At 38.6% G+C, this 554,724-nt stretch overlaps 5 protein-coding genes and 2 long non-coding RNA genes across 24 annotated transcripts; 4 read left to right on the forward strand and 3 right to left on the reverse strand.

Moving 5' to 3' along the window:
• Positions 1 to 24,476: 24,476 nt before the first annotated feature.
• CTNNB1 (catenin beta 1) lies at positions 24,477 to 47,183 on the forward strand. Of its 2 annotated transcripts, XM_048075827.2 has the most exons (16): positions 24,477 to 24,714; positions 38,572 to 38,632; positions 39,134 to 39,361; positions 39,495 to 39,748; positions 39,837 to 40,075; positions 40,166 to 40,367; positions 40,740 to 40,884; positions 41,314 to 41,417; positions 41,499 to 41,837; positions 42,070 to 42,228; positions 43,135 to 43,254; positions 43,396 to 43,546; positions 43,636 to 43,757; positions 45,074 to 45,134; positions 45,880 to 46,100; positions 46,405 to 47,183. In XM_048075827.2, exons 2-15 carry the CDS (start codon positions 38,620 to 38,622, stop codon positions 46,086 to 46,088), a joined length of 2,346 nt encoding a protein of 781 aa, XP_047931784.1. In that variant the 5' UTR covers positions 24,477 to 24,714; positions 38,572 to 38,619; the 3' UTR covers positions 46,089 to 46,100; positions 46,405 to 47,183. The 2 variants fall into 2 exon arrangements, with proteins under 2 accessions (XP_047931784.1, XP_047931785.1); XM_048075828.2 differs by lacking the exon at positions 45,880 to 46,100.
• ULK4 (unc-51 like kinase 4) lies at positions 46,903 to 293,508 on the reverse strand. 10 transcript variants are annotated; one of them, XM_066992021.1, is made up of 39 exons: positions 292,995 to 293,508; positions 290,562 to 290,715; positions 289,741 to 289,840; positions 286,448 to 286,587; positions 284,976 to 285,138; positions 282,378 to 282,479; positions 281,489 to 281,572; positions 280,585 to 280,660; positions 279,883 to 279,978; positions 278,051 to 278,166; positions 277,853 to 277,925; positions 275,843 to 275,942; positions 275,242 to 275,346; positions 273,146 to 273,206; positions 271,118 to 271,299; positions 270,324 to 270,370; positions 269,476 to 269,554; positions 248,589 to 248,696; positions 244,918 to 245,001; positions 236,629 to 236,790; positions 229,659 to 229,841; positions 225,358 to 225,485; positions 217,209 to 217,342; positions 212,493 to 212,614; positions 212,134 to 212,190; positions 208,192 to 208,243; positions 208,007 to 208,101; positions 197,513 to 197,564; positions 197,269 to 197,413; positions 191,887 to 191,979; positions 174,281 to 174,329; positions 172,883 to 172,927; positions 141,962 to 142,067; positions 118,527 to 118,693; positions 114,878 to 114,976; positions 105,723 to 105,908; positions 79,579 to 79,681; positions 51,934 to 52,022; positions 46,903 to 49,015 (listed from the first exon to the last, which is right to left on the reverse strand). In XM_066992021.1, exons 2-38 carry the CDS (start codon positions 290,697 to 290,699, stop codon positions 51,982 to 51,984), a joined length of 3,873 nt encoding a protein of 1,290 aa, XP_066848122.1. In that variant the 5' UTR covers positions 290,700 to 290,715; positions 292,995 to 293,508; the 3' UTR covers positions 46,903 to 49,015; positions 51,934 to 51,981. The 10 variants fall into 10 exon arrangements, 9 of the variants coding, with proteins under 9 accessions (XP_066848122.1, XP_066848120.1, XP_066848121.1 ...); XM_066992019.1 differs by lacking the exon at positions 79,579 to 79,681 and having other exon boundaries at positions 290,562 to 290,710; positions 292,995 to 293,506; XM_066992020.1 differs by lacking the exon at positions 79,579 to 79,681 and having other exon boundaries at positions 277,853 to 277,922; positions 292,995 to 293,506.
• Positions 293,509 to 293,933: 425 nt separating this feature from the next.
• LOC125184234 (uncharacterized) lies at positions 293,934 to 300,290 on the forward strand. The gene is made up of 3 exons (XR_007167918.2): positions 293,934 to 295,824; positions 297,384 to 297,588; positions 298,078 to 300,290. It is a non-coding gene; the product is annotated as an uncharacterized lncRNA (long non-coding RNA).
• A 13-nt stretch (positions 300,291 to 300,303) lies between these two features.
• Positions 300,304 to 301,782, reverse strand: LOC136790058 (uncharacterized). Of its 2 annotated transcripts, none has more exons than XR_010829260.1 (2): positions 301,438 to 301,782; positions 300,304 to 301,046 (listed from the first exon to the last, which is right to left on the reverse strand). It is a non-coding gene; the product is annotated as an uncharacterized lncRNA (long non-coding RNA). The 2 variants fall into 2 exon arrangements; XR_010829261.1 differs by having other exon boundaries at positions 301,419 to 301,782.
• Positions 301,783 to 332,031: 30,249 nt separating this feature from the next.
• On the forward strand, positions 332,032 to 438,709 carry TRAK1 (trafficking kinesin protein 1). 5 transcript variants are annotated; one of them, XM_013184776.3, is made up of 17 exons: positions 332,032 to 332,652; positions 353,440 to 353,732; positions 369,697 to 369,891; positions 399,253 to 399,329; positions 403,296 to 403,412; positions 407,384 to 407,484; positions 408,297 to 408,405; positions 409,862 to 409,940; positions 410,384 to 410,514; positions 411,069 to 411,143; positions 412,868 to 413,005; positions 414,289 to 414,365; positions 416,377 to 416,613; positions 417,553 to 417,869; positions 421,758 to 422,087; positions 430,928 to 431,030; positions 435,739 to 438,709. In XM_013184776.3, exons 1-17 carry the CDS (start codon positions 332,567 to 332,569, stop codon positions 436,535 to 436,537), a joined length of 3,264 nt encoding a protein of 1,087 aa, XP_013040230.3. In that variant the 5' UTR covers positions 332,032 to 332,566; the 3' UTR covers positions 436,538 to 438,709. The 5 variants fall into 5 exon arrangements, with proteins under 5 accessions (XP_013040230.3, XP_013040232.3, XP_013040237.3 ...); XM_013184778.3 differs by having other exon boundaries at positions 332,034 to 332,652; positions 421,758 to 421,973; XM_013184783.3 differs by lacking the exons at positions 332,032 to 332,652; positions 353,440 to 353,732; positions 369,697 to 369,891 and adding an exon at positions 382,003 to 382,322 and having other exon boundaries at positions 421,758 to 421,973.
• A 19,774-nt stretch (positions 438,710 to 458,483) lies between these two features.
• On the reverse strand, positions 458,484 to 461,195 carry LOC136790059 (uncharacterized). Its single transcript, XM_066992026.1, has 2 exons — positions 459,946 to 461,195; positions 458,484 to 459,387 (listed from the first exon to the last, which is right to left on the reverse strand). The coding sequence occupies exons 1-2, from the start codon at positions 461,017 to 461,019 to the stop codon at positions 459,382 to 459,384; spliced, it is 1,080 nt and encodes a 359-aa protein (XP_066848127.1). The 5' UTR covers positions 461,020 to 461,195; the 3' UTR covers positions 458,484 to 459,381.
• Positions 461,196 to 491,317: 30,122 nt separating this feature from the next.
• On the forward strand, positions 491,318 to 543,635 carry SLC9A3 (solute carrier family 9 member A3). 3 transcript variants are annotated; one of them, XM_048075839.2, is made up of 17 exons: positions 491,320 to 492,176; positions 513,458 to 513,760; positions 519,024 to 519,184; positions 523,443 to 523,521; positions 524,369 to 524,546; positions 525,378 to 525,598; positions 527,601 to 527,803; positions 528,609 to 528,698; positions 530,397 to 530,467; positions 532,908 to 533,037; positions 535,667 to 535,782; positions 536,334 to 536,463; positions 536,941 to 537,117; positions 537,691 to 537,766; positions 538,818 to 538,931; positions 540,685 to 540,928; positions 543,496 to 543,635. In XM_048075839.2, exons 1-17 carry the CDS (start codon positions 491,981 to 491,983, stop codon positions 543,497 to 543,499), a joined length of 2,493 nt encoding a protein of 830 aa, XP_047931796.1. In that variant the 5' UTR covers positions 491,320 to 491,980; the 3' UTR covers positions 543,500 to 543,635. The 3 variants fall into 3 exon arrangements, with proteins under 3 accessions (XP_047931795.1, XP_047931796.1, XP_066848128.1); XM_048075838.2 differs by lacking the exon at positions 543,496 to 543,635 and having other exon boundaries at positions 491,318 to 492,176; positions 540,685 to 541,425; XM_066992027.1 differs by lacking the exon at positions 513,458 to 513,760 and having other exon boundaries at positions 491,321 to 492,176.
• The last annotated feature ends 11,089 nt before the right edge of the window (positions 543,636 to 554,724 follow it).

Below are 554,724 nucleotides of genomic sequence, written 5' to 3' on the forward strand. Positions count from 1 at the left end.
CCCCATGAAACACTGAAGACGCCATTAGTGAAAAACAAGTCTGAAGGTATCCATACACATGTAGTCTTGCACTTGTGTGAGGATGGAGGTGTGAGATGGGCTGGATAAATGAAGAAATGTGAATTGTCCTGAACAATGAAAACTCTTAAACCTAACTGTCCTGTCAACCTGGGTAATACTGTCTTGTGGCTACCCCTGGAAAAGGAAGGAACGTACATCTGTGTCATAAGATTTCACCCAAAATTTACCAACATCTAGCATAATATATGTGTAGCTATGCAATTTCCCTGCAAACTCTAGATTTTTCTGTTATTTCTGCACTGGAATGTCAAGTAATTAACAGCACCATCCACCAGAGGATAAATGTTTATTTCACCAAATGCTTGAGCAGAACTGACATCAATTGACCATGTCAAATACCCCATAGCTTCTCTAGCTTTTTCTTTTAACATTTGATTATTAATGCTGTGGAATGCTCCTTAACGGGTGATGTGTGCATAGAGATTATAAGCAGTCACGGTGTGGTTTGCTTGCTGCTAATTCAGTTGTCTCCTTCAAGTGAATTTACATCCTTCCATCTTCATATAATGCCTTTGCATAGGAAATTAGGACATGTATCAGTTTGATTACGTGAGGAAAGGCAATCCAATATAGTGAATTAATCTGAAGTAGAAGAAACTTTGGTGCCAGAAACATCTCTGTCTTCTGTAATGGAGCTGAAACCTGGATTATTTGTGTTTCAATATATCCAGGCAAAGCAGCAAGCTGTGTTCAGATGTACAAGGGCAACTTTAATGAATTTTCCCTGTAGGTATAAATGAGTGGAGAATTCTTCCCTGTGTGGCAGACACTTCCTTTTTCTGCAGTACTTTAGTAACCAGCAACATCCGTGTACTTTATTTCATCTTTTGCAAGAATTGGACAGAATTGCTTCACCCATCAGAAAATGTATAATTCGATTCATTTTTCAGTTTACGTCAGCAGTAAATTTAGTTTAAAATACATTACATATACCATAGTCACATAGTCTCCTGAATTGATAATGAATTGTAATTACCAGACTACAGTTTTTCAGTTTTGTCCCTAGTCAATCCTACAGACATCATAAAGAATACTCCCATACTTGTTTTCCTTGAGACTTAATTACTGTACACCCTAAATATGCCATTTTCTACCTCTTGTCTATGAATAAAGGCTTAAAGGATCTCTTTTCTGGATTATTAAGGAGAAGATTTTCAATTTCTAAACTGTAAATATTTGTGAAAATATGTGATCTGAAAGAACTTATTGTACATTAAGCTGTAAGGAATAAAATTCCCATTATTTCTGCTGCTGATAGCAGAGGGATGGAATTTAAATTTAGACATGTTGGTAATTGTCAATTCCTTCCTCCTCCTTGAAAATCAATGAAAATGAAATCCATAACTTATGATCCACATTTAGAATTGTGCTTAATAGCTGATGACATGATATGACCTGTGGGGAGGAAATAACAGAAAGACTCTCAACTTGAAGAAATTCAAGCCCAGACATCTAGGGAAAATAATCCAAAACTCAGTTATTCTTCAGAAGGGAAAATGAGGAAAGTAATGCTGAAAGAAGCCTGGGGGTGATAGTAGAGAGTGAATTAAATGTGACTGAGCCAAAAAAAAATAAAAAATGGAGAGAAAGGGAAATTTTTGTCTGCACATTCAAAGACATCACCTCCTGGAAAAGGGAAGAAAAGGTTCCACTCCATGCAGCTTTGGTGTGACCACACTAGGAATACTAAATTCACTCCTGGGTACATGATTAGCATCTAAAAGGGCAGGTTCAGTGGAGAGCAACAATAGTGTCTGAGGAGTTGTCTGGGCTGACTTTTAAGGAAAGATTAAAATAGTTTAGGGGTGGATTGGGGCACCTTTTATTCCTGTAGAGTAGCTTAGTTCTTATGCCATCCTTGTCCCCTGTACCTGAACAGGCCTACTTACAAAGCAAAATATTATGGGCAAGTGTGTAAAAGTCTGGCCCTAAAGATATAAATATTGGCTAAGCAGTGAACAGGGAAAGTTCCAACAGACATCTATGTATGTTGGAAGGATTATTAACACCAGTGGGCCTAACTAGCAATACAATTATATTTTTAAAGGCAGAAGTGTAAAAGAAAATGAAAATTTATTGACAGGTCTGTTAGGGTATCGATTACTCTCATAAATGAAGTGATGCATCTCTTGATATGCTTAAAGCTACACTTGCAAAACACATGCAGCAGTACTCAAGACAGCAAGCCTTCACAGGACAAAAGATAGACTAGCTGGCTTAGTGGGTCTCTCTTTCTACTTGCACTGACTAAGAAACTAACAAGAGATAAGGAGTTACAAAACACCCTGGTAATAAAAAGGCATGACTGTCTAATGTATTATTCGGTCAAAGCCCCAACAATTCCTGAAGTACACCTCAGGGTCTCATAATGACTCCAGTGCAAAATACCTTGTAGTCCCACCTCTGCCTGTCCGGGGCAGTGAAACATGACACAGCATAAACAAGAAATCAGTTTTTAATACTGCAGACATTCAACAGTGACAGCAGGTACGGGCCCAGTAGGGATCCTGCTCTGACCCCCCCAGTCCGGTTGCAGTACCAGACCCCATCACAGGATGCTCATTGCCTCCCCCAGGACTCCATCACTTCTCCAGTGCCCAAGCAAACTTTGTTAGCACCTTCTGCATTTTGGGAGAATATTGTATATTCCCTTTATAGGTCATTAGATCTCTACTGATTTCAAGTAAATGGCTCTCCACACACTGCAGACATTGTTATAAAATACATATAGGGGCTGTGAGTTGGCTCAGCTCCCCATTTGGTGTATTTAGCAGTGCCTTGCAGGTGTCTGAGTTTTGAGAGTGTGTCCTCTAGTGTGTTTCTCCCATTGCTCTTGTTGCAATCCCCACACAATGATCTCTTGGCATCTTGGATATTAAACTCTTCCACAGAGACACCGCTGTCTGGTGTAATGGGCTATTATGGAAGCAGAGAGAGCTTTTCCCCAGATCTTCCTGGGCATCCGATCACTCCTTCAAAGAGGCCTCCTGGGAATTTTCATTACTATTTGGACAGAAACCAAAATTATGCAGACCAAACCTTCATTTAATATTGCATTAAGGTAAGCACTTTGGCAGGAGATCATCCTGTGACAATCCTTACATCACCCCTTTAACTGGTAACGTTTTAATGTATATATTTCACTAAGCAGCAGGCTGAGTTTTTCACTTTTTAAAGTGACCAGCTTTGTTTTCTGAGTTCTGCAAAGGCAGTCAGCCCCATAAATGTGAGATGGGAAAGGTCCACATTCACACCGAGTGGTTTTTTCAGTATTTATTACACACACACACACACACACACACACCTGTATATACAGAAAATTATACACAGAGGCCTGCTATAGAGATGGACTGTATACAAAATGTTTATGAGTATTTATGTAATGTATACAAAATGTTTATGAGTATTTGCCTCTCACACCCATCCTCAGCATGTGTGAGTGCCAGAAACTAGACATGACATTCCGGACTGGAATGATGCAAGGAAGAAATATATTGCATTTATGGAAATCATTCATTTTCCTTGTCTGGGAACCTCTTTATTATAAATAATATTTTCATTTATAAATTTCAAACCACTGTCCTAAGAATGGGTAAGAATCATTGTCTTTGTTTGACAGTAAGAGAAACAAAGAGCAGACTGTTTTAAGCAGCAGTCTAAGGTCACATGGAGTAAATGAAGTCGAACCTCATCTCCCGAGCCTGACTTTCCCTTGAGAGAGCAGACCAGATAGCACACCACGCACAACTTTATCAGCTGAAACTCTTCAGCACATATGCTAATAGCAGTGGCAGCCCTGAGCCTTCACATTTCAGGGCTGAGGTTTCAAATGGTCAGTGGATTTGCTTTAAATTCATAAGATTAAAAACAACAACAACAACAACAACAACAAATAAATACACTTGTGTTTCTTCTTTCTGTAATCTGAGCATTTGGGGTATGCTAAGATGATGGTTTCCAGGTATTTCTACCACCAAAAGATCTGGCCACCTTTCTTTTAAAAGGGTAATACTAAACAAAACACAAAACTGAAAAAGCACTGAATGTTGTAATGTTGTATGATCAGGAGAGCTGGGAACAAGATGCAGAGACCATACCTATTTCTGTTACATGCTCAAGACTCTTTAGAGCTCTTTAGCAAATGCCCTCCCCCCCAGAACAAAACAAAATGAAACAAAACCACCACACACCACATCTTATTTTCAGAGATGCAGCATTTCCTGGTGATGACTCCTGGGGCTGGTGAAGGTTCATAACCACCATGGGTTGGGTCCTCTGGACCTACTAAGACATGACAGCTCATGGCAGAGCTCAGGCTACACCGTGAGCTTTGTGAACCAGGTGGCCGATGTGGCCAGAGCACAGTTCAGAACCAGGCACACCCCAGCTTTCTTTTGCAACCCCAAGAACTGTTCTTCCCCCAGTATCAGCTGGTTCTTCCCATTGGGGTTGGTAATGTGGGACCAAAGTGGCCACAGCCACGCAAAGTAGAGCACTGGTCCAGCTCAACTCATCTATCCTCTTCAAATTTATGCTCGAAAATGCTGATGGGTTAATGTTGGGCTGGGAAGCTTTACATCAGATAGCATTTATCTGCACCCTTCTGCCTTCACACCAGCTGAAATTCACCACTCTGAAGTGGTAGTGTTTGGTTTAGGTCTTTTTTTTTTTTTTTCTCTTAAGACCTGTCTTTTTCAAATGTCTCCAAATTAGACAATTGCTAGGGGCACTGATAGTTGTTTTCCTTTTAAGTCAGAGGCACTATCTGCTTTTTCAGTTCCTCAGTTGTTTTATCTCTTATTATGTTGAACCGTTTTGAAAGCTATATCTTCCATTTAAAAGTCGTATCCCATTATCTAGGAGGGAATTTGAAAAGGTTGGTGTTAAAAGAAAACACAAGTTAAAACAACCCCAACACTCAAGCCTTCAACACTAACTAACCCATGTGATATTGAAGGTTAATTACACTTTAAGAAAATGCACAGGCAATACATGTGGCATGCTACTGATAAAATGACATTGCTTATAATAAATTAAATTATAGTAGAATCTCACTGAAGCGCTAATCATGGGGAAACCACTGGGGAAAAAAAAATAATGTTTAGTCAGGCTAGGATTTCTTTGAGTTAATAAACAAAGGAATACAGTGTATTCTGGTCTGTGGCCTTTAACAATTACAGTTCAGTTTTACTCAGTCTTAACGTGTTTGCATATATGTTGCAAAAATGACAGTGGTATGTATATGACAGCACTGGAAATATCTGGGTGGTCTCCAAAGAGTGTGAATAACACTATGTTATTTAACAAACTTTTTATGGGGAGCATAAGACATCTCAATGGTTTCTCCTTGCTCTGCCATGTCTGCTAGCATTTAGGTATTGGAATAGGCATTGTACATACTGGGAAGCACATAGAGACATTCAAAAAAAAGTCAAACATGTTATCCAGGTTTTATGACTCTCAAAGTCATAAAGTTGCATGTTGGTACGCATATGCTGGAGTGTGAAAAATGAAGTGTAGGTTGTTACTGAATCTCATTTTTAGCAGAAAAGTCTTGAGTGTGTGCCCTGTATATTATATGGGCATGTTATGTGCTATGGTAATAAATAAATCAATCTCTTCTGAGAACCTGGTTCTTGTTTTTTCAGCTAACTTGTTGACAGACTCTGGTAAATGCAAGTGCTCAGATTTCTTCATGCTGCAACCCTTGGAAATGTTACAATAGCTTTTACAAGACTAAGCCTGAAGAAGCAGCACCCCACAGAATTCATATTGCTAACACATGAATGGGATTTAATGTATGCAGAGCCTTCAGTCAGTTCCATTATATTCCTCTCAAACAAAACCCCAAAATGCATTTGATACTATCACAGCTTCATTAGCTAAAACTTCACTGGCATTGTTAGCTGTACACAATGCAGCTAGCAATCCTTGCCTTTAATGGAAAATGCAGATCGCACCTATGTGGCTTCACTTCCTCCGAGAATTCAGAAATCCAGACAAATACAAATCCCATGTTTGAAAGGAGTAGAAGGAGAAGATCTCAGAAAATAAAGAGTAGTTAGTTCCACAAACTTTGGTTTTGTTTGATAGCACTCAGCACACTGTTAAAGGCTGTGTGAAGACATATTCTTCTTCAGAACAGGCTGGGGGGTAAATGTCATAGATACTCCCAGATACATAATCACAACATGAACTCGGTTCTGCGAAATGCTTAATCTGAAGGACCAGGCAACATTATTTTAATTTGAGCACTTGAAGATAAGACATTAAAATGTCTTAAACCAGACAATGTTGGTTCTCATTTCAGTTGATCATTAAACTTTTTCTATCTGTTTGGGGCTGCAGCCCTGCCTGACTCTCTCTGAGTAGCATCTGATGCATGAAAGCATCACAGGCTGATCTGTCTGTGCCATGACTGAAACAGACACAGATATCTGTTTGGACTGTTATGCAAAATTAAAATGCATTTTCTTCCTTTGCATTCCTTCAAAACACATCCCTCTTTTACCCCCAGCCTTTCAAAGGGAGTTCTTGTTACTACAAAACTGAAGAAAGCACTGGAAGTTGGAGCACATCGTTTAAGGGTTTCCAGTCAGCCGGTATCAGCCCAGAGCAAAGGAGGGTCTGGTAAGCTGTCTTCCATCTTCTCAACCATTCTTATCTCTAGTTCTGTTTCTAAGGTCAGTAAAAACATACAGAAGTGATTATGCAGGAACTAGCTCTGAGGGATTATGCTATTTGTCAAAGTAATAACAGTGAATTCAATATGTGTAAATCTCTTCTCCCTGTACAGTAGAGCTGTGCTCTGGTGTACCAGTGGGATATCGATAGGAGTCATTTCCTAGGCAGCTTACCTTTGGGGAGAGTTTGTGGTTGATATAATAAGAATCCCAAATTTTCTAAGAACCCACAAGTTGCAAGGGACAGTCCCACAGGTCCTTTCTGCTGACAAAAACAATTGAGTTACTTAGCATTTTTATCAGTGACCTGAAAGAAAATATAAAACCCTTTGTGATAAAGTCGACGGATGACACAGAGACTCGGGGTTAAATGAAGATGAGAGGTCACTGGAGCAGAGTGAGCTACTGTTAACTAAACAGCATGTTTTCTAATGCACCCCAACATACAGGCGTAAAGAAGCTAGGACTGTAGGAGGTCATTACAGAATTAGGGACTGGCCTTGTAAGAAATGACAGAAATTAAAGATTTGTGGTCAAAGGGAATATCCCAGTGAGTACCAGTCCCTGAGGAGATGCAGATGACAAAAGAGTAAGTCTCTAAGATAAGAGCAAGGGAACCTCAGGATCAAGAGGCTGTATTTTGACACCGGTTCATCCAGTGAAGGCCTAAGCCCATCTGCGAATCCTAACAGCTTTACAGCCTCAGCACGTGAAACCAGCCTGTATATTTGGTGTGACTCCACATCTGGGGAACTGCCAGGGAGCAGAAATCTTGGGTTCTTTTGATGCCTGGTGGGGATCTAACTTGAATCTACTGGCAGCATGTGTAGGCTGTCCAGCTGTGCCCAGTTCAGACATGACTAGCTGTGCCATGTGCCCTGGCCTCTGCCTCCTGGGAGCTCTGATGGGACGGAGGGGTTACCAGAATTTGGCCTGTCCCAGCAAGGAACACCAACCTCCTATGCTATGGTGTCCTAGAGGCTGCCATGTGGATGCATGAAGACTGACAGCTTTAGCCCACCTGTCTCCTTGTAGCTCAGGCACAGCCAAAATGCCGCCATTTTGTCCTGTCCTGGTATCTGTGGTCCAGAAAGGTGTCCATATTTGCCTTGTATAGTGAAGGTCGACACTTATCGCAGAGAAAATGAGGGACGGATTTGATCAGCCCATAAGTGCCACCACAAGGAACAGAGCTTCATATTGCACTATGTGGTGCAGAAGACAGAGGTGTAACACCACCCAGAAGCAGGACAAGTTCAGGCTAGACATTTAAAATGCTGATGCTTGACTACCAGAAGAACCTGCCAGAGGTTTTGCTGGGTTCCCTTGCCTTAGCAGTTTTAAAATCTAGATTAGGTTCCTTCTAGAAGAGAATCAGATTTGGAAAATACAGCAGTACGTCTGGCCTCCTAGTCTGTGAGTCTAAGAAGACCACTCTGATCTTTTCTTTCTCTTTCCCTACTCAAGGAAATTTCTTTTAGCAGGGGCACCCCCACAGGAGCATCAGAGATGCTTTTGTCAACTGTCCTTCCAAACAGGATGTTTCAGAAGACAGTCATAGGCTACACTGGCTGATATGTCAGAAGAATTCTCTTCCTGTATGATAGGACATTGCTGGGGATGATAAGGACTTAAGGCAGGCTGAGTGGAGAAGACAAGCCAGCTCTCCTCTCACACAGACCAGAAATGAATCTGCTATTTTCCACTTGAACAAAGATCTGTCTTTTACAAACCTTGTTTGGAGGAGAGCCAGAGAGACGTGATGCAGCTATCTGAGGGCCCCTCTGTAATGGGAGGTGTCATTTGGGGATGGGGATCCAACAGACGCTTACCTAATAACATCAGATGAAGAAGGAATTGTACTTAAGAATTTAGTTGTCAGTATATGAGGCTATAAATAGGCTTTTGGAAAGCCTAAAAGCTCACACAGTTATTGCTTGTTATTTTAAAATGTTAATGTGGATTCAGAGCTCATGAAAGGCATGAGATTGCTGGCGAAGATCTGTCTAGCCGCACATAGGATGAGCAAGAAATTCAGGTTCTTCCATCCCACTCAGCCTTGCCATGGAAGAAAGACCAGCTCATGGTAAGTTTTGGTCTTTATGAACAATTTAGCCCCCGGGTTTTCTGATGGCCTACGCCAACTCTGATGCCTTCTTTGTGATACAGATATATTACCTGGAAACTAGCCTGATATCAGGTATTTATTTCTTTTTCCTTATTTTCCACCCTCTTATTTAGAAAAAAAGTTGCAGCACCACAAGAAAAGGGACAGAGGTTGCATTTACAGGATCTCCCACTATGCCTCTAGTTATTATGTCTTGCTAGAACAGCTCAAAATGGATACTTTGGCAAAACATGGCTCTTTTAACAGTGCCTCTGCATCAGACAGTGAGACCATCGGTTTAGGGCTGCCAGTTTCTAAAGAATTTTGCTTGTGTCTTCTTGACTCCCTGTTGCTTCACCCAACATTTGGTGCCCCTTACAAGCAGCATGTGCCTACTGGACATGCACCAAATGGCTATAGATTGGGTATTTGCAGGTTCAGCTTCTTACTGTGAAATTTGTTTATATTAATTCCAGATAGGAGGAAAAAAACAACTATTTAAGGAAAATGTTTTTTTTTTTTAATTATTTTTTCTTTATCTTTTATCATTAGAAAGCAACATAAGTTGTTTTCTGGGCTGGATGAGTCAGATGGAGCTGATAATCATTAACACTGCATTAAAATACTGCATTAAAACAACAACAACAACAAACCCAACAAAATAAAATACTTGTTGTAAACATCTGATTTAAAAAAGAAAGCAAAACACTAATAGGTTAGAAGCTGACAGAAATTATTAGCAATAAGCTCTTTCGCATAGAAATAGGCTTATTACCATGCATTCACAGCAGCTGGCATAAGCCTGGCTTGGTGCCAGCAAGCTGTGTCCTGCAAACACTGTCTTTCCACCTGACTAGGAAAAACACCAGCAAGACAGGGTTTTATCCCCATCTTAGTCCCTGCATAACATACTCCCATTGACCTGTGCAGCAGTCCTGTGCATGTGCATGTGTGTGAAGAGTATGGTCTTAAAAGGGAAAAACATCAGTTTTGTCTTTTTAGCTGGTAGTGCTGTGAGCAAGGACTGTGGGCTGCTTTTAAAAGACAGGGGTAAAAGGGTAGGGGGATGAAGGCCAGTAGAGGCCACACAGGAAAGAAAGAATAAATTAAACAGAGCCACATAAAGATCTTAGGTCAAATCAGATTTGTTAGATGGCTTTTTGTTCTTTTTGTTGTTGTTTTTGGGGTGGGTTTTTTTTTGTGTATTTTTGTTGCTGTTGACATTTTTAAATCAGCAGAAAATTGCCCTTTGCATGATGCATGGCATAGTCTTCAGCTCCTGAGTCTGCCCACACTCAGATGTTGAAGCACACTTGTGGTTTGCTGAGATCTGGTGTTGTTTGCTTGCTTTTTTTGGCCAAGGACTTTTCCATATTATTACACTGTAAGTGTGCCATAGATTACACAGTCCACAACCAGGTTACAAGGAGAGAACACAGGTCTGCATTTAGGAAACCATCTTCAGTCCCAACAGGAATAGCGTCAAATGTTCAGCCTTCAAACATTTCTGTTATTGACTTGGTTAAATGTAGGGTCAGATCCTGGAAATATCAAGGATGTTCACTTTGCTAGGAGACAAAAAAAAAAAAAAAAAAAAAAAAAAGCTCAATTAAAATAAAAACTGAAGCAAAAGAAAATGAAACTTTCAGCACTTTGCAGGATTGGGCTTCAGGTGTGGAAAGCACAATGTTAGTAACCTGGCATTGTAACATGAGCCCAGGGATTTTTGCATTTATTCCAAAAGGCCAAATTATGTAAGATTTTGTCAACTCTTTAGTTTAATGGGGGTGAAAAATACTGACTATAAAGGAGGTGAATGAAATGGCCTGTGAGGTTTTATGGGCAACACAAAAATCACTGTCGGAACAACGATCCCCCTGTAGTTGGAAACATCGATCTTTGCCGAAGAAACTCACAGGTCTCAAGCACAGTTCTTGCTGCTTAGTCCAATTTCAAGTCAATCGAAGGAAGCAAAATACAAAGGGAAAGGTCATATTGACTTAGTATAACAATCTTAATGAATCTGGCCCTCTCTTTTGCATTTCCAGTGGAAACATGAACTCAGTGGCTCATTCCCTTCCTCTGTGCGCTGCTTCAAAACAGAAGGGTAGAGAGAATAAGCTTTTGCTCAGCTTGATCCCCAAACAGCACCGTGTTTAAACAGAGCCTGAAAAACAGCCTTTTTATTTTTAACAGCAGCATTTTCTAAAAGGAGCTCTTGTTGACAAGAAAAGCCACTCATATTTGAATATGAAACATTTCCAGCACTTTAAGTACGAGGGGAAAGGTAAGCAATTCCTATCCAAAGCATTCGGGAGTCACAATCAATACAAAAGGGACCATGAAGGATTTCTGGACAAGAAATACTTCTTTGCCTCCAAAAAGAATTTGTCCTGTGCAAACCTGGTGTATTTGTTTGTGTTACTGTCGCTTGTAGTTGCAGCAGTCATGGACCAGCACCCAGCTGTATAAGGTAGTGTACAAATGCAGAACAGAAAGACAAACTCAAATCTAAGATGAGATCACAGATGTATGCAGACAGATAGCTGGGGGAATACAAGAAAACAAGGCAAGATTATAATGTTTGAGTACTTATTTCAGGAAAAAAAAAACAAACAAAACACTGAAAGGCATAAGGACAAAATTTCATTGTACTTTTTTAAAGCTGCTGTTCCTTCCTTCAGCCCCAGCCCTGCCATGATGCCAAAATTAAATAAATCAACCTGTTAATAATGCCTGAGCAGCAGCGGCAGCCAAGGACGGAAGTCTAGAGAAAGACAAATGGTTAAAGTTTACTAAGTAGTTACAAACCACCAAAAGCAGGTTTTAAAATGGGAAGTGTCAAGCAAGCTCCTAATAACAGGTAATACTACCAGCCCCACCTATAATTACTGTACTCCTCTCCCCACCCTCTGAATGTCACTCGTTTCCATCAATTGCAGGTTTTTCAGAGCATGGACAGTGCCTTGGTAATGTCTGCACGCTGCCTCACACAAACGGGGTGATGCTTCAGTCTGAACTTCTTAGGAGCTGCCATAAGATCAGTATGAAATGATAGCAGCACAAACAATAGCAATAGGAACAAAACAGGAGGTCCAGCTCTGCCCACATCTAGCTGTGTCACTGCTATCATATCCACAGTACAGTCTGAGGCAACCTTGAAAGCCTGCATGTAGAGGGAATAATGTATTGAAAGGAATACATTTACTGTACATCGCATAGTCCCCATTAGGTGATTTTTATGATCATATTACTATGTGCTTTGTCTTCAAACAGAGCCTTCACTGGCTTTTCCACCCATGAGCAAGAAAAAATATTTGCCATACTCGTTATCAGTCTCTTGGTTCAGATTTTCTCTCTGATGTACAGCTGCTTCATTTTGGTTCTCAGTTCCAACAAGACGTATTATTGTCACCTTTTCTGTAACAATTTCCTCATGTTCCTGGAACTATAGACGAGTCAGAGAGTGGTATGTACTTAGAAATGTTTTAAATGTGTAGAGATGGTTGAATATTTTTTGTTTTGACATTATTTTACAAATTTACTAGCATTTGGACCAGAGGATATTTTAAAATTATATGGGCACTTAATAACCAGCCATCTATGTTCTTTTCCAGACTGCTTGCTATGACTATTTGGGGGGGGTTCAATGACCACACAAATCTCTTGGAAGCTTTTAACATTTGATGATTGGGTATAGGATGCTTTTTAAACATCTGATGAATAAGCAGGAAAGAATAAGAAATAATAAATCTGTGGGATGAATTTTCAAATAAATTAAGGCTTGTGAAACAAATTAAGGAAGCTTTTGAGAGACTTAGTGCCTCAATGAACAAGCTCCTGTGTACTTGTAATAATATAACCCACAAATCACAGTAAACCAAGTGTGATGCTTTGATTTGCAAAAATATGCAAGAATATCCTTTTAACTATCTGATCAGTTACATACCAAGCCCTCACACTATAAAAAGGTCAGACTCCAAAAGGGTTAAGTATTGACTGACAAGAGGATGAAAGGGAGACCAACAGAATGTAGGTGTATAAAGGTGTATAAAGGGGACACTCCTAAAAGTCAGCATCAGTTTTTGCATTTCTTGCACAGAACCAGATATGAGTTTCAAATAATAAATAGATCCAGATCATCTGTACTGCTCAGAAATGTGAAACGCATATTTAACTGTGTCCGTGCCAAAAGCTTTTCTCCTTTTTTCTCCCTCAAGCCAGGATTCATTTGAAAATTCCTGCCAGAAACTCATCAGTTTTGCTCCTTCTCACCCATTTTCACCCGCTTAGAAAAGCACTCCCCCTCCCATCTCTGACCCTGCGATTTCTACAGCCGCTCGCTGAATAACACACCCAAAGACTTTACAAAGGAACATACAGGGGTGAAAATTGTTAGTTACCCAGAGGTGACAATATGTTAGAAACAAATGGGTTTGAAAGCGAATAAAAATAATGGGTGCCACAAAAAATGTCTTGCAGCCTAAATGTGGCGGGTAAATGCAAGGCATCAGAGAATTAGATGGACGGGGCGCGTGGCCCTCAGTCCATCTGCAATAGAGTCACAGTGGGGACAATCACCCTGTGACAGGGCCCTCCTCGGTGGCATTGGCAGGACAGGAGACTCACAGGGAGAGGGGGCGAATCGAACAGGCTCCTGGCGATTTGTCCCCACCTCTCCTTTTTTAGGGGCAGGAGGTTTTGGGAAGGGAAGAGTCTGCTGGCAACCTGATTCTCCCTCCGGCTGCAGGGATCTTCAAAGGAGTTGGCAGCTGAAGTCCCCCCTGACCCTGGTGGCTTTTTTCCCCGTTCACACTGCAGATGCCTGCCCCAACAGATGAGACCTCCTGACCAGCTCCTTCCTCCTCCCGCAGCTTGAGTGTGGCCGCGAGCGCGGCCCTTCCCACCGCGTGCCACGTCAGGCGAAGCCAGGAGGCCTCGCCACATCCTTGGCGCATGCAGCCGCACGAGCCACCTTCAAAACAGCAATAATTGGAGATGTTGCGTGGCCTCTGAGTGGGAGCAGGAACCTGGTGGTTGAGAAGGGCGATGGCAAACACCATAGTGTTGGGAGGGTGAGGGAAACTGCTTCTGAGAAGGAGCTCACTGCCATCCTCAGCTGCGGCTTCCCGAGACACCGTAGTGGCTTCGTCCCTGCCTCACGGCATCTCCCATGCAGCAGGCCTTTGCACAGGGATAAATAAATCTGTCAGCAAAGCTGGCAGTGACCTTTCCCCACTTGTGTTTCTAGAGACCTGGATGCCAAGAATTTCACCCTTCGCCCAAAGATACTTTGCAAGTCATCCTCCACGCTGGAGGTGCAAGGAGAGAGACTGACCTGCCCAACACCACGGAGGGGCTGAAAAAGAGCTCAGAAACAGCAAACCCATGCCCCAGCCCAAAACCCTCCAGCCACACCATACCCGTGCACCGAGACGTGGCATGGTGCTCTCCTGGGTGGCTGGGGACAGGCTGCAGGGGACCCCAGGGTGACACACGTATGGGTGCATGCGTGCTCCCTCCCCGCCAGCCCCACGGACATTGCCTGACAAACTGCAGCCAACAATGCTGCTGTAGAAGGCAATATCTATCTCTTGGATTGGTTTCAGTCAAACCACACTTCTCTGGCAGCGCGTGTGAGGAGAAAGGTGGGTGGAAGGAAAAAGGCAGAGCCAGCGCAGTAGCAAATATTGACACAAAACAATAGCAAAACATTATTGTAAAACCCACACAAATGAACGGGTGAGTCTGCGGATGAGCACAGCCCAGGCAAGTGCTTCAGACTCATGCGTTAATGTTCACATTTCCAGTGCTAAAGAATGCACTTGCAGAAACGCAGCCTGCGTAAGCACAGTAGGCAGGAACTGTGATGAGGAAAAGGCAAAAAAAAAAAAATGTAATTTACAATCATGCAGAAGGGCAGATATTACCATGCATAATATTAAGTGCTAAAATGCTCACTCTGATGGATTGTGGGGGTTTTTGTTTGTTTTTGTTTTTGTTTTGGTGTTACTATTGTTTGTTGTTTTTTGATTTTATTTTATTTTTTAATATGGGTAGTCCTGCTGGTCTTCCCTAACTCTCAACAAATGCCTTCTGGATCAGCACCTGGCAGGATTAGGCCCACATTCAATGTTCACACTAAAACTTAATCTTGAGTCACAGTAGCCCATGAAAAACAGCCTCTGCTTGATTGCAGTTATATGTGTGTGCTGTGTGTGCGGTCACACAGCCACAAAAAAGAGCCAGTTCATCGCCCACAATGTGCATGTCGTCTTACACTTAACTGCCTGCTTTTCTCCTGAGATGGCCATCAGGTCTCTTCCCCTCCCCCCCCAAAAAACACTTTTTTTTTTTTTGGGGGGGGGGGGTGAGAGAAAAGTGTTATATGATAGAAAAGTAAAATGCTTGTATCCCTTTTTTTTCCCCTTTACATTAATCAGGAGGTGTAATACATCAAAAGCATTTGCATACATTTTTCTTAATAAAGCTTCATATAACTCCCCCCATGTACTGCCTTGTTGTGTGAAGTCCCTGTTCTCAAACATGTATTGCTACCCTGTTGGGCTAGGGCAGAAACAAGCTGTGCTGCTCATCCTCCTGGCCTTGGTATCAAGAGGCTTCGGGCAACTCTGGATTCTTTCTGCTTCCCTGCAGAATGCCAAGCAAGCCATATTGCTTGGCAAACAGCAACTTTCCAAAAACACCTGCTAACAGGAGCAAGGGATTATATGGAGTATTCCACTGACTTTCTAAACACCCCCAGACCTGCCCCTCAGTCCTGCTGCAGGTCTCCAGCTTTGGTTTGTTTTTTTTCTTACTCCACATGATGTGGTCCTGATAACCCAAGCCTGGTAGGTGCTCAGGTACTCCAGGAACAGGAACCGGTTAGATGGATGAACAAGATGTTGATCCAAACAGTTCTCCTCTAGGTCTATTCCTGAGTAATGGCATTCATATTTTTTTCCTTTAGCCAGGTCGTGCCATTGGGTTTTGACCAAATTCCCCTACTGAAGTCACCTGACAGCAAAATGTGGTCACCCTTTGAGAAGAGGAATAGCCTGATACAGAAATACTGGAACACATCTCTTTAGGTGGGGGCTGAGCCTAAAGTATGACTTGTTTGTGGCACCAGCCTTACTTCAGGAGAAAGAAAACACCAGGCTGTGGAAATACATGCACAGAAGTTTGCGAAAGCGCATTTTTCTCCCCGTGCTTCATATGTAGAAATGCTATACTATTTGCTAATTTGAATGATGACTGGGAGACACATTACCATGAACATTATGGAGATGAATGCCTCAAATTTAGGAATTCATGTCCCAGTTGTTACTCTGAGAAAATAGCTGTGGCCATAGATAGAAGCTTAGCTCAGCTAACAACTTAAAAATCAGACCTAAGGAGCAAACATGAAGAAGCCGCAGAAACAAAACAAGACTTTGATACAAAAGCAGCAATAAACGCAAAATAATTTTCACTAGCGCAGCATATGCGTCCTTGCTTAATTGATTATATGTTTTCTTCTCCAGGTAAAAGGGATTTGAGACATGCAAATGCTAGCGTAGGGCTGAGTTGTGCAACTCTGCACTCGCGGGTGAGTAATCCAATTGACCTTCCTGGGATGGCTCATGTGAGCAAGCGCTCATCGCCTTGGACGAAGGAGGCTTGCACCACCGGGCTAAGTGCACCTCTCTGTCTGCACCACCCTCCCGGGCCGTACCCTGCACACCGGGCTGCAGCACAAGTATTTCTTCTGGAGTCCCTGATCACTACACAGCTCCGCCGAAACACAGAGGAAGCGTGTTCTGTGCAAGGAATTAGTTTGATTAGTTCTCTTAGGAAACATACCATACTTGTTTTTTGGTTTTTTTTTTTTTTTTTTTTACGATTACAGAAAGAACATTTCAAGGTTACTCTGTGAGAATAATCAATCTTAAAACATCCATGTTTTCTAATTACATTTGAAAAAAATTAAAAAAAAAACAGTGGATACTGTTATACTGTGGCAACGAGAAGCCAGTGAAGTCCGCACAACTGAGCCCTTAACTTTGCCTTTTCACAAGGTTTCAGACAATTAGGTCTGCGAGCACTAAAATAAGGGGAACAAAGAAAAGAAAAAAAGCACCTTGTCAGTTCTTGCATTTCGGTTCCCACATGGAAATAGCTCCCTTGGCTTCATCTAACTTCCTGTCGCCGTCATCTGAAGAATGCTGCTAGACGCTACTGGCGACTGCCTGCAAGGTGACTGGTAACTGGCTTCCACAAACACCGGGCTTACCAGAGAAAACAGGAAAAATCTCTGCTTAGTTCACTGCAAATTAAAAAATGGCACAGAGATTTTATTTTTTTTCTCTGCTCGGAAGTAAATGGAAGTGCCAACATATACAAACATGCATCTGTTACTAATGAGATGTTTACAGCCCCTGCCTTGCCAGTTGCCTGCACGTAATACCTCGGTGCATCTCTACCTATAGAGCTCTGCCTAGGAGACAATAGGTGCAAATTAATGTATAGACAGGCATTATCTCTTCAAGCCTGGACATGACTTGAAGCCTCTTTAAATATTTTTAAATGCTGCAGATTGCTACTCGGGCTTTAAAATCCTTTCTCCCACTCTTTGCTGATGGTTAAAATGTTCAGGGAACAGGACAAGACATTTATAATAGCAGGACATTTCACTCTGCACTTTGTTTTAGCGTGTGGGGGGAATAATAATTGTATTCAGACTTGAAATGGCTTGGGTTACGCAGTTCAGAGCACAAGCACCTGCAGCAAATTAATTTGTTGTAGCACATTTATTATCTCATAGCTTCTATTTAGGCTGCAGCTGTTGCTATTATGTTAATAATGTTTTTTATCACCACTGTATACAACAGGTTATGGTAATAGAGAAATTTTGGGGCGTGGGGTGTTTTTTTTTAATTTTATTTCTCCGAAAGAAAAAGATGGGGAGAATATAACATGTGAGCATTGATCAGGCATTTAGCCTTGTGTTTATTAGCTGATTTGAAAGAGAATGGGCAACAGAAATTAGAAAAGAGTAACAATAGACAAAGATGGCGCGTGCAGAATTTGTGAAAGCAAAAAAGAAGAAGAAGAGGTGGAAAAAAAGAAAGACAGAAAGAAGGAAAGAAAAAAAGAAAGAAACACCGAACACCGCAGTGCTGGGGTGGTGAGTGTTCGGGTGGGGGCGGGGAAAATGCTGCAGTTTTCGTGAAATAATAAGGTGGAAAAAAAGGCATACAAAGAGTAGGTTTTTCATTGTCTGTAAAATATAAACACAGATGAATTCTGTCTTTGGTTTGTTCATGCTTTTCACTCTGCACAGCAGGGATGTTCTTAAGAAGTTGCCCTCTGCGAAATTTCACTAAATGGAAACCGTGGACCCTGCATGATGCGATTATAATCACACCAGCCATTCTTTTTACATAATTTTTTGTTTAAAATCCAGTAATGCTTCTTGTTTTTAAAACATATATCTATATCTATACATGCATCTAAAACGGTGCTGGTTTACGTCCCCACAGCAAAGCGCAAGCTGAAGATATAACTGGCTGTATCCCATCCACAAATCTCAATGGACTCAAAAACAATATGAAAATTTTTAGCTGACAAGAACATGTCTGCTGCCTGCAGTCACTGCAATAGCTCACCATGTTGCCTACTAACCAAAAGATCAAAAATTATCGATTTCATGGCGCTGCGTGCTTGGGATAGAAAAGCTACTTTAAAATTTGCATTATTTAAGAAATGAATTAAGAGAAAAGACTCGTGTTTTAGAGCACTTTGGAACGCAAAAATGGCTTTATGTTTTAATCTTATCAATGATTTACTATAATTCTATTATTTTTAGCAGCTGGGGTCTGGAAATGATTTTTTTTTGCCGATGAATTTAGGATTTTGCCGCAGTATACATCTGCAGTCCCAGAATCCTCTGGTAAGATAATCCCTCCTGCGATGGGGAAACGCCTTTAACCTTTTCGTGAATGAAAAATCTGCAACCATTTTGAAATAAAAAGGGGGAAAGGATGATGATTTCTAAGAGCTGGAATGAAATTTACTGTGAATCGAAAGAACAATGAAAGGAAAACATACTGTAGTCGCGTTGCGTCGATGGAGCTTCCAAGCTGTTGTCTCCATCGCTCATACCCTTTCTTCCATGGTGTCCATAAATACGCCTGGAGCATGGCGTTGCCCATACTGCATGCGGGTGAGGGATCGAGAACCGAGACCTAAGAAAGCCAGTGCCTCCTTGCCAGGACTGCAGAAATGCTCCAACTGCTACCTCCATTCTGCAGACTGGAGGGAAAATTTTGAATGCAAGGCATTGATTTTAACCAGTGGGTTCCTGAGACTAGCGGGCTGTGTTAGGGTAGCCAAGTGTCTTGATTGAGAGAGTTGTTTAGGGCTGCTTGCTGTTTTCAGACCGAAAGGGAAGGGGAAATTTTCTGAGGTGTAAGGGAAATATGAAGCCTTAGTCCATGCGGAGCCTGTTCGGAGATTTCTTCAAACGACCCCCCTACCCCGATAGTCCCGTATTTTCAAACTGCACACAGTAATTAAAAGAGACCAGTCTGAACAGAAAAATCAGGTCTTCATAATTTATTATCTTCGGTTTTACGATTACGTATTAGAATCAATTACTTAGAAGAAGGAAATCTGGCCTAAAGCTATTGAAAGAAAAGGCACCACTTAGATATCAACTACCTTTTTAAAAACAGCTCTCCGCAGTACAGCCATGTATTTAGAGTATTGACAATTAAAGGGTTACGAGTCTGAGAAATCAGGGGTTTCATGTGGACGGAGTTCGATTAGGGAAGGAGAAGGTAGGTGTCACACCTTTGCGACTGTTATTGTTTCCCCGTGTTTGTGGTGAGCTTTCCTGCAAGGGTGGCTGAACACAATTGCAATTGTTTTAAATTAGGAGTACGAGACCCAGAATCATTAAGACAGGCACACAGAGAGATTTTAAATGAAAACTTAGGTGCTGTGGTATACTTGATAACGACAACATTTTAAAAAGGACCAATATTGTAGATTTCTGTTTACCTTGATCACGCAATAAATTTTGAATATAAAGCCATCTTGATGTTTATTTGTTTGGTTAGAAGCAATTAAAATATATGTCTTGGTAGATGCAATGCTTCATGTTTATTCTGTTCCACTGTGTCTGCTGCTTAATATGCCAGTAATCAGATATTCTGATGAGTAATGCCTCAGCTGCTAAATCAGCTGGAGACTTTTTTTCAGTTTCTGAAACATACCTGCTATAGAAAGTTAAACTGTGGTAGGCATTCATGTGTGCTGAACTAAAGAGGGAAACATTGAGGCATGTTGCATATATCCAAAACCAGAACACTGAAGGAAAGGATAACTTTTATACATAGATAGATAGAATTGGTGACCAATGATAATTCCATTTCTGATGCTTGGAACAACATTTAGAGTACTCCAATCTATACCGTTCCAAACAGTTAACAAGATGTTTTGATTGGTATCTTCAATATTAATTTATCAATATTTGCAGTACTATCCTTTCCTTCAAAACGACCTAGAGCTATGCACTGGCACAATTTTTCCCATGATTTTTGAAAAAAGGGGAAATCTCACCAGTATTTTGAGCTTGGCTATTACCCTCCCTTTATCCATAAAGAACTTTTTTTTTTTTTCTCCACTAGAACTGGATTTGAATGGCATAGCTTTTTGTTTAACATAGCAAAGAGATGTGTATTAATAAACTGTAGTTCTCAAGTATGTGGGAGAAATTACATTGATTAGTCTTGAATCTCAAACAGTGCTTAAATATTGCAAGCATCTCTGCTCTTTCCCCCCTCATGCCTGTATGAAAATCAAAATATGTTATTTTTTTAATATACTACAACCTCACTCTGATGGAAGAAGATTAATTTTGTTTTTTCTTTTCTGAGAGGATCGGAATGATTTTTTGTCTTATTATTTTTGCTGACAAGTGAATATACATTTGTCAGTGTGTGAAAAAATATCTAGGGTTGATTGTTGAATATGTTCCTAGAATATGCACAATTAGAAGCCAATTATGCATATGTTTTTAAGACCCAAATGGGAAATCAAAGATTCAGGCCCAGAGCCCTGGATGTTTCCGTAATTGGTAATTTTGCTTTGTCCTTACATTAGTGCTATGGCTACTCATTTGTTTCTATGTTTCTTACAAACATAGCCAAATACCAGTATTTCAGAGGGAAAGGTGACCAACTAGTTTACCTTTAGCTGTTTGTTATTTTTAATTAACGGGCTTCCTGCTTTCTACGGTGTTAAAAGTTGACTTTCCAAAAGCAGTGCTAAGGACGTTAAAAAAAAAAAAAAAGGCTAACAAAAAGATTTAAATCATTATCTTTTAAAATTTAACCATGAAGCTCTCCTTTGCACTGAGGATTTCTTACTGCAGGGATACACAATGGACACGTTAGAAGACTGCTTGACCTTTTGAAAAAAATATGTCTGCAGCATACTCGTCTAGCATATAGTCACCAAAACAAACCTATTAAAGTATAAAAGAGCTCTAAGGAAACTTCTGAAGCTGCATATACACCCTCAGTGCTTCTTGGGAAAAAGAAAAAAGAAAAAAGAGTACTAGAAGAGGAAGAATAACCGGGTTGTTTGTGAATTTATTCATGGGAGCCCTGCACTGTAATACCCAATATAACATCTACTCTTCTTTTTTGATATTGGACCATGAAATGTTATTTTTGAAAAATTAGAAACAGAAAATGTATTTTAGAAAAAAAATGTAATTGAAAGAACACAATTCCATGTTAGAATTAATTATAACTGCAACACTTCCAGCAATTAAGATATTAGTTTTCCTAGGGTAGGTATCTTTTAGAAAGGTGAAATTTTAGAAAATGGTTAGCTGCCTAATAGCTACAAAAATTTCAAAGCTAAAATGAACCAAATTTCTGTTAGCAATGTGTCTAGATCTGAAAGCATCCTAACCACTCCACAGTGAAACAAATACAGATTAAAATGACAACAAACCATGCAATAGTAAAGCAGCCAGAAATCAACAAGAGTCTAGAATTATGTGCTAAAGGCCTTATGAAATTTATATATACATATACATATAAGTTGTATGTTTTAAACCTGTTTTTAAAAGGCTAGTTCCAGTAGTCCTCGCCAGGTCAAAAAGAAAAGCGGTCCATAGTTCAGGGGCCAGAAGACGCGGACTGTACCCCTCCTGCTCCTGCAAAATCCAGCTCCAAAAGCCCCATCCTTGCAGACCTCAGGGGGTGGGATGGCACACAAAGAGGCTCTGAAAGGTATCTGGGACCATGCAATGCTTCAAGGGCGTTTGACTGATTCTACTGTTGTTATCAAGTACCCAATGGAATTGCTTATAGTGAATTTGGCAATAATACCCTATAGAAGCAGGACTTTGAACTTATATAGTACCTTTGATCCGGCGATCTAAAAGGAGGGGGTCTGTCATTATTATTATTATTATTCCCATTTTACAGAGGGTGAAACCGAGGCAGACAACATTTTCCCAAGGTTGTACTGCAAAGTGGCTGCAAAAGGGAGGTGGACAAATAAATTAGCTCTTCCCCTCATACCCCCCCCTTTTTTTTTTCCATGCACCTAACTGATCTCCAAGAGCACTTTCTCTGATACATATAAACTGGAATCAAACTCCTGGTGTTGAGAACGGCAAGGTCTTTCTGCTCATTGCTGCATGCTTCCATGGCAAGCAAAAACCACCCAGTAAATCCCCTGGAAGGTGACCGGCATTCACAGCCCACTGGCCCTGATCCAGCAGCATTTGCTTTGCCAACTCTTGCCGCCTCGTTGCCCTCATTCTTGCCCTTCTTTTGGCCAGCATGGCCAAAACAGGCAACTGTCCTCAGAGAAAACAACTTGACAAGGAAAGCCGGATTTCTTGAACCTCTAACATGAGGGTTGTCCAGGTGGCATTGTGCCCTTTTACTAGTGGGGACTTGGGGATGGCCACTGCACCAGGAAGCTAGTAGGTGGATGATTGCTGTACGCCCTGCAACAGGATGGGGAACAATAGGGGAGAATCAAGGATTATTATTTTTGTCACCACTGCCTTCTGAAAGCCATTTTAATTGTGACAGCTCTCCCTCCCCTGCATGGGGTCTTGGCCCCATGCGGCTGCCCCATGCCAGATAGAGATGGTGCCCAGGTCCACCTGGGAGGGTTGGGGTGTGTTGTGTGCACAGCAAGTCCTACATTTTTTTTTTCCACAGGGAAAAATTCCACATTTTAAAAAGCATTGATGTAAGGAAGCAGTTGACAGGAAAATCAAGCAGCGTTGTAGAAGAGGCTTTTTTTTTTTTTTTTTAACCAACAGGGAAAAAAAATCTTTAAGTGCAACTTTGTGAGTAAAAACTCAGAGCCTGTTCAAAATAGTATTACCAGTGGAAAAACAGGTACAAAGGTGGCCCTTCCGTGAACCATACATCTCCGCGCTGCAATAACCACAGAAGCTCGGTGGGGAACGAGAGGCTGCACGAAGCCCTCCAGCACCAGACCAAGAACTCAGCCCCCAACATCTGCTACTGCCAAAGCAAATTTATACTGAAAAAAAAAAAAAAACTAATTAAAAATCCATCTTTTGCTAGCAAGGGCTGTTTTACACAAACACGCCGGCACGCAGGGCCCTTGCTTCACGTCGAGGCGTGCGCCGGGGTGTATTTCTCCCCCCAGCGAAAGGTTAAAAGCACTTTGTCGGTGCATTTCTTTCCCCCTCGAAACGTTAAAAGCACTTTGCCGGTGCAGAGGCGAAAACTCCGCCGAGCGTTTCGCCGTGCGAGCCCGTGCACGCCGAGGCTGCGGCTGCCCCCGGCGTGCCTCGGCTCGCCGCGGGGAGGGCGCCTGGTGCAAGCCGCACGTCGCCCTGCTTGCACACCCCGAGAAAGAAGCGAGGTGTGCGTGCCCGTGTGTGTGAGAGGAAGGGGGGCAGCAGCTCGCTTCTGCTGCTAAAAGATAAATAAATTGCATAACGAGGCACTTTCTGTGGCAACCGCTTCCTGACAAATATTGACCGAGGCGGCGCGGGGCGCGTTTCCGCCGACGTGCGCGGCCCCCCCACGGCCCGGGCCGGTTTTATTTGAATCTCTACAGCTGCTGGCGTGCGGAATATTTATTTTAGAGCCACAAATACGAGCTAAAACTAATTAAACCGCGGGGCAGACAGCGAACGGAGCGGTGGGCGCCGTCCTCCCTCGCCCCCGGGCGGCTGAGGGACGGGGACCCCGGGGCCGCCCCCTCCACCCTCCGGCAGTAAGTTCGCTCCCCGCCGGGAACTCGGCTCCTTCCTCCCCGCCTCCGGAACGGGGTGTCTCCGCCAAACCTTAACCCCCCACCCCTTAAACCCGCTCAGAGCTCCTCAAACCCCCTCAGGCCCTGCCCCGCCGCCGCCGCCTTCCCCCCCTCTCCCTGCCGCCGCCTCCCACCCTCCCTCCCACTGCCGCTCTCCGTCTCCCTCCGCCCCGGGAGCCGGGCACTATTTCTCCTCCCCTGCCCTGTGCGCCGGGCGCCTGTGGAATGCTGCGCGCCGGGCCCGGCCGCGGCGGCAGGATACGCGGCGCTGCCTATAAGAGCCTCGGTGCGAGCGCCGCCATTTTAAGGCTCTCGCTCGGCCCGGCGCTGGGAGCGGCAGCGGCGTGAGGGGACTCGGCAACGCCGCCGCCCCGTACGGTCGCCACCCGGGGGGCAGCGAGAAGCCGAGGGAGGAGAAGGAGGAAGGAGCTGGGAAGGAGGAAAAAAAAAAACACGGCCCCGACTGGGATCGCCCGGGCAGCAGCCGGAGCCCGCGGGCAGCCAGCGCTGTCTCCTCGCCGCCACGTTAGTGCCTCTCCGTGCGGCGGGACCGCGGGGCGAGCTCCCGCAGTCGGCCCTCTGCCTCCCCCCGGGAGCTGGGCCCGGGTGTGCCCGGCGCTGGGGCGGGAGGGCCGGGGGAGGAGGGGGGCCCCCGCCTCGGGAGGCCCGGACAGCTGCGCCTCGCAGGGGGCGGCAGCTGCGGCTCCCTCGGGGAGCTGGGCGGGGGGCGGCGGGGGTCCGGGGGCGGGGGGGGGCCGTGGGTGGGTTTGTTGGTAGCGAGCGTAATTAAACTAATCACGGCCGCCGCAGTCAGCGGTGGGTAACTCATCTCTCGCCTTGTGGGCTTTCAGTCTTACTTGGGTCTGCGTGCATCGGATGGGGAGCTCGGCTGCTTCGCGGCGTCCCCGAAAGGAAGCTCCCGGAGCGGCGAGCGGCAGCCCGGGGCTCGCCTCCTGCCGGGCGAGGCGATGTTTTTTCGGGGCCAGGGGGCACACACAGGGCTCTGCCGAGCTAACGCAGCTCTGCGGTGTGCGGGGCAACTTGCTGCTGCTCCCAGGAGCGTATAGGGCACTTGGTGCTGGCTTGGCGTGAAGCAGGGAGGTCCAGGTGTGCTATTTCCACAAAAAGCATGCTTCGACCTTCTTTCGTGCATGATCGATTGCTCGTGGTGCAGGTTTTTCAAAAAATCTACTAAAATCTTAGATCATTCCTTAGCTAAAAGTTGCTGTAGGATGTCAAGCAGTTTCTGTTTGAATCTCATTTCCCAGAAGAGAGAATTATCTGCATAGATTTTGGGGGGGGAAAAAAAGGATGGGCTGTGAAGGTATTATGGGCAACTTGTGACTTTAGGAATAGCAGTGTTGATCTTAGTAATCAGCTACTTCTTCTTGATCTCTTTCTCATGGAGCAGCCATTGTTCTGACACTGTATATTCCAGACATCTGTGGTCCTCCCATCCCCCAAAGTATGCAAGTGGTGAATGGAAAGAGGCTGGGCTGGTATGCTGAGGTCGATGGAAGGAAGTCAAGGAGGGGTTTTAGTAAAACAGGATCTTTGTGTGCTGAGAGCATAGCCGAGGCAGTCTAGAAAACTACCTGAAAGTGTCACTGTTTCTTTGATCTTAAGTTCAGGCATGCTGGAAAGCAACTTAGCAGTTAGGATTTTACTCCAGAATGACAAAAAGGTACTGCTACAAAGCTTTAAAACTGCACCAAAGGCAAAACTCACTGGCATTCATTGGGTTAAGTTGTAATTTGAATTTCAGTAGCTGACAATCCAGGGAACTAATGTTAAACTTGCACTTTTTTTAATAAAAGGTGCTGACAGCTGCAAATAATCTGGCTACTGTGTCTACTGTTAATGGCTGGTACTGTTGAAAGTGAGGCTGCTGAACTGTTCAGAGAAGGCTTAAATCTCTCTAAAATTGTCATTGCATATAATATTGTATCGAGTGTCTGTTTTGGAGGTATAAACAAATGCCATTTTTGTGGCAATTGGCTCAGATATTTGTCTAGGTATATACTGATATGCATGGGAATGGTCATGTTACTCTGTTTGCCTGCTCCTTTTAAGATTGTAGGGAATAAACAGGTAAAAACATCCTGATGGAAAGGCAAGGCATAAAAGTTTCTAAAAGCAAGGATTTAATACAAAGTAAAGCTTGTTTGCAAAAGTCAGTCTGTTCTTCAAATGCAATGTTGTGTTGCATCCTCAGTAAACCAGGCTTCCTCTCCTTGCCAAAGCAATAAATAGGCTGGGCTTCTTGCCTGATATGTAGTCTATGAACACTAGCATTTTGCTATGACTACACGGTGTGTCAATAACCAGCTTATCAAATCTCAGGCCTGAAACTTGGTTGCTGTTCAGATAGAAGGCTTTCTTTGTAAGGTGGAGTTTTTTTTTTGGTGGCTTAACATCAATAGAAGCTCTTGCTTAACTCTTCAGAACACAATACTTCAAAGAGTAAACTCAGATGTAAAGACAAATCAGTAGTGGTGGCCTTCTGAGCTAACTTTGGGGTCTTGTGAGGAGTAGAGAGGGAGGGAGCAAGAATGGGGCAGGAAAGAGCGATTGTAAGCCTCTGTCTTGTAAACTGAAGTCTGAATGTGCTGTCTGAAACTTGTGGATGAAGATGTTTCTGCAAAATACTGTGTGGTAGGCAGACTAGTGTGCAAATACGGCAGTAATCAAAATCACTCATGTTAATTCATAGTTAAAGCTGGTAACGCAGGGGTTGTGGTGATTGTGGCAGCAAAACTTGTTCTGTAACTCTGGTAGACTGCATACCACGGCAGGAAAATCAGGACTGACCTTGCTTATCTCAAACATCATACTTCATGGGGCCTGATAAGGCTGTGAGAAACTATGCAGGCAGCTGGGACTTGTGCATAGGTCCTCACAGCATGTGTCTGCAAGTCTCACGGCTCCTGCCTTGCTGGGTGGCTGCAGCAGCTCCAGCTGGGAAGTGGCACCACGTTCATTTTCCAAAATTCAGCAGGCTGCTTGGCAGTAAGTGTGTGTGACTGTCCTCGTCTCTTCAGGCAGAATGACTGTCTTGGCGAAAGATGGGCAGGGCAGTGTTGCTGGCTGGCTTTCTGATCAAGCATGGGAAGGCTTGTTTAGGGGGTACTTGGATGCTCTGTGGTATGTGAGCTGAGTTGGTTAGACTTGGCAGTGTAAGCAGCTTAAGTGGTTGATTAATATCCATCTCTGGTACTTGATTTCAAGGCAAAATCTCTTGTCTGTGATCGGGTTTCACCAAGAAAAGGCAGCCTGTCCCCTCTTCGTGGGGGGTGAAGGGGGGGAAGCAGCCAGAAGCTTTTTTCACTGACTGTTAACCTTAAGTGTGAGGAGGAGAACTTGGGGAAACTGCATGCAGGTACCTCTGCCTATGTGAACACCAAACCAATAGCGTGAGCAGATGGGACCTAACTGTGGCTTGCGCCTGCTCGTGAATCTGTTCACTCTGATTTGATGTGAAAGCAAATGCCCTGTGCTGTTGTTGTCTGGGGGAGGCGGGGGTGTGGATGTTGTACACAGCCCTCATTGCAGAACAACTTCAATGTTCCACGTTGCTTTAGGAGACAATATATAGGACTGGATTAGTATTAGTATTACAGAAGTGAAATTTGCACTACTGTTTGATACTATATCAGCTCTGGAGCCTTGTTTAAGGAAAAATATTCCTTAAAGGTTAAAAGAGTTAATCTAGGTTAATCTACTATTCTAGGTTGCTGCTCTTAAAAGGTAGTGTGAGCTACTGGAACTTCACTTGACAAAGGTGCAGTGTGCAGTTCGAGTATGTTTGGAACTAGCATTTCTAGGCCGACTTAGTGTGTGTGCTAAATAGATTCGTGTAAATCGGAGAAGTTTGCTAACTCTGCAGCAAATGTAGCAAGTCGTCCTGTATTGTCCTGGCAACTATTCAGGTGCCCTCCAGTGGCCAGAACTCCTAACATCCTAAAGGTGCTGATAAATGCTGTTGCATTGTCAGTTTGGCTTAATTAAAAGTGAGTTGAAGAAACATCAGTGTCAGACTTCATTAGCAAGTTTGTTGCCTAAGCGGTACTTCTTGGAGCAGCAGCGTGTCTTAGTGTAAATACGTGTTTATTCTGACAGACAAGCGGAGGCAACCAGTATGTGTACTTTCAGATTCATAAATATTTCATTAGTGTCAGTGCAATTATGACTAATCGCTCTGGTTTCTGAAATCAGAGATTAATGTTTAACAGCCATATTCAGGGTTGGCTACACAGCTGCAGCCTAAGAAAACTAGGAAGGGAGATCCTTTGCTAAATAGGCACTGTATTAGTGTGGAAATGGAAGCTTTGAATTCTACACAAACAGCAGGGAAAGATACTTCTGAAATACAGTGGCTGCCAGTCTTGTTAGTGATGTCTGCTGTCACAAGTGACTGCAGAATGATTAACTGTCTTTCGGACACTCGAAACTGGGCAGGAAGCTTGAGGCCTGGCAGTGGTTTGTTGCTGAACTTTATTACAGTGTGTTGTAAGAACACTGATAACCTCGATGAAATCTGGTGTATTTGTATGGTCATGGTGGCAGCTTTTCTTACGTGTGGCTAGGTAAGACTAAAGAATGTTTGGGCTGGGCTGCTGCTGTCTCCACTAAAGACCACTTACTTGGTAAAAGTGGGGGCACGAGGATCAGAAGCTCATTAGGTGAGGGCTGCTTGCAGACTCTGCCTTAGGCAGAACTGCTAGCTCATCCCTAACCCAGAAAGGCAGGAGCATGCACAGTGCAGGCACTGCCCTGTGTCCCTCAAATGGAAGGCGGTGACTTTAAGCAGTGATGGTAGAAATGCTCTTAATGCTTTGCCCAGCTGTGAGAGTATTCCAGCATGATGAATGCTGCAGGAAAGCTCTAATCAGAAGAGCTTGCCGGTGGCCAAAAGATCTTGGTCTATTGCTGCACAGAAGTGACTTAGTAACTGTTTTGAGGCTACATGCATGAATTTGTGCTGCTTAGTTGATCTAAACAGTGAAGACAGAGTAATTGGGTTCCTAATCTCATTAGGAACTTGCATTAAGTTCATAAACCTGGATCTGTTGTACCAGTTCTTTAATACTAGGCTGTGAACTGCTGTCAAATGGTTGGTGGGCACATTTTGCGGAGAGGAATGGTTTTTTCTTTGCTAAAGCTGGATGTGTAACACCTGATAAGTAGTTAAAGCAGTTTCTCCCATCTTACTGTAAATGATAAGATGATCATCAGCTCCCCTTTGGACAGAGAAAAAGGATGCACAGATACTTGGAGCCAATTTTGACTATTGTATTAGATTATAGATTTTTCTAGTATTGCAGCACTTGCCAGTGAAATGCTCTAAGCCATTACTTTCAAACATGAACTGATAATTTCTCTGAACTATCAGCTTGAGCATAGCTGCTGCTTGTGTCTCTCAGAGACAACCAGGGGTTTTTATGGGATACAAACAAATTCAAGTGCACAAAGTGTAGCTTTGAGAAGATCACTTTGGCACCTGAATTTGCAGGTCTTACCATAAGCTGCCAGTTCATGTGCCCGTAATTTTGAACATAATCACTTAGGTTGACAGACTCCTTGCAGCTACTCAATACTTCTGTAGGTAAGGGGAAGAAAAATGCTGTGGATACTAATGCTGTAGCTTCCCTGGAGTGATAACATTTAGTGCAACAATCTCTCACATACTACAGAAGGAATAGACTCTTAAGAAGTAAAATGTGGGGCTGAAAAGGTGTGGGTCTGCGTTGTCAGTCATGGGGCTGGACATAGTATGCACTCCTAGGCTCTGACCAGCATCAGACAATTCTGTAGAGTATCTCTGGTTGTTATAAATTGTGCTGAGGTAACTAAGTACCATTTAAGCTCTCTGGGTGTCTTATCAACATGTAACTTTAGCTAAAATTTCCCTAAAACGTCTGTCCTAAAGGTATTAGAGCACCTCCATATGACTTGTCAGCTTTTTTCAGGGGGGTTCCCAGCAGCACGTGAAGCTTCAGGGCTCATATCTTAGAGATGTTCCAGATCTGTGCCCAGATGAGCTGTGTGAGCTTTGTAACCTACCCATGGAGCTTGGTCTGAATTCTGATTTGTGAAAACAAGAGCCTGGAGCCATCATCTGGGTATTTCCTGGCTGACAGCAGCTTTCACTGGTCAGAGCAGTGTTAAGTGTTCCTTTGCTGAAACTTGTAATGGGCTGTATTTAAAAGAGTACTTAAACCTTAGCACCTGGGAAGACCCTGACTAGTTGAGCAAGCTGTTAGGGTTTAAATGGTGTGCTAGCTGCCCAAGTCCTGTTTTTCAGTGAAATTCACTTCCTGCAGCTGAGAGGTGGCTGGCTTGGCAGTGAAAGCTCACCAAGTCCATTTCTGATACATTTCAGTACCTGAACTTCCAGTCAGGGGTTCAAGGTGCTCTTCAGTGATAGACTGAAACTGACTCTGTCCTGGGTGGTGCTCTGTGGCTGGGAGGAGCAAAAAACCTGTGTGCTTGCATTATAATCTCAGCTGCACTTGAAATGTAAGCTGCTGTCACAGGTCATCACTTCTCAAGCTGGGTGAGATGTGACTTTTCACTACCTTGCTGTCCCTTTTGCAGGGAAAAGGTAAAGCAGGTGAGTACCTTATAGTGTCAGATCACTGCAGAGCCCTGATCCCGCTGCACTGGAAAGCTCTGGTGGCCCCTTTCCTGTGCTGCTGTCACGTGTGCTTAAGGCTGCATGGATTCAAAGATAAGCCTCTAACTTTCTGTCCCTGTAATCTGAGGCTTTCCCTCACTTCTCTTTGGAGGAGTAAATCCTCTTTCAGCACAGCTTATAACCCAGTTCTGAAGTCTAGCCCAGGCAACTAGATGCCTGCACTTCAGTTTCATTAAGCAGTTGTAATCAACTTCCTTAAAAGTCTAGCGAGAACAGAAATATTTGTATGCTGTCTGCTTTAGGTAATGTGTGTGAATAGAAACTACTCTGTGCTCTTAATTGGCCTGAGATTGCTGAGGTGACTGAAAATAGGCCAGCATAACACTTTTGTGATGTGGCACCAAATGAACTCTTACAAGAGTTAGTGTGTGGAGGCTAATCAGCCTTGTTGGAAGCAGTTTTCAGGTAAGCTAAGGCAGAAAGCAAGGGTTAGAAATCCAGGAAAAATGATGCAGTGGTAAACTGGGGTGCTTGAAGGGGGGAAGGTGGAAATAAAGCAGCAAAACCAGTGGTTGAAAGCAGAGGTGACTCCTAGTGAACATGGATAGATCTGTGTACGCTGTCAAAAACCCCTCTCCCAACTCCAGTGCTGTGGATATTTGAGCCAGTTTGTCTCTTTCAGCGTGTATTAAGGTTATTTAAAGCTTGGAAGTTGCAACCTGTTAACCTTAGAGAGGTCAGCAAAACAAATACTGTTCGGGTTTCTTAATTTCCTAATGCTTGACTGAAGAAATGGATCTTAAAGAACAATTTCCTTTGTATATTCTGTGTTAGGAGTCAAGCTCGTTATGATCTGATTAGCTGCATCTGAAACAGACCATTCTGATGGCTGCGAGGCATTGCCTACCTTTCTGTAGGCACCTCCTGAATGTATTGGCTGGAAGCATTCCAGCTGGGATAAATTTGAGCTGGAGGGTCCTGCTGCTGCATTTACATCGAGTACTGAGTTGATCGCTGGACTGAAGTATTGCTGAGTGGTTGGAGGGAACTGTGCTCAGTAAATGTTGCTTGAGGAAATGACCAGAGCAGTCCTGTCATGAGTCAAAGTTCATGAGTGAACTTGTTCCGCTGCGGGCTAGGGTCAATGAGCTGGATTTCGGGATGGGTACGTGCTGTGGAAGGCAGGCTGAGTTTCCTGTTGCTGTTGGTAGCTCTAAGCTTTTAATACAAGTTCTGAAGTAGTTCACATTGCTACACCTTAGCACAGCACTTAAAAATAGTAATGCTGCTGTAACTCATGCTGTGGTACCGAAGGCTGCAGAAGAGTGTTTCTACCATCTAAACTGGAAGAAGATAGAAATGTTTTAGAGCTGTGAAAACACATGGTGTCTTCTCTTTTTTAAGAGCAGTGAAAATGCAGGGTGTTTTCCCTTGGCTGTAAAGTTTGACTTTTTTTGATGTTGCATGTTGTGCAAGTTACTTCTGTTTACTTAAGAGCTCTTCAAATGACCCTGACAAGATATTTTCACCCTGTATTAAATACCGGCTGCATTGAAGGTTGAAGGAAGCCTCATATTAATGTGAAAAATGTAAAGTTTTATATCCTCACTCCTGGTATGGATAATAAGGGAAACTGTAACTTTGCTGTTTCAAACTCAGCCTCCCAAAATACTGAAGTTGTCTGCTTTGTTTAAATCTGATTGTTTACAGCCCTAAACCATTATTTGAGAGCCAGCCTTTCAGTGAGGTTCAGAGTAGTTCTCATCTATCCAGGTCCTTGAACTTCTGGTATGAGGAAAGACTTAAATCTGAATTTTAAATTCAGGATTCACTACTGTTGCATGACAAATTAGATGCTAATCAAGGCCCAGCAATGTGTGTTTATAACTAACTTCAAAATAATCTCTGCATACAGCTACTGTGAAGACAGTCAGTTCTGTTTAGAGTTGTCAAAGTGCGTGAGGACTGCAAATGGCACTACTCCACACAACTTGGGACTGCTGCTCCATACTTGTTTTGTGCATATGGAATGTATTTATCTGTTGTATTTAACCTTGTATGGCACTTGTACAAGAATTAAATGTTTCTTTAAAATGCAAATCTTTCATGTGAAACTCAGCCATGTTCTCTTCCTGCTTCCAAATAAAGTATCTTCTATTCATTGACCATAAACTGTAAACCCAACTGTCATTCCAACAGCCAGTTCCTAAAGTCCCTTAAAACAAACAAAAAAAACCACCCTGAACCTGTACTTCTAGAATTTCTTACTAATCAATCTTACAGAAGAGTCTGATACATGAAGAGTGAATTACCTGCAAAGCACAATACCCCAGAGCTCAGTAGAAGCCACATAAAAATCCTCATAATTAAGTTATTTGGAATGTCTGGAATAACAGATTTCCAGTGGCAGAATTCCTTTAACTTTCAAAGATAAGTTTCCTAGATTGGGACCTTCAAGGCAAATAACTGTCTCCTTAAAGTTCCTAAGATATCCCCCTTCTTACTACAAAACTATAATCAGCTATGTTGAAAGTTGAATGCCAACATCTGGTATGATCACTCCCTACAACTACCATTCTTGTTTTGAGGTTTTCAGCTGTGAATATCTAAATCAGTTCTTTTGGGTCACCTTTAACTTCTTCTTCCTTCCCTTCCTCTGAAACTGCAGTTACCAAAGTTGAGTTGTCAAAAGTTGAAAAGTTGTCTTCAGGTAGAATAAGGGTGCTTTTTATTTAAAAAAAAAAAAGCAGGTGAATTCTTCATCTCTTTGAAGGAAGAAAACCAAGTTTCAACTTCCCTAGGCTTCCTGTTAATCAGTTCAGTGCTATTATAAATTAATATTGAGATGTGTATCTCAGTTGGATCATATCTTCATAAGACTAAAATAGAAATAGGCATGCCTGCTGCTAGATCATTCATAGCTGTGGCATGGGCTGCACCAAAGTTTGCTTAAGGAGGCAGGGTTGACCATGTGTCCAAAAGAGCTTTATGCCATGAAAGCTTCTGTTTTCTACTATGTTAGTGTTACCTTGGTTAGAGGACTCTCCCACCTTACCAGGCTTTCTTTTCTGGTAAACAAAGAACCACTTCTAAGGCAAGATCAAAGGATTATTTTTCATTATTATTTAAAAATCCTTAATTGAATGTATTCCCCGCATTTCCACTTGAAAACTAAGGTTAATTAGGATAGCTTCTGCTGCATTGAGTTCTTAGAGTATTTCTGTTCTTGGGTCATAGAAATGAGTGGTCTGGTTTTGTTACTAGGTCTAGAACTTGTGTTAACTTGGCAAAGAGGTGCATGAAACAAGCCTAGTTGCCTGTCAGGTTTTTTTTTTTTGCTTGTAGTTGAGGTGAAATTAAAACTGGTGAAAAGAACAGGGGGCCTGCTTTTCCTTCTGATTAAAAAATATACAAATAAAAACTGGGAGAGAGGGGGGGAAGAAGTATTTTCATATTTAAATCTGGTGTAAGAGGCAGATTATAAAATTAGACACAAAGGAGGCTTCCAGAAGAAGGCACTGTTCGTGTGTAGATGATCCATGCTATTAACGGCTGTAATTTCATTATGAGATATGCTTGTTCCAAGTAAGAAAATCTTAGTGACATTCAGCACTGATGGTTCATTTAGAGATGCAGCTCCTTAGCCTGTCCTAGATGAGATGGGTTTTTTTGAAAACACGGTCAGTAGGCACATTCCTTTTGAACAGATCACAGTGACTTCCTTACTCATACAAGGCTTTCCAAAACGCTGCTTTCAAATAAAAGATTTCTGGAACACTTACAAACTTTGGTGTTTGACTGAACTTACAAAGCGGGGTAACTGCTTTTCAGCTTTGTCGGGCATAATCTGAGTCGATCTGAAGGCTTTCTACCTTGAGAGAAGGTGGAAGCGTTTAACGCAAGCTGCAAACACGAGCTGTTTTGTAGGCTAACAAATTGGCTTCGCTGGCAGTGAAAACGGGTTTATTTCAGATAAGTTGCTGCAAAGGTGCAAGCGTGTTGCCTTGATGCAGGAGGCAGGTAGACGTCGGGCTGCTCTCCCAGCTCTCACCATACGTACGAGAGCAGAAGTAAACAACTCACTGTGCCACGTATCCTAACAGAGTTTCACATCATTTATAGGTCTCACTGGAGCTGCTCAGAACTACTGCTCCCACTTGAGAAACGCTGGGGGCTTGCTCACCGCCTTGGCATGTGCCTGACTTCTTGAAAATCAGAAGTTAATATTGAAGTTTTTGTTCATCGTAAAAATACCTCTCGTCTTTTATTCCTTTGAAAACCAAGGAGTTTGAATTACTTTTCCATAGTAACATGAAATTAGCTCATAAGCTTGTTCTGCTTGCAAAACTTTGAGTTTTTAAAAGATTTCACATGCAAAGGTGGGAGTAGTAGTACATGGTGCAGCTCAGTGCAATGTTTTGTGTTGCTCTTCGTAGGAGAAATTTAATGTGTGTGTAAGTTGTTAAAACCCAGAGCTCATCGTGCTTCCTAAATAAGCAGATTTTGTTGTGGGGAGGTTTGTAAGAAGTTAACAGGCCTCTAATCCCGGCAGCGCATCCACAGGGGCTTGTGCATGACGTGCTGCTTACCAGAATTCAGACCTGAATTCTGAGCACTGGCTAGTCTTTGAAAGTAGCGAGGGCTGTGGAAGCTTGCTGGGGTGCTAACATTTTTTTTTATTATTTATTTAATATACACGGAGTCCTTTCTCTTCCTGATGGTTCAGATCTGCAGTACTGACCTTGGTAACGTAATGTCACTGGTTGTATGTCCTCCAGGAAGTCTGAGTAGGAGCTGGATTTAAAGGAGCTGCTGTGTGCTTCATGTTTGCATTCTGCAAGCTTAGTTATCTTAGCGTGGTTTTTTTTTTTGTGTGTGTGTGTGTGTGTGTTTGTTTGTTCACCCCTTCCACGATGATCCAGTTTCTGTCGGGAAAGGTAATAGCACAGCATTTGTACCCAGTCTGGGGCTGTTACTGTCCTTGTCAGAGGTAGTACCTGAAGCAGCCTCCCCAGTGATATAAACACTGGAAGAAGTCAGCACCTGTCCAGACTCAATTTTACCCCCTTGTAAAAAGAGAACAAGATGGGAAGCAAAATAAGGGAAAATGTTCAGCTAGGGAAACCCTGAAAGCAACCGGAACATGCCCATTTTCCCAGGCTACCTTTATTCTGTGGTAATTTTTAACAATAAGTCCAATTTCACATCTAAATCCGAAATGCTAGCTGGAGTTGCTGAGGGTTTTATGGTTGTGTGAAATGCAGATTGGGAAGTTAGAAACTGTAGGTGCGGCTAGCGGGCTGGTCTAAGGTCAGCGTTTCAAAGTCAGGCTGTATCTGACCGATAATGCAGTTCTGAACGCTTAACTCTGTATTCTTCCCTGCTAGCCTGCAGGTGTTCTTCAACTTTATTTTAGAGTATTGTTGCAGTGTGGTGGCTAGTGTGCTCTGTTGGATTGTACCAAATGCTACACCTCTTCTTCTGATTTCTTCAGGCTGTTGAAACAACCATTGCGGAGTGCAGTTGCTGTAAACGAGGTGCCTTCCTTTGTGCAGAATTTAACAGCAGAAAGAAATGATGTGCATTGCTCCCGAGCTCCCTATTGCTTGTATACTTGAATCTAAGGTGGTATGAAATATCTCAAAGCATAGTCAGTGCTCTCGGCTGGTTCACCCACCGGTGTGTCTTAACTCCGCAACTCACCTGGTGATCATTTTTTGTTGGCAGTGTCCTGACAGGAGAAGGCAAGAGAGGTTACAATAAAAACAGATCTTTCGTGCTAAGCATGTTGTAGCTGAGTATAGCAGCTAGGTCTTCTCCACAGTTTCATATTGGAAATGTTGCATCTGATTTAGGGTGAGGACTAGGGGGGTGGGGGCAAAGATACTAATTTTACCTTCAGCGCTATTCCACGTCTTCTTGTTTGGAAGGCATTTGTGGGGCTGACAAAGTAAGGCATGAGGTCTTCGAGGGGCTGTCAAGATTACTTGTGCTAGCTTAGCCCATCAGGAGGATTTGTGTAGTAACGGTGAATGTGTTAATTTTTCTTTCCCCTTACCACTGCTACTCCCAAACTCCTAACAGCACTTGGGAAGAATTGTTCTGCAGTGTTCAAGGTAGTGGAAAAAACGGTGGTGGTGTTGTCAAGCTCGTCCTCCGTGCAGAACAGACCGAGCTGGGCAGTCCCCTCCAGGCTGTGCAGTAGGACCACTTTAGGGGGGCTGTGAGCATTCCCAGCTCCATAGCTGTGCGCTTGCTATGTGTTATATCTTAAATCAGCTCAGTGTGGCTTATCTGCTGCAAATGCAAATCTGCTGTCTGTTTTAAAACAGCCAGGAAAGGGATGCAGCCGGAAATTGTGGGAGTCCAAAGTCAGGACAAACAGCCCCGGCGTTTGTGCAGCAAAATAGTTTGCTGCTGGGGGTGTCCTGCAGCTGGCTCAAGAGAGAATTGCCCGACCTATTCAGTGAGATTCCTAAAACTGCAGGCCTGTCTTCTATTTAATTATGGTTTTCTGAAAGCTACTCCCGAAGGAAACTCTTAAACTGGTAGGTCTGTCTTTACACAATACAGCGCCGAATGGACTTTGTTCTCCTGACACAGTACGGCAGACCTGTCCCTCAAAGAGATTAGTGGCTTGCCTTTACTTCATTGTCTAGGAATGTTTTGATCAGCATAGCTCTAACACCTAATGCACACTGAAAGCCGATTGCTGATGGTTTTGCTCCCTGCACTAGTTACCACTACAAGTGTTGGGTAGCTCCCAGACCAGGCTGTCACCAGCACTGTGTTTGTGCTGGAAAAAAAAAAGAAAAAGAAAAAATGGTGTCGAACTGCGGGGAAGCAAATTAAATAAATAAAAATACGACAGCTTTGACTGACCCATGTGAACCTGTGGCCTTGAGTTTCTCTTTCTGGGCTAGTAAGGAGATAGCTACAAATTTATGGTACTTCTGTGCTGTTTGGTGATATTAAATGGAGGTGCATACTGAGGATTTTGATAGGGCATTTGATCATAGTTCAGCCTCCTGCCCCCAATTATCTTGGCTCTCTGAAAAAAAAAAAACAAACACAGTTTGGTGACTTCGTGTGTGCAACTAAAGGAGAGTACTTGTTTTTAAGGCTGGTTCAATTTTCAGTTTAACTTCATGAAAGAGGATTTTATATAGTGAGAAATCTTTCTTCTCATGGTATAGGAAAGTAGTGAAGAAGGATGTTCAATTACAGATCTTGAGATGGTTTTTATAATGCTGAAATAATAGTAGCTTGTCTTAAATGGTAGTTTAGTTTCCCCAGCTGAAATCCTTATTGTAGCCCTGTATCCAGCAGTTTTGCTTATATCTTAAGGGTGGTTGTCTTAGAGGGGAATGAACAATTCTGACGTTTAGCTCTCGTCTCTGCAGCATGTCCAAGCTAGGTAATTTAATGTCTGGACTTCGTCTTACACAAGGATAGAGAAGTAAAAAGTGGCTCTATCGTGGTCATTTTTCAATTCTTTTTCTCTTGTGGCTTTAAGAAGGGAATATATCTTACATATAGTCTGCCAGAAAAAGCCTGTGTGATATATCTCATTCCTTTGTGTCTCTGTCCATGGGGGGTTGCTAATTAGCACTGAATATGCTCACTTAGCAGTGAAATGGCAAGATGTGCTAAGCCTTAGCTTGCAGTTCCACTGTTCTAATATGAAATCCTGTCTGACTGGCTCTGATTAGTGTTTAATAAGTTCTTACCTTGCTCTTTTTTAGGGTCTCTGAAAGGTAGCAGGAAAGAGTTCTGGGAGCACAGCAAGGAACATGGCAACTCAAGGTATAAAATATATCACACTTAATTTTTTATTAGAACCTGGCAGTTCTAATAAAGAACAGTTAAACTAGCTCCTTACTTCCCCTTTTAACTTTTTAAAGTCACCTGAATAGAATAATGAATGCTGTACAGCAGTAATTAATACCTTACCTCTGGAACTTAAACCTGCAAACAAGTTCGTCATCTTAAGCATTTTGGTCACTTAAGTATGGTGAAGTACCTGAATCATACTCTGTGGAAAGGGAGCCTGTAAGCAGTAGACTGAGACAATGACAATAGCAGTGATTGCTCTGCCTGCTAATCAGGCTTATAGATGTCTGCGTTGGTTTGACAGAATGCCTCAGCTTAAAACTGCTGTCTCACTTGCTGTGCTATGCTCAGCTGGGCTGAGGTGGTCGTTCGTAACAGTTTATTTTCATGTAAAATCTGTGTCATTTCTTGAAGGACTAATACGTACTGGAGTAATTGAACTAAACTTAATTGTTGAACAATGATTTATTACAGCTGACTTGATGGAGCTGGATATGGCAATGGAGCCAGACAGAAAAGCAGCAGTCAGTCATTGGCAGCAACAATCATATCTGGACTCTGGTATCCATTCTGGTGCCACAACAACTGCTCCCTCTTTGAGTGGCAAAGGAAATCCTGAAGAGGAAGATGTGGACACAACACAAGTCCTGTATGAGTGGGAACAGGGGTTCTCTCAGTCCTTTACCCAGGAGCAAGTTGCTGGTAAGGCCTTCTCTATTACACTGTTTCGTTTAGACATGCAGCTTAACAATACAGAAATCTAAATACTGAATTATTACTGATACAGAAGAATAGCTTTTTATTCCTAGTTTGAGGTAAACACCTTGTTTTCCAGATATTGATGGCCAGTATGCAATGACTAGAGCCCAGAGAGTGCGTGCAGCTATGTTCCCTGAAACACTGGATGAAGGAATGCAAATCCCATCCACACAATTTGATGCTGCTCATCCAACTAATGTGCAGCGCCTGGCTGAGCCATCCCAGATGTTAAAACATGCTGTTGTTAATTTGATAAACTACCAGGATGATGCTGAACTTGCAACTCGTGCAATCCCAGAACTGACCAAACTGTTGAATGATGAGGACCAGGTAAGTATTTTCTTAACCTCGGTATAGCTTGTTTATAGGGCTTCTTCAATAACCTCAAACTAAAAGCTTTCTTCAAATACTTCTGTAGGTGGTGGTGAACAAGGCTGCCGTTATGGTTCATCAGTTATCCAAAAAGGAAGCGTCTCGCCATGCTATTATGAGGTCTCCTCAAATGGTATCTGCTATCGTACGTACCATGCAAAATACAAATGACGTGGAAACAGCCCGTTGTACTGCAGGTACACTACACAACCTCTCACATCACCGTGAAGGCTTGTTGGCGATCTTCAAATCAGGAGGCATCCCTGCTTTGGTTAAAATGCTTGGGTATGTGGACTGGTGAGATAGTACTTGTGGTTTTTTAGTTGCTGATGGTAGGTGCTGATACTCATGAGTTTCTTTTTTTTCCTTCTGTAGATCTCCAGTGGACTCCGTGCTGTTCTATGCCATTACGACTCTTCACAATCTCCTGTTACATCAGGAAGGAGCCAAAATGGCTGTCCGTCTAGCTGGTGGGCTGCAGAAAATGGTTGCCTTGCTCAACAAGACAAACGTTAAATTCTTGGCCATCACAACAGACTGCCTTCAGATTTTAGCCTATGGCAATCAAGAAAGTAAGGTAAGTGCCTCTGCTCTCGAAGCCCATCTAATGAGTGAGCCTGCTAAAAATGGCATTAAAGTTCCTGTGTGCCGAACTGTACACAGGAATGCCACCAGTCATGCTCCTTTTTCTGAATCCCGTGTCAGCATGAGGATTTCGTTACCTGCTGAGCAGTTTGCCAGTCAGTCCTGGCCTTGAAAGAAGTGCAAGATGCTATTGTGTGGAAATGTAGTCATGTTCACGGGGAGACTGCAAAACTTAGACATGACCAGCAGATACGAACAGTTTTTTAGAGATCTGCAACATAGGATTTGTATAAGCCAGCAACAATTACTGCCTACTTGCATGCCCAGGAAGTGACAGATAAGTGTTGTATTTTTGCTCTTTCAGCTGATTATTCTGGCAAGTGGTGGACCCCAGGCTCTAGTAAACATAATGAGGACCTATACTTACGAGAAACTATTGTGGACCACAAGTAGGGTGCTGAAGGTGTTGTCAGTCTGCTCCAGCAACAAACCTGCTATTGTTGAGGCTGGTAAGTACATTTCTTGTACCCTCGCTTAAAAAAAAAATATATATATACACACTGTACTTCAGAACCACTACATTCCACGTGAGAGCAGAAGCGTCAGATATTGAACATGATTGGTCCTTCAATTTATAACTTATTTTGGAGGCCTTACGTATAGTTTTGTGTAGTCAGCTGTGTGCTGTTGTGAATGAGTGTTGTCAGAATTGCCCCCTTAGAACATGCATACATTTTAAATGTTTTCAGTGTCACAAAGAAAATCATAGCTTTTTATCTATGTAGTGAAGCACTAGGGCCTAGCCGTATTAGGATACTAATGCTAAGAAAGAACTAGAAGCCTATGAGGTATGCACTCAGATTTAAAAGAAAAGAAAGATTGTACTGTTCACAAGATGAGCACTTAAGTAATGGCATCAAACATGTACCATCTTCTAGGTGGGATGCAGGCTCTGGGACTCCACCTGACAGATCCAAGCCAGCGTCTTGTCCAGAACTGCCTCTGGACTCTGAGAAATCTGTCAGATGCTGCAACCAAGCAGGTAAGTGGGCCTTATAAGGGATCAGGATAAAAAAGTGGAAGAGGAGAGAGACTAATTTTTCCTTTCCTCTTTTTTTTGCAGGAGGGAATGGAAGGCCTTCTAGGAACTCTTGTTCAGCTTTTAGGATCGGATGACATTAATGTTGTGACTTGTGCTGCTGGCATCCTTTCTAACCTTACTTGCAACAATTACAAGAACAAGATGATGGTGTGCCAGGTTGGTGGCATTGAGGCTCTTGTGCGCACAGTTCTTCGGGCTGGAGACAGGGAAGACATCACAGAACCTGCGATTTGTGCGCTCCGTCACCTCACCAGCAGACACCAAGAGGCTGAGATGGCTCAAAATGCCGTGCGTCTCCATTACGGACTCCCAGTGGTGGTTAAACTGTTGCACCCACCCTCACACTGGCCTTTGATCAAGGTAAATGACAGTTAACAGCTTTTGGTGCCTTTTTAAGGTAACTTTAACTGTGAAAAATACTGTGTTTCCAAGGTGTTGGAGAATGTAACATACTGATGGGACCCCTGCTTCAGTTGAGCAACATGGTTGCCTCTTAGCTCTGCTTGGGACCATGGGGTTTAAAACCGACACCACGCTAACGGCAAGCACGCTCTCATGCTCTTTTATTTCCCACTCCTTTTGTGAACTGCAGGCTACTGTTGGTTTGATCCGCAATCTTGCGCTCTGTCCTGCAAACCATGCCCCGCTGCGCGAACAAGGTGCTATTCCAAGGCTAGTTCAGTTGCTGGTGAGAGCACATCAGGACACCCAGCGACGTACTTCCATGGGTGGAACGCAACAGCAGTTTGTGGTAAGTGGCCGCAGTAACTAAAGTTATTTAAATAGCTGTTGTCTTAGCATTTGCTTTGGTTCGTATTATTCTCTTGGCATACTGATGATTCTGCCTTGGCAGACCTGAAGTGTTTCTTTTTTTAAAAAAGAAAAAAAAAAGGCTGGGGGGGAAGCACCAAACCTTGGTTCTTATTTTAGTAAGGACCTCTTGAGCATTTGATGCTGTGTGCTATAGATTATAGAAATAATGGTTTTGCCTACCCTCACGAGGGGAGTAGTTCTCTACTAGGAAGCCAGAAGTGTCTCATCCTTGTTGTAACTATGGGTTTCAGCATGCTATCACAGCTTAACATGTATTTTCAACAGTGCTTAGAGCTGACAACTTGTACAAGCTCAGTGCTTATTATGTTTTCAGGTACCAGGTCAGTGTGGCAAGACCAGTCCTGACACCATCCCCATTAAACGTAGTAACAGGGGAAGTTGCCTTAGCATGGGCAAATGGAAGCAATACATACTAGTACAGGAGTAGAGTTAATACTTGCAGAGGCAAGACAGGGCCTCTTCATTACTGATTTCCACTGTTTCAGACTAAAACTGCTGAGCTAATTGATCTTGGGAAATAAAAAAGTGTTGTCAGACATTGAGTTTATAATGAACTAAAATAAAAATGAGAACACTGGGAGGAGTTCCACTGAAATGCTTCGCTTATTGAATGTAGTTGGATAAACTAGGTCAACTCTTAGCAGGGATGTTAAAATTTGAAGGCCAGCAGTAGAACGTGGGTGTGAGCCTTGGTGGGGGAGGGATGTGTTTGCAGGGGACAGTTTGGTTGATTTCTTGACAGTGATCAGCTTTTTGACAGTTGTTTTAGAAGTTAGCACTCAAGATCTCAACTTAAAAAAATGCCTTTTCTTGTCCTAACTAGGAGGGTGTGCGCATGGAAGAAATTGTTGAGGGCTGCACTGGAGCCCTGCATATTCTTGCACGTGATGTTCATAATCGAATCGTAATCAGGGGTCTAAATACCATTCCACTATTTGTGCAGGTAAGCAAGAGCTCAAGAAAATGCTATAGTACGTGCTAGAAAAATGGCTCTTACGTTGCCTTCGTAGAACTGCTGAGTCAAACTGTGCTCAGGTTCATTGCAAGCAGAAGAGTTAAAGAAACCCTTGTGTTCTGGTTGCAGTTGTTGTACTCTCCCATTGAGAATATCCAGAGAGTAGCTGCAGGTGTGCTTTGTGAACTTGCTCAAGACAAGGAAGCAGCTGAAGCAATTGAAGCTGAAGGTGCCACTGCCCCTTTAACAGAACTGCTTCATTCTAGGAATGAGGGTGTTGGTAAGTGAACATAAAAATAGGCTTCGTGCTTTGTTAGAAAAACTGCTGGAAGACTCGACCTCCACTAACATCCCTTTTTCTTTTAATAGCAACATATGCAGCTGCAGTGCTGTTCAGAATGTCTGAGGACAAACCACAAGACTACAAGAAGCGACTTTCGGTGGAATTGACAAGTTCCCTGTTCCGGACTGAGCCAATGGCTTGGAACGAGGTGAGTCGTGTTTTTGTGTTCGTGGTTCCTTGGGGAGACTTCATTTCCAAGTGTAGGTGCCATCAGTGGTATGGGTTCATCTTTACACACAGCTGTAGAAAATGATGCAAGTTTTAAGTGTGTACTATTGTCCTAGGACAGAACTTGATATGTAAATAGGTGAAACTTTATGTGTAAACAGGAGGTCTTGGGAATCCTTTGTATAGGGGAAGAAACCTTTCTAGAACTAGAGTTCCTAAAGCCTATAGGCCTGTTTGAACAGAATGAAGAGCAAGCAGCCTTACAGCTGCTGCTCTGTTGCCTTCTTTGCAGATAGGAAAAGTCTACACTCTAGTACTGATAAAGTTTATAATTGTCATTTTGCTTAGTGTGCAAAACTGTGTAGAAGAACTTTGTAGGTCTGTATGCTGTTTGTAATTTCAAAGGACAGCTCTGCAATATTTTAGGAATTTCAACAGATTTTTGCAGATTGTCCAAACCTGACTAATGCTGCAGGCAAATACTGAGGTGTAAGCGATATGATAGAAGCATAAACATAATGTGTATCCTGTGAGAACTCTGTCCGGCAAACCATGTGGGACTAAGAAGTTCGGGGTGGGCATGTTCTCCCTAGAACAGAGCTCTCAGACATGAAAGTGTTTGCAAGCGAACTATCATGTAGTGATTCTTCATGCTTAAAGGGATGCACAGTGAAATGAGACTGAAAACTGTGTGGGTGGGGCAGAGGGAAGGTTTCACTAAGTCTTAGTCTCCCCCCCGCCCCGATTCTTAAGGTTCAGGAGTTTAGCTTCACGTCTTTAATAAAGGACACTAGTTTTGTAGAATTTCAGTGATTAACCTTCTGTTTTCCTAAAATCTGTATCCATCTAGCACAGTACTGTGAGAAAACAAAGCTAAAATGGACTCTTTGAAATGGAAGTTGTGTAATTACACTACAGACATGCAGTTCTGTAATTCAGCAAACTGGGGGAGGTTCACTGAGAACTAAAATGCTTTATTGCTGGCTCAGGAACCTCTGACCAGCCAACTTGAAGCAGTTGGTTCCTAGACCTGCCTTGTCTTGTTCCCAAAGAGAAGCCTCTTTGCAGTGAGCTATGGTTTCCTGTGCCTCAATGTGGCTGTTAGCTACTGGATGCAGATTTTTGGGTAAAAATGCATTTCGTGTTCATAAAAGTACCACACCGCAGTGCACACTGCAGAAAAAATGCTGAAAAAGGATTGGGGGCAAACTTTAAAACTTCTTAAACTTAGAACTACTAACGCTGGCCCAAAGACCTGACATTAAAACTCTTTTGTAACTTTTTGTGCACATCTAGACAGCAGATCTTGGACTTGATATTGGTGCCCAGGGAGAACCTCTTGGATACCGCCCAGACGGTATGTCTGTTCCCTTGCCCTTGACTAAGCTTAAGTTGGATGAAGTCAAGTCATAGACATAAAGGAGAACTGCAAATGAGTGAAGAGTGAATTACTCTTAGGCGAGATATCGCAAACTGACAGCCAGATGGGGAGCTGCCAGTTCAAATAACCAGTTTCTGCGACACCACAGGCTGCACTGAAATGGGAGCCATATGAGTGTGCAGACCTGGTGTCACTTGTCTGAGTCTTGTGAGAGAATCTCCCACTGAGCTGTTGTTTCCAGAAAGCTTTTAAATCCTTTACAAATGGACTTGACAATTCCAAAAGTGCAGTTTTTCTTTAAAACAAATGCTGGTATTGAATGTATTAGTCTGTAAGTGGCTGTAGACTCAAACTCAAGCCTATCCCTAAGGATTCTAAGCTATTTTTGACTTTCAGAAGAAAGTCTACAGTCTTGGAGCCTGGTTTTGCTTCAGTATTGTTGAATTTTAGTACTGTTGATTGTGCAGACTAATGGCTTGGCTGGAATCTGCTCGTGCTTCTGACTGCAGTGTGCTTTGTCTTCAGAATCACACTGGAAGGCTGTTTCAAATGATGGAATAGCCATTAAGGGCAGACAACAGATCGTTTGAACTTGGCTGAACTAGAAAAAAATTAGATGGCTACCAAGATCTTCTCACACACTGATACTTGCAGCTTCCGATGCGTCTAACATCTGTTAACATTATGCTCTTTTTCCCTCTGCCACCTTTAACTTTCTTAGATCCTAGCTACCGTTCTTTCCACTCTGGCGGATACGGTCAGGATGCCTTGGGTATGGACCCTATGATGGAACATGAAATGGGTGGCCACCACCCTGGTGCTGACTACCCAGTTGATGGTCTGCCAGATCTTGGCCATGCCCAGGACCTTATGGATGGGCTGCCTCCAGGTGACAGTAATCAGTTGGCCTGGTTCGATACTGACCTGTAAATCATCCTTTAGGTAAGAAGCTCCAACGTTGAATTTAAAAACAAAACAAAGAGGAAAACAGATTGCCGGACTAAGGACTTGGTTGGCAGGGAGGGAATGGCTTGAATGGGTCCCAGTGTGCCAGAATCCTCAATAAATGCTCTGGAAACACACCATCGGTACACTCCAAACTGACTTCTGCCGTGAAGTGTGGAAGTAATTAACTGTAATGTCTTGTGCACCAGCTTCAGTCTTAGTCTAAGCTTCAGTCTTAGTATGTTAAAACAGACCCTTACTGAGGAATGCTGACACGTGTGTTTTTTTTCTCTCTTTGCAGCTGTATCATCTGAATGAACTTGCATTGATTGGCCTGTAGAGTTGCTGAGAGGGCTCGAGGGGTGGGCTAGTATCTCAGAAAGTGCCTGACACACTAACCAAGCTGAGTTTCCTATGGGAACAATTGAAGTAAACTTTTTGTTCTGGTCCTTTTTGGTCGAGGAGTAATAATACAAATGGATTTTGGGAGTGATTCAAGAAACGAGGAATGCACACGAATGAATTGCAAGATGGAATTTATCAAACCCTAGCCTTGCTTGTTAAAAATTTATTATTTTTTTTAAATCTCTGTAATGGTACTGACCTTGCTTGCTTTGAAAGTAGCCTTTCTTTTCGCAGTAATTGTTGTTAGTTTTTTTTTTTTTTAAGTCTCTCGTAGTATTAAGTTATAGTGAATATGCTACAGCAGTTTCTAATTTTTAAGGATTGAGTAAAGGTGTAGAACACTAATTCATAATCGCTCTAACTGTATTCTGAATAAAGTGTAACATTGTGTAGCCTTTTTGTATAAAAAACTAGACAAATAGAAATGGTCCAATTAGTTTCCTTTTTAATATGCTTAAAATAAGCAGGTGGATCTATTTCATGTTTTTGATCAAAAACTTTATCTGGGATATGTCTGGGTAGGGGCCAGTAAGAACTGTTTATTTGGAACCTTGTATTGGACAGTTTACCAGTTGCCTTTAATCCCAAAGTTATTGTAGCCTGCTGTGATACAGATGCTTCATGAGAAAAATGCAGTTATAAAATGGTTCAAAATTAAAGTAAACTTTTAATTCACTCTGTGTCAAATTATTTCAGATTGTAAACTATGTTTGTGTGTTCACAAGTTTTCTGAAAACTGTCCTCACATTGCACAGTAACTTCGCTACTTCAGAGGAGGGAGCCAAGAACCACTCCCCCCTCCATCTCACTAAGCACTACTTAGTCCCTTAGAGCTGTCGTAACGGCAAAGGCTTCCTACTGCAGTATTTTCCCCTTGAACTGCTGCCACTTCGCTGAAGCAGGTTCCCCAGCACTGAGCCAGGTCTAGCCAGATGTGAGGCAGCTACAGTTCTTGCCTGGCCTACAAGCCACGTGCTGACTTCTGGACTTCAACAAGTCCATTAAAAAGCCATAAAGCATCATATTTCCACTTGTAGTACTTCAGCAGCGTGCTGTCAGTACAACCAGTTGAAGGCCTTTTTCTTACAACTTAGCTGCTCCAGTAGCTTAAACCCATTTTCAGGTGTCCTCAGGCTTCAGTTCCTGTGAGGTGCGACCTGCACGTGACTCACCTTCTCTTGCGGAAGTGCCTGTGCAGCTGGAAGCAGGGAAAGTGGTCCTTGAACTACTGGCAAATTCACAGACTGCATGCGTCTGCACCCTGCACCAGCCCCTGCCCAGAGCAAGCACTCCCAGGCAGTTTTGCATCTGTGCAGCAGTTTGCCAGCAGAAAATCGCAACGGGTCTAAGCTGTAAGGGATCACAGCTCCTGTTAGGATCCCAAGATGATGAGAGCTGAATCGAACTACACAACAGGCTGCCTCACTTTGCTTGCAGAGCAACAGCACTGTGACTACACAGATGCCTCCTTGAGTAACCCAGCTTCACCTTGCAGCAACACTTACACTAGAAGACTATTATTAGAAAACACTTTACCCAAAGTGCTCAGTAATTTTTTTCCTATTTCTAGCAACTCCAGCTCTAATTTCCAGCTCTGAAAAAGCAATAGTGATATGACAGGTTACACAAGAAAACAATTCCTGTAAAAAGTGCAAGGTGAGGTCAGTTTGTTTACCTAGGGCTGTTGGCGTGCCTCACCATCTGGAGATCGGGGCTGTCCAAAGGCAGGCTGGTCGCAGCAGCTCGGTAGGTAGCTTCCGTAGGTGTGGCAGTCACAAAGGCCAGTGTCAAACAGGAAGCAGTACCGGACAGAGCTGCTCCATGCTCACTCCGGAGGAAAAGAGGGGATGTAATTTCTTAAGCACCGTGGCACCTGCTAGTGCCAGAGGACTATTGCCTGAGCATATCATGTACATGCCATATATGCACACACACAGCCTTCACCACATATATTCTTATTTTTTAGTAAAAAGATACTCCCCAGTGCTAGTCACAGGCATAAGAAGACTCCTTAGCTGAACAATTAAGGCGCTCAGCTGGTCCAAAAGACATATATGAATGTTTTTAACTACCTTCAAAATAGTGAAACACTTTCTGCCCATAATCTGAAATAACTATACTATTTATTTAATTTACACTTTTCAAACTCTGGCTGTCAAATATTCACGCCACATCACGTAACGCCAGTAAGGTAAAACAGTAATCAACAATTCACCCTTGAGGGAGGGGTGAGGAAAAAGCATTTTCCCTCCCTGCCTGGAAACACCCCCCACAGTCACGCACGTGCTGGGACCCAGCTATGGCTCAGCTAGCTTGCTAAGTTAGTTAAGTCTGCTCTGCGTATTCTAAGATGTTCATTCAGGACTGAGGTGCTGAGCAGCATGCACAACTTGCACGCTTCGGTGGGCTGGTCAAAAACAGTTCACTTGGTCATCTTCAGATTTTCATGTCCCGCTGTTCTCAGAATTTCAAATGCCAAGGAAGCAACAGCAACATCAGCGTGCGAGCTAGAAATTAAACATAGTAGCATCTATTAGACATTCTTAAGGGAAAAATTTTTGTATAAAGCCCACGTTTGCCTTTATGCTGGAAAACTCTTCAATAGCCATTGAGTAACTTTACTCCTTTTTACTGTTAAGTAGCAATATGCAACTGGTGATTTTGCCCTGCAACAAATTTCATGTAAAACTGAATTTCAGCTCAAATTCACAGCAACTGCTACCTTGCTCAATCTCCTCCATAAAATAGAAGATATAACTTATCATGCCCCATGAATCCACATACATGTGTGCACTATCACAGCTTGACAGAAAAATGACTCCCACATATGCCTTCCCCCGGTGGTTACCCAGCATGGGGAGGCAGCTCCTCGAGGTTTTGCCCGCCTCCTGCATGGAGAACCACCTGCCCCACTACATTCAATGCTGCGGTCTTCCCTCTTCACTTCTTCACCTGAGCTTTTCTTACATGCATTTTTTTTTTTCTTTTTTAGCATTGGAAGAGAGACTCTAACAAGTACTGCTAGGGCCACAGAAATACTTTTTTAAAGGCTTACCATCCCTCATCACTAACTTAGAAAGTACGCCAGTAGACCAATTTACAGCTTCCTCAATTGCTGCTAATGACAAATACCTACCGACACCACATGTTTAGGGGAACGCAAAGCTAACCGTGACATCCAAACGATCAGGCCACACTTTGTAAACCAATTTCTTAATGAACAGCAGTTTAAACCAGAAAATTTAGTTAATCTGAAACAAATTCATCCTGGCAACTGAAAAACAAATGGCTAAGGTCCCACATTTTAGAGTTCAGATTTAATTCCACCCAGTTACTAAGCAGAATAGTTTGGTCATGTACCAACCCCCAAGCTGCCCCAAACAGCTGAGAGGACACAGCAGAGAAAGAGTCTGGCAATACAAGCTGCTACATGGCAGCAGGAGAGCACTGACAGCACCTTGCTACCCCAGCAAGCAGTGCCCCTCTGTCAGCAGTGCACTGCCTGGCTGGTATCTTCCTTCCACTGTGCAGGCGGACTGAAAGATGAGAAACCTGTCCGAAAAAGAAGCAAAGCAAAAGCCCCCCCTCAATCCCTTCGACCCAGTGACAATACATGGGTGGAAGGGCCTGGGAGGTTGGGCTATTCATGTTTCCAATTCAGCATGAAATTCAGAAAGGCTTCTTAACAGGGCTCAAAGCACAAGTGAGAGGAGGAGACCAAGGTTATTGCTACCAAGGAATATTCTGGGAAACATGGCACGTAAGACAAGGGAGTTTGAGGAGATGGCGGAACAGCCATAACCTCCATGAGCAAAACAGCCGTTCAGCTAAAGCTGATTGAGCTTGCTAACCCCAGGCTTCTCCCATCTACCCGTTAACAATTCATCCATGTCTGAGTCCCTCTCAGCCCCGAGACCCAGGCTAGATCCCTCCCAGCCTCCTCAGCAGATGAATGGATAGGCACACACGCTCCCCAAAGAACGGGCGGAGGGAAAGTGAAATCCACAAGCTCCTGGGGGCCTTCCTGCTGCTGCTGCAAGCAGAGGAGCTTGGCCTACCACAGTGTGTCACAACACTCATCACTAACATGAGATAGAATCCGGTCTACTGAGCATCTTACGTCAAATAAGAGAGACTGGTGTTTATTTTGGACTTTGTAGTATGTGGTTTTCTGAGTATAGAAATGTGCAGATAACAGACAATTAGAGGAAGTCAGAGAATGGGATTCAAAGCCAGCTACTCGATGGGCTGTCTGGGGCATCTAACGCTGAAATGCACTGAAAGAGAGTGAAAACTAGTTTTAAAAGAATAAAAAAACCTTTCTTTCCTTGCTGTCACACCACCGTCATCTTCAGTGGTGGTGCCAGTGTCTCCCTTAGGGAGAGCCGTCATTTTATTTTAGTTAGATAATTTAATGTCTCAAAAAAAAGCTGTGAGTCAGCAGCTGAGCATGCGAGAGAGATGCAGGCTGGTCAGGACAGGTTTGGTCAACCCTCAGCGTGCAGCTCCTCACACTCACCACTTCCTGACCATTTCCTCTCTACACCTGCCCTCGTCCCCCCTTCCTTCCAACACAGAGTACTCCCTGCTGTAATATCAAGGAGATGACTGTCCCAAACAACTGACCCATATGAAGCCTGCATTTGGAAGCACAACGAGCACTGGAAACACCACCGTAGTGTTTCAAAAATGATCTATAAACTACAATCTATCTAACAGTTTCATGTGACTGGGAGCGAAACGCAGCCTACCAGCCCACAGCACGAGTGCAATTCTTTTCTCACAGGGCAGAGGACAGTGATTCATTCATTCCTCTGTCCAACTGGGACCAGATGAGTGAAGGCCTAAGAGAGATGAGCCGAGGTTTGGCCAAGCCTTCAGGACCAGCACCTCTGTTCTCGCAGAGGCCATGGCATCCCCCAAAGTCCGGTGCCTTCTCTGAGAAGCCACAGGTATTCTCAAACAAAAGCAGCTCTGCTATTCAGCTGCACATTCAAACAAAATCAGCAACTGTACAAAACACAATTACTTTAAAACAGGGCACAAATACCACATTGTGCATCTAGCCCACTGTGCCAAGAAACACTGACCAGCATCCGGTCATAAAGAGGCGAATTGTTTGGAATAAAAATAAATAAATAAATTAAAAATTAAGCTGCCACATGTGCACACACATTGAGCCCGAGCGCACAGCACACTGTGGCTAGCCACAGCTGGGGATCAAAGCGTGCCGCAGCGGTGGCGGCTGAACTGCCAGAAAGCTCTGAATGAGGGTTTTGGAGGGGAGCCGCGCAGGGAGGGGGGCCAGGGACAGAAACCTGAGAAGCTTGTACTGCACAGAGGCAATTACAGGAGAAGGCCACCGAAGACAAAAGAGGAGAGAGCTCTCATCCCTGGAAATTCCTGAAAGCCTGAGGGAACTCACCTGGCAGCTTGGGCCAGGCTCTCTAGAGTTTGGATAAGAGCATCGCCATCACTCTTCAGGCTCTCCAAGCGCTTCTCGTTTGAAGTTATCTGGAACAAAAAGAAAGAACGGTTATCAAAGGCAGAGCAAGAAATTCCTCTGTCGTCTTCTGTGGGATGGGGGGAGAGGGAAACAAGTTACAGCATTTGTTACACTTGTAAATGGAATGTGACATTAAAGAGACCCAAGAGAAAGTCCCTTTTACCAAACAGGGCTGAAGTTTAGGCGCAGACTGTCTGAGATGTCTTGGCTTAATTAACAAGATTCACTCTCATTCTGAGCCCCTGTATGAGTGCAAATTCACACATCACAGCCTGCCAATCCTGATTGTGTTCTTACCACCAGTGCAAATACAAAACCCCTTGGTTCTGAATTCCAGGGAGATCCGAGCCGGCAGTCATTTTCATTTTTCACTTCAGGGAAAAAATAACCAAGCATGTATCAGCCTTCAGATCAGGGCATGTGGGGTTTTCTCTGAGAGGAACCAGGTTAAAAAGCACTGCAATAGTAGCAACTGCATATTCAATGTTTTCTTGCCACTCATCAGTCATTAGGAATATTACCTGCACAGGGCTGTCACCTACGGAGCAGGGAATGAATGACCGAAGCTATATGCCCTTCTATGTCAAGTGAATCCTGACTAGAGCTGATTTTGCCGCGGCTGTTTTTTATCACACTGATCTCTCATGACTGGTTTATGGCATCTCCAGCCTTACGCTGCGTAAGTGCACGGCTACAAGTGGCTGCACATTTCCTGACCAGTGAGCCACATGAATGGGAAGGTCACAGGGGGCACAGCCTGAACTTGCACGGCACTGTGGCACAGACACTGAATGCTTGGCAGCTTGCTGAAGAAGCTCTCCTATCTCAAAAAATTACTGAAGAAAAAAAACGAAAAGGTTTGCATGTCAGTTCTTGCTTAAAAAGGTAAGTAAATCTTGGCAAAAAAGAAAGGAAAAGGACCAGAGCAGCTGATTATTTTGATACTGGGAGTTAATGCTTGAAACGACAATTTTTAATCCCCAAACCTGGCAAGGACTTTTAAGCTTTAACATGCCATGGCTGGCCCTATTTACCATTGATCAAGCATCCGGGCGATACGCCTTCAAGTCTCCCTCTTAAATCACAAGAGAAGCAGTATTTACAGCTACCAGCCCACCATCATTTATCAGCGGTGATTCTGAAACACCAGTGTCACTACAGCTATAATCATAACATCCTGCAGTTAAGCAGGAACAGGGATCTGTCTGTAGTAAGCGAAGATCTATCCTGTGTGTTGGGGAAAAAACAGTGAACAATTACCTAAGTACAAATCATTGGTAAATCCTGATTACAGGTCATTAAACCTTTTTAGTCTCTTGAGGTTATCTTTGAACCCCTCAGTTTATATTTCCGTCATCCATTCTTCTTTAATTCTCATCCTGTACTTACAGAAGACATTTTGTAATCCGGGTCCTGAATTTTAGAAGAAAGAGGTATGAAATTGTAGCATTACAGTTACTGAAAGAGAAAAGTGCATCAGCCTCAAGATGTTGCTTTTCTGTCCTGAGGAGCGCTCCTGCCTCTGCTAAACACTTGCCACAGCCTCTGCAGCTCTCCGCCAGGGCCACATTCTTTGCTCATGGCCCTTGTTCACCCTGCACACTTGAAAGAGGAAGAGGTCACAGGGGGCGAAGGGGGAGTTGTAGCTGAAGACTGGGTCCTGCTCCATAAAACCTTGAGGTCACGTAAAGGCTACAGACATCTCTCATACTAATACATCCTTGTGCTTGGGTGCTGAAACCTGCACCACCTCCGTGTTCTTTAAACATGCCAGCCTTTGTGCATTACACAGAGAATGTTCGAAATACGTTATAAAAGCTATAAAATCTTATACCATTTTTTTTTAAATTCTGAAATGCTCTACTTCAGTTAATGACTTAGTCCAATGGAATTTCCCAAATCTGCCTGTGTTGCAGCATGCCTTGTGCCATTATTAAGAATACATTTCTGTGGATACAATGCATCTGAATGGGAAGGATTAAAACGGCTTTATATGCACAGGAATTATAACAGATAGAAACAGAACGACCTATGAGATTATCTACTCCATCTCCCTGTTATACTTCACTGTCCAGAGCAACTTCCAGCCAGAAGCAATGGGGTTTCTGTGATATCCATCTGCGGGGGCTACCGCACCACATAGAAAATGCTTCAGTAAGATCCTGTCAGCAGTAAAGGCATACCACAAGGAGGGAAAGGATCAGGCCTTTAGTAGCAGCAGCCTGCAGATTTTTTAAATTAAGTTTCAAACAAACTCGGGGCATATATTTTTTGAGATCATCAGCTAACAGCTTCGCACAAAACAAGGTGCGTCAGCGAAAACCCGCATGGACAAAATGCAGCTGTACAGCCTCACAGCAGGCTTCCGCAGCTGCTCCCCATTACTGGAGTTCAGAAAGCTGTTTTCTGCCCACCAAGAGGCATCCGCACCACAGACTCACCTCACACGGGGCAGGGGAGAGCACTGATGCTGCAGCAGCAGGCAAGGCACAGGCTGCGTACAGGGCGAGTGGCCCCGGCTGCACCTGGCCATCCCTTTTGTCCAGTATCCTCACGCTGTTATTGCTCTGACCACTAACACTTGCTTGCCCCTTTTATATTATGCTGTGTAGGAAATCTGAGTGACCAGAAGGTCTCTCACATGAGGTGGATGAGGTCCTGCTTCACATAAAGGTCATGAGAAACACTGACTGATCTTAGGAATCATCATTTGCTTTCAAGAACTGAAATAAAACTTTGTTCCCTATTTAAAAATTGCTCTGTTTTTGTCTTCACTTTGTTCTATAGATAAAAATAAATTATGATAACACAGCAAACTGCCAGCAATCAAACTTTTGGAAACACAGTATTTTTATGCATCTCATTACCTTTTTCTCCTTCCCAGCATGACTGTATCTTTTATCCAGCCCAGTTCTAGCTAATGCAGGATTTTCATAACTGCTTCAGTGATCTCTTGTAATAACACTGATTTGTTAGGGTTGGCTACAACACATATTCAATGACATAATTGATACCTATTCCTTTAATTAAAAATGTAATTAAATCTCAGTTTAGTTGTATACTCATTGGAATTTAGTAAGAATCCCAAAATGATGTTGCTTTATTAAGCTAGTAACCATTCTGAAGCTTTCCTCTCTTCAATTCTATTAAACAAGGATGAGTCATAAAGAGTCCATAACTGATATGTAAAGATCAGTATTTCCTAAAATTTAGAATAGCTGTTCAGGTATTATGGTGCTTGGTATTGGATTCTTGATCTAAATGACTTTTGCAATTCAATTTTCAAGAAAACATGGCAATCTAAGAGATAATCTATTTTCTTAAGGCTTATTGTTTCATAATACTGCTTTCTCTGGTTTGTCATAACTTACATTTTGTAATTTATGACTGAGTTAAGGGACCTAGTAGTAAACTGCTCTCCTACCATATTGAAGAGAAAGAAATTCTCCTGCTTTGTTGCGTTTTCAAACTGCGAGCTTGATGTCTGTGAAGCAAACTGTACTGAAACTGGGAAACAACGTAAAACATTTCTTTGATAAAAATAAGGAATTTTTAAATTTGAATTTTTTTTTCATTGAAGAAAGGTCTCAGGAGCATATTTAGTTGCACCTTCAAATGTTATATTCTCAAATAAACAGCTACTGGAGATGTTTATCATTTCTACTCTTAGCAGATTCTCTTTTACATGCCATCACCATGTCTGTATACACAGACACAAGCAAATCATTTCATAAACTCTCCTTCACGTAAACTTGGCTTTCTTTCCCAAACACGCCTCAATATTTTAACCTCAAAGTTATGCTTCCTACTTTTTCCTCAAAATTTAACACAATTAAGCTAATTATCCTTGCAGGATCAGTTAGCTCAAGTTCTCACTCAACTTTGCCAACGCTGATGGAGAGCAGCCACACAAATAACACGGGAGCTGCCGTGGCTGGTTTATTGGAGCCACCAGGTAGTCGTAGCTCTAACGTTAGCATCGCTTCAACATCAGCACACGCTGAAGTACCGCTTATCCCCAGCCAGAGGGTTTTCTGTGAATGGGAACTGTAGTGTCAGCTAATACTGAGGTTAAAACAATCACCATTTTTATCTGCGCATTAGCTGGGATCCTATGGAGGACATGAAATATATTTAGAAGAAAGGATAAGTTTTCTGGAAAAAAAAGAAATCAAAGAGTTAAGCATATTCCTGTTGCCCTCGAGACACTATCTCAAATAATGTCTTCATAATAAGTGCTGTCCCCACAGTTTAAGAAGCATACCTCAGACTCCTGATTCCTGCACCACCTTGGGCTGGCTCGGGGACTGCCAGTCAAACACCGCGTCTTTTCAGCCCCAAAGCCGCCGTTTCAAATGCAGTCTGGGCTGGTGGTGATTGAGAGTTGATGGCTATTCACAGCTGCTTAGAGTGACCTTATTCTCATTTTTAAGGAGCAAATGTCACAAAATACAGTGGTGTCAAAGGCATCACCGTAGCCGACGTGACAGCCCAGCAAGTAAGTGAATGGGATGGCAGCTTCAGAAACGAGGCATAATGCCTGGCTGGAGGAGAAAGCCTCCCAGCGCTGCTGACCACTTGTGCCTATCCCAGAGCATTGAAAGGCACTTTTCCTCCCAGGCTGTCAGCACGGAGCTATTCACAAGCAGTGCAGCAAAGAAAGCCCACTGCTTGGTTTGTCACTCACAGTTCCCAACAACACGGCCAGAAACACGCAGCCGCTCCTCTTCACGGAAGAGCATTACGACCAAGGAGATTCTGCAAACACAGACCTGAGCAGGTGAGCAGCTACGTGAAATAAAACTGACAGACTCATTGATCATGTTCAAATGTACTAAATACAGATATTTGAAAATACAACCCTCTGCAAGCACATACATTAAAGTGGTATTGTCCAGAGAAGGTACAACAAACGGATCCATCACTGCCATTCTTTCTGTAGGCTTGCACACTTACTCATTCAAGGTAACATAGCCCCACATTGGTATAATCAAGGGCCAGACCCAATAAAACATTTGGACCCTACAGAGTAGAGGCTGTAATGACATTTTAGGGGTAAGCAATCTGGAATGGAGACCTAGACACCTGCACAGAGCACGGGAGGGCTGAGGTTCAGAAGGGCAAGAAAACCTGCATGGGGAATAACTCCACACCTTTTCTCAGTGCCCCTACACAAGGCTACGGGCTCACAGGCTCTTGCAGTCCTCTCCCCTTTTCCAGACAATCGAACATCGCATTTTTTGTTGCTGTGGCAGAGCTTCCCACAGACGGGGAGAGGCAGGGAGGGTCAGGCAGTTCCCCACAAGCGAAGAACACCGTGACGAGGCACGGCCTCCTCACTTCACTGCCGGGTTGGGGAAGGGAAGCCTGCCCTCCTGTTTACCAGGGGAGTGCTCTAGCTATTGGACCAGTTTGGAATCTATGGCAAGATTTTATTTATTTTTATTTTAAATAAAAACTAAACAGCCAAAAACAACAACAAAAAATCCCAGATATTTGCAAGGGCCTTTTGTGAGGTGCTTAATCTGGCATTTCATGTGTTAGATATGCTCTCAGCAGGTACGTGGGACTGGATGTTTCAAAGAGCATATGTCCAATCAATTTATGGGTTATTTAATGTAAAATAATGGTAACTCTTGCCAGGTTACGCAACTGGAGAAAAGGACCACCCAAGGGCAGCATGCTCTCAGAGACACTACATGCTTATGAGGGTGGCCACATGGTATTCTTGTTCTCCATAAGAGCTCATCCTAAGGGGTAAAAACCTTTCTGACATCCACCCCATCACTCGTCTGTCTATAAATGGTTCAGCTGGAGAGAGACAGACAGAAAGTGCATGTGGGAAGAACAGATCAAGTCGGACGAGTTGTATTTACGTTACTAATTGCCAACTCATTTGAACAGGCCTGAGCAATGTTGCTGGACCATAAAAACAAGAAATGAAAGTTACAAAAGCATGAGTGTTCCAGGTGTGCTTTGGCAAGCATTATTATAGTCAGGGATTGCAGACACAAAATTACAAAGACTTTGTGGCCTTCAGATCCTGCAAATACGTGCGAAAACAAGCAGGTATCTGTGACCAAAAAACAAAAACAAAAAAAAAAAACCTACATCAGACAGCTTAGCTCTGATTTTAGAGTTCAAAAATCTTTTTTTTTTCCCTCTTTATGGACAAAATTCTTGTTCCACTGAAGTCAGCGGCAAACTCCGTTTGACTTTGATAAGGCCAAGATTTCATTCAACATGTTTTGTCGTCTTCTAATTTGTATGTGTGTGCAGGTTTACTCCAAGTTCAAAGCAATTTCCACGGCTAACTTGGAAACACACGGGTCTCCTGGCAGGCTGAACGGCACGCTGTCTCAAGGGCTAGTTGCAGGGAGACGAGGAATGTCTCCCCCACGCTGTATAATTGTTAATTGATTTTGGATGTTCCTTGACACCTTCCACTTTGACGCTATTTTCTGCCCTTCAGCACATACATAACACACACAAAGGCGTGCTCCAGGGTTGTTGTAAAGTTATAAAATTACCAACTCTAAGGGGTATTATCTAAGCACTAGAGAAGATTCATAAAACCTCAGGATCATTATCGAACTGAAGAGTGCTCTCAGTCTTGTTTGATTTTGATTTTTGGCGTTGTTGCTAGCAGTGTTCTCAACTGATTTTCAGAACATACAAAACGTCTTTATAACCCAGAAAATAGCCATTATTGCAGTTTCTATCCTCTGTAACTAGTGAGTTTAAAACATCTGACTTAACAGAACTGGGTAGGGCAATCTCTTTACATCCATTAGAACCAGCCGTCCACAACAACTTCATCAGCAGAAGGAAACTGAAGTCCTGACGGGTGTCTGCAAGGTGCTGTAGAAGACTTCCACACAGTGTTGCAGGGTTACATTGCACATGTGCATAAGCAAGCCCAACATCAATATGACATTAAAAATAAACACTTGCCACGCTGTTGCCGGTGATCTCATCTACAAACACAAGTTCGTCTGTCATCTGCATGCCAGTGACTCCCTGAGGTACCACTTCAGACTAATTTCAGTCTGCCAAACAATAATCCCTGCTGGCCTCAAGCATCAGCTTTGGCAAAATGGGGCCACAGACAGAGCTTATGCCCTCCTCGCAAGCCCCTCCGATTCCTCTTCCCACCTGCCATCACCTTGCTGGACCTGAAGAGACCACCACCTCCCAGCTACACTTCACCCTGCTGGTCTCATGAGAGTTCCCTGCACTAAAGAGAAGGCTCTCATGTTCAAATGTCCTTCATAGTCTCTTTTTCTCTTTGTCAGCTTTTCTCCTAAAACAGCTTCTGACAAGCAACTCCCAATCCTTTTTAGATGTTGACTCCTGTAGCTCTCTTTCCAGCGCTGATGTTGTTTATGGGCTAACAATTCAACTCTCGATTAAGACCCCTGAATTCCAGCAGCTGTCATCCTTTATATTTCTCTGTAAAACCACAGAATAGTCTGACTGCAAAGTTTGTTTGGAGTTATATCCAACTTTCATTGATATGCTCCACACGTTAGGGATGGCCTTCTTTTCTTTTCGTGGGCACAGCAACTAATACAACTGACCCTAAATCTTCTGCTGCCATATTTCATGCTATGATGATTCAAAGTAATTTCAAATGCTTATACGCTTGTATAAGAATCATTGCTACAGATAACTCACCTTCTCACTATTAGGAAAAACAGTGACACCCAGAACATATTGGAGAGTGCTGACCTTTAAATGGCAATTACTGTATAGGAGAAGTATGCAAGCAACCAAGCAATTACCAATTTCATAAATGCTTACATATCTAAGGACACAAGCACTTGAGCAGCCATGCCTGTGGTGCACAAATGAACTGGCCAAACCCCTAGGAACTGTCAAGTATTTGCAGTTTACTGAGGAATTTTAATTTTAATGCGTACAGCCTCAAAAAATTAATAGCTCCAACTTGACTTTGTCTCTTTTCTTGATTTAAAATGCTCCTCATAAAAATAAAAGACTACTACGCCTTGATGAAGCCAGAGTGATGTGAGGAGATGCTGTCAAATTGTCCTTATGCAGACCTGTTGATGCAATTAAAGCCTGATCTAATATGCAAAATCCTTAGCTTCCCCTGGGCAGAATCTTTATATAGCATTAACTTTTGCGGAGGATGAAGCAAAAGTAGAAATCTCTTGCTCACATTGGTTGTAATCTGAACTTGAACACAGGACTTCAACTACTAAAAATCTGCACAACTTGACGGAACATTTTAGATTTACCATTCCAAGAATAGCAGAAATATCATGAGTTATATTAAGAACTAACATAGAATATGAAAAGAACATAGTTGAAAAATGAAAAGAGCAACAGAATCTTCTTTAAAAACATTATGGACCATGATTTTAAGCTATGTATTAAAGCATTAAACATTAGTTCCTTTATAACATCTGTTGACTTAGTTTCTATGCACACACAAAACTTGGACCTAAAGCCCTTGGGGTTTTCCTTTACTACCAAACATAGACAGTCCTTCATACACTGGAAAAAGACAAAACTTAGGTCTGAAGATCTTTTTATTAGGGGAGAAAAGTGTCATTATATTTGGCTTTATATATAAAGCAACTAGATATGCAAATGACTGAACAGGGAAATAAGTATCTAAAACATCGATTCTAAGGAAAATTATGCTTTATGTAATGGTTCAATTTCCATAAAATTGTAAAAATGGTCATAAAAACAAATGGACTTCTGAAATCTGTGCTTGCTCATTGTCATGTGACAGATGGCTCTGGCTGCCTGGCAGAAAGCAAACGGCTAACTAATTGGTCCTCACTGACCTCACAGAGAAACATTTTGGTCTATTCATATTTTTTTTATTTTTATTTTTTATTTTTTAAACGAGCCCAGTTGCATTTAGGTATCTTTATAGCAGCTAGAAAGTCATGTGTGTGCAATTACAGAGAGGAGGTCAAAAGGAAGTAATAGTGATGAGCTCAACAGATGACACAGCTTGGCAATCTCAACAGAATTGCACTAAGTAAAATTACAGTGCACTGAAACACCAAATGAGTCCGGCAATACTTTTGTGCCCACAGAAACAATGAATTAGGACTCCATAACAAAAACAACAGTGATAGTCACTGGGAATTATGCTGGCCTTGAATTATGTATCAAATTAACAGGTTGCAGGTTTCATAACCGTCAGTTTCACTGTACAACTGGAAGGAAAACATCTGTCCATGTGAAAAGAGAGCGTATTTCTCACTGCCAAATGTGACAGCTCTACTTTTTGGATGGCTCCTGTATCTCCTCATAATCATACTGGGCTCCCAGCTTCCAAACACCAGCACAGCACCAATCCCCAGGGGCGGGTCTTAGAAAGCCAACACATTTCCAAACAAGCAGGTAAGAATCTTCCCACAGTAACATGAGTCCACAGTATGCCAGCCACTGCAACAAAGACTTTTCATTCTCACTGCTCTCTAAAATTAAGAGCAAGTTGTCCCTTCTGTGATTCCCCACATCCAGTGTCATTAAGGACCAGCCATTACAGACTGGCGGAATATTGCCACGTCAGCCATGCAATAATCATCAACCAAAATGGCGGCCAACTCCGCACCTAATGCAAACACACACATACTTTCAGACTTGCACTACTTGTTCCAAATGAACAGACTGCATAAGATTTCATGCAAAATGAATAGCTCTACAGGCCAACTTGCAAGTAAGTCTCCACAGTTACTTCAGAGACCATCCCCACTCCCTGCATCTCACGCTGTAGAAAACCACAAGTCTTCAGTCACTCATGTTCTGTTTTTTGTCAATATTAGCAATTTCATTTGGCTCTGTTTGGACTCCATACTTCACCCCGACACCTGCTGCTTTAGTGATATCAAGCAACTAGCGTTTTAACGATTTCATTCCCCGTTTTCTTCTCCTTACCTCACCTCACATATACCCACACTTGGCTGACTACCAGTTTCACCAGTGTCTGGCAGGAACAGACTCCTGAGAAGCTTTCCTATGCTTTTGTCAATTCACTGAGATCCAGCTCCTGGCAGTCTATGGATGAGAGAAACCCTTGCAGCTGTCCCCAACGTAATACCATCTTGCTGTTCTTTATAATCATATTTCAAGATACAGATGAATATAAACACTGCAGAATTTCTTTGCTGCAACTGCAAAAACAAAAGGGCTCTAAGACAAGGTTAAATGATTTACAGCAGAAACTTGCAAAGAGAAGATAAACCCCTTTTTTTTTTTTTTCCTCTCAATATAGTGCTGTATAGTCATCTTCATCTTTGCTTATCAGCTGCCTTTTTCCAACACGTGCAAGAAGTGCTCTTATTATACTAGGGAGCAAAAAGGATCCAGCTCTTCAACCTGGCAGTCTTCTATCAACAACAAAAGAGAAGACTGCAAGTCCAATATGGTGTCAGTAACTGGTGACATGAATGGCAATTTACTGTATTAGTGCTGATAAAAGATGTCATGGAAGGCCAAGGTTCATTTTATTTAAGGGTAAACTCAAGTTGCTAGTCACTCATCCCTGACATCATAAAAAGAAGAGCAACACAAGACAACTCTGCATAAATACTTCATAGCAGATGGAACAAAGGGAAGGGCTGTCTGCGCAGCTCATAAGCTTGGGAACGACATTTCCTCCTAATAAAATTATTTTTATTATTGCCCAATTGTGATCGTCAAAGTGGGACAACGAAAGGAAGTATCTAACACGGTGTCAAGAAGTGAACCTAGAAATTACAAAATATGTACTTAAATTGTTCTTCCTCACCACATGGAAGGCTGTCTCGCACTGAGTTACCACAGATACTCCAGCTTATCTTCTGCATTATGTAGTTAAACACATTTTTCCTAAATTAAAATCATGCAATTAAGTAAATCAATCACAAGTACCTGAGTTTAAACAGTTTAAGAAATTACCAGCCACTTAGCTAGAATGTGAAATCTATGTATATATGCACCCACTAATTGCAATGCTAAGTGGGCTGGCTTGAACCACCACTGATGGTGCTTTACACTAACTCATTTTACTCCTGGTTATAAAAGACTTGGGTGCCATACAATCCGCTGTGTTGTCTCACAAAGAGATAAAACTTGAAGAAATAAGTCTACAACAGAGGGAGGATCTGTCCTTCCATAAACACAAAATCCACTGAGTTGCCATATTAAAAAGCCTTTTTCCTATAGAAAGTGAACAGTTTAATTTGGATAGGAGAACACTCGCTTAAAGACAAACTGTTTTTCTTCGTAACTCTGCAATACAGTAAAGATTGACCTTTACATCCCCATTTTGATGCTTATATTGAAGAAACAGCCTAGAAGGCAACATCTACTGAGAAAAAAAATTAGGGAAGCGACTTTTCTATAAAAGTGTCAAGCAAGTCCTATTGAAAATTTTAATAAATATGAGTCCAGCTGCTGTGGCTGAATGTTAACCAGCTTTGTGGTGCACTGTTTGTTTGGCCATGAGATACTTGTTGAGACAAGTTAAACTTCAATCTTGACTTACATGATTAAGTATTTCAGGGAGAAAACTATTCTTTGTAGCTTTTGTTATCTCAAAATACGTTATATTTGAGTATCAGCAGAGGAACAAACATTTTCTTTTATACATGCATCGGCTTTTTGCTTTTATCTTGTGGGTGAATTTAGTGTTCAGGAAATGGATACCACGGGCTAAAAGCAATCCTAATGAATGCAAGGGCTCTGAGAAACTTCGCCCACGCAGATGGGGCAGTGAACCTTTTACACTTACCTTACAGCACCACCACTATGGCAGTCTTGGCTTCAGCTGAATAGACAGTCGTATCGAACTGTGTACAAAAGGCTACCGACAACACAGCTTTCAGCTATGATCTAATCAGGATGTGAACTGGATATTTTTTCCACTCATTTTCTTTTTTACCATGAAAAAAAAGGTTGTGAAGTACTATTATCACATGATAATACCCATAATAAATACATACAGGTTCCAAATAAAGCATTTTCAACTTCATAAAGCAGTTTGTTTTCTCTTAGAGGTTTCAAGTTAAAACCCTTCAGACATTTTTGCTGATGTGCAGTTAATTACATCATTGTTTTGAGTTTGCCATTGCACAACTACTGTGAACAAGGTGTGCCTTGAAATTAGATGGTGCAGCTCATACACTTAACCTGATTAGGTCAATAATTTAAATATTAACACTGTTATGGAAATGAAAGCAGACAGATTCTCATTAAAAAAGTCATTACGCACTCATGTTGTATAGTTTTTAAAACACAGGGCTTAATGTTTTCAGACACAGAATGAGCATCTGGATGTCTGCCACATGATACTGCCTTTTGCTCCCATAGCCACAGCAGCAGTCAATTTTATAACTTTGTCCTCCAGTACAAGGTAACTGAGTCACAGTGCAAACTTAATCACATCACAATACAAAGCTGATGCGATGATCTCATCACTGTTCCAGGAAAAGGAATAAACTCAATTCTTATTTACACTCAAAACTCTAGCTTTTAGCAAATACCTTACAAAGGCCCTGACCGTACAGTAGAGAGAGCAAGTAATGTGACTGGCACTCTGTTAAGGAAAAGTATTAATGTAAGTGAGAAGGTGTTTTGTCAGATGATTTCTGAATTTTAAGGGGTTTTGGAGCTTAACCAAATCTATGATCCTTTCTGGAAAGGTTAAGGTACCTGGAAGTTACCTTTATGTCAGGTTAAAAATAATTTTGTGCATTAAAGAAAAGATTTATTGTACTATTTGAAGTACTCAAGCCAATCTAAATTGGCTAGGAGGCTCATTTTCAAGCATGCAGAAACAAAATCTACAATGACTAAAACTGACTTAAAAGGAATACCTGTCTAATCAAAGCCTCTAGCTCACCTGTTTTCTTTTTTCTTCCTTTTTTTTTTTTTTGGTAGGACTGGCAGGAGAAGTCTTATCTTCTAAGAGTTGCACTTAAAACTGATTGCTAATAAAGATTGGAAGAATGACTGGGATTATCATTCTAAAACAGCAGCCAGGGGAACTGGGTGGATCAAGGGATTGCTAATGAGATATCAAGTCTTTCACATCTAAACTGTTGATTTAAACTCAGTCCAAGACAAAAAGATTCCCCCATCTGGTGGGCATCTGATGATCTGTAAGAAATAAGGTGATGTTCTCACTCTGTTCTTAGAAGATACATGTCTTAAGAGCACTGAATTGCCAAGCAAAATTGGCACTGATTGCAGTGAAACCAAGAAATGAATTGACAATGAAAAAAATTAAATTATCTTTTTATCCCTCAATAACGTAATACAAAATAAGGCGTTCGTTTACTGGATCAGATTTAGATCATGATTACTTTCCCCGGGATGCTCAAAATAAGGGTTTCAGCCTCTAATGCTATGAGGAAAATTTTAAATTGAAAACATTTTAGTAAAGTAAAAATTACTAAATTCCAGAGTAGACATATTGGCCCTTAATGACTTATAATTTACAGAAAAGCCAGTGGTAGATGTGAGTGACTCAGACAACTTCCTGTTGTGCTTTTCTGCAGGAGCAGTCATTATCACATGTCAGTTGCTCAGAACTTAGCACTCTTCAGTCCTCTCACTTAATAGAAGTAAATTAATCATTTTGAATCATTTATTTACTCTGTGAATTTAGACTTTGGCTTCACTCATAAATTACAGTAAATATATCATTTTAATGTACCTACTTGTCATAGCTGTTCTACATGTTTTGTTTGTTTGAACATACTTCAGTCTACGAACTATTTGCAACTCCTAGTACTGTGATCCTTGATTTACTAATGAGATTCATGACAGCTCAACTGTATGACATACTACTGTTTCTCTTCACTGACTACTGGACTGGGTTGGACTAAGAGTCCACCTCCCAGGCCTAAAGCTCTTTGCTCCTGGTACACAACACAGCTCCTCATTTCAAGTGGCTACTGTGCAAACCGAGCTCGTAGCCAGCACATGGAGATGGACTGACCGACCTTACCAGCATGTGAATCAGAGGGTTGGGCACACGCTAACCGCCGCAGCAGGAGCAGAGCCTGTTCCCCTCAGTCAGCTTTCTTCCCTCTTCCTCCCTGGAAGTACTCCTCCTATCCCTTAACCCACCTCACTCCCATCCCCACAGCAATTACCAGCCACCTGCAGGACAGGAACCAACCAGAGCAAGATCCAGGCATGTGCTGGTGGCACTGCATGGAATGGGGGGGCTAGGGGAGTCCTTTATTGTGTCTTTCAAAGGACCCTTCTGCTGAGGTCACTGCTGTACCAGGGAAGCCAGCTTCTTCCTCTGCTAGGCCCCAGGACAAATCCAGAGAGATTGCCCCTTGGACCAGGAAGAAGTAATATGGTCCCTGTAAATAATGAGAGGTGTTGACCATCCACCGAGGTCTCTCGCACCCCTCCATGGCACCACCAAAAAGCTCATGCAGGTTCTAAGATGCCCCTCTACAGCAGGTATGCTCAGCTGGCCAAAGCCGCCAAACACAAGGCAGGGGACAAAGAGCGACACCACAGAATGTGGAAGAGGGCACCTTGCAAGAAGACACCATTTCTTCTCCCACTGATCCCTACTTACTCTCTTCCTCTTGCACACTGCCTCCCAGATCCTGCTCACCCCCAAGCCCGGTTTTGCTAGCCACCCCTCTGCAGACACCCATGAGGAGAGGCTGGACACTTGTCCTATGGGACAAAAATGGCAAGCATAATTCATGGGGAGGTGGGGACAGGGATCCTTCACATTATTAGAGGAGGTCACTGAGGCATCCATTGCCCCATCTCCCAGGACAACTGTGAGTAACACCACCATCATACTCCTCTCAAAGTCCTTGAGGAAACCTTGGATATGGCCCTTGAGAAGGTAGAGCTTGCCTGAGCTGATTCCAGGCAAAAATCCATTCTGAAGAGACAAGTACTTGGTCACCACCTTTCCAGAAAATCAAGGCCCTGGCTCTGACTCCTGTCACTTGAGGAGAAGATGATTCCCTGCCTTCCTATCTGGTCTTCATCTAGGTGCTGAGACATCAGCACTCCTCATTCTCTTTCCTGCCTAAATCTCCTACAGCTCCAGCTGTTTCCAGTCCCCATGCTGACCATTTGTGGCCAATCTCATGAGGCTTGGCAAATGCCTGAATCATAGAACCATAGAATAATTAAGGTTGGAAGAGACCTTCAAGATCATCTGGTCCAACCATCACTCTACCACCAATGTCACCCACTAAACCATGTCCCAAAGCACCAGGTTTAACCTTTCCTTCGACACCCCAGGGACGGTGACACCACCACCTCCCTGGGTAACCCATTCCACTGCCTGACTGCTCTTTCTGCAAAGAAATGTCTCCTCATTACCAACCTAAACCTCCCCTGGCACAACTTGAGGCCATTCCCTCTAGTCCTATCACTAGCTACCTGTGAGAAGAGGTCAACCCCCAGCTCCCCACACCTTCCTTCCAGGTAGTTGTAGAGAGCAATAAGGTCTCCCCTGAGCCTCCTCTTCTCCAGACTAAACAACCCCAGCTCCTTCAGCCACTCCTCCCAGGACTTGTGTTTCAGGCCCTTCACCAGCTTCGTAGCCCTTCTCTGGACATGCTCCAGGGCCTCGATGGCCTTGTAGTGAGGGGTCCAAAGCTGAACACAGTACTCGAGGTGCAGCTAGCCCTTTCTTCTCACATTTCCTGTGCATGTGTAAGAGAGGTGTCTTCCTCTTCCAGGAGGCTGCTAACATGCTTCTTGGCACATTCTCCAATTCCCCTTCCAGAGGAGTTGGATTTGTAACCAGAGAAATGTGCCTCAGGCCTGTGGTCTTTCTGGATCCAGACTTTACCCTCTCTATCCTGTCATTCAGTGCACTAGGGTGGGTAAGGCAGGTGCCTTTAGGCTTTAAAACATCTTGCAACAGATGACAACTTGCCACAACCCTCCACCAACCAGACTTCTTCACGTTGCTACAGCAAACGGATTGGTACTTACCTTCTCTACATCCGAGGACCTTTACAGTGAGGAAAAGACTTATTCCTTCCCATCAGGCTAGCCAAAACTTCCAAATGGCCTCTACAAAGCCTATGTCCTCTGACAGGCTACTATAAAAACAACTATAAATTGCCAAAATTAAGAACTGGTCATTGTTACAGACAAGAGGTAGCAGTCCAGGAAAGGTGCTGATCAGCCAGGGAGGAGCTCCTTACTCATTTCTGGCCCCATTGACATTTTTCTCAGACCAACTGCCTACAAGCCCCAAGGTCTGTATAGTTAGGATGATTTTTCCCTCCAAACATTATTCAGTATTTTTCAGTACTGAATTTCATGTGCAATTCTGTCATCCATTCAATGAAAATTTTGAGTAGTCTGCAACTTTTCACAATCAATCCTAATTTTGAATAATTCTCCATCATTAAAAACCTTAATCACTTTGCAGTTCATGTCTTTTTCCAGGCAATTTATAAACACACTCCACAGCAAATATCCTAGTAGGTTTATGATAGTAAACTATGTTTATTTTGAAAAACTAGACATTTACTATTTTCTATCATTTAAGCTGTTACTAATCTCAAGAAGAACTTTCCTTTTTCCTATGGCAGATTAGTTTATTTAGGAAGTTCTACTGAGACACCTTATGAAAGGCCTTTTAAAAATCCAAGTCCATTATATCAAATGTATTACAATTCTTCACAAACTAGTGAGTCACTTGGACAAACTGGAGAAATATAAATTACCTTTACATACACCATATTGACTCTTACATAAGGGACTTTATTTACCTTTTGTTTATCCATCTCTTCCTTTTTATCATACCTACCTATTCAATCTTAACAAAACTTAACAAAAATCAGAGTTAATTGTTTGCAGTTCTCATAACGATCCCTGAGCCATTTTAAAATTTTTATTACAGATGTTGATTTTACTTGATAGGTTGCATACCACAATTACAGGCTAAGCAATTTCATCTGAGTTCCTCTAGAATTCATGGACAATTACCCTTGGGACCAACTGACCTGGTCCCTGATCAAATTGTTCAAAAGCATCTTTTTGTAACACCTTAATTTTTTGGACATTTCTTTACATAGACAGAAAACAAAACAAACAACAACAAAAAGAACTGATTGAGACAACAAAACTGTGCAACTTTCACTAGAAGAAAATTTAAAAGTCTGAAAAGTGAACTTTATGGTATCTGACTTCCCCTCTTTTTGTATTCACAGGAATACTTTACATGTCAGTGTACAAAATGAATCTTTGATACATAGACAGTAGTTTCTCAAAACCTTCAAATAATAAAAGTAAATAGTCATGAATGATTACTATCTTCATTGCAAATTATGTACTTTTTCATTTGATGAACTGATACACTATTAAATGAAGACTGTGTGGGACCTAGAAAAATGGCATCCTTGTCTCTATTATGAGACAACATTTTGAAAAATATAGATGTCAGAATATAACCTGGATGACTGACCATGGTACATAACATATAATAATCATATTGATAGAACTACACAAACAATAATCTAAATTACCACTACATACTTCTTATGATCTACTTAAAGTCTTACCACCTCCATGTTTATAGACATAAACATTCCAAGACAGATAGAAAACTGCACATATTTTGAAGTCCTCTGATGGACACCTCACCTGGAGGTAAGCTATCTCGTTACCTTGAAATGGTTTCTTAGGATTTCCCTAGAAACATCTCCTGGAGAAAATTCCCACAGATAAGACACTTCTTTCTGTTTGTGTCTGTCCCTTATCATATTTCCATTCAAAAATTTAGCAAGCCAGAGGGTCTCCTCAAAACTGATAGAGTGACACTTCCTATATGGTGCAGTTTCTGAATTTACTCACGAAAATCAAAATGAGAAAAGTTTTTGAAGAGCAGGTTCCCATGAATTTGTAGTGTGTATACGACAAGCACACAAATACAATTAACATATCTAGCTTTTGAGTCTGAGAACAAATTGTGGGTGTATTAGTTCCTGCTTAATGAGAGTACCACTGAAGTACTTTTAAAAAGGATAATAAGGCACTGCAAAGAACTAAGAATCATGAAACTATTTATAAGAAGAGGATAATTTTGTGATGGGTGTGGACTGTGGGAGTTTTCTGAATAGATGCTCAGAGCCAAGAAAAACTAACTCTTTCTTCTTTTTCTAAATGAAACAAAAACTTCTAATAAAGACATCAGATAAATGGAATAATGTTATTGCCACAGGACATACAAAGTATGCTAAGAACAGGATATTACAGCATTCAATTAGCAGAAATCACAGGTTTAGAGTTTACAGACTGATAAAGCATAAGGAAGCTAATATTAGAAAATGTTGCAAATGTATCTGAAAACAACTAAAATACTCTTGAGAACACTGCTTACCATATTAGAGGAGGAAAATTTGCATAATTAAAAGGCATTGATAATTTTCGTAATGCAGGTGAAGCAGCGAGAACATCATTGCATTGTAGTTAGAACTAATTGTCCGTCTCATTTTAAGTTGGACTCAGAAACTTCAGACAAGTCAGTGGCATTTACATGAGTAAAAGTTGCTACAACAACTATATTTAAAACACATTAGGGCAACTAACTTTTAGTTTATCAGTAGACAAAAGACTATCAAAAGTATGCTGCCAACCAACATTTGAGGGCAAAAAAAAAGAAGATAATTTCTCTAAACAATCTTTAAGGGTGTGGGACAGAAAATGCTAAATTAGGGAAAAACGTCAGAGTGGTTACGATACAGAAATAGAAGGCTGACTGGTACATAACAGAAAGTGCAAAGACCAGATTGTTAACAAAGAAGTCTCATGGATGAGGCTGTCAAAAGAATAAGCTGGAAGCTGGCAATGGGGAGGGAAGAGAAATTTGGCAGAGGCCAGTTATGGTCTTCAGATTCTGAGATCACAACAGAGGACTGATTACTGGTTAGGACTATCCTCAGAGCAACTGACTGACAGGAGATAATATTTCTTTACATCTCTCTTCACAAAAGCCTGCAGCAACAGATGGATTTTGCAGCATAATCTAAAGGTCAACCACTTCTGACCAGCAAAGTAATGGAGAACAGACCAGAGACTGCAGCCATTTCAGCACTGGGGAGACCTAATTAAAAATGATCATCATATTTAACTGGTGCTTCACTATTGCACAAGGACAGAGGCAGCACCTGATGTATCTTAGGTATGTTCAAATCAATAAGTGAGACTTAAGAGGATAGCTCTGCATAAATGTAAATCACATGCCAAATTCACAACTTGCAAGAAACAATATGTACAAATAGTTCTCCATCAGCAGAAGTATTTTTAAAGCTTTTAAGCATGTCACAGTGTTCTGAGCTCAAAGGGACAAAAGGGGGGATTTTGTAGCGATGCAACTGGAAAAAATGGCTGAGAAATATTTTCAAGAGTTGTAGATTAAAAAAAAAAAAGACTGCCACATGGACATTCAGAAGCACTTATGATTGACCAAGACTCTCAAGCTGCAAACTTGAAATAAGACAATTCTCTTTGGTTAAGGAAACTGGCTCTACACTGGGATACTGCTCAGCTTCTCTTCCCTTCACCAAAATTCCTACAATGCCAGGGGGTGTATCCCTCAGCTACTGAATGTCCTTTTGACTCAAAGCGACTAAATGAACACAACCGATGCTTAACAATCCCATTCACCACTGGTGAAGGCAGTGTATGCAACTGCAGCACCCATCCAGTCAGATACCATTTTGTACAGTCCTTCAGTAAGAAACCATCGCTGAACCTGACACATGCTGTCTTTCAGATAGGAATTCTATGCGTACACAGGGGCATTCGTATCAGTTACCAACGCCTGAATCACTGGATACTACAACACTAGTAGTAATTTCAGTTATTACGCAATTGATAATTCTGTAATTTAAGATGCAGAATTACTTTGATTATAATATCCCATGCTCCTTTAGCACACGTATTTCTGAAGATGCATTGCAGAAAGAAGCTTACTCTATCTTAAACTTCTGGGACTTTTTAACACTGCTGAGAGCATTTAGTTAAGTTTCCAGCTGCAGACCTTTAAACAGGAGCACAGAAAATGCATGTAAGAAAGGAAGCACACATTTTACTTTGATTTTGCCCCAGATGTTGATTTGATTCCATGAGACCATGAAGAAGACCAACCAGCGGGAATTAAAACATTAGATCACAATAAATCAACAGACATGAAAACATTAGCTCAGGCATTAAATTTACATTTTCCAGACCATTGGCTCTTGTGACCCAGAATACACTGGGAAATGTGAAGTTCTGCTGTCAGTTCTGTAGCTCACTTTCTCTCTAGCCCAAAGCAACAACCACAAAGTGCAGACGCTGGCTTCACTCTCTTGCCCTACACTGGAACATACTTGGTTTTAGGCATGGCTTACTTACAATCTTACTGCATATAGGAGTGGGAAAGATATGAACCATGCTTATCCTTGGACTGAAATGATGCATGCACTGTTTAAATGGAAACAGTAGCTGTGGGGCGACCATACAATCAGCAACATAGCTGCAAGAAGCTTTTGTGTACTGTGTGAGAAGGGAATTTTCAGACATTTCATTTTCTAATATGGAAGAAATATTTACTGAGCTTATAATAAGCTGTTACTTGTTTAACATTTTCAAGCCTTAAAAAACTTTTCAAATAAGGAAAGGTTTCAAGGTATGGCAAAAACCACATTGCCAAAACAAAAGTCAAATTCTTGCCATGAGCAATAACTTTTCAGAAAAGAAGAGTTAAAAAAAAAAGTCACCAGAAGTTTTAAAGACCAGATAATAACAAAATAATATCTCAGTAATCTCCCAGTAAGCTGTGGAAATTTCAACAACAGCTTAGGAAAATTTAAACCTGAGGCAGACACTTAGGAAAATTAAAAGCCCAAGCACTCCAAAGCTACAGTCATACAACTGTTATACAACTGAACAAATCAGAAAACTCCAAGAACAAGCAGCCATGCATGTCATGTTGAGTCCTGCCTATGCTGGAGAAGAAAAGAAAAAGAGACATTTTGCTGTCTTTAGGCTAACTTGCTTTTAGCATGCTTTCTCTCACTAGTATCACCACAGCGTTTCCCCTAAACCTTGTGCTGCAGTAAACGACTTTCACGGGTAGCTTTGTTTCTCTTCCCTCACTGCACATTATTTCAGAAATCCCACTAAAATAACACCAGCAACAAATGTTTAAACACGTCTGTCACTACCACAGTTTCAACAGCAGCACACAAAGGCTGTAATGACCACATCCTGCCCACTACTATTCACTCTGCTCAGCTCCACTGAGCAGACCCAGCAGGTTGCACATAGATAGCAAGAGGGAGACATTAATAAGTTGAACAACACTCCTGGACTTCTAACTTCACCTCTCTTGCAGAAAATTCAGATAAATACAAATCAACATAATGAGTACGTTTGTGATGGGAATATTGTCCAGGCACTACAGAATATCTAATGTTCTCAAGCAATATTGAATCAGTTATGGAACATTTGTAGTAATAGAAACAGGACATGATAAAAATACAGAAAGGTTTGGAGCGTTCCCATAATAAATTACCATCTCTAAGTTATCAAACATCATTAATGCAACAATATTCTACAGGTGAAGGTTCAAATCCACTCACACCTTCTGATTTCAGCTGGCCTTGCCAATGATGAGGCTATGCCTCATAAATGATGGAGGAATGTCCCACATACTGTACTACACATGCCCTTTATGTGACATACACTGAAGGTCAGCAGGTCTTCTGATAAACAAGGATGGGTTTGGAGTGGATATAAGACTGTAACCTTTCGATACAGAAATGGTGAAGCCTGTAATACTTTTTCTCCCCTTTCATCAAGAATAACCATAGATCCAGACACATGTGGGGGGCTGTGCACTGAGCCAAAACCCTGAGTATTAGAAGTAAGACAGTTTCTGTGTACGTCAAACCGATCACTTAGGTAAACGCAAACTGCATCCTTTTCTTGCTCTCTCTAAATCAAGGCATGGCTATGTTAAACACCACAGGGCAGATGTCAAAATTCCCCCTCTGAAAGAGATCAAGAGTGGTTCTTCTCCTGATGGAAAGTTAGAAGAAAGCCTGGTTGCCTCTGCTCTGGGCTACATCTGCACTTTTCTGTGAGGCTACTCCAAGAGTGAGAGCTTGTGGATGTCCTGTTACTGGAAATTAAGCGTTTCTCCCTTGTACCTTCAGCTGTGCTGGGGCTAAGTGGAAGAAGCACCCGTTATTGACACAGGCCCCAAGCAGCTATCCCTCACCAATCCATCCTAGCACAGCTCAGATTCGGTCTTCTCAGGTCTCTGTAGCCAAATTGTTTTCCTTTTGGATCAAGAAACTCATATATTCAATAAGTTTATCAAAGAAATTTTAACAAAAGATAGTTACCATAGTTACTGGGATATTGGTTAGGTTTTAAGGTCATAGGATGAGCTGGAGTTAGTAGAGAAACTTTATAACTTTCTCTACTCAATTGAATTATTTTTAGAAATAACAAAATTAAATCCACAGAAACATCAAGTAGTCAACAGAAACTTTTTTCCCCCTCTGGAATCGTATCTGTTAATGTTACAATCACATACCAGAGAACTAAGTGAATAACAACTCTGGTCAAGGATTTAGACCTACACAGGGCAGGAAAAAGTGCAATCTACTCATGTTAGTGGCTTGTTCTATAATATGTAAATGACACTAACAATAGCAAGCAATTTTCTTTAGTCATTCATTCATTCCCCTACACAACAAACCTCCAATATTATCAAGATAAATGAAGGAGCTGAGCTATAATTCTTATGGGGGAAATTTAATAACCCGTTTTAGTAATTTTTGATTTTGAACCACAGTGCATTACAACACAGATAGTGGCATTCTGCACCATGTCAAAACAAGTTCCAATTACCCCAGGCTGTGATTTATTTTCTGGTTCTAAAGCTGAGGAGGTAGATGCTAACTAGTCGTCTTTTATATCTGCTTGCAATAATTTTACTGTGACTGAAGAAAAATAATTAAAATAACTTTCCACCTTCTGCCACTGGCATGTACAGTTTTTGTCAATTTACCATAATGGGTTGTTTCTAATATTACTGTTGAATTGCTTAGGGTAAAATCTTTGTATATTTATTGGAAATTAAGTTTTTATTTTTGCCCTGTGTACTCTTAACTAAGGATGACAGATCACAAAAGAGCACATTCTGAAAGGTTTCCTTTTCTTTACCTGTGTTTTTCAGGAAGACTTCTAAGAAACCCAAACCATTCATACATCAAAACTTTCTGGTACTGCTCCTTAAGGTGGTACTTTCCAAAGCATCATATTCACACTCAGAAAACAGTTTACGTGTTCTCATACTTAAGGTAAGGGGTGGGAGTATGTTTTATTGCACGAATAAAATATCTGAATACTGCATAAGTAAAAACAGAAACTAGGCAGGTAGCTCACACAGCTCTTACAGCGACAACTATTATTTATTTGTACTGGTGCAGTGGTCAAAGGTCTGCCTTACAAGAACAGGGCCACAGCCTGCAAGGTGAAGTACAGATAGAGCAAAGCAACCTTAGACAAGGCACAAAAAAAAGCAGTAATGGAGAGTAGAAGCAAAATGCTGGCTTAACAGTATCAAAATAACATTTATAATTACGTTAAGAACATGTTCATCTTGTCAATTCCACAGGTAAACTAAGTTAAGGCAATTAAATGTTGTCCTGTGCATAATGGTGCAGTTTCCATTGTTTGTTTGCGCAAGCATATCCTTACCACACCAGATACAATGATACCTAATTACACCTTGGCACTTTTACTGGAAAGAGCATATTCCTGACTGTCCTTTACATCAGCTTTGACATCAGCAGAATGATTCTTAGTTTACTTTAGTCAGACGAACGTCAAGCTCTCTCTATATTACAGTTTAAAGTTTCTCATTTCACCAGTAACTTGTTTTAACAAGTAAGTCAAGTGTTGGAGGATCAGATGACTTTGGGGGAGTGGAAGGTTATGCTGTTGGTTTTTCTTTCTCTAGGACAATATTTCTCTAGGACAAGCAGGCATCCTTGACATGTTGCTATCTGTTAGCCACTCAATCCTTGACCATTTTAGTGTTAAGTCAAAAGAAAACATCTAGTAGACGTTCTATGAGCCAACAAAAAAAAAAAAAAAGAAGGTTTCAGAGTTGAAGAAAAACAGGTGTTTGCATAAGATCATCATTAGCAATGTTGGGTCAACCCCTAAATTGGACTAAAAGGATAGTTCTGAAAAACCATCAGAGATTGTTCTTTTAAAAATACCCAAAGATGGGTGTCTGGTCTGAGCAAGAATGAAACTTCACGAGCTGAAAAGTAGATGTTGGGTGTAGGCATCCTACAAAATACAGAGCAAATAACCAAGATAAAAGTACAGATCCCAGTAAGCAATGGAGCCAGTGTGATCATGCTACTGTCTCGTACAGCTGTAACTCTTACAGCTTATATATATCAATGAATTGAAAATGATTCACCATCAAGATCTGATCCAACTCTTACCAAAATCACCTGCCCATTAACCAGATGAAAGTAAGCACTAATTTCATCCAAAATGAGCTGTTCAGCCTGAAATTTCACAGGTGCAAAAATAAAGGTAAAACTGTTTTTTTCTAAGATACATGAAACAACTCAAAAAATGCATTTCAGATAAAGGCATATAGAAAATTATGCATTGTCACGAACCTTCTCATATATTTATGTAGTCACTTGAGAGTTGGGACACAGATCAGGACAACTTTACCATTTTTAGACAGAGCAGGATGGTTAGCAATTAAAGAAAGTTATGTCAAATAACTTTCATGGGTACTTGATTACACAAACTTCATTATACTATCTCTTCTTTGCAGGGGACACAAGAAGATGGAAAAGAGCTCCACTGCAATATGCTGATAGTTTCTTCTTCTGTATTTCTAAAGAAAAATCAGACATTTGGTGGGGAAGATATCTATTCTGGAAAGTTGCACAAAATTGTGGAAATCATGCTGAGAGAGGAAAAGTACAGATGCAATATTGAAGTCCTCATGGAAATAAGATGAGAAACAGGATCTGGGAAAGCCAGGCTCTGTGCAGAAGGCAGAAAAGACTGCAAGCAAGCATCTTTTAGAGTCTTTTTTTTTTTCTTTCCCCTTCAGATTCTGATATATCACCCCTACCAATCACCAACCAAAAGCGAGAGGGTTCAATACAAGCACATTTGTGACAGAACTTGCCACTGAGTTGTGACAGCTATAGCTGCCTTTGCAGAGCTATACAGTGACCGGGCAACACACAAGGGACCGATGGCTCAGCAAACATGGGCCAGCTGCTTCCGCAGCCAAACAGCCACAGACCCTTGCTGTTACCCACGAGGAAGATGCACAAAAGGCAGAGTTTCAAAGGCAGGAGCAGTTCTACAGTTTGGTTACTTCTTTGAGATGTTTGCTCGCTTCCAGTTAAGCAGTGAGTTGATTCTTCGTAATTTAGATTTTAATTTACTTTAAAACTTTTCCCTTCAATATAGTTAATGAGTGCAATAACACTACAAAATGCGTGTTAGTCAGCTAATACACCCACGCCCTGGGTGTGTTATAGCCCTCAGCAACACTGCTGCCCCAGTATATCCACGATGTGCGCATGCTGGCTGACAAAAACACACCTTGTTGTGTGTTATTGCTTACATAAGACAGGACTTAGCATATGTAACTGTATATTAATGACACGCCTTGATACATTGTTAAACTGGAAACTATGGTTGTGCTCCATCAGAGGCTTAGGTGTGTGCTGTATTACACAGAGCAAAAAATAATTAAGAAATCCCGCGTTCCTACTGGCAAGAGCTGGAGAGATACGCTGGGAACAAGACCGTGCTCCTTGCTGACCTACATCCAGCCAGAGCTGGGCCGGCCTCCAAAGTGCTGAACACCTCTGAAGCACGACCTCTACCCTGAAACATGCTACAGAGACACAATTTACTTGGACAGGATGAAAAAAACCCAAATGCCCATCTTTCTTCCCAGGGTGCGGGTCCTCCATCAGTGCGACGCAGCCGAGTCCCAGCTGCTGCCCAAGGGCCTTTCCCCTGCCTCTTCCCAGCCTCCTCCCTGCCGGCCCCGGCGTTTGTGCAATCGCATGGTGAGAAATCAGGGAAGTGATCTGGCCAACCCCTCCCGTCCTTTTTTTCCCTAGGTTAGTTTTCCAGTTTACCACTTGCACTGGCACCAGTGAGGCGGCAGGAACGCGCGGCTGGGACCTCCCTTTCTGACGCCAGCCCACACACCAGGTTGGCTGAGAGCAATCACGAAACCATGTCATTAACAATGCTGGCAAAAGCCTTCCTACAGATACAGTTATCCAGACAAAAAGTTGTCTTGCCCCAGCAACTTTTTTCATTTGAATAATGAGTTAAGGTGGCTCTCTACTGCACAGCAGAGGAGGGAGATTTCCCCAAATATCTCTGCTGAGAAACTGCATTCAAGCCTTCAGTGTGGCAGTCCTGACTTCACCAAAGCTACGCCAAACGATACCAGCAGAATATCCTGCCACTGGTGTTTTAATACTGATTTTTATTTGTTGCCTTGTTTTTTTAATATCTTACACTTTTTCTTCCACTAAGGGCATTACCCAAGATCTTCCTTTCTTTATGATTGCTCCCCTTTAATGCTTCAAGCTTACCCACCAGGGAGGTTTGACTTCCAGCTGCCACAGCTCCATCAGCTATCCTACTGGCCCATTTGAAGGAAGTAAGGTGTTAATTAGGGTGTTAATGGCTGCACAAACACCTTTTTTTTTTTTTTTTTTTTTCTTCATTTCAAGGAAGAATCAGAGCCTGCTGGAAACTCAGCATTCCTTGCAGAAGTGTGAGGCTGCATATAAAAAAATCAGCAAATCAAACTGCTTTTAGTCAGCACACAGTGTAGATATTCTTTGGCTCCCAACAGTTTCCAACTACAATTCTTTTTTTTTTATTTCTTTCATCTTTGATTTGGAGCTATTTTGTTGAGAAAATAAGGTAGAGCTTTTCCTGTTGTCTTTAAGTGCCCAAGTATTCTTTTTTTTTCATCTTTAAAATTCCATACCAGAGTGCATCTTTACAAAGACGACATCACTTTAACTCCTGAAGTAAAATGTGTGGTTTCATGAGACAGCTGAACCAATCTCACATCTTTCTACCGCCAGGAGAGGCTGCTCCCCCCTTCTTTCCTGCTGAGTCTTCCCAGTGCCAGTCCACAGCTGTGCTGCCTCTGGCACTTGTCTGATACCCCTGGGAGTTCAGCTAACTCACTGTACTGACATAAAACTCTACTTTTATTTCCCTGGGTTCATTTTCTGCCAGTTGAGTGAGCTGAACCAGCTGAAAGGGGGGCAGTGTGAAGTGCAGGGGGGAACACGTACCTGGGGGATTCTTCCTTCTGACAGCAGCAAGCTGCTAAAGTGGCTCAGGCATCTTGCGGGACCTCACCCTAAGGGCATGACTTTACTAAATCGCCTGATACAAATTAAGAGTTTGCTATTACAGAGACAGGCCCCAGTAATCATCTGATCTCACATTAAACTGATTCAGCTCGCTGAAGTGGCACAAAACTACCTGGGGTGGTGGTTGTTTTTGCCAGGTTAGCAGGTTGCACCAGCACATCTTCTGGGCAGGTGTGGAAGCTGACACGAGGCGAAGGCAGAATTGCGTGGCAGGGCTGGGAAGGAAGCAAAGAGCCAAGGAGATGAGTGAGCCCATTCCCTCTCAGCTTTGGTGAGATTTTCAAACCTGTGAAATCACACCCCATTTTAGGAAAAATCCTAGCAGAAAAAAATAAATATTTCTCCACTGAAGTTAACAGATGAAGGTGAAGTTACTGTTCCCCCAAAGTCTTTATATAAAATTGTTGACATGCAGAGAAGCTAAAAACTGTGCTTCTTTTAATGGAATTTTTATTTCCATGTAACACCCCAGTCTAACAATCACTGCAAAATGTCTACAGTGGTTCCAGATCCTGCTGTACAAACTGTTTGTTACCGTTCCCTCAGCTTGGTGAGGGAATCGTGACTGTTCTTTGTTCATTTCTGTGAAAAATCAGCAGGGCTACTTCCAATTATCCTCAGCAGCAATCTAACTTAAGCAAAGGGGGAAATTCTGGTTGTAATCTAAAACTAATTTTTGCAGATGTCAAGTAGATAACAAACCTTACTTCCAGTACCACAGCTGGAACTGTGTGGATGGGCCCCATGAGAGGCTTGGCATCACATCAGGTGTGTATACAGCAGGAACACAACAGGGTTTGTCTTCTTAAACCAGCACCTTCCTAAATACTGGTTGTTTTCATCTTTCACTAGCTGCTGTTTTTAAAACATTTGTTTCTGTTATGTAGGAGGTTTGTTTTTTTCTTTTTTTTTTTTTTTAATGGAGCAGGTTAGCTGGATCTTTATGCTTTGTTACAGATAGGGTGACAGGAGAATGCATTTGTCAAGGGGGCTGATGTCTCCCAGGGATCACAGAATCACAGAATCATTACGGTTGGAAAAGACCTCTAAGATCATCTAAGTCCAACCATAATGAGAGGTGAGAGACAAGTGGTACCTTTGCCAACAGAAAGTCTTATTTTCTCAGCATACGCTACATTGGTACTGGAGATTTTGCCCCCAGGCTGTGCCAACCCAGCTGCAGCAGCACATTTGTAAGTGAGGTGGGACAGGACCTCGCAGCAGGGATCTTCACAGCCCACTCTGACCTGAATTTTGCCCAGGTGGGCAGAGGGGTATTTTTCCATTACTTCTATTCAAACATACTCGCATTATTGGCTTTTGGTTACTTGTACCCATTTCTGGTCTGTTCTGATAAAAGCCTACAAAAAGATATTAGAAAGAAACTTCGGATCCAATTTGCAGAAATATCTGGAGTCATAAACAAGCACTGGAGTTCATGATATCTGATACATTAAAAATACAATCCTGTGACCTGTTTCTGGCTCTGGCAAGTGACCTCTCCTGTGAAAAGCTGTTGAAATTCTGTACATTCACAGCTGAACTCCAGTGCAAACTTAATTTAAACTTCACCTTCAATAAATCTGGATCATTACCTCATCGCACTTTTAGCTACTAATAGCACAAAACTTTATGGATGGCTACACCTGACAAATTATTAAATATTTCAGCTATTTTCTAAGTGAAATTAAATCTATATGCATTTCTTTAGTCCTCATCTTCTTGCAGAGAAATGAATGTACCTCTCTGTACTGGTCTTACGTTATTTAAACAGCCTGATAACTCATCCTTTCTCATCTTCTCAGGATTCAAAATAAATCAGTACGGTCTCTTAGTCTACTCCTTCCTAAAGAATAGTGTCCTCCCAGATCTAATCTTTTCAAGTAACTAAACCCCTCAAGTCTTTGAATCATTCTGTTTCTGTAACATTTTTCTGTAATAAGAAAACCAGGATGCACACACTACCTCCTGTAATTCACATACTGACATCTGTATTGATGCAGGTAAGGTTGCAGTATTGTATTTGGACTAGATTGTTCACGGACATGCACGTATTTCACTACTGAAGTTACAGCACTGTTGATCTGTTTAAAGAAATTACTGTTCACCGAAACACTAAGTTAAGAAAAAACACTGAAGGAAAAGGAGTGAAAACATTCTCTCTCCATAGAAGGCAATTACATAGCTAGACATTATCTATGGAGAGAAAGAAAATCCTAAGAATCAGTGGGGCTTGTCAGAGTTGCTTTAATGTGCCTGATTTTTTACAAACACTAACCCACAATTTCCTGACATCTTAAATTATATGCTTCTGAGAAGAGTACAGTTTGGCTACAGTGTGTCATACAGATGAAGTCCTCGCTGACTGAACAGAAGGACATTTTTGATGCTATTATGACAGGCTGGAAAAATCCTTACAAAATACGTCGTCTAAAAAAAGCTGCAAAGTTAACTTACTGGTCTACAGAGAGCACTCAGTGCAGCCTCAGCTGAGATTCAAACTTAGTTCCCAATGTCCATTATTAACTCCACCAGAAGGGCATGAATAATTGGCAAAACAAAGTGACAACAGGGGAGAATCTTCTGGGTCCCAGAGGTATGCAAAAGATCCAACTGCAATCCAAGAGGGTGGAAAATTACCAGCCCAAATATTTTGACCAGAATTAAGTATTAATATTTTGGTGGCTTCCAGAAAGAAATATGATTAAATGGAGTTTAAAACCAAATATTAGAGAAGGAAAATAGATTTCAAGTTCTTATGCAAACCAGACATTTTCTATGCAAATTCAGGCACTGAACTTCTATAATCTGAATTTTAAAACATAATTTAATGTCTTGATTGTAAATGGTGTTTTTTTTCTTTCTGAATGTCATGCTGAATTACTGTGTGCATATGCAGGGTGTGTGGGTGGAAGGGATTGGCACAAGGAGGAATATATTCCTTTAAAAATATTTCTAACAGAATGGTTAAGAATAAGAATATAGCACTTCCAATAAAAATAGAACTAACCACTGTTTGTAAACACGTCAATGTGCAAATGAAGAAGCATTACTTGTTAAGCACCAACAATATTTGATTCAGCCCATGCATTATACCAGTAAACTGGTCTCATTGGCCCCAGCCTCATCCTTCTCTCCTTTCTAAGCACTTATATTGTCTCTCTCCATGGGAAGGGATATCAGAGTGTTTCACAGATGAATACGGACAATCTTCAAATTGGTCTTCCGAACACACCTCCACTGTTAAGTCCTACATGTATTCCATTATTTAATGAAGTCCAACTTAGATATACTGATCAAAACGCCTGGCTACTGTAATTTACATTCAACTTCATCAATCAAAAATGGTTTTATATTTCTAAAAATATTCTAGACCTTCTGTATATTTTCAGTTTACATATCTGCAGTACAGAATAGCAAGAGGTAGGCAGAGACTTGCAATGCACTTCTAAATACAGGATGCTCTCCTGGAACCACTCTTAATATATGCAGCCATAGCTTTCTCTCACTAGTAAGAAGTAGCAGTTTGTTTGTATATCTGAAAAAATTCACAATGCTGAGTTTGTGGGCCTAATCAGGTAAGGCAGTGGGCAAGCCTAAAGTCTACTAACTTCAATAGGATGCAGGAGTTCCCCACACCTGGCATTTTTGGACTAACACGGTAGAACTTTTTAGCTCTTGCAAACTGGTGCAGCTCTGCTGTGTCACGGACACTTGGCTAGATTACTTGACTTGCACCCTTCTTAGTATAGTGAATGTGGGAAGTACATAAGTAAATAAGAAAGCCTATTTCATGCTGCATATGTGTCTTGGAAGATTGTTATGTGGTTAATTTTACAAAAGAATAGCAGAGCTGTGCTAACAAAAAACGTTGAACAAATTTCTCATAATATTTATGCAACAACATCTAAAAACACAAATTATCTCTAGTTTGCAACTCAATTTTCACACTAGATGAAGCTATCTCAGCATGAAATCTATTTATAAGAGACAACAGTATTATTGTTCTGTAGTGCATATAATTATTTGTATGCCTTTACTGGAATAGATTTTAACTCTTCATCCCATCAAATACGCACTAGAACCTGCCCTCCGTAATAGTGTTCTACCATTCTGCAGACAGCTACCAAACTGGTATAAACCTAAGAGAGTACTGGAGGGCTGTGCTAACATTTGGCTACCTTTTCAGGTTTATTGTAACTTCAATTTCCTTGAGATAATGGTCCTCTGGATCAATACGTGCATTTGATATCAATGGTCATTTTGAAAGTAACAAAAGGTTAGTTCTGATAAACTTAATCTCCTTGCATGCCAGTAGTCTTCTAATAATTGAATTGAGAACACTTATTGTCTTAGAGTATCTATAAGGAATAGTATTCCATATACAAAAGAACACCTGCGTGTATGCCTTTTTTTCCATTAATCTATACCATTATACATCTCTAATATAGCATTACTTTCTGCGGTCACATTACAGGATCAGGAATCAGAAATTTTACTTCAATACTATTACTACCCAAGCTGGCTAAAACAACCAAAAATGACAAAGTAAAATATTTGGATCATGTCAGAATGAACCTATTGCCAGAAGCTTCAGTATGCAATGTCATAAATGATTTTGTTGTTTTGAGTTGACAGTGTCTTTGGAAAATCCTATGGCTCTAGAGGTAAAACTAACTAACTAACTAACTAAATAAATAAACTAACTAAACTAACTAACTAACTAACTAAACTAAATATTATAAAATAAACTAAATAACTAGAGTAAAAATAAAATAAAATTAAATTAAATTAAAAAATGCTTGGAAGTGAGATTAACAGAAACCATACCAGTTTGTTTTTTTCAGAAAATGGAGCAGGTAAAGTTATCAAGGCTAAAATTGATCTGCAGAAAAATTACAGATTAGCATGCTTTCAACACACAGGACTGGCTGCTTGTAATAAGGTATAAAATTTGGATGGGTCAGAAGCCAGTGATGATTTGGAACTCACCAAAGTTTTACATGTAAAAATCTGAAATCTTGAATTAGATTCTATTTGTCACCAAAAAACAATACCGAGTGAATCAGCACGCTGTCACTGTTTTGTCTGCTTCAGACAATAATCAAGCTGCCCTATTCTGCTCTAGTGACAGCCCATCATTAAGGCATTAGAAACCTAAACATCTGAACTGAGTCTTAGGGCTATGGTCGTATTTGGAACTGTACTAGTCAGATGTGGTCTGTCTCTGCCAAAAATAGGGAGTCTAAGGAAAGCCAACTACTTCCCATCTTCTTGCCTAAACAAAGCAAAACTTTAATTTTTCTAGATTTAAACTCCGATCATCCTTCTTACTCAGTTTTGACTTTCCTTTAAACTTTACATGATCTCCCTCTGTGCAAACAAAGTGGGAATATACAATCACAAAACCTGATCCATCAAAGACATCTCAGAAGTCATGCCACATAGAGCACGTGAATTGTCGCTATCAGCTAGAATGAAATCTTGTGAAACGCTTCAAGAACTTCCAGTATAACCAAATGGGCACTCACCCACCCAGGCCGAGCAGGAATGTAAAATTTAAACTGCGGAACAGCGGCACACAATAGCAAAGCAATTCAAGAGCACAGTCCCTTTCACTCATTCTAGAAAGCTTTTTGTAAAACTGAAGGCATGCTTTCTTGTGTGTACATGGAGAACAAACAGCTGGATGCTGGTACAATGCAGTGCCACTATTCCAGATGTGCTCTTTTCACAGTTTTCCGTTTCCAGGCAGAGACTGAAATATGCTCATATATTATCGTAATAGTTGTCTTGAGCAACTCTAGAGCAGATTATTTTGCTACTTCTTTCCTCAAAGCAGAAAAATGTAATTTTTGTAATGAAACATCCTTTCTGCTGAGACCACCAAGCAGTTGTAATCCTGACAATTTCTCTAGACTTTAATTCAACAAAACCCCGAGCTGCAGTAGTCTGAAAAATGCTCTGCAGCAGCAACAGGCCAGCTTTGACCTACAGACAGCTCCAAGATGCAGCTGTCCCAAAGAATATGTAATGTGCAAGTTTATGGTCCTAGAAGAGTGCTGAGAGCACCCTTCCTTGCATAACGAACTGTGCATCGCCATCTATTGTTAGGATTAGTCAGCACTTGTGTGGGAGTTGGACGAGGTTTAAGGCTGTAATAAATACTTTGATATTATATGGTTAAATGTAAAAAGAAACCATCTCCGCTGATTTACCAAAGGGCAAAATAGCTGAATGAACAAGTCTGCGTGTGACCTTGATCAGGGCAGACAGGTGGTTTCAAACGATTACCTCAATTAAACACAGCCATTTTACAGAGATGCTTCTCTGATAACCGGATAAATGATACCACAGGGAAATTTCATCCTGCCAGAAACCCAATGACCTCTCTAGTTTCTACTTGCAGATATATCAGCACTTACATAATGTTACATTCTGCTCAGAAGCTGCCAGTTAAAAACCAAAGAAGTTCCTATAGAAACAGCCTTTTTGGACTGTCAATAGAAATAGGCGAAAGAGTTTGAAAGTTATTAAAGATCCACGTAATTAGTAATGTACATTAACTGGTGAGATGTGTTCTCCTTGACATAATAACCCCAATAATATCAACAGAACAAAACCATCCGAGAACAGACCTTTGAAACATTAGCATGTTGTTTCTAAACAGCAATTCTGTTTTAAATTTGACTGAATTTCATAAAGGACAAACATCTAAACTAAAAAATTAAATGAAGTCTTCATTTGGGATTAAAACTTTTTTTTTTTTAATGCTAAAACTCTTTCCTTCCAATGCTACTTCATTTGGCCTGATTCCTTTTCTCCCCAGTTTTTTCTTTGATCAATAAACCAATGTTAGTTTAATGTAAATAAAAATCAGAGTCATTAAGTTAGGAAGGCAGACTCATCACGTTCAAGTGTGTACTCTGAATTTTTTCTTTCCATAAAGTTGTGTTCATCTTTACAGTAAAGTCAAGGATGAAAGACTCAGCTGTAAGTTAGACTAGGCAGGTAAATGGGATTTTTTTTTAATCTTAAATATTTGTTAATAATGGATTACAACACTACAACTACAATTCTTCCATTCAAAATTAAAAAGCAAATGAACTGATAAAAATATAAGCTGCAACAAACCATACATTTCCTTTCTTGTAACTTTTCATACTTGCATAAATACAGTTTACGTAACAGACACCAGTCTCAGTAAAGATGAATATTATATAGTTTTATAAACGAACTATATAGTTTTATAAACGAACACTGACAATTATTTTTAGGACTCATTATATTCTATGAATATTCACTGTTGTCTGCACAATAACTGTAGGAAAATAAACATTGGCTTTGAGTCTCACTTACCCAAGTTCCCAAGTTTGAACCAAAGTCTGCTTATCTGTACCCTGAATTAGCCTAAACGTTAGAGGATAGTATTTGACATTTGCTTTGATATGACTACTCACCCAGACTAAGAGAGTATGAAACTGAGTTGATTAAAATTACATGAAACAGAATAAACAGGCAAACAAAAAATATTTGCAGATTCCCTCTCCGGTGAAACTGCAAATATGCACATAAATGAAGGTAGAGTTTCTCGGGAGAATTGCAAGAAACCTTTCATAACATAGTACCATTTTGCTCTCTCTTCTGCATTTCTAGTGTACCTGAGTGCAAGCATACCAATCATCCGCTATATTTGACAGCAGAGGTACATTTTGAAGAATTAAAAATAAGTCACTGTAATAAAATAAAACCATTAAAATGAATTCCACTGAGAAGATAGTACATTAAGTTTTAATTGATACTACTTAAAATTCAAGCTTACAAGAATTATGTCTAAATCACCCTGGGTTTCAATGACCCTATATGGCTGCCTTTCTTCCTTTGAAAACAGAAGGGTGCAACTGCACTTTTGGAGTATTGCACTTTTCTCATTTCTGTACACTGAAGGATGGCAAAAATCCCTCCCAAGTAATTCTCCTATCCAAGATTAAGATCAGATGTTCTTGTATAGTGCTATTTCCATCTGCTTTTTTCTTGCCTCTCCTCTTCCTTCATTCTTTACTCTAAATCACAGCTAGTTTTAAATCTGTGATTAAACAGTCATTAGTGAGTGACTTCTAAATGTTAAAACTGTGGGGTTTATAAATCTCAGTTTTCAAATGTGAGAACATCAAAACACTTGTGGCTTTTTTTCTTTGTGACTTTACAGGGGCATATAATGATTATTATGAGCTGGTCTACATTTTTAAATTAATAATCAGATTTGAGCAAAAGCTGCAAAGGCAAAAATGTCAACAGAGGGCAAACCACTAACTGTCATTCAGAAGTTTCTACCCATATATCCAGCCAAATGGCTTGGAGACTAGCCATGAATTAGGAAAATACTACAAGGAGATGATTATGTATTGTGTGGTATAATTCTACATTATCGACACCTGCAATTACTTAACTACAAACAACATAACTTCTGGCATTAGAATATCAAGATATTCTTAAATAAATTATTTTACACAAATGAAATCATTTCTGAAAATATAACTCATTTAAATCAATGTCAATGATTCCATATTTAGGTTAAAAAATGGCAGAAATATGTCATTAAAGTCAGAAGTGATGAATGTAGATCACATCTGTAAGCACTGCTTGCCATTTAAACTGAATTGATATGTTTGTACAGGGCAGTGAGACATTATGGTTCTTCGGAAATTTTTCTCCAAAGGAGATAACAATAGAGGTAACAATACACAAATGCATACAACTTTCTTCTTCAACTTCCCAACAACAACAACAACAAAGTAATTTGAATATTACATACTGAAGAAAGCAGCAAGCATTCAATTGCTGGACATGCCAGACTGACTGCTATCACAGCTCCAGAAGTACTCAGACACTTCCCAAATAAGTAACAGTTCGTTACTTTTCTGTTTGTGGCAAAAGTAAGAAATAGTGGTTGTGGGGTTGGGGGAACTGCGTAAAAAATCTTTTGACAGACATCAGCAATCTGAAGAAAGGAAATGTTGCTTCCCATTATGACAGTCACAAGAAACCACTTAAGCACAGCTCTTCCTGTTCACATCAACGAACCTGACGCATATGCTTAAGGTCTTCATTTTTGATGGTGACTAAAATCCTTGCTCATTCTTCCTGCTTCTGCTCCAGAAAACCAGGTTAAGGTTCTGTTCAAGTTCATGGGCTACAACTCTACTTCTATGCTCGCTGATGAGTATGAGAAATAAAATCCTTTAGACAGAAATACAACAGCTAAAAGAGACACACAGCCAACGAGAAAAATGTGCCAGTCACTACCTTCTCAGAAAGTTTATGTCATAGCTAGTCTTGCATATAATGACTGCAAAAGAAATTGATTAAATTAATATGACCAGTATTTTCTCTGACTGTTTTGGAGAACAATGCGAACCATATTAACACAAGTTAATAGCACTGCTAAGTCCCCTCTGCACACTGAAGTTATAATGACCCGATTTCAATCCCGAAAGAAAAAACCTTTCATTTCAGAGTGCTCCAGGACGGTTCCCAGAACCTTCTTTTACATCTTTTGACTGGGACTTGCTGACAGCTGCTCCATGCTCAGTCACGTCTCTAGGCCAGAAAGACATAAGGGCCCTGATTTTTGCCTTCTTTTCCTTCAGGATGCAGTGCATCAGCAGGGCCCTAAAGACAGATGAACCTTTTGCTTTCCTCTGTGTGAGCTCTCAAATACCCCCCACACAATTACAGGAGTCAGAAAAGAGTGTGGATATTTTGCTGTGACCTCCCACCTAAAAGTTAAGGACCACGAAGAAGCTGACCCTCTTTTCAACAGCAGGACTACTGGGCCCAAAGATCCTCATACAACTATAGGGAGAAACTACAGCGCTACAGAAATTGCTTTATATAATGATAGAATAAGGAAAAAAATGCATGTGTTTTGTTTCTCACAGGACTCAAGTCACTTATTTTTAAAGCTACTTAAGTTGTCCAATAAAACCAGCAAAATGATCCACATAAATCACCTTAGGTGCTATGCATAAACAACACTTACTCCAAGGAATAAATACATATATATAAAACAATAGAGTTGAGGCAGGAAGGCCTTTTATATATACATACATAGACATACACATACATATACACACACACACACAATTTTACTTCCAGATCTAGCTCTTTAACAAAGATGATATCATATATACTTTTTCTTTGTATGTTGTGTAATCAAACTGGTTTAGACATCTCTAATAATGAAGACATTGCTACTATTATTATAAAGTCATATAAAAGTAGGTGAGCAGCTGTAGCCTAATAAACACACAGCTGAACAAAGGAAACTGCTGACAAGCTGCAATCTTGTTTTAATGTAAATTCTCATGTGTTCACATCATATTTTAATTGTACACAACAATAAATAAGCTTCCGTCACTAGCAGTTTCTCATAAATGGGCTAATGCTAATTACCCCTCTATTTTCAACCACATGCTTTTAGTAAAAAGATTGTCAGAAAAAAAAAAAGAAAAGAAAAAGAAAATAATGAGCTTTGCAAGCCATTTGAGTGGCAGAAAATATTGGTTTTATTAGATTTTTCTAGTTTTGTAGGAAAGCTGCGGCAACTCTAAGACACCTCAAATTTCAAGCATTAGATCAAGCAATATATGAATTATGTAAGAAATACTTAACCTGTTTCTCTACATTCCTCTCCAGAATTGTACTGGTGAACTGAAAGCTAAAATGTGGAACTCCAGCACCATCACTGAATTTAAGGGCTAGCCTTTCTTACACCTGGAAATATATAATTAAATACAGAGAACAGTTTTGCTTTTATTCTGTCCTTTGTTCTACAACTGGCATTAGCAAATGTTTGTTTGCCCTGAAATCATCTGTACTAATCTGATAAAGTTAGACTCTGACTTATGATAAGATATCACATCTAAAAGAATGACTGTTCAGGGAGTGATTAAGAAGAAAAGGCTCTTTGATCCCCTCGAATACTACAAAATTTGCCTCTTTTCATTTGTACTCTTCTTCTCTGATTAATCCTTCTGGCCACATGTCTTAAGCTTCCAGACAAAATCAAAACTACGCTGAATACCATACAAACATACAGATTAAGACACAAAGGTGATGCTTGCATTATGTGGTGGCCCTAGAGACCATCCACACATACTTTCTATACTGCAAGTGTGGTTTCAGGTCTGGTTGGAGCAGAGCCCCTGCAGTGTGGAGGAACCCACATACTTTATCACACTGTCTGGGTTAGGGTGCTTGCTCAGGCTGCCCTGCAAAGCCATTGGGTTGAGAGAAGGCTGGGGGTGGCAGAGAATACCGAGCCTATGGCTGCTTTAGCAGTGTGATACAGGCAGCTGTCCAGCTGTTCCATGTAGCCTGGCTGGTTTTCTGTTTAAAACAGAAACATCCTTTCTGCTATCTATTAAAATGTTGATGGGTTATAGTGTTTGCATCTCAGATCATAATATTAGTATGATAGCACTAAATATGCTATTATGAAATCTGGACAAGGGTTCAGTTAAGGTTGCCACAACTTCTCTGCTCTCACTAATGATGTGACTGTGGCTAGAAAATGTCCCTAAGACGACTTCATCCAGTGATGACACTATAACACATGGTAGCTTTGGTGCCTCTTCTCTCTATTTACACTCTTCCTAAATGCATAAAACTTCACTGGAGCACAAACCCTGCTATGGACATTATAGCACAGAAGTCCAGCTCTGATCCAGCTTCTTTACAGAGGAGCAGAGGGAGCATCCCTGTCCATCAGAGAGGAGAGGAACAGAAAGGTGCACAAAGAGTGCATACATCCTAGTCTCTTTTCTTCCTCTCTGCTCAAACAGAAAGGTTGCAAGCTGAACCCCTGTAGACTGAGTGGGGAGCTGAACCACCGCAACGCTACTTTGGGGACAGGCTGTACAGAGTGAGGCACAAGATTCATATCACCCTGAAGTCAGTAACTTCAGTAGTCTCAAAATCTAATGTGTTTCACGTTGTTTGGGAATTACCCATATTCAGAACTGTGATACCACCATGGTATTGAGATACTGTTCATCATTGCTTTATACTTCACACCTCTAATAGTCTACTGACATCATTATTGCACCTCCTCACATGCATGCATTTAGCAATAGTCAACACTGCTCCTTTCACATTCCACTCCACATCTTGCTATTGTCTTCTGCACCTTGCCTTACTCCCACAAGTCCTATAGTCATTAAATCACTGTCATGAGTTATTACATTTGCATTCTACTTTCTCATCCAAGTCAAACTAAAAGTTTCATCACTTCTGAAGTTCCTGAAGTATTCTACAAGGTATTAGGCAAGAGTTGAATAAAACAGTCTTGGCAGATTGATATTTGATTATCATTTTCTAGCAGAGATGGAGAAATTTGGTTTGCCTCTTTTCAAAGACATTTGAACTTTGTGGATCAAAACCTTGATTAGATCATTACTAGGTTCATCACCCATTCAAAACAGTTTGCTAAAAGGGGAGTTAAGCACACAAATGTACGATTAGCTTGTAATGTTAGCCTTGTTTTTAGGAAGGTTTCCCACATAGTTTAGTCTCATATCACATCATCAGATTTCACTACATTTCAACTTCTTGAAATGTACAACTGAAAGAGACCTTAATTACCATTCTACAGACTACCAAATTCTATAGAATTTCTGCTCCCCAGTCAGTTCTTTGGTTTCTTGTTTCAGTAGTGTTCTAAGAGAAATTAATATTTTTTGCTAGGTCTCAAAGTAGCTAAAGATTTGGGATGCTAAACTTTTTGTAGGCCTGATATTCAGGAACAAGTAATTAGTACCTTAAGGAAATTATATTTCCTTTGGAATTTCTGCAAATGAATTCAGAAAATTAAGGTATTTCAAACCCTATCAATTTTAGAAACTTTTAGCTATTATGTAAATGGAAATAGTAAAAGTAGAAAAGTTATCATTTAATGAGAAAATGTTAGAGGATTACAGAAAAGTATATAAGCCTAAAAAGTGTACACACACAAGCACATAACAGCATGCTAATGTAATTATGTACTCTGGAGATCATAAATATTTATGTAAAATTAAACTCTGAAGCTGCAATAAGGGGAAGATGATCTTGTTGAAACCTGCAGTGGTCAGAATTAAGATGAGAGTAGATCTTAACTCCTCCAGATTTCAACATCAATTCCCACAAAGCTTTCCAGTTTTATCTAAAAGAAAAAGAATGTAAGCTTCAAGACAGATCAGGAGCATCTGGTTCAGGAGACGAAAAAAGAATGAAAAACATGAGTGGAGGTGGAAATGTAGAATAAAAAGTCACGGGGAGCAAAGGGTACTAATAAATATAATGGTGAAGCAGCAAGGACATGATAGGGAGACTAGAAGAGTCTACAAAATCATTATTAAATAACATCACCTTCAAAATGCAATATATATTACATCTTGGAATTCCAATTACATGAATAAATTGCATGAGTGTCTTCTCTGATGTCATCAGAGCTCCTCAGTGGAGCAACAGTCCACTCAAGCAATCCTGAGGGCATATTATTTCTTAAGTCTTTCAATGACAGCTGTAATTTGCTTTTCAGCAATAAGAATTTTCCTCACCAAGCTAAAAGAATTATTGCTGCATTAGCAGAGTCAGGGCCACACATATCTGACTGATATATGTGGCACAAATTACTCTTAGCCATCTTATAGTTATGAACTTCGAAAATAAATGCTGTGTGCCATTTCATGAATATATCTCCATTTATATTGCAAATACAAAAACTGCACTAATGGTTTAAAATGACAAAAGGGTACCTGGATCTTTATAAACAATGATTCCTTTTATGCTTAATACAAGCTTGTTATTTTATCACATATGCTAAAAATTACCTCCTGCCATATTTAAATAGTGGTAGTACTTTGAAGAAAAGTAGCTGTATGAAGATGTATTAATATACTCATTTCTGTGGGAATTATTCTATTGTAAAAGATTGCAGTTAGAAAATGAAAAAAAGTTAATCTGATTTGTGTAGACTGTGGCAGAAGTTCAGAGTTCTGCCCAGGGCACAGGTAGAAAGCCCCAAGCTGGCACTTCCATGGAAATGCTGAGCTGTTGCATTAAAAAACACAAATGTTTTGTTTAGCACAGGTAGGAGCAAGTTTTGATATTATTAATCTTCTGATGGAATTCTAATACACAATAAGTCTATTCGTTAAAATTACCATGGGTTTACAGCATAAAGATCAGATTTCTACCCATAAGCTGCAATATTATGCACTTTCAAAAACATTATTTTGACCTTTCAATGTATACTGGGGTTATGCTCTACAACAGCTCTCTTGTAATTATGTACACCAGCATATTTGCTAAAAAATGAATTTTAAATCATCAGAGCTATTTGATATCGTAAAATGTCATGTATCTGTTGATCCATTTCTGAATGATTCTGACCTGTCTCTGGAAGAGATACACTTTTAATGATATTAAAGGATTTAAGTAATCATCTGCTTTTGAGAAGACTGAGAATTGTGAGTCAACTTCTTTGCTCTTAACATCCCTCCTGAAAGGACTAAAAAAGCAAGCTGTATAAGCAGAGTAGAGCTGGTATGTAAATTATGAGATATTCTTCTCATCATATGAACTCATCAACTAGGCATTATATCCCAGAGAAAGCATCTGCTGTGTGAAATTTAGGACAGTAATTCACAGCCCATAGAACACCACATCACCACAAATTACATTTGTTATAAATTTATAATGATGTTCATATAAAAACATTACATTTTAATAGTTTAAAGAAGTGACAGCACTGGACACTTTATAAATGTTTAACTAGTAGAGTCTTCATAATTTAAAATGTGGGGATTTCATCACTGAAGATATTGGATTGAATCACTGCTTGAACTGGGAAGGGGGGGGTCAGTTACTTTAGAAATCTACTGAAAGCCTAACCTCAATGCACACAAATGCTATTTTTAAACATAACCTTGTTTGAGAACATTTACATGAATCATGGACTCATCTGAAATTGTGCAGCACCTTGTTCATAAAGCCCAGATACAGTTATCATTGCCAGGGATTAGTACGTGAGCTTAGGCCCTCTGTTGAGGAACTTGAAAAGTATGCACTTACTGTTAGTGAAAACGTCAAGCGACCATTACCAGATACCCAGGGAAAACCTTAAATGTTTTGTTTTCTTTCTTCTTATGTATGTTATGACTGAAATCTCTAAAATAGTTTTCATCTTTGATTTAACTCGTTAAACACTACATTCCTTTGTCCTCACACAGTCATATCACTTGGTCTCATTATCAAGACCAGCTTGCTTTTGTTGTATCTTTGTTGTATTTTTACTCACAATTTCCCTCTGGCAACCCATATTTGAAATGCCATACTGGTCTATGTCTCCTATGCCTAATTTATGTGCCTCAGAGTCCCACATCATCACGGCTTGATGGCAAAGGACTTTCTGCCTCTACAAAATACACCTTTAAGCACTTGAACTGTATTCCCTCTTTATCTGCATCCATACACTACAGCTGTTAAATCAAGCTCTGTGTGACCTGCTGTTTCACTCATGACAAGCCTTGTGAAAATGCAAGCTTCTCAGCTGTGCTCCAGCCTTAGAAGACAAAGAGGATATGGATCTAGACAAAGCGAAACACCGCTAACATTTGTCAGATAACATATTGAGGTACAGATCTTGAAATATATGCAGAAGTCAATAGATAGAAGCATTGTCAAGGAGAACAAGGAAGTGCTGAAGATTAATGAAGAGAATGTGTCAAGCCCTTTGACTCTGGTCCAGTACTAGGTCATTTAGAAGACAAAAGAAAGACCACTCCTTCCCAGCAAGGAATCTAATTCCTGCATTTGATTTCTTCCTGGTACACCGTAATTAAAATTTTAGTTACACTTGAAATGTAATGGACTACTTCACCCTCCGGAAGTCTGTCAGCAAGGAGACTGAGTTAAGTGAATAGATACAACAAGAAAGAAAGGTTTTGTTGAAGGGTTCACAATAAGACTTTGCAAAAAGTCACACTGAACATGGTTTCTATGCATACCTGTATCTCATCTTCAATACAGGCAACCAAAATCTTTCAAAGCTCTTTCAGTTTCTGGTAGCAGCCTCACATTAAGATGATGTGAAGACCAAGAATTTTCGAAATACTGCCGAAATTAGCATTGTAATGAAATGAAGATACTTCTGTATTAATAGTGAGGAGAAACTAGTTAAATTCCCATTCCTGCTTGCATGGAACTGAACGCTGTCCAAGGATCTGTTTTATATATGATGATCGTCTTTGTGCCAAATTATTTCCTACTTGGAAGTGTTGGTGTCAGGCAATTCCTTAAGCTTATTTCAAGACAGGCAACAAGCTGGATTGTTCTCTGGAGCAAGTAAAGACATTTTAGTATGCTTGCTTGTGCTTACCACAATGAGGTCCTGGTCTACAGGCAGTAATGCAATTCAGTTATGACAACAAGAACAGTAGTAACTACTGCAGGAACACTCGCATCAATGCTACAGACTCCAGAAATACATGTCCCTAATAATACATTAATACAAATAAATAATACATGTCCCTAATTATACATTAGCAATCCAGCTGAGAAAATATTTTTGATAATTTAATCATATTTTCTTGGCGTTGGTTGAATCCCTGTAAGTAAAACATTGTGTGATATTTACTACTCCTTATCCAAGGACCGTTAAATATTTTGCAAACATTAAGCATCACAGTAACCTGTGAGGGTAGGTGACTAATACTACACATAAAGCTGCAAGGACAAAGCAGAAAACAGCAGAAGTAGGAGCTGTGTAGCTTCATGTTAAAAAGATGTCAGCAGACAAACAAATACTAAGGACAAATGAAGGAAGTACATTCATAGGGTCCTCTGTTTGAAATTCTGGGATGGGAGCAGGGGAAAGCAGCATATGATTTGCTAGCAAAGCAGGTGTTTATCTGTGTGGTGGAAATACCAAAGTGCAGTGTGCTCTCGTCAATAAGGAGGAAACACTTCACAGGCAAAGCAAAAACACTGACAGCAAATTAGTCATTGTAGAGGTGTAAATATGTAAAACAAAACAGCACCTCTGGATTAAGATAACCATGGACATTCCAGACATATCTCCAGCTGCAAAAAGTGGACCTAAATCACATCAAAGTCCCAGTAACAATTTCCTTGAGCATAGTTTCCAAGCTATACAAACTCCTACATACATCCAAATACAGTAAGTTAATTGCGTTTAAAAAATCCTCATTATATGACTTTATGCATCAGTACTTAATTTTCTGATTTTACCACAGGTTATATGAAACCTAGTATTTTTAACTGAACAGCCTTGTGGAGTCTAGTCATCAGCTGTAAAAAAAAGTCTCAGCTTAGATCCAAAAGTTAAAATAAAATTTAATTCTCACAGTTAAAAATTTCTTAATGCTCTTACTTGAGAATAACACAAGTCACATACAAAAAGAAAATACACTGTATTTATGGTTATACACACATATAGGGAAACAAATTATACCACAGAAAAGGGAATTAGAGCAAGCATAGGCAGTACAAAATTCACAAAGCAGAAGAGGATTCTGACAAGCCAGAAAAAGCTGATCCTATAAGCCTGGACAAGCTTGCTTTTTCTATGAAATGAAATAATCAGAGCATTCCTGTACCATCTAGTGCTTTGGGTCAAAAAAAAAAAGTAAAGTTTTCTGCAATCTGGTATCAGGCACAGAACTTCTGGACAGGATCAAAAGTGACAAGATAGTGGAAGATAAGAATTCCAGGGACTGCATAGGTGACTGAGACTTGCCACTCATGGATACCTGTCCTGTTTAATTTCATAAGACAGAAGGGTAAGTCCTGAAAAATACCCTATGGCTATACAACTACAGAACACTGTGCTTAAGAATTCGTCCATCTAAAAGAAGGACATATCAAAATTCAAAGGAAGACTAATCAGAAATAGAAAATACTTATCAAAATTCTCTCAGTGCCCTATCCAAGTGCATAATCTAAGTACCAAAATACTCTTGACTCTTTTCCAATACAAACCACAGGATGCAAATTTCAAAAAACAGAAAGTCAAGAACAGTGCCAACAATATTACACTTTTTCTCACCATCCTGAAAACACTACATAGAATCATAGAATATCTGAGTTGGAAGGGACCCACAGGGATCATTGAGTCCAACTCCTGGGTCCCCAAAGGACCACCCAAAAAATAAAAATAAAAATCAGACCATGTATCTGAGAGTGTTGCCCAAACACTTCTTGAACTCTGAGAGACTCGGTGCTGTGACCACTTCCCTGGGGAGTCTGTTCCAACACCTGACCACCCTCTCAGTGAAAAACCTTCTCCTGATATCCAGAGCCTGATCAATGAGCTACACAGAGTTTAAAGAAGCCTCCATTTAGCCCTTCACAAGCTAAATAAACCTTGCACACAGAACATAAGCATACATACGCCTCTAAGGTGAAACAGTATATAACCATCCTGGATGAAAAATGAAAAATCATATCAAACATATCCAATGAAAATGTGTGCCTTGGATCTCAATACACAGAATATAATTAGTCAAGTTAAAATTAACCATTTATACTATGAAGAGTGCCATGGGATATCAAGTGATAATCAACTACAATACCCACCTCACATCTGAAAATCCTGTATATTACAAGACATAAAAACAACATTTTCATACTGTACTTTAATTTTTGAAAAGCTATGTTATTCTTAATACCAAGTAAATGAACAAAAATAACAATTCATATTTTAGTAGTTTGAATTGCTTGTAAAATGCCTGAGAACAAAATGAAATACTATTAAGCTTTGACTATTCAAAATCATACTCTCATTGACTAAATATTTTCTTTATGGTTGCTATTGAAAATATTTTATTAAGCTTAAAAAAAATTCTTCCACAAGGGTTTAACGATGAATGTACAATATTTACATGGGAATTTGGTAGAGCACATAAAATATTATAAATTGAGCACAAAGTTGAAAATACAGCTTAAGGGGCTTAAAAAAAAAAGAAAAAGAAAAAACCTGAATTATTCAGATAAATTGGTCAATATTAGTTTGATTCTCTGTTCTGTAAACAATAAAGTACAGCAAAGGCACTGTACCACAAGAGAGAGCTAGGCCTGCCAAAAGCTAAATTTGTTTAAATTATACTATACTAGCTCTATTTAAATCATAGTTTAATTGCTGTTTGAATTGTATTACAGCAGTTATGATTAGCTGCATTCATCTTCTGACTAATTTAAACCAGATCTTCTTAACTCTGAGCTGTAAGCTCAACGTATAGCTCCTTGACCAAAGGACATGGGACAGCCCGGCCTAGAGATTCCAATTCCCAAATCTCCGCGTTGTTTGTTACAGTATCTATGGTTATCTTCTTGGGTTTCTTTTTAAGGAGTTTCATTGCATTTTAAATCAGTCAACGTGTACGCAAAATTCACAAAGCTGTATTTAAAAGCCTACTTTGCAACCAGATTAAAAGCCAAGGTGCAGAAGGCCTGCCTCACCGCCCCGGGCCCTCAGGGCACACCCCGGGAGGGGATGGCTGCCACCCGGGGTGCCAGGTGAGTGGTCCATCCCTTATTTCTGAGCCTGCAAATGTGATGGCTTAAGGTTGCCAAGCAACAGTGCCGTGCGAACGGCCTCCCTATCTGTGATCTCTGGAGATGCTCTCAAATTTCATTAAAACCTGTCCGTACCTATTACACCAGGGCCTGTGTGGGGTCTGTAAACAGAGGAAGCCTCTCAAGGCTGAGGGAAGGAATAAAGAAATGAAGTGGCATTACCCTTTCCATCTATCTGCTTATGAGTATTTTAAGAAACCCCTCCTTTTTACGATGAGCATAATATGTCTCAAAGTAGATTAGTGTTTTATTCTTGGGGGAATCTTTAGTTGTTTATGTCTAATAAAATGCTTCATCCTACCCAAGGATATTATTCTACTATAGACTGAAAACAACAAAAGATGGTCTATAAAAAGAGATGCAAGCTTGGTAACAACTTGAAAATAATAGATACTAATTAAGGCTAGAAATTGTTTGTATAAGAACCATCCAGATTGTAAACAAACAAACAAACAAACCATTAACAGCAGGTGCTTTTATAGTGAGCATACTTATACATGTCAGTGAGCCACAAGTGAGTATTGTATTCAGAATCTAACAAGCATCTCTGTTACAAAATCATCCCTTAGAGCAATGGAATATTATGGATTACCTTAGTAACTAATTTAAATAAAGGCACACTTAAAAGATTCAGATTACGAGAAAGATGTGTAAGAAGTTTTTCTGCAGCTAACAGACTATTTGAGAAAACTACACTCTCACAGCAGATGTGCCAACAGGTTCACTTAGCTTCATAAAACTCTCGAAAAAGCAGACTGCGGGGAATTGCTGCACAAGCACCTCCTTGTGGCGCAGAATACTTAGAGCTGAAGATGTAAAAGGGACACTGAAAATCTCTTGGGATTTTGCTTCCCCTTCTCTGAGGCGAGCTCCAGGTAGATGTATTTGCAGCAGTCTACTGAGGAGGAAATCTCCAGTAGGAAATTTGACTTTCAGAGGGATTGCAGAGTAGCTATCCTAAATCAAACATCTGTGCTACTCAGACTATCTCTCTTCAAGCTCTAAGTATCTTTCCTCATAATGCATAATCACTGATTAAGATAGCGGGGACCTAGTCTGGGGACTATCACGGTAATTATATTTTTTGTATGTATGTGTGTATATACATATATATATACACACACACACACATTATTTATGTATATATATATATGATTTAATATACAAATACAAATTCAGATGTGAACTCAGCAAATCTCTGTACAAAACTCAGAATGATACCATTACTAACCTAGTGACAGAACTATTTAGAGATGTATGAATGATATTTTAGACATAGTGACCACTGGTTAACCAGGCTGCAGAGTTCACTGGAAACAGGAAAGTAAATCTGTTTGCAGACACAGAATGATGCTGTTGCTGGGGCGCAGGCTGGTAAAGAAAGCAAATCAGTGTTCAATAGCCCTACAATAAAATTATTGAAAGTTATAGACCTCTGTTACAGTTCAAGTACCATTGATCTAGCCTCTGCATCTTTACTACACAGCCTAATACAATTTGAGAAATCCTCATACATATCTCCACAGGGTACCTGACTTTCAGATGATTTCTTAATTATCTTAGTTGCTCAAAAATGAAGGATGAACTACTTTTTGACAGTTATGATATGAAAATTAGTGAAAATCAGGTTCTAGAAAGAAGATTGGAAGAAAAAAATGTGATTTAGGTAGAATTCAGGTATACTTTCTGACGTACTTAAGGTAAAAGTCACAGAACAAAAGTTCACTCTCCACAGTGAGTGGAGAACTGCCTGTTAAAGCTTGATGCTTATTCATTTTTCTCAGAGGAATTTTTCCTTATTACCAGATGAAATATAGAGGAGTCTTCCCTTGTTTTGAAAGATGAAATATTTTCTTTGTCAGTATCCAGCTGTAAGCCCACAGTGATTATCTGTCCATTGGAAAGGCATTGGCTAGTTCTATAAAAATGCTGCTGATAATTGCTTGCCTTTACATTACATACTAAATGGTAATTTGAGCTGGCAGTTAGATTTTTTTTTCTCTGGGGAAAAAGAAATTAAAATCTTCTGAGCAAGGTAGGCAAAAATTGAACTATTTGCTTCCCAAATGAAAATCTCTTCCACTTCACAAAGAAATACTCAAATGCAGATGATTTACTCAACTGTAACAAGATACATTATAACCTCACAGAAAAGATGAAGTGGTCAGATAGTGATTTCCACAAAGGGTGGTAGGAGATGCTTCCAGAACTAAAAGACAGAACAAGAGCACTCTTCCGACATCGCTGTTCAGTTACACAGATGCCACTAAAAAGGAGTACCTGAATAGCAGTATTATCTAACCCCAGATGAAGCAACCAGAATAAGAGTGTTAGTAAGAGGGCTGAAAGGAAAAAAAAGAAATCTGTTTCTTTGCTTCGATAATTTTATTCAATTTCTGTCCATTGTATCAATGCCCGTGAGAGAACATCCCTGAGAAAGACTAGTTAACCTGGACCTGACAGAGGCAAACGTTTTTAAATGATCCTTATTTACACAGTTTAAAAAGTCAGCTCAAAGCATATTTTTTCTGGTTTTCACTCATAGTAATTTCTTTTTACAGCAAAATCACTACTTGAATACACAGCAATCTGTGGAGCTGGTTGGGATCCACCCAAGGGTGCTGAAGAAGCTGTCAGGTGCCTTGGTGGAAGCGTTCGCCAAGCCACTTTCAATAATTTACCAGCAGCCCTGGCTAACTGGGGAGGTTCCAGCTGACTGGAATGTGGTGTCCATCTACAAGAAGGCCAGGAAGGAGGATCCAGGGAACTACAGGCCTACCAGTCTGACCTTGGTGCCAGGGAAGGTCATGGAGCAGATCATCTTGAGTACCATCACACAGCACATACAGGACACCCAGGTGATCACACACCGAAACCCACTGCACATGGATTTTTGAAAGGCAGGTCCTGCCTGACTAACCTGACCTCCTTCTACAGTAACATGACCTGCTTAGTGGAGGAGGGAAAGGCTGTGGACTTGTTTACTTGGACTTTATCAAGGCATTTGATACTGTTTCCCACAGCATTCGTCTGGAAAAACTGGCTGTTCACGGCTTGAACAGATGTACTGATCACTGGGTGAAAAACCGGTGGGATGGATGGGCCTAAAAGGCTTTAGTGAATGGAGTTAAATCTGGTTGGCAGCCTGTTGCATTCCCCAGGGCCCAGCACTGGGGCCAGTTTTGTTTGACATTTTTATTGGCACTCTTGAGGAGGAAATTGAGTGCACCTCATTGCATTCGCAGATGACACCAAGTTGGGCGGGTATGTTGATGTGCCTAAGGGCAGGAAGGCTCTGCAGAGGGTTGTGGACAGTCTAGATTGATGGGCTGTGTCCAGCTATATGGGATTCAACAAGGCTAAGCGCTGGGTGCTGCACTTGGGTCATAACAACCCCATGCAGTGGTATAGGCTGCAAAAGTTATCAGAAGAAAAGGATCTGGGGGTGCTGGTAGACTGCCTGCTGGAATGAGCCAGCAGTGTGCCCTGCTGGCCGAGAAGGCCGATGCCATCCAGGCATGCATCAGAGATCATGTGGTCAGCAGGACTAGGGAAGTGTCCTTCTGCACTCACTGCTGGTGAGACCACACCTCCAGTACTGTGTTCGGTTTGGGGCTCCTCACTGCAACAAGGACCTGAGTTGCTGGAACACATTCAGAGAAGAGCAATCGTGTTGGCGAAGGGACTAGAAAACAAGATGAGGGGGGTATGAAATATTTATGAGGGGGGGCTGAGGGAACTGGGGTTGTTTAGTCTGGAGAAAAGAAGACGGGAAGGAGATCGCGTTGGTCTCTACAACTACCTGACAGGAGGCTGCAGCAAGGTGAGCATCTGCCTCTTTTCTCAGTTGACAAGTGTCAGAACTTGAACAAGTGGCCTGAAGTTGCACCAGGGAAGGTTTAGATTGGATATCAGGAAGAATTTCTTCAAGGAAAAAGTGGTTAGACATTGGAAAAGGCTGCCCTGGGAAGCAGGTATTAAAGAAATGTGTGGATGTGGTGCTTAGACACATGGTTTAGTGGTGGACATGTAGTATTAGGCTGATGGTTGGACTGGGTGATCATAAAGGTCTTTTCAAACCTAAATGATTCTGTGAAAATGAAGCCATGAAAAAAGGGCTGTTCATGAAGATTGCATTAGTAAGTACTTCTTGCCCCTGTCTGGCCTACAATCTGTGTTTGTGGTTTAAGAAACGAATGCAACAAAATAGTAGGACTAAGATCAGTGAAGAAAGTGCTGCAAGAAGTTTATATTGCCCTGCAGTCAACTTGCTGGACAAAGCTGATAATGAGAAACGACCACATTAAAAACAAACACAACAACTTTGTCCAAAAAAAAAATCCATCTACTGAAGGTAAGACTTCATAAATAAATAATATTAAATTAAAACACCATATAAAGTTAACACTTCATCAAGATAAGGCCATCTTGTATGTTGACAATTTCTCTGACATGATGGTAAATTGAAGATTCTGATATCAGGATATAGGTCTCCATTGGCCCACTGGAAATATATGAAACTTTTGGACAAAGACTAGCTAGTCCTACTGCTATACCATTTCCTTATTTCCAGAAATACATGCAATAAAGGCACCTATACCATAAAAACATCGAATTCTTTTTACACATTCCTGTCTTATGGAAGCAATACCTGTGGTCTCTAATAATGAAGTTACTGGGATCACATATCAGAAAGATGGCCTCTACAAGCACTGATTGGCAAGAATGCAATTCATGCACTTAGTCATCCCCCTAATAAAATACTGCTCAGATATGAGCAGTTTATGAAAAAAAATGAAAAACACTGTTAAAGGTTTTAAAATTTAGCATGAACAGATGGTGTGGGCTGCATCCTTGTTAAACAGATATCATTATATTTCAATGTCTTTCATGATTACGACAATTTTGACAAGATAATCATCTCCTCTGAACAGAACTTTTTAAGGTTTGGAGAAATAATTCAAGATTTATTAAATAATCTGTCAAATTATCTATGAACCTTGCTTTCAAAAGAAATCCTATGATCTTATTAAAATAATTACAGAAAATCTGTATCTGATATAAATAACAAGTACCAGCAGCACTGGTATATACAAAGGAGATATCTAAAAAGTATAGGAACTTCCAAGATTCAAAAGGTGATAACATAGCTTTGGTCTCTTGAGATACTCATTAGAAATTTCTGTGCTACATATCCCGTGTGCCAGGTCAACTTTTGAATCATAGTCTTCAAAATGGAAGGAAAGGAAACCATTCTGTAGCTATGTTAAAATGAAATAATCTAGATATGTATATTGCAGCCTCCTTTCCTCACACATTGTTGCCTCTTTCCTCTTACTTGTTCTGTGAAAAAGCAAAAAATAAAAAATAAAAATAATAAAATAAAAAAACACTTCTCGCCAGCACAACAATTACACAAAAAATTAAAAATTAATCTTAAATCTTAAAAAAAAGTCTTAAAATTTTTTTGTTAGAATTCTCTTTTTAAGAAGAGCAGCAGAAAACAAAGGAGATGAGTAAATCGTGATGTGATGTCAAGAATGAGAGAAATTGTGAATTTTAAATGCCATTTCAATTTCAATTTCTTATATTCATGTTTCTTGTAGGGAAAAATAGGGCTGAGCAAAATGAGGAAGAAGGGTATAGCATTTACTTTCTTGTGATTTAAATAAAATAGGCAGGAGAAAGAAGATGGGAGCAACTCCAAAAGCCCTATAAAAAGGTGGCTTCCTCTTAACTCTATAAGTAAGATGACTTCTGCTGCCTTTGATTATGGCCTTATTCTAGTACCCAGCACTGCAATTGCAAAATTCAAGTGTCTTCTCCTGCTTATGCTGGGGAATTTACCCTCTTTTAATTGAAAACTCCTGCTCTTGGAGAATAAAAGGTGAAATAATCAAGCACTGCAAGGTGACAGTGGAGGCAAAGCTTCTATCAAGAGACTTTGAGATAAAAAGCATAGTATTATTTAAAAGAATTTCACAGATACAGAAGGTTTTCTATCTAAGCTACTTGAGAGAAACAATGCTGCTGTCATTCCACCATGACATAGAGTGACAGAACTAAAACTCCTACATGTCAATAACATCAGCAGACCAGCCCGTGTATGATTCCCACTGATTGACTTGCTATTCTAAAACCACTCTAACAGAAGTAGTCCCTATCACTTGGTGAGAATGAGGAGTCAACAGCCGATGTACAAACCTATTTCAAGTACAAAATGGTACTTTATTTACCATTATATCAAGTACTATGCTTCTGAACAGCTATTCAATTCTTTGAGAAGGCATTCATAAAAATGCCCCAATACTTCATGAAGCTGAAGTACTAAAATATATAAATAACACGAGTTATTTCAATAGCTGAACAGGTAACTGAAATAGGAAAAATCCAACAACCGTTTTGTAAGAGTTTTTAAAAACAGAAGGCTATCTTCTCCAGAGAAATTTACTGAAAGTTAAAGACAGGAAATTTAACTTCACATATTTTGTTTTTAAAATTCCTTTATACACTTTTTTTTTTTTTTTTACTTTAAAAGGAAAATTATAGCTAAAAAAAGTATCCAATGATACAAAAAACAACAAGGAATTTTCAAATGTTTAGAAGCCGACTCACCAGTCTCTTTATAATCCTCAACAAAAGCTTCAGTTGTCGTGTATCTTTTTTGGATTTCAGCACGTCAGCGAAGCTGTCCATGTTTTCTGGAGACATGCTCTCCTCACTGTTCCCTCCATACAGCTGAACCAGCAATGATAAGCACTGTGAGGCATTCTCAAATATTTCAATATCTTCACTGGGAAGCTAAAAATGAACAAACAAAAATCAAATTCCAATTTCAGAAAAATTGCATTATCGCTGGGAATTCAGAAGAATGTTAACATTAACATTGTGGCAGGAAATAATTGTTTCTAGTTGACTGACTCAAAATTCCATTAAACTAAGCTTAATAAAGTGATGAAAATGTAACTAAAATATATCTATTCTTAAGCAGCAGTATAACTATGTCTCAGTTATGATCATATCGAATAGCATATCTAGAGAGACATCATAAAAGCACTGAAAACGTTGCTCCCAATTCTGTTATTTTCAGACCATATACTTAGCTTTAAAATAGAAACAGTATGATCAGAAAGTATCATCATAGCCATGATGTCTAATCTTCTGCATAATGCACACCATAAAACTTCATTTAATTATTTCTAAGTCAAGTCCACAGCTCCTGGTTGAGGTAGAGTACAGGCTATGTAATGGATTTTAACTGAGCCACATTAGAAGGTACATTTTGCAGATTTAAAATATTTTTTGGAGCTCTTTTCTAAATTCCAGCTTTTCTGTACTGCTTTGAAGAGTGGATACTTGAGCAGGCCCTAGCAATGGGATGGAGGAACTCTTTCCTGGGAAAGAAAATCATGGAAAAGATTTGGGGATATGGCTAATACTGATTTTTAAATGAGCTTCTGGTAGTATGACACCACTATCAAAATAATTTATATCCTTCTTTAAAGTACAATCTGGAAATCACATGCAGAGAGATTATATTGTGCTTGTATTTGGCACTGGTGGAATAACAACAGGAATGCAATGCTTACTTTTGGTGCATACTGTTCTTGAACGTAAGTGAAAAAATCAGAGATTTCTTGGGAACAGTCAAGAGGATGATAGATTGGAAAACCTAACAGTGAAAGTCTGAAGGAATTCAATCTATATAGTTTATCAAAGGGAGGGCTAAAGGGCACTTGATCATATTCTTCTGTTCCATGTGAGAAAAAGGAAGTTGAGGATAGCTTAATTTCTATACCTGAAAAAGGACTGATAAGAGATGTTGGCTCAAAACTCTATCTAAAGCAATTTAGATTAGAGGGAAGAACTAATTTGATTTTCTTTCCTTCTTTTTTCATTATTAAGGGCCATTAACCACTGAAATAACTTCCTCAGAACTGAGACAGATTCTCCATCACAGACTATATATAACAATAGTGTTGTTTTTTTCCCTTTTTCTTCTAAATAGCAACAACAAAACCCTTTACTATAAAGAGGAATTAATTTAGGAGAGTCCTAAGTTTTGTGTTACAAAAGACAGTATACTGACTGAATGACCACAGTAGCCTTTTCCGGCCTTACAAACTATAACCTGAACAAAACATACCAGTGGTGATCTTACCAGTAAGGTATGAAATATTTTCACACTTCTGTAACTCCTACACAGTTTCTTAATTCCAAAAATACTAATCACAAAGAAGCGGTATTACAGTATGGTACCCTTACTGACAATTAAAAGCAAACAAATAATCTGTCCAACCGTGTGTGTATATATATATATATATATATCCCCACCTATTGCAATAATAATTACTTATTTTATCTGAAGTATGAACGTCCCAAGTTTTTTCATTTTAAACCCATACAGTTACTTTAAAGTAATCTGGAAACATACCATCAGACACATACTTCTTAAATATCCGAGCAGCAGGTCCCCAGGGATCTGCATGCAAATTTGAACCTGCTTTCCATTAGCTTCACAGAGCTGGCTGTTTAAAACAGACTGAACTGAGATGTAAGTGCTGAATACATAGCCCCAAGACATATCACATTTTACTTGACCTAATGCTGTGCAAGTGACAGGACCACAGCAGCTATTTCTTGCACAGCTTTGCTGTATTTTTTCTCTCCATTCCAGTCTATATTCCACATATTTGATTGTTGTTTCTTTTTCATTATCCAGAGTTAGATAATAACATCATCAACATAAATAGCAAGGCTAAAAAGGAAGAAAAACAACGAGGAGTAACAAGCTTTATAGCTCTATTTATATCTTCCTTCCTTATCAAATCAAAAAAAAAAAATTCCACTGATCTCACTGGGAGCTTTGAGTTGACCTTTACTTCCTTCACTGAAAAATAATAAAAAAAACCACTATTATATAAAGGAGGGAAAGATTACACTACTTTAACATACATCTATTATCCCTTTTAAAAGCAGCACTGTCTAACTTATAGTTCGTTACCAGATGAGTGCAGACAGGTAAAGAAACCACTCCCTGAAATCATAGTACATGAACGACGTTCAGTTTTCAGTTGTGGTTTGTTGGCTAACTAACTAAATAAAAATCAGCGAACATTTGAACAGGTATCTCTTTGCCCCAGTGCTGCAGCAGAGGCCAGTTTCCTGATTTCCATAAGCACAAAATCCCACGCATAATCAAAAATCTCAGTAGCCATACTTGGAAGTGAGACAATTCTCAAGGTCTTTTTCTGAGATGTTCACTAAAACATCAAACTGAGGAAAGGAAGGGTATTAGTCTCTGCAGAGGACTGCCCCTACAGCAATCTTGCATGAAGAAACGCAAAAAGCACCATGTCCTTTGTAGCTCTTCCTGAGACAAGGAGGGCAGAGGGCACACCAGTCCGTTCAGTGTTATTCCTGAGGAATCTGAACAGCAGGCTGTCTCACCGCAAGGCTGTCTACAGCAGGAGTCCCCAGTTAGTGAGACAGTGCCAAGGTCAGGAGGAGCTGAGCTTTGGCTGATGGCTTGACTTACCTTTCCTGGTATGCCCAACCTTTTACTTTTGTAGCTGCTGTCCTTCCCACCACCACCCCCCTGCCCCCCCAAAAAAAAAGAAAGGAAGATTGTGAAAACCTCCACCCCGTATGTTTTTCTGTCAGATACACTTGCTCGTCATGCATTATCAAGTTGTTGGCAACCATCCTCCAAACCCAGCCACCAGTATCATGCCAGGGTTCACAGTACTTGAAAGCAGTGGTGCTGTGCTGTTCTATCACAAATGCCAAAGAAGTCCTTCATCCCCTGTTGTATTGCAGGCTCTTCTGCTACACCAGAGTCCCTTTGAGCTTCAGTGTTACCTATAGTTTGGGGAGCAAGTTGCTGTCATCCTGGAAAATTGTGGAGTGAAATGATAACAGCACAGATTTCGGAAGAAAAAGTAAACAAGTTGGGAATAGGAAAGACAGGATTTTCTCTGGAGGGTCTGAGAAGCATTAGCCTACAGTCTAACCCATCAATAATTAAAGTGGAAGAGGAATTCTCAGCAATGTCCCTCTATAGAGAAAAATGTTTTTGTATACATACTCAGAGCTCTCACCATTTTTCTGTTTCACTACTGACAAATAGTAATTTAGATGTTGTGTCATAAGCTGGTACCCTGAAATTTAGAACTGGCTGCCAGTCTGTGTTAGTACTTCCATTAACGGTAATAAAAAGCAGGAGATCTGAAGAAAATTGTTGGCATGAACAAAAGCAATGACTGAAAATATAATAAATAAAGACAGCAAACCACAGAATGAAAATTCAGCTTTCAAGTAAATAGTATCTCGTGTAATAGGAACAGAAAGAACAATCATATTGCTAGGCAAAAGAATATAGATGGATGGTCCATCTGTTAATCAGCTGGAATAATATTCTCATATTTCTACTCATAACAATTCAATTTGATATGAAGAAGTATATTTCAAGTCTAATGCATTTATAGTTTTTCACGACAGCATCTACTTAAGTTTTTGTTCTTTCAGTTGATGAGACACCCAAGAAAAACTAGAGTTCTAACTTTTTAAGAAAAGATCTGCCCCCTTATATTTCATAATTAGTGGAAAGAACTCTAATTGCCTTTCATTTCACTTTTTATCAGTCTTAGAGGGGATTATAAATTCAGTCTTTCAGCAAGGTAGAAATATTTGTACTCTTTCTCCATGCAGTTTTTAATCTTCTGGGCTAACATATAACTTCAAAAAAAAACCAACCAAACAAAAAAAAAACCAGCATCCTAAAATAAATTAAGGAAGAGCTAAATTCATAATTTTTGCCATTCTACAACTCAGAACTGTAGAATTATTTTTCAGTACAAAATTTTTAAATAATGCTTCAAGACAAGATTTTTGTGCAATGAAATTGCACTCCTTTTACTTAATTTTTATGGCCAAGTTATAACCTCCTGTTAACAGGCTCGTAGCGTACAATTCTACTTCATTTCTAAATGGAACCTGCTCTATGTATTTTAAGGTTAACAGGGTGAAAAGCAGGTTTCTTGTTATTACACATCTATATTTTTGTAGTCTGTTGTCAAAAATACCTGCGTTATGAGCCCACTTGCAGCGTGTTCATGAATTGCAAACCATTGCAAGAAATGTGTGATCATTTCATCTGAAGTGGCAGTTTTCACACCATTGGAGTTGATACAGCATCTAATTTTAGAGCTACGATGAAACTGTCTGGATTACCCGGAGGGGACACTATTTCAGTGCATTAATGAGGTTAAACACAAAGAGAGTTTATTACGATAAGAGATAGATGTTCATTACATCAGTAATGTGATTACAGAATATGCTATACAGGAAGCACCACTGGGAACTATAGGGAAGATGATTTTACAAACATTAAACAAAATGTAAAAGCAAAACATCACTATTAAACCTGCTACCTTTACTATGCTATTCTTATTAGGAAATATGCACAGTTTAAATGAAAAATGAAAACACTGTATTTTGGCTTGGGGCAAAATTTTTGTCCTTATACCTAGGGGAAAATATTTTAAAAAACAATGTATTCTCAGTTCATCTTAGGCTATTCTAACTGCTGAGAAACTAAATCCCTATTTTGAAGTTCTGTGCTTATGACAATATATTCTCTTTTTGTTTGTTTGTTTGTTTAAGGTAGCTTTGTGGAACAGGATCCTTCAAATATACTTCAGAGAGAACATTTCAGATACAATCACAGCAATACATTGTACAGCACAGGACATAAACCTATGTCTTCCCACCCTGACCACAGAACTGCCTGTATTCCTAAGAAATGCAATATAAAATTCTGCACAGTCTGCAGGATTATCATTCTTCTGCAGTCATTTTCATTATTCATTGGCAAATACCTTCACGTGCTCTGAAACTGAAGTCAAGGCTCAGCCTTACAGCCAGTGGAATGTAGGGACAGAAAAGACCTAGGAAAGATCATCTCATTCATCCATGTGCACTGAGGCTCCCCATTTGTCCTCTTCATGTTTGCACATGATTAACTGGTCATTCAACATTAAAATCCAGACATCCTGAAGTTGATAACCAATTATAAATTTTAATGGTTACACTATAATGAAGAAGCCTGTCACCAGAAAACAAACAAAATCTCTCTCAGCAGTCTGATAGGGTGCAGAGAAGACTGAAGGGCCTACGTCTAGGATCTAAAGAGACATGAAACTCCTTTTTATAGGTATTGACAAGGTAATACAGTCATTCCAGCTGTCCAAAAAGCCCATTCAGCTTACAGGAAGTTATCACTCGTAAGCTGAGCCCTCTGATTTAGCTGCCAGCACAAATGCAATATTACGCTAAGAGTTATGGAAGCCCATGTAATGAAGGAGAAAATCAGGTTATTCATTTGTAGTGCTGATTAGGCTGGCTAACAAACCTTTAGAAGTGTTTTGTTGTTGTTGTTGTTGTTTTTTAATTTTGGAGTTTGAAAAAGTTTCTGAAAATCCACACTGAAGTCATTTCAAATGCCAGTAAATATTACAATATTTTTTTTCTGTATAACCACTACATAAAAATAGTAGAAGGTGTTTCATATAGTCTACAATAGCTGCAAGTTTCAGTATAATAATCAAATTAGATTTATGTTCAAGTGGAGAAACATTAGACAAAAAGCTAAGTGTAATTAACTTTTAAACATGAAGCTGCCAAGCAGCAGGCTAAATGCTCAATTTATTTTCCTCTTATTGATCAATTAACGGCAGACTGATCACGGGATTAAATATTGAATTCTCCATATTTGCAATGTTTTCTGCCTGACAGAATTTGTAATTATTTCTTCTTTCACATTCTTAAAATCTCTGAAGTTTCATTTACATGCAACCTAGGTTTTCTACACTTGCTTTGCTATGCCCTAAGTGACAGACTAAATCATAATTACAGAAAGGAAAAATTGATTCTAAGTTTTTGACATTTTCAAGTTTAGCTCGCATTGATTTTTGAAGGATTATTAAGAGAGATAAACATGTAGGTCTTGAAGAAAATAAATAAATTAATAAGTAGACAAATCAATGGGGCATGAAACAATCATCTTCTTGAGGGATATACATATCGATGAGGGAAACCAATTATTCAAGGTGACATAAGAAACCATAATTATGGTAAGATGAGTAGAAATACCAAATCAGGGAGATAATTTGAACTTAACATCTTAACGTGGTGGTTAGTTCAAAATTTAAGACATATGTTAACTCCAGAAAGTGAAGTTCACAAAGAACAGAATGCCTCAAAACAATAATAGTAGATTATGTAGCTTCACAGCTCAGTACAGAGGACTGTTACTGGTAGTGCAACACAACTTTGGCTTAGGTAGGCCTGTTGGGTAGGGATATACATCTGGAGAGATCCAGGAGACATCATCTCAGTGCTGGCACGAGACACAAGAAGCTGATAGCAGCTACACAGGAGATGTCAATGGTTAAGGTACTGAGTTAAGCCACGAGTACCACTATATAAAGGGGCAACTCTGTTCCTAAGGTCAAGGCGGGTAGTATTTACCAGAAGGGGTATTTTTCTCGTAGAAAAAAGAAATTATCAGACTGCAGGATGAGCGTGGGTCAGTGATGTATTGGCACACCACTCAACCATCTTGTGATATTCCCCAAGCATGGCTATTCTCCATATAGTGTCAGTACGATCCAACTGTAGCAGATGCTCCCCTGCAAAGCCAAAAGCAAAACCCAATCCCTGTCCTAGAATACACAACATTTTAAAAACTCAGCATAACAAATTAGCAATGAAACTAAATCAGCGATTTCCTTCCTTCTTACAGTGCAAACATATTCTTCCTTGTCTTTCGTACTCTGCTACAGAAAGAACACCTGTAGTGGCAGGTACTGAGAGTAGCTCTAAACCCATGCCACAGCTTTCACTGTAGCTCTTGCACTTGTATATGAAGGCACCTGGAGAAGCAGAGAGTAAAAGTAGTGCACAAAGAATTTATTCTTATTTAAAGAAATTAGAGCATAAAATATTTTGAACAGCTGGATCCTAACTTTCAAAATTCTTGTTCCATTGTTCAAACTTTTTCAGACTTACCAGGAAAAATTTAACACAGCAATGGATGGAGGATACAAAACTTAACAAAGCTAGATGAAATAACTTTCATAAACCCCCCAAAAAGCACATGTATGTAAAGAACAACACGTACACAAGAGAAAATCCCTCACTTTTAAAAAATCTTTAACAGAACTTAAAACCAAGAAAAATGAAGAAGCACCAATGACCTTTCCTCTTTACCTGTATGTTAAAACAAGCAGATTTTAAATAAACATTTTCAACATTCTGGAATCTGTAGAAATATAGAACAAAGCAAAACCTAGTAGTAATTTGCAGCCATGCTTCTGAAATACAAGAACAAGTCAGAATCTAATCAGCACATGCTAACTATACAATTATCCTATCCTTTAATTAGAAACTTATAAAAAAAGACTTCCAGGTGGTACAAGTTGAGTAAAGCTTGGCCTCTAATTTTCTGTTCTTTAGGGAGTTAATGGAATTTAAATTTATGTCTAGTTTCACTTTAAAGGAACATTTGCATCTCTTCATGTCTTATCATTTATCATATGTAGCGATTAAAAAAAATAGAAAATAAAAGAATTTATAAATGAAATATTAAATAGTTGAAATTCAGTCACTTTGTTTCAGGTCATTCAGTGAACATTTCCAAAAAGTCTTTGTCAATGGCTGGTTGAAACAAATTCATCAAAGGTGGACTTAGCAACAAGTATATTGTCAAAAATTATTTATTAAAAAAAAAAAAAAAAGGAATCACTTTTCCACAAATAGAAGCTAGACAGTGCTAAAGGTAGTAAAAAGGATCACAGGTATTCATGTCACAATAGAAGCTATATTTAAGTGATAAGGAACAACTTCAAGAAGTTTGGGGCTGGAAGAGAACATAGTGAATCCGAAATATCTTTAAGGAAAACAACCCAGAAATGATTGTGTGATATGCTCAGGGAAATTCTCATGTACCATTTTACTCACTTTATGTTGAATGAAAGGCAGAGGCAGTACACCAGACCTCTAAAAGCCCTGTCCAACTCAAGAAGCATTCCCCTGCTCTAAGTTATTACACATACAACCAATACAAATCTCTGGCACTGTATGATGGCAGCTGAGATGTGGGATGTGTCAGGGACACACTATAGCTCTCTGGAGAGATTTCACTGCAGCACTGTGATGTCTAGTAAAGCCCAGAGAAGACTGACTTTAAAAAGATGATTACAGGCTACCAGGGACCGTTCCCACTCCCAAATCCCTCAGGATCATGTTAAAATCAAACTAAACTCTTAAGAAAAAATCAGGAGGCTCAAACCCAAGGAAATAACATTAAAGGTAATCACTCACTGCAAAGTAATTTTCAGTTTACTGACTTTTCTAATGGTAGTAGTACTTGTTTTCAAATTTTGAATATAATCCTTTCCCTGTACAGTGATCATTAGACCATTTTCAAGGACTAAAATTTGGCTATACATGTGTATCCCAACTTAAAAGCGTGATCCTGTCCCCTGCCCAAGTTCTGTGTTTGGACAGAATTATTCAGATGTCTTTTGTAACCTGTAAGTCACTGTGACCTCTAATTCCTTAAAAATTATAGGAGTCCTTGCCTTGTATTTGGGAGAAGCTTAAAACGAATGAAAACCTAGCAAACAGAGCTCTAAGATATCGAATTCTGTTGAGTAATTCCAACTTCAGTGACATTCCAGTAAGCTTACAAACAAGCAAATTCTCACCAGTTGAATAAGCAGGCTAATTAGGTCCGTCAGGGGTTTATTGATAAGCAGAAGGTCTTCAGCAGCCTGCGTGTCCCCTCCTGAGCCAGTTTTCTGTGCCTTAATCAGATGATAAAAAAAATTAAAAGCAGCCTTAGTGACTGTTCAGTTATGAGAAACAAATTAGGTCCATTAGGTGGTCAAAGTTTGAACAGAAGTTGGAAGGAGACCTATACACTCTTTTCTAGTTAAGTATTCCTGAGCTCCCAAGGAGCAGTTGCACTCCCTGTGTCTGTAACAATAAGCACAAAGCAAAAGCAACCCACGCTGTCAGGCTCGTTCTGCACAGACTGAATGCACTGACCTACGTGACATTTCTTCAACAAAATGCTATGAACTGTATATGCAAAACATAGTTCTAAAGCCATAAATGTTTTATGTATTTGTATTCTCTTTCAACATGTCCATTTTAGCATTAAAGTTCACTCTTTTTTTCCCCTTTATTAGGAACAACTTTAAATGCAACTCAAAACAACAAAATCAAGATAACTGAAAAGTTAGGATTCTCAGCAATAAAGTCCACTTTTGCCCTTCTGATTCATTTTGTATCCTGAAATATTAATAATTTATTCTAATAGATTAAATTATATTTTTAGTAGGAATAATAAAATCTGTAAGTGAACAAAGTTTGTGATAATATCTGTAACTACCTGTAATTCTGACCATTGTCATCGCCCCTCATCAAAACACACTGCCATCCCAGGCAGTGCTATTATGACCCATCTGTGCCCCTGGATGCTAGAAAGGTCTGCCTGCAAGATTTTTCATTTAACTTCATCATCTTGCAGCAGCTTTGGACCCTGACCCTACACAGTCTAGCTGCTAGAGGAAAACTTTTACACTTTTTTACAACATTTTACCTGGAGGACACATTTAAAATTCATTTTGTATTGTGTTTTACTTAAAGCTTAATCCCTAAACCATCACCCAGGCATAACAACCAAGGATTTCTGTTTGGTTAAGTGAGCACAAGAGCAGGTCCCGAGAGACAGGAGACATTACTGCTGAGGTTCCACTGTTGCTTTTGATGAGTGAAATGGGTAATGCCTTTCTTGGAGGAAAAGTTCTGAAACAAAAGAGCTCTAAAGAGCTATTTCTCAGTAACGAGACACATTGGTATGTTCCTCACTGAGACTCACCACAATACTGAAGTCCAAGAAGGGCAAAAAGACATAGTGCACAGAAGACAAAAAAATGAGTGTTTATATTAACCAAAAATGGGAAGTAAGCCACCTTCACTTCAGCTAAATCTATAACAGCTTTTTCTGACCAGTATTTGGATAGGAAGTAAGACACCCAACATACGGATATTTGACTGCTTCAATTTTCATATATTTAGTGCCTTTGAAAAGAGAATAAATGATACTCACTAAAGGAATTATCCTTTATATATATAAAGGATATACACTACACCATACTTAAACCTACATTAAGTCACTAAATACTGAGTCCACTTCTCAAATTGAGATTGGAAAATACTTCCAAGCTGCTGTGGCACACCTGAGTGACACAGCATGATGAAACTGCTCCAAAGCACATATGCAAATTAATCCAAACCTTTGTACTATTTCCATTAAAATACAAACACATGGACCACAGAGAGCAAACTCTTGAATGAAGCTAGATACAGTTATCAGCACCATCCAGCAAAAAGTACTGAAATTAGAAGGAAACATACGGTCATGTTTTGCCTACCCAGCTGAATAAGGTCATCACATTACATATAAAAAGTTAAAATAAAAGCAAGGATTCAAGTGGAGGGTGGTACCATCTGTAAAAGTCAACTAAAGCCCCAATAATGGATATTATGAGAAAACTTGATTCTCTGTCTCAAGTGTTGCTATAGAAGGTATCTTATGCTGAAGATCTCTATGAAAACAGTTAAAGAATATTTTTTATCATTATCGTGTGACACACGGGTAGAGGAATATGCTGTAGATACATGGCACATAGCAGTCAGCAACTAATGGCCACCATTCAACAGGGCACGTGTACCAAGGTAGCTGTAGAACCCACAGGAGCCCTGTGATGAGTATTGTCAAGACAGGTATGCCACGGCATGGAAACACCACCTTAAATTTAGTTCTGTGGGGGTATAGGGCAAAGCTATACTTCAAAACCACAGCTGCCTCTTGTCCATTAGTCTTCCAGATTGAACAAGATTATTTTGACTGAAGTTGAACAAATCTGTAGCTGGAGTTCTAGTGTATCAATCAACTGATGTATTCATGTAAATCTGGAATATAAATTAGCTTTGAATATATAGATGTAAATTAGATCTAATGTATATAAACAAAAATAATCAGTTTCACTAATATTATCAATCCCTGTGCAAGATCTTCCCTCCTCATGTTGTTCAGTATAATTGGCCTTACTACTTGCATGGGGTGTAAATAGAGAATTTAGCTCTCTATGATTACAAGGAGTGCTGCTAACAATATGACAATCAGAAATTAGCCTACAAAATTTTGTTTGCAATCTAATTCTTAGATGAGAAAATGATTATAGAGCCTGCTATTAGAGGACTTGAAAAAGCCAAGATACTGTACCATCAGATCTAAATTACGTTTTGTTTTGTTTTTTTCTAAAAAGTAAAAATTACAACAAACCTGTCAGGGAAATACCTGGTTGACTGTTTGATAATGTAGCTGATTATTTAAATCAGTATAGAAAAAAACCTCAATTTTCAATACCCACTTCATACCTTAAACTTTCTTTACAAAAAAAGAAAAGTCTCAGGAAGACCTTTTCAGAATAAGGAAGCTCTATTCTGAACTACAGTACAACCTGGATGCAATTTTGAATCTCTGTCTTCCAGATATACTGGACCTAAGTTCAGTCTAAGTTCTCTGTTCTTTAGTTGGTAATTCCAGAAACATCAAAAACCTAACATGAAAAGTGTTGTTGTTTGTAGCCTAAATACAGATGTTACTTCCAGCTGACTAACAGAAGGAATTTGGTGGATCACTTAAAAACAAAGCAAACATTGTCAGTTTAGCATCATATCTTAAAAAAGGACATTCTTTTTCTTGTTTTGTTGTTGAAAGTTATGTGCAATTTCATTGATTAATATCTTTTTGTTCTCCATTCTTAAGGAAGACAAAGTCTTCACTAGAAGAAGTCACCCTGTTAATGCTGTGTTTTGCAGTGGTTCAAACAGAAACTTAAAAGACTAGCAGCATAAGAGGGGAATACTTTTGTCAGTGCACATGCAGAGGTTACGTATGCTTTTCAAGTACAATAATCACGTCTGATTTATAATAAAAAGATACTGTTTTTTATGGAGTAATCTTTTTTCTTTTAAAATGAACTGAAGGAAAAGGCTTTGAACTATCATTGAGAAAATGTCAAATTAAACTATTTATGGAGTACAGAAATGGAGCATTCAGCTAAGAGCTGTGTTTCCAGCACAGAGTGAGACTAAAATGAATATTCTAACCAGGCAAGTACATAAACAGAGGCAAGCAGTTGAAAATGCATGATCTTCTGTTTTCACCAAACTAAAAATGTAATAAAATAAGAATAGTGGGAAAATCATCATTAGGATAACAAAAAGGTATCTAAAAAAATGTTTAAGATGGTTATCACCCCCAGGAAATAAACTCCATACCTGTAAAGTCTGGCGTACGATGTTTGCTGTATACATAAGCATGCAGTGCAAAATGTCAAGCAAGGACAGAAGAAGTGCATTTGCTGTCTTGGTGCTGCTTTTATCATCTACCTCCAAGTATAGCGACACAGTTTCTATTAGGAGATTACAGATGTGAGAAGCCAGTCCTATGTAGACATGGAGACAAAAAAAAAAATGCTATCAGGAAAAAAGAACAACTGAGAATAGTCCAGATGAAAATAACAGAATAGCATAAAAACAAATTTCACATACACAATGAATATTTATTAAATTTCATCTTTTTCCTCCATCGTTATAATTACTGCCTCTTTTATCCACTTTGGAGCAGTTCATAAAGAGATCTAAACTGATACAAGCAAATTTGCTAACTACATGGAGACTTATAAAATACTCATTAATAAAGAGGAATTTTAGGAATCCTAAACTTTTCTGTAGCATGCTGGTACGCAAGTCTCCTTCACGTCATCCCAGGTCACAAGAACTAAACAATTTCTCCAGACTGTTACAGAACAACACATCAGCTATATCAAGGCTTAAGCCTAAAATTTTCATTCTTAACTCGTCTTGCAATTTCTGCCTTACCCATATACTTCATCTGTAGAATTGAACAGTGTTATTATGCTTAATATAAAATATATTCAAAAGGTTATTATAAATGAAATACCAAATACTACACCTAAAATGCACTTAAGACTTGTTTGACTGGTGGTAGTAAAAAGTTTCTTGAAAATACTTGCCTTGAAGCTTTTTTCAGTACTTTTGGAATTTAATAACATCAGCTCCTGTACTTTGCTTAACCCACAAATCAATTCGCACATCAGAAAAAATACAATCCATTTCAAGGAAAGACCAATTCAATTGAGAATCCATCTCACTTTCAAATACAAAGTAACTGAGTTCATTATATTTAATGCTAATCTTTTTCTTTCAGAATTTCATAAGTAATGAAAGATGTTTTGTTCCTCACCCAGAACATAATTATGTTTGTGAACGATTTTCCTTTAAACTGGCAATTAGTCATGCTGTGACTTGGGTATGCCTATCTAGTAGCCCTGCAGCATATTAGTTTCTAGTCCCCACGACTACCAAAAGTGACCAAAGTGAACATGTATTTCACTGAAGAGACTGCTTCTTTTCCTTTAAAATGTAATTGTATGTTCTTTTTTTCAAAAAAATATATATTTTTACAAGCATCAGCACAAGACTAAAATAAGACACTGTAGAACACCCTGCATAATTATACCATTAAGCGTTTGTTATTTAACAAATCTGTGGGGTGACTGTTTTTGCTTTGAAAGCTTCCCCATCCATTATCTAAACTTCCATGAAAAAATCTCCTCCCCTATTCACCACCCTTAACACTTTCCTCAGGAAATTACATACAAAAACATTCATTTAGAATAGAGTTACAGGTCAGGTTTGTTAAGACTTGCACTCTTATATCTCACATTTTTGTGTGTTTTTATGATTATTAGCACTGTTCTTTCACAACAGTTTGATTGATGGGCTACGGCTCAGGCTAAGCTTTGAATTTCCTGGGTTTTTGTCTGCATGCACCAAACTCTCAAAATTGTATCAGTTTAATCTTGCACATTTAATTTCCTTCTCCTTTTTTAAAGTACAGTTTCTGCTGCCGTTCTGAACACACACAAATGAGATAGCAAGCAGAGACATATTCAAGTGATGTCACCAATACCCACCAAGAAGAGAATAAACAGACATAATTGTACATCTACCCAACACAAAACCTGTGGTTATTCCATGCCTTTTTTTCACCAGGCTAAATTAGAAGAAACCTAAGAAAACAGCCCAGGCAAAGCTGGTCCCTATCAAAGTGAGGTCTGCAAATTGCCTGCAGGGATACAGCTGAGTACACTCTGTTTCTCCCTGTATATGACCACAAAACCCACAGCCACATCAAAATGAATGAGTCAGCCCTATTTCTAGATGGCTTCCATATAACCCTTAAGACAGTGACTTGAAGATTAACACTGAGAAGGCCTCTTTCAAATGATGGCACTGTATGGGTCATCGTCAGGAATTTTTTGGGCAGCAGTCCTCTCTGCATTTAGAGCACTAAGTAGGGAACGAGTAGCTATGAATGAAACAAAAGCATCCATAACTCTCATTTGCAATCCTTTCCTTTTTACATTTGAAGGGAATGACTTTATTCCCCTGACAGTACCAGTGTGATTCTCACAACTGCCTCACTTCTGGTGATGGGTGAATGGGGAAGCAGACCCAACACTCAACCTTCTCCACACCCATTAAGACATGAATAATACAATCACCCAGATTTTACTCTCTTGAAAGTACTTATATCCTAAGGGGATGTGTATTAGCAACCCTGCATACAAACATCTGAAATACAGCAGAATATTCACATTTACTTAGTTAATGAAAACTTCAGAATTGGCAGAATTGGTATTTTATATGCATGCATGCTTACGGAGTTGTATGTGCAAAAATATACACGTTAAATCTGAAGTTTTTTGAAAAAACATACCTGTGCCTTGACTTAAAATACAATAAGAAAATTTAACACATCTGAACTTTATAATAAAGACATCTAAAATAAAACACTGGTGCAAACTGTTCCCTAACACGCTGCATGATTCATGCAGAAATCTGATAAACACTTGGTTCCACAGATAAAAAAATAAAACAGATTGACCTCTTGCCAAGTAAATAAAGTTCCAGACATATCCTCTATTGTGTCACAACAAAATCAAAACTGAAGGCCATAACTGTAGACATGTAAATATACTCCTTGCTTATACCACAAGACAAAATACACATTCCTTGTCCTCAAAAAGACAGTTGGGAAACCGGTATAATTTGCAGTGACCATGACAAAATTCAGTAGAACTTTCACGGCTTCAGCCACTGGCACTATAACCAATTTATTCTATAGGTAGCTATAAAGATCAAGCCACATATGTGCATTCTAAAAACTGAATCTCAAAACAGCCTGAAAAAAAGAGGATGCAATTCTAAAAAAGGAAAGTATTCATAATTCAGTAAATCATAATCTAGAAATTGCACATAAATATCTACATTTCAGAAGATAAATTGTTTTTCTGCCAAATTTCACAACCGATTCAAGAACCACATGCTTAGTTTCCAATAAAGCCTAAACCAATATTTATCTTTAAAATATTCTGACAACGTATTTCTGAGTGATATTTAACAGACATTTATTTCTTATACATTGCTTCTCAAAAGACACACCCTGTACACTCCTGAACCTTGAAAGTGGTGGATCTGAATCTGAATTCTGTGTCACAGTGGAGAGCTAAACTGGAACAAATTAAGGAAGATAGTTCTACTGAGAAAAGCTACATTTTTTTTTATTTTTATTTTTTAAGAATTCTGATACTTCCAAGTATCTTGGCAACACTCCACTTATTCAAGAGAAAAATCTTAGTAACATTTTACATGGGTTAAAGAAATGCATCATCATTTCTTTCAGCTGGGCATTACTTATTAACAACATTGAGTAAAAACTTATTAACTTATCATATATATTTTTATTACCCTACTAACTTGAAATTCCAGAAAACAAAATGATTAAAGTGTATCACATCATATAGTTTATAGCTATAATTATAAATTTATTATAATACTTCACAGAGCACTAGTGATGCCTTCTATTGCTTTGTGAAAGTAAGGAGGATCTTCAGAGTATTAAACCTCAGTGCAGTTCTCCGATATTCAAATTTTGCAGAAAAATAATACGAAAGTTAGATTTTGTCTTGGAGTTATGTTTGTAAATCAACATAACTAACAACAACAAAAAAAACTGTTCTGATTGCAATTTAAGATTCATAACCTGTATTGAAAGGATGGCATCTGAAATTCCTAGCCTAGCTTTATAGCATTTGACAAACCCAGTATTCGCGGAGTATTTTTCTTGCCCAAAGAGACCTCTGCAATGAACTGAGCATTTAGCTAATAGGATTTTATGAATGTGGACTGCGATGGCTATGTTTGTGTTTTACAAATCTTTTCAAAAGATAAAAGGAGTCTTTTGGGCCGTGATATAGCTAATCGGACAGAATGTGCCATGATACCTTCTGGAATGAAAGCTGAGAGGAGATATTTTATTCTTAACTATTAGCAAGATGGATAAAGGACAAGAAATCTTCACTTCCAAATCATATGAAACATCAAAGGACAGCCTAGGAAGCAATCTTCTAGGCAATCCTTTCATGCCTACCAGTAATTAGAGCATTCAACAAACCTGTCTGTTTCTAGCCGAAGAAAGTGTTAGAGCAGGTGCACTTCCTCCTAACAATACCACCACGCAGCCAAGCAGCCAGCAGCAAAAGCCTCAGCCTGGCAAAAAGGTTTCTCTTTGTTCCTTTCTTCATGTCGCTCTCTGGAGAGCTGTTTTTCCCATTTGTATCACACCTACGCAACTGACTCCCTAGGGATATTATGGAATATATATTCACTAGGCTTTTCTTCCTTCTCTTACTTTCAGAGTGGACTTGCCTTCTTTTTTTTCTTTTTTTCTCCTTCCTTAAATGACTAAAAATAACTTGTTGAGAATTTGAAACTACACTGCCAGACTAACTAGAAAACATATTTCATAATCTTTTTCCTATTAACAACAAAACTCTAAATTATTGCTAAGAAGAAACACAGGACTGTAGCCTGATAGGTTCTTTTGCATAGGAAAGAGCTCCTAAGTATCTGAGCCTTAAAACCATCCATAATGTCATCAAGATTCTCCACAGAACCTTATTTACCTATATAAACCTGGACTTCATTTGCATTCTTTGCATTACAACCCCAGTACTCCAATTTTTCTGATTTGAACATCTGAAAACAGGCAACAAAAAAATGGTATCTTTAGGGTAATGGCATTTGTTAAGAGGCTCATTATTTTTCGTTATTTTTGTTTATTATTTGTTACTGATATTTACTTTTTAGTAACTATTTGCATCGGTATTATATTATTGAGGGAATAAAAAACTAGGATGTAAAATGAAACACTGATTTCAAGATTTGGTGAGTTATGGACATCAGATCCAGTGGAACGAAAAAAGTCATTAATTGCATGACTGCTGCCCTGAAAATTATTTTCTAATCTTAAATATGAGTAGCATCTAAAGAAGAAAATTTTGCACATATTCCTACTACTGAGACAGCGAGTGGACATTTTGTGACTGAGTAAAAAAATCCCTAAGTTTGAGGAACAAAAATTTCACTGCAGGTGGTACACACTGCAGGGTTTGGGCTTGGAGCTCAGCTTTTCCTGCACACACAGCAGGTAGGGCACTGTGCACTATCGGTCAGTGCAGAAAAGTGGGTATGGTAAGGATTATGACAATCGGGGAAGAAAAGACAGTCATCACCTTTACTACGAGGCTGAAAGCAGACAGGGAAGAATTCATTATCCTTACTGTGGATGCCTAAGAGAAATACACACCTGACATTCTCAGTGGCAGGATTTTTCTGCTTTCAGTCAGTCAAGGGGAGAGACATGACATGGCTCTAATTCAATTTTTCAGGAGTGGCAATGTTTGGTGGTTACTGTTAGAAGGCAGTTTAGAGGTGACATCTTTTGTTAGTGAAGAAAGAGCTCACGACTCATAACTTCCTAGGGAACCATGTCAAACTCTTCTAAGGCAAAGAGAATCCTCCCAGCACTGAAACCTACTTTCTTCTAAAATTTAAATTATGGAACAAACATGCAGGTGATTAAGACTAACAACTGTTTAGCACAGCTAAGAGATAGAAAACAAGCAGATTCTAACTTTAAAATGTATTTGAGTATACAAAAATAGCAAAAATACAACTTGAACAATCTAGGAATAATAATAAAATATTCACATACTGCTGAATATGCTTGACTAGTCAGTATAAAACCAGTAAAACATAAAAAATTATACAAACTAGGCAAGAACGTGGTTATTCTGTATGAAAAGATGCGGTTAGAAAAGCATACGAAGATGAGGAATATTTCTAAAAGCATAATAACTGATCCCTTGGGAGTTCCTGTTTTGTTATTTCTTAAAAATGAAAAGATGAGAATTTTCCTACCTTAGAATCTCATTAAGGTTTCTGTAACAAAATTTCAACCAAATTCAACTTCTGGTGTCAGCCTGACTCTACCGTACCAGAGTCAAGTCAGAAAAGATAGCCAAGATGTTTGCAGCTAAGTTCACAGCACTCATGGGTACGTAACATCAAAGTTTTGAAGGCAGGGAATTTTGGTTTTGAGATTTACTGAGATGGCCCTCATTCCTAGGAGTATAACTCTTTGAACGCGAACACAGACTTGTTCAGCAAGGACATGCGAAGTATCAGAAGGCAACTTTTTTCCCAAAAGAATTATAAAAACATCCAAATGCTTTCTGGTACTATGAGAAAAAAAATATCCAAAATTGATATGAGAGATTACTGCATAACTGTGGACTACAATGATGTTCAGGGGATCTATTCAGAGTGTTGACAAGACATTAATAGTGCCTCATTTCAGCAGTCAGGTTTGATTTGTTTGGATACCACACTGTTGGCACCACAGTCTCTCGAAATGCTGTCTGCTTCTTACATTCTGTAATAGCTAAGAATAATTGCTCATTTACCTCAAAAAGATAAGTGAAAAACATAATGGAAAGGTAGGATCCACTGAAGATGCACACACAATGCTTAAATGCTTATATCAGAAGGCTTGTGGGACTGGATATAAAAGAAACATTTATTTTTAAATTAGGTATTCAAATTAAACTTCTGCTCTCCAGAATTGAAATATAGTACCCAGCAGTCATAAGAAGTGCTGCCAGTTCTGTCACTAATGTATGTCATGTACATCAAAAGTAGGATGCTTATTTGTTAATCAGGGAGCATAAAGCCCTTGATGCATGTAAAATTGAGTGCTATCATCCCGAGAGATAAGTGACAATACAACAGAACACAGAAGTGAGGCCGCCTGACAGACATTCATTTTGTAAACAGCTTTGTTGACTGCAAATACTGGCTCTTCCCAAATGTTTGCTAGTGATCAATTGTTGGAGGGAGGTTACTCCTCCTGCAATGTGTGAGAGCACGTGCAGGTACATCCTGGTCTCCCCTGGCAAAACAGTGTTAGGTTGCTCGATGCTGTTCGGACGGGCGGCCTCCGTTAGCCCATCTGACTTAGCCTGAAGCAGACTCATGCACTTGGATGACTCTTCGAGCTGGAAGACCCAGGGAAGGATGGAGGTGGATGCCATACAGTGACTTCAAGGGGCACACATTTAAGATATTTGTCCTTTTGGGGCATATATTAAAAACAAAACTTGCAATCTTTTCATATGGATTTAAGTTGTGTTGTTTTTTTTTTCTGATACAGTATTTCAATATGCCAATTCTGCAGTGCTTGCAAGCACAACCTTCCATCACAAAATAAATAAATAAAACAAGACAGTAATAAGATGAAATTGCATTTTCTGGATTGACAATTATTGCTATTATTAGGTAAACTTTACAGTACCTTTTCACTTAGATATTCTTTCCCATATGTCAGAGACACGTTAGAGATGGAATTCCGTTTAATAAAGCACATTTATTCTACAGCAGGCTATACTTCAAGTCAGATCCTGATAAACCCTATTTCATCCCTTACAAGGTAATAACTAAAATAAAATCTCTTGGTTATGTTAGATGAGGTTAAAAATTCTTTAATTGATTAAAAAATATATATATTTTTTTCAGATTAGGAAATCTTTGTATTCAGAAAGATTCAGAGTCAGAAAAGATTCAGAAAAACTTTTTGATTTACTGCTCAGACAGATCAAGCCTGCAACAATTACTGTGTGATAAAATACAGGGGGAATTTGTATCCTCGGCTTAATTTAGAACTAGAAATTCTTCTAAAGGGATTGCTGTTTTAATAATAGACTTCCTGCCACATAAGATTAAACACTGTTTATCTACTTCAAGTATTTTCATATCTCTGCTTTGGCATCAACTTTCCCTTATACTGAAATCCTTCAGAGACCACATTCGAACTCTGAGAGCTGCCTTTCTGACAAAACCTGTACAGGCCAGATATGAACTGCTCCAGAATACGGATATAGCACTGAACTGCTGTCACCAATTGACAGCATTCATCAGCTTTGAATGATGCTACCAGCACTAATTGCTCTAGATAGGCCTTCAAGAGTCCCTGGACTGCGAGTGATAAGGACCAATGAACCTTAGCTTCAGAAAATTCTCTGAAGTTTTCAAACAGTTTTAAATTGCAGAAATAAAACACAGTTGACAAATATTCCCACATATATGTAGCAAAGAATAAGTGCAGAAACTCTATATAATTCCCCACAGAAAAGTCATGCTCTGTAAGATATATATTTATTCCTACTCTTGGTCTATTTACATCAGCCTTCCATGGGATGAAAACTCACAGAGTACAGATACTTGGATTTTCAAGTGACAGTCTTTTGCAATTGTTACTGCTAGACCAAAGCACAAAAGCAAAGGCTAGAGTAACCACTAAGTGCCACTTGCTGCTGCTTATTACAACAAAACTCAAACTATGCCACAGTTTCCCGTAACTTCCTGCATTATTCATCAATGAAGGTTTGAACATAAATGAAAGCTGACAAGTAACTGCAACTGTCCAAGGTGGCTTTGGTGTAATTACGTGATCAAAGGGCTTAAACAGAAGTCAGGACATCTCAGGAAAGTAAAGTGGTTTTGAGCCTGTGACCAGATAAATGCTCTAGCCTCAAACCTCCTCCGCCAGCTCAACTGTTTTCTGAAAAAAATGTAAGGAAAACACCGCCCAACAGACTCTTCCTAATTTGCTGTCATCTGGCTATACCACTAAGGCCATGTCTGATTAAATCTCTAAAACCTTACCACCTGGATCTCTGAGCTCAAACCCATCACACCATGATCATACTGTCAATTCAGAAGGTACCAAAAGTGCTTTACCCAATCCCCATCATCAGTTCACCCTACACCAACAGAGCCTTCATTTTCCATCAGCATTGCTACTGACCCCAGCTATCATGGCTTCATGTGACTGTGCTCCGTCAGCTGGAGCTACAGCTCAGCTTATTTATCAAAAGGCAGTCCAGACTCTGAAAGAACAATAAGTCTTCACGTGTTCACATACAATGCTCCACACCCTGTGTCCCATGTCTCAACAGGACCCACACAAGAGGAGCGTGTGTCTGTTCACTTACTGGGCTGTTGACAGCATGCACATTGTCTGTGCAGGTGCATGTTGCTGAGAGTAGTGGAGCCTGTGTATGCAGGAACTGGCTCCTACTGTAAAGAGGTCACATGGACTGCCTTGGTCTACCAGGCTACCTTGACCCAAGCCACCCAATTCTGAAATAAAAACAGGGAACTATAGGACCTTCCCCAACAATGAGCTGAACTAGATCCTGCTGCGGATCTGATGCTTTAACTGAGAATTTGGACTCTGCTTTGCTCAAGGGCCTGATTTCTTCAGAGGTGATAAAGAAGTTAGGGACATTGATAAAATGACAGTCAGAGAGATAGCCACCACAAAACAGAAAAGAGTTTAGAGAGCCAGAATCTTTTTGTTAAGTGGGTGACCTGTGAAGATGTGCAACAGAACAGCAAAAGAAACTTGGTAATGCCAGTCCTGTTTTAGTACCTCTTCCTTTTTCTCTATCACGCCTGCTCTGCTGGGCTTCTTAGGTATGAAGGTACTACAGGGTCCCAGTAACTCTACCACTATGATGAATGAATGCACATTGCTCCCACATCAGGAGCCTCCCCCATCCCGTCCCAGTTAGAAGCAATTTGTTGTGCCCCATGTGTCCCTTCTGTGCCTTTTGCACTGCCACTATGCACCTACGTTTCTCCTCCAGCCGGCTTGTGCCCAGACCACTGATTCTCAAAAGCAAGTTCAGGCAAAGGCATTAAGTTCAATCCTTTTGTTTGATGAGATAAGCGTTTGGATGGGGAAAAGAGGGTGTGAAGAGGGAGCTTGCAATGAAGGGCTTATATTCCTTTGTTCCTCCCCCATGTCATTTCCAGTGAAGAGACAAACATCAAAAATAAGATTTAATAATAGCTTGAAACAATGAAGTAATATCCCCACCATTTTATAAGATAATACGCCCTGCAAGACATTCAACATAGATCACTACTTCCGCCTAGGATTTAGGATTCCAACAGATATCTTACAGTATGACGGCATCAGGGCATATTTTATAGGGCTTCCCTCTGTTTACATGCAGAAACACTTTTTCTGGGTCAGAGATAAAATTGGTGTGTTGAATGGCTGTCAAGATGCCCAAGGAGTTTCACAACAGGAATACACATATTTCTAGATTGCACCAATATACAGTTGCCACCTGTAAATAGCTGAGATCTGCTCAGAAATTTGGCTCTGCTCTTTAAGAACTAGATTTGTCCTTTGCCTTTGTCCATCAATATTTTTAGAAAGATAGAAACTACCGGGCTTAGTGAAGATTGAGCACTAAGGAACAGGGACTTTGGAAGTACACTACAAACAGCGAAGTCTGGATCTATTGAGTCTGGATCTATGCCAAACAAAAGCAGCTCTGGTGGGAAGACCAGGGGAATTAAGATCTGCAAAACTGGACTGTCAATGAATTATGCAAGAACTGGAGAGAAGCTGCAGGAAGTAGACACGAGAACTGAGAGATGTGTATAATTAAGTTTTCAAGATAAGCAGTTTCACAGCAAGTTGACGTCAAACATTTTGCACAACCTGGCCTGCCAGCATACTGTGCTGAGCTGGGGCAGTAGGCTACAATTCAGCCTGGGAAGAGTGGGTGTCACAGGCAGCACAAACACGGGCTTCTATCTTCTATCAAAACCATACCTTCTCTCAAAACCCCTAAATCTTCCTTGATAATCTGTTCCTTTGGGCATTTTATCTGCCTTTTCCTTAACTCTGACTTCTCCTTACAGTATAGACAAAATGCTGCCTCTAAACTCATCTTGTATTGCTGTCTGACCAATATGCTCTCTGAACTCAACAAGTAAGTTCTTAAGAAAATGCCGAATAAATAACAGTTCAAGAGCATTTTTCGTGTAAGGTAAATAATGGCATAAACTCACACTTTATGTCATTCTGGGTTGGGTGGCAGGATCAAAATATTCAATATTTGCCTGTGTGAGGAAAGGACACAGCTACTCTATTTAGCAAGAAGCTGTACTGGAAAGACTGTTGAGTCATCATGTTTTTTTCAATCTCTATGTAATGCATATTGTAACAGTAGTTTTGCTGACATCCAAAGAAATAAGTCATATTTCATGGCTGTATCATTGGCTAAAAAGCTATATGTCACTATCTGGGCATAATAGGTAGGAAATACGGTCTTTTAAAAGTGTGAATAAATCCATTAACAACACTATGCAGGACTTTTGCCAAGTCTCACAGGAACAGGGATGAGAGGTTTGGGTAAGCAACTTGTAATACGATAGGCAAAAAACAATGGCCCTCAGGAATTGGAACTATGTGGATGCAGGTAAACAAGAAGTTTCCACCCTTATTTTTCCTCACCTTCCCCAAAATGTGGGTGATAATGAAAAAAAAAAATCTAATTTTTTACAGTCTCCTAAAAGGCAGAAAAAGAACTTGAGACCTTATAAAGGCATCCAATTTCTTCCCCTATTCTTCTTGAAAATTCAAAGGGTCCATGTATTATTTTTCTCCAAACAAAAGAAAAGAACAGCTACCTAATGCAAAATCATCTAATGTGAATGTGAAAACATTTATGGAAACCTTTAAATCTTTTTTTTTTTTTTAAGTTAAAAACCAACCAACCAACCAACCAACACACCAAAGCAACACAACGTTTATCAAGTTAGGACCTCTTTAAATGTAGTTACGTTGATTTTGCTTAAAACTGAGATCAACCTAGCTTTCCTTGAGTTGAAGTCTAAACCAACACAATTCCATCTTCAAAAATCCATCTTACTTACATATAAACTCATCCCGATTAGGAAAAAAGCTTCAGCCAAATAGAGACAAAAATAATATATTTTTTAAAAGGGCTGATACCCAAGTCTGTACGACATTTCTGGAAAGGTAATGAAGAAAATCAAATTGCATCATCAAATGAATGTCTGCATTTTTGTCAGAGCAACTTAAAGAATCACCCTCAGCTGGAGGTTTCTATTGCAGCTCCGTCATGTTCCCTCCACAGCTGGCATTGCTATAAAGCGTAAATACTCATGGATACAAATATGCACATAATCAGTCACCATATTAACTCTACCAGGCAATGACTAAATGCTGTAGGAACAAAATGCTAGTAAAGGAGTGGTAGCTTGCCTAAATAACTTTGAAAATATAAACACTCACCTGAATATATATTGACTTAGGATGATGGAAAACCTGTGTGTAGACATGGATCTATGGCTTTAGACTTCAAAATAAGTTTACGCATAAATACGATTTTTGAAATATGAAATGCAGATAAAAATATTACTTTGGAAAAAAGTGTTTGGAAAAACTAAGTTAAAAAACATTACAAAATTAGATCCTGAAGAGGGGAAAAAAAATCCTCCATCAAGCTGTAAAAACTACATATAAGCTTTGTAGGTAAAAGTCTGAAACAAACAAAAAAGAATATGTGGGTGAAAAAAAAAAAGAATATCACAGGAAAATAGTGCTTTGTATTTTTGTACAAACTGAGACTTTCAAAAGGCTTTAAAAACATACGACTCTCTAAACTCCCCGAGGAGGGGAAGTGCAGAGGCAGGTGGTGGTCTCTTCTCGCTGGTCACTGATGATAGGACACATGGGAATGGTACAAAGCTGCACCAGGGGAGGTTCAGACTGGATATGAGGAAAATATCTTTACCGTGAGGGGTGTCAAACACTGGAACAGGCTTCCTTGTGAGGTGGTTGATGCCCCACACCTGTCGGTGTTCAAGAGGCATTTGGACAATGCCCTCAACGATATGCTTTAACTTTAGCCCTGAAGTGGTCATGCAGTTGGACTTGATCTTTGAAGGTCAATTTCAACTGAACTATTCCACTCTAAAACAATACATAACTTGAGGTTTTTTCATTATTATATAGTAGCCCTTCTTCTTTAAAGAGCAAATTATTTTGAAGTTTAATTGTCCACAAACAGTTTAAACACGTCGTTTTGTAAGATCAACACATTTGTTTAGCTCACATTTCTCCTGCAAATAACTTAGAAAAGGAAAATACCTGTCTCTGAGCTATGACAACTACTGAAAACATCTAAAACAAAACAAACAAAAAAAACCAAACATTCTTCAATCCAGTGAAAAAATTTCAAAGATCATCTGTCATAGATCAATCCTGCCAAAAATGGTGCTTGTTTATAGCAATTGACAAAACGAACTTCTTTCAGTAGGATTAAATAACTGCATCTGAAGAAGACTACTGCTCCATGACAGAGTAATGATTGATGTAGTTTAATTTTGCGTATAGTATTTTGTACCTTTGCAACTTTGCACTTACCTTAAATTGGCATTGATATATTGCTTTCATATCGAGACAATATGAAAGCTAGAATCGAAAATAAATGATAGCTCTACAAGCTTTGGCATAGTAACTGTATTCAAGCTGAGTCTCTTTTCAACTATATTGCTACATTTTGAATTCAATCTTCGAATATCATCTTTTAACTTACTATTTATACCTGGCAAGCTACATAGGGACACCAACATAATTAGATTTTAATTATCTGTAACAACTGAAATGGTTTGTATCATTAATAGTAAAGTTGCAGCTAATATGACAATTACACTTTTACCTACTTATTAATTTTCTCTCCAACTGATCAAATCCACTAGTCCTAATATACAATTTGGTTTACACTTCATGAGAGTGCTAACGTAATGTCTAATGATACTCCTTAAATTAGACAGCGGGAAAAGCAGCACCTCAAATTAATGCGAGGAAGACAACCTCTAGAGCAGAGGGGAAAAAAAAACAAAACATTTTTATGGCTAAGCAGGTGAAAAGGACCACAAGCTTTTAAGACTGTCTTCTTTCTTACAATCCAGAGTTTGTCATCAGGGAACCTTCAGAGATCCACATCCTCAGGTAGAAAATCAATGACATATTTTAACATAAAAAATGCATTTTTCAAGTTGGCCTTCTGTTTCCAAATATTATCAGTCGGTATAATCACTCAGTCTAAGCCTAATGTTTTCTCTAGGAATCTGACAGGTATAAAAAATTTCTATTACGGTTGGCACATATATAGAAGTTCACACATATAGAAGTTCAAGTTCTGAAATCGCTCTGTTTAATGAACTAACTCCTCACCAGTAAAATAAGCTGATCAGTTATATCATCATATTTCTGCATAGGCCCTCTCAGACCTGAATACCATTGAATTAAAACGTTTTGGACTTTTTTTTTTGTTACTAGTCCTTTCACTTCCATCAGTTAGGTGTTACAATGAGACACCTCAGCTAGTTTAACCAGCCAGCTACGCTGCAAGATGGTGTGCTTGGCTGACCGCAGGGACTATATCAGGAAGCCTCCTCCAGCCACATAAAAGGCCAGTCCTCTTTCACAGTGCAGCAGCAGCACGACAAGATGTAACAACCTGTTGAGCCTCTATTAACTAATTTCATCCTTTGAAGTCTCAGCGACCGTGCTGTGACATTTTGCGCCTTATGGGCACGGCTCTCAACAACAGGCTTGGTTCTGCTTCAATGGCATAACTGTTTCTCACAGCAATTACAGCTGCTATTTTCATCCTTTTCAAATGGCTGTAGAGTTGAATATCACAGGATGACACAGGTTATTTTTTCCTCAAAGACTCCGCTACTACTATGCTATTTTGACACGATTTCCAGTTATCTTTTATGACACCCGACTTCTAAGCGTAACAATGCGATGTTATACACTTGCACCCAAGTGACTGGCATTTAGGGTCAGCAAAACATGTCTTAATACTGTTAAAAAACATTCTGAACTTCCTAACATCATAGAAGAGACTTCTTCAGGCTCAGCCACCACTGACTTCTGCTATAAGCTGTAACTCAGACAAACATAGTGACACATAACAACTATCTTTAGATGTTCATAGGCACATATCTCTGCTCAAGAGCTGAACTAGTAACTACAGTACTGGCAGGGAGCTGGGAAAAGCTTACATCCTGCATAGCAGAGGCTGTAATGTGCACATACCTCCCAACTGGAGCACTTTTCCTACAGGAGCAACATCTACAACTGCTCCAGCAGTATGTACTCTGTCTGCATTTATTTTCTGTACTTAAAAATAATTTCTCACTCCTATATTTTTGAAGTAAGAGTATTTTGTTTCTAAATGTTAAATACAGAAAAAAAATGTTTTTATGTTCTTACTCGTATTGATTTCCCTAACTTCTTCTCCCTGCTACTCTTTCCATCTAGAGTCACAATATGTTGAACATGAACTATCTATTTGCTTAGGCTGCTATACAATAAGCATATATAAAGTACTCTCATGAAAAAAACCACAAACACACACATTTTCTTTCTTCAATCAGTGAACAAAACTATTCGTATATTGCATCCTGCAAAAGTTTTGCAGAAAAATCCTGCCTTCTAGAAACAAATGACAACAAAAACTCTTGACCATAAGGGATAGGTACTTTTAGTTGAAGCACTGATAATGACTAAAATACACCCTGAAAATTATCTGAACAGTGCAATTTTCTTTCACATGAAAACAGTGCAATAAAAATAACTTGATGATTCTTTGCCTGATATGCTACAATGAAAAAGCAGTATTCCTCACTGAATACCCTGTGTCTACAGAGAGGGATTTGTTCATTGCAAGGCAAGGAGGACTGAGAACAAGCAAACGGCTTAAGAACTAGTCTGAACGTGTCTGCTTTCTTCACAGACTAAGTTTGTTTTAAGGACATATTTGTTAATGCATTCTATAGGATTCTGTAAATATCACATTTTCCTTGTAAGTAGGCTTCCCCTGTATGACTGACCCACAGTCCTTTTCTTGACCACTGCCTTAGTTGAGACAAACTCCCATCTTGTAAGTAAATCCCACAACTTTGAAGCCAGCTACTCCAACAACTCATTTGTGTTCCTAAAATCAAAGTCCCATGCCACGTCACACCTACACTTTCTTTGTGCTTTACAGTAGTTCAAACTTCTGCTCCATAGGTGGGTATGACAGGGAGGAAGATCTGAGTTGCTAAGTTACTGCAGTCTAATTTCATGACTGCTGACAATTTATCAGGTGGGAGAGAGCTAGCTGGGAAGCTAGAAGCTATTATGAAGTTAGAAGCTGTTGTTAAGAAGTGTGCTATGGGACACATAATCAAATATCTTTTGGAGACTGAAGCTAAAATGCAATTACCTGTACGGTATGAAAGGTAGAAAAATATCCTCCAAAGATTTAGTTAAGTTAGGAACCTTTGGGGTTTGTCTATCTAGAAAGCTAATTCATTGCCATTTACCTGTCATTGAGTTAAAGATCCATGTGTGTAAGGGACTGACATGCCCTTTCTTCCCGCCCCCACCCCCCACACAAAAAAGAGAAAAGTTGGATGTTGGTCTCACAAGTGCTACTTTTTGGATATGCAATATTTAACAGATTTGAATGATACAACATACAGAAACATATGAAATCTAATTAATCTCCTGACATTTGACTAAGTCAAAGCAGTGGACAACAAGCAGCATAGGATACCTCACCCATGTAGGTTGATCTTTCTTTTACGAGGAGCAAATGAATTACAATGATCTGACTACAAAGTTGTATTGCAGATTTTTTCATTTTTAGTAATTGTCCCCACTTGAAGCACTTACCATGCTTTCTAAATATGTTATTGGATATAACACTGCTGTAGCTAACATTCTGTGTTTTCACTTAAGGTCTTTCCTTAAGAACTTCAGTTTCTACAGAAACTGCTTGAAGTACTATGTACTACTACTAATAGCTTTTATGTTTTTAAAGAAGAACTTGGAAATAGGTTTGTTGTTCTACGTGTCAAAACTCACTGTTGCATTTTTAGTTTAGTTCCTGAGATGCAACAGTATGAATACATAAGGAATAAAGTTTAGGATTCGCTATACCATGTCACAACTTTCAAACATCCAGACAAACTTCTCTGCTTACATGGCTGGGGATGGTTACTTCAGGATAGTAGCCAAAACCAGAATCACAGCAGTAGAGCCTGGAAAATGTCATTCAATTGAACACGATTGGGCTGAATTTCACTTATACATCATCTCCTTAAAAGACAGTAATGAAAACATTATGATAAACCTCTTGTGGAATATAATGGGATTCCAAAAAAGCTGAAAATGTAAACTCATTAGTAAGTAACACTGGGCTGCAAACAACTTATTAGATCAGCTTTGATTTACAGTGGAATCCTTTCCCAAAGACAGAATTACCTGGAATTACTTTTATATACACTGAAAACGGCTATTTACATACATGTAATACATTTGAGGAATTATCGGGAATAAATATCTACAGAATCAGAAGTTTTCAATTGCAACTTAAAATACTTATTTTGCAACAACCTGTTTTGTACAGTTCTTCAGTGTGAGGATCCTGATAAAGCAGCTAAAGCCTTTGACACACATTTCTCTACACTCTAATATACAATGTCCAAATTCTTCCTATAAGCAAAATGCTACTGATACAACAGTTAGAATGATTAATTTCCTTGCCTTTGAATATGTCCCAGGTGGCAAACAGGACCCCAAAAGTTTGAAAATACTGTTAAATACAGACAATTAAAATGAAGCAATGTTTTCTATTTTTAATTTGTGAAACCTACCTGTAAAAAAATAATATAAAAAATAAAAGAAACAAAGGTGACACTGAAGGCAAAATAAAGACAATATATCTGTGAGTCAGAGAACAAGACTGTTTTACTACATTAAGTACTGTGATGAGCTTGGCTTTTTATTATTCATCACGTTCCACATAATTAAGCAGACCTGCACACTAACACCACTCACTCATCAAACAGCCAAACCTGACTTGAAGTTCATTTCATGTCTAAATTTATCAGTATGTCAACACATGTCAATAGGCAAAACATGGCAAATGTAGACAATATGTCTTTCCAGTAGGCTGCCCCAACAACAACAGAAACAAATGATGATTCCCTTTCCTTATTTCCAAAACCCTGGCAATGCTCCCTCCTACACCACCAAACTAAAAGGGTGGACTATAGTGGGAGTGGCTTCCACACACTGACTGATTCTGTAGCGTCATTGCATAGCTTCCCTCCTCAGCCGCTGACAAAGACACTGTTGAATTCAGTGGTTACAAACTTAAAACAAAAGATTACAGATATTCTAAAAAGAAAGTAGAAGGTGAATACAAAAAAAAAAAGGATCATATATTCTATGATCGCATTGGGTCCCATGGATTTGTGCACCTCTAAGTTCCTTAGATGGTCTCAGACCTGATCTTCTCCTACAGTGGGTGGTTCATCATTCTCTCAGTCCTTGCCTTTGCCTTCTGGAGCCCTATCCTTGCTTACGCTCTCTGTAGGCTTCCTTTTTGAGTTTTCCAGGAGCTCCTTGTTCATCCATGCAGGCCTCCTGGCACTTTTGCCTGACTTCCTCTTTGTTGGGATGCATCGCTTTTGAGCTTGGAGATCTTGATCCTAGGATATTAGCCAGATGCCTTAGGCCCCTCTTCCCTCAAGGGCTTTATCCAATGGTACTCTAACAACCAGATCCCTGAAGAGGCCAATCTGCTCTCCCAAAGTTCAGGGTAGTGAGCTTGCTGTGCTCTCTCTTCACTGTCCTCTGGATCCAAAATTGCACCATTTCATGGACACGGCAGCCAAGATTGCCCTCGAGTTTCGTATTTCCCACCAGCCCCTCCTTGTGGTGAGAACGAGGTCCAGCATAGCACCTCTCCTCCTCAGCTCCTCTATCACTTAGAGAAGGAATTTACCATCAGTGCATTACAGGAACCTCTTGGATTGCCTATGCCCTGCTGCGCTGTCCCTGCAACAGATACCAGGGTGGTTGAAGTTCCCCGTGAGGACCAGGGCTTGTGAACAGGAGGCTGCTTCTATCTGTCTATACAGGGCCTCATCTGCTTGGTCTTCCTGATCAGGTGGCCTGTAGCAGACTTACACTATAATGTCACCTGTCTCTACACTGCCTTAAATCCAGACCCACAAGCTCTCTGTCAGCTTCTCATCCATCCCCAGGCAGAGCTCCATGCACTCCAGCTGCTCGCTGACATAGAGGGCAATGCCCCCTCTATATCTCCCCCCGTCTGTCCTCCCTAAAGAACCTGCATCCTTCCATTCCATCTGTCCCACCACATCTCCATAATGCCAAGGAGGTCACAGTCCCGCAGGCATGCGTACATCTCTAACTCCTCTTGTTTATTGCCCATGCTACGTGTGTTAGCATAGAGAGATTTAGGTTGGCCCCCGATGAAGCTGACTTACTGGCTGGAATTCCTCTGTGCTGCTCTTCAGGTGCTCTCCTGCCGACCCGTGACCCTTGTCCAGGCTCTGGGCATCTGTCACTGACACCGGTGTCAAACTGGGAGGAGCAGGATGGATTACAGTTCCTCTCCCACAGTCTCTATGCTCTCTCAAATCAGTTTAAAACTGTCCAATGATTTCAAAAGATGGGGAAAGGCAGGAAAGAGAGACTGGCAGCCAGAAGCCAAGACAAGGGGAAAGAGAGTAAGTTTCACATTCTTAGAAGTCCACACTAAAAGTGATCAATATTGTCTTGGCTTGTTAGCATCTCATCTTAACTTTCCACAAGAGACCATATACTAATCCCAGTCTCTTTACTGACTTCCAGTCTCAGTAATTAAACTGAATCATATTATTCCGCTCTGATTATTAAGTGAAAATTGTTGTTAATGTTAACAGAACAAATGTTTAATAGCTGATAACACAGTAAAGGCCATTTTAAAGTCCCTCTGCAACTTTAGTTGCATATGTTAATCTCCATTTCACCTTTAAACATTACAGGTGGTTATCATTACATGTCTGATGTATTGTCACACAAGGACACAGTTCAGGGGAGAGAGAAATTAATGCTAGACAGTCCACCCTGTATGCAAGTCCCTGAAATGCCCAACTGTATCATTGTTATTAATTTGAAATCACAGAAGTAGTAATGAAGCAAGTGCTATCATGCAAGATTTCCTTGAAAAGGGGGAGAGTTCAACATGTAAGCTGCATCCCATTTAAAAAAAAAAAAAAATCTCTGTCACCTAATAGAGCTCCATTGAGCAGAACAGAATTCCAAAGGCTAACAGGCACAGAAGGAAACTGTGACTGGGGGCTCTGAATGATCTGTCTGCAAAATACTGCTTTCTTGGCAGCTGAGGAAAGGCATACATAGAATTGGAAAGAAATCCTCATTGCTAATGTCTGAACTCTTGGAAAATAAATAACTTGACAGCACTGACCCCTTAACATGATCTCCTTATAACATTTATCACGTATTTAAGATTTTTAATTTCTAAAGCTCCACATATACACAAATTAATCATCACGCTGTAATAGGGAAATAAGGGAAATGGATGTCCCATAATACTTTGTCTTCAGCATTTTTCTTAGGCAGCAGAATAGCTCATGAATGTTGAATGCCTTCATTAACAGCCTGGACAGAGAGTGTTAATACAACGGAATAACATGCACCTTCAGCAAGTTTGCAGATGATATTGAAATGAGGCACGCAGTTGATGCAGTGAAAGGTTGAGCCAACAATTAGAAAGAGCTCAAGAAGCAGCCTGCCAAAAGACTCTTTGATGTTCAACAAAGGCAAATACAACGTTCTGCACTTGGGAAGGAATAACTTCAGGTAATGCTACAGGCAGAGGCTGCAAATACACACATTATGTATTCAACCCTCCTAACCATCCTGGTGGTTCTCCTCTGGACTTGGCTCCTGTTTGCCTTGTAGTTTGGAGCCCAAAACTGAAAACAGCATTCCAGACACAATCTCACAAGTAAAGAATAGAGAATAATCACTTCCCTTGATCTTCCATTTATTCTTTCTTCTTGTAGTTCACTTTTGCCTTTATTACTGCGAAGGCACACTGCTGACCTATGTTCAACTTTTTCATTTGGTCCCCAAGATCCTTTTCTGCAAGAGGGAGCTTAGTGTCCATTTCACTAGATCACACTCCTCTCCCTTACACTAAAATCATTCAAAAATGACAAAGCTGAACATCAAAGATGGTGGCAGAGGAAGTTTAAGATATTTTCTTGTAGTGAACCCCATATATTTACAGTTAGCAAGGAAAAGGATAAAAAGACTTCCAGTTTGGGCAGAATAACATTTCTTCCAGTTTCATTCAAAGAAAGCCTTACAGGCTACAGTTACAAAATCAATACCTTCATAACATTTCTAAAAACCAAATTTCAGAAGTTCTGCACTTCACAGGCCCTTAATCAACAAAGCAATGGCTACAACCCATATTTTCAGTACTCTGAAGATTAACCCATTGGTAAAAGGTATAGGAGAAGATAGTGATATTTTACTTCAGATAAATTGTTTTTGGCTGCTGTGCTGTTTTTCCTAGTTAGGATGATGAAGTTCAGTGAGCCCAAGTTAGAGTTATCCAATTACTAATAGTCTGAAAACATTATTGAAGTTATTTATGACATAGCACAAGGAAATGATAGAAGACTTTAATAATGTTGCTACCCCACTTCGATTTGGAAACTATCGTGATGGAAGAGATACATTTTATTTTAGGAGCAGATGAGACATGAAAGAGCATTGATGTACTACCAGCAGCATAAAAAGCATACGGGAGTTGGCTTAGTAGGACAATAAAGGAGAGATGTTTAGGGAATGGGTTCAGTTTTGCTACGCTGTTGAATAGTTTTGCCATGCAGAAAGGCAGAGTGTATTACTTTGAGTAAGGCACACCAATTATGTGGTTACAGTGCTTGTAGGACATGAGCTAACTTCTTTGTATATCATTGTGCAGTTTTAAGAAGTTATCCTGCTGCAGCTCAGATCAGCACTAGCTTAGGATTAGATCAGATCTGCGCTAGCCCAACACACAGCAGATGTGCCCAAAGAAAGAAAAAGCAATAGATACATCTCACCTCCAATAAACTCTAAGCAGTTTCAAGGGTAACAGGCACTTTACTGAGAAACAACCAAAGAATCAGAAACCTACGAACCATCCCTCTCCAACTCAATTACATTTTCCTTTTCTTCTGGCCCTGTGATTCTCACACTGCCAACTTCAGAGTGGATCTGCTTCAAACAGAGAGGAAGAGCATGTTATTAGCTACAATGTCAAGTTCCTACCGGTCTTCTGAATGATGGAATTGTCCATTCAATCCCTCCAGAGTAAAAAAGAACCCAGATTCAGGTCTCCCATTTTCTGGGTGAGTGCTTTACCTGCTAAGGTAATTATGAAAACAAGGACATGAACACTATTGCAGTTTTTTTCACATATTTTTAGGCTGGTGTGTGTTCTGCTTTTTTGTTGTTGCTGATTTTTAAAGTATATCTAAGGCAGATCCGAATCTTCAAATCTGCATATCATTATCAGTGTTAATACATAAATCATTAATCACAGTATGTCTCATTTCGCTCCTTCTCTGGTGTGACTACCAATAGAAAAGCTATACTCTAGTGAAGTGTCATCTGTCCCACCTTCTCAGTCTTTTTCCAGAGTCTTTTAAAAGGTTTCTTCTTGACTTCAGAAGAGACTTAGCTGTTTCTTCTGTCTCTCTACACAAACTTCTTCCCTTTCCTTCTGGAGTATACCATATATTTTATACTGTTGGTAGTATAGATCAGTTTTTCCGTATGTCAGTTACTCATTAACTACAAATAAGAGTAACGTAATCAAAGCGTGTATTTCTAAACAAGTTTTCAAAAGTATATAGATTTCCAACAGCAGAAACCTTCTGTTCATTTTGTAAACCAGAACCAAGTTGCAAATAAAAGGCAGACTCAATAATAAAATACAGTGACATGAAGACATGGAATAGTTCGTATACTAAGGCTCCATAATCAGTTTGGACTCCGCCCCATCAGTCTACACCACTGGACTGGAAGAGTAGTCAGCTTTTTAAGTGTAAAATTATTGTATAACATCCTTTCACAGATTTGAGCAGTGAGAAAAGGAGGAATTTGCAGGGGTGCTCTATGCCTATACTCTGCACTGTTATGGTCAGAGCTCTAGCCCACTCTTTTCCAAAGCCATTCTTCAGAGGCATAATGTAAATTCCAGTTAGTTATTCTTTTATAACCACATCTCCTTGAGGGAACAGCTTTCTAAAGTTAAATTTCTAACCAAAATGTAGAAGGTAAATGAAGGCAAGGTAGATGAAGTAAGGAGTAGCACCAGTCAGTTACAATGTGATTATCAAACAACCACTATAGAATATAAATATATACAATCAAACATTTCACACGGTGCAAGATATTACAACAGACTGGGAAGCATCTGTACAAAGCAGAATAACCAAAGATAAAGACATACCTTCTGTGAAGAGTAGCATCATGTTTGTGCTTTTGTTAGCAACCACGTTATTCAGTAAGGCAACTGCAGTTTGCATTGTATTTCCTAGCATATTGTCCTGGTGTTCCTGCAATAAATAACAATAATAAATAAATAAAAATCTGGTATTCATTTTTCAAGGTGAAGACTGCTTCTCTTCCAAAAATGTAGTAATACAAAAACAATACTCTTTCAACCCCTTGAAGTCAAACTTTTAAAAAGCAGGAAAATCAGCCAAATATCTTAATAATATCAATTTCAGGCAGCCAAATCCAAATTCTTGGACCAAAACTTCTCCCTTCTGTTCTTTAACTAGATATCCCTATATATTCAGAAAAAGGACATTTCCCTTTGTATAGTATTTCTTTTGTTAATGGTATTAATTTTACTCTTTTCAGTTTCAGCTTGATAACCCACAGTGAGTCACAAAATCCAGCTGTTGTTTCTGTATTTTCTTAAGTCTAAAATTAATTTCACATACACATCAGGTGTTTATTTCTGTATCTAATTACACAACTCCTGTGATGTCTGTCTTATGCTTAATGATTGCTTCCGTGATTTTCCACAATTTTCTGAGATTATACTACTAACAGCAAGGTGCCAGGATCTCTAAACAAACTTTTTGCTTCTGTGGTAGTTGACACACTTGCACACTGAATTTGAAAGATGTGGATAAGGCAGTGAGATCAAAACATTTGTTTACTTGCACTAGTTACAGTAATAACTCACATAACTTCCAAAAATACAAAATAGGACAAGCTTTTTCAAATCTGACTCTAGATATAAATATAAACCTGAATACATTCCAAATCTCCCTAGGAGGTTCAGGGAGTATTTTGTCCAATTTTTCAGACTCAAATGCAAATAGAAATATACATCGAAAGTGAAAATAACGTTAAGAAACAAAATCATATTTCACATATAGTAGATTTTTCACATGAATCTTCGCTTCCATGCTTCCCTTCCCAAGCAAATCTTTCCATATACTGTTATCACTACCACAGAACATACTGTCTCTTCTGAGCCATCCCCTGCAGTAGGCCTTTGAAAAAAAGTTAAATTTGAAGTTGAACAAGACAAAAGATTTTTGGTCTGAAGTTGGGTGAAGTACTTCTGATGACAAAAATTACTTCAGCCCTTGAATAGAGTTGAAGAAACCCTCCTATTGAAATTTCCTTTAGGAGACTAGTGCCAGTGGCCAGGAACATTTTTGTTTGTTTGTTTGTTTGTTTTTCCCCAGCATCTCTCTGCTCAGGTATTTACAACCTCCTGTCTCAGGTGTATTCTTGAAAACAGCAGTGGCAATCTATCCTTCTTTGGGAAAATCTTATTGATCGTCTAAACGCCACAGCTGGTGCAGAATTAGACTGATCAACTGTCAGCCAGCAGCAATCACAAATAACACGTTTTACAATTCTTCCAAGGATTCACTACCTATGAATGACACTCAGAGTGATATCTCTAGTTTATAAGCTGCTTTCTATGTTGGGCCAGCAACAGCATTTAGGAAAAGCCACATTATTTTAATCCCTATCTATGATCATCGTACTAATGGTTGCAAGAAATTCTCATGCAAGACAATCCTGATTTTTATTTCTTTCCTAGTCTGATGAAATTTAGGATACTGTGAAGTGCATATTCAATGTCTTTTCAGAAAATGCTCTGTTGCCATGGTATAAAGGCCCATGCTCTGTGAAAAACTGATGTTTTCCTTTAAATATTTAACTGTTAAAGGAAAGTTTTGACAAACAGAGGCTCATGTTTGCTTTAAGAGCATTAATTTCTGTTTCCAGACTCCAAAACTAAAATTAAATGCTATTATTTCCTGTAAATACCATAAAACATACTTGATAAAGTGTAATACATTAACAGATGAAGAAATATATAAACATACATGGCCTTCTATTCAACTTAAGGCTGTAAGAATTTTCTACTTCCACTCTAACTTTTTAAACTGGATCATAAGAAGCGATGAGGTAGAGTGGCTTATAGCCTTTTGAAGGACTGTAGTTTCCTCTCAGACCCTAAAGGAATATATCCGAGATCCCCAAAGTTCTATTCATTTTACACAGCACTTTGAGATGTCATTTATGACTTCTGTGAAGAGTACAATAAATATCTGTTCTTGCAAAGGTTTAAAATACAGCCTGATAAATTTAAAAGCTATGTTGGAAAGAATAAACACTACATTCTTCAGAAGATAAAACAACCAATACAGAAAGGATATACCATAAAGCCATAATGCTAAATATAAATTTGAAGTTATTGCTTACAGATAGCTGAAGAGTAAGAAAAACATTTTTTCAAAAGATCAACATGCTCCTCTGTTAGGGTATCACCACAATATCTTATTAACCCTCATAAAGAATGTTTAGAACACAATACCTTAAACAGGATAAATGAATGTTATTCAAAAATAATGACACACACAATGAAAATACAAAATAAAAGCAAAGAACTCCACCTAAGAGCTGACTCATATTATCATTGCAAGTACAATATTTCTGTTACTGCCCCATATATTTGAAGTAAACATCTAGTAAAATTCTCTTTTGAAATATGCAATTATAAGTTGGTAGTTGTTTACGATAGCAATCTTTTGCATTCACCAGGTTGGTAACACTAAAATGAAGCCATCTTGATTTTTAGTGAAGATCAATTACACTACACAACCCTCTAATGAAAGACTAGTACTGATGAGTTTGCTTACATTGAAGTATGTGTAACTAGTCTTTTCTTACCCTAAACATATACCAACTAGAATTCAAGATGAAACTGTATCTTGGATAAGCAAAACCATCTCTTCGTGAATAAAATAAGCAGTATATTCAGCTGGACTACTAGAGTTTTAATGTATGTGTCATAGATGAATCGTGACAAGATAGTAGGTTTCAAGAAGCTACAGGTATGCTTTACTTACCTAAGTCATCACTGATTGCTGTTAGACTAGATTTTAAAGGTCTATAAAAAAATATGTAACTTCTTCATAATCTATCAAGGAGCAAAGCTGATCTAATTTGTGTGCACAGCACCACAGACTGTGGACATTTAATGAACAGTGCACTTGACAGCTTTAATAAAACATAGCATTTGCCAGCAGAGATAATTAGAATTGAAGCAGCAAAATTCTAGTGTTTGGCAACACAGATGAAACAACTTCATTAAAATGTACAGCTTCGGCAAATGAAAGGCAGGAAAGCACTGGACCCTGAAGAATCAGCCTTCTCAAAACTAATTGCTTCAGTGCTTAAAAAGGACAGCTATGAAATACCAAGGGCATAACAAGGAAATACTAGTATAAAAAAAGCGCAGAAGATAAATCAGGCTTTTCAAATAGGACTGCACTGTATTTAGGCCATTAAACTTTTCGTTCTAATTTTGAAGGGTTGTAAGTTAACAAAAGAAATCAGCTGGACTATTTTTTTTAAAGCCAGATAGGTAAAAGGATATGAATTAGCAAGGTGGGAGTATGAAACTCAGCAAGATACTATAGTCTAAAGCTACCATTTCTCTTTCTTTTAGTATGTTAGAACCACATAGATGGACTATAGTATTTTAATTACATTTTAGATAACAAATTAGATAGCAATTGTAATAAGTTACCAATTTGTGAGACTCCACATACCTGCCTCCTAGTCATTTACCTAAGAATCCAAAACCCAAATGCCCTAAATGCTACTTTTTCAGATATGCTGTAATTTAACCTAAGGTCCACTCTACTCCACAGTAACACTGTTCATTCAGTGCTATCACAGTGATTAAACTTTAACTGCACAAGGGCTCTCCTTCCCAAGCTTACATATCACCTATGAATGCAAGGTAGGTAAATAAGGGAATTTAACAAGGAGGAAGTTTGATTTTTCATACATTAAATCCATTGAAAGAAGAAAATTATAGAATTGAACGATATCCAAACTATGTATTCACTCAAAGATGCCTCTTTTACTTGATGGCTCATTGGCACGATGTACTTGAGATAAAATAAGCTGAAGTATTGAAGTTCACAAGGACCTCTAACAAGAGCACAGTTTAACATTGCATTCAACCTAGCTTATTTTGATAAACTGTATTACTGTCTATCTATGAAATCGTGTGAGAGAAACTTTTCTGGCCCTAACAGTAGAACGGTTCTGTAGAAAGCAGCGTTATTAGCATGCAGCTCGCAATGGCCATTCCCAGCAGCTTACGCACTGTTCTGCGGTCACAAGACAAAGTTCACTGAGAAACAGATTTAATCCAGGCGTGTACATAGTTGTCTAATCGGGTCTTAAACATTGTTCGGCTTTTGATGCAAAGAGCAGTTATGCATAAACTGAATGCATGTATACACAGATCTCCCACATAATACTATCCTGCTTATTTGTGATCTAAACCATTCTAAAACAGACACGTCTTTCAAAATATGGCCTTGTTCAACGGCAGAGTTTTAACAGAGCTAATATTTCCAAACATTTTCCTCTGGGTATGGTCATATAATAAGGAGCAACTAATAATCTGACAACCTGTTTCTGGTATAATCGTGCTTCTTGGATGGATCACAACAGTGATATATTCAGTCCACATGTGAAGATCAGGCTTCCTTCAGAACAGCTTCCACAAAGAATGCTGTTAGAATATGAGATTGGGGGAAAAAAAGAAAAAAAGAGGGAAATCTGTATTCTTAGTCACCAAGTGCTTAAGCAAAGCTAGGAGAAACAGGAGTAATTTTTAAGAAGTGAAGAATGCCACTAATAAAAACCTAGAATGTGAAGTATCAGCCAACAGATAGTGTCAGGCTTAGATTGTATTCTTCTACAGGTGATGCAAAATTTCAGAAGATGCTTCTTTGAGAAGATATCAATTTCTCAGAAGTACATCAATTTACAAGTACATCCTCTTGCCTTGCCTAAGTTCAGATTTCCAGACACCTAACAATCTTTCTTTTTATTCCAGAACTGATTTATTGCATCCTTTTCATTTCCCCAAGTTTCTTGTTATCCTGAATACAAGCACGCAGTTCTGTCTGTGCTAATGGTGAGAATCTCATGAGGCAGAAGGAGGAAAGGTGATATTTACAATAAACAGAGCTCTAAAGAACGTTGTCTCTGTAAAATGAAAAGATGAGATTTGTTGCTTTTAGAAAACTAGTTTCTGTCAAGATCATGCCAGTGCTTCTGTAGTACACCGAACATTAAGAACTGAAAATATCAATATATATCAATATTCATATCCAAGAAGAACAGAAGTCCAAAGAACGGACACCATGCAAGGGCCATGAACAAGAACAGTATTTTTGAACACCTCTTTAATAGGGTAACTACTTCTCCTCCTTCATGTTTCAGTTTGTGGAAGGTGAATAAATCATGCTAATCCAAGAACTAAAATTTAAGTAGCAAGTCAAGTATGGCAAAACTGCCCTGTCAGCAAGCATGAGGTTTTGTAAGCTATAGAAAGAGGAGAATGCTTAAATCTGTTCAGAATTAGAGGCAGACAATCGACAAAGTTATTAAGAGGAAAACCATACGAAGACATGTCAACAATACTACTTTACACATGATGAAAGGAGAAAGATTTCAGGATATTGATAAATTTTTAAAATTACCATATAATATTTTAAGCAGAAACTACCAGGGTTCCAAACACAGAGCAAGAAATCCATTTTGTCCCTGCTTTTACTTTACATTTATCTGCCAAAAAATAAAATAAAATACACACCTACAGGCATGGGATTTTCCTTTAGTCAATTTTCACTTAATCAAACAGTGATTGGGGTGCAGGAGGGAAGCCTGGAAACTAATGGTCTGATGCAGTGAATTAATGTACCATTTTTGGTCTGATTTTTGGACAAAGGGATAGGATACGTTTTGTTGCAGCACAATAACCATCCATGCAATCTTACCATTATAGATGAAATATAAAGCGACTCAGCAGCAAATCTTTAAATTAAATGCCATTTTTCTTCTTACAGAATTGTACCTACATTTCTGACATCCACGACACCTTAAAGCTTCTCTTTTTTTTTCTCCTGAAGACCTTAGGGAAAGAACACATTCTCAATGGCAAATTTTCTTTACTGTCAACAGAGGGAGCCTGAGAAGATTCCTCTCTCTGCAAGCACAGTCAGGCTCTTTCACAGGGAAGAAACTCTGAAGGACTTTCCTATAAAAACATAATTTTCCCCATTACCTAGAAAGAAGGATTACAGCAGTTAGCCTCCTAAGCATTAAAGCTAGCCTTTGTGAATAAAACCTTTAAAAAGAAACATCTGTTCAAGCCCGGAGAGAGAGAGTACAGAAGAGAAGCTACAAGGATATCTTACTCCAGAGCAATACTCTTCTTTATATTAAGGAAGACGCCAGCACCCTGGAAGTGCTCGTGCTGACCCGTTCTGAAGCAATGAAGTCCTAAAAGAAAGAGAAACCACCACAGCAGTAACTTTGTATTTAGTGTCATGAATTTGTAAATGCCTTGGAGAGTCTCAAGTATTAGTGAAGTGTTTGAACTGCAAAGTCACTTGAGAGCTGCAATAAAACCATTACACCAAGAAATTTCCATTCCAAAATATTCACTTCTCAGACTTACATTTTCAGCATCAATTAGAAGCTAGTTCTTAAACAACTTCAGAAAATGACAGATACCAATCAACTGACATCTTTTTTCCACATAGGACCTTGCTTTGATGTAAATGACAGCCTCTTTGCCACTACAAGGAAAGAAGTTTAGATGAGTTAGGGGAATTTGCTGATGACATTTTTAATTTAGAGAACATAGATTCACCAGACTTATCCAAAAGATCACATTAAAAATTTTTGACTAGAAAAAATTTGAAGGGTTCAGAATGGGATGTATGCTTAAAATCATAAAAAGAGACAGACCCTGAATAGGGTAATACAACAGGGCATTAGAATAGGGCACTCATCTGGGACACTAAAACTTTAGTTTCAAGTCTCTGCTGGAATTGAACTGTGCAAGGCTTTGAACACTGGTCTCCTATCATCAGCTTTTAAGGAATGGGTCTCTGTCTCTTCTTCCCTGGAACCTCCTCCCTTCTCTATAGCTAAATAATTGCTAAATTAGTAGTTAAAAGCAGAAATTGAGACTAAGCCAGTGATTATATTGCCTACTGAGGTGTGCAAAATCCAGACTGAAATACTCAACATTTTCCTTAACAGGAAAAAAAAAAATAGAACTACTTTTTTCACAGAATCACAGAATCGTCTAGGTTGGAAGAGACCTCCAAGATCGTCTAGTCCAACCTCTGACCTAACACTAACAAGTCCTCCACTAAACCATATCACTAAGGGCTACATCTAAACGTCTCTTAAAGACCTCCAGGGATGGTGACTCAACCATCTCCCTGGGCAGCCCATTCCAATGCCTAATAACCCTTTCAGTAAAGAAGTTCTTCCTAACATCCAACCTAAACCTCCCCTGGCACAACTGTAGCCCATTCCCCCTCGTCCTGTCACCAGGCACGTGGGAGAACAGACCAACCCCCACCTCATTACAGCCTCCTTTAAGGTACCTATAGAGAGCGATGAGGTCGCCCCTGAGCCTCCTCTTCTCCAGGCTGAACAAGCCCAGCTCCCTCAGCCGCTCCTCGTAAGACTTGTTCTCCAGACCCCTCACCAGCTTCGTTGCCCTTCTCTGGACTCTCTCAAGCACCTCCATGTCCTTCTTGTAGCGAGGGGCCCAAAACTGAACACAGTACTCGAGGTGCGGCCTCACCAGAGCCGAGTACAGGGGGACAATCACCTCCCTAGACCTGCTGGCCACACTGCTTCTTATGCAAGCCAGGATGCTGTTGGCCTTCTTGGCCACCTGAGCACACTGCTGGCTCATATTCAGCTGCCTATCAACCAGTACTCCCAGGCCCTTCTCCGCCAGGCAGCTTTCCAACCACTCATCTCCCAGCCTGTAGCGCTGCTTGGGGTTGTTACGCCCCAGGTGCAGGACCCAGCACTTGGCCTTGTTGAACTTCATGCAGTTGACCTCAGCCCATCGGTCCAGCCTATCCAGATCCTCCTGCAGAGCCTTCCTTCCCTCGAGCAGATCGACACACGCACCTAACTTGGTGTCATCTGCATCTTCCTTTTTCTTAGGAAGTAGAAAGGAATAGGAAAAGCATATATTGTCCTTAATCTGAAATTGAATATTTCACTCTTCATACTCACAGACTATCTTAAAATTCAGTGGTGCTGGAGAAGAAGGTGTTGAATGAGAAGCCCTGGGCTGACAAAGAAACACAAAGAAATGGAACCTGTTTGAATGAGCGAAGGATGCTTTTCCCTACCAGAATTTAGTTGGCTGAAGTGAGATATACTCAAACTGCCAAAAGTGGCAAGAAAAATATATTTACATATTTAGTTTATTTTACCCTTTGCTGTATGCCTTCTGCCCTCAAAATACTGTTTGATTTGAAGAATGTTTTCTTCGCACATTCACATTTACTTAATATGTAAATGCGAGAGAGAATGTAGATAATTAGTTTATTCAAATTACATTAAACTTGAAAAAAATGAGTAGCTGTTACATTGAAAGGAAGCATCTGCTCAATATTCTGTTACTAGATTCATGATAGTCTCATTACATTTTGGCATCTTCTAAATAATTTAATTATTTCTTAATTTCTATTAGGATTTTGAATTTAGGGATTATCTAAGTAGTTAATCCCTAGTCTGAGTGACATTGAGTAATTGTGCCCTCTTTTGTGCCTTTTTTTAAAATGTAATCCTGTTAATCTTGGACACCTGTCCCAGTGGTTTTGCATTTTCACAGAGGTGTGTTCAGGAAAAAAAAAACAAAAAAATCCTCTGCAATCAGGCTATCAGCTCTCAATACTTCACCCAGCTCAAAGCAGACATACTATTACATGCAGATGTTCTAGCAAATCCATTTCGCAGCCCCTCCACACTCAAGTTGTTCCTGTAGCAGCAAACCATCTTCTGTTAGTTGATACCTAGGCACTAAGCCACACGGCAGGAAACAAGCAAGAGCTAACAATGTTCCTCATTGAACAGACTGGCAGAAGTGCCAAAGAGAAATACAACCAGCACTATTCTTGCATGAGGCAGAGTGCATCTCTTTCATGTTCCAGCCGTGGGCTTAGACAGACAAGCAATTACGCTCTAAGCAAACTATAATCATACTACGGCATTAGACAGGCAAGGCAGGAAAAATTACAAACTGTTTGCTATCTATATGTGAAAGCTATCTAGCAAAACACAGTGCTTAAGCATAAATGAGAAATTGTTAAACAACTACTTATCATCATGGTGCTTTTTGTGTCATTATACTCAATAAACATCAACCCCCAACCCTAAAGCTATTTGATTAAGAGTGAAATTCATATGTACTCCACAGAAATACTACAGGGAGATTTTATTTGGTATGATTTTTCTTCAGTATCCTCAGTCAATGGAAGACAATCCATGATCATCTGCCTGGCCCAGCACATACACTATAACAACTGCCTTTCAAATCACCAGCCTCTTCCATCCCTGCTGACACTGCAGATCGTTACAGAACTGGGACAAACTGGGCACCTCCTCCATTTTAGCACTACTATCTCCAGATGATGGAACACTGAAAAAAAGCATCATGGATGGCATAATCAAATAAAGGTCTGGTTTTTTTTAATCAGTTAATTTAGGACCATAGACATTAGCAAACTTTCACCATAATCAAATGAGTAAATATTTACAAATCCAGGAAATGAAAAATATTTTAGACATATACAGGATCTCTGTGAAATACAGGAAGTGGGTTTATAGGGAAACTATCTCAAGTTTCTTCTATAAATTAGTGGTATATCGTCTCTGCTCTCAACTCTATCGCAAATACACATCCCCTGATACAGTGTGTATGTTACACAAATGCACTTCACACGCCATGTGTCACAGGGTTATCTTGGCACTCACTCAAGAATGCATCTTCTTATGCCAAGTCATATATATGAGGTGCAGCAATAAAAAGAGCTAGGATGAATTGATGGTCCAAACAGACTTGAACTATGGTACTGAGACAAAGATTCACAATTTGAAGGCAAGATTAGAATTGATGCCGTTCCTAATTGTATGCATGCCATAGTTAGACTTTTGATTAAAACTCTGAGTGGACTTGAAATGCATATTTAAGCTGAGTAAGACTTGAAGTATTTGCTACCTCTCAGTGTTAGTTTACAAAAACAAGTATTTGTGAAATCCAGACCTAAAAAATGCAGTCTTCATAGCCAAAAAAATCTCACTGCTCTCAGACAAACAAGAACCACACTTGAAAACATCTGAAGGAACAGTTTGAATTCATAGCCAGACAAGTTCTGAACTGGAACAAATGAAAAAGGAACTATGGTTTCTTATTCCATGTAAACATTAGATGGATTTCTGTTGTGTAGACACAACAGAAAGGAAGTTTACTGTTACTCCAAAATCTCCCACAAAGATCCAATCCGCTCATCAGCCTAACTTGGTGTCTACCAAGCCATCAACCCTATTTTTTAATCAAATTCTGTGTGAGGTTAGCATGATTTTGCTTTATTACTATTTACCAGAAGGAACAGCGGGTAGTTAGGATGAAAACTTAAAAAGAATAAAGAAATCTAGAGACTTAAAAAAAGGGGACTTCAAGGTTAATGATTTTTTTTTCTTGCTTAAATTCTTCTAGAATGTTGCTGCAGTTTCTAGACTCCAGAGTTTGCTTTTAAATTAGTTTTGCAGGTGTATAACCAAGGGCACATACATCTTCAGTTCTGTTGGTCTGATAAAGAATTAACATCTTTTCCTTTCCTCAAAATTTTTATTTATTCCTTTGTCTTCATCTTGTTTTGTATTTAGCATTTTTTTGTCTCTACCTGTGACCCTAGAAAAAGTGAACATGACAAAGCTATTTTAGTAGGCAGCATTTCAGGTAGTATTCAGCAGAATATTATGAAGTGACAGTCCCATTTTAGCTCTATAAAATACTGACAGCATGAATTCATTGGAATTCACTGATTTTTGAAGATAACTGTTTCCTTAGCTGGCAGTGGTTTGCCAGTAATGCTAAACTGAAACAGCATCTGAACCAGAACTGATGAGAAGAAACCAAGATGGAGAAAGAAATGACAGCTATCAAGAATGACAAAAATAATAACCTATACTTGCAATATGGGATTTATAATAATATAAGTTTATATGTGCTAATAGATCACTATTCTTACCAATTTAAAATGGTACCTGAGTGACAACACCCACATTTTCACATAGCAGCTGCTTTAAAACAGAAGTTACAGACATAAAGCACTAATAGTACTCATCACCCAGAATAATAAACTAGGAAGAAGTGGCAGAAAACAGAAATTGCTTCACCAAGTATATAAAAAGAGCATAGCACAATGAATTTTGGAATGGCCCGAGACTTGCTCCCTGGTGGCAATCTCAATCGTGCCAGGCTGCAGACAGTTTGCAAAAGTCATGGTACGGGTACATCCAGCGCTATAGGGTCAGCTGCTGCCCACTGGTGCTCCTGAAGCTCTCTGTGTACTTGCCTGGCACAAGCTGGGCACCACATCTGAAAACTCTCAGTTGTCCTGAAGACAACTCCTGTGTTTCAAAGAGGAGGAGCAAGGGTACAATTTTGGATTTTAAATCTGGCCCTAACTCAGATCTACAAGAATACAAGGAAAAGATAGCAATTCTGCTCCTCGTAAGCATCTAAACCAGCATCAGATGCCGTGACTTAAAAGGAATTATGTTTCTTGCAGCTACATATGATCTCACTGATACTTTACTCCATTTTTGTAAGAGATTAAAAGATAGATCAGAGACAGATTCAAGAATGAGTAACACCAGCAGAATAGGAAACTCTTCTAAACAAGTCCCACTTCTTTCTCAGAGGAAGTTCTTCTGCATTTTATTATTACTGTTATTAACAAGGAGTTGAACACCATTTTTAATTTGCACATCTTTGCAGGGTAATCTAAAAATGATTCATTATCGTTTTCTTCATATACTCTCCTCACCTCTCCCCCCAGGTCATTTCTATTTAAATGCCTACTGTATTGATTCAATACATTAATTTCAGGGATCCAGGTTTGAAAATTGGTATAGGTTACAGAAATAACTTCCAGTCAACCGAGAGATATACTGACCATCGATACACGTTTTCTTCCAAGTGCAGGTTCCGTTCACAAACCTTCCTGCTTTTGGTCACTGTTAAGGAAGTTATCTCCTGGAAATACAGGAGATACACTATGGGGGCACTGGAAACATGGCGCCTTCATGCCCCAGGGCTGTGAATTTCCCCCCCTGTTCATGTAGCTCTTTTCACTAGTAAACAGATATTAAATGGTTATATGACAATTTATGTCTACTGCTTTAAAAGGAAGACAAGATGCATCATGCATATAATATATACCTACATATACACATGCACACATTTTTTTGTAAATTATTTTAACTATGACATAGAACATTCAAATGAAATACCCTCAGACACCATGCTCATGTCCTGATAAACCCCCGAACCGTGACCAGCTCGCTGTTGGAAAGACGCTGCTGCTCTACCCAAGCTGTCTACCAACAAACAGTAATTTTATTCTCATATGAACTCAGAGCCTGAAAAGGAGCTGGATACTTTTAGATCAAAGTAGCGTTTTGATGCTAAGAGAGAGACATAAAATAGCACCAGAAACTACATTTATTATCACTAGAGGCCAGTCAGAAATTTTATCTCATATACAATGTCACACAATGTCCCATTACGCTGTAAAAGGAAAGAATATTAAAAAAAAATAAAAATAAAAAATTGCACTAGTAGATTAAGATAGCACAGAAACATGTTTTAAATGAGCTCATTAAAATACTGACTTTGTTAGGTACTAGTAATAACTAAAAGAGTTAATTACTCATAATAAATCATTTTAAAGTTATTAAGGTTATTATATTAGTGTTTTACTTCATTTCACTCAACCTGTCCTCCTGAATAGTTATTCATACTAACAAATATATACAATAGATGCGAGAGGAAATAAAAGGGTAAAAGAGGAAAACAGCTGAAATATATCTGAAAAGCTGGTAAATGAAATTTAAAAAAAAAAATCAGGGAGAGGAGAGTAGGGTATTATTAGCCATTTTCATATCCTAATGGAACATGCAAGTTTCAGTCTGCTACTAAGAGAGGGTCCGTGGCAAAGAGCCCAAATGAGGTCTGAGAAAGGATAATGTACCTTTAATGATAGAAATAGCAAGAAAATTAAATATAATCATGTTTCATTAAGCATACTCTAGCTCCCATTTTTACTAAATTATTTTATTATGATTTCCCAACTGTCTGTTGAAATAACCTTTTACAGCAATTTAATTCACCATCATAAACAAGTCTCATTTCTCACAATGAAGTCCCCCGGGATTAGTGCGAGGAGATGGATAATCTCAGCCCTGCCAAACCTGCAGCCACTAAGGTAACCACTCAGAGAGACAAAGATTTTTGTTTTCCTATTTGTGGTTGAGATCATTAAGATATAATTAGAAACATATTCATGAGTAACAGAGCGCCTGTTATGGAGATACCATTCGCCCAAAAGCATCTTCTATACCAGTCTCTAATAAGAAGGGCAGCAGGCATAATCCCCACTTCACTCTCTGGAGAGTTCTGCATTAAATGGACTGCATTAGGCATCCCTCTCGCTCTCCCTTTTTTAATGGCATCTTATTCAGGCATCCAGTGTTTTCTCAGGCTCCATTGTTACCATCAAAACTGCTAGTCTGTTTGCTTTCAGCAATATGCTCCCGCAGTGCCATCCAGATGTGAGCCTTAAGTAGAGCTACGTGCAGTGAATTGAAATCCTGCTCCAGAACTTGTTGCAGGGCAAACAAATGTGGAACTTCACAATATACAGTTAATAGAAATAATGGTCTCCTTGCAGAATAGTCCTTGGCTCTCCCCAGTAATGAAAGAAGCCACCAACCCTTGTACACATCCTTTCTGTTTGGTGTATACTTTACTCAAACGAGTAGAGTAACTCAGAGAAATACATTTTGTCCTTGTACACAATCTAATTTAATTCCAAACTTGATATCAAATCACCTGAGATTACAATGCAAAAATTAGAAGCAATGTAAACACTGGTGGATGACTTATCTGCCACAGGGATCAATGTAGAGCTTTCTCAAACTGCAGAGTGAAAACTGTCAGTCACCATATTTAGCATCACAATGTTTGAATGGGTTATTCTTTTATTTGGTAGGCAGGAGTTTGAAAGCAAGTAAATGAAAAAGAAAGAAAACAGTTCTAGGGCACAATTTTGCTTCCTGTATTCACATGAGTAGTAAAGAACTACTTGCTCAAAGCAAGCGAGGGGCAAGAACTGAATCTTGTAATATGCACAGGGGGTGAGAAAAACAAACCTAAGACAAAAAAGAGAGTAACAAAATTTCAGCTGACTCTGAGATGATGCTACTGCTTACAACTGTAATTAGAAAGGTACAGTGAGTAAACTAAGACTGGAACATGGTAGGTTTAGTCTTTTTACATGTATTTGACTATAAATCTATTTTAGCAAAGCAGTGATTTTTAAATTTACCTATAAAATCTTTTTATAATGCAAAATATACTTAGAAATTAAATATATAATCCAATGAGTAATTGACTGTAGTTAAAAACAAAGTTAAAAGCAGAACATTCAAGATTTAAATTGTTTTACTTAGGAGAAGACTGGCATTCTAAAATCTAATTATCATCCCTCAGCGTGAGCCCTTCAAGAAGACATTAACATGAGGAACATACTATACATGACTGAACCCAAACCAGACAAATTTCTAGATAAATGATCAGAGTTCAGAAGCATAATATGGAACCTTTGCCAGCCAAAAACCATTCACAGGCGTTCGATAATCTTTTACAAGCTTTATTGTGAAGCACACAATGGCTTATTACCTTAGTCATCAAAATGCAGCTGGTCAATAAATGTACAGTCAGCAACTGCTGCATTCTTACACCAATATTTATTTAGATGAGATCAGGAGATATACCTCAGTCACCTGGCAGAGCAGCGTTAATGTCACAGTAAAATTCCAGTCACAAGATCAATAACTCCTGTTCTGTAAGTAAGCATCTCAGCTTTACCTCAGTAACTACTTTTTCTTAAACGCTTTCTCTCTGCCTTGACATTTGCATTTGCAGGAACAGTAAACTGGCAGACTGCTCATAATCAGACAGACAAACAAAGTTTGAAAGGAATGAGATTTTGCTTTAATATTGCTTTGGTAGGAAAAAAAAAACATATATAAAAACAAATCGCTTTGGGTGAACGTTTTCATTGACCGTGATTAGTTTCCTATGACCCATCTAAAATTTTGCATAAAATTTCCAGTAACTATGGTATGATCAGGATCTTTCCCCATAACTTCTAATTGAGAAAGGACGTATTTGATGCTAGACTAGCAAAGTCTCACAAATTAGGAAGAATTGCCACTCACATGTGACATGTTCCACACATTTGCAGTATGGTGCTACAGTTTGCTTCCCCAAGTCATAGTCCTCCTCCCTCCCTCTTCCACTGCTCACAATCAACTGGCAATATACCTCGTGGGGTCAGGCACATCTATCCGTTTTTCTGTCCCATGATCCTGTACGGAGAGTACTGTTATCAGCTCACAAAGAGGTTGAGAGTTCTAGCATATATACAAATGTCATACTTATAAGAGTATGTGTGTATAAATAAATAAAAAGAATACTACAAAATTACAAACCATTTATAGGGGAAGAACTAAATGAAATGTGTCCAAGATGTGGGCACTGCAAAGGTGAAAATTACCAGTTCCTGATGCAGAAAGGTCAAGGGGGGATGGAGGATAAAAGATTGGTACCTTGATTCTCAGTGGAACCAGCTACCAATCCAAAAGACTAACTACTTTTGTTTCATTATTTGCATTAAAAGGTAGGGGAAAGCCAGCAAACGCTGGTGAACATTCCATTTGCATGTCTTGGAGGAAAAGGGTGCAACAAGGAATACAGTTCCAGAAAAAGATGATACCAGTTAAATCTCTAATTACAAAGCAGCATGATTACCCATTTCCAACCACCTCCCAAATATTTTTTCTCTAGTAACTGTGCAAATTGTCCAACTACAAAGACTGAGTGAACAGAGCTTTAATGTGATACAAATCCTGTAGAAATGGGTTATGTTAAACACTGAGAGCTCTGAAACTTGTTCCTAGATGGGCAATCTGTGTAAATGGAAGGAGAAAGATTGTATCTGAAGTCAAATCTCAAATTTAATATTCATAAAGTAGTGCACATGGTGGGAAAAAATCTTAACTTCATATATGAACTAATAATCTCAGGTTAAGAAAACTGGTTTCACAAAAATGGTGTCTCAATAATAGAACTCAAAAAAAAAATGTTAGGAAAAGCAGAAAGAGTAAAAAAAGAGAAGGTCACTATGCCGACTGTATAAACCCATGGCTCATCCAACCCTTTGAACACTCCACTCTAGTCCTACATATCACAAATTATATATGAAAATAGGAAAATATTCTGAGAAAGCAACAAGAACGACCAAAAATGTGGAACTGCTTCCATTTAAAAACTGAGCAATAATGGCTTTGTAGTTCTGAAAATAGTTTTAGAAAACTGAAGGGAAATAATGAGATTTATAAAGCCAGAAATGGCATAAGTGGGTGAAGATCCATTGTTTGCTGATTTATTTATTTTAAATTACCTTCCATAATTCTCTCTTCAAGAAGAATTTTCTGAAACATTTCTTAAGTCAGCTACAATAAGAGATGCAGACAAACACCTACACTCAACACAAGTAATCCCTGCTGGAATCAAAGGACTGAAACAGAACTTGTTATTAAATAAACTATATGTTTTGTAATACATGTAACTAAAAATAAGAGCTTAAATAGGAACTTTATGAGAAAATTTGTTTGTGAATTCTCAAAATTACTGTTTATGTGTAATACATGCACTCATTAAGAGCAACATATTTCAATCCAACCAAACAATTAGCACAGATTGAAAATTACCCTAAAAACTCAAAACAAATCCTGTGTACTTTTAACCTGCTAATTTATTCAAGAAATACTATTCCTTCAGAAAATAAGTCAATCAGTTTAAGCCACAAAAAATAATCTGGTTTCTCATACAGAAGTAGGAGTGGTAAGACAATCTTCAGCTAATAACTAAAAACTGACAATACAAAAAGGTTCCCATGCATACGTTTTCAATATATAAAGCAGAACTTGACTTGGTTCACACTAAAAGTCTGCCTACACCAACAACCTGCCTAAAGCACTGGGCAATGGAGAAGTCCTGCGAGCACACGCCAGGCAAACAGAACAGCTCCCCCAGCCTCCAGCCCTAGGACTTTGAGCCAGAAGCAGACCTTTCAAACAGTAACAGATTTCAATGGAGTTTTCCTCCATTAAGTTGTCCAGCCTTTTTCTGAATGCAAGTAAACTCAGTACCCTATGGTACAGAGTCCATAGCTGAACTTAACCCTACGGGAAGCTGCATCTGCTTTTGTCAGTTTTTAAGATATCAACTGAAAGTTTTCTTTAGTTCTCATATTACACGATACAGTGAGCAGCAATATTGTTCCTTATTCACCTTCTACGAGCCTCTCATGGCTACATGCTATCACACTTCCCCCTCAATCATCACCTTCCCAGATTAAAGTGTACACAACAGTAATTTCTTCTACAGCGGCCTTTCCAGATCTTTGATCTCCCGTGCCTCTTTTCACTTCACTTTTTGCAGTTCTACTGTAACCTTTTTTGAGACAGGAAACCTGAAATTCACAGATGGATTACCATAGCAGAATGATTTTCTGCACAGCAACATGCTTCTTTCCCTCACAATACATAACATTCGATTTGCTTCTCTGACCAGGACTACTTAATGCTTATTAAGGAGACTGTTTTATTAGGTCGTGGTTTTTTTTGTTTGTTTGTTTGTTTTTTCTAAGCCCAGTATCTCATTCCTGAGTGATAACAGCCTACACATCTTGCATCGCTGCGTATGGAGAGTCAGACCTGTCGACAGTAGACACGTTGCTCAGTGCTTCAGACCACATACAGGTTTCAGAGTTGCTCTGAAAATGAGTGCAAATTAAACTGAAAGTGAGTAGTACTGGGTGTTAAAAAAAACTTGAGAGGATTTTAATTACATGGATACTTACAGTATCCTGAAGGTTATGCACAGAACTTCTATTTAAAAAAGCTCAAATCAACAGTGATGAAATAATATATGAATGCTAAAGAGCTTTATGACAACAGTAAAAAATAACATAAAACCCTCAAAGAATTTGAAAGCTTTGCACTGCAAACTTTTAAAGACTTTAAAACATTTCTCATTTGGACAAAAAGTGGGGAACACCAGTCGCGTGCCTATTCTAGTCTTGGGGCAGTCGATGGTGACAGTCAGTCGTGTTCTAACATGCCTGCTGCTGGTGATGTCCATCATGAAGAAACATAAGCTCAATACATTTCTTCCTTAAGTTCCCAAAACTGACAAATTGCTCTGATGATTGAAATGAAATTACCAGTAAAATGCCCAGTGAGCACAGCAAAAGGTCAAAAACTCTTCCCATTCAGATTAAAGCAGGCAAACACTAATACATTTTTTTCCTGATGGTATGAGCTAGACAGAAGAACTCACTATAAAATGAAGTAGTGTAAAAATTATTTAAAGCTATATGGAAAGACAAAATGGTAACTAAAAGAAATACAATTTCCCTTTTAGGGCAAAAATTCACATCTTTCCCATACTTTTAAAAAATCTTTTGAACTATGCATGCACTGATTCAAGCTACCCTTACTTCATGTGAAGTTGAAACACTTATTAAGACATGTATTAGTTTACATTTAAGTAGGCTTGTTTTCCATTTCATTTTTGAGCAAATTCTTCTTATACCTAGGAATATGGAATAAAACTAGATTTCTACTTCCACTAGAAGTGTTGCCAGATCTTCTACTTTGTAGAAAGAGAGAAATTACATTTCAAAATAATATATTGGCTACGTTTAAACTGCTTTTTTTGCATTTTAAATTTTCTTTTTCTAGGGTGCATGTATTAGTGCCTTTTGCAGACTTGTTCCTAATGTCCTTATGCAAAACTATTCAACAGGCTACTTCTCTTGAATGCAAAGTACTTCTTTAAAAAAATGCAAGAAAGATGCACTTTCTTAATTTCATCTTATTGCTTCAAGCAACTTTACACCTTCTTTGCACCTGCACCTTTAAAGTACTTTTTGACATTTATGCTCCATAATTACGACTGTTTAGTCAAAATGAACATATTTAATTTTCGTTCAGTAACGTTTGCATTTGTTTTAGTTGTACTTCTCCAAGTTTCCTCCACATGTTCTCAAAATACCTCTTTGTGTTACAAGATCTGGTACCACTTCTTGATTTACTTTATAAATAGTGGGTACTTAACATGCTATCTAACAACAAAGTGCATTTTAAAAAGGACCAGCATACAACAGTGCTACAAAGCACTCTTTTGAGTACAGTAATTTAGAAATGTGGTGGTGGGGAGAGAGAAGGAGGAGAGATAAGAGGAATTTACAAAGATAATCTGCTTCCATATTCATGTGGTTTTATAACTTTCTACAACTCATCTGAACACTTTTACAGTGAAAAATAATACAACTGACAGGGAAAAAATGCATAGCATTAGATACTAAATAAAAGCACTCTGCAAATGTTAAGAAGTTCACAGCTTAGAGTGACGCAGATATAGAGTGACTCCAAATACTGCCACGTTTTGTTGCTTCCCCATAAGTGTGTCTGTTTACAGGACTGCCTTAATACCTACTGCACTTCAAGAATCAATCCTTCTTCTGACTTCCAGGGAGAACTCAACACATGGGGTTTCTGCATTTGTGTCTCACCAACAAGCACAAGGAAAATAATTCATTAAGGATCATTACAAAAGTATTTTAGTTTGGATGAGATGTACACACCGAAGAGCACCCTCCTGAATATGAAAATCCATTGTTATTTCCTGAATTAACCTAGATCAAGCACATGAAGCCATGTTAAATTAGGGGTCAACATGAACAGATATCAGAAATGGTTAAGCTTAAAGCTATACATAAGCAAAGTAAGTTATGCCAGAAAATGACATGCACGCAAATCTCGCACATCCCTCGCTCCTTACCCAGATGCTGAAGGACATAACAGATGCTCTCTTGGCCAGAGATATATTACAAGGTCAAAGCAGTCTGGAACTTGTGAGATACGTCATACATGACTTTTCAAGATGGTCTAAAAGCAGTAATAGATTTGCATGTTCCTAGCATTAGACTTACTTAAAAAATGAGAAAGCGTATACTGCAAGAGCCCAGTGAGAGATTTCGTGCACATCAGACACATGAAATCAGCTAGCTTGTTGAAAGAACTTCTGCTAAAAGACTAACAGAAAATTGCAGGTCATTTCTGCACTGCAATGCTTAACTTCAACTGCTGGAGATAAACCCAAATTACCAAAGAAACTAAGCACATCTATCTGGAAAACAGACACTGCTTTCCAGCGTTCAACAAGTCTAAAAATACAGAAAACTTAGAGGCATACAATAGAGAAGGTTGGCATTTCAGTAAAACGGTACATATAACTTAAAATTTCTCTCTTAATGCTTGACTTGAAGAAAGTGTTTGACAGAAGAAAAAAAAAAAAACAAACAAAACCCACAAGTACACCAGAAAATCCATAGAATCAAAGGTTTTAACTCCTTAAATATTTTTGCCAGCTTTGCCTATGCTAGTAAAAGTACACCAGAAGCTGATAAACTGGAGCATCTGTACTGATTTCCAGTACCTACTAAGATTTTATATTTTATTTAAACTGACAAAACAGTATTAGATTATGTACAGATCATTACCAGTAATCCTTTCATTTTTTTTCACATACCAATGATAGCATCAAAGAAAAAATATGACAAAAATCCACTGTATCTGTGTATATTTTCAAAAGCAGAGACTCAAAGGTTTAAAACTGACATGACACCTGAGATTATTAAAAAAATCCTCCTAGAATTTAGTTGTTGGACTACAAAGAACCTGTACTTGAATTTCAACAGCCAACTCGCTGCTGCAGAGCAAAAACCATTGTGTAGTACTGTGTGCTGTATGGCAGGGTGCGTGATGCCATGATATTAAAAAAAAAAAAAAGAAAAGTTTGATGAAATCATGAAGCCTCTGTCTATAGAGCAAATACAAACTATTTAATTAATCATGTTACCCCCACACAATTTTATTTTACTCATAAGATTACAGACCCAAGCAGTTGAATTGGATCTGCCCATTATTATGCTAATTAGGTCCAAATCTTAGTTTTCAAGTTTAGAATTGCTCCACTTTAGCACACTTCTATGCAATCAAAGCAATTCCTTAATTCCTTGAGACAGAAATACATGTATGTGCACATACGTGCACTCATTTAAGACTTCTAAGCATTCAATAATTACATATCAGACCTGTACTGAAAACTGACCAACACATACTGAACTGCTGCAGCACAGTAAAGTAAGAACACTACAGAAGACATACTAAATGCTGCAAAAACTCACACAGCTCGTTTGTGAAGAAAAATATTTTGTAAGTCAAATGCTAAAAGCAAATTTTAAAAGGTATTTAAAATTCGTCTCTGAACACAGTATGCAAACTACAAATTCCTAAACATTCAAGTTAGTTTTCCAAGAAAAATCCATTAGCATCAACTTTTATCTGGTGCAAATCTGAAGTCAGCATACAGAGCTATGCAGAGCTATACACCCTTTAAGCAAAAATATAATCATTACAAAAATATTACCTCTTGGGACCTAAATTACCCAATCACAAATGCCTCACTGAGTTAAGAATTTGCTCAGAACACCATTCAAAACAAGACTCATATGAAAGGCACCTTTCAAAATATCCACAAGTATTGCCAGACAAAACACGTTTCCAAAAACATTCACTGACTTCATACATCCATCCTCCTAGCCCTGCCCTACAGCCTGTCTAGGATTTGATTCACCAAAGAACACCCTTGTGTGGTGTAAGATTCAGTTGGCTCACATAAGGCAGAAATGGAAGCAGAGCCAAGCCGGCTGAACACATTTTGCCACTTCACTGAGTCCATCTTGCTTACTTGAAGGTCAAAGCACACCAGGAATTAGGAAGTGGGAAATTCATGAAGAGCTCAGAAACCCAAACTCACCTAGGTGACTACTGACTTGGATCCTAATCCAGAGGAGTTACATACTTAATTATGGGTAGGAAAGAGTGCATGGTGGATACCATGCTAGGAAATGTAGGGCTGTTTTCATTTGCTTTCTTGTTTGTTTGTTTTAGGAGGATGGACTGGATCATGCAAATCAGATCACTGAATGACATATAGTTGAAGGCACCTTGGAATTCTTCAGTCTGAACCCCTGCTCAGGGATCTCGGAAGGGATCATGGGGTTCTGTATTCCATGCTGTAACATGGGACACATCTTAGGGTTACGGTTAGTTCTTAACTGACTATAAAAAGAGTTTAAACTACAACATTGCCACGCATCCCTGTCACATGGGGCTCGTGGTCCCAACCAGCAGTGTTACAGTCACTACAGCAAAACCAAAAGGACCAGAGGTCTCAGCTGGACTATGCAAGTTTTTCTGAAGCTCTTCCAGGACATGTTCTTGGGACAGTCAGAGCAATAAAGACAATCTGCCCACACAATGCACAGCAGTGATTGCTATTCTGTGACATTTTTTCATTGAAATGCATTTAGGAATAGCAGTAATCACAGTAACTATTTTTGCACATCGCAGGCCTACACACCCTTGTTTGTGATTTCCCTCCCCATATGGTACAGCTAACTTTACAACCTTGTTAAAGCCCTTTATATAGTCATGTTTATTATCCATAAAAAAATTTGCCTTTCTGGGACATGGTAAAAAAAAACACATATGAATATTGTTTATCCATGAGTTTTCTTATACCAGCTAGCACTGAAAATAAAATTTTTAAAAAATAGTTATGTAGCATGCACACTAAAATATTAGTGCCTAGCAATTCCTTTAAGATGCAAATAGAATTCCCTTCCCATAAAAGAACACAATGCTGTCAGAAATGCTGTGGACTCAATTTTTCTCTCAGAAATGAAGCTTCAGGTGATTTTGTAAGTAACTATTCCATCCTTTAACAGGATCAATAGCTCAAAATAAATTTCCAGATAAGAAAGAGAATGATAGAGGGATATGTGTTAGTAATAGGCTTTCCTTTTTAAAAGCCATTTTATTATCCACAATATCAATTTGTAATATTAAAATGATTTGAAGGATAGCTCTGCTTCCCATCACATATTTCAATTCCACCAGCAAACCTATGGTGACAGATCTACACAGACATGCAGCTATAACATAGATCACTCACATTTATTTAGAATTCCTAGTGCTTTTCCTAACAAAATCTGAATACCTTCTAAGCTCTAATGAACCGATACTACATTCCTCTGATATGCATTTATAGTTATACATAACATTACAATAATGAAAAATGAATTGAAGAATTACACTTGAATAAGGTCCAGCAGGGACAGGCCTAGTTTCAGAATGATGAGCACCAATTTCTGACAGTTCTGTAAGAGTAAATGTCTTCACTGGGCACACAAAGGACAGAAGCACACTACTGACGTCTGAAAAAGAAGGTTTATACAATTTGCCCAAGGTATAGAAGAAATAAGGACTACCAATGGGAACAAGAAGCAGTTCCCTTAATTCTCTCAGTACTCTGCTAACAAGCCCCTTCTTCTTCCCACTAACAAAGTACCTCAAGTAAATGAAAAGCACTGAAAACACATTTTTCTCAAATTTTGTCTTTTATCACAAATACACACAACTACTACTTAGTGAAAGGGGGCTTAAGAAAAGACACAGTGACTTTTTACAAAGACAGATAGCAATAGGACAAGGAACAGTTTTAAACTAAAAGAGGGGAGATTTAGAGTTGATGTTAGGAGATTGTTTACACTGAGGGTGGTGAGGCACTGGCACAGGCTGCCCAGAGAAGCTGTGGATGCCCCATCCCTGGAGGTGTCCAAGGCCAGGCTGGATGGGGCCTTGGGCAACCTGCTCTGGTGGGAGGTGTCCCTGCCCATGGCAGGGGGTTGGAACTGGGTGATCTTTAAGGTCCCTTCCAACCCAAACCATTCTGAGATTCTATAAAAACTATTTGATTCAAGCAACTCTACAAGAACAGCTAAAAATCAGCTCCTAATACCACTTGGAAAAAAAGAAACAAAACCCCAACAACAGTTCTCTCAGGGTCATGGAGAGAAAGTAAATCATTCCAGCTCTGTTTAACGCTAGCACTTCTTAAAGGGAAACTTTTAGATAGTTTTCAAACTTGTACATGCAGAAGTTTTAGTTATACAGTATTTCTTTCACTATCCCAAGCTCACAATCTGCATAAAAAGAACACAAAAGCAGTGCCACGCATCTCCTAGGGCATACATAAGGCACCCCTCAAAAGGAGCAGCATGTTGTTGCCGTGTGGTCCCCAGGTCCCCAGGGTATGTTACAATCACTTGTGACTCTCCAGCTCCAGTCCTTTCCAGGAGGTTTCTTCAAACTATATTGGTCTTCTGCAAGTACAGGAGGACACCCACACAGCAGTTGTGAAGACATCTTCTGCTTTGAACTACCGAGGGGACCCAAGGCAGCACGGCTGCAGCAGCAGACTGCCCAAGGACTGATTAAGCTTCAGGACAAGGCTTCACACGTTCTCAGCCCTCTGTTGCTGCAACCCCATTACCACTGTCAGCTAAGCTGCTAGCTCAAGGGTAGGTGCAGATGGCTTTGTGAATTGCTGCCACACACTGACTGCAGCACAGATAAGCCTGAAGCTTCTTGGTTATAGCAAACACGTTGAAAGTCTAGCAAAAGTTACAATGATATTTAAAAGCCAAACCTTGCTCCTGTTAATGTTCACAGCCAAATGCCTATGCAAAGGAAACTTTTCTTGACCTTTTTACTGCTTACCCATATGTAAAAACACTGCCGTCATCTAACAATATCAGGGAAAAAAATCTTATACCAGGGATTCTCATTATTAACCACAATCAGAAGTGGCCTTTATACCAGGCATTTTGGCTTATAACAGTTCCATTGCCATGACTCAAGCAGACAACAGTTACCCTTCAAGAAATAAAACTGCTAAGAGTTCATGATTTGTACAGTGTTAGTAGAGAAAAATTGACCGTAACACATTAAGAACCTGACTAAATACTAATCAAATGGTTACAGATGTGTAGATGTATAAACACTTCCCCAAAAACTACTGATAGAAAGATTACCGAAAAAGTACAAAAAAAATCTTTTTCTGAAGAACCATTTTTATAGTAACCCTTACTGAACCCTTACTTTATTGTCACTGTACTGGTGGAGACACGAGACTTCAACACATTGGTAAGAAATGTTTGTTTGGATACATTATACCATACTCATTGTTGAAGCGTTCTTTACATGTACATTATATTTGTTTTCTTTAAACTGCATCTCATCATTTTTCTCACTGAAAACAGGTAACTACTGAGATATCTAACACTTTCTCACTGATTTCCCTTCAATCCATTTTTGGATAGGAATTACTTTGAAAATAAGCAATTATTTTGCTTTATAAAAAACACATTAAAACAGGATTTCTGTATTTTCACTTTCAGAAATCCTCACAGACTACATGAAATCTATTTCTGGCCTGTCACTGCAGTTTTACACACAACATCACAACACAGAATTTGGCTATTTAATCTAGCAGATTGTAGGCAATGCATATGCTTCACAAATACAAAAATAAATTAAGGATAAACTTAAAGTTTCTAAATATAACTAAAGCTCATCCTGTAGAAGCTGCAAAATAACTTTTAGAATCTAACTTCAGATACCTTATAAGTGCAGATTTTCCATCAAAGCAGAAATGAGCAGATGAAGTACACCAAAATGAGCCACTGCGCGTTTCACTATTTGTTATAACTGCACTGGATACACAATCAGAAACAGGAATACCCCACAGAAATCTATTAAAATTATTTTATTCAAATAAATACTATTTCCTGTTCTGTAAAACAAACGTTGCCTAACCATTCCCAGATTATCTTTGTATTTTTTCTTTTAAATAAATGGCTGGGGCTAAATTGAGTACTGAACATGGCTGCAGACTGGAGTGAAATGTCTACAGGTACCAGCTACTACCAGTATCGATCTTCTCATGCAAGCACAGAACTTAGAGAGAGATTTTAGTTCATTTACAGCCTAGAGGGTCAACTGCCTATTCACATAAAGTGCTCGAACTTACATTATTTGCCCTATTTGCTATCCCAACTTTCTCCAGCACATGATTTTGGCAGCATAAGCATGTACTCACTACAGAATATAAGCAGTCTCCAACTCTCCAAGTATCCAACCTGGATGATCCACAAGTACTTGCAACAGTAAGAAGAAAGCTAATTCTTGTAGACCGCCACCATGGCAGGCACCATGCTGGACTAAGAGGTGGCTAATTTAGCAGATAGAAGTAGATTAATGCTTCTGCTGTTGCATTAACCTCTTGAGCACAGGTTTACTGCAGCCTATCAAAAATATGAACAATATATGATCTTCTAGTTTAAGACTAATTCTGTAATTAAACTTTTTAAAATGAATTCATAGAGCAAAATGGAGACAGTATAAAACCAAATCTTAAACCCAAAGACAACTAAGAAAAAATAAAAATATGTGAATATGACTACAAAAAGAAATATATTCAACATTTCCATAATATTTCCACTATATTTAAAGAAAAATAAATTAAAATTTGACATTTTAAAACAAATTCTTTCAAAAAATGTAAAGAAAACTTCTGATGAAGATGTGGACTTATTAATACCATGTGCTGTTAAAAGGTTCTGACACAATAATGCATACCATTAGGTGATGATATTTAATAATAACATACCATTTACAAACACAATAACTTTTAATCTTACTAAAAAGTAAATTTTATTAAAAGGATATGTCTTTAAATCCATGTTGCCACACTTTTCATGGTATCACTGAACTTTAAACTACAGAACATTGCAAAAAATATTTGACAGCAGAAGCTGAAGTTTGTGAGATGCTAGTGTGTTAAAACTTACATGGGAAATCTTAATAGAAGGAGCAGAGAATTAACTACGGGGCTTTAAAAAGAGGAAAGCACTGAGTTTCTAATCACAAGCATCATTAGCTTTAGTTTTAAAATTTATCAACAGAAAAATAGGATTTCACCAACTACAGAATTTCTTTTCTATGCCATAGCCTAGATTCAGATGGCCCTAAAGGAAGGCCATGAAACGTTTATGATGTGTGTAGAGTTCCCCCCAAACACTGGAGAAAAGCCACTCAAAAAAGTAACCTAGCACACAAAATAACATATATGTCAAATTTATTTTTAGCTACTTCACAAAATGCTGTTAGCAGTCTAAAATACAAATACATGTTAGAAATATTAAAGAATATTTCCACTTCCATTACTGACCTCACTGTAACAATATACTATGATATTAAAAAATAACATTTTGTGTATAATATACTGATATGTCATATAATCATAGGTTTGACATAGTGAAATAAATAATATTAGAAGCAGAATATTAAGGGCGCAGCAGAAAAAAAGGCGAAGTGTAACATGAAGTATATCCCACAGTAATCTTTTCTGCTGCAATCTCTACTTCATCAACAACAGCATTTTCTATTTCTATCTTACACCAACTCAACTTTTGGCATCATTTACAACATCATGGAACTTGGCACTTTATTTTTAATCTCGTTACTAAGGGGAGTTTGCACCATTTAAATTTTGCACGTTACGATGTCAACTTTCCTTCTGTTTTTCAGTCCCACGCTGTTCTGAATATACTCATACTTACTGTGAATCCACCTTCCTTTTTGTGGACATGAAAACTCACACAGATGCACATCACTACATCTTCACTGATCTCATTAGATGTTATAGCAAGATAAATGCCCACTCATACTGCAGTCATACCTTCCTATTACTTTGTAGAAATACCCATAATCTACCTCACAGCTAGCGCTAGGATCTGGGATCAGGGTAACGATGGAACTACTTTACATTCAGGTACAACGTGAAATTCCCCTCTGAAGTTTTGCAACAAAGCACTGTAAACAGGTCTTTCACGTATTTAAAAAGCACACTATCAATCTGCATTTACTGAAATTAATTGAAATGATAAATAAGTGTTGAGGGTTCTCAGGGGAATGGCAACTGAATTTAAAGCCTCCTACTAACAGATCAGTAACTAGAACCTAGCTCAGGTGAATGAAATTCATACCTATTATCTTAGAACAACTTTTTAGGTAGACTGTAACAGCCCTTTTTACTCATTCAGTACTCTGTTTTTGTATTGTTGTTTTTTTTTTTTTTTGGCAGCTGTAACATTTACAGAGAGGCAGTCATAAAGGACATGAACAGAAACATTTGGTGCAATTCAGCGGAGTTCATTGATTAAACAGGTCCAGACACATGGGACAGGATAAGAAATTTCAGCTCTCACGGTTAAGGGTTAGACCACAACACAGAGTCAGCAGTATGCAGTGCTGCAACTCTACAGCAACGAACAGTGAGAAGCAGTCACATTAAAACCTATTTCCTGTGAAGTGCCCAGTATCTGCAAGCCATCATGTCTCCACTGCTCTGAGAGATAGATTAAAGCCAGTACGTTCAATCCTGCTTTGACTGTAGCACAGACAGTCTAGAAATGAAGTCTGCTCTTGGAGACACTTTCCAATTCTGAGCCCAAACTATTCCCTTTCAGATCCTAGAAGAGTCACTGTCCTGTCAGTAGCACTGCTGGTAGTAACAAACTGCACTTAAGAATGCACAGAAAATGCACTGGGTATTTGGTCTCTGCATAAGAAACTGTGAAATACTAATGACACTCCATGAACTTAATAGCTCTATATTAATTTACTGAGCATGTACCTACAAAGTAATGTATTGACTCTGAAGTGTAATTTAAAATCAATAGTTTAGGGTCTGGTAAAATTCTAGGTACAACAACACACAGCCCCATGTTACTGAGCTATCCTGTTTCTCAAAAACCGAAGTATAAACCTGAGCACAGACTAGTTAATGGACGAAAGCTTTTTTTTACGGAAAGCAAATGACATGAAGCTCCTTTCATTCACACAACCATGAAAATGATTTCAGAAACCTATAATGATGGGGTTTTCTAATTCATTCTGCCCTTGAGGAAAAACAGCCTAATAAGTAATCACTCCAGGGTATTCTTCAGGCCCTATAATAAAATCACACCTTTAGTGCAGACCATTATTACACACTTTTGGCACTCACCAAATTTCTCCTCACCTTCTCTTTTTGAAAATGCTCAACCTGGCAAAGACTAGATTTTCTTAACTGCTTTTAAAGATATTTACATTAGCACCATCAGTCCCATAAATGCAGACGTTTAGCACTTACATGTACCGTGAACACAAAGGAGTGGAATGAGTGAACATGCAGAAGTGAGTTCTCATGCATAAAATTTTCCAACTTCTTGTAAACTCTGTTTACTGAATCCCAGTGAAAACTCCTCCCAAAGCCTTAGCATTCCTACTTCCCAAATTCTCATTCCTTTTATCTGCAACATCCTTCCATACGTTTGCTTGACCCTGCTGGTAAGAGTTGCTCGCACTCATGTGGCTCCAAAGCCCAAACAGACTAGTCCCTTGATTCATCCTGGCTCCTGAGCCTTCCCAATTGCCTAACATTCCTTCGCTGAATTCACTCTTCTGCAGGGAGAACAAGGGAACAGCAAGGAGGTTAGCACTCCCATTTAGGGAGTCTCATGTCCCTCAAGCCAACCAAGACCACAGCTGATAGCCAGGGTACTGTTAGACCTTGACTGCTATGCATGGCAGTTGAAGCTACTAAACATGTCCTTCCCAGACAAAGCATGTTGAAAAGGGATTTTTTTTCCTTCCTAAAAGTTATAAACCTTTTCCCTCACAATTCTAAGTCCCAAGATAACTATATAGGTTGAAGAGAGCTGTGAAACGGCCACAGACCACCAGTCATGCACACAATTTCCATCTTAGCTGCTTTTTACTCTCTAAAAACTGTTTCTAGAACTCATGACATCAAACGATGTACAGGAAGATCAGGAGTGAGTATTTACAACTGACTCCAACTTATCTTATCCTATATCTACATGGTATGATGCACATACTTTTTAAATGCCATGCCTATAGATAAGTTATAACAAGTTTATAATGAGTTTTTCAGGATCTGGGAAGATTTCTAGAAATCATTTGTTGAACACATTCTCAAATATCCAAAAATAATAATATATAAATATATATGCACTTTTCTGGTAGTTAACCTTCAAGATACCAGCACTTGAAGAAGTTTCAAACATTAACTTGATATTTGAGGATATTACCATAAACACTCGACTTCCATATTTTACTGTGTTTCTCTTTTGTTACGACTTCTAAGCAGTACTTATACCAGGTCAAAACTATTTATGAAACACTGTGAAGTGTTGCTCTTACTGTTAATGTTTGTCACAATAAGGTCTTTTCAGACTTGTACAAATATATACACAAAATACCATAAAGTTTGTGTTCTGTATGCTACTGCAAAAATCTGTCATCACTGAAGAGGTTACTTTAATAAAAAAGGCTTATCTGATTATGTGGTAATAAAGAGATTTAAGATAGGTAGTGAAATAAATCACTGCAAAGGATTAGAGAAAATTCACATATTTAAACCTAGGAAAGGAAAGTCAAAGTTGATTCAGAATCACATTTAAGAACATCTAGGACTGAATTTCAAGAACGATGCAATAGCAAGCATGCAATCTGCCTACATTGCATAAATTATTCATATTTAGTATTCATCAGGAGCACATTTACATTACAGAACACTTACCTGGCACAAGATCATGAACAAACGGGCTTGAAAAAACAAGAGATTCTGCAAAATATCGGTGAGAAGACTAGCAGACAGCACAGGACCCAACTTCCAAACTATCCTGCAGACGTTTCTTTTTTGTTAACACATTTGTTTTGCAACATTCCAGAGGTGCAAAGCCATCACCATTTTTTCATGATCACTTCATGATCAAGCACAAGTACAGGCTGGGCAGAGAACGGATTGAGAGCAGCCCTGAGTAGAAGAAGGACCTGGGGGCGTTGGTTGATGAGAAGCTCAACATGAGCCAGCAATGTGATCTTGCAGCCTTGAAAGCCAACCATATCCTGGGCTGCATCAGAAGAAGTGCAGCCAGCAGGTTGTGGGAGGTGATTGTCCCCTCTACTCTGCTCTCATGAGACCCCACCCGGAGCCCTGTGTTCACCTCTGGGGACCCTAGCACAAGAAGGACATGGACCTGTTGGAACAAGTCCAGAGGAGGGCCACGAGGATTCTCAGAGAGCTGGAACACCTCTCCTATGAAGGCAGGCTGAGGGAGTTGGGGTTGTTCAGCCTGGACAAGAGAAGGTTCTAGGGAGAGCTTATAACTGCCTTTCAGTATCTAACTGGGGCCCTTCAGGACAGTTGGGAGGGCCTCTTTGTCAGGGAGTGTAGTGATAGGACAAGGGATAATGGCTTTAAACTAAAAGAGGGTAGATTTAAATTAGATGTAAGGAAGAAATTCTTTACTCTGAGGGTGGTGAGGCACTGGCACAGGTTGCCCAGAGAAGCTGTGGACGCCCCACCCCTGGAGGTGTCCAAGGCCAAGTTGGATGGGGCTTTGGGCAACCTGGTCCTGTGGGAGGTGTCCCTGCCCATGGCAGGGGGTTGGAATTAGATGATCTTTAAGGTCCCTTCCAACCCAAATCATTCTGTGATTCTATGACTTTTTCATAAGTGGCAGATCCTAATTAGGGAAGGAAATTCAGCATGTTACTACAAAAAATCATATCCCCGACATTTTACATTGAAAGAAATTCTAAAAGCTAATAGTGGTAGTTTGCATTATCATAACAAAACTCTGTTTTGATACTGTTACATAAGCACAGGTTGCTCTGCATTTGTTGCTTGGGTTGGGCAAATACATGGTTCTAATTAAGGATCAAGCTCATTAATTATGTTTTTCAGATTCTTATTTTATTCAAAAAAGAAAAAATCTTTATAAAAGCAAGGCAGACAGTTGGTGAGAACAACATACATGCCCACTTACAGACACTATAATCTTTTGTATTTATAGACTGTTCACTTTATCAACAACTTATAAACATGCCTTAATAAATTTGCTTAATATTTTTACATGATTTGAGAGATATTATACATATTTATTAGTGTGTATATATATAAAGAAGTTCTTACCAAGATGACTTGGAAAAGAGCTGGAAAAAGATGGTTTTCTTCCACAAGGCTGTAAAAAACATATTTTAAGATTTATTTTCAAAGAGAAGTAAATTCTTATTTAATACACTGAACTCATAAAAGGAGCAGAGCAGTAGAATAGTTGTTACCAAACTCCATGACCCAGAACCTCAGCCTTTGACTAGCTCTTAACAAAAATGAGCTCCACTTCAGCTATTAAATAGAAACAGCAACGTAACACTGCTTTGGAAATTACTTCTAGGTCTGCTTCACTGATGCAATGCAAGTGAGTGGAACACTAAGTAAATTAGTATTTTGAAATGACAGAAAATAATTAAAATTCAGAAATACAATACTATACAGATTATGAAATAGTCAACATGCACCACAAACTAATTTGAATTAATAGGCTTACAACACACAGAGTGAAATTATAAATAAGCTGTGTTGTTTTTTAAAGCATGCTACATTAACTAACTTCTTGGGTTGAAAATATTAATATATGATACATTTGCAGCCACTTCTCTCAGAAGTATTGGGGAGTGATTACCCAAAGGAATTTATATATCTTCCTGGATTTTAAAATCATATATAATCATCGTACCTATTTATAAGAAGAATATTCTCAAAAACCAACAATACATTAAGGTAACCTCTTCTTCTCTTAGATCTCCAAAAGCTTTACATTTATTAATAAAACACATGTGCATCTCTGTCACAAACACTGTGATGACAATTGAATTATATGTTTACATACCCTTTTCCATAGTACTCTGCCTAATTTGAGGAATGAGTCTTTTCCTTACACATACACTACATGCCCACTCACCAAACACCACAGTGAGCACAGGATTGTTTAAAATATTTTCTTGTGTCTTTACAAAATTACTAAAACATTTCACAAACAAGAAGCAGATTTAGCACTGTGATACAGCTGAAATGCAAGATTGTATTATTAAGTCTGTGTAGTAAATGCAACATCCAGAGTATTACTGTGTGCTTAACATGAGACTGATGCTTTTACATGCTTCTTCTAGGAACCTGCCATACAATAAACTACATAATTATTTTGTAAGTAGTATGTCAGGTAAAGGCAAAAAGGTGTATCACATAGTTCTCCGAATAAACAGGAGATTCATTTGACTAAAAGAAGCACTCAACTTGATCTTTGAAACTTTACCATGTAATACCCTGTACTGGCTTCCAGTACAACAATAATCAGATTAATTCTGTTTGGCAAACTATTTGTTAAAAAGAATCCATACATTCCTAAAATCACATTTCCAGTTAAAAGCTCTTACTCATGTCCGGTAAGAAAACAGAAGGTATTATTTTTATGAATAGTGTAAACTAAAGCACTAGACTGAGGGATTGAGGCAACTAAAAGGAATTGCACATTCTCTTCTACCAACTTAATGAGAAAATTTAAAGGAAACTAGAACAAACATCCAAGGGTCATAAAATTATAAGATGTAATCTCCCTTGTCAGAGTCCTAATTAATCATATTTGCTGAAATCAGGTATGTAAAGGAAATATAAAAGGAAATAAAGAATAAAAGGGATATTATACAATAGAACAACTTTATTTACGAAGAACTGAGAATTACTTAAAAGTCAAATACATTCATTAAGTATAAATAATGGTTTTCTATTTCATTTTGTTTTGCTATTTCTCTGACTCTTAACATTCACCTCAACAGAATAATGATGATTTTGTGGTTTAACCCAGCAGGCAGCTCACCACCATACAGCTGCTCATTCACTCCCCCCACAAAGGGATGGGAAAGAGAATCGGAAGGGTAAGTGAGAAAACTCCTGGGCTGAGATAAAGACAATTTACTAGGTAAAGCAAAAGCCATGCATGCAATCAAAGCAAACCAAGGAACTACTTGCTGCTTCTTTAACAACTAAAAGATCGGTGTGTTATCAGCATTATTCTCATCCTAAATCCAGAACAGAGCATGATGCGAGTCTCTATCTACAAAGAAAATAAATTCTATCCCAGCCAAAACCAGGACAGACAACCATATAGAATCTATATGAAGTCTGGATGGGGAGGCGTGTTTAACGTAATATGATGTATTACATCGTACAACACCGGCACATGGGCCTAGAGACAAATCAAACTCAACTACCAAATTAGTCAAAACATAACATATCAATGTAATGGTATGCACCTATATGAATATGTTTAATGTAGCTAAGTAACAGCCTTGTTCAACCAAATGTGCTCAATTTTTCTTGCACACACAAATGTGTAATACACAAGATACTCCTAGCAGACGTAACATTCTGACAGAGAATTAAGAGTTTATATTAGAAAAGAAAGATAATTATTTCCAAGAGAAAAAGCCTGAATTAAAGGACAATTTCTGTTCTAATTAAACGGATGGAAAACATACCCATACGCAAGGGAAATCCCAACAAGTTCTCTATACAAGTTAAGAGAGCTTGAAAGCTATTTGCCTCTGTGCTAGCTGACAAACCCCAAAAGACTGGTGCAGCAACCTGGACACAACCAGGTCATAGAAGAGTCCCAGGTCAGCAGAGAGGAAGACTTGTTATATACAAGGTTCATTTTCCAGGGCCAAATCTGCCGAGTTAAAAGCTTAGATCATGCTGGTAATACAGAATTTTGCTGATGTGGGTATATTAATCCTGGATGTCAAAAAAGGTCATTTTACACACAAACTCCCAAAAAGAGCAACTAATGTAATTGCAATCGTATTGACAAAATGAAGTTTTGCCAATGCAAACCAACTTATGCTTAAAGCACATTGGAATTACTTACACTAGCAAGAGCTGCTCACTTTACTATGTAAGCAACATTTAAACTGAGTACACATTGACAGTAAAACAGAATTAAAAGAATATATAAGCAATCCTTGTTTAGGCAAAATCTAGAAAAACTCTTTGTGGTAAATTGTAAATTATGAAGCAATTGGTTTCAAAAAGTGTAAGTCCTGATTGTAATAAGTCACATATATTCTGCTGAGATAAGCTAAGAAAAACTATAGCCAATATGGCCATTCGTAAAGGTCACTGACAAACCTTTATGATTCAAGCAAGAAATAGCTGCAGCCTTTAAAGAAAATGATACATGTAACTGGGCTAAAGCAAGAAGTCACATCAAGAAACATATTAAGATACTTCTGTGACAAAGCTTGAATCTGGTTTATTCCAACTTCGCATATATGTCGCCAAGAGATAGACTAATGTTATCACATTGTTATCTGACACTTTTAAAAAGGAAAAGTTTTGAAGTCATGAAAACTGAGCATAAGACCAACACCTTATTTGTTGGGCATTAAGAATATCTGTACTGGTTTCCTAGGCAGTATCTTTTACTGAAAATGTGATGGGTAGCATATTCAGTTGTACATGTTCAAGCTGTGTAACGTACAAAATTAAAAAAAAAAAAAAAAAAAGAAAGAACAAAACACATAAAATATCCTGAGATGGAAGGGACCCAAAAGGATCACTGAGTCCAGCCCCTGGATCTACACAGTACCACCCCAAAATCAGACCATGTGTCTGAGAGCATTGTCCAAACACTGCTTGCACTCCAGCAGGCTCAGTGCCGTGACCACTTCCCTGGGGAGCCTGTCCCAGTGCCCGACCACCCTCTGGGTGCAGAACCTTTCCCTAACACCCAGCCTGACCCTCCCCTGTCCCTGCTCCATGCCGTTCCCTCGGGTCCTGTCGCTGTCCCCAGAGAGCAGAGCTCAGCGCCTGCCCCTCCGCTCCCCTCGTGAGGGAGCTGCAGGCCGCCATGAGGCCTCCCCTCAGCCTGCTCTGCTCTGGGCCGAACAAACCAAGTGACCTCAGCCAGTCCTTATAGCTCCAGGCCCTTCAGCATCTTTGTAACTCTCCTTTGGACACTCTCTAATAATTTTATGCCTTTCTTGCATTGCGGCGCCCTAAACCACACACAATACTCAAGGTCAGGCTGCACCAACACAGCGCACAGCAGGACGATCCCTTCCCCTGACCCACCAGCAGTGCTGTGGCTGATGCACCTCAGGGTACAGCTGACCCTTTTGGCTGCCAGGGCACACTGTGACTTATATTCAACTCACTGTTTACCAGAACCCACAGATCCCCTTCCACAGGCCACTCACCAGCCAAATAAACAGTTTCTGATTCAAGCCTGTACCAAAGGACATGGTTGCACTGAGGAGCTGCACTGTCCTTGTGGGATTTATTCATAGATTCAAGAGCTGCTCTGAATGAGAGATTCTTGTAGGGTGATTGTGGAGGTTGCGTTCTCAGGAATTATATCACTGTTGTATAAGAAGTGGCATAATGAAAAGAACATTATGATCATTGCTACTTCATTTTCCACTTGCTTGAAAATATTATTTTGAATTAAATTTGAAATCAAGAGAACTTCTGATCTTGTATCACTGGCAAAGCAATTAGCAATTGCAATTAGCAAAAGCAAAACAATTTCACTATTTCATTCTTCCATTTTAAATAGTCTAACAATTAATTTTTCATATTTACCTTTCTAACTAAGCTTTTTATTAAATTCTCTGCTAAAATACAAACCCAGGAATTCTACATATCCAGACTGCCGTTTTATAGGTAGGAGTTACCTGTAGATTATATCTACAATGGTAGCTTGTCCCTACATAAAGGAAACAAGGCAGAATTCTACTTTAAAAAACGCAGAACAGTGATTTCTCAAAAACACTGAGATTTTGCACTCTTAAATAACTTCATTTTAAAAAATCAGAACATTATAGTATTGTCATAAGTTTTTATTAAAAAGCCAGATTGCTAGACTCAGAGTAAACACTGTGAATTAGTCTTTCACTTTTCGATATACAGAATAAATACCTTTTCTAGAAGGACAGCAATGCAATAAAAAAGGCATACCTCTGAATATAAAACAGAATTTAATATACAAACAAAATTTGATTTTGAGCCTTAACAAATGACTTAAGAATTCATGCTCTTTTTATCCTGATGCATTGCAGTCTGCTGTTGTTCACATTTGTATTTTTTTGTTTAGATCTTTTACTTAAAAAAAAAAAACACAAAACATACAAGTGTGCAAATCTTTACATTATCAAATTGAAAATCTGCAATAAAGGCTGGAGAATGGACACTCAATGTCCAACACACACGAGCTTGTGTCACTTCAGCAACATAGGACAGAAAGTCAGAAAGGTTGCCAACTGAAAACTCTTCCATCTCTATCTCATATAGCAAGTAAATTCAGTGATATGTTTCCAAATTTAGAACAAGAAAAATGTCAATCATTTAGCATTACGACCATGCATTTTCCAGAAAGAATCCCTTCTAACAGAAGGCAAGAGTATGAATTTTGTGGAGCATCATCAGTTCTCTGCATTCTGAACAACAGATTACCATTATGACAGACTAACATAGACAAACTGACACATGACAAATAAAAATTTCCTAATACATCTGAGAACGCAGATGAATAATTTTAGAAACAACTAAGCAAAAGGATTACGTTGAAAGCAAACCCTTTCATTGGGCTCACACCTTGGACTCACAGTTCTGCACTTTTTCCCCAACAAGCTAGGACTTTCGACATTCCACCTGACTGTTAAAAAACAAAATTGTCTGGCTCTCAAAAAACTGTTACTATAACTATGAAACAATGCATGGTATACAACCAGTAGGAATCAAAAGATTCTTCTAATTCTCAGTTTAAAATTAGGAAACTACATTTGTAAAGGCTTATGAGCAAATGACAACAATTACAATCTACTAGCTGTTGAAACCACCTTTCTTTGTCCCACAGTTCTGACTGATTAATTACCAACATTACCTTCAAATAACACTGATGCCAAAGGAGGGAAAAGACAACTATAATATTTGACTTCTAAGGAAAATGGAGGATACTTTTTGTTCTTCTTAAATGACTTTGTTTTCATAATTTGGTCTAAAATACTGTTTTATTAAAGTCCATGGACAATATCTATTGTTACATTAAGAAAGTTGGTCTAAAGACCTTGTCCCTTTCAGAATTTGTTTGGTATAAAATGACAACCTAGTAGAACGCTAATTATTCTTATTGTTACCAACTGTAAAGAGAGAGAGTATGGCTGTCCCTCAAAGTCAGAAAGTCTTCCTGATAGAATAGCCTCTCAGGGCCATTGGTAGCTTGAATAAATTAGAGAAGCATTCAGATAGATTTATTCTTCTTGGTGAATCCCACAGAATAAAGACCCACCATTGAAGTGGAAAGTTTCAAAGTCACCTCACTGCCACACTTTCATGTCATGCCCTTCAGTAGCTCTCCAAAGGCAAAGAATGATCTTACCATTGATTTTTAAGAAATATTATACCAAGGCACAACTTACAATAGTGTCTACCATAAAATACATCAGGGAGAAGATCTATCAACTTATCTTTAGGGGTCCCAATTATTTCAGAGTCAATTTTCTTGAACAGAGCTATTCTTCAATTCCAGTTCCTAAGCCTTCTCAGCAACTGTAGTTTACATTTCAAATGACCCAGGGGGGCAAGGAAGAAGAAAGGAGTTTTGGCCTTTATGCAGGCAGAAAATTATCTTGGATGTTGAATAATTGGATTTTTATTTAACGCTTTATTTTTTGTAGTAGACAGAAACAGGAAATAAACACAACAATGAAGACATCACTGAAAAAGATATATGTATCACCATTATATGATGTTATTTTAAAGGTCTTTCACAAGTACATGATTAATATTGAAGATGGGAAACATCATGGAAAGACTGACTGGTATTCATAAACACAATGAAACAAGATTTGAGAATTAAAATAAATGTAAAACTCCACTGTATACCTGAAGTAGAATAGTTGTTTCATACACCTTGAATATTTGCTACAACTGTAAACATATGTGAAATTCAAGGAAAACATTTTTCAAGAAGTAGAATATGAAGAACTGTATTAAATGTACAGATACACAGCAGCTTTGTTTTTATCATATATCAGCAGCTGAACTGTTGGTAACTTCCACTAACTACATGATGAAAGGTGCTTACTTTCAGTCCCAGTGTAAACTCAAAAATTGTCTGTGGCACACATTTATTGGAAAGGTGTCACTGCAATCCCAGTCATTTGCCAGCAGTCTCAGACAGCTTACTGAGGGAGAACAGAGTGTGCATTTTCAATTCCTGTTCAGTTTCCAGCCTCAAGATCCATATTTTTATAGGGATATGTCTTTTTATATGTTTGAACCACAACACACTGTGTTTTGCTGATTTCCCATTATGTTTTACAATTTTACCTTTGCCTATTTACAAGTGGAACAGAATACCTAACCTAAAATAATCCTAAATAATACCTAACCTAACGTAAATAGAGGAATCCTAAATAATACCTAACCTAAATAAATAAACCTAAAGAATACCTAACCTAAAATAACACCTAATCCTAAAATAAGTCTATGTTTTAAATATAAAAATATAATACAAAATGATTCTCAGGGAAATAGTAATTGTAAGAAGGCAAGAAAATTACATTAAGTTTAGAAAAGATTTAGAAGTGAAGAGTATGTGTTATCAGCTTCATGTATTATGCACCTACAGCGTGGTATAAAACAAGTAAACTGTATGTTGTAAACAATTTTTGTTAAGAGTAACAGAGTTCACATTATCAGAAAGGAGAGCAATGGGGACCTAAAAGTGATAGAACAATCAATAATTCTGTGGAAATAAATGCAAATCTTGCTTTAAAAAATGTATGTTTCACCAACATGTTCTTGGAATGTTTCTAAAACATAAACTTACAATATCAGATGAATCACAGAATCACAGAATTAAAGGGGTTGGAAGGGACCTCAAAAGATCATCGGGTCCACCCCCTCTGCCAAAGCAGGTTCCTTAGAGCAGGCTGCCCAGGTAGGCGTCCAGACGGGCCTTGAATATCTCCAGAGAAGGAGACTCCACAGCCTCCCTGGGCAGCCTGTCCCAGTGCTCCATCACCTTCACTGTGAAGAAGTTCTTTCGCATGTTGGTGCAGAACTTCCTGTGCTCTATCTTGTGGCCATGAATTGAAACACAATGAATTTTGAGGGTGGTCAAGTAGTGATGGTAATTTTTGATAATCCTATTCATGTCCTGAAGTTCAGAAAAGACACAATTGAAAAACTGTCAGTTTCAGCTATCGTATCATTCTTTGAAAAGCGATTTTAAGTATTATGCCTCATGGAATTTTTCAGTTTAAGGATGAAATTCACTAATTGTCACAAATTAAACTGATGAAAGTTTAAAAAATCTTACTTCCTTTAGGGATCCTAAAACACTGTTTTTATTTGGTTTCTTTTAAACCAATCTTTTGTTGCTGTTGTTAAAGCTTGAAGACTAATGTTTTCTGAAGTTGTTGCCAGGTTGTAATTGCATATTTTGACAATTGCAGGATCTGTGGCTAATGGAATATTAACAACTTCCAAATAAAAGAAGGCAAAGGCTTTTATAGATTTTAGATATATAACGTATATCCCGATGTTTCACAGAATTGTATCACCTATAATAAGTCAATAGCAGATTAGATCAGTTAATTCAACCATGTGTCAGATACTTTTCCAAAGCCTTTTAAATTATATATATATATATGTATATATATATTTAAGTTGTGTTTAAACATTTCTGCGTCATTCAAGCTTGAAATAGACTTCAACCTAAAATAGATTTAATTCCTTAAACCTAAAATTACGGTATCTCAAATAATTTTAATTGATTTGATATATGAAAAAAAACAAACCTCAGACAATTCTGCAAAACCCTTTAGTTCTATTTGAAAAACACAATACTACATCAAGAAACTCCTTTCTTGCTTCTGGCTTTCTATATCTAAGCATTCATGTCAGCAGATCTATTTGTGCAAATAAGGACCACAAGACTGAGTTCTTCAACAGGACAATTAAAATGAAACTCTGCATGCAATTTATTTTTATATGAACCTCGATATTTATTATTCCTAAGAAGCAATAAACACAATGTGTAGAAAGAAATGAGTGTGAGAAAGTACTTTATTCACCAAAATCAACATACTACCAGCAACCTGAGAATGACTCCAAGATAGCAATGCAGCCACTTTACATCTCAGACTCCCAACACTTTGTAAGTTAGGTAATAGATAATATTAATGAAAGCTTCTGAACCCAATATGGAATTTTGAAAGGTTTATACCTTTTGTAAGGTATAAAAACAAACACATCCCTTCCCTAAAATACTGACCTGTGTTTTCAATGCACTAAGTTATAAAGGTAAAATAGGTTTATGCCTTCATTGTAACTCTTTTGAGAATCCTCTCTCTTTTTACATCTCCTGCAGATCATGACAGAGCAAGAAGCAATAAAGCAACATAAAGGATATTATGTGAGTTTTTTTGGTACTGTTTTAAAATACAGTCTACAGTACTGTAAGACTTTCAACATACTTCCCCAATACAAACAAAATTTTTGCTGAATTTGAAAGAGCAACAACAAAAAATCCCTTGTATTGATAGAAGACTGATTAGGAGAAAATGGAAGAGAGTGGGTGAGATAAAAGCAAAGATCCCACTTCACACACCAGAGATCACTTCTTCAGGCAGCTGAGCAACATTGATTTCAAGTGTTCTTGATTCCTATGAAATTTCATTCTACTACAGAACAAAAGGGATGTTACAATCTCTGAAGAATAGCTGAAGTTTGAAACAGAGACCCAAGAGAAGGTTGGCAAGCCTGCCACAAAGCAAGACCTTTTCTTCACAAAAGCACTATCTTATGATATTTCTCTTGCATTTCTTAGATATTTTTAAAATAATTAAGGAATACCTCAAGGAGAAAAGAGACATTAAAGTGAATGTAAGCCATCCATTCAACAGTAGGATTAAAATCTGAATTGAAAATGAATATTAACATGTCAGTTTTTAATTTGTGTAGAGCCTGCATTTTGCATGTCTGACTAATTCTATCTGTTCATAGAATCATACTGTCATTCAGGTTAGAAGAGACCTCTAAGATCATCTAGTCCAACCTTTAACCTAGTACAAATGTCCACCACTAAACCATGCTACTAAGTTCTAAATCTACACATTTCTTGAAGACCTCCAGGGATGGTGACTCAACCACTTCCCTGGGCAGCCTGTTCTAATGCCACACAACACTTTAGTAAAGAATTTTCTCCAAATATCCAACCTGTTCTTTCTATGCAGAATCTCCAGGGAAGAAACTGGTAAATATTTTGGAACTCACTAATAACCCAAACCCATTTTCTATTACTGAGAGAATGGGAATATGTATAAATCTGTTCTAGCTGGAAAAAAAATCTAGGTAAACATGAAGCATTTAAAAAAATAATTTTTAATAAAAACTAGCTACCTTGCTAAAACAAACAAACAAACAAACAACCTTATCTATAATCATTTAATAAAATTTTAACAAGGTAGAGCACCACCATACAGTGTTAAGAGAACAAGGTTATCTTTCAATTCTTTGAAGATTTCCTCAAAAAAAAATAAAATAATAATAACATAAACAAGAAAATATAGAGAAAATTTGGGAATAACAGCACTTCTGTGTTGCATTTGCATGAGGATTTATGTGACTTCATGGTCCTAGGAGTTCCAGTTATAAAAAAGAAAAGAATGAATGCCTAAAATCAGGTTTGCAATATTCAGAACACTGAGCAGGGATCTGGCTCATCTAACCAACAGGAAACACTGAAGCCTTACAAATCCTCCCATCCTCCAGGTTCAGAAATCACTAAACACTTCGGATTCACAGCTTCATACAATATTTAGTTCTCTTTTTAAAAAGGGTAGGTTTTTTGTTTGTTTGTTTTTAAATGTTTACCGATTGTCTTCCTTAGAATTGCAACATAGACTCAGGTTCCAACCCCTTCTTTAATCTCAGCCTCTTTTCTTCAGAGAAATCTGGCTATCCAGTAGGCTATGTTCTCCCTACATTGGGTTATATTCCACACTCTCTCTGTGATGCTGTCCTACTGAAAATAAAGGTAATTACAGATTTATTAGACCAGACAGCAAGTATTAACATATGCTTGCCTTCTTCCTTGTCTTTCATGGGCACCTACTGCTGATGGCATTTTAGATTTGCTTCATGCTAAAGACAGTTTGTGGCAGAATTGAATTCACTGAAGCCTGAAACTCCAACTGTACTACACTGACCAGCTGCCCCTCCTCATTAACTGCTTGTTTTTTTAATTCCTATTTATAGTCACAACAGCAAAAAATCATTATTGAAAGTAAAAACAACCAAAAAATGAATGGTATTTTCTCCTTCCATTTAATGTTTTACATTAAAAGAGCAGATATGAACCTTACAGTATGACATTTTTCAACAATTGACTTAACAACAATAGTAACATCAAATAGTAGCTTCGTATTTCTAAAATTGAGACATTCAGCAACTGATCAGCAACACGAAAGAGGAAACAAAATTACAGGTTTAAGGTTAATAGTTAATTTCTTTACTCAAGGGAAATTCTAATAAAATGTAACACTAAGGAGTCGTGTTTTACATTAAAAATGGAGATTACTATTGCAGTCAGTACATGACTAAACTATGAGAACTCACTTGCAACAGTGAACTCTGACCATTGCCTTTGATATGAATTACAGTGACGTGTGATTTGACAACAGTGTTATTAGCTGACACACAACTTAACATTTCAAGAGTCTATTTCTGGGTAAGTCTTCCCGCCTAGTGTTATTCAATAAAGCAGCATATATGCAAATCTTATACCAAATTACACAAATTGCAAACATCGTATGAATTCTTTGCCGTTATATATTAGCACTATCTCTCTAACAAGAAAATGAGGGTTTCTACAGCTCAGTTTTCATAGATGTGAAACTAGTGTAATCGGAATCAGGTTCAAAATCTACATAAATATTGCCCAAAGTTCCAATAAAAATGTATCATCATCTGACAATCTCTTTCAATCCGTCCACATTGTAATTTTCTCACTGATTTTGTATACCTCTAAGGCATAATCTTACTGTTCACCTCAGTTGGACTGGCCCCTGTAGGCTTACCTATTACCAGAAATTCTCCATATTATTTTATTCATATTCATTACAGAAAACAAGAAAACGCATAAAAACCAGTCAAGTAATTTAGAAACAAATACTTTTTTTAAAGCTAGAACTTCAACCTTAAACTAGGAAATTAAGATGACTAATGATCAGAACAAAGTGTTTTTAAAGCAATTAATTCAGGCACAGATTAGTCAATTCACCAGGAGAGGAAAGGACTGAAGTGCTAGCTCTCTAGCAAAGAACATACCATACACAAAGGTAATCTATGGAAAATGCTAACAAGTGCTTGTGAACTGAAAAAAAAATCTACCAACATGAACCAATTAAAAGCACCACATTGAACTACTAAGGTTTTTTTTAATTTACTTATTTGAAATGAAGGGTATGCATATTTGATGGATCATTTCAGAATATACTGAAATGTATACAAATGCTAATGTAAAAACATGATGTATGAGAAAATGATCAACCCATTACCAACAGTGATTGTAAATGTGCCGTTAAAGGCCTTTAATAGATAATGCATGGGTATGAACAATAACATAAATGCGAAGTTCAAAAATTGGACCATTCATGATTGATTTTTGGATGATTCCAAAGACGTTGTGATAAAGAGTTACTTTATTTACTCAAGACAATCTCCTGAGGTGTACATGGTCAATCCATCTATCATCATCTCAGATACTAGACCTGTGGCACATAGAAGCAGCAGATAATTTGTTGCAGCATCTTTCTATTTCATTTTCTGCCATCTCTTCCTCTTTCTTAGAGTGGTGCCTAATGTCTGTCTGGGAAATTTATAGTAGGGACAGTGGGTGGGGAAAGTTCTTCAATTTCCTCCCTTCCTTCAATTCACCATAAATCTAAGAAGGGTCACAACATTAGTTTTTAAACGATTTTTTGTCCCTCAGGAAATGACCTTAATAACAGAATACTGGAACATGTCCTACTCTCATGATTATCATCTGATGCAATATATGACATTTATCTTTAAGTTTCAGCTCTTGAAGTCAAGTAAGCATCAGCTTTCATGTGCAGAGTCACATAATAAAACAGGGTGCACAGAAGAAGGCCAAGTGACAGGGACAGCTAAGAGTTTATGGTATACAGCTTTCTACCACTTCTAAGAGTTCAATCCCCAGATCTTGTCTCCTTTGGAGTTACAGATGAATTGTGAATTTAATTTAGATGTAATTGTGAATTTAAGGTCTTTGACATACCCTCATTTGTCTATAAGTGTTTTAGGTTTTAAAATGCCACTGTAAAACTGCAGATCTGAGATATGTGAGCATCAATGCCATCCATAATACAGTTTCAGTACCTGTCCAAACATTGATGACTTTGGGCTACAGGTATACAATATTCCTTTAGCTCTCCTCTTACCTCCACTCTATTTGCCTGTCTTCCTTCCTTGCAACCAAAAATGTATATTATTCCAGCAATCCATAAAGACCAGACTCCATAGTTTCAAGTGTAATAGCTTTCAGGTGTATTCATGTTTTCAAATACCATAAGTTTCCAACTACAGACAAGTCAAGTATTTTCATAAAAGAACATACAGCAAAACACATAGCTACATTTCATAACCTTACCTAACAATTCTGCATCTGAGTAAAATCCAACAAAACTAATTAACGGGGGGGGGGGCGGGAAGGGAAGAGGATGCAAATTTTCTGTTGTTCGAGATTCACTTCATGAATTAAGCTACACATTTCCTGAATATCACAGATTTCTTCTTAAAATCATCCATTTCAAAATAGCTAAAGGCAAACTCTGCTATTATTGCATTGGCCTTACCATACACAATTTTTCTTACCATAAAATATTAAAAATTCTTGAAAATACGAGCCAATAGGTTTTTAGAAGATCTGTGACAGAATACTATCAGCAACTCTAAAGGCCAGACTAGCTTTGAGTCAAGCATAAGATAGGTAACTGACAGACAAGTTCCATTCAAAGCTCATCCTTCTAATACCTGACATTTTCTCATTACAGATTCACAGATTTCTCTAGGTTGGAAGAGACCTCAAGATCATCGAGTCCAACCTCCGACCTAACACTAAGTACTCCACTAAACCATATCCCTAAGCTCTACATCTAAACGTCTTTTAAAGACCTCCAGGGATGGTGACTCCACCACCTCCCTGGGCAGCCCGTTCCAATGCTTAACAACCCTTTCGGTAAAGAAGTACTTCCTAACATCCAACCTAAAACTCCCCTGTCGCAACTTTAGCCCATTCCCCCTCGTCCTGTCACCAGGCACGTGGGAGAATAGACCAACCCCCACCTCTCTACAGCCTCCCTTCAGGTAACTGTAGAGAGCGATGAGGTCTCCCCTGAGCCTCCTCCTCTCCAGGCTGAACAAGCCCAGCTCCCTCAGCCGCTCCTCGTAAGACTTGTTCTCCAGACCCCTCACCAGCTTGGTCGCCCTTCTCTGGACTCGCTCGAGCACGTCCATGTCCTTCCTGTAGCGAGGGGCCCAAAACTGAACACAGTACTCGAGGTGCGGCCTCACCAGAGCCGAGTACAGGGGCACAATCACTTCCCTAGACCTGCTGGCCACACTGCTTCTTATACAGGCCAGGATGCCGTTGGCCTTCTTGGCCACCTGAGCACACTGCTGGCTCATATTCAGCCGACTATCCACCAATACTCCCAGGTCCTTCTCGGCCAGGCAGCTTTCCAGCCACTCATCTCCCAGCCTGTAGCTCTGCTTGGGGTTGTTGCAGCCCAGGTGCAGGACCCGGCACTTGGCCTTGTTGAACTTCATGCAGTTAAATTAAATTAATGCTAAGTGAGGGTGTATGACACAGCAGTTGTTGCATGATGTAAAAGGGAAAAGGTATATAAAGGAAACATTAGACTCATTTATATTCTAACCCTTTAAGGAGAAAATGAACAACAAAATACTCATCCCCTCCCAAAACAACGTTTTATTCTTATGGATGCTCATATATTCAGATGTCCAAATACTAAATGTGCTTATTGAAACATGGAAGTTTTTTTTTTCTTTTACAGCTACCACCTTACACATGCTGGAACTTATGTTTGTGAAAGATCCAATTCTGCAGCATGTTAATGGGACATAAGTAGAATTATCCATTGCTAAATTGAAGAGAAACAGAGTGGAACAGCTCCAGGAATAGAGAATACTATAAACAACCCCAAAAGTGAAGCAATGGCAAAGATTACAAGGCATTTTTCGTATTTTTACAAATGTTAAATACTTAAGACACTTAAAATATGTATAGCACATTACCAGTATTTTATAAAACATTAAAAATATAGTACTCGAATAACTGTACTGATGTCATGTAGAAAAAAAGTGTTCAAAATAGTAAAAAAGATGATTGAAAATTTTTTCTTTGGTATCACAACAATTTAGCTAATGTACAGTGTCCGCTACAAACTAAGGACACAAAACATTAGAATGCATCTGTCTCTTTTCAAATGCTAAAGTAAGAACTTCTCAAATGTTGATGCCTCTACTGGGGAGCACATAGAAAGAAACTGAGGAGAATAGAAAGAAGAGATAAACTTGAGAAACAAACAAGAAACATGGTCAGATTAAAGAAGAAAGAGAAAAGAAAGGAAATAATGTATTAGTTTAGCATTTCTGAGAAGAGGCTATCTGATGACACAAACTAAAAGACAGTAGCCCTCACCTTCATCCAAATTCACTTTTTTAATTTGGAATAAGATTAATAAGTTATTTTTGAAAGATGTGAATGCAATAAGTGAAGCGCTAAATTAATATTTTGCCATTTCACAACAACCTTTTTTGCTACCACCTTTTTTTTTCATTTCAATTAACTCAAAGGAGAAGGCATTCATCCTTCAAAGCCAGGTGTTGTGGATGAAATATAAACTTAGAGAAACCATGGAGACTTGATGAAAATTGGCCCTCATCACTAACACCAATACTAAAACATAGTGGAGTTTTTCCCACAAAGAACAAATTTACTCCTGAAGGATTTTTGTCCAGTGTTACCTACATACTTCCCATCACAATAATCACAGATTCTTTCCGTGTGCCTAATGAAATGCAAAAAAGAGCATATGTTGTAATTCTGAGCTACATATGTACTGATATTTTAGTGCTCAAACCAAAATACAATCAGCTGTGACCTACTGTTTATCTGCATTAACCAGCATTTATCTGGTTTCAGCTTTGTTACCTAGCAGTTTGTGAAAATACGAAGATATTATGAATTTCTGTCACAGTTTTGATGTATGGGCTAATTTCAGCTAAAGTAATTGGGAAGTCAAAGAATCAGGAGGAAGACAGACCAAGAGACTTGCATAATCTCTTCTCCTTCAGAAATCTAGCCAAACAAATTATTCAGTGAAAGTAAAAGAAAGCCAGCAAGACACAGGAGAAATGGGATGATTACAGATGTGTACTGAATACATAAGATTCCTCAAATAAAGAGAATTCATTAGGCAGAGGAAGAGCACTACTATAATAGCCAGTGTTCTAGTTACAGAAATATTTTATTGTAATGCTTGAAGAATTAGAATCTCTGTAGGTTAATGCTAAAAATAGAAAGCTGTATTATACTCACTATACATAAAAGTCTGCAGTAGCATAAACAGATCATAAACAATAAAAACTGTATACATATAAATACAATTGAACACCACCCTCACTGTATTCAAACTGTTTAAAATCTCAAGCCACTCAATTTTCTGGTTCATTTTTAGTCTAGTTAGTATATCAAAATAACACCGTAGAATATGAAAAGACAATGTTTTCATCTTTTGCAAGATCAATGGGAGAACAATTTAAATTTCCTTTTGTATAAATATTTTAGAGTTATATATATGCTAATATATATTTTATATTAAAATAATTTATATATGAAGTCTTGTGCTTATTTTAATTAGTCAAAGCAAGACAGTACAGTATGCAGTGACTTCTTAGCCGTAACACTATCAGATACCACAAATGGACATTGGTAAGTGCAAAAAGAACCTGATTTTCCTGATCAGAGGAGAGGAATAGCTATGTGTGTCCATATGGGAGAGGTATGCTTCTCCCCCCCCCTTTTTTTTTTTTGGATCATCACAGCTTAAAGAGTGTCTCCTTCCCGTTGTTCTAGTAAGATATTTTTAAACATATTGGGTGTACCTATACCAAACATTAAAATCAATATTTAAGAACTTATTTAGGATAGTGATATTTGCAGAAAAACTGGATAACTTTAAAGTGACTTAAATGGTCTAAACCATTTACAAAGACACCACCTCTTCCTAGCACAAGTATGCTTAGCTGGACAATAGTTTAGATAATGTTTTGGTATTGAAATTATCATTAAAATGTTCTTTAAAATTAATATTAAAAATATATTATTTTTGTCTTTAATATTTCATTGGCTAAATTCCTATTAAAATAAGCAGGATCATATAGAAATAGCACAAAAGCCATAAGGTTATGTTCTATAACAAATACTCTACACAATTTTTCTAAATCTCCTAAGTGCCAGTCAAAATAGTATGACAGTGAGAGTTACATTATTGTTAAGTCCTAATTCAAAAAATAAATTGAAACAGAAAGCACACAGAACAACAGAAAATGGATAGTTACATCACCTCACAGAAGCGGGGCTGTGTTCAGTCAAGGCCACCAGCAGTTTCAGAGCATACACTGGTACTGGGTCTGGAGCCATTAGAATGTACCCGTACCTGAAGGGGAAGAGAATAGCAACATTGAAAAAAATATATAAAACCAAGAGCTGTGCGTTAATAAGTTGATGCTATTAAAAACACGTTTCCAAACTTTATAATAACCACAATGGAAATGCAATGCTGTTTGGAACTACACAAAGCAATAAACAAGATCTATTTAGAAACAGTATTTAAAAAACATCAGATTAACTTTTAAAACATCATTAATAAAAGAACTAATTACTTTTTTATATGGAGATATACATACATAAATACATAATATTTATGCAATGTTTTAAAACATTTATAAATGTATATGATTTAATATACATTTTTAAAACAATGTTTATTCAGAGCGACAGTGAAGATAAAAACTACAAAAGAAATATCTATGAAACATTTCAAAACATCACCTTCTGGATATCTTGGTAAAGGAAAACAGGCTGCTGAAACATAAAATGGACCTTGCTCCTGCTGCTGGTTTTCCAGTAATATTCCCCCAACAAATGACTATTTTTATTTTATCTTTTTAAAATAGAAATATATCTGGAGGGGAATGGTGTACAATGACGGAGGAGAGATCAATGTAAGCATAAAGAAAACAGACACAGCCAAGTCAAAACCTCATCTATGATTACAAGTAGTGCTACTCCAAACATGTGGAAGTAATAGAATTGTAAGCATGTACTGATTTGTAAAAGAAAAATATGAAGAATTAATCAAATACAAATAAAATGATGATTTGCAGGAAAATGTGGTAGGTTATCATGTTTTGTGCACCAAAATACTTTCACATTTTTTTGTCTTGGGTTCTGATGCAGGAGGGAGGGGGATGAGCAAAAATCAAGCAAATAAATGGGAAATTTGCTTCATGTGTTAGCATCCCTCCTCGTGTCTGAACTGAGGGATCTGAATCACTTCCCAACATGTTGGCATGTACCCTCACGTGTGCTAGCTCTTCTGTGGAACAAATATCCCCTCTCCACAGGGACCACACCTCAGCACTGATTTGCACAGGAAAGTAATCTAGAAGGTGATGTACTTTCTGGCCAAGTCTCTCACCTGGACAGCTCTAAGAAAAGAAGGGTAAAGCACACCAGTTCCACATTCTTGATGTAGCCTGCTAGACTTCCTTCATAAGAGGTGAACCTTCCAAACAAGCACACAGACTACAACCAACGTATCACAGCTGCTACATACCAGCCTGAATGTGCTGCCACAGAGCCACAAAGCACTCACATGCCGCTGAACCTACTCTGTAGACCAATGAGTAGTCAATGTTGGCTTCACGTCTCTGGTGATCAGAATTATTCCTTTAAAAGAACAGATTCCAGTTCCTCAAAGAAAACTATTTCTCACTGGTGATTGAAAAGTCCTTTTCTTCATAAAGGGAGAAAATACTATAATGCATTAGTGCATTATTAATGCACACCGATCCTGGAACCCTACATGCATGGAGTACATATTTCTACAAAGCATAATGGAATTATTTGCCCCCCCCGCCTTTTTTTTTTTCTTTTTTTTTTTTTGTTCCTCAGGATCCACAAATAAGAGGCAAGCAGAGATGCTATAAAGTGACTTAAGTGTCAGAAGTCATCTGCTCACTGCACAAGACATGGATTTAGTTCTCCAGAATGGTAATTCCTAGCAATAATAATGAATGAATCAGCCATGCTAGCTTAAAAATCTGATACTTTGTGATATACTTGCTTTATTATAAGCACATCGATACCTTCTCTAAATGGAGTCCACTTTAAAGCATTTTAAGCCATCTATTTATTACATCTGAGAGAGATTAGTAATAATCTGCACACTTAGCAGCATAATTCCTTGGAGTTCAATTTAAAAACGTCTTTATTTCCTTTTACTTCAAACTCTATTTTTTCTCCAAAGAAAGCATTAGTAAAAAATATTTCTAAGGGAAGGTGCAGTGATCCATCAAACCAGATACCACATGAGAAAACACAGATTACTAAAAAACACAGATTACTAAAAAATTAATGTAAACACATAGCTTGAATAAAGACCGTTAGGAACTATGAATATATGAATCTTCTGTTAAGGGAAAATATTCTGTGCTTGAGAGACTTTGTTAAATGAATGAGTTCATTCAATGATTTCCTTGCCACTTCAAAATGTAAACTAATTTAGTAACAACAGTTTTAGAAAGCATTTTATAATAGTTCTGCAAACTCTCTGTACTGCAGTGCAAGAAGTTATTTTGTCAGTCTTTTCCATAAGCAAGAGTGAAAAGAGGACTTAAAGATTGTAGGATATGGATTCTCTTAAGCTCTTAAAGACTAAACATTTTATCTACAAATTATTTCAAGTATCCAGGATTTTGTACTTGAAGAACTGGTTTGACAGTCTACTGAGAGCAAGCTAATCTTTAAAAACACATTCCTCTCCTGTTGCTGGTTCCAACACAAATTTGAAATGATGGTATGTCAAATCATATTGGAATATTAAGGAATATTAAGAATTAAATGAGAAAGGGCTGATGTTTGAATTTCTGATTTAAAAACCTGGATATGTAATAGAAATTATTTACTTCATTCATTTCCTGTAGAAAAAAGTTTAATTTTGGTTACAAAAAGCTCAGGAAAAGTAACTTCTCAATGAAGTGAAATCAAATGAGACTATTTCATTTGAACGAAGTCCTATAAGGAAGTTAATCTTCAGATCTACAAATGAACAAATATTTAATGAAAGAACATTCTACTGATGATAGAAAAGATGTGGAAAAAATTGTTAAGCACTTATTTTTCCCGCATTGACAGGAAATTTATATTTCATGCATAGTGACCAAAATCCTACTTCCTGTGTTAAATTGTTAAATCTAGATGCCCCTCTGATGAATACCCAATAGCTCTCATCTCTCAAAAAGCAGGATTAAGAGGAGTAGAAATACCTTCTTCCCCACAGAGTGCCCATGATCAAACAGCCATTACATTTCTTATCTTTTGACTGTCCTCCACCTGAGTCACATTCTGTCCCATCCTTTGTCCAGGAACAAAAAGACTAAACAACTTCAGCAAACATCTCTTCAGCCTCTAAATACAGGCTTTACTTTCTATATCATAGTTTTCAAGTAACTGTTACTTCTTGGGGTAGAGCCTGCATCTTAGGCCTCTCTTCACAGATTTAGGCCAGACTCCTTTGCATTCAGATAAAGCTTCTATTGAGATCTGTGGAGACTGTATGAAGATTCATTCCTAACTCCCATAAATATTTTCTGATCCATACATCGAACACTGTTGAACAAAACTTACCTTTAGTGTCTTTTCTGACATCTAAGGCAGCTGCTTTGGTCTTCCTTTAGTCTCCTTTTCTAATTTTTCTCAAAGTTGAGTTTTGAGAGTTTCAAATCAAAACTCAGTTTTAATTTTCTTTTCTGCAGAAAATCCTTCAACCCTCCTCTGCTTTTTGTTCCACCTGTGTCTTTTTGCATTGATTACCTGCTCCCCACATCTGAACATATTTACTAAGCATTGGATCAACCTGCAGGTTCAAATAATGTATTAAATACATCAACACTAGTTAACTCTTTTTTAATTACTAGAAGATTTACATGTTCTTCTGCCATGCTCCTGAACTAGAGTAAAATTTGTTTATATCTAGCTCAGGTAAATTCCAATTATCTTTTTTTTTTTTTTTTTTCTTAAAATAGTCTCAAAATGCTTTTCAAATGCAAGTATTATCTCATCTCTATTGGTGAGAAAAAAGGAACTGATTCAGGAAATATTTAAGCCAAGCCTGGAACCAAGATTCTGAGCTACTGCAAGACTTCTTTTATACATCTACGATATAATGCATGCAAAGATAGCACAACTGAATTCTCCAAAGTAGAATCATATTTAGTCTCAGACCATAATACAGCTTTGTCACCCAATTGAGCTAATTAGAAGAGGAGACAGTAGTACATTGGTTGTCTTCCTTCTACTTTGGAGTTAGCCTGACCCCTCCCTCAGCTCTATGAGAAACATGTTATAAGATGGGCATGTCTTCAAAGGGCAAGTTTCAAAGCAAAGACAGAACTCGGTCTTGCTTGACTTAAAGTCTCTTCCCCTATCTGAAGAAAAGTATCTGACAGCTTTTAATAATATGTATACTTTATTCTTTAATATTTCTAGTTTCCATTTTAATTCATACTAAAAAACTCTGTTTTCCATTTCAAAAAACAGTGTGAAGAAAGATCTGAAAATTAGCTTTTCTATATATCACTAAGATTTCCTTCCAATTTTCTCTCACAAAGAAAAGTTTACAAATATTGCACAGACAGAACTTTGGTTCTCAAATTTTAAGAGTATTAGTCAATTAGCAAGAGACAGTCTCATTTTTAGGGAACGCACTATGTTTCTGATCATAATCCAGCATCCATTCCTCCACCCTTCTGTCACTTACTGAATGTAGGGGTGGGGAACAATTTCCTCACTTAGGGCAGCTAAGTATTGACAATTACTAACTTTGGAAGACCACACATTAAAATGCACTGTAACATTATCCTGGAATAACGTGAAAGATAATTCTTACTGTACACACCTTATGTTTGTGTTTTCTTTCCCTCTACTGAGATGTTATCAGCTCACAGTATACATATGCATAACACATGCAGGTGAGCATAAAGACAGAATCACAGGGGGTTGGAAGGGACCTCCAGAGATCATCGGGTCCAACCCCCTGCCAAAGCAGGTTCAGATCCAAGTCATTTTGAAATGACAGGCCTCATTTGCCATATAAATTAAGTTCCAGGCCACAGCTGGCCCACAGGCTGTAGTTTCATCCACTAGTATAGGGTTTTTCTGTTGCTTAGGGCAGTGGGAAAGGACAGCAGTTTAGACACAATAACCCTTCTGTGAACATGGAGGACTAATCCATCGTGTACTTTTCCTTTTTTTAAAAGTTATAAGCCATTCCATATGATCTTAAAATGTCTTCCAGGAGGCCACAGTACCCACAACAGTGAAGATGTTGGTGTTAGAATGCTCTGACTTTATCAGCTGAACAAAGAGAAGGTATTTAAATCACAGCTAGGGGAAACTTCAAGAAACAAGAGCAGCCAGAGGCACAGTATCACCAAGATGCAAAAATGAGTGTCAGACAGAAGTTGTGGTTGTGTTATAAACAACCAAATTCTGAATTAACCTAGGATAGAGACGTTGGGCACAGAACTCAGACAGCAGCTAATTACCATTTCTTTTTTTCATTTTGCCATTTAAACATAAAAAAGGTATTTAAAACAAATATGCTGTCAAAATGGATTGAATATCAAGTTATTCCCCACTAAAGCAGCAATACTATACTTACTGAGGCAGCAAGGAATCTCTAATGAGAGACAGAAGCTTGCTGTTTGAGTCGAGGCTCTCCCCTTTCTCCTCAGCCATGACCTCGTGGCTTAAGAGCAGTGATGTGGTTTCTGAGAGCAACCGCAAGCTGAAGAGTCTCCATTCCACTTAAAAATAAAGGTGCCAAGAATGTGACCACACTGAAGTCTAATTAAAACAAAATGTGGAATTCATGGAAACTGTAGTTGATGTGGCCGTATACTTACCATTCTGACCATGGACCAAAGAAACTAGTGGTGGGAGGACACAGTCTTCAACCTAAAACAGAGAATTAGAAAGATCTGGTTTAGATTATTCATGGGGAAAAATAGAACAGAGACATATCTATGTTTATTCCACTGCTGGAGCCCTTAATCAAAGAGATGAATAATCACGGAAAACCATCCATAATCACACTTATAAAGCCACCAAGTACACTTTTCTCTGGTAAGCTGTCATAAAGTTACAGACAGTAACTTATACAGAAAACAATATCAACTTTGGTATAATTCATTGAGAGTGCATTTTCATTTAAAATACAGAATTTAGTGCAGATGTAAGACATTAAGCAAAAAGAATATTAGAGTATCTATTAGTCCTGATGTATTAATCCATAAACTAGACATCAAATAGAGTGAGGAAAAAACATCCTAAGAAACATGCTTCTAAACCAAATCTGTATATAGCTAAAATATAACAGGTAAGACTTACTACCTCTAATGAAACATCCTTAAGCTTAGTAGAGAGTCTTGATAAAACTTCAATTTCTTCCATTCTGGCAATACGTAGATTACCATTAAAATTTAAGTTTACAGACTTTAGATTTAAAATATGGGGGAAAATAAATCAGTCAACTCTTTATTATCCATGCGTGTACTGAATTACAGATTGATCATCATCTGTCAGAACTAGTCAGCTTAGTTCCATCTGAAATCAACTTCTGGCAAATTATGATATAACTTAGTTTTATATATTTAATATTAAAAATAGAGTACTATAAGTATTCTGTCTAAGAGAATACATTGCTAAGTCTTAAATCATTAGTAAAAAAAAAATATTTAGACCGTACACCTTAATATGAGCAAAAAATGAAATAATTACATGAAAAATCGGAATGACATCTTTGTATATGAATACAATATTAAGCTATTTATTCTGATAACTTAGCACCTGATCCTTTGTCCAGGACAGACTTTAGATCAAAATTAATAATCACAGCCATAATCTGAAGAAAATTGTTTATCCTACTTTTGGGTGCCTGAAGTAGGACTGAAAAGCAAAAGAGAGTGGAAATAGTATGGAAACTACTATTAATTCTCATAAATCTAGATGGAGATGGTCTGAAATAATATCTCCTAAATACTCCAGGATGGACAGTCTCCTCTACTTTGCAGATATTTTTTTCTTCAAAATGATTACTGTTCTACTTGCAGATTATTCCACACACATTTTATCACTCTGTTCCTTCAGAGGTACTCTCCTGTACTACCCTGCCCATACTGCCATTGTGCTACTCCAGATTTGCTGACAGCATCTCCTCCTTGGTGACTGGTTTGGAAACATACCTCTAGCCTCAACATATTCTCAAAGAGAATAGGGAGGTATACTAAGTATACAGATGCAGATGGTGCAAAACAACATCAGCATGAAGAGACATGAGAATGGGAATGTCATTTAGGACTTGCTGCAGAAAGAAATACTGCCTTGTTATGCTTCAGCTATGGCGTTACTCAGGATTATTCAAAAAAAAAGAAGAAGGTCAAACATTTATTAAGGTATTGGAGTATATTTTTATATTGTTTGTCCTAGTTCTCCCATTCTATTTGAATCCAGCACGTGCTGTAAAGGAGTATATGTTATCTATATATACAAGAAGCAAGTTGTTTTCCTACAAAACTTGCTGTTTAATAAGACAGGCATGACAGGGTTATCTGTTTTGTTTTGTCTGTGTTTGTATGCCATGGTCCTCTAAGAAGAGTGACTGGGTCAGGCAGAAAAGGAGATTCTCTGGCATGAGAATAAACTGATCATTCTCAGGGGGCTAAACTTGCAGATTTCAGGTGACGGTAGCAGGAAGAAAATCCATTTTAATTTCTATTCTTTCATTAAATAATCATTTTTCTTTCTATTTAAAAGACATTCTAACAAATATTTATCAAAACTTGCAGCGATTAAAAACCTTTTTAGCCTCCTTTGGGAACTTCACTCTAAGGAAAAGGCTGAGGCAGAACCACCTCTAAAGTTTCCCAGCTCAAGGTTATTCCACAAATCACATTAAAAGTTAGGAAGAAGTTTATAATCAAAACACAGACCCCTTATAGTTTATTAAATATCAATTTAGATACTTAATTTATATTGTTTCGGGGGAGATGAATGGACAGCCTGGTAATTTTTAAGTATGCATCATGGCTACGCAGCTTGCTCTTGGTTTTCTTTATACAAATAAAATTACTGTGTAGGCTTTTACTACACCATGAATAGGATTTGGTGTAATAAGACTGGGTTATAATTCCCCATGTGTTTTGTTTTAGTGATTAAAATCTAGAAGATTTTAACTCCTCTAGAGTTAAGCAGCCACTATTAAGAAAAAGCTACAGAAGCTGAAAATACATAATGAAAAGGGGTCACTACATGAAATTAGACTCTAGTTAGCAGTAACTAGAGCTATTCCAGTTAACTATTTCATTGTTAGTTGGTGGTCTCTGTTAAAGGAATCCCTGGCTTTAAGGGATTTGTTTAGACTTTGGCTTTTTTTCACTTCTGAAAAATTACAAAGAATCCCTTTGTTACATGCTTTCCATAACAGAGGTAAAGGACTCTGCTTGAGGTATGGAAGTCAGTTTATTCTTGCAAGTAAAGATAGCCTTTATACCTGTACAGATAATGCTATGTATCATGCATGTAGCTAGAGCGTTTTGTAATGTCATCATTTTGAAATATTTCATCTTAGTCTGTAGTAAGATAAATAATACACTACACTCCAAAAGCTCCATTTGTAGGTCTCTAAGGTGTTCTGCAAATGGTAATTGATCGGTTATCACAAACTTGTGAGGTTAAAAAATATATGTACTTAAGGTTCTTCAATCCAAAAAAAAAAATTCAACCTACTGCAATGCTCCTCAAATGAAGAGACACATTTAAGTAGTAAATTAAAGGTGTCAGAAAGAAACAAGGCAAAAGAGCATCTCTCATTTATCTGAAGCAATGGATGTGGAATATTAAAAATCACTTAGCAGCAGCATTGACTCAGACTGACACTGATTAAGATGGCAGTACACAGCAGCATGATGCAACTTTGATTTCTGAAACCTAGATTTCCTTTCATTTTCATCTAGTATTAATGACAGTCATTCCACATTAGATAATGTAGTCAAACCAGTCGTGTTTTCTAAGATAAATGTATTTTAATAATCATTGTAAAGAATATTCTTTAGGTCTTAAATAATTTTAGCAGCTTTTTCTGACCTTTTGCTGATAGAAGCCTCAGTTTTGGCAAACAATCTGTTTAGAATGGAACGCTCCATAGCAGGTGTTTGCCTCATTTCAATTTGGTGTGGTAGCACTAATTCTGTGGAAAATTATTTTGTGATGCAATGTGTACACAAATTTAAAAACAAGATATCAAGGTGAAATAAACTGGAGTGTAAGAGAGGAAAACATAATAATATTGTATTCAGTACATAAAAATACTTTAAATAGATTAATCAGCAAATTGCATAAATTTCTATAAGTTTTGTATACAGAAGCATGTTATCACTCTTTTGGTACTTTTAGAGAGATTGAAACAAAGAATACTCAAGCAAGGATTCATTTTTTTCTTCTTTTAAATGACTGCTGACACCTACTTGGTATCAAATCTCCCTGTATGCATGAAGGTATTCAGATATTTTTCTTTTCAGACTTTATCACTAAGACCATTTACAATAAAAAGTGGGAAATATTCTTTATGCCTAAATAGACTAGATAGATTTAATATTGGTTTGAATATTGGTATGATCATAGCAATATCTGGGTTCCTACCACCTACTAAAGAGCCTGATATCCAGCCCACAATGAACCCCTCCCTACTGCACAAGCCCACTATTGTATAATTCTGTGATTACGGCATTCAACGGCTATGCTGCCACAATTCTGCTGTCATCAGTACTGAAAAAATAGCAATGAAATACTAGAAATTTCCATACACACTACAGTCACATCTCCCAGCTATAATACATATGCACAAGACCAAGGAAAAATGTAGTTCAAACCTAGTAATCCTGTTTCTAACAATTGGAAAGGAGAAGAATAAGAATAGGAGAAACACACAAAGCTTAAAGCACAACTCTAGTTTCTAGCAACTTTTGAGTTAAGAAATTTTCCTAAGCTGAAGCTGCATCTGTATTTTTGCATTTAATAAAAGCTTACCAACATTTCTTCATCTCTCTCCAATCCTATCTAAAATGTATTTATACTTTTAGCATGTGTGATACCTACAACAATGAATTCCACACTTCAGTTATGCCTTATGAAAAGGCACTTTATTTTAAAACACCTGTCTAGTACCAACTTGATACTCACTCAAAAATCATGAATAATTATTTCCAATTCATCTTTTCCATGCCATCCATTAATTTATATACTCCTTTGTTTTCCAAGCTGAATTTTTTACCTATTCAATCCCTCCTTGCAACATCAAACTGTACTTTTTCTTGAGTGAAAGACCAGAACTATCCAAGGTCTCAGTATCCAAGATCTGAGGGAATCATGGACTTCCTATGGCACTGTGGTGTTTTCTGTTGTTTTTTTGTTTGTTTGTTTGTTTTTTGTTTTTCTGTGGTCTTTTATCAGTCATTTCTAATAATCTAGTTGTCTTTCTGATTACGGCTGAATGTAACACCACCATTTTCATAGAAAAGCTATACTATAAGATAGCCAAAACAGGTACAAGTAGTTTAGAGACTGACATTGTTTAGGCATAATTGGATGATTTTCCTCATGTGCATCGCTTGACATTTATCATTATTGAACTGTATGTCATTATGTTGTTCTTTTACTCAGTATCTTGAAAACCTTCTGCAGCTCTTCTGTCAGTTTTAGTTTTCACTACTGTGAATAACTTAGCATCATCAGTCAGCTCTGTCACCTCACTATTCATGCCCTTGTCTGGATTACTTATAAATAGCAACATAGATCTTTGTAACGCATCCTTCTTAATATACCTACATTTTTAGAATTGATCTCAGTTCTCTACTTACTAAATTTTAACTACGTAAAAGAAGCTGATCTATAAGATAAGAGGAAAGGTCCACTGATGGATTTTAAGAGTCTTTGGTGCATTGACTGTCAAAAACCTTCTGAAAATCCAAGTAGAGTATCCAAACCCAGAACATCTGTCTTCTTAATAACATTGATTCCTGCAAGGAAAACTCTACTACTGAGGTCTGAGCATCCAGCAAAAGCTCTACTCCCTTTTCCTCAGAATTTTATCAGCTACACAGATCAGATCTACTGGAAGCAAACCACAGTTTAATAGAAAATCCTCTGCAAAGTCTCTGTGTTACTTTAACCCTCAAAAGAGAGAGGCAAGCCATAGTTTCAGAGTAATGAAGTATTCAGGTACCACTGGGAGGAGGCTTGGAAGAGACAACTGTGATTTCAGTCTTTTTGTCTCCTCTGTTCACACCACATTAGACACACAAGGCCTGAACCCTAAATAAATGTTCCTGCGTTCGAAAGAAAGAAACATTGCCTCAGCTTTTCCTTAACCTCACCAAGCAATGTCAAAGCTCCACATATATCCACTTAAGAGCAGTTATAACGCTGCAAGGGCTCCCAGCAAAAGGGTCCCATACTAGCATATCCCTATTTAGGGAAGGAACCGTATGATGGAGTACTACACATCCATTCACTTGTGCTAGTTAACAAGGATGAATTCAACTACTCAACACATACATGCAACCATCATGTGTTAACGAACTAGCATATAGCCAACATTACCTGTTATCACCTGCTACATAGGCTACATTTATATGGGTAGCTTAACCCTCTTCTCAAGGCCACAGAACTTGCCTCGATAGGACTAACATTACCAGCCTAAAGAATCTTTCCCTTGCTTACAACTGAGTTCCAGAGCTCTTCAGGGCAGTGTTTATGGACAAAGTCTTTGCATTTGGTGTCACACTGAGCGGACTGGAAATAAAGAAACTACATCACCCATTCCATTCAGCTACCTTACCCATACTTGCAAATGACAAAGCACACTACCTTCAGAGATTTTTCTAGAGGTCTCTTATTCTTTCCAGTGTGCATGTGTCTAATTTACAACTACTGAAAAATACCTTCTCCTTACCCACAATTCAAAGCAGAATGTAATAAAGCAACGACTATCAGCTTCCAGAACCTTATTTCCAGTCCCATGTAAGATCCACAACAACCAACATCACCTTGACATTTATACTCATTAAAATTCCACATACAAAGTTGCTGCTGAGAGTGACCATGGGATTAGAATTGTGCTGCCTTCAAATTTCTTAAAGCATCTGCTGCAGGCACAGCATGCCCCTCAGTGTTCTTTATATTCCCAGTAATCTCTCAGAATGTAATGGAAACAATAATCAGAATGAATTGGGGAGAAAGATGACGTTTTTGTAATTTTTGTTGAAAAGTCTTCAGAACTACAGAATCTTCATTGAGATATCTTTTTCTTACTTCAGGGAAGAGATAGCACTGATTGACTGACTCAATATGTCAATTAGTACAGAACTGGTTTTGCACACCAAAAAAAAGCCTTGTGTCATGTGGATTAGTGTAATAGACAGAAAGCCACATGGGGTGTACACTTTTAATCTACTTGAAAAGGGAGAGTGATTGATGAAATGATGTATAATATGTCCACATAGTCATGCCCTACATTGACAAAATTAAGGTGTCAGTGGTTAGATCAGAACAGGTTATGGATGAAGAATACATTGATGCTGAATAAAGAAAAGACTAAGATGGGCTGAGAGAAGCACTTGCTAAAGTTTCTATCCCCTGTTGTCATGTGCGGTGAAAATAATAACTCTCATATTGTCAGTCAGTAGTTTTCCATGTCATACTGCTTTTCCCTTGACTTCCCATCAAGCAACTCATCAGGTTCAAGGTTCTTTTATTTAGGCCAGATTTTTAAAAATAGGTTCTGAAACCTTTAGGAGGAGAATCATAGCTGACAACTTTTGTCTCAACCACAGAACTTTCATGCTTCATGTAGAAGATCATCTGTGCAGTGTGGAGAGCATTTTTAGGAGCTAGTTAGAGTACAAAAAGGATTCCCACAGGAACTGACTGACTGCCATCATGAACCTCATCACTGCTCAAAGCACTCTGAATTACTATAGGTCCTTTTTCTGGGCAAATAAGTACACTTAACAGAGAAAGAGAAGAAAACTACTAATTACACTTGTGGTACAGAATTCTTAATTAAATTTGAACCTTTACCAAAATTTACATATATATATTTATAACACTTATTATCTGAATTTATTAAATAGTTTTCTGTTTCAGGTATATGGAGGAAACAAACACATGGATTTGTGTTGGTTTACAAAACCATGGCTTATATTCCATTCCAGTCTATAGAGATTCTTTTTGAGGGCTTTCATCATAATATTTGAGTACAGTTTGGTCAAAACATGCTGAGTTGCACTTACTGTTAGTCTCTGCTTTATATCTTGTAAAAATGCACACAACTGCATACAAAATGAAATGACTGCTCATTACTGGCACTCCTTTAAATTAGTTTCCCTTGACTTTACCATACTTAGCAATATAAAATATAGTCAGTCACCACAGAAATTAATCTCCTCAATAATTTTCTTCAGGTCAATGGCAATCAGAAATTTGATCATGAAAATCAATTTGTTCAACCTTCTTTGTTCAAGGTACACATACAAAGGGAAAACAACCAAACTAAAACCCAGAAAAAGCACGTTTTTTTTCTTCTCAAAGTGAAAAAAACACAAATGTTACTCTTAAACTCCTCTTAACTTACAGAACTTCCATTGCAGCTAAATTAAACCAGACCTAAAGAAAAGACACTTACTGGTTCTGCTTGCTTAATATAACCTCATTTTTTATTAAATTCATTTAACTTAGTTAAAAATATGAATTTCATTTCTGATTAGAAATTTTAAAGAAATATCACAGTTATAGTGTAAAAAACACATCCTTTTAAGAATGTTTTGGCTTTTTTTTTCTCTCCCCTTCATAAAATGCTGCTTATAACCAACTTTGTCTAAATGAGCAATCCAGGCGTCAGAGATCAACCTAAAATACACATTTCTCTATTTTCTTAAATATTGATTGATTAAATATTGATCTGGAACCTTGAACATGTCTACCTTCAACTTTTAAAAAAAGCACCAAGTTCCACTGGGTGCTAGCATTTATATTCATAGATTCCAGTCATGCACAGTGAGCAGCAATTAGAAGATATCCCTTGAGTAACAGCATTTCTAAAAATATTCTGTATGCATCATAGAAGATGAAGTACCACTTTCCTCTGAAGTAATGTAAGCTGTACATTCAAGTATAATTAGCACACTAGACTGCGTAAATAGTATTAAACTAATTACTGCTTGCACCACTAGTGGCAGATGTGGTTAGAGATTATTAATTACAGTGGACAATTTCTTGAATTTAACATACTGAATTGAAGGCACTTTCTCCACTTTACTTTCTGTCTGAATGGCTATTTGTTGAGTGTCAGGAGGGCTTAAACTAGGGAGAACTGTTCTGTCTGAAAATGAGTGAACAAAGTAATGAATTTTGTTTTCTCAAACTAATAAAAAAAAGTTGTTCATTGACAAGGATAGAGTTATTCTTAAATTAATAAATTTTGATACAGACTTATTCTAAATCAGAGAACCTATTCTACTAAAGCAATGCGTGTCACAAATTTACAGTCATTGGAAAGGCAGGAAGTTTTATCTATATCCACATCTTATTTGATGTGTTCATATGGGCTTTAAACAAACATCTAAAACTTTCAACATGTGTGATGAAGTAAATTGTTCCCCACAGATCTAGGTACTTAAGTAAAACTCACTTATTGCTAGCCAATGGTTACTTACAAGAGAGTGGGACAGTCATTCCCTAGATTCAATATAATGTTGTACTGAATGTGGGGATGGGAGCAGAGGAGGAAGGGTTGTAAAAGGGAGCTATCCCCTTCATGCTATTTTTCCAGAGCAAAACAAAACAAAACCAAACCATTAAAGTTTAAACAGCAGCTAGGTGAATCCTATATAATGTGCAGACAGAAGATATTGCAATTTTAGTAAATGTTGACGGACCTCCATTAAAAATGGTACATATTTCTGTCAAAATAAGACACACTGATAACCCGCAGAAGTAAAACAATTATTTTTAAAAACTGAGGTGGTTCTAGAATGATGTCATAATACAGCAATATACAGACTGACAGACAAGTAGGAAGATAGGTACTCATTCCTCACCTACATTTAGCTTTATTTTATATAACACATTTTGCCATGTTAAAGTTAGGTTAAACTGTTCAGTTCTGTACTATTTGCCCTCTTGACTATTAATTGGTTAGATTTTTTGTGGATAAGGACCATTTGTTTGAATACAACTCTTCATAGGTTGTGAGAATTGATGAAAAATAGTAAAATGTCATTTAAATTCCATTTTTTGTTGTTTTATTTTTGATTTTACTGTTCTCACTTACTTAGGCTTTATTTGCTAAATATTAAATTAACATGCACACCAAGTAGAATTCAACCTCTAAAAACATTTCATTTCTACGATCAGTCATTCTTTTCTAGCATAATCCCTAGGATCACTCATTCTTACCTAGCATAACTTGATAAAATATAGCTGTTTTAGGTGCTTGACTTACACGCTATAATGAGTGTGCCCTTAACTTAATTCAGTACATAAACACAAATTTCAATGGGAATTAAATGGTCATCCCATTAAGTATAGTGGGTTATACTTTCTGTGGGAATTCCGGCACAAAAATGCATTGGGACAACTTACAATGATTTGTCAATCACTAATTCAAGCCTTCTGACCTACTGTTTTGCTGACAATTATTTCATAATATAACTTCTGGTTTCAGCCAGCTTAGCTCAAATAAAAATTAACCAAAAACTTTGAAGAAAACAAATTTTTAGTGATATGTGAGGTGTACAATATGTGGGATAGTAATCATAATACAATTTTAGGTAAGCAAACAACTATACTTAGAGAAAAACATCCGCACAAACAAAAATATCATAACTGTTATAAACTGTTACTCTTGTTGATGATTTCACTGGGAATAGTATTGATGGAATGGTGTCTTCAACCCCTCAAAATTGTTTTTTCGAAGATATATTGAAAGCATAATGACAAAGCGGGAAAAAAAATCGCTAATATGTAGCAACATACTTGCTTATAGAATCAAGTGTTACATTTATATGAAAATCATTTTAAGAACTGCTATTGCCAAACCTTAAGCAAATATCTTTCTCGTTCTCTTTGTAATTTTTGAACTAAATGTAGTAAACCAAGTCCAAATGCTTTACTTTTTCCTTGAAAATTAAATCTCTTTATAAACAATAAAATATTCCTGTCAGATAGAACCACAATACATTTTAACCCATAATTCAAACAGCTTCTAAATCTTCAAAACATTCAATTTATCAATAGGTTTCAGCCAACTACCCTGCAATTAATTAATTTGTTGCCAGACTTACTGTCGTGCGATGGATTGTCAACAAGACAGGATGCTGTGTTACTGCTTCAAATGTTGATAAAGTAGTCTTAATCAATTCTTCTGATGCAGCTGGTCCTATTGGTAAAAATCATTATATTTCCTTCAAAGATGCAATAGTTTTAATGCCTACATATAAAAGTGCAGCAATATCGTAGGTTATCTTACCTATTGCTCCATCCAAGTTGGTTTCTCCCGAGTCTATCGATCGGATAAACTTCTACAGAAGAAGAAGCATTTATTTGAAACACTTTAGAAACAAAAATGAAGAAGCATAATCACCGATTAATTACGATATGAAATTCTTTAAAGGACTGTGTAAATACAAAATGTTAATGTACCTGCAGTTAGGAATTCTCATAATAATTTAGATATGAAAGACAAAGCATCCATGATCTGGCTATTAAAAAATAATTTTGCAAGTTTTTAATGCTGCTGGACACTTAAACGTAGGGTACAGTAAGGACCATTACTTTGACTAATATCAGGAATGATAGCATTTCCAGCTAAAGAGGCAGTAATTAAATGTCTTACTTTATTGTTAACTGAAAACTGTACTTTCTGAAAAGCCTTTGAACTAGCTCGTATATGGCTATGTTAAAATAACTCACTAAAAAGACCAAAGACTCTTCCGGAAAATGCAATTTTCTGTTATTTGTACCATCTTTTGATCTCCATGCCTTCTACGCAACACTATGGATACACTTACGCACAGGAGTGCATACAAAAAGGCATAGCCTTCTACTAAATCACTCAAATAACTCATCATTTGGAGGAACAGGAACAATGAAGTATTAACAATCTGGGATAAGTAAATATTGTACATGTACACCCACTATTCTTTTGCCTTTTAATCTTGATTTCACTCTTTTGCTTCCACTTTTATGCATAGTAGTTTATTTCACAGGGTATGCAAAAGACATTTTAATGGCACTTGCTAGAGAAGGAAAACTTCTCAGCCAAATTTATGGTATGTTTTTATTTGCTGATTTAACATACAGAGAACATATCATGGATAACATCTGATTTTCAATGTGCACACATCCTTATATATTTATATGATGTAAAGCATTAAGAAAACGATTGCTTTGAAACACTTGTTTCATATTGTTTTATCAATTACAGCTTTGTTATTACATATTAAATTGGCAGAAGTGCCTACATGGGTTACTTTTCCACAGTATGTGAGAAACAGCTAAAGGATTCTTCTCTAATTAGAAATTCAGGTAGAAGTTAATTGTATATTTCATAATCTAAAAGTATCTCAGAGGCAGTCATAAAAAGCAGTTGTTTCTATTAAAAAAACAGGTGTTTTACCTTCCTGATCATTTGAAGAAAATTACAGTTATAATCTAATTAATTTGTTTTGGAAGAGAGCAAATTATTTTGTTTGCTCGTTTAAGACAGTTTCACACGTAATCATAGCGTCAAGACTAATCTAGAAAAATCCATATAGTTCATGCATAAATTGTTCTGGCCACTATTGCTTATTTCCTTAATTTTCTGTTGGAAACACAAGAAGGAGATGTATTTATACACTGTTGTTTTTTGAGCAATGGAGAGTGTGTGTGTTCCACTGCAGGTGAGTGTGCACCCATTGCATTCCACTGGGAGCCTACTATTAGCTGTGCCTGTGGGGCACGGCCTGTCTTTTCTGTGTCTTTCTATTTAAAGCTGAAAACATGAAAGGACTGTCCCAACTCCCTCTCAATTTCTTTTCACAGGAGCACTGAGAATTACAGTGATGACAGAAATAACTTCAAAGCAGCAAGAAAAAAATATATTTCTCAATGAACAACAGTTACAGGAAAATAACTACTTCTTTCTTTCCTGATACCAAGCACACATCTTTCCACTCCTAATCATTTTTCATTGTAAAGAGTAAGATTTCAGAATAAATCAGAAAACAAAACAACAATGACAACCAAAAATCTGAAGGACTGGCTTGCTCAAGTCTTAGAGGCCTCAATTATAGCACAAAACTTGAAAAAGTACAAGCCGATGATCAAATGTCCCTTTACAGATGCCACTGGGAATGTTGCTAAACAAAAAAATTCCAGAGTAGACTGTTCCCTGGTAGAACGGATAGTTACTCTTCCAGAAGTAATTACATTAGTCATATCATAACACAGTTACATAAAATAGACTCTATTTTGATATTCATTTTTCAGATATACTACTTCCCTGCACTTTTTATGCATAAATTGAAATAGCATATTTAAGTTCCTGAACTGCCTTGTTCGATGGACATAGAAGGACAAGAGACAGGAAATATTCAGTCAAGTAATCTTCCCCTCTTTGATCTGAGAGAAAAGGTGTGGTAATATAACCAGCCTGATTTCCTCAGTCAGTAGTTCAAGTTATTTGGAGAAAAGTCAAAAGAGAACCTATGTTGTACCTGGCCTCCTGTACCTATACTGTTGACTAAAGAATTTCACCTTCTAGATGGTTGATCCAAAACCATTAATAAATCCACTGGCTACTTACAAGTGCTCCAAAGAGATAAAATATTTTGTAATCCAACGTCCTTTTCTCTTTATTGTAATGTGAATTTTTCTACAGATATTTTGAGGACACTTTCTTCTCAATCACTGACTAGGAGACCTAAATTACACCCACATTTTCTTGGAATCAAAAGTCAAAGGAGAAAGAGAAGTGAATCTGAACAGTAAAATTTAATCTAGCTGTCTGTGGTGAAGCATTTCTTCTGCATGCGATTGTGGAAATCAATACATAGCTGTCATTTATGAACACGCGGACTTGAAAGTATTTGCTTAACTCTGCTACACAACTTTAGAAATGAGCTTTTTCCTCATTCAGCAGAAACAACAGCTTCAATATATGGAAATTATATTACAACGGTAATACTTCATTTTAACTATACTATCTTATGGGACAGTTAAAAGTTCATTTACAGTCATCAATATCATAAATTATTTACAGATGTTACGAGACAAATATCTCTAGCTTATAATACTCAGTGTTTAATCAACTAAATACAATGTAGAAGTACTGGCAACTTTAATTTATATTTAATTTCTAGTCAGGGCTTCAGCAAAAATTCTATAAAGAATACTGGGTACAACTCAGAGGTAAATCTAACACAGAGGTAAAATAAAGTACAAGTAATTTGCAATATATCATATATATGCAGAGTATACTTGAATACAAGATTTTCCCTTCAACTCAATAGATTGCTGTAGAATATATATAGTTTTGAATAGAACAAAATGAGTAGAACAGAACAGTTCAGTTGGAAGGGACCTGCAAAAATCAAGTCCAACTGCCTCACCACTTCATAAGCAAGCATATTGTTAAAGCACATTACTGAGGACATTGTCCAAATGCCTGTTGAACACTGACAGGCATGGGGCATCAACCACCTCACGAGGAGCCCTGTTCCAGTGTTTGACCACCCTCATGGTAAAGACATTTTTTGCAATGTCCAGTCTGAACCTCCCCTGGTGCAGCTTTGTGCTGTTCCCTCATGTTCTGTCATCAGTGACCAGGGAGCAGGGACCAGCACCTCCCTCTGCACTTCCCATCCTCAAGGAGTTGTAGAGAACCATGAGGTCACCTCTTGGTCTCCTCCAGATGAGACAACCCAGGTGTCCTCAGCCTCTCCTCATAGGACATGCCTTCCAATCCTTTTACCAACTTTGTTCCCCTCCTCTGCGTGCAATATTCAAGGTGAGGCTACACTAACGCTAAATATAGCGGGAGAATCACTTCTTTTGACCAAGTGGCTATGCTGTGTTTAATGCACCCGAAAATACAGTTTGCCCTCTTGGTTGCCAGGGCACACTGCAGGCTCATGTTGAGCCTGCTGTTGACCAGCACCCCCAGATACCTTTCTGGAGAACTGTTCTCCAGCCTGTACCTGTGTCCTGCATTACTCCATCCCAGGTACAGAACCTGGCATTTATCTTTGTTGAATTTCACGCCACTGATGATAACCCAAAATCAAAACTAAAAAAAAATATATTCAGAATAAAGACCTCTCTCTAATTTATTATTGGAGTGTAATTTCATTGCATTAAAATAATTCCCAAAATTTTATGCATATGTATTTTTTGCAAACAAGATTTTAACTTAGATGGTTATACTCACAAGTAAGGTTCCATAGTTGAAAAGAAACTCCTCTGTGACTATCTTGGGACGAAATACCTATTTGAATTTAGCAAAAGTTTTAAAAGTTACAGTAACTGCGTATCTTATGACCAGAAAAAGTAAAACATTTTTTCACAGCCATGTTGAAAAAGAAGGCAAAATATGTATTTATCATTAGAGCTGTCCTACAATATGCAAAAATAAGGTTTACATCTTTAATGCTGCTACTTAGCTCAGATAACCATCAACCTAATTATACATTATGAAAAGATCTATTTGATCTTTTAAGCAGCGGAAGTTAGATTTTGGGAAACTGCAGGAGTTTGTACTTTGTTTAAAAATTTTTGAAAAAAATGTACCTGGGATGTCACAAGATGAAGCACTACAGGCATCATGGGAAGGCACATCTTCAGCTGTTTGGCCTGAAGCGTTGATGGGTGTTTGCGTCCAGAGACATTAGTTAAGGCATTGAGAATGTCACCTACAGAAAACAACATTTCAGACAGATCTAACATAACTAGTTTGCTAAATAGCACAAAATGACATATAAAGCATCTCTGTTCCAGTATCCTCACTGCAATCCCATCATCTCCCTCCTGATGAAAGTAGTGGTCATGTGAGTGAATGATCATAAAAATAAAGGCTGATCCAACACTTTTATTACCTATTTAGTTTTCAGACAGGTCATTTTCCTGCTCCAGCTACAGAGATATAGAATCATAGAATCACAGAATGGTTTGAGTTGGAAGGGACCTTAAAGATCAACCAGTTCCAACCCCCCTGCCATGGACAGGGACACCTCCCACCAGACCAGGCTGCCCAAAGCCCCATCCAGCCTGGCCTTGAACACCTCCAGGGAGGGGGCATCCACAGCTTCTCATAAGGCAGCCTATTCCAGTGCCTTACCACCTGCAGAGTAAAGAATAAATCTTCCCTCTTTTAGTTAAAACTATTACTCCTTGTCCTATCACTAGAGCTCAAGAGCTTCACCATAATTTGGTGACATAATACTCAAGGAGTGTATTTCTCCTGTAGCAATAGTACCACCAGAAGAAAGAAACAAGCAATGTTCCCCACTTCCTCAAAAGCCTTCCATCAGCTGAGCACACATACACACAACTTTAACAATGACATAAGTTATCTAAAGAACGCTCTCATGATCTCATAGAAAGAGGTAGCAGCAGGTCAATGAGAGAACTTAGTCCATAACAAACCTCAGACACAACAATCAGGGAACAAAATTCTAATTTCAGTAGTGAGAATTGTAATTCAAACTTCAGAAGAGAGATATAAAAACCAAGGAACATTATGCCGAATTTGTGTTACGTTATTGTCTCAGAAATCCGTGACCACTTCTGCATGGAATAAAGAACAGAAGAAGCAAGAGAAAAGTCATATGTAAAGAAAGAAAATCTAGTCCTTTTAGCCTGAAATATTATAAGCCAAATCCTGTCTTTAAAAAACACGTACTATATGTTTTCCCTAATGAGAGAGCTACACAAAACTGTAAAAGGGAAATCACATAGCTATTAAACAAATAAAGGACATGATTCAGTATTTTATACAGTTTTCATGCCAGAACAGGCCCTTCCTTTAAAAATAAGTCACAGAGTTTACTCATGTTGAAAAATAGCAATGCTTTTCCTCTGCTCCCATGGAGTTCAGTTTTCAACATAAGCAGAATGACACAGCCAGGCACTAAAATAGGTTGTAAAAATACTTATCCTTAAAGATTTGAATCATTCTATAATATACTGCTCATGAAAATGTTGCCTAAAACTCTCCAAATACATAAAACAAAATATTGTCTTTTCAAAGAATTTTTGTTTAGAATTATTAACAAAACTGTAACTCAACAAGATCTCTCTGTGATTAACAAATAATCAATTGAACCCTTGACTCTCTTTCTCTATATTTGTCTTACATAATCACCACTTCCGTCAATTTGTTGATAAATAGATGCAGTTGTTTCAATTCTTAGTGTGATCTAAGCAAATTGTAATTATCTTGTAAAGAGAGGTTAAATATTAAACATACCTGAATAAAATTACTTTCTTACCTACAGCAACCGAAAACTTTAAAATTTATCCACAACATTATCATTTTATTTCATTTATTTAAATGTACCTTTAATGGCAATTTCTACAACTTGTTAATCTATCTGGTTTATAGCTACATCTGGTGGAAGAAGATGGGATCAGTAAGGAGCTTAAATAAATGCATATTAAAAACCAGCTAGGACTAATTCTAAATCAACAGTTAAACTGTTTTTAACTGTTCCACCTGACAATTCTTGTCATTTTTCCTACAAGCTCATAACTTTAACCTCCTCAAGCAGAACATAATCCTTCATCATACTCACAGCAATAAAAAGAAAAGGCCTTCTGACTGATACAGACAGAAAACTTAATCTCAATAAAAACAATCAAAACACAAATCTAGCTTGAAAAGGAAAACAAAGTGTAAAAATAAATAAATAAATAAAGCAGAACCCATATCAAAGAAACATTATTTTTTTATAATGATCACAGAATCACAGAATCGTCTAGGTTGGAAGAGACCTCCAAGATCATCTAGTCCAACCTCAGCCCTAACACTAACAAGTCCTCCACTAAACCATATCACTAAGGGCTACATCTAAACGTCTTTTAAAGACCTCCAGGGACGGTGACTCGACCACCTCCCTGGGCAGTCCATTCCAATGCCTAACAACCCTTTCAGTAAAGAAGTTCTTCCTAACATCCAACCTAAACCTCCCCTGGCACAACTTTAGCCCATTCCCCCTGGTCCTGTCACCAGGCACGTGGGAGAACAGACCAACCCCCACCTCTCTACAGCCTCCTTTAAGGTACCTGTAGAGAGCGATGAGGTCTCCCCTGAGCCTCCTCTTCTCCAGGCTAAACAACCCCAGCTCCCTCAGCCGCTCCTCATAAGACTTGTTCTTCAGACCCCTCACCAGCTTCGTTGCCCTTCTCTGGATTCTCTCAAGCACCTCCATGTCCTTCTTGTAGCGAGGGGCCCAAAACTAACTATTGTTACTAATAGTAACAATATTTTTGATTTATAGCACTTTCAAGTTCTGAGAAAATATCAGGGCCTACTGCATTAACTGTATACAGGGCCTACTGCATTAATTGTATATGTATATTGTATACTGTATATAATTGTATATATAATATTGTATATTATATTAATAATATATATTAATTGTATATATGTATTGTATACATATAGTATATGTATATAGATAGTAGAAGGTGAATTTCTGCCTCAAAACATTTATAGTTTGAGACTTCCAAATCCTACAATATACCCAATATATGAACCTGATTAGTCAGAAAAGTTAGGAAAAAAAGGAGGGGGGGGCGGAATCAGCTGTTTGCGACAAGGCAAAAAACTGCATTCTCATTGGAAGTAAAGTTTCTTTTAAAATAGCCGCATGACCATTCGATCTATGGACTTTTGCAGTGCTATTATTTCATTTTCAATATTCTAGCAATAATGTAAAAGATGGAACATAAACCAGCTATCATCTCATTGAAAAATAAAGTTTTGATTTTTTATTATTATTATTTAATGACAAGCCATACACAATCATGGCTTGATTTACTCCATTTCTTTCTGGAAAACTCTCAGCATTTCCTTCCTTGTGTTCCTATTTAGTTTTCTTACTCCGTTCTGTGGGAGATCTCACCCACCAGCTTTAATAAGCATTTTAATGCCAATTATTCAGACTGGCCACACCAATCTCATATTTTCTCCTTCATTCCTTTCTGTCTTCCTCCTTTCCCCTTTCTTTCTCTTCATCCTTTTCCCCACCCCTTTTCCATTCCTTCTTTACTTCCTCCCATTCCCTCCACTCAATTCCTTCTTTCTCATCTCCACTTCGTTTCTTCTTTTTCTTCTTCCTCCTTCTCTTCACTTTCTTTCCTCCCTCCTTCACTCTTTCCTTCCTTCCTTCCAAATTAATTCTTTTAAATAGAAAACTCATCTTTCCTCATACATCATACAGCACAGCTTTCTCCAGGAAAGACAGTCTCACCACTCCTACTCATCTGGGGTCATTTTTGTGACATTTCTTTTATTCAATATCAACCTGATGTTCATCTCTTGCCAACAGATCCTCAGTACTTTTTCAAGATTGTATTACTTCTGTCTAAACACTCAGAATATTCATCTTGTTTCATCACCTTCTCTTCACTGATCCTCCAGATTCTCAAGTTAAGTTCTTTCTACTCCAGCTTCTTCTCTAGTTGCCCAATGAGTCAAAATTATGCCCTGCAATTTGCAGGTTTTGTCATATTTGCACACATACTTTTCACTGTTCTATATGCTCCAACTATGACAAGTTAGAGCATATTCAACGTTGACAGGACTTCATCTGCTACACCCAAGCAAATTTGTTTGAACATGTATGACCAATACAAAGTAGCTTTTTATTGTTTCAGAGACTCAAATACTAGTGAAATTTGAGCAGATATGCATAAAATTGGCCAAATGCATATCCTTGGCACAACAGCTCCTTTGCTGGAATGTCATGTTTTTATTCCTAAGTATGAGGGACGGGGCAAGGTAGCACTGATGCTCTCTCAGAGAAAATCTTTCCGTCTTTTCTTCTGTATGAAGAGATCAATTTCTGATTATCTATAAATATTCAAGTATCTAAGCTGAAATTTTCCAGAAAAATTGCCTCAATCAAGCACTCAGCATACATATTTAAGCATAAATGATTAACACATACTCATGGATATGATGTGTTATATCTCTCCTTCCTCTGTGCTTTATAAGGTAAGTTTGTTTTTAGGATTTCCAATCTTTGGAATATCTTTAGAACATTGACAAAACTTCTTGTACAATTGGGCCTCTTCCCCAACTGAGTTGAATATGGCATTCAAGATTACAATACAAAATATCTGATCATGACATGACTAAGAAACTTTGTGAAGCTGATAACATTCAAACTTTATGTGATCAGAAAACACAATCTTTCCACTTGCATATTTAAGGAGATATTTAAGTGCTTCTCAAGGGAGTAAGCAAAGGTAAGATTTATTCAGTTAACCAACTCAATTTACCTAGAATTCCTGGCAGCTCCCACACAATGTGATAGATGAGAAGATCCAGGCATTTTGACAGGTATTCATTGCCACTTTGCTGCTCTTTTCCTGGTGTGGTCTTTCTGCTGTCTCTTTCAATATACATCACAAGTCTGCATTTAAACAAGTGCAAAACATTACCTCTCATAACAAAATAATGATACTGTAATCTCAAAAATATTACTAAAGCTGGCATTTCTAGTACCTGAGGTTACAATCAGAGAATATATTAGTGTTGACTCTGCAATTTTTGTCGAAATTTTGGATTTTCCCTTTCAAATAAATCAAATTTTAATATAATGCAAATGACTGTGCCAAGGCACAACAGGAAAAACAAACCTTAAGCTACTGTAAGTGCAGCTTTACTAGTTTAAATGAAGATATGACATAAGGAGAGAATCCATTAGGGAGAGACTAAATTTAAAATCCACTTTATTTTGAAACATATGACCAATATATGCAATATTAGCAAAAACTAAAGACAGTCTTTTCCAACATGCAAGAATTTCAAGAAGCAGAATAATTTAAGTCAATGTAACAAGTGATCAATCTTTCAATCAAGAAACACCATACAACATTATTCATACTACAGCCTATCCAAATGTTAGCACTACTAAGAACAGCCATAGAGAAAGAGATAAAAGTCTAACTAGCCTTACACTTTTCTCTGAAAATTTGAAGTTCAAGATTTCTCAAGACAAACTCAGTGCTTCCATTCTAACTGACAAGTGCTGTATAATTATGCTGTTCTGCAGAATGACGTTTTTCATGGTAAACTATGGTAACTGATTTATTAGCCATTGGCTAACTTACAAGAGGTAGCTTTAATAATACACCTGTAACAGAATGCTTCAGGCAAGATTTTAAAATACTTATTTGAATAGATAGAAGGGCCAGTCCTTCCTTTAGGGGCCTAATATTGACATCTTTGTTTCATATTCAAACTCCCGGGAGGTCTGGCACACAGAACCATCAGTCACTGGTGAGTGAAATCCATGCTCTGGTTTTAAGAATGTATTTTAGTATGATCCCTTTTCTTACCTATCTTTATTATAATCAACTTATTTAACCTGCCTCAGGTGTATAGAACAGAACTGCAGGACTCACAAACTCATTGTTTTATGCTAGCAGATGTGTATTTCCATCATAGAGATGATTTACTCAACGGAGTAAAAATTTTGCACACAACAATACATGAAAAAACATGCAGGTGTTACTAAAATTAAGCTGCATATGATGAGTAATAAAACCACTGTCTAGGAAGACAAGTCTGATTTATAAAATTCTTTAAATATTGATTTGAATCAATATTGATTGATATGGATATCAGTGAGCTTGTACACATATAAAAATGTTTTTTGACAAAAACATCGAAGAGTGAATTAAAAAGGGGAGAACTGCAGAGAGTTAACTGTTATGTATAATACTGTTAATGTATCATAACAGTTAAGATCTACTACTTAAGAACTGTTCACTTATAAAAATGACCAATAGGAAAAAAGAGTATATAGTTAAAATTCGGAAGACTAAGCAGAGAAATGGTAAGATGTCTTCATACATACAGAAAATGAAAGAGACTAAATTGCTTTTTGTGTTTTCTGTACTTAACCTGTAGAACTGAAATTTCAATGAGAAAACAACAAGAATTTTTATGTGTTAGGAATACCTAACAATTAGATCAGCTGGAAAAAGAAGTTATAGAATATCTACCAATTTTCACCAATGGTTAAAAAAGTATTTTTTAAGGATAGATTAAACGTAAAGACTTTGACCTGGATCAAAGGGATTGACTTCGCAACTCTCAAAGTCTCTTTATGGACTATTTTCTAAAATTAATTTATTCCCTTACATGAGTGACATTTACCCTCACATCCTTAAAAATCAGCTTTAGGTATCTATAAAGTTCAGCTACAATTCTACCAGCATCTGAATAGGGTGGGGGGGTAGGGAGGAAGTATATATGCTGGGAGGATGAGCTGCTGCCAGATGACTGAACTTGAAGCAGGAGGTCTCTCACTAGCAGTCTTCTCCCTACAAGAGGTTCTTCAGAACACTATGTTCAGAGACTGAGAGCCTGCCAGGAAACGATAGTAAGTCTTGCATTCTCTGAGGACTTATACAGTCCATTTACCCCGCCAATTCATTTTTAGTCAATCTCTGCTACTATGAAAGGATGAGGATTTTTAAAGGATGTTTCATACACATATATCGTTTATTTTATAGAGTTGCAACATTGGGTATATCATGCTAGTTAGAAAATTCAATCCCTATCTTCCCTTCTCCCCTCTTTCTTTTTTTTTTTTTTTTTTTTTTAGTTTGATAAAAGCTTGCTGGATTTTTTCCTCAAATCACCAACTTGTGTAATTTTTCCCTCCTGCCTTCCTTTTCTATTTTGGCTGAGCATGAACATTTTCTGTTCTTTTTCTCAGCCAAAATGACTATTTTTCTGGGCCAAACTTAGCCATGAAAGGTCAATAGGTCATGTGAGAGCTGAGATTGCAATAAGTCTCCAGGTAAAGCTTTTCCTCTGAGGGCATATAGAAGATGTGAAAACTAAAAATATATGGGAGGTTGGGACAGTTGGCAGAGAAAGATTTTGGTTAAAAGCTACGCTGTTTTACAATGCACATAGCTACATAGCTAGAATAAGTTGGCCTATAATTCAGATGAATGAATCTATGTTGCTACTTTCAACCTAGAGTTGCAAAGGTCTGTTGTAGCTAACCATGTATAAGTGAATTTCAGCTTCTATATCCATCTTGGTCTTACAATAAACTGCACGTTCATCCCATAAGAACAGACTCCACATGTCTATTTTGGACTGAATTTGAACATGAAAAAAATCCCTCTGCATCTGTTAGCAATTGTTAATGCCTTTACTACATTTTTTTTAGTAGAAAAAAACAGAGTGTTACTTTATATTGCAGTTTTACTTATCAGACTTGTCTCATTTAAACAAGGAATGTTAAGATCCTCCTTTTTGTCCATTAATAAGTTATAATAAAAATGAGTAAAGCAATTATATCAGCACTTCTAAAATGTTCTTATTTTAAAATAACCATGCTTTTAAAGTAGAACAGCAACATTGTGGCATCTTGGGTTGTCATCACAACAATGGTTGTATTGATTTTGTCTGGGATGGAGTTAATTTTCTTCATCATAGTGGTGCTATGTTTAGGATTTATGTGTTGATAACACACCCAGGTTTTCACTGTTGCTGAGCAGTGCTTATACAGCATCGAGGCCTTCTCTGTTTCTCACACTGCCCCACCATCAAGGAGGCTGGGGGAGCACAAGGAGCTGTGAGAAGGACACAGCCAGGACAGCTGACCCCAACTGACCAAAGGGATACCCTATACCATATGGCATCACTCTCTGCAATAAAAACTGGGAGAAAGGAGGAGGAGGAACTTAACATAGATAGAAAATTTTTAAAAATAAAATGGGAAATCTCTTAATTTTCACCCACAAAGATTGATTAGTGAAATATTTTGCAGGAAATCAAATGGCTGCTGTCTAGAAAGCTACAGAAAAGATCAGACAAAATTGTCACCGAGCTGTAGACTGGGAACTACTATTAGACAGAAAAAATACTGTTCTGTCATTGTCTATGCCTTAAATTATTATTATAATATTCTCCCTCCAAATATATTTTACTTTTTTCATGATGGCCTGTCAAAGATGTTTTTTTATTATACATCATGAAAAATACAAGAAAACAGAAAAAAAAAGGCAATCTTGATCATCAAGTATAACCATCTGAAGGTTAGGCATACAGCTATTACATAAACCACACGCACAGAGCAGTTTATTTCCATTATTTCTACTAAAAGATTATCTCCCACACCCTCTAGTTTTTCCTTCAGTATTTGTTCCAGAGTCTTCCATACTACTGAAGTCAGCTATGTGCTTGGAACACTTTGTTCCCCACGACATTTTTTATTTTTTAAGTACTTTGTTATTCTTTTCCAGTCATATAATGACACCCCAAAATTGATGTATAGGTTAAAAACACAGGTACTGAATTTGTCCTGCATTGAATGCTTTATGTTTCAGTTTACCTTGTACCTAACTTATATAGAAATAAGGATTTCAACTCTTTTTCCTTATCTGCCTGGTTTTGTCTTCAAACTTAGTGTAACTATTTTTAAGATAAAGTAAGGAAATTTTTTCTGTACTAGAGATTATCTTCAGTCTCTATCTCTACGTTTGCAATACAGGTCTCAATTTTTCTTTCTTCTCCTTTCACTTACATCAAGCCACATGCATGTTGCTTTCCTAACATTTCTTATGGTCTCTGTCACTCCACATTTGAACATGCTAACCAGCACCATATTTACGTCCTTTCTTCATACTTTTTCTCCTTGTGGTCCCTCTCATCTGAACTTCTGTTACTCTTTTAATTTAATATCTTAATTTACCCAATGACCTTCTTCTGGAGCTGTTAGTTCTAGACAACTGGTGTTTGTTGTGCCATAGCAAAACACTCAAGCCAGTTCCAAAGCTGGAGGCACCATGGGCACCACACAGCAGCAAAGCTGTCCCATTCCAGCAGTGTCACCACACAGAGAATCACTAGCTTGCACAGGGTGCTGCACTGGAGTATTTACAGGCTTTTAGCCACTGATAGCTATCTGGGTGGCACCACACTGTATGAGGCTAATATCCTGTAAGTGTCCTGCTGTGCACATTCAGGCTCTTGCTGTGAAGGGCTGTCAGAAACACCACCCTATCTTGATACATGTGTCCATCTCTGCAGCCAGTAGAAAAAGACATTTAATAAATTCTGAAGGAATAAAGTTTGATTTCCAGCATAGTCTCTGTTCATCTAGGAAATTCTCTAGAACCACTGAGATCCAGAAAGAACAGTTCAGTGAGACTATTCAGAAATTAATAGTTCAACAAATGGTGAAATTATAAGTGTCAACAAAACTTCATGATGTATCCCCCAAGCTCCCTCCTCATTAGTAGAAAGCCTGCATCTGCCAATCATGGAGAAAACAAGGAGAGTAGAAAATTCAGGGCAATTAGCAAAAGAAATCAAGTTTCACGTTTTAAGCAATCAAGCACTATTACAGCCAAGAATGTCTCCTACCTTCTCTAGCTCTATCACTGGCTACGGAACACAGGAAAACAAAAGGTATATAGTAACTCATAATCTAACAGACTATCATGAAAGACGTAAAAGGGAAAAAAAAAGAACAATAGGTGAATTGTATCAATGGTGTGTGAAAAAAATTTCACTTCAAAATCACATTTGAATTTCACATTTGAAATTACGTATAAATGCTTCTCATCCAAAGATCTCAGGGCACTTTGGAAAGTCCTAATGGAACTTTCTCAGTGATATCTGTTGTAAAGCTCTCAAATTACCCACTCCCACCACAGCTAATTTAATAATTTAACAATACACTATAAAAGATTCAGAAAATTTGTTTTAAAAAAAAATCACCAAAATGTATGCAAATGTGTAATTTTGATTACTAACCTAAATAAAAGGCTTTTCCAATGACCATGCAGTGTTGCTTCCAGGCAGTCATTACTGACTGTTTTATTATCTGCATCATGTCCTTCAGCTGATGCACACTGAAAAATTGCCTTATATTGATTATTACATTGAGTAGCTGAGGGAACTGGGGTTATTTAACCTAGAGAAAAGGAGTCTTGGGTAGACCTTATCACTCTTTACAACCATCTCAAAGGAGGTTGGTGTCAGGGTGGGTGTCAGTCTCTTCTCCCAAGCAACAAGCAATAGGACAAGAGGAAATGACCTCAGATTGCACCAGGGTAAATTTAGGTTGGATATTAGGAAAAAATTCTTCACTAAAAGGGTTGTGAGGCATTGGAACAGACTGCCCAGGGAAGTGTTTGAGTCCACATCCCTGTGGGTATTTAAAAGACATGCAGATGTGGTGCTGAGGGACGTGGTTCAGTGGTAGATTTGGCAGTGCTAGGGTAACGGTTGGACTTGATGATCTTAGAGGTCTTTTCCAACCTAAATGATTCTGTGATTCTATCTTTATCATAATCGGATTTTATAATCTGAAGCAATAAAAATCACATTGCAGGCATTAACTGCAACTGCTAAAGGCAAGCCAGTAAGTAGAAATTATGCGCATTTTACTACATGCTCTTCATATTTCTCAGATCAAACACCTTAATAAAAATAATTGGAGTATATCAAACATTTTCAATAATTATCCAACTGATTTTTCCTTGCTGTACTAGAAATTTTGAATTTATTAGTATTAATTTTGAAGTATTTTATCTCACAAAATGAGACATTTATCTAAAATACACTGCTGAATTTCTGTTCATATAAATTTAAGACTAGCTATGATCTCAGCTGGGCTTAATAAGAATTCTTCCAGAGTTCAGGATATTACAAAAGTAGCTGTCTCCACATAAAATGACTCATTTTTCCTATTCATCCTACTATAATCATCCTATGTTCTGGATGTAAGAGAAAGGTTTTTATCTAGATGATCTACCCTGTCAAGAGATAAACTGTTCACTGAAGAGAAGTTATGAAGAAATCATAACAAATTAAGAATAACAGTTTATCTGTTCAGTAAAGCTGCTATAAGGCTTACCTGTTGTTTTAGCTAGTATGTTACATAATGGTCATGTTACATGTTGGTCCCTAATCTGCTCTGCCTGGAGCATCACAAAACCACAGCACAGAATTCACAACACAAAATAACAGCCCAAACTCACAACACATTCCCTGCAGAAAGGCTGCTCAGTGGAAAGTGTTATAAATACATATTTAAAAAAAAAAAAAAAGATAAATTGTAAATAAAATGTATTACAGTTCTTCTCCTTGACATATACCTTAGGTATAAATAAACAAATAGTAACTGTCAGTATAGGACATCTGTCAGATGTTTCTCCAAATATATAGCTCAGTAGCTATATGTTCGAACAAGCATATAAATAGCAGTCATTGAAAAAGTGTAACATTCAAAAAGTCTCGTAAAAGTCATTAGACATTCTACACTATCCAGCACAAATCAACCTGGTAAAACATTTCTAGAAGTACAAAAAGATGCACAACAGTGAAACTTGTAATCAATACTTATTCTCTAGAATCTACAAAAATTGGGAAGTCTATAGATTTGTATGTGAGTGGAAGGGTACAGAATGAATGACTGCCACCTCGAATAAGTCCTCTCATGATGGTTTCATAGCATAACTCACCTACTCCTCCCAAATCCATCCCTTTGGCTCCAAATATACATCTTAATTCTTCTCAAAAAGATTTATAAGATATAAGGAAGTTATATTTACTCTAAATAGATTTACAGCTACCCACAAATCTCACCCTTTTTTGCCTTGAGTTTCAAATCCACTTTAGACCCATTTTTTATTGAATTGTAATACACTACATTATGCTTTTCTTCACAATGACTAGTAGAAGATATAAATGCCGAAGAAAATTTCTTCTATCTTACTTTTCCAATCACCCCAAAAACATGGTGATGATTTATATACTAATAGTCTCATTTCCTCTCATCTGATATGGAAATACTGTTGTACCAAAAATTCAAATAACTATTCCATTGTGAGTCAAATTTAATTTAAGAGCTTTCATTTCTTGCAAAGCATTTTAAAACACTGGAACAAATAAAATATTTCATGTAAAAGTCACAAGAATTCAGTGGATGTTATACAAATCACTTCAAAAACACCAAGAGCCAAGAAACATTATCGTACTTTTAATGTGTGTACACTGAAGAGACTAGAGAATATACCCCAGCCCAAGCTGAGGAAGGTATGTGACAGACCATTTTATTTTGCATTCCCATCACAGCAACACCTCAGTGGTGCAGCATTTATTTTCCCCACCCAAAGCAAAATCTGCTCCTTGCTATTGCTATCAAGGATCACAAGTGCCTTTAAAAGGCTCTCCCTATAAGCCAAAGTAGCTTTCCCTTGTGAGCGATCATCACCTGATGACAAAAGAGAGAACTTTTTTCTTGATATTCTTATAAACAAAAGGATTCATATTGCACAGAAAATAGTTTATTCCTAATACACTCAAAAATACTAAACATTTAAAGTATTTCAGGTACAACTTTGACAATAAGCATTGCATCTCTAATTTTAAGTTCCAGTAACACCTTACCTTGCTTGACAACTGAGTAGCAACATCTCTCTGTTATTAATTAAAACTTGTAACAGGACCAGAAAGGCTTTTGCTCTTATGAAAGTTGAAGGACTTTCAAATAAACGTGTAATTGTAGTCACAAATTCCTTGGTGGGAATAAACACAAAAGCATTAATATTATCTTACGGAAAATTGTTCATTACATTGTATTTTATCACTGTATTCATTTAATTTTTCCTAAATTTATTTGCATTTGTTGGTAGTATGGGTATTAATACTTTTCATGCCATTCTCAAAGCAAACAAAATCCACAAAACACAACTAAATAAATTTTGTCCAAGAGAGACTGGCCCAGTGAAAAGCTGCTCTGTACAACTTCTCAAAAACTGCAGCACACAAACACTATCAACAGTACTATGTCCAAAATGGACTACAAAACATTAAAAAAAATCTTGCCTTAAGTATAAGATATTTTAACATATTTATTTTAAAGGAAAGCTAATAGTTTTTCAGAATATATGTGTATTTCAGCACAAATAAGGTGAAATGTTCTCATATATGTAGAAAGATTAAACACCTCTAGAAAGCAGGAACATTTTGCTATTACTTGTTGGAGTTACCATGGGTTAAAACAACATTGTCAATTAAAATCAGTTACATCAAGCTCATCTGAGAGTGCTCTAATGATCTGGCTTAAGACATATAGGCAACATTTTTTTAAATTTTTTTTTGGCGTCTGAGCACTGCAAAACAGCACTAGATTATCCAAAGAATATCTGCAGCACATCTTTGCTGACCTACAGAACTCAATACATCAGAAAAGCCCCAAATTGCTGAAATACTAGTACATTAATTATTAATTGTTTCACTGTTGTATTGTTCTTCCCTCCTTTTCAACTGTTTGATGTATCCATGGAGATTCTGCAGGGTAAGGACACTTTTCATTACAACCGAGCACACTTTACTGCAACAAGATCATAATTTTATAATTGATATTCTTGGTAATGCTGCAAAGCCAATTCAAACTAAATCATGAAAAGCAATTAAGTTTTTTAGTTGGTTGCACAAGGGGAATACAGACCACTATTTCACTACAGAAGAAACTCTGAAATTGCTTTGGTAATTATTTGTTGTATTCTTCTGTATTTTCAAATTTGCTTCCTATGAATTGCAAATACCTCCATAATATTGTAAGTCAAGAGTTAGAAAGATTTTGTTAAAGACACTTATATCTCATTAATTCATACTGATGTTGGCAATAGTGTCAACATCAGAAGTAGCTACTTGTCTACACTTAGGAGAAAGACAAGGAATTGAGAGAAAGGTAACTGAAATATGAGAGCAATGTTATAAATGTGTATTTTTCAGTGCTATAACTGGATATGACTGAGATAAAAAAAGACTATGTCTAACTGTGCAAAGAAACAATGCAACTGTGACAATGTATTGCTATATTTATTATGGCCATAGTTTTGGTATAGTAAAAAATTCAGAGTTCTGAGATTCTTTCTGGTGATATAATAACAATAAATTAAAAAGAAAACAAAACAGAAGACAACAATAAAAAAATAATTCAAAGTTACAAAATCCTTTTGCAGAGCCCATGTCTGTTAGCTTTCACCATTCATGTCCTGAAGTGTGGTACAGGAGAATCTGGAGTAAGAGACACCCTGATCTTGAGGACTCATGCTGCTGATTCATGAAGGTATGATTTGCACAAGGAGTAACTGGTACCATCAGTATCCACACCCAGGACCGATGGTTTCTCTGCAAACTTATCAAAATCTCAGTTGTTTTTCACTCATTCAAAGGTGACTCTTAAGAGCCAGATGAAAGCTATGAAAGACTTTTTTTTTTTTAATCTACTGCTATAGTTTGTCAAATATATTTGATTCTGAGTTCTTTTTCCACACTTTATTTTAAAAACATCACTTCAGATTTTTTTGTTTTCAAGATTTCAAGATAAGAAACTAAAATATAAAGACTCTGTATCAGAGAGGGATGATTTCCACTTCTTAGCTACATTAATTCTATGAAGATTTATATTAGTATGGGTGACCAAAGAATGGCATTTCTCCTTTTCATTCTTTTGGCTTCTATTTTATAACTAGTTTTATTCCTGTTCCTGAAGAGGGTAGAAAAAAAAGGTAGGCTTAAGTCTTGTAAGCTAAGGGAGTTTCCAGATAATATACACAAAGCTGAATGACTTCTATCTTGAATTTGTATCTTTAAGCATCTTTTAATATATTGGTTTGCGGTTTTATTAAAAAGAGTCATAGATTTGTCATTACCTTCTTTATGGCCCTGAGGTCCTTCTACCTCTTAAGCTATAGTACACAGGAGCTCTACAAAAGACCAAATACTTGGGAGACTGACACTAGGCATTTGCTTTTTCTTCTTCCCTTCTTTCATTAGGATGGACTTGTGTGTCATGCTGAGAATCTTGAAAAGTGCATGGATTATTACTTTCAGCTTTTAGCAATAAAACATTGCTTGTAATGTGATAGTGCCTGGCGGCTCAGTTCAGGAGGTTTGTATTTTTAGATCCTGTTCATGAGCAATAGAAATACGATTTCTGCTTCCAAAATCCTACAACCTTATTTGAGGAAGCAAAATAGCTAGACCCTGTTTTTCAGCATTTTGTAATATAGTTTTTAATGTGCAATATTTTTTTCAGTTACAGCTTTGGGTACTAACCCAATTTCTGTCATTACTTTGACATATGCTGTTAGAAGAACACCTATATTTATCTATATTTCAATTTTCTAATCTAAAAAATTGCAATACTTGGTCACAAAAATTTATGACAAATTTTTAATGATTAGGCAGCAATTTTAAAGCCACAGAGTTCCAACCATTACTTTGTATTTTTTCTGTAACTGGTTGGAGAATTTCAGAGTTGATTATTTTTACATATGTCAAAAATTTGATTCAAGTAGTTAAGAGCCCCTGTATCAGAAAGGCAGTCATTTTAGCAATGCAAGTCTTACATAAACAACAAATTCTTCACATAAAGCATCATGCTGTAGCCATATGCTTGCTACACATCGCTGTCTTTCTCCGAATGTTTAAGTGAATGTTCTTTGAACAGACTTCTCTGAATATGTCACCAACTTGCACCAAGACACACTGTTAGAAACTGTGACGTTACAGGACAATTTGCCACCTGTTGATGCTGTTGTAGTGGTGTCTGTGGAAAGCTTAAGGCCAGTTGACAGGCATTTACAAAAAGCACACTGACAATTCTGACAAGGAACAGAAATGACTTTTAGGAAGAGAATGACTGACTTCAGGCTGCAAGAAGAGATTGGTGGAAGACAGTAGATTATTTTTTTTCATTTAAACATTATTGCTAAAACAATATTTATAGAAACCAAATGACTGTCTCTCAAGTCGAGCCTAAAGTATTTTTATAGTCAAGATGAATGTCAGGTTACAGCACACTTCACCAGAATGTCTGATGAAAACATGAGCTACAGTTCTTATTTTCTTTGTAATTTTTATTCTCTCCAAGCAGAGATTTTTTTTGTTTGTGAATTGTGCAGAATTAGTGTCAAAAATTAAACACTATTTCTCTAAACATGGAATATTTTGGTAACTGAAATAGAAAGCTTTTAATCATCTCTCCCAAAAATTATATTACACATACATCAGAACTAGTAACTTTATTCAGTGACACTAAAAAGAAAACCGACAGTTATTTAAATGTGAATTTCTAAATGCAAGACATTTGACGTACAAACTAGCCAAAGTCCTTTAAAGATAGGATAAAATACAGCTTTAGATTCATTCAGGACACTCATTTTCTCTTTTAAATGTCTAAGAGTGTTCCACCCAAGTAGCTGTCCTCATTGCTTTTTTTTATTGCTTTTCCTTAGTGCCATTATCAGCTATGGTCATAGAGTTTTCTAAATTGATTGAATTCCAACTGCAGTAGCAATTTATATATCCATTAGTACCAGCTCTTGAGAATCAGAGAACAAGAAAAACTATACACCTCATTATTTCTGTTTTCAACAAACAAAAATACAAGATCAACATAAATATAATCTGTATTACATAAAAAGGTATTTTTCTCTAAGTAACATTTTCTGGAGGACGTTATTGAGCCTTTAAAATGTTTTTCTCAAGTAAGATGTTAAATCTGCATTTCCTAGTTTTGAGTAAATTGAGAGATCTCTTCCTAATTTCCAGCTATTCAGATACTTAAGTGGTACTGAGATAAACATTTTGAAAATACAAAAGCACTATCACAGGCATCTTTAACTATCTATTACTGAAATTCCATGCCATTGAATATTGTTAATCTGAAACCAAACCTTTTCTTGAATCAGCCTCTGTAGATGAATCCCGCATGACAACATCGCAGAAAACATGGTGAGCATGTACTGCTGAATTTTGCATATTCCAGTTGCCAAGGAATTCAGTACAGCTGTTAATCCCACTTTTTCAATGACGCTCTGGAAAGCACTGGGTGAACAACGAGTAATTCTGCATAAAGCCTACAAAAGTGAAACAAATATTGCTGTTTAATGAGACTTATCTCAATAAAAATAATAGAGAATAAAATAGTAACAACTTTTCCAATAGATTAGGAATACAGAGAATTCACACAATTTCAGTCATAAGATAAACATTTGGGGAAAAGGCTACTTTATTCTTCTTTTCTTCTTCCTCTCTTTTTTTTTTTTTTTTTTTTTAAGAGACCTGTAATTCTTCTAAATGTATTGAAATGTATTGCTATACACCCCATGCAGCTGAAACTGAAATCTTTGGTACGTCAACATCAAGCAGTCACATTACTCTCTCTCTCTCCAGAGGATGATAATGATGGATTGGCATAGTCCATGCTTGGGACTTCCATCAGTACAGAATGTAGGCAGTATTGGATAACACTGCTAGAAAAAAGCACAGGCAGCAGAAAATACTGATATGGCACACACCACAGAAACTCTGGTCACCCATAAGCGTGGGCATCTTTCTTCTCTCTCTTTGCTGGTGGACACTCTCTAACCATAATCTGATATGCAGTAGCTTATTATCTGAAGTCCATCCAAAACCAGGCTTCAGTTTGCCTCAGTCTAACTACTTTAGCTCTAGATATTTGTTAAGAGGTGCTCTTTAGTATTGCTAACATACAAACTCTTCTCCAAATAGCAGATTTACAAGTGTCAGTGAGGAAAACAGTTCTAACAGAAAATGCAGATACTGACTGTGCTCTAGAGAAGTGATCACAAACCCCGTTCAGTGGACGCTAACTTAGCTATTTCATAACAAACATTATCAAATGACCTCCAGGGTGGATTAGTCTCCAAATCAACACGGCTTTTCTTCAGGAAATGCAACCTTCAAGACACTGTAACTGCTTTTGCGGTCTCCAGTTAAAGAAAATATGACTCTTCAGACATTTAAAATAGCATTTAATTTTCTTTGGCTTGAAAGTAGTGTTAGGATAGGAAAACGGACTAATTACTTGATTCACATTAAAATCTGAATTGGTTTTAGGGAACTCTGAAGGCAACTTTATTCTGTGAAAAGTACTCAGTATTACCAATTCTTTTTTCTCTCCTGACCACCTATATTTAGAAACTACTGCTTACTCTGCATGCATTCAGCAGTAAGCTCCCATTTAAGAGGAGGGGGAAAAAAAAAGAAAAAAGGACGGAGTAAAAAAGATAATAAACCAAGGACATATGTTTTTAAACAGACATTTTACTGATGCTGTTCATCTTTCCTATTCATCCTTGTCCTTTTTGGTCCCAGAACCATATTGATTGCAGCTTTTTCTCTCCCTCCCCCCACTTTTTTTGCTTCTTTCTTAAAACATAGGCAGTCAATCTCAGTTTCTTACTACAGCACGGTCTATTTCCCCAGGGATACAATCCAGCTCTTCATCTCTAGTCTGAGTTCTCAAAATGAGCAGGCACAAGGTATGCACATTTACAAAATGTATCATCGAGGGTCGTATTACCAGTGAGTTGCTGGGACCTGGGGACAGACTGTGCCAAAGCATCAGGAGCGATGTTGGTGAGCTAACATGGGGAATGTGGAGTTGCCAATGCCTTGACTCCTTGCTATGGACCTGGTCAAAAAAGGGTGACCATGGCCACAAGGCCATCGAGATCACCTCCAAGGTGTAGGAGGTGATCCACCACCTAGGACTGTATTGCAGTTTTAGAGACAGCAGAAAAGCTCCAGCTGACCAATGGGGGTGAAGCTTTAAACCCCCATTGGCTAGTATGTCACTGAGAGCTGTGTTGAATGAGTGAAACCAACACTTCATCCGAAAAGCAGAAGAGAGAGCTCAATGGGGCATAGAAGACATTCTCCTAAATCACTTAAGTAGATCTGCATCTGGAGAAAACAGATGAAGAAAGGTGAAAAGGCAGTAGAGCAAGGATCAGGAAACGATTAGAATAAGAGAAGACTTCACGCCACCCTCCTCTCTCAGCAGCAGTCTTTGAACAAGAAATGATCACAGTGAGAAAGGCCTTGGCAGAGCCTCTCCTAGAATGAACTTCTGTCCTTGCTCTCCGCATAGACTTAAGGCTGCAGCTTTTCTCTCAGCAGCTCCAACCCTAACGCCATCTGTGCCTTATCCATTGCTTCCTGGTCTTGCATGTCTACCACATAGGTAACTTTCAGAGACCACCCAAGTCTCTGAAAGAAACTATTCAGCATCAATTATTTAAGAAAAAACAAGAAACAAAACAACTGTGTTGAGCTCTCCCAATTTTTTTTGCATTTAAGTGGCTTATATTTCAAGTAGTTACTTCTCCTGTAGCAGAAGAAGTTATTTCTTAAAAATTAAATAAATTATTTTTTAAAATGAGGATATAACTTCCAATATACTACAAAGAAAATATTCTTCTTGCTGCTAAGCTTGTCAAAATGTCACTTTGGCATCTTATCGAATTATTTCTTCTCCAAATCTAGCAAAACAATAAAAGATATAATTTTCCTACAGGCAAAATCTGTGATATTTACCTGAGGCAGGCTGGACTCCAAAGTGAGCAAAAATACTGAGACATAATCCCCATTTGCCACCTCTGACAGTTAGGACAACGAAAAGTCTCATTTCTTGACTCCAGAGACTGAAGACTGAAAATTTTCTACATATATCTTTATTACTGTTTGAAACAATCGTAAGTAAAACTCCTTAGTGCCCCACTGCTGATACACTTTGCAGACAGCCTGCTACCTCTAGGTAAAGACACAGCACATGTATTTTTAACAGAGATGTATTTTTATATGCGGATATACATGTCAGTCAAGAATATTCTTCAGGATACATTTAAACAAGGCAGGAACGATTGCATTATAAAACATAATAGAATGCTGTTGATTTCAATTTACATGGTCATGCAGAATAAAAAATGCCTACATAACTATGGCAACAGTATGTTACAATGATACTTAAAGAACGTAGAAACTGTATAGTACAATATAACCTGAGAATACATTAGTATGCTATGTAAAAAAAATAGTTTGTTACTTAAATCTCTATAAACTTCAGCTGGGAAAAGATCCACCTGTGCTAGATTTCAGTATCAAGTGGTTATTTGAGTATTTACTAAAGTTAATGTTATACGCCCAAACACCCCAGCAGTATTAATACATAACCAAGATTTACATCAGGTCTTTATTAATAAATCCAATAAATCCAAGTTCACCCTTTTGTTCCTTTGGTGTTTTGCTACAAAGAAGCAAAAGGAGTAGAGGACCATCTTAGTATGTTTTACTTTAGGAACTTACTGGTCCATCTCACTTCATATGCAATACAAAATAATTATACCTCATTATACCTCTTCAATAAAGAGCACAGTCCCCAGAACAGCAAGGGGAAAACCCAGGAACAACTTCAGACAAAAAGCACACTTGGGTGAAATGATCTGTGTGGAAGGAGGAGTTTGAATCTGCTACATAGATAGCAATAATTTCCATCAAGACAAGAAAAACAAGAAATGGAGCAGTTGGACCACCGATGTAGAAGACTGAATGTCTCATACTCCTGCAGTCCCTCTCCTGCTGGTTTCATTCAAAGCTCCCCAATATGTTTACCTGGAGCTAGCCCCCACCTCTAGCAAGACTGCAGCCTCAGTAACTACCCAAGGGAAAGGGATGATTCTTCAGTGAGCCTGCTGCCTTCAGAGGAAAAAATGTTGGAAACAGGTGGTGGGTTTTGTTTGTTTGTTTTTGCTTATATACTCCTTATGTACATTTATACTGCAGATTTGCACGTATTCAAGCACAAGATGTTGAGGAAATTTTTGCATCAGCAGAATTCAGTGTGCAGACACCACTTGGTAATCACTTTAAACTGCCATCCTGGACATTAAAGCATGCACTGCTAAGGAACCTGGGCTTGACAGACAAAAATTAATAGAAAGGACATCTATCAAATCATCTGAGTTCATTTAGAGAATCCTGGTAACTGCAGCTATCACGGCCTCTTAAAAACCACAGCTTGGTACTAACATACGTCACCTATAAGAGGGCTTGCAGAGTAGTTCCTGAGGACAAGTAAGCTTTGACAATTGTCTTTGAATTTGCATGAAAAGTAAAAAATTAAAATAAAAAAAAAAATCAAGGGGTAAGAGCTTGGCAAAAATGAGACAATCATTGCAAGGCTAATGAGAGCCAACCCAGGAATGCCAGATGACTCAATTCTGAGGTACAATTTAAATATGGTAACGTACGATACATGCCACTGCATTTAACATACCTGCTTGAATAAGGAGCCCATCCAGATCACTTTGCTCTATCACAGCTGCAGTGATGAGATGAAGGAACTGAGTAGAGCAACCCAAAATCTCTGATACTTTCAACCTCCTCACTTGGAAAAGACCGCACAAATGCCAGCACTGATGGAGTGAACTGAGCAGTTAAATAGTCTCTCTGACTAGTAAACAGTAGTAGCTGTTGATGGATACTCAAAAAAAAGCGGGAAGGGGAGAAATCATCTAGGCTACAATACACAGTTCAGGTTTTAGCATCCTCTTAAACATTTTTCCCACTTTCCATATAAAATGCATGAGGCTCTTCTCATCAGATGTTACACAATAAAAGGCAACTCCAGTGGTGCTCAAGACAGGATAGCTACCCATGGCATAAATGCTCTGGCAAAGAAAACGTCTATCCATGGTTCACTTCAACCTTACAGTCTTGGGAGGATGGCATGTATGGGATCTCAAAGAGGCTAAGGATAGACAGGGACAAACAACAATCCTCCCTTCTGATAGTCACCACAAACTTCACCTGAGGGCAAAGTGTGCAAATAATACGGCAGTAATGATACTGATTTCTGAGTTGACAGCTAAAAAAACTCTAACAGGTATTTACTGATGAGAAGAGTCTTCTGAGAAAGAGAAGTAACTCCCGCATCTTTCTGAGCAGACAAAAGCTCTCAACTTCCTCGGGTGCAGTATATCATCCAAGAAGAAACTGACTTTTCAATGGGGGGTAAAGGAAGCCCACTGACATTTTCTTTAATGATTTTGCTTCATCAGTGGCTGAATGTAGTTCTCTGAAATACACTGCTCCTTGTAACACACAAAATAGGAGTAACTGCTCGACTAGCCCCTGCCAGAAGAGTCTAGTGTAGAAGTCAAGGGACTGGTTATTTCTGTAGCAAAATTTTTCATGTGGATAGCAGAGAATCAGGAGGAAAATTTCAAGGACAAGCTGAACGAGAGAAAAAGAGCTATGATTTAGTAGCAAGCAAATAAAAACTGCCCAGTCTAATGATTGACAAGAACTGAAAGCACAAGATAGAAAGCATGCCTTGTGGCAACGTAGTGGTACAAGAGCAGATTGAACAGACTTCTTTAAATACTTAATAAGTAAAGAAAATCATAACTCTAATCTCCAGCCTTTCATCATATATACAGTCATAATGCATGCATAAAATTCATACGTCAAATGCTTAAGGTCTCAAAAAATAGCCTTTCCGTAAAATCAGCCTAAAAGCCAGACTCACAAGCAGGTTTAAGATATAAATGTTCTGTATAGATGTTACACATATATTTCACATTTTTAAAGACTGGTAATCCTCTACCCATAATAGTCTTAATACCAAGCTGTTACAAAGAATTCAGATACCCCAGAACAAAGGCCTCTGTAACATGTATTTTACTAAATAAAATGTGCTGTTCTAAAAGGACAACACATTTTCCCAGTGTTTGAGCAGTTTATTTTCCATGCAAGTATTTTCCAAAAACACATGTTGAGGTTCAGTATCTAATACATACACACATATTATCTAAAATTTTTATTTTTCTACCATTTTTTTCATCAGCCACAGTTAAAAGATGCTTTTAATTCTCTCTCATTTATTACCTCAGTGCTACATTACCTAAGTGCATGCAAGTGAAGAAGTAACTTTACCATTTTCCATCAGGGAAGCCCAAACGAATTTATTAGTGAGCCTGAGCGCAAGTCAGGAAATCAGCATCCAGTTATCACGTTTCATTTAAAATAAGTCAGTTTACTGTTCAACCCTGAAAGATTACCTGTATTGGTGGCCAAGGCTTTTGTTCAGTAAACAAGACATATGGCTAAACTCACAGCCCTTCTAAATACTGTCTACCTCACAAATCTTTTTCTTCCAACCTTCTAATCGTATGTCATAGCTCTTTGTCTTACAATCATCCTATGTTAACTTATAAATTCTTCAGGGCAAAGACTAGCCTCGACAACTGTACAGAAAGTAACGAGATGACTTCAAATGTCTTCAGTTAAAATATACCATTAAAATAAATTTCAATTTTACAAAGATTTTATTGATTCCTTGAAAAATTAAACTTCTCTAACACAAGTCATGATTACCAGCACAAGAAAACATATGCTCAAGAAAATGATTAATTGCAAGAACTTTCAATACATTTGTTTTCAACATGGGTGGATGTATTAGGTTTCAATTACAGGGTATCTCAGGGAATGTAGAACAATATGAACAAGGGCAACATCTTCATAAGATACTGCCACGAAGAGGAATATGAATTTTAATCAAAATGTTGCATGCTGACTAACTGATAAATCTACCTGAACCATCTTTTAGCCCTTTTAGGCAGGTTATATTGGTCTATTCTTACACCAAGAAAGAGTAAGAAAAACATAATCAAACTGGACTGCAATATGTGTACTTTTCAGTTGTTTGTAAGTACATTTCAATATAATATGTAATACACACACAGAAAACATGCTCAAAAAAACCAAAACAGTTTCAGAACAAAAAATTTTCAAAGTAAAACAGGAAACATTTCTATATAATGAAAGGACATTTCTTACCGAAATAGCAGTTATCTTCAAAGAATCTACTGTAGAATGTGTGAAAAGGTACCATAAGACAGGTCCAATTTCTCCTGTAATAAATCCTTGTGCATAGCAAGAGAGAGTAGTGCAAACGTTTTCAATGATCTTTGCTGCCAAATGATTCACTACCCGGTCTTCCTATAGGAATAAGCGGAAATAAAAGACTTACATGTAAATATTTGTAACGTTTCTGATTTGCTTTTAAACTAAGTCCTATGTCCACATTTTATTCAATGTGTATTGCCTTAGTGTGGTTTCTTACTTTTATTTGATATTTGGCAAAGTTATTTCATAAGAAACCTCTGCTTGTAACAGGAACATGTTTACAAATCGTATACCTCCCCCTTTCTCTCCTACTGTAAAGAAGACATTTAATACAAGTATAATTTAATACAAAATCTTTCCACTCCAAATGATCACCCCAAATTAAATGTAGCCACTAAAAAAAATGAAAAGCCTTTGTTACATTACAGGTGTTCCATGATCAGTGCTTTATGAATGAATGTGGGTGTGTACCAAAACTCATCACTACAATAGTCTCTGAATAGCATGAGTTTGAGACGTACAGTTATATTAGGAAAAATCAAATTAAATGAAGTAAACTCTTTATTCAAAACAACTAACAATTTATTGGGATAAAGAAAAGGCCTTCTTACAAGTCAGGTTATTCCAAAATTCCCTTTTCTTCAGATTCTGAAACAGACAATGCTGACCAAAGTCTAAGATAAATTATCGGGTCCAATTTACTACAGTAATTCCTAAATTTTCCTAAGAGATTCTCAATCCTTCAAGCTATTTTTAGGACTAATCAAATCATTTTATCTGCAAAATCATTTTGGAAAGCCACTATGTGATTCTGTAATAAAAAATAAAGTTATTTATGCATACCACAAACAGTCTGCAAATGTAGTTTACATATCTACATAATACTATACACACTACAGTTTCTCTATTGAATAAAAAACGTGTCAGAATAAGGGCAAGACATCAGCGTATCACAGAAATCACATGGCAGTCATTTTTCCTCAACATTACTGTTACTGACCCAAGTGGAAGCTTAGTACAGGTCACTTCAAAGCAACCTTTACTTTTTTTTCTTGACTCTGCTTTCACTTAAAACCTTAACAAAACTAGAAGATTCATTCCTAGTGTATTTTTGGCTGTCCATTGCCTCACCTTATTTCCATCTTTAACTGTGAATAAGTGAAGTCCTTCAAGAATGTCTTAAATAGCACTCATGAGTTCAGCAAGAGTGAATTTTAATATGAGAAGGACAACCAATTTAATTTGTCAAGTCTACCTCAGAGCCTGGCTTCACAAATAATTCATCATAACATCTAATGGAGTTCTTTCTTATACTAATCTCCACATCATCCTACTACTACCCTTTGGATTTCTGACATTTATCTTCACAATCAGACCCACCAACAACTGTGAGCAATGATAATGAAACCTTTCAGAAAGTGGTACAAAAGCCATCCAGAAGTGGAGAACATACACTTTATTAAAAATATATTCAATAGCCATTCTTCCTCCTACAGAAATATGTATTCTAAAATACAGACACTGATGTAGAGATGTTTGGAAACTCTGGTATAGCGCTGTTAAAAAAGTTTTTATTCGCAATTTTAAATCTAATCCTTTGTGTTCTCCCAAAGTACTACAGCTCTACTCAAAATATGTAAGAGAAATAACAGAACCAACTCCCATCTAAACCAATTATGCTCTATCATAAAACTCTGACTTCTACTTACTTCTGATTTACAGCCATGAAAGCAAAGGGGATTCAGGTTTCTCTGGTTTTACAGTTTTTATTACTGCAACATAGTGAATCATCTCAGTCTATTAAATACCTAAATACATATACATATTTACCAAAATTAAGCTTCTGAGAACTTTTTTATATATAATGTTCATTTTATATCTTTTTCTGTGCATTAAACTTTCAAATTTCAGTCTTTTTTTCTTTCTTTCTTACAGTTAAGGTAAAAAAAATACACCAATTTATCATATTAACTATATGCATTTGAAATCCATAATTGAAAGGTTAATAGTCAAGTTCAATCTCTCTTACACAGTAAGTGATCGCTAGGAACACTGACTGAGGCTCCATTGCTACTTCGAACAGGCAGCAACAATTAATAAATGCAGTACATAGTCCTAATTCTTTGGCTAGAAAAAGGTCTAGATCACAATGCTCTAAAAACTCAGTGAGGCTGTCATAATAATTCCATTTGCTGCCACATGAGATTGTCCATCTTCACTCTCTTGAGATCTATTCCTGAGCACTGCCTAAATAATTAAGACTTGCACCATTTTCTGCTTAATTAGCTCTCTAGAAGGAAAGCCTGACCTAAACTAATATTTGACCTCTTAACTAAAGCAGGCAGCTTGTCAAGTTATCTGGACATAAGCTATGGTGGTGGAAAAAAAAAAAAAAAACCAACGGATCTTCAAAATACAAGTAAAGAGATTGTATGTAACTGTTACTTTTGACTATATCATGAACTGCATCAAATCTAAATCCATGAATAGAACTGTATCAAAAAGAAGCACTCTACTTTCACTTGTTTTAGATTTCAACTAGTTTTATAAATTGCACTAAAGATAGAGCTTCTAATTTTCAGCCATGTTGAACATTTGCAGATGTGTCTGTTTTCAGTTAGTCATGGATGTTCAGTGAAAAGGAACCTATGTATAAAAGCAAAATATGAGAATGGTAAACAGATGTAAACTGCTAAAAGATCATTTCTTTTAATCAAGTCTTTCTGTTCCTTTTGTGACATAAAAATAAACAAATTAAAGTTATAAAAGGATCTACCTTCATTTTTTGAAATGACCATCTACTGGATATATAGATTTTTGATTGTGAGAAAGCTAACAGTGCACTAGTAGTCTGCGAGGTGCTGAAGACACTGTCCCTACATTAAACAACAATACTACATAAAAATATCATAACTTCATTTAAAGCTTAGGTAAAAAAAAAAAAACAGTTTTTCCATATTGTACTATGTATAGATACATGCACTTTAGTAAAAATGTAATACTGATAAAGAAATGTTGGAAAAGCTGACTGAAAAATTCAGGAAGTAACAATGCATTCCATCAATATTCTAAATCAACTTCTGTATAGTTCTTCCTTTCATCTAAGACAACATACAGAATAAAAAGAAATTACAAACATAATTTAATGAAGTAAAGCTGTAGCATCCTAAGCATTCACAATTTTAAGAATTAAATCTTAATTTGGCAACAATTTGCAATATAAAGCATCCACAAAGAAGGAACGTGTAGAAATAACATTTTAAGTACCTTTTGTGGAAAAAATAAAAAAACATTCTGTCAGTAAACTAGAGAACTGATACCTAAAGAAGAAATAGAAGTAATAATATGTGTGATTTAGACTGCTACTATTACATTATAGGCAATTCTGTCAGTAAAGTAGAAAATTGATACATAAAGAAGAAATAAAAGTGAGAATATATATGATTCACACTATCACTTTTATACTATAATTTATCCTATACTTTCTGAGAAAGTAGACCATAAAGCTATTCTTGTCATCCAAATTCTCCTTTCTCCTCCAAATTCACCGTAAAGGAACTGCTCTGTCTAGAAATATACATTATAAATCATTTATAAAGTTGCCTTATATTTATTATTGCCTTATATTACATATTGGAAGATACTTCTTAAAGTTACCTTTTATTATTAAAAGTTCTTATCAGTTCAGAACCAAAAATCTTTGATTTATATCTTGCTCCCTCATAAAGGAAGAAGTCCACATAAAAGAGAGAAAGGTCCACCATTATAACTTATTGGTAAAATCTAATTTATTAAAAATCCCGCTTACACAGTACCTTGAAAAACACATTAAGAGAGAGAAAACTAACCTTTGCAACCTCATTCACTATTTCTGGTTCAAATACTTTCTCCACAGCCTTTCTTAAAATGACAGGGTTATTACTTTCTAAAAGTCAGTAAATTAGCTATAGTTGTATTCATTAATTCACCCATGCAATTGTATTGTTTGTATTGTGTTTTGTTTTTGTTTGTTTTTTTTCCAGGTTCTACAAAGCAATTACTAAAACTGTTTATAACTGTATCCTATATTTACGTGCCATTTTTAAGCAGAAAGGGACACCAAGCTCCTGACAGCTGTTTCAATAGATCCTTGCTGCTTTCACACGGGCTTAGAAGGAGGCCTGCACACAGTCTCTGACTCCACTGTTCAGCGTGATAGTCTCAGGAAAGGTTGAGGCCACAGCAACATAATCCAAGCCAAAGTGAGACAAGGAAAATGAAAAACGATATGAAAAAGCAGTCTGGATATGGGAAGGACTATTAGTTCCATGAGCACTATCTAAAAAATGCTTAAGAAGATCTGAGGGGAACAAGGGTCAAACATAAGGGAGAAAACAGTGGGAGCAGACACGAGAGGATTGACTGGAACGTAAGCGTGAAGAGGAGCAAAAGTAAAGTTGAGATCTCATTGAGTTAAGAGTAGGTTGAACATTCAATGTGATAACAAAAAGTAAAAAAATATGAGTCAACAAGGAGATTCAAATAAGAGATGGGATGATATATTTATGGTGAAGGAGACACGGGTAACTTTAGCAAAGGTGTTTCAAATAAATCACAGAATCACAAAATCATTAAGGTTGGAAGAGACCTTCAAGATCATCTGGTCCTGTCATCCCCCCTACCATCCCCCTATGACCAATGTCACCCACTAAACCATGTCCCTAAGCACCAGGTCCAACCTTTCCTTGAACACCCCGAAGGACAGTGACTCCACCACCTCCCTGGGCAACCCGTTGCAATGCCTGACTGCTCTTTCTGAGAAGAAATGTCTCCTCATTTCCAACCTGAAGCTCCTCTGGTGCAACTTGAGGCCATTCCCTCCTGTCCTATCACTAGTTACCTGTGAGAAGAGGCCGAACCCCAGCTCCCCACACCTTCCTTTCAGGTAGTTGTAGAGAGCAATAAGCTAAGTAAAATGGATGGAAGGAAAAAGGTAGCCATATTAGCATTATGTACTTTATATTAAATTAGAATACCCTTTATGTTTCACGTCTTCCTAACACGGGAATGCCCACTGACCACAGAGGTAAACTTTACCAAGGCAAACAAGGACAAGAGCCCTGAAAAATCTTTGAAGTCTGTTTTGAGAATATGTATATTAAATAATCTTATTTTAATTGTTGTAGGAACTAACACCTGCAGATGTATAAATCATGACCCTGCTATCTTAAAGACTGCACACAAATAGTTGAAAGTTGAACTTTAGACACAGATACCTGGAAGAGAAATGTTGTGTCACTATTGGAAATATTAGTAAATAAATATTGGAAAATATTAGTAAATACATATTGGAATATTTATTACATGGCTTTTGAGAAACTGTATCGTTATACCAAGGCTAAACATGTCTGATTGGGCTTATTGACTTTTATAGGAGTACACCAATTTCCTTATTTTGACACACCACTGAACACGCTTGTTATTTGCCTGAACTCAAAATCAACTTCCACCTTGTGCTAGAAGCACTGAAGTCCACTGAAACTGAACTTGTGATCCCCTACTGATAAAATAATTTCTCAGTCTTCTACTCTAGCATCTTAAAAATCCTTTTACTGACATTTGCTCCCCATCAGCCCATTTCTCCGGTCTCCTCTGGTCCTTCTGAATAGCAGCCCTGCCATCCAGCCTGTTGCTGCTGCTCCCCTCTACCATCCATTTGCTGTTTTCCACTAGCCTGCTGAGAATATACTCCAGCCATTCCTGAAGACATTAAACAGTATTAACCTCTGAGGGACACTGCTGCCAGATGGATTTTGCAACACTGATCACTTGAGCAAATTTTCCCCCACCCCTCATCTTCCATTCATCCAGCCCATATCTCACCAATTTGGTGATAAGGGGCGTGTGGGAGAGTGTGTCAAAGGCCTTCCTAGAACCAAGGCATACAACATTCAGCGCCCTCCTCTTGTCCACAGTGCCAATTACATCCTCACCACATAAGGGAATCAGGTTGGTCAGAGCACTGGAATATACGAGATACGAGGAGAAGCTGAGAGCTGTTCAGCCTCCAGAGGCAATGGCCACAATTTGTAACGTGGGAAATTTCAATCATATACTTTTTTTTTTTCCTATGAGGGTAGTCCACTACTAGATAGGTTGCTGAGAGAGGCCATTGGACCTCCACTCTTAGATATTTTCAAGAGTCAAATGGACATGTCCCTAGAGCAATCTCATCTATTGAGACCTGCTTTGAACAGGAGCTTGGATTAGATGACCTCCAGTACATCACATTGTAAAGTCTTACAGCTTCAAAAACGTTTAAAAAAACAAACAAAACTGAGACATTTGGTTATATTCTCAGTCCGTTTTATGACATTGCATAAATCTTTTCATAAAAAATCATGAAATCAATTTATTTGTGTGCAACATTTTCTGCTAAAGATGGTGAAATCTAGTTTTTCACTAAATAATGAGACTGAAAAGTCTGATATACTGTCATCCTGGATACATCTACTCCAATAGTCTTACATGTTTTGAAGCAAACAAATATTTAAAAGGGACACCATAAATTAAATTGATTACCTTAAAATTCTTCTCAGTTTTCCTTTGCTCATTCCTCTTTTACCCTTAAATCCAAAGCATCTGGCACAAGAACTTGTTGTTATATCTGATTATTCTTTCCTTAAGAAACTACAATCTCTTGCAAATAGATGTCTAACAGTAATATGATTTTAACTAGCCAGTTTTAGATGCTGCAACATAATTTTCCAAGAAAGAGGGGTGACTTGTAAAGTTACGGAGGATAACAAGAGAGTTGCTACAAGAGTGGTACAAAAAAAGTAGCAAAAGACATTATGCAAGTTAATAATAGTAAGTAGAACGTTGATCTCTCATTCCCATATATTATGAAATACTTGGTATATTTATAGATATTTTTGATTCTACTAATGGTGCTGTTCCAGAAAGCCGAGGCAGCCACAACTGAGACAGAGGAACTTGTAATAGCACATATGCACTGTACTCACACAAACAAGCATGAATACTTAAACATCTTAAACATTACAAACATCTAGCACCTTCGCAGACAGCAACTGTAGAAATCTGTGCTTGGTTCACCTAGACATAACTTCAAGTTTACAGAAGTATTAATTCAAGCAATTGCATGGGAAATGTATTTCTATTCTTTTTTTTCAAGAAAAGTGTATTAATATAAATTATTAAGAAAATGTTGACACGTTTCAGGACTAAGAATTGATTTAATTCTATAAGAATTAGTGTCTTATTGATATCTCCTTTTAGTTCCTTTACACCGAATATTCAGAAATAGCAAGTCTTCCATTAATAAATTTATAATTAAATAGCTTCTGACTAATGTGCCTAGAATAACATTTTACTTTAATTATGAGCTCCAAATAGTCCACAATACAAAAACAGTTGTGTGCTCTTGATCACCTGAAGATTTGAAGATGTTAAAATGCATCTAGACTCTTCCTCTATTAATCACAATCTGTAGGCAATAAAGATCTCAAAAAAAAGATGAAAAAAGGTATTTCTCTTGCTTTCCCCCCTCCAGCAACCTCCATCATGTTTTCTGCCTTGAGCTTTGCCTTGGGCAAAAATAAAGTCAAGTGGTCTCATATAAACAGTAAATGCCAACCCTCTACTCAATTCTTGTTCATTTTACAAATTGGAATGATATGCATGTTTTTCTTCCCTTTTTGTAACACAGTTAAATCATCACCAAGAAAAATTAAGAATATAGCATGGCACATTTAACAGAATAAAACTAGTTACTACTTTGGGGCCTCAAAAGAGCACTAATAACCCAGTAAGATAAAAATGCTGTTTTCAAAAACTGTATCAGCCACTTTAAAATCAAAAGTAAACCTCATGTAAAAATGAACTATACAAAAAATAAATTGCGAGAGGGTACTACAAACATTCAGAACACTTCTCACAAGAAAGTCACAGCATTAATAAATTCCATATTTACTAACAGTAATTTTTATTTACCATTTTCAAAAACCAAGCAATAATACATAAATGTTGAATGTACAGAGAACAACATTGGATTTTTGCATTCATCTCCTGCTTAGGTCATGGTCTTATCATCATTATTTAAATTCAAGAGCAATACTTGGTTGACAAGCTACTGCAGTGCTGCAGGCTACAATTCTCACACAATGCCTAAAGGGTTATTACAGTGGAGAAATTCTATTGAGGACAATGAAAGAGCCTTACCCCTTCCCGAAGACACCTCATTAGCACAGTGTAAGCTGCTGAGGGAACAACCAACCATTCTCTGGGGTGCTCTTTTTTTTCCTCCTGAAATGAAGCCAACAGCAGATATGATTAAATCAAAAAATCACAATAATCTCACACACATAAAAATGGGTAACATTCTTAATAAGGTTCACATTATATACTTTTCAAATTACCATATGCTAGAAAATATATTAAATTGCGGGGCAGTATTACCGTTTAATGTTATTTCACGTGTAGCACAAAAAATGGTATCTTATTACTTTAAATAAAGTCTACAAAAACACATTACAGAATTTGTCCTAATCTTTCTGGGTTTCATTAATTCCTTCTAATTTGTACATATAAAATGATCTTGCACTTCTCTCAACCATTTTGATTACCTCAGAAAGAGACAACTATTTGTTAAATGTAATAATGTTTCTCTTAAATTTAATTATACCAAACAAACAAAATTATTTTTGTTTGTCAGCTAAAATAAAGTAAATTCACTTTGGAAGAAAACATTCAAAGTCATTCAGAGAGATACAAAACTTTTAATAAAACTTACTGTATGGAATATCTTTCAGTACCTATCAACCACTGTTCCAAGATCCTTATGTATATTTCCTTGAAATCACCCTGCTAGAGGCTGATTCACTGCTATTTGTATCATGATTTTGATTCTGTAACTCCACTTTTTTTTTCCTCCAAGTAGCCTACTGTAAATTTTCAAATTTAGCAGGTATCATTATGATTTGACCGAAACAAGTTCCATATCTAGACTAACATCATAGAGATATCAGCAACTTCAAAACTATAGCCTCCACTTAGAAGAGGAAGGACAAGACTAGGAGTGAAGACAGTTAAAATGGCAGCCTATGCCGTAACAAGCATTGGCCTATTTCTCATTTTATTCATCTAACTAAATCAGAAGTTTTGACAGTTTTTCTGTAACTACACATACTAAATATACTTTTTTTTAAAAAAAAAAAAAGCTTTAAGAAACAATGCAGTCCAGAAACCCCATTCTTTAAACATACGAATAGCTTTCTGTAAGTTTTAGTGTCAAGTTAGAAATAAAAAATTAAATTTATCACTATTCTTAATTACCTAAGCATAACTACACATTTTTACATTTAATAAATTTACATATATCAACAAACATTTCAAGATCTTCCTACATTTCGCTCACAGCTCATGCTGGTTTTGATTAAACTTTAGGTTCTTCACCCTAATAAAAACTAACAGTATGAAATTAACAGAAATAATACATAGAACTTGAAAGGTTTTCCTTAATGCAAATTGTTTAAGAGTAATAGAACATCCTCTCTGGAGTCCACTCATGCTACTCTTAATTGCTCTTGGCTTCTGTTTGGAAGAAAAATGCATATAAAGAGTGCAAGATCTTATTTATGAGATCTGATACGCAAGTACATGAACAATATCAAAGTTTAGGATGGCAAAGGTCCACTAAGATTATCTGCACTCTCCAGTATTTTCTAAGCCACAGAACAACAGAGACCCTGTAACATAACCTAATGAATCACTGTGTACCTAGATAGTTGATAGTTTAAGTGTTGGATAATTTATGATTTACCAAAAGCTTATATCAATTGAAAATGAAATTATCATTATTTCATATTAATGTTGAGGTAAGACCTAGAAACACTTAGCAAAATGCCAGGGGAAAATATAAATAAATAAAAACTAGGTATGTTCCCAAAGTTAAGGGCTTAATTGATAAGTGTTTAGCAACTTGATAAGACAATCAAGCAGTCTAAACATCAAAATGGAAGAAAATTAAAAATAAATAAATAAAAATAAAATACAGCTTGTGTACAGTTTTTAATGAATCAGTTATCTTTTTCATATGTTAGTTAAGGTGTAAAAAAGCTTTACTGTTTGAAGATATAAACTGGGAATAAACGTTACTGTTACCTGTTATACCACCATTGGCTTGGTGTGTAATCTTGGCAAGGTCATTCCATGCTACTGTTCTGCAGTTCAGCCAACAATGAAATGTCTACAACACTACAGTATTCTGAGGCTACACAGGTACAGTGTAGAAAAATTAAAAGCTTTTTACAAAGAGCTTTTTTTTAAAAAAGGAAAAAATACGACTGAAGTGTTAGTGCACACAAATCACACTGATATTTTTGAAGTTTTACCAAGACTTAGTGCCTAAAGATCATAAGTGTAGAGAAATCTTTCTTTCTATTCTCTAATAACTTCTAACTCAAAGCAGTTCAACACATTGCTATAGTTCTTCCTGAAATATGGAGTTTTCATTTAGAACAAGCTATCACGCTTCAAACATTAGGAAGTTCAGAAATACATATAGACTTGAAAATTTCCCAGCTCACATTTTCAGAAGAAAAAAAATGTGTTAGGGTCAGTGCATTCAAATTACTTTGCTATTATAGAGCCAATGTAGACAGATTTGTTTTAATCACAAAAGTTTAATTTAAAATAAAGTCAAGAAGTTCAAAATATTCTTGCCATATATAGTTTTCAAGTTGGAGTTTTAGGTTTATTTGTTTTTATTAGTGGTTAAAGATTATATAACGTCATCAGACATATTGCAAGCTAAATATATTTTTTTTTTCTTCTAAGGAAAACTGAAAAAAAAAGGAAAAAGCTAAAAATAATTTGTCCCTGTGGACGTATTTGTCATAACACAATTTCTCAATGTGAGAATATGTTTTGTGACTCAGAACATGTGTGTTTGACAGAGATTTTAGCAACTGCCTAACCAGTAAAAGATGATGCTTACTAACATACACAAAAAAGGCAGCCACTTCATCTCATGGAACATGCACAGGAGACTACATGAGGACAATACAACATGGAAGTTGAGCTATAAAATGTCAAAATACAGATCTATTTTGTACTTTCATTCCTTTACAAAGTGACCTCACAGACTGAAAACTAACGTGATAGCATTCAGACCAACCAGATGATGCATCTAAGACAAATTCTTCAGCGAAGCTAGGGCTAGGTTTCTTCTGTTTGATATAACATTCATCTCCAATAAATTAAAGAAACTACTTTATTCTTGAAATAAGGAAAAGAAAGGCCAGGGTTTAGAAGATCTGTCATCTTCAGTTCCACTATTAATAGTATTTCTTCACTATAAGTAACTTTTTTAAGTACATTACCAGTTTTAGACTGTAGGTTTAAATCTAGTCAGCTATCTAGTCAGCTATCACCATAATTTCTTTTGAAATTGGCCAGGATCATTCCAGTTTCTTTTCCACAGCACTGTGACTCCAACCATGGTAAAACAAGATCTAATTTGGACTAGATATATTAATTTATTGATATCACAGGTTGTCCTGATATACCTTATTTAATCAAGGTCTCTAGCTAAGACGTTCTAAGTCTCACATCTGCCACTTGGAGGCCTGAAGTCATTATGGTGACTGATGGAATTGCTTGACAAAGTTAAAATTCTATATTTGAAGAATGTGATTAAATTTACATCAAATGGAGTATATGAAAGAATCGGTATGTTCCTTAAAAAGTAAAAAAGTATCACAGAACATACAAGAACAAGAAACTCTTGAGAATGCAAATGGCAAAATCACTTGCTTTTTATCTACTATTCCACAGGATTTTTTTCACCACATCTGTTAAAGAAATTTGTAAGGATCATTTGACAGTCTTACCTCACTGGCTACGAGGTAAAGAAGCTCCCCAAGTGCTGGTAAAAAACATTGTTTCAATTTGCTATTCCTGAAGTTCTCTCTGATGAGTTCGGTTAGAAGTACAATTGCCTAAAATAAAAAGAAACCATATAATAACATATATAATCTTTTCTCAAACAAAATGTACCCTTAAATGTAACATAATCTCTATCTGAAATGCCATCGAAACGACATATTCTTCACTTATGCTAAATAGCCATTGGCAAAGGATTTAGTAAGAAAGAAGGACAAGAAAAAATAAGAATTACAAACCATATTATACATTCAACATTGAGAAAAATAAGTAAATAGCATAGGTGACAAATTGCCAGTTATCCCTTCTCCCCTTTTCCTCTGAGAAATAGAAGCAGATTTGTCAGAAGAAAGAAAATAAAAAAGGAAAACAAAAAAGAAAAAAACCATGCTAGTTGCTGTTACTATGTTTACTCGAGAAGACCTAGAAGTTCTCCTCACCATCAGGCTACAAAAAGAACAACAACAACAACAAAATGCTGTCTTCTCTGTAGATAATAAATCAGGAGATATGAAGCCTTACTGGTGCCTTACTACGTGAGAACCGGACATAAACTCTTAGTTACAGAGAACTAAAATGATAAGTTGGTAAAGTAGCTATACAGTATTTATATGGGGAGAAGGCGGGGAACTGAAAATTCTGATTCATCTTGTGCAGGTGACTTAGTAGAAAATCACTTTCCCATACACACGTAGATCAAATTTAAACTTAATGTTTGATGCTGGAATCAGTCAATAAAGCAAGAGACCATCTAGGTACCACATGTTAAATTGAAAAGCATGCTATCTGCTGGCTGGGATACAGTTATGTCTCCAAATATGCTCCATTATGTAGCAAGCATATAAGAGTAGAGCAGCCAGTTGTTTCTCTAATTTAAGAAAGATGGAACTATCTACACGTTGTCCTCCTCTCCCCTGTCTTGCAAGGGCAGGAATAGAAGACTGTTCAGTGAATACAGATTTAATGTACTTACTATGTCCCTTAAATATTTCCTTTCACTATCAGAAAGGATTTACTTCTAACACTTTTAAAGTACTTATGAGATTAGAGCAAACAAGCTGTGTAAACGGATACAGTCTCTGAAGTCAATGGTTTTCAACAGTTTCCATGATATATGTGAGATTTGAAGCTATTTTTATGTATGTTAAACAAGCAGTAATATTGCCCATACTATTTCATTTAACCCTTAGAAATGGTCTTTTTTTTTATTATCAGGTTAGAGAGGTTGTGGAGCCTCCCTCCTTGGAGGGAGAGCCACTTGGACATAGTCCTGGGAAGCAGCTCCAAGCTTGAGCACAGGTTGGACCAAGTGACCTCCAGCGGTTCCTTCCCAACTCAACCTTTCTGGGATTTGTCCCAACGGAGCAAGTACTACCTGTACACAGAGCACACCCAGCGCATACCTCTATCACTCATTTCAGGGAACTCAACATTTACGGTTCTGTTCAAATACAAACCAGCTGCACTTCAACCCAGGCCCAAGGGGTCTAAACAGTGACACTTCTTAGAATCCTCTTACTTTGTACAGTCTGTTTTCCATGATTTTCTCAGACTTTGCACAGCATCTAAGTTGAGAATCTAATAGTCATTCTTACACTCTGGTCTCAAATTAATCCAGTAAAAAGACATGAATAAAAACACGTATTTTTCAGCTCTGATTACGCGCCTTTCAGTTCTGATTACACGCCTTTCACGCTCCTTTCTTCTTCTGTGGAGGATCTAAGTCTAATTCTCTTGAGAATCAGCTTCATCGCATGCTGAAGGAACTGCTGAAATAACTTCAGCTGACCAAGTCCCATCGCACAAATGACTACAATCTTTATAATCTTGCCTTTTTTTATGAAGCTTTCCCTACAAAAAATTATTCAGAGCAGACATATGCTTTCAGGTGAACCACAAGAGATGCCTCAGGTAACTGGTTTTCAACACAGCTGAAATATTCGTAGAGCTCACTGTACCGTAGAGATTGATATTTCAGAAAACATTTAAGATCTGGAATCACCTCACTTGATATCCTGGAAAAGTCAAGCAATTCACAGCATCTGGTTAACCTGTGGTGGTTAATCTGCAACATGTTTCCCATGATGTATCCTGTAACCCTCTCACATTCTCAACCAACACAGTTCAAGCATGGGAACGATAGCGTGACAGAGATGGAGTCACTGCCACAGACTGTCGCCTGGGCTGAATAGGGGGCCACTGAGAGGGCACACATGCTACTTCTGACTATAACGACACATTGCACATTTTTTCTGAACTGGAAGAAAAAGATCAACACAAAGACTGATGACAAAATATAGCCACATTCATATGCTGGCATTGTAGCTACAGCAGCAGATTTTGCTTCTGAATTATTATAATGCTGTAGCTACTAGATGTTGGGCTGATGTAGGTCAGAAGCAAGTAACAGATACACCCTTTTTCTGGACATAACCAAGGAAGTGGTGTAGCTTGAGTGCTACAAGCGTAGAGCAGAAAAATCTTGGTAATCAGGAAGTTTGAAGCTGAGAAAACAGATGTAGATGTGCAACGGTGGTGCCTGGGATAAAGCTAAATTATTTTCATCATAAGCATATAGTACTGTTTGGGATTTGTGATAAAACAAATGTTTTAGTTATTGCTGAGTAGTGCTTACATTGTCAAGGTCTTTTCTGTTTCTGACGCTGCCCCACCAGTGGGCAATAGGCTGGGTAAGGCAGCCCACCAGGGCAAACCACAACAAGGTGACAACACGGATGTCAGGGACTAAGTAAGGTGTATAAGGTTAGGAGTATGACATGCAGTGATAGGAAGGTGCTAGCATCATCTCTGAGAATCCTTGTGGCCCTCCTCTGGACTCATTCCAACAGATTCATATCCTTCTTGTGCTGGGAAGAGCAGAGGGGGACAATCACCTCCCGCACCCTGCTGGCCATGTTTCTTTTGATGCAGCCCAGGATACAGTTGGCTTTCTGGGCTGCACGCGCACATTGACAGCTCACGTTGAGCTTCTCATCAACCAACATCCCCAGATCCTTCTCCTCAGGAGAATGCTCTCAATCCATTCTCCACCCAGCCTGTGTGTGTACTTGGGATTGCCCTGGCCCAGGGGCAGAATGTTGATCCACCAATAAAAAAAAAAAATAAAAATCTTTGAACTTATCCACACTGAAAACAAAGCAAAACAGTGTAATATAGAAAGTATTTTAACTGAGAGGCAACTAAAAAAATTTCTGGGAAAGGATCACTGTGTATAATCTTGAAACACCAGAAAATCAACTTATAATTGCTAACTTGTAGTTCAGGATATGCTGATAAAAGAAAGTGCCTTAATATTTATGAGCAACTTATAAGTAACTTCAGATTTATTGCAAGACATCATCTTCCAGAGATCTTTGATAAAGACCACTTGCAAACATTTCTGGATTTATAACTGCATTCATTGCAATATCTAATGTTATGGGTTTTTTTTAAAGGAAAAATTCATAAATGCATAGTTGCTTGACAAACAAATATCTTGTCTCCTGTATCCTTTGTTAATATTAAATGAAATTTATGTTTATAAAAGGCATAATATCTTTGCAGGTAAAGGCTGGATTACAGTCTCTAACCTTACTGTCATTTGCATCTATATAGAAAGAGGCTATATACACACACACACACAAATTTCTCAAAAGCTCAAAGAAAATAACCTGTGAAAACTAGTCTCCTGTTAGCAGACTTTGCAAGACAACGTTCCATGAAAGTTACATCATAGATTCACAAAAGCATTTCAGGAATCAGTGAATCAGACCATAAAAAATAAAATTAAAAAAATAAATACATAAATCAGGCATTTGGTGCTTAATCACAGAAAACAATCATTTCCATTTCTAGAGGTTATTAAATGTACCTTTCCTTTTTTGTTTTTAATAAAATTTACAAATATATTTGGCAGTACAGCACATTTTCTTCCTCAGAGCTCTGAAGAGCCTTTATCCTCAACGTTGTTTAATTTTTCTTCCCTTTCTGACCTTAATAGCTTCATAACATAACCTCAATCTTTGTACAGAGAAATCATATAAGAACTGGAAATGTAGACTTCAAATTAAAACAAGAAGATCTACTAAACAAACTTTGACCTTCTCCCACTTTTTTATGTAATGCTATGCTCATTAACTGCTTTAACTTTCAGAACACTTCTTCAGACATTATTCAGGAACTTCAAGTAACCTGCCATTCCAGAGAGAACTCAACTTTCATATTTAAGTAAAGAAATAAATCTATCAGTAGGTTTTAAAGCTTCTGACATATCAGCTGGATAAAGTAGTAGTCAAGTTGGTTCAATTGCAATTCTGTAGTACATGGTGACCAGGTAAAGATAGCATTTTCTCTTTTAGTAGATTTGCTTTCTATACCTATACAGAATTATTTTTGCTTTTGTGATGAAATATATATAGAGAGAACTATTTTTACTGTGGAATCAATACCACTAAAGTACTTGAGCACTGTTTTATTAACATGCATTACCCATATTCAGCTAACACCCCTGAAATAGTATTTAGACAACAGAGAAATGATTAGCTGTTTGATAATGAGTTGCAGTCAACAGACCCAGCAGACTAGCTAGGCACATTAAAGCACCACGTTACCTAAGTTAAGACTGATTGTTTGTTCACATGCAAGACCTGATGAAGAAGATGCAACTCAGATTGTACATTTGTCATAGAGAATCAAGGCAGGCTTTTCAAAATTAGCAGTTTTAATGATGTACGTCAGCCAGCAGAAATCCCTGATTTAATATCAATGTTAATCTTGTTTTGCACCTGTAAGTTTTATTTTCCCAATGAATGGTTAATAAATTGGTAAATTGTGATGACGTACTAAATACACTTATGTATGCAATCCTAAAATTTTCAGAATCTTATGTTTTATTAAATTAAAAAAATAAAAATTAAGCTTTGCATTTAGTAAGCTGTTCCTTTACACACTTGTACTAAATTCTATTTCTCTACCTTACTATTCAGTTAAGTTTTAGAAGAATGGCATTTATATTAAATATACTAGGTTTATCTGCTCTCTTTTTGGTTATTCATTAAAATTGAGAATTTAATATTTAAAATTAAGATGAAATCAAAGAACAATATTTGATATTGGTAACAGAAATTGCTGTTTCTGCTTTGCTCTCCTTCAAAATTTTAGGACTAGCAGACTATTATTTTTATTCAAAAACAATAAGAGGAAGTCATGATATTCCAGTTCCTACTGTTTTCTCATTTCATACTCGAATGAAAGAGTTGTGAAACTGAATTAACAAAATTTAAAGTTATTTACTTCCCTTCCCTGTGCAGTAGAAAAACAAAATGGAAAAAAAAAGCTAGTCACTGTAATAAACTGAAGTTTTTATTTAAAAAATGGTTTATTGAACAAGAGAGAAGATCTGTATGAAGAAATCTGAGCCATAAGATCCATGACTGACTTTTGAAAAACCGTTAAATCTTTGTTAAAAAGAAAAAAAGAATTAACTGCACAAGTTTTGATACTGATTATCTTCACACGCTATTATAAATGTATCCACTAGTGGGTAATTCTAGTAACTATAAACAGATTCATAACAAGAAATGCACAATTAAATTACCAGAATTTAAAGACTAACAGAATTGTATGGGGGTACTATTACAGAAGGACACATTACAGAGAATACTCACTATTCTTAAAGTAAATGCTTATGGGCTTGCAAATACAAGCCTATATTTACTGTAGTCAGATAGTAGCCTCTTTTTCTTTAAGTACCATACAGTCTAACATTTCCCCTATGATTACCCCCTGTTCACTGAACACAGTTGAGTAAAGCAAATATTATCCAAGCGCAGGGAAATAGGAGCTCACAGAACATGTCATACTGAACAGCAAGCTGGTGCTGTTAACCAAACTTAAGCTCTTCACATGTCCTCTGCAACAGAGGCTATGAAACAGGAGGTTGTGATTCTTCATCTATGTTATAAGCACAATCATATATTTGTGTAAAATAAAATTATATATTATTGCTATAATTATAAAATTTATAAATATATTTTAACGTATATAAAATATCCTGAAAGGAGGAAGGCAAGCTGTTTCCCTCTCTGTCACATGCACAGATTACTTCTAGTCCTGACAATATTGATTTTCACCAGATTTAAAATATTAATCCTTTCACTAGGAAAAATATATTAAAATAAATATTTTTAATAAAATATTAACTATAAAACTGCTCAAAACTTTGATACAAGGTTAAAGATTAGTATGAATTTTAGGTAAATAAAGTTTATTAGCTGGAAAAGCGCACAACAGAAAAGCAAATTTATATTAATTACATAATCTTACAAAAAGTCTCATTCCCAGCTAGAGCACATTTTTTCCTTTCAACCTGCACCCATTTTCCCTTTCAATGATGTAAGTAGTAATGAACTGCAAGCTCTACAGCATCTGCTAAAAGTGTCTTAAATTTAATACATTACTTAGACCTTGTACACCAGCTGTCAAGCTGGATGGATGTAGTATAGTTATAATAAGAGAAGAAAGAAGCAAGATTCGTATCTGGGTAGACAGTCATTACCTTCATTTACAACAATAGTATGTGGAGTTGATACATTAACAGATTCTCAACCCATTTCAAGCTACTTCTAGAAGTTTCTCTGCAGTTTTAACTGTCCAGAAATGAAAATTACAGCATATTCAAAAAGAAGAGGTATTTTACGCCACTTAAATGTTAAGGTAATGTATAGATTTACAATAATATTAAGTCTTTAATCTGTTAGTATGGATGTCAGCAAGCATTAGTGAGGATTAAAACATTTGTAATTCTGCAAACCCTTACAGAGATAAAACCTGTCTATGCCTGAAGCATAACAGAAATGACTTCTCAGTTCAATTTCTTTTGAGCGGATACACATGTAACACATGCAACTAATGCCACCGCAACCTCACTTTCCTTGGAGAAAAGCAGTCCTAGAAGGCTAAAAAAGGACACCATAGTTGCATTACCATTAACCAGAAAAGAATTACACCGCATACTCATATTTAAAATGGCACATAGAGGAAAAAAAAAAAAGTGTTCTCTGAACATCTCAAATATCTTCCCTACCTTCCTCTCACTAAAATATTCGGTTAATACATTAAAAGTGATAACCGTACTTACACAGGGATTGGATCCAAATATACCTGTGACCACTACAGTTCAGGCAAAGATGGTTAAATATCCTGAAATAAACAAATGGCTTGACTGAAGAGCAGAGTGACAGGACAGAAAGAGATACTTTTGTCAGATTCTTCTACAGAGTGCAGATACAAGAAGAAAGGGTCTGAGTGAACGAAATAGTCTGGTTTTCCAAATTTTGTGTTCCGTATGATAAACTGGGTCACAGAACACGGAAGATCAAAGTGAAGTCTGACTCAGACTATGAACATAGCATTAATACTTTCCAGAATACGGAAAAAAGATAACCAAATATACAACCTATTGCACAATTTATGCAGCAGTATAATACCTCTAGGGAGAAATATGTGTAACATTTTTCCAAGTGAAATACAACACAAAATTGATTCATCGTGAGAACTCTCACCTTTTCAACTTTTAGGTAACTGCTGTAAGCAGAGGTCTTTGCAGGCAAGCAGAGTAGCTAACCAGATGTCCTTGTTAGCTCCATGAATACGCTTTGGAACTAACCCAAGATCCCAAAGAGATACAATCAGACACAAGCAGTAGGAACTAACTTATAAATCTGCTACATCTACTAGCAAACCAAAAATGCATCCAGAAAAAGAAACCCACATTAAAAAAAAAAAAAAAAAACCTGCACACTGGCTTTGAGTATTTGCTTTGTTTAGGGAGAAAAGGCTATTTCTTCTCCTTGTCTTCACAGATGTACCTCAGTTTCAGATGTTCATGAATACATCCATTTTCCACCACCCTTTACGTTTGAAGGTTTTTAATGACAGAAAATATCAGGTAAAGACGTTTGCTGCAAACAGAAGGGAGGTCCTGTGTTCCTTCTTGCCAAGGGCAAGAATGAAAAGAATTGCTCAAGTGCAGGATGCCAAAGAAGTGAAGGGTCCTTGAATTAAAAAGGATTTCTGCCTTCAAAACTGCTGTCAGTGGCACTCAGCTCGAGCTGATTTACATCCAAGGATGTCAACTGAAGCTCTAGAAATCAGTCTTCACAGAACAAGATTTGTCAGGAGCATCCAAAGACGAAATTGGTTTTTTTCTTTGTTTTCTCTTCCTTTTTGTTTCCCTGTATTTCTCTGCAGGTTTCTACCATTCCAGAAACACAATATTTATAAAAGGTGAGAACGAGTTTTATTGTTTTCATTAACTCTATATGAAATTACTCTAAGTCATCATCTGTTGCTTCTGGGCAGCATGCCTGTTATCAACTTGATTTAGAAGCCATGCTGATGACACTTTTGAAGGCCCAATGTCCATTAATAAAACACCCATGTAGGGGTGTGTAGATTGATTTATTCTAAATAGAATTTCTCGTCTTTTAAAAAAAAATCTACAGACACTGAATATTTGCCATAAATTGTCTTTGATATTACTTCATTTTACTGATTATTTCAAATCCCTTCATTCTACTCAGTGAAGGTGACAACCAGACCCAACACCATCTGGTTAGAAATTTCTCTTCTCTACAGATTTCTTTACTTTTAAGATGTGCTTCAGACTAATAAAACATTTTTTCCCAGATTATAACTGAAAGGGCTGGTATTCAGAGGAAAAGTTAGGATGACAACAAATATACAACTGATCTTGCATAACACTGAGGCTGGTTTGAACATCTTTTAGTGCTGTAATCAGAAAGCAGCAGGAAACTTGAAACCATTAGGCTTTTCAGCTACCATCAGTCTGTAATTACTATCACAAAAATTTGTTACAGCCTAATTGTGCCAATCAAACAAGTATGTGCTGTAGAGAAAGAGGATGGATTTTTTTCTCCTATGACTAGACTACCATTTCATTAATTTGCAAACTCAAGACAAGACAAGATGGAAGAAGGATCTTTTTAGGTTCATTCTTCAAGCTACATGATTTCAATAAGCAGATTATTGAGTTGGTTAACTTAAAAAGAAATTAAGTGTAACAGAAATATTAAAACTCAATTCTCAGCTTTGTCAAGCTTTAATAAATAAGAACTAATAGGAACACAACACAGAACTGCAATATTGTATGATATGACTTTGTAAACATTATGCAAATAGCATCCAAATTATGCCAGGAAATAGATAACAATCTCACAGATGTGTTTTCCAGAATTAATAGAAAAAGTTGTTTGTTTCATGTCAAGAAGGTTATGCGTGAAAAATTTTTCAGTGTGGTCTCTTGCTCACAGTAGGAATGCTAATTTCATGATTCATTTTCTGTATATATTTGATTGTTCTGCTGATATTATAACAATGTAAGAACCAAAAATATTTCAATTCCAAAGGAAAAAAAAAAAAAGTTATTCTGGCTAAGTTACTTTAATCACAGAAACACTTCCATCTAGTTCACCTAGCCTTTCATGTCCCATACGCATCTCCAATGTACGTGACACATCCACTTACTTATAAAGTAACTTGTCACCTCTCACTAAACAAGGAAAAAAGGGATTGGGGTGCAGGGAAAAAAACAATACACAATGTAAACAGAATTATTAAACAAAAATTTTTGAAGTTCTGCTGGGGATGTCTTTTTTTAATACATAAAATCTTTGCTGTGTAGCGTACCACTTCTTTAATATATTTGAAATATTTTAGCTAGTTAGAAAGACTGTTTTGACAAAACGTTCCTCTAAGAAATCAGAAACATGTACTATTTTCAACCTATTTCAATCAGGGGAGGTTTAGGTTGGATATTAGGAAGAACTTCTTTACTGAAAGGGTTGTTAGGCATTGGAATGGGCTGCCCAGGGATGTGGTTGAGTCACCATCCCTGGAGGTCTTTAAAAGATGTTTAGATGTAGAGCTTAGTGATATGGTTTAGTGGAGGACTTGTTAGTGTTAGGGCAGAGGTTGGCCTAGGTGATGTTGGAGGTCTCTTCCAACCTAGATGATTCTGTGATTCTGAGAAATTTACCTTATTTTCTATTCTGCAAATTTCACCTACAAAATGCCAAGCAAATGTAACAAAAATTGATGTTACAAGCAAAGCCAAGTTCTCTGCACGCTGCCAAAAATACTAGCGAAAGAACACATCTAACTTAAATTTATAACACGCTGACAAATTCAGCTCTTTCTGCCCCATGATGCACAACTGTACAAAAACTCACATTTTGCCGTGTTATATTCATGAAAACTTTGGACAGAATATGTGGTGTTAAGTCCCAGAAGATGTAGCATAAAAACAAAAAGAAGCATTTACACAATCCCTTGAGTCCATTTTTCTAACAAAAAACAGTTAAGGCGTTGCCTTTCCCTGAAACCTCTTATTAAACTTTTATCATACTACCAAGAGTAAAAAACTTCTCAGACATTGTTTTTTGCAAAACTTTTCAAAACGTAATAGCAATACAGAAGTGAAAGGACTGTAGTACCAACTCATTTCTTTTTAAACAGAAAATATATATGAAAACATTTTTAACACACTAAGCATAAAAATCATCAGAGACTATTAAATATCAGAAAAACATCCTCCTAAACTAAGGACTTTCTGTTTAAACTTGAGAATTAATAAAGGCAGAAGTGAAGACGCTAAATGGTAGCCTTTATGTAATTAACTTTCAAGTTAGCCACCTGAAAGACAGACATTCATGAGAAAGCTGGCTCCTTCAGCTGACAGATCTGCTTGCAGCTCTAAGAATTGTTCAAGTATCCCTAATGCATTTTCTACATATAGATTTAGCTGTCTGATTTTAAATACAGAAAAGAGACTGCAGACAGTAAGTGTTCATAAGGCTCTAGAGTTTTTGGAATTTATTTCTCTGTGAACCAGCTCTCAGTGCTCTCGAGAGTACAGGTTACAAAGAAAACTAGAGGTGTATTCCCAAAGGCAACTTACTGGTGAAGTGTCTGACATTTTATTTGTTAACATCACATTCATTTAGTAGAGCTGACAGGCTGAATCTTGTCATCTTTAATGCTGCAGGATAACCACCCTTATGTTTTTGTGAAAATAATAGCAAATTAGCTTAAACAACCTGTACAAAATTTGAATTTACTTCCTCTTTGAGAAAAATTAAAGTGTGTATTCTATTTTTCTTGCTTTGTGTATATATGAACAGAGCTGAAAAGGTTTAAAAAAATCACTGAACATTTTTAGTTTAGATTCCCCAAATATAACCAATAAAGGCAAAATTATTCTATGCATACACAGAACAGGACACAAATATGTATTCTAAAACTTCATGAAAGTGATGCCAGAGGAGGGACAAACTGAAACAAGTTCAGCAAAAGCCTACATAGTTCAACAGTCATGAAAAACTCAGCTTCCCGCTGCATGGTATATACATAATAAAGGCAGCTATCAGATACATGGTACACTTCATGTAATCATTATTTTCCTCTGGAAGTAAGTTAACCTAAAACTGCTCATCACCACAGGATCAAGACAAAATGTAAATCCTATTCAAGAATCCTTCAGCTGCTTTCCAAATCAAAGAAGCTTCTAGGTTTTATTCTTTGCAACCTTCAGAAAGGATGCTTTGCACGAACTAATCCATGAAGCATTACTTTCTTCTCTTACACTTTCTTAAGAATAACCCCTGCACTCAGGCAAAAAAAGAAATAGGTAAATTTAGGAATAGAAAAGTTAGAACATATAATTATTTTGAAGTTTTCTATGCAGCTCTATTGAAGGGAAAATGGAAATAATGATGATAGTGTCAACATTGAGTTAACAGCCTAACAAATGTGCTCATCTTACGTTAACAATAACTACTGGGTCAAGCTCTATTTCTCGGTAGATCTTGCACAGTAGAAATTTCTTTGCATATTTCCTGCTCTGAAATACGAAAAAAAAAAAAGATGATGCATCTCAATATTTTGTAGCAAGTTTAGTCCTCAGTATACATAATTTCCATTAACATTAAAATCAAGTACTGATTCTACAGCTGCCATGGAGGTAAACACCCTTCAACTGGAGTCACTCACCAGTAAAAGCTAACTGGGAATAATCTAGGACGGATGAATAACCAGCTTAAAAACATGGCAACTTATTTTCACACCAGAGAATTTTAGTTAAAAGTATAATTTGTATATTATTACTTACAAAGTAATTATTTTATAGTTAAGAACAGTGCAAATATTACTTTTAAATACAATTGTAAAATATTTCAACTAAGTAGGATTTAAAACTGTATTCTTTGCTGTATATTTACATTACAATGGACAAAATGAAAGAAAAAAAAGTACAGAATGTCATAGAGTAAACACTTTGAACAGCTACATTTTAAACCATATGATTGTTCCACGCTAACAGTCTGAGATCTTAAGTTTCAAATACTATACATAGTGTTAAAAAGTCATTAAAGAAACCCAGTTATCTCACAAAAATGCAGTTAACTGCAGCAATATGCAAATAGTAAACTAAGAGAGCAAATGACTAGGTAATATGAAAAAAAGAAAAGCTTAAAGCACATCAACTGAAACAAGAAACATTTTCTACTTTAGAGAAAAATACAGCGGGAAGGGACCCAGAACAAAAAAAAAAGTCACGCTGTGCTTTAAACAGAAATCTCACAGCTTGTGTTGCAAAAATATTACAAAGATAGACAAAGATATCAAATGGTTAGAATCAACAAAAATCTGTGATTGCAGGAAAGCATATATACTGAAAATAGTCTTACAAGCTGTCTGATGAGACATGAAACACTTCCATCATTAAAAGCAATTATGAAGAATCTTTTTACAGTGTTTCTGATGTCAGATGTGTTATTCTGTTCATAAGCAACTCAAATATGGAAATCTTGCATGTGAATTGCCTATCAGTTTCATGGCATATATACAAAAGACTGAAGGTAATTATTTTTCCACTCCAAAGTGGAAGTAAATTTTAGTGTTTTACTTCCTTCATACCAATAAGTTTACTTCTGAGATAGCCAACATAGAAAACTCATACAAATTATTAAATGTAAATTAGTTCCAGCTACAAACAATACATTTCATAGAAAAGAACTTGACATAAGTCAACGCCTGCATCAGTTATAAGCCAACTGAGACACTAAATTAAGGTTTATGACCATACTTTTATCTTAACAAAATGGCTATTCAACTACTTACAATCAAGATACATGGAAAGAATTCATGATTTCACAAGACAAATTTTTGTCAACAAAAACACAAGGATGTTAAGTTGACCAGCTGTCAACTGTTTTGAGATTGTGTTTTGGTTTTGTGAGTGATCAGCTCTAGATACTTTAAAACAAAAAGTACAAGAAACTTCAGGTGAGTCTGAACAATTCCCTTGTGCTGACATCAAATCTGAAATGTGTCTTCAGAGCCTTACAAAAATGTTTTGCTAGCATTCGCTATTTTGATACTCCTATTATCCATGTCAACACTTCTCTGAAATTTGCCAGCTTGCCAGCTTTCTCAGTTTCCTGTGGAAAGAAGCTTCTTCATATCATTGCATAATAACTGCTTGAGAGGAGATACCTGATCATATTGTACAATGAAACTTGCCCTAATTGCCACATTACACAAGGAAACTGCCCCTTTTCAACTTCATGAAGTGGTTTTATTCTTAAACTACAGGATAAGAAAAACATTCCAATATATATTCCCTATAATATTCATCGTTTGAGAATAATTCAGACACTTTTAGTAAAGAATTTGAAACTTCAGTACTCTCAAAGAGAGGGTGTTGTTTTTTTATTTACTCTCATTTCTCCTCAAAATTATCTTTACGCTCTTTCATAATGGCCCTGTAGAAGTTAACTAGACCTGAACATAATATTCCAGTAAATGATGATGGTGGGGATGTCCCCCTTCTACCTTAAAACCCAGGCTGATGAAATACTGAGGGGATGGCAGCATGGATTTGGACAAAACTGGACCCTGAGCCACAAACCCTGTAATACCTAACAGAAATCGCACGAGACAGCTATTACAAAGAAAAGATCGGAAAACAGCAATTAGAAAATACTTTGAAATTATAATTAGATATAGAAAGTCATGTCCAGTATTACATAAGTATTTACCTCAAAATACTCAAGAGTCTGACACTTTCGTACCTTTAACAGCATCTGATTGCCTGAGTATGAAACAAATTATCTCGGTACTCCAAAAGGTAAGAAGAACACAACATGTTTTAATTCAACTCATTTTTTCCTGAAAAAATAGATATGTTTAGTGTTCTAAAATTTCAGAAGTAGGGTGTAAATCTAAATCCAATTGTTTTTGAATATGTCTGACTAGACTTTTTTTTTTTTTTTAAGAGAATGAGTTCATTTCTCCACCTAGTCCTAGCAAATGAACTGAATGGGGGATAAGTGAACAAATGAAAGAGAAAGAGAACACACAAAGATTTACTGCCTGTGGAATTTTGACTACTTTTGTCAACATTGACTATGTTGACAGTATTTACATGATGCCTTTGTGGGTGGGCAGCATTAAAAAAAATGAGGATACACACTTCAGCCATCCATGCCATGTTCTTATTTACTACACACAGATACTAACTCTGAGCCACATACCATAATTTCAGCCATTTTAAGCCAGTGTTATGAGTGCCACCATCAATACAGCAAGGTTGAGTGTTATTTCCTCCATTGTGCTGGCACAAACATTTGTGTAGCAAGAAGGGTAACAGGACAGATCCAAGTTAAAATGAGCATGATTTAAAAAGAAAAGCTCCTTCAGATCATTGTCAGCTCCCTATTGATTATTCACCTTAGGATATCAACTGAGAGTGGTGATTCATTAGTTCAGACTTTTTTGAAATGCCTGTTCCTGACACAAAAAAAAAGTCAGTCTCATCAAAACAAAGAAATGCAAAACCCAAATAGCCCAAAGCTCAACATTTAGAATACTGAGATATAACTTGAGGAGCCCAAAACATGTTCTTGCTTTAGAGCTTTAAGTATGTAGAGTAAGACACTTCCTCTCTCCATTGCACAATCGCGTGTGACTTTCAGACATACATACTGGGGAGCTGGCAAGCAGAATTAAGTCTCAAAACATTTAGTGGGAAGCTGTTTTCCCTTAACTCCAAAATAGTATCTGGATGCCCAATGACTTCCAAAAGTCTTCATGGGGCTGTGAATTTAGGATCTGTTTTTCCCCCTAATGTATGTTACCCCTTACTTCTCTGTTTAATAAGCTTCCCCCAGACACATTCAATAATCAAGGTCACAATTGTATTTATGATAGAAGCAGCTGAAGGAGAATACTGATTTGGTGTTTCATAACACCGATGTAGGAGGAATATAAGTTATGCTTAGAGTCCTGAATGAAATATTGAAAAGAAAACAGACAAGAGTCTGCCAGATGCCTTCTTACCTTCTACAGATGCATACGTTTATTGACTGAAGAAAAGGATCCTAGGGGCATAGCTCTTTATTATCCCAAAAATTACAGTCTTGTAGAAGGAAAGAGATTTTTTTGCTATAAGAACACATTAAATTGAAAAGTATTGCAAAGAGGTATATCAGCAGCACTACTGATGTCATTTTAATGACAAAATGTGCTATTTTATCTTTTGAAGAAAACAGAGAAAAATTAAAGGGCTATATGAAAACAATCTCAATAAAATGACTTTTACAAGGGTACAGCTTTTGCTTTGGTCACCCAATTAATCTGAGAAAATTGCAAAAAGTAATTTAATCTTGCAATTAGCAATGTTTTTCAGTTCCCTAACTGAAACTGACGAAAGGTCTTAGTATTTTCTCCAGCAATCCCGAATTCCATTGTAAGACAGAAGACACTAATTGTCATTAACATTAATTATATTTATATATTGTCTATTAAACTTGGAAGAACTGCTCACATACTCTATGAGTTTCTGCCAGCAGAAGCTAATTTACCTCAGAAGTGTTTATCTTTTATTTGTCTTCCTTAATTTTCAACAATCATTTTATAGCAGAGCAGACATTTGTGTGTGCAAATATGTAAGTACTTTTACGCACATATGCCTCCTATACAGCTGATTAGCTTATGCCTACTACCCAAAGATTTATTTTTTTTAAGTAGTATTTTTACATACATGTTATCAGTGTAAATCAAGCAAAGTGCCATTGAAGGAAAAAGGCAAGAATACACTGAAATCACGAGCGTTTGTGAGTAGATTAAAAAATCATTTTACAATAAAAACATCAAAACTAAATAGGTTGAGAATAAATGGTCAAGTGAATACTTTTATTTGGATCTCCTTACAATATAAGTAGTTGTATATAGGGCTAGAAACAGGAGTAATCAATGCGATCAGCCAGGAGCATGCCTTAAAGTTGGCATTCTGTAAGAATTTTAATGAGAACAAACTCTACACATAGACCAACCAGACTAGCTAGAGAAAGGATCCATCAAACTGAACCTATAATGATGCAGCTGTGCTATGAAGGTTGTAGAAAAAAAACAGCGAATTGTACTTCAAAAATCATAAATAAAAATGCTCAAATTATATGTGGTTTCACTTTGGATTAGGACACATTAGGAGATTCCATTGCTTTGACAAAGGAATGACATTCTAAGCTCAGTGGCACTGAGACATTCTGTCATTCTCCATGGGGTATTAAGTTGGTTAATTTGCCCATGGAATTCTATAAGCCAATGTTTTTGCAAAGAGACTTGCAAGTGTGAAAACTGTGGCAGGGCCTCTGAGCCCTTTGAACTCTCAGCAGAGCAGTGGACCCAGGTCTGCAGGAAAATGGACAGAGCTGCCTAGGTCACAGTGTGCAACCGGTATTTACAATCAGCTAATTTAAAAGAGGTATGGAAAATGACTAGATTTTTACCTCAAAAAGGAGGGGCAGAAAGCACCACAAACAGTGGAAGAAGCTGGTCCTGTACCAGACAGAGAAGGACATTGCTCCCTGACATAAGGGCATTCTGTGAAGTTGATTTATGATCTCCTACTAAAATGAAAGGCGAAGTCTGAAGTTTCATATCAGAGTAGCTGTACAGGTAGTAGAAATATTCACAGAAAAGAAAGAACAATAGCTTCTTTTAATAAAAAGGACAAATTAAACATAGATGGAAGCAAACCCGAGCATGGAAGGGATTTTTCTCTAAAATCAAGAATAAGCAGATTTTTCTTTCCAAGCATTAGCATTCAGTTCTGTGAGAACCAGTTTCAAATCCTAAATACAAAGATAAAACTTCAGCTGGTTTCCTGCGATAACTAGGAACAAATAAGAGGAAATTATGCTTCTGATTTGTAAAGGGCGATTCCGTGAAGATAAAAAAAAACACAGCAATTGGTAAGTCAGAAAATAATTGACATATACAGCATCAACAACTACTTCATTTTTTATTGCAACTGCCAGGTAGAGGAAATTACACACAAAATGTCTTCGCCTTTATTGAAAGATTCCGATTCAAAGAAAAATATGCAAGAGTTCAATTTCCCTACTGCATTCTACCATCAGTCTTTTTCTAAACAATTCTATTGTTCTAGAAAACATTTAATTGGAAATAGACTAACTGCAAGTGAATTTACATCAGAACATATCAGGACATTCAGAATAGATCAGCAGAATCAAGATGTACATAGTTCCACCATTATATCTTTTTCTAGTCTAGTCCAGCAGAGGATGTAGTATTAAATAGCATTTCTTTGCATTTTAATTTTGTGTTTTAGTGACCTCTGGTGGTTACATATGGAAAAATGTTTTTCACAGATCACCTTAAAGAAAAAAAGGGAAAACCATTAATTCTTCAAAGGGCAATAAACCAAAAACTTTTGGTTTGCAGCAAATGAACATTTATTTTTGCATGTGAAATGAGGATGAGGTTTCTTTCTTTCCTAAAGTTTTTCTGCTTTTTCAGGACGCAATGTTGCTATTATTTAACAAACCATTTAAACAAAAATAATGAATGGTGCAGTATAAACTTCAAAGATAGAGAAAATGTCCTTAAATAAGTGTATAACTGTAAAAGACAGGAAACTAAGGGTAGAAATAAAGATCCACATTTTAACGTGAAATAGCCAGCAGTGCTGTCCTGTTTGAGTCTCTCGTAGGTCCCATGCTACATTTACAAGTAGCAAATCACAAAAAAATGGATGAGTAAATAACGGGGTAACAGAACTGCAAAGTCTGTCGTAACAACATTGCTCTGTGGTGATGGAGCAATATAAGTAGGAAAGAAAATTTATTGTACATAGCACAGTACACACACGGTAAAAGTAATTCCAGTCTTGTATTTTCTTGAGTTCTGACTTTTCATACTTGGGAAGAATATAGCGAGGCTATAATAGGGAGTTCCACAAAGAGACCAAGTCTTCCCAACAGTGGCCAAAAAGCAGACTATGTTAGAAGTTACTGAGAACAAAATAGGAAATAAATAGAAAACCAACTACCATTCAAATCACTTATGTATCTATTTTATTAGGAGGATGCAGTCCTCCTAATAAGGTTCTTGATCTTAAAGAGAAGAAACTGGGATCTGGAAGAGAACATAAGGCAGCAAGAAGGATGAACAAAATTTTAAGAGCTTTGACATGAGGAACTACTAACGAAAAAAGAACCTGTCTGGAAGAGAGATGACAAAAAAAAATAAAGATACCTTGAACAACCCACTATAACTGGTGCAGAGAAGATGAACATGAAATGCTTGTGCTTCCCGTGCAATGTAAGAACTGGCAGGCCTCAGAATGAGCCTATCAAGGGCAAGTCTAAACCAAGGGACTGACTGCTTCAAACAGCATATAGTTTAGCTGTGCAGTTTCTTCCCAAAGGATGTTATGGATGATAAAACATTTAAGAGGGTTCATAAGATTACTAGATAAATTCAAATACCTGGTTCAGAAAAAGCCCAGAGATGCCTATCACAGGAGGTGAAGAACAAGTGTTGGAGAAATAGGAGTGCATGCTTGCATTACTCTGTCGTTCTCCAGGTTACCCACATTTGCCTCTGTAGAAATGTCAAATTAGAGAGCCCTTTGCATTGAGGCAGTAGTGCCATTCTTCACTCATCTGTAAGGGACTATTTTTTTTAAATTTATTTTATTTTTATTTTAAGTAAGACCATCAAAACCAGATTTATTTAGGACTTCCAGTTCTGGGATTGTATGTTACAGACTTCCTAAGAACAGGAGCATGCAGTCATTTTAGATTACGTTCTGACTAGCTACAGCTTGGTTTTGACATTTCCTAAATCACAGCAGCCATCAAGAAACTTCAGCTGGACTATCAGCTGGTTCATATAAGAGGATACATTATGGCATTATTTGTTAATACATTATGGCATTATTTGTTAATACAGTACATAATACTGTTTAAAATCTGTTTTTAAAAAAACACAAGATAGAAAATTATAAATAATTCCAACTCTTTTAAAAGCATGCAATAGCTGACAATCCAAAGGAATGTTCAAACTAGCAATTCTGCTATTTGGAGGGGAAGGGGAGCAGGAATCATGACTGTAGAGATCAGAATATACAGAAATTACACTGAAGACATGAAAACACTGGAATTAGATTTTTTAATAATTACTTTCCTCATACTAATATGGTAAGCATTCTAAAATATTTTTTTAAATTAAAGGATATTATTATGAAAAAACTGCAAATAATTCACTACAGCAAGCAGAGTGGATGCTGTTTGAACTGTATTATAATTCAGTTTTGTTAATTTAAAAAATCATAATTTTCCTAATTAATGCATATGAAAATTAATGCCAGATCTGCACAATGTGAAGACATATGACCTCACTGCTCTCTACAATTGCACGAGGAGGGGAAGCACATAGGAAGATGCCGGTCTCTGCTCCCTGGTCACTGATGACAGGACACGAGGGAACAGCACAAAGCAGCACCAGGGGAGGTTCAGACTGAACCTGAGGAAAAACGTCTCTACCACGAGGGTGGTCAAATACTGGAACAGGCTTGCTGGAAAGGTGGTTAATGCCTAAAGCCTGTCAGTGTTGAAGAGGCATTTAGACAATGCCCTCGGCAACATGCTTTAACTCTTGGTTAGCCCTGAAGTGATCGGGCAGTTGGACACGATCTTTGTAGGTCTCTTCCAGTTGAATTATTCTATTCTGTATTTGCGAAATGTGTTAGCATATTTGCAAAGTGAGTTTAGCAGTTGTGTTTCCTCACATTCAAATACTAGCTATACCTCATGAAGTAGAAACGATGTCAACTTCACAGCTTAAACAGATATTAAACAGCAAATACTGTTAAGTTTATGAAATATGTGTATGTATCACACACAAAACAGGACAGTAAGATCGTTTTAATTTCTGTTTAAATCAAATCAGTTACACAGAATGAAAAAGGAACAAACAATTCAAAATACTTTTCTTCTCCAAAGAAAATGACTTGCTCCTTCAATTATGCACATTCTTCAAGAATTGTGAGGAATCTCAAACAAGTTCCATCTCAATAAATTTTTGTAAAAGGAAAAAAGATTTCTAAGAAGCAGTTGTACTATTCTAATAATTACATTTCAGGATAACCAAATAAGTTAACTTTTTTTATTCTTACCCACACACAGAAGTATGCCAGTGACTACTTGATTTTTCTGAAGAAAAGAGAAACAAAGACTAGAGCTTTATCTTTTTGGGTGGTTCAGCCACAGTTTAGTAAAGATTGCAATAACTACATAGAATAAACACAGAAGTTTGTATATTTAATTATATTCCCATTTTCATGTACGGGGCAAAATAAAGCTGTGAAAAACTGACAAACAGTCATTAACAATGTTAAACAACATTAAACTCATTAACTATGTTAAAAGAAGTGAAACGGAAAGTTACCTCAGAAACAGGTACATTTTCTCTGAGTTCAGATGTGTGTAATGCCAGTAAAGCAATCACTCGAGCAACTTTAGCGCGTCTGTATACGAAATACATTTTTTGTAGATGAAGAAAAACTACTTCAAAAATATCACAAAACAATTGTGTTGCTGTTTATATTTTACAGATTACTAAGGGAAGGAAATATCTGAAGTGCTATTTACAGCTGAAAATTTATTTTTATTTCAATTTTTATGCCAAATTATTTCAGTATTTCAGATTCATTTATTAAATTCATGCAAAAATATACATTTTTTTCCTTCAGCAGTGAAAAATTGAGATTCTTTATTTGTTACAGTCTTAGTAGTAAGTCATGCTCCCATTCAGTTTTCTTAAAATAGAGAAAACCCCCAAGAGATCACTTTAAACTTTTTAGCATGGCTGACAAAACAAAAATAAAGTAGATATCAGCAAATCAGTTTCACATGTTTCATTAAAGAAAAACTGTAGCAGTATTAACATTTACTAAACAAGCAGCAGAGGGCACTATCACCTTCAAATATTTCTGACAAACATTTTAAAAAAATCTATCCTTACAGGTATTTTACTACTATTACAGCATGGCTTAATTTATCAAATATTGCTACTTAAAATCACTGAATAAATCAAGTTATATAACGCTTAGATAAAATTTTAGACATTTAATATAATAAGTCTGGCAAAAGAGCAGCATGTTAGCTCATTACTGAAAGACTTCAATATTATATACACACTGCCAGTCAAGCAGTTCGAAAGGTCAAAAAACTCCTAAAAGAATTCACTGATAATCCCATATTTGAAAAAAATGATTTAAAATAATAGTTACTTACATATCCCAGTTGGCGGCTGCACGCAGCTGCTGTATTAACACTGGAAACTATCATTTAAAGAAGATAGATAAACATTAGTGATTTTCAGTGATCTGACAGAGCCTGATGCTTAAAAAAAAGTGAAAATGCTAGTAACTATTTAAAAATGTATTTGGATAGCATTTGCAAAAAATATTATAGACAAAGACTATAGATATTGTCCAAACACATTGATTACAAATAAAAGTGCTGAGAGTAAAAGAACAATTTTTTTATATATATATATATATATATATTTTTAATTGCTAAATGTACAAGTTTGAGAAAAATATTTTTTCTTTGTGAATACCACTACGCAGAGGAAGAAATGATGCTTTCATCTACAAATACAGATTATCATACAGTATTAACCAGCAAGTATTTAAGAAATTTAATTTAATTTTTTGAGAATAGACAGCAGTAGTTGGGAAATGTTAAAAAATAAACTGATTTGACATGTGGCCACTTAAAAATTAACTACATAAGTAATAACTCATTTCTAAAATGTTCTGTTAATTCACATTTCAGTTCTTGGATCATTGTAATAATAAAAAATAATAATTGTCCAATGACAATGGAATACAGCAATTTCCAGCAGTTGTCCTTTAGGAAAGCTTACATGGAATTCAATAACGTTTTCATTGCTTTCTACTTAACTGGCCATATCGTTAGTCATTACACCAATAATTTCTTGAAGTATTTCTAAATGAAGCTGATTTTTGCTATAATGGCAAGCATGTAAACCATGTTGATTACTTCAGAGCTTTTATATTTACCAGCTGAGAGTTAATTAGCCGGCTTGCAACTTCCTTGTGGACAGCCACAGTACACAGGTAATACAGTAAATTCAGTTTAGAACGTGCTGCTCCTGCATTCTTCTCAGTGGAATCAAGCAATGAAGACACTTGTTGCAAGAAATCATTCCAGTCCATGTCTTTCATAGATGATAACTTCTCAGCTAACCATAACAAGCAAACAAGTAGATAAAGATTATAGAAATCAAAAAAGAAATAACAGATACAAAGCATAAGAAGATAATAAAAACCTTGAGAGATTTTTGAAAGCTCAACCCTCCTAAGTCCTTGGTCTTTAAGTAAACATTTACTGGTTCTATATTTAGAAAGAAAAAAAGTAGTTTTTGATGTTCATCATCACTAATTCTTAAAAAGCCCATGCAGTTTCATTACAGCAAAGTAGGGGTAAAAACTAACAAAAGTCAGCAAAATCCCTACAGAATCTATTGCAACAAACTTGATTGGTCTTTTCTTTTTCTTTTTAAATAAATATTCATACAGATAGATATCTATCTAGTTAAGCTGTAAGAGTATCAGAACATTGATAACTTGAAGAGGAACACAAGTCAACAGCCACTAGGACGATTAGCATAAATGCTGTAGTTCAGCACAGCAATCATTGTATAGGAATAGACAATTTTCCAAAGACTTCCTTATCTGTTTCAAGGGCTAACTTCAGTCCACTTTATTAATCATATATCCTCTCAGTTTTGGCTAGCTATTTACTACCAACTTATCTGACATCCTGGTATGCTCCAGAACAGAATATTTAAGAGCGTGGCTATATTTTAAACCTGTCTTATGCTTAAGTAGCAACACTGACTAATGAAGACAATTATAATTTACATTAGTGAAGGTGAAAAGCAGTTTGAATTTCAGGTATTTATCTTTTTTTTTTCCTCCATATTGCCTTTAATAGTAAGGAAGAAGTGTTGATAAACAGTACCAAATTTGCTATCTTCAAAAAACAAACCAGAAAAAAAAAAGCTACAACCCTAAAAGCATTACAACCACAAAAAAGCACTCTTCCATATTAAATAAATATACACAATAGCAGCTAAACATTATCAGAATATCAGACTGATAACGTAGGTACTTAAATGCAAAATTAAATAAAATACCACCTCCTCAGGTTCCTGAGTCTGATCATTTTTGCCTAGGACATTAGCCAAATACAAGATGTTTTCTTTTACTACAATCTTAATTGTAGTAACTATGCAATTTCTTCAACAAATTTGTAACTATCAAATTTCTTCAACAAATTAACTGTACAAAATACATACTGTATAGAAAGAAAAGGGGAACTTTGACATCTAGGAAGAGGTGCTATCTGAATTCTAGGAGTACTTGCCTGACATTCCCTTTCAAGCACAGTACACCCTAACAATACTTCCTTAAATAGACAAGAGGAAACATTCCAAAGAAAGAAATGTAACAGTCATGACAATGTGCAGCCTTTTGTTTTCAGAAATAACAGACTTGCTAGAGGTTAAAAACACTACAAAAAACAAACAAAAACACCCACAAATCCATGCTATCCACTGGGAACATTTCACAATTATATGTGTGACTGCCAAGTATTATAGCTTATCAACACTGCACATTTTAACATCCTGTTTTCATTTGCTTCTTTAACTTTGTCAAATTTTAATCCATTTAGCTGAATATCTCAATTAAAATCTATTTTTTTACAAAAAATATTACAAGGAAAAAATCTGTTTTTCCCATGCTAAAAAAAAGTGTTGGCTGTCTTATTTTAAAGCTTTTGAGTATCAGCTTGTAATTGAAAAGTGCAAAAGAAAAAGAAAGGGTATATGTAACTATTAGCACTTGAAAATTCTACTCATTTTTGTTCTAGCTAAAAAGATAACATTTGCAACTTTAGCTTCAGAAAAACAATTACAAATTCTCCCCATGACAACTTATAATCTACAAAGGGAGGCTGTAGTCTTGGGATAGTTACACCACCATATGCAAAACATAGAAGTCTTAACCTCAGCAGAGCCATACCTGAATATGCTGGTATAGATAAAGTTTTCAAGTCAAATCTAACTGGCACTTGCTTCATTATCTGTAAAAGCAAAACACACACATTACAACTAGTTTTAATGCATTTCTAGAAGTCTTTCAGCTATTGAACATGAACACATGAATGTGAAACAAAGATACGGGATGGCTGTACAAATCACTGTACATTACTGAGCTATTTTCCATTATTTCCCACTATGCATTTCTTTCAAGCAGATATACGAGATTTAACTCCATGTTTTGAGTACAAATGTTAGCATTTCCACTTAAATGCTTGGTTTTATTCAACAGAAATACAACATCATTGATTTTTTTTTAAGTTTACATTTTTACCTTGCTTCTACCCAGAATACTCAAAGCTATAGAAATGATCTAGTCTGATACACAGCTGAAAGCTCACAAAAAGTTTAAGTGATTCATTGCCATACAGTAAATACATGTACATACACTAGATCATTCTAGAACATGAAAAGTTACACAATCACAATCACTGATAAATCATTTGTCAGGTATGTTTATTTCCCTAACGCATTCTTTGGTACATCAAATGGGATGACTGCTCAGACACTGAACATTTAAGCGTGATTTTCAGTAACTAAAGCACATACAACATGACTGCATACTGCAGTTAATTCCAGTATGCAGTTTAGCCTTTTACACAAAAAGCCCAAGGGTGATTTTATACACACAGACTGAATGTGATTAATTAAAAAAAAAAAAGAAAGAAAAAAAAAAGGTTTTCAGTTCCACAGATTAGCAGAACACAGGGAAATTTTACAACATAAGCTGATATTTCAGCTTTTACACTTCTGCCAGCATCTAGTCAATCCATTTACAGGAGATTAAATTGCAAACTCTTCAGCACTACCAGGTGTCAGTGTCATCCATTAATGTGAAGATTGCAAAGTCTGCAGTGACTCTGATTACGTGCCCATGGAATTTAGAGGGCTACTTTGCATTAATTCTGAACCTAGGATTCCACGGTAAAGAGATTATTCTCCATGTACACTTCCCCCCAGTCTCATCTCTTACAATTGTAGTCAGAAGAGAAGCAGTGAAGGGTTAAGGCTTCATGTCTAAGTCCTGAGACAGAACTGTGAATTCACAGAGGGGGCATTCAAATGTTTCATTACCTTTGAAATTCTCCACTGGCAGCCACCCAACCCAAATACAATATTATTGGGTAGTTTTTCTGTCCAGCTATGCAAGAATTTGAGTGTGTTAAGAATTCCATTAAAACAAACAAAAACACTGTTATACTAAAGATATGGCTATAAGAATTTTCTACTGAGCTAATCACTTCCAATGAAAACTGTTACAGTCCTGCATCTCCCACTTACTAAGTCAAGTTACTAAAATAATAGGTGGAGGACAAGGGTCTCTAACCTATCATTCTTTCTACCAATACTGCACATGGGCCTATACGCACACGTTACACTGCGATGGCAGTGCAGAGCTCTGATTCTTTTTTGGCCTTCCCTTTGCTGTCAAACAAGTGTCAGTCTCCACTCAAGAGACTCATCACAAACAGTTTTCAAGTTAGAATCTGTAAGACAGAAATTGGATGGATATTTCTTACAACTTCAAGTCCTCTTTTCCAGAAAAGTTCATGCTTATTAGAAATATTATCATGACCTTCATAACCTTACAGAGTAACAGAAGTTATTCTGGAAAGGTTTAACTTCTAAACTAGATGGCTTCATGGACAGCTTTGTTTTTAGCACACCAAAACACACTGAGCCTTGTGTTCATTTAAGTAATAGATAATAAAGCAAGTTATCAGAAAACAAATCTACAAAAGCACTGAACACAGTATTTAGTAGATGCTATTTCTTGTAAATCATTACTTGAATATTACTATTCAATCCCAAAATAATTCTATCCTCCAAATTAACAATACAATAGGGTTACAAAAGACTGCCAAAAACTTGCATGAGAGCTTTCCAGATGACTAGGTGGAACTGCTTTAGAACAAGGGTTATAAAATACAGGAAAGGAGTTTCACCCTGATTACAGATTTATCTACAAAAATAGCCTCACCCACAAGTTCCTGAATCTTATATTTCATTTTGCTATACCTTTGGATTGTCAATGATTGGTGTCACGATAAGATCAGATTCAGTGTAAATGAGCTCTTTCAATGTTGACTCTATATCCTGCTGACTTGAGCACCTATTTTTATCCTAGAACAAGAACAAAAGTTTTTGAAATACTTTTGCACAAAAAAAGAACAAATGTTTATTCCCACAATATTTCATTTAAATGTTATACCACAGAGTTTGGCCATGTCAATTATATATTTAAAATTGTTTTTTATTCATGTAGTAGTAGATAAGGCTTCCCAACTAAAAATTATGATAAACATACATGTGAGAAACAGACACAAGCTTGCAACCTAAGTTTAAAAAAGTAGATAGGTAAGAAATAAGACAATTACCTTCTACTATACACTGAAAAAATAAAAAAAAGGAAGACTAAGCATCTTGATTTACTCCTACATCTGGAGTTCTGCAAACTTTTTAAAAAAAAAATTTTGCACACTAAATGAACTACTACTGTAGGAACTACCCTTCTGTTATAATTATAGGATGGGGAAGAAGTTTGTCTTTATTATAGACTCCAGGCTATAATTCTAACTATGATGATACCACCATCTCTCACTATTATTTTTCTACTCACCTTTGTCAAGCATGAATCTCTTTGATGAGAATTTTGGATTGGGGCAGTAGTAACATCACTTACTTCTACTGTAATGCTGGTTCTAGGAGTAGGACGAGAACTATAAAAAGAGACAGAAATTGTGATTTATTTTGTTGTTATTCATTCTCTCCTGACTGCCAAATCTTTGTAAGCTGATGGAAATTAAAAATTGTCTCATCTTCATATATGAGTGTGAAGCAGGCTTGTTTTTCAGTCTCTTTAAAAATCCTTTACGTTAATTAGAAAACACAGAAAGGAGAGACCAGAACGCTGTAGTTCTGCAATTTTAATAAAGCTGCTAGTGAACTCTTTTGTGGTAGAATACATTAATTTAAATTTTAAATGTTTAAAATCAACTTTGGAATTATTAAAATTAGCAGGTCAAGAAACACTGGTTTAATCGACACCTTTAAATGAGTAGACATTTGCAGAATCTTGATTTGCAGAAAGTAATATACATATTCAGTTGCAAATCAGTTTTTTATTAGAAAAAGCAACTAAATTAAAAATACAATCACAAGACAAAATTAAAGATACTCATTGAAATCAAAGATCAAATGACTAATGTAGATCCCATTTTTAACCATATTTTGTCAAAAATTGTATCTTATGTAATTTTGGACAGAAAATTTAATGGGCAAAATGAAGTGGTGCCTAAATATCTGGTTGGTGCCTAATGGATCTGGTTGGAAGTTTAAACAGTCTCACTTCCTAAATCAAAAAAGCATGGTTTCTACCTAGGAGACAGAACAAATTATTCTAGGTTCCCATATACTTCATTTATCAAACATTTTTCCAAACCTAATTTGCTTTTATGTATGTTTGAAAGACAGAAAATCTTACCTATTTTTCCAGTTCTCAGTTTGTTTCTCAGGTAAAACAAGACAAGAAATCATTGAACCAAACTATTTGAAATGAGTAAGATCTATTCCCTTTGCACATGTAGAAGAAGCTACCGCTGTCAAAAGCTGATTAACCACCTTGACAGTTGAATAAATTCTGGTGCCAAGTGACAGGTCAGGAACTTCCTTACACTTCAATGCTTTAAAATTTAAGCTTTAAGAAATTCTATCATTCAAGCAAAGAGTAGAAACAGAATTAAAAATTCTACTTATTACCTTTCTTCTTTTTATTATTAAAATAAGTGTACTCACCATAAATAAAATATATTGGTCTTAAAAGTACACTTTTGGATTATATGGTTTTATATCAAGTGTTTGTACTGCCGTTGCAGTCTGTATTCTCAGCAAATCACTAAGGCAAACAACAAATGACATTCTGAATTGCTAAAAGTATGGTTTTATCTCATTTTTACATTTTTCCATCACAGCTGAGTAATAATATTTTATAAAACCAACTGAAATAACTGGAAAAGTAGACATTATCATGCATAAAAGCCCTATTTCAGGTTACATAAGAATCTTGAAAGAGTGTTTCATTTTAAACTGAAATATTTCTACTTGATGAGGACAAGAACAAAATTTGAGAGCCTCCTTGGCTTGTAAATTAGTACAAATTTCAGAATCACACCTCAAGCGAAACATATCACTCCAATCAATCACAATTTTTTATTTAATACCCAGTGCAGTACTTAGTAAATACCAACAGCTTGTGATGAAGAGCCACCGGCAGAATTTATTAATGCATCTTGAGCTGAGCATTTATTCTTTCATATCTAAAGTAACCATATTCAAGGTATTCTCTCATGTCTAAACAAAGAAATAAGTTCTAAATGGAGTCTTCTGTTTAGGCAAACAGTTAAGAAAAAAACAATTTCATAAAGCCATAAAAACATTGCTTTAGCCACACACCTTGTTTTAACTGGTCTTCAAATGCACCTTAATATTAAACTGTTGATAGAAAATTCAAAAGGAAACAAGGAAACACTGTAACAAATCATTACAAACAGAATAATAAAGTATCTGAATAGACAGGGGGAAAAAAAAACGACTTTCAAGGGCCTTCTAACTATTGCTTTGGTTTTCATACCTGAGAAGAAATATGGATTCATTTGATTCACCATCAACTGCATTTTTGGGGCGCAACTCAGTTGGATTTTCTACTGAAAGAGAACATGAAGTCATACTTGAAGTCAGGAAGAAACAAAACACAGGAAATAAGCATGTTGGTAAGACTGACAAAATTCATGGGACACACAATGATTCAAAATAACACAACAAATATTACCTATTTTGAAGGAATTGCTTTGTAGCTTAATATCCGCTGTAGAAGATGACAGATTTTTATAAGCCTCTTCTGGCTCCTTGGTACTCCAAGACACAGAGGATACTGTGTCTTCATTGCTGTTTAATAGGAAATATTAATTATACAACTTAAAAAAAAAAGAAATCAGATGGATCATATCTGTTATTTATTGGAATTATTAACATGCAATTTAACTGTCACTCTCATAGATCAGCATCCTGTTGTAATATCTGTTATAAAAACTTTTTATACTAGTGGAGGCAACAAAGAAAAATAAGTTTCTGGCAAGTGACTTAGAGAATACTAAGAAATTAAAAAATTATTTTTGAATTTAGTAAATAAATTTACACCCCAAAATAATAGAGCTATAAAGAAATATTAAAAGCTTTAGAGACCACTAAATTTTTACAGAAAAAAAGTCACAACCACCATACTTTTAATAATGAAGTCTGTAACCTAGATTTAGGTCAATAAAAACTACCTTTTTTAGCTTTTGCTTAAGGATTGACCTGGCAATTAATTGCACTTTGTTTTTTATACCCGTGCTATTCACATGGAACTGGGTCATAAAACTTTCATCTTCATGAAGGGTCTCCAGAATATCTAATATTAATCTCTCCCATATTGTGGAAAAAAAATGGGCCTCATATTTGGAAAGGAAAAAGTAGACAACTTCTTTTCCATGTCAAGCCCATCTCCTAGGCTTGCTATATTTGTCAATTAGTGCATATCTCTGTATATTTCAGAAGCCTTAGGAGACCATCAAGAGTAAGGTCAAAAGATTCTTCTGTTCCTCTGAGAATTCCTCAAAGAGGAACACTGTGGTGGAGCTTGAGCTAAGTCTCACTAATACCTTGAAGAAGTTCCGACTTTGTGGTATAAACTTTAAATCTTGATTTGTTACCTGCCTGTTTGGAGAAAGTACTAATGAAATGAAAAGACCAAGAGCAGCATCCCAAATAAGAATAAATATTAGTAACAAAAATGCTGCAGCACTGGTACCAGAAATAGGTATTGAACAATGCAAGAGAGAATTTTTAAAAAATAGATAAAATACAAAAGCATTCAGCATTCTAAAATAAAACTATTTTCACATTTGTTCCCTGGATGGAATCTAAAGCATCATTCAAATATTTAGAACTACAGATCATTAAAACACACCCTAATTGGAAATTAAAAAATCAAAAGCATCAAGATAATGGACGTTTGAAGAAGCCTATTTAATGTATAAGCCTGTTTTCATAAAAGGGTTGGGTGTTTCCCCATATATAAGGGTATTACAGATTTAAAAAGAAAACATTAGATTTAAAAAGAAAACATTAGATTTACTCTATAAACAAGAAATATGGGTCAGCTGCATTTGCAAGGCTGAAACGAATCTAAGACTGTATGGATTGTTTTTATGATTAAGCTTAGAACATCACAAAACCTAACAAAAAACTTCAATAAAAGAGATAAAATTGACTCACAAGGTTCTAGAAAGGTTTTTGAAGAACAGTATTAGAAGTCAAATTACCGAGCATCTTTGTTATATGAACAATAAAAATAAATAAAAATGTTAATACATTCTATGGAGAAAGGACTATTGAAAGCAACAGGTACTCTAATACACTAATAGGATAATGCAATTTCTAAGCCTCCCAAATTGTTCATTGGATGGAGTAAAATTTCATTCATCAATTAGTTAACAATATGAAAATCCTAAGCAAAATTCAAAGATTGAAATATTCACACGAAAACCACAGGAAAACAAACAAAAAAGAAGTAAAAATATTGGTTTATTTGTATGCAACATCTGTTTGCACATTCAGTACCTTAAGCTTGGTCCCCGGCTGTCTGCAGAATCACCATCCAAATGGCCAAGAGAGCCCTTCCAGAACGGGTGCTGCAACAAGTCTGTCCAATTTAGCCTTTTGAAAAGCAACAAACAAACTGAAAAAGCAACAGCAAAGTAGAGCTACAAACACAGATATCAGGCTAGGTTTAGTATCACCAGGTTCAATGAAGCAATTAATCCCTTTGAGTTGTACTTGGACAACAAATAAGTTTTCTTATACAAGAAACTTTATGCCTCAATTGAAATGCATCATTCACACAACACAGAGGGATGAAGACTGAAAGAGACTGTTCGGCCAATCCCAACATTTAAATTATTTGAACTAACCCGCAAATGATAATCTTACATTATACAACAATTAAGACTTAACACCTATAAATCAAAGCCTTATATAATAGATGAGCCCATTGCTCTGGAATAGCAAAGACATCCAGTTTAAAAAGCTACCCATCATCTCTGTTATAGTTATGTATTTAGCACCACCTACAAAAACACAAAGCTATATTTAATCAGAACATTCTGTATATCTTTGCATGAAAAAGTGCAATTTGTTCTTTTATGAGGATCAAAATTATTTCTGCGTTGTTGTATACAGAACAGTAAACATGTAGTACCATAGCAGTGATATTTTCCAGAGGTGAAAAGACAATGTAAACAACTCATCAATTAGACGCTTTACCTCTTTTGAGGATCCTTTTGAAGCAAGCCATCAAGTAAACTAATGAACTCTGCAGAAGGTTTCTGAGAAGCAGAACCTGCAAACACTTAAGATAAGTATTGGGTAGCAAAACCAACTGTCAATTATGATAAGGTAGGTCAAATCTTTATCTGAAGATAGTGTTAGAACAGTTTAATTCAATAGTAATTTCATCTGAAAAAATGTGAATGCATCAAAAGTTCTAAATATAAACTCTGCATTTCAAAGGATCTTCTGAAGCAGCAAAAAAACAATACTTGGTTACCAAAGTAATTCAATTTTTTATATGCTTAAAAAACCACCCTCCATTATCATACAGCTATTAGCAGAAAATAAAGTAGAGTTGAAAGCTGCTTTAATTGAAATTTACACCAGCCGTGACAGTTTTAAAGGACTATTGTTGCATCCTATTACACAAAAGAGGTTTCCAGAACTCTTAGTTAAATAAGACTCTTGCTTCTGATTCTGAGAGCTCAGAACTATGAAATACAATTTATCCACTTTGAAAACAAAGTTTCCCTTAGAATTGAAAGGAGTAACACTTAACTCTACACCACTGTTCTCATTGCTACTAACTGAAAAGGGACATCAATATTAAAGTGTCGCCATGAATACCACCAATGCCCAGGATGACAGAGTTCAAAGATTCCATCCTGGAAGGTACATTTATTTTTAATTCTTAACACTAAATGATACGCCTGTTTGTCAATAGGCAAATAAACATTCATCATTAATGGAAGAAGTTCTCAGCAAATGAAAAGCAATGGTAACATTCACTTTGAACAGCTAAATGATTCCTGCAATGAGCTTCAGAAGAAACAGTGCAAAGTAAAACCAACTTAAGTATTACTCTGATTTAACATATTTAACAAGAGCAAATTGTTACCCTCCGGTCTAGGTGGCAGTGGATCTTCATACAGAATCTTTTCAATTAACTCAGAGAAGTTGTCTGAGAAGAATGGTGGTCTTCCTACAAACAAACAGAAGATTTATTTCCCTGATTAAGCAGACTTCAAAATGGCTTTCAGGTGCAATGATACATGTTGAGCTCATTTCCCAAAGAAAACATTTAAAGCAATAAACACCTTCACTCTGAATTCTATTTACCATGTTCACTTCTTAACTTAAACATAAAACCTTTCTAAATTCTTCTACCATGAACAGCAGAAGAGGCCAAGGACAAAACAGGTAATAAAGGTGGCTTGAGGGAGGCCACCATGACAGCTCTGTATAAATCAGCAATAAGACAGCCAGCAGAGAAGGTCTAAGCAGAATATGTCGATCCAGCAGTTCAGTGTGCTATCTAAGACTTCAGAACACTGCACTGTAATGGTTTGATGCTGAAGTTTTCCTTCCAGCTGCAGAAAATGCTAAGTTTATCTGCAGGAAGCCTAATGACTAGTTTTATTCTAGTTACAGTTTTCTCCTTCAAAGGCCAGATTAATGCACCCAGAGTTTAATATTGAAAAGATGAAAACATTACACTGCCAGAATGCAAGTACTGCTGCAATTTCAAACAGTATTTGAGGAATACAAGTTGGTTAATATTGTTATATTTAGATCTCATTCAAAAGTAGAGTTTAATAGTATTACTTTAATTGATTGCTTGTCAGAGTCCCATATTATTAAGTACATTTAATATATTCTTCAAGAAATCTTTCAAACCTGTCTTAATTCTTCCTTAACTTCCCTGGAAAGTAAACAAGAATTTATACTGGGAACACAAAATACATTTTCATTACCACTGATACTAAAGAAATATACAAACTTACAACCTGAAAACATTTCATAAAGTAAACATCCCAAGGACCACAGATCGCTGGATTTAGAAAAGTCTTCTCCCTTTATTGCTTCTGGAGCCATGTATAATGGATTGCCTACAAAATACAGTATATGTAACAAATTCGATTCAGCATCTATTCTGTAGAACACTTAATTTTCTCTCCACACTTCAGTGAGTTAGGGTTTATCTTCACTTAGATACAAGAAAATTGAGACACCAAACATAACTTGAAAGTAACTTCCTCTTATACCTTTCTTAAATTATGTAGGATTACAGAAACTATTTTGTTGTTTACTTCACTCCCATTAACCAACTTGGTTTGTGCTATATTTTTCTAATACAATCAATGCAAAGAGTGCTTTGATATACCTTGACAATTTACACAGCCAAGGAAATTGGGAATAATGTTAAACCAACATAATTCTCATGTGAATAACAGAACTGATTAGGTTATATCCGGTTTTATATTTAAAAAAATATATACTAAGACATAAATTTCCATAAAATTAGAAGACTGCTAGAAAAACAAGGTAGTCAGTAAACTGGTCTAAACTAGTTATACCTATTTTCACACATTAAAACATTATAAAAACATTACATGTCAGACTATGGCAGTTAATCCAGATAACCCTAATTTGTTTTGATATAGAAAAAAATATATGCAGTTCCTATTTCTACAGCAGCTTCCAGCTAAACATTAACTAGTTTCTCCAAAATCTCTATAAGAATTACACAAACTCAGCAAAAATGTAAATTCCATAGTCCTTTAAAAAGCTTATTTTGGATTCTTTTGCTATCAAATTTTTATTTATTTTTTTAAGTGACAATAGGTCATTAACCATACAATTGAAAAAGCTGTTCTGAAAGGCAACAGGAAAGAGATTAGATTTGTATTTCTTCCTGAATAAAGATCTGGTTTTGGTCTTAATATTTTTAGTATGTGCTTTCTGCAGGAGACGGCAAAGTATTGAGAAAGCTCTCTTTGTTCCCACAAAAATATTGCCAAGATTTCCATTGTTCCATATAACAGTAACTGCTATGACACATCATTATCTTGGAAATAGAGGTCTGTGAGATGCTCCAAAACATGAACCATTGAAAGATTCTGAAGATTAAAAACAAAAATCTGAAGTTTTCTTATTTGCCATGGCATTTGCCATGTAGTCCATTTCCATGAACGTCTCTTGAATTAAAACAAAGGAACTCTCATAGTTGAAAAAGAAACACTCTTTCTTAAAGGAATGCTCTTTCTTTGGTATCTTTAATACCAAAACAGTCAGACCTCAAACTAGAAATAAAATGGAACACTGGCATCAAAAAGGATAATTAAAGTCACATGTCAATAAAAATCACAAAAGCCTATCTCTAAGTTATTATTAAATGGATACCTAACAGCAGTGCAGTCTCCAATTACAGTAGCAGCAGTTCTGTGTAGTACTTACTGAGTTGTGTATACTTTTAACATAAAGTTAATGGAAATTACTCTTAGACCCTATGGAGTCTGCAGCACTTTTTTTTTTTTTAATGTATATGCTAAATACTAGAGATACAAATGTCATCAATTATGAAAGATAGCTTAAGTTCAATTTCCAGCGTTTTTAGTTAGTTTTATTATTTTTGTAATCCTACAACTTGTACTTAGTTGATGATACATGAAATGCATCAAGGACCAAAGGTATTTCACTGAGTTATTTCTTTTAATAATCATTACTTTTCATCAAATAGAACGTATGATTTAATCTCCCTTAGCAAACCCAAACACAATTAATATTTTCAATTAATTAGCTACCTTGAACCATTTTCAATCTCATTCATACTAGTCTTTTTTTTTTTTTTAATGTGTATAAATTTCAGTCCTATTTTTTCTTTTTCTCCAATGAAAAATAAATCAAGAACAGTTTATGAGCTAATGAAAACTTGTTCAGGATACAGAAACAGTTTGTACATTAAACTCTACTGCTGGGATGTGATGTCAGTTGCAAAAAAGCCTTTGAAAAGTTTAAAGTTTACAGGCTGTATTATATTTATTTAACAATCATCTATGTGTAAGGTTCAATCCAAAAATAACCTGAAGTCTATTTAGAACGAGTAGGAAAGGTAAGTAATTGTTAATCTATCATATAATTTATGACAGAATGATATTCTTCCAGTTCTTAGTTAAACTGTCCTTGTAAAGTTTAGAATTATGGCCATACACCTGTAAAACACAGTTTCTCTACTTCCTATTCACTCACGAGTGTTGTTCCTTCTCCATGTTATAATCCCTCCAAACAATCTTTAAGATCAATTTTTTTAGTTTTAAGCCTACTTAAGTAAATCCCCACATGCGGGATATGTAAACCCTGCTTACAGAAAAGTTACAGATGATGCTTTCCATTGCAAAGACACAGGCAAGCACAGTATTTACAAACGTCCACCCAACAGAATTAATTATTCAGTTTTTCCACGAATTTAGTAAGCCCCAACAGAATGATGATCAGTTACCTTCTTACAAAGTCTCCTCTCAAAATTATTTATAACAAGGGCTTTTTCCCCGCTTTCATTCTGGCCCTTTGGTTTAAAACAGTTTTGACTAGTAAAAGTATCATACCTCGAAGTCTGTTTTTCACGTATCTTTGTGGAGTGCTTTCACTGCCATCTCCTCCTGCTTCTTCAGATGAAATTAAAGCAAAAAGCTCTTCCAGATTTTCACCATCTGCTTTAGCCAAGCAAAAATTACTGAATTTCAAAGTACCAGGTCCTTCCAGCAGGATCTACAAGGATCAACAGAATCCAATAAACAAGTACCAGATATTAACAGTAGTGACTGCTGGAATTTCCAATATCAACTAAAAAATTAAAAAACATAATCAAATCATTTAAGTAAAGAGATGAATGATCCCTTTCATATTCTTATAACCAGAAAATTTTCTAAGCTCACAACAGAACCATCAATGGTTCAACGCACATTTTTGTTTATTTGTTAAATCGAAATAATAATGATGTTACTACAGTGAAAAAAAAGAGAGTAAAAGTAAGATGTGTTGTAAAGTCAAAGGATAATAAAAAGAAACACTGTCTTCTCTGAGGGAAGGAAAAAAAAAAGTGAATCTTTCCAATTTGATCCAGCAGAAAATTCTAAAGATTTTGTCTAACAAACGTGAGAATTTTCCCCATGCAGTCACTGCATGGAGACATAATTAAAATAAAGGTAATTTCCATAATTAAAAACTTCAGAATCCCCAAAATATTGTTTGAAAAAATTGCCCATTTAGTCAGACTGGAGGAAAAAGTCTTATTTTTGCACATTATTCTGTGTTCAAAAGACTACAGTTTTTACATTTTATTTTTTTCTTTTCTTCTTCAGAAAAATACAGAGGCATTACGCTTTATTTATGTATTCATAACTACTTACTGCACTTCGACCCACAAATGACAAACTGAGTACGACTGTGCAAGTTTTACAGAAAATTCAGACACAAGGGCAACTTCACCACTTATAGGTCAAGATCAAAAACAGAATTACTGTTAAAGCAAGAACTTTTGATCACAGCTACATTCACTTTACTATCTAAATTAAAACCATGAACTTTGACTGAACCATATGTAAGTTCCACGTTGACACTCAAAGACAGAAATTGCAAAGATTGGTGGTTTTATGCAAGAGAAAGATGATAATTTAAATGGCATTTGGAAACAATTGAGAAAGTCATTTACAAAGAAAGTTAACTTTACTCTCTTGTTAGCATTTTCTGTGACTTCAAAATATTCTGCAGCATGACAGAGCAGGTATAATAATGAGGTTAGGGCCCTAGGATAGAGAACTAAAATCCTTGATTAATTCAGACCAGTACATCAAGCCAAAAAGAATCTATAGTTCTATCAAATTTAGAATACAGAAATAAATCAATTAGATCATAAACTATTCAAGCTCTTTTCTTGTCTTTACATTTATTACAAAGCTCAACTGGCCTCCAACATTAGATGAGCTTCTCACAAACAGTACAACAGGAATAATGATTAACACACTGATTGCATACAAGGTAATATACAACGTCCACTATAAATAATGCTCCTTGTTACCTTTCCAGGTGTCAGTTCACAGAAGATAATTCCAAGATTATGAATGTGGTGTAAACCAGTGATCAAGTCTACACCAAATTCTCTCACTACATCTTCAGGTAGATGTTCATCTTGAGCAATAAGCGATTCTAGAGAACCACCTGAAATATGTTTACACATGGTCAGCACGGGAATTATTTGTGCATATACAGAAAAAGCCAAAGACATTATACATACTTCTTCAAAAAATGTCAAGCAAAAATGGTTACCAGTATTTGTTAAAAATATCTTGAGATTATAAAATAATTACAAAATGTACAGAAAAATCTATTTCCAAGATTGTGACAAAAATCTTAAGTTTGACTACAATAAAATTGAGTGCAAGACTTTAACAACACTTTCATGTTGTTTAATTTTGCAAAGGAAACACAAGGCAAAAAAGAAATCCCATGAAGTAGTGCATCATGTCCCAGTGTGATAGCACACATGGGTTTATTCAGACTCCTTTCCCAGATCCCTGCTGGATGAGTTAAGAGAATAAATAAAACCGAGAGCAGGCTATCAACATCTACGAACAAGCACTAAAACTAATGACATGGAATTCCTCACTAAGTTCTTGGACAAAAGAAATAGGGGTCCAGAGGTCAGCATCATCCAACAGATGTACTTTGTTTGTTCTTCACACACGGTATTTTTACATAGTCCTCTTCTTCATTCTTGTGTGCTTCCGTTCTTCACTTTTATCCTTTCCTCTTTTTGGTTTTAAAAAATAATAAAAAATACTCAGGAATGAATTTCCACTTCTCAGGCTTCTTGTACAAATCCCAGCTGCCCAGCCCAGCAAGTCCGCTCACCTCTCTGGACTTCTCAACAAAATTTTCTTCTGTGTCATTACAAAATCTCCACTCTCCTTCTTCACTAACTTCTGACCAACCCTTCCTCCATTTCTGATCTGATTACACCTACAAAGCATTGCAAATATCCCTCACACGTCTTCTACCACCTGTGTCCCTCTCCATGCTTCACATTTGCTTTCTATGCTTTTCCCCACTGATTGTTACTATTTCTCTGTCCTTGCTCTTCGCCCATCACCTACTTCTCCACATCCCACTGATTCTCAGGTATGTCACACACATCTCATTTGAGCCATGGCTGACCTAACTCTTCACAAGACTTGGACTTCTCCTAATTACCCATCTTCTACCAGTTCATTGCTCAACCAGTCTTTCTTCTTCCTGTCCCAGTCTACCATCCTAAATGCCACACTCCCATCTTCCCAAGATCCCATTCCTCTTCCATATTTGTCCCTTTACACCTGATCTGTTTCCCCAAGACCCTGCATTGTATTTTGTGAATTGTCTATGGGTTTCCTGGATTATCTATCACATACGTTAGCCAAATCATGAAGATTAAAACAAAATAAAGACAAAAACAAGTCCCTAAACAAAAACACGGTTTAGGAGAGCTTTCCATAGAGAAGGATAATATACCAAATCACATAACAGATTTTTCTAAGCTTTTTCCCCCTCCCATCCTTTGTTTAGTAATTTCTTTCAGTGAATAGTATAACTGTAAGGTCTTTCACCACGGTATTCTTCAAGTTATTCAACACTGCTGAATCTTAAAATCATCCAAAATCTTTCTTACACTGTTTAGTATATCAGTCATACCTTTAAAGTCAACCCCATACTATATAAGTAAATATAGCAAAGAATTTTCCATCATTCTTAGTTACCACTTTTTACAATGCATTTTAGAGGGCTACATAAAGAATAGTCCCATAATATGACCAAATATACCACGAGAAAAAAAAATAGTGAAGCCAGCAACACAAAAGTATGTTGCCTCTGGTAACAGAAATTCACTTGTCATCTTGAAATGAGCGAGAGATCGTCCACATGTCAAAAGCAGTTTTCAAGGCTCTATACAGAATCAATAAGAAATTCCTATCTTATTCCATTTACAGGTATACTAGCTCCGAGACACCCTCCTTTCAGCAAACTGCTGACAAAGAATATAGAGATTCCAAGCAGAATTTGAGACGGGTCAGACAAAAGCTTTATTAACTATGCCTATAGTGAGAGAACATTCAGGAAGCTTTTACTTCTCTGCTCTTCCATTCTCTGCCAAGTGACAATGATGGAGAGATGGCTCCTGATGTTCCACTTCTATATGCCCTACCAGTATTATCTTAGCTCAGAAGTGGGGGTTGGACACAATCACAGACTGATAGCTTTTAGTCAAAGGAATGTTCTCTTAGTTAGGACAGACTTCTTAGCCAGACATCTCAAATCTTAAATATTAATAACTTTACAATCACACTGCAATACTGCAAGATAAAATACATAATAATTGCTCTAACTGTTCTTAATGAACGTCTGGCTGTCTAATAACTTATATGCATGCCAGTAAGACTAGGCAAATAGGCCAAAGCTTCCAAATCAGCAAACTAACTTCACTTCTGATAATTGAAGGAATGATCTGATTATTTTTCAGGACTTGTAGCTTCTCCAATAATTTCTGGAAATAGAACTCTGGATAGAAAAAAGGCAGTGTGCAATATTGACTCTTACTATGAAACAAATCCCACATATGAAAATCTTAACTGGAATTCTTTTCTTTCCACATAGAGGAAAGCATACTTTCTGAAGTTTAAAAAACGCTTTAAAACCTTTCTGTTTTAACAGATTGACAAGAAACTATCAAAACTCAGTGAATCACTTAATGCAGTCTTGGGTTCTCAACACACCCAAATGAGTATCTTAACAGAAGAGCCAAAATAATTCTATTGAACAGGAGAAAAAAAACAAACAACAACAACAAAAAAAACTTACACAGAACTGCCCCTTGATTAAAAAAAGAAGCATTTATACAATGTCAAGTCACTTGTAAAGTATAACTTATTCACTCCTTGCCCTATTTATTATGGTGTGCTAGAAGATCAGAACACCAAAGTTAACAGTCATTAGAAATCTCTTCTCAAGTAAAATTTTATATCACTACCCTCCCACTACTCACAATTTCAGTTCCCCTGAGTAGACCCACCCCTTAAGGTAGTACAAACTAAGATTATGTCACATAAATTAATATTTAACATGATACACTGTGAAGTAGAAGAGAAATACGACTTGAGTGGAATTCTAAAAATTTTCCAGAAGCAAATTTTTTTAAGCATACAAAAATGTATCCTACACGATACATGATTGTTAACTTCTTTCAAAGACCTAAGGGAGCATTTGTTGTAGGAAAAACTGTTATAAGAAATCTCTTACAAATACCTGTACAATATTTTTTACCTTCTGAGTTTATCTTACCTGTGCACAATTCCACTACAAGCCAGAGATGGTTGCTTGTTTCATACCATTCATGAAATGTCACTATATTCTTGTGTCGGATTTCATGAGTCAGACGAACCTAGAACAAAGTTCTTAACATTCTTAATGGAGAAAAAAAGGATGTATATATGAACTGTAGGGGTGGTTGAGACAATACAGCTTTACTCTAGGTCAACTACTCATTCTTGTATCTGTTCCAGCAGACAAAAGATTTAGAAATTAATTTCTAACTGTAAGATTTTAATTTTACATGTAAGTTGAGGACATTTAATTTTCCCCACAGACCTTGCCCTATTTAACCTGTTTCAAAAATATGGGAAAGTTCCCCAACCACTCAAATACAAACACTGTAGATTTGCAAGCACTATTTAACTTCTCTGCATCATTAAAACCATAACAGACTCCAAATCAGAATTTGGGATCAAACTTACATTTCGGCTTTCTTTTTCAGTGAGAACACAACTGTGAGAAAATATGGTTGGATGTAGTAAGAGGAAATAAATGTATGAACACAGCGTTTTTTGTTGTTTTTTACAAAAGGTTCTCTGATGTATCATAGAAACAGTAAGCGTGTAAGCATGACTTTATGCATGCGATTTACACAATAAAACCTGATGACAGAAATAAACACTTTAAAGTAAGACTCTAAGTATAGGAATTTGAAATCTTAAGAAGCTGATATAAATGAAAACAAACTCCATGTAAACAAGCATTTGGTGTTTTTCTTTACTATCACCTGTGCTACAAGAATTTTTTAAGCTATATCTTTTCCCAAATTTAGCAGGAAAAACATTACTTACCCAGTTTGTTATTTCAGCTCTTTTGCATTTATCAGTGCAAAGAATGGCAACAAAATTAATTGTCCCCTTTCTTCTTCCTTTATAAACAACTGTCTTCTTTCCTCTTCCTATCTCTTCATACAGAATGAAATTCTCCATGCTTAAGGATGCTTTACTGGCAAGGGATTAGAAATATGATATTACTTTCATAAACAGACAAACCTTTAAAGGAAGAAAGCGGAAGCATTTAAATTTAGTAATCATTGATGTACTGCATTTAAACACACAATTCTTAAAAAGAGGGAATGCATACGTCCAGAAAGATCAAACATAACTACCTCACAGAAGGCCTGCTCTCAGGAAATCTGATCAGAATTTTGAACAGGTGATAGTATTTTCCACTTCCAAAGCTCTTTACGCATTCCACCAGTTACAGATGGGCCAATAACTAGAGATTACAAATAATTTACCAGTAAATAAAATTCTCAGTTTGGAATCAATTTTTAAGTGCTACATAAAACTGCTAGCCAAATGAAAATATTCTAAAGTGAAAGCATTACCAAATAAGATAGCCATTTCTGCCCAGGGGCACACCAGGTACACATTCCCCTGCAACTTTCTACCACGTAATTTAACCCTTCTAAATAATTTAATCAACATAACTGAAAAAACACAGGAATTAGTATTGTCACCAATACCACGCTGCATGTAGTTTTACCAGTTATAGGAGTCAGTGTTAAGTTATTTTCATGGATAGAAACTACTCAAACAAAAGCTGTGTAAATTTGTTGGCCAATGTTGCTTTGTGGGAGTCAACAAGTTCCACAACAAAGTTATAATTTAGCTTATAACTCTCAATTTTGCCTCAAGAATTTTATGTGCTTTGTGTACTGAAACAAATGAAACAAATTCCAGAAACAAGATATGCTGCTTGCTAGTACTCAAATGACCACCCTGTGGTAAGTTCTTCCAGCTTGCGGCCAACTCAGGTCTTTCAATTACCAGCTGAATTACTTCTAAGCCATTTGAAGTTGCTTGCTCTCATCTCAACACAAATTCTTCCTTCTCATTTATAATTTTTTTTTTTCTCCCTCAACCAGGCCAGTTCTCAGTGCAGTTACCTTAAAACCACAGTAAAGCTGCATCTTGCAGCAGGCAGCATGGCAACAAGAATCACCAACAAGGACGGAGAGGAAGGCTGCTTAAGCGGTACTGTTGCCAAATGCCTAATTACAAACCACAGATTCAATTTTGCTCCAACTCTTTCACGAGGAGCTATCAGAGCTCCTAGACTGACAAACTGAAGACCAAAACGAGACCAGAGAATTCTCAAGTCTTCAGACAGAACTTTAGGTAATTAAAAAGAAAAAAAAAATCATTGGACAACACTAGACAACACATTGTCCACCACTGAAATCTCAGTGAAACACCTCAGAAGCACGCAAAACAGCAGGCTACGGGTGCCATGGGAATCACATTTGCTCTGGCCAGCAGAATGCAGGACCAGGACACCAAGAACACCCAGTTCCAGAAGCATTCCTTCTTCTCTTGGTGAATGAACGGCCAGAGCACTCCCAACGGAGCCACACATGCAGGCCTGAGGCCTCCTGCAGCCCTGACACAACTTGAGGCCATTCCCTCTAGTCCTATCACTAATTATCTGTGAGAAGAGGCCGACCTCCAGCTCCCCACACCTTCCTTTCAGGCAGTTGTAGAGAGCAATAAGGTCTCCCTTGAGCCTTCTCTTCTCCAGACTAAACAACCCCAGTTTCCTTGGCTGCTCCTCATAGGACTTGTGTTCCAGCCCTTCACCAACTTCGTAGCCCTTCTCTGGACATGCTCCAGGGCCTCGATGTTGTTCTTGTAGTGAGGGGCCCAAAACTGAACACAGGACTCGAGGTGCAGCCTCACCAGAGCTGAGTATATGGGGACGATCACCTCCCTGGTCCAGCTGGCCACACTATTCCTGATACAAGCCAGGATGCTCTTGGCCTTATGGGCCACCTGGGCACACTGCTGGCTCATGTTCAGGCAAGCATCGATTAGCACCTCCAGATCCTTTTCCTCTGCATGGCTTTCAAATCACTCTGCCCCAGACCTGTAGCACTGCACGGGGTTGTTATGACCAAAGTGCAGGACCCAGCACTCAGCCATGTTGAACCTCAACCCGCTGGCCTCTGCCCATCAACCCATCCTGTCCAGGTCCCTCTGCAGGGCCTTCCTATCCCCCGGCAGATCGACACTTCCCCCCAACTTGGTATAATCTGCAAACTCGCTGAGGGTGCACTCAATTTCCTCATCCAAATCATCAATAAAGATATTAAAGAGATGGGCACCAACACCGACTCGTGGAGAACATCACTGGTGACCGATTACCAGCTGGATTTCACTCCGTTCACCGCCACTCTCTGGGCCCGGCCGTCCAGCCAGTTTTTAACCCAGCAAAGCGTGTACCTGTCCGAGCCACGGGCTGCCAGCCTCTCCGGGAGGATGCTATGGGGGACCGTACCAAAGGCCCTGCTGAAGTCCTAGCAGCCGTTGGTTCTCTCGCCCCTCAACCGCCAGCCATCAGGCGGCGGGCGAGCAACACCCACCCTTCCCGGGGGGCCGCAGGGCCCCGCTCCGCCGCCATCGGCCGGCGCCGCTGAGCCCCGCCCGCGGTCCCGGAGCCTCCCATGCCCCGCTTTGGGGTGGAACAGGGGTGTGTGCCTACAGGGAGCTCCCCGCCACACGCCACACAGAGGGAGAGACACCGGCACAACACGCCAAGAGGCTCTATCAGCTGCTTTATTTCTCAATATTTTTATTAGAGTGAGGAAACGCCGCAAAGCGCCAAGAAGGGCTGTCCGCTCCCCCCGCCGCAGCGCTCGGGTCGTCGTCGCCGCGCGGCCGTATCCAGGAGACGGGGACGGACGCCGGAGCCGCCATTGGAGCGGGGCCGGGGCCGCCGCGGGTCCCCGGATGTAGCCGGAGCGCCGCCTGGTTGCTAGGCAGACTCTAGTTGCTCGGCAACCGGCAGCCCCCCCACCCCCCCACCCCGCCCCCCACCCCGTCCTAACGGCCCCCGAAACAAATATTTTTTCAATTTTTTTCTGTAAAGTGGAGGTTTCACGTCATTCTTCATCCTTAGGTCCTTCCCCTCCCCTTCCCTTCTTCCCCTAAAAAGTATATACCAAGTCCTTTTCTTTTACATTTAGCTTTTAACAGCCTTTGGTGTATCTCCCCAAGGTGAGCCGTGAATAATTATTTTATCTGTTGTCCCACTTCGCCCTCGTAACAGTTTTGAGCCCATCGGTACGTTTCGACCTGGTTTAGTGAAAGAAACAGTATCACAGAATCACTGAATCACAGTATCCTCAACAGGACAAGTTAAATAATAGTTATAAATAATAGAAATAAATTAAATTCAAGGACCAGTATCCTTAAACAGTCGGTGTTTAAGGCAGGATGATGACCAATTTTTTTTCGCTCTCACCATAGGAAAGATTTCAGTATGTATGTAACCCCTCCCTAATACTGGGGTAAAAAAAATAAGAATAAAAAAAATAAAAATATCCCTTGACACCCTACTTGGGAGAGGGCAGCTGGGAAGGTGCCAGCTGTAAGAGACATACCACTTTTGCTTCATACCTCCTCAGCCACCAGAGGCTGTAGCCACAGAGCAGAAACCTGGAGGAACTGAAGCTTCCTTCCCTCAGCTTGCCAAACCTTTTGTCACTGTTCAGCTGCTCGCAGGTTTGGCAGGGAGTCTAGAAAAACGGTAAGAGGTCAGGGCTGAAAGCAGGCTTGATATATTGAATATCCATATAGAACTGGCTGGGCTGATAAGAACTGAAAAATATCATGTGTATGTTCAACAAAAGTGCTCATTTCTTAATAATTTTGGATTCTGTCCCATTTTGCAGCGTATGTTTTCAGCAATTAGAGTTGATCTGTAATTGTCAAAGAAGCTACAGTTTTGGAACTGCACAAGCATAATAAATTGTCCGTTTCTTTTTTAATGTAAATGAGTAGTTGACTAGATATAAATAAACAGAATACGTACATAAATGTCACCTCATTTCTTTAAGTCGGCAAAAGAAAAGTACGCTTTGAAGAAGGATTTATTTAGATTTAGAAAGCTGTATATTTTGTCTTTGGCTCTGATGAGGATGACCGATATAGGATACTAGCTCAAATGCAGAACCAGTTCCAACAGCAGCGTGCTGGCAGAGCTTAGAAAAGTCGCTTAATTGAATTGTCCCTGCCCAACAGGACAAAACTGAGCCATAATAACTGTCAAATTACTGCCTTTGCTTTAACATTTCTAGTGTTTTTTCCTGCGTACAGCTTTCTGTTAAATTAGTCCAGGTTAAGGATTGTTTTTATGCAAGAGGGGAATTTGTGGGGAATGAGCTGGTATGAACTTTAACAGTCTTTTGAGATCTTCACATAATAGTGGCCATAGCAATACAGAGCAGAAAGAGAAACACAAACAAAATGCTTTAATAACAAGACAGAGATCCATAGCCTTTCAAATTAAATGGTCTTCATAATGGAGAATGTTCAGTGCAATTAAAAGCACACCCAGGGGACATATTGACTCATACCCCCTTTTTTTTCCAGTTCCTCTTAGTTGGGAACTATGATATTTTGTGTGTTGTTGATACACACACTTCATTATACGTTTGTATCTTTCTCGCCATCAAGATGCGTAATTTCAATATATCCCAGACTGGGTTTTCTTCTCTTTAGTATAACAGTCCCTTTGGTATAAGCTCTCTTCAGAAATGTTACTTGCTTTCTGTACAAGAACTATCTTGAATAAATAATTAATTGTAAATACAAATACAAATCAGAACTGTAATTCTGCAAGTTTTATCATTAGCCCCTTTCTTACGAGTTTGATCTGTTACTCCTTCCGCTGTGTACCTGTAACTGAACATGACTACAAGTCTTTTACTCAGCTGCAGTAAACTTTACTGTGGGAATATTTTCAACATTCAGGAATGGATTGCTAAATATTCTCTTTGCTGTTTCCAACATTTTAATACTCTTTGTGATCTCTACAGCAAACTCGGCTTTGCTTCTTGCCTGGCTATCATAAGGGACAGTCAGTTGTAATCAAATTCTTGTTCTCAAATAAATATATGACCTAATTTAAAGTAAACTGAGATCTCGTGATTAAACCACGTAGTTCAGGAATGCTTAAACACTTCACTGCTCTATCCTCAATGGGTGCTATGGAAGCTTCTCACATTTTGCCTGGTTCCAGAAAGTCTGACTAGTCGCCTGTAATATTAAGGTATGTTTCCATGTTTTACTTTTCTTTGATAAGATCTGTTCTTTAGTTTGCTCTAACACCTGTTGAAGGTGTTATATACTTCTGTTTTATTTTGCCACATGTACTAGATTTTCTCCCAGCTAACAAGATTACTCATGCTCTAACCCATCTTGTCAGTACATGGTGTTTCTTGCTTTCTTTAGGTACATCTATTCCAGACTGACCCCCATTCTCATGAGAGTTTCTGTTCTCAGTGTTTTGGGTATGATGATTCAGTTGCCTGTATATAATATTATGTTCCATTTGCCTTGACAGCTCCATCATTCCTGGGAAGTACACGGGGCCACTTTTCTGGTCTTAGACCATTTTGGCAGAATGATGGATAAGAACATGAGCACATCTTTATCCTGTGCTTTTTATTCTCAGATTCTTTTCCAACACTTTCTTGAAACTAGCACATGCTGTCACTGTTTGAGTAAAACTTTGTGTGCTTTTCTTATTTCTGCAGTCCTGTGGTAATATTAAGTTTCTTGTGTTATGATTTAATCACTTTGTTTTTCTGAGACAAGGCTGCTGTGGATAAGAAGTCAGCTCTATTCACAGGTCCCTGCAGTTGTTCAATAAATTCAAATGTTACAATTTCAGTATCACACACTGATGATGTTTAGGCGTAGCAATGATTTTTAAGATTCTTTGGTAGCTTCTGGGATTTTTCTCTTTGAAAATTTTGTTTCCTCCATCAGAGAGTTTGAACTTTTCACTGTGGAAGGATTATTGCAAAACAGTCCTTGCCAATGTGTTTGTTTCCCTGGTGAGACAAAAACTACCAATGGTCTCTTTTATAATAACAGTATTCTGAATCTCACCTCGCTGGATCAACCTGTAAGGTCAGCAGTAGTGCATGTACAGCATGCTTGTGTTCACTCTTTCTCCATTATGGTCTCTGTGCTTTGCATATGTCTAAGGTTTGCAAGAGATGTGGTATGATAATCTGCAAATTCTAATACTCTCTGAGTTAATACCTTTAAATGTAGGCTTAGTACAAATGACTTTTACTTTCCCAAAATCATTGGGTTTCCCTGGGAGGTCAGCAACTGCTATGTATGTGGTACAGAAGTCAAAAACAACTTAATCTTATTTTTGTTTGCGCTGAGTTTCAGCTACTAATGAGAAGGGGTTCATTGTTATGGAGTACCGCAGTTTCTACCAGACATTCCTTACATTGCATTCCTGACTATCATCGGCAGTGGTGATGATTTGTGAGGCTGGCTTCAGAGCTGGTGTTCTGCAGCTGCAAGGTTCTCTACTAACCTCACTCCCAACACTTAAACCTACCTGCCTGTTCCAAGGCGTGGTACGATGGCTGCCCTTGCTCATCCAGGAAGGCTGAATAGGGCTGGTCAAAATCTTGCTTGTTCCATGACTATCATGCTGTTTATGTAATTTGTAGATTATGTAAAATTATTGATAATGTTTTCTTTTTCTGTGCATTTCAGTGTTCAAATTATTCCTTATTCTTATGCAATATTTAGAGTGTACAGCAGATGCTGTACTGGTTGAATTACTTTCATCTGTTGTAGGTTTAACATGTTGAGAGGACATCACATTTTCTTCAGATACATACAGCAGCTTGGACTAACTCAGGAGTCAAATGCTTTGTTACTGAATAAACAGATTCACTGGTTCAGCAGAAAGCAGGGACTTTTATGTTGCATATTCTGAAGATCCAGGCTGTATACTCAGGATATCATTTGCATCCTGATTAGAATTCACAATGCCTTGAAGGTATTATCATCATTCCACAGAGTAATTTTCATTTGGCTTTGCCTGATTGCGCTTTTTTTAACCTTTTCTTGCAAAGTGCAAGCCTGGCACATTTATCATTATCCCAGTATCTTGCATTTAATTTCCTCATTGTTTGTGTACTTGTCTTCACTTCTAACGCTAATCAGAGCATTACAAACTATTAATTCCAACCTGCATTTCATTAATGTCGAATATGTACAAAACCCCATCTTCTGAGTCGCTGTGTTTTCTGTGCTGTTTATTTTCAGACTGTAAGCTCTACAATAGTGCTTTTTTTGCCATAATTATTATATATGATGTTATATGCAAGACATTTTAAATGAATTTTCTCATTAAGGTCTTTCTACCTTCATTTTATTTGTCTCCTCTGCTTGTGTATGCTTTAGCCTGTGTGTAAGTTTTCAGATTTGTATTTAGTCGCTCACTTACATGGTATTCTTCTTCAAATTATGTGTCTGCTCTTCTTAGGTCACAGTTTCACTAACACTTCAGACCAATGCCATAAGCTGGCATTGCTCCTGCAAAATGCAGGAGCAGGAAAGAAATTTCAAGTATGGAAGCCACTAAACAAAGAGAAAGAACTGGTGCTGACATATGCTAGCTGAAGGAAGCTTAAAGCTCTGAACAAGAAAAACTTTTCTGCAGATTTGATTCTTCCAGCAATGGCTATGTTGCATATTTTGTTGTAAAAACAAACAAACAAACAAAACCACACAATTTATATTAAAGGTTTTGATATGTTTAATTTTTTCATGTCAGTAAGAGAACTTGCAAGATTCTGTGTTTTGATAGATATTCAGGTAAAAGGAATAATGATAGCTTTACAGAAAACACAATTTAAACAAGAAAATATATTGTACATGCAGAATTATACAGACATTTCCTTTTGTATCTTTACAGAGGACTTAGAGCTTTACTTAGTTCATGCTGATGTAAAAGAAGTGTGAGAAATGGGGCCAGTAACACCAGGTGTCAGCAGGAAGAACAAAAAGAGGAAGCACAGCAAATCCTTTCTTCTTAGATCCATGACACAGCTGTAAAAAGATACATTTGTAGGATATGTTTTAGTGATTTTTTTTTCAGTTAATTTATTCATGCCTGTTGGAATTGGATTCTTCTCTGAGATTAAAACCATCCACTGTACAATCATAGCTGCAATTGGGATCTTCAGCTGGCATACCAGAGATTTCTGAAACTGATTTCAAACGCTTTTAAAGCAATATGGTATTCTCTAATTGTTTTACAGGGGCCATAAAAGAAGTTTTAGAGACAGCAAGCGAGGAACATGCAAAGAAAATATCAGCATGCTCACTGAAACGTACATTGAAGTCTTCAATTTTAGCAGGGCAGAAATAAAAGTCCCCCCTAGATATGTGATCAAGGAAGCAAAATTGAGAATGAATGTGATGAACATCATGTGGTGATCAGGAAGAGGGAGGAAATGGAGAGGACAAAGAAACAGAAAGAGCAGAGAAATCTGGGAAACATTTTCTTACACAGTAACCAGATACAGTGACAATTGCTAGCTTCAGAATTACTAGGTAGATGAAGCGAAATAGTGGTAAGAATGCAAAGCAGTATGCTTGTATGCATTATGGTGAAACACACACAAAAAAATTATAAGGAGAGTTTGGTGCAGCAACCACCAAACAAGTGCTTCTGTATCCTGTGGCCAGCACAGGCGTGCATGATGCCCGCAAGAGGCTGGCAATCTGTTAGCCCCAAGTTCTCTCCCCTGACATGCTCACTCCCAGGTAGCTGCTGGGATTCTTCTGTGAGCTTCTGTACGCGGCATCCACTCTCCTGTCTATGCAGGCAGCCTCACTTAAGTCAGGCAAATCTCATCACATCAAAATATGTATTTACATATTGTTGGACACAATGCCTGTAGGCAATTATAGACACAGTACGGACACAGTATATGGTATAGACAAAAACTACTGCTTTTACATCAGGTCATCTGGTCATAGTCCACAGAATAGTTTCCTAATGAAGAAAAGGCATATATTTGCTGCATACTTATGTGAAGTTCAGGTTTCCTTTAACCATTTATGATAGTAAAACTGGCTAAATAGCTGTCATTAATATGCTGTGTATGCACAGACTAATTTTTTTTTTCAAATCTGTCATATTCAACTAAATTCAACTACAGCACACAAAAGTATTTGGCCTATTTGTGATTCCTGGACTAATTTCAGTTTCTTACAAGTAGGTTGTACATTAAATCTGCATGCTTGAAAATACTGTATTTATTAAAAAAAAAAAAGTAGGATTGTCTGTTTATTTTGCTTTTGTTTGAAAACATCCAGTCTTATTTAAAAAAAAAAAATCACAATTGTGTAAAAATCATCTAAAATATTTTAGTTTAAAAGCTATTGCATCAAGGAACTATAAGGAAGAACAATGATGGGAATGTTAATGAAATTTTAACTCAATTTAAATTAAATAAAAGCTTCTTCTTGGCCTTTGTTTATGTATACACAGTGCATGTCATTGCCACTTGTCCCACCGTGAAGGATTTCTGCTCACTCTGACAAGACCCTTTTCAGTCTCAGCAGTACATCTCAAGTCCTTGTTCCTTACAGGTCAATTGGTTTTTCTCTGCAAGAAGTCTCCAATCACGCAGACTTGTTTCTCTCTGCTGTTGGTGTGGACCTTCACTTTTCTACTTCTTGGTTTTCCTTTTGACCATCCTTTCTGTTTTGTTTTGGTTTTTTTTATGTTGTTGTTGTTTTTTTCAGTATTGGATTTTGTTCCTGGGCTCAGGTTCCATGATGCCTCTGTTGTGTGTCTTCTTCTGGTTTTGTGGAACTGAAATCTCTTTTCTTTTTTATCCCTAACAGCCTATCTTCACTTTTCTTCTGCTTCTCATTAACATTCTGCAATTCATGGAGCAAGCTCTGTTCCTCAAAACTACTTCCCTTTCACTCTACAGACCCTTCCTCCTCACTACTCTCTTGGGCTTATGTTACAACTAGTGGCCTGCTGCTGCTTGAAGGGTGGCTCTGCCCCTTGCTTGCAACCACACAGTCTTGTTCTTTCTCTTGTGCAACCTCTGACACTCATCTGACTGTGTTGTTAGCTGTTTCAGGAATCTATCGGAAAGCTATCCTTAAATCCTTCTGATTTAGCTTACTTATGGGCTAACCTTGGGGCCACACGTACAGGTAACCAGGCACAAAAAAGCAACGCAGCGTGCAGCTGAGGGTGAGAGGTGGAAGGGACCAGCCTTTTAAATGATACATAAGCATTACATTTCCTAGCAGTAACATGAAGTTGCTATTTTAGGGATGAGTTAAATGAGACTTCTGAGATGACGTAAGAGTGCTGTGCTACCAAAGGGATGGGCTTGTTCCTCCCAGACAGTTTCAACTCTTCCTTTATACTTACTCCTGATACTGTTACGACCTTAGGGTGAATTCATTTGGTTCACTCATCTGGCAGAAGACAGACAAAGAAAAAAAATAAATTAGTTTTCTGTCAGGTTTGTAGACTGAATCACTCACTGAGGAATCAGCAGAGGCAGCCCCCAGGAAGCCCAGGAGCATGCGGTTCCTCCACAGAAGTGGAGAAGAGCAGGCTGCCTCTGGGTTGACTTATGTCCCACCTAACTGCACCCACCGGCACCCCTGGGGGCTGCTCTGAGGACAGACTGACTGTTGGGCTAGGGCCTGCGATTTCTGCATGCTCCTTGTAACGTTGTCCCCTGTTCTGCCACCCGGCACATCTCCCTCTGTGTCTTTGCATCTGTAAACCTTTGGGTCATTTCTGATGGGTTGTTCAGGGTCAGACCTTGGATTCGTTTGTACCTATTTGAGGTTAACATACATCCTATGGCTCCTGAATCCTGTTACCAACACGGCTGCAATGTCGTGAGACACGGTTCTGGTCTTCCTCACCGATGAATAAAACCTCCTCTGACAAACGGTCCAGCGAGCTGCAGAAGCATCAGGATGTTTCTTCCTCTGTTTTTCTGTGTTTTATGACCAGACCCACTAGGCACCCGGACCGAAGCTCTTCTCTGTAGGTGTGTCAGTAAGAAGCCTCACCCTTCGGGGTCATAGCGGTGGGAGCACAAGGCACCGCAACACCCCACGAGGGCACGGCCAAGACCCCTCTCCCCACTCCCCCCACAAACCCCCTACACCACCCACCAGGGGCGCCCACCGCCTCTCTCCCTCTCCCCCGCAAGCCGTCCCTCCCCGCGCAGGGCCGTGCCGAGCCGCCCCGAAATGGCCGCCGGGGGGCCGCGCTGCGGCTGCCGAGCCCGCCGCCTGCCAGCGGCCGCCCCCTAGCTGCCCGCCCCCGGCCGGCACGGCTCAGCGCGGGCCCCGAGCGGCACCGGGGAGCCGAGGCACCGGCGGCGGGCAGCGGGAGGGCTCATGAGGCGCTGCGGGGCCCAGGGCGAACCACCACCACCACCACCACCAGCAGCGGCGGCTACCGGGGACCCGGAGCGGGGTGAGCGAGCGGGGAGGCCGAGTAACGCGGAACGGCCCGGCCTGGGGCCGCTTGGGGGCCGGGGGTGGTCGGGGGTCCGGGGGGAGATGTGCGTGTGGCGCTGCCTTCGTGGCAGGGTTGCCCCTGCAGGCCGCTCCCGAGGGGTGAAGGTGCTGGGCAGGGCGAGCATCGCCGGTGAAATGGGGCCTGTGGGGGTTATTTATGGGTAAGGGGCTGCTGCCAGCCGGGGGGACCCCGCCAACAGGGACGGCTCTGGTAGTCCCCGGGGAGGGACCTTTAAGCGCTAACGTGGCTTTGTTAGCGGTGAGGATTACGGGTATCTCTCGGAGGTATGCCTCTGTGTGAAATGAACGAAGGATTCCATTGTATTTTTTAGTGAGCCTGAGGTCTCCGTGTCTGCTTTGCTTTGGAACTGACCGCTTTGAACATAGCGCTCAGATAAGCTTATTTTTGGGTAAAATTAGCAAACAGAAGGAAAAGTCTGAAAAAGGGAGCATCTGTTACAGGGTAGTAGTCCAGGCTTCTTTGTACGAAGTCCGCCGAGTGGACGCTATCCTGGAATCCATAACCTTATTTGAACCTTGCAGTCCGCTGAGATTAAATCAGGGGCATAATGGCTTTTGCAATCAGGAAAGCAACAATAGAAAAAAAAACAAAAACAAAAAAACAGAAACCCCAGCGGTTCCACGGTGTACGCGTGATTTGCTGTTGTGTGTTGTACAGTTTCATGGGCTGTGAGTGAGGCCCTTGCTTCTGTCCATACGGGAACTGAACCCCGTGTAAGTCAGGTTGTGTCTGGCAGGGCTGGAGTCTCCATGAGAAGTATGTTGTGTTCTCACACCCCAGGAACCACATCCACAAAGCTGTGCCTTCTCTGAGGCGCTGTAACCTGTTTTAATTGAGCCAGAGCAACCCGTGCTGACAACAGATAAAGATCATTTTGGCAGCACATATGAAAATTATATTAAACCGTGATTACAGTCATTATTCTTCTGCTTTCCGGTGAGCGTCATTATGGGGGAAGGAAAAACAGAAGCGTAAAGTTCCTAATGGAAGTCAAGAGTTTTCAGCATTTAGTGGGAGCTAGTGCGTTAAGAGAAGATCAGACAGCTGTGTATGTGGATAGAATTTAAATTTCTGCTTAAGTAAAACAAAAGTTTCTGTCAGCTGCGTGAATGGACTCCCACTTGACAGTGGAGTTAACTGCGTGGCGGATGACAGCAGTAAGGTCTCGCTGGATGTAGGGCGAAAAACCCTAGCCAAGCAACCAACAAAAATCTTCAGTTTGTAACTGAGCCTGGAGTCTGATCTTGAGCGCTAGTTAGAGCACCAACGTTAAGGAAGTATTAACATGACTTGGCACACATATGAATAAATATGTGTGGTGCTCCATGTTTGATCCATATATGGGTAAAATCCCAGTGAAATCTGAGGTTGTTGCTACAGCCCCTGATCATCTGACTAGTTTAATCCAGAGTCCTGAGCAGCGAAGCAGTACCAGCATGTGATCTGCAAGTTTTGCCATGCATATCGGTAGATGTTAACTGGGCACTTTATCAGCTTGTGCAATGCAGATGGGAGCTGGTGCAATTGCCTGCAGCAGGGAGCAAGATCAGATGGAAAAAGATTTGTCTGGAACAGTTTAGATCTCTTGCCGGCAGGTTCCTGGTATTCCTCTCCGCTGCAGCTCATACCTGAGCTCCTTGCTGCTTTGCATGTTCTCTCTCCTGGAACAGGTGACCAGCTGCTTCCATCGAAGCAGCTTGATCCTAGCCTTTCCATGTCCTCTGAGGATTTTGAGTTCTGAAATGTTCTAGCCAATCTACGTTGGGACAGAAGAATGAGCTTGGAATCGTACAAATCACAGCAGGCTAAATGTTTTAAATGTACACTTGATCAATACTAGTGTTTCTTCTTGTTGTCACTATATAAGTATGAAACTGACGCTGGGAAGCTTCAGCATTTTTCCTAGTACATCTGCCATGATAATAATTTCATGCCAGATTTATTTATATTTAATAGCTTGGTAGAAAGCGTTCTCAGAATGAGTGCTGTTGAGGCAGCATCTGCAATATCTAAAGGCAAGAAGTTAAAAGGAAAGCTTTCACTCTTTCTAAAAGCTGTACCCATTTTTCTTCTTAATGATTTCCTATGTTTGTTAAAAATCTCCTTGTGAAGTGGGAGGTAATAAAGGGGAAAGCAACATATGAGTTATATTTTTTTTTTGCTTGCTTGTTTTTTATAAGTCTATATTGTTCCCCAAATAATTTTTGATTTCCAGGATTGGTGTGGTTTAGTGCTCCTTCTACTAGCATCAGTAGCATTCGTGTGACATCAGTTGTTTCGTGTTGCCTGGATGTTGTACGTTGTGTGTGGTACTCAAGTCACGGTTAGCGGCGTGTTTCCTGTTAGTTTGCAGAAATGCAGAGAATGTTATTTGCTTCCAGTTGTGAAAGAAATAAAGACTGTTCAGTTTACAAAAAGATAGCGCCTCCTCTAGTAAGTCTCCAGTATTAGTCTGGGTGCTTCTTTGGTATCGCTTCTTGAATAACCCCCTTCTAATTCTTGCAAAACCGCCTGTTTCTCTCCTGTGCTGTGTGTTTTCATAACACTTCCACATTAATGCAAGAACAGATAGACCAGTATGATACGAGCTGTACTGGTATCTCGACTGTGGGAATGGGAGCCGCGTGTGAGCCTGCTGCTCAGAGGGCTGTTGCCGGTCAGCTGTTACGGCTGGTTCTGTTTCCCGTTCTGAACTGTTCGTGCCTCCAAACGTAGGTGGCAGTTCTGCCCCTTTAGAAAGCTTAGTGACACTGTCAAGATCACGATTAAGGAATAAAAGCACTTAAATTGCTTGTAAGATGACCAAAGGCACAGTGGCATCTTCCCGTGTGCTGGATGTGTTCCCTGTTCCTGCTGTCAGTGAGACTTCCTTGTGCTGTGTGGGTGCTGTTAAAAGGAATAGATTCCAGCCTGTGCACCAAGTGGCTTTCAGAGTTGATGTAAAAATGTAACAAGGCGGAGAAATACTTTCTGGTTACTAAATAACAGCTACTGCATCTGTGTTGTAGACAGCTCAGTGTTGGAAGCTTTGTAATTCTGGAACTGTAAAACTGGTTTGAGCTCTGCCATGCCCGTGCTGTGAAGGTATGTGTTTCTGAGTCATGTTTGTACCATAAAAGCTCCATGAGCAATGCCATTGCCTCCTTGGAATGCTGCACTTGTGTGGAGGGCTCGCTTTTGTGGATTCAGCTGTGGGATCAGGGCTGCCGGGAGAGAAGAATCTAGAGAACTGACTTCCTCTTAATTTAGAGCTCTGTAAGGGACCCGTTGGTGTCTGTCTCAAAGCCTTCCTGCTTACCCCGGTTTAATTGATCTAGCTTTGTGAGTTTACAAACACTCTTATTTTACTTTATAGTGAATAATGTGATGTCACCTAAATGAATTTCAGGAGTTCGGTGTTAATATTCTTTGTCTAAAACTGTCCTTTATTTGAACTTTGGTTCATCAATAGTTCTCTTTATAGTGGAGCCTATTGATTACAGTGCAAAAAGTCATGCCAGATAGTCATCCTGCTTATGGGTGTCCGGCTAAGAGGCTTATTGATAGCACAAACAGATTAGCTCAGAGATACCTCTTAGATTCGATTGTGCTGGCAGATTTGCTCTAGTTAAATCAGTTAGTGGCTCTACTGGGTTCGATTCTAGCCTTTGTTCTGCTTCTCTGGGCAGGGTTGTTGTCTAACCTTGCAATCCATTTAATGCTGTAAACCCAACTGATGTGACTCTTAGCTGTCATGTTGTCTATGTTGCCTTGTGTGTGCTCTTTTTTTTTTTTTTTAGAGTATTTTGATGTCTATTGGAGCCCTGTTGGTTTTGCTTGCATTTGCAGCAGAACTTAAGAGCACTGTAGGAGTCAGAGAAATAGAAGGAAGGAAATGTGAGAAGAGCTCTGCTCAAAAGCTTTTGAAAAGTTTCATTATTGCTTGTTTTGACATAAGACCATGTGGCTGCCCAGCAGAGCAAATTTTTCTCTGGCTGCAGATTCCCTCTTCCCCCCCTCTCTATGACAGTGTTGGGAAGCAACTCCGCAACTTAGCAGAGAACTGTTTCTAAGGTTAGTTTTTAATCAGATTGTCCATCTGATCTGACCCAATCCTTTGGGCAGCTGAGTGTGTCTTAGCAGTGAGGCAAAGGAAGCAACTGGAGTAAGTGGCTGAAGCTGTGGTGCCAGGTGGGAAAGTCTTCAGTGAGTGTAAGCTGATTATGAAACTGCTACACTCTGAGCTCATCCAAACCAGTTGCATGTTGGTAGATAAGATGTTAATGTTAATACTGAGGCTGACAGTAGCCTACCAGGTATTTGTGTGCTTATGTGCTTTCTTGTTGTTCATGTGCCTGGAAATGGTTCCCAGGATCAGCTGCTCCTCACCATCCTGGGACTGAGGTGAGGCTGGCCAGCCTGTAGTTCCCTGGGTCTTCCCTTCCTTGCTCTTTTTGAAGATTGCAGTGACATTTGCCCAATGTCCTCAGGTGCCACGATTGATCAAAGACTATCAAGAGTGGCCTTGCAGCGACACCTGCCAGCTCCCTCAGCACGGGTGGGTGCATCCCTCCGGGACCCATGGTCTCAGATATCTCCAGTTTAGTTAGGTGGTCTCTAACCTCTTAACCCTCTTACACTAAGGATGCATCTTCCTTGCTCCAGACTTTCCTCCTGCTCTCTGGGGCCTGGGATTTCTGAAGGTCAGTCTTGCTGGTAAAGACAGATAAAGAAAGCATTGACTCAAGCATTGAGTCCCTAAGCCATTCAGCAGCGGGCCCACTTTTCCTGGTTTTCCTTAATCGTTTTCCTTCCTTTTGCTTATTTACCTACAGAAACCCTTCTTGTTGCCTTTGACATCTCTTACAAGACAGTTCTTGGTGCACTTTGTGCTCCTTACCCTGTCCCTGCATACTTGGGCAGTGTTTCTGCAGTCCTCCCATAACTATCTGTCCTTGCTTCTTCCTTTTTTGTGTTTGAGTTTGATTGGTCTTCAGTAAGGGATTTTTTTTCTTTTTTGGGGGAGGAAAGGGGTAGTGATGTTTGTTTTACTTTGTTGGTGATTTTTTTTTTTTTGTCTGACAAGTTAGAGTCATACTGGCCTTACAGAACAAGCTGCATCTAGCCTTTCCTAAGTTGAGGGAAGTTTTCTGCTCGTGGATTTCTGAGAAATGTTATAACGTGAAAAGCAGTCCTGAAAAAGCTCTTCAAAGAATATGTAGAAACAGTAGGGGGATGCAAAGAACGTCAAAGATTAAACTTAAAGAAAATGTTAGTGTTTTTCATATTTTTCCTGCAGATAAGTTAGTCATCTAGTTTCCCACCTATCTTAGAGTAGTTAAAGGAAAAACCTAAGAACCACGCCCCATGTAATAATTCTAGTGCTTGGAACTGAAACATGGAGAAACTGCTTATCATCAGTTTTCAGTACAGTTTATAATAATGCTCAGTTGATTTGTCCCGTTCTGTAATAGAAGCCAAAGGTTAGGAAAATCTACTTCATACAGTAGAAACATTTATAGCGTACAAGGGAAGAATGGGAACTGTGGTACGTGGAAGTAATTGCATGCGCCTCTTGGAGGCAATAAGGAGGTTACTGTAAGTTGCAGTCAATCGGTGCCCCTCTGTGTTGCATATTCACGTAGTTTATCCTGTTTAAAGGCAGGTGCTGGTAATGTCATACTGGACTTTAATTTCATGCAAGTCAGGACTTTCTGTGAATTTTGGTCACAGCAGACATAATTTGGTGTCTTAGAGAATACTGAGGTACAGTTGTTTGAAGAGAAGGTATGTGGTTTTTGTTTTTTTTAATGTCCTCTTGTTACTCATTGACCATCGCCTATGGGTAATGGAGACTTTTCCACTTACTGTTTGTGGAAATGGAGCTATGTTACCTAGAAGCCCAGTTTAACTATCAGATACTGCACGTGTGTATGCTTTGGGGGAGGAGGCACCTTCCACTCCTCTGCAGTACGCAGAAACCTTGCAGCTCAAATCCATAAAAACATAGTGCCCCAGTGCTTCCTGTAAAGTGAGCAGAACTGGATGACATTGGGATAATGTCAAAGTCCTTTTGTTTGTTTTAAACCTCTCTTGAATGGGATTTCTTTCTCTGCAGGTATTGCTGATCACAGTAGTGAGAATGTCTGGGCTGTTGATGTAAGGGGGTGAGGAGGAAATCAGTCTTTGATATTACAGCCTCTTCTGGATTTTATTCTGTAGTAAAATAGTCACAAATTGCACTGCTTTCAGAAAGAGAGGGTAGACCTCTGTTTTATTGTGGTAATACTACGGTAATGATCATTTCCAGGAACTTATGGGCAGGATGGAGATCAGTGTTTACCAAAAACATTACCTTTGAGGCTTTGATCCTGTAATGAATTCTGCAAACCTGCATGTGTGAAGGTCACAGTGAGATCGGTGCCTTTACAGCCGTATTTCCTGAGCGTTATGTAATCTTGTCAGGTGGTAGAGAAGCATTTATGGTTTGATCCGATGGCTTGTGCTTGACCTGAGAGCTATAAATTTCCAGTATAAAGCAAGCTGAACTGAAAACGCTTCTTCTGGTTGTTTGAAATGTGTATAACCTTTGATTAGTTCTGTGTTTTACCCTAGCATTGTAATCCATATTGGTTTTCTCAAAAATCTTATTTTGCAGGACATTCTGTGCTGCTAGAATAGAAAGACTGAGAGGGGTGAGATGCTGCGTGCACCTGGCAGAACACAACCTTGTCCCAAAGTCCAAAGCACTTTCTAACTGCAGTCCTGTTGGATATATGTTATGCTGTCACTTTTTCTGTAGAGAACATTAAGCTCTCTGTCGTAGTCCCTTGTACTGCTTTTATCTGCTCAATGAGATTTTGTTTAGGAGCTGTTGCAGACTTCAAGCAAATGCAGCTTCCTTAAATACTTTGTCCTTTTGCATTCCAAAAACATTCAGCATAAGCTTCTAATGAACTGAGTTTATTTAAGTTCTCACAGGTCATCACAGCTGGTCTTCTCGCACTGTGCCAAGGATGAAGGGGTCAGTGTGATCAAAGCACTTGACCAAAGTCCTTCAGGAATCGCTGCCAGTACTAGAACTAAATCCACTTCTGGGGCATCTCTGTTAGAAGCCTGTCAGCCACTCAGATCAGCGGGTTGGCGTGCTCCTTCTGGTATTAGCTGTTCAGGACCTCACAGGGCAGAGTATTTGATCCAAGCAGTTTCCTCAACATGCAAGAGAGCTACACCTACCTTTGTTTTATTTTTTATATTTAACACTACTAAGTTTAGTAGTGTATATTACTAAATCCTCCTACAACGGGAAAAACTCCAGGTGGGCCAGGCCCTTCTCTGGAGAGTGCACGATTTGTTTGAGGAATTGGAGTGCATTTTACAAAAGCTTTACATATTTACATGTCTGGCAGACAGGTTGATTGGGATGAGGCAGTGGTTTTATTACAGCAGTGATTTTAGTGAAACGTGTATGTTCTTTTTGCCTTCAATAAAACTGATGGACTAGTGAGGGCATTGCTCTGAAGAAGGTTGGTGTTAAGGGCAGGAGGCCGGGATTTTCACAGGCTGGGAGCGCAGCACATCTAGGACAGGGTGCCATCTCGCTTTGCTCACTGACTGTTGTAGATAAGTCAGTCTCGTAGCTTCTTTAGCGTGATTGCCTCTCCCCTCCACAAGTAAACACTGCACCCATTTTGTACTGTTTATCAGCTTTTGGAGGATACCTACTACATACTGACGTAAAGGAAGAAAAATGGCCCATTTTGTTGTTAATGTCTCCCTGTAGTGATACACTACCTAGGAGGAAAGAGAGGAGAAAAATAACATTTTTGACTTGAAGTGTCTGGACAGAATTTTGTTTGGTTTGTTCATGGGGATATTGCTTTTTTTTTTTTTTTAAACACTAACATTTAGATAACTGCTCTTGTGGAGTTAGTAGTGTGTTAAAACCTGAGATCTTTGAGTGTAAATTGAAAGATCAGAACCGGGTATGGTTTGAAAGGAATAAACAGAATCAATGATTCATGGCAGACACCTAACTCCAATGAAAAGTTTCTGAGTCCTGGTGGAGCAGGCAGGTTGGTAACACTGCACTTTGGGTAAGGGTGCTGAATATATTTCCAGAAAACAGAGTGGATTTCCTAAAGTCAGTATTCATTATTTTGTTATAATCTTATTTCATTCTATGAAGAATATTTGGAATCTTATTCCTCTTCCCAAATTATTGTTGAAGATACCTAGTGGCAGAAAATGCATCTTAATGGTAAACAATTAAATGTGGTCTTACAATGTGTTTTTTTTTTTTTAAATCCCCAAATAGTATGAATACAGAATGTTGATGTATGTGAATATTTAGAGTAAGAATTAAAAACTGGAATCAATTTCACATATTTACTGATGTAAAAGTGATGATTATTTTAAAAAAAAATCACGACTTGTTATCTGGTAGACAGAAGTTGCAATTCAGGTGGACGAAAAGTGGTTCTTATTGTTCAACATAATTAAATTTTTCCTTTAAAAACAAAACAAAACCCTTGGAGTTAGAGCTGACCTTCCTTCTTTCTACCAACTGACCAGATGTATTATTCCTTGGCTTTGTAGGTCTAGCGCAGCTGCTCTACCAGCACACACAAATTCAACAAGAACAAAATGTCTCTGGGCTCCTAGGCTGCCGGTCAGTTTCTCAGCTTCAGTTTCATATGACTCCTGAATTCACCTGGGTAAATGGAAAAAGAAACCTTGGTCTCCTTATCTCCAGAAGATGCCATTGCCGTCAAGCCTTGGGTAAATGGTTTGTGTAGGTTCTATGAATTCTGGCTCTGTTACTCACATGGTGGGTTCCATAAGTCCTGCGGTGCCCTGGGTAAGCTTGTGCAGCTGTTACTGAAAATACTGATGGTCTGAGTCCCACCTGGGGTTGCTGCTCTCTCGGCACTGAAGCTTAGAAGACAGCATTACCATGCCAATATTTGAAAGTCCTCAAAGCTTCATACAGAAGTGGGGAAGTGACTTCCTAGAACTGGTAAGAAGTAAAGCCAGGAGTGGTTTAGTGGTTTGTCTCTTAAGAACGTGGTTTCCTGATGCTACCGAAGCTGCTGAAGAGGGCAGCCTTTCTTCCCCATCCACACCCCTGCCTTATACACCGGTTCCTGTACGGCCTTGCCGTGGGCCAGCTCAGAGGGCTGATCGAGGTGAAAACCCCTTCAGACCAGCCTCTTCGTGGCTTTTTCTGCCCTCCTCCTGCTTTCAACCAGGTTTCATTCCTCTTCATGCTGAGCTGGAGCGGTGCAAGTATCAGGTTTTGCCTGAGGAAAAAGGAGCGATGGAATATATGGCTTAAAGGTGTGTGGGAGGGTGAGGGTGTGCTTTTAGGACAGACGATGCTACCAGGAGCTTGGGGTGGCTGGGAAGCACTTACAAAAAGCTGTGCCTATGCAGCCATGATATTTATTTATTTATCACCAATTTGTATCCCTGACCTGTTTCTCGGTGAGTTAGACGGGTGTTGGAGATGGCACAAAGGCAAGGCAAGACTGTGCAGGCAAGGCCTAGCTAGTTGTGTGGGTTTTCGCTTTCTTTTATTTAAAAAAAAAAAAAAAAAAAAAAAAAAAGAGCAAGCGTCATTTTAATAATCTTGGTTAGCAGAATTGCCTGGGGAAAATTGAATACCCGGTCCTCTTTCTGTTATGTGAGATAGCAGATTAGCACTAATTACCTCATCAAGAAGGCTGAAGAGGAAATTCCTAAATGCACCTAGCAGCAAGCTTATTGTTTTGATCCTGTGACCAGCAGGAAGAAGTTGATGATAAAGACATGCTATAATATTGTAGCAGGAGAAATGAGTAAGAGGAAATAGGAGGGGCTGCACGGTCAGGAGAACGATTGGCTCGTGGCACGGCTTGTAACAGACACAGGGCTGTGCTCTCCTGTTCGGTTCTCAAACTTTTATCTGAAAAAAAGGAAGATAAGCAAGCAGTTGTTGCAATGTGGGTAATAAAAGATTTTTTTTGACTTAGCAAACGCTTAGACGGAACAGCTATGGAACAGTTATTTCCAGCTCCAGAACTATGGAAGGCGTGGAATTAGAGGGCTTCAGCCTGTTCTCGCTCTGATTTGAATCCTACTGCAGGTAATTAATTCATTTCTCTTCTGACCAGGACTTGGTGGTTATTGTTTGCCTTGGAAACTGTTGTTTGCTTCATGATAGAGAGCTGACAGTGCAGCGGTGTGGCAACTTGGAATTGAGTGTATGTGAAACTAAAGAGCAGACCTGGGGGACCGTTTTTGTCACTGCATTGTTCGGTGGTATTATCAGAGTCACTGCTGGAGAGGTGAAAGGACTTTGAACTCTTAGGATCTCAGAATATTAAAGTATGGGGCGGTCTTAGAGGGCTATAAGGATATTTGCAAATATCTCCTGAATTCTGATATTTTGTCTCATCTTTACTTTTTTCTCCTTTTTTTTTTTTTAACACATAACCGTATTATTTCTCTAGCATTGACTTGTGTGTCAAGTATTGCAGATTTTTGTTTCATCTCCTCATTTAAGAGGTAAGAGAGAAATGGGCAATCTCTTTTTTCTCTGCAGGGAGTCAGTTCATTGTTTGTAACTTTCTTGGTAGGAACTAGTTATGTGGAGGGATTTGAAAGAGAAGTTAACAAGGTTAAATGGAACTGATAAAATGTCAGTAAGGGTCTTATTTAACTCTTAAAAAACTGAACAAACACCAATTTGAATAACTGTTACCTATATTTCCTTTCTAAATATATTTTTGCAAGATATACTGAGATGATGTTGCCTAGGAAGACTGGTTCCTTATGCCAGATTTTGTAATAAACCCCTGTTTATATAAAATAAACCCTGTGGCTGTGGTGGTTGAAAGTTATACTAAACTGTCTTCCCTGTCTAAAAAAAGCTTGATAAAGTGCCTGTTAAAACTGATCTGAAAAAAAGCATTTCTGAACAAGTAGACTGAGTAATCTCTTGGAGAAAGATTTTAGTAGGAGTTTACGCACTGATATTTACAGAAGCAATGCCTGTCAATTATGAGACTCAGTGGACAGTCACGTAACTCGGGAATAGTTCCTTGAGTAAAGTCTGGATTGTGAGGTTGCTGATGACCAATTCATAAATTTATCATTAGTATTTATTTAAATTTTGTCTTTAGGATTGTCTTTTCTCTTTTGGGAAATGATTGAGGAGGCCAACAAAACGAGCCTAGCTGCAACGTAGTGCGCCATTTACCCCCTAGAAGGGTAAACCAGGCTCAAATCACAGGGATTATAGTCATTACTTGTTGCTTTTTGTGTGAAGATCAACCTTAGTGTGCCTGCTCTGAAAAAGGTAGAGGAGAAAGGCATCTAGTCATAGGGTATTTGGTTGTGTGGTGTGTGTTTTGGTTTTTAGGTGAGGGAGTGGAATTTGGAAGGGTCCATTACACTACAAGACATGGTGGTTGGATCAAAATGGTTTGGATTTTGTTTTGGGAGCCTGTGTTGCTTGTCTGGGCTGTTCTGCTTTTTAATTTGAAAAAATAAAATAATAAAAAAAAAGCCCCACATTGCTATTGCTAGGTACAGTAACGCGTCTAGCCAAATATAGTTGGTATCTACAGTACCTCAGCTATGGAGACAGAAGAGTCTGGAATCCTTGCCATGGCAAATGTATCTCTGAATCACAGCCCCTTGGATCTTGCACCCTGCAATATATGGACCCTGTTGAAATGTCAGCAGCTGCTTTCGCATTCGTGGTGCTGACAATATGACCTTCAGGTTAAGAGATCTCCCCTGACGTGAGCTCTGCCCAGGGTATGTTTATTTTACTCTGTATGGAGCTTTTGTAGTTGTGCTCTTCCAAGTGACCACAAAGCAAATGAGAGTAGAAACAGCTCTCTTTTCTGCACTTGCAAATAGCTCTTGGAATACTTCTGTACTGACACTTGTACTTTTTCATGGTGCCCTGGGGTACGATAATTAGTGGTAAACTATGTGGGCGACTTAAATGAAAAGAAGGCATGAAAAGGAGCAAATGTATTTCTTGGCAGCCCTGATGCCAGCTTTGGAGCAGCTCCTGTTTGCACCTAGATGGGTGGGTTTGCAAGTGTGGGAGTTTGCTTGGGAGATGGTGCAGATAGGAGGGCAGAGTTGGTCTGTCAGCCTGCCTCAGCTCAGTGCTGGTAAAAGCCACTGAGCACAATGGTGTTATCTGGGGTATTTTTTTCCAAGTTTTGTCTCTTGTCTCCAGAGCATGCCCAGCTCAAAAATCAGCACAGAGCTGTAATGTCAATGTGGTAATCACTTGTGTTAACTATTGCCTTCATATTTATTTAGGGTGGGGGGATATCAGCTGGCACAGGACTCAGCCATAGTGGAATAGCTGATGATTATTCCATGGTGTGTGCTTCTAGAGTTTGTTACTCTGAGCTAAGTTTAGCCAAGTGACTTTCAGTGGAGCCTGTCACCTCTTTATGCGAGTGCTCAGCTGGTGTGAATCAAACTGCAGCCCTGAATGCCGAGGCTCTGTAGGGTAGGCACTGCCTTGGTAACAAAATTGTGGCTTGGGAGGCCTCTGGGCCACTCCGTGGCTACATATGCCTGTGATCTGATCCAATTTATGAGCTTTGTGATTAGTTTATAGTGTTAAAACAGCTCCCACATCCACCCCCTGTCTTCCACATGCGGAGGAAGAGGCAGTATTTCGGCAGTGCTGTTGGAGACGGATTTTCACAAGGATGGGAACTGAGCCAAACCGGAGTTATTACAGGTTGAGGTAACTGTATCTATCAGTGACTGCACTTCGCAGTTATACAATGTTTGCATTGTGTCTGTCTTTGCCTTAATCACTTGTCTCGCGCCCTGACCTCCTGATTTTTCAGTTTCCTGAGTAGCAAGAAGCAAGTTCTATCAGGACAGCTGCTTAATGAGGTCCGTGTTAAAATACTTGGGAAGGGAAAACTTTTTTTTTTTTTTTTTTTTCTGGAGAAACTATGACGTGTTGTGTGGAAGGGCATAGCATGCAGATGGTCTAGACAGCGTACAGATTAAGAGTCCTGGCATCCTCCAATCAATACCTCGATCCTGTGAGTAGAGCAGAGCTGAGTGCTTGTAAAATGTGTGCAGGTGCTGTTGTACTGAATGGAGCAGTGCGACTGCAGTGCACATGGTTAAGGTCTTTGAAGTGCAGAAGGGCTAAGCCACCTGGAAGGGCTTCTTGTTTCTATCCACTTTTTGCCACGCAGGACTTTGGAGCTATAGCATGCACCACTAGGGAGAAGGGGATAAAAGGGCCTGGACCTACAGCAGGCAGGGAAACAAAACCTGGAGAAAGCCATAGTCGTGTCCACTCAGAGCCAGCAAGGCTGAGCTGGTTTGGGTAGGAGAACTTCGTTAGTTCTCTGCGCCTCTGGGAGATTATGCTTGTTTTGTGAACAGCAGCCTCTCCTGCCTGGTTGAAGGACATCAGGTATCTTATTTGTAGTTACTGTATCTGTTACACAACCAACAGCACGGCAACAGACTTCTTAAATGTGTCTGATGTCAAATGTATTTTTAAAGAGCAGTGTAATTCACTGCTGCTGACAGCCCAGCCCCTTGCCACAGCCAGGGCCAACACTTGTGACACAGCTGTTGCTGCCATGGCACCACCGTTAGGTCCCCAGCTGCGGTTTAAGGTGGGAATGGAGTGGTTTTGCCTCCCTTGCACTGTCAGAAATCTGCAATGTGATACATAAAGCCTCCTGTGAAGGGCTGGGACTGGGCAGCTGTGTGTTTCAGGTATTGCTAAGGATTCATGGGCAGCTTGGTGTTCGCTGAGGCCACATCTTTTGTATCTATGGATGCTCCTGTTAGTGTTGGGGAGAATCGAATGGATGTTCTATTAATGTTTCTCAGGTGATGGATCATACGGTATAATTAAATATTATTAAATGTACTTACATTATCAAGTAATCTATGTATACTGGAAACCTAGGGAGTACACTGAACATTTAAAGGAATCGTTGAAGGGGAACCCTGGGAGGGAATAGGTACAACCTGACCTTGGATAAGGGCCTGGAGATGATGAAATGAGTTGAAGCAGAACCAAGGAGCAGAGGGAGCATGCGTCGAGTGAGAAAGGTGAAAGAGTTCAGCGGAGAGGAAGACTCCTTACTTCATCTGGACGACCACCTGGACGACCACCAGAGTGCGCCACGCATGTGCAAAGGGGAGGGGAGCTAATTAGAATGAAAAGCGAGGCTGATGTTGCAACCTGTAATGAATATGTATACCTGACGCAATATTGTATGTATAAATAATGGCTGGGAAGTAACGGGACTTGAAGCCAGATTTGGGCACCTGCCCCGGCTTCCAGCGCTGAATAAAGCACCTTCATATAATCACTTGGTGGTTATGTGGTTGCTACGCTAACATTTTGGCGACCCAGATGGGACTGCGTGGGCACTGCTGAGGCGGATCGTGTCTCGGTTTCGCTCCAGCCGGCACCGAGGGATTCTCGGGGAGCAGTCGACCACGACCGACCTCCGCTGCTCACGACGTACCACTGGAGCGGTAAGCAAAGGTGCTTTTAACTTTGGGTATTCGGTACCGATTTGGTTGGGAAAGCCTGCCGGTCAGACGCGGCGAAAGCCACGCTCGGTTGGGCAGGGAGCTCCCGGGGTAAGCCTAGGCGCCGTCCGTTAGACAGAGCGAAAGCTCTGCAGGTTCGGCATTGGTAACTGTATTGGTTTGTGCTGAAGGGTCAGCACCAGGTATTATTGGTATGTAGAAAGCGTGCTGCTGCTGCTCCGGCAGCTTTTTAGCGAAAAGCACGCTGCTGCTCCGGCAGCTTTTGGGAAAGCACACTGCTGCTCCGGCAGCTTCTGGAAAGTGTGCTGTTGCTGCTCCGGCAGCTTTCGGGAGAGTGTGTTGCTGCAGCTTTCGGGAAAGTGTGTTGTTGCCCCGGTAGCTTTCGGGAGAGTGTGTTGTTGCTCCAGCAGCTTTCGGGAGAGTGTGTTGCTGCAGCTTTCGGGAGAGTGTGTTGTTGCTCCAGCAGCTTTCGGGAGAGTGTGTTGCTGCAGCTTTCGGGAAAGTGTGTTGTTGCTCCGGTAGCTTTCGGGAGAGTGTGTTGTTGCTCCAGCAGCTTTCGGGAGAGTGTGTTGCTGCAGCTTTCGGGAGAGTGTGTTGTTGCTCCAGCAGCTTTCGGGAGAGTGTGTTGCTGCAGCTTTCGGGAGAGTGTGTTGCTGCAGCTTTCGGGAGAGTGTGTTGTTGCTCCAGCAGCTTTCGGGAGAGTGTGTTGCTGCAGCTTTCGGGAGAGTGTGTTGTTGCTCCAGCAGCTTTCGGGAAAGTGTGTTGTTGCTCCGGTAGCTTTCGGGAGAGTGTGTTGTTGCTTCGGCAGCTTCCGGGAGAGTGTGTTGCTGCTCCGGCAGCTTTTGGGTCCGTATTATAAGCTCAAAATGAAAAAGATTAAAGAAATTTTGGGAAAAGATGTACCTATCCCGCGGACATCCCCGCTGGGGTGTTTGCTAGCACACTGGAAAGAGGGAGGTTTTGGTCAAGAAATGCGGAAAGGAAAGCTGATTGATTATTGTAACATTTGGTGGCCACAGTATAAACTAGAGGACCAAGAAACTTGGCCTGAGAATGGGACATTGCAATATAATACAATTTTACAATTGATGCTATTTTGTAAGTGGGAAGGAAAATATGATGAACTGCCGTATGTGGAATTATTCTTTTATTTGCGCCGAAAGCCTGAATGGCAGCATGCTTGTGGAATAATGGTGCTTGAAGTTTAAACTGAGGAACGTTGTTGTGCATGTACTAAGGAGGGACGCTGTATACAGCATCAGGCAATAGAGAATAATAAGTATTATGGGAAATAATATAATATAATAATATAATAATGTATATAATAATATAATAATATAATATAATAATATAATAATGGAAATATTGATCTGGAAGTTGCGCCGTTGGCTCCGCCGGAAGAGCCAGGACAGGGAGGGAAAAGAGAAAAGGAAGATAGCAGTAGTGATGGAGAATCCCCGATTTTAGTCTCCCCGTGTCACATAGGACCCGGCAACAGCGAAGGGCAGGAGAAACTATAAATGAACAGGGAGGGAAAATAATCGCTCCCCTCAGGCAAGGAGTGGGGACAGAAGGACCGGTATATGTTAAGGTGCCTTTTTCAGCTGGGGATTTAATGATATGGAAGCAAGCAGCCGGCACCTACAGGGAAAACCCAGATAAAGTAGCTAGGATAATGAAAATGATAATTAAAACCCAAAATCCCGATTGGGATGATCTCCAGGTGATCCTGGATACTTTGATGGATTCAACAGAAAAGGACATGGTATTACGGGCAGCCAGAGAGAGAGCCCGAGAAGATATACATAATGGATTAGTGCTTGGAAATCTAGATCAAAACTTCCCCACCGAGGATCCCCAATGGGATTATAACACAGGGGATGGAATAAGGAGGCTGAAGAGATATCAAGATTGGGTACAAATCGGGGTACAGAATGCCATGCCCCGGACCATAAATTGGTCAAAATTGTATAATGTCAGGCAAGAAAAAGCGGAATCACCTTCCGCCTTTTTAGAGAGATTGAAAGAAACTGCTAAGAAATATACAGATTTAGACGTAGAGACTGAGCAAGCTAAAGCTCAATTAGTACTCATTTTCTTGGGACAAGCCCAAGAGGATATTAGGAAGAAATTGCAAAAGTTAGAAGGTGCAGATTTGAGAAATTTGGATAGGCTGTTGGAAATGGCCTGGAAAATCAAAACTAGCCCAGCCAGTAAAAATTGAACTTAAGGAAGGGGCCCGACTGGTACGGATTAAACAGTACCCGTTGAAGCTAGAAGCTAGGCTAGGGATAGTAAAGATTATAGATAAATTTCTTAGCTACCACATTCTGGAGGAATGCAAATCTGAATATAATACCCCAATTTTCCCAGTAAAGAAACCTAATGGGGAATACAGGCTAGTGCAGGACCTTAGGGCAATAAACGAAATAACAAAAGATATTCACCCAGTGGTGGCTAATCCTTATACATTGTTAACATCTGTAAAAGAAAAATATAAGTGGTTTACTGTAATTGATTTAAAAGATGCCTTCTTCTGCATACCCATTGACAAGGAAAGTAGAAAGCTTTTTGCTTTTGAATGGGAAAATCCACGGAACGGACGAAAGATGCAACTAACCTGGACAAGGTTGCCTCAAGGATTCAAGAATAGCCCGACCCTCTTCGGCAGTCAACTAGCTAAAGAAATAGAAGACTGGATTAACCAAGAACAGATTCAGGTACCAAAGGACCGATACTTGCTGCTACAATATGCGGACGATATATTAATAGCTACCGAAGGAGAGTCAGAATGTATTCAGGTAACTATTGATATTTTGAATCAATTGGGACTAAATGGGTACAAGGTTTCTAAACAAAAGGCACAAATCGCGTGCACAACAGTAATTTATTTGGGATGTGAAATTTCTCAAGGACAAAGAAAATTGGGAGTTAACCGAATACAAGCTATTTGTGAAATCCCCGAGCCGCGAAATCTGCATGAACTACGGGCTTTCCTAGGTATGGCCGGGTGGTGTAGACTGTGGGTAATGGACTATGGACTCATAGCAAAGCCCCTCTATGAAACCCAAAAGGCCTGTACATTTACCTGGGGAAAGCCACAACAAGAGGCCTTTAAGAAACTAAAAGAAGCCCTGATAAAGGCGCCTGCCTTGGGCTTGCCGGACTTATCAAAGGACTTTCAGCTGTTTGTGCATGAGAGACAACGATTGGCATTAGGAGTACTGACCCAGCGACTTGGGAGCTGGAAAAGACCTGTGGGGTATTTTTCTAAACAATTGGATGCGGTAAGCGCCGGATGGCCCTCGTGTTTAAGGGCCGTGGCAGCCACAGTCCTTTTAATACAGGAAGCCAGGAAGCTCACATTAGGGAAACGAATTGAAGTGTTCGTGCCACATATGGTGACTACGGTATTGGAGCAAAAGGGGGGCCATTGGCTATCGCCCAGCCGAATGATGAAATATCAAGCTATACTAACTGAGCAAGATGATGTAATCTTAAGAACTACTAACCTATTGAACCCAGCAGTGTTTCTAGGAACAACTACGGAGGAAGGAGACCTCAGTCATGATTGCGTGGAGATCATCGAATATACCTATGCCAGCAGAACAGACTTAAAGGATCAGCCTCTGGGGAGACCGGATTGGGAACTTTTCACGGATGGAAGCAGCTTTGTGGAAAATGGGACTCGTTATGCAGGATACACGGTAACTACATCAAAGGTAGTGATTGAGGCAAATTCCCTACCTCCGGGGACTTCAGCCCAACGAGCAGAAATAGTCGCCCTGACGCGGGCCCTGGAACTAAGCGAGGGTAAGAATGTGAATATTTGGACAGATTCAAAATATGCATTCGGGGTAGTCCACGTACATGGGGCATTATGGAAAGAAAGGGGAATGCTATCCTCACAAGGGACTAATATAAAATATCAGGAAGAAATATTGAAATTAATAACAGCTGTACAGAAACCCCAACAGGTGGCCATAATGCATTGTAAAGCTCATCAAGGAGGGATGTCAGAGATTGCAGAAGGTAACAGATTGGCAGATTTGACGGCCCGGAAGGTCGCGCGTGAAGTACGGAAAGTAATGGCTCTAATTCCATCGAAGGTAGGCCTCTCTTGTTTCAATTTACCTAAAAACCCAAGGTATTCAGCGGAAGATGAGAGACTTGCAAATTTGATGAAGGCCCAGAAGAATCCTGACGGGTGGTATGTGACTACGACAGGACAACTCATAGTGCCTCCTATAATAATGCGAGAAATTTTACAAATAAAACATAACGAATGTCGCTGGGGTGCAGAAGCAATGGTGACCTATTTGAAACGAGGTGTCATCTCGGTACACATGTTAACAATGGCAAAATCAGTAATGTCAAAATGTGAGCTTTGCTTAAAGAATAACCCGGTAGCAAGGAAACATGCTGAGATGGGGAGAATTAGAGCTGGAATAGAGCCTGGAGATTACTGGCAAATAGACTTTGTGGAACTGCCTAAAGCAAGAGGTTATAAATACCTATTGGTAGGGGTTGATACTTTTTCAGGATGGCCGGAGGCCCTTCCCTGTCGCACCAACCAAGCAAAGGAAACGGTAAAATGGTTACTACGGGAAATAGTCCCTAGATTTGGTGTACCACTGGGTATTTCTTCAGACAGGGGACCACATTTCACTGCCAATGTGGTTAAGGAGGTTAGTAGGTTACTGGGAATCACCCAGAACACCCTATCCCACTTACTCCACCCCCATCCTATAGTACTAGCGTTAACAAGCAGGCATAGAGGAATCAATAAGATAGTAGACTAACGAAGATGCGTTAAGATTATACTTAGTTATACTCACTAACCTCTACTAACCTGATTCAACCTAATAGTAATGAAAATACTTGCTCTTGGTATGAGTGAAGTATTTTCAAAGGGGGGAAATGTTAGTGTTGGGGAGAATCGAATGGATGTTCTATTAATGTTTCTCAGGTGATGGATCATACGGTATAATTAAATATTATTAAATGTACTTACATTATCAAGTAATCTATGTATACTGGAAACCTAGGGAGTACACTGAACATTTAAAGGAATCGTTGAAGGGGAACCCTGGGAGGGAATAGGTACAACCTGACCTTGGATAAGGGCCTGGAGATGATGAAATGAGTTGAAGCAGAACCAAGGAGCAGAGGGAGCATGCGTCGAGTGAGAAAGGTGAAAGAGTTCAGCGGAGAGGAAGACTCCTTACTTCATCTGGACGACCACCTGGACGACCACCAGAGTGCGCCACGCATGTGCAAAGGGGAGGGGAGCTAATTAGAATGAAAAGCGAGGCTGATGTTGCAACCTGTAATGAATATGTATACCTGACGCAATATTGTATGTATAAATAATGGCTGGGAAGTAACGGGACTTGAAGCCAGATTTGGGCACCTGCCCCGGCTTCCAGCGCTGAATAAAGCACCTTCATATAATCACTTGGTGGTTATGTGGTTGCTACGCTAACACTCCTCCACTGTAGGTTACTGTTTCCCCCCTTTGTCCTAGTTCTTGCTAATGTTTAGATTTTGACTGAAAACATGGGGCAGTTTGCTTAGTTTCTTGAAATATATATATATATATATAAAATATATATTATAATTATATTATATATATATATTATTATATATATATTTTATGATAATGAAGTCAGAAATAAGAGCGGGTGTGTAGTTTAATAATTTACCTGTGAGACCTGAGAGGAAAAAATGCTACCTAGTATCTACCTTGATCACAATGGCTCTGAGGGAAGTTAGGGGTTAGGTAGAGGGCTAGTAGAGAAGTAAGGCACAGAAACATACGTACAGTCATGCATCAGTTGTCACGGCCAAATCAATTAGGGTTACTGGGCTGATCTTGTGAGTTAGCCTTTCTCAGACTTCAATGCCTTATATAAACTAAAAAATAACTTGTTCTGTATTTTCTCTTTGTTTTCTTTGTTGTTCACTGATGTGAGGAAAATTAAGAATGGTTATCTGCTAAATGGCTCTTATTTTAAAATGAGCCAGTATTGTTGAACAGTGTGGGAATTTGTCTGCTTTTGTGGTTGTTTTCCCCCCCTCTGTCCCTCATGGGAAACAAGAATGAAAACTTTGTGTAACGAGGCTGTTAGTGTCACATCTTGGTGCTTTATAGCAGACCGATGAAATGGGCTGTGCTTGGAGCTCAGCATTCACACTCTTGTTCCAGTGGCTGCAGAAATGTGCTGAAGTAGCCGCCCCTTCGTGCTTTGCCAGGGGCTACCCGTGGCTGTGCAACGCTTTGCTGCTCGTATCGGTGGTGGTGCTGGTCGGTTACTGGGTCAGGTCCTGCCTTCCAGGGTGTGCCTGCACACACTATTAAAAAGTAAACCAAGCTCATGCCTGTTGACTGCTGGAGGATACCAAGGATTTTGTGTAGATGACAGTAAAGAGGACAGGAGGTAGGCTGACTTATAATGCAAGTCTCAGGCAGTGCTTCCCCACCTAGACGTTGCTTTCCTTGTTCCCACCTTCAAGTCCTCTGTACTGTTTGCTAGCTGCACCCCTTAATACTTGGTAATGCCCAGTGCTAACTTGAAGTGAACTAAAACATAGTTCCATTTCCTGAGTTCCTTGCTCTTATACCTTTTTTTTTTTCTTTGAAACATAACTTTGCTGCTCTGTAAACCAGCTTTTGAACATCTTTAAAAGAAGGCAGGGAGAAACATTTATTTCTGAGTTAACTAAACAAGCTGGGATGGAAGATAGTCATTAGCTTATATGGGGTGGAGGAAACGGATGCTGGGACCCTTGGTGATATGGTTAAGTGCAATTAAAGCGTGTTGTTTCTAACCCATGATCACTGAGACTTGAAGCTATTTTCTTGAGTAGCTTCATTCTCTGGAATACAGATTGAACTGGGAAGCTAGAGTTTAATGAAAGGAGCATGGAGAAATCCTGTGGAGACGGTCACTGCTGAACTACCTGAAACGTAAGCGTTTCCATGTGCTTTCTGTCTTTGTTCATTTGCCAATGCAAATGGAGTTGGGGATGAATGGACACGTCCAACTGTTGAGCCTTTCTGAGCTCTGCCTGGGCTGGGGGCCGGTGTCAGGAACAATCACGTGAGTCCGCTGCGATCGCTGGACTGAGGACACCAGCTGTGCTATTATTAGGGGTTTTAAAGTCTGTGGCAGATGTTCTTGGGCCCTCTTCCAGCCCCCACATATGGTGCAGTGGAGTACATGGAAAAAGAAACGTCTGACAAGGAGTTTTTCCATGCAACAAACAGATAATTTTTTTTTTCCCATGCAGCTGGGCATGATATTTTACATTAACTTGCATGAATCAAAAATAGTTTGAAGTATTTGAAGAATAAAGAAGTGATTAAATGAGAATAAATACAAGTGCCTTGTTTAGAAAGTATGACTTACGGGACTAGCTACGACTCAGGTCCTCAGGTGTGCGTGTTCTGCCATTTGTATGTTTGTTTTCTGATTTCCTTTGACACTGCCAGTGCTGTATCACAGTTCGTATGCATATAACAAAAAGCTGGTCCTGCTCTAATATTGCATGTGTAAGTGGTGAGGCATAAGATGAAATGTAATACAGGGGAAAGAGTTATTAACAGTGTGAGGATTACAATATGTGGTAAGAACTGCCGTTATGGTAGTACAGCGTATAGCAGTGAGAGAAGTTTTTCCTACCGCAAAAAAAAAAGGAAAAAAAAAGAAAAAAGAATGCATGTCTTGTTTTAAATGTGTGATTTGTATCCCCTCTGGAAGTCAGTTAAGCAGTGTAAAGTATCAAGTATCCTGGAAATGTAAGTCACAAGCTGCTTGGTCTTCTATGGACTTCTGATGTGCTTGGGGTTGTACAAAATGCATAAGGGGAAGGTATCTACCAAGAAGATTCACAACTGACTAAATGGTAAGACAGAGGTACATGAGGAGCTGAAAAATGCCAGGTATTTATAGTGGGTAACAAGTATGTCCCTTTATTACTTGTATCACAGATTTTTTTTTTTAACAGTGTAATCACATTGTTGCTAAGCAGGACAACATTGTTCAGACAATTCCCTGAGCATCAGCTTTTCCTCTCTGTCATTAAAGTTTGTTGGTGTTTTTGAGCTGAAACAGCTGAGATGCTGCAAGTGGTATCCTATGTTAAACATCAGATACTGTGTTTTCTTCTTTGTGTGTTTTTATTTTTATATGGCCATCTGTCAGCTTCCTAACTCTAATCAGACAGCTCCCTCATACAGGAGCTGTTTTTAGTATGATTAAAGAGAACAGTACCCCAAATAAACAATGTAACATGGAATTATTTGGGGAGTTTTCATGTTGTTTTTTCCATGTATTTTCTCTGGGCATCTTTCTTTTTGGATGTTACAGGTACAGACCATATAGTTGATCAGAAAATCTGAATACTCACTTTCTGTCATTGGCTTATCTGACACTGACAAAACAATGATGTGAAGCTGAAGTTTTGTTGTTGTTGTTATTTTCCTCTTTTCTCTTTAAGTCAGTGAACCGGGCTTTTAGTCAGGTGCTGGGACCCATCTGTAGGTGCGTATTTCTGGCAAGAGGTTCATCTCTAATTACAGTTTGAACGCAATTGCCTCTCTTGACCTCCCCATCCCCAGACAGTTAACCTCCCTACTTCCCAGTAATGGTGTTTTACACCACTGGGGAGACCCAGATGGTTCTTCTACACTGTCTGGTGGGGATGGCCTGAAGAGCCACATGCCTCTGCTTACTCCAACGTGGAGAGCCGTGAGATGTGACCCCAGAAGTCTTGCTCACGTGGGTGAGTGCTGTTCTGCAGATTCCACCCCATCGGTTTGCAAGCACTGCCGTAAGCGTGCACCAAAGTGAGCTGGTCTGTGTGCTGGAACCCATCTTCTGATGGCTCAGATGGGTAATGGCAAGGAATCAGCAGCTCATCGGATAAGATTGTGACAGTCCATCCAGCCACATAGCTCCCATTAAAAGAACAGTGCCTCCTGTGTTACTGAGATTACAGCCCAGGGCCCAGAGAAAATTTAAGAAGATTAGTCATGGTGTGTTGCTCTAAGTCTGACTGCTTAATCACAAGGATTTTTTTTCCTGAAGATTTCGTTGGCAAAACCAGAGAAAATCGGGATCTTGATCAGCTCCAGGGGCTTATTCAGAGTCCTGAAGGCTTGGAGCAAGTGAAGCCATGACGTGCTGTCGTGGCTGGTTAGAACGTGGCCTTCCCAGGGAAGAGATGGGCTGTCACTGCTGCATGAGGGGAGGAGACTGTGGTAAATACGCTGGTGATTGCTGGACTTTAAAGCAGTTCCTTGGTAGGTGGCGGGCCTTGTTTGACTGGGATCCACCATTTAAATATCCTCTTACAGTATCAACAACTTTCTGACTGGGAAATAATTGCTTGGATTAAAGTGCTCGAGTTGTGCACTGAGAGTATTAAGCCCTGGTCTGAGGGCCCCCTGTTCCCAGTGGCCATATTCTGAACTTCCAATTTCCTGTGTGCGAGGTGAGAGGGAAAGGAGAAGAGGATTTGTTATAAACGTGTTTCAGAAATGCATTTTCTCCTTTTCCCCTTCCAAAAATGTGCTAGAGGAAGCAGTTACCCATGTCAAATCCTAACTTGGGGGCTCCCTGCAGCTCCGGCGATGCCGTCAGTGATGCTGGTTCACATACGTCTTCTGGCAGAACATGCTTCCCTTGCAGTGAGTTCAATCTCAACAGTTGCCAGCTACATTTTAATTTACCTGTGGCTGTGTAATGTTTTAAAGATGTGGATTCTCATGTGGGTGTGTATCTTTGTGGGTACATGGATCAGCCCTTCACAGATGAAAGTGTCATCCTCTCACTAAACATATGTCCTAAATCTATTCTGGGAGAACATAGAGGAGCCTGCTAGCCATTTCACGCTCTCTTCAGTCTTCATTAATATATTGTAAATACTGAGGGATAACATTAGGGGTGTTTTGTTTTTGAAGGTTCGTTTTGTTAACTGACAGAACGATAGATTAACGTATACTCCAGCTGCTTGGGTGTATTGAAGATGGGCTGTGATTTTTGTATTACTTTTGTTTTTTTATTCAATAGGCCTGATGCTTCTTTTCGTTGCCGCCGTACAGTACAGACTGTGTTCTTGCTTCAAGTCAGCAATAAAGGGAGAAATTTATGCTCTAAATGAGTGAAGCTCTGAAAAAGCAGATCTCTCGCACTCTCCCTCCTCCTAGGTTAAAATTAGATCTGCGGGTCTGACAGGAAGGGGCTTACTTTTCTTGCTTGTTTTCCAACTGTCGAGCAGAGCTGTAGTCATGCTGCACAAAGCAGCAGCATTCCTGGATCCTTTTAATGATGTATTGAGAACTTCATTGCCTCCCGATTTAATGAGTACAGTGAGTGTATTCACAACTAACAAGAACGTGCTCATTAAACAGCAGTAAGTTAACTGTCCTATTCTCTTCTAGCAATCTGATTCATAATTAAATGGTGCCATATCTGAATACAACGCTGGGTTGCCAAATGGAGAGGTTAGATGTTTTGAGAGTATGCCCGGTTAGATAAGATTGTTGGAATATAAGTAATTTAGCCTTGCTTATAGGGCCAGTTTCCTTGGTGGGGGCTTTGTATTTTGTATTTTTCCAACCTAGCAAAACATTTAGATTTAAGCAGTTAGCCAAAGCATTAACTTTAATAGTCTTTTAGTTTGTAAAGCTTCCAGTTTTATATTCTGTTGTATTGTACTGTTGCTGTTGTGTAAATCCAAAGTAGCCAGCTGTACTGATTGGAATCACCAGAGTGGAACTGAGAGCACAACTGGACCCTTAATTGGCGTAAGACTGCTGCATAAACTCAGTCTTACAGTCCTGATGGTTAAGTTATGTCATTTAAAAACTAAAGAGATTAGCTTGATATTTTGGATTGGCAGATGCAAGTTGGGTGAAGGGTTATGCAGCCCAGACGCATGGAGAAGCTTGTTCCAATCGTCCTCAGTGGTGTTAAAATAAAAGTAGTAAGTGCCTACAGAAGTTATCTGCACCCAACAGCACGCTTATTTTGATTTTGCGTGGAACCAAGAGTGAGAACAAACACCAAGTATTTGTCGTTGTTCTTAATCTCATGTCTGTTCTGAAGTATTATGGTTTTCATAATTAAAAGCACAACTTAATAACAAATTTGCCGGCAAAGGGAATCTGAGGCTGAGGGAGGGATAGCATGCATACTCTGTCTACTTGTCTACTGGCAACCTCCTGACACCATTTTGGAGGCTTGTAGAATAATCAGAATGACACCAAGCCAATTCTTATTTAGAAACAGCTCACAATCTATTCTGTTTGTGCTTTTTTTTCTTCTTCTTCTTCTTCTTTTTTTTTTTTTTTTTCAAACTGGCTTCCTAAGAGCCACGCAGACCTTGGTACCTGTTTGCCATATGGAGCAGCAGCTCCCGTGAGGATGGAGGCAGATGTACCAAATGCCTAATGCAGCCATCTGCAGCTGCTACCTCTTACCACGGGCGCCTGTACTTGCTCTGGTCTGCGTTCCCCAGCCAGTCCCTGCAGCAGGTCCCTGGCATGGATGCCCATCGAAGTCTATTGAACGTATGCTGAGTTTTCTAATAAATAGTACCTCCTTTCCTCTTTTCCTTAAGAGCAGTCTTCATTCAGATATGCTGAGCGAGCATCATTGCACTCGTCTTTTGCATCAGTCCTGTTGACAGTAATGGGAACGGTAAGGTTCCTTTTCAGTGTAAGCTTACTGTTTTGTTCATGCTGCTGTGTGTTGCAAAACCTACAGATGAATTGTTTAAAGTAATTCAAAAGAAACAGAGCTTTGCACACTCCAGCATATGGAAGAACTTGTTGGGTTGTTGTTGTGTTTTTTTTTCTTGTGTGTATGCTTTTGTTGTCGATGCGTTTTACATTTGTTTGTTTGTTTAGTACTGTGGTTTAGGATTGCCAGGGCAGAAAATGACTGTTTCAGGAACAAGCTGCTTTTATTTTACTCTTACTTCTGAGGTTGAATTGCTTTGACTTTTTTAATACTACACCACAAATCTAAATTAGAGAAGGAGGAGGAAAGTGGAAACAGTTGCTATATTACGGTGCTCACTTCTGTTTTTGCAAAATCTGTCTAAATTCATCCTAAGTGTTGTATGCGTTGCAGTTTATGATTTTCTTACGTTAGCCATATAACCTACTTTACACTTCTGATATTAAGACAGTCTACTACTCTGCCCATTTGCTGAGAGAATCTGTTTGCTGACTGTGCTGGGCATCTGGAAAGCTGATAAATGTTCTCAGTGTTCTGGTTCAGAATAATAATTTATGCTGCCTACGTACAGAGTTTTCAGAGAAGCTGCAGGGGAAGGATTTTGGATTGAACACATACTTGCTTGTGTGGGTGTGAAATAGCTGTATAGGGGATATTCTTCCTTGGAAAATAGTGCGTGTTTTTTTCTGTAAGCTGTCTTGGCACATCTGTTTAGTTTGGATCTTTCTACCCACCATACTGGATAACAGTTACTACAAAGTACAAGCTTTTGTTACCTTGCATTAGTAAAAACGACACTAGTTGTTAGCACAGACAAACTATCCTCTTCCTCATTCTCTCTTTACGTTATTTGGAAAAGACAATGACCTTTTTCTTCCTCACCACCAAGCACAAATAGTACTGAAAGTTATATTGCATATTTATCAGATAAAATTGTTTAGAAAGGTTGAGCTGAAATACACTGCAGGTAAAGGAAATCAAAAAAGCTTGTGCTTTGCACGTAGGGCTTATTATGAGTTGGTCCATAGCAAATAGGCTGTCAAAGAAGAGATGTGTCAGGCTGTAGATTTGGCAACACTGCAAAGGTATTTGAACTAACCCACGAAGCCGACAGTCCTGCGGATACACAGCGAGTAGATGGATGGTGTGGGTCACGCAGTCCTGGACTGTTCTGCTGTGGTGGCATCATGTTTTATGGATGGGCAGGAGGCATCTAGTTAATGCCTTGAGGCTTGGGAGGTCTTATGTTATCAGCAAGATGACCTTTCTTTATGAAAGACTGTTGTGTGTAAGCAGCACCAAATAACCACTTGCTTGTTGCTAATAAAGGTCCCGTGTTTATATTTTCGCAAAATCTGGTGTGACGCTCAGGTGTCCAAATCTGTCTCCTGCTGTTCTTCCTTTCATAGTTATCAATTTGTCTTCCCATCCTTCAGGAGTAGAGAGGATCTCACTGGGTGTACTGCACTTATATTAAGTAGAATGTGCTTTGGGATTTCTACGTGCCTTTTTGTTACTGTGAATCAGGGGAAATAAAAAGAGGGGGTGGTCATTCAGGAACAATTTACCCAGGTACTATACATCAGTGTCTTCATGGAAACTGCTTTTTCCCAGTGAAAGTTGGTGTTCCTGATTCCTTTATTTAACAGCAAATTAATTATTTAAAGATGAATAGAGTAGAGTGCCTCTACAGTGTGAAGGTGTCCTGATTTGGCAATTCACATCACAGTTGCATAAGCACTTTTGCATGGAGCTGCACAAAATACATAGAAAGTAATGACTTGTATTTCAGAATAAAGGCTGCCAAATACTAAACCTTCTATAATTTACTTGGATTTACTGACTATTTAACAATGACACAGTCTGGCAAAGGATAAATAGTCTTATTGTCTGTTCATTATTGATTATAGTGTAGGCAAATCTTCCTGCTGTTAAAGATGGATGGGCAAGACAGATGGAAGATGGCAATTACATGCACTCCCTGGAAAATCTGGAAAAAGCATTGCTTGAAAAATTCTTAATTCCCAGAAAAAAAGTCAATTTCATAACTGAAAAATGAATGAAAATGAAAAACTGATTTTTACAAGATACCTCATTTGCCAGGATTTTAGGGAAATGTGGAAGAAATTCCAGCTTGTACACAAAGAGTATGAACAGGAAATCTTTCTTCTGTCTTCTGCATGGTGGTGAAAAGAAAATATTTTGCTCTGAAATTTAAACCTTTAAATTCCATTTCCATTCCCTGAGCACTGAAGTGCTGCATTCGTATATTGCTGTGTATACTGAAAAAAAAAATAATATCCCTAACCGTGGAATTCACTTCTAATAACTTGGGGGTGGGAAGATGTTTTCTTTGAAACAGAAACAGGTACAATAATTGGCTCAGATTCTGGGTTGTATGAAATATTTTCTCTTGTTATTACTTTAAATCTCTTTATTTCACTTTTGGGCTTAAATCTTATTTCTCCCATTGCAGGTATTTGTGTGCAAACTTAAGATGAAATTCAGAAATGCAGAAGAGAGCAGGGCTCCATTTGCAAATTTAAATTACCTAATGAAATCCACCGCTCACCATATGGTGAATTTCAGTCTGCTGTAATCACAGCCTGATACTCATAACAGTCCTTGTGCTTTAATATGTTAAAACTGCATGAGTCAGGGCTGTCGTCAAGCAGGAAGCGGTGGTGTGAAAAGGCACTGGGAATATCTGCAGCTCCACTGAGGAAGCAAACGATGGTTTATGTATCTTGAAGGCTGGACTTTGTCCAGGCATATGGTTATGCTCAGTCATGAACTGGAGAATAATGAAGTGATTGAATGTAAATCAGTGTGAAAACATGCATGAGAGTAAAGGATTTCTATAGTAAGAAGACGGTCTGAAATGGGGAGTCTTTTTTTGGATTGGTGTTGGGTTGTCAGCGATCAGACGTTTGATGTAATAGGGAGCACTATAAGTAACCATCAATGTAAGTGTGAGCCTTTTGAATAATTGCAGTTGATTTTTTTATTTTTTAAGAATCTGGGTAGTTAGACAAGATGGGGAAGATAACTTCAACAAGCAGGATCAGATGAGAAATGCTTAAAATTGGGTTATCCTTTTTTATTTTTTTTTCTTGTCTGAAGGGGTATCTGTTTTGAAGAAGTTTTTGCTGGGAGGGAGTTGCATTCCGTAGCTACAGTGATTCAAATGTTTGTCACTGGTGTGGACTTCCCCTTGGAGGATGAAATTTATGCATCCTTTGTTTAGAAACAGAACTGGATCAGTCCACAGAGAGAGCTGCTGCTGGGAGAAGAGGTGGCTGCAACTGCAAACTTGTCCTGGGTGTGAGGAGACAGGAGGTGGTCTGAGAAGAACAATTGGGATCTGTCTTGCAGGACAAATTAGGAAATAAAATTTCTCATTCTTAAAGAAAACTACTGAGCAATTCTTTCCAAATTCTTCACACAGAATTTGCTGAGGGGACAGCCCATGCACTATATAAAAATGCCATTTTGGGGAGGGCAGAATTTGTGACTATCTGTGTCTTTTAGGAACATAAATTCAATGAAACGGGGCTTAATTTGTGGGAGTACTTGTGTGACTGCCAGATGAGCTCATAGCTCTGTTTGTCTATCAGTGTGTCGAGACTTGCAGCAGAAAGCCTTAGCCTTTTGAAAAGAAAGCATTTTAAAGTGATGCTGTATGTTTTTTTCCTGTAGATAAGTCTCACTACTTTTTGTGAAAACTCTGGCAACATTTTGTGGTGCTTTCATGCTGGTATGCATTTCCCTGGTTTTGCTTATGATGTTTGAGGAGAAGCTTTGCTAACATGTATTCCCTTCAGAGGATGTTTGCATACAGTTGCCTACGCAGCTCTGTGCTGAAACTAAAAGATTTGGACATGGTTAAAAATGTTTATGTTGTAAAATGTATTCGGAAGATCAAGGTTTTAATGTAGCAGACTGAAGAGAGGAGTAGTCTGACCCTTTCTCTTTGACTCAGTTTGGTAGCTTGTGCAACTGCTCAGCCAAGAGAGGGCGAGGAAACTTGTGCGGGAGCCAAAGTTACAATAGCATTCAAATGACCTTACAGCATCAAGAGCTCTTCGTGTGGGGGAAACGCAAATAGAAGCGACACTTAAAGCGAGCCTGCTAGCCAAATGGTGAAATTCTGGAGGGGGGAAGCAGACTCGAGAAAGGAAGAATGCTTTACAGACGATGAAGAGCAAAACGAGTTGACAACCAGGTACAGTGCCGGCTGCTGTGGGGTTGCGATTCCCTGCTTGTGAGCTTCACAGGGCTTAGCTTTGAGTGCAGTATGTCTGTCGTCTGTGTGCAGAGGCATTGCTAGCCATGTTTTGAATCATCTCAAACAAAGAGTGGGAACATGGCAAATGCTGCTGTAGTACTTCTAGGATTGCCTTACTCTGCAGTTTAGTTCAGTGTTGTTTTTCAGCTGTTGCGCTGCAGAACGCTGCCTGGCCGCTTTCTCGGGGAGTGCTGAGCCGAGCTGCTGTTGTATTGCCACATACAGGTTTTGTTCTGGGGCAGGGGGAGAGGCTTATGCCGTGTTGGGCAAAAGTAGGGCAGCAACAGTGTGCCGTGCTGGAAGGGGTCAAGGATTGCTTTTTCTTTTGGCTGTTTTCTCCCTCTTCCCCTGATTGGAGTTGTACCTCGGAGGCTAAAGTTAGTGGTAGTAAACTGCCACGTTATTTAAAATGCTGCCACCATAAAATAATGTCTTGTCTTTTCCTTTTGATAATAAACCAGTAGGAATTTGAGTTATCAAAGATTTTGCTATCAAAGATTTTTTAAGGCTATAGACAAAACTGCTTTGGGCATCAGGTATCTTAAGTCATGATACTATTATTAAACAGTTGCTGTGATGGCAGCAGGTGAATTGGTGCAGGCTGAATTATTTGTACAGCTTTGCAGGCTGTGGACTGCAAAGAATTTACATCTCTTTGGGATACCCATAGGATGTTCATGGATAAATCATGTATCACCTATTAATGTTGGTGATCCTGGAGCATGAGGGGCAGTGGAGGTGTTAATATTTGTATGCTAACAGGTACTTTGGTAACTTCAAGCCTATTTACTGAAGTATGCTATTAGTGCTACCTGTCTAACTGGTATGCTAGACTTTGTTCTGTTGTTAAAATGGAAATTCTTACAATATAAGGAGCTCAGTTACGAGTGTTTCCTTTGGAACAAGAGATGACTTGTGCTGGGGGTGTCATTATTTTATTAAGCACATTTGAATTTGGTTTTCTTGCTTGTATTAAAATTTGAAACCTGAACTTTCAAACAGGAAAAGACAAAATGGTTACAAATTATTACATGAATTTCAGAAGGGATCAACTCTCTTTTCATAGACCTCTATTATTTTGAGAGTAATTGTAAAATCTTGATGGCTCTGAAATATGTGGTTGCTGTCAGAGTTAAGTGCTTGTGTTCTGGTGACTGGGAGGTGCGAAAACTGAACAGAATTTTTTAACCCAACATAGTTACTGTGAACTTGTTTGCTTTCCAGTAAATTCAAATGTAGTAATCTTCACTGCTGTGATCAAATGAGGAACAAATATATGTAATGTACTGATTCTTTTTACAACTCCACAATTTTTCTGTCTGGACTTTGTTAAAAGCATAAGCACATTTAGTGAACTTGTAAAAAGCTGCAATTGCTTCTAATCAAGTTAAACAAGAAATCAAGTTGTTATTTTTTTTTCACATGCTCTTTGTTACAAAACTCATTTTATCTCTGTGCCAAAACAATTTAAAGGGCCTTTGCATGCTTGGGAGCTTTTTAGCTTTGGAACAATGCCTGTAATAGCTGTTCCTTGCTCTGTGATTGACTGACTTGCAGGAAGTTGAAATTTCTTAATCAAAAGCCTCATATTTACAAACTTCATAAAAATGCCATCGACTGACACTACCTGCAGTACTTAAAATCCCGAACACACTCAAAAAATCTCAGTGCTGTTTTTAGACAACTGTAGGAAAGCAAAGAGAAGGAAATGAAAAAAAATGATAGAGTTGTTAGCATCTGTAACATGACTTTGCAAATTGTGGGAGCAAAATTGTAGTTGGACAGAGATAAGAGTTCATGTCAGGTAGAAAGAATACCTGTCTTCTTAGCTCCTTTTACTCTCTTCCTTCTCTGCCCCTACCAGTTCAGGTAGGATTACATTGCAACCAAAGGGCTCTTAAATTCTAGTAGGAGCCCTTGTCCACTGGGAGTAGACTAAAGAAATAAAAGTATTCTTGAGTGAGATAGATCTGACAAATTTTCCTTGTTCATTTTTATATGGCTTTACTTTTCTTTTGTAAATTAAGCAATTATCAGTACTCGTGGAGGGAAGTCTTTTTGAAGGAAGACATTAAAATCAGAAATATTTTCAACACTTTATTTTATTTTATATCCCTCACCCCCTATCTTTTATGCATTCTGGGTGTTGCTGTTTAATTTATCTACATCTATGGTGTGGACTACAATAGAAATATTTTTATTTTTTCTGGTCATCTGTGCGTATGGCATTAACACAAACTCTGAGAAGAAAGTTGGAGGCAGAGGAAACTACCTGAAGGTTGTGGTTAGAAACTGCCCTATGGTCCTGAGGCGTTGTTCAGTGAGCAGCCTGGTTCTAAATGGGTGACGGGAGCTTGGATAAAAGCAAAGAGTAGGTCTGCACTAAAACTTGCAGTCTTTGGACACTAGCAAGAAAGCTGAATAAATCTTAATGCAGTCTTTTAAGAGAACTGAAACTATTGGGACTAATTCATAATACATTTACTAGCCTTTCTAATTAGGACTTCAGTTTGGGTTATTCTTGCACAACTCATTTCAAATATAAAATAAAAGATGGGGATGGACATGTGGCCTTTCAGAGCAATATAGCTTGCCTTCAAATCATTGCTAGTCATTGTTGGGCTGTACAGGAATTATGCTCCTATCACTTCTAATCCTCAGGTTTTCCCAGGATTTCACCTTGTGGTTCCCATGTTGTTGGGTTTTTAAATACCGAAACTATTTCCTCATCGACTGTGGTGCTGTCCCATCTGATCACATTTTATTCTGAAAACCTTTTGCTCTAAAAGAGATGAAATGTTTTCCTTATGTCATTTGACTTGACACGTTCAGGGTTTCACCAAAGAGCTGGAACTGAAGTTGAAAAATGTAGCTGACAAGGAAACTTTCACTACAGCAGATTCAGAAAGAATGGATGCCTTGTTAGGCTCAAAAAATCATGTGAACTTGAGCCACTCGAGAGCTTAATTTAGTGGAAGCTTGGCCCGGGAGGCTTAATATAGATAGCTCAGATATCATGTGGAAATTCTAATTTAGACATGTATTGATATAAGAGACGTTGAGCTTATTTTTATTCGTTCCTGGCTGGATTGTTCATTTGTTTCCTTCCCTTAACCCCACTCTTTATTCTCAGGAAATGTAGTGCATTGCCAACTGTTACTGCACAGCTACACACAACTGTACAAGGGAAAGTGGAGGAAAATCAGCCCTCCCATACTGGTGCTTGTCCTGGGCTAGCCAGTTTTCAGGGAAGCCTTCCTGCAGTTTAGTCTTCAATAAACTTGCTGGGTACTGCTCCTGGTGACTTTGATAAAGAAGGTGAAACAAGAAGAGACACATGCCTGTGGTCAGGGTATTGTTCAGCTTGCTGAGAAGCACTGGTGACTTCTGGGCTGGGCTTTTCCTTTTCTGCCCGTAAGTGAAGTTCCTGGAGAGGTGAAAGAGAGAGAGAACGTGTGTGGTAGGGAAAATGCTCATCTCTCCAAGTTGAGAGGAAAGGAGATAAGTTCAGATGCATGACTCTTTCAACCCCCTCCTTCAATAGAAAGCAAAAGAAACTTGAAATATTTATCTTAAAATGGCAAAGTACAGGTCAGTCAAGTACTCTCCTCTGCCTCTGAAAGCTGCAGCTTCACTGGGTTTTCTACTCTTTTCCCTTTTTCTTTTTCAAGGTAGGCATAAGCACTGGTTTACTTGCGTATTTCCCAATATTGTAGCTATTACATCAACAGCACAGAGATTTTTAACTGGGTCCAGAAAACTCGGTTTCTGGCATGGTCATTAACATAACATCACTAGGAAGGTCACAGTGTAACTGATGTGACTTGCCCTCAAGTGAAAGTGTCATGGGAAAAACAAATGGACAAGTGGACTCCCTGAACTTCCCTGGGTGTTTATTGTAGCCATGGAAAATTCTGCTTTGCTAAAATCTACTTTAAACTTAAGAAGAAAAAAGAAAGCACTCTAAATCTTTATTTAAAAAGAAATATATATATATATATATATGCTTTGAAGTATCACTTCAAATCTGCACAGGAATTTATTTGGGGTAAAACTGTACCGGTGGTGTGAAAGCAGCTGGAGATTTTAACTGCACAAGAGAAAATACTTCTGAAATGTGTTCCGAGAGTGGAGTAACTGTTGTTGATATCACTCCCAGGCTTCTTAAAATGCAAGCTCTTAATGCAGTCACAGTTTTGTGACATGTGACTCTGTAGGACAGGGTATCTTCATGTTTAAAAACTTTGTAAGTTGATGTTGGATATTTCACTAATTGCTTTGCTACTGACGAGAAATGGTTGCCTCAAATTTTTGAGAGAGAATCTGCGTGAAGGACAGCATCGATCTGATTCATTTGCATTAGGAGTAGGTTTTGTTAAAAGTGCCTTCCGAAATGTAAACCAAATGTTTCATTCCATTAAATTCATGCTATTAAACAAGGGAAGTCTTTTCCACAGAAAAGAGAATAAGCAACTGGGTAATTTTTTGGAGTTAATGCATTCGTGCGTTCCATGCAGTGCAATCGAAGTTCTCCTGTCTCAAGGTTTGATGGAGAAAAGCCACACGTTGTTTTTTGAGACTCTAGCCTTTAATTGTGCAGCTCAGGACTTTGGGTGATGAAGGATCTCGTGCATTTTTCCAGAAGTAATGATCATAGCATGCAATGCAATAACAGAACCCACAACACAGGCATCCACACAAAGGTGACCTGGGCAAGCCTTTTAATCTCTCCCTGTTTTATTACAATTTTATAGTGAGAAAAATAACTTCTGAAGTGTAGCCATGACCTACAAAGTATCACGTACTTTATTACATGTTGGTTATAAAGACATCCAGAGAAAGAATTGCGGAGGACTGCTGAATTGCAAACTAATGTATATTTAACTGTATTTCGCATTATTGATAGGTTTCTAGCATATTCTGATTTTACAGTCAGTGTTGCTTATAATGCACTTATGCTCATGGAAAAAATACCATTTTCAATACAATTTATTGAGATTGCTTGTGAAGTATCCATTACCTTGGAAAAAATACACGTTCTGTCTGTGATGGGCAGAGATGTGCATGCAGTGAAGGCTTCCTGGACTCGATAAACTGTTGTTCAGTCTGCCTCTTCAGTCTCTCATGCCACCAGACTAAGCTGTGGGGCTGTTACTAGGTCTGCAGAAATGTTTTCCGCTGATAATGTGCATGTCTTGTTGCTAAAGCTATTTTTAGCAGCCTGGTTAGACGCTTAGAGTCACCGAGGGACAGAGTCCTGGCGGGGAGCTGTAAAAGGGAGCTGCTGCCGGTGTGCAATGGGAAGGGAGAAAAAGGTTCCTTTTATTCCCCCACTGTTAGGTCTGTTTTTGACTGTTTTCATATTTCTTGGTAACTTGCAAAGAAACGTCATGTTTCTCAGGTTTGCTAGCTTGAGAAAAAGCATACCTTGGGCTAGGAATAATCTCCATGTCGCTAAGGGAACGTTACACAAGGGGAAGCTTCCTTCGGGACCGTGGTGGTGTTCAAAGGCTCAGCTTCTTGCGATCCTTTTCAGTAGTGAATCCAAGAGCTGTTGCTCTTCATCATGCTTTGGTGGAAAGGCTCTGACCTGAGTCATTTAGGATGCAGTGGGAGTGACGGTAGTTTGCGTACTGCATTTGCTTATCCACAAGGCTTTTCTGACTGCACAGTAACTAGGGAAGGGTGATGCAGACAATGTCACCAAAAAGGGATTTGGTTATAAATTGGAGAACCTTGAATACGATCATGATACCAAGGTACAGGCAGCTTTTTAATGATTAAAATTCAGTATATGAAAAATTAATATAAAAAAACCTCATGTGCTTCAATTTGATCTATTTTATTCATGGAGCTATTGTACATACAGACAGCTGAGGTAGCAAATTAGCAGAAAGCACAAGAGGGCCCAACAGTAAGCACATTTATGTGCTGCATTATGAATTTGGAGCAGGAAAGCAGCTGTCTTTCCCTGGTGGCAATATACCTAGCGAGACTGCCCTAAGTATATTACCATGCTCCCCCCACCTTCCAACTCTTTTTTTTAAATGTGTGTTTTGATTTAGAACAGAAATAAATTCAAAGGTCACCCCCGGTGTTTCAGCCTTCACATGCGTGGCTGAGTGAATGCTTTTCTTGGCTTTCACGTTAATCTTTGCAAATAAAATTTGCAGGTAGAGAATTCAAAATGGAATTCAAAGCTGCTTGAGACTTCTCTAAATGACATACCTGGGAACGCTGCCACATAGCAGAAACTTCTCAGTGATGTGTGTTTCATTGCTGTGGGGACACCAAAGGTAAAGTAAGCTAAGCAGTATCAGTTGCTACAGTGCTTAATAAAACAAGGTTCCGTGAAATCCAGCAGTTGTAGGCATGCCGAAGTAAAAGATCAGCCATCTGTCTTTCTACTGTTTATTGTTAGGCTTTATATGTGCCACCATACTATCTCTTCATACCAGGGATACTGTCATCCACCTGATAGGAAAAGCTTTTTTTTTTTTTCTTTTTTCATTCACCCAAATGAAAATATCTTTTCAAATGTATGTCATCTTGTTTCCACAAGTCAGTCTGGATACGTTCATACTGAGCGTCATCTTCCTTCGTTTTGTCTGGTGTGCCATGCTGAGATTACTGTGGGGGGGCTGACTTTTGTGCTATGTGTGCAGTCTTCAAGATTTTGTTGGGCTTAATCTGGCTGTGCAACTCTGCCCATGCAGGATGTTTAACTCTAGGAAACCTCTGCATATGGCACTTCAACTTTGTCAGGTCACGTATTTTCTGTCCACTGTCATGTAGAACGTGGTGTATTGTAATAAAATTGCAAACTTTCTAAGCTGAAGTTGAGCTTTATTTTTACAGCTATTTGTAGTTCATCTGAAGAACACAGGCCATGACAGTTAAACCCAATGGATATGGTGGTGCCCTGTGTCTTGCAGCTAGAGGAACTGATGATGAATGCAAACCATGCTATGGTAGCTAAACATTAGATGTTTGGCTTTAAGGCTGATGGCATGCGTATCTCTCTCTCAGCCTGACAGCTGTCTTGGCAAATATAAGAATGATGTGGCTGGTGTCCTGTCTGGTTGTCCCTTTCTTTGCACTGCCAGGGAGCACTGTGTAGGGTGTGCAGGTACCTTTGGAGCACGGATAGAGCAGGCTCAGCCTCTCTTCCTCTCTTCATCTGCAGGATTATGCGCTACCGCTGTGCAATAACGTGCATCAAAATTACCAGAACTGAGTTTTAAAATAAATAAAAGTAAAATAAAAAAATAAAGAGCTGAGCAGGATGAATTAATATATCTTCAGTGATGTAGCAGAGATGCATTACTGCAAAAAAGGAAAGTTCCTATGAAATAAGAATAAATTTATGCAAGGGGAAAGAGGAAAAATTTGTCTGAATCTGGAAACCTTCTGCTAAATATTATGCCAGTACTTTATACGTGCATTTTAATAGCAAGAATATATTCTTTTGTGTTACCTGTTTAGGTTTTATATGTTTTGTTAATTGTGCTGTAAGTGGGTACCTCTATATAGAGGCCTTTGAGCAGTTAACAAGTGGCTCTGTTCTTTGTGTGCTCAGTACATTCAGGCCTGAACAAGCTAGAGAAAGAATGGGAACCTAAGAAGTGACACTTTTATGCAAAAGTTAGGAGGAGAAAACTTGCAGAAATACCCCAAAATGCAGTACCAGCTGTTAAGTGACCTGTTGTCTGCTACTGAACTTTTCTGTGTTGCTTTTTTCCTACCTCACTGTACATTTCCATTGGCTACACTGAAATCAGTGGGAGCTGTAACACACCTTTCTGTTCAGTACCTGCACTGGCGTGCTAGCCCTCATTTGGCCAAAGGGCCCTGCGGGAGACCTTACAGGTGTGCGCCGTATTGTTTCCCTGCGCTTTCACGGTGAGTTCAGGCAAAACTGGTCTCTTATCTCGCCCTTCTGGCACACTTTGCAAGCGATCTTAGCCTAGAAAGCCATGGATCCAAGTCAAGTGGATGACATTTTCTTCCTGCTTACTAATAAACTTCCTTGTTTTTATTGCCCTCAGTGTAGGTAGAGAGGGGCAGAGGAAGAGGGCATTTCAGCAGCGGTTCTTCCTGCAGAGGAGGGGGCAGCAGCATGCCTTGCTCAAACAGCAGAGACCGGGCAGGGTGTGCAGGCAGCTGTGCGGCCTCAGGTGGTGGTGGAGTCTGGACCGACCAGCAATTTGGGAGCAAGGGAAGGAGGAGCAGCAGAACTGCAGGTCTGTGATGGAAACCTGTGGATCTCTTGTAAGGAAAGAGCTCTGGGAAGGCTCTGGTGCAGCTTGTCACCACCAAGGCATTCAGCCCTGAGGGGCTGTGCTAGACTTACTGCTGCCTCAAAGCTGGCTGCTCTTTCTAACTATAGAGAGCGGCTTATTTTGGCATTGATGTGTCAGTTGCTGCTGATGATAGAAGTTTACACAGGAATTATTGCTAGGCCTGAGTCACGGGAAACTGTTGCTGTGCTTCCTGTTCCTCCCATGGAGGCTCCAGTGCAGTGATGAATATCGGTAGGGCATTTTCTTGATGAATTTTTATTTTCTATTTAATAATATAAATGAACTATCTGCACTTGTCCTCCTCCTCCCCCTTCTTTCTGTGGTGAGGGACAGGCATGTGAAAACCGAGCTTCTCTGCAGTGGGCGATCAGACATTGCGAAGATATAAGAGCCTATAAAAGAGCCTTATAATATTACAAGGCTTCAATTTTTGAGTTTTGGCTAAATATTCTACTGAGAAGACCAGAAAATGGTTCTTAGTAGTAATGGGATGCTGTGTCTTTGCTGAACCCTTGAGCTGGTACAGACAAACAACAGTGTGCTTCTGGAGGCTTGAGTCTGGATCCAGAACAGCAGGGGAGGTAAGGATGGTCTAGCGTACCCTGGTGTCTCTACTTTGCATTAGGAATAACTGTAATGTTTAATTCCCTGCATCCTGGAAGGGGAAAAATTGCAGTTTTCACTTTGGAATATGGTTGTTACATTTGCTTGAACTGATTCATGAATGGCTTAATAGACTACTATGTTCTTCCAATTGAAAGGGTACCCAATAATTTGTTAAACAAAGCCAAAACTGGTAGCTGTATGGGGGAAGTAATGGCATGGAGATCTCTACTGCTGTTGGGCATGCTTTGTGATGGCAATTCAACATTTATTGTGGAAAATTCTATTAGATCCCCAAACCTCAGACAGATACTGTGTAATATGTCAACTTGCTTGTGCTTAAAGCATGACTGTATTTGGATTGAAAGTTTTCCCAGGTGAGTTATAGAAGGAGTTAAATGGAGTAACTTCATTTCAGGGAAGTCAGTGCCTATAGAGGATACAGAAGTATTTTTCTAAAAATACTCTTTTAACGATGAGATGTGCAACAATTTCCAAGAGAGTTCCTTTTTCCCAGTCTGCCAGGTGAAGTTGCAAGAAGTGCTCCCTGGAGCTTGTTCAGTAGCATGGAGAGTGTCATACTCTTTCCTGCCAGCAAAAGAGATATGGTAAAGCTTTGATGTCTGTTGCTAGAACATACTGGACAGAGAGCCAAAAAAATATTGAGAGCTAAATAGTGAAATTCAGGGTGCTCTGTCTCAAAGCACTTTTAAATATTATTGGCTTCAGCTGTCAAATCTTGGCTTCTTCATTTACCTGTTTTCAATCAGTTGAGAGTTTGTATGCCAAATGAGCAATGTTCACAGGGGATTTACAGAGTAGGTAAAGTGGTCTGTTCCTTTCAGGAAATCCTGTGTTTATATTCAGGATTGTACATGTAGGCCTTACTTTCCATTTTGCTTGTTAATCTAGAAATCTAAATCTTGCACTACTCCCTTGACAGAAGCTTGCTTGTGCACAAGCAGCAAAGAGTGTGAAAGTCTTTGAAACAGGCAATTACTTTGGTTTTAGTGATATTTCTTATGATGTTGTAGTTTATCATCATCTTCAAATGTAACTGTGGACGTTGAAAGTCTGGGACATGTTCCAGTCTTACATCTGGGTAAATATTACCATTTTATGGAAAAGTAAGTATTGGGAAGGATAACTTTGCTTGTGATAGAATATGTTCATGAGTTGAGGAAAACGAATCCCAGTTCTGGTTCTGAGGCAGATAAGGCCTTTACCTTCCTTAGACCAGTATCTTCCAAACTCTGCCACATTTAGACCATGAAAATAACATTTTGAAGGAAGACATTTCTAAGCATTGTGCTTGTATTGTGGGATGCTTTCTTTTCAACTGGGAACAAAACCAATTAGTAATATTTTTGTATGTTTTTCAGTTGAAGGAAGTGTGTGTAAGCTTCAAATGCTGTTTTCCCCATACTTGTAAACCTATATGTTACTCTGTGTACTTCCGGCTTTACCATGTCTGAAGTATTTGACCAGATTTGTCCAGGTCATCTCAATGCATATGCTAGGGTTGCTTTTGATATTATAGTGAAAAATGAGTTTTGAGAGAAATTTCCATCTACCAGTGGAGCTGTAAAGCACACAAAGGAAAGAATCCTTGACATAGGAATAATGTTTGTCCAAGAGCTATTTCTCCTCACTGAAAGCTGGCTTGCTCGCTCGCCTCAGGCTGTTGGTATACTCAGAATGCTTTCTGACTGGGTGTTAAGATATGAATAAGTCATAAGGCACGCTGATAAGTGGGGAACTCAACTGACTGATTGGTAAGCAGGTCAGCTTGCCTGGTCCACGTACAGCAGTTCGAGTTCTTCCTCCGTCATCAGCAGAGCAGTGGCTGGCAGGGGCAGTTTGGCTAACTGCTTTCTTAAGGCCTGTGCCTTGACTCTGGTGTGTAGGGGAAATTCAGTGTCCGGAATCATCTGCCCTGCGTTCTGCAGAATATGTATCCACACATAGGTACCCGAGGATGGCTTCAAAAGCACCATGTTTAAGCACTATTCTGATTGTTTTCCCAAATCGGTTTCCAGACTCTTGGAAAAACTTGATCCTTCACTGCTGAGTGGGTTCGGGTTTTATTTTTGTGGTCCTTTGGGAAAACCACGACGCTGGATTTCAGCTTCATTACACAATTAAGAATGATGGTTTCGTCTGGAAGGGAAGCAAGACTTCTTAATTCTTAATTTGCATTGTTACCTGTTAACTTGCTTAGTTCTCTCATTAAAGGAGTGTAGTGGGGTTTTTTGTTTTTATAAAGACTGTAACACAGTGTTGTATTGCCATGTTCATTTAATTCCCCTGGAATTTTCTAAAAACACCGTTCCAAACTCTCTGCTAGTGCAACTTTGACTTTAATGGCACCAAGCCACAGATAATTGGCCCAGTTTCCTCAAATTCCACAGCCTGTTGTTAAGATAAACATCCCTGGGTTCCCAAGAACACAGATGCATGTATATGGTAATATACCGGGGATACAGAGCGCCCTTTAAACAGGGAATTGTTACTTTGCTATGTCATTTTTGACGTTTGCACACAAGGCCGGTAAGCAGAAGGATGACTCGAGACAACGATTGTGCCAGTTTCTGAACTACATCGTAGGGGTTTGAGGGCAGCTGTCAGGCTTCTCCCTGTTGCTGTACCGCTAACTTGTATGGAGGCCGAGGGCGAGCAGCCCCGCATGGGAATGGTATGTGTTGAGATGCAGCCTCGTTAGTGAGTGGCTCCGTGTGACCGAAGCTTGGTAAAAGGCCCGGGGTTGCTGGGTGCTTAGGAATTTGTAGTCTTGTTGTGTCTCTCCCTGACACTGGTACCTAAAGTGGCTTTTGAGGCCTGTGTATCCGCAAGCGCTGGAGGTCTGGCTTTGTCCGCGTTCAAGAGGGCGTCAGCCTGCTGCGTTTCTTCCCAGCCCAGAGCTTTGGAGAGGGGCTGCGATTGCAGAGCCTGCGAGAGGGCTGGGTTCGGTTCCCACACGGCCTAAAACACAATATCATATGGCTGAAAGCACCACGCTACATAAAGACAACATGACTACATAAAGACGACAAAAGAAGGTGGATATGAGGCACGGTGGTTTTAACAGCCAGTTAAGAAGCTGTGGAGTAGCTTCTAGGAGCTCTTTGCACATTTAGGGTTGTAAGGCATCCCTGAAGAGCAAGGAGGCTCTCGGGGAGAGTGCCAGCAGCTGGAGCACATGCGGAGGCTCCCTGGCCTGGGCATCAATGCTGCCAGGTCTTCTTAGCATCCAGTGCAGGGCAGGAACTGGTGGGAGGGCATGTCTTGGTGGTGAGCTTCCTAATAGCCATCTCTGCAATGGCTGCTAGCAGTAGGAGGAAATGTGGGGTGATTATTTTCTTATTTTCTGGAAGAACGGGACATCCTTACTAAACAGATGTTCAGTTTTTCTTTATTGTCTTTCTATATGTTTACTCAACTGGTCCAAAGCAGTAAATCCCAGCCTGAAGGTAGGTGGATCAGGACACAGCAGGCATGGGTTTGTTTGTTTGTTTGTTTACTTATTTATTTATTTATTTATTTATTTATTGTTAGGACTGCTTGCAGGGGATTTGTTGTTTCCTTGTTGGTTCCTCTCAGCCCATTCTCATCCTATCACTGTATTTGTGAGCAGCAGTTTTCATTCTGTTATGTGATATTTTATGTAAACATTGTTGATATTTTATGTAAATATTTTGGAAAGACTGCTATGGAGATTTGAAACAATGACACTTCCAGTCCTGTAAAACTGTTTTTTTTTTTTTTTTATTGTGGTGGTGATGGTGGGTTGTTGTTTTTTTATTTTGTTGGTGTTTTTGGCATTTTTAGTTTAAATTATGCCAACTCTACACAGACCCTTAAAAATAATTGTGTAAAGTGAGAAATTCAGAAAATCCTTGTTCAATAGGAGAAAAACAATAGTAATGCAAAACAAGGTTTAAATCCACTCCCCTCCAGTTTTAAATCATGATAAATATCTGGTTTTAGTCAGTCTGTTCTTTGTTTAGTGTTACTTGGCCAAATCTCTTGGCCCTGCTTTGTTAGCAGGTAGGTTTAATTGTATCTTTGTTTAAATAGGAATAGTGGTGGGGGGACCAGTGTTATAGCATGGTCTTTCAGCTGCTGTCACTGTTTTCACCTGCGTTTCTATGTTGTCCTGAGGAAGAAGGTACAGCTCAGCTGGCTGATCATTGCTTTGGCTTGGAATAGTAACATATTTTAATAACTTTACATACTGCGTGGTATCTTAGGCCCAGTCATTGTTCAGTAGGGTTGTTGGGTTTCTGTTTGTTTTTCTTTCTCCCTTACTAGTAACTAGTTGGTGTGTGCTTATGTGTTTGTGCTTCTCTTCTGTGTTCCACTTCTGGTGGAGTGCTCTTGCTCGTCCTTACTGTGGGTAGGAAATGAGCCCACGGTTTGAGAGCACAGGCAGTGTTATCACCTCTTCTGCTGAATTTTGAAGGAGTTGTGGTCATCCCACTCCTCTCTCCCACAGCTTCTCCCAGCTAGCAGAAAAGCTGCACTGAACACATACCCAGCTTCTAAAGGTCTTTGAGGCTTGTGGAGCAGTAGAGAGGATAACTGGGGATAAACTGGGGAGTTTTATGCTCTTGTGGTGTATCAACACCACTTCTCAGGTTTCTGTTGACACTGTTCCCATCCATAATGTTTGAAGACCTGGTTTGCTGCGGGTGTAATAGTTTCCACCATAGATGAACTGTCTGACAGGTCCTTGACATGTCTTTTTTTTTTTTTTTTTTCTTCCCCAGTGGTATTAAGAGGCATGCTGTTAGGCAGATTGTGTGTTAATGTACTGAAGCTGATGTTCATGTAGTTTAGCTTGGATATTGGTTGCGTATGAGGCAGGACTTTATACATGCTAAATACAGTGGCAACCTAATCGCACATGATTGTGTTGTTTTGTGTGTGTGTTTGAAGTCATTAGATCATTTCTTTTAGTTCAGGGAGTGTTGGACCATGCCCCTTGATGTGTGCCCATCTTGAGTCGCTCCACCTCAGTGAGCACCTTGCATATGGTGCTCACCCTGGTGGTGGTGGCTCAAACAGCTTTCCCTGTCCGAGCCAGGTACAGCAGGTCTTGCTGAGGCCTCCCAGCCAGCAGCATGGGGCATGGGGATGCGCTTTTTTTTCTATCTGTTTCCAGTTTGTTTGTTCACTAGTTGGAGTGGGAAGAGGGAGGGCAAGTTTGGTGGCCTGCATTACATAGAAGGCGAGGGAGCTGTACAAAGCTCCCTGTGTAATGCAAGTCTTACACAAGGAAGAACTATTTATAGAGCCCTCCACCGTCGCATCAAGGAACTTCAGAGAAAGGGCAGTGTGACTGAAGGCTGGATGAGCACACGCTTGGGCACTCACAGCTGTGAAGGTCAAAGCGAGGGTTTGTCCTGTAGCGTGCTCCCGCTTTGCCTTGCCCTCAGGGGAAGAGACTGATGGGCTCCTGCTGAAGGCCCAGACCCTAGTGGTGAGAAACTTTTGGTTTGTGGGGAACAGTGGTGCCTTTTGTTGTTGCTGTTGTTGTTTGGTTTTGCCTTTATGGAGGTTTTTATTTGTGGTGTTTTGACTGGTGTTACTTTTTGAGAACGATGCCTCAGTCTTGATTGATGACTTACTCGTCAAAGGAGGCCAAACAAGGTCGCAACAGCAGCTTTGGACACAGAGGTTAAGGTTTTAGGCATTACATGTTTATATTATCACTTAATCAGCTTTTTGGTTACTGCTGCTGATATTCTGGCTTTTGCTGTAATGGTGACTTTTTTAATTCTAAATGACATTGCCATGCCACTGGCTGATAATCAGGTATTCTCCTTTTGGATGCCTTCACATGCTTAATACTTGCTGGTTATGATACTTTCATAAAAAGTGATTCTAGAAGGCCTTCAAATCTTCGGCTTGGAAACCTTCTTTAATGGTTTCATATGCAGGAGAGCCTATCCTTGGGAAGGCATACCCCTGAGAAGGTCCTTCACAGCAGTGCAAGTGACATAACCACATGGTGGTGATACTTGCCTAAAAAATACTGAATTTGGCTAAACCAAAAGATTCCCAACACCTCTCTGAGGAGAGAGGGGAGGGGAAAAAAAAAAAAAAAGAAAAAAAAAAGCCTGGGATATAGTTTAAAAGTAGTACAAAACTTGAGTAAAATGGTCTGTGTGATGTTGGGGTAGCAGCAGGCTGCCTGAGTCACTGGATGCAAAAACCCTGTTAAGAGGGAGGCAGTATTGTCTTCAGGGTAATCTAGGAAGGATGTTTAATTAAAAGGTTCTTGAATGGCTTTAAAACTTTGGATAAGGTTGTAGTTTAAAGTTGTCCAAGATGCTTGTTCCATGAATTTGCTGTAAAAAAAAAAAAAAAAAAAAAAAAAATTGATCTATTCTAATATCAGAAATGCAGTACTTGTTTTTATATAAGGTGTTGGATGGTAAATAAATTATCACTTTGTGTCACTCATATATAACACTTTAACTGTTTACATCCCTCCCTCTAGCTAGGTTTAACTGAGCAGTCAGCATTCTGCTTATTTAAAAGCTAGCTTTTGAGTGGAAAATAAACCCTTATTATACAGGAGGGTATATAATGAGACACAAGACAAAAACAACTCAAAATTATTTGGGATCAAATTCAGTCTTCACCTTAAAGTGAGTCCATATGTATCTTAAAGCCAGACCTATTGCAAACAGTGGTTCCTTTCTGGTCTGACAAAGTGTATTGAAATTGGTGTAAACATTTTGACTGGCACTTGAACCCATCTGCTCACTTAGTGAAGAAATTCTTTTTTAATAATAACAAAACAAACAAACAAACAAACCACCTTTTGTAGATGTAAGATGTGAATTTCAAAGAAATGAGCACGTTGCATGCTGGAATCAAGTCTTACTAAGTTGCTTTGGTCAATTCAGTGATTATTTTCCAAAATGCAGACCGAGGACTCTAATCTGAATTCCTGGGGGATAGGACAGCATGTTAATCTGTTTCACAGACTGGGCAGATAAAAACTGTCTTTGGTTCGCTCCGGTGTCTAGATGGGGTATTTGCATCTGAAGCAAGTTTTTCATGTAAATAAGAAGCCTGATAGTTTTTCATAAAGAAAGTAGTAAAACTTAGCAGACTTGGTAAAACAGTTGTTTAGTGAATTTACAAAGTGTTGTACAGCATAGGGAAGAACCTTTCTGGTGGGACTTTTGCAAAAACATAAAAGGGAGACATTTGCACATCCTGAAACCCTCTGAAGTATTTAACCATCAGATTTAATAAATGAAAATGCCAGGAGCTACAGAGCTCTGATCCTGTAGATGCTGAGGGTGGAAAACTCCCTCAATCCCTTGGTACCCAGAGGCTCTGTCTAAATTAACAAATACTTTGGTCAGTGGGGACGGGTGAGTAGATCAAAGCTGTTGGCACTGAAGTTTCTCAGATCTGCATTGTTGATTTGGGTGGATTAGTTCAGGTTAGATTTAGCTTGGCACCACATGCTGAATGTCCCCACTACCTGTGCAGTTTGAAGCTTTCTGAAGGAGAGAAACGATGTAGGTACGTATCAGATGACCTTGCGGTGATGTAGCCCATATGGTTATGTGAAGTCTCACCGTGTCCCTGCTCGGCAGCAGGCTGCATTTGAAGCACACCCTGTAGCAGAGGGCTCAGGTTCTTTCCCTCAAAAGGGAGTTGTGCACCAAAAGCAGACCAGAGTTGTTCCGAGAAACCAGCTAGCCCCACAGTAAATGGGTTTGCTGCAAAACCGTGCTGCTGAACCAACTGACGTAGGTAAAGCACGAGAGCCTGCAGAGCACAAGGATGACCTGCTGGGAGAGGAGGACTTTAGTCAGAAGGACTAGAAAGAGACTTTTCCCCTTTTTTAAGAAAGCATTCCTTTAAATTTGCAGCTGTTTGATTGAGCTGCCATTTTACACTAGTGATTAAAAGGATTATCTGATGCATAAAATTTGATCTAGATAAACTTTGAACAATGCTTAGTTATCTGATAACCACCCCAGGGTGCAGCCGGTGGCTCTTGGGCAGCATGTTGTTTGTAGGAGCTCCTGCCCTTTGGCGAATACAGCAGGGCGCTGTTACTGCTGTCTGAGATGGTAATGAGCCTAATGGGGCCATGTTACAAGCACTGTATAGTTGGTACTGCTGGCCTCTTTGTAGGCCCTCAGTGAGTTACTTGGTCTCTTTTATAGCTGTTAGGGGAGAAAGAAGGACCACGTTAACTTATTTGTGTCATTAGATTCAGAGTTGGGTTGTGTTTAATCCTGACTACAGAAATACTTAATGCCAAATGACTCTGGAATGGCAAATAGCTTATTTCATTTGTATCTGTAGGAAATACACAGTGTACAAAACTCAACCACCTCCCCATAAAACACTCCGCAAATGAACAAAGAATTTTTTTTTCTAATGGCCAGAACCCAGAAATTGCTGACTGGTGTGGAGAATTGGTTTTTAATTTACCTCAGAACCTCCAAAGCTTAGCTTTTCTCTGATGTACACTAGTAGTTAAAGCTGGATAACTTCTTTTATTTTTATTTATTTTTTTAATGTGGAGTGCAGTGCTGGCTAACCCCAGCTGAGTTTGGGTTTGGTTTCCGTAATCTACACTACCGTATGTACACTGGAGTCAGAGTACCATGTGTACTTTTTGGTTAAGTTTTCATTGCCATGCCATCATAGCCAACCTATTGTGTAGAGGTGTACTATTAGCTGACGGTGGCATTTGGTATAATAGAATTCAAGATTTTCATACAGCTAGCCATGTGGATTTGAAGCATTTATTGGGTTAAGCCAATATCTGGGTATAGAGGAGGTATGCAGGAACAAGTCCTCATGCTCTTTTAAAGTGCAAGTTTTGAATGTGCCCTTAACAAACGGCTTGCAGATCAGATTATTTGCAGAGTAAAATGACCTGGTTGAAAATATTTCAGTGATAAACTTCACAGAATTAGGGTCTTTCTGCAAACAGGTTTACAGTGAAGAAATAAGTTCAAACATCTCAGATTAAATATTTCTTAAGACCCAGCTCTGTTTGTTGACCCCAGTCATTGTACTTAGACTGGCAGGAGTGGTGCAATGCAGCCGCTAAAAGCTGAATTACGTCCTACTAGGTAGAGTAGAAAAGTTGTTTAAATCCTGTTTGTACACACAAATGCTGTTTGCTGCTGTTGACATACAAGTAGAAAGAGTTAAATGCAGGGTATTTTCAATGAGAAAACTCATAATTTGGCTACTAAATTGTGTATTGGTTTGGCTCTTAAAAGGAGTAAATACAAAGCAATGCAATAACAATTTTTTCCATCAAGAAAATTTAGATGAAACTTTAAAGGTGAGGGGAAGTGTGTGCCCTGGCCCAGGGTCTAAGATTTGCCCTGCAAGAGAGGCCGTGCAAACAGTACCTCTATGGATTTTATAGATCCAGTCCAAACAACAAGGCAAGTCTCTTTCAACACAAGCTTCGAAGGCAACCTGCGATGTTACAGTCTGGCCAAAGGTGGGTTTGGTCAGGAGTGTGTGGGAGATAACGTGGTAAATGAGTGGGGATGATCCGGTGTGTCAGACGCTGAATGGCTGTGTGTGTCCAGAAGAGTTTCAAGTGAGTTTTGAGAACGTGAGATCTTGCAGACTTCTTGTAGACAAATTACACTGCAGTTTATCAGTGTTGTTCCATTTGGTAGTGTTTTTGATGTTATTAGCTTCCTGCAGTTGCCAAGGCAGGACTTGGTGAGGAGGGGAGAAAAGGGCAAGACGTGTGCGAAGACTCCTGGTAATATTTTGTTAGCTACTCCCAGCCATGTCCTTGCTCACAACAACAGACTTATCTAACAGTTTCCCAAAACAAATGTGAATCGCAGGTGTGTGGTAGCAGCTATGACAAAATGGAGCCCTTTTAATTGTTCAGTCCCTGCACGTCCCCTATGTTTTCTCCCTTACAGCTTAAACTGGTGGGAAAATGAAGCTTTGCATTTTAATTCCAGCTTCATTGAAACAACTAATTTCTAATATCAGTAATCTCTCTTCTTATTCCTAAGGAGCTACTTGAAAGGGGACCATTTTAACAATAATTAATACAAGTGACCCCATTGTTCTTCTCAGTCTGTCCTCTGACAGTGCAGGAATAATGGATGCTCTGCAGGGGAACCAGAAGACTTTGTTAAAGCACTTGAGTGAAACTTTCTCTTCCTGCAGCAGCCGCAGGAGAGCACCATTTGTATGAGTGTGTGTGATCATAAACTTATCATATGATTTAATCTTTTCCTGTAGCTATTATGATTATTAAAAAATACAGGTTTTGAGCCTCTGAGTTTGAGAACTATTTTCAGGTTATGCAATGCTATGCAGAAATACAAATGCATGTAATTGAGGAAAATGTAATGAAATGTCACTTTGTGCATAAGGTTTTATTTTTTCCAGAGTTAATATTGCCTATACTTTTTCCAGTTGTGGTATTCTGATTTCGGTGCGGATGAGTCATCATTAAGACCCTTTGAGAGGGGGGGAAGAATTTTGTTTTGTTCTTAAGTCTGCAGTGAAAGGAGGGGGGGAAAATTCTGAGAAAAGGTGGTATGAAAGTTGGTACAGTGATGTTACTTTATTGCAAGATTTCCCTGTGATTTACCCACAGAAATGGGAATGCATAATCTGTAAGGAATGCTAATCTGTAGCCTGTCAGTTTATAGATGCTTCAGTCTTGCAGTGAGTTTCTAGAAATAGTCATGAATGCCTTGGTGAAGCAATAACATTGCTTACTGGAAATTCCAGAAAATAAGATGCCAGACTCCTCAGCATAACTTGAACAGCAAGATAAAATTATCTGCATATGTTCCTAGAGATGAAAGAAAACCACCTTCATAGGATTCTCCAGACAGCTGTTTTATTTCTGCTTCTCAGTGAAGCACCGAACAAAGCGTGTTACGTTGCTGCACATTCGTATTGGGTTGCATCTGTACCTTTTGCTTGCAGACCAGTGCATTTGTGTCACATTGCTGGCTCGCTCTCTGCTTTTCCAGTGCAGTCTAGGTGTTCTTGTGTAGCCTGTTCCTAAGATGCTGCTTCTGCCTTGCAACTACTACATATATAAAGTCGTCTTTTCCTGCCCTGCAAGTCCTTTCCCAAGCCTGGTTTTCTGCAATCCCACGATGGCAGCCTCTTTTCCTAGCAGTAATGCACATTTGCATCTTTTCTTATGCTGCTCATAGCCAAAAGCAGTATCATACTATGGATTACTGCGGTGCCATTAGCCCCTTGCACAAAAGGTTTGGTGAAGTGAGCCTTGTGTAAAGGTAAAGCAGTGAAGGGCTAGGCTGTGCAGTGTGGCCCAGTGGAGAGGATGAGCCTTGCAGGTTGATTAGTATAAGATCCCAATCATTTCTGTATTGTTGGGCATCAACCAATTTCAAATGATGATGTTCCTGAAGTTCCTGATGTTCCAGTGATGTCTGCATAGTGTGGCTCCCATACCAAGCTGCCCTGGTCTACACAGAGCTCTCCCTTGGCAGAGATGTGAGAAAGGGAGTTGGTGAATGTGCCAACGTGGATGGACCATGCTTACTCCAAGTTAGGTTAGGCAAAAACCTGGCTGTTTAATCAGCCATTGGTAAATAACACTATACAAGGAATAGCGCTTTTCTACTTGATGCAACTCTGCAAGCTGCAAAAATAGGCAGCTGCGCTATGTACTGTATTTGACTTTTAGTTTTTGCGGAATTTGTCAGGTTAGATTAATGCTTAGGGAAAAGAAAATTATTCTGATTTATGCTGTTTGGAGTGGCTTGAATTAAGCATTTGTTCCTTTTGCGTTTTACAGACTTCTTGAAGCCAACTCTAGCAAAGAAAAAGAGTTCTGTTTTTGCCAGCCAGACCCAGTCTCCAGTGCTGGTCCCCCTGATGGCAGTTTGTACAACCCTCTGAAACCTGCCAAGCTGGACGCCACAGCTTTGCACGACTGCACTTTGGCCGCCACTGTGCCTCCTTCGGAGCTGTCAAACCATGCAGTCCAAGCCTGTGACACAGGCATTCATGAAGAGCACTATGTAAGTGAAGCAGTGGAAGATGATGTGCCAGACTGCAGAGAGTACAGAGATGCCTGCACCATTACTGGTAAGCAGTCAGATCTTTTATCATGAGAAGGTTAACGTAGAGTTAAGTTTCTGTTCTTAAAATGCTGGTGAGGTATCTGGCCCATGGCTGGTGCTGCTGCTGTTGTTCCACGCTTTTTTTCTTGTTTAGTAAGTGATTTCACAAGAACATGATTTTTTTTTGCTGAAAACTCTTTGTGAAGATTACGATTCTTGCAAATAGGCTTGATTGATGGCAGTTTTGAAACTAAGATACTGTACTTACTGGCTTGGGAAGTTGAACATTTGGAGCTTGCTTGGAAAGTAAACCAACTGAGAGTTAGGAACAAGGGGAAGAAAATACTGCATCTTAAAATTACATTTAACATAATTGAGATTTTTATGTTGATGTGAGAATTGCTTTGTGGGAGAAGGGAATGGGAGAAATGATATGAAGCATCTTGTGTTTTGACTGTATGTCTTTTTGCTTTTCCAAACCATTCTGGTTTTTGTCACATTAGTTCTGGAACCATGGAAGTTTATGTATAAAGAACAGCTTCTTTTGTATGCTTGTCTGAAAGATGAAGTACTTTTTTGTCATATGATTCATACAAATAGATGGAAAGTGTGTTTAAATACGGTATTTTAAACAGAATTCAGTTCTTAGTTATGTGGTCAGTTGACCCAATTCTTTAGTGTTTGAATAATCACTGTAACTCAGTTCAGTCATGGATATGGCCATGAAATAAGTGACAGGCAGTTTCCATTCCAAATGCATGTTTTTTGGCTGGATTGAGCTTCTTTAGCTTAAAGTGACCTTGTCAATTCCAAGGTCTTTTGGGAAAGTTTGAGGAGTCAGCTAAATTTCAGGGGGGAGAAATGAGAGGACTGAGGGGAAAAAAAAAGAAAAAAGGGCAGGGCTCATCTAGTTGGCTGCCAGATAGCTTTTTCCCAAGTTACTTTCATCCGTTTCTAGAATTGTCTGTAGGTTGGAGAACTAGCTAATGGTGACCATCAACACATATTTGTAGTATGCCTTATGTTAGGCTCAGCCTGAGTGCTGTGTAGTTGTTAAGGGTTGATATTCTGGAACAAAAGGTAAAGGGGAGTGATGCTCTGCATATGTCTATACCTTTCATCTTGGTATGCGGAAGAAGTGAAGGCATCCATACACATGCCACGGAGAGGGGAAAGTGTGAGGAAATGGCAATTACTGCTTGAAGTGATGGATCTAACGATAAGAATGTACAGAACAGTGCAGAAAGCACTGCTGTTAATAGAAAAAGAGGCTTGCAGTGCCTATTTAGGTATTGCAGGTGAAATTCATGACAGAGTAGTCCAGAAGTTAAAATGACAAACTAGTAATTTGGCTGTAATAACTGCTTGTGCTCAAGAAACCTTCTGCTTCGTTCCTAGGGAAGATTGCTTTTTGCAGTTAGCCTACCCTCTTGAGTCTTTTACCCCTGCCATTATAACCTCTTTCATTTTCATTCTCTTTAAAACACCATTGTAGTTTGTCTTTTTTTTTTTTTTTGGTAGCACACATACAGCTTGCTGTTGGGGGAGGAAAAAAGCAATCCAATGCCACTGAAGTCAGGAGCTGCTTACCAAACACAGCTGCTTTAGTGCGCAGTTGGAAGCCAAGTTAGACAGGGTTTGGGGAGTTTGCAGCCATTGGGAAAATTCAAGGCTTTTTGCACTGAGAAGAGAAGCAGCAAGTTTTACACTGACATTACTTTCAGTCGGGTATGCTTCTAGATAAAATAAATGGTTTGTTATCCAAAACTAACTCCCCATCCCTGGTTATTCGTCCTTTTTATTTATTTATCTGTTTTGCTGCCCTCTAGGCATTTGCTTGGTAGGTAGACTAGAAAAACGTACACTGTTTTCCAGGCTCCTTGTAGAAGTATCTTTCTTGCAAGCATTGTTAGCTGTGTCCTGTCCCTCCAATTCAGTCTTAATTTTTCTTACCTTTTTTAAGTACTTTTTTTTTTTTAATTGAGGTCAGCACGTCACCCTACCTTACACTAGTTCACGCATGATGCACTTTCTGAATCTCTTCTTTTTAAGTTGTCAGCCAAGTGTGGCTTACTGATTGATCCTGTAATACTTTTATGGATTAGCTGTTCTGCAGCAGTAAATTTGAACCGGTTGTGACCTGGAGGAAAGATGGTAGGACTTGCAGTAGGAATAGGTGGTTGGGTTTTTTTGTTTTTGTTTTTGTTTGATATTTTTTTCCCCCTGAATTTCAGCTTTTTGCTGTAGTTTGTAAAGGTGTCAAAGGATGAAGACTGAGAGTTGGAAATTGGTCTCTTACTTTCTCTGTAAAATCTCTCCTTGGTTAGTAGTGCATGCTGGTATCCAGTCTATACACTTGAAACAAGCAGAGGAAGAAGGATTGTCAGAGGCTTTAATGTGAACACTGTGTAGGTCTGACTGACAGATCAGTGCTATTTACACTTAAAATCTCCAATGGGAAAGAAATTGCTCCTATCAAGTCTGCCCATACTGTAATTTTCCTTCTGACGCTGAGCATTGACTCAGCCTAGAGCAGACACCTTCAAATACAACAATCGGGGTAATCTATTTTCTTTTAGTCTAAGGTTAACACCTAGATCCTTTTGTAAAAATCATCTGCAAAAGTTCTTGCAAATAACAGCAAGAAAATCCTGGGGAACTGCGTCACAGTGCCTTGTGGTGATGCTTTCTGAAACGTGACCGGTGAATGGCAGCGAAATTGGAGTTGACTGTGACATAACTTAAGCCTAGGAACAAACTGCATGATACGCATGTTTTACTTTTGAATTTTCAAGGACGCCATTGGTGCTCAAAGAATTTTAAATTCTTGTTGCTTTCTTCACATCTATTCTGTTTGTTGGCAGTAGACAGGAGGCTCAGTGTGCCCTGTCAGTGGTGCGGCCTTCCCTGCTGGGGCCCTCGGAGCTGTAGGTGCCTCAGGCTTTCTGGTTGTGCTAGGCGTGCATGTGCAGATTTCTGTGGGACTGCAACTTCAGATACTTTGTAGACAACCAGTCTGGGTAGAATTCCTCCCTTGCTTTTGTGGAAGACAGGACACAAGGGTTACTTTTTAGCTGGGTCACTCTTGATCTCTTTTACTGTGGGGCCTAGAAGCAGTTGCATTGCCATAGCCAAGGGAATGAGCTGTATGAGAGCAGGCCAGGGTGACAAAAAAAAAAATCCAAAACCAACAAAAGGGTAAGGGTAAGAGAGTTAAAGTGCTTAAGCCAATGTCGACACTGGTTGGGGGCAGCACCCTGAAAAGGCTACTTCTTTCCCACCAAATTTAATGATAGTAAAAAAATCCAAAGCATGTAGTCGCCGTAAATGAAGTGTTATTTCTATACAAGTACACAGTTCTGAATGTGTGCTAGCTTAAGCATAGAGGGGCAAATGAAATAGGACAATTGATTTATTTCCCAAAAAAAAAAAAAAAGTTTTGCAAATGTCTTAATAGGCGTTATCCCCCCAAAAAGTTAATTGTGGATCACTTAGTTTCTAAGCAGTAATAGTATTAAACCTGTAAAATGAATTCAGTATCTGCTATGTGCGATAAATATATATACTATATTTTAATATATAAATAAATTAATTATTCATTTTATTGTTTTTGTTATCACAATTTAAGTGAGAAGTTCAATGTAGGCTAAATTAAGGGGCTTCTACTGCTATCGCTTGTGGGGCGTTTACAGGTAAGTGGGCAGAAGTGGGCTCAGATATTGAGGCTGGTAGACAGTGGGACAGCACTGTATGGCATGGAAATGGCAATCTGCTACTACGTGTATGAAGCACCTATCTTGTCCCAGTTGTATTTCCTTTGAACTTTTTTCGCCCTGCTGTCATGCATCTGAGAGCATAAAGATGCAAGTACAGATGTAGCACCATCTAGTGTCCCTTTTTCTAGAAGGGGAATCAAAGTGCTTCTGAAGGTGTCTGTGTCTTTTCCTGTGATCGCAGTGCAGACATAGAGACTTCCAGGCAGGTGTTGGTGGAAACAACAGCTAGGGGAATGGGACTTCCTCCCCTATCTAACACCTCCCACACTTTTTTTTGTAAAGAAGGAAGTGCTGTAATCTTGGCATGATGAAGGAGAGTATCACTATTAAGTGTCTGTTCCAATTCTGTGAATTATAAAAGCCTCTTAATCTGATTGCCTTTTCTTTGTCAGCTGCTGTCAGACAAAGGCTGTCCTCCTGGATTGGAAAGTACAATGGAGATGGAAGTCTGAAATATTGTTGGAGTATGGAGTTACTCTTCTGGCATCCAGACATCCATCACAGTGGATTTACAGCATTTTTTTCCCCTCTTAATACATACATAACACAGTATTATTAGCCATCTTCAGTATGTTCACTTTGTGTGCTTTCTCATGTCTGAAGACTCTCCATTTGCAACGATTTTGGCACAGTGTACTTTGTAATTCAAGAGCTAGCTGTTTAATATGCCATGTAGGTTTCCTTCATCCTTCCCTGAGAAAGGAGCGAATGAATGGACTGTGATTTAAATTGCCTAGCTTCTTCATTAGTTTGCATAATTCATTTGTTCGTTATACTAATTACTCTTTCCAAATGCATGTAGAAGTGTGTTTTCTGGCTGTTGTGGTCTGGGCAATTCCCTGAGTGTTCTTGGGAAATTCTTTGTGATGATAGCTTTTTCTGTGTCTTGTATTTAATGCTTCTCAGTAGGCTATATTCTCTCACAAGTTGATTAAAAAAAAACAACTCAGAACTACATCATGGGATGGGTCAAACCATGAAATCCCTTCTTCTCTCAACAGGGTGGTGTCTCTCAGAAATGCTGGTATTGTTTGACCTTGCAGGTCATGTACGTTCCACCTCACTGCAGTGACTGCCAGCCACAGCATCCAGAGAAACCAACACAATCTCCTTGCAACATACATTTTTTCACTGGATTTTCATCCTCTCCCTTGTTCAGGCTTTAATGATGGTCTCATATGAAACAGAGCTGTTCCTTCCTTCAGATGTTACCACTCTTCATGGCAACAATTGCCAGTTTTGGTAACTGATGCAATTTTGACTGTGTTTTTTTCTGTAACCATTTCATTTTAAAGTGCATCCCTAGGGCCTGCAAAATTTCCAAGCCACTTCCCCTAGTCCCACTCCAAAGGAGCTAGGTTTTGTTTGAAAGGCTGAATTTCTCTTCCTTCTGTCTGGAGTTTGGCAAAGCCTGACTACCCAAAACTAGTTCCTTAAGGATTTGGGTAATGTAGGCTGTTTTAACCTAGAGGGCATGCTAGAACTCTTGCTAGAACACTTTAATCTTGTTACGTGGGAGGTAGGAAGGTCTCTCATCTGTGACCGGCCTGTGTTGGATGTGTGAGATACCACCACTGCTGTGTGCTCCATATTCTGAGGCTGTCCGACGGGGTGCTCTGGCTGTGTTTGGTAGCATTTACATGACACGTGGTTGTCCTCTAAGCCTTCGTGGTTACAGAAGTATTAATAAAGCAGTAACAGCTTTGAGTTGCTTCCCTCCATTTGAACTTCTCTGAGTGGTGTTGTGGTTAACTTTCCCTTTTAGTGGTTCTTCCCTCTACTGCATAAACTTGCTCTAGCACTTCGTTCTTTTTCAGTTGCTGTTTTGGGGTATCTCTTCCATGTTTTTCTCAGTTTTGTAGGTATAAGAGAGAGGTGCAAGATGCTGTGCATTGCAGCTGTCCATCTGTAACTCCAGCTACAAAAACAAATGCCCACCTGGGTCAGACTGGCTCTTACAGCAGCAATAGCAGATGCTAAGTGTGGAGAACATATGTGCAGCTGTAATCAGTAGTCTGTTCTTAGCATGTGTATCCCCATCGTGCAGAGCTTCTGTACCAGGGATACAGAGAGCACATCCCTGTCTAGTTCTTGGAGTGTCCATTTAGTGTTTGACTCCGTCCATTCCCCTTACCTTCATGATTTTGATACTATGTCATATTTACACACCGGACTTTTCCTCTCCCATCTCCCTCAGATCTCTCTCAGTTTGTCCTTTAAAGTTTGGGAATGTGGCCTCTTACCTCGCTCCATTTACTTTGCTATTGCTGTCACCAGTCTCATTCCGTAAGCCTGATATAATGTCGGTCTCTTCTCCCTCTTCTTTCCTACCAATTGTTAAAAGCAGCTATTGCTAAATTATGAACACTCATTCTTTTTCTAAAGCAAGCCAGATATGCTAGCAATATTAGTGTGAGATTGCTCCCTGAGCACAACAAGAACAATGGCTTTAATGACTTTAATTCTATCTAGCATACTTAAATAAATAAATAAATAAATAATTCTCCGTGCCTGATGTATTGTTGCCTCTGCTTGAATTTTCTGACTGGCTTTTGGTGGCATCCCATTCCACTTCATACAGCTTTTCCTGCTCTTTTTTTTTTTTTTTAAACTTCTGCTTCATACCAGTTGCTTTCCAGCTTTTGCCCCTTGCCAGTAACTTAGTGTTCTTCCTGATTGCTTTCCTGTGGCAGGTTCATACTGTGCCTCTTAACCTGTATCCCAGGCATGCTTTTTTTCTTTCAGCAATTACCTTTTTCAGTGACTACCTTTTTTTTTTTTTTTTTTTTCCCACCAAGCAGGCTTCTGCTGCTACTGTTTTGCAGCTTATCCAGCCCTCTTGCTGACTTGCATCATACTAAGAGGAGGAATATATGGGTTTTGGTGTAAGCTATTAATTCTAAAGTGACCATGAAAGCAACTGCAGGAATTACTGAAGTCCAGTGTGATGTTTTTTACTTTGTTTCTACATTTCCCTTGTTTGTGGGAGGCATGCTTGTCCTTCCTAAATGTGTCATTTACTTAGGGTATGGAAGAGCAGAAGGTTTAAGTACTCATTGATGTTCTGGGTTTGTTCTTTGGAGAATGAGCTCTGAAGGGCAAGTGCCTCGTGGATTTCCTGGGGGTTGTGTGTGTGTCTGTATGTGTGTTGGTCCCCCGTGTGTTCTCCCCCACATTGCATTTATTGTGTTGCACGTAAACAGTACTAGCAGGCTAAAAAGCTATGTTTGATTATTGGTGCATTCAAATATGTGAAAATACATTTATTCCATTATTTTGCCTCCATGGCATACAAATGATAGTGCAGCCATGCACACCCTCAATGCACATGTAAGTATCCATCCCAAACCAGCACTTTTTCCTGGTAAAGTCAACATTTGTAAAAAATCAAGCTACATCAGAATTAATCCTTTTTGTGTGTGTGATTCTCAAGCTTTTACAGCTCTTATTCAGAGGCTGGCACACTTTGTAGCTGGGCTGAACAACAAGCAAAAGCAGGACAATTGTTTTTCAGGGCTTTCTGTACTCAGTGAGTTATCAATGGGCTCCTTTGCCTTTTCAAGACATTCACAGTCTGTCTTGGCAGCTAGAAGGTCCTAGTGGTTAATGGATGTGTTTGTTCTTACTGCTGCTGAACAGCGTGTTGCCAGTATGCATTTGATACATGAATAGGTTTTGTTCTTGCTCTAGAAGAATGGCCGCAGTGGTGGAGTTTCCTTTTTTTTTTTTTTTTTCCTATGTGATGTAGAAATAAATGCATTAATATGGCTGCATTTATCTATGGGGAGAAGCATTTCCATACTGAAGCAAAACTTGTTTAAATTGATGGCATTGATGTACAGTAGGGACCTAATATTTTAATGGCCTCTCATCGCAGAGATCTGTTTCCCCCTGATATACCCAGCAGGAATGTGTGTGTAGGATGAAACCACAGCAAAGAGACTTTAACTTAATAAACAATGACATTCCTCACAATAGAGCTGCAGTTCCCAGAGGTTTTAGCTTTGTTAGCTTTGGCATTCCCTGTTTTGTCTCCATCTTTATCCGTTGTGTTTTGCTAAGCCAAGTTTTCTCTTACCTTACCTCTTCAAGATGCTTTCCATTGCCTAATTTAAGCAGAATGCCCTACCAGGGAGGCTAACGGGCTGGAAATGTTAATATTTTATGCACCCAAACATGCAGGCAAGGGCTGAGCCCCGGGTCTTATCTGGGAGGACAGTCCCATGGCCTGCCCACACTGCACACGGGTTTGGCCAGGGCCTGGCATGACAGAACTGAAGGAGCAGCATTTTTTTATTCCCCTTCACTTGGTAGCCTGGTCAATGCAATGATTTTTGCTGTGCAACAGTGTTCCTGTGGATGAGACTGAGTGATCTGGTCCTTCATACCAGTTCTCCTTTGTAGCGACGGAGAATTGTGGTGTGTTGTGTAGCTTACACAAATCTTTTAAATCTGAGAAGGGAGGCTTTTATCTTTTTCCCCAGTAATAAAGCTGGATTTATTCAGAGGGAAGGAGTGGGGGGAGGAAAAGCCAAGTGTCTCCTATCCTTGCCCTTGTACATATGTGTTTGTATGAACTGAAATATGAAATGTCAGATAACTGAAGTAAAAAATAGCGTTGTATAGGGAATGTAATGAGAATCCCAGGTTTGTTGTCTTAGCCTTTTTCATGGGCTTGGACTTGTCATCCAGCATTCCTGTCCTGTGACTGTGTGCCCATGCAGCTGCCTGCCTGTCCATGGCTTGTGGCCTGCCTACGCAATGTGAGAAGCCCAGTGGGATCTCTGTGAGCATTAGGGAAAGGGCTGCGGTGGTGCTGAGCTGCAGGTCAGCTGAAGCACAGCTAGGGCAGCCTGGAATGGGGATGCCTGAGGTTGGTGCAGGGTGTTTTATTTTCCTATCGAAGACTGAATGTTGACAGGATTTCCCATGTGGAGAGGCAGAAGAACCACTGCGTAACCAACTCTGATTAAAGGTGTGGCAGGACTTGCAATTCCAAAATCCTGTCATGCCAGGCAAGTTACAGAAGCTGCTGTGGCTGTTTGAGGAGGCTGGGTTTTAAAAGAACAAGATGGTTTTCTCGTTGAAGATCTTTTTTTCCTGCAGTTTGGCATTGCAATCAGCAATAGGACTTGTGGTATTTAGGATGCTGAAGCCATCTTTTGCTTTGGGCAAGTCAATGAGTTAGGAGAATTTTTTTTTTCCTAAGTAGTTATTTTCTTCGCCCCAGATACAATCACACACTTTACGAATATGATATGTAAATTTTAATGTACGTTCCTATTTTAGGACTTGCATTAGCCACATTGTGGTCATCCTAGAACTGAAATTGAATATCAGTATGGTGAGTTTGGGTTTTTGACCTGTTACAGGTATATGTACAGAGTAATTGTTAAATAATGTCTAGGACACACTTGTGATTTGGACCCCAGACAGTATTTAATGCCTGTTTTCCTGTGTCCCTTGAGAGCTCAAATACTGGACGACTACAGGCTGTATTTCCTTCCTTAGTAGACAGCAAGCAGCTTAATTGCAAGGTTGAAGCTTGTCTGCCCTTCTGCTTTTCATTTTTATGTGGATCTGTTCACAACAGTAATGAGTAGTTCACTGCATTCCCTGAATGTCTAAATTAACAGAAAGCATCCTAAAAAGGATGCTGCCAGGCTGCTTCGTACAGCCAGGAGCTATCTGCTGGAAAGCCTTTAGAGAGAGGCCATTTTCCTTGCCTCTGTCCCTGGAATATGATTAGGCTCTAGGCCTGTGGCCTGATGACAAAGGAGAATCCTAATGTCATTACAGCCTCTTGGTTGGTTGTCAAGCCAGATTAGGTGACATTTCTCTGAAGGAGTTTCCAGAAGTTTCTCAGCCTGGTGGAATGGGATGACATTTAACGTTATGGAGTTGCATATTCCTTCACCCTTTTAAAACTGGGGCGGTACACTGAGAACCATAAATGGGGCACTTCTTACTTAAAGAGTAGAAAATGTAATGCTTTTTTGTCTGAAGGTACGCATTCTATGGAGATTTGTCATTTTACATACACAGATACAAAATTTACAAGTGCTTACCAGCCCTTTGATTTTGAGGGGCACAGGCTCCATTTTGTCTTTCAGTTCATGTTCTCTGTGTGTGTATGCACCTCATGAGGCAAAGGGGCAGTCAAGATTCACTAGTAGCTCGCACGAGATAACCTCAAGTTGATGAACTTCAATTTCTTGTGTTACATGTGGCTGGACTTTAGCCTCCATGCTGTAGCTCTGATCTGCAGAGCATCTTCCTTTTACCTAACTAGTAGGGAGCCAGCCCTGGAACTGACTCTTTTCAGGTATTGTATGCTTTTTTTTAAAAAATAATATTTTTTGATGATAATTTTTAATAATATTTTTTTATAAATAATTTTTATTGACCAACCATTTCCAAAGAGTTGTTAAGCTTCTCTGTTTTAAACTTTAGAGAACTGTGTGTCAAGGAGGGGTGTAGCATGTGGAAGGGGGTGGGAAATGGGACAGAGCTGAAAACTAGCATGAGGAATAGGTAGTTCCGTGAATTATGGTGGTAACTTCTTCATTCTTCCTGCTTTCTGCAGACAATTTCCTTGTTTCTCTTATCGCTTTTTGTTTCCCTGCTCTTACCTAATTTATTTTTCCTCAACTGCCCCAAAAGGTTGTGACAAGTAAAGTTTTAATTCTGTTATGGGAAATGCAAGAATTTGCCTGAGCCATGACTTTTTTTTTTTTCATTTTTTCTTCATAAGAAGGAGAAGGAATTTAGAGTTCCTCTTTCTGGCTGTGGGCCGAGCACCAGCTGCTGGGAGGCGATGCAGTGGAGGCCCGCAGAAGGTGTTCAGGTTGGGTGGGTGACACAAACCGATGACCAAAACGTGCATTTTGAAAACTGCCAAGCAGCACAGCACTTCCCCAAGGCCAGATTGGGAGTGGTGTTGTTCTGCTGGACATACTGCTTCTTCACAGCAACTGCTTCTCTTTTCTCAGAGGAAGCATTTCAAGGTAGCACAGCTGCTTTGAGCTGTTTGCAAGGTGTTGGCCTCTGTAAGACCACAACTCTGGAGGACAGTGCTCCAGGAATGATGCAGTTTCTGAGTAGTTTTCTTCTAGTCTCCCTTGTTTTAACTTGTGTATCCTGACCTGACACTTCTTGCATGTAATGCTGACCCAAGCATGGTTCATGTCAGGGTTGGGATTATGAGAAATTTCCTGTGTGGGTTTACTCCGTTTACACCTATGGGGATGCATGCTAGACACCATAGGGCTCTCATCCCAGTGACCTCACAAAGAGCAATCTCTTGAGAACCTAAGCCCTACAAATTCTCAGAGTATTTTAAGAAGGAAAAAAAAAAATCCAGTGAGTACTGCAGACTTACCTCTGCAGAGCTATTGGTAGTCCACATGAAAAGGGACAAAGCTCTCTCGATGAGAAACAAAAAATGACGTTTGTGCTGTCAAGGAATTGGGTAATAAGGCGCTTCTTGCAGCAGGTGGCAGTATCCACTGCTAGGAGGTTCTCTAATGACCTGGAAGGCCCTTTGACCTTGAAAGGAGAGCCTCTGCTGGAAAGCAAAGGAATAAAACCATAAAGACTGAGGATAGTTTGGAGTAGAATCAACAGACCTAAGTTAAACATTTTATATTCCATGCTATGACTGTACTGGTTACCCGTATTGTACTGTGTTTCTAAAAAACCAACCAACCAACCAAACAAAAAACAAAACAAACAAAAAGAAAAACACAACCAACCAACCAAACAAACAAACAAACTGCAGATGCCAGACTCTGAGATTTGTAGAATTTGTCTTCTTTCTGCGTTCGTATTTTTTTCCCCATTGTCTCTTATCTGTTTTTAGGTTATTTTCTCTGTCTTCTTGGTACTTATGTCAAATTGATACTAAAATTGAATTGGTACTTTCTGTTTATCCATCTAGCTAGGTTTCATTCCTATAGTGAGATATATAATCATCTCTTCAGTCAAAGCTGTAAACAGGGGAAACAAAAAGCCAAGTAGGGGATGGAGTGTGACAGATCAGCTGTTTTAGATGACTATGTTGTTTAGAATGAGATCACCAAATCTGCCTACACGTGATTTCCCTGTCTCTCCATCAACTTTCTCATGTACCTCATCCGTTCTGTTGTCTTGATATCTATAATTAACAAAAGAGAAAGGAGATACTAAAGACTGACTTCAATGCAAGCTGAGGTTGAATTGTTTGGTCATAGGTGCTCGCATAATTCTTCCCATCCAAGATGCCCAGAGAAGAGGAAATACACCAGAAGATAACTTAGCTCGACTGTTCTGCCTGGTTTTGCACCTTCTTTATTGAAAGAGAGGTTTAGAAACTGAGGCAACAACACCATTAAGAAAGAACAAAAGGACTCTGAAATAAGTTGGTTTAATGTCTTTCAGAAAATTTTCAGAGAAAGGGGAGGAATTATGTCAGTAAATCCTACAAAAGCACACTGAACTACTTTATCTTCTGAAACTTAGGGCATGGAGAAATTCAGTTTGCACCAAAAAGAGGTGAGGTTGGGTGTTCTTGCATGTGCCACATCTAAGCAATGAGGGTAGCAAAGCAATGAAACATACTACTCATAAAGACAATAGGGAGAAGAATTAACAAATCCACAGATTTTCTTTCTCTATATGTTATTATTTTTATGGAGTACCATAAACTGTAGACTTCTCCAATATGTAAGAGTCTTAGCAAATCTTTCTTCTTAGCTCTTTTCTTTCAGTAGTCAAACCTGTAGTGACCCATGCTTTGAGAAGAATCATGAGTTCATAATTCCTGAAACAAACATTCAGCTCTTTAAGTTGGTTGTAATTTACGTGCAGAAGTTTCTATTTTCCAAGGATGTCCAGAAAACTGCAAGTTTAAAATCACTAGGATTACAGAAGAAAATAAATCTGTAACAGAGCAACTTCAGCTGTAGTTTCTTGCATCATTTATATTAATGATCACTTAACTGTTTTAGACTTACGTTGTTATATTTAACTCAATAGAATGAAGTTACCACATAGGACAAGAGGAAGCTGTTAGAGTTTTATGCCTGCTAGACTTCAGTTAACTTAATCATAAAACATAAATAATGTCTCATGTGCTGTGAGTAGAGAACTTACCTTACTTGTTTATCCTTGCAATATTAATCAGAAATATTAATAAAAACAATTACCTGGAAGCCTCTGTACCTACTCATTACAATAAGTGTCTGCACCTCAGAAAAGCAGGGGGAGTAAAAGCGAAAACTGCGTGACTGTAGCACTGAGAATATTGCCATGACTTAAATGGTGAACTAATGTTTAGTCATACGCAACTGTAATTATTGTGTTCTGTTTTTCTAAACAGGTAAATTACATCAGAGCCTGCTCCTATTTCCTGCTGGTATACAGATTTTAAAATCACAATAGAAGTTAGTAACAATAGCATCAAAATAAGCTGCCTTTCAAGTTAGTCATTAATATATCTTTTTTAGTTGCTAGGCTTTGAATATCTCAGAAACACTCAGGATTTATTACGGGATAAGTAGAAAATTGTCTTGGATGACTTGTATTCCACTATAATTCTTACTTCTCTACTGCCTGTCCTTTATATTCCCACAGATTTCTTTTTCACAATAAAACTGTATAGATTTCTTTTGTGTGTGCATATGTGGTATTTTTCTCAGATTCTAATGGTAACTTTTGCATTTCCATTTTTACTACATTTTATTACACAACAGGCCACTCTGCACAGAGTTAGTTGCTTGAAGCTTTCTTTTTTGATCAATAAAGTCGCTCCTTTTTTTTTTTTTTTTTAAATTTAAATACTAGTTAAAAGTCTAAATTGAAAGCTTGAATTTTTCAAACGTTTTTATTTTTCTATTTGCAAGAAGACCACTGCAGTCAGGTTGTGTAGACTCATGTTTTTCAAGAGATGAGAACTAACGTTTCGTCCGGAAGGGAAGGGAAGGAAAACTAACCCCATATTCTTGACAGTGAGAGCAATTAGATAATACAAAGATATATCTATATATACATACATATATATATGCACATCATATTTTATATACATATGTATTATATATATGGATGTGTCTAAACATCTTCGAAATGTTTAGTTTACAGCGGCAGCCATTTTATGTAAGGTTAGCTGGCTTCTCTGCACTCAAATTGTTGCAGGCACTAAAATGGATATTATCAACACTTAAAAAGCTAATCAGGGCAAAAGAAAGGTTTGTACAGTTAGCGCTCAGCTCTGGAGACGTGGGAATAAGGTCTTGTTTCTCTGCGTAAACTAGTAGACTCCAAGAGTACTGCAAGGACCTCTTGAAATGACATATACAGGCACATCTCTTGTCGAACAAGCTCCATAAAAATAGTATTGTTGCACACGTGAGTGTTCCTGCTAACTTTTGCACATATATTTCTGCAACAAGATTTGGGGAACATTTATGTATGTCCAAAAGTTAGCAGAATAGTCTGGATGAAAGGAGAGCAGAATACCTCCTGATGTATTATAGTGAACTACTTGAACCATAAAGTATGGTGCAATTTACCCTGTTGGGTTTTAGTTTTAATGAGCAGGATCCTGTAAAGAATATAGGCAGGAGATTATCAGTAGGAATATCCTTTGCACTGAGGTGTGATTGAATAGTAGCGTTCTTGACATCTTAAATTCTTGGAATGATGCTTCCGATAATAGTAAATAATCTATTAATAATCTAGTAAATAATAATAATCTGGATTAGAAAGTTGAAAAAGAGGTAATTGATGGTCTGTTGAGAAGTGTGTTAATTGCTGTTTTTGTTTGTTTGTTATTTTTCCTGGAGAAGATTATTCCGGTAGCTTGCAGGCCTGCATCAGTCCTGCAATAATGAGCTTATCCTGTATGAAAATCTGCATCTTCCTCAGGGAGCAGAGAGAGCAGGGCTGCTTTACAGCTCTGCAGGGAGCTGAGGGTGACCACAGGATGGGAAGGGCAGTATCCTTGTCACAGAGTGCAGTCCCATTGTTCCTGAGCAGTGCTGCAGTAATGGTTTAAATTGACTCTCTAATGATGATGAGATAGATGCCAGCTACTGAGTCAGGTCTCAGGACATTCCAGGAATGAGTCAGTATCATCAGAGACAGAGCTGGGCACAGCTCTCCCCTACAGCACTGTGCAGGGAGGGCAGGGGGCCTGGGCTTGCTTAAATGGGGGTGTTGGGCAGAGGGTGCTGGGGAAGGGGTGGAGTCCCCAGTGAGCCTGAGTTATATATCACTGATTAAAGACAGAATTGCCTTGCACGGCTTGGGAGCAGCCTCCCTTAGGGCTTGCTCTTCCAAACCAGGTTTAGGTAGCTCCATGTCCAGTTGGGTTGTCAGTCTCTGCAAGGATTGAGATTCTCAGCCTTTCTGGGTCGCTGTTCCCAAATTTTACCATACTCATGGTGAAAAAGGTTTTCTTTTTGCTGAATTGGACTTTCACATGTTAAAACTCTGTCTCTTTTCCTAAATTTAAATTTCCAATTTAAATTGCAACCTTTATGCAGTTGTTGATGGCCCTTGGCATCCATTTTTAAAACTGTGTGCAAAGATGATATACTTGTGAACATGAGGGACTGGTAGCACAGAATTCAGGTCAAGATGGTGTCAAAAGGTGCCCTAGAAGTTCTTGCTGCCAGCCTTGCCATTGTATCTTCAGTGTGAATTGTGACAGTTTGCTATTGCAATCCTGAATTTCTTCTTGAGAAAAATCTGCCAGCAGCAAAGTACAGTGATGCTGAACTACGGTCAAGGACCAAGTTAAGGAGAAATGTAAAGCATGCAACCTAAAAATAATCTGTCTAGTAAAACAGAGAAAAATGAAAATTCCTATTTGCAGTATCCCTTTCTCCATACCTGTTTTTTTTTACTACCCTGTCATAGTCAATGCTCCCTTGTTCTCTATTTTGCCTCCTTCCCTCTAACCTTGTTCTTCAATAGATGAGTCCCTCCTTGTAAAAGTTGGGCTTTTTATCCTCAGAAACATGCCCTCCTATTTTGTACTAGTAAATAATCTCATTTGGGGATAATTTATGCTAGTCTTATGTCTTAAACCTAGCTGTTTAGCTATCTAGCTGTTCTTTATGTGCAGAAAAATCTTGCCAATGTCAAACCAATCTGACATCTTTCCTAGCTTATATGTATAGTACTTGATTTAAAGTACCTAACAGAGTAACTGTCCTCTCTTTCTTTTGTCAGATGTGTGCAATAGTACCAATCTTCCTGAAGTTGAAATCATCAGTCTACTGGAAGAGCAGCTGCCTCATTATAAGCTAAGAGCAGATACAATCTATGGTTATGACCACGACGACTGGCTTCATACGCCTCTCATTTCTCCTGATGCAAATATTGACTTAACAACTGAGCAAATAGAAGAGACCTTGAAATACTTCCGTAAGTCAAAAATGCATAACTTGTACTGAGGGACAAATAAAACAGCGCTATTTTTGTTACCTTCTCTGAGGTGTCTATGTAATTCTCATAATTGTGAAAAGCAAGAGACCTGTTTATGGTTTATTGTGCTAGTCTTCAAGCTTTACGGAAATAATCAAAACCAGCTGTTGCATTTGTAATCTGTTCATACACCTCTTCACATTATCAAATATTGGTGAAACCACAATACTTCCTTCTGTTTGTGATCTCCCTGGCAAGAGACTGAAATTTCTGTATCTATAAAATGTAGAAAGTTAGACCTGTTGCATTATTTGCTTTTTTTGAACATACCCTCTGACACATTTCTGTGTTGTCTGGTGCCAGTGTGTAACAGCATCACATGATGATATCAAATCATTTTTATGCAGCTTAAGATTCTGTGAAGGACTTGTGAAGAACCAAACTGAGCATTTAGTTAAGATGGTTTGTCTCCTCATTCTTTCTTCTGTTCGTATTCGTGCTATTGTACAGAAAAGTACTATTTGTGCCTGGAGAGAAAGCTTGTAGTAGTGTGACCTACTGCATTTTTCATTCTTTTTGTTTGAGCTTGTAGATCATTTTATCACAGTGAATGGATTTGTGTCTCTCCAAGTTCTTCCACTGTGGTTATTGACTTAGCTGTGCAAGAAGACAAGACTTTTGTGATCCATCCTTTGGTTGTTCTTTAATCATGTCATTTACGGTTAAATGATCCTTCCTCCCCCTGCTCATGTTTTTACATGAAGATAGAGTTCTGTTGTACTTCTGAATGTGTTGCATGTTAAAATAGTTGGCAGAGCATCCAACTGATAGGTGACATACTAAAGCTGTAGCTGTTAGACTTAAATGGTAGTGCATTTACATAAGTTATAGTACTAGATAGATTTAGGTAGACTTAGTGAAACAGTGTGGGGCTTGGAAGGGATGAGTTACAGGGCTCAACACAAACCTTTGCAAATATGACTTCGTTGTATTGCGAAGCACCTGGAGAATTCACTATGTAAGGAAAAAAATTGGTAAAGAAAAGCATTATGGATATGAAGAACAGAGTTACTGACTTCAGTGCTTCAACAGAAGGCATTAAATATTTTGGTAGATATTTTACATATGTTCTACACCTCTTCCCCAGTCAAACAAAAACAACATGAAGTGGTGGGGGGAAGCCGAAGCTGATCTATGGAATTAGTTGTACAACAGCTCCTTGTTTCATATCAGACCTTTAATGCCATTAAATGATGACAGTAGTTAGCTAAAAGAAACCTTCTGAAAAGTCAATTTTCCAGTCTGTAGTAACAGGATTAGTCTGGTCTCACCTATAAGAAGGTCTATGCAGGGGCACTGCTGTATTAATCACAGGAAAGATGTTTTGCTAATGGGGCAAGGAAAGCAAAAATCAGTGTCAGAGCATCCTAAGTCTCCCAGCTGTGACACTGGTGTGACATGTCACTTGTAATGGTGCTTGACTGCTGGGAATGGATAGTAATGGATGCTCCAGTGCAACATTCTTGCCTCTAAATTGGAGAGAAATGGATTCGATGGGTGGACCACATAGTAGATAAGGAATTAGCTGGATGGTTACACTCAAAGAGAAGCAGTCAACAGCTTAATATCCACGTGGGGACCAGTGATGAGTGGCATTCCTCAGGTGTCAGTGTTGGGACCGGTATTATTTAACAGTGACATGGACAGTGGGATTGAGTGCACCCTCAGCAAGTTTGCTGATAATACCAAGCAGTGTGGTGCAGTTGACTTGCTGGAGGAAAGGGATGCCATCCAGAGGGACCTGGACAGGCCTGAGAGGTGGGCCCATGCAAACCTCACAAGGCCAAGTGCAAGGACAAGCCTCTGGGCCAGGTCAATCCCAAGCACAAACACAGGCTGGGTGGAGAATATATTGAGAGCAGCCCTGAGGAGAAGGACCTGGGGGTGTTGGTTGATGAGAAGCTCAACACTGAGCCAGCAATGTGTGCTTGCAGCCCAGAAAGCCAACCATATCCTGGGCTGCATTAAAAGCAGCGTGGCCAGCAGGTCAAGGGAGGGGGTTGTCCCCATCTACTCTGCTCTCGTGAGACCCCACCTGGAGCCCTGCATTCAGCTCTGGGGCCCCCAGCACAAGAAGAACGTGAACCTATTAGAATGAGTCCAAAGGACGGCCACAAGGATGATCAGAGGGCTGGAGCACCTCTCCTACAAAGATAGGCTGAGAGAGATGGGGTTGTTCAGCCTGGAGAAGACTTCAGGGAGACCTTATGGTAGCCTTCTAGTACCTAATGGGGGCCTGCAGGAGAGAAGAAGAGGGACTCATTGTGACAGGACAAGGGGTAATGGCTTTAAGCTAAAGGAGGGTAGATTTAGATTAGATATTAAGAAGAAATTCTTCACTGTGAGAGCGGTGAGGCACTGGCACAGGCTGCTCAGGGACGCTGTGGATGCCCCATCCCTGGAGGTGCTCAAGGCCAGGCTGGATGGGGCTTTGGGTAACCTGGTCTGGTGGGAGGTGTCCCTGCCCATAGCAGGGGGGTTGAAAATGGGTGATCATTACGGTCCCTCCCAACCCAAACCATTCTGTGATTCTATGATAAATGAAGCTATGTATAGCAGAGAAATTGGATAGCAGTAGCTGCCTGTAACTGTGTGTACTTAAACCATTTTATATGGCATTTTTCTTACAAGCATAATGACTGCAAACTTTGCTATGTGCTGTGATTTGAAACCTTCATCCAGTCAAATGGCTTAAATGGAAAAAATTGATGAGTGCAGTTGCTGCCACAATGTGTTTTCTGCTTTCATTGGAAATTAATGGATTAAAGAAAAGGAACTAAGCAAGGAGAAGTTGTGTAAAGAAAAGTTTGTTCCTTAATGCTTATGTACAGACATTTCTACATAATAGTAGTTTAAGAAGTTTAAACCAAGCGAAGTTGGCTTAAGCCCTAGACTAATACCCTGGTAACTGAGATTTCTGATTCTACCCTTGTTCATTTGTCGTGAACAAGTCATATAATGCATCTGTACATGAGAGTGCAAGATCATAAAACTTTGGCATGTTTGGAAATTATGGCATAGAGTGTAAACATTGTCTTACAAAAAATTAGCCATGAAAATGAAAATATTATTTTAAGTAAGTTAGCACAGAAGTCCTGTGAATTGTACCATTATCAACCTAGAGAGTATTTTCCAGGGTGTGGCTGCTTACACTATGATTCATTTCAGTGCTGCAATCAAGCCACTCCTTTTGTACCTGTTTAGTTCATTTTAAAAACCTTGACAAGGTAGTGAACAAATACTGTGACTTGTTTATGAGGAAATTAGTTCCATCTTACAGATTTCCACTGTATTCAAAGCAGTATCCTTGTGGTCTAAAAATTCTATGGACATAGTTATATTTCATAAATAAGAAAAAAGAAATTTATAAGCTGACATAGATTTCCTTAAGTGAAAGAAAAAAATATTAATTCTACTACAGGACAAAAGGATTCTCTGCAAAATAGGTAGTGTTGTCAGGATTAAAATGTGCTACACATATAGATTTGTTGCTATGCCCTCTTCAAGCTTCTTGGAGACACTCAAAGATAAGTAAAATATAATTAATTTTAAAACATGAGCTTGTGCAGAATATTTTTAGGTATGAAGTTAAATCTTTTCACTGCTTGTTGTTCCTGGGTAGTGTAGTATCAATCGGCTTTGAAACCGTGACATATTGTGAATTGTTAAGAAGTCAGAAGGGAGGGATTTGTTGTGGTTTTATTTGGGAAATCTTCAGACTGGAAATATTAGACAGACAGGGGAATATGCATGTTTTAATATATGTAAATACTGTGTATTGTTAACCTATGCAAATATCTATTTTGTACGGCTTCATGTTGTTTATGTAGAGTTTATCAGGAAGAGCAACATCTTGTTACCTGGTCTCTCACCATACCAGTTCAAGCATAATTACTGAGGCTGAATTAACATCTAGATGGTAACTCAATTGTGACAGGCCTGTGGTGTAACTCATTAGTTTAATGATGTTCAGATACCAACGGTGAATAACTTGGAATTAGGCAAGGGGAACACTTCTGCTTTTCCACTGGTTATAATGGCAGTGGAGGTTATGATTTTTTCGTTGTTGTTGGTGGTTTTCTTTTTGGCAGTAGTTGAGATTTTGAACACATCTGTGGCCAGTTACTGTACTTGGTGACTCTTTAATATCTCTTTTGATTGTGATCCATATTTCCAGCTCTGTCCTGACTCAGTTTGTAAGTTTTGAACAAGATATGTGTCTGAACCTTTGAACCTCAATACTGGATTACTTAAAAATGCATTGAGGCCCACAGAAGTAGGAAAGTGGAGTGATCTGAGTATATTTAATACTGTATATGTATTTAAGATATATGTATATATATACACACACACAGACAAGTATTTATAGTATGTATGTATTTGTGTACAATTAGATTCATAGTTATCCTTTTGAAACAACTTTATAATGACCAAATTTCAAATTTTTACTCAAAATGAAAGTAGTTCCTCAAATACACTTTTGATTAAGTCTTGTGAAGTGCCCTGAAGGTGGTAAAGATCTGTCTATCTCAAGCCCAGCAAGTAAACTGATCCTGAAAATAAATGCCTCCTAAACTGTGCTATTGTCTTCATTTCTTTCATCTTCAGACTGACAAGATGAAAGGGAAGAACCTCGTTTGTCAAAAGGTGGTTTATAAAGCTCCAATTGATTTGCAAACCCAAGCCATAATTTTAAACTGTGTTCAGAAAACATTGCTCTGATTCTTCATGGGCTATCGTGCTCTCAGAACTGTACTTCCAAATTACTTATTTGCTATTCTTATATGAACTATAGCACATAATTTTTGTATTATGTACATGCACATACATTTTCACATATATCTGTTGCATGTTCTGTAATTAATTCTCATTATACAGCTAGAATTTCCCTTTTCTATAAAACAGGCTTGGTAAAAGGAAACTTATGATACTATGTACTTATTTGACCCTGATTTTTTGTTTCTGACTAATATATTTAATAAGAGAGACTGTGTGGTTGTTTCAATAGATTCAGGTTTCTCTGAAGACCATTATCTGTGAAGGAATCTAATTCACTTGTAGTGACAGTATTCTCTAGTTTGAGTTCACCTTTGTTTGCATTTGCTCCCAGGAGAGAATCTGTGAAAAATGTTACTTCCAGGAGTGATTCCTCATGTAACTGGTAGCTGAGTTGTTGTCCTTTAAAATAGAAGCATCAAAATGGTAGAGCTTTTCTGAAGAGTTGGTAGGTGTTTGGAGTGCTTTTAAAGTATACAGATGCATTTTTGTACAGTTAAAATATAAACTAGTAGCTATTAATGTTCACACATCAGTTCTACTGTGACTGTACAGTTACTGTGTTTCACAGGCAGAGGGGAAGGAGATAGTGTTAGACTTCTGCTGTGTTTCCTTTTTACCATGGGAAACTTACCACAAGGGAACACTTAGTTTGAGAAAAATAGTCAAGAGAGGCATGGACACAAGGCTCCTTAGCCCTCCTTTTGAATTAGTTTTGGAAGATTGTGGCAGAAAGATGAATATTTAAATAGCCAAGTATTTAAATTTATTAGCAATTTTTAGGGGAAATTTAGGCTATAAGCTGGGATAGATGATGATGAAAAATAATTAGTTTTTAAAATTTAACTGATCATTGGGAAGTAGAGGAGGAAGATACCTTTCGGAAGGAAATGACTAGCGTAATACGGCTGCAGCTGTTCTTTTATGTCCCTAAAGCATAAACAAATAAATAAGTTTCATCTTCCCAGTCTCGTTAATAATAATTCTTGAGGCAGAATGCTTTTTATGACAATCTAAAATGTGCTATGTGAACGTGTGACATTCCATCTCCCTGCCCCCTGATTAAGGAAAGTCTAGCACCCTTTTAGGCTGATACTAGAGGAAAGTCGATACAGGAACCAGGCCTGAGCACAGCTCCCATACCATAGCAAACAGAGGTAACAAACAGATGTAGCAGTTCGTGCCAGAGTCTGGGTTCTGCCTTGGGAGCTTTTGGATCTGTGGACAAAGACCAGGATCATTTAGGGACTTCTGAGAAACCTGAGGGTGCCTGCTGCTGACAGGTAAGGGCAAAGTAAGGGGAGCCGCAGATGTGAGCCTGTGGAAAACTCTAGCAGCTTCTAACAAGCCCAGGCAGCTGTCCTTGACCCAAGGGTGCAACTGCAAGGTCCTGCACCTGGGGAGGAACAACCCCATGTACCAGCACATGCTGGGGGCCAACCGGCTGGAAAGCAGTCTTGCAGAAAAGGAGCTGGGGTCCTGCTGGACACCAAGTTGAACATGAGCCGGCAGTGTGCCCTTGCAGCAAAGGCGAATGGTGTCCTAGGCTGCACTAGGTGGGGTGTTGAGGGAGGAGAGCCTTTCCCTATACCTCAACACTGGTGAGGCCACACCTGGAATACAGTGTCCAGCTCTGGGCTCCGTGGTTCTGTATTCCTTCAGTGTAATTCAGCTTGCATTTCTTTCATCTCCCGGGAACGTGTGGTTGTGACTGTCAGTGGGTTTTCTTTCCTTGTTAGAAAAACAGGTCATAGCCATGTTACTGTAGTATTTTTTGTCTATACAATCAAGCATGCCATTAAGTTCAACTACATTTTACAAATGTTTTTACTACCTCCAGTAAAGATATAACCACAATAAAATAGAAAATTAGTGTATTTCAGTTGGTAAACAGTTTACAATATCTGATTCTTTAAAGCGTTATGTATTCTAGATAGGTGTGTATATGTGAGAATTCTCTTAAAATATGACATCTTTTGGAAATGTCTAGCTCTTGCTATTATAGTCTCACAGTATTTAAGCATGACCAGTGATCCCTTAAAGAATAATGAAAGCATACGAGTTTTGAGGTAGGTTGCTGAAGGCAGCATCAATTTGGATTTCATACAAATGCAAATATATTGCTCTACAGGGATAATTTTGAGGGAAGGGAGAAGTAATCCTATTATGTGGAAAATAGTTTTTTGTCCTCAGGTAACTTAATTTAATCTGTCCACTCTTATCTCATGTTAAATTATTCTGTTTCAGTGGGAGAACGCTTGGAATCTCCACTCCATCAGAAGAGTCTTTTGTCTGGACTAGGAGAAGTCGTTGTGCCCTTATGGTGTTCAGAAGGGAACAGATGTGTCTCTGCACTCTGTCCCATGTGTAGAAAGTACCTGTACCATTTTGAAACCCTGGGTAGTAATCACATGTTGGCTAAAGAGAGTTATCAAATCTGAAACACTCATTTTTCTAAATACCGAGTTTGAAAGCTGATCTGGTACAAGGCTTTCACTGCTCTGGTTCCACTCTTGGGGTTAAGCAAGCCACCGTGACTTCTTGTTAAGCAGAATACTACATTGACAGAACTCTCTAGCCTAAGTTGTAGAGCTGTGTATTCTTACTAAAAATGAAATTACTCCTGTTCTATGTTCTTTTAGAAGGTGAAATGCAAGTAACTGTTCACTTCAGAAAATGAGATCCCAATTTAGAAATAACAGTATGCCAGGCTGTCTTTGGAAATCAGTTGGGCTTTTTAATATGCTCTGCTTTCTGCTTTAATGCTTTTTAATAATGTAAAATAGAAAGAAAAAGAAAAAAAAAAAGGCAGTTTAGAAATGTCAGCTCGCAAAGTAACTATTGTGGCAAAGCCTGATTAATAACAAGACCCACTGCATGATGTGGGCTGTACAACGGTTCCTCTGATAGAAAGGACTCCAGACGATGTTAGTGGGATGGGTGACTTTAGCCTGTGTGCTGGTAACTCTAGAAAATAATGAAAAGATACGGTGTTTAAGTGTGTGAACATCCTTACGTAGTTCTAGAGCCAAGAGAATAAATGTGACTAAGAGGTAATTAAATGGGAGCTAATGCACTGTTGTAGCTGCCATAAAAATACTGCATCCAGCTCTCATGTTCACTTCCAAAAGATCCTCCCAGAAGTGGGAAAGGTTTGGAGAGGAAGGCTGGGAATGACCAAGCATGGGAAAGCATGACTGACAGTGAGATTCAAGGTAAGGACATTATCTGAGTACTTTTTTTGCCAGCAGAGATGCCTTACTGCTGCTTTGCCCCCTAACAGCATAGTTTGCTGCATTCTTGAGTATGCTGTTACAACTTTCTTGAGAGGCCATGCTTAGAAGTTAGGTAATTGAAATTATCTTTGTCAAAAATTCTCTTTCAAGAAGGAATAGGTTTTGTATTTTTTTTAACCTGGTTATTTTGGGCAGTTCAATTTAGTATTGACCTATGGTACAGGTTTAATGGAGCAAAGAGGAAGGGGGAGAGGGCTTGTGAATTCTTCAAGCCAACTTTTCTGCCTAAAAATACCTCTATGTAAGGGTAAAATTAAGGAGTGCCCTGTCTATTCAGCTTATCAAAGCAGGCTAACAGAATTCTTTATCAGTCTGTATTTTGCTCTGTGGAGAACAAAGAACTTTCCTTGTTTCATTTTAAAATAAACATGGAGAAAAAGCACAAAGTCTAGTAGCTGGAAGGGAAGGCTCAATGAATGTGAATAACTGTATTTAGATTTGGAATAAGAAAAATGAAATCCTGTATAATCATAGAGCTATTATCTGAAATCTTTCTTAAACTCAATTATCTGATTAAGTTTTAGGCAATTAACATGGTAATACTCCATCAAATGCAACATTATAATGAGGGCTTTGGATACAAAGAGGCTTAATGTTCGTAGATGCAGTCTACCAAAAAGCCTTACTGTTTGGGTAGTTTTTACACAAGAGGTATCTGATACACAGCTGTAGGAAGTAAAACCAAGGCTGCAGAGGCTGAAAGACGGCTCTGCAGGTGTGCAGCTGCTTTGGCAGCCTGCTCAGGCTTCTGTATCCAGCCTGATGACCCTTCCAGCCTGCCCCTTGTGTAGCTACAATTTCTCATACAATTGAAGGGATACCTGGAGGTATAGTATTCAGTCATCAGGCCAGGAAGATCATGCACTTAACCCCATCTTTCCATGTCTCTGGGGACTTCTGAAATCATTTGACCACCTATGTGATTTTCTCCACAGAATAATAATGCCTTCTAGGTTACACCACCGCATTTGCAATTAGCTCTGTAGAAAAATATCCAAAAAAGCCACACAAAACCAACAAAAACCACCAGTGCCCTCCCACCCCCAAACAACAACAACAAAACCCACCCCACCATGAACTATTTTCATCCTCTCTCATTGACGACTGTGTTGTGGGGTGTAGGGGAGGGAATGAGAAAGAAATGTCAGCGTGTTCAAGATTTCCTTTGTTTAAATTGTCAGGAAATAGAAAGGAGAGAGTCCCAGCAGCAATTTTAAGCTGGTAGCCAGTGCCCACTCTTTATATTTTCAATGCAAGTTTAATAGTGTTACCAGACTTAAATTACCTTCTGGACAAAAATAATACAAGTGGAACAAATGGCTCATATGCAGAGCAATTGAGTTAATGTTGCCGTAGGAACCTTTATTTTGCTCTGACAGTATTTTAACAGTGTAGACTTAATAGCATTTAATAGCATGTGCAGTTCTCACCTTGTGAGCATGCATACCTGAAATTCTGCAAGACTGAGCTAGAACTGGAGGCCCCTTCGTGGCCCTCCATTTCAAGATAGCATGCACAGTGTGAGGGCAGATTGGTCACATTTTGCAAAAATGCTCACAGTATTCAAAATATTAATTTTTTCAAAGGTAAGTATATGACCTTTGCATATCCAAAGGCTTTTAGTGGATTGTATATAATTCTTTGTGATTTGCTAACCTGAAGTACACGTACACTTATTGTATTGCTCTCCCATCAATACTGAGTACAGTATGTAAAAAATCTGATCAGCAATGTGAGATCAAAAATAATCTGATATCTGTCAAAATGCAAGTAGGTTTTATTTTTCAGACCATTGTTACCTCTTAGTGTGCGTCTCGATTTCAGGAGGGCTAAGGTTAGCTTGATGGAAAAATAATGACTGAGGGGTAGCCTCTGTTGGGAAATAAAAATGATTTTTGTGCCTTTCATACGTAAGGCTAGAAGCTAATGGGGCATGAGGATTTCCTGGCCTCTGGTTGGTATGGAGTGGCAGGAGGTGAAGACGACAGCCGTCATTCTGGCAGCCAAAGCCGAGGCGTAGGCCTTTTGTTCATTTATTGTTGATAACCCAGTGCTCCAGGTGTGGCCTCAGCAGCACCGAGTAGGGGGAGTCCTGTGCACGTTGCCAAAGAGGTTACTCTATTGTAGGACATGAAGGCAGTGATTTTTTTTTTCTTTTTTTCCAAACCTAGAAACACATTATTTTCTGGTGAAATCATGTACTTGCAATCAAAGGTGTCTTTGTGTTTGGCCCTAGACAGGAATTTTGGAGTGAGTAACATAACCCATTGCTGCTGACTGTGCTAGTGTGAACAACTTTGTTAGTCTGTGATTCAGCTATCAATACATAACACAGATGTGATAATTTCCAAGCTCAAAGTTACTGCAGTGATAATTATTTATACCAGAAAAGCTGAAATACTAATGTGGTCATGCAGCTTATGTATTTTTCTCTCTATTGCTAGACTATTCCTTTTTTTTTTTTTTTTTTTCCTATTACAGTAAATCCAAGTGGTACCAGTTAAGGAGTAGAGTAGGCAGTAACATTCTAGACAGCCATGAGTGAGGGGGGACCTAACAGAAATTTGCAATGAATGAATTGGAAAGGAGAGGTGAAGTGAGTGTTTGTTCAGATTTCTAGAGCTGGAGGCACCAAATTAATTTAGGAAGAGTGAGTTTGGAAACAGAAGATGGTGGCTTCTTATATCATGAATGGTAGATGTGTGGAACTCCTTGCAAGAGGATCTTGAAGATGCTAAAAAATGTACGTGGTCTCACAGGATAAGTCCTTTGAGAATTGCCAAGAGTTAGAAAATACATCTATCTAAAGCGGACTTCAAAGCTGGAAAGAGTTGAGCTTGGGAGGGCAGCTGAGGGAAGGCCAGGTCTCCCTTATCTGCTCATGGTTGTTTCTGCAAATGGAGTCTTGGGCTAGACAGATACCAGGACGGCTTATCTTGTGTTATTAACATGTATTGCACCTTAATCTGTACCAATGCCTCTACTGGTGGTCACAGAGTAATCGAGTTCCCTAAAAAGGAGGAGAAGGGGGTTAAGAATGTGTGGCAGTTGTGAACAAAATGGATTCCAATCCCTTGGTATCTCTCCCTGTACAGATTCAGCCATGCTTTTTGAATTGCTGTGCTTGATGATGATGATTTGATGCCATCTATTTCTCATATTCGCTCCTAATAGCTTAAACACATTGGCTGCAGTGAAAGTATAGTCTTTTTTTAATTATTTTTTTTTCATTTCCAAAACATTGAGCACAAACATTAAGCTATTCTGTTTGAAGACCTGAAGTATTTTTAGGAAGAGCACTGAAAATTTGTCTGAACCCCTTGTTTTTGACTATGAAGCTTAGGTGCTTAAAAATAAAAAGTAAAAATGGGTCAGTGGTTCATGGCGAAGGTAGAAGGCAAAGTAGATTAGCTTTGCTGGAAGGAGAAATGTGTTGCTCTCCCTGTTTTTCTAGTTCTTTCATTTTTTTGTTTGCCACTTTTGCAGTAACAGGATGCATGAAAGGCTCTATTATCAGCCCCGAATAGTGAAGAGAAGCAATAATGTTTCATTTTTCCACCAGGAAGGCAAGCTTTTATCAGTTTGTGGGGGGCAGAGCAGTGATGGACTACATTTTCATTATTAATGTTCTGCCTGTGCCCAGTGAATGGCATGGTGCTGCTGCTCGGCAAGCAGTCGGCAGCGAATTGTCTCATCTTTCTGCGCGAGGAATTTTGTTCCCAGTATGGAGGGGTCCTTCCAGCCTGTAAAGGCAGAAGCAGCAAAATGCATTCCCTTCATCCCCGCATCTCTTCTGGAGCCAGCTCATCTCCATGGCGACACGTTAGAGGGGAAGGGATGCGGAGGCTGGGGAGGAGAGGGATGGGTTAGAAACAGCCGGGCGGTGGTGTGTGTCCCCCACGTCAGCACATCAGCCCTTTGATAGGATGAGGTTGTTAACACCCATCTGAGGCTCCTGTGCAGAGCTTCTTTATTAGAGCAGCCGCCGGGGCATCTGCTTTAGAAATCTCCCTTCTGCATCCTTCTATTTTATTTTTTTCCTCTAAATTACACCTCTCCCCTTCCCCGCTACCCCTTGGTTTAGCTGCAGCCCCATTGAAGATGTACAGTTCGTTTTCAGCTTTCCCTGAGCTTCCTGGCGACTTGGAATTTTGCAAGGTCAGGAAGGCATGGCTGCGTTTCACTTGACCTTAGCAGCGACGTGCAAGCTCGTCTGTTGCTGAAGGATACTGACTATGCAGAAATTTATTGAAGCAGATTACTATGAACTGGACTGGTATTATGAAGAATGCACAGACGGTAAATCTTTTTTTTTTCTAGTCTCTTGATGCAGAACCCGAAGCTTTTAAGACTGCAGCATTGTTATTATATGGTTTTTAAAATGAAGTGCCTTGAAAAAGGCAGCACCCTGGCATGGCAGAGATGCCTGCATCTCTGCTGTGCCTCAGCATCTCTTTTGAGCATGCTACAAGAGACTGCTGTATGGCTTTCTCGTTTTCAAAGGGAGTGGCAGAGGAACGTATGCACTATATGAACACGTCTTGGCCAAGGGGAGAAATATTTGAAATGCTAACTGTATGTGTAATAATTGAGCTGAATTTATATATACTTTAAGATTCTGTACTGGTTTATGCCTTTTTGTGCTTTTCTGCAGCACCAACATGGTATAATATGTATATATTTAATGTGTTAATAGGCAGTACGTGCTTTCTCTCTGGTTATTTGTCTGAAAGACATTTATACCTGTGGTTTCTTAAAACTGAGGAGGTTTACTTTTGGAACTGAAAAAATTACAAACCGTGGTGAGCGTGATCTTCTGAGCCCTTTGTGAATTTTCTGCTGTTCACTTGGGTGATTATTTCTTTATCAGAGCCCTGAATATTTTTATCGTACTTCTGATAGAAGGCACATGAGGAAGGATGAGGAATGCCTAAAACTGTACTGTCTGCAGAGTGGAAAAATCAAGATTTTTCATCAATGGCACTCAGTGGTAACCTGTAAAACAACATGCACCCTTTGGGAAGGCAGTAGTTGTATTCAGATTTTGTTCTGGTTGGAGAGCTTGGCTTAAACGAGGCAAGTCAAAGATCCCAGTGAAGTAAAGAAGAGAAAGCAGGAAGGAGTGTAGGCTGGGGGACATGGGTGGTACGTATGGAGTGCAGGAAGATACCTCCTAGCGCTTGGTAAGTGTCAGAGGCGACACGAATAGTAAAGATGTGTGACAAAATTTGAATGGGCTATTACCATCTTGTGAGTGGCATGTACCTCCATTTGTTTCTCTGTACTGGATTTCTGAAGGTTGTTCAACTTGAACTTCGCTTATGTTTCAATGATTATTCCTGTCCAGGTGTTCCACGAGGAAAGGCGCATATTTATTTAAAGGATCTGACTACTTTTAGTAGGACTGAATCCATTATGTAACTTTTATCCTCTGGGTTTAACCCCAGTAAGTACTGTAGCATCCGATTAATCCGCGTGATGTAACAGGCGGGGCTGGCCTGCTTTTGGAAGCTCAACAAACAGAACAGCTGTACTGTCACTAAAAACTCTAGCTGTTTTTTTTTCCAGGTTAAATACAGGAGGCCTTCTTTTCTTCTTCTTTTTATGATACTTTGTCTGGTCAAAATGTCTTTATGCAGTAGCGTGGCATGTCAGGTCTGAGCTAAGAGCTCCTTTGCTCATCAATTTGGTCACAACATGTGCGCTGCGCTGGAGAAACCGTGGGGAGTTTCACAGCAATGTGATCCGCAACAGGTCTTGGGCAAGAGCTTAAATACCTTGTGGGATCAGGGACTCAGGAGTACTGCAGTGGTTGGGCTGATTCCGGGCTGACAAGTTTTCTGGTGCACGCTGAGCCCCCACCCAGCATACTTCTTCCAGCCGAGCTGAGATCTCCACAGACAGTCAGCTAGAGTTTGTGCTGGCTGGCTGGCCCAAGCACTTGGGTGTGAGCACCTCTCTACGAGGCAGACAGGGAAAAGGCACTCCTCTAGGTAAGGCACAATGCTTCGTTTTTATTATTATTATTTTATTAAAATATTCCTTTCTGTCAGGGTGAAATGACAGTGCTGTCAGTCCTGTCTCAGCCTCCTAGGTGAGTGGCAGTCTCACAAGGTTTAATGGAGCTTGATGGGTTTTAGCTGTCTTCTGCTTCTCCCACTTGAAGCTTGTGAGAAAAAAAGGAGTGAAAGATTTGAGAGGTACGGTGGAATCTCTTTGGCCTTTGGTACTGGCATTTTAATTTGGATTTAAAATAGTATCAGTCTTTCCTACTGGTGGAGAAAGGTATACAGATTGTGGTGGGAGACAAAAGGCATCTTAAAAGCATTGAAGGAAATAGAGCTCTTTCAAAAACCTAGAGCATATGGTATCTTGTGAGATGCCTGTCTCTTGTGTTTGATTTTTCTGCCATGTATTTGTCAATAGCAGATTCATTTGCCTGGGATTCCATTTATATTCACTAGAGATTGATAGGCAGCTGCAACTCAGCTGACCTGTTTTGAATATCTATTTTAAGACAGGATGAAGCATAGTTAGAGAGCTTATTTCTCTCCTGTACATGGACTCTCTGGAGCTCAGATTTATGTGTGCATTATACCATAAATCCTGCCCAATTTACCATTTTTGGTAAATGTAGCATAGGAGGAGTTAGTGGAACATTGAAACTAATAGAAAACCTCATAAGCTGTTGTCCTACAGAATTATTTTTCTGATGAAATTGTTTATGCATTCTTTGTCAAAACTGATGACTCAGATTTCCATACAAAAGGTGTGATTTCATGTTAATAATTCCTTTAGCTGTGTGTGGTTTCTTGTTCTTTGAGAGGGGAAAAAACATTCCAAAATGACCCCAGCATGTAAGGCTCTAGTGCTGTTGTTTAACTTAATAGGAAAAGAAGTCAATCTGTCTCTTAGCTCGGGTTTAATGAACTTCTGTGTGGATTGCCATAGTAGTGATGTCTTCAACTCACATGTGGTGGCAGTAATTTATGGTCTTTTTAATACCTCGCAAAAGCAAATGAACAAATGCTCAAAGCCAACAACTTCCAAATCTGTCAAGACTCTCTAGGGTTGAAATAACAAAGTAATCCCTTTATGTAAGGTCCTTTACAGAGTTTATTTTTGGTAAGGGTAGATGGAATTAAATAATAAAGGGTTACGTTACCTGAAGATTAAATCACCAGTGTTAGCTAACTGCAATAAATTGAAACTTAAATAAGTAAAAAATATTACACTGTGCTTTTTAGATACATTTTTCAGTATAATATTTTTGTATAATACGAGTGACAGTTGTCACCTTGCTTGGCATTAATGAAATGTACAGGTGGAGTAGGGTGGGGAAAAGCGCTGGGTGTGTACTTGAACAGGAAAATAATCTTCATAGCAGATTTTGAGATGGACAGCACTAATGATGAAAAATGTGCAATTTTTGCAGATAGCTGTATACTTCCTTATGAACATCCTTGTCCTCCTGCCTCTCTCCTGGGCTACTCTCCCCTACCCTCTCGATGAACAATGCTTTCAAGAGAAATCCAGGCTGACCCTGGATCAAAGACCTTTTCATGTGGTTTCTCCCATTACTTGTTTATTTCTAGCTAAACAACTCCACTTTAATGCCGAAGAGTTCAGTGCCTACAATTCCAAGTGACTTTTTGTGTGCGTAATTGGCTCTTTCTTTCTTCTTTTGTTGCCCATGAGTTTCAGGAATTTCTTTTGGAGAAAATGGCATCTTATCCCTTTTTTCCTTCTTTCTTTCTGCATTCTCACTGTCTCCCATTTCTCACATACACCGCAGATTCTAACCTCTTATGTGTTTGCCTCAGTGACTTCATCTCACTTTCATGGTTGTTCTGGCACTTCTTGCTCTGCTTTTGTTCTTCTCTATATCTTCTACCTCCTGCCCGTGCTTTACTCCTGCTCCTATTGAAATGTTTTCATCTCTTGTTCTGATTGCAGTTACTGTTCAGAGCTCCTCTCTTCTATTGTCTGCTCCATTGGAACTAGTATGAACAAGTTCCTGGACTTTCTCTTTAACTGGACAATAATTAACAGTGCTAATGTTTGTCCTCCTTGACCTGCCAGCTACAGTTTCTTATCCCCGTCTTGTTTATATCAGTGTGCCTTTGCAAATGTCAGACAGTGTCCTAGTTCTTTCCCTTTTTTTTTTTTTTTTTTGGATCACTTCTTACTCAAAGGCAGCATTAGGAGAACATTTTCTATCTCCGGTGCTCCAGCTCTGAGTGTTCTTGGATCTCCATGGTTCTTTCTCCGTGCGATTTAGTTATAGGTAGCCTCAAAATGCCACATCTGGCAGCTCTGTGCTTTTTACTTGAAATACGCTTGCCTTGGCACTTCCCTTACAAGAGGAGCTTGGCTGCTGGTTGGGCATTTCTGATGGGACCTCATCACCCTCACGCATCAGCCCCTTTTGTCCAGATCCCTGTGGGCACAGTAACTCTGGTCTTGCTCTGCATGTTGACTGTGGGCATGCCATCTACATCTCAGACTCTTAACTGATGCTTGTAGTGTACATTCATGGAAATAGCCCTTGCACCCTAGGTATGCAGCTAAAATTCTCATTCAGGTTGTTCTTGCTTTGCTCCTTTATCCCATATCTCCACACTTGATAAATATGGTTGAACCTTGTTTATATTCATGCAATCATTTACATACTTTTTCTAGTTTTCTGCTTTTGCCATGTCACTTCTTTTCTTTGTTCCTCTGTTGACTCTATTCTTTATCCAGTCAGACCTAAGCTACTGCTACTTGCATGTTGCCTTCATGTGGCTTATTTTTCAGTATAGAGGTATTATTTCCTCTTTAGTCAGCTCATCTGCTAAATTTTCAGATAAGCGTTATCCCATTTCATTCTCTTTCTGCAAAAAAAACTTGCTGTCCTTTGGCTGAGCAACAGCAGATAATTTGGAGGGGCTTTTGAAAGAGTGGGAAATACACAAAGTAGAAATTTACATTTTTACAAACAAATGTACAAACCTGCAAACGTTTGAACAATCTAACTTTGACTGTACATCTTAATAGAAAGCACATGTTCAGTGACCAGTTTTTCCTCCCACCCTTAAAAGCCTACCCCAAACACCCTCATTTCTTCATCAACATATCTTGAAATCCAAGTGCTGCTGTTTCAGCCACCGTTTTTAGGAGCTGTTTGCTTATGGAGATTTTTTTTTTTGTTGTTCTAAGTGCAACATTATTGTTACTGTTTAATTGTGGTGATTATGTGCAAAAGACTAGATGTTTTTATTGATAAAGGAAGGTTAAAATATTTTGAATACACTGCAGTTGCATGGAAGTAATGAGTCACGGTAAGCGGGTTTATTTGTACTGTGTCCAGCCTCACCCTTCTTAAGCTAACTCTGGGTTTGTGTTTCCTTTTTTGTTGCAAAGCTACTGGAGGTGGTCTGTACCTTAGTGCAGGCATTGCACGAGAAGTGTGTGCGTGCGTTTTCAAGCATTGCAATTCACCCAGCAAGTGAAAGGAGTTGGATGTATTTAGCAGCTTACACAAGGTGGAGTAGCCTATGTGCTGAGTAAATAACAGCAAATATGCCAAATTTACTTTGCAGTGGCAACCCCTAAAAATCAGTGTTCATTCTGGTATTCTCTTTAAGTTCTTGAGTCTGTGTTTATAGGAAATATTAAACATCTCCTCTGAATCTTCCCTGATTTTATGTTTTCAGAACCACTTATTTATTTTTTTTTCTTTCCACTGCTGTTTATTGTTTGGTATCTGCTGGAGACCTGGCTCTCTATCGTTGGCATGTAAATATTCCCACACTGGTAAAAGAGCTTAATGCAAATTACAACTAAGAAAGAGTTGATAGTGTGAGGGTGCAGCACACATTCCGTCCCCACCTGTTATGAATTTGCATCAGCATTTCTCATATGCTTTAACAATATTAACAAAGTAGGTACTGCAGCACTTATCTTTCTTCTGGCTTTTGAATGTCAGAGTCCGTCTGTGCAGCGAGTCATGGTTCGAAAGTCAGCATGTCAGAATATTCATTTATTGTATGCATATTGTTGTGTATATTGGGGAGCAATATGTCTGGTTTTGGTGTGACACACACTGCCCTGCCCTCCGTACAGACGAGCTAGTTAGCTATAGTTGAACACTCGTCAGGAATACTAAAACTATAACATGTCAGTGGAGTTCACAGGGGTGGGTTTTTTGGTCCCTAAGATTTGAAAGGTGCTTCTTTAATTCTTTTAAAGATGTCTGAGTTTGTTTTGGTATCTCTCTGAATTTCCATTCTCTAGTTATCAAAGGAAAGTGGTAAATTAATGCTGCATTACGTGCTCCCCCCCCCCCCCCCCCCCCAATTTTTTTTTGAGCATTCCTGGTAATTATAACAAATGTGTATCATGTCTCTTATTTGAGCCTTTGTGAATAATATTAGCATTTTTTAAAATATCCAGTCTTGTAAGCCTGCAAAGTATGGCATTTTGGCTGAAACATAATGGCAGGTAAATATTAAGCTGAGCTGGAAGTGTGTGCGTTTCAAATATCTGAACAATTCTATTTTTGCAGAGGAACAAGTGAAGTATAGCAATAACCTGTTAGGAAAAAATACTCAAAGACACTATTACAGAGGAGGGGCTTGGATTCATTTGTTTCAGGGCCTGATCCTGAAAAAAGTGTCAAGTTTGAGTTCCAAGGTCTGAACTGAACTGAAATGAGAAATACTAACAGTAGAAAACACGCAAGGAAAGTGTTGTCAGCTTTTGTATTTGTTACATGCTCAATTATATTTGTGAGTGATCACAAGTCCTGGAACTGATTTGAGGTCATGGATGCTGGAGGCAAGTGGGTACCTAAGACTCTTACTTTCTGATATGTAATTTATTTATAAGTAATATACATTTTTAATGAATTTAGTTCATGGTTACAGGGGAGAACTGAAGAGACAGTAAAGTTTTAAGAAATCAGAAACTAGAAGTAATCACCATTACATTACTCTTAAAATGACATCTTTTAGTGTCATGATACGGAGAGGAAGGGACAACCCTGTTTTTTTTTCCCCAGATGAGTTCTTGAGGTTGTTGCTGCTGACTAATATTGCAATAAATTTTGGCAGTCAAAGGTCAAGTCGGTAAGATCTTCATTCAGAAATGAGTGTTCCTTTCGTCAGCAATCACCTCTGGGTATTTCCTACCCATTGGCATCTGGATAATAATAAACATTATTATATTGTATATAAATATCAAGAGTTTAAAAATTAAAACATGAAACAAATTAAAATTAATTCACCAGGATTGTATAAAATTAGAGTTTTCCCATCTCGTACTGTCTCCTACATTCACACTGTTAGAGAAATGGCATTAGGGAAAGCACCAAGACGCTATTCCTCTGTCACCTCAGCTGTTAGGTTCTGCTTCCTCTGTGTCTCCTCTGGGTGTATTCCAGAGGACTGACAGCTTCTGATGTCTGTCTGTCTCCCTGGCCACAATGTCCCCTTGGAGGCAATGAGCTTTGCTGTGCAGTCCCCTCCCTTCACCCATGACTGCTTCGCCCTGCAATGCAGGTTGGGGTGTTTTCTGCAGGAGGCAAAGGGCACCTGTTGCCATTGAGAGTAAGGGAGGCAACTTGGTAAACATTAAGTATCTACAGCTGCAAACAGTTAAATAAGAAAGTTAACATGCCCCATGTGTGTAGTGAAGTTTAGCACAAGGAGTTTTGTTTGTTGTTGGAGCGGAGAAGGGATGCACGTACCCTTGGATATGCACTGGGTGCACTATGTGGGATTGAAGTACCTCTTTTCCCATAACATACAGTAAAGATGACTGTAGTAAAAGTGGTATTTTACAGCTGATGTGATATGTTGGTTAAATGCTCAGTAAGAGCATAACTCCCTAAATAGCTCCTTCTGTAAGAGTGGTGTCAGTAGCCGCAGCCATCGGGATCTCTCTGCCAGGCAGGCTTAGTGTGTGCATGTCTGCAGCCTTAGGCAATTCCCCAGTCCCGTGCAATGTGTTCTGTGTGGCATTAGGTAACCGAGAGGTGATTTAAGGGTGCACGCCCGTAGCCAGGTGTGTCAGGCAGTGGCTGGGAGGACGCGAGGCTGGCGGGGAGCTACCACTGCTGGCAGCAGCAGGGGCTGTGCAGAGGGCAGCCCAGGAGGGATGGGGAGGGAGGCCGTCAGCCTGCTTACTGCATCTGGAATACGCTAACAGAGCCCTTGAGTGCAGGCTGCACGCCCTCAGAGGTGGTGCGAGGAACAACGTGCATTTTCTGTCAATTATTAGACAGATGGTCCTTTCCCTCCTCTGCCCCACCTATACGAGGCGAAGCAGCGGCACTGAGGACAAGCACAGTCACTCGGGAGCTCCCTGGCTGAGTATGTGAGTGAGGAAAGATGGTATCCTGCTCTGCGGAGGCCTTCCTTTGCTCTCCCCAGAGGTACAGCCGCAGAGGGAATGACTTTCCTTCGCCTGTGAGACTGAGGCATAGTCCTGGGTCCATCTGGGACAATTTCAGCAATGTCAGGAAACGAAGAGGAAAGCTTTGAATATGACTATGAGGAGGAAAAGGAGAGACAAGATGCGTTTAACAGGCAGAACCTTGATATCTTGGAAGAAGGTACTTTTTGCCTTTTTGCTTTTAAACTTTTCTGCTACTAATGCTTGGCAGTGTTTAAGAAACTTGAGTGACCTTTTGTAGATTTAAACCCCCTAAATTTTACAATATTTTTTAATGTGTACCCACTGCCTTCAGATGAAAGAGTCAGAAAATACTCTTATGGGACAGGGTGAATCTTTATGTATATTTCTCAAAGAATAAATACATGATCAACAGATGTAGGTTATGCAATAATTTTTTTTTGTTTGTTTGTTTTTTTAATAATGAAAATGGATTTGGGAGTTTATGTAGAAATGTAATGCATTTTTATATGTGTAGCTCATATGTATATCATGAAGCTGTGTGTGTTAGTTTGTCGTTCCCAACAGGTACCTCTAAAAATGAGGAAAAGAACAAGGAAACAATCTTATGCTTATCCAGGCACTTGAAACCATATAGACAGAAATAACCCAAATCTGGGGTCATGTGTCTGAACCTTTCAACGAAACAAACAACCCCAAAATCTTGTACTTTGTGGAAATAGTGGGTGTCTGCAATATTGCAGACAACTGGCCTGTTAGGGTAGGAAAGTGCATGTACATGTGTGAGTATTTCTCCTGTGCACCTGCTGTGAAGAGTGTGTACCTTCCTATTCAAGGGCTGCTTCCAGCCAGTGTAGCAATTTTTTCAGGGCATCAGGCACCAAAAGCTGAATACATCACTTGTGCTATTTCATGCATTGTAAAATTTGCTCCAAAATAGCAATTCTGTGGTAGAGAACTGGTACTTCCAAGAACTCTATCATAAAGCTGATATAAGGATGCTTTGAAAGATTGACCTCATGGGAAACAGTTCCCATGTCCAAAGCTTCCATGTGAGAAGGGCTTTCTTGGATGTAACACTCTCATTGAACCTGTTGTGCAGGACTTTCCTGTAAAGACTTCCTCAGAATGAAACATTGCACCTGGATTTCAGTCATACCCAACAAACTATCCATCATCCCTGTCGTGTCTCCGAAGCAATTTAAGATAACTTGTTTGTCTGTGCAAAACAGGAGAGTGCTTGAGAGAATACCGGTGAAAGAGAAACTTTAGAACTAGGGTTTGGGGTGGGGAGGAAACCATTATCTAAGAAAGTCAACAGACTTTGTTTTATATTTTATTGCCTTTTTTTTTTTTTTTTGTGATTAAGTGGTTGTTGAAACATGCATAATGCTGTTCTTAGTCTTCCCGCGTATTTTACCTTTCATGTAGATCTAAGTACAGTCTGAACCTATTCTTGCTGATTTCAAGAGAAAAAAGAACATTGAGTTCCATGTGGGATAAATTTAGTCCTGTGTCTCTACAGTACCTACCGCTCAAAAGCTCAGTATATGAAATGCCTTTTAAAGATGCTTCTCTCATCCACCTATACATTTAGGTCACCTACATACTCGATGTAGTAGTGATGTAGATGCACAAAAAGGATGTGTGATATTTCTAGGTATCTTTTCACGTGAGCATGCTTATTAATGATAGTATTTCTGTTGAGGGTGAGCCAATCCATTTTATAAGTAAAGCAGACTAAAACACCACCATGCAGGAGAGAATAAATGTTTAGCTATGTCTGACTATATACATAGTATCAGAACAGGAAAAACTGAAGAATATGCTTCACTAATGATTTACAGTTATCTCATCGTTCGCTCTTTATTTCTTAACTTTCTCATGGAAGGAAGGGGATAAAAATTGTATAATTAAGACTCCTTTAACTGTTTGGCCTGTCCCATGAACTGGATGTGTCTGGTCATTTTGATTGAGGTTTTTCCCTTTCACGGCATTTAGATCCTTTCACTGCCATCGGTCTTGTTTTTAAAACCTCTGTGACAGAACAAGCGTTATGCTGGGCAGCATTACGGGAATCAGCTCTCTTGATGAGTATGGGAAACACCTTCATAAAGGTCTAGGCAGAATAGTCCAAGAGTCAGTGCATTGCTTTCTGAGTCGTAAGATTGCCCAGTAACATTTAATCTTCATTTGATGAGTTGGTCTTTGAGTTGACTGCGGTGAAGCTTTGAACAGGAGTAATTGTTGATGTGTCTGCTCAGTTTTTGTTGGTAAAACCTGAGCTGTGAAAGGGCAGCCTTTGAGCTCTCCTTGGTCAGTGCACTGTTGAGTCAGCTAATTTTGAATCTGGGCTGTGTTGTGACTCTTGCTTTTGAAGGTGGGACAGGAGGAGGCTATGTGACTTGTTTAGGACCTGTGGTGGTGGCCAGTCGTTACTGTTTCAGTTTACTAATGTAACAGATTAAAAACCCTCTTCATCTAGCTCAAGTTTAAATAAATAATTAATAATAATAATAATAATAATAAAAGTCTTGTGATCACTTTTAGATTCTTCACTTCTGGCACTCCAGAGTTCTTACTTAGAAAATATGAAATACCTGTTTTAATTTATAAAAATGGTGGCTAGAATTGCATTTGTACAATGGTCTGGAATCTTTAAACACTAACAGCTGACAGTGCATGGCTTTAATACGGCCTTGTAACTTCATTTTAAGATTTTTAAAAGGTATAGCGTCCAGATCCTGGTTCAGCCCTGTACCTGTTTATTAGTCGTAAGGCCTGCAGTCCAGATACTTCTTGAGAGGAAATGGATGAAGGAGGAGAATATCAAGACAGGAATTCAATGGATTGTAATCAAAAATCCTGTGAGAAAAGTTTTTACAGAAGAGCTATGCTGAGCTGTTACCAGCAAATATTGTGTACTAAGGTGATGACAAGCTGTGGGGCCCTAACACAGAGTCAACAATAACACAAGGCCTTCTGTTCTCTCTAGGCATTTTTCCTTTTCTCCTTAGTTTTGCTTTGTGGGTATATTTACTGAGGTGCCACGCTTGATCTATGTTTGTGCTAATAGAAAGAACAGGTGTATGATGTTCTTGTTGAAATTTCCTTTAACCTGATTCTTCATTCATCACAAGAAAGTTTGTTGCGGTGCATGCCCAGCCTAGAGGAAGTACTTTGAAATGGCTGCCAACCTGAAAGTTTGGGCATAGGCTCTTGAAAAGAAATAACAGCAGAGTTTTTCTGCAAATCTCAGATGAAGTAATAATGTAGGCTAACATTGAAACAACTAAGCTCTTTGAACGCTACATGAGAGAAACTGCAGTAAATAAGCACCCTTTTCACCATAGCTTAAATGGTAAGATAAAATCTCTGCTTCTAGAAGAATCAGTAACTGCACCTTAATATTAAATGATTCATGTGCAAACTGTGTCATTGAAATCCCAGTAAGCCAAGCTGTAACATTAAAAAGGAAATAATCCATTGGTATTGCCTACTGAACTTAGGTTAGTCATTTTTCACCTTGTTATTATGTAGTATCTGACCGTGCGTGCATTGCTCACAACATTATATTTTTTCAGACTCTTTCAAGGAGCTCGCCTGCGGCGTGGCTCCACAGCAGCAAGCGGTGTGCGTGCTGTGGCCGCTCTTCATTCCTCTGAGCGGTGTCATGGCTGCTGGGTGGGCTCCCTGCGTGCCCTCAGCAGCTATGGTCTGCTCGCAGCGTGTTGTTTAAATCTGGACACCTAGCAAGTCCTCCTGCCTCAGAAGCACATTTCTGAAGCTCCTCTGGCAATACTGTCATGAAATGTTGAGCTGTTCAGATGATCGTGCTCTTTGAGGCCCGTCTCCAATGTGCCAGGCACCAGCAGGCCTGAAGCCTCTGCCCCAGTTCAGCCGGGGCTGCCAGAAACTAATCTTTAGTGGAGGAGAATCTAATGTGTTTACCTTTAAACATGTAAAAACTTCCTAGCCTGAGTCAGAAGCAGAGCTGAGGGCACATTTTAGGTATATTTTTTCTGAGTTTATTTGAAAGGAAGTATATGCACTATGGCACCATTTTCAGAATATCCTCATGCACCTGGCTCAATGCAGGTAGCGCTGCCAGTAACCAGTGCCAGGACGTAACTATCAGCGGCTCTAGGACTGAAGCTGTGGTTTTTAGCACATACTTCATCCTTGGAGTGCAGAAATTGCCTTTCAGAAACAAAACCAATGTGAGCTGAGGAGCCTGAGTCAGCCATGGTCTCTGACTCCTCGTGTTTTCCAAGTGGTATCTGTGAATAATGAGTGCTGCTGGTCAGTGTTTCTGTGCCTGTTCTCTATGTCGAGGTGCACCACATTTAGGATGCGAAGAACTTGCCATCCTGGCTTCAGTGTGTGGAGAGAGCTCTGAGCACAGGGGAGGGAGATGCAAGCAATTTGTGAGACAGCTTCTCATGACTGATGGAGAATACAGTAGGCTTTACCATAGTTAAAGGCTTTGGATAGGGAATTGTAATGAAGAAAAGCGGCAAGTTCGTCCCCTGCTGCCACCTTGCTGTTAAGAAGATTTGCCATTAAATTGCTGGAGATTCATGCTCCCTGGACAGTGTTCCCTTATCCTGATGTAATTTCTGGGGAAATATATTTCAGTAGTAAGGAAATCCCAGTGCACTGGGGCCTTCCCTGTCAGACAGTATAATTATACAGGTCAGTATTATCTGTCCTAAAAGTGAAATTTCACTATAGTGTCTCATACCCCCTCTGTTTCATGGTGGTTAGAAATGGATGGGAAGAGGAGCAGTGAGAGCTGAGCTTTTCTCTTCAGCAGCGGTTGCACTCTCTTTTAGTTCTTTAGCTTGACCCTGATTGATAGGTCTCAAAAATTAAGAGAAAGTATGCCTCAAGGAGGGAGTTATGGCTCTGGCTAGCCAGTGCAGGGAACTGGTGCTGGTGACACCTATGACTGCTGGCTCCTGTGATGTTTTTGTATCTGCATCCCCAGTTTGGGGAAGGTTGGTCATTGCAGCAGCTCCTAGTAGTAGTATTCTTGCTCCCCTTCCCCTCCATGGCTTTTTCATGCTCCTGGAAACATACTTTTCTCTGAGCAGCATGCTACATGGTTGTTTGTCTTTCAGGGCACAGTCCAGGAAGGCACATACTTTCCTCTCCAAGCATCTTCATCTTGACAGTCTGTGCTTTAGGCAGTGCAGAGCTCAGAGTTTGAAAGAAGCTTGCAGTCACATTGTATTAAATAGGTGATGCAAAATAAACGTGAAGTACATCCTCTCAGCTGTAATCACATTGAGAAACATAGGAATATGTATAACCATACATTTGCAAGCTTTAAGAGAGTATGAAGATGGTGCTAGGTACTTTAAGGCAGAGGAAATACTTCATCTGTGTAGCATTTTTCCATTTGTGTGTTTGGCTTTTAAAAAATAAAAAAGTAAAAAACAAAACAAGAACTTTGCTACCAGGGCTACCAGATATCTATTTGTGTTTTATATATTTAATGCGATCATGAAAATAACATGATAGAACATTTATCTGTTCTTTGTTTTCAGTTTAGGATCTGTAGCATTAGTTTCAAAGCTGTTACCAAAACTGATTTTTCCAACGGAGGTTTTCTAGAATTCTGCACTCCCAATGCTTTAGCATTTATTTTTTAGTGTTCTGTCTGTCTTTATTGCCTAAAGGCCATCTCCAGAAACTGAGAGATGCAAAGGATGTTGGATTTGTATGTTGTATGCATGCATTTAGACGCTGCACTTTTATCATCCTCAAGCAAAAATAGTACTGGTTTGCAAAAAGAGGTCAGTAAATTGGCACTGTAGGTTTTTTTATTACAGAGCATTGTCCTTCATTTGCTCTTGTTTTATCTTTATAGTAGTATTACCAGGCTCTCATATTCATCAGAAAGCCAATCAGGCTAGAAACCTACTATGCACAATCTGTTAGACGTGTGGGTGTGTTGATTTTTTTTCTTTTTTTTTTTTCCTCCATCTTTCACTGATCAGAACTCAAAGTAATGCATCTTTTTCACTTGGTAGATTTTTTGGACATCTAAGGAAATCAAAATCACTATACTAGCAATTGACCAAATGTTAACTTGTAATGACTAATTGCAAACTTAAAACAGCTTTGACATTTTTAAATGCCACTGCTAAATTGCTTCTCTCCTTTTTCTTTCTACCTTCTCTTCACCTGCAAGCCTCGGTTTCTGAGGATTGAGGAGAAATATCTCTTGGCAAGTTTGCCCTCTTTCTAAAAGAAGTATGTTCCTTTCTGTTGGTAGCTCTGGACTTCTGCTGTGTTGCACAATGATTATAGGAGGCAGCTGGCTGGAGGAGGTGTTTTATTATACGCAACCTATTGAAGTTTGTTTCCACTTGGACTTTGAGGAGGATGAATAATGTATCACTTCTGCTTTAAAACCCTTTCGCATTGTCAGAGTAATATATGAAGACTTCTGTGTTAACAGAAGTTTGATGGAAACTGAGATACAATAGCCATTGATGACTAGGTTGCTACTTATTGCTGGGAATAAATCTGTTGTGATAGTTTCTCTGGTTTGTTGGCACTTATTATTCAGCTTACAGATACCAAAAAGAAATATTTGACTTTACCTCGTATCAAGGCTTGTTGTCAAGGTCACCTTTCCTTTGCAGCTCAGAAGTGTTGATTATCAATAAAAAATCCTACCTGTATGCAAAGAGTTCTAGTATTATATTTATTGAAAATGCTGTTTAATTTTGGACTGTAGTGGTAACCTGCTGTTAAGTTTAAATGGCAAAATCTGAAGGAATAGCCGAGTGAGCAACCACACGTACAAACCTTTACCTCTTTACGTCTTTACCTTTACCCTTTTCCCTGGCCATGACTATTCTGTCTGAGGGAGCCCCGTCCTTTTATCAGCTGGAATATACAGTCACTTGAATTAGAATGGAGTGGGGTTGCCATAGTCATAATCAGCCGTGATTATCAGTGCCAGGGACAGAGTTAATATACGCCTCCTAATGACAATCTCAAACATTATTTTATAGCAGTAAGGGAATGTTGTAACCAAGGGAACTATTAAATGTACTGTTGTTTTGGAAAATAAACTGTTGGTGTCAGGGATTCTGATAGACATTATTGCATGACCTATGAACTTACGTATTAAAAAATTATTTTTGTAGCTATCATGAATCATTTTTATTGAGAATAGTCTTCTGGAGGTCATACTATCTGCCTTTCTAAGGAGTTTTTGCAGAAAGCTTCTTTTTACCACCTTTGTTTTATAGAGCTGATGTTCTCTACAAGTTACTGATGTTCTATTGCAAGTTTCTACATTCTGTGGATCCTGATTAGTCAAAAGCAGACCATATAGCTTGTAGCTTACAAATGCATTGTATTTTTTGCTTGTAATTTTTGTCAAATTACTACTTTGAAGCACAAACTTTTTACTGTTACCATTTTCAGACGTAATTACTTGGATAAATGTAATTCTTTTGAATCGTTCTGAATGGCATTCTTTGGAATTCACTGGCAGTGCTGATGTCACTAAAATGTTTTCGGGATTTGATCCTCAGAAGTGGAGTTTGAAAAACAGGAAAATAAACAGAATACTTCTTGCTGTAGTTTGGGCAACTTTCTGATGTTCAAGTATGGAAAAAAACATAACATATTTCAACAAATTGTGTATTGCATTTGATATATTATTGATGTGCCTTTAGTTGTGATCGATTGTATATTTATGTACTTAGTATCTTGTACATTTATAATCAGGCAGCATCATTTCCTTAGGGTGACAAACTTTTTTGTACTATTGCTGTACTCTGTGCATATTTTTTTTAAATCTAATTAGGCCTTATTCGTCTTTCCTTCAACCTCCCTTAATGCATGCTGGAGCAATATTAGCCAGTCAGTCAGACTGAGCTTTAACTGACATTGTCAAGGGTAAATCCCCTGAAGAACAATTTGCATTACAGCAGTCTGCTAGCCAGTAGTCAATATGATCAACTCAACTCTATTAACAATCCCTTTTTTCAGAATTACAGGGCTTGACGATTAAGCGCAGCTGAAAATAAAAAGAATATGTCACAATGGAGTAGAAAGAGCTGTTTTTTCCTCTGATTATTGGTGGACTTTTAGAAAACTTGCAGACTTCAAATAAGCCTGTGTAGCTTCTTAATGGATCACCTATGGTGATAGACTAAACTTCCGCATACTTCCTTCAGCCTAACAAAACTCCCAGTTCCACCTTAGTGATTAATCATCTTACCCAGTTTAGTAAACATTTTTTATGAGGGATACAATGGCCATGATGATGTGGTGTAGGTATTATAAGAATGGTGTATTATTTTGCATGCATTTTTTATTGACGTTGCTGTCTCATTCCATAATGCTTAGTTCCATTACTATGACATCATATTTATGGTGAACATTGTTACTGACACTGTTGGAGTTGCTTATTCATGGAACAATTCTACTGCATGCAATACAGTGACTAGGTGACATAACAGAATCCTAGTTGTGTGTCTAAGAACATTTTCATGTCTTCCTTGATTTTTTTTTTCCCATAAACTCATGACATTTCTTTTTAGAAAAGAAAGTTTTGTTTTAGTGGTTTGTTCTGCCACTGACAAAAGCAAATACTCACTGCAAAAAAGAAGCATTAGTATTCCCAGCTTGAAGCTTTGATACTTTTTTTTTTTTCTGGTAGATTTTGTTATACTTGCCCCATAGTTGAAATAAGTAGTTTTAAGACGAAAACATAAGCAAATCTATGTTCTTTAAAGGATATATTTTTCTCCCAGTGGTATTGCCAATATTATTAATGTTTCGTCTTGTCTTTTCACAGTTCTATGTGCTGAAAGAGTGGGCCAGATGACTAAAACATACAATGACATAGATGCTGTTACACGTCTTCTTGAAGAGGCAAGTATTACATCTCTTTAGTTTAGGACCCATACACAGTATGAAAATGTAGTACAGAAATTATATGGTTCAAGTAGTGACTATTCATAGACCCTTCTCAAATGAGGAGGAATAAGTGCCCTGAGTGTATGTAAACTTCATCTCATTGGAAATGTAAATAATCTTTATAAATAAAGGTCATTTGTTTACATTAGTCCTATGGATTCATTAATTGTGCTTATTTTTCAGCTGGGACCATTTAACTTATTCTTGGCCAAATATTTGCCAAAATGAATGAGGAGAGGAAAAAAAAAATCTTTAAATGAAACTTTTTTTTTACAGTACATGTAAAGCTAATAGTATTATTTATGGATTAATCTTATAAGAAAAATCACAGGTACTCTTGTATTCATAATTATCTCAGCATCTTTCCAGAAGAATGCAGGTACAAAATTTAAAAACACCCACCACCACCAACAAAACTAATGCTCTCCAAGCTTTTTTTCTTTAGCTTTATATATATATATTTTTTTTTTGTGGTGTTTTTGTTTTTAATACTGTTATTAAGTACATTGTTATGACTGTAATCCTTGGCTCTCAGGAAATGGTAAAAAAACAATGGTCAAGCTACAGGACAGAATGTTCAGTAAATATCATGATAAATTGTTTGTTTGAAATTAGCTGCTTGTCAGCAGTGAGCTTGAGTGATAATTTTCCAAATGAGGTTTATGAATAATTATTTAGGTGAAAACTGTTACAATTATATTTGTTTATCTTTGAACATAATTTATTCTTTCATACCTATTTGCTTGCTTATTGCAATGTCAAAAATAGGATCTGGGTGGCCAAGGTCCATTGTGGTCTATTACTCCAATTCTGCAAGGGGACAAGCATGGGAATGCTCACATCTCTCACCTATATTTGATAATATAATCTAAGTACAAAGTCCTGCATTTCATGCTTTGAGATAATCTCTTTTAAACAACTTCTTAGGAAACTTCAGTTAAAACTAATGCTTTATCTAAAAGCCATGTTCAGGAATAAATTACTTATTTGTAGTAACAGGCTGTTACCTGTTTGTGTCTTGCTTCCTTTGTCTTGTGTGGCTGGGATTTACTTGCATTTGTTTCCATGGCTCCTTCTAGTAATGATGCAGCACTTTGCCAAACTGTTTCCTCCTGGGTTCCTATAGCCAAATGTCTATAGATCCAGAAATCAGGAATAATGCTAGAAGGATTTGCCAAGCCAATGTTTTAAAACATCTGGTTTACTTTCCCTACCTGGATGATAGCAAAGGGAAAATGGAGAAATGTGCAGTAGGCGAACCTTTAATAAAACAAATATTTTCAGTGAGGTTTTTTATTTTTTAATTGGCCATCATTTCCAATTCAATCACTTTTCCTAGGCAGTTGTGTGCACTTAACGTCTCCTTTCTCTGTTCTCTAAATGTTGGTTATCACAAGAGATTAAACCTGTTTGCAGAAGTGAAGGTGTAACTCCTTCTGCTACCATAACACAGACAAATGAAAAACAAACCCAAAACCTAAATGTCTGCCTGTTCTTGTTGGCAAGCTTCAAATGAATGTATTACAAAGTTGGCAGGGTGGGAGGTGCAGTATTTTGGCCATGCAGACAGGAAAGGGAAGATATCAAAACAGCTTGCATGCAGATCCTTTGAAAATCTGTGCCTATTGCCCTGAAAAGGGAGCGAAGGGAGTGATATCAGGCTTTTCTGGATATGTGCTAAGAACGGGAACAGATTCCTCTGTGAACTTGCTTTCTCATCCCTTCCTAAGAATGGTTTAAATGTGTCTAACTTCCTAGAATTATAGAATCATTAAGTTATCATAATCATTAATCATAGAATCAGTAAGACTTCAGTGTTTTTATTACTCATGTTGCTGTAATACATCAATTCCATATCACTGAGGAGGAGGCCTGACCCCAAACTGAGATTTAGAGTTGAATTGCTAAAAAATTTTGTAGGAAGTCTAGAAAGGTTAATTAAAGAGCCTGGAAACACATTTGTGTTCCTCAGCTTTGAGGTCAGAAACCTTGCTACTAGATAGTTCTGCCTCTGTAGAGTCAAAGCTGCACTGATGTGTTTTTTTTTCCCCTCACTTTATATTTATGAAGTGAGCTGAATTGCTGAACAATAAGTTGGCCAAATATGTAAACTAAACATTTTTGGATAGCTTTGTGGGACTTACTGTTCTAAAAGATTGTGTGTGAGATTTTATGGCTAGATAATGCCAGTGGCTTTTAATGCAAATGCAATACGGACATTCAAAAATCATTTGGAAAACGCTATTTGTCAAGACAGCAGTGATCAATAACCCATCACTTTATTATTACAAAACTTCATTTTTTCACTATGAAAGCCTCTTCATTCAAATTCATAGAATCATAGAATATCCCAAGTTGGAAGGGGCCCACAAGGATCATCAAGTCCCACTCCTGCATGCACACAAGACCACCCCAAAATCAAACACCATGTCTGAAAGTGTTGTTCAAACACTTCTTGAACTCTGTCAGGCTCGGTGCCGTGACCACGGCCCTGGGGAGCCTGTCCCAGTGCCCAACCACCCTCTGGGTGCAGAACCTTTCCCTAACCCCCAGCCTGACCCTCCCCTGTCCCAGCTCCATGCCGTTCCCTCGGGTCCTGTCGCTGTCCCCAGAGAGCAGAGCTCAGCGCCTGCCCCTCCGCTCCCCTCGTGAGGGAGCTGCAGGCCGCCATGAGGCCTCCCCTCAGCCTGCTCTGCTCTGGGCCGAACAAACCAAGTGACCTCAGCCAGTCCTTATAGCTCCAGGCCCTTCAGCATCTTTGTAGCCTTCCTTTGGACTCTAATAGTTTTCTTATATTGTGGCACCCCAAACTGCACCCAGTACTCAAGGTGAAGCCACACCAGAGCAGAGTATAGTAGGAACACGTTTATCGACTTACTTCCAGTCCAGGTTAGGAGTAGTTGTAGGTTTTTTAGGCTTTGCCATGCGTGTCACAAGGTAGGTTTCAGTCATAAATCAAATTGTTGTCAGCTGGGTAAATAAGCCCCAAATAGTATTTTCAGTAAATATGTGAAAGGAAGAAAACTGCTCTTCAAATGGTGTTGAACTAAAGATAAGTGGGGAGATGACCACAGTGCCATTTTTGCACTATTTTAGAATAATTCTAGTAATTGAATAAGGAAATCATCAGTGAAAATGCTTAATGAATGTTGCAGAGTTTTACGCTGTTTATCATCTTGCCACAGGCAGATTACAACCTAGTGTATAGATAAGTGTCATCAGTGGGACTGGCCTCTAATTATTATTGGTACATGTAGTGCCTAGCTGAGCTATTTCCAATTCTGTGCACATAGAAAGAGGTAAAAGAGGGGAAAACATGGAATGAGAATTCTACTTCATGTAGATTTGAGCATCTGCAAAAAAAGAAAGGGATAGGATCTGGTTTTATATTAAAGCACTAACGGATCTGCTTACATGAAGAGGATAGGAGGCTGAATACTCACTGTAAGGGGACTGGCTCCTGCACAGCCGGCTGCATTCTATTTCAAGGTGGAGCAAGTGGAAACTGCAGAATGCTTTGAGTTCTTTGGCATTTTTACCGTGTTTCTAAAGTCCTTAAAATGAAACCTGTGAAGTTCTGTGATAGCATTCAGGAAATGCTATACCAAGGTGATGCAATAGTTTCCCCTGGTAGTCTCTCAAAGCCATAATGAAGAACTAGTTCTGGTTTGGCTTGCATTTTTTGACGTTAGACCTTGCAGCTATGCTATGGTTCAGTACCTCTGTATGGGCCAGTCTTTTCTGAATGTCAGTGTTACATAAGCAGAAAGAGAAAAAGAAAATTAGCAAAACCTAAACAAACAAACAAACCCTTGCAGAAGGAAAAAAGGCTCTCTATTGTTTTAAGTACTTGTTCCTTCCTTTCTATGACAAATTTACCCTTCCCTCTGCCATTTGCTTTCTTTTCTTAATGCTTTACAGAAAGAACGGGACTTAGAATTAGCTGCTCGGATTGGCCAGTCACTTTTAAAGAAGAATAAATCACTGACAGAAAGAAACGAGTTCCTTGAGGAGCAAGTAGAACACATCAGGGAAGAGGTAAGATTTTCATGCCTGACTGAGGTATCTGCGGTGTGATGGGGAGAATTTTCCTTCTTTCTTTACCTTTTCCATACTTAATTTTCCTGGGCATCCCATCCATAGCAGGTCAATCCATGTTGTAGCAGTTTGGACAGCCATTTTTACACCATGTACACTTGCAGATGTATGACCAAAAAAAGTCATTTGACCTGTTGGCTCAAATCAAGGCCATTTGGAGGGCGGGGGTGGAATACTGACTTATGCTATGCCTCAGATTTCATTTTCCTCTAAAATCAGCTGTTCTTTTGGTTCTGAGTCACTCTACCCACTGTTTTCTTCTACTGATTTTGTCCTTGTTCCCATCCTATGTATAATTCCCCTCACTAATCACTTTTTCCCTTCTACAGCTCTTTCTTTTTCTTGTTTCTCCCCTGAATCTTTCTCAGTCCTCTCACATCCTCTCTGATGGATGTTTAATTGCTTTTTCCCTAATGCTTTTCTATTTATACCCAAGTTGAATTTTGGCTTTTAGATCATGCTATTTGAATGCTAGGAGTGCTTCCCTTTGCTTCTCAAATTGAATATGACTACTTTTTATATTTATAGAGATTCCAGTAGTGCACACTCACTGAAATCATGTGCTTTCCGCCTTTTCCAAGCAGGGTCAGTTTCATAGACTGATGTTAAGACTCCATTTTTCAGATGGATCAGGATACATTTTAGTGATTGCTAATTTTTATTTAACTTGCTCTGTATGTATGAACTTGTCAATGTTAGGGAGTGCTGGGTTATGCTGTGAAGCAAAGGGTGGGACAAACTTTGTCAAGATTGCTGAGATCTCTCAGTTTCTTGTCATTTGGCTGTCTGTCTTTTCAGGAAACTGTGGCAGAATCTATTGAAGCATGGACTGTTAGCCTGCTGCAGTACAGACATTTCTCTCAGTTTTTGACTGCAGTGACAATGCTTTAGACTGTTGATGAACACATTTAAAATATAATGTGACGGTGCATGTCTTTTTGAATTAGTGTGTTCTATAAAACATAACTGAAAACTTCTAATTATTTGGAGTAATGCCTTGTTTTACACATACTGTTGCATTTCTAATTGAATGTCTATACAGTTGATATTTCTTACTGTATTCCTCTGAATGGGGAGTGGGTTGCTGTGGGTATTGGCAGATTCTTACTGGATGGATCTTCAATGCAACCATACAAGATGCTTTAAAAGAGCTCTCCATCTTTCACTCAGTGTCGCTATTTAAACTCTACTGTCTTAATGACTGGCTGAGGTAGAGTCAAATGTTTCTTGTGTTCAGGGGCAGTGATCTTGGTTTGTGAACCTTGCCCATATGTATGTTTCAACAAGAGGGAGAGGAATCCCAGAGGTGTAGGGCAAGCAGGAGAACAATGAAACACAGTGGAATAAAAACTTTAAAAATGTCTGCTACTAAAAATGCTCGGGGATGTAGGGGGTTGAATTATATCCAAGATGGGGTCTGATAAATAAAGCACAGATGGAGAGATCCTAGATGCACTATAAATGGCGGTGAAGCACCCACAGAGAATTAATCCCTTTTGGCCTACTCTTTTTGGCAAGGAAAACTAATTCTGTTCTATCCAGAAGAGTACTATTGCTTGCTGCCCATCATGTGGCAGACGTTTATTTGTGCATTGGTTGATTCGACATTTACTGGGCATGCATATAATGACTGGTCAGGCATTCATACCATGCATCCAGAATGGAGGATTTGGTTGAGGAGGGCGTGGGGATGCAGGTAGTGTCTGCCTTTGCCAGGCCCGGTTGTGTTTGGAGAGGCTCAGGAGCAGCATTAGGAAAAGGAACACCAGAAATAAACTTCTTACCAGATGGCTTGGTACACTGGGCCATGTGTTTTATCAACGCCCATCTTTCATGCTGTCATTTTGACTCCTTCAGAAATTGATGCTTTTGAGGCAGAGCGCATCAGGCTTGGAGCTCATGATGCTTGCATATTGAAATTCTTTCTTTAGTTGATTTCAGATCACCTGTTAATGCTGAATTTTGAATATACAAACAAAATGGTAACTAAGACAATTGTCTCTATAGGCAAGGGAAAAAAGAGAATTGAACGGGAGCTTATAAAATTCTGTAAAAACTGCCTAAAATGGTTTGTCTGAAGGATGTGGGGTTTCTGTAATATGCAAACAAAATGATTTTGATGTGTAGTATAAAGTTAAGTTTTTAATGGTATGTGTGTCATGCTATGAATAACTTAGAGCAGGCTGCCTACAACCATGTCCAGGCGGCGTTTGAATATCCCCAAGGAGGGAGCCCCTACAGCCTCTCTGGGCAACCTGTGCCAGTGCTCAGTCACCCACACAGTGCAGAAGTGCTTCCTGAACCTCCTGTGCTTCAGCTTGTACCCATGGCCTCTTCTCTTCTTGCTGTAAAAGGTTTCTCTCTCTGTCTGTTCACCCTCCTTTGCAGAACTGGAATGCTTTGAAATGGCAGTAAAAATAGTATGCTCAGTTGTTTTGGTTCATGGAGGAAAAGGATAGAAAAAGCTAGAGATGATCTAGTGCCCACCCACTGACAGTATCTGTTTCCTTGCTACTTGAAGAGGCTGAGCCATAATGTGCTGGAAGGAAGTAGATTGATATTTTGGCACGGTTTTTAGCTTTCCCTGAAATGGAGGAAAATGAACCTCGCAGAATGAATGCATTGATTTTGTTCCATGGCTGATATGTGGTTTGTTGTTTTTTTCCTTGCATTTTTAGAAATGTGCATTTCCTTTTTGAAACCATGTCTCAGGAGGACTTTGGTGCCTTAGCACATATAGTTTTGCAGAGTAGTTGTAGTAAAGTAAATGACCTTGTTTGTTTAAAAATTTGCGTAGTTTAAGTGTTTTATTGCATTGAGCCTTCTTTTCGTTTGGTGATAATGCAGCTTAAATCTATTTTATTGGCACTCTTCAGGTTTTGCCAGTAATAACTGCAGGTATAATTATGCCTACAATACAAAAAGTAGAAGTCTAATAAAAAGGAATGTGTTCTGCAATCTGTGCATTGGAAAGTGAGTACTGAAGACCAAGTCTTACAGTGCAAGTGGGAGGAAACATTTGTCTGATCATTTATGCTATTTATACTTAAGAAAGGAAAGAAGAAAGAACCTCTTACCACTGAGGTCTTGAATTGCAGCTGTGAAGTGGCCTAAGTGTTACTGTGTAATTGGGCCTTTAACCCTTCTGTTGAAGAATCAAAATACAAATTCAGCAAGTTTGTGTAGCTCACAGTTGCAGGGAATCCTAACCACCCAATTATGTTTTGTTCATTCTTGTTACGTGTATGGGATTCCCGTATACCTCTTTGCCAGGCTCATGTTCTGGAGTCATCAGAGGCCCAAACTACACCCAGAAACTGACTGCAGCCACCATAATTACAGCAACGTCAGAATGGCAGCCTGCCTCTATGTGTTGCTCTGCAGCTCAACAGACAATTGAGTCTCAAATGTAACCTTCCTGCGCAAGCACTATAATAATTTTATCTACAGTCTCCTGAAGAGGAAGAAATGTTAGTCTGCAAGGTCTGCATTCAAGCCAGATGGTGACAGTCATTACGTAAAATGCAAAATAAAGTGATGTTTGCCTTGATGGTGTCATGTTAATTTCTTGCGATATCATTGCAGTACATCTCTTTCTCCGAATGTGAATCTAGACTAATGCAGTAGAGAGTCAGGATTATTCATCTTAAACATTTTTCTTTTTTACCATCTTTAGTAGCAGTTAAGAATTGCATTATTGTATTTTTAAAAAAGAAAATGTCTATTTTAAAGGTATGCTTTTTCTTTCTTTCTAATACATAGAGAAATGGTTTCTGGTCTCTTCCAGATTTGACCACCTAATTTAGTTTGAAGGTGATTCTTGGAGGTTGAATAACCAATTAATAGTGGGTTTACTTGACAATGTGTCTAGAAAAGCAAGTTACCAATCTGCAAGCTATTTCTTTGTGCAGGTTTCTCAGTTACGGCATGAGCTTTCCATGAAAGATGAGCTGCTCCAGTTCTATACCAGCGCTGCTGAAGAAAGTGAGCCAGAGTCCATCTGTACCACTCCGTAAGTTATTGATCTGCAATGCTGAACCTTCATCTGGTACTAAGCAGGGGTGGTTTGGACAATTTTCATAGTTTTGAAAGGTAGTAAAATGATACCTGTAAAGGCTGGAACTATAACACTATTAACTTGGTACATGGCACAAGCTGGAAGGATTTGCACTGAACCAGCTGGCTATACTGGTGCCAACAAGAGTTGGGGAGGGAGGAAAGAAGATAGGAAGGCTGCTGACGCAGCACTGTAACTTGCACAGGAGTTGGCTCTCCGTGGCAATGACACTGGCACTGATCCTGCTTATGGTACCCCACATCTCTGCACACTGCTAGAACGTGCTACGTGTGTGACCTTTGTGCTTGAAGAACTTGAGGACACTGAAAAATGTTATGCTGTTTTCAGTAGCAGAGGGAAGGAAATAAAGCACGGTTTATAGCGTGTGTTCCAGGCAATTAGCTGGCTGAACAGCATTGCAGGCTCTGAGGGGCTGTCTGCCCTTGCTTGCAAAGTTGTTACTGCGTTCTGGTGAGACATGTGCAGCATTAATCAGGGAGCTATTGGATTGCTATAGTAAGGTTGTTTCTTTTCTCATAGTCTTGGCCAATTAACTTTTCCAAAGGAGATGTTGGGAATTAAAAATTACTGAAATTATATTGCTGCCCAAACATACTGCCATGAACAAAGTCATACTTCATGTGGCTCTGGTTGTCTTTGAGACCTCTGTTCAGTCTATTTTCTTGTGAGATTGGCCATCAAGCAAGTAAAAATGAGTTAAAACCTGTTTTTTTTTAAATTTATTTATTTATATATTTTTTTACAAGGCTCAAGAGGAATGAATCTTCCTCCTCCGTCCAGAACTACTTTCACTTGGATTCTCTTCAAAAGAAACTCAAGGACCTCGAAGAAGAGAATGTTGTACTTAGATCTGAGGTGAAGTTGCTCCCTTTGTGTTTTGCTTAACACAGTTATTCATTTAAATGCCAGAACACAGGTACTCAGAAGTGTGTATTAAAAGCTGCGAGAGAGTCTAATTAAGAGTACGTAATTCCACTTGTGACAAAGATCTCTTTGTAGTTATTTAATCACAGTCCTTTATCCTTCTAAATGAAGGAAAGACTGAAACATGGGAGCTATATGAAGCTACAGTCATAGCAGTTTCCTTGCCAGCAGAATATGGTAAGGTGTACAGCCTTGAGGAGAGCAGGAGCCACAGGCAGGTTTTCGAGTACAGCACCATGGCCTGAAACCTGCCTTAAAGGGCTGACCCAATAGCCATGGGTGACTTTAGCTGCAGATCTGAAGTTTGCAGGCAAATAGGGTCTCTCTGGTAAAAAATCAGTGTTTCCCAAAATATAAATTGATAGGCTAAATCTGCATTAGGTATCTTCAATTTTGTTTCAAGTCTGTTCATATTTTAAGATTGTGTCTTTCTTGCCCTTTATATGTGTCAATATTCTGTTTGTTTCACAGATGACACTTTTAAAAATTTTATATACTGTTCCAGGTCTAGCAGAAATAACATTCCCTAACTTAATATCTTATAAACAATTTTATAGTAATTTTCAATACAATTTCTAAGCTTTGAGAGCATATTACCATTTTGCAAACACGTAGCAGGGTATAGGAGAAAAATTACTTTTGGGAAAAGAGCCAAAGTTTGAAAACATAGTATCATGACCATTTTCTACTGTAAATGCAGGGCCCATTGAAAATAGGTAGTGATGTCTACAGTACCAGTGAGGCACAGTATGGAGCCAAATCTAAAACCTCCGAGCTATGCATCTCTGCGGATGGCTTTTGTGAGTGTCTGTGCATATCCCCAGCACTTGGCACACGACTTGCCCACCGAGGTGGTGCCAGACAGAACCAGCTGGGTGTAGCCAGGCTCCTCTTGGTGCTCCTAGAGTTAGAGGAGGAAAGACAAAGAAGGAGGTAGCACTGAGGTTTTATGTGGAATATACAGTTACAGTGCCAGGAATTTTCAAATACTATCCGAATGGTTTTGTTCAGGTATACAAGTATTTAAATCAAGCATTTAGTTAGACACCTGGCTTTATTCAGGTGACCAGATCAAGCTTTACATATGTGGCTTTTGTATGTTTAGGACTTTTTTTTTTTTTTTAATGTAAAATATGTTGGTGACATCTAGTGGGGATGAGGGGATACTGGTACAAGTTTCTCTATGCAGCAGCATCTCTGCAGAATATTCACCTGGCTCCTTTTTCTGGACCATGAGGGAGAGCAGGCAAAAATCATTGTTTCTCACTGTCTTTCTGGAGGAGTGATTAGAAAAGCGTGTCTCTCTGAAGCAGATGGAAATGTAGCAACATTCTGGCAAAGAACAAACATGCTAATGTAGCATATTTGATGTGGATTTCTTGAATAGGCCTGTCAGCTGAAGACTGAAACAATTACTTATGAAGAGAAAGAACAACAGCTTGTCAATGACTGCGTAAAAGAGCTAAGTATGTCCTTTTTCTTTTTTTCCTTCTCATTTGAGATTGTTCAATAAAAAAGAAAAAAAAAAAAGATCAGTCTTTTTTTTTTTTCTTCAGTACTTATCCCAACCATTTGTATAAGGAAAATAAGAGAATTTCCAGCTGACTTGGTATATGCAGCAGAAATTTCTGGCTGTAGGCTAAATCTTTCTCAAATGCAAAGTAATTTTGCACAGAAAATGTTAATGTTAAGGGGAAGTACAGTCTCCTTTGTGACATGAGCATTTTGTGTCTTTCTGGCTTAGTGTTGTACTGTTTGGTGTTTGTTTTTTTTTTTTTTTTTCAATAAAATGGTGCTGTATGTTGAGGAAGGATTCTGCTGAATCAAGTGATGTTCTGAAAGAGCATGTTTCTGTTTGCTTTTTTGCTTTTGCATGTTGTAATGTTGATTGTAATCACTTTTCTTAAAGGGGATGCAAACATCCAGATTGCCAATATCTCCGAGGAGTTAGCAAAGAAAACTGAAGATGCTGCCCGGCAGCAGGAAGAAATCACCCATCTCCTCTCTCAGATTGTCGATCTACAGAAAAAGGCAAAAGCTGTAAGGAATCCACTTGCAAGATTATTGCTATAATTAGCTACCATTGTAGCTGGAAGACAAGTTACAATTTTCTGTATGCTAGAGCCTAAAGGAAACTTTCCACCCTCCTTATCTGGGTGTCAGTTTGATATTTAGTATATAACATACTTGACTGGAAAGTATATATTTATTAAAAATGCCTATGTTATACACCAAATACAGTAATTAAATTTATTTTAAACCTTAGATGTAAAATTCTGCGCTGAATTATTAATGACTTCAGTAACACAAGAATATCAGTACAAGTGTTTCAGTGGGCAGATACTCATTAGTGTTAGGGTCTGGGAGGTTCATTTAGCAGGGTATATAGGCTGATGCTGAGTGCATATTAATATTTTAATATTAATATTTTTCTATTAATATTTTTAAATGTCGTTCAAATGTTTTTAAACTAAGAAGTGCTGCAAAAGGTCTTGACAAAAGTTAGAAATTTCCTGCTTACCTGTGGTGTAGGTTACAGACATAATGGCAGGACAAAACATCACAGTATTTCTAACATTTTTGTCACATTTTAGTGTGCGGTTGAAAATGAAGAACTCGTTCAGCATTTGGGAGCAGCTAAAGATGCCCAGAGACAGCTCACAGCAGAGGTGAGTACTCTACTTAATATTAGAATAACTTAGAAGTAGGGCAATGACTATTTGCTCTACCATGGCAGTTTTCATCTAATCTGGATCAAGAGTATTAAATAATTTTGTGTATGTGTTTCACAGAATCACAGAACTGTGACCCCATGCCAAGCAGGGTCACCCTGAGCATGTTGCACAGGATTGCATCTAGGCGGGTTTTGAATATCTCCAGAGAAGGAGACTCCACAGCCTCCCTGGGCAACCTGTACCAGTGCTCTGTCACCCTCACCATAAAGAAGTGTTTCCTCATATTCAGCTGGAACTTCCTGTGTTTCAGTTTGTACCTGTTGCCTCTTGTCCTGTTGCTGGGCACCACTGAAAAGAGTTTGGCCCCACGCTCTTGACACCCTCCTTTCAGTTATTGATACACATTGATAAGAAACCCTGTCAGTTCTCTCTTCTCCAAGCTAAACAGGCCCAGCTCTCAGCCTCTCCTTGTATGAGAGATGCTCCAGTCCCCTAATCATCTTCGTAGCCCTCCTCTGGACTTGCTCCAGGAGCTCTGTGTCCCTCTGGTACTGAGGAGCCAGAACTGGACACAAAGGAATGAAGGAATTGGAATGAAGGAATATATATATATATATATATATTTTGTTCCCATTAGAGTGCAAAACCATTTCCTTCTTGTTCTCTCCTGTTTCAACTGACACACATTTTCAAAAACTGAGACTTATGGGCTGTATAGGAAACCTTTTCAAGGATGACTTATCTGGGCTGGTATTTTAGGCCTATTCTGAATAGTGAGGTAACATGAAAAAGCTCACACATACTGTATTCAGTAAGTAAACCAAAGACAGTCCACTGTTGCTGGCTTTCTTCTGGGTGCTACATTCACGTGTATAAAATGGACAAAACAGAATGAAAAAAGCCTGATCCCCTTAGGACGTGTCTCGTACTTGGACTACTTGGTGTCAGAGGTGGGAATGCCCATGGAAGCCTTTCCTACTGGTGGTCCTTTTCTATCTATGGTGCTCCACAAAGGCTGAGCTCCTGAATCTCCATCGGGTTCTCTGTTTCTAAGCTGAGTAGCTTATTTTTATGAAACTCATATTTCAGTATGCGGTATTTCAGACTTCTGCCCCTTTTCCAAGCTTTGTTGAAATGGCTGGTGAACTCAAAAACTGTGAGGCTACAGAGACATCTGCAGACACAGTGGTTACATAAGATGTGTTTCCTGAGAAAGTCAAGCAAAAAATAAGGCAAGGTCTTAGGCTGTTGGAGGTTATATGATTATATATAAGTCTTGGTTTTAAAATTCTTAAGTCCTTTTGCAACGCTGTGAAATGTCTTGTTCTTTTCTCATGCTGTTTGCCACTGTGGCCATCATGGCAATAATCAGGCAAATTAGAACCATTGTACCTGATCAGACTAAAGACACTTTTAGCTCTGTATCTTCTCCTTGACAGTGGCTTCAAGGAGATACAGAGGACAGGAAATGGAACAAGCAATTCCTTCTCATTCCTTGTTAATCATCAGCATAAACCTTTACGTATTCCCTTCCTGTTACTGTTCCATGTTTTTCATGATTTTCAATAATACTAAGTTTACTCTTTGGGGTTATTTTCATTTAGAGTGGGATATTCTTCCCTACACCATTACCATTTATTAGCATTAAAAGAATTTGCAGGCTTTTTGTGACTCTAGTGCAGCCCATAATGTCTTGGATTGTTTTCTGTATGTTATAGTTGCGTGAGCTGGAAGACAAGTATGCAGAGTGCATGGAAATGCTTCATGAGGCTCAAGAAGAGCTGAAAAACCTTAGGAACAAGACTATGCCAAATGCCATCTCACGTCGGTACCACTCTCTCGGTCTCTTCCCTATGGTAAGAAGATAAGAACACACCAGAAAACAGCCAAAGGAAGGAAACATGAGTGTTTGCATCTGAATTACAGCCGTAGGGATGGGTTAAGCTAGGCCAGACAGGACCATGCTTGAAATATGTATGCATAGTTTTACAGGATACTTGAGTGATTGACTCTGCATGCCTGGTTCTCAAACAGTGGTGCTGTGTAGTTAGTTGTTTTCACTCAATATTATCTACAATCTGAAGCTGCCTGTGCTTATGCTATGAATCACGGGTAGCATTAATAGATTGTTACACAGTTCTGTACAACCTTGTTATGCATCTCGTGTATGGTGGTGCATGGTTTTCAATAGGAGCTTCCTGATTTTCATCAGTATCCTTGGAGATGTAACTTCCTGATAACATAACTTATTGCTTTCAGATGCGCTTTCAAGACTCTGCTGGGAGTCTTCTAGTCACTCATATACATTCTAGTTCTTCAGTACTTGAATATTACATATACATTCTTGTTTTAGAGACACTGAAAATTCAGTGGTTTGTTAAATTAATTTCATGGTCCCTTCTGAGGTGAAATATATGCCAACTTAAAGTACAGACATTTAATAATGTAAGTTGTATTTGCACAAACGCAATTGAAAAGCTCAGTTGAAAGCTGAGAAAAGTATGCTTGTGCTCAGATAGGTTTGTGTGTTTTGTATAAAATGGTTTTCAAATGCTGATTCAGGGAACCAAGCATTTAGATTGTGGGCTTAACTACACTTAGGCAGTAATGCTTACTGACCAGCAGTGGAGAACTGGTAGTCTGTCACCTTTAACCCCATGGCGGAAGTATGTAATACTTTATGCCAAGAACCATGTCTTTTCTTGTGGGTTGGTGTGTAATGTTGTGAATGGAAAGAATGCTTTCAGTTTGTTTTAAATAAAAACAAATTAAGCAAAACTTTTGACGTGAGAGGAGGGTGTTATTGAGTAGGGAATTTACTACGAAAAGCTTCGGGACTTGGGTTCTGTTGTTGTCTGTAATGTGGTTTTTTTCAGGATCTTTGTCATATGTTATCTATGTTATGTGTCCTGTGGCATATGTAGCCGTATGAAGCTAAGCCATAACTTGTCAGTCATTTAGTACATTTATTAGTCTTCCAACTTTCCAGTCAATTTTCGTTTGTAAACCTATTTTTTTTTTCTGGAATGGCAATTTATTGGTCATTAGGCATTTTTTTGAACTAATCAATTACTTTCTGCAGCGACAACCTATTAACCTATACTCTGATTTTTTTTTCTTTTGTGCTTGTTTTTAACAGGATTCTTTGGCAGCAGAAATAGAAGGGTCAATGAGGAAAGAACTACATTTAGATGAACCCGACTCTCCTGACTTGGCGTATGACTGAAAAGAATTGTTTCCTAATTGATTGATTCTATCTGAAATTAATTATTATGTGATAAGAAAGGAAGAGACAGGAAATATTTGAGCTAGGGATTTATAGGGAAAAATTTCTAGAAAAGTGTGAATGACAGAGGGAAGGGAAAATAATAATAATAATTTACATTTTTCTATTTAAGTTACCAAAGGAGAATTCCCATATATAGTTTTTGCCTTACCTTACAAACTTTTTATCCTTGAGCACTGAAAATGTGGTTCTGAGAATGAAAAAAAGATTGTTTTTCTTGTGTTTTACCACGCGGTGTTTCTTCAGTAAATGATAAGGGGATTCAGTCCCTTGGGTTCTCTCTTCAGATGTTATAGCAGAATTAACCAGGTAATTATTGAACTAATCCAGTTTTTACAGGGAGAGCATCGATGAAGGCAGGGATTCAGTGTGGTTGTATACTTGGTCTGCTGCCAGTTACACCTGTGTAGTTTAGTTGGCATGCATTCTGCTAAAGCTCTCTTGAATTAAACAGGAGCAGTTTGAAATAAGTACTTGTGAAGGTCCAAAAGCTAAAGATAGATTCAGCTTGGCAGAACTGGCTTTATTGACGTAAGTTGCATGTGTACCTCAACAGGTTTATCTCACCTAAGTGCACAAATTAGGTTAATTTGAAACAATTTAATCCTAATTAAGGGGGTCTTTAAGAGCTTTTACCTGTTTTGACCAGACCTTTAGAAAGAAAGGACAGTCAGGGTCTGTATGGTAACCAGTTCCAAGAAACCTTCCAAGTATATTTATGAACCATTTGACACATACTTTAACCTTCTCAGAGCAAAAGTCAAGAATTGTAAATGAGCTTTTGACAAAGTGAGATGTCAATTAGAAAAATGTAAGATCAAAAAAATGTTAACAAGATCACATGCTGTTGGATTTATCCTTCCAGATTAGTCTAATTTAAGCATAGTTTAACTTCTATAGGATGACTTTTTATGCCTGTGCCAAAGAAGGACACCTTTTTTTAGATTTCATAGCTCTTCTGGGTTTTATTTATTTGATGAGCAGTGGTAACTGTAACCTCCGTCGGACTGTTTATTGATAGATGCTCTTAGATTCAGCCTCTTAAAGAAAAACAGCCATAGACTTGGAGCCTACATACGAAGGATGTAACTGTTGAGCATGCTTGAACAGAAGGGCAAAAATTTGAATGACATTGAATAAGGCATAAGGCATGCTGTCATTGTTATACCACTGGAGCATTACCTTTAAGCTGGAAGGGTTTTGCTCTTCTTCTGTTCAGCCACTGTTGAACTGTAAAATAAATCATTAATAGTGCTTTTTTACCATGATGTAGGGCAAGTTTATTTTATCACGAACCTTCTGCTGAAGTGTCATCTGATCTTAATTTTGAAGCAGATGAACAGAGTTTGTTATGATGCCAGAACAATGGTGGTGATGAAAAATAAGCTGTATAACTAAGTCAAAAGTTAGGTTTTCAGTCTTGACAGTCTCTCCCTAGACTCTTGCTCCATTGTTTTTCTGATTTATTTTCCTTTTAAAAAATGCTACTTAAGGGGGTGGGAAATTGATTGCAAAAAGAAGTGCAAGATTTGCTTGCAGTTGAGAAAATCCGAATTCTCTTTTGAAATGGATTAGCTAGCTGATAGTTAAGAATTGAATGAATGGAGATGAATTTTCTTTTTTAAAATCTAATTTTCACACAATGACTTTAACCATTTTTTAGGTAATGTACTGAAATGCCCTTTGACTTAATTTGTATGAAGATTTGAGAGGGTCCATGCACCCAAACATTATGTCTAAAATATTCTAGGATGATACAAGTGTTGTATTGATGGATTGAATGTAGTGGCCAGACTGTAGTGAATATGGGAACCTACATATACTTCTTTACAAATACTCCAAAGGTGTTTGGTGGACCTGTGATAGGGTTACCTGTTTCTCTGGTTGTCCTTAAAGTAAGAAGGCACTGTGTGATTATTAACTATGTGTATCTCTTACCAGTCATCAGAAGCGGGTCTTCGAAACTGTGAGAAATGTTAACCAAGTTGTCAAGCAAAGATCCATGACTCCATCACCGATGAATATCCCAGGCTCTAACCAGTCCTCTGCTATGAACTCACTCATGTCTAGTTGTGTCAGCACTCCACGATCCAGTTTCTATGGGGGAGACATCTCTAACATTATGATAGACAACAAGACAAATAGCATCATCCTAGAGACAGAATCCTCTGAGAATGGGTCAGTACTATAACACTGGGCTTTGTTTTTGTTCTGTTTCTGACATAGAGGCAAAGGGTTTCTGGTTTTCCCTTTTTGTCTCACATCATGCAGCTAACTTGATGACCTGTATCTTCAAAAGTTACTTTAATTTGTGCTTTTAGTTCTTGAGCTCTCAAGTTTTTATTTATTTATTTTTTTTTAAAAAAGGCTTTTTGAAAGTACTGTGTATCAATTTCTGCAACTCACACCTGTTTGGAGGTGCATCATCAGCAGATAATGTAAAACCACACTTTGTGCAAATGTGGTTCAGTACTTAAATACTTATATTTTCACAATTTTACATTAATGCCATGGAGTTCCAACCTAAGTTGCAGCTACAGCTAACTCTTGATCATAAAAATGAATAAATAAGTAACGTAGTGGATGGATGGGTGGATGTAGACAACCTAATGTGAAAACTTGTGGAGGAAACTGGTTAGAAGTTAACTCTTCTGGGTACTTGTCTCTTCCCCCAGTATAGCTTCACATTATACTGTATAGCAAAAACTAATTAATGTCTCAAAACAAACAAGGAATATTTATCAGCATAACATACTTGTGTGACTTACTGATTTATTCTTGCAGTGTCGGCCCTGTAAGACTTGGCCTACTCACTTGGGTTTGTATAACCATGAGAGAGAGACAACGAGTAGACATCTCTCAGCTCTTTGTAGGAGGAAGCTCTTAACTAAAGCACAGCTTTTCCAACAAGGAACTAAGATTCAAAATGGTTTTAATATGAAAGAGAAAGTATTGGTGTTTGCTTTTGAGCTGTCTTGAAGAGTAGTGACTTGTTCCCAGATATAATAAGTTCAAGGTGTTGGTGAATGTCTCCAAACTGTCATGTGAAATTTTTAAGTTTCTCAAAGACTTTTTTTCCCCACCCACACTTTTTTTTTTGTCCTTTTTATGTTTTAGAAATGAAGACAGAATGAAGAAGCCTGGCACTCCAGGGACACCAGGCTCCAGTGACCTAGAGACTGCCCTTCGCAGGCTGTCCCTTAGGCGGGAGAATTACCTTTCGGAGAGGAAGTTCTTTGAAGAAGAGCAGGAGAGGAAGTTGCGGGAACTGGCAGAAAAGGGTGAACTCCGTAGTGGTTCCGTTACTCCCACAGAGAGCATCATGTCCCTGGGAACTCACTCCAGATTTTCAGAATTCACTGGATATTCGGGAATGTCTATCAGCAGTCGCTCCTACCTGCCAGAAAAGCTTCAGATTGTGAAACCACTAGAAGGTGATAACAAAGGGCCTCGGCCTTTATCTGTTCTTCTTAGTGACTCTTTGTGGTCTCTTATCCATCATCAGAAAGCAGGAAATCTTTGCAATACATACTCTTTTTACTTTAGAGACAGTAATCCACGCTGTTGGTTTGAAATCTTCTAGCTACTACATTTTTCCACAAGCCTTAAAAGTGTTAGAAAACAAATCCAGCTAAGGGAATAAAATAAGTTTTACAGGCCATACATGCATAAGCAGTACTCCCTTACATGTGAGCTAAATCTCAATGCTACTGTTTCATACTTAGAAAAGACAGGTAGTTGATTATCGAAAATAAAGTAACAGAGTATGAGTTCATCAAATCTCTGTTCTGCAAATGTCTGCAAACACTTTTACTTAGTTTATTACTTTATTAGTTCATTTGGTCTAATAGGACTACCTGTGTGATTAAAGATGACCTTTGGACTTTAATTGGCTGTTTGAGAGGTCACACTTGAGTTTCTATGGCTTTGGTTTCATGCATGAAATAGGTTATTTTAGCCAAATTTCCTCCCTGTTGTCTCAGAAAAAGACAAGGTGTATGTTACTGGTAGTCAGGACTAGAGCTTTATTTCAGAGCTAAGTGCATTTCTGTGGTCTGCCTAAGTTGACAGTACATAAGAGTAGTATAGTCTCCCTGGATTTCTTCAGATCTTTCAGGTTATTGCTGGCAGTGAAAACTGAGTAAATGCCTTCGGGTTTTAAACAAAATAATTTATTTTTTTTTACTATAGTACTGCAGAGATGCACTAGTTATGTAATGTAGCTTTGGTTTCTTTCTATTTTGGTCTCTCCCCCTCTCTCTCAGACAGAACTGTTGTGTTACATTATATTGTCTCTATGTCTTTTATTTGCATAAGTTCATTTTTTGTCTTTTCAGAACAAACTTATTTTGTTGATAAGGAGCAATTTAGCATGACACGTATTTGGAAGTAAAACCAACCCTTTTTGTGTCCTGAAAAAAGTGATGTGCTGTATCTACCTATTCAAATGAAACTATAGCCATAGCACACAAGTCAATGCTGTTTAGCAGTTTTTAGTAGTTTGTTTTCATGGTTGTTTTTAAGTGGTCATAAAAAGCTTGGTACATCATGGGATGATCCAACTTCATTTAAGTTACTGTTTGCTACCACTGTAATAGATTTCTGTCACCATCCCATTATATCTGCTTTTTTCTTCCAATAAACTCTTTAAATTCTTTATCATCTTTCTATCTGTGTGATTTTGTGGTTTTTGTTTTTTTTTTTTTTTTTACTAGTTTTGTTCATTCTCACTGGGTCAATTTTTCCTTAAAATTATCTCACCTTTTAAAGTACTTCCAGTGTTTGGTTTTGCATCTCATTTATAGTATGTTTTTGTCTGCCTGTTTCATAAGTTTAATGTTTGTTGTCTTTTATTAAATACACGTTTATGATTCTGTTTCTCTATTAAGCTTAGTTTCTTTCCTGAGTATTTTTCATGTGGTTTAATTCTTTTCCTTTTTTTTTTTTTTTTAATAAAAAAAACTTCATGGATACTTCCACGCTACTGTGGTAAAATAGTCTGCTGCTATACCTGCAGATTGTTATCAGAAGTTGTGAGCAGAATTTTTTAATTATTATTTTTCTAAGGGCACTCATGCCCTAAAATCATCTCTGTGTTATGCTTCTTGTACTTATGCACAAAATAGTGCTCCCTGTGTTCTGTAAGAAAACTAACATAATTTACTAAACTAGTAAGAGCCTGAGATTAAATATAGGACACAGTATCATATTCCTCCCTTCACTTGGCTTTTAAATCAGCTCACAACTGAAAGTTCACAAGTATTACGTTGCTTTCTGCATTTGTGTTAATTTTCTCTATGGAAGAGATAAGCTCACTTAGCCACATTTTATGAGATCAAGATTAAAGTAGTAGAGGTGTAAAGGAACCTGGACATCCTCCTTTCAAAAAGAAGTTGAAAACATGTAGCATCAATGGAAATGTTAAATCTCAAAATACAGATATTCTAGTGTGTTTACTCTGAGAGTGTGTTTACTCTGCAGAGTTTCTCTGAGTGTAGATTTTGGTGATACATGAAGTGCAAAAGATTACTTCTTTGGAAGATTGTACGTAGAAGTTAATTAGCAACAGGATTTTATACTTGCATGCACTGCAGAAATCTTGATTTCTGGCATTTTTCTTTCTGGAATTTTTGAGAGTATTGTCATACAGCAAAGCTCTGCTCTTTGCTTAAGACTTGGCAATATATGGTACTTCTCCACATTCAGGAATATTTCTTCTATACAGAAGCCAAAAAAAATAGACCTTTTTGACAATTCAGAAAAAAAAATACAAGTTATAAGGATGTTCTTTTTGTTACGCTTATTTATTTTGGCAGTGTAATGGCTTCTATTTTTTGAACCTCAAGTGTACCAATCAGTCTAAATCCCTGTTTGTCTCTCAAAACTCATTAAAAAAATAAATAAATAAAATAAGTCCATTGTCTAAATTAACCCATCAGATCCAATTGTACTGTCTTGCATAATCTTTTCATATTGAACTAAAAATTGCAGGTTTTTTAGATAGACTTCACTACAAGGCTACTCACTGACCTCAGTTAATGTAAAGAAAAGTTTTCTCAGTTCACTTCTATTTACAGTAAGCCTCCTGCAACGCAATATCCTTATTGTGAAATGCTGTTTGTTCTCATTCCATGGTGTTTTTTTTTTCAGATGTAAAATAATGTGTGTAAGAGCTATTTCTCCCTTAGTTATTACCGTGTTTTAGATTTTTACATAGACCGTGCAACAAATGGAACATTCTTAGTTTTTTAATAGTGGTGAGACATTTGTACGGCAGCTTGTTGCAAGAGTCCCTGTTCTGGTTTGTGGAGAAGGGACAGGAACAACAGAGCAAAAACGGCTCTGATTTGAGCCGGCAGAGACGAAAACAAATATGCTTTATTAGTGTCGTAGGAACTGAAGAGAATAGTTTTAAGTCACACATTACACAGTAGTGACTGGTGGGTGCACATGGGAAAACAGAATATCTTGCAAGCACTATTTAGTCTCTGTTTGAGGAATTGGCTAAGTCCTCCCCTGATTTCAGTGGGCCCATCTCGGCGTATATATCAGTTTACTCTGATACATTGCTGTTTGGGGCTCACTGTCTCATACTGAACACAGTATGCTGAATGCTTTTCTCTGTAAAATGCACCTCTTTCCTCACTCAAAACATTTTTCTGCCAAGGATGAAGCTACAGGTACGGTAGTATTTAGTTCTGTAGTAGTTGACTTCTTGTAGCATATAGGCCCTGATAGGGGCTGTATTAGAATTTGGACTGGATGTATAGCTCAGAGGTATTGTCTACTTATATGTTCTTGGAGTTGATGTGGCTTTCTAACACATGCTGTAATGCTGAACTTGCCGTGTCCTCCTATCAGCTACCAGTAGTAAAAATACTAGCATGCTTCTAGCACCTTTCTTGGCGTGAGCTTAATGCAGGAGTATGTTTATTTTCTTCTTAGAGCTTTCTGTGATAGTATTCAGTTCAACTCTTAAATATGAATTATTTCTACTCCTACTGTAAATGTAGAGAGATGAGAATATTGATGGGGAGGGGATGTGCATGTGCACAGGTATGCCACATGTTACCACCAGACTTTGCCTAAGTGCTGATGCGACCAGTTTATTTCATATCAACCTGGAAACGCTGAATAGTAGCTGAAGCAGCTTTGCCTTGTAGCCTGTCTTCCTAGAAATACTAAAGCCAGATCGTGGAAGCTCCAAACCTTTAGTGGGACCGAGGTTTGGACTTCTGGATAAACAAAGTGATGTTTTTAGGCCTTTTGGATTCTGGGTTGGTTACTGATTTATTTTGGTTGTCTTTCTGTTCCTTTTCAAGGTTCTGCCACTTTGCACCACTGGCAGCAGCTGGCTCAGCCTCACTTGGGCGGGATCCTGGACCCGAGGCCTGGGGTTGTCACCAAGGGCTTCAGGACCCTGGACCTTGACCTGGATGAAGTGTACTGCCTTAATGACTTTGAGGAAGATGAGACAGGTGACATTTCTTACAAGGGCCTAACTACCTCGACGCCAGTTCAGCACACAGAGACCTCAGGTGAGAGGTCACAAGCACAAGTGACTGTTTCAGACAGCAAGAATAACCCCCGCCAATCTCAGGCTTTCACAGAGGAGATGCAGGAGTCCGCGACTGACGATGATGAGGGGTCTGGTGAGGGAAACTCATTAAGTCCAGTAAAACTGACATCTTTACAGGATTTTGATTACTGGGCCATTCTCACATCTCTCCAGAACAGCATCCATAATATTGCTTTGTGTGTAGCATCAGCACGTTAACACGTGCGGTAGTTAGAACATAACCATCTAACATTGGCTCAAAAATCTTTTCCTTAATAATCTTTTAATCTGACTTTTTTTCTTTAGTAACAGCATCTGTGGTCAATGTTTTACTCTATTTTGATAAGAGAAGGCTGCTAAAAGGAAATGGTTTGTTCACAAACCTGTGTGTGGCACATGTGGGACTTGTGTGTGTATTGAGTGCACGCTGTTCACTGTATATAATGTATAGACTATATATATTTTGTATGCTTACAGTGTAGATATTTTTCTGACTGTTCATAAGGGATGATGCCATACTTTAGATTCTGTGCTTTAGGGGAAAAAAAAAAAAAGGGAAAAAAAACACAACACAAAGATGTAATGATGACAAAAGGTGCCTCTAAATTACCTATTGCTGAAACAAACAGAAGTGCCTTGAAAATCAAGCAAAGAAATTCAGTTACCTCAGATAGAGTTACCTTGTTTTAGATTCTCTTTGGGATAAAACTCAATTGAGATAAAGAATTAAGAGGATGTTTTTGTGCCAAGAATAATATTTTCCTCATTCCCTGTCCACCACACTATTCTTAAATTCTGTCCTTCATATTTATACCATGTGAAGACATAAGCATTTATAAATGACTCAGGTTTTCATGGATTATTGGATACTCTGAACTGACATTTGCAGCACATTATTACACAGGGCTACAGGTTCTTGGTACAGAGAAAACACATATAGGTGTGTTTTGAGTTTGCATTATTTCTTTGTTGTTGTTGTTGATTTTATTTGTTTTGTTTTAATAAGATTTATATGTTTGTTAGTTTGTTAAGATTTGCCACTGGTAAAGAATTGTATTTAGTCCAGAATTAGAAAACTACAGAACTCCCTTTTCTTCAGACTTATTTAAAGTATCTATGTAAAAACAAGGACACTTCTTTCACCCTCCTTTTTCTGCAATAAATCATAACTTTTTATTTGACTGATCTTTGAAAGATCAAATTATTTCTCAGGGTTAGACAGTAATATTGCGCTGTTCTTTTCATGAAGTGCAGAGTAACCTTTGTTTTCACTGTGGCAGTTCAGTGCTATCAGCCATTAAACATAAGCTACTTCTTGCAGTCGGTTGTAAAATTTCATCCAAACTCTTTGACTTCTCTTTCCATTTGCAAAAATAAATAAATAAATAAAAGACTATAAAATCTATTGTTCAGGAATAACAATGATGTTAAATTTTTATATTCATATGGAAATAAATAGTATGTCCACAGGAGATATATACAGATTTGGATGTTTACTGTTCAAATAGTCTAAATACCATCAAGGAAAGCAGGAGATCTAGGAAACATGTACTGAAAAAATCAAAGACTGAAATGACTGGCATTTTTTTTTGTCTATAGAATAAAATATTCAAGAGAAAATATGATTAATTTTAAAATGTGTTGCTGCAGAAAGGAAGGGAACAAGCAGTTCTTCATATACTCAGGATAAAATAATGGTGCAAAAGAGCCCACTTGGGCTACTCTTTGGCAAAGAGTTTTCCAATTGTAAGAGTAGTCAATACAGGAACTTGCCCAAAGTTGTGAAACCTTACTGCCATGGACTATATGTAGAGAGGGATGATGGGATGATATAGATACAGTGTGTTTTGTTTTAAGAGATGATTAGAAAAAACATCTATGAGAAATGATTTGGAAGAGTTCTTTATCTGGAGTAGAAGTACAAATTTAGGCCTGTGTTATGATTATAAATTGGCAAAAAAAGACATATCTTCATTTCCTTTCTCCATTACAATTTCAACACAGCTCACTTAGAACATGTTATCCCCTGGTGACAGCTATTTTTTCCTGGAGAATTCTATCCCAGGCAAGGTTTTTGAGCATATTCCCTACCTTATTAATTGGCAAGTAAATAAAATATTTGAAACTGCTCTAGTAATCTTGGATTGTTTGCTGAATAATTTTTGATACATTACAGAAATACAGAAGTTTGTCAAAACGAATACCTTTAATGTCTAGAATAAACAAATAGACTGGAAACTTATTTCCCATTCTTTATCCTTCCTCCAAATTGCCCAGCTGCTTAGGATTTAGGAGTGTCCATGAGCCACCACATTGTTAATTGGTTGCTCTGCTCGAATGAAGTAAAGATACTGCTATATCTGCTTTTTATTGAAGCAGGTTGTCAGGTGGTATACAAGATACTGTGGATGTTTTGATGTGGTAGTGCTTCTTTGAATCCACAATCTGTCCACTGAAGAACACCTTACAGGGCAGACAGAGATGTATGTTTAGCTTATGACTTTATTCTGTATTTCAGTATTGTGCAACTACGGTTTCTCTTGAAAAACCTCCTGTGCATTCTTTCTGCCTTGCCTAGGTTTCTTGTGAAGGACTGCAGTGCAGGTCGGGGTATATACGGACATGCAGTACCCTAGAGTGTTGTCACAACCGCAAGGTTAGGAACTCATTGCTCCCCTGATTCCAGGGGCTATTCCAGGCTGTGATGTGCAGCATAAGTTTTGCTAGAGAATGTGGAAATAAAATAAAAAAGAATGAGAGAAATATCTTGGATATGATGTTTAGTGTTAGGGTTTTATTTTTAATCCAGGATAGCTCCGTTTTGGAGCTTTTCTAACACGGGAACAAAATGTCTTTGGAAATACAGTGCCTACAAGGACCATTCTCAGCAGGTGTGAGTCATCATAAGTCATCTCAGTAGGCATCTGCCTCATTTGATGTATGCTTTGAGGGTTGTATCTTACCCTTTTTGGAAGGGAGGTATTCTCTTGCAGAGTACTATGAAGTCCTATGCTTCCTACCATTTAGCTGGCATGTATAGTGCCGTTCTGGGTGGATTTCTGATGAACCCTAGGAAAAGTCCAATTTCAGGAGAGCAGAGATTGTTATTAGTGCTAAAGATGTCTTGCAGCCAAAATCAGTGTACTCAGAACAGAGTACCAGTTGTCTCTTGTTGAGTGATGGAGAGTCAGAAATCATTCTAACTAAATAAGAAAAAGTTACAATCCAAATTTGTTTTTTTTTTTTTTAATTTCAGTGTTGAGAACTGTAGTATCCGTTGATATGTCAAGTAAATTCCTTACCATATATATAGATTATATCACAATTATGGCTCTGAACATTTCAGAAGAAATTAACACACATGTGACTTACGATCCACATTTGATCTGTTGGAGCTACATACTGTGTGTGGGCTCAGTAACTTGACAGAGGATTGTGAATTCCAGAATTGCAGTTCTAGTTAATACCCAGAAATAATTTGAAATTTGTGTATCACTTGAATAGAGACTCTCAGCATATTTGAAATGGTAAAGAAGTTATAGCACATGGCTGTGAGAGAGAATTAATTTTTGAAGAACAAATTTTTAGTAACCTATATATATATTATTCTTTGAAACGGTAGTATATTTTTAAAGCTGTAAAGAGTGTAGTTTCTTTTTAGTGCGTGTGTTTTGTTTTGTTTTGTTTTCATTTGCTACCTTTCAGGTACATGTCTCCCTTAAACAAACAACCCCAACCCACTCAAAGCACTTAGTATATTCAACTTGAAGTATGTTGTGAATGTTCTCATTTTGAAGTTACAAGGGCTGCTCTTAATTCAAGTTCAGCACGTGCTTAATTGCATTCTAATATTGAGTGCACAAACTGATCTTCCAATGCTTGTGTTTATTAGCTCCACTGATTGATTGCTTTGATTTCAACAGAGCATATGTACACAACATTACAGGATCAGCATCTGTACTTCATTTTTAGACATTAATAACATGGAGATCTCTCCAAAGAGATGCCTAAAAATGAAAAAAAAATACACAGTGAATGTCTTACATTTGAGTTGTTTTTAGCAGGATTGCTATACACGCTTATAAGAGGTTACCATTGTATAGAAAAGCAATACATTTTGTTACTCTTCTTAGAACTAAGATATTGATGCGTACTTAAATATTTTATTTTCAAATAGCATGAATATTTCACAGTAATTATTTCTTTAAGGAAAATCTGTCAGCATTTGCTATCTGTGCTGTTAAAATGTTAGAATTTCAGTTTGGGGATAAAATCATGTTGAAGCCATATTAAATACTTTGAAGACTTTTTACATCTGCACTCCTTGGTTGTATATATATGAGGAGACCTCAGCCAAAAGGAAGCTAAGAAAATACTGCCCAAGGGATACCTGTCTTTCCTCAGGTTTTCATCTCTCACTGTTTCCAAAGGCAAAATAAATGGAAAGCTTAGAAAGGCAGACATTTGGAAAAACAAAATGTTGTAAATTGTTTAAGAAACAGGAGTAGTGCTCCTGGCATAGGCATGCAGGCTCTTAGTGGTTTTGAGTAGTCACAGTCACACCCTGACACCAGCGTTTACTGAAGGACATTCTTCTCAGGAGGCGCCTAACCCCTTTAGGACAGCACTATGCTCACGTTTTACAGCTGCTGTGTTTACCACCCAGCTCTGTTTTGTTTCAGTAGTTAGCCCACGTGTCAGATTTAGCACACCCTAAATGCTCCCTGCTCTGTCAGCCAAGAGTTTTCAGTGCCAGTGGCACTGGTGGTCAGAGCTTTCACCTTCAGTCACCTGGAGAGGATGAACTCGACTGAATTTAGAGAGTACATGGAGTAGCTATCTTGTTCTGTGGATCCTGTTAGATACTGGCACAGGTTGCCCAGAGAAGCTGTGGATGCCCCATCCCTGGAGGTGTTCAAGGCCAGGCTGGATGGGGCTTTGGACAACCTGGTCTGGTGGGAGGTGTCCCTGCCCAGGGCAGGAACTAGGTAATCTTTAAGGTCTCTTTCAATTCAAACCATTCTGTGATTTGTGATCTAGTTTTCAGAAATCTCAGTCTACTTGGGAATGGAGTTGCTGGCATACACTCACAAAAGTAAAGTCCATACCTTTAATCCCAAATGATAACACTTGGAGGAAGAATCTGCCCACAGTCCTTTGTTGTTATTCTCTTCCAAATCCCTGTCTAACCAGCCTGCACTAAAGAGATGTACAAATTCCCCATCTCCCTCTACTAAAAGGCCAGGGAACTCTGCTTCCTCCTTTTGTTAAAACATGAAGAGGGGAAAAAAAAAAAAGAGTAGAATAATTCAGTTGGAAAAGACTTCTAAGATCACGTAGTCCAACCTTTAACCTAGTACAATAGCTTGCTTCAGTGTTGGACTAAAACTTTGCCTTTGAGTCAGGATGGATCAAGTCATACTCTGAAGATTACTGATTTTTTTTTTCAAGTTCATTCTTGCGTAACTCTGTATTTGCCAGGGTTTGTATTTGTATTTGTTTATATGAAATGCAAATATTTGTTGGCCACTGTGAGCTCTCTGCCTCCTCACTATGCATCTAACACAACGGTGAACTTGAAGTTGGAACCACTGTTTAAAAAAAAGTTCAGTCATTTTAGAATAGCTGCTTATTATGAATCTTCCTCAAGCTCAATATATCTGATATCTTTTTGCGGATGGGGCAGGCCACTAGTTTGCCCGCTCTAACTTTGTACCTTTCTGTGAATGAGCTGGTTGAAAACCCAGATGATACGGTCTTTGGAGGGTTTCCTGAGCAGAAGATTATGTCCTGAATGCATCTGTTTTGCTGTTTGCATCTAGCAGAATATACTAGTACTCAAGGTGGATCTGAAACAGGTCTGAGTTATAGCAGATCAGCTTTGTGTTTGTTGTGTTGAGTGGGGAAAACTCTGCTTTTCCAGAAGGCGGAGCTCTCCTCAGTCAGGTTCTTGGTCAGTATTTTTTTTTTCTGTGTTTTAAAAGATGTTTTTACAACAGAGTTTTGCTTACAGGAGAGTCTCTTTCAGCTGTAATATTTTGCGTTATTTCCAAAATGCCTAAGAATCAATAAAAAAAAAAAAAAAGCTTAAAGAATCATTAATTACTGAGAGCCAAAACAACAATACTGCAGCAATCTAGGGTTTAGTTAGATTTTTAATTTAGGTGAAAAAATACACATACTGTTTAGTTTGTGTTATTCCTGATGGACAAAAATTGCATTATATTTCTGTATAGATTATTATAGACTATTATAGATTATTATTATTATAGATATATATATATAATTATATATAGATTTTTTTTATACAGATATGAAATTTGTTAATCATCTACTTGTTTGAAAAACAGGGTATAAATAAAACAATTTTCTTTTTAGCCATAGTCACATGGAACAGATATTTCTAGAGGTAAACCTATGTAAAACAGATGGAGGAAGGGTTATTCAGACACAGTTTCTTTTAGCCACTGGTATTGCAGATGTTTACTGGGAATACTAGCTTTGCATACTGAAAAAATAATTTGCTCTTAAACCCCCACAGTTGTTTTCTTAATAACTCTATAATTATAAATTATATAATTATAAACTATATTAAAAATAGTATTTTGCTGTGTATATGAAAATAGTCTCTCATAAAGTTACATATTACTTATTCACAAGTTTATACTAATTCAGATTATGGCCATTGTTACAAAAAATTACTGGGTTAGGAATAAATCATTTTGTTTGTTTTACGAACTTTGTTCATTTACAGCAACAGGTTCTCTCCCTCTCTTTGTATTGTGTCCAAAGGATGGAAAATGCAACAGCAATGTGCACCCCATTGTTGACTGATGGAGGATGAAGCTGGTACAGAACTTTTTAGTGGTATTTGAAGGTGGAATACATCCTGGAAATTGATTTTTATTGATCATTTCAATTTGTTTCCTCTTACTAGGGCCAAGTGACTTCTCTCCTTTTAGCAGCCTTCTCCTATCTCTGACTCATTAATAACAATGAGTCTTGCTTTTGCTAATGCAGCTATATATCTTCGATGTGCCTGTTTCCAATCTGAGGGGATGCTCAATGGATATTACAAACGGGGACAATTCACTCACTGTGTTACAGCTGTGTGCTTCTTTGGGTTGAGCTTGCAATCCTAAACCAGCGTTGCTTTAATCTGTTCTCTATTCATCATCCAGGGATAATTGCTTTGTTTCTACTTGATTTATGTCAAGTCCTTTGTTTCCTCTAAGTAACCAATTTTTTTCATGTCCGGTTATTTGAGCTCTTTCTCCAGATTTTCTTTTTCCTCTCTACAATATGGAGAGAATCATGATTGCTAGGCTGTGCTCCCTTGTAATAACTTTTGTAGTGCTCACACTAATCTCTAAAGCAACTGGAATCCTGAAGCATCATAATTCCCATCTCTGGAGGTGAAGTAGAGCTTGTTGTTACGTTATGCTGTGCTAACTTTTGAGTGTGTTAACATGACACTCCAGTATTTTTTTATTTTATTTTTTTGGGGAAATATCCTTCTTTAATGTACAGCAGTACATTTTAATATTTGCTAGGCTTGAGTCACTGTTGATTGTATGCTTAGACACTTCTGCTTCCACCGTTAACACTCCCTGTGCTCTGTCCTTCACACACTGCTTATATGTGCTTCTAAAGGACTACCTAACTGCACACACTATTTTCGAGCTGTGATACTATAGATATAGAAAAGGGAACACAGCCACAATTTAAGACTTGCCTTGCTTCTGCTAATCGTATCTGGAAGTTCAGAATGGCATTTGGTCTAGTTGGTCTGTCTGTCTGTCCTCTGCAGTGTGTTGAATAGTTGTATACTGTGGTATTCAAATGTGGCTTACTTGGGGAATGGCTCAAGAGGGCTGGGTAGAAACAAGAGGGAGGGAGCTGCGCACAGTTTTTATCATGCATGTCTTTTGACCACTGTTAAGTTTGGTTGTTAAATAAGAGAACCTATGCAATCATGATACCTTTGCTACAATACTTTGGGTGTTTTTCAATCAGCTTTTCAGATGCATGGCTCTTAAATTTTCTATTTTGCAATGGCCACAGCTGCATTATAGAGCTAATTAGCATATCCACAGAAGTGTCTCTACTAGGAAGAAAGCAATTGGCCTAGGTTCTTCATTTTCTAAATTATGAGCTGTATTGCTTCTTTCCCAAATTAATGATAAACTTGCAAATGGGCATCTTTGCAGCCACATTTGTAGGGAAAATGCTTTACAACACTCTTTACAAATACTCAGAAATCGCTATATTGTGCAGCTGAGGACATATAGTCTTAAAGAATCTAAACACATGCACAAGGGAAGTGTCACAGATGTACAGTAGTGGATCCAAACAAACCTGCCTTTTTCCTTACTGTGGATATGAAAAGAGATGAGATAAAGAAATAGTGCTGTGTGTCCATTCCCTCCCTTCTCCCTAACTTTTTAGTGTGTTCTTGTAGCACTAGTAAGCCGGATCCATTACTGAAAAGTAATGGGGATACCTTTTTGCGGATCAATCTAAATGCTGAAATGCACGAGCATTCAGTAAATCCTAGTGCTCCTTTGCTGGTACTAGAAAATGTTTGTTGCGATTTCCCACTGATTAAAATTGCCAGTTTAGGTAAGGACTAGCATTTCAAACACTGCCTTGTCTAAATCTGTTTTGAGCAAGACTTTTCTACAGTGTTAGTGATCACAGGGAAGTTTCAGCAAGACATTTTAGCACTGGCCTTGGAGTCCTAGGTTTGATTGGAGAACAAGTGTCTGATAGAATACTGTAGCACTTGTGTATTTCACTTTTCTTACATTGATCCTGACTGAGGTACCTCATCACTTTTTGCATCTGTCCTATCAGCACACAGAAGTTTGTGTTTTGGTTTTTTTTTTCCTGTGTAAAATGCAAAGAATTTGCTTTTTTTTTTTTTTAATTTAGTACCTCATCCTGGGAAGTGCATGTCACAAACCAACTCCACCTTCACCTTCACCACCTGCCGCATTCTGCACCCTTCTGATGAGCTCACACGAGTCACACCAAGGTAAGGGTTTCCCTTGGCAAAGCCTTCAGCTATGTCAGAGCTTCCATGTGAGGAGATGCAAATTAATGGCACAAGCAAAAGCATTAGCTGCACTGGTGAATTACAGCACACCCCCAGAATTACTCCTCCCATTTTCAGTTACCTCAAAATGATTTTATTTGAGAGGCACGTATAATGTTTTAGACAGCCAATCAAAATGTCTTAAATTTTGTTGTCTCTAGTTAAAATATTGCCAGATCAGAAATAAAGTTTCTTCCTGGTGTCCAAAGCTGGATATCCCAAACTAGGTACAGACCCTATGGGTGAATGCTCAGAATGTGGTGCTCACCCAATTGTGCATTTCCTGTGTTGTCCGAAGAAAAATATTAGATTTTTCTGGGGAGGACAAAATGAAATCTTTGGTGCAGGTTGAAAAGGGATATGCTGGTAAAGAAACATAGAAACAGATACTTCAGCAGTACCCAGGAAATGCGTGAGGAAGGGAGGAGAAAAAAATGACTTAATTAAAAACAAGGAGCTGTCTACTCTGTTCCTAGGTGTAACTGTTGGAAGTGAGTTCTCATTAGCCAGACCGAAACTAGTGAACTGGCTTAATAATAGCAATTGGCATGTGTAGGCACACCCTTATAGAATGTAAAGAGATGAGAATTGGAGAGGGTGAGTGAATTTCATACACAGAGGGCTCTTTGCTTCCTTAGGAAATCAGAAGTTAAAGTGTATTTTGCTGTGCAGAAGGACAATGCCTCATTGCTTTCTCTGTCCCTTTCAGCTCCTATGGGGGAGTGTACCCTTGTGTAGGTACCCATTCAGAGATGATGTGTCTAGACTTGTTTAGACACCAGATGGGCACTGACTACCTAAGGAACGCATGAGAAGTAAGGGTATTAAATATGAACACCTGTCAGGTGATAAATACGTGTAAAGGAAATAGATTATGAATAAATGTAACTTTTCTGCTTCCCTTTCTGAATGTAGTGAGTTGATCTTGGTCTGGCTCATTTTTCTTTATTGTCTTTTGTCTTCCTCTCTCCTCAGCTATACTACTGAAAAGATCCTTTTATTTGGCTGCAATTCTATTTTATTCTTTTTATCCTTGAATTGCTGTTAACTGTGGTCATAATAAGCTCCCTGATTGTGCTGGTTACTAAATCTAACAAATCAGCCATAGCTGACAGCTAAATTCCGTACATTTTCAGGTGCTTTGGTTACCCCAAAGTTCACGATTGATTCAGGAGGAAAAAGACCAAAATAAACAACATGATATTTTCAGCAGGCATGTTTAAGGAGCAACTCCTTACCAACTATAAACGATTCTTCACAGGTCATGTGAGAAGGACGAGGAAACTCCATTATGTCACGTTTTGCTGAGAGGAGATGTAGGGCAGACACTATGACCCAGCGTGGCAGGGGGTGAGCAATGCTGCCAGCAGCTCTCTGTTGGCAGGGCCATGTGGAAGGAATGCTAGTGTGTGTGGCACCAGCTAACCCGAAGAGTATAGATACTTGCCTACCTGGTTGCGTTTGAACCTAGCCTCTAACCCAGGTTATGCTCTAACCTGACTAAATTTTATCTAGCTCAATGAGGTGCTCATTTGTTGTTGTTGTTTTTTTTTTTTTCCCAGTCTAACTCTGGAACTGCCACTGGGCTGGGTTGCTGAGGCCAGTTTGGGTCTGTTTCTGTGGCTGTGTCTGGGCTGCTCTGCAGCGTTGCTCAGTTTGAAGGGGGAAATATTTCCTGTTTAAAGCAATACCCAAATGATCAACCAAGCAAAAAAGTAGCACCTACATAATAACCAGTTTCTCGCAGGACTTATATTTTAATTGCACTATAATATACCAGTGCTTACAAATTAGTTAAAAAAAAAAAAAAGGGCAAAAAGAAAAAAGCTGCTCTAACTTTCTGCAACCGAAATCTGGGGCTGGAAAAAAATTTAAGCCACTCAAGTGCTGTAGTGCTCATGACTTGGACACCTTAAAGTCTGACAATTGACACTCATGTCTGAGTTTCCAAAATGTACTCCATCCTATCCTGTAGAAAGTCTGTTCAGAGAGTAAATTATCTTCCTCTTTCTTTCCCCTCCCCCTCATGATTTTCAAAAGTTCTTCCGTACTGTGTCTGGCTAGTATGGGAGATGCATCACAGTGCCTGTCATGCTGCTCTTCAGCGCCACCACCATAAACTGCGATCGCAGCTATGAAGATGCAGTTTTAATCGATTCTTAAGAGAAAAGCTGAGAACTAATGCTTCCTTTCTGCTCAGACTGTGTGTGTGTGCTGCTGCAGTGGGCATCTGTGAAGGTCTTAGCTCTGCTCTGCGTTCTTCCCTGCCACTGACTTCGTCGAGGCAAAACGAAGAGACCACAGGAGACTTTATCTTAGCACATCCGCTGGCTGCACTGACTGCCACAGCCCACAGGGTGGTGCAAGACGACAAATTTTGGGGCAGCTTAGTAAGGCTGCTCTTGAAATCGCACCATTCTAAATGTTAGCTCTCAAAAGTGTGTCAGTGCAGTTTGCAGATAGGAATATATGGGATTCATCTTGCTGAATCGTATCTGCAGGGTAAAAATTCTTTGTCAGTTTTAGTGTTTTCAATAGAAGTTGTTACAGTTCCAAATAATGGTAGAGGTCATTTACTTAGATCCTATTTACCCATGGAGGGAAGACATAGCTTGAAACTTGGTAATGCCAAGCCAATATTATCTCAGTTAAGGAGTGCCTTAAAGATGTCAAAGTGCTGCTGTTTTTTCGGAGATCACTGGACTAAAGTTTGTAGTATTACATTAACTCATGTTAGCCAATTGCTATATACCATTAGACAAAGTTCTAAGCTCATCAAAAACAAGCTCAGAACAAAGCCACCCAGGATGGAACAGGCTGCCCAGGGAGGTTGTGGAGTCTCCTTCTCTGGAGATGTTCAAGGCCCATCTGGACGCCTACCTGGGCAGCATGCTCTAAGGAACTTGCTTTTGCAGGGGGGTCGGACCCAATGATCTTTCGAGGTCCCTTCCAACCCCTTCAATTCTGTTATTCTGTGACGTCTAATTTCACAGTCATAGCAGTGTTGACTTAAGTGAAATGGGCTGTAATTTCATAGGGAAGTCCCACTCTTTCCCTTGTTCCCCACCACTCACCTACTTAGTTTTACCCTCTCTTGTATTGGCTGTGGTGCTTGTATGACTCTGAGTCATTGCTGAGTGTCTTCTACTTCCAAACATGGCAAGACAAAGGGGAAGGTTTCTGTCTTTGAGCAGTGGTGAGCTCTCAGGTCAGTAAATTTTTGTTAGCATCGTGTTGCATTGGTCAAGACCCCTCAACTGCCACTAGAAGAATGAATCCATGCCTAGTAGGTGGAATTCTCTTTTTTGTGTATGTATATCTGGCAAAAAAATGCAGCATCTAAGCATAGTCAGTAGTCGTCAGAAAGCTTTTTTTTTTTTTTAAAGCTGCATGTAACCCTTGGGATTCTCCCAAATAGACACGAACTTGGAGTGTTACGGGTGTCCTACATGCCTTGTTTCTGCAATAACTGAGTACACTATGACTTATTCAATGAATGGTGTACCTTGGACTGACACAAATTTTGAGTAGGGATTATACATAGGTAAACATGCTGTGGCTGACCAGATCTGTAACTAATAGTTTTTGTTTTTTTTTTTAAGGATTTAGTCTGTGTTCATTCAGATAGTCAACTTATTGGGGAGAGTATGATCTACCAAAATGGATGCTATTTGATATGCCTCAAAACCTAATAACCAATAGTAGTGTGCTTACGAAAAAATGCAGTAACATATCAATAAGCATAAGTTTATAATGCCTGCCACTTGTGCAGGTCATTGCCAGTGTAACCTTTTCTTGCCCACTGCCGCAACCATAAATTATTTTGAAAAGAAAGAACTAGATTTGGGAGGAAATTTAGCTATAGGAATTAATGTTGTACTGAACTAACAGTAGAATGGCTCTTTGTCAGGTATAGTTTGCTACTGAGTGATCAGTTACCCATTGGTCAATTGACAACCAAGAGCTTGACTGTATTTTTCTCATTTCTTTTGATGATTGTTCACACCGCTGTCCACCGCCAGTAAAAGTCAGATCCCACATCTCCTCCCCCTTAAATGTGAACAAATTCAACATAAGAAAGGTTGGACCTTACAGGAGTGCATGTTGGTGACAATACTAAATTCCAGCAGCTTTGCTACAAATGCTTCTGTAGCAAGTATGTTCCCCTCCTCCCTTGCCATTGACTCCGCTATGACCCAGAAGTACTAGAATAACTAGCAGTTCTGCGTGCTCAGAAGCAACACTAAAAACCAAATCTGTCTTGCTTATACCACCGGTCGAGTCCCCCTGTTTCCTTGTCTCATGGAAGCAACTGGGAATTGTGACAGCTAGTTGATCAGGAGGGAAAACTGAAGGTGCTGATCACAAACCTGTCAATGTAATAGTTTATCAGAAGAAATGTCGGGGCGGGTTGTTGGGGAATGCATTAATCCCGTGAAACTGCCTGCTGAGGTATCCAAAGTGGAGAGATGCATTTTATAAGAGATGGTGTTTCAGTACTTGTCACATTTGTTAGGACCTGGGAAATTACAGCTTCCCATGCACTCTCTACGTGGATAAAAGTCCCTATTCAGGGTTAAAAATCTGGCTTGCAATAAGTTTTAATTCCCCAGTGGAGGGAATAATTTGACTGCTCCTTTGCTTTCAGCCTTAACGCAGCACCTACTCCAGCTTGTGGCAGCATTAGCAACTTGAAAGGCACCCCAGTGGCTACTCCCTGTACTCCTCGGCGTCTGAGTTTGGCCGAATCCTTCACTAACCTCCGGGAATCCACGACGACAATGAGCACGTCTCTGGGGCTGGTGTGGCTGCTGAAGGAAAGGGGCATCTCGGCAGCAGTGTACAATCCACAGAGCTGGGACAGAGCCAGCAGAGGCACTCTCCTGAACACATACTCACCTAAAATGGCGATCATTCCTTCCACTCCACCAAACTCACCTATGCAGACACCTTCTTCTTCCCCTCCATCCTTTGAGTTCAAGTGCACCAGCCCACCTTACGACAACTTCCTGGCTTCAAAGCCTGCCAGTTCGATCCTGAAGGAGGTGAGGAATAAAAAGAACATCAGGAACAGTGAGAGTCAGACTGACGTGTCTGTTTCTAACCTTAATCTCGTGGACAAAGTCAAGAGGTTTGGTATCGCCAAAGTTGTGAGTTCAGGGCAGGCGTCAGCTCCTCCTTTAACTGATGACCAGGGACCTCTTCTCTGTGGGGCACAAGGACCGGTGAGGGGCCTTGTTCCCGGAGGCCTGGCACCAGACAGTCTCCCACTGGGCTGCCCTGCTGTGACCAGTGCCATCGGGGGCATCCAGCTGAACACTGGCATCCGAAGGAACCGGAGCTTCCCCACCATGGTGGGTTCCAGCATGCAGATGAAAGGCCCAACAACACTCACTTCGGGCATCCTCATGGGAACCAAGCTCCCGAAGCAAACTAGCTTACGATGAATGACTTTATTTTTACAGCTAGTCTTTTTAAATGAAAATACTCAGATTCTTTCTCCAATCCTCTTTTCCTCTCCTCACCACCCCTTCATTGCCTCTTGAGTTTGACAAATCAACTTTGTGCCTAATGGGAGAAATGTGTAAACTTTGTAAAAAATGTGTAAATATGTACCAGATCTATTGTAACTAATTGGATTCTTTTACTGTTCGATTGAGTGCGAAAGGCTCTACATTATGATTGCTGTATTAGGGTTAACTTGCTAACCTTTTGAAAAGTTTTTTTTTTTTTAAGATGCACTGAAAAAAAAACAAAGAACATAAACAACAAGAAATAGCTTGACTAGGAAAAACATGAATTCTGTAGCTAGCCTAACTTGAGTTGAAGGTGCATGGGAAGCTATTGAATATGTTACGTGAGACCTCGCATTACATCACTTGAAGCATGGAAGTAATTGTGCTTCATTAAACGCTGAAAGAAGCACTCAGTTTAACACTTGATAGTTTTATTTTTGCTTTTGTAGATGAGTTGAGCTGAATTATTGGAGTGCCTGGCTATTATGCCTGAATGGATGAAACTTTCTTTCTGTTCTGTATTCTCCTCCTCCCCGATACGACAAACTTGAACTAATACTGTTGAGGTCAGCAGGCCTACTGGGTACCTGGAATATTGACATATTTCTACCACTGCTGTTTCATTTGGCATGCTTACGTTCTGTGTGACTTCTTTTTAGTTTTTTGTTTTGTTTTTCAATGCTGCACTGGATCGTGGAAGGGAAAATGCTTTACTATTTGTTGCTGCCACTGAAACATCCTTCGTCAGTGTGCCCAAAGAACAATTTTCACAACTCATGAGGTAAACATGGCGCTGACTTCCTAGAAGTCAGAGTTGCGGAACAGATTTGACAGATAAGAATGTTATAAAAGAACATGTAGCAAAATCAGTGTTCGGAAAAGGCGTGTCCTTGAAACCTCAGCAGAGAACCACAAAAATTTAGTAACGGAATGGTACAAGCTGGAAAAAGCAACTTGCCATCAACATGTTGTTGTTCAGCTTTCATGCATGTAGAGGACCATGGTGTTGTAAACAGGGTGAGAATATTCCCTGCCCATTTTCTGTTTTCTTTTTTTGACGAAATCTTTTTCATTCAAAGTTTGACCTTAGCAGAGGTAAAAGTATGTAAAACACTTTATTCCTTGGTGGTTTTAAACTGAAAAAGCCACATCCCAATTCCAAACCTACAATACCCCACTTCTTTAGAAAAGAAACAAGATGTCACACACCATTGAGTTGTGGCCAGGTGATCCTTATTGATCTTATGATTTTCTTACCTGTTTCTCCCAAATTTCTACTGGGTGCTTGTAGAGAATTGAAATCTCCCAGAACTGGAACGGACTGGAGGGAGCTTGTTCCTAGAGCTGAGCTGAGCCCTAAATTGTTTCTGAAGCAGGGAGGGAGAGGAGGAAATGGGGTGGGGTGGGGGTGTCAACATCTGCTTTCTTTTCCTTCCAGTTCCTGTGACATCTAAATCAAGTTCCCCATTTGTCATTACCATAATCACACTACAAGTAATTGCCGTGAATTGCCATTTGTACCAGACTGTTACTAAATCATTAGCACTGATAATTTCTTGTATAAATGAAACTGTCTTTTAGTCTTTGTGACAAGAGATAGATGTTTTCTTTTTTTTTCTTTTTTTTTTTTTTTTTGAATGAAGTAGTTATCGCGGTAGTGCTATGGACACTAAGGATATTTTTTGAGAAAGAAAAAAAAACACATCGGTCAGTTACTGCATGTGTTTGAAGACTTATATTTATTCTATGAACTTAAAATGTTTTAGTAAAATGTCATCAGCTCTCTTTGCCGTTGTGTGTGTGCACTTATTGCAAGTAAATTTAAGTACCTTTTAATTTGAATGTATCCTAAAACAGTAGATAGAATAACAGTTGATTCTGAAAAATCATGGACTTAATGGACCATTTTATATACCCAGAGGAAGAAAGCAATACCATATGAGAATTTAAAGTGTAGAAGCTAATCATGCAACTGGAAAGCATTATTTAGCCTTTCAGTAAGCAGTAGAATCTGTCCACCCACCAGAGAAAGCAATTGTAACGCATCAGAAAGATGAAATTTAAATTTTCTTCACTAATATCAATAAAATAACAGAAAAGTTGCATTGTTGTGTATTATTTAGCGTTTTTTCCAGATCTTTTAAGGTGTTAAGTCTTCCTACTTGATCTCTTGCTTTCATCTCTTAGTCAAAGCAAATTAAGAGGCCATGGCGGTGTTTGCTCTTCTTTAAAATTCTTAGTTATAGAAGTGGCTGAAAAGTTTTGAGAATTAAAAATTGCCAGAACTGGTTGGTGACTCTTACTCAGATCAGGTCAAAACAAAGCAAAACAAACAAACAAACAATGAAGTGAATGCAATTTTGCTTCTAATTGAATTCCTAGAAAGAACAATTGGATGTTATGTGGTTTGTGTATTTTGATTAGGCAGAGGGGTGTGAATTCTTCTGCTTAATATGATGCAAAAACTAGTGCCAAAATATGCAAGTACAAAGATGAGTAAGGAGGAAACATCCCAAGGCCTGCTGTTAGCTAGTTATCTTTGTTACTGAGGGAAGAAGTAGCCCGCTGAACATCCTGCAGGCAATTAGAAACTTCACACACAATGAGAACCAAGTAACAGTGAAAGAGCTGCCTGAAGGAGGGGTTAGTCAGGCAACAAACCTGGGATTACAGGGAAGGAATTGAGGGAGGAAGAGTACTGAAGGAGGAAGATACCTCCAGCCATCCACGCCTGAGGACAGGCTGGGTGAAGTAAGTGGCACTCCAACAAAAGGGAGGAGCTGGGTCTGGCCCATGGGGTGCCAATGGCTATGGGATGAGTAGGGGTTTGGGTCTGGTTAACTCATGGAAGGATATGTCCATGTGAAATGGGGAGGACGTCTGGAAACCATCACAGATATATACAGAAGAGAGAGAAAGGAATGAAACCCTGGAAGATTCCTGGAGTGGGACCTCTTAATGGAAGCTGGTGCTTAAGGTATAAAAAGAGAAAAGTTTTAGTTAGAAAATTGCATTCTGTTGGTGATAAATGCTGTAGTGGGATCATGTTTGGCCCATCTGGAACTGGTCTGTCCTGCTGTCCTTGAAAAAGCAAATATTTAGAGTCAGAGACCTGAGTCTAGAATACTCCCATTTACATTGAAGCGTTCTGCAATCATAGGGTCTACCTGCAAGTACCTTACTACAAATTTTTAGTATTAATATAAGGCAGATATTTTTTCTTCTATTATAGCTAAAAATAAGATTTTAAAGAGTAACTCAGACTAGTTCTTTTTTATTATTATTATTATTTTTTTACAGGCTTATGTGTTTTACCTGGATATTGCAGTTGACAAAGTGGGGCACTTGTTGCCTCATGCAATAACTTCCTGGACATGTGTAAGTGAGGACCCAGCCCCTCAGGTCCAATTCCTGAATCCCTTCAGCTGTCTCATGGTCAGAAGCTTCAATCCCTGAGCTTATTGCCAGGCAACTGGGACAACTGACAGTGACACATGGCCCAAGAAAAGCAAAAGATATGAATGTGCAGCAGAAAACAGCAAGGTAAAATTATTTGCACTCAGGAAGATTTGTAAGGCAGTCATATAAGTGATGAAAATTAAGCTAAGAGAATTGCAGATCCCCTCATGGTTCTGCGCCAGCAGTGCTGGGTAGCCCCGTGGGAACACCACCCACCTTTCTGCACCCTCCTGCTTCCAGCATCCTGCATAGATGCTTTCAAATGACCCTTCCCATCTTCAATTAATTGTAAGCTGTCACGAACTGTGTTCCTCCTTGAGAAAGGAATGGATGTGCTCAAGGGAATCCAGTTGTTGGCCCCCAGCCTGCATTGCCACCGATTACCCCAAGTCTTGGATGCCATGGTTACTGTGCTATTAAATGCCTCTGACACAGGAGGCTGAAAAATCCCCCTGTGACAGCATTGCAGCTCTGTGGCACCCTGGTCACTTCTTGCTCTGTCCTCTCCTCGCAGCAGCCCTACCTGCGTGCAGCCCTGGCCTGGGTTTGCCTCCCCGCCTGATCCCTGCCGTGTGAGAGCTGGCGGTCCTGTGCACGGCCCTCTGACCTGCTGGCACTCCTTGCTGGGCTGCGCTGGGTGCTGTGCGTACAGGCAGGGTCTTGGGTGAGTTTTGTATAATGCAGGAAGCATCTTATGGGGTTATCGCCTTTTTACACCTTGTCTCCTTCCAAAATTAATAGTTTTTTTCTCCCCAACTCATCCCTGCTGATGTCAATGACAACTACTCACAGATTCACAGATTTCTCTAGGTTGGAAGAGACCTCAAGATCATCGAGTCCAACCTCCGACCTAACACTAAGTACTCCACTAAACCATATCCCTAAGCTCTACATCTAAACGTCTTTTAAAGACCTCCAGGGATGGTGACTCCACCACCTCCCTGGGCAGCCCGTTCCAATGCTTAATAACCCGTTCGGTAAAGAAGTACTTCCTAACATCCAACCTAAAACTCCCCTGTCGCAACTTTAGCCCATTCCCCCTTGTCCTGTCACTAGGCACGTGGGAGAATAGACCAACCCCCACCTCTCTACAGCCTCCTTTCAGGTAACTGTAGAGAGCGATGAGGTCGCCCCTGAGCCTCCTCTTCTCCAGGCTGAACAAGCCCAGCTCCCTCAGCCGCTCCTCGTAAGACTTGTTCTCCAGACCCCTCACCAGCTTGGTCGCCCTTCTCTGGACTCGCTCGAGCACGTCCATGTCCTTCCTGTAGCGAGGGGCCCAAAACTGAACACAGTACTCGAGGTGCGGCCTCACCAGAGCCGAGTACAGGGGCACAATCACTTCCCTCGACCTGCTGGCCACACTGCTTCTTATACAGGCCAGGATGCCGTTGGCCTTCTTGGCCACCTGAGCACACTGCTGGCTCATATTCAGCCGACTATCCACCAATACTCCCAGGTCCTTCTCGGCCAGGCAGCTTTCCAGCCACTCATCTCCCAGCCTGTAGCTCTGCTTGGGGTTGTTGCAGCCCAGGTGCAGGACCCGGCACTTGGCCTTGTTGAACTTCATGCAGTTGTCCTCAGCCCATCGCTCCAGCCTATCCAGATCCTCCTGCAGAGCCTTCCTGCCCTCGAGCAGATCGACACACGCACTTAGCTTGGTGTCATCTGCAAACTTACTGAGGGTGCACTGGACGCCCTCATCCAGATCATCAATAAAGATATTAAAGAGGACCGGCCCCAGTACCGAGCCCTGGGGGACTCCACTAGTGACCGGCCTCCAACCAGATTTGACTCCATTCACCACAACTCTCTGGGCCCGGCCATCCAGCCAGTTTCTAACCCAGCGAAGCGTACGCCAGTCCAAGCCCCGAGCAGCCAGTTTCTTGAGGAGAATGTTGTGGGGAACGGTGTCAAAAGCCTTACTGAGGTCAAGGTAGACCACGTCCACAGCCTTTCCCTCATCCACCAAGCGCGTCACTTGGTCATAGAAGGAGATCAGGTTCGTCAAGCAGGACCTGCCTTTCATAAACCCATGCTGACTGGGCCTGATCGCCTGCTTGCCCTGCAAGAGCCGCGTGATGACCCTCAAGATAATCTGCTCCATGAGCTTCCCCGGCACTGAGGTCAAACTGACAGGCCTATAGTTCCCCGGGTCTGCCCTCCGGCCCTTCTTATAGATGGGCGTCACATTGGCTAGCCGCCAGTCAACCGGGACCTCCCCCGATAGCCAGGACTGCCGATAAATGATGGAAAGCGGCTCGGCCAGCTCCTCCGCCAGTTCTCTCAGTACCCTTGGGTGGATCCCATCCGGCCCCATCGACTTGCGCACATCCAAGCTCCGTAGTAGGTCGCCAACCATTTCCTCATGGATAGCGAAGGCCACATCCTGCTCCCCATCCCCTTCCACCAGCTCAGGGCACTGGGTGAACTACTGTAGTGACCTAAATTTTTGGCTTTGGAAAGAACAATTACATGGGGTTTGCTGCTTGTGCTGTATGATTTTCTGACTTTTTAAAAAGTATCAAGAATGCTATTTTTATTCCTTTCTTTGGAGTTCTGCATCTTCTGTGATGATTAAGTGAACAGCAATGTTGTTCAATAAGCGAGTGCAGGTGGATATATTTACTTTCAGGCTATCAAGTCTCTGAAGGTGAATGGTAAGCCCAGCTTTCCCAAAGTCCTGGAACTCAAGGAGTATTGCTGCTTAAACAGCCATGAAAATCCAGAGGTTTAGTAGTCACTGAAGGCCCTACAGAACTGGTCTTCAAGGTTGTGCTCCTGGGAAAGGAAAACTGATAAAATACCTGTGATGACAAAGAAGGCCATGGGGAAAATAAAGAGGGAAAGTGCAGCCCACTGAGATCAAGGAAAGTCAAAGACGAGTCAGGCCGAACACCTCGAGACAGAAAATGTGCAGCTGGAGATGGTCCAAGGGAAGGAGGTCTCCCTGGGTGCAGGACGTTTCTGCTTGTTGAATGCTTCCCCCTGGTGATTTCAGTGGATTTTGTAGGAAATAGGGTATGTAAGAACACCCAGTTCTTGCTTCTGGAAATGATGGCAGCAACTGGAGAGTTTCCTAGTTTCTTCTTCAGAACAGTAAATTATGCCATGGGGTAACAAAGACTGCATGAGCCACCTGGAAATTCAGCAATAGTTATTGCACTTGGGCAGTTTCAAAGCAGAACAAAACTACAGCCCAAACAAGGCCTCAGAAGGCCAAATGGCTGGTGAATTGTTGCTTCCACTCAGAAATGTTCCTCCATCTTTTCAATATCCAAATATAGCAGAAAAAATGATGGATGTATCTTCACCGTGCCACAGCAAGGAACGTGGTCGTCCACCTCTGAAAGCTGGGTTGGAGGTATGGGGGGGTGATAAGTGCTGAAACCAGTGTCTGAGGCTGGGCTGTGGCCTCAGGGGATGTTCTCTGGGGGCCTAGGCTGGTATTTCAGCCTTTTGGGATCCTTTCACCCTTTCTTTTGCATGTCACCAAAGCGCTGAATGGCCCCACAACATAACATTGTAGTGCACCAGTGCACAACAACAGTTGTCCTCAACTACCTGAAGACGTTTGTTAGCAGCTTTCCACATTGTATTGAAAAATCCAGCAATAGGAGCGAGCTGTATGGTGCCTTCCTCTGGTACAGACATGATCTGGTGCCTGCATCTTGTATTCATGTTGAGGAATTAGTACTGTTCGCTGTGCTGTGGCATCTCACCCGGCTCCGTTCAGACCTCCTTTGATTCGGTTAACAAGCCACATGAGTGCACAGAGTAGCAAGAAAATGATAAAAGGCCTGAAAGTTACTGGTGCTTAGCAATGTGCTTAGCTGTAATGTAGGCAGTGAGCTTTAATGTGAGAAAGGCATACGCTCAAGAAACCGATAATGCTTGTATTTAAAAGATTATAGGGATTTTTGTCCTGCTGAAATAGGCCTCAAGCTGCGCTGAATCCAATTGATGCTCAGTTGACATAGGCACTTAGGAAAGATTAAAGCTTTAACAAGCCCACAGTCAGATTTTTGTTCTTTAAGAGAAATTTAATGAACTCAGGGGATACGAAAATCAAAGGCACAGAAAAACCTTTCACCACTTGGCTAGGACACACTTGCACATTCCTCCACTCTGGACAGAAGAGGCAATTTCAGTTTCCAGCTGAAAAGCTGGAAACCTCTGGCTGTGGCCCCAGGGCAGGCGATGCCTTGGGCTTGCAAGGGGAGGCTGCAGTGCAATGGGCAGGCAGAAAAGCAGGCAAGCTCACCTTCCAAAAATAACATCATTAGGGTTATGAATAGAGATCAGGCAGGCAGGACTGGACCTTTGTGGAGAAACTTCCAAATATCCCTAAATGCTGTCAGAAGGCGTGATGGTTACACAGCAGATGGTGCTCTTTCCTTTCAGCTGATATTCAGTCAGTGCCACAGCAGGACACTGTTGATTTTTTCTCAAATAAAACCAAGGTCCTGGTAAAACCTGATCAGAAAACTGTAAGTGATCAGAAAAGTGCAAGTGTATTCTGAAAATCAAACCAAATCAAATAAGATCAGATTAATTTATTTATTTTTGACAACTGAAAACATTCCACTCGTGTCCAAAAAGGAACCAATTTGTGTCACCCAGCTAGCAAATTAAGTACTCAATTTTCTTGTAATACCGTGACTGTGACAACCTTTCAGGGTATCAATTTATATTCTGAGCATATTTTTTCCAATTTCTGATGATAGTCTCATTGACTTAGAGAGCATAAGGTTAAGGTGCCGGTAGTATTTTCTGATTTTCCTGCAGGTCCTTTAATTCACACATTTGGATTCAAAATTTGAAGTAAAATAGTATTCAACTTAGAAATGCCAAGTATCTGTCCAGTACAGACCTAAAACATAAAATTTGTAAATAGATTGAATTAAAAAACTTAAACCAATTGATACAGATGTTTAGACTGTAGAATCTGATGCTTAGCCATGTAGGGAAATTTGTAGTCCAAGTTGTAGTCCAAGAGATATATATTAACATGTTCAAGATACCTCACTGATTTTTTTTTTTTGATTTTTTTTTTTTTTGACCATTGGATGTTGGGCTCTTTTGGTCACTGTCTTGAATTTAAGTACCAAATGTTTTGATCCTAGGCTTAACTCTAGGTTAAATGTCAAAAATTTCCTCTGTGGAGCTTGCCTTCGGTGATTACCCAAGGTCCAGATATACTTGACAAGTGAGATACTCAGTGTTAATTTCAGAGGGGAAACAAGCAACCCTATTTGCTGTTTTCTCTTTCTGAATATTTTCTAGGTGTATTATTTGTTGCATATATAAATATATATACATATGTCTATGAAGTGTAACATGCATCCTTTTATCTTTTCTGATGGTAATTTCTTACATTTCTTAATTTAAAAAATGGCAATTGAACCGTTGAACTAGTTCTTTCCTAGACTGACTGTTTTATAGTGTTCATGTGAAGTCAGATGTGAAATCTCAGTTTTTACTGCTGGTAGAGCTGATCACATGCTTTTTTGCCCCTGTCCTGCTTTTCTCTGTCCTCTCTTGTTCCAGGTCACACATTATTGTCCCTCTCTTTGCGCAGGTCTGGTGCTTGTCAGACAGAGCTCTGAGCTGCTCCAACTCACTAGCAAGGCAGAACATTGTCTGACCTCTTTCCTGTTAATCTGGGTTTCTGTTAGTTTACTGAGTTAAAGATACTTAGCAAAAGGTCCAAAGTCCAACACCCACAGCAGAAGACATAGGGCATGCTTGAGAAAGGAAGTTGAGGGGGATTTACATAAAAGGGAGCAGAAACTCACCTTTTGGGATCAGTGAGCATATCTTTACCTTATTTTATGATGAGGCACCTCAAAACTGGATCTTCAAATCTAAACTGCTTCTGTAGCCCATGAAGACACAAATCTGCACTTGAAAATACATCTTGTAAGACAGCTGTCTAAGACAAGTTGTAGGAATCACTGAATCACTGAATGGTTAGGGTTGAAAGGAGGTTATCCAGTCCAACCACACTGATCAAGCAGGGACACCTAGAGCTGCTTGCTCAGAACCATGTCTAGACAGCTTTTGAGTCGCTCCAAGGAGTGAAACTCCACAACCTCTCTGGGCAATCTGTCCCAGTGCTCAGACACCTTCACAGTAAAGAAGTACTTTCCCAATGTTCAGATGGAACCTCCTTTTTTCTGGTTTGTGCCCATTGCCTCTTGTCCTCACACCGGGCACCACTGAAAAGAGCCTGGATCCATCTTCATTGCATCCTCCCTCGGGTACTTACACACATTGAGAAGATCCCCTCTCAGCCTCCTCTTTCCCAGGCTGAACAGTCCCAGTTCTCTCAGCCTCTCCTTACAGGAGAGATGCCCCAGTCCCTTGATCATCTTGGTGTTCCTCCATTGGATATTTACTCTTTCCTGTAAATATGTTGGAATAACAAAAATAACCATTTAGTGACTTTGTTTCCATTGATTACAAGGTGAGTTTGTGGATAACTAGAGTATTCATGTTATCTAAGTAATACACACACAATTTAGAGAAATGAATCTTACTTTCCTGGCTTTCAGGAAGTCAGGGAATAGAGTAGGAATTGAGGTCAAATTGAAAAAGTATAGGAATTGAGAAAACTTTTTCTTTCACAACATATTTTAGGGCAGGAAAAAGAGTGCACATATTCAGTTACTGCATTTTAACTGCGGAGTAGTCACTGGCTATGATGTGGTCCTTTAGCTGCTGTAACCTTAAAATCAGTAATCCTAACCTCAAAATCAGTAATCCACACCTTCAGGGCCACTGCTGATGCTATGGTATGCTATGTCAGGAAGAACAAATTCTGAGTTTGTCTACAGTAAATTCCTGTTCATTATTGTTGCCCTGGGAACAAATTTTAATGGGAGCAGTCTATGACACAAAACTCAATGGTATTAGGATACCTGCAACTGGACACTTAAAGACGTCCTAATACTGTTGCATCTGTTGCTAAGAAGGGCTGTCAGAGGTCAAGTGGAAGAGTAGATATGATATGCAGCACAGTAGTAGATGGCACAGCTATGCGTTGTAAAGTATGGATATGAAACTGATTGCAAGTGCTTGGTATCTTAGAAGAAAGATTTAACAATGGTTCTGAAATTGAGCTAAACAAAATTTTTGTTTATTCTCACTGGTATTTTATCTATATGTAAGCAAACAGGCACTGATGTCATTCTTTTAACAGTTTTTATATGTTATAGACTATCCAGTATTTTCACAGGAGATAATACTGTACTCCAGATCCCTTTCTGGCAGTATAATTTAAACGTTTTAATAAGTTTTCCAGTAGATGGCAGTAGTTACTTAGTGGCTGATAAATTAAGGTCATTCGAAATACAATATACAAACAAAGCAGTAGGGACCAAATATGTTCATATATGTAATTAACAAATATCTGACACATAATTATGTATGTTTCGTGCTTCCTGTTTTCCATATTTGAACATGAAATCCTTTCTGAATATTTTCCATTTGAGTCCATTGCTTTGCACAGAATTACATGGCATTATAAAACTAAGAAAACAGTTACTCAGGGTTAGAGACACATATCTGAGAGCAGGGTTCTGGAAGTGCTTCATGGTACATGTGCCTTAATTTTCTGATATTACCTGATGAAGGATCTGTTGAATTCTACAACAGGGAATTAGTAGAAATGAGTATGTGAGACTGTCTTTTTCTTTTATTACTAAACATGAAAGCCCAGATAAGGTTTCATCTTCATGTTTAGGTACTTACATAGCTTTTATAATTCTGCCCTCTAAACTGAAAAAGTGAACTCAGAAAGAAAAGATTTTTGACTGTATCACATCTTAAACAATGAAAGTTAGATGCTATACTCTACAGGTTTATTTGTGGCTTCATGGATATACCAACTGTTTTAACTACCCATATTTTGCACTCATTTTCCTTTTTACATCAGCACATCACTTTACAGATCCTGAGATCAATTCACACATTTCTGGGCAGGAGAATAGCATGAGTATCAGTAAAAGCCTTTGCCAGGTTTCTGAACTTTGAAATCTATTGTGGGTTACCTTGAGCTTGTTCATTTTGCATCCAGACTAGAATGTTTTATTATAAATTATCTCGTATTAAATTGTGCATTTATGATGGGTATTTTTCTTATATAATAGCACAAGTTTACATGCACCAAAATCAGTATGGATGATTCCATATTGTGAAATGTGGTATAAAGACTATCAAACCCTGCCACTGTTTTCTCTCCATGTTCTGCTTCTTCTAGGCTTTCTGTTGTTCATGTTGCCTCTTCCATCCTGGAGTCAAGTTAGACAGATGGTCACGGTGCTGTTTAAATGTTGGTCTGAAGACTTTTACACAATCATGCCTAATCATAAGGAGTTGACCAGACTAAGCTATACTAATGATGTTTCACCTGCCACATATGGTGTTGGCATGGTTAATATACTGGGATGTTTGGAGTGGAGCCTTTTTACTCACTAGAATCATTTGCATTAGTTTAATACAGTTATATAAGCAACCACTATTATTGCTACGCAGATCAAGGAATACGTGGGAAGATTTCCTGTGTTGCAGAAATTAAAATTATTTCTGTTTATGCTAAATAAGTAAATTTTGGATGAGAATTACCATGGTCTGCTAATTCTATGAAAAGATGGATAGTGTCTTGCTAACTAAACCATGTCACTCTCAGTAACATAAATATGTCAGGCACAATGAATCTCGTAAGTCCTGACAGAGACATGAAGAACTATAAGACCTTGAAAAACACCTCGAACCTCAAACATTGGCATGATATAAAATCTAGTAATCAGAAATTGATACAATGGAATATAACTTCAGTGTATGTGAGTAGGAAGGTTTAAATAACTTAATGCACTAACATATTTTTGAGCCTTTCTTTGTTTCATGGATTTTACATGCCTTTGCTATCACACTGGCTGCTATTCAGCTGTCCTGCACACAACCTGTTACCACTTACCTAATTCTGCTTCTGTAAGTACATATAAACAGAAACGCTGTGTGACTTTATGTCTATGACAGGGGAGACTTTATGTCCCCTATCATGGTGCTTCATCTCTTCACTTCTGCCTGTTGGATTCTTAATACCCTGAGAAGGGTGATAACCAGGTGACTGAGAGAAAGATGTACAGACAAGAGAAACTCAGTAAACGGTATGTTAGAGTGAGTGAAAGCATGTTCCCTGCTTTATATAGTACACTGTCATTATATGCCTTACAATATCTGTGGGAATAGCCAGCTTGTCAGTGGTCATTCAGCTCTCCACATTGACAGGGTAACCTGTTGTTTTTTTTTACTCTGATGTTTCATGTCACACCTGGGGAGTGACAACACACATGAGGAAGCTAACTTTTTCTTCTTTTTGCATTGCAGTTCTAAAGCCATGAAGAAGAAAGGTGGGGGTGAGAGAAGACAGATGTGAATGATGATGTGAAGACAAAGAGCTTTCTTGAAACACATACACAATTACAGAATCACAGAATCATGGGGGTTGGAAGGGACCTCTGGAGATCATCAAAAACTTAAAAGCAAGTTCCCTACGGTAGGTTGAGCAGGAAAGCACCCAGGCGGGTCTTGAATATCTCCAGAAAAGGAGACTCCACAACCTCTCTGGGCAGCCTGTTCCAGTGCTCTGTCACCCTCACTGTAAAGAATTTCTTAGGCATGTTTATGTGGAACTTCCTGTGTTCCAGTTTTTGGCCATTGCCCCTTGTCCTGTTGCTGCACGCCACTGAGAAGAGCCTTGCCCTGTCCACTTGCCTCCTGCACTTTAGATATTTATAAACACTGATCAGATCACCTCTGTCTTCTCTTCTCCAGGCTGAACAGACCCAGGTCTCTCAGCCTTTCCTTGTATGGGAGATGCTCCAGGTCCTTAATCATCTTTGTGGCCCTCCTCTGGAATCTCTTCAGAAGTTCCCTGTCTTTTTTGAACTGGGGAGCCCAAAATTGGACACAGTATTCCAGAGGTGACCTCACCAGAACAGAGTAAAGGATAACCTCCGGCTGAATATGAGGGGGCACTTCTTTACTGTTAGGGTAACAGAGCACTGGAACAGGTTGTCCAGAGAGGTTCTGGAGTCTTTTTCTCTGGAGATATTCAAAACCCGCCTGGATGGCATCCTCTGAAATGTGCTTTAGGTGATACTGCTTGGGCGGGGGCTTGGACCTGATGATCTTCAGGGGTCCCTTCCAACCTCAGCCATTCTGTGATTCTGTGATTCCCTTGGCCATGCTTTTTTTTAATGCATCCCAGGATACCATTGGCCTTCTTGGCTACAAGGGCACACTGCTGGCTCATGGCCAACCTGCTGTCCACCAGGACCCCTAGGTCCTTCTCTGCAGAACTTGTGTCCAATGGGTCAGCCCATAACCTGTACTGATGTGAGCAGTTATTCCTCCCCAAGTGCAAGACTCTACACTTGCTCTTGTTGAACCTCATCAGGTTCCTGTTGGCCCAACTCTCCAGTCTTTCTAGGTCTTGCTGAACGGTAGCACAGCCTTCTGGTGTGTCAGCTACTCCTGCCAGCTTTGTATCATCAGCAAACTTGCTGAGGGTGGACTCTACCCCTCTGTCAAGGTCATTGATGAAGATGTTGGACAAGACCACACCCAGTACTGACCCCTGGGGAACACTGCTAGTTACAGGCCTCCAACTAGACTCTGTGCCACTGATTACAACCCTCTGAACTCTGCCAGTCAGCCAGTTCTCAATCCACTCTGTCCACTCATCTATCTCACACTTTCTAAGTTTCATTACAAGGATGTTGTGGGAGACAGTGTCAAAAGCCTTAGTGAAGTCAAGATATACAACATCGATGGCTCTCCTCTCATCTACCCAGCCAGTGATGATACCACAGAAGGCTACCAGGTTGGTCAAGCGTGATTTCCCCCTGATGAATCCATGTTGACTACTTCTAATAACCTTCTTCTCTTCCAATTGCTTGGAGATGGCATCCAGAACAAGTTGTTCCATCACCTTTCCACGGACAGAGGTGAGGCTGACTGGCCTGTAGTTGCCCAGATCCTCCTTCTTGCCCTTTTTGAAGACTGGTGTGACATTAGCTATCCTCCAGTTATCTGGCACCTCTCTCGTTCTCCAAGATCTTTCAAAGATGATAGAGAGCAGTTCAGCAATCACATTGCTGGCTCCCTCAGCACATGCGGGTGCATCCCATTGGGGCCCATGGATCTGTGTGCATTGATTTTGGCTGGATGCTCTCTGATCAGATCCTCTTCAACCAAGGGGAAGTCTTCCTTTCCACAGACTCTCTCTCATACCTCCAGGGTCTGGGACTCCTGAGGGGCAGTCTTAGCAGCAAAGACTGAAGCAAAGAAGGCATTCAGTATCTCTGCCTTCTCAGCGTCCCCTGTTACAAGGGCACTCACCTCATTCAGTAGTGGATCCGCATTTTCCCTAGTCTTCCTTTTACTATTAGCTTGCCATGAGCCAACAGTGTGCACTTGCACACCAGAAGGCATTAAAAGAGGAGTGACTAGCAGGTTGAGGAATGTGATTGTCCCCCTCTACTCTGCTCTTGTGAGGCCTCACTTGGAGTGCTGCATCCAGGCCTGGAGCCCCCAGCACAACAAGGATGTGGGGCTGTTAGAACAAGTCCGGGGGGGGGCATGAAGTTGATCAGAGGGCTGGAGCACCTCTCCTACGAAGAAAGGCTGAGAGAGCTGGGGATGTTCAGCCTACAGAAGAGAAGGCTCCAGGTTAACTTCATTGTGGCCTTCCAGTACTTAAAGGAGACATATAAAAAAGATGGAGAGCAACTTTTTGTTCCCATCAGATAATGACAGGACACGAAGGAATAGTTTTAAACTAAATGAGGGGAGATTTAGATTGGAGGTTAGAGATTAGGAGGAAATTCTTCACTCAGAGGGTGGTGAGGCACTGGAACAGGTTGCCCAGAGAGGTTGTGGATGCCCCCTCCCTGGAGGTGTTCAAGACCAAGTTAGATGAGGCCCTGAGCAGCCTGATCTAGTGGGTGGCATCCCTGCCTGTGGCTGGGGGGTTGGAACTAGATGATCTTTGAGGTCCCTTCCAACTCAAGCCATTCTATGATTCTATGAGTAAAAATAACACTGCATGTCATAACACTTACCAAATCTGATTAAACAGTGACACCACTACACTAACCCGAGAAAATATGTAGCATTCCTAAGGCATGTCCTCTATGAAAAAAAAAAAAAGTATACTCATTAAAAGTTGAGTTTAGTGTCTGTATATGGGTACAATACCTCCTTCATTTTTAAAATGTTTCATTCCACTGAGGCCTCCTTTCCGATTTACCAAGCTTGCTTTTCTCCTACACTCTTGTGCAAGATTCTCTCTTACTTGCCCTCCTGAGCTGCTGCAAAACACATCAAGCAACAATCAATAGAAACATTTTTTTCTCTGGAATCCGTCTTTTTCTTTTTCTTTTTCTTTTTCTTTTTCTTTTTCTTTTTCTTTTTCTTTTTCTTTTCTTTTTCTTTTTCTTTTTCTTTTTCTTTTTCTTTTTCTTTTTCTTTTTCTTTTTCTTTTTCTTTTTCTTTTTCTTTTTCTTTTTCTTTTTCTTTTTCTTTTTCTTCTTTTTCTTTTTCTTTTTCTTTTTCTTTTTCTTTTTCTTTTTCTTTTTCTTCTTCTTCTTCTTCTTCTTCTTCTTCTTCTTCTTCTTCTTTTTCTTTTTCTTTTTCTTTTTCTTTTTCTTTTTCTTTTTCTTTTTCTTTTTCTTTTTCTTTTTCTTTTTCTTTTTCTTTTTCTTTTTCTTTTTCTTTTTCTTTTTCTTTTTCTTTTTCTTTTTCTTTTTCTTTTTCTTCTTCTTCTTTTTCTTTTTCTTTTTCTTTTTCTTTTTCTTTTTCTTTTTCTTTTTCTTTTTCTTTTTCTTTTTCTTTTTCTTTTCTTTTTCTTTTTTTTTTCTTTTTTTTTCTTTTTTTTCTTTTTCTTTTTCTTTTCTTTTTCTTTTTCTTCTTTTTCTTTTTCTTTTTCTTTTTCTTCTTTTTCTTCTTTTTCTTTTTTTTTTTTTTTCAGGTGTATCACTCTATAATATCTTGGTCTTTTCTATATACCTCATTACTCTAAGTGAGCTTTAAACACACAGACCAAATGCTGACATACAATTCTTTGCTTATGATCTTTGGAGTATAGAGTAAAAAAATCTACACATTTGTATAATCAATAGCCTTCTTTGATTTAGAGAATGCCAGCTATGTAAAGCCAATTGTAGCAATCAATATATAGATAAAAGATACAGTCTTTATACTTAAGAGCTCTCATACTATTTTCAGATATATAAATATTTCTATTATGACAGCCCTAATGTTTGAGCTACTTGTATAACAAATTAATTAGCAGTCGCCAGGGTGATAAAATAACCACTATCACATGATTCTCTGCCTTGAGGTAGTTCTCATGTATGGGAGGTAATATCTGCAACTACAGGACAAACTAAGCTCAGAGTTCTAAGAAAGTAGGTTTTGAGATCCTGCTAGTGAGTAGTAGTTGAGTTCAAAGCCATTGCTTTCCTTTGCAGGTGGTCCAGATTCACAATTTATTCTGGCTTTGTATATGTTGGCAAAAACTACTTGTGTTCATCTAGAGCAAATGCTCTAGACTGCCTGACTTCACTTTGAAAAATAAATAGGATTAAAAACCAGGCTTATGGAATGCAAAAATACTCCTAGGCAAGACATGGCAGGCTGCCTGAGGTGTCAAGATGACTTAGTAATTCCAGTGTTAATGCACCGGATGAATATTGCACTTTCAGTGATGAATTTCCAGTGAACACTGTAAATTTCAGGTTGTTACTGGTCTAAAAATACCTTTGGCTTCTAGACAAGTCTGTTCACACAAATTCTATATATGTCTAATCTCTATGACAGTGTTATTATTAAGTTTCTGAAATACAAACAGAATACAAACTTTGGTAAGCACTGAGAAGTTTTCTGCTGGCACAAGAGATGGACCTTTTGTAGCCTGTGTTTATGACATGTGCACTCATATCTTGATTTCCTTACAGAAATATTTAGAATACGTGCAAGCTTTTTTGGAGTGCACTGCTTGTACTGGGATGATAGCATTTTTCTAGGTATATAAATCCATACACTCTGTGTAAATCCCTTGGCAGCTGAAATAAGCAAGTAGGTTACTGTTCCCGCTCAGAAGCAGTTTGGCTCCTAGAAGACAGCTAGCTCCTGCTGCTAGTTACAGTCTCTAAAATCTGTTTACAGAGCTGTTGTATTGTTGGAGAATATCAAGACTCCAAGTGCATAATAACCCAAGTACAATTTAAGACGGGTCAGATTTTACTATTTTCTTACAGACTTCACTATTAACTATGATCATAGTGAAAGAGCAGTCGGACAGTTCTTCCCACTGGTTGCAAAGACATATATACAGTTTCAAAAAAATTGGAAAAGGTAAGGATAATTATTACAATGTTAACAAAGCCAGGTGTGCATTCCTTAGGAAGAACGTACTCCAGCCAATCATTTATATAAGGCCAAGCACCTGTGCCTGAAGATGAACTGTTAAGTACTTTGATAACTGTCTCAATTGACAACATGGAGGTGACGCTTGGTGGAGCCTAAAGGACTGGAACACCTAGTATTATCTTAGTTTGAAAGTGGGGAATGGAATAATCAGACTGCTACCTTTGGCTGAAAGGAATAGCTTCCTAGCCAGACCTCTCAAAGTTTAAAAATTAACAATTTTACCCCCACCTTCCCCTCTCTGAGACTTTAAAGATTTACATAGACTTTGCAGAGATTGCAGCAGGTAAGCTGCAGACATCCAACTCACAGCACTTAAGTTGAAGCCTAATCAAAGTACAGAGTGTGCAGTCTTACCATCTGCTCTTCCCTCTATGCTGAATATTCCATAGCCATTAGTTCAAGTACTTCTTTTTGCTGTTCCATACTCTCATATATCAACTTGGGGCATGCAGTGTGCCTTACCTGTTACACTGGGGATTAATGGGGTAGATACAGAAGTTCTTTGCTTCCCATTACATACTCTTACTAAACAGAAAATCAACTGTACAAAAACACATACTACCTGGAAGGTAATGTTTTCCAGGCCATAGTTCCAGAAAAACCACTAAGATCCAGGAAGGGAAATATGATTTGGAAGACAAGATCTATGTAAGTGTTGATGCATCCGAATTTAATTGGATGTTGGCAATGAGAATAGTTCCCAACCCTGTTAGTAATCATAATCACTCTCATGGGTTTTCAAGAGAAGCAAGAGGAGTTTTTAGAAGAGGCAGTTTCTGACAGGATACATTCAGGGTGTTTTGAAGCAAAGACATGAGTAAAATTATCTTGTGCCCACAGCTTTGTCCAACGTTTCAGCCATAAAGTGAGAACCCCAGTCATGAGAATTCTAGATTCATGTGTTGGAGAAATACGTGTGCAAATCCAACAGAGTTTGAAAAAATTGCTGCAATATCTACCTGAGCTGAAAGTTTAAGGAGAGAGTTACCACTCCATATTCTGTAGGTTTCTAGTCCATGTAGAATATGGTTTAGGAATGTTATGTTTAGGATTTGGAACATCATTTTAAGTATTAGGAATGTATAAAAGCCTTTGGCTTGGACGATTATAAGCTATACAAACTACTTCTAATGCTATTTTTAAATAGTTCTAAGAATAAATCCAGAGATCAAAGAAACTGTTTAAAATGTGTCTAATTTGCATGGTTGGAGATTGTATCATTGTCCTGTGTCCTTGACAACACAGTCCAGTTATGAAATCAGGTTTGGAGAGAGGGTTTAGGATCCAAGGTCTGGGTTGTTTTCTGGAGGGGACACCTTTCTCTGTTGTTAGGTTGTGGTACTTTCTTGCAGTGACGTGTGTGCCCAGTGGTGCAGTTCTTCACATGTGTTGGCAGTGTGGGTGGTTAAGAGTGCCTGATGTGGTCCCTTCTACCTGGGTTGTAGATAATTCGTTCATTGGTGCACCTCAATGTATACCCAGTCTCCTGGTTCCAGAATGTGGCACAGCTCGCAGGCAGGCTCTGGATGACCTTCCTTTACTTGTGAATGGACAGATCGTACATGTTTCAACAGAACTCTGCAATAATTTAATATTGAATCATTGGTCAAGTTTATGCAGTGCTTCAGGTGGTGAATGAGGAATATGCATTGGTTACCCCATCAGAATATCCTGAGGAGGGTGGAGATGTCTCTCATTTGCCATGCTTTGCATACACATCAATGCTGCAGCAATGCACCTGACCACTTCAGTTCTGTTTCTTCCTAGCTGATTTGCATGTCAGGTCAGAGTTCCCTCTTTCTACTGCACCACTTGATTGAGGATGGTAGGTGCAGTGTAGGCATTGACTAATGATTAAATCTCTGCAATTATTCTTAATCACTTGGCTTCTGAAATGAGTGTCTCAATCACTACTATCACTATGGTAAGAGGAAAGCCAAATCAAGGTATCAAGTCTCTCTGAAAGTTTCTTCACTATAGTGGCATCAACATGTTAGGAGGAATAAGCCTCAGTTTATCTCATCCCAAGAACATGTCAATGATTACAAGTACATATTTGAGGTTACAACTTTTAGGCATTTGGATGAAATGTCTGCTGATTAACAAAGGGTCCCCAAGGCTTAGGATGTGCTACAGGGATTGTTTTTATATGCTGGACAACGTTATGGATCAGGCAGATGGGACAGGTACTGCAAAACTACTGTGCTTCACAGAAAACTTTAGAGTAAACCATTCTCTCTGCTTGCAGCAATCATCCCCCATTTGCTAGTGTGTACCATGGAGCATGACATACAAGCAAGGTAGGGTAAAATAGTGAGGTGCTACCAGGCAGACATAGAATCATAGAATCATAGAATATCCTGAGTTGGAAGGGACCCATAAGGATCATCTAGTCCAACTCTTGGCACTGCACAGGTCTGCCCAAAGTTTAGACCATGTGACTAAGTGGACAGTCCAATCGCTTTTTAAATTCAGACAGGCTTGGTGCAGTGACTACGTCCCTGGGGAGCCTGTTCCAGTGTGCGACCACCCTCTCGGTGAAGAACCTCTTCCTGATGTCCAACCTAAACTTTCCCCGCCTCAGCTTAACACCATTCCCGCGGGTCCTGTCACTGGTGATAACAGAGAATAGGTCACCTGCCTCTCCACTCCCCTTCGCGAGGAAGTTGTAGACCGCGATGAGGTCCCCCCTCAGCCTCCTCTTCTCCAGGCTGAACAGGCCCAGTGACCTCAGCCGCTCCTCATACGTCTTCCCCTCTAGGCCCTTAACCATCTTTGTCACCCTCCTCTGGACACTCTCCAACAGTTTAATGTCCTTCTTGTACTGTGGTGCCCAGAACGGCACACAGTACTCGAGGTGAGGCCGCACCAGCGCAGAGTAGAACAGGACAATCACCTCCCTCCACCGACTAGCAATGCTGTGCTTGACGCACCCCAGGATACAGTTGGCCTTCCTGGCTGCCAAGGCACACTGCTGGCTCATATTCAACTTGCTGTCAACCACAACCCCCAGATCCCTCTCTGTGGGGCTGCTCTCCAGCGTCTCATCGCCCAGTCTGTACGTATAGCCAGGGTTGCCCTGTCCCAGGTGCAAGACCCGGCACTTGCTCTTGTTAGACTTCATGTGGTTGGTGATCGCCCAGCTCTCCAATCTGTCCAGATCTCTGTGCAAGGCCTTTCCACCTTCATCAGAGTCCACAACTCCTCCAAGTTCTGTGTCATCAGCAAATTTGCTCAAAACACCTTCTAGTCCTACATCCAAATCATTTATAAAGACATTGAAGAGGACTGTCCCTAAAATGGAGCCTTGAGGGACCCCACTAGTGACCATCTGCCAGCCAGGTGTGGCCCCATTAACCACAACCCTTTGAACCCTGCCCATCAGCCAATTGCTCACCCATTGTATGATGGTTTTGTTAAGTTGTATGCTGGACATTTTGTCCAGTAGGATCCTATGGGAAACTGTGTCAAAAACCTTGCTGAAGTCCAAAAAGATCACATCAGCTGGTTTCCCTTGGTCAACTAGATGGGTGATCTTACCATAAAAGGAAATCAAATTTGTTAGGCAGGACCTACCCCTCATGAACCCATGTTGGCTGGGACCAATGGCTGCATTGTCCCCCAGGTGCGCCTCAATAACTTCAAGAATCATCTTCTCCATAATTTTACCAGGCACTGATGTGAGACTGACAGGCCTGTAATTGCTAGGGTCTTCTTTCTTACCCTTCTTGAAAACTGGGACAACATTTGCCAGCTTCCAGTCTACTGGGACCTCTCCAGATTCCCAAGATCGTTGAAAAATAATTGAGAGAGGTCCCGCGATGACATCAGCCAGCTCTTTAAGCACCCTGGGATGGATCCCATCCGGACCCATGGACTTGTATGGATCTAGGTGGAGCAGCAAATCCCGCACACGTTCAGGGTCAGTAGGGAGTTTGTCATTCCCACCGTCGTGGTCCTCCCGCTCAGGGCACCCAGGGTCCTGAAGCCCATCATCAGCATTGAAGACAGAGGTGAAGAAGGCATTAAACGTCTCTGCTTTGCCTATGTCATTGTCTGTGAGGAGACCTTCCCCGTCAAGTAGCGGACCCATGTTTTATTTGGTTCTCCTTTTTCTGTTAACGTATCTAAAAAAAAACCTTTTTTTATTGTCTCTCAGACATGGCCAGCTTCAACTCTAGCTGGGCTTTGGCCCCGCAAATTTTCTCCCTACAAACACAAACAGCATCCCTGTATTCCTTCTTCGTCGCCTGACCCTCCTTCCAGTAGCCGTACACTTTCTTTTTTCCGCCTAAGCTCCAGTAGAAGATCCCTGGTCAGCCAGGCTGGCCTTCTGCCCCACCTGCCTGCCTTCCGATATTTTGGAATAGCCTGATCTTGTGCTTTTAGGAGGCAGTGCTTAAAGACTGACCAGCACTGATGGACACCTACGCCTTCAAAAGCAGCTTCCCAGGGGACCTTGCTGACTAGTTCCCTGAGCAGCCTGAAGTCTGCTTTCCCCATATCCAGGGCTGAAGTTTTGGTGGCAGTTTTCCTTCTGTCACCATAAATTCTAAACTCAACCACTTCATGGTCACTATGACCGAGACAGCCGCCAATTGCCACGTCTCCCACAAGACCCTCTCTGTTTTCTAGCAAAAGATCAAGGAGGGCACCTTTCCTAGTTGGCTCCCTTAGCACCTGCACCAAGAAGTTATCATCTAGGTGCTTTATGAACCTTCTGGACTTGCTCGTGTCAGCCGTGTGGTGATCCCAGTTGATGTCTGGCAAGTTGAAATCTCCCATAAGGACAAGGGGAGTTGATCTTGAGGCATCTCTTAGTTCTGCAAAGAATAATTCATCGGCATTGTTGTCCTGGCCGGGTGGTCTGTAATAGACTCCCACAACGACATCCCCTTTATTTGTTTGTCCCTTAATCCTTACCCAGAAGCTCTCAACTTTGCCATCCCCAACTTGAAGTTCCACGCAGTCCAGCCCATGCTTCACATACATCGCCACCTCCCACCACCTCCTCGCCCACCCTGCCTGTCCCTCCTGAAGAGCCTGTAACCATCTATTGCAGCACACCAGCCACAGGACTCACCCCACCAGGTTTCGCTTACCCCGATGATGTCGTAGCTGTGGGACTGGGCCAAGACTTCTAGCTCATCCATTTTATTCCTCATACTGCGCGTTTGTGTAGAAGCACTTCAAATGCGCTTCCCTACACACAGCACCTTGTGGAGCCGACCGAAGGACCTCACTGGCACACAGTCCCTCTGATTCTAGCGCACCATCCCTTAGCTCATCACTGGTGTGCCTGGTTTTATCCCCTTCCCCCTTCAACTCTAGTTTAAAGCCCTATCTATCAGCCCTGCCAACTCCTGAGCCCAAATCCTTACCCCTCTCTGAGAGAGGCGCATCCCATCTGGTGACAGCAGGCCTGGCGTCACATAGACCTTCCCATGATCGAAAAACCTGAAGTTCTGTCGGTCGCACCAGTCCCGAAGCCACATGTTAATGTGGTGAGACCGCTTGTCAGCAGCGATCCCCCCTATCGGAAGGACAGAGGCAAACACAACCTGTGCACCTGATCCTTTAAGTAGTCGCCCCAAAGCCCTAAAGTCCCTTTTGATTGCTCTCGGACTTCTCATTGTTACCTCGTCATTACCAGCCTGAAAGACCAGTAGCGGGTAGTAGCCGGTGGGCTGTACCAGGCACTTGACCTTCTTAGCTAAGTCTCTCACCCGAGCCCCGGGGAGACAACAGACTTCACTGTGAGTTGGGTCCGGTCGGCACATTGGGCCCTCTGTCCCTTTCAAAAGGGAGACCCCCATGACAATAACCCTTCTGTCCTTCTTGACAGATGATGTAGCAATGCAGGGGGTAAGTTGCCTTGCCTTAGACACCCTCTCCAACTGGGACGGGCTTTCGTCTACTTCATTGTTCTGACTATGGTGTTCTAGAGCCTCGTACCTGTTACATAAGGGTAGATGGGAAGGTGAGGTGTGCAGGGACGGGGCTCGCCTACCACCCCGAACAGGAACCTGCCTCCATTCCCCCCTGTGGCCTAGGTCCCCTTTTACTGCCTGGTGGGATGAGGGGACTTTTGTCTTCTGCGTAGCAGGAGGCACCTGCCCTGCGGCAGGCACCTGAGTCTGTCTCAGAGAGGGTAGAGCACACCTCCACCAGTCAGTTTCCCTCTCTGACTCCCTGATGCTCCTGAGCCTGCTCACCTCCTCCCAAAGCTCCGCTACCTGTTTGAGCAGCTCTTCAACCTGGGCACACCTCCCACAGGCATACCCCTCGCTGCTGCTGTTGGATACGGACAGAAGACTCGGGCACACCCTGCAGCCCAAGACCTGGACGGCGGTGTGTTTCCCCGAGCCCTCCGTCTGAGTAGCCACATCGGCGACCGCGGCTGTAAAGGCCTCAAGAGATGCGGAGGCCATGGTTTTCTGCCTGGTCGATACCATGGCCAGGTTTCTCGCAAGCAGGCTACCAGTACCAGTACCGACGGGAAAGACCGCTGCAAGAGAGCAGTGAGGGGCCCCCCCTCCTCGCCCTGCGTGCGCGCACTGCCGCCCTAACTGCCGCGCCCCGCCCTTCTGACGCGCCGTGCCATGGTCCCCCGCGCTCCCTAGGGGCTCCCTTTGAACGGCCGGGGAGGGGGCGCTGCTGGCTCCTCCTACGCCTCGTCAGCCTCCCTCGCGAGGGCTGCCGGGTCCCGGCGGCTCCCTCGGCTGCTTCGAGTGGCCTCGATGCCCAAAAAAAGCGCTGCCTGTCTCGATCCTCTGCTCTGCTGCAGAACGCGTCTGCCCCAGAGCCGATCGCCTCGGCAGGTGGAGACATCTGAGAGTGCCATGAAGAATCTAGCTGTAATTGGCAGTCACCACAGATCCAAGAGTCCTTCTCAGTTGCAAGTGCATTGTTTTGCAATAATGAAAACTCTGAAAGAGAATGTGAGTCAGATTTCAGAGGGACAAATATGAATAAGATCTGTAGCCTGAGGACTAGATAGTCCACAGTCCTGGCAGAATGATTAGCCGGGTCATTTTCTTGTGTGGTGTCATCATAAGGGGTAACATGGGCCTGACATTTTAACAACATCTGAAGAAGAGGATAGAAGACAGGGTTGTAAAAAAGCTTCCATATAACAACTGTTCATAACAGGGGACCAGTAAAGGTAAGCCGTTTGACCAAAATCATGTATGACATCGAAGACATGGCATGAATTAATGTAAATCATTGCAGATTGACCCTGAGCCAGAGCACAGGCATGTGTAAAAGCAACAGCAGCAACAGGATGAGGTACAGCTACAGCTAAGGAGCGTCCAAGCACTATATAACCTTTTCTTTACAAGAAGAGTGGCCACTTCACCTGCATGGAGGCACAAAGACAGTCCTGTTTGCATGTCTCTAAGTCCCAGGAGGCTAAAAGAAGGTCATGCATATGCTGAATCAAGGTAGCAAATAAAATTTAAGTCAAACCTGAGAAAAGGTAGTGGAAGACTCTAGAGTACCTCCGAGCGAGATGTGTGAAGGTCCTTTTAAGTAAAGCCAAAGAGAAATTGTCTATCAGGGTGTATGGGAATAGAAAAGAAAGTGGAGCAAAGATTCAGAACCGTAGAATAAATTGCAATTTTGGGAATACAAGAGAGAATAGTAGTAGGATTAGGTATGACAGGAAAGGTTGGTAAAACAACAGTGTTAACTACACAGAGATCCTGTACAGACTGGCAAGGTGTTCTTCCCTAATTTCTTTACAGGTCAAAGGGGAGTGTTACAATTGCTGTGAGTATGAATTATAAATAATACCTTAATGCAAAAGGAAATCAGTAACTGGGCAGATACCTTCCTCAGCTTACTTTGAGATAGGATACTGATGAACACACACCAGAGGCTCAGATAATTTTACCAGCACAGTATGAATACTCTGTAGTCCTTTATGATCAAAATGATCTGACTGAGCCGTATCTTATCATTCATAATTTTTATGATCTCATATGAGCTTATTTTACTATGAATTTTACATTGTACTCAATATAGAGCACGCCACCTAATATAATCCTCCAGAAAAGACAGAATTCCTTATAATCCAAGGAACAGCTATGTGTTAAATATTATTTAGTTTGATTGAGAATTAAAAATCCTGCCTTAGTGCAGGAATGCGGTAAGTGCAAAAATGCTATTAAAATGTTTCTTTATATAGTAACTTGAAAAGTTAATTGTGTTTCTTTTTCTTTTCCCTTAAAAAATCACTCTATGTCAGTTCCGAATACTTTCGTGTCATATTTATATCATTCTGTTTGTGCAATTAGTCCCAAGATGTGGAGATTTAATGAACAGGTTCTAGCATCAAAAATCTCTACCAAGTTTTTCAGAGTTTTCCTGTAATCTTATTTTACTTGAAGAAGGGACATTCACATACCAAAGTTACGTGGCACGTAACTGGCAAATACGGTCTGTGAGTGATTATAAGACAGTCCATGTTACCATACTGGGTCTGTTCCCAATATTGTCTCTTGCTCCCTGCTATAGCATTTTTCAGTAGAATGAAGCAATCAGTATTGTACATCTTACACGTGTCTATTGTATTATTTACAACCCCCTGTCCAGGTGCTGCCACTTAGTTTAAAAAGGCAGTCAGGCACAGTCAGGCCAGTGTGAAAAGTAAAGATATTATTATTTCTCCTTCATAACTTCATGTAACTGGAAGGCATGAGGTCTGGGGAGAGATGGTTACTTTGATGTAAGCCTTAATCTTTGCTTAAAAAAAAGTTCTTCCCTACTATGTTCACTTCTCACAAAATCATGTATTTCAGCATGTTCTCGTTCCCATGTAGGAAAAGGCCTTTTAAAATATATAAATTAGATCCACATTAGCAAGTATTTATAACTAGTTTAAAATTTTCTTATGAAGTACATTTCATTATTGCTAAGTCTGAACAGACTAGCTTTTGTTCATCTTCTATGATTGTTTCCAAGATTGTTTCTGTATGAAGTGTTACAGGATACAGTCTTGAGACTCCTGTGTCTGTTGATTAAAACATTAAATGGATATGTTCTTACATTCTAGTATCAGGAATATACATTACTGATGTCCAGTAAGCCAATCAGTAACATATTCATTGATTCAGACAGTAAAACCAAGATTTCAGTGCTTAATACATACAAAAAAGAAAATGCATAAATATCAGTAAAAGGAAGCTGCTTTTGTGCAAACACACTGTTATATCATCTGCAGCAACTGACAGGTAGGAAATACTATGATTTTACTCATATGTGCACATACAGACTGAGACACATCCCCTTGTGTTGGAGTTCAAATGTCTCTAGCAATGTTGCTCTTTTGGCTCAATTTGATTCAGTTAAAAGCTCTGAACAACCCATATAACTTGCGGGAAATCCTTTCTCTGTGTTTACAGACCTTTTTGTCTGTGTGTTTATTTTATGCAACCTGAGAACAATGGTGTTTTTTTTTTAATGCTTTTTATCTTTTGAAACTGTTAGATGCCTTACAGCTCTGCTGTCAGTAGGTCACTTAACAGAAAGTTTAGCTATCCCCAGTTGTGTGTACTGTAACAGAATAACTTTGCTTTGAAATTTGAAGTCAGATATCAAAGGCATCCATTTCTTAAAGCTGGCTGTAGTGTTGCAGCTTTTTAAAAAAGGTAAAACCAATTCCCTTTTTAAGTCAGCTTTTCAGCCAATAAAACTTCATCAAATCGCATTAGCTGGTTTATCCAATGTGCTATGTAATGGAAGAGGGATGTAGTTTCAAAGCCTTGCTTCCAGTTACACTGTATTAATTTAAATGAGAGGTACATACTTCTGCACTGCGCATAACTGCAAGACCACAGGCACACCCTTACTATAGCCACCCCTCCTTAGGGTCTGTAGTTTTAAAAGCAATGACAGGGACATGAAGAAGTACTAATCTGGTCTCAGATCAGTTTTTCAGGTATTCATTCAGTTTAGGTAATCCACTTTATCTCTTTGTATCTTGATTTTTAATTTATAATGCTTAAGACCTTTTTCCAGAGCAAATTCAAAAATTCCATGTAAGACATAAGAGTCTTGTTTAGCTTCTCATTTTATAGAAAGCCAAGGTCTAAGTATTCTCATCAAATATGACAATCACAGATGCTCTTTATCCCAGAGATTGTGTAGTTTATCTGAAATAAAATATAGGCATAGGTAGAGACGGAAACATATTGCTCAGATACCTAGATTGGTTATTTATTAATCACAAATATATTTTTTCATTTTGATTATGGATTGAATTGTGAATTCCAGTGTTATAATGTGAATTTGGATAAAAGTTTGTCCTTCTGGACAAATTGTCCAAATGTGAGATAAAGAGGTTCACACTACACTGGGGGAGGAACTGGCACAATGTTAACACTCAAAGAATGGTTTGACTGTTAAGCATAGTGTTCTGCCCAAAGCCTGCAGCCTTGGATGTGTCTGCATCCCAGAATGCAGCTATACATAGCAAAGCTGGAGCTAGTTCTGAGTAAGTTGGTATGTGTACAGAGGGCAGGCCAGTGACATATAGAGATACCAGTGTTGACTCCCAGATAGAATTACATCAACTCAAACTCCACTCTCAATAACATATCTATCTTGCTTCCCAGGAAAACCAATTATCCAGCACGGAGCTGTACACTGAAATGGCCACAGTACTGACACCTTAGCCAGTTAGTTTTGTATTATCTTGTCTTGAAAAGTCTGTGCCCTGTGTTTCACAGAGGTATTCTCTACTGCAATGTCGGTATTTTTTTTTTCTTGAGTGTATATTACAGAGGTATGTGAGATAAATAAAGTAATAAAACTTACCTAACTAATCAAAATCTGCCTGTAATTTCAGACTTGAATTCAAATATTTCCGGGAATGCATATAAAAAGAAACATGCTGCTTGGTTTCACTGATGCTAAATTAGTAATTATTCTTTTTCCACACAAATAATATTAAGTCAACTATCACAGCCCTGTAAAGGACAGAGCCCACATGACTGTTATTAAGGCTGAAACCCGCTGTCTCCTCAATATTCAGCACAGGCCTACTCTCTGCTATTTATACTTAAAACATAATAGGGTAGTTGTGCTACACCCAGACTATATATAGCACTTCAGCAATATCAAGGATTGACCTTGACCTTAAGCCCTTACAGATACCTTAACTTTAAGGAGTTATCTGATGAAGGTAACAGAGGCATTTTAGCACATTTGCTTGCTTCCTATACATATATATAAAATATATATATAAACCTATAATCCTATATTATATATATATAATCCTATATAAGAATATATAATATTCTTTTATATATATATATATAATATATAATATAGGGTTATATGTGTGTATATACATTTGAGGTGACACAATTAGTGAATTTCTTTTCAACTGTCACATTTTCTGTGTGTTTATTTAAAAAGCCGGTGCAGACAATGGGTGCTTGGATGGTTGTGTTTAACTGTGTTACTCACACTATTTATAATGTGGCTTCCCCTAACAACTCATAACAGGAGATCTCTATATTCCTCATTCCTATTTTCTCTCAGTATTATAAGTATTGTAAATGAGATGTGATTACATCTTGACAGAGAAAACTGGGACCATTCCTGCTAATATTTTGCAAGATGCAAAAAATTTTGCAATGCTATATTTTATGTGTGTTTATTCAAAAAGCCAGTGCAGACAATGGGTGCTTGGATGGTTATGTTTCACTGTGTTTCTCTATAATGATTATTTATTTTGACAATGATCCCCCATTAACACTAAAATCTCTTTCCCTCTCATTTTTCCCATCAAAATCTTTATAATGACCATGAAAAATTGCACGTTTTCTTTACAGTTTTATAGGAAAGATTTACCGGTACAGTGCTGGATTAACTAAAGTACATTACGAAGTAAGCTGCCAGGTATTGACTTGCATACTATGGGCATTTGCTATAAAAGAAAATAAGAAAAAATTATGCTGTCATTATGTGCCAAGTCTATGAAAGACTTTTTTTGTTAAAAAAAAATAATATGTAGCTATGATGTGAGACAGTAAAATCAATAACAACACTGTCTCACTCCAGTAATAAGCTTTTCCTACAGTAGTAAGTTCATTAATAATAAACTGTCATGGGGACTGTGTGTGGGGAAAATGCGGCTGAGACCCTTTCTCCCTGCTCTTAATAGTGCAGTTTCCTTTTGGCAATATTCTTGTGATCTCATGGTAAGATGACTACCTTCACTAACCAAGGAAAAACATGTATGATTTTAAATTGGATAAACTCAGAGTGCAAGAAGACAAATGCCAGAAGTAGCAGGTGAAAACTGTGCTTAGAAAAGGAAGATGGAGGAAAGCAGAAGTCATCCCTCTCCTTTTGAGTGATGAAAAAATTATTAATTTGGCTCAAACTTTTATATAAAACCATATTTAGCTACCCAAGTAGACAAAGTACAGTGACTGTCCTTCAGAGACGAGGACTGTATCAAGAAAGAGCATGTTGTAATACACTTTTCTCATTTCTTGGGTGCTTGAAACTTCATAAAATAGTCATTTTCAGCATAGTTCACAATCATGAGTAAGAACAGGCACAGTCTGAATGTAGCTCTTCTGGAGGAAAGTTACACTTTGTAGTATTTTGGTTAAAATCCTGTGTCTATGTCTAGTATATATAGTGATGTGATTATTACATATACTAACACCGATTGCTAATGAAAAAAATGTATGAATGAAACAACTCATTAGCTTATGCATTGCTGAACTCTGTTTCCAAAGAAACCTAAATACTTGACAAAATTGTTAGTAACAAACATTTTAGTGAAACAAGGATTGTCAGAAAATATTGAAGTTTTGACCCTGATCATCAATACTTTTGGTTTCTTTTCCACAGAAAGTCCTGGGAGTTTAATATTTCTCTCCACATTGGGGATGTGGAAGATTTGGGATAGGTACCATGGGTCTTTGCTTGCTGGGCAGCCTATAGCCTGGGCCCACCCCAGAGGACAAGTGTTGATTTGCTCTCAGGTTGCTGCACTTTCTCAGAGAGATTGTCATTCCTGTCAGCTGTGATTGAAAGAAGAATACTGATGAGGATATGAACTTCAAATTCTTTGAGCAGCTGCAGTGTACCTGGGGCACTTTCCTTCAATTTTCAGGTTCTGAAAACACAAAAAACTGAATAAAATGTTTTCATCTCTTCTCAGACCCGATTTAAGCAAGAGTAAGCAAATTATTTTTCAGTGAATTTGACAAGTCCTTGGGTTTAACATTTCCTTCAGCATGGACTGTGTTTTAGTAGACATATTCTAGACACCAACATGTTGAAATTAACTCAATTTCTGATATGCTAAACCTGAGCTCAACCTCTTTCTTCACAAGTTACAAATCCAGAATAACAAGTTGTACTTGAATTACCTATTATAAATAGGAAGAATTAAGGAATGTGCATTAGGTGATTAACATTCTGAATTAATACAATGCAAGCCTGTTTTACAAGTATTTCTGTTCCTATAGATCGGTGTCATTTCATTTATCATCCTCTGTATTACAATTGATAATAGGAAACCACTGTTCTTTACTATAGTCAATGGATGCTGCTGTACTGCTTTGATCCTCAATCAGTTAGGATCACCAAAAATGAACTCGGTACAAAGAAATCAGGAATCAGGCCAATTTATCCCACTCATGCAATGATTAACTAGTGAAATGAGAAATGGTACCTAGGCCTCATCAATCCTTACTTTGTAGCAGAGTCTACCTCATTAATAGATCAGTACTGAAAAGCTCCTGCTCATGGAAGGAAAGAAATAGAACCACTTAGTTTCGTTTTCAGATTCTTTCTTTAGAGTAAATTATTTCAGCATATAAATCAGCTCAGAGGTTAAATACAATGATCCCATTGCCTATGATGACCATTTCCCTGATTGTTATTTATAAGTAAAACCACATGAATTATTTTTTAAGCAAATTCAGGACTAACTATGACTGAATGGCTTACTAGAAAATGTTTTACTTGAAAAAAATTGTTGAGCGATGTAAATGTTAAAGTATCAGGACTACTGATTTCCAGCTATTCAGAATTAAATGATTTCTTATGAACAGTAGTTTTTGTTTTGCACTTGGTTCACTGTATGCAAAAACTGAGGCTAATTAACTTGGAAATTAAATTTTAAGGTCATGTTTGCTAGAGTGAAGAAGGACTTTAAATTTATCTGAAACTACTGAGATTTTCTCTCTTTTTTTTCTATGATCTTCTATTTTGATTTCACCAAAAACAATACTTTTTTTTTTTGCTTTGATATTAGCGATGTAGCCATTGAATGACAAACTACCTATTTGTACTGCTCTAACTATATCCTCTCAGAAGCCAGTAGAAAATAAAAATGTAAGCCACAAGTGCTTTGCTGCAGTTTCATTTCATAAGGTCACAAACAACAGACAGGCTACAAGAAAAAAGTAGCACTTTTGAGTGTGAATACAGGACATACAAAATGTGCATAAGGTTATGAAGATGCAGTTCCTTATTGCTCTTCCCCACAATGTCATCCTAACTGCCATCCTTAAGTCATAAAGAAAATCATTTTACAAGATATTATGGATGCCAGACTATCCGGCCGGAAGGGGTTATCTACTTCAAGATCAAATACCCAACATTTATTTTAGGCTCATGAACCAACCTCGCACTTTTAGTTTCAGATTAGGATGATCACTAAATTGTTATGAATTCAGGAATGTCCTGATCGGAGAGCATTAAAAATTTTGGATTGTAAAGATCCGTGCTTGAACTTCTACTAATGAAAGCAGTATTGAAGGTGGCTAATGGTAAACTTGGGTAATGGGTCCACCGCAGACATTGCTTTGTGCGTACCAAAGTTCTGACTGTGCAGTACAAAACAAAGACCTCTGAGCTAGTAGTTCGGTGTGGTGATGCTGTAATGCATTAGAGAACCTAGAAGAATCTTCCATCTTCCTGGATTCTTCCTAGAAGAATCTACCATGTTCTCATTGGAGAACCTAGAAGATCTTCCATCATGTAGACGTCTTCCATCCCTTTTAGTATGTCTGTAGCAGATTTAATTGAGTCAAATGAAAATCTGTGCCTTATAATAAAGGTCTCAAATATAAACAATCATTTGCTGTGAAAATGCCAAAGTGCAGACACATAAAACAAATACAGAATACTGCCCAATTATGTGCATCCTATCAAAACAATATCATCTTGTTTCTCCAAACAACATAATCTTTGTACTGTAGCCTCTGGTTCATATTGATAAAATAAGGTGTCTTTCCATTCAAAATGTCATTTTGGTTGGGCTTCTGAGGTTATGCTGTCAGGTCTCTGTTGATTTCATGTAGTCCACTTCTTGGGGATTTTAAAGAATTCCTTTAAGTTATTCCTTCGTGCATGCTTTCAAAATGTTGGATCTTTCACTTGTATGGCTTTTAAAAAAACTTTATTTAGCACTGAAATTAAGTAACTGACAGTAAAGCAACCATCTTTTAACAGCTGGATGAAAACAATTATTTTTTCCTTTTCTTAGCTTTCATTTTTTTGGCATTTCTATGCCATTATTATTATTTTTATTTTTATTTTTATTTTTATTTTTATTTTTATTTTTATTTTTATTTTTATTTTTATTTTTATTTTTATTTTTATTTTTATTTTTATTTTTATTTTTATAGACATTGTAGAATCTTCCCATGTAGCTATACTATGTATTAAACCATCTGCTTTTTGTGATGGGCTATCAATCTGCCTTAAAAACATATTTTCTATAGGAAGTAGTATAATATTCATGTTAGAATGTACACACCTAATACAAAACCAAGTGCAATAAAGGACGTTTTCTGCGAAAAAAAAAAAAAAGCAACGATAATGTCAAGGTCTGTAGTTTATTTTCTTTTGAATGGAGTCTTTTGGCTTCTGCTGAGACATTTCAAATATACCAGGTAACAAAATGATTTCTAAATGATAGTGTGCGGGAGGCAAATAAATAAATAAATGAGAAATATGACAACTAAAGAGCTATCTCTGCTAAATATGTATTCCCCTGTCCTCTGTAATATTTTTGGTAGGGTGGTCACTGTATTTAATTTCCTAAAGCAATACAATTTACAAAGACCCCCAAGTGGGAGAAGAATGACTGAGACTACCTTAAGCTTTGTATTTGGTATATGGGAAGTTACTCATAGCTGTAAGGAAGAACAACTTTTAGAAGTGGCTTTGTTCTTGTTGCATTTGTTACATTGCCAAGATTAGAGATTGTCTTTAAAACATTAAGATGCACCTTATCCTTCTTTTATTTCACTTGGTATGTGAGGCCATATACTCAGTATCTTAGATTATGCAAAGCTCTCTTGCCTGCAAGACCTTATTTCCTGTATTACACTTTAATTTGCCATCCCAATTGCTTCCCAACTGTAGTTCTTCTTGCAGGCATCAGCTTTTCTTCAGTGTGAAAACTGTCAATAATGAAGTATGTTAATTGTTGTGGACAATCTAATACATATGTTCAGCATAAAATGTTAACTGGCATTTTTTATTTTGTTCATTATTTCCCCTCTGTCCTAAACTCTTTTAGGCAATACCATTTTCTATCATATATTATATCTATATTTTCTCTCCCAAGCACTAAATTCTGTCATTTCAGAATAAACTTTTAATTTCTTATTAATAATAGAAAGCATATAATTCATGTGTATAAACTTAAAACCAATACAAACCAGATGAAAACAAATAGACTGGTTGCTGTTTTACGGAACGTTTTTCCCTATACACCTCTATAATATAGGAACATTACAGCATTACAATAATAGGCTGTATTTTGATGTCTGCTGTTCACAAGACGGCTCCTCAATAAAGGAAATGCCATCTCTTCGGAAACTGAACAGTGATCAGATGATTTTCCTAATGGAAGAATCTTGTTTTTTTAAGGTTACTAATCAATTTTTTATCAGATGAGGCAAAATTTAATATATTACTTCTTGTCATGTTCCAGGTCTGATATGAGGAAATGATTTAGGTGCCTGTAGAAAGAAAATTAAATGGAATAGCATCCCATTCATCCAACTGTGCTTTTGATAATGAAACTTATACTTCTAGAGTTCGAATTTGAAACCAAAATTGAAGAATTAATGCACAGTATTTTGCACTTCCTCTGGTCAATAATTCCAGTGTAAGTAAGATATTGCATATGATTAGCAATGGTAATGTATTACATCTCTTTTGCATTCAGAAACCAGTCAAATCCTTGTATTTTACTTTAGAAATTAAAAAGTTTCAAAGCTCATTTGCCTGAAGGTGCATTAGTCAAGAACAGTCCTACTTCAGGAATGCCCAGACTTGTAAGTTCTCCCACTTCAGCTGAGCTGGCAAACTAAAATAAATAACAGAAGTTGTCCTTCCTCAGTTTTTGTCAATGAAGATCAATAGTCTATAGAAAAACAAAACAATAATCAAAGGTTCTAATTACTTCATTATAAAGACTGTCCTCACCTGCTGGCCACTGTTCACTTTCTTAACTATTACAGAGACATAGTTCTACTTACCCTGTTGCCATGAAGTCTCTATGGCAGACAACACAGCAGTTTCAAACAGTCTAAAGTATATTTTGTGCTGGTACATACATATACGTATATATACACACACATATATATCTAACACAGTATGACAGCTTTTATCATTAAAGTTAGTATCCTTCTGCTATTCCTTTTTCAGATTTGTTAAGCCACTGTTGTGGTTTATCCCCAGTAGAAAGCCAAGCTCAACATAGTCCCTTGCTCACTCTTCCCCACTGGGATGGGGAAGAGAATTAGAAAGGTGAAAGTGAGAACACTCTTGGTTTGAGATAAAGAGAGTTTAATAAGTAAAGCAAAAGCTATGTGAGAAACAGAGGCCTTGACACTATGTAAACACTGCTCAGCAACAACTAAAACACTTTTTTCATCACAAATCCAGAACACAACACCATAAAAGCTAATAAGAAGAAAAATATTTCAACCCCAGACGAACCTAGCCTACTCACTCGTGGAGCAGTGTGAGACAGAGAAGGCCATAACACTGGTTAAGCGCTGCTGAGCAACAACTGGAACATCAGGGTGTTGTCAACACTGTTCTCATCACAAATCCAAAACACAGCACCATACAAGTTACTATAGGGAAAGTTAACTCTATTCCAGCCAAAAACAGTACAAGAATGAGATTGAAGTATAATATCAGATCTTGCCTTTTTCCTTGTATTATTAGGTCAAAGCTTTAACACATCCTGCCACGCTGTATTTTAGATTTCATACCCACAGTGTTATTTTGCTCATCATAATTATTTTCAAGCATCAGAAGACTGTATAAGATAAGAACAAAAAGGAGCAGTAAAAGGAACAAGGAAGCCCTAAAGTCTTATGTGCAATTGTATGCATGAGTCAGGATCATTAAAGGAGAAGCAAGATGGGAGAAGCATTTTTGAGTTTTGGAAATTATTCAGAATTTAATTGTCTTCCTTAAACATAGTGTGATTCAGAGGTGAAGCCCTGGAAGATTTTTGGAATTCACTTTATTTGGTACAAATTTTCCCCAATAATAGATTCCGCAAGTCCAGTAAGGTAATGAGATCAGAATTAGTACACAGACCAGCTCAGGTGAGTGAGAAAATCTAAAACTAGTGGCAGGTGTTGAGTCCCAATATGCTTCAATAGTGTCAGAAACAACCCACAGAGACCACATTAAATTTGATCTTCTGTTTAAGATAGCAATGCATGTGAACTATTGCAAATTAACAATGAAGACAAGGTAATTCAAGCTTAATTGAAAAAGAATGTGAAGCACAGATACCACCTTTTTGGTGAAATTGAAGCAATTTTTCTTCATTGTATTATTCCTTCAGGAGAATTCACATGTGTTGGTGATCTCAAAGTAAAAACCACACAAGCTAGCAAACAAAGAAAAAATATAGGTAAAATAGGTTTACAAGTGCTATGACTGGCTAAGGTTGGAGAAAATCGTAGTTAAAGGAAGTCTTTCAGGATTCAAACTATCTCCAACCTTTTATAACCTCTTTTGTTATTTTTCAATAATTAGGAGTGCACAAATGATTGTAACTAATGTTTTTATATAATTAAAGTCCAGCATAAGAAGTCTTGTTTTTAAACTTGTTTGTGTGAAATAATTAAAACAAGTAGAAAAAGCATGATTTGCTTCTCTCTGGGCCTTATTACTTCACCCTTCTGCACCAATAAATACTGCCTTCTATTCTTTTGCCCATGACTAGGTAGAAAACTAATTTCTAAGAGACATTAAATCTAAGTCACACACAAATGTTGAACTAAGGATCAAAAGGGAAGTGCTAGGTCTTGCGGGGGCCAGAATTTTTCCATAAATTCAGTGGGAGATTCGGTTCTTCAGTGACTTATCTGTGCTAGGCATTTACAAAAGGAACTGGGAAAGAAAGACCCTCCCAGATACGCTTTCTTTCCTTTATCCAGGCCACCTACCATACTGACATCAACAATCATCTTAGGGCATTGAGGGAGGTAGAAAACATGAAGGAGAAACAGTCTAAGCTTTACTTCATTCATGCCCCAAGATGATGGTCAACATTGCTGATGGAGTAGTAAATTATTACCCCCTTGAAGCAATGAGGAAATGATGTCTATGTTTTTTGCCCCTGAGGTGTGTCTCTGGGACACAGTGCCTCCTGTGACTCCCACTGTCATAATGAAGATTAAACACCAACCTTTGCTTAGGGCTGTGCCCAAAGGTATACTCTACCTTTCAGAAGCAGATTCAGGCTTTTATTTCTGGTCTTAGGTGTGTGCAGTCAGACAAGATAGAGAGTGAGGGAGAGCGTGTAAGAGGGAGAGTGTGTAAGTAAGTGCCTCCATTGTAGTGGCACTAGGCAAAGGCTGACCAGTAGTCAGATATTCTTGAATCAGGTTTGCATCGCTGCACTTGGTGGTAGGTGAAATGTTGAGGCTTCTGGGGCTCAAATTTCATAAAGATGCAGATGGCATTTAGTTTCACTTCTGCATTTTTTGTTGCTGCTTTTGCTTTCCCAGATATGGGATGAGTTTTGAGTATCAATAAGATGGATAATAATCTGTTCAAAATGATAGTGAGTGGAATGGATTACAGAAAGCTTTCAGATAATAAGACATTTTCTAAAGGGTTGTATCTTCATTAAAGCATTCATGACTTGGGCAATAGCCTTTCAATTCTATTTTAGTTCCTGTATGTATGTAGTTGTGGAGGCTAAATATGTTTTTGTATCTAGGCTTTTCCAGTACCGTCTCAGATCTGAACCTGTCTTCTAACGTGCATGTAGTAGTAAATCTCAAGATGATTAAGTGGTACTGTTACTTATTAAATCACATATGGTAAAATGCTTTCAGGAGATTTTGATTGACTCTGTATGTAGCCAAATAAAGCTCTAAAACAGTGTGAATACTTTCTACCAGTACTATTTGTTACTTAGCTTATTTAGTAAATATGACGTGTTTGCCATGATATTCTACAGGTATTCAGTGTTGCATTTCTACAATACACAAATTCTGCAGTGCAAAATATGTTTACACATATTTTGCTTAAAATTGGAAGCATGTAGAGGCTCCTCACTTGTTTCAGCACTCAGTTCTTCCTGGTAATTTTGTTATCTCCAGACTACTGGATGGTTTGGGGCAGTCATGGGAAAGTCCTACATCTTCTTATCTGTAGTAGCACTAGCAATTTCCTGGCCCTCCTGAGTTGACAATCACTGGAGGTAGTTGTGTAGAGGACAACACCTGACGGAATACCCTATATTTTTCAGTTTGCATATAACCTTTTGGGCACATGGTCTTTTTTCTTGAGAAAGTAGGGTGGAGGAGATTTCAGATAACCTCATATCCTCTCCTTACATCATTAATTAAGGAACTTACAGGATACAATATAGATATGATTAACAGAGGAACAAGCAGCCTAGAGCAGCTTCCTGAAAGTTGTTATTAAGCCTAACATATTACTGTTAATTTATTCAGAATAAGATAGGATAAACAAGAAAAGAGACAAAGGTCATGAAATGGCCCTTTGCTCTCCCTGATTAATGACTATGGCCAATAGAAATCCCTAGTTCATTGGAAATATCAATACTATTGTGTCTTGAAATATAGAGGCTAATGAAGCATTAAACTGTTACATATGGGTCAGGAGATAACCCAAGAAGAGAGACGTGTGACTTCTGAGTCTTCTATTACAGCAGCTGGAGAGTGGTTTCCTACTCTTTTGCCTTGGCTGTGGTTAGCAATATTCCCATTTTTCTTATCTGTCTCACTTTGATGTTAGAATAGTTATTAAACAACTAGGTACCCCCACTTGTAAAATATTCCTTATAGGAAGTCTGTTCACAAATATAAAAGGGTGGTGAGAGTGAATGACAGATAAACATGCCTTTGAGCGGTTTGTACAGATTTGCTAAAATGCCAGCAGGAGTCTACACACAAGAAAACAACTGTTAATTGTCTGTTAATAATTCTGTCAGAAGGAAGACAGTGTACACATCTAAGAAGTGTGATGATTTTTGAAAAGTGACCCACTCCACAAGATCTTCAAAACAGTTAAATTTGGTTTAATAACGAAGAAATTGTGGTTTAATGATCTTTTTGTAAATTAATGATCAATTACTAGCACATACTGAAAAAGCAAATTGCATCTGCCAATTCAGGGATCTGGGTACTATCTTTAAGAAATGTGGTTATATATTTTGTCTGGTTTCTCTGTACTTCTGTTCCTGTAGACATAATGCACTGAAGTATTTTTCCTCCTGTTCATAATATAAAAACACTTAAATATGTTCTATACAACTGATTCACGTTTCCTTATTAATGAGTGTTTCACAGGAGTCAGACACGTACATTAGAGGTGCAATTTAATACAGGGTCCAAATAAATAGATTCTGCTTGTAACATAGAGAGGAGTTTGGCCTTGGAAGAAAAAACGCTGCAGCAGCAGCCTTGGAGCAGTGCAAGGTAGGAAACCAATCTCAGTGAGATTCAAAACATTAGCAGGTTTGTCTAAGTGACACAAGCAGATTGAGAAACCACTGAAACTGAGGCTAGCTGCTACGTCGTGTTCCAAGGCAAGCAGTTGTGTCTTGTCTAGCAGACAGTAATTTTTGTTTGTTTGTTTGTTGTAAATATATAGGAAAAGCATAGTTGGCATTTCTGTGCATCTATTCTACAGTTTCAGAAATTGTTTCTCTGTTCTAGCAGTAGATTCTCCCAGTAGGTCTACATAGGTCAAAACACTTTTCCTCTATTACTTTGAGATAAAGGGGTTTTAGTGTACTAGAACACCAAGATCAATGTACTTTAAGTCATCAAGGCTTATCTCAGTGAAATTACTTCATTTTAAGCTATTTTTCAGACAAAATCTCAGTCCAGTTAGAATATTTCCATAATATCCATCTAAAGTTGTCAATAAATCAAAAATATGTTGATTGTGGTCATTTGAGCGCTTACTTTGTTGCAGCAAGAGGGTGGGAGAACATTATAATAGGAAGTGGTGTAAGTGCATGCATGGTTCTAGCGTTCTTTAACTTCTGTTGTATACGTACCCCCTGCCTTTCTTCAGTGGTAGTAGTTTCTTTGTCTACAGTTACAGATGAATATTCTGATGACTATACTCTCAGATGAGTAGGAAGGCATGAGAGTTTCAGGAGCAACAAAATTTGTCTCTAGAAAAGTGCCTCAGGATATTTAAGCTAGTTTTAAAATGAAAGGTCAGTAGACTGAAATGATTAGGCGAACAGTCCCTGGCACGTATCTGCACTTAACATTCTTTACGCTCTAAGACCCCTTCTTATTTGATCAGTGAAGAATAGAAGGGGACATAATTTTAATTTTGAAATGTTATTATTTCTACTGCAATTTTCAGCTTAAAGAAAAAAAAAAGAATTAACTGTCACGTAAGACATTTTCTTAAGTTGCTTTAATCATTTATTATTATTGATGCTGTCACATTGTTCAAGAAAATGGAAATGTTCTTGTCTAGAAATGCTCTAATCATGTTATTTTTTTTTTCTGTTCAAAAAGGTCTGCCCAACAATATCATATTGTTGGACATCTGTGATGCTCAGTTACGAAATTTAAACTATTCTGGGAGTGGCAGCTAAAAGGCGTTTGAACAACAAAGTGTATAGCAGAAAAGAACTCATGGCTGTGACTCAGCCAGTTGAGAAATCCAAAATAAAAATAAATTATTCACAAAATTCCCCCAGATGTGTTCATAGAACATTTTCTTGCTTTCACTAATTATTCCTCTTACTGAGCTCCTTAACCATCCCACATGTGAACAAAAGATGGAGACGAGGTAGTTAGCAGAGATTAAAAACCTAATTCAAACAAAAACAAATCAAATTCAATTTCTGACACAGATGTAAATTCCTTTTCAGTGCATGTCACTGGGATAGCAAATGCCCTACAGTGACACTCCAAAACAATTATAATAATCTGTATAGATCTAAGAAAGAAGAGCACTGGTTGCCAGTAAGATAAAGTTATGAAAAATTATCAAGACATGAAATGTGTACCAGAATTATAATATTTCTCATTATTTCATTATCATATTTCAAATTTCAGTATTATAAGTATTGTAAATGAGATGTGATTACATCTTAACAGAGAAAACTGGGACCATTCCTGCTAATATTTTGCAAGATGCAAAAAATTTTGCAACGCTATATTTTATGTGTGTTTATTCAAAAAGCCAGTGCAGACAATGGGTGCTTGGATGGTTATGTTTCACTGTGTTTCTCTATAATGATTATTTATTTTGACAATGATCCCCCATTAACACTAAAATCTCTTTCCCTCTCATTTTTCCCATCAAAATCTTTATAATGACCATGAAAAATTGCACGTTTTCTTTACAGTTTTATAGGAAAGATTTACCGGTACAGTGCTGGATTAACTAAAGTACATTACGAAGTAAGCTGCCAGGTATTGACTTGCATACTATGGGCATTTGCTGTAAAAGAAAATAAGAAAAAATTATGCTGTCATTATGTGCCAAGTCTATGAAAGACTTTTTTTGTTAAAAAAAAATAATATGTAGCTATGATGTGAGACAGTAAAATCAATAACAACACTGTCTCACTCCAGTAATAAGCTTTTCCTACAGTAGTAAGTTCATTAATAATAAACTGTCATGGGGACTGTGTGTGGGGAAAATGCGGCTGAGACCCTTTCTCCCTGCTCTTAATAGTGCAGTTTCCTTTTGGCAATATTCTTGTGATCTCATGGTAAGATGACTACCTTCACTAACCAAGGAAAAACATGTATGATTTTAAATTGGATAAACTCAGAGTGCAAGAAGACAAATGCCAGAAGCAGCAGGTGAAAACTGTGCTTAGAAAAGGAAGATGGAGGAAAGCAGAAGTCATCCCTCTCCTTTTGAGTGACGAAAAATTATTAATTTGGCTCAAACTTTTATATAAAACCATATTTAGCTACCCAAGTAGACAAAGTACAGTGACTGTCCTACAGAGACAAGGACTGTATCAAGAAAGAGCATGTTGTAATACACTTTTCTCATTTCTTGGGTGCTTGAAACTTCATAAAATAGTCATTTTCAGCGTAGTTCACAATCATGAGTAAGAACAGGCACAGTCTGAATGTAGCTCTTCTGGAGGAAAGTTACACTTTGTAGTATTTTGGTTAAAATCCTGTGTCTATGTCTAGTATATACAGTGATGTGATTATTACATATACTAACACCGATTGCTAATGAAAAAAATGTATGAATGAAACAACTCATTAGCTTATGCATTGCTGAACTCTGTTTCCAAAGAAACCTAAATACTTGACAAAATTGTTAGTAACAAATTTAAGATGACAAATTCTTTGCTCTCAAACAATTGCAATTCAAAATTATTCAGGCAAGCTACTATAGAATACGCTTGAATATGCTAAAGAGTAAATACTGTGTGCCAGAAAAGAGTAAGAACATCTGCCAAAGTTCTGATTCTAAAAATTATAGCCAATTATTTATTAATGATAAAAATTATATATATATATTTTTCAGTTGTTTTGCTGTTGTTGTTCACAAGTGATTTGCAGGTCTGAATTGGAGAAGCATGTGGAACTGCCATTACCTGCAGAAGAATGACCTGAAATTGTTTTGGAGAGGAGCCAAGTAGAATACAGGGAGGGTTGACCTCACTGTAGAAAAGTCACCAACAAATGGGGAGGAGTAGACAGATGTCACAAAGAGTGTTGTAAATTTATGTTGAAAAATACTGGGCAGATCTGGCCAAGGACCACTGTGTAGTGGTGTCACACTTCGATTGTGTATCGAAGATACCCCAGACAAAACCAGCACAAATGTCTCGTCAGCTCTCCTGTATAGTGTAGTCTTTTGTTTATCAGTATCGACCGTGAGATCTTTTCTGCATAGATATCTCAGATGAACACGTACCATTCATAGTTCATGCCCTCTGGTTGTTCAGTATTTGAGGAGATGCAAAAGGAAAGCAAACTTATAGCCCCACTATCTTTAGGGAACATGTTCTCTTTTTCTGTAGTAGCAGAGTAGTATTCTGCCCTTACATGCATTTCCTGGGATTTCTCACAACGGGAAATTCCACAGTCATTTCTCATTCCCTGTTATCTATTTTCTTCACAGCAGAGTTAGTAACAAACATTTTAGTGAAACAAGGATTGTCAGAAAATATTGAAGTTTTGACCCTGATCATCAATACTTTTGGTTTCTTTTCCACAGAAAGTCCTGGGAGTTTAATATTTCTCTCCACATTGGGGATGTGGAAGATTTGGGATAGGTACCATGGGTCTTTGCTTGCTGGGCAGCCTATAGCCTGGGCCCACCCCAGAGGACAAGTGTTGATTTGCTCTCAGGTTGCTGCACTTTCTCAGAGAGATTGTCATTCCTGTCAATTGTGATTGAAAGAAGAATACAGATAAGGATATGAACTTCAAATTCTTTGAGCAGCTGCAGTGTACCTGGGGCACTTTCCTTCAATTTTCAGGTTCTGAAAACACAAAAAACTGAATAAAATGTTTTCATCTCTTCTCAGACCCGATTTAAGCAAGAGTAAGCAAATTATTTTTCAGTGAATTTGACAAGTCCTTGGGTTTAACATTTCCTTCAGCATGGACTGTGTTTTAGTAGACATATTCTAGACACCAACATGTTGAAATTAACTCAATTTCTGATATGCTAAACCTGAGCTCAACCTCTTTCTTCACAAGTTACAAATCCAGAATAACAAGTTGTACTTGAATTACCTATTATAAATAGGAAGAATTAAGGAATGTGCATTAGGTGATTAACATTCTGAATTAATACAATGCAAGCCTGTTTTACAAGTATTTCTGTTCCTATAGATCGGTGTCATTTCATTTATCATCCTCTGTATTACAATTGATAATAGGAAACCACTGTTCTTTACTATAGTCAATGGATGCTGCTGTACTGCTTTGATCCTCAATCAGTTAGGATCACCAAAAATGAACTCGGTACAAAGAAATCAGGAATCAGGCCAATTTATCCCACTCATGCAATGATTAACTAGTGGAATGAGAAATGGTACCTAGGCCTCATCAATCCTTACTTTGTAGCAGAGTCTACCTCATTAATAGATCAGTACTGAAAAGCTCCTGCTCATGGAAGGAAAGAAATAGAACCACTTAGTTTCGTTTTCAGATTCTTTCTTTAGAGTAAATTATTTCAGCATATAAATCAGCTCAGAGGTTAAATACAATGATCCCATTGCCTATGATGACCATTTCCCTGATTGTTATTTATAAGTAAAACCACATGAATTATTTTTTAAGCAAATTCAGGACTAACTATGACTGAATGGCTTACTAGAAAATGTTTTACTTGAAAAAAATTGTTGAGCGATGTAAATGTTAAAGTATCAGGACTACTGATTTCCAGCTATTCAGAATTAAATGATTTCTTATGAACAGTAGTTTTTGTTTTGCACTTGGTTCACTGTATGCAAAAACTGAGGCTAATTAACTTGGAAATTAAATTTTAAGGTCATGTTTGCTAGAGTGAAGAAGGACTTTAAATTTATCTGAAACTACTGAGATTTTCTCTCTTTTTTTTTCTATGATCTTCTATTTTGATTTCACCAAAAACAATACTTTTTTTTTTGCTTTGATATTAGCGATGTAGCCATTGAATGACAAACTACCTATTTGTACTGCTCTAACTATATCCTCTCAGAAGCCAGTAGAAAATAAAAATGTAAGCCACAAGTGCTTTGCTGCAGTTTCATTTCATAAGGTCACAAACAACAGACAGGCTACAAGAAAAAAGTAGCACTTTTGAGTGTGAATACAGGACATACAAAATGTGCATAAGGTTATGAAGATGCAGTTCCTTATTGCTCTTCCCCACAATGTCATCCTAACTGCCATCCTTAAGTCATAAAGAAAATCATTTTACAAGATATTATGGATGCCAGACTATCCGGCCGGAAGGGGTTATCTACTTCAAGATCAAATACCCAACATTTATTTTAGGCTCATGAACCAACCTCGCACTTTTAGTTTCAGATTAGGATGATCACTAAATTGTTATGAATTCAGGAATGTCCTGATCGGAGAGCATTAAAAATTTTGGATTGTAAAGATCCGTGCTTGAACTTCTACTAATGAAAGCAGTATTGAAGGTGGCTAATGGTAAACTTGGGTAATGGGTCCACCGCAGACATTGCTTTGTGCGTACCAAAGTTCTGACTGTGCAGTACAAAACAAAGACCTCTGAGCTAGTAGTTCGGTGTGGTGATGCTGTAATGCATTAGAGAACCTAGAAGAATCTTCCATCTTCCTGGATTCTTCCTAGAAGAATCTACCATGTTCTCATTGGAGAACCTAGAAGATCTTCCATCATGTAGACGTCTTCCATCCCTTTTAGTATGTCTGTAGCAGATTTAATTGAGTCAAATGAAAATCTGTGCCTTATAATAAAGGTCTCAAATATAAACAATCATTTGCTGTGAAAATGCCAAAGTGCAGACATAAAACAAATACAGAATACTGCCCAATTATGTGCATCCTATCAAAACAATATCATCTTGTTTCTCCAAACAACATAATCTTTGTACTGTAGCCTCTGGTTCATATTGATAAAATAAGGTGTCTTTCCATTCAAAATGTCATTTTGGTTGGGCTTCTGAGGTTATGCTGTCAGGTCTCTGTTGATTTCATGTAGTCCACTTCTTGGGGATTTTAAAGAATTCCTTTAAGTTATTCCTTCGTGCATGCTTTCAAAATGTTGGATCTTTCACTTGTATGGCTTTTAAAAAAACTTTATTTAGCACTGAAATTAAGTAACTGTCAGTAAAGCAACCATTTTTTAACAGCTGGATGAAAACAATTATTTTTTCCTTCTCTTAGCTTTCTTTTTTCTTTTTTTGGCATTTATATGCCATCATTATTATTTTTATTTTTATTTTTATTTTTATAGACATTGTAGAATCTTCCCATGTAGCTATACTATGTATTAAACCATCTGCTTTTTGTGATGGGCTATCAATCTGCCTTAAAAACATATTTTCTATAGGAAGTAGTATAATAGTCATGTTACAATGTACACATCTAATAAAAAACCAAGTGCAATAACGTTTTCTGCGAAAAAAAAAATAAGCAACGATAATGTCAAGGTCTGTAGTTTATTTTCTTTTGAATGGAGTCTTTTGGCTTCTGCTGAGACATTTCAAATATACCAGGTAACAAAATGATTTCTAAATGATAGTGTGCGGGAGGCAAATAAATAAATAAATAAATGAGAAATATGACAACTAAAGAGCTATCTCTGCTAAATATGTATTCCCCTGTCCTCTGTAATATTTTTGGTAGGGTGGTCACTGTATTTAATTTCCTAAAGCAATACAATTTACAAAGACCCCCAAGTGGGAGAAGAATGAGACTATCTTAAGCTTTGTATTTGATATATGGGAAGTTACTCATAGCTGTAAGGAAGAACAACTTTTAGAAGTGGCTTTGTTCTTGTTGCATTTGTTACATTGCCAAGATTAGAGATTACTGAGAGTTATAGTTTTGTTTGCAAACTAAAGCAATGTCTTATTTGATCTAAAATGAGATCATACTCTCATCAGTTAAATTTACATACTGATCATTTTCATATAACTGTGAAATTGCAGAAAGTTGATAGCTTTTTCAAATAGTGCATCTGAAAACAGGTTTTCAGCTGATCCCGTTTTCTTGATTGGAATTGACTGAAAACTTTAATCTCTCTCCTTAAGAGAAATTAACATGTATACCATTTCCTGTTGAAGATGCTGGAATTACAAATGTATTTAGTTTTAAATTTAAATAACTTCCAATTTAATACACTTAAAAATAGGCAAGTGATATTATGTTGCAGCAACTAGTCAGGCAGACATAACTGTGAGGAACTTCACAGGGACCAACTTATAATAGAAGTTTGTGTTGATTAATGCAAAGTATTTCACTGGGAAGGGGGAGGTCTGAACTACTACTCATTAGATTCTAAGTAAATCCTATCATCTTTAGGACAGGTGTATAGAAATCATCTTTGGCAATGCAAAACAAACAAAATCAATCAAACAAAAACAAAAACCATCAACAATAAAACAAAGAAACAAACAAAAACTAAGCCAAAAACCAAAGAGAGATGATATATGGAAGAGAATGAGAAAATGACATGATACAACTTGAAAGTACTATCTTAAACAGAATACTTTGTTCACTATCCGCAATTTCAATCCATATTCTTGTAACTTTATTTTAAGAACATCACTGAGATGTCTAAATTATGAAGGTAGTCCCCCATCACCCTACTTTCACTATACAAAGGATAAAGAAATACAACTCCAGATAAACATTCATTTTTATTTCAAAATGTCCTGAGCTTCCTTATGGACAACCTATGTCTTTCCATTGGATACAGTAAATTTAAGTCATTATGGTCCTAACTTCAGTGAGTCATGCAATGCAAAATTAAATTCAACTGAAACCAAATCCAAAAATGTCAGAGGTAGTTCAGAATGAGGCAACACTAAGGAAGCTGGAAGCATGGGAATAACAAATAAACAAACAAACAAAAAGCACACCTTGCATATGAAGAACAAGAGGAAAGAATTATAAAATGAGAAACAGAGGAAAAGTGAAGTGAATAAGAGTGTATATTGTAATTACACGATAAAATAACACAGGAAATAAGGCAGAACCTTTTGTTGTGTTTTTTTTTTGTTTGTTTGTTCGTTTTTTTTCTATCACATAACAGGAACAAGGAAATATTAACATGTTGTAAGATATTAGGAATTGTAGGATAAAAAATTCAAAACTCAGAAAAGAAAAAATTACTCAGTCCATAAATACATCCCCAGAAATAAGAGGTGGGAAAAGCAAAGAGCTTAGCTGATATTCATGGATGCCAGATTATTTCTAGTAAATAATAAAATCAATGAATGGTCACTGAATGGTCTTTTCTGTAGATTTAAATCCTGTCTTTTTTTTTTTTTTTAATAACTATCCAGGCTTAAATACTTATTTATCTTATGAAAACATCTGTTGCTTATATAGAGCCTAATTATTCCACATATTGTGTAAATTCAACTGCTGATGATTTTAACTTTTTTTTTTTTTTTTTACAATGGTATTGTTATAGACTACTGCATTCTGTTTCAGAAACCTTCTATTTCAGAAACCTTCTATGTCACCTATAATGAGAAAGAGATATTGCTCAGCTTCTTTTTCCTTTGTTAATTATTTTCTAGGTCATGAAGGTCATGTTATATGTTCATGTTAAATGTTAAATGTAATTGTTTTCTAGGTCATTTCTAGGTCGGGTTAAAAGTTACTGATGAGCACTATTGCTAGAGTCAGATATAATGTTATTGCAATATACAGAAAATCACACTGATTCACACCAGTCACCTAGTTCTCTGACAGTGGTAAATATCTGACTGATGGCTACTAAGGAGTTCAAGAACAGGATGAGTATACCTCCAGTATTTTTTCTCTCACTATGTGCAAACTGTATAATTATTGCAGGATTTTTCTCTGAATTTTGGTTTCCAATTCCTATTACAATTTTGAGAAGCCTAGAGGTTTTGAAGGTGCCTTGTAAGCAGTTTACTTGGAATGCCTTCTTTCCCTGTAGATTATAGTCTGGAGAATTTGATGAAATGCTTCCACTGAAATGCTTTTGGGCTTCTTCCTCTTTCCACTGTACCAATGCCTACAAACCATTTTAAACATACTTACATTGATATAAGTGGGAAAAAAAAGTGGTTTTTGTTTGTTTGTTTGTTTTCGAATAGTGTTTCAATATCATCAGCTAAATTATGACATCTATTTACATGTAAAACCAGAAAAAAATAATCCAACATAATTTATCATGGGAGAGAAAGAAAAAGCATTTTCTCAAAAGGAAAATGAGAAACAGAAAAACAGAAATATTTCTTGCAGATCTATTACCACTGATAATCAAGAGTATTCAACTGATCTAAACATCATCATTTGACTCATCCTTATATATGGCCATCAGCCATTATTCATGTATGCAGTGCCATTATGCAGTACATAGATCTAAATAAATAAAACAATTTAATATATGACACATTTGTTTTTATCTCACACTGTTTACATTTTGATATCTGCTTTTTAATGCTACTAAGTTTCTATAGAATGCCTCTCTCAAAATGACACAGAGTACACATTGTGACATTATTTTCTTAGCCTTTTCTGAAAGCTCTGTGCAAGTAGGGCCAGAATGACAAATTCAAGATCTCTGATTTAACTGGGGAATGAGAATTGTAGTATGTCTCACATCTGTACTGGACACTAGTTTATTCTGGGTTATATTCCCTGTAGCTTGTGTGTTCTCTTTCAGATAAACAGTACAGCAATGTTGAGTTAGTGTTCTCACTATATAACAAATATTAGGAGACAGTTAAAAAAAAAAAAAGTAAAAATGGACATAGAAATGTAGATTAAGGAAGTTTTCTAAGTGTATAGGAAGAGAAAAACATAAAGCTTGTGAAATGTTGAGATTGTATGTTTAAAATGTTTTCAGAAAGTAGTAAAATTATTTTTTCTGAGTCTCGATAAGCAAAATATTAGCTGTACTTTTCAATGGATCCTCTTTTCACAGTAAAAGTTAAATGAAGTAATAAGTAGAAGTAAAAATGAAAATTTTAATTATATACTGTTTTCTATCCTGTTTTGATATTTATATCAAGACCAGTAAGTCTGTAAATTTCTCTGGATCCCTACTATAATGTTTGATGCTTGCTTTGCTGAACATCTAATAACTACATTGGTCACGGGTGGAAAAGGCGAAGCAAGGAATTCATGAGATGAGGGACACAGGGAAAAGTAGAATTTTGCTGATATGCAATATCATTGTGTGATGTTGATTTCCCAAGTGCTGCCTCATAAAAACTACTCTTGCAGGGAAAACTCTGGGGAATATATTTGTCTTTTGTGAACTGTCTTGGCAAAACTTTAGTACTTTATTTATTTATTTATCTATTTATTTATTTAATTTGAATTTATAGTTGGCCTAGTGTTTATGATTCATGATCAAATATAAAAACGAAATGTTTTTTCCCACAGTATTGAAGAGTTTTTGTCAAAAAAAAATAAATCAATAGACTTCTCCATTTCAAGAAAATCAGGCTTCGAGTGAATTAAATGACAGACCTATTTTTTAAATAACATATTTTTTATAAAAGAAAAAATAAATATTTTTTGTAGAAATAAAGGAAAAGATAGAATATTAGGGAACACAAAGGAGTAAAAGCAGTTTAGGCACTTTGTTTATATTGAATTTGAGTTAAAGTGTTCACCAAAAGGGATAGAGTTTTATCCTTTGCCTTCAGTCTAAATATTTTTTCCCCTTCTCTGGGACAGACAGCCCTGATTTCTTCTCTTGCCCAAGCTCTTGAGCTTATTGAACATTCTGTGAATCAGTCCAGCTTAATAAATCAGTAGAAAACTATTCTGATATTTTTGCTGGGCTATGAGTATGAATTCAGGTAGGGTTCTTTTGACTGTCAAATCCAAGGGGAAGAGAAAGCTGCAGTACTGGAAAAGGGTAGGAGCTGTGATGCCCTCCCCTTCTAATTATAAATTCACAGAGCCAAAGAATGGCTGAGGTGGGAAGGGACCTCAGTAAGTCATCTGATCCAACACCCTCTGCTCAAGCACTACAGCCACTTACCCAGGACCATGCCACAACTGCTTTTGGATATCTCTAAGGAGAGAGACTCCACAACCTCTCTGGGCAACCTCTGCTGCTTGGTCAACCTCACAGTAAAGAAATTGGAACTTAGAGAAGGAGGACTTCTAATACAAAATTTTATAAAAGTACAATGTTCTTCTGAACATAATATGATAAAATGTGTTAGGTAACTGATGCTGTGTAACAACTTCTTTCACTTTCCCATTGCCTTCTCACTGCAGATTACACAGACAGCTCACATGTATTGTGGCCCCCTTCTGGAGGAGACCATCCGTAGTTGGTGTCATAGGTGGGGTTAAAGATTGTCACTGAAAGGTGCTTCTATCTTCCCACTCCTACTAGATTAGCTGCCAATCTCATGTAAATGGGAAGTTCATTAAAACAGCTATAGTAGCAAGAACAAAACAGAAAAATCTCATGATCCTATCATATTCAAAAAGACAAGCTAAAAATAGGGGGTCTGGAAAAAATGCCCTCTAATTACTGTCCCTAAATTCAGTCTTGTCTTGAAAAGAGTCATGAAAATTCTGGCTGATTTCCTCTGTCATCCTACTTCCTAGCCAAATCCACTTTTACCTCTCTCTCTCTCTCTCTGATTAATACATCCTTGATCTATTCTTCATTTAAATTAATAGCAATGTGTGTAGGTTATACATTACTACTCAAAGCTAATTCGGAGTTTATATTTATTTGTAAATGCTCATATAGCAAGTTAATTATAACTTCTACCCCTGAAGTTAGTACAGATGAAATGTTCAGTGTATGCTTTTTAGAGAAAACTAATAACACTTTAAATACTTCGGTTTACCTGCTTTTTTTTTTTTTTTTTAACTGAAATTGTTTTTACCTTGGCTTTAAAAAAATCCCTAAGAAGTAATCTTTATGATACATAGATCATGTGAAGGTGTACAAGATACTTCTTATTCCTTTTTCTGATCGATTATTTACAAAATATTTCCAGAAGAGACAATATTGTAATTCTTCTAGTTACAAAAAGAAGAACAAAAAATCACTCAGGACTCAAAGCCTATATATGAAGTAGAAATCTTCCTTTTGCAGTCTTTTGTGTTTTCAGAGACAGGAAATATCAGATGTTGTGTGATATGTTATTTTTATAGCAAACACTACTTAAGCTCAGGATTTTTGCTACTGATACAGAATGACGCCACAGGAAACTACTCAATGACTTCCACAGAAATTTCAGGAACATTGAATCTATGAATAAATATATAAACACAAATGTATTCATCTACAGCTATCCATTCATACATGAATATACATATGGACTGCAATTTCAGCATGTATTTATATACCTACAGATGACTTATGATTGCTGGTTCCTTTCTCTGCCCCCTCTGTGTTGTTCTAGCAAATTGCACAAGAGTTCTACAATACGCACAGTCATTTGACATCCAGCCTACTTAAAAAAAATATATTCATAACTAGTTGGATGACAGAACAAATGTCACAAATACACCTTGAACCATGAGCTTATTGTTAAACAAAAACACAATGGCATTTTACCAGTGCTGTAAACCTTGTTTTGAGAAGATCTTATGACAAGCAAAATTGTGTACTTCTGTGACAGGACCAAGGCTTTCAAAGACCTTTCCAAATTCTAAAATTCTCACAACTTTCCTTTAAGGTAGATTGCTGGGCATTATACGTTCAACTGATGAGCAGATTAACATTAGCTTGTCTGTGCTAAGACAGTATTTCCATCATTTTTCCCGTTTGCTAATATTCTTTACTTTCACCAGCAAATTGAGCACTCTGATTTAACTTGGTTACTGTGCTACTACAATTGCCAGAAGAAGTACTTTACCTAGAGGCAATCAAGGCAAGCTTATCCTAGTGAAATGTCAACCTCCACTGTGGAAAAGGTCCAGTGGAGAAGGTTTTCTCAAATTTTCTAGCACAGTATTCTTGATCTATGTCCCAGTTGTCCCAGCAACATAGGTTAGCTTCAGTACTTTATAATAAGGTTTATTTATAACCCAGTTATTATTTGGAACTAGATTTGGGAAGAAACATATATAAGATGGGACATGGCATTTGTGGTTCCCATTTATCAGCTGCAGCTAAAATGATGGTACTCAGAATATGTTGGGATAATAAAAGCAGTGCTGACAGTTTGCTTATTTTCTCCTAATATCAGCAAATAGAACGGACATTAACAGTTAGGAACTACTACTAACCCCAGGTCTCAGCAACAGCTACAGAGATAATCAGCAACTACATACTAGCAACTCTAGTTCAGTTTCTATAATGGTAGTGTACCAAAGACCTTTGTAGAACCTTGATAAAAACTTGGGCCCAGACTCTAAAGGACATTTGAGTACCTAACTGATCCTTAAAAGAGATAAAAATAAGATAGATAGGATTTTAGTTCTTGGACACTGACAGATCTTTGTCTACAGTATTTCCTAAAAGTAAAGAAAATATTTTGCTGGCAAAAAAGAGCTAAATGTTTCATAAAAAGAGCTGCATATTCCATCTTCAGATTGGCTCCTAGACTAAAATATCCTACATAATTTCCTTTCCCTTAAGTAAAGAAGAAGCAGGGAAAACAAACACACACACACACACAAACACACACACAAAAACAAACAAACAAACAAACAAAAAACTGTTTCACTGTTTGAAGAGAGGGTCCAGTGCAAGGCCTGTACTTGCTTTGAGGTAAAAAATGAATCTTCAGTGAATGAGCTCATGGGAAGTTCACTCGAGTTCCTCTGCTAAATAAGATTATGTAATAATGAAATACACCCTTTGTAACAATGACATTCCATGCAAATTAGTTTTAATTTATGGGTTAATTGATTTATAGAAGGTGTTAGCATAACCCACTTAGACTTACAAAAAGTACTTTGCTTTTCTACCCAATGACTGAAATGATCAAAGTAATTTCTTTATCTTCTGACACATTCTTCATCTTCTGAACATTTTAAAGGGGAGCTTATCACATTCATTTTTGAACTCCTGATAAAACCAGCTGTCAAGTAAGTAAAACAAGCAGGTAACCTTTTTCCACAAAGTGGTGGACTGCACATGGCAGTTGGGTTGCTTCAGAGCACATAGCAGAGGGTAGAGCTGCTGCTGCTTTAGGGTAAAGAGGGTAAAGCTGCAGCTTTACTGCCTTTTTACCTCAGAGTGATGATTATCCTGGCTCCACCTGCCTACAGCATATAGTATGCACCATCCAGGATATCAGGTGAATGTTTATCAGCGAGAAGGAAGGGTTGGGGGGAAGGTGACAACCTTCTAAAAGATTTTATGTTGTAATCATAAAAAAGAACAGGAAGCCACAGAACATTCGTAAGCTACCACATTTTAACGAAGAGGTGCAAGCAGATCTAAATGAAAACCCCAAACCCTGTAATTTCCCCGATCACCGTTGGGAGAGGGGCTTTCTGGTGGACAGAGGTGAAAGCTAGTCTGAGAAATCTGCTGTACTGTCAGAGCTCAGCGAGCCAGATCCTAACACAATTTGGGAAAACGTGCATTCCCTTTGTGGCAATCGGCTGGGGCAGTGGGTCTGGCGGAGAGGTTGCCTCGTTTCGCTGCGCATCGCAGTCACCCGCGCGGAGACTCGTGGATCTGTCTCCTGCTTATCCATACCCGAGCTGAGCACGCATCCCGGGCTCCGCCTTGGACGTGCCTGCGGGAGCGTCCCAGCCTTGGCCCCTAGCACCAGAAACTCAAGGTCACTTCCTTCCAAGCCCCGTGTACTCAGAGCCGAGCCGGGACGGCTGGCACAACCCACAGCCTGCTGTCACCGTCCCGGCGGAGCGGAGCTCCCCAGCCGGTCCCTAGTGGTGCTCGGTCGGGAGTATCATCGCTACCTGCCCACTGTCAGGAAAGCTCCGCCTCCGACATTTCGGGAGCAGTTTGATATAGGCAGCTCGGGGCAAGCAGCGGGACCCCAGCTCGAAGCATCTGCCTATGCACGGAGCCCCTGACCCCTCCTTGGCCGCTCCTCGCTGAGCAGGACCCGAGCCGGCCGGTGCGGCCGGTGGCCGGGGAGGAGCCGCTCCGCTGCGGGCTCAACGCACCGGTGTCCCCCGCTCCGCAGTCCCTGCGACAGCTTCTTTGGGGGGGGACAAGGAACTCGCCCACAAGGACCTCGCCCACAAGGACCTCCGAAGAGGCGGGATTTCTCCGGGAAGAGGAAACGGGATTTTGTTGTGTGACTTGGAGATGAGACAGGTATCTAGTGTGGGGTTGCTCCTTGGGCTCATGGCTCTCCCAGCGGCGCTAGGACAGAGAAGCTCAGGAAGCCCTACACAACACAACCGGACTGAAGGCTATCAGATCGTCTCTTTCGAATGGGAGCACGTCAAGGACCCTTATATCATTATTCTCTGGATCCTTGTGGCCAGCTTGGCCAAAATTGGTGAGTCCCACGTTATCTATTAATTAGTGCATATGTCCTCCCCCTTCCCCTTTTTGCCATCTACCACCACCGTAAATGAAGAAAGTTTATCCTAAGTCCACTCACCCCTTTGCAGGGGGTTTACTGTACTCTGTTCTGATTTCATAATGCTGCCCAACATAGTGCTTAGCAGTGTAATTTTCACCTTTCCCAGTCGGTTAAGTAGTTCATTTTCAACGCCTAGGACTCTGGCTTCTGTATCTGACTCCTTACAAATCCTTGCGTGCTTTGAAACCTTGCATTACAGTTGCTCTCGGCAAAAACTTTTTACAGACATGAAACAAGAATCGAGCCTAACTACTTATACAATGCCTATTCCAGTTGACAATATGCTGTCCTCCTAATTTTAATTGGTAGTTGTATTAGCTATTGTCACCACAAACAAACACTGTAAATCCCACGTATGGACTTAACTTTCTCTGTTTCGCGGAGCATTGTTGAATTAGTGAAAGAGAATAAGGAAGTTTATTATCAGCTATTATCAGGTCATCTGTTGCAATATAAACCTTAGAGTACACAGAATTTTCTTCAAGAAAACAGAATAATTGAAAAGCAAGGATGTAGTCTAATTAAACTGTAGTGTGAGTAAATTTGTATGAATTGTGTAACTCTTGTGTTCTGAACACTGTAAGAGCTCCAAAAGCAATCTTATATTAATAGTGCTGTTTGCTGAAACAGAAAAGTGGCTAATTGGAAAGTATTTTATTTACATGATGCTGTTATCTTCAGTCATATAATCACAGAGTATCTGGAGTTGGAAGAGACCCACAAGGATCATTGACTTCAACTCCTGGTTCCACACATGATTACCTAAAAATTAAACTATATGTCTGAGAGTGTTGCCCAAATGCTTCTTGAACTCAGTCAGGCTCAGTGCTGGGACCACTTCCCTGGGGAGCCTGTTCCAGTGCTCATCCACAGTCTCAGTGAAGAACCTTTTTCTAATATCCAGTCTGTATATCACCTGATGCAGTTTCATGTCATTCCGTTGGGTTCAATCACTGGCCAAAGGCCATTTATCTTTTGGATCTAAAACTAGACCACTGTCAGTTTGGCTGATACTTCCACTGTCATTTTCAAGTTTCAATAAATCATCCCTAAAATAATTCTCAACTCAGAAGGCAAGATCAGCTGAAAATCATGCTAATATACAGTACTTATATTGTTAATACTAATTTGAGATACCAGAATTATATACCATGGATTTTGCAAATGACACAGAATGAAAGATATAAACAGGTCGGGTATACTGTAGAGCATAAGCTAAATGCAGTCAGGCTTGGATGGAAAATGCTGTGTCCACATCCAAATAAACCCAAATGAAACTTTTTTTAAAAATGAGGGGAAAGTTATGTAGAGGCTCTATTGTTAAGCATTTTTCATGGATACCTGCATCTTAGGTTTCTGCTGCTTACCTATACACACATAAGCTAAATATCGTCATTTGAATCACTGTTGAATTACACCTATCAAATATTACAGATGATTGCTACATTATCTAGATTACATAAAAATACAGTTTTGATTTAATTGGCTCTTACTGATTGGTTATATCAAGTAGAAAACTGGGGGAACCAGATACAGGAAAAAATAGTGACATTGTTGAGTCACTGTAAATTTGTGCTAATTAAACTAATACACAGGTTGTTTGTTTGAACCTTCTTTTTGAGATACTTTTCTAAATTAACATTTGCTCTCTGTGTCATTAAGGCTTTGCTGCTTTCTATATGTACCAAAGTTATACAGAATAACATGAGTCCTGCACAGCTGTATCAGTTCTGTGGCAGAAACACAATGCAGCTAACAGGACTGTTAGATTGTTCTATATTTAAATTGCAATGGCCTGGATTATGATTAGCCTGGATTAAGATGAGCCATTGTACCTTGATATCCTCAGTATACCTGTAAGTGCTTGATAAAGCACTAAGTGTTCTTGGAGTTCAGGAGCTGAATGTTGCTGGTTCTATTTTTAAATTATTTGCACTTATTTCATAGTTACACAGAGCATGTTATTTACTAGTAAGTAGTGTCTGTCAATTCCATCATTTTCCCTCCCCAAGCTCTCAAGCCTCATACTCTTTTTTCTTCACATATGTAATTACAATTCCGTACAGCCTTGTACATTGTCTTTGAAGAAGCAGTAGACAACTACTGTATTCCACTGAGGGCCTATGAATGACCCTGATTTCCCCCCCAGTCACAAATAAGATACAGATGATCAGAAATGTACACTCACTGCTCAACAATTGATTGATGCAGAAAGTATAAAGTTGTTCATATAAGTCAGTGAGAAAGGGAAATCAAAATCTGTCGGCCTTTTACCTGCCTGGGTGTGTCAAGGATTCTAGAAAGTAGTCCAGAAATCTATCAGAAGATTTTGAAGGTCAATAATGTTATGCAGGACCAAGAAGATCTATAAATTTAAAAAGCAGATAGAAAAGAAATGGGGAGGAAAATATAGAATGTCTGCCCCTGTGTCTCTTGATTTACTACCTGAAGGAGGGCAAACGTAGTGGAGTTAAAATGTTGTTTTTGTTCTGGATATTTCAGTAGGGGGAGTAGTTCTTATACATGAAAGCTCACATCTCCATGGCTACAGAGGACGGGAGAGATTAATTACTTGTGGAGTGCTGACTGGAAATTGGGTTAGCAAAAGGTCTTCTGGGAATTGCAGGCTGGGGGTGAAAGGAATATGAGAATACTTTGCCTTCGTTTGCATTAGAATAATCTCAAAATTTCTGTTTCTTTTGTTTCATTTTCCCTAAAAGGAATGGTTCACTTTATTATGCTATGAGGCTTGATGGAGGACTTATTTAATAATAAATACTTTTGGCTCTTTTGGGACTTGTTATTCCTGTGGTGTACATCAGAAAGTAAATTTAGTGCTGTCAAAGTGTTCTGCATCAGAAACTATTTTATGTGAAATCTTCATAAGCATATCGAATATACAAAAAAGTCCTGAGTGTTCTGGGTTTGGTGTGAAAGAAGATGTATTTTTGTTTCCCTTTTTAGAATTTTCATGTGAAGAATGAATCTTAAGTATTGCCACAATTAAAACTCGAAGAACAGTCTTCATACTGTTGGCTTTCATGCACTATAGGAAATCAATTTATTTTTGTGTTACTAGTACAAAACTTCTGATATATCTCAGTGTACTGTTTTGCATATTATAATTGATTTGATTTGACCATCTTCATTTGAAATGTTCCAACTCTTTATTCTAAGGTACACAGTGTTCCACCTAATTATCTTTATTTCCTCTTTTGATAGGCTTTCTTATCACTACAAATGAGTATCCTTATGGGATAAGGCCAATAAACAACTCAAATCTGTAAAGCTAAGTCTGAAAAATATCTTATCTTCATGAAGAAGGTACATGAGGTTCATCTGAGAACCCTCCTAGTGAACTTCTTCCTCTAGGTGTCCACATACTTGTACCTCAGTTCTCCAAATGGAACTAGCAATACTAATGAAAGAAAACCATACACGCATAGGTACATGTATGTGTTTATATTATAGACTAGGTCTTTTCCTACTGTAACTATGATGCTAAGGAATGTAAGATTCTTTTATTCAACATACTTTTCAGTATAGTTCTAATTTAAGATTAAAGACACATACATACTGACCAGCCTTGCACATGTTTTCTTAGTTCACTTCTTCATGTACTCTCCTACTTCTTTATATCTTTAGTAGATCTTCAGTAGATTACTTGAAAATTAATTGAAAATAACCATTTAATAAACAGAAATGTAGAAGATAATGAACAGTGGGAGGAAAACCTGCTGCAGAAAAAGCCAGAAGTATGTGGGAAATCAGAAAACAACTCTGGATACAGGCAGAAGGAAAAGAATAGTAAGCTCAAGAGCTAAAAAAAGGGGAAGACAAGAAATAGTTTCAACTCAGAGTACTGTAGAGAAGCGTTATTTTTTCAAAGAATATATCTTAATCCATGGTTATTTGGAAAAAAAAAAAAAAAAAAGGAGATATATTTTTAGCTGGGGATAGCTACCACATGCTACTAATGATAGTATTTTCAAAATGCTAGGAGGCAGAGAGAATGTGTATTTATATTTTCATTGGTGGTTAAGTTGGGTAACTTATAAGACTTGTGGTTTATATCCTTTGGACTACTATAACATTTTTCCAAAGGACAGTTAATTGTTTATCCCAGAATAATAATAATTAAAAAAACAAAACATATAAAACTGAATAACAATTCATAAAACTGAATAACAACATTTACTGCCTTCACCTCTGCCACCTAGACTGTTGACCTCACTGGTCTAATCAGGACAGGTCTACACAAAGGAAGTTTCATCACTGTAATTATCTCTGGCCATTTTGGTCAGCTTAAGCTAATTGCTACTGTTAAAATGCTGTCTTAATTTTTCTTCATCACTCTGTCCCATGTTTGCACAACTAGCAGTACCCATCTGAGAGATAAAGTGGTCTCACTATGGCATCTGCCAGCTCCCTCAGCATTCTTGGGTGAATTCCATCAGGGCCCCTCCCCTTGGGATCCTGAACTTCACAATTTCATGGTCACTGCAGCCAAGGCAGCATTTGACCTTGAAATTCCCCAAAAGTTGCTTGTTGGTGAGTTGGTCATTTAGTCCAGCAAAGCACTTCTCATTGGCTTCTGTATCACTTGGAGAGGAAGCTATCATCAAAGTATGGTAGGAAACTCCTGGTTTGCTTATGTCCTGCTGTGGCACCCTCCAACCCCCTACCCATCCTTTCTATTTTGGAGTTAGTTTTTCTGCCCATTTAGCCCCCTGAACTTGGTCAATGTGGATCAGATAAGCAAAAATGCTCCAGTTTCTGCATGTCCTGGTCCCTTTGTATGTCTCACACTTACCTGAGAAAGAAGTATTTTGATAATACCAACATTCCCGTGGAGAATTTTAAGCATGTTGGGATGGGCTAGGGAAGAAACTGAAATGCAGGTCTAACAACCCACCTAATTAAAACTCCCGGGGCAACATTTTTTTAAAGAAATCAATATTCTTACCTCTAAAGCAAATTGTCAAAACAAAAGCCCATTTGACTCTGAATTTCTCCTCCTGGCTGTTTAGTGGTAGGGAAAAGCTCAGTTACTTAGATAAAGTGATTTATGGTATTCTTTTAATTAAATCAAAAATATGAGAATAGGTCCTCCATTGGCAATTCTGTGTGCTCGTCTCTTGTAAATACCATTTTAAGGAAGAAATGTTGAAGTTTGCTTAACAGAACTTTGTTGTAAGTATTTAGCTGAAAACAGAGTGAGAGACTCAAATGGTGAGGATATTGCAGAACTCTGCAAAGCATAGATTACTGGCCTTGTCATGTTTGCAGTGCTTTTTAAAAGCTGTTTTGTAAGCAAGTGATAATACGAGAAGGGACTTTGCATTCTGACTAGGAAGACTGATCTTGGCTGCTTTCCCCCATATCCAGAAAAAGCACTCTAGGAACCTTCTGGTTTGCTTGTGACCTTCTATGGCACCCTCCAACACCCCACTCATAATTTCTATTTTGGAGCTAGTATTTACGTCTGTTTAGGCCCCTGAACTTGCTCAATGTGGATCAGATAAGCAAGTGTGAGAAATGGTGGGAGAGTGGATGACTTTGAACAGGAATGAGGAAGTAAGGCTACCTTCCCCCGTATCCAGAAAAAGATAGCAAGGAAAAATATAACTTTTAATGTATGTATTGCTTTATTGTGATCTCAGTAGAAGTTGGAAAAGGTTGTCATACTTTTAAAGGAAGCACATACATTTTCTTCCTTGATATACCCTTTCATTAGCTATCTTAAAGTGGCAAAGCAATTAGATAAAAATGTTATAAATTTGTGCTGGCAACAGTGTCAAATAACTGGGATGCCTTCAATTAAGTAAGATGCTCTACTTCCTCTTGCAACATTCTGTTTAGAATGCATGTGAGCTAAAAATTAAGTAGTGTAAAATTCCTTCTAAGGAATTACCTTTTTTACACACCATTTTAGGTGGCTGAAAAGAACATTTCCATCATAGAATAATAGCTTAGCATTTCTAGTTCTAAGAACAGTTGTGTAAGCCATGATTTGTAAATGGATGCCCATTTCCACAGTTTTTTCCATTTTACACTTGTACCTTATTCATTCTTTTCCTGTCCTTTTTGCCTCTCTGAAACACACATCCCTCTTCCTCCTCCCCCCTCCTTCCCTCTCTCTCCCTCTAAGTGTTGTGCGTCTCATGTCTTAATTATTTAGAGTAAGGAAGAAGATAACAGGACAGTATAATTCGACAAGATTCAGATTACATCTCCTGATGAATAGCAAATGTACAGTGGCAACTTGTATGAGTTACATAAGAAAACTGTCATTTTGAGAATGACCCTGGACTGAATACAGTTCAGGCATGCATACCTAAGAAAAGACCTCTGCCATCAATTACTTTCAAGCATCTGTGTGCAAAGTGCTTTGCATTCTCTGTAGAACAATGGAATCCTTTTAATACTGTAGTTTTAAGTTTGTTGAAACCATTGATTTACTGTCTTCAGAGCTTTAGCCACTTATTACTAAGGGTGATCTACCAAACCCCAAAGTGATTGTAAATCTCTCATGTGGTAATGCAGCAGACCATAGGCCTGCAAGTAATAATTGCAAGTAGCAAGCCCTTTTAGATATACAAAAATTGTTCATGTGAAAGGCTTTGTGATGTCCCCTTTGTTTTTGTGGAGTTTAGTGTGTTGGAGATGCTTAGTAGGGAAGCTGATATTGGAAATCCTCGTTTATTGTAATTTATGATTTATTTACTACTTGGACCCGGCAATAAGAAAGTGGTATTTCCAGTTTTGAGTCATATCACGAGAAGACTATCAGAAGTCAGTGAGTTTCATCACCAGAACTGAGACACAACACTTCTTTTCCCCCTATTTTAATTACTGAGTTTTGATTACTCTGAAGTAATGGGGTAATTGATAACTGAGTTATTCTGTATCTTCTTTCTATTGCAAGGTGAAGTGCTGCGTCCAAACTCTTGAAGACTATTTCTTTTTGTTTTTTCAGCAGATTGTGGTTTTGCTCATCTTTCTCTAGTAGTTCAGTTAAATTACTGTCCCAAAGAACTAAGGGCTCTAATTATTATTTACCTAGTTAAGAATTAGCACCCATTTAGAATTACTGTCTTTTAAAAGTCTTTGTAAACTGCAGAGCATGGTTGGTTGGCTGTTTTGTAATAATTTGATTCCTTTTGTAAAACAGCTTACAAAGTGTTCACCCCCATGAAAGGAGTGACTTGATACCCAGCTGGCTGCTATGTAAAGCACTGTAAAGTCATAAATACTGAAATTACAGGCTGACAAGAAAGAGCCAAGATGGAATGCAAGACCTCAGGTGGAAACACTTTTAATTAAGATACGAATATTTAATATTTGTTTGCGGAAGAAGAAATCTGAAGATATTCTGAAAGGTCTATGAAAAAGCAGGGTTTTTAAATAGATGAGTCTGTGGGTTTTCTCCTTCCAATACCTGAAAATAGAAGTAGTTATTCTGCATTCACTAATAGAACACTGTGGGAGAAGGGGCAGAATGGAAGCTACAGATGAGAGTGCTATTATGTATGTTGCATAAAAATTACGTAATTAGATTTTGAGGGGGGAGAGTTGGGCTGCTATTCAGAGGCAAGTCAGGAGGCTGGAGATAATAGGCTGACAGGAGTCTCATGGAGTTCAACATTAAGAATTTCAAACAACCACAGGCACCAGTACGAGCTGGGAGACACCCAGCTGGAAAACGGCTTGGCAGAAAAGGACTTGGACACCAAGTTGAACAGGAGTCAGCAATGTGCACTTGCCACAAAGGAGGCAAAGTGCTGCCTGCAGGTCAAAGGAGGTGATACTTCCCCTCTACTCAGCACTAGTGAAGACACCCCACCAGTACTGTGTTCTTGGCTCCCCAGTAAGAAAGAGACGTGGAGTTACTGGAGAGAGTCCAGCACAGAGTGGGACCACAAAGATGATCAAGGAACTGGATCATCTCTCCTATAAGGAAAGGTGGAGAGAGCTAGGACTTTTTAGCCTAGAGAAGAGAAGGCTCAGGGGGCATCTTGTCATCGTATATAAATATCTGAAGAGAGGGTGAAATGAGGACAGAGCCAGGCTCTTTACAGTGGTGTCCAGTGACAGTACTAGAAATAATGGGCACAGACTGAAAAACAAGAGGTTCTGTCTAAACATGAGGAAGCACTTCTTTACTGTGCACTGAAAGACTGAGTACTGGCAGAGGTTCCCGGAGAGGTTGTGAATCTCTGTCCTTGGAGCTATTCAAAAGCCATCTGGACATGGTCCTGGGGAAGCAGATCCAGGTGGCCTTGCTTGAGCAGAGGGGTTGAACCAGATAACCTCCAGAGATCCTTCCAAGTTCAGCCATTCTGTGATTTTCTGAAGGAACATGAAAAAGAGTAGAAAATACGCAAAACTTTATATTCAATGTCTAACAAATTAGTGTGTTAATTAATTTCTTAATTTTTAATTTATGTTCTTTTGTTATCATAAAGAAGATAAGTATTTGGCTGTAGTCCAGAAGGTTTTCTGTTAATGTTTTTCATTCATTGAAAGGATGTTGTCATACTGTCTGATATTTCTATAAATATGTCTATTAGTCATAGTCTCTTACCAGGAATTGGCAATATGTTATTATTTTAGACGTTGCTCTATAGGGCTGTAAGAGGACAGCTTCTTCTTTTGGACAACCTGTCTTTGGGGGGACTTATCAAGTGTCTCTACATGTTTGCCTGTGGATTGCAGTGTATCTTAGAGGATACTACATTTTCGAAGTGTAAAATGAACACGCATAGCAAGGCTTATTTTTTCCCAACAAGACATTTCATAGGTTAAATGAATAGGCAGCATCACTCTGTTCTTTTCAGTGCTATGCTAAGTATTCCTTCAAGTCAGAGAGCCACCTTTCTATCTGTTTCCAACAATCTTACAGAACTTAATTTTACCTGGGCCTTTTAAAGTGGGATTGTATATCTGCCAGTTGGTGTATTGTTGCTCACCTGTGCATGATTATATCTAACAGGTTTTTTTTAATTATGGTGCAGCATAATTTTTTCCACAGTTGCAGAAAATGTAAAGTGTTTCTCTATTTTAATGTATAATTTTATTCTACTTCTGTGTTCTACAACCTCTCATGTAGCAAACTCTTACCATTCAAGACAAGACTGAAAGACATAAAACAAGGACGGTGGCAGCTCACTCAGGTCAGTTGTTTGGGTGGTTGTCTAGCATCCATAACACAGCCTGAAACTCATGCCCTGCAATTTTGGAAACTAACATTGCTGTGATGAGGTAAAAGTGTCTGGAAACAGAAGGATCATTTTGTCACTTTTTTTTCTGGATAATATTTAGAAAAAAAAATGCTCCTCATTCTTCCAATAGCTTTATTAGAAATAAAAACCACAGCAAATCCAGAAACTACACCATTTTTTTTCCTTCACAGTCTGATAGATATGGCATTAAAGTCAATCATTGATAGGTGTCTTGTAATTCACCTCGCCCACACCCACACAAGTTAATTCAGTCAACTTTCAGACATTCTCTGGTCTCAGATGAGGTTATTACACTTCACATGGGAATCTAAAAAAAGAGCTGTCACATTCATCATGGAGTGAATGGGAGTGGCAATTCATTAGTACATAATACATTAATCTTATTTACAACCTTATGTTCCTAACTGTTTCAGTAACAGAAGTACATTTTGTTTTCATGTCTTGAATATTTGTACTGAAGAAAAAGGTAATTAAGTGAAAAGCTAAAGCTCTTTGCTCTGAGATAAAACTATTCATTTTGAGCACTCAATAAAACATCTTAATGCTTCAGTCTTTCCTAAGGAATACAACACAGTTCACCTTATTAAAAATTGTAGTTTCCAAGGCATGTTCACTTGAATAATGCTGCTGATGTTTGAAAGTATGAGGATGTAAAAACAGCATGAGGAAGTATGAAGTTTCCTTCTGCTTATTGTGATTTAGAAGGAAAGATTAAAACCACTCCAGGGTAAACCTGAGAATTGTAGGTAGAAACTCAACCTTTGTATGAAACTCTTATGTCAGGAAAGACCTACCCAAAAGTAAGGATGAATGTTCTATAGCTATATTTTTCCATTACTACTTTGTGTAGCATTCATTCTTTATCACATAATTGAGGAACCTGAAGTGTTGAAAAGTAGAGAAGTACAATCTTGTCTATATGTGCATGTGCTAAATGTTTTATGCACGTCGTCCACTGATGTAGTACAATAGCCAACAGTCACTATTAAGAGTGCTCACACTGTGGTCCCTAAAACAAAGTATCTCTAACTGGGTGTTGAAAGAAGCTTGGTAAACAGCACCATAATTTGGGAACTGCTTATCGGTTAGGAATATGACTAAAGGACATGATATTTTATTCAGTACAGTTTATGTCAATAGGCAGTGTTTTCTCTTAAAACTGATTCCAGCATTAGGAAAAAAATAATCTCCTCTAGAAAAGCTGAGATCTACCAAATTCACAGCATATGTAAACAACATATGTAAATTTCTGAAATTATACCTGAGTCATAATCATGAAACTCTTGTTTTATTGAGCTGTTGGAGTTTTTCCTCCAATATAAGACTGGCCTTTGAAGCCTTGCTGGGTCCACAGTAGAATATTTGCTTTCAGTGGAAACTAGCCAGGCATATTTTCTTGACCTCTCTCAGATCAAGTTTATTTTCAGTATTAAGGACAAGCTTCTTGATGTATGTGATTATTTATTTATTTATTTAATTTTTGCTGGTCATCAATGCTAAATGTGGGTATCCTTATTTATATTTAGTTTTCTAATGTAACCAGGAATACGTCTACTGTAATCCCATGTTATTCCAGTTGTACTAATTATAATCTTGCCATGGTGAAATGTGAGGGGCAGGAAGAAAGGCAATCTACCAGGGCTCAAAGAAAGGTGCTTACCTATCCTGTGATTTGGAGCACTCTTCACAGCTATTCTCCTTAGCCCTTGGTCTTTAATTATGTCCTTCATGCCTTTCCTAACAGGCAGCATGCCATGCCCTGCAAGACGCAGTGCTGGAGAAGAACAGTAAGTCCCTATATTAGGAGCAGTGCTGGGGAACTACAGGAAGTCATAGAATCATGGAATCTTTAAGTTTAGAAAAGACCTCCAAGATCATCTGGTCCAACCAGCTGTCCACTAACATCATCCACTAAACCATGTCCCTAAACACCACATCCAATCTTTCCTTAAACACCCCCAGGGACAGGGACTCCACCACCTCCCGGGGCAACCCATTCCAATGCCTGACCACTCTTTCTGAGAAGAAATGTCTCCTAATTTCAAAACTAAACCTCCGCCGACACAACTTGAGGCCATTCCCTCTTGTCCTATTGCTAGTTATTTGTGAGAAGAGGCCAACACCCAGCTCCCCACACCTTCCTTTCAGGTAGTTGTAGAGAGCAATGAGGTCTCCCCTGAGCATCCTCTTCTCCAGACTAAACAAACCCAGTTCCCTCAGACGCTCCTCACAGGACTTGTGTTCCAGACCCTTCACCAGCTTCGTAGGCCTTCTCTTGACACGCTCCAGGGCCTCAATGTCATTCTTGTAGTGAGGGGCCCAAAGCTGAACACAGGACTCGAGGTGCGGCCTCACCAGAACAGAGTACAGGGGTACGATCAGCTCCCTGGTCCTGCTGGCTACACTATTCCTGATCCAAGCCAGGATGCCGTTGGTCTTCTTGGCCACCTGGGCACACTGCCGGGTCATGTTCTGGTGACCATTGACCACTATCTTTCCAGTCACTCTGCCACAAGCCTGTAGCACTGGTTGTTGTGGCCAAAGTACAGGACCTGGCACTTAGCCATGTTGAACCCCATCCCATTGGCCTCTGCCCATCAGTCCTACCTGTCCTGGTCCCTCTCCAGGGCCTTCCTATCCTCCGGCAGATTGACACTTCCCCCAGTTTGGTGTTCTCTGCAAACTTACTGAGGGTGCACTCAATTCCCTCATCCAAATCATCAATAAAGATATTAAAGAGGATGGGCCCCAACACCAACCCCTGGGGAACATCACTCATGACCGGTCGCCATCTGGATTTCACTCCATTCATCACCACTCTCTGGGCCTGGGCATCCAGCCAGTTTTTTAACCCAGCGAAGAGTGTACCTGTCCAAGTGTACCATGTCCTTATATTAGAAGGAAATTTTCAGTGTCAACGTCCAATAGGGATTCATCAAACTATTTCTTCATTTTCTCCTTTTCCTTGAACAATAGGAGTGAATCAAGGACAACTTTTTCTGTTGTGTGTTCAGGCTTTGGTAATTGTTTGTGCAATTTATCTTGACACCAGAACAACCATTTCCGTATATTACTAGTAATCCATTTCTTTGCAGTTCTTTATCTGTATGAGCAAAAGCTGAAACATTCTCAGGTGGAGACCTTTGTTTTAATTCATTTATCATGTTAAAGTGAAGGTCAGAAGGAAACATTTTTCTAAAATTAATAGAGTGAAATGAGTTAACTCAGCATTTCTTGGCATTTATTTATTTCAGTCAGTTCTTCCCATGTTACTGGTATATAGTTAGGTGTTTGAAAAAATTAAGCTAGAAAAATTGCTTTCATTATCTGTCAGTGAAGGTCATTCTACATCTGGAGGAATTGCAATATATAGCTTTAATAGAAAGTAAGTTCTACTTTGTTTTCTTACCCCCAATGTACTTTATAAATTTGTAGCGTAAAATCAGCTGGAACATTAGACCTCAAGCAATCCATTGAGTCAAAACAACCCTATTAGTCAGGTGATTACTGATAATTCTGACCCTTTTGATTCTTTTGTATATACAGTAACTCTAGTACGTAATATTCTTCAGCTGTGTTTCTTTATGTTTGTATTCAGTATGGAATATTGCATACAGAGAGAACATCCTTAACACGGAAAAGTCATAGTAACCCTTAAATGAGATTAGTTTGTGAGGAATATTTACTGGAGCAAGAAGACTGTCTTTAAAACTTAATTCTAAAAAGTTTGCATAGGAAATGCATTTTTATGATACTTTCCCTGTCCTGTTTTATATCATGTACTATACCTCAAGGTTTTTCTAATGTGTACTTTGCTCTCATTTTGAAATATTATTTTTGACTGTTCCCATTTATCTTTTAGTGCCATTCAGTTCCACAAGGGCCAAGTGCTACCACGGTTGCACTGCAGTGGGACTGTTCCTTCAAAAAAGAGAACTATTTGGCATAATTATGATAATCTGTACCTGACTGCTTAAACTTCATTATGTTCTAAGTGCTTATAGAGGTAATAGTTGCTTACTCACACACTTCTTTGAATTTGACTTGGGGCTATCTTGTTATGCTATGACCTATCAGCTCGGGAACCTTGACCTGTATGTTGGTTGCACTTTTAATTGCTAATGTATTTTGGTAATTGTTCACCTACAGAGAACAGAGACCTAAAATCTCCTATTTAATGAGCTCATTACAATGCTATACACTTTTAAAATGGTAGTCATTACATATGTGACAAATAATACTTTCAGGAGCTGGATAAAACCAAACTCAAACCAGTTTATCTGAACAAGTTAAATATGAAGGACTTTGTGTCCTGCTTAGGAAAAATATGTCCAGGATCAAGTACGAAAAGTATTAATACTCATGTTCATGTAGCGTATTTTAAGGCAGCATCCAAGGACCTTTATCAAAAATGGCTTTTACTACTTGTTACTTGATACACAGATATTATACAATATCACTGAAATATTTCAATAAATTTTACAATTTTGGCTAAATTTGGTAAAAACCTAAGTATTGTCTAAGTAATCATGGTTAGAAGAAATTAGTAAAACCTCTTTTCTTTAAGTACTTTCTACTACCTGTATATAAACAATTCAAAAATTGATGAAAACTACCATGTTGAGATCTCCACAGAACAGAACCTGAAAAACTATAAAACATGCTATCAGTCATCTGACCAGGAAAAAAATACTGAATGTACTCTGTTGATAAAGATTTAAAAAGCAATTATAAGTAATAATGATCAGCTTCAGCTATGTGGAGTCTGCTTAGACGTTTCCTGGACAGACAAAAAAAGCAGTTCCTTCATGCTTTGAATCCTTGTTTGAACTGAACCACTCTCAGAACACAATGAAAGACCTCTTCTTTTTTTTCTTGATGTAGGCCTTAAATTTATCTAGTAATAAGACAATGGATAGATGAGTAACAGGGTGAGTAAAGGAATCATAGAATACCCAGAGTTGGAAGGGATCCACAAGGGTCATCAAGTTCAGCTCCTGGATCTTCAGAGGACCACCCAGAAAATCAGACTACGTGTCTGAGAGCGTTATCCAAATGCTTCTTGAACTCCGTCAGGCTTGGTGCTGTGACCACCTCCCTGGGGAGCCTGTTCTAGTGCCTGGCCACCCTCTCGGTGAAGAACCTTTTCCTGATATCCAGCTATCCAGCCTGATCCTCCCCTTTTGCAGCTTCAAGCTGTTTCCTCGGGTCCTATCAGTGGTCACCAGAGAGAAGAGATCAGCTCCTGCCTCTCCACTCTGCCTTGTGAGGAAGCTGTAGACTGCAATGAGGTCTCCCCTCAGTGTCCTCCAGGCTGAAAAAAAACAAGTGATTTCAGCTGCTCTTTATATGTTTTCCTCTCCTTCACCACCTTTGTAGCCCCCCCCTTTGGACACTCTCTAAGAGTTTTATATCTTTTTTATACTGTGGCAACCAAAACTGCACGCAGTACTCAAGGTGAGCCCACAGCAGTACAGAGTAGAGCAGGACAATCACTTCCCTTGACTGTCTAGCAATGCCATGTTTGTTGCACCCCAGGTTGGCCCTCCTGGCTGCCAAGGCCAGGACAAGATAAAGTATGAAACTATAAGGAAGTTATTTGTAGAAGTCACTAGAGTTTGTTTTGTTTTGTTTTGTTTTGTTTTATTTATGTTTTATTACCACTGCACAAAGAGGTGAAGTGTCCTGCTGAACGCTTCTAATGACATGTTTTCTTAGGCATCATCTAATGCAGATCTCATTACTGAACTAGAAAAAATATATAATCTTTAGAAAAGGAGAAGTGAATAAAATACAGTAATACCAAAGGCAGTTTTACTCAGTGACTAATGACAAGGATTTCCACATGAGGTTGTGAATGAGGAGGAGAGGGGTACATATGTGTATGAAGTGACGAACATAGGATGACTGTGAGTCACCAATGTGATAATGAATCCGGGATATAGCTGACTATACCTGTGATAGCAAATTATTAATGCTGTTGAACCTGCTCCTGTGGTGACTACACAAAATGCAGTCTATATTTCTGATGATTCTGAGTCCACAGAGGTGAACTCAGATTGAAATAGACAGAGAGAGCTGAAGTGGAGACTAAAAATAAGTGGCTTAGTTTAACAGACAAAGACAAACAAAAGGAAGAGAATATGTTTATCTCCGTATACATATAACAAGAAATGAAGAACTTAACATCAGGGAAAAAAACTGTTTAATAAAATTGATATAATTGTCACAAAGGCAAATGGATATAAAATTGCTGTGAATATTCTGCTAGAAATCAGAGTAAAGTCTCTAATTATGAGGTGAGGGCTGCTGGTATGCCTTTGCATAGGCTTAAGTGGAGCAAAAATCTCTGAAATAAGGATCTTCAAATGTAGTGTATTGAAGGCCTGGCTACGTGATCAAATAGCTCTTTTAGTTCTTGTGGTCATAATTAAAATTCCTAGATCCTCTGTGCAGTCTACAAAAGCAAGAGAGTTACCAGGGATGAATGATTTTTAGGGGTGGCAAAACAGTCTCTTCTTGAAAACACATGCTCCAGATTATATTTTAGACAGTGTGCCCATTCCCTAGTCAAGGAGTCCAAACATAGTAAGGATGGACCAGGACTTTCTAGAGTCTTGATCAGTTCACTAACTGGTATTTGGTTGTACTTTGTGAAATTACACAGGCAAAGTAAAGCAGATTATTCCATGTGTGCTATTGGAATAAATTTCAGATTTCTGACATTATTTTATTTTATATTTTATTTTATTTTGTAACTTGTATCTGCAGAAGACAGTACTGAAAAAGGTGCAGGAAGGGTAGAGCTAGACAGTTTTTGAATAGAATTCTCACTTCATAAATCTAAGGAAAATATGAATAGGTAGATAAGGTAATAAATGATTTTTTTTTTTTTTTTTTTGCTAGGCAGAGTCCAACTGCTGGAAGATGTTTAGAAGACAGATTTCCCTTTAGGCAGAATATTCCTTTGTGGGATTTCTTCATACCTTATGGAGCTTCTATTTGATGCTTTTGCAGGAACCTTATTATTTACTGCCTTGGAGATACTATTGACTGCATTTCTGTAAAGTAAATGTAAAGAGCAATTACAAAAAAGTTGCAGCAATTTGCTCTTACTTTGGTCAATGGCAGGGGTTCTCACAAATTACAGAGAATCAAGTCTTGGATCTCAAATTAGAGTCACCTGTGGCTTGATCTTGTATGATAATCTGATCTAAGTGAAAATAAAAAGTCAAAACTGAAAAATAGACTAATAGCACAATAGCAGTGTATATTTGACCCACTGGCAAAATCATAGCTGGTAGACCAGGCACCTGTCAGTATTAGTGGTAATGTGCTGACATGTTTGCAAATTGATTTCTACACTTTCATGGGAACTTTGGAAAGCATGAGGCTGAAAACATAGGCTTAACATCTACTTATAATCTAAGTTCTTCTGTGATTCCTTGGATTTTATTTGAAGATGTATTAAAACAAACAAACATTTAAGCAGAGAATGACTAGTATTATTATAAATAAATTCTTGACTTTTCTGGATTATATGGTGTCTAGTGTTCGCATGCAGTAGGTTTTGTGATTGGCTGGGACACTGTTACTATCAGAAATCTTTTTCTCAATGTTTTCAAGGCCTTGACTTTATACTAATGAAGCTGCGGTAGTGTTGGAGCAGCCATATAAATCCAGAAATTTAACAGTATATTAAACAGGTAGTTTCAGCTTTTTATTTTTACAGCATTATATTTTCAGAAGGTGGTAAATCTATCTTCAATCATTCATTCCATCTGGAAACAATGGCAAAAATTCTAGAATCAAGTCACTGAAATGTTTCTCTTGATAAACAAAATACAGTATTCAGGAAAAGAACAGGTCTGTTAGAGATAATTTGGAAAGAAATATGAGAAGAAACTACTTCAAAAAATTTGTTAGTGAGTCTACAAAAATTAAGTGACTTAAGCATGAATTGTATGTTTTTTTTTTTAATTATTCTTATATTTGTAATTCTTCTTATTTAATCACTCCTTTCTAATTTAGAAACCAGTCATTTCATTTGGTGAATAAGAAAAAGGTTATTCCGTTGAATCACTTCCTCTAAAGCAATCTGAGACTACCTTAGAAAGCAACAGGTAGTACACTGAATGTCATCATAAATTCTACTGCAGGATTTAATCTAAGTTACTGCATTCTTAACAGGTGGTAAAAATAAACTTATTTCTTAAAGTATGGTGACATTGGTAGTAGGGTGATGGTTGGAACAGATGATTTGAAGGTCTTTTCCAACCTTAATGATTCTATGATTCTATGAAAAGAAACTGGATCCAGACAGCAAATCATAGCCTGTTAATTTGTTTTGTCTTTCTCATTAGAAGTTTAAAACAGTCCCTTTCTTTTCATGGATCTCAAAGGAAGTGTCAGGAATTTTTTATTTTACTTTTTTTTCCCCAGGAAGTTTATACTATGCAATTGTTTCTTTGTAGAAAGCTTCTGCTTCAGTGATGTTTAGCTTGAATTGAAACACAGTTTACCCATTAGTCAGTCCAATCCATTTTCAAACCAGGTTTAGCACATACTGAATGAAAGGCATATGTTTAATTTTTTTTTTCATTAAATACTGTGCCTTGACTAATGTAGTTTAATCCTAAATTATAAATTTAAAAATTTCTGGGAAATCAGAAGACTGTCCTGTGGATTGGTATTTCTTTTATGCCATGGACTGTATGCAAATTTTCTTTGTTTCTTTGCTCTTTTGTTTGCCTCATTAAAAGATATTCATGTACTTTTCAGTTTTAACAGCAGTGAAAATAGGCTTAATTTCACCTCTAGGTCCCTTACAGAGTAGTTTATCTGAGCAGCAGTGCCTGTTATCCTTCCTGATGTTTGTGATTTCTTTCAGGACAGTAGAATCAAAACAAACTTTGCAGTCTATTGAATATAATTTATGCATGTAGCCAGTAAAGAAAAATCAATGCAAATATGATCTAAATTCTAGTTGCACCCTGGTCTTAAGCTATTTCATTGAATTGCATCAATTGTGGTATTTTTCTTTTACATGTTTCTAGCTTAGAGACACTATGATTCTGCTAATCTGACTGAACACTACGTGCCTGCAGAATTAGCTAGACATTTACTATAAAATAAGCATGGTCTAATGGTCAGAATCTGCTTGGGCCAAATGTAAAGAAGAGAAGGCACTTATCTTCATTTTATATTTTTATTTGTTTTCATATTTGCCTATACTAGAACCCTGTTTCATGCAATAACTTCCTTTTCCACAGCCTGCATTCCTCAACTAACAGAGTAGAAAAAGATTTTAGTGCTGGTAATACTCAGATCTTGTACAGATCATCAGCTGATTCGTGTTAAAGAGAGCACAGAAGGATGTGAGAACAGATGTAGCTGATTCATGGGAACATATAGCTTCTAGGAGGAGACAGTGCTATAAGCAAAATCTAGTTAGCTTCTCAGCGCTCACTGAGAGAAACTGGTTCTTGATAGTAAAGGTGAGAATTCTAGAGAATATGAATTTTTAGCTGAACGATGCCTGGCTTTTTCTCAATGTCTTGTTCTTCATAGTTTTATTCTTATTCTTTTTATCTTCATAGTTTTATTCCAAGGTTTTAACTTCAAATTCTTGTAGTTATATTTTATCTGCTAACGTAGGAGTAGGAAAACAGACTATGTTTAGCAAGACTAGCTTAGCGACATTCATTTTCAGGGATAAGGATATAATCCCTACTCCATGAGGCTATAAATTAGTTGGTAATTCACTGACTGGAAATTCAAGGAATTGAGAATAACCAGTAATAAAGACATTTGAAAAGTTAAATGTTACAATTTATACATACAGAATAGTGGCTAGTTTGGATTTATTATTTTTTTTTCTTTTTTTTTTTTAAAAAAAAAACTAAGTCAAACCACAGTGTTTGTGTCTGTGGGGTGTTATTTAGCTGTTGATTATGTGACCCAGATTATTCAGAAAATTGGCATGGATTAGCAAACTTCAATGAACACTGCTTGCTTTCATGTGTGATTGCTGTTTTCTTAAGTCCACTCTCCACCTCCGTTCTAACATGGCTTAGTTTTCAAGTCTTGTGTATGAACGCATAGGAAAACTAAAAAAATAATGCTCATAGTGGTGGGAATGCTGGCGTAGGCAGGCTGCTGTTGTTTTTCCTTTCATGTTTTCTTTTCTGATGAGTCCATGGAAGTTGTACAGGTATGAGGAACTATCTTATTCTGGTACTACTACAGTGATGGGCATTGCTTCTAACATTGTCTGTGTAGATGCAGCCAAGATGAAGACAGACAGTTCAAGAATGGGGACTTTAAAAAGCACTGAAAGGTAACTAGCAAATGTTTCACTAGGACAAATACTTGGATAGGAGACTCTGAGGGAAAACAACAGTCTTTCACTGAAGTAACCTGGTCTAAGACCTCTGCATAGTCATGGGAAAGATTCTTCTGCTATATCTTAAGACGCTGGAAAGCTTAATGAGTGCTTCTTGTCCAAACTAATTTGAGCCAACTTGCGTTAACATTGTAAATGCTTCAAGACAGTTCTAAGCCAATGCTCAAACCAGGAGAAACTTAGTGGGCTTTGGTGGATTTCTCCTTCTAAATTGAAAAACGCATCTTCGACACAAAGCCATATAAGTAAACTCTCATTTATTGGGTGAGTATCACAAAGTGGCAGGGTTCAGACCATCTGGGTCACAACAATATTTAAGATAAATTAAAGGAAAAGCTCACAGAAATGCTGAAAATTAACAAAAAAAATTAAAAAAATCAATATACTTGTGTTTCCTTATTAGCGAGTACCTTTGATATCTCCCCTTTTTTCATGTTCCTTCTTTCTTATTAGACTTGACTTCTTTCTGTTCTCCTCGTTTTTTTTTCCTTTTACCTGATACCTAACAAATGTCCTATAAAAAACATGTTACTGTATGAAGAACATGAATTATCTGTGTTTCTGTCATTTTGAACACCTTAAACATTCTTTCTGTTTTGACCTTGTCATCTTTTTGTCTTTTTAGATTCACACTCTATTTTCTTCTCTGCCTCTAATTATTGGCTAGTTTAATAATCTTACCATGCATACATGTGAATAAAATAAAATATTACATGAAATATTACATATTAAAATATTACATATTTTTCTTTAATAAATACCATATACTGTCCATCTCCTTTATTACTAGATCTGGCATACTACTGTAAGATACAGTTTTTATAACACTGTTTGTACAAAAGAAAATAGCTTGTTGCAGAATAAGCTACCACTAAATCACAGTTCCTTCAGCAAGTCTCTGAATTAACTGAAATCCTTACTAGAGGTAAACGTCCAAAAGGGATCTTCCATGTTATCAGCTCCATTCTGCTCCTGCTGCAGGCTACATATTCCTCAGAAATTTAAAAAGCGTTGTCTTTAAACTAATTCTACTTTTGGCTTCCTTCTCTTTCCAGTCCCAATAAATCTGCCAGTATGTTGATCATTTTTAAAGGTGGATGTTGGGATATCAGATGTATGTTTTTAGGTATAGGAATAAACCATAAAGTCATACAGTTCCAACACTTTACCATTTATTTTCAGTCTTGCACTTAAGTGTCTTGCAAAGAGCATCATCTTTCCCTAAACAGATCTTTCATGGAGAAGATAATCCAACAGAGGAAATAAATGTTGTGGAACGCTGTTTTCACATAAGTTAAAATATGTATTAAAAATCTGTGCTGGACAAAATCTGAAAACCGACTTTTTTATTTTATTTTCCAGGTAGATGGGTTCTGGATTCTGACACTGTCTGTATCCCATGAATTATGTGCATGCTTTGGGGGTCTGATAGCAATAAAAGCAGGAAGTTAGTGTGAAATCAAAATTATCAGCTAGCAACAGTTGTTCATGCAAATTGTTTCTTCTTTCCAGTTCTGACACACTGTTTTCCTTTTTCATTGCAGTTTTCCACTTGTCCCACAAAGTCACTCGGGTGGTTCCGGAGAGTGCTCTGCTGATTGTTCTTGGTCTCATCCTTGGTGGCATTGTATGGGCAGCAGACCACATTGCCTCCTTTACCCTTACACCTACTGTATTTTTCTTCTATCTGCTGCCCCCCATTGTTCTGGATGCTGGATATTTTATGCCAAATAGGTTGTTCTTTGGAAATCTTGGTTCCATCCTTTTGTATGCTGTCATTGGGACAGTCTGGAATGCTGCCACAACTGGTTTATCTCTCTACGGTGTCTATCAGACAGGAATAATGGGTAAGTCTGATCTGTTAAGGTACAACTGTGAATATTAGTGGATGCCAGCTGTTAGAATAGGTTGACACCTTGCAACTTAACAACTCTTTTTAGCAGAAAAATCCAATTATAACTGGAGCAATTTGTAATGTTTTTTACCAAATTTCAGAATGATCTGAGATCTCTTCTCTGAAGCAATCACTGAAGGGACTTGAACCTGTCTGTCTTGCATTTCCCTGCTCTGAATGTCAGCATACACTCTCAGAATCAAGCTCAGGATTCATCCTGCTAATGAGCGTCTGGACAAAAATAAACTCTGAAGGGCTTGTTTCTTTATGCTGTGGTAGAAAACTTCAAAGTTACTGTGAAATTGAAATGTCTTTCGTCATTCAGATCTAATATTAAGGAAGCAATGGTTGCTGAGTGTGTATGTACGCATGACATCTCTATTTGGTATTCTGAGGCTAGAAACAAAGACTTACAGAGCCAAGTAAGATGCATGTAAGGTGTAAGATAAATTTTGTCTCAATTGTACTACAGAATATAAGGGCATGGAGAGGCTAGAAGAGACACAGAAGAGCAATTCTTATTCTCTTCAGCAGATGTGATATGCACATAAGCTATGTACTGCCACTTCAAACAGCAATAATTAACATGTGGTTTGCATGTGTTTTGAAATAGGCTTCCTATTTATGGTTTGTTTGTTTTTTAGTTTCTATACTGAAGAAGCTCAAGAGCCCTTCCAAGACAAAATGCTCTTAGGTCAGTGAGTTCCAGAAAATACTTACAGGGTACAGCTGAGTGTTGATGAGAGCAGTATAAATATAGTGCTCCTGTGCCTGTGCACTTTGCTCATCTGTTCTTGGCAACCTGTTCTGAGATCCTAGACTGAGAGAGTGGCTCCAAGATGTCAAGGTGTGTGTTTTATTGTATGACAGGCTCAACAACCAGTCATGGGGCTACTCTCTAACCACAGATGTGTAAAAATGACTCAGGGCCTTAAATGTTAGAGGTTGCAGATGTTGCAGAGAAGAACATTCAGTCATGAAGAACAAAGATATTATTGGATTGTTATAGAAGAAGATAGTAGAGTTTTGCCCCACTTTCCAGCATGAAAAACTGCCCCTAGCATCAAGCACAAGGAGCAAAATATGGGGCTGGCGTCTTTGAGCATACAGTTGGGATATCTTGTCCTTATTTGAAAAATCTCTGTCTGGAAGAACTAGACCACAAATTTGGTCAGGTGAGATTCCTCTTATTTAACCCTAGATTTTATATCAATATCTATGACAGAGTTACAATACATTTTAGATATTTACCTTACTTTGAGATGAGTCATGTTTTATAATTAATAAATTTTCTTTAGAAGAATCAAAGGTGACTGCAGACACTATTGATGTCTATGGATAGGTAAGATGTATTTAGGCATTTTCAGCCTGTAGGCGCAATATTTTGCACCCACAATTTGATATTTATTGTTAAATACAGGTTTGGAGGAATGGTAAAAATGACGATGGGAAATGGAAAAGACGTTTTATGTAAATATAATATGTATATATATATAATAAGTATGTATGTAATAAACATAAACATCAACATTAAACAAAGGGTACAGTATTAAATACTGGCATAATTTTCCACATAGTAGTGCTTGATATTGCAAGACATTTGACAAGGATTTCTTTCTTTAGACATTGAAGCTGCTTCTGTTTTGGCAGATTCATGTAACAATTAAAAAATATCACCAACATATTTTTATTAACATCCTGTTATGGAAAATAGAATGAATGATAATTACTTTAAAAAAAAAAAGTTGATAAAAGTCATGAAAGGCAAAACACTGACCTCTGTATGATGTGTGAAATAAAAAGTCAAGTGTTCTTCTGAAAATTGTATTTGAAATTAAAAACTCATTTAACTCTTTGCTCTCCTCCCAGTCCTTAAACACTTCTGGAGTAAATATGTAAGCTGAATTTGATGACTGCATATTGTGCTTCATCATTATGCAAGTCTTTCAGTGACAAAACTGAAACCGTACTAGAAGTAGTACTAATACTTTTGCTAATAGTTCTAATATTAGAATTAGTTTTAATAGTAGAAATGTGAATTTACAGTTAAACAGAGAATCAAGTGCCCACCATAGGTCAGACAGATGAAGGTCTACAAACTAAATGTAGGGGTTGTTAATCAAGGTAGACTATAAACTGACATGCCTCACAAATTTAAATTTTTAGAATGAGTGTTAATTGATATACTATCACAACGTCTTACCAACAAGGCACACTGTAACCTACTAGATTTCTAATTTCTGTTATAAAAAAGCCTGTCCCTAATTTAAACTGTGTCATTCTCTGTCAAAAATAAGTAGGTCTTCAAAATATCTCCATGACACAAACTTACTAATCCACTAAATGTGTTGTGTTGACCTCCAAGATGTCAGCAAGATTTAAGCACCACACTTTGTGAAAAGCCTTGCTGTTTTTACTTGTTTGATGAAGATAGGGTAGATAGGGTTACTCATTTTTTAGGAGAGTTCATAGTAGACTCTGGTTGATTTTCTAAGAAATATTTTTGTTTCTACACCACTTCTCCTATAACTGGAGTGAATAATATTAAAAGTAATATCTTTAATATGTTGGAATGTGTAACCACTATAGACTAAGAGGTACTGAAAAACTTTAAAGTACTTTCAACTTTACCATGAATTGGTGTGTAATCTTTTACTTAATACTGACCATCAATATGAGAGTGGTTAGTCCAAATTCAATTACATAGATTTCTTACATAAACAAATATAAAAACAGCTCTTAGTTTGCATTCAACCTCCTTACAGACACTATAATTTACAGAAGAGAAAGAGAGAAGGTGATAACAAAGAAATTCTTTCTTAGAAGTGAAATAAAAAGTTCAGCACCTTAACTATTAATCAACAGTCATACTAGTCTGCTTTCACAGAATACAAAGAAGAATCTAATACTAAATCTTACGGTTGATTGCACTTCTCTATCTGGTGTAAAACTAACACATGCAGCATTACTATAGAACTGGAATAATTGTGGTTGAGTCTAATGCTTAGGTTTCTTTTTTCCCTGTACAATCTAGGTCATCACGGCAATGTGCTGAGCATGAGTGGGAGTCTTAAATTGGGCACAGCAAACTTACCTTGTTCAGGTGTCACTGTTGGCAGCTAGTTACTCCAGACTGCAGTGAGCTGGAGGAAGAAATGGCCATGTATCACTTGTAGATAACTTTTATTATTAGTCTAACTACAAGTCTCATTTAGCAACCCCATGCTTCTTGACACTGTTTTGTAGGAGTTATAGATGTGTCCCAACTTCTCCATAAATATTTGCTTTCTAGCTTTGCAGCTCTTCAAAGAATGTACCAATGATTATAATTGGTAACATATAAAAAAGATAAGCAATCTCAGTGAGCCAATTTATTTTAAAAGCTTATGTTCTATTGTACCCTGATACCAGATAGTTATAGTCATTGGGCTTGTCCTTCCTTAAGCATGGCAGAACAGGACAATGCTTGATGGAATCCTTATTTAGATTTAGGTTCAAGGCTGTTCTCAGAAATTTTGGCACAGATTTCATCTCACTGCGTCAACTACCCTCTCACACAAAAAAATGGAAAGATTCAGTCCTCATTCACAGCCCCATATGTGCAAATGTGAACAAGACTATCTCTGTTTTTGAAAATACTGAGTAGTTATATGTCTGTGCAAACTGTGAGTTTTTCTTTTCAGGGCCTTACCAAGGTCCCTGAGAGAATATGATTTTCTGCAGCTCCCCCAGATTATTGCCTATTGTGTACCACAGGGCATTCTCTACTCCTATCTCTGGCTTCCCATGTCCTTCTCTTGAGTAAATACGCTTATGCGTTTAGTAACAAAAATATTTGGAATCAAGTTTCTCCTCCAATTACTTTCCAAAGACTAAACATTCTGAAAAATTATCTTGTAATCTTGTATCTACTAGGGGAGTGGCCGTGTTGTTCTGGAAATACTTTACAGGCAATTCTAATCTTTTGTCTAGGGCTACTGGTTGTTCATTGTCTGACTCATTCTTCCAAATAATTTAATCAGATCAATTTCTTTCCAAACTTTATAAATCATGCCTGATACAACTGCCTATTAACTTTAGTTGTGGGCCTCTGCACTGTGTTCGCATGAATGAAATCTGAACATATTCCTTTTTTGTTCTTCCTCATATAATTTTGGACTTCATCACCTCTTAGTGAACCTTGTTTCCCCCTCCATCCACTAATGAACACAGAGGATTTTTTTCTTGTTCTCTACCCTTGAAGAAATCTGTTCCTCAGATAAAAAGAACTGAGATCTCACTTTTGATTGCATGAAGACAGTAAATTTTGCAAGATCTTTAGGCAGTTGTGCAAAGCCATCTTTGTGGCTTTCCCTTTTCTGTTACTTTTAAAGTGATAGTGATACATGCCTCATTCTGTTTGCATATATTTCCTGTTTCTTTAGCTGACCAAATTAACCTTAATAACTAAAGATAAAAAATAATAATAAATACTGTGTTCCTTTGTCACCAGATCCTTGTAGTTCCAAAACCTTTGAAATCATTGCCAAAAAACACCATTTGAAATTTCTCATAGGCTACAACACATACATATTGAGATTATACATTTTAGTTATTCATCTATTTCTATGGTCCACTTGCAGACAATTTAATAATGGCCTCATGGATCATAATTTGGGAAAAGCTGGTTCAACTGCAGCTATCAATACATGTATATTTGACTAAGGAAGCCAGAAGTGCTGCCTAACTGCACTGAGTGTATTTCTTAGTGTAGCAGTCATCTAGTAAGCAAGAGTAAGATTTGGCCTGAAGTGGCATGAAGTATTTTGGAACATTTACTTCAGGACTACTGGTATATTCTTCTAGCCACCTTGTCAGTTCTCAGTTATACTAAGATAATATACTTAAGTTAGATAAAAAATATGGCACATAAATACAACATCAGTGTAGATCTGGAAACATTTACATCAGGTGCCTTGCCATAAGAATGGGGCTGTATTGGTTCCAGAATCAACTCTGAGCCAGATGGGACAATTCTGGATCCAACAAATCTTGTAGAACACAAGGTAACACCATGATGAACATGTTAAGTAGCATCTATGCCATGATGCCCAGTTAGTGACTTAGTATTTTCAAGGATTTTGCATTATCTGTAATATAACAGTCTGTCATTACTTCATTACTACAGATAATGAAGAGCTGACTCTGCTTATACTTTGCTTACTTTGTTTTTGAAGGCCACCTGGATAGTGGACTGCTGGACTTCCTCCTTTTTGGCAGCTTAATTGCAGCTGTGGATCCTGTAGCAGTTCTGGCAGTGTTTGAAGAAGTCCATGTCAATGAAGTTCTATTCATCATTGTTTTTGGAGAATCTCTTCTGAACGATGCTGTAACTGTGGTAAGTAAATTAATATATCCCAACATCACCCTAACTCTACAGTGTTTGTTTTTTTTTTTCTTCTCTGAAGTGTATATCTACTCATGGGCTAGTCTAGCCTAGTTCATGGTGTTCTCTGTCTTGCTTACAAACATGATATTGCAAAGATTTTATATTCAAACGTGAAAGCTATTTGGAGCCTGTAAGCCACATAATAAGAATATTCCTTCATAATATTCTTCATAATAAGAACATTTGGAGCCTCTAAGTCACATTCCTGGGTTAGATGAGGACAATGACATTTAAAACCAGATTTCAGGTATAAATGTTTTTTTTGCCTTTCCTGTCTTAAGTATGGCTTTCATGATTTACCAAAATTATCTCTGGGGATTTTTTAAAAATAGAAATAGTCTTTTGCCTATTTTCTTTATGTCCATTAATCATGTGCATACCTTAGATACAGATTTGGGAAAAGTGCTTGTGCCTGTTCCTTCTCTTCTACTCCAGTCAGGTGTTTATCAAAAAGATTAACAAAGACACAGTTTGGGGAAAATGGTGAAACATTTTAGAAAGTTTCAGGTTTATTTTGTGTTGGTAATATGTTAGTTTCTGTTTTTTTTGTTTGTATGTTTGTTTGTTTTCCATTTAGAGAGAAAAGAAAAATAGGCTTAAAACAATCCCAAATTTCTACTCATGTTTTTATTTTGATTGAAATAACTTTTCATGTAAATTTTTTCTCAAAACAAAATAGCTGCCGCTTCTGTAGTACAATCCTAGTGGTCAGGGTATCAGTAAGTCTGATGGCAGAAAGCTGCTGTAAAATTGAGTTGTTATACACCTTCAGTTCTCTTCTTGCTTCATCTCCTATCATCTCTCCTGTTTATCTCCAGAGGAGGATACGATATGTCCACCAGTCTCAGTGACTTAATTTTTTGCACCCCAGGCACTGCAACATCACTGGCAGCAGCCTGACAGTTAACCTAAGTTTGAAAATGTCATTCAGGGCCTCCAGAAAAAACAAATTGCCTTTAGATATCAGTGTCATCAGTGCTTTGCAGGTATTTCCAGAAACAAATATTAAAATAAATTCTTGATGAACTGATACATCAACATCATTTGTTTTCAGAAGGAAATGAGTTTTTGCTACTGTGAAATGAATAAAAACAATAACTCTATAAATAATAAAAAAAAAGTTTGATTGCCTGTTGAAAAGATTTCAGAAGAGAACAGTAAGCATCAACAAGAGAAAGCATAGCCTATGAAAACGTTTGAAACAATTAGCATTGTCTACATTGAATAAGGGAATATTGGAGGATGGAAAAAAAGTGATCACGAGGTATTTTTTAAACTTAAATATGTTATAGACAGTTGTCACAGAAGAAGAAAGTATGCATAAATGTGAAAGAAATGGTAAATATGGTAAGAATTAATGAGTTTAGCTGCAACAACAAAAGCTGAGAAAGCCATAGAAAGTTCTCCATCACTGAAAGTCTTTAAGAATAAGATAGACAAGCACCTGTCAGGAATGATGCTCATGCAAACTTCTTCAGGCAGGGAATGGATGACTTCTTTACTTTCAGCACTACCAATTTTTGAAAAGCTTTAGTAGAATTATTATATTTTATTCTCTTTTATGTTCAACATATTTCTTTTATGTTCAACATATTTTGTGTATGTTAAGCCGACTTCAATCCAGTATCTTATTAGCATCTTATTAATAATATCTTGTTAACTGCTGCCTTGGACTTCCCAAGGGCAGACTTTGAACTGTTCAGGACACTAGTAGCGAAGGTCTCTTGGAAGTCAGTTCTGAAGTACAGAGGGGTCCAGGCAGTTTGGACACTCCTCAAGACGGAAGTCTTCAAGGTGCGGGAGGAGGCTGTCCCCATATGCTGTAAGATGAGCCGATGGGGAAGAAGACCAGATGGCTGAACAGGGAATTTTTGCTGAGACGCCAGGAGAAGAAAAGGGTTTACCTCCTATGGAAGAAAGGACAGACAACTTGAGAAGAGCACAAGGAACTTGCTAGCATATGCAGAGAAAAAAACAGAAAGGCTAAAGCCCAGCATGAGCTCAACCTGACCACTGTGATAAAAGATAACAAAAAATGTTTTTACAGATATCTTAACAGTAAGAGAAAGGCCAAGGAGAGTCTCCATCCTTTACTGGATGCGGCAGGGAACATGACTACTGAGAGTAAGGAAAAGGCTGAGATTCTCAATGCCTTCTTTACATCTGTCTTTACTAGTCCGACCACTTATTCTTGGGGTACTCAGCATCCCAACCTGGAAGTCTGGCACAGGGAGCAGAAGAAAACCCCCACAGTTCAGGTGGAAACAGTTAGAGACCTGCTGCTCCACCTGGACTGTCACAAGTTCATGGAGCCAGATGGGATCCACCCGAGGGTGCTGAGGGATCTGGAGGATGTTATTGCCGAAGCTCTTTCCATCATCTATCAGTGGTCATGGTCAACCAGAGAAGTGCCAGATGACTGGAGACTTGCTAATGTGACGCCCATCTATAGAAAGACTCATAAGGAGGACCCGGGGAACTACAGGCCTGTCAGCCTGACTTCGGTGCCAGGAAAGGTGACAGAACAGGTCATCTTGTGTGCAATCACACAGCATATGTGGAACTACTGGGGGATCAGGGCCAACCAGCCTGGGTTCATGAAAGGCAAGTCCTGCCTGACCAACCTCATCGCCTTCTACAACCAGGTGACCTGCCTGGTGGATGAGGGAAAGGCTGTTGACGTAGTCTGCCTAGACTTCAACAAGGCCTTTGACACAGTCTTCCACAGTATTCTTCTGGAAAAGCTGGCAGCCCATAGCTTGGACATGCAAACTCTTTTCTGGGTTAAAAACTGGCTGGATGGTTGGGTGCAGAGAGTGGTGGTGAATGGTGTGAAATCCAATTGGCAACTGGTCATGAGTGGTGTTCCCCAGGGGTCAGTGTTAGGGCCCATCTTCTTTAATATCTTTATTGATGAGTTGGATGATGGAATTGAGTGTACCCTCAGTAAGTTTGCAGAAAACACCAAGCTGGGGGGAAGTGTCAATCTGCTGAAGGGCAGGAAGGCCCTGCAGAGGGACCAGGACAGGATGGGTCAATGAGCAGAGGCCAGTGGGATGAAGTTCAACAAAACCAAGTGCCAGGTCCTGCACTTTGGTCACAACAACCCCATGCAATGCTACAGGCTTGAGGCAGAGTGATTGGAAAGCTTTGCAGAGGAAAAGGAATCGGGGGGTGTTGGCTGATGCTTGGCTGAACATGAGCCAGCAGTGTGCCCAGGTGGCCAAGAAGACCAACGGCATTCTGGCTTGGATCAGGAATAGTGTAGCCAGCAGGACCAGGGAGCTGATCGCACCCCTGTACTCTGCTCTGATAAGGCTGCACCTCGAGTCCTGTGTTCAGCTTTGGGCCCCTCACTACAAGAAGGACACTGAGGCCCTGGAACATGCCCAGAGAAGGGCTACAAAGCTGGTGAAGGGCCTGGAACACAAGTCCTGTGAGGAGCGTCTGAGGGATTGTTTAGTCAGGAGAAAAGAAGGCTCAGGACAGACCATATTGCTTTCTACAACTACCTGAAAGGAAGGTGTGGGGAGCTGGGGGTCAGCTTCTTCTCACAGATAACTAGTGATAGAGGGAATGGGCTAAAGTTGTGCTGGGGAGGTTTAGGTTGGCAATTAGGAGAAATGTCTTCTCAGAAAGAGTAGTTAGGCATTGGAACGGGTTGCCCAGGGAAGCGGTGGAGTCACCATCGCTGGGGGTTTTTAAGGATAGGTTGGAGGCGGTACTTTGGGTCACAGTTTGGTGGACATAATATTGGTGGTAGGGTGATGGTTGGACCAGATAATCTTGAAGGTCTTTTCCAACCTTAACTATTCTATGATTCTATGATTGTTATGATCTCACTATCTTATTTACCTTTTGCAGGCAATAAAAAAAAATCTTCTGCCAAACACTTGAATTTTAGAATGAGAAGTGCCTTAGAAAACCCACAGGCACATAGATGTAACAATGCTTCTAAAATATAAAAATTGTATTTAAATAAGAAATGGAAAGGATTTTGTTGTTGTGTTGGGATTTTTATTTCTTTCTGTTCCCCTGCATCTTTTCCATTTTGCAAAATTAAAAAAATCTGCAAAATCTCTTTCCACACAAAATCTCCTTCAGTCTTGCATAATTTCAGAATTCATAATGTTGGGGCCCATAATGAGATGTTTCTAATAGGCTTAATTCAGGCACAAATACTAAGTCAGTTTACTTTTCTTTTCAGGTGCTGTACAATGTGTTTAAAAATTTTGTTGAACTAGGACCAGAGAATGTGACGGGGATTGAATGTGTCAAAGGCATAGGTGTGTAGAATTGAATTCTGTATCATATCACTGATGTACATATGAAGACTTTTAAATCAAATATTGTTATGCTATCAGAAACTGTTTTTTTTCAGCCCTTACCCTTGTCACTTGCATTCCCATGTTCCTGTGGCATATATAAAGAAGATGAACCTGTCAGAATGTTTTCAGAAAGTAAATAAGTGAACATTCCTGAACATTTGTGAAACTCATTCAGATTTGTTCTCTTCTGAAGAGAATTAACAGATGTGGAGTTCAGCTGTTAAGACCACCAGACTTCAGAGCTATTCATATTTTCTTTGTATTTTATAACATGTCCTTAGTTCCAGCCCACAACTTTTCTTCATTCTATGAAAGCTGAGCTTGCATATATGCTTTCTTACTCCTCATCATAGTGATTACCATCAATTAATGTTTACCACTAGCTGTCAAGCAATGTTAGCTGCATAAAATTTTTGTTACTCTTTCCAGTTCTAAGCATGACAAGATACTACATTATCTTACAAATCGATGTGCTAACAGAGACTTTGGCATAGTCCATAACATGCTTTTTGAAAAACATTTGTTTATGGAACAGTGGGAAAAGAATTGTTCAAAGAAATTCAGTGGGTTTTGAATAAGCCTAAAATGATGATGCTTAACAGAAAGTAATAAATAAATATATTTTTTTTTTCCTACAGGATGCTGAGAGTGCTCTGTTCCCCTACCAAGTGCTCAAAAGAATTCATTTTGTTGCATTTTAGAAATTATTTTTGAAGTGTCCTGCAAAAATTTTCTCTGATTTGCTGGCCTTACAATAGAAGAAGAACTAGTTCAAAACTCTTTTTTTTTTTTTTTTGTATTTCAGTGTCATTCTTTGTGGTGAGCCTGGGTGGGACACTGGTTGGCATTTTGTTTGCATTCCTGCTCTCATTGGTCAGCCGCTTCACCAAGCATGTTAGAATCATTGAACCTGGATTTGTGTTTATTATTTCCTACCTGTCCTACCTCACATCAGAGATGCTTTCTCTTTCTGCTATCCTTGCGTAAGTCCCCTTTTATTGTTATCTGTGAAGGGGCTGAGAAGGGAATATAGTTTCTGTAAACATTAAAAGGAAAGACCTAAATTATATAGGGTGGCTACAGAATGTGACACTTATAAATTTTATGCTGAGTATTACTATCTTCGCACTGCAGTAGATTATAATTTGCAAATACCATCATTATTCATCTTCAAAAAGGAATGCAAATTTTCCAGTATTTGCTGTGCAACATGATAATGTCTTTGGCAAAATACATATTTGATTCTTTCTTCTTTGGTGTTAATAATATTTCCGTAATTAACAATTGTCCATTTTTCGTGATTTGTATGTAAAACAATACTTTTCTAAGGAATTCTATGACAGACATTATCTGCTGCTTTCACTTTCTGGACTGTTCTCTTTAGGTCTGCCTAAACTTTGTTTTAGCTTGAGTATCTCTGTGTCATTGTAGATGTTCCTGTGAGTATATTCAATATTTGGAAATCCTACTGCAAACAGATCATTAGTTTAAGTTTCTAGCTAATGTAAACAAGAATTAAACTTTTACACATAAAACAGCATGGTATCCTAAAAAACAGAAGAAACTGAGGTCTTTTATGATCTAATGAAATGCTGTCTTCAGACTTTTGGGGGTCACCTCAGGATGAATGTTTGAGATGTGCTTTTTAACCAGATTAGACAGTAGAATAGTCTCCAAGTGTATTTTTCTTTTTCCTTAGAAATTAATGGTGAGTTTTTATCACCATGTGACAGGCTAGATAGAAATAGTATTAAATGTTACAAGTATTTTCTGAACAATTTTTTTTTTTTTGTCCCCCTCCCTTCTCCCTCCAGGATAACTTTCTGTGGCATTTGCTGTCAGAAATATGTCAAAGCTAACATATCTGAACAATCTTCTACAACTGTAAGGTATACCATGAAAATGTTGGCCAGTGGAGCAGAAACTGTTATCTTCATGTTCCTAGGAATTTCAGCTGTAAATCCAGCCATCTGGACATGGAATACAGCTTTTATACTGTTGACTCTGGTATTCATCTCAGTATATAGAGTCATCGGTAAGGGGATGACCTTCTTCTTTGCCTTGCATTATGTTGTTAATATATATTCTTTTGAAAAAAATAAAAATAAAAAGGGGGGGGTTTAATTCTGGGTTTATACCTTTTAAAACAGTCCATTCATTTCAGTTGAATTATGGTTGTTGTCAAGTTAGGAAGGTAGATTTTTTACAATAATCATATGCATCATATGTTGGAAATATAGTAGGATTTCACTTTTGTGAGGACATGACTATCCCAGTGGTTAACATTAATCACATAGTGGCTAACTTTTATTGATGCAGCACACAGCGTTGGCAAAATCTCCCAATGAAATGGACTTTGTTCTATAACTTACAGCCTATCAAAAAAAACTTGTGTCCTGTCAGCCATCTCTTTTCTTCAGCTCCTTCAATTTGGTAATAAAGAGATTGTCTTAAGCTAGTTTTATGGTTGACTTCAGGTTTGAGACACACAGTGATGTAAGACCATATACAATTACACAGAAGGTTCTCTGGCTTAAGAAATAATTCTCAGTGACTGGTGAAAAGCTGAGTAAATAAGACTGTGGCATGTAGGGATTACCCCCTGTCAATGTACTGGGTTTATGTTTGAAATGTTTGCAAACATTTCAAAATACCAGTGATGATTTGCCTAACTATGTAGTTCTATAATTTAATCACTGTCTTGTGTAATAGCAAAGAGCCTAAAATAGCCAAAGAGGGATAGAATTAAGTACTTCTTGAGAGTAATTTTTTATTCTTTACATCACTATGTATTTTGCATATGTACTTATTCCTAGGAAAAAAATAAACAGGTTAGTTTGGTTGTTTATCTTGAATACCTGACTTAAATTTAAATAAAAGCTGAAGCATCTATCTAGTTGACAGGCTTCCTAGACTCTATATTCATATTCTGATTACAGACTCCTGGGCTGAATGAAAGGCTTAGCCCCATGGCCTCCTTTCTAAATAACTTGTAACCGTTGTTAAATTAGCCACCACTCAGTAGCTGCAGATGTGTGTAAAGGTGCTTAAACAAATTTTCACTTTCTTAATTTTGTTATTTGTTGTATTTCTAGAATTAGTGGTTAACAATCCTGTAATAAGTGTGAGCACTAATTAAACAGTAAATATTCAGCAATGACAAAATGCATCCATGAATGTAATTAAGCTTAGAGATTGATAGGTTGCTAAAGACCTGATGATATTAGGCCTTACAGAATTACAACTCTCATGCCCTCAGAGGAGTCAGATTGATGACATGAATTAATTTTGAAGGTCCCCTTCACCACAGGCCTTACAACCTCAAAGTTCTCTAAAAACAGAAGGATTTCTTTTGCTCTGGCTAGCAGACCTGGCCTGCTGTAGTGCAATGCACATGCTGTACCACTCTCAGGAGTGGTGAAGCAGCTTTCCTTCTGTATGGTGGGAGCTCTGGGAGACATTGTGATTTCTAGAGCTTTAGGTCTCCTACAGCAGGCAGCATCTCACCTGAAGTCCTGAAGACAATGTGAGCATATGAATACAACCCTGCATAAGGCAATTTTTAGTATGATTTGTAAACAGTACCACATCTTGTCCCTAAATCAATGGTTTTTCAACACATTCCTTGTTTTGTTAAAATACCCCGTGCATATCATTTACTACAGTAATAGAAATTCTATTCCTTCTCAACTGTTAATTTCAAAGGACAGCACATAGCTGTCACTTCCAGTGCCTGTTCCAGAGGAAGGAAATTTCTTGCCTCATACCAGTGGACAGCATTCTCAGAAGGGTTGCTGGATCAAAGAAGAAGATTGATCTAATTCCTTTGGCTAAATGTGAAGGGGAAGGTACCAAGTGGACCCAGCCCTCTTGGCAGTGTTGCAATGGAGAGGGAGATGTAGAGGGAGAGGTAGAAAAAGGAGGTGTAGAAAATTTGTTATGAAATCAGATTGCTGGCATTGTTTCTGTTACACATTGTTGAGATACTGACATTTCATAAGAGTATTTCTAGACACGCTGGCATTTGTTTTTTGTAGGTGTAGTTATACAGACATGGATTCTTAACCACTACCGAATGGTCCAGCTGGAGATAATAGACCAGGTGGTGATGTCATATGGTGGACTACGTGGAGCAGTTGCTTTTGCTCTGGTTGCACTTCTGGATAAGGACATAGTGAAAGAGAAAAACCTGTTTGTCAGCACAACTATCATTGTTGTGTTTTTTACTGTTATTTTCCAGGTAAGTCAAATTCCTAAGCATGTTTCTTGCAAGGAAAAGGAGTCTATCAAAAGTACTGAATGCTGAGAACAGTTCCTAGCTGAAGGTTGCATATTGCTTCACTGAACTGGAAGTATAATTGACTTTGTAATTTTAGTAACAAAGATCCTATTTTATGTTTTCATACAGTACCACAAGAGACAAAAGACAATTTTCTCTGTGCTAAAAAATGTTCAGTCTTAGATGATTGGTATTAATAGTGCTCAAGTTAATATCTGATTAAGCATCCTTCACCTCATGTGAATAACTATAGGGAACAGTCCTTTTTACTGGCAAATACATTCATTAAGTTGATCTACTGGAACCTAAATCCTTGTTTTAAAACATAAAAGTAAGCAGTGGATTAAGAATGTATTTAGCATCCAAAAAAAAATAGTAATTTCTGGATGAAAAAACATGAACTTAAATGGAGATGTGTCACTACATACAAGCTTGGAAGTCTTCTCAAATTTATTAAAAAATTAATTGTGATCACAAACTACTGACGTGCAGAAAACAACACATTCATTAGTATATGAAATTTTTTTTCAGCTTTCCACTACCGTATTTTTCTGTATAGAAGATATGTTTTTCCACTGGTTATTGTCTTTTCAAGTCTTTGTAACATGAGCTGAAGATACTTCATTATTTTACCTCTGAATGGGAGATGGATCAAATGGGGATGTATGAGAAATGCCATATACATGTACAAAACTGCTCTGTTTCTCTTTAACTGTGCAGCTGGAGTCTAAGGCAATTCCTAAGTATTATCATTTTCATTGCCCAGGGATTGACAATCAAACCTTTGGTACAGTGGCTGAAAGTGAAGAAAACTGAACACAGAGAGCCAAAACTGAATGAGAAACTTCATGGCAGGGTAAGATCCTTGTAAACAATGTTGTGGTGTCCTTTGAATTCTTACAGAATGCCTCAAGAGAAAAAAAAATATTAAAGAAATTTTGGTTTTGGAAAGGAGGAGGCAATTATACTGAAATTTGAAGAGAAAAATCCTTCAAATTTTTCAAAAATGTTCATGTAGGCTGTAATGTGTCTTCAGACTGAGTCCAGCGAGGGGACACTCAACTGAAGGTTCTGGTCTGGGGCTGACAGCACTGGGGAAACAGATGTAATAATAGTCTTTTCATCTAAAAGTGTAGGACATTTGCTAGGATAAAGCATGTGGAAGTAAGTTTATTTGTCTTAAATACTGTGTATTCATGGAAAAAAACTGACTTTGCAGTGTGCATATGACAAATAATTCCAGGTTAATGGTAATGTTTTTTGTCCAATTTGAATGGTGTGTGTACCTATATTTCTCTAACCTTTGAAAAGATTTTTTTTTCTCTTCAGATTTATAAAGCTACGTCTTTATTAAGCGTTTTAACACTTGTAGTATGTTAACACTTGTATAAGCTTCTAATCTTGTCTGTTTTCAAGCGGAAGGTTACCTAAAGTGAATCAATAACTTAGTAATGGACATTTTTTTTTTTTTCCTGAGGAATTCTTTTAAAAACTATTGAATAACTGTGTTACACCTTTGCTATCCAGCAGAAAAGCTGTTTACAGACTGGATATTTATCCAGAAATACAATTTTGATATTTAGCTACTTGAAAGTCAGGATTCTAACCCCAGGAATATAATTTCTCTGCTTTCATGGGATATACTTTACATCTCCGTGAGTAGAATAGGCTGAACAGTAACATTAATCCTGGCACTTTATTGTGTATACTGATTTACCACCATATTCTAGCACATATTGTCTCAGGAGGTACAGCGCTTCCAGAGCTGTATAAGTTGCAGCCTTTAGAGAGAGGGAGCACTGTCCATTCTCAGAGCATATGAGGGAGGCACATAATTTATAATATCGTTTTCACCACTTTCATGTCAGATGTCTTCTGAAACAGTAGTTAGTATTATATTCAGGAATAATCCATATTACACATTCTAAAACCAGTGTGCTGTATATTTTGTAGTAAGTCCAGTATTCAGAGTGAAATGTTAACAACTGTATAAAGAAAAAGATCAAATTCTACCTGCAGCAGCCTTGACTTGAATCAAAATTTATAAAACTCAGGATTGCTATCAGCCATGTGATAAAAAAATCCAGTATGGGATTTTGCCCTGGATGTCAAAAAAATGACTCCTACTCCTACTCTCATGGAAGTACAGATGTTGAAAAGTCTAAAAAGAAACACTAAGGAAAGTTTTCAGCTGACTTAATCATCAGCACTAATAATAGCTCATTACTTTACAGAGCAGAAGTGGAGATGGTAAAATGAGTTGATAAAGAGGCTTAAAATTCAATATTAATAAAGTAGAAACTCAAGTACCTTCTTACTAAGACCCTTGAAGTTAAGAGTAGTTAGTGAATTTGCAAAGAACTGGTTAGAAAGCTCAGGGCCTTTGAAGACAGGCATATGGTAGTTAGCATTTCTCTAAATGGGGAAAAAAATCTGCTTAGCAGCAATAAAATTATTCTGCATAGCCACCTGTTCTAACCTGACATATATTGAGATTTTTTCTCACTATGCCTTTAATTTTTTTGTGATATGAATTCCACTTTTACTTTTCTAGGCTTTTGATCACATCCTTTCTGCTATAGAAGACATCTCTGGACAAATAGGACATAATTATCTAAGAGACAAGTAAGCAGTAAATAACTTGTAACGTTTGAAATACTGCTAGAAAATCTCTGTAAAATAGGACTTGTTAAGCCTGTGAATTGAGGGACAGCAAACATGTCAAGCGTAGTTTAAAAGGTTGTACACTGAAAACACAGCAGCTAATAAGAAAACACTTTATTTTCATCCCCTAAAACTGGAATCTTTTCTCTCTCTGCTACAAGTTCAGACTAGCTGTATGCAAATGCCTCTCAGTTCACATCTCAGGATGAGATTCTCTCAAGGTTTGAGAACTGGCTATTTATATAGAATTTAATCTAAAACAATGATATTTTTTTTCTCTGTGAATACCCCATTTCATGAGCATTTTCTGTGTTTGGGAAACACTAATAAACTCAAATACTATTGTGCGAGTTCTTCGTTCTATTTCTACAAAGGATGGGTTCAATACCTCTAAAAGGGGTTGCAGAGAGCCCTTGAAATTGATTCATATGATTCATTTAAGCCTACTGGTTTGAAACCAATAATGAAAATTATGGATCTTTTCCATTCTCCTCTGTTTATCCGTCTAGAGAGAAGCAAAATTACTCAGATGAAAGATTCAGATACCATTTTCTTTAAACTACATGTGAAATGTTAGCAGGCTTCCCTAAAGTAGATGAATTAATGTGAAAAAAGGTCATTAAATATGACCTTTAACAGCATTATTAAGGGTCAGGCTGTTACTGTCTCCCTGGATTTAGGTCATTTCATAGGTGCAGACACTCAGTTCTGACTCGCTAATGTCCTGAACTGACTCAACATCAGTTCCGATTAGTTCCAATCCAAAAGTCATGCAGTTGTGTTAGCCTTCTGCAGAGCTCTCCCATATGTCTTATTGAGAAGCTGATAGCTTCGGTTTAGCACTGTACTCATGCAGGTATAGTGGTATACAGCTTCTAGTTGGGAGCTAGATTGCATTTAGCTATTTGTGAGCTCAAGCAGAATTGCTCACCGTTCTGTACCCAGTTACAGGGAGAGTTGCCTTCATTTCCTTTTTTTTTTTTTTTTTTTTCTCTAGTTTAATTCTGAAGTAGACTATGTATATGTATATACACATTTATGCTCATACAAAGTGAGAAGGCTTGGATAGTCCAAAAGTTTGAGGCAAGCCAAGAAACTCACCATATGATTTATCCCACCATAATACCTACATTTACTCATGTGAGATAATACATATTTATTCTGATCTGTATTCATTTATGCAGTAGAAAATTCTTATTAGACATTCCAAATAGAACATCCTCTTTTTTTTGATAATTTTAGTCTTCAGCTTAGTTTTTGGGAATTAATTTCAGAAGACTACAATGCAGGGGAATGCATCTTCAGGTTTGAACTACTTACTGTCTTGAGGATGGGGCTAAATATTTTTAAAGTGGCAGATTAGTGTCTGACTTCTTATATGGCAGAAAGTAATTTGCTTTAAGTAATGAGGAAGAGTGGCTTAATGTAGGTTCTCAGTTGAGTGTGTGGTAATCTATTTTGAATGTGACCATGTTAAGTCTCCTTCTTTTGGACTACATGTACATGAAAACACTACTTCCTCAAAGAAGTGACAATCCACGGCATTTTCACCGATGTAATAGCCTGATGTAGATACTGATTTTCAGATCTTCTGATGAATAATTATCAATTCTGTGAATATAATGTTCAACAAAGATATTTTAACTATCAGAATAAAAAGATATAATCTCAAAATTGCCATTGGGCAAGATGGACGGAATCACTTTGGGTAGTGGTTGGTCTCCAAAGTTGCCTCACACACATTAGAGAAAATCTCAAGGAAGGCTGAAGAAAATATCAAAAACAGCCTTAATTTTCTGGAGCTCAAATATGAAATGGCAGATGCCATACTATCAGACAATCTTGGAAGTGTAAATCACAGAAAATACACATCACTTTTATCCCCCAGACTACCAAATGGCATGAATAAGGCCCTCTGCCAGTGCTTTGTGAAGGGCACTGCTATGAGCTGCCTTCCTAGGCTGGTTGTCCTACAATACAGTTGAGGAAAAGCAGATTTCTTTCCAAAGGAGGAAATAAACTTAAACTTTTAGAATGAAGCTAATAAGTATAGAAGTAAATAGTCAGAAGTAGAAAATAATTTAACGTGATCTCCCTGAGTAAAAAATGTCCTAGTGACTCTGAAATGGGACACTGTAATCATAGCACTATTGCTGCTGTAGTATAATTGGGTAAGTAAACCTATTAAATGTTTTGTGACAGTGGCATAGCTGTGTAACAGGCTTTTCCTTAACTTTCTTTAGCTGCTATTTCAAAACCTTCAAAACGAAATCACTCACTTGCTATGCTCACTATTTTCTAAAATTGCTTAGCTCATAAAAAAAATCATTTATGCTAAACTAAAAATGCTGTGATTTTAAAATTGCTTGTTGCCATTAACATGGTTTGTTTAAATTATTAGGTGGTCCAATTTTGATAGGAAATTCCTCAGTAAAGTACTGATGAGAAGGTCTGCTCAAAAATCAAGAGACCGAATCCTTAATGTTTTCCATGAACTCAACTTGAAGGACGCGATTAGCTATGTGGCTGAGGTACTTTTTCACACATTATAGCTTCATATTTCTGCCTTGCCTTGCCTTGCCTTGCCTTGCCTTGCCTTGCCTTCCCTTTCCCTCTCCTCTCCTCTCCTCTCCTCTCCTCTCCTCTCCTCTCCTCTCCTCTCCTCTCCTCTCCTCTCCTCTCCTCTCCTCTCCTCTCCTCTCCTCTCCTCTCCTCTCCTCTCCTCTCCTCTCCTCTCCTCTCCTTTTTTTTTTTTTTTTAAATTTACAATGTACCCTGAAGTTGATACATTTCAGGAGATATCTAAAAGAAATCCATTTTGATTTCTGCTTTTTTTTTTTTCTTCTCTGCTTTTTGTTTGTTTGTTTGTTAATCAAAATGGAATTAAGGATTTTGAGTCTCAATATCATCTGTTTGGGTGGCTGTAGTTCTCAGTATCAGCCTGATCCCCCAGTATGAGTATACTGTATATACGTTGCTGTACTTTCCTGTTGGATTTTACTAAAGAACTTTCTAACTATAATCATTGTATCAAAAAGCACTGCAGTTGCAAAGGGATCAGGCAAAGTACTGTCTTTCTAAATGTGTCAACAGAATCTGGCTCCTGCAGAACAGTGGTTTTATGTGATGACAAATCTGATTTGAAGAAGCTCACTTCCACATGATGTGAATATTTGACCTTAGTGGTGAATTCCTGTAATCTCATTCTGCCAGATCACAGTAATTAAAAAAAAAAAAAAAAAAGAGAGAGAGAGAGTGAGAGATGGGTAACTGTATTTCAATGGAATCATAACACCCACACTTCAAAAATTAGGGTTAGAATAATAGAAAATAAAACCACAGAAATTTATGACTTGCAGCAGGAATAATTTTAGAAGTTACAAAATGGAAGAAGGTTACTGCCCTTCTGCTGGAATACTGTTCCCAGACCAGAGCAATACTAATGGATTGTATATGAATTCCTAATCTTCTTCAGTATGAAATTGGCCAGCTTAGTTCAAATCACCATAAATATGCAGCATTCACACAGTGCCAGAGGACAGTTTTAAAAAGGAGTATTTTAAACAGCGATCTCACAGTGATAATCTCTCTATGCCCTTAATCGCCAAGTGAACTCCTTTTTACAGCTAGATGATACAACACTTAGTTTCATTATTTAGGATAAATATTATTACTCCCACTACTGATAATAATGTCATTTTTTTGGAAAATGTGCTACAGCGAGGCAGACTTCTTCCAGTAAAACACGGAATTTCAAAGATTGAATTCACAAAATAAAATCAAGTTCAGAAATTATTTTAGTGTGAAAACTGGGGAGTGGTTCGCAAGATAAACAAATACTTCAGTTTGAGATTTTGTAAATTATCCATAAAGTTTTCAGACTGCTTGAGATCAAGAACTAATATTCTTTCTCATGATGTTTTGGAGGTCACACCTCCAATAAGTAAAGTTAGATAATGAATGTGATGTTGATGAACATGATGAGCATGACGCTCATGTTCAGATACACTGCTGAATCTGTTTAGTAGATTCATTACAATAATTTTATCTTTAACTTGAGCAAATGGCTGTAATGATCACTAAGCCATGCAGTTTTATCCCCAGAATTTTTCCAAAAATGTCTTGAATCTCATACAGTAGTGCCAGATTAAGTTAGATTAGTCATTGTTTGGAAGAGTGACCTTTTCCAGTGTACATTAGCATAGCGCATAAAACAAGAGTAGAGATTTGCCTCTCCCAGATATCCATTGTCTTCTCAGCTGCAAGAAACTCAGGAGTTCATAAATTATTTTTATAAATTTGTCTTTCTCCAACTCTGCTGTTATGCTGCATCTGTTCAATGAACAACAGCTCGAGTGAGTTCAGTCTGAACCTAAATAAATTCCTTACAACTGGGAGGGGAGATCCTAATCCAGGAAATGTGAAAATAATCCGCAGGAAATGAATAGGAGCAATTTATAAGTATAGAATCACCAAATCATTTAGGTTGGGAAAGACCTCTAAGATCATCTAGTCCAGCTTTTAACCTAACAAATATAGTATATAATATAATATTTTTCTTACCACTACCACTTTTCAGAGACACAGTATAGGATTCTGAAAATAGCTCCTCTGCATTTTCCTCAAGGTGCCAAAGAACAAATAGCATATTCTTATAAGTAGGTACACTTCCAGAAGCTTACTTTTGTCAGTTTATACATGCAACTTTGAAAACAAACCTATTTAATTATTAGGCCATACTCTAATGAGTGTGGGCATCTGACTCAGGTAAGATTAGTTTTCACTCTAAGTTCTTTCCATCCAGATCATCTCTGAGATGACTGCAAATAGCAAAAAGTCCTAGGATGTTTTGTTCTGGTAGCAAATCATTATTGCATAGTATACAATAAAACATATAAAAGATAAATAAGGATTTAGATAAAGGCAATAACACTTTTTCATAAGGACACATAAGGCTTATCACACAAATGTGATTCCAAAATATATTTTTAACATGAAACATTTCATGGAAATATCAGCATGATTTGTACAGATTCTTGCTGCAGACAGCAGTAGTTATGCCATTTGCATATGGCAGCCTGAAATGATCTGCATTTTCTGGTTCACATTTTGCTCTAAATGTTTACAGCCATAATATGTCTTATTTCTTTCTGTGGCCAGGGAGAACGTAGAGGTTCCTTGGCATTTATACGTTCTCCAAGTACAGACAACATGGTGAATGTGGATTTCAGCACCCCACGCCCGAGTACTGTGGAAAGCTCTGTGTCTTATTTACTGTAAGTAACTTGGACTGATTGTTTTTGTCTTCTGTTTGTTTTGTTATGTGTGAGGAAATGCAAGAAAAACAAGAAAAAAGAAAAAAAAGTTACAAAATTTGTAAAATGTCAGTTACAGGGGCTTCATTCACTATTTTTTTGAACTTTAATTAATCTTTTCCTCACACATAACATGGGTTATAGAATGCTGCTATATGGTAGCATTTGGCAAACAAATTTTGCAGTAAAGGTTGGAAGATGAAGCAGACAACCACATTACAGTTGTTTCATGTGCTTTTTGTTCATCAGTTGCTATAGGTGTGGCTAGATGTCATTTCCGTGTCTACTCCAGAAAAAGTCAGGAGAGAGCCAAGGAAAAAAATTACTGCTTCATTAACTCATGAGTCTTTCACAGAACAGCCCTTCTTTCATGTAAATGGAGAAATAAATGCTACACCCACTTGAAAGACAAAAATCAATACTCTTCTCAATTTTCTCATTAGGTATTTTCATGTAGCCAATTTTTACTTCATCTTTTAAAAGTGCTGTTTGTATTTTGTATTCTTGTTCAGGAGAGAAAAGGCTGGACCGGTTTGCCTCGACATGCAAGCTTTAGAGCAGAGGAGGAAAAGTATTCGGGACACAGAAGATACAGTTGCTCACCACACCCTACAACAGTACCTGTATAAACCTAGGCAGGAGGTGAGAGTAAGAGGTTGAGAGCAGAAGGTTGGAAGCAAAACTGAGAAGGAAAGAACCCATCCCCAAAATCCATCCTTGAGGGAGATAGGCTCTTTGTCTATATTCTTTCTCACATATGGACAGCCTTCTTTCACAGAGCTAGTGCCTTTGATTTCACTGGGGCTAGTGGAATGCAGAACTACATCCAATATACGTTCAGATTAACTGGGGCGTACCAACTGAAGTTTCAGACACTTAGAGGTTTATTTGGAATAACTGTCACTCTTTCTTAGGTATACTTAAAATTTGCAGATTTATACCTGTTTCATGGTCAAGAGAGAGAAAGAAAAATAGGATTTTCATTAATGCCTTTAAATTAGCCTTTGGTTCATTCTTTTTCAAAGAGTTGTTTTCGTGGCATGACACTGCATGCATTGACTCAGGGCTTCCAGCTGTATTTCTAAACAAATGAATGTTGTCTTCCTTTCCTGGTAACAGCACAAACACCTGTACAGTCGACATGAGATCATGCACAGTGAAGATGAGAAACAAGACAAGGAAATTTTCCATAGGACGATGAGGAAGCGCTTAGAATCTTTCAAGAGTACCAAACTAGGAATAAACCATTCCAAGAAGCTGAATAAAATCCACAAGCGAGACCGGGGCCAAAAAAGGGTAAAATACTTGCATAAGGACCCAGATGTAGCCACCTATTATATAAAGTAAGGAGAGGGCAGGGAGGACTCTGAAGGGTCCTATGTCCTGCATTTATCTCTATCCTATAGAACTTCATGAACTTAAAGGGCCTAAGCAAGAAGAGATTGAACTATCAGATGACTCAAGGGGCATCTTCTCACACGCTGCTTTTCTCTATGCTTTGGGACCCTTTTTCTGGGTGAGAGATTTTTGATCACTTGAAAAACAGCAGATCTTGAGCCATGCTAGAACACTATGGGGAGCTTTTGCAGGGTAGACGTAGCAGGGTAGCACCATAGCAAAGAGCTTTCCATAAAATTTGCACGAAATTAAGAGGGAACTTACAGCATATGAGAGACAAAGTTCCTTTCTTTTCCTTAGTTAGTAGGAGTATAAAGGCAAAAACTGATGACAACCATATTGAATCTCAAGAAAAGATTAAAACAGATTTCAGGTTTATACTGCTCAATTGCGATTTGAAAAGATATTACTGCATTTGCTCTCTGATGGTGGTAGCATTTTTCTTGATTTTGTTTGTTTGTTTTCTTTTAGCGAAACAGCAATGTCATACCAAATGGAAAAATACCTTCAGAAATTTCAGTACAAGATTTTACATTAAAGGAAAAAGGTAAAAAGACCAGTGTCCTTAACTGCATTTTACCAGCTACATTGTCTGTAAAGCATCACTGAAAAAAATCATGATATGCAATGTTGAAGCTATTAAAGAGGAACTTCTAATTATAACTCAGAGTGGAGAACTGGTCCATGCTTAAATGCAGAGTCTGGGTAATTTAGAAGTTGTTTTTCTAGGCTGCTGGATGACAAACCAAATTTGAATTGGCATTCTTACTCATATTTTTAAAATATCATATTTATATTTTGAAAACAAAATAATGCACTGGCTACAACATAGATATCTTCCATCTTCCTTTTGAATAAGCTGTAAAGAGCAAGTTTTGCTATATATATTTTTTTTAATCACAGCAGGATATGTCTGCCTGAGACACCATTTATTTTGACTGGCAGGGACAATACAAGCTGGGTAGGTCGTTCAGTGCTGTCTTGTCGAAGAACACAGTTCATATAAGTCATCTTCTACTAGGAAAAAAAAAAAAGCTTATTTGGAGGACACTCTTAACAAGTGGTTTATTTAGCAGCTTTTGTGAAATTGATTTGATGGCAGTAGAATCAGTGATAAGTTCACCAGCTTCAAAATCAGTCAGAATACTAATGCTGACTTCAGTCTAATGATGAAAATGCAGTGACAGGTCTTTTTAAGGGAACATGTTTATCAACATGTGAGCACTGAAGGCACAAAACAGCAGCAGTGGTGGTCGTATGTCAAAGATTTGTTTCCTTCAGTCCCAGAAAAGCAGACAATTCTATTAGTCAAGAGTTTATCCAGAATGTGAAATCTCTATCATAGCACTGGATAACAATGCAAAGCTGAAACCTTTGTTGGGTTCCTTGAAGTAATTGGTACCTAAGCTGTAGACTGCATCTACATGTACATACTCATTTCAATGCTACAACTGTTAATTAATTTTTGCCCTTGTCTAGATCCTTGCTAAAGATATATCTTTGCTACATGTACCAGCATCATATTGTACTTTTCTGTCAGAACTGACACAAATCTCTAATCAACTGGACTTTTTAAAATTTATTTATTTTTATTCCAGATTTGGAGTTTTCTGAAGCAGAAGAAAATAATGATTATGAAACTTTGCATCTAGGAAAAGGAGTTGATTTTCTGGCTGATGTGACCAAGCAAAATTTTGCAGAAAATTCTACTGGTAAAAATATTAATTACATGAAGATTTTTTTTCTCAATTGTAAAAAAAAAAAAAAACATTACTAGAAATGTTGTTGCTTTAGCTTTTTTGTTGTTGTTTTGATTTGATCTGTTTTCTTAGAATTGATATTAATGGTAAAAGATAACATATTTTGGTTATATGAAATTATGAAGAGTATCAGATTTACTACTAATAATACTGACAGAAGTTGTGAAAATGACTGCCTAACCCAGACCTAAAACTACTAATTATATCCAGCAACATAAAATGTTATTTTAGAGTTATCCTACCTCACAGTCAATACGAGTAGTTTGGAGTTGATTTCTACCTGCATTTAAAGTACTTAACTGTGATTCATTTCATGCTTCTTCTTTCATGCAGGATTTCTTTCAGAATTGGCATCTCCTTCAGTTCCTCACAGGTTCATAGAAGTCTCTGAAAAGGGCAGATTTACAATATTTTCTGGAGCATTCCTGATGATTTCCTGTCCTGAATCATAGAATCATAGACTCATAGAATGGTTTGAGTTGGAAGGGACCTTAAAGATCACCTCATTCCAAACCCCTGCCATGAGCAGGGACACCTTCCACTAGAGCAGGTTGCTCAAAGCCCCATCCAGCCTGGCCTTAAACACTGCCAGGGATGGGGCAGCCACAGCTTCTCTGGGCAACCTGTTCCAGTGCCTCACCACCCTCTAAGTAAAGAGTTTCTTCCTTATATCTAGTCTAAAACTACCCTCTTTTAGTTTAAAGCCATTACCCCTTGTCCTATCACTACAGTCCCTGACAAAGAGTCCATCCGCAGCTTTCCTTTTAAATGTTAAAGGTCTCCTGGTCTCCCTGGAACCTTCTCTTCTCCAGGCTTAACAACCCCAACTTCCTCAGCCTGTCTTCATAGGAGAGGAGCTGCAGCCCTTTTATTATCTTTGTGGTCCTCCTCTGGATTTGTTCTAATATTTCCATGTCCTTTTGTGCCAAGGACCCCAGGGAAAGGCTCCAAAATATCAGATTGAATGTATACCAGAGATTATATGATGTGATTTGTAAGGCTTTAACATTTAGTATATTTTTAGCACTTTTGTGTCTGAATTCTCAGCATATGTAACATCATGCATACAGTGAAGAAAAATTCCTGTGTCTGTACTCTTTTGACAGTCATGCTGATATAACCTTTTACCTACACCATTACAAATTTCATATTTGAGTATGTGTAAAGACATCCAGAAATCAATCCAGAAATAAGTGGGTACCATGTTTTAGACCTAGACTGGTTTTTACAATTTCTTTTTCTGTTTAAACACTACAAATTTGGTATCTATATTAAAAGGTTCCTTTTACATACTTCTGTGGCCTGCTTCAGTGCCCTCATACACACCTTGTTCCTTTACGGAGTTGGGCAGTTCATGTTTTTTCATTTTTTTCCCATCTTTTGCTTCTTTTTGTGGATTCAATTTGAATTTTTCTGCAGTTATTTCAAGGTTTGCTTTATTTTGTTTAAGGGATGTATTGGTTTGTTCTTTTAGTGATTTTATTTCTTAACTTTAGATATTCTAACCATAACTGGATGTTATATCCAATTTTTCTCTAAAAGAAATCCAAAATGACTAGCAATAACCAAGCCAGAAAGAGCAAACTATGTGTGTATAATGGTATATTTGCCTATTTCTCTTCTTCTTCTTTTACAAAGCATTTTGTTGTATTACCAAGAAATTATTTTGATTAATTGTATTTGTCACTTGTGAACTTGATTTTAGGCATTGATAACCCAGTATTTTCAGCTGATGATGATCAGAGCATCTACATGAAGTTCTCACCATGGTTGTCTAGTGAAGATACTGTGGTACCATCACAAAGGGCCCGAGTGCAGATCCCATATTCTCCAAACAACTTCAGACGGCTCACTCCATTCCGCCTCAGCAATAAATCAATAGATTCCTTCCTGCTAGCAGATGGCCCAGAGGATCGACCCAGATCTTTTCTCCCAGAATCAACACATATGTAATATCTTAAAAGAGATTATCACCTTTATTTTTAATCAGTCCTCCTATCAACCCTGACTACTGACAAGAAGTTTACTTTTCTGATTTTTCTTTTCTCAGAGCGTCTCTTTCCTTCCTGACTTTTTCCTACAACTAAACATCTTTGATTTTCCTTCTGTTTGAATAATAGAACATCTTTCTATTTTTCTTCTACAGAAAAGCTACCCAGCTATTAGAGGTCAAGTGCCTTGCTATTTTTACAGAAGATAAGGGTCTTGCTCTTTGTTTTGTCTTGAAATTTTTAAACGCTAAGTAAAAGGTATTCCAAACACCAGAATGTTTTTGTATCCATTTTCAAGAGGCTCCACATTTCTTGGTTAGTCGGTTCTAGAAGATAAAATTAATACCCGAATTCCCTAACATGGGGTTATTCTAATTCAAACAACTCAAAACTCATTGTTCTTTCAAGTGACACAGTAAGGGCTGTCTTCAGGTATAAGCAAGGTAGGCTGAAGTGCCATAAAAACAATCCAGCTGCTGATGCCAAAGCACAAGTTTTGCCTGTCTACATCTCTCATCTTTTGCCTAAGAGGTCAAATGAGCCATTTAAAACATCAGATTCTATTGTATTCCTGTGTACATTAGGAACAACAATGCTAGACCAGCAATGAGCTGGTCTGATTCTCTTGTTCTTAACATGATTAGAATATGATTTTTGACTCTGTTGCTAAGAAGTCTTGAGTCAGTTTTGAACACTTGACCAGTTGTAGTGCGCAACCAGTGCAAATGGTCTCATCGCTACAAGTACCCAATGACACTGCTAGTGTACTTATTTTCTTTACAATAGAAAACATCAGAGTTTCCCCTACATGGGTGGAGACTATTACACAGCAGCCAGACTGTGAAGAAGCAGAATTCCAGTTTGGGTTAGAGCTTTAATCTTAAACTGTGAATTTGTCTTAATCCATATCTTATTTTGAAAACAGAAAAATGCTTGGCTTTTTTGATTCAGTAAATAATCTGTTGACTAATATCTTAGAAAAATGAAGTGACTCTGGGTTTAGATTAATATCCTACTTGCCCTTTAATTCTTGTTCCATGAAAATTTTCCACACCATAAAATGCGGCCTTCATTCCTATAATCAACACAGTCAATGCTGTAAATGAGGTGGGTCAGGTCACAGTTCAGCCATCATAATTGAATAGAACACAGGGCAATGGGGGGGTTTATGCAATGAAATGAGATAGTCAATTTCATCATGAATTAGCTTTTGTGGAATCCACAATCACAAATGTATAACCTAGTGTCCTCTATGCATCAACAAATAAAGGAATGTGGAAAGTTGAAGGTACTTAAATGATGAAAGTTTGTACAAAGATCTCAGGGTAAAAGTGAATGGTGCATAATTTTGATTTCAGAAGAAATTCATAATCTTTGGAAAAGAAATAGAAAAGGAAGTGTTCATTTTTTCTTCTGTTCTGGCTTCTATCTTGCAAAAGATGTGCTAGTTCAAGCATAATTTCAGAAAGCACATCTCTTTACTGGAGTGGCCTGTAGGTCTGAATTGGTTCTAATGCTCAATTCCTTATGAATGCATCTTTGCTTCTTTTCTAAATGATGTTTTAAAATAAATGCTAGGTTAATTAAAGAACTGTGAGTTACCTATATCCTGATTAAAAATTGGAACAATGAGCAGCATTCTGAAAGGAAAACTTCTCCCTGACACTTATTCACACTGAAATTCTCCTCGCTTTTTTTTTTTTTCATTTAGAAGTTAGTCATAAAATATTGGCATGTTACTTTCTGAACATTTCCTTGCTAACCTTTGTTCTTTTTCTCCATTCTATTGCCTTAATTATAAGAGACTTTATTATTCAGAGCTGCTATGTACAAGTTCTTGTGCAGGCATATATATTCTTGTGCTTTGATATATCAAAATCACTTCTTTGGAAGTGTTTTGGGAAGTTAGATTTCCTGAGCTAATAAGCTGAGACCTCAATTGCTCTCAGAAACACTACTCTCAATTATCTACTTAATAAAATTCTCCTATTAGGAGAATTATATTGAAATTTCAATTAATAGGTTTTAAAAAACAATGTACATTGGAAACGAAAAGTGGAAATATGAGGATTTGCTACATAGTTTAATGTATAAAGAAAACAGGTCATTTTCAAGAAGAAATTGTTTCTCTGGTGAAATGCTTTTCTTTGAAAAAGCACAATTTCTTTCAAAAGTTTCTGAAAGATTTCCTGCTGAGCATTAGGACTAAATGGCTCAAGATAAAGGTATACCTTAATGACCAGACGATGGCTCCATTTCCTAAGCATTTGAAGCAGACAGCTTTCATCACACTGAACTCAGTTTTGCCTGATTCTCAGCAAGGACAGAAAGTGTAATATACTCACTTGAGGTTGTCCAGGACAGAAGTTGGGACAGGGTACAATTCCCCACCTCAAAAACTATCTTAAACCACACACTTTAATAAGACTTTTGTAAGAATAGCCAAAACCAAAGCCCAATAGCCAGCACAGTAATATAGAAAATGTATACGTACAGTTTAATGTATATTTAATTGTATTCTCTAGGTGATATGGACCATGATGTTGAAATGACAGAATACTCCTCTTCAGACGACAAATTGCCTTCTTATGCATCTGACCAACTAAACCAAAACCAAAGTGTTTCAGAGACTCCCCACCACTTCTTTCCATCCTGTCTTCAAATGCCTTGGACACATAACTATTATTCCTTGGAAAACAGAGGGAATATATCTCTTTCTACTGTCTCTGAGTATATAGGTTCTTGTGACCCAAGCATACCTGATCTCTTCTGGGAAGCAGGTACAGATTCAAATAACAAAGAGACAGTAAACTCAGGTTATGGTTCCGAAGTTAGCTATAAATCAGAGAATTCACAAGAAGAGAATTCTCTGCTTATACCTGAAGGGCTGGAAGACTCTTACGTGAAGGAGCCCCAAGAGAAGAAAATTTTGCTTGATGTACAAGGAAATTACAGATCTGCAGCAGCCAGGCGTGTACAAAGTCGACGTTCTTTTCACAGGCCAAAACCTCTGCAACACCCTAAGCTTCAGAAACTAGCATCTCTTCCAACATCTTGCCATGTCCCTCCACATTCTTTGGAACAAGAGGAAACACAGCTGTGAGCCAGGGTTTATCTGAAAGGAGGAGATGAGAGAGAATAAGTTGAATAAAGGGCTTCTGTAAAAATAGAGAGCAACCTATTGGTTGGTTCAAGGGGCCTAGAATGGTTGCCATAGAATGGTTTCAGATGGAAAGGAAGTGGCATCCCATGATACCAGAAACACTGGAGCTTTGTTGCTGCATTTACATTTTTAAGTCCTCGTTCATATTGAAAGGGTGTGTAAAGAAGGGAAAATATGCCTCATTATTTTTCATGTAGACTGTTACAAAAAACAATATTTTTGGAGGGCTAAAGCAAGAAGCTTTTCAAATGGTAATTATTTTTTTAACATAGAAATAGTTTATTATGCCATATATTCCCAGTAAATACATTTATTAATGAAATAGGCTGCATTTGTTGCTTCAGTAATGGAATTCATTATTTATCATATATGAAATTAATGTAGGAGAAACCAATGGCTAGCCTCTTGCCTGCTAAGTCTACTCTGACTGAATGGATCAGTGCCTTTTACAAGTGGAATCTAAAGAAAAAATATTTTACTGCTCTTGAATATTTGTGTTACTGAGTAGTTGCATGATATAGACTCTGGTGGAAATCTTTGCAGGGAGGGGGAAGCCCTGGCATCTTGATATTCAGTCAAGGCCTCCAGGATGGCCATTTCCGTCATTTACCATCATTTCCTGTACTCAGTAACATTGGACTGAAAGAACATCCAGAAATTGTTCAGAGTTTTAGCTTGTGTGGTCACAAGCAATTCATTTCACATTCTTAATTAAGCTGCTTTTTCTAAAATAGCCTCACTCAGATGGAATTTTAAATATTTTTCATTTGTCCTGGTGCTTTGGAAGACAACTTCCAAATACACTGTTAGATTATTTTGTTAATTTATGTATGAGCCACTTACTATAACTGATTGGGATAATGGCCTCTCAGATGCTATTTTTTGTTTTGCCATGAGGGTTAGTGCCATGATGACTCAGGATGTTTGTGTTTTAAAGTACTGTACAGCGGTAGTTTGGCTATTGTGTATGTATACATCTGTTTGTGTTAGGAACTTTTTTTTTCCTTCCACATTTCTGTTAAATGATAGTAGTTAAGATTGCACTAGACTCCTAGTGTGTATGAATCTGACTTTAAATTGCTTTGAAGCCAGCTGGAGACTTCAGTGAAAGTCAACTCAGATGAAGACTCAGTAAAAATTAAAACTCTGAGACTTGTCATGTATGTATAATGATACATGCCATCCTGCTTCTGGCAAAGGCCTTTGGCCTATCTGTACTTCACCCTGATTGACTACAGTCCTGAAACTTTGGTTTGAAATGTTCAGTGGTATAAGTTGCAAAGTTTCTGTGACATCAACAGGAGATGGGTACTTAACTATTTCTGTGAACCTAATATGTACCTTATATCTACTTAATATGAATGTAAACTATTTGTAAATGAGATAAGTCAGTTTCAGGAAGGTATCTGAATTACTAAACACTGGATCCAGCAGAGGCTTTCTTTGGTAAATTTTATTTTATCGTTGGGAATTAGTGGTTGCTTCACTCTACCTACCAAGATTTTGAAAGGTTCTCTGGTTGATTCTGTGTCAGATGTCCAGTTACAGATTTACACAGACACACAAAAGAGTGGAGCAATGTGTTAAAATTTGGGTCCATGGCTTTTTTTAATTTTTGTATCCTTTGCTAATATTGCCTGTTAGGCTAGTAAAAATTGCAGAAGTGCAATGGCAGTTGTCACATATAAACCTAGATACATAACCTATGCTTTTAGAGACATGGTTTGGAGTACTGGTTCTTTTGATATCAAACTACAAACAGCTTTTTTTATGTGGTCATCTTGGGCACTGATACAAATCAGTGTCCCTAACTGAAAATCTCCAGTTCCCAGAGCTCTTCTTGTCAATGAGGGTCATGAGATATAAGATTGTCACCAGTAAGGATGTTAAATTTATAATTCCATAATGTAAATACATTTTCTGTGAACTGAGTGCATATGCACGTACTATTTTGGTGAAGTATTTTAATGCTGTTCCAGATATTATAATTGGAATGAGTATTGGAATTTTAGTGATCAGAACAGACATATAATAAGACCATGACTGATCCCAGATATTAGCACTTAGAAAGTGCAATGTGCCAAAATCTAACCTCCAGTCTCATAGCATAATGCTGAAGTCCAACACCAAATTTGGCAAGATGCTGGTGAGGTATTGGCTTTAACAAAATACTTTCATTTCTTATTGCTGTTTGTGGTACAGAGGTCATTGCTGTCTTTCAGTCAGAAGACTGGACCGTGTTTTCTTCATGCTTGCTAGAGTACTCCTAGTCTATTCATGCACAGGCTACCTCAATAAATCATTTGTAAATCCTGATCAGCAGATGTGAGTTTTCACCAGATAAGTTTTGCACACACAAATGTATGCAGTTTTAAAAATCACGCATTGTAAGATTTTTCATGTTCTTGTATGCTCTTATGATAAATGAGAGGATCAGTAGCACTATGGTGTTTACAAAGTCAGCAGTCTCTGTGAGGAGTCAGTAGGATCCTGTTTTCTTTTAAGAGGGCTGTGGGCTGTAGAAGTTTTCGCAAAACAAACAATATACCATTTCTTAACAACAGAAGAAATGGAAAGGCACTATATACAAAGTGCTCTCCATTGACTTCCAAAAGCCTTAAACCTTGTGCATATTATAAAGGGCAGTGTCACCACAGTTGAACAGATGAAGGATAAAATGGACAATGACTTTTCCTGGAATGGTTTGCATTATTTATGAAGCTCTTGTGACTCTGGAAGATGTTTTCTAGTACAGTTGCCTCCAATTTAAAGTTTTGGTGGCATAGTTTCTCAGTTTGAGATGCGATGAAAAAAGTCTCACGTTCCCAGTTTGTACACAGGGAAAATAACTCTCAGCTAGAATATAATAGATTATTCTAATTCCTTATTTTTTTCCAAGGCAATTGCTCCCAATGTTTACTAGGGATTGCAATTTTTTGCAAAATCCTCAGAGTTTCTTAGTCTTCAGAAGTACATGTGGATCAACTGTAGTATTATTAAGGGTAACAAAAATGAATGCAGTTCTTTTCCTAGGAACACACTGATTTATGAAGTCTGTCTGTTTTCCATACCATTGCTATAGAAGGTTGAATGGACATCACCACAGACATTTTGGGCATCTTTGCTGTTGGTTTTGTTCTCTTCCTTCTTCCTCAATTGTAATCTCCTACTTTCTGTCTGTGGTAGATGGCATTATGTTGATAAAGAAAGAAATTCTGGTCTCAGCAGCTTACATGTAAGAAAAATATATAAGTGCATAAGAAAGTATATATAAGAAAAGCAGGTTATAGGACTTCATCATCTGTCTCACATTTTTTTCTGTACTCTTTCTATGTACTTTCATATTTCAGTACATGTCCTGAGGGTACAAGTTTTTGCTTGCTTCTTCAGCGTACTTGGTCACAGCAACATATATTTAGAGCTGCTGAGAATCTGTTTGTATCGGCTTATTTTTTCACCATGTGAGATAGCAGTTAATTAGATTGGAATGTTCAGTTGGCAAATCGGTTCACCTCCAGTGAGGATAATTCAGTTCTTGCTGAGCTTTCCTTGCTGAAAAGCGTCTAGATTTGTGTTTGTGTGTGTATGTGTTTCTCTGTCAAAGAAAGTCAAGTTGGGAATTCCACAGTTACTATTTATTTAACTTGTAACTTTGGTCCACCTTGTTGTAAAAAGTTGAAATGCAAAAATATTTGATGTCTTTTCTATATTTTTCTCCATGTATAGGATTAATTTTAACAATGTTCATTATGCTGCATTATTACATAGCAATGTTAAAAAAAGGTATGACCTGCATTCAGATGAATTCTGTCTCTCTGAGCTGTGAAGATAATTATATGAAATTATGTTTTACAGATATATGGTCTAACCAGAGATTTATGTAACAAAGGCTGTAAAATAATCACGTGCCTTAAATTGTCACTCTTTTGAGTGCTGCTGTTTGGAGATTTTTGTGTGTACTTTCCAAGAGGTGTCAATTTACTGCATATATTTTTAAATAAGTCAAGTTGTTCTGCTAATGTGTCCTTTTAGAAATATTTTAACAGTATATCATAATGAGAAGTTTGGCAATAAATTGTACCATTTTTGGTGGAATCACACTGCTTTGGCAAGACTCAATTATTCAGCACATTTAGAGAAGGCTTTCCACACAAGACTTCTGATAAAATGAACTGTTTGAATTTAGGGCTCGGTACTGGGGCCGGTCCTCTTTAATATCTTTATCGATGATCTGGATGAGGGCGTCCAGTGCACCCTCAGTAAGTTTGCAGATGACACCAAGCTAAGTGCGTGTGTCGATCTGCTCGAGGGCAGGAAGGCTCTGCAGGAGGATCTGGATAGGCTGGAGCGATGGGCTGAGGTCAACTGTATGAAGTTCAACAAGGCCAAGTGCCGGGTCCTGCACCTGGGGCGCAACAACCCCAAGCAGAGCTACAGGCTGGGAGATGAGTGGCTGGAAAGCTGCCTGGCCAAGAGGGACCTGGGAGTATTGGTTGATAGTCGGCTGAATATGAGCCAGCAGTGTGCCCAGGTGGCCAAGAAGGCCAACAGCATCCTGGCCTGCATAAGAAGCAGTGTGGCCAGCAGGTCTAGGGAAGTGATTGTGCCCCTGTACTCGGCTCTGGTGAGGCCGCACCTCGAGTACTGTGTTCAGTTTTGGGCCCCTCGCTACAGGAAGGACATGGACGTGCTCGAGCGAGTCCAGAGAAGGGCGACCAAGCTGGTGAGGGGTCTGGAGAACAAGTCTTACGAGGAGCGGCTGAGGGAGCTGGGCTTGTTCAGCCTGGAGAAGAGGAGGCTCAGGGGCGACCTTATCGCTCTCTACAGTTACCTTAAAGGAGGCTGTAAAGAGGTGGGGGTTGGTCTGTTTTCCTACGTGCCTGGTGACAGGACGAGGGGGAATGGGCGAAAGTTGCGACAGGGGAGTTTTAGGTTGGATGTTAGGAAGTACTTCTTTACCGAAAGGGTTATTAAGCATTGGAACGGGCTGCCCAGGGAGGTGGTGGAGTCACCATCCCTGGAGGTCTTTAAAAGGCGTTTAGATGTAGAGCTTAGCGATATGGTTTAGTGGAGTACTTAGTGTTAGGTCGGAGGTTGGACTCGATGATCTTGAGGTCTCTTCCAACCTAGAAATCTGTGATACTGTGATAATTTCTGTCCCCTAATCAAAATAAGAAAAAAGGAAAGGAAAGGAAAGGAAAGGAAAGGAAAGGAAAGGAAAGGAAAGGAAAGGAAAGGAAAGGAAAGGAAAGGAAAGGAAAGGAAAGGAAAGGAAAGGAAAGGAAAGGAAAGGAAAGGAAAGGAAAGGAAAGGAAAGGAAAGGAAAGGAAAGGAAAGGAAAGGAAAGGAAAGGAAAGGAAAGGAAAGGAAAGGAAAGGAAAGGAAAGGAAAGGAAAGGAAAGGAAAGGAAAGGAAAGGAAAGGAAAGGAAAGGAAAGGAAAGGAAAGGAAAGGAAAGGAAAGGAAAGGAAAGGAAAGGAAAGGAAAGGAAAGGAAAGGAAAGGAAAGGAAAGGAAAGGAAAGGAAAGGAAAGGAAAGGAAAGGAAAGGAAAGGAAAGGAAAGGAAAGGAAAGGAAAGGAAAGGAAAGGAAAGGGAAAGGAGAAAGGAAAGGAAAGGAAAGGAAAGGAAAGGAAAGGAAAGGAAAGGAAAGGAAGGAAAGGAAAGGAAAGGAAAGGAAAGGAAAGGAAAGGAAAGGAAAGGAAAGGAAAGGAAAGGAAAGGAAAGGAAAGGAAAGGAAAGGAAAGGAAAGGAAAGGAAAGGAAAGGAAAGGAAAGGAAAGGAAAGGAAAGGAAAGGAAAGGAAAGGAAAGGAAAGGAAAGGAAAGGAAAGGAAAGGAAAGGAAAGGAAAGGAAAGGAAAGGAAAGGAAAGGAAAGGAAAGGAAAGGAAGGAAAGGAAAGGAAAGGAAAGGAAAGGAAAGGAAAGGAAAAGGAAAGGAAAGGAAAAGGAAAGGAAAGGAAAAAGAAAAAAAAAAGAGGATAAAATGCTCTTGATAATTCATGCTATTTATAAAACTCAAATCATTAAAGGCAGCAACAGAGGTTTTAGAAGATATCCTGACCACTATAATACTTTTGAGTCCTAACTAAAACGAAGTCAATGACAGAACTCCCACTGACTTTATAAAGTGAATACTTCCATCCTTAAAACAGAAGGGTCTGTGCTTTGTCTACATATATATACTAATTTTGCCATTACAACAGCACTATAACTACACATTATATATATATATAAGGATATATAGCATCTCATAGCATTCCTTCAATGCAAAGATTCGAGCCACCTTTTTGGGTTCTCTTTTATTGTGCAATGCTTTTTTGAACATCTATTAGCAAGCCAGCTTGATTTCCTACACAGAAACTAAGGAAACTTAATCTAAGCTATTTTGTATTGCATGAGCTGATTTTCCCTGAAGGCTCTGTGAACCCAGTGAAAATTACTATTTCTACTGACATCTAGCCATTTCTACATCTACTGCTGTTAGGATGTTTCCATGCCTGACATTACTTTGTATAAGTATCCTATCAGTATAGGGGTGAAAAAAATGTCTTCTTCTAAATCAGTTATAATCTAATGGAAATAAATACTTAGTGGAATTAAATAAACATTGCTTCATAGGTATGGATCGGAAGAGATTAAAAAGAATTACACAGATGACCAAACCATGTGCTAGTAAACAGGATGCTGCAGGGGCAGAATAAAATAGAACTGTTTTTGTTGTGTGTCCATGCAAGAGCTAATTATCTGATAGCTCATCAAATCAATGGTTGGGGGCAAGGGGGAAAGTGTCCTCCATTGTCACCTTTGTTGTCACATAAAGCATAGAAAACACAGGAACAGTCACCTCGGTTAGAAACAATAAACTTGTAAATCAGCACCCAAACCTGTTGGCAAGGATTCTTTTAGGGTCAGATTTAATGGCTTCTTAGTTTAATGGACTGAGAGGTACATCACTCTTCAATAGATCATAGGTTTTTGCAAAATGACACACATAATACACAAAGAGACAACAGTGTAGAAGAGAGAATTCAGTGTCCTTTGCTTAGAAACACAAATGCAAAGTTGTGGTCAGCACAGTAGAGCCAAGCAAGTTCATGAGTGAATATTCCAAGAGATTTTCGGTAACAACACTCCACATGAGCTCTAACCCTTGATAACAACAAGGAGATTATAACTAAATTTCAAATCCTAGCTGCTTTCTTTCCTTCCTTCCTTCCTTCCTTCCTTCCTTCCTTCCTTCCTTCCTTCCTTCCTTCCTTCCTTCCTTCCTTCCTTCCTTCCTTCCTTCCTTCCTTCCTTCCTTCCTTCCTTCCTTCCTTCCTTCCTTCTTTCCTTCCTTCCTTCCTTTCTTCCTTCCTTTCTTCCTTTCTTTCTTATCAGGGGTGGTGGACTGAATGCACCACCAAAGTGCTTTCCTGCTTAAGACTCTTATGCTCAGAGGGCCATCCCAAAGCTTTGTATCTCAGCAGTGTGAATCTGCAGGTAGGGAAAGGCTCAATGCTAGTTATTATTCATTTCAGAAAAAAAAAAAAAAGAAGAAAAAAAAAAGCAGAAGTGCACTGGCATCTTGCATTGGATATGACTCACTTTTCAACATGAACAGAAGAGAATAACTTTGGGAAAATACATCATTCACACTATGAGAAAGTCAGAGCAACTTGATGTTGGGGAACACAGCACCTATTGCAAAGTTGCACCATTTTTTTTGTCATTTTCTTTGCCTTTTAAAAAAAAATATAAATTGGAGTATATTTGTTCATGGTAATTACATTTGTTGCAGCTTATGTTTTTGGCCATTAGAGTTTTGTATTTAAAAGATGTTTCTTAATCTACTGGTAGTTCATATCAGCTCCTGCTATGATACTAGATAATTTCTATTGTTCTATTGCAGCCAACATATATCATCATATGTCGTTAAAGCCAATGCCACAAATAGTCTTCTACCGCTATTTGTGTGTGTCATGCTCTTAGCAGATGAGACTAGAAACCCCACTTTCCGCCCAAACATTTTACTTTGGGAAAGGATAGAAAAGTTTCTGTTTCAGAGCTTCTACAAATTGGGTCAAAAAAGACATAAAGTGAAGCTCAGTCAACAATGGCCTCCTTTTGCCTACCTAGAGTTAAAACTATGCGTGTCTAGGGAGTTTACTATACTCTAGCTTACTCTGAAGTCCTAACCACAACTGAGGTTCAAGCTTCCTTACCAATATTACACCCCACTCATCAGGTATGGAAAGGGAAGATTGGAAAACAGCAGGCTTTCAGTGAATTACATTTGATGCTTTTATGAATCCTAGCTGTATCACTTCTGCCTCACAAAGCAGTTTCTTCTCACAGGCTGGCTAGGTGATGTGACAAAAAAAACACATACTTCTACCTATTACAGGTGAGCTGGTTGGTCTGCAATACCTCTGTCAAGAACAGTCTGGAACACATAATCATCCAAAGTTGCTCTTAGAGCTACTGTCTTCTGTTTGCAAACCTAATCCCCTTCATTTTTGTGCATTTACCACTTAATTACTTGCTGTTCTGAAATACCGATGCATTCATCTTCAGTTTTCAAAATGACAGTTTTATATCCAACGTGTAAGTCAAAGGATTTGAATTTGACTCTCTGTAACTGGACTGTGAGCTGTGGGGTTGTGGCTGAGTGAATATTTGGCTGATACAGCATAACACTGAGAATCATAGAAGAGGTTAAGTTGGAAGGGACTTCTGGTCATCCAATCCAATCTCTGAGGAACTAGCTAACAAATCAAAGTCAGATCAGGATAGATTCTGGCATGATAGATGGTATGGCAGGCTCCACCTCTTTCCATACACAGATTTTCACATCTCAAGGCTACTTTCTCTGATCACAAAAACAAAACATACCTTCCTGGCAGACAGCCATCAGGGTATCCTCAAGAAAACATTCCAAGCTCCTGTCATTCCTGGTGTTGTGGCTTAACCCCAGCAGATGGCTAAGCACCACACAACTGCTTGCCCACTCCCCCCACAGTGGGATGGAAGAGAGAATCGGAAAGGTAAAAGTGCAAAAACTCATTGGTTGAGAGAAAGACGGTTTACTAGGTAAAGCAAAAGCAATGCATAAAGCAAAGCAAAACAAGGAATTCATTCACTACTTCCCATCAGCAGTCAGATGTTCAGTCATTTCCAGGAAAGCAGGGCTCATTACCCATAACAGTTTATTAGGAAGACAAAAGTCATCACTCCAAATGTTCCTCCCAGACTCCTCCTTCTTTCCCCCAGTTTTTATTACTGAGCATGATGTCATATACTGTGTAATATCCCTTTGGTCCTTTTGGGTCAGGTGGCCTGGCTGTGTCCTCTTCCAACTTCTTGTACATACTCCAGCCTCCTCGCAGGCAGGAAGGGCAACATGAGAAGGAGAAAAGTACTTGATTCTATAAGCGCTGCTCAGCAATGAGTATATCACTGGTATGTTATCAACACTCTTTACATTATAAATCCAAAATATAGCATTATACTAGGTCTATGAAGAAAATTCCCTCTGTCCCAGACAAAGTCAGGACACCCAGTGGCCAGAAGTTCATACAAGAGCTAAGAGCCCAGACTGCAGAGGGGCATGATATGGTATGCTCTGTGAAGGGTGACTAGGACCATTTCACCAGCTGAATAAAGCCTTGAGCATATATTAATCCTCAGAATATGTGATAGGAGGGTTTTTATTACTCTGATGTGCTTGACACCAATTTTGAAAATTATTTTCAGCAAGGCAGGGCAGAAGGTGGAAAGGATCTCAGGCTCAGCTGTGGCCTTGTAGATGCTTTTCATGAATAATTTTCCCAGGAAGAATGCACACTCAAATCCAATGGAAACATATGCCCTCCATATGTCCAGGAGACCTCTAAAGATGTCGTGAGACTATGCAGGGACAAAACCCAACTGGAGATCAATCTGGCTACTGCTGTTAAAGAAAATAAAAATTGTTTCTATACATACAAAAATAAGAAAAGGAAGACTAAGGAAAATCTCCATCCTTTTTTTGGATGTGGGGAAACATAGTGACAAGAGATAAGGAAAAGGCTGAGATACGTAATGCTTTCTGAGTCAAGTCTGGCTTTTGGGATGGACCCGTCAAAAGACCTACCACACCGATTCAGTTCTAGAAATGAGATATTAATCTTCATTTCAATGAGAAATTTTCTTTCCTGGATTTATTTATTTTTCCTAGCAATACTTCAGAGTCAGGATTAAAGGGAGGACAAGAACAGGTGACATTACTGGGGGGTCTGCTACAGGCTGCCTGATCAGGAAGACCAAGCAGATATGGTCCTCTATAAGCAGACAGAAGCAGCCTCATGTTCACAAGCCCTGGTCCTCATGGGGGTCTTCAACCACCCTGATATCTGTTAGACAGACAGCACAGCAGGGCATAGGCGGAATCCAGGAATCCAGGAGGTTCCTGGAATGCATGGATGATAACTTCCCTCTCCAAGTGATAAAGGAGCCAAAGAGGAGAGGTGCTATGCTGGACCTTATTCTCTCTAACAAGGAGGGGCTGGTGGAGAATGGGAAACTCAAGGGCAGCCTTGGCTGCAGTGACCATTAAACAGTGCAGGTTAGGAA

The sequence above is a fragment of the Anser cygnoides genome, chromosome 2 (genome assembly GCF_040182565.1).
Source record: "Anser cygnoides isolate HZ-2024a breed goose chromosome 2, Taihu_goose_T2T_genome, whole genome shotgun sequence".
Lineage (NCBI taxonomy): Eukaryota > Metazoa > Chordata > Aves > Anseriformes > Anatidae > Anser > Anser cygnoides.

Coding starts and splice junctions, on each gene's coding strand:
- CTNNB1 (XM_048075827.2), top strand. Junction 40,076..40,165: donor GCTTTGGTTAAAATGCTTGG/GTATGTGGACTG, acceptor TTCCTTCTGTAG/ATCTCCAGTGGACTCCGTGC. Junction 43,758..45,073: donor AGCCAATGGCTTGGAACGAG/GTGAGTCGTGTT, acceptor GTGCACATCTAG/ACAGCAGATCTTGGACTTGA.
- TRAK1 (XM_013184776.3), top strand. CDS start 332,567: ATGGTGAAATTCTGGAGGGGGGAAGCAGACTCGAGAAAGGAAGAATGC. Junction 332,653..353,439: donor CAAAACGAGTTGACAACCAG/GTACAGTGCCGG, acceptor TGCGTTTTACAG/ACTTCTTGAAGCCAACTCTA. Junction 407,485..408,296: donor GAGTCCATCTGTACCACTCC/GTAAGTTATTGA, acceptor TTTTTTTACAAG/GCTCAAGAGGAATGAATCTT.
- LOC136790059 (XM_066992026.1), bottom strand. CDS start 461,019: ATGGTATCGACCAGGCAGAAAACCATGGCCTCCGCATCTCTTGAGGCC.
- ULK4 (XM_066992019.1), bottom strand. CDS start 290,699: ATGGAGAATTTCATTCTGTATGAAGAGATAGGAAGAGGAAAGAAGACA. Junction 270,371..271,117: donor GGCTAATTAACTCTCAGCTG/GTAAATATAAAA, acceptor TTTAAATGATAG/TTTCCAGTGTTAATACAGCA. Junction 118,694..141,961: donor GATGCTACTCTTCACAGAAG/GTATGTCTTTAT, acceptor ATGTCTACATAG/GACTGGCTTCTCACATCTGT.
- SLC9A3 (XM_048075838.2), top strand. CDS start 491,981: ATGAGACAGGTATCTAGTGTGGGGTTGCTCCTTGGGCTCATGGCTCTC. Junction 513,761..519,023: donor CTATCAGACAGGAATAATGG/GTAAGTCTGATC, acceptor TTGTTTTTGAAG/GCCACCTGGATAGTGGACTG. Junction 523,522..524,368: donor TGAATGTGTCAAAGGCATAG/GTGTGTAGAATT, acceptor TTTGTATTTCAG/TGTCATTCTTTGTGGTGAGC.